General features: G+C 38.2%; 24 protein-coding genes, 2 long non-coding RNA genes and 2 other non-coding genes across 54 annotated transcripts; 12 read left to right on the top strand and 16 right to left on the bottom strand.

Moving 5' to 3' along the window:
- Positions 1-3592: 3592 nt before the first annotated feature.
- Positions 3593-22967, top strand: LOC102232298 (tropomyosin alpha-3 chain). The gene is made up of 10 exons (XM_023344928.1): positions 3593-3845; positions 4739-4864; positions 6496-6629; positions 9669-9786; positions 10184-10254; positions 11500-11575; positions 12262-12324; positions 12491-12560; positions 22363-22441; positions 22797-22967. Exons 1-10 carry the CDS (start codon positions 3732-3734, stop codon positions 22798-22800), a joined length of 855 nt encoding a protein of 284 aa, XP_023200696.1. The 5' UTR covers positions 3593-3731; the 3' UTR covers positions 22801-22967.
- Positions 22968-36977: 14010 nt separating this feature from the next.
- Positions 36978-41355, bottom strand: LOC111610583. The gene is made up of 3 exons (XM_023345267.1): positions 41180-41355; positions 39677-39722; positions 36978-39417 (listed from the first exon to the last, which is right to left on the bottom strand). Exons 1-3 carry the CDS (start codon positions 41244-41246, stop codon positions 37827-37829), a joined length of 1704 nt encoding a protein of 567 aa, XP_023201035.1. The 5' UTR covers positions 41247-41355; the 3' UTR covers positions 36978-37826.
- Positions 41356-47584: 6229 nt separating this feature from the next.
- On the top strand, positions 47585-64294 carry LOC102236619 (semaphorin-4A). Of its 4 annotated transcripts, none has more exons than XM_014474777.2 (15): positions 47585-47781; positions 48919-49132; positions 50553-50713; positions 52514-52573; positions 53247-53345; positions 53749-53842; positions 54461-54583; positions 55584-55711; positions 56883-57064; positions 57926-58070; positions 59027-59216; positions 59336-59451; positions 60611-60774; positions 61856-61950; positions 63025-64294. In XM_014474777.2, the coding sequence occupies exons 2-15, from the start codon at positions 49021-49023 to the stop codon at positions 63816-63818; spliced, it is 2463 nt and encodes an 820-aa protein (XP_014330263.2). In that variant the 5' UTR covers positions 47585-47781; positions 48919-49020; the 3' UTR covers positions 63819-64294. The 4 variants fall into 4 exon arrangements, with proteins under 4 accessions (XP_014330263.2, XP_023201192.1, XP_023201195.1 ...); XM_023345424.1 differs by having other exon boundaries at positions 54461-54619; XM_023345427.1 differs by having other exon boundaries at positions 47585-47809; positions 54461-54619.
- Positions 64295-69295: 5001 nt separating this feature from the next.
- On the top strand, positions 69296-72418 carry LOC102236879 (fibroblast growth factor 4-like). The gene is made up of 3 exons (XM_005814651.2): positions 69296-69584; positions 71143-71246; positions 72104-72418. Exons 1-3 carry the CDS (start codon positions 69296-69298, stop codon positions 72278-72280), a joined length of 570 nt encoding a protein of 189 aa, XP_005814708.1. The 3' UTR covers positions 72281-72418.
- A 4907-nt stretch (positions 72419-77325) lies between these two features.
- Positions 77326-81428, top strand: ssr2 (signal sequence receptor subunit 2). The gene is made up of 6 exons (XM_005814649.3): positions 77326-77432; positions 77779-77940; positions 80011-80109; positions 80646-80754; positions 80842-80919; positions 81037-81428. Exons 2-6 carry the CDS (start codon positions 77780-77782, stop codon positions 81145-81147), a joined length of 558 nt encoding a protein of 185 aa, XP_005814706.1. The 5' UTR covers positions 77326-77432; position 77779; the 3' UTR covers positions 81148-81428.
- A 4425-nt stretch (positions 81429-85853) lies between these two features.
- On the bottom strand, positions 85854-102861 carry LOC102232039 (death-associated protein kinase 2-like). Its single transcript, XM_023345171.1, has 12 exons — positions 102384-102861; positions 97849-97943; positions 94835-95056; positions 94606-94744; positions 94395-94524; positions 92913-92961; positions 92697-92723; positions 90222-90374; positions 89287-89332; positions 89095-89184; positions 87890-87976; positions 85854-86418 (listed from the first exon to the last, which is right to left on the bottom strand). Exons 2-12 carry the CDS (start codon positions 97908-97910, stop codon positions 86338-86340), a joined length of 1086 nt encoding a protein of 361 aa, XP_023200939.1. The 5' UTR covers positions 97911-97943; positions 102384-102861; the 3' UTR covers positions 85854-86337.
- A 1355-nt stretch (positions 102862-104216) lies between these two features.
- agr2 (anterior gradient 2, protein disulphide isomerase family member) lies at positions 104217-107704 on the bottom strand. Its single transcript, XM_005804476.2, has 8 exons — positions 107634-107704; positions 106521-106641; positions 106351-106414; positions 106223-106275; positions 106055-106131; positions 105702-105765; positions 104574-104657; positions 104217-104488 (listed from the first exon to the last, which is right to left on the bottom strand). Exons 2-8 carry the CDS (start codon positions 106627-106629, stop codon positions 104439-104441), a joined length of 501 nt encoding a protein of 166 aa, XP_005804533.1. The 5' UTR covers positions 106630-106641; positions 107634-107704; the 3' UTR covers positions 104217-104438.
- Positions 107705-111789: 4085 nt separating this feature from the next.
- ppp1r10 (protein phosphatase 1 regulatory subunit 10) lies at positions 111790-121527 on the bottom strand. 2 transcript variants are annotated; one of them, XM_023345029.1, is made up of 19 exons: positions 121493-121527; positions 119890-121333; positions 117516-117624; positions 117332-117418; positions 116969-117104; positions 116828-116879; positions 116664-116753; positions 116458-116586; positions 116258-116363; positions 116046-116149; positions 115820-115950; positions 115019-115178; positions 114639-114782; positions 114223-114469; positions 114055-114130; positions 113761-113967; positions 113424-113547; positions 112994-113353; positions 111790-112854 (listed from the first exon to the last, which is right to left on the bottom strand). In XM_023345029.1, exons 3-19 carry the CDS (start codon positions 117620-117622, stop codon positions 112697-112699), a joined length of 2418 nt encoding a protein of 805 aa, XP_023200797.1. In that variant the 5' UTR covers positions 117623-117624; positions 119890-121333; positions 121493-121527; the 3' UTR covers positions 111790-112696. The 2 variants fall into 2 exon arrangements, with proteins under 2 accessions (XP_023200797.1, XP_005804531.1); XM_005804474.3 differs by having other exon boundaries at positions 121048-121333.
- Positions 121528-126814: 5287 nt separating this feature from the next.
- Positions 126815-130532, top strand: mrps18b (mitochondrial ribosomal protein S18B). The gene is made up of 7 exons (XM_005804473.2): positions 126815-127053; positions 127146-127308; positions 127707-127804; positions 127885-127953; positions 128824-128890; positions 128966-129025; positions 130239-130532. Exons 1-7 carry the CDS (start codon positions 126973-126975, stop codon positions 130436-130438), a joined length of 738 nt encoding a protein of 245 aa, XP_005804530.1. The 5' UTR covers positions 126815-126972; the 3' UTR covers positions 130439-130532.
- abcf1 (ATP binding cassette subfamily F member 1) lies at positions 130533-146964 on the bottom strand. 2 transcript variants are annotated; one of them, XM_005804471.3, is made up of 24 exons: positions 146795-146964; positions 145301-145347; positions 145128-145205; positions 144684-144807; positions 144562-144593; positions 144064-144150; positions 143736-143828; positions 143561-143659; positions 142832-142954; positions 142537-142637; positions 141237-141322; positions 141022-141161; positions 139541-139689; positions 138990-139073; positions 137661-137785; positions 137241-137353; positions 136788-136962; positions 135276-135350; positions 135025-135095; positions 134910-134942; positions 133061-133229; positions 132916-132980; positions 131820-131892; positions 130533-130855 (listed from the first exon to the last, which is right to left on the bottom strand). In XM_005804471.3, the coding sequence occupies exons 1-24, from the start codon at positions 146853-146855 to the stop codon at positions 130689-130691; spliced, it is 2370 nt and encodes a 789-aa protein (XP_005804528.1). In that variant the 5' UTR covers positions 146856-146964; the 3' UTR covers positions 130533-130688. The 2 variants fall into 2 exon arrangements, with proteins under 2 accessions (XP_005804528.1, XP_023200684.1); XM_023344916.1 differs by having other exon boundaries at positions 143561-143656.
- Positions 146965-149615: 2651 nt separating this feature from the next.
- On the top strand, positions 149616-160608 carry c13h6orf136 (chromosome 13 C6orf136 homolog). The gene is made up of 7 exons (XM_014470793.2): positions 149616-149815; positions 151618-151802; positions 152637-153326; positions 155736-155824; positions 155909-156109; positions 157605-157674; positions 158901-160608. Exons 2-7 carry the CDS (start codon positions 151704-151706, stop codon positions 159042-159044), a joined length of 1293 nt encoding a protein of 430 aa, XP_014326279.2. The 5' UTR covers positions 149616-149815; positions 151618-151703; the 3' UTR covers positions 159045-160608.
- Positions 160609-162770: 2162 nt separating this feature from the next.
- On the top strand, positions 162771-173417 carry LOC102231517 (regulator of G-protein signaling 1-like). Its single transcript, XM_005804496.2, has 6 exons — positions 162771-163174; positions 165504-166045; positions 169187-169236; positions 169396-169529; positions 172390-172556; positions 172914-173417. Exons 2-6 carry the CDS (start codon positions 165548-165550, stop codon positions 173082-173084), a joined length of 1020 nt encoding a protein of 339 aa, XP_005804553.2. The 5' UTR covers positions 162771-163174; positions 165504-165547; the 3' UTR covers positions 173085-173417.
- Positions 173418-174746: 1329 nt separating this feature from the next.
- atat1 (alpha tubulin acetyltransferase 1) lies at positions 174747-187729 on the bottom strand. Of its 6 annotated transcripts, XM_023344358.1 has the most exons (13): positions 187384-187729; positions 186769-186829; positions 186428-186519; positions 185764-185821; positions 185570-185683; positions 184170-184271; positions 183661-183706; positions 182745-182813; positions 181990-181991; positions 181778-181914; positions 178660-178745; positions 177194-177248; positions 174747-176540 (listed from the first exon to the last, which is right to left on the bottom strand). In XM_023344358.1, exons 1-13 carry the CDS (start codon positions 187473-187475, stop codon positions 176228-176230), a joined length of 1227 nt encoding a protein of 408 aa, XP_023200126.1. In that variant the 5' UTR covers positions 187476-187729; the 3' UTR covers positions 174747-176227. The 6 variants fall into 6 exon arrangements, with proteins under 6 accessions (XP_023200126.1, XP_023200124.1, XP_014326281.1 ...); XM_023344356.1 differs by having other exon boundaries at positions 181778-181991; XM_014470795.2 differs by having other exon boundaries at positions 174747-176519; positions 181778-181991.
- A 19598-nt stretch (positions 187730-207327) lies between these two features.
- Positions 207328-210880, top strand: LOC102231253 (tumor necrosis factor-like). 2 transcript variants are annotated; one of them, XM_023345239.1, is made up of 5 exons: positions 207328-207396; positions 207509-207657; positions 207763-207790; positions 208014-208070; positions 210010-210880. In XM_023345239.1, exons 2-5 carry the CDS (start codon positions 207592-207594, stop codon positions 210477-210479), a joined length of 621 nt encoding a protein of 206 aa, XP_023201007.1. In that variant the 5' UTR covers positions 207328-207396; positions 207509-207591; the 3' UTR covers positions 210480-210880. The 2 variants fall into 2 exon arrangements, with proteins under 2 accessions (XP_023201007.1, XP_005804552.1); XM_005804495.2 differs by lacking the exon at positions 207328-207396 and having other exon boundaries at positions 207421-207657.
- An 11871-nt stretch (positions 210881-222751) lies between these two features.
- gtf2h4 (general transcription factor IIH subunit 4) lies at positions 222752-234022 on the bottom strand. The gene is made up of 14 exons (XM_005814350.2): positions 233674-234022; positions 233486-233604; positions 233298-233402; positions 232075-232206; positions 229964-230146; positions 228875-228983; positions 228433-228501; positions 228110-228193; positions 227645-227810; positions 226997-227127; positions 225471-225518; positions 225299-225377; positions 224313-224374; positions 222752-223203 (listed from the first exon to the last, which is right to left on the bottom strand). Exons 2-14 carry the CDS (start codon positions 233599-233601, stop codon positions 223093-223095), a joined length of 1395 nt encoding a protein of 464 aa, XP_005814407.1. The 5' UTR covers positions 233602-233604; positions 233674-234022; the 3' UTR covers positions 222752-223092.
- Positions 234023-236631: 2609 nt separating this feature from the next.
- On the bottom strand, positions 236632-238309 carry znrd1 (zinc ribbon domain containing 1). Of its 2 annotated transcripts, none has more exons than XM_014474662.2 (5): positions 238224-238309; positions 237360-237521; positions 237119-237222; positions 236927-237036; positions 236632-236852 (listed from the first exon to the last, which is right to left on the bottom strand). In XM_014474662.2, exons 2-5 carry the CDS (start codon positions 237475-237477, stop codon positions 236828-236830), a joined length of 357 nt encoding a protein of 118 aa, XP_014330148.1. In that variant the 5' UTR covers positions 237478-237521; positions 238224-238309; the 3' UTR covers positions 236632-236827. The 2 variants fall into 2 exon arrangements, with proteins under 2 accessions (XP_014330148.1, XP_023200349.1); XM_023344581.1 differs by having other exon boundaries at positions 237360-237540; positions 238224-238286.
- Positions 238310-242310: 4001 nt separating this feature from the next.
- On the bottom strand, positions 242311-249751 carry LOC102224107 (alpha-1,3-mannosyl-glycoprotein 2-beta-N-acetylglucosaminyltransferase-like). 4 transcript variants are annotated; one of them, XM_005814352.2, is made up of 4 exons: positions 249303-249751; positions 246238-246388; positions 245206-246086; positions 242311-244777 (listed from the first exon to the last, which is right to left on the bottom strand). In XM_005814352.2, exons 3-4 carry the CDS (start codon positions 246043-246045, stop codon positions 244076-244078), a joined length of 1542 nt encoding a protein of 513 aa, XP_005814409.1. In that variant the 5' UTR covers positions 246046-246086; positions 246238-246388; positions 249303-249751; the 3' UTR covers positions 242311-244075. The 4 variants fall into 4 exon arrangements, with proteins under 4 accessions (XP_005814409.1, XP_023201262.1, XP_023201263.1 ...); XM_023345494.1 differs by having other exon boundaries at positions 245206-246388; positions 249481-249751; XM_023345495.1 differs by lacking the exon at positions 249303-249751 and adding an exon at positions 249198-249286 and having other exon boundaries at positions 245206-246388.
- A 2038-nt stretch (positions 249752-251789) lies between these two features.
- On the bottom strand, positions 251790-285321 carry vars2 (valyl-tRNA synthetase 2, mitochondrial). Of its 5 annotated transcripts, none has more exons than XM_023345040.1 (31): positions 285254-285309; positions 285121-285175; positions 284781-284978; positions 282017-282098; positions 281832-281932; positions 279585-279706; positions 279427-279493; positions 278244-278341; positions 275511-275592; positions 274988-275107; positions 274320-274428; positions 272840-272928; positions 270123-270213; positions 269299-269426; positions 268975-269078; positions 267376-267457; positions 267151-267227; positions 266912-266999; positions 266627-266720; positions 265502-265572; positions 265291-265416; positions 265081-265185; positions 264526-264594; positions 264360-264438; positions 262749-262879; positions 261140-261292; positions 259845-260096; positions 257798-257909; positions 257442-257644; positions 253389-253538; positions 251790-252098 (listed from the first exon to the last, which is right to left on the bottom strand). In XM_023345040.1, the coding sequence occupies exons 3-31, from the start codon at positions 284958-284960 to the stop codon at positions 252021-252023; spliced, it is 3243 nt and encodes a 1080-aa protein (XP_023200808.1). In that variant the 5' UTR covers positions 284961-284978; positions 285121-285175; positions 285254-285309; the 3' UTR covers positions 251790-252020. The 5 variants fall into 5 exon arrangements, with proteins under 5 accessions (XP_023200808.1, XP_023200809.1, XP_023200806.1 ...); XM_023345041.1 differs by having other exon boundaries at positions 285121-285189; positions 285254-285272; XM_023345038.1 differs by lacking the exon at positions 285121-285175 and having other exon boundaries at positions 285254-285321.
- A 3190-nt stretch (positions 285322-288511) lies between these two features.
- ppp1r11 (protein phosphatase 1 regulatory inhibitor subunit 11) lies at positions 288512-295319 on the top strand. Its single transcript, XM_005814353.3, has 3 exons — positions 288512-288830; positions 289651-289759; positions 291977-295319. The coding sequence occupies exons 1-3, from the start codon at positions 288753-288755 to the stop codon at positions 292159-292161; spliced, it is 372 nt and encodes a 123-aa protein (XP_005814410.1). The 5' UTR covers positions 288512-288752; the 3' UTR covers positions 292162-295319.
- A 5182-nt stretch (positions 295320-300501) lies between these two features.
- Positions 300502-306903, bottom strand: LOC111610570. Its single transcript, XR_002753718.1, has 3 exons — positions 306686-306903; positions 305197-306458; positions 300502-301918 (listed from the first exon to the last, which is right to left on the bottom strand). It is a non-coding gene; the product is annotated as an uncharacterized LOC111610570 (long non-coding RNA).
- Positions 306904-307797: 894 nt separating this feature from the next.
- LOC111610658 lies at positions 307798-311817 on the bottom strand. The gene is made up of 5 exons (XR_002753753.1): positions 311499-311817; positions 311030-311083; positions 310196-310240; positions 309881-309911; positions 307798-308968 (listed from the first exon to the last, which is right to left on the bottom strand). It is a non-coding gene; the product is annotated as an uncharacterized LOC111610658 (long non-coding RNA).
- On the bottom strand, positions 310088-310154 carry LOC111610673. The gene has a single exon (XR_002753767.1). It is a non-coding gene; the product is annotated as a small nucleolar RNA SNORD52 (small nucleolar RNA).
- On the bottom strand, positions 310311-310378 carry LOC111610672. The gene has a single exon (XR_002753766.1). It is a non-coding gene; the product is annotated as a small nucleolar RNA SNORD52 (small nucleolar RNA).
- A 2105-nt stretch (positions 311818-313922) lies between the features above and the next one.
- On the top strand, positions 313923-332138 carry LOC102222482 (phosphatidylinositide phosphatase SAC1-B-like). The gene is made up of 20 exons (XM_005814263.3): positions 313923-314008; positions 319439-319536; positions 319767-319841; positions 319951-320078; positions 320925-321074; positions 324297-324356; positions 324435-324468; positions 324567-324668; positions 325245-325330; positions 325404-325490; positions 325586-325654; positions 325736-325815; positions 326061-326159; positions 326239-326377; positions 327000-327069; positions 327171-327243; positions 327317-327410; positions 327600-327692; positions 327773-327830; positions 330999-332138. The coding sequence occupies exons 1-20, from the start codon at positions 313980-313982 to the stop codon at positions 331133-331135; spliced, it is 1761 nt and encodes a 586-aa protein (XP_005814320.1). The 5' UTR covers positions 313923-313979; the 3' UTR covers positions 331136-332138.
- A 302-nt stretch (positions 332139-332440) lies between these two features.
- Positions 332441-339175, top strand: trnau1ap (tRNA selenocysteine 1 associated protein 1). Of its 3 annotated transcripts, none has more exons than XM_005814264.3 (9): positions 332441-332577; positions 333768-333865; positions 333943-334042; positions 334132-334181; positions 334274-334405; positions 335663-335779; positions 335886-336093; positions 336180-336216; positions 338454-339175. In XM_005814264.3, exons 1-9 carry the CDS (start codon positions 332554-332556, stop codon positions 338612-338614), a joined length of 927 nt encoding a protein of 308 aa, XP_005814321.1. In that variant the 5' UTR covers positions 332441-332553; the 3' UTR covers positions 338615-339175. The 3 variants fall into 3 exon arrangements, with proteins under 3 accessions (XP_005814321.1, XP_023200948.1, XP_023200949.1); XM_023345180.1 differs by having other exon boundaries at positions 333928-334042; XM_023345181.1 differs by lacking the exon at positions 332441-332577 and adding an exon at positions 333313-333405 and having other exon boundaries at positions 333928-334042.
- An 86-nt stretch (positions 339176-339261) lies between these two features.
- On the top strand, positions 339262-348836 carry LOC106700165 (transmembrane protein 200A-like). Its single transcript, XM_023345178.1, has 2 exons — positions 339262-341467; positions 345135-348836. Exon 2 carries the CDS (start codon positions 345171-345173, stop codon positions 346437-346439), a length of 1269 nt encoding a protein of 422 aa, XP_023200946.1. The 5' UTR covers positions 339262-341467; positions 345135-345170; the 3' UTR covers positions 346440-348836.
- Positions 348837-362652: 13816 nt separating this feature from the next.
- Positions 362653-433529, bottom strand: LOC102231998 (protein 4.1-like). Of its 6 annotated transcripts, none has more exons than XM_023344486.1 (21): positions 433334-433529; positions 414057-414376; positions 412410-412670; positions 411191-411295; positions 410998-411040; positions 410828-410903; positions 407082-407300; positions 406707-406794; positions 401399-401551; positions 397910-398007; positions 397635-397810; positions 396814-397058; positions 396300-396368; positions 394759-394803; positions 393692-393754; positions 387967-388137; positions 386326-386454; positions 374817-374918; positions 372979-373059; positions 367010-367112; positions 362653-364456 (listed from the first exon to the last, which is right to left on the bottom strand). In XM_023344486.1, exons 2-20 carry the CDS (start codon positions 414366-414368, stop codon positions 367014-367016), a joined length of 2535 nt encoding a protein of 844 aa, XP_023200254.1. In that variant the 5' UTR covers positions 414369-414376; positions 433334-433529; the 3' UTR covers positions 362653-364456; positions 367010-367013. The 6 variants fall into 6 exon arrangements, with proteins under 6 accessions (XP_023200254.1, XP_023200256.1, XP_023200257.1 ...); XM_023344488.1 differs by having other exon boundaries at positions 396814-396995; XM_023344489.1 differs by lacking the exon at positions 393692-393754.
- Positions 433530-452424: 18895 nt separating this feature from the next.
- On the bottom strand, positions 452425-473527 carry stx12 (syntaxin 12). Its single transcript, XM_023345192.1, has 10 exons — positions 473403-473527; positions 472743-472876; positions 463310-463379; positions 459748-459847; positions 456887-457024; positions 456100-456143; positions 455420-455525; positions 453884-453956; positions 453306-453388; positions 452425-453229 (listed from the first exon to the last, which is right to left on the bottom strand). The coding sequence occupies exons 2-10, from the start codon at positions 472837-472839 to the stop codon at positions 453137-453139; spliced, it is 804 nt and encodes a 267-aa protein (XP_023200960.1). The 5' UTR covers positions 472840-472876; positions 473403-473527; the 3' UTR covers positions 452425-453136.
- Between the last annotated feature and the right edge of the window lie 864 nt (positions 473528-474391).

The following is a 474391-nucleotide window of genomic DNA, read 5'->3' as shown; positions in this document are numbered from 1 at the left end:
GTTTGTCTAAACGAGACTTTATGAAATCATTCACTGTTGGAGAGTTTATAGTTTTAAGACATTTGACCCTGTCTGACCTGCTGTTAAATTATGGGATGTCCTGTGAATTTAAATAGTTTTTTTGTTGTTTTCATGACATGTGAACATAACTCATCACTATTCCCTTTTATGTTCTAAGCTATTTTAAGGATGTATGTTATGGATTCCGTCCTTTTTGCATGATTTTGATGTAATTTTATCATTTATTTTATATTTTTGAAATACTAAAACAGTGATTAACTGTCATTCTAATCTCCTTACATGCTGCTTTAAATGAAACAGATTTGCAGTTTAATGTCTTGTTCGATATTTGTTTAAAAACAGTTCTCTAAATTCTGCCAGGCGTCTTTATTAAACACAGTTTTGGGTAAATAATAGAGCAATTATTTAAGTCAAGCAAAAACAACTTTTCTTTTAAAAAACCTCTTAACCTGTTGGTTTTGACTAGACCAGATCTTGTTTGCACTTTATTTTTACATTTGGGTTTAAAGTATTTAATAAAATTATGAAACCTGCACACTTGCATTTATTGTTTCTTTGTTTCAGCAAAAAGCAAGGGGAGGATTATAATAATTCTAGTCAGAAATATTGGGGTTTTTGTGATTATATGATACATTTTTACATGGTTCAATGTTATGCTGATAAACAACAAACATTTTAGTTCTCAAAGCTTATGGTGGTACATAGTTTTTATTCTGCAGAAAAACTATTTTTCAGAATTCTCAAACAACTTATGAGATGATATGTAAGAGAAACTAATGACACTTCTGTTGTGCTAAAATTCTTTGACAACAACTGCAGTTTTCCTCCATGTGGGGCCACTTAGTGGAAAGTAACATAGGTTGTATGCTTTCCTTTAGAGGAGACAGATGGGAACACAGCAAAGCATTTCAAGCATTTTTCTGCTCATCTTTTTTAGCACTCAGTATTTACAGTGCTAAAACAGCTGGTATCTTTAAAAGTCTTATCACAGGACTACACTTAAATGAATTTCGCTGACTAGTTTGCAAACAAAAGACTGAAAAAGGATTTTTGTGTAAACTTTCTAAAGATTTCTATTAAATGATAATCAGCCCTAGTCCTGCTGCACATGCTGTATGTAAAGCAGGTTTATATGCGAGATAAAACATCTGCATGCTTCTCATAACTGCAGTCCAGAAGAGTTAATTGGACACATGATGTAGCACTGTTAGCAGGTAACATGCAGAAACAGATGTCCTTTAAGCTTTTAAACTTGACTGATGTTTAATTCAACTTGCATATGTCACAGTGAACTAAAGTTTGAACAAAGAAGTTAATTTGGATAACCAAGCATTATCTCATGCGACCCAGACCTCCTCCTTTCTTTGTGTCTTTCACGGCACAGTGGTGAAACTTTAAACGCCTGTTCTGCCTCAGTACGGATATAGTCCAGATCTATTATGGCTTAAAACTTCATACACAATTATGGTTGATGTGATGACTTAGATCTTGTTTCCCTACATTCAAATTTGTTTGACAGGTCATTGTAGCAGGCATACTGTATAATTTTAATCCCCCTGACAATGTCAGCCAAAAGTTGTTTATTAATAACCCAAGCTGGACCAACGGGGAGCGACTGACGAATCCACCCTGGTGGTCTTGTTACTAATCCATCCCTTAGAGAGATCCAGTAATAGTCATTACAGGTCAGGTGTTGGAGTACTGTTACTGGGCAGGCATAGCAACCAGAAGAGCTTCAGTTTCTATTGTGTTTGATGTAGCTCACAATCTGTCTCATTTAGTTTTAAATGACATCTGAAATAACTTTCTTTTTCAAATGATCCTCAGATTTAAGTTAAGATTCATGCATTTCTAATATGAATTATAGTTGCATCTTCATAAGTTGATAGGGAAGAAAATTGGGTAATTCCTGAAGGAGTTGTGTGCTTAATTAGAAGGGAAGTGATGGGAGTGAGGCGACAGATGTCATGTTTACTGCTGCTGTTCAGTTATCACCCCTCCACCTTCTGGTGTTCAGAAGGAAAACAAAGCAAACTACTGGAGACAAACTAATAACAGGTTTTTATTTCAAGATGGTTTTGTTTTTGCTAACTGAATTCATCTTGTAGAGACCGTGTTCCCTTCAGAAGGCACCCAAGTTGAATACCCAAACTCCTTTCCCAACTCCTATGAAAAATATAACCTTCACTCAGGATTTTGCTGAAGCACTTTTGGCAGCTGTCAGCCTGACATCTTCTTGGAAAATATCTCTAGAAACTTGGTGGAGCGGTTTGAGGGAAATTTCTACAGATCATCTCTGCATCCTCTCAGGGTCAATCAGGTGGCATGGGCAGCATCAGTGGGCAACCATTTTTTATGATCCACCCATCCACTGTCTGTCAGCTTATCAGTGCTGCCTCATGTGGCCCTGTGTGTATCCCAGAGGTCATCAGGTGAGAGGTGGGGTAAACCCTGGACACTAACCCAGTCCATCACAGACCATTTTTAAGTATTTTTCAAAAATTTGTCAGTGTCAAACAAACTCTTTTCACATTGATGTCACTATGTTTAGAGATTTGAGGTATAAAACTAACATGAAGACATGCAAAAATATTTAATAAGTAAAACAATGTGAATACTTTCCAGATACTTTATCTTTGCATAAATCCATAAGGATTTATCCTGAACACAGCAGACAGACCAGAGAGAAAGCATCAACAAAATACAGAGTTAGGTTCTAAAATATTATCCAAGCTTTGAATGCTGAGAGGGCTGAATATGGATGATGGACCTGCCAAGATATGGCCATCCAACTAAGTGAAAACTACTTCCTGCCATGCTTATTAGGTGTTTATTCAAAAGAAAAGAAAACTGCACCATTTTTCTTAGACCTCACAGTAATAGTCTACTTTGTGTTGTTCTATCATTATATAAAATTACAATAAAATTGAATTTTGGTTGTAATGTGGGAAAATGTTTCATTTGTGGGTTCTTTTCAGAGGTCATGGAAATGATAAATGAATTTGAACATAAATATCCTAATATTTATATATTATAATATTCTACCGGGGCTGCACAGTGGCGTAGCTGGTAGCACTGTTGCCTTGCAGCAAGAAGGTCCTGGGTTCGATTCCCGGCCGGGGTCTTTCTGCATGGAGTTTGCATGCGTGGGTTCTCTCCAGCTTCCTCCCACAGTCCATAAACATGACTGTCAGGTTAATTGGTCTCTCTAAATTTCCCTGTGTGCATGGTTGTTTGTCCTGTATGTCTCTGTGTTGCCCTGCAACAGACTGGCAACCTGTCCAGGGTGTACCCCGCCTCTTGCCTGGAACGTACCTGGAGATAGACACCAGCAACCCCCCGACCCCATTAGGGACAAAGGGTGAACAGAAGATGGATGGATGGAATATTCTAACCTATTTTTTTTGTGTTTTTTAGCCTAATTTTAGCCATGCATGGTTTACACCCAAACTTAATAAACTGCTCCTGACTGACCCCGTCACACAGAGAGACAACTGTAGACTCCCAACAGTTGTCACTCGTTATAGCCCAGTCAGTAAGTGGAGGGGCTTTGTAATGGGAGGGTCTCAGTGTCTGTCATATAAATGAACTGCTGTTGTCTTACTGTTTGGTTTGTCCTCTAGTTTGCCAGACCACCAGGTCCACACCCTGCAGAAATCTGTCTTTATCTTTAGTCTTTTTCAGTCTGCAAACATCCCCCAACAGCAAACATGGAAGCCATCAAAAAAAAGATGCTTATGCTGAAGCTGGACAAGGAGAATGCATTGGACCGGGCTGAGCAAGCTGAGGCAGACAAGAAAGGAGCCGAGGAGAGGAGCAAACAGGTCTGTCATGGAACACACACACACACACACACACACACACACACACACACACACACACACACACACACACACACCCACACACACACACACACACGCACACACACACACACACACACGCACACAGTCTTTCTATCTTCACAAGGACTTTGTATTGACTTCCATTCATTTTTCCTTAATTCCTGCAACCTAACCCTGACACCTACCCTAAACTTAACTAGTACCAGTTCACACCTTAGTCCTAAACCTAACTCCTAAACCAAAAACAGCACCGCTTCTTATGGGGCCCGAGCTATGGGCCCCATCAGGAGCAATCAGTAACCACAACATTTTTATATTATTATTTGGATCTATCTTTTTAAATTTTCTTAACAGACCTGAAAGTTTCACCTGGACTTGGTCTGCCTGCAGTTTCAGAAGATGACCAATCTGTCTTTAGAAATGTACTTATGATTTTGATCTACTGTCTGCTTTTATCTTTGTACTGGGAAAAAAAATCTTTCTTTTTTTTTTATAGTAGCAAACCTAAACACGACTCACCGACAACAAAATGGCTCCAACAGAGGCTAATATCTGTGGTTAAGTAGAAACAGTCGGGTTAGAATGGGTTTAGTGACAATTTCAGAATGTACTGCTAGAAAACAAGAACAAAAAATGCTTACTTTAAAAAAATCTAGTGCAGATTAATTGTAAATATATATTATACATATGTACTATATTTAGTACACTTCCTTAAGGTGGCCATTGTGTGGAATCAAGTTTGTTCCCTAACAAGGACCAGAGGAATTTTTAAACAGAAATCAATAAATGTTCTTTTAGTTTAAAAAGTTTAAGTCAGTATAATTTTATACATGGTTGCAGTGCTTCTGATCCTTTGTGGTCTTTTACACCATCAGCATGAAGACGAACTTCTGCAGATGCAAAAGAAGCTGAAGGGGACAGAAGATGAGCTGGATAAATATTCAGAAGCCCTGAAGGATGCCCAGGAGAAGCTGGAGGTTGCTGACAAAAAGGCTGCTGATGTGAGTGACACACCTCTGGAAGCGAAGCCATACTATACAGACTCAGACATGTTCAGAGGGCATTTTCTCTTCTTTGACCAAAAGGAATTGAATGTGGACCTGGTTTCAGTTAGGTCAAGAAAAATTATTTTTGCTTGTTCATTAAGTTTAATAAGTGTAATGGAGATCAAATATACCATTTACAATAGTGTAGACAAACCCATAACACATGACAGCACAAAGTACAACAAGGCACTATGTCACAAGATATCTTCATTAATTTCAGTCACTAATGACTCTGAAATTAATGATTTGGAGTCATAAAGTTTTAGTGACTTGAGTAGCATAATGCTTATTTACACTGTGTTCTTGTAGCAGCAGTTACATTTACCATGACCTCCAGTTTAGAATTCTACCTGGAGAAAGAACAGCTGTAAGCTGACAGACACACAGCATATACATTAACACATTACTGTACTTCATGTCATAAAACTGGCAGTAAAAATTGTTTTTGCTTTAGAAGGAATGAGTATTTTATAATTCCAATAAAGCAACTTTAACTGTGTTTAATGTTGGATGTGAGGTGTAGAGTGGAGAACTAAACTGGTTCTACTGGTTTCTGAGTCATGAAGAGGCAGATAGTCCCGGGGATTCAGAACTTCATCAGTTGTTTAATCTTATTTTCATTTAGTTTTGATGTCAGCATGAATTTGAGGACTTCACTGTATGCAACCTTGAATGTGTTCAGTGCAAACTGAGCTTATCTGATTTCTTTTCTCTGTGTCACATTCCATTCTCATGGTGCCCTGAATGGAACGCTCACAGCTGTTGGGAGGATTCAGGCTCCTATTTTGATTCTGATGTCACCTGCTTAGCCTTGACAATGGCTCATGTCCATTTTTGGGGCTCTACCCACGGCTCCCAGGTCACTGTTCAGCAACTACTACCCTCTTTTTTTAAGGCAAATATTATCATACTCATTTTGTGTTGCTCTGTTGGTTCAAAGAGAAAAAATGTTATTATCTCAGAGAATTTTTCTGCATTACTTTAAGTATACTTAGCAGTTGTCTGACACTGTGTGCTCTCAATGGAGTCCTATTCAGCCACAGACAGATCAATGGGTCATTCTTGTTTTTTCACTCTGTTATCTATGTTTAATCAAAACCAGAAAAGAAATACAAAAATGTTTTTTACTTCAGGACTCTGTTCTTCTGCGACTGAATGAACCCTGACTCACTACTGAACAATTTGTCAGTGTCTCTATATAGATGAAACAGCTGTCACCCAGGCAAATACCTGCAGAGCACGCACAGTTCAGACTGTTTAGCTAACAAGCTAACAGTTCTTCCACAGGAAATATAGAAGCAAGCAATTTTTATTTCAACAATTGTCTCAAATAATTTTTCCAAATATCTTGCCATTTACTTCGGATATTTTTTGGTTTAATTTTTAAAAAAAAATTTGTATGACTACAAAAAAGCTACAACAGAAGCTACATGTCCACTTGTCACAGAGGGATCCAGATTTTAAATCTAGGTTTTGAAACTAAAAACCTATCAGAAAGAAAAACTGTTGGTGCATCAGTCTTTTGCAGCTGATATTGGTCATGTTTCATGTTTGAATGAATCCACACCATGTTTGTCTGGATGCAGGCCGAGGCAGAGGTGGCTTCCCTGAACAGACGCATCCAGCTTGTGGAGGAGGAGTTGGACCGAGCGCAGGAGAGACTGGCAACAGCCCTGCAGAAACTGGAAGAAGCTGAAAAAGCCGCTGATGAGAGCGAGAGGTGACTTCTAACTGGGCTTGCAACAAACTTTTTTCCCCCCCTTTGGTTATGTATGAGCAATAAATACAAGAGTTGTATTTTAATTCCGGTGGCAGACATAGTTCCCATAGTTCAATTCACAACAAATATCATCTCAAGTCAATTACCAAAAAAAATCATTTCAAATCAGTCACACAAACTTTCCAGTTGATCCTAGTTTTCAGACAGTACAGTAAACTCAGTTAATTATACAGAGTAGTAAAACGTTTGTCAGGAATCTCAGCAGATTGCATCATTCACTCCTCCTGGACAAACACGTAGCAACAATCGCTGACTTGTGTTGTATTGTTGACTTTACAGCAACCGCTCATTCAAACTAATGCTGGGTAATGGAAAAATTGAATCAGTTGTGATCAAATGATACGTTTCATCCAGCAGGGATGGCATATCAAACATCAGTGTGCCTATAAATGAATTCAGTCAGAGGGGTCAAGCAAAAACAACAGAAAACCGAAGAATTTTCAATCCACTAGGCCAGTGGTTCTCAAATGGGGGTACGCGTACCCCTGGGGGTACGTGGAGGTACTGCAGGGGGTACGTGAAGCTTTTCAAAATATCTTTAAAAAATCAGTAGGCTCCTCATAATAAGTCTTGGGAAAAATTATTTTGTAAAAAGTTTGATAAAATATAAATGTGTGTTCATGCACTGAAATTTATATTCAGTATTTAGTTTCAATATCCTTTAAAATAAAACGGTTTGACTGGTTTTATACCTTCCTGGTGGTCACCGTCTTCTGTTTTTCTTTTTTGATTAACCATGCAATGTTTGTAATATGGATGTATTTGTCAGGTTCACTGATATAAGTTGTTTGGCTTTAATAAATCAGACAGTGATTTTACAGCACTGTACCTCTTTTTAATTCCAAAAATGTTTTGCCCGTGTCAGGGGGTACTTGACTAAAAATATATTCTTAAGGGGGTACATCACTGAAAAAAGTTTGAGAACCACTGCACTAGGCAACCAATTATTGACAGGGAGCTACAGAAGGTCGGCATTCAAAAGTGGAGAAAAACACATTAAAACTATAAATAGTAACAATATAAATAGTAATAGTAATTACATATTAATAGTAACATTTCAGTCTGTTTATTGTAACAGTTTTTTTTCCAGGTAAGTAGATCAACATTCAAACATTCGACTAAGTGGTTCTTTAAAACCTCTGTGCCATATTTTTATATATTTATCAACACTGAACCCTGATCAGCTACAGCAGCTTCTGCATTACATACAACTCCTCTGGTATGTACATATTCTAGTTTGTACTTGTGTGTGCAGAGATTGGACAAAAGCCATAACAAATTTGCAAATCGAATGAAACAAAAGTTGACAACAATAAAACTAAATATGACAACGAGCCAAAGTTGGTTAATGCTGTCAAAAACAATAATGTCATGAAATGGTGGTGGTGAGGCAAACGCAGCAGACCCAGGTAGGATGAATAAATGATTTTAATAATGAATGTCCCAAACAAAGTCCACACAACCAGGCAGCACGGCTGAGCAGAAGCCAGGGCTCAACGCCGGTAGCAACTGGTAAATTGAATGGACAAGACGAAGGACTAAACGCACATTCGACAAGGACCCGACAGAGACGCTGAGACACAGGTGACACTAAATACACACGGGGTAATTACAGAAACGAGACACACCTGGGAAACAATCAAGGGGAAGACAGGACAACACGAAGACTCGGGGACACAGAAAACTCTAAATAAATACACAGAAAACACAGAACATGACAAATAAAGGATAAGAAAAAAACTTAAATAACTGAAATAGCCAAATTCACTGTCCAACACTATTTGTTCCATAAAAAACAGACTGATGGGGAATACCTATAACTTTACTGACCAAGAGTGCCTAAAGTAGACATTAGCCCATGTCAACTGGATGGTAGAAAGTGGCTCATAAACCCATCCAGACGTTCGACGTCTTCATTCCAAACTCTTCAGATTCCAGTCCTATCATAAATAAATCTATAGGGTTTGCTAGAAAAAAAACAAGCAACATACAGTATATGGAGACCACATCTTTCAACTGCAAAAACGTAACAGAACTGCTGCTGATGCTCTGGTGGGTGGTCCAGTGAAGACCACGTCTCTCTAAATTCAAACTCCTGGCTGTAGAACTTGAATCTCTTTCATTTTAAGCTGGTGCTTGGTTCAGTCAGCCTGTGCGTTCACACTAAGGGGGGGACATAGGGAGTTGTGTTTTCATATTTTGTGGTAATTATTGCAATAACAGTAAAATACATTTATGAATTGACAATGGTGCTTACAGCCAGAGTCTCACAAACTCTCCTCTAGAGATAACACTCACTCTTTATAAAACAGTTTTCTTCTGTACATCATTTACAAGAAATAATGCAATTGTCCACCTAAGTTGTACACAGAAGTTGCAATAAATATGCAAATATTTTAATACTTATTGAAAACCAACAGCAAACAAAAATAATTCACAAAGCAAAACTGGACAGTGGTTATTTGAAGTTTGAAAACATTATCAATTAATTTCTTGTCACACTATTTTTTCCTCGCTAATGATAAAAATTGTAACTTTCCATCTCTAACTCAAAAACAAACACGCACCATTCAGAGAATCTTTAGGTGAAACCATAAGATTATTTAAAGCAGCATTTCCTAAGTGTTGGACTATGAAGTCAGCAACTCTGTGTCAATAGGATCAGAGTCCAGAGGTCATGTTATTTTGTTTCTCATTGAATTTCTAATTTCTGCCTTAAAAATTTTTCTTTGTCAGTTGCTTCCTTTTTTAGTTGAAATTCACTAAGTTTGAAGTGATATGTGCAGAAATCTTCAAACCACCACAAATCATACAGGAAAAATACGTGGAAAGGTGCAAAATAACTGAGTACCAGCCTGAACTCTGGCTCATTAGATAGTACTGGGAAGAACCAACAACTGTTCTTAAGGAAGATAAAAAAAACTAACTTCAACAATTGTTTGTAATGAAGAAGAAATGACTGATTGTTTCTCTGCACAGAGGCATGAAGGTGATTGAGAACAGGGCCCTAAAGGACGAGGAGAAGATGGAACTCCAGGAGATCCAGCTGAAGGAAGCCAAACACATTGCTGAAGAAGCTGATCGCAAATACGAGGAGGTGATTCTACGACTGCAGTGTGACTGAGGGATGTTTTTCTGAACTCCATGAATTTCCTTTCAATTAGTGCTTTATTATAATCAACAAGTGACAGTAAGACATGTTGGTGTTGTTTTAATGAGACCTGGAGTATGAATTAAGCATTACCTGTGTCTGGTGAACGTAGCTGACCATACTGACTAGCTGCTGGATGCTCTCATAATAGTGTGTAAACACTGTCTGTCATTCTGTTTGGCCTAAACAAAGGCCAAAGCTGCTTGGAAATTTAAGTCATTAAATTCTCATCTTATGGTTAGCCACTCCTTTTGTGCGTTTGACTTGGTGCTTAACTGAGTGAGTTTATTGTGTTTGAAAGTTTCCTGTAAAACAAGCTAACTCTGTACATGCATTTTTCTAGGTGGCTCGTAAGCTGGTGATTGTAGAAGGAGAGTTGGAACGGACTGAGGAGAGAGCAGAACTGGCTGAGGCGTGAGTGTCTCACTATCATACGTAACAAATATAACCATTAATGCAGCAGTTCATGCAGGCAGTGCCCAGTTGACACACACATTTGGTTAACAAGTAATTCATTTATTTAGAAACATTCAGGATACTTCAGACCAGAGATCAACCAGTGGTGACTGATATAGTCTTGACCTTTTGTTTATGCAGTGGAAATGTATCAGCTAATAGAGGGAGCAGCTAATGGTTTTGGTTGCATTGCTGCCTTGTGAAGATCAGTCACATAACCAAAACTCCAATTGTTTTTCTCCTAAGGTAAAGGAGGTGGAAGGTTTAGGAAACCCAGACATCCTCCTACCGGCAATGTTTCTCACCATATTCCAGGATATCTCAAAGCATTCCCAGGCCAGAGGAGACTTATTGACCCCCTCAGTTAGTTCAGACCCAGCCTTGGGGTCTCTTTCCAGTGGGATATGTCCTCCAAAGGGAGGTGTGCAGGAGGCATTAAGATAAGATACCTGATAACATCAGCTAACTTCTTTTAATACAGAAAAATGGCACAGTCTGCACCAAACCTCTACACCCGTCCTCACAGGTGGTGGACATTTGTGGAGGAGGTTTTTTATTGTTTCTTTGGTTTTAGCTATAGCAGGCTCCATAATGGTGCAACAGTTCATCTTTACTACATGGGATTTAAGATATTTTGTGGTCTCTTCACCTCCTCCAGTGAAGCCAGCTGCATCCCCACAACTGACTCTGTCTTTCTTATGAGTTTGTTGAGAATGTTTGAGTCATGTGATGTCAATTAAAATGATTTATATATCTTTATAACAGTAATATGTGTTTTTCATAGATCTTGTCTTCACCTCATGAATATTTATTTTCTTTGAACTGCAGTAAAGTTGTGCAAAGCTCTGACATTCTCAGAATAAGATCCTGTTCAGACTAAAGCATTGCCCTGAGAGACCATTTCCTGACTAACTTGAAAAATACATAACCTCTAGCTTCACTATCTGTCATTAAACAGATATCTGACACTGATTTGTTTAGGTAGTTTGTTCTCTTTTTTCCTTATGTCTGGAAGCCATTTTGTCAGCAAGGCTAAAGCTACATATAACAGCATTTATTGTTCAGAGTCCTTTCTAAGGTTGTTGCCATAGGGACTAAATGTTAACATCTTAAAGGACTTTTTACAATATTAGTCTGAATGTGACTGATCAAACTGTTCACTTTTGCCTCCACTAACATTATGTCCTTATTCATCAAAACCAGAAAATGTGCAGAGCTGGAGGAGGAACTGAAGAATGTCACCAACAACCTTAAGTCTCTGGAGGCACAAGCTGAGAAGGTGGGACAGCACCACCAGCGGCAGAACCATTAGATGTGAACTCAAAGTCCGATCATCAGTAGCACACATACAGTCCAAATGGCTAGAATGTTCTCAGGAGAATTCACAGTGAGCAAGTAGTTGGTTGATGTTTTTCTGATTCTTGCTCCCTAGTTCATATGTACTGACATAAACTAAATTTAGGATATTTGATATGCTTTGATCAACATAATGCATCTCTTCATCTGTCTTTTGAAAGTGATTATATGTTCTACCCATAAACCCAATGGGCAAATTATGCTCACACAGTCATTATAACATTATGTTGTACTGAACCTCCAAATTATTGCTTACACATGCAAATATTAACAAGAGGTAATTAAACAGAGGGAATAATAGCATCACAAACAGCATCAACATGAAATATAATTGTAATTGTTGAAATATTTCCAGCGTCAAGATGCTTTTTATTTTACCACACTTATTTGTGTGGTATAGTGTGATTTCTGAAGAGAGCCACAGCCTGACTCTGGGAACCACTGATGCAGTAGATTTCTCCCAGTATCCTATTAGGACAAGATCAGAGTTCATGTCTGAAAAATAATCTTTAGTGCCTCTCAGTTCCAGTCTAATACTGGTGGTGGATCTAGAGGGGTGGGGGATGGAACAGTAGAGCTCAAGATGACGCTGCTGCTCTCCCTTCACAGTATTCTCAAAAAGAGGACAAGTATGAGGAAGAAATCAAGATCCTAACTGACAAGCTGAAAGAGGTGAGCATGAAGACTGAGTTTTCATCATCAAATAATTTTGCTCTGTTTTTAATCCAAAACATGTTTCACAAGTTACCATTACATACATGTTCAGGTTTTTGTTTCTCTCACAAAGGATTTCCCTCAGATATTTTGTGATCAGACGTTTCTTTTATTCTGTTCTCAGGCTGAGACGAGAGCTGAGTTTGCTGAAAGATCTGTAGCCAAGCTGGAGAAGACTATTGATGATCTGGAAGGTAGAGAATTGTCTCTTAAATTTATCAGCATGTGTATTATTTAAGATGACTTGAACAAGTGCCAACCTGCCATGAAGTCTGCAGTGTTTCTCAACAATCAGCTTTCTGATACTGAATTTGCAAACAAAATGTTGAAGCAAGATTTCTGATTAAGCTTGTGCACAACTAAGAAGGACTGATTGGTGAATTGGATTATCTATTCTAGTTTCCACCTCCTTCCACTTCAGTTTCTGAGATACAATTGATAACAGCATCACAGATTACTGAGGGAGATTTCTTATGGTTTTCTGCATCCTGTTCAACAGAGATTAATAGCTGCCCATTGCATCTGTAGTTGCTCTACATGATACATGTATCACCTATTGTCTTCCAAGTTTCAAAAATGAGTAGTAGGGATAACTAGAAAATTTCGGAAGAAATTTAGCCGGGGCCTGCCAAGGCGCGCCCGTCGGGCATGGGCCCGGCGTCGTCGCGCCACAAATCGGCGTCGACGCCAAAGGACGCCGCGACGTGATCAGTGGCACGCGGAGAACCGCAAGAACGTTAAGCGAGGCGGACGTGCACCGTTCGGTACGATTTAAAATGTTGTCAAGGCTTTTATTTTGGAAGTTTTGTTAACCTTCATTTCAAAGGGCCAAACTAATCCCATGCGTAATAGTCCTTGGGTTAAAATAGTTATATAATGCTCAAAACACAAGTAGCTGATGTAAAAATATTCAAGGCTTTTATTTTGAAATTTTCAGTATGCTTCATTTCAAAGGGCCAAACTAATACCACGTGTAACAGTGCTTTGGATGAAAAAGTCAAATAAAGCCAAAAAGAGCAATTACGTCATGTAAAATTATTCAAGGCTTTTATTTTGAAATTTTCAGAATGCTTCATTTCAAAGGGCCAAACTAATACCACGTGTAACAGTGCTTTGGATGAAAAAGTCAAATAAAGCCAAAAAGAGCAATTACCTGATGTAAAAATATTCAAGGCTTTTATTTTGAAATTATTATTATGCTCCATTTTAAAGTTCCAAACTAATCCCATGTGTAACAGTGCTTTGGATGAAAAAGTCATATAAAGCCAAAAACAGCAATTACCTGATGTAAAAATATTCAAGGCTTTTATTTTGAAATTTTCAGTATGCTTCATTTCAAAGTTCCAAAGTAATCCCATGTGTAACAGTGCTTTGGATGAAAACGTCAAATAAAGCCAAAAACAGCAATTACCTGATGTAAAAATATTCAAGGCTTTTATTTTGAAATTATTATTATGCTCCATTTTAAAGTTCCGAACTAATCCCATGTGTAACATTGCTTTGGATGAAAAAGTCATATACGGCCAAAAAGAGCAATTACTTCATGTAAAATATTCAAGGCTTTTATTTTGAAATTTTCAGTATGCTTCATTTTAAAGTTCTGAACTAATACCACGTGTAAGAGTGCTTTGGATGAAAAAGTCAAATAAAGCCAAAAAGAGCAATTACGTCATGTAAAAATATTCAAGGCTTTTATTTTGAAACTTTTGTTAAGCTTCATTTCAAAGGGCCAAACTAATACCACGTGTAACAGTGCTTTGGATGAAAAAGTCAAATAAAGCCAAAAAGAGCAATTACATGATGTAAAAATATTCAAGGCTTTAATTTTGAAATTTTTGTTAATATTCATTTCAAAGGGCCAAACTAATACCATGTGTAACAGTGCTTTGGATGAAAAAGTCAAATAAAGCCAAAAAGAGCAATTACGTCATGTAAAAATATTCAAGGCTTTTATTTTGAAATTTGCAGGATGCTTCATTTCAAAGGGCCAAACTAATCCCATGCGTAATAGTCCTTCGGTTAAAATAGTTATATAATGCTCAAAACACAAGTAGCTGATGTAAAAATATTCAAGGCTTTTATTTTGAAATTTTTGTTAAGCTTCATTTTAAAGGGCCAAACTAATACCATGTGTAACAGTGCTTTGGATGAAAAAGTCAAATAAAGCCAAAAAAGAGCAATTACGTCATGTAAAAATATTCAGGGCTTTTATTGTGAAATTTTCAATATGCTTAATTTTAAAGTGTAAAACTAATCCCATGTGTAACAGTTACTGAGTTAAATCAGTTATATACAGCCCAAAGCAGCAAGTAGTTGTAAAGGCCAGTTCTCAGTCCTGATCTGTTTCAACTGAGGATAGATAGAACTACAACGATGCGTATTCGTAGTCCTAACCAGCAGCCAATAGCCTCTTGAGTTCCGTTGCTATGGCAAATAATGGTCTCAGCAGGTGTGAGCTCTGAGCTGTGAGCTCTCAAACACACAAGTGTGTTTGAGCAAACACACTTTACTGAAAAAAAGCATTGGAAACAAATCCTTCTTGTTCGGGAACCGTAATACATATTCGAAAAGCGTTTTAAGCGTATGACAGTTCAATGTGTCTTCTGCGATAGTCCCGAGATTCATATCTGTACCTCACTCAGAGCATTTACAGTGATGAGAGAAAGAAATGTTGTGCCCAGATATGAACCGAGGTCGGCTGTCACTCTAATATGAGCAAAAATGAGAAACTTTGGGTCGCTTAGAGGCAAATTGTGGACAAACCATAACTGGTATCGACGAGCCGTCTTCACTTTCGAAGAGATCACAGACGTATCTACAAAATGAAATTTGAATGGCATTTCTAGGTGAATTTGTGACGACACAGCAAATCCTCAACTAGAAAAACAAAATTTCTGAAGAAATTTAGCCGGGGCCTGCCAAGGCGCGCCCGTGGGGTTTGGGCCCGGCGTCGTCACGCCACAAATTGGCATCGACGCCAAAGAACGCCGCAACGTAACCAGTGGCACGCGGAGAACCGCAAGAACGTTAAGTGAGGTGGACGTGCACCATTCAGTACGATTTAAAATGTTGTCAAGGCTTTTATTTTGGAAGTTTTGTTAAACTTCATTTCAAAGGGCCAAACTAATACCACGTGTAAGAGTGCTTTGGATGAAAAAGTCAAATAAAGCCAAAAAGAGCAATTACGTCATGTAAAAATATTCAAGGCTTTTATTTTGAAATTTTCAGTATGCTTCATTTCAAAGGGACAAACTAATACCATGTGTAACAGTGTTTTGGATGAAAAAGTCAAATAAAGCCAAAAAGAGCAATTACATGATGTAAAAATATTCAAGGCTTTTATTTTGAAGTTTTCAGTATGCTTCATTTCAAAGGGCCAAACTAATACCATGTGAAACAGTGCTTTGGATGAAAAAGTCAAATAAAGCCAAAAAGAGCAATTACATGATGTAAAAATATTCAAGGCTTTTATTTTGAAATTTTCAGCATGCTTCATTTTAAAGTTCTGAACTAATACCACGTGTAAGAGTGCTATGGATGAAAAAGTCAAATAAAGCCAAAAAGAGCAATTACATGATGTAAAAATATTCAGGGCTTTTATTGTGAAATTTTCAATATGCTTAATTTTAAAGTTCAAAACTAATCCCATGTGTAACAGTTACTGAGTTAAATCAGTTATATACAGCCCATAGCAGCAATTAGTTGTAAAGGCCAGTTCAGTCAACCTCTGTTTCAACTGAGTATTCCACTATATATAGAACTACAGTGATGCGTATTTGTAGTCCTAACCACCAGCCAATAGCCTCTTGAGTTCCGTTGCTATGGTAAATAATGGTCTCAGCAGGTGTGAGCTGTGAGTCATACATGCTCAAACACACAATTGTGTGTTTGAGCCTACACGTTTTACTGAAAAAAAGCATTGGAAACAAATCCTTCCTGTTTGGGAACCGTAATACATATTCGAAAAGCGTTTGAAGCGTATCAGAGGTCAATGTGTCTTCTGCGATAGTCCCGAGATTCATATCTGTACCTCACTCAGAGCATTTACAGCGATGAGAGAAAGAAATGTTGTGCCCAGATCTGAAATTCTATTCAAATACATGGGAGAAAGCCTGAGACAGCCTCAGAAAATCCTGTCGCATGACTTTGCTCTGAAGCACCGTGACAGAAAACCGTACGGTCTAGATGAATTTCGAAAACATTTTACCGGAGCAGACAGGCGTATCAATGTCAGGACCGATTTTGATACTAATCGTGCGATATTTGTGGGCGTGATGGCGATTTCAAAAATGATTTAGGCTGAAAAAGTTGTCTTCATCTCTCACTCTAAGCAGCGAGAGACGCACTCTAACTTTAGGAAAAATGAGAAACTTTGGGTCGCTTAGAGGCAAATTGTGGACAAACCGTAACTGGTATTGACGAGCCGTCTTCACTTTCGAAGAGATCACAGAAGTATCTACAAAATGAAATTTGAATGGCATTTCTACGTGAATTCGTGACGACACAGAAAATCCTCAAAAATAGGGTATTTCTAGGATTTTTCCCATTGACTTATAATGGGGTTTTTTTCGTAGTTTTTTGCGAATTATGTCGCCACGTTAAGCCCAAATCCCACCAAAAGTAATAGCTCCAATGGCGTGAATTTTCTGCACGTTTTGATACCTCATTTGTAGGTGTGCACGCAGCGGTATGAGCCGCATTAACGGTTACGGATGAAAAATAAAGAATTATAATAATATTAAAGAAACCTTTCTTGGGAGAATAGCAATAGGTTCCTGCCATTGCTTTGCATGGCAGGCCCCAAAAATAGGGTATTTCTAGGATTTTTCCCATTGAGTTATAATGGGGTTTTTTTCGTAGTTTTTTGCGAATTATGTCGCCATGTTAATCCCGAATCCCACCAAAAGTAATAGCTGGAATGGCGTGAATTTTCTGCACGTTTTGATACCTCTTTTGTAGGTGTGCACGCAGCGGTATGAGCCGCATTAACGGTTACGGATGAAAAATAAAGAATAACTAGAAAATTTCGGAAGAAATTTAGACGGGGCCTGCCAAGGCGCGCCCGTGGGGTTCGGGCCCGGCGTCGTCGCGCCACAAATCGGCGTCGACGCCAAAGAACGCCGCGACGTCACCAGTGGCACGCGGAGAACCGCAAGAACGTTAAGCGAGGCGGACGTGCACCGTTCGGTACGATTTAAAATGTTGTCAAGGCTTTTATTTTGGAAGTTTCAGTATGCTTCATTTCAAAGGGCCAAACTAATCCCATGCGTAATAGTCCTTGGGTTAAAATAGTTATATAATGCTCAAAACACAAGTAGCTGATGTAAAAGTATTCAAGGCTTTTATTTTGAAATTTTCAGTATGCTTCATTTTAAAGTTCTGAACTAATACCACGTGTAAGAGTGCTTTGGATGAAAAAGTCAAATAAAGCCAAAAAGAGCAATTACGTCATGTAAAAATATTCAAGGCTTTTATTTTGAAATTTTCAGTATGCTTCATTTCAAAGGGCCAAACTAATACCATGTGTAACAGTGCTTTGGATGAAAAAGTCAAATAAAGCCAAAAAGAGCAATTACATGATGTCAAAATATTCAAGGCTTTTATTTTGAAATTTTTGTTAATCTTCATTTCAAAGGGCCAAACTAATACCATGTGTAACAGTGCTTTGGATGAAAAAGTCATACAAAGCCAAAAACAGCAATTGCATGATGTAAAAATATTCAAGGCTTTTATTTTGAAATTATTACTTTGCTCCATTTTAAAGTTCCAAACTAATCCCATGTGTAACAGTGCTGTGGATGAAAAAGTCATATACGGCCAAAAAAAGCAATTACATGATGTAAAAATATTCAAGGCTTTTATTTTGAAATTTTCAGTATGCTTCATTTCAGAGGGCCAAACTAATACCACGTGTAACAGTGCTTTGGATGAAAAAGTCACATAAAGCCAAAAACAGCAATTACCTGATGTAAAAATATTCAAGGCTTTTATTTTGAAATTATTATTATGCTCCATTTTAAAGTTCCGAACTAATCCCATGTGTAAGAGTGCTTTGGATGAAAAAGTCAAATAAAGCCAAAAAGAGCAATTACGTCATGTAAAAATATTCAAGGCTTTTATTTTGAAACTTTTGTTAAGCTTCATTTCAAAGGGCCAAACTAATACCACGTGTAACAGTGCTTTGGATGAAAAAGTCAAATAAAGCCAAAAAGAGCAATTACATGATGTAAAAATATTCAAGGCTTTTATTTTGAAATTTTTGTTAATATTCATTTCAAAGGGCCAAACTAATACCATGTGTAACAGTGCTTTGGATGAAAAAGTCACATAAAGCCAAAAACAGCAATTACCTGATGTAAAAATATTCAAGGCTTTTATTTTGAAATTATTATTATGCTCCATTTTAAAGTTCCGAACTAATCCCATGTGTAACATTGCTTCGGATGAAAAAGTCATATACGGCCAAAAAGAGCAATTACGTCATGTAAAATATTCAAGGCTTTTATTTTGAAATTATTATTCTCCATTTTAAAGTTCCAAACTAATCCCATGTGTAACATTGCTTTGGATGAAAAAGTCATATACGGCCAAAAAAAGCAATTACCTGATGTAAAAATATTCAAGGCTTTTATTTTGAAATTATTATTATTCTCCATTTTAAAGTTCCAAAGTAATCCCATGTGTAACAGTGCTTTGGATGAAAACGTCAAATAAAGCCAAAAACAGCAATTACCTGATGTAAAACTATTCAAGGCTTTTATTTTGAAATTATTATTATTCTCCATTTTAAAGTTCCAAAGTAATCCCATGTGTAACAGTGCTTTGGATGAAAACGTCAAATAAAGCCAAAAACAGCAATTACCTGATGTAAAAATATTCAAGGCTTTTATTTTGAAATTATTATTCTCCATTTTAAAGTTCCAAACTAATCCCATGTGTAACATTGCTTTGGATGAAAAAGTCATATACGGCCAAAAAAAGCAATTACCTGATGTAAAAATATTCAAGGCTTTTATTTTGAAATTATTATTATTCTCCATTTTAAAGTTCCAAAGTAATCCCATGTGTAACAGTGCTTTGGATGAAAACGTCAAATAAAGCCAAAAACAGCAATTACCTGATGTAAAACTATTCAAGGCTTTTATTTTGAAATTATTATTATGCTCCATTTTAAAGTTCCAAACTAATCCCATGTGTAACAGTTACTGAGTTAAATCAGTTATATACAGCCCATAGCAGCAGTAGTTCTAAAGGCCAGTTCTCAGTCCTGATCTGTTTCAACTGAGGATAGATAGAACTACAGCGATGCGTATTCGTAGTCCAAATCAGCAGCCAATAGCCTCTTGAGTTCCGTTGCTATGGCAAATAATGGTCTCAGCAGGTGTGAGCTCTGAGCTGTGAGCTCTCAAACACACAAGTGTGTTTGAGCAAACACACTTTACTGAAAAAAAGCATTGGAAACAAATCCTTCTTGTTCGGGAACCGTAATACATATTCGAAAAGCGTTTCGAGCGTATGACAGTTCAATGTGTCTTCTGCGATAGTCCCGAGATTCATATCTGTACCTCACTCAGAGCATTTACAGTGATGAGAGAAAGAAATGTTGTGCCCAGATCTGAACCGAGATCGGCTGTCACTGTAATTTCAGCAAAAATGAGAAAGTTTGGGTCGCTTAGAGGCAAATTGTGGACAAACCGTAACTGGTATCGACGAGCCGTCTTCACTTTCGAAGAGATCACAGACGTATCTACAAAATGAAATTTGAATGGCATTTCTAGGTGAATTTGTGACGACACAGCAAATCCTCAAAAATAGGGTATTTCTAGGATTTTTCCCATTGAGTTATAATGGGGTTTTTTTCGTAGTTTTTTGCGAATTATGTCGCCACGTTAAGCCCAAATCCCACCACAAGTAATAGCTCCAATGGCGTGAATTTTCTGCACGTTTTGATACCTCATTTGTAGGTGTGCACCCAGCGGTACGAGCCGCATTAACGGTTACGGAAGAAAAATAAAGAATTATAATAATATTAAAGAGACACTTTGTTGGGTGTAGAGTAATAGGTTCCTGCCATTGCTTTGCATGGCAGGCCCCAATAATAATAAAGAAACTTTTCTTGGGAGAATAGCAATAGGTTCCTGCCATTGCTTTGCATGGCAGGCCCCAATGAGTCCTGCAGGGAAACCAAACTTCCCTCTCCCCAGCGTCATTTTTGGGCAACTGTCATTTTTGGGCTTCCATCTAGGAGGTGTATTGATAACACCATGGTGACACCTTTTCATGCCGAGCTCTCGCTTCCTCTGAGACTGAGTCACCCAATCTGGAGTTGACTCATTTTAAACATCTGGATCCAGGGTCTAGTTCTTGAGGTCATGGTGATGCTGCGTCAAGCAGAAATACAAACTAGAGTGCTCTGTGTTTACATGGCAAATAACAGTAACTGCATTAACTGTAAACCCAGAAGTTCAACACAATGACATTATGAGAAACTGTCTCATGATTCGTTGCCCTAGCCCACTACTTTGGCTGCTACAATACATTAAAGCAGCAGAGCCTAACATACAGCTATCTTAATGTATGACAAATGTATGGCTGGCATAAAATCACATTTAACCCCAAATGCATCATTTCATGAAAGAATGTTGTAAATGACGGTGGCTCTCTGGTAAACTGGTGAATTACCAGTTCTATTCCTGGTCTGCCCTTGACTTTTGCACCCCACATCAGCAAACCATCATCAGAGTGTGAATGTGCCATTTGAGATTTGAATTTGATATATAGGGGCATTATAAATAAAATGATTATTTTTTAAATTATACTAATCCAAAATATCATACCAGCGTTCTATTCTCTGCAGTCTGGTTTAGATAAAATAAGATAAGATAAGATAAGATAAGATAAGATAAGATAAGATTTATTTGTCTTTGTCATCAACAGATTACAACAAGATTGAGATTTGCTCGACTCGAGTTAAAAGTTAGAGTTTAGGGTTTTACGTCGTAGATATAGACATCAACAAAATGTGTAATTGAATCTTCTCCTAACCCTGGAACTGAAGACTGACCCATGTCCCATAGACAGCGACTCATTGATGTGAATCCTTTAATTACTATATTTTTATTTTTACTTTAATTACATTTTTTATATGCAGACTGAAAAATAGGAGCATAGAACACTTGTGAACTAATTGCTAATTACACAATAATAAACATAAGTGTAGGTTTGCCTCAAATCAAACACAATGTTCTAAAACTTTACAATCATTTTAAAGCCTAATAGAAGAAACACCATCACACAATGAAGGTCTTCAAAAGTATATATTTATTTTTCATCAGATTTATCTAAATTTAAGATGTTTCATAATTTCCTCATCACAATCACTCTGTGATGCTTTTACAGTCATGGAATTACAATAACCAAAAAGACAGTACTGCTGCACGTTATAAAAATATGTAGATCTTATAAAACCATTCATTTTGCATTTCTGTAGAGAATGTGTAAAACGTGTTTATGATTTGTGATTGATGGAGCAGAGTTGTAAGGAAAGTCTTTTACATTTTAACCCTGAAGTAGCAAACATGAGATGAAATGGTAGAATTGCAAACTTTGGAAGGAGACAGACTAAACGTCACTGCAGCCGTGACAGCTTAAGACTTTTGCTTAACCTTTCATGTTAGCAACAAACTCATCTAGTGACAATAAAGACAAGAATGGTAAAGGAACTGGATCTATGCAGCACAAAGCACTTCACACTGCAGCTGCATTCACACTGCAACGCGGGATGACGGGCACAAGAAAACTAGAATTGAACCTTCAAACTTCTGATTGCATCACAACTTCTCTCCCACTGAGCCACAGGCACCCAGTGTTGAAACAAAACCCAAATCCTGTACTTGTTTCCTGAGGATTTTTATTTCTTCGTCTGTCTACATTGTTTCTGCGTCTCTGCTCAGCTTTCATCTTTCCACACATTGTTTGTTATGTGTGCACATACAGATGAGCTTTATGCTCAGAAGCTCAAGTACAAAGCCATCAGTGAGGAGCTGGACCACGCCCTCAATGACATGACCTCCATGTAAGTGCTGATGATGTGAGGTTATCAGGCCCAGCTTCCTTATGTTATCGCAACTTTTGATTTAAATAGAAGGCAGAATTGCAAACCGTCTTTCTTGCTTGCATGTACTTGAGGATGATAGCCTAAGTTCACAATAGTCTGTTTACTTTTAGAAAAATATTATTGAAACCATGTGTTTTAGATTTAAGTAGTTAGAACATCAACAAAAATATGATTTCTTCTTAATAAAGATAAAAGCAGAACTGCTGGACAGGACTACACCAAGAACACCACAAAATCTGGACTAAAGCTTTTCTTTATTCTGTTCTGATGAGCTACGTTAAGTTTTCATGGTTGAACACTTTTTGTATTTCAGCTAAGTGAATCTTAACCCTGGGCAAGCTCCGATCTTCTTCCTCCTCCCTCCTCATCCTCATCACCTGGTGGCTCCTGTGGTGCCGCTGCCATTGGTCTCTGTTTGAATAAAAATGATGTACTGTCTGTTTTTACCAGTATCTCTGGCATGAACAAAGAAAACAGGCTCTGAGTCAGTGTATTTGTGTTTTAACTACTCCAGCTGTACTTTGTATGTAGTTGGATTTAATTTAATTATTAACCATAGTTAACATTTTTATTTGCCTCAAAAATCTGTCTAATTGTACATAAGATAGGCATCTCTCAGAGGAGATGAAAACAATGTAAAAGCAGCATCAATTTTTATTATATGTCCGATAACATTTATACCACTCAAAAATTCATAGAACATTTTTTATTGGCATGACAGCAATCAAACCCTTCTTATATATGCTAATTAGTTGTTTGCATATTAACACTAATACTGTCAGAATTTATCTGAATACCATCACCCTAATCATTCGCTCCCTCTACAGATTGTGTATCAGATTCAAGACAGCTCTCCAGCTTGGGCATTCGAAAACACAATTGCTTTCAAACAATAGAAGCTTGAGGGTAAAATTAAGTTAATTTAACTACTTGAATTTGTTTAAACCTAAATCCTTTCGAGATATGAATAATTTTAAACTTAACTAGTTTTTTTTTCTCATTGTTCATGAGAATGTTAAGATGCTTATTAATTCATTCTCATGTTTTTACTGTGAAACAAGTGTACATTATTACTCAGTGTTTACTGAGTTGAAGCTACAGGCTAGTCCTGCCACCAGTGCAGAGCTTACTCAACTTCTCATGTGAGCACATCGGCCTCCACTGACTGGCAGAAATGTGTTGGCAGCAAAAAATCACATTGTCCAAGAAAATCCTTAACAGACTAAAATTCTGCAGAAAGAACAAGGATTTGCAGCTGATGATTTGCTGGTATTTCCATAAATCCAGATGATCGCTTTTAGATGATCTGTCCTGATAAGGCATCCAGATTAGGGGTGGGTAGAATTTTATCACAATATTTTGTATTACTACTATGATAATAAACTACTTATTACTTCTTCTTTAGGTAACTACACGGCACAGCATTCATAGCAACAAAAACATAAACGCTGCTCTAGAAAAACATTTCTATTTGAAATAGGAATGTTACATCTGTAAAGAAGGTTGAGTTATTTCATTAAATTGCACATACAAACTTTACTGCTTTTTATTAACAGTTCAAAAAATAGAGGAGAAAATAATAAAATTTAAAATTCCTATCACGACAGAAATAAATTTTTGACAATAAATGATAACAAAATAAATGTCCACCCCTAGTCCAGATATAATCCACATGTAGGATTGGTTCTCATCCAAAGAAGTGGGCTTATAAGTATACTAAGTATACTTACAAATCTGCCCAAACATGCTTCAATGCATAAGAGCGACACCAGAATTTCCAAAACCAACTTCTTCCAGAAATGCAGTCATCATTTTGTGAAGATCTGTTTGTTTTCCAGTTAGATGATGATGAAGTAGCATTTTGGGATCTATGAGTAAAAAAGCTTCTTAAATCTTAGCTTCTCAGAGAAATGCAGTCAGTTCAAAAAGCATCTGGATAAGTAAAACCCAGCAAGCAATGATCAAGTCCAAGCTCAACTAGAAGACCTGGTCAGCGCCAATCAGGACTGTACTTACAGGCTGAAATCCAGCCTGTAAAGTAAAGAACAGCAAGTTAAAATGAGGACGTATCAACAATGTAAAAATGACTTTTTGCAATTCCAATATTTGCCAATAAAAGCGTCTAAAACAAATAGTGCCTCTCATAAATACAAAAAGCAGAAGCCACAAAACAAAACATCTGTGTTTCCAATTGGCCTTAAAAATATATGGAAATGGGGTATAAAACGGACGCAACACACTGAGATGAATAAACAGTTAATACAATCTCAGCAAAATCAATGTGAGCACAGAGATCCAACAAAGCTTTAAATAAACACCAAAAGAGTGAAATGAAACAACACAGAATGATAACTGATCATAAATAGACTGATGCTGGTGCTGACAGAGATGACTGCAGAATCAACCTAGAACTAGTGGTGAGAGCGCCACCTGGAGGGCAAGGAATGTAACTGAGAGTATCTAATAATAGTGATGAAAAAAGTTCATTCATTACATTACACATAGAGTGAAGCACTTTCATATTTTATTGCAATTTTTATGCTTATGGCTTGCACTTAATGAAAACCCAAAATTCAATGTCTCAGAAAATGTGAATATTATATGAGATCAATACAAAAGGATATTTGAAACAGGAATATCAGGGTTCTGAAGTGGAGGTTCTGTGCACTCAGTATTTGGTTTGGGCTCCTTTTGCATGACTTACTGCATTAATGCACCGCGGCATGGAGGAGATCAGCTTGTGGCTCTGTGTAGGTGTGACGAACTGCCTCGTTGGGTCGGCTGCCTTTCATCTTCCTCATGACAACAACCTAGAGATGTTCTAGAATCTACGGGGTTAAAGGTCAGAGGATTTTAATGGCCAGTCAAGAGCAGGAACTCCATGGTGACTGAATCAGCTCTTGGTGCCTTTGGCAGTATCTGCCAACACCAACTCCTGCAGGAATATGAAATCAGCATCTCCATACAGTCTGTCAGCAGACAGACTCTAGACTTATGCAAGCCTATTGGACCAGAACCAGCTGATGACATGGCGACCCAAACCATCACTGACTGTGGAAACTTCAGACTGGACTCTAAGCAACACAGATTCTGTGCTTCCCCACTCTTCCTCCAGATTCTGAGACCTTGATCTTCAAAGAAAATTCAAACTTTACTTCAGATTGAAAAAGGCTGAACCACTGAGGTCTCATCCAGTCCAGGGCTTTTCATCCTCAGTCCAGGTAAAACATGGTTTGTTTGCTACGAACCACTATCTAGCTCCTTCTGTATTTGATCATCAGCCACCAAGCACAAAATGTCTGAAACTCCATGCTGAACTACGGTTTTGATTTCAGTCTGGACATTTTCTTGAAACTTGAAATATGTTTGGTCATTGTTAGTATTTATAAAAATGTGGGGTTGATTCCTGTAACAAGAGTTGCTCTGGTGACTGAACCAGTAACATAACCCTATAGCCAGTGAGTGACCAGCAGTCTTTTAACATGGCATTTTCAGCTTAACTCTGCTGGCTGAGTGGATAATAAAAAATTGTTGATACCAATTATAAGTACCTTATGGAAAACATTAAAAATCGAGTCAAACTGAGTTGTCTATGTATTAGTGGAAAAGGAGTTTAAGGGGCCCTCCCAATTTAATAGTTAGAGGTAACAGCCTCTAACTATAATCTTCCCTCTAACAAACTAGACTTGACACAATGCAATCAGGAGACTGTATCTACCAAACCCAGACACGTCCAGAGAATGATTTGTCCTTATGGAGAACACAAAACTTTGCATTGCACTTGATCATTGAAGCTGTCAATTCACTATCCTTGCCTTAATCTGAAGAGCACATAAAGTTTGGAGCTCTGTAGCTGCTGACCTCTGGGCACTGGGTACCGCAGCATCTTCTGCTCCCACTCCCTGGTTTTCTTACTCTATCACTGAATGGTTCAGTTGCTCTTTTTCCCAAATAATTCCATTTTGTTATAATCCCACTAACTTCTGACAGAAAATGTCATTACTGGACAGGTGACATCCCATCATGGTATCCCTGATGGGATTCACTGACATCCTGAGTCCCATTTATTCACAAATGTTGGTTTCATTCAACCACCATGTAGACACACAGTCAGGGCTGAATTTTTCTATTATGTTCAATGTACTTTATGCTAGAAAAGGAGATTTAAAGGCAATTCAATTAGTGCTTAAATGCCTCACAGCTCAATGAAGCTTAGCAGTAGCAATTTTTGACAAGTCGTACCTAAACATTGTGATTGGAATGTAGCAGAAGACGTTTGTGTAACTGAAATTCTCATTTGCTGTGTATAGAGTGTAGAATTTTTGGAACATGAATTAAAGTGAATTTAACTAGATTAGAGTTGCTCTGTTTTATATGTCAGTTCTTATTTTTGGTTTCTGAGTGAAAACCAGAAAAGAAAAAATTATCAGAATAACTGGTTTGAGTTTCACAAATTTAGTTGAGTAGGTACAACTAAACTCTTTGAGATTTGATTTAGGCTCCTTTTAGTTGTTAAACTTAATTCATAAATTTGCCCAGATTTATGGATTAATATCCATCCAGATTAAATAAATTCTGGATGGATGAATGGTTTTATTCTGGCCACTAAAACAGTCAGAATGTTTAATTGGTTACATTCTGTCTGTTTTATCTGTCTCCAGTCATGGTGGACTGTAATACACTGTAGAGATTCCCAAACAAAGTGAAACTATAGTCAACAGGTCATTGTGAAACATTGTCTGAATCAAATTTCCCACCTTTGCACTTACTTCTGAAACACACCCCGCCATAATGACACATTTTAACCCATCACAGGGCCAGGTTACAGTTTACAAGGCAAATACGAGACTTCAGCTCTGCAAACATCAATGGTCATTGCTGTCAGTATCCTGTTCTTTAAGACACTGAATACATAAAAGTCACTCTAGATGACAGTCAGACAGGATCTTAAAAACATACCTTTAATCTTTAATTTTGTCTCTCCAAAAAATAAGAAAATGCTGGAAGTCATTTGGGTAAAAAATCTGATGTAGTGTAATAATAAAGATTATTAGTCACATTTTTATGAACTCATAAATTTGGTCATGATGGTGATTTCTTAGTGTAAAACCCACATATTTCTTGGTATGAACTGTAATTGCAGATGAGGCAAGCAGGCCCTTACATCCTTGCTGCCAAAATACTTTTCAGTTTAACAACAAATACTTTGACTCCTCATTGAACTTGGGCTGTGATGGTCAAAGCCTCCAAAGTCAATAAAAGTCAGGTTTTCCACCTGTTTGTACAGAGACCGGAGTGAGCTGTGTGAACTAAGTCAGAAAAGCAGACAGAAAGAATGTGGTCTTGCCAGTTCCCTTCTCTCTGTTTTCTGTCTCGGCCTGTCTCCATCTCCCTTTTTATGAGAAAACCTACAAGCTCAACTTTTAGACATTAGGACAGCAGTTGGAATGAATTTGGCTCTGTAAAGTTGATCAAGATGTATGTCAAACAGTAAGAATGGAAGGGAAATACCAGCCCAAACTTGCAGGCATTTTTCATGTAAAAAATGCAAAGTCTTCACTAAAGACTTCCAGATGTCGACTGAGTCATGTATTGACAGAGAGCTGTGGCTGGGATAATTCCTGAAACAGATTTTCTAAATTAACCTTTAGCACATTGATGCATGAGATTATGATTGATAGAATGGAAGGTGCATCATCTGGTTGCATTGTTGTTTCAGAGGTGTAACCTGGCGGCGTTGCGACAGCTCCCAGCTCCTCCTACCTGCAGAGGGAGGATCCAGGAGAGCTGCCAACTGGTGACAGACGCGGTGCTCCACTGACACAGCAGACTCTACAAGAAAGACACTCCGTACAGCCGACATGCCTGGGGTAAGAAAGTCAAACTATTCGACCATTGCCTGCAAGTTAGCGCTGCATCAAGCTGCTGCTGTTTGTGTTCTGTATCAGGGACTTCGGTAAAGGGGGACGGTGTCCGCCGCTGGGCTGGTTAACTTCCACACATCTCGGTTCTTTGTCGGATCAACCCGATGAAAACAGAAGTCGAGTAGCTTTTAAGCTCTCCGGTTTATTGAACTCTTTCAAAGTTTTAAGAGTCAGTCCAACTTGACTAAGTTTCTTTCCGAACTTTTGTTCCGAGTAAAAACTTTCCAGATGTGCGTGTGTGTGAGTGTACGCGCGCGCGCCTGGAGCCAGCGGCCCCTCCCTAGGAAGAGGCGAGCAGCGTCAGCCGCTCCTGTGAGGCCAGGAGAGCGTAACAACGCGATCCATGCAAATCTTCCTCTGTAATGTGGCTGCTGTGCTGTCCAGGCATTTTGGAAGCCTCAGGAATGTTCAATACTCGGTCGATTTTGAATCAGGATGTGAATGTAAGGGAGCTCTGTAGTAACCTGGCGGTGCGTAGTGCAGGCCCTGAGCGAACATGACGCACAACGCAGCGCAGCTCCTTCCATCGCAGGGCGTTATGCGAGCCGTTTGAAATCATTAACGACAATTTCAGAACCGATCAAGGAGAAAATCCGAAGGTTTTCGGTTTCGAACAGTTTCCTTCTCCCTGCTGGAGCATCTTTTTTTTTTTTTTTTTTTTTTTTAAACTTAAGAATCGCTGTTGAACGGGCGGTTACGCCCTGAATCTTAAAATAAATCACAGAAAGCAAACCATGTAAGATTACAAACTTTATTAAATAAACCTTAAAATAAACTTTCTCAAAACTCTTCTAATATCTGAATCTTTAAATCACAGAAGTACAGCGGAGCGTTGTTTCAGACAACAGAAACCTGGATTTGGGTGTGGTAGACATTAACTAAATCTGGTTGACCAAACTGATTCAGAAGCTGTGACATTATAAGGAACATTTTCACTAAAAGGGGATTGGGTTAAGGCAATGGGTGTTTGTGGAAAGGCAGATATGTGAACTTGAACAGAATTCACTATTCACTATCCTTGACTTAATGTATCCAACAGAAGAAATGTTTCAACAAAAAGCATTAAAAAAAGCCAGACGTTTTGCTGTTAGAATTTAATGTAACGAGTGACTGGAATGTTGTTATTCATCTGGTTTTTCTTACCTTGAGCAAGAAAATCAGTTATAGAAATGTTAAAAAATGTTTAATTTAGTAAGACAGCTCATTTAGTTGGTATCTAATTTTTATGTTAGTTTAATTTCAATGTAAAGAGACCAAACAGAAAAAATGCAGTGAGACAAACACATTTTCATGTCAGTAAGTAACAAAAAAAAGATTGTTAAGAAAACTGGATTTATCACTTATTTGGGAAAATTATCAATAGGGATGCATTATATTATAAAATCTTGCAATAGTGATTATTTTTGATAAATATTCCAACAACATCAGTTGCAATATGTGTGATTTCTTCTTTCCTCTCCTTCTTACTTGTCTTTCTATCACTCTGAGACTGTTTTCATTTTGGGTAATGGTATTTGTGTCAGGTGTGAGCAACTGCTGACATGAGGCAAATATTACATCAGTGTGAAAAATGCAAGTTCATAACACCAATAATACCCAATGATTCCTTCAGCCGAACAGAACCTGTGCTTTAGAGAAACTAATTCCATTTTCTCTGCAGAGTTCATGTAGGATTCACGAGTGCAGTTGCTCCTTTGTAGCCTGGGTGGATAGTTCTGGGTCACTGTGGATGACCAAGGTCAAGAGGAGTGTATGTAATAGCATACAGTATGGATCTTTCTGCCCTATGACTGTATACGCAGCTGTGGGTCAGAGTTCAGAAGGGGGTAAAACATCTATTTTACTCAATGACAAGCTGCACAGTTCTGATATTTCATGTAATGTGTTTTATTTCTAAATTTTTAGTTGATAACACAACTATTCAAAATAAAATGAAACAACTGCTACTAATTTTTTCTTATGTGAGCAAACATACAAAATCAGCAAGGAATCAAACAATTACTGGTCCGCTGTGTGCTCTTTGAAGCTCATTTTATAATTGTACCACAGATGACAGTGTAAACATTTGCTTTCTTCTTTACTTCAGTTGAGACATTTTTTTCTTCTGTGTAATTTAAGCATGTGATATGTCAGTCAGGGTAAAATCCTCATCTAATTTTGGTCACTATGTGACACCAGTGACCCATCAGAGCCTTTAGGTGTTAAAAAGGTCAAATAAGCTTAGCAGTGTTCATGTTATAATAAAAGCTGGTAGTTCTTTTGTGTTGGCCAAGAAATTTGAATTCTGTTAAAATTATGTCTACTCTGACTGTTCAATTTCTATTCACTTGATTAAGTTAAATAGTGGTGTGCGTTCAAATAGATAATCAGTCAGTTGTTTTAATTTGTATCCATTTGACTTGTTTCTTCCCTAATAACCTTGGTCAGCAACCAAATAGAATAATATTGGTGTAATTTTCGTAAATAGGCAACAGTTAATTAACTTTAAAGCTAATCAAATAAATGGAACTCCAGCAAAGTTGGATTGGTTAAGCCAGTGGTGCATGTTTTAGTTCTCTCCCTGGTGGGAGAGAAGTGACCAACAACCTTCTCAGCATGTCAATGTTCTTCTTAGGCCTTTTAATGAGCCTTCATTTGATTCAGGTGCGTTAAAACAGGGAGAAAACTAAAACATGCAGGATGCCGGCCCTCCAGGACCGACTTTGGACACCACTGAGTTAAGCAATAGATAAAGTCAAAAATTAGACACTGGTTCCTATGTCCCAGTTGCTCCATAGGATAGGAAAGAGTTTAAGACTCCAGAGGACTCTAAGTTCCTTTAGCAAGTGTTCTAGGCACATCACCAATGCAGGCGTCAAAACTCAAACAATAATTACAAACTGAGGAATCATTCTAGGACACTCGTTCATCTGTAGCTCTCTTAAAGGAAAAAAGACCTCTTTGTATGTACTCTTAATGTATCTGAAGGTTAAATGATTATGCTTCATGGTTCTATGCAGCCACACCATTGATTTGTTCAATATCAGGTGTGTATGATATTGTACATGCATTTAAATGCATGATTAATTATTTAAGATCAGATCAATGAGATTATCAAGCTCTTGAAATTAATCATAGGTAGCATTAAAACTTGGGTTTTGCATTGAAGATTAGATTCAGCCTTAGTGGTTATTACATAGTTAATGAAAACAGTGCAGCTAATGTCTAATTGACAATAATTAGACATTAGCTAACCAACATGATCATGAATGCTAGCTAACATCAGATTAGCTGACTGTCATTTAGCAGGAATGTTTCTGACATTCCAAACAACTCCTGTGGTATTGTTTGTCCCTGTGTCTGGTCTAGTGGTTTCTGCTCTTTTTTCATGTATCCAACAGAAGTTTTAAATAATGACAGCAGCTGGTAAAGATCACAGGCATTATGGTACTTATTACTTGTGTCCTTGGAGACAGTTGTCATGGAAAACAGCCTTTTTTTCCCCGTCTCAGCTTGGGTTGTGTAAATGTTTTATTGGAGCCTTGCAGTGGCCTGTTTTGTAAACGTGATTGACAACTGGTTTTAGTCTGATTATTCTAATAATGAAAGCCAGAGAATATGTTGATTACTTGCAAATACGGTGATGAATCTTTAAAGAAAGTAAAATCAATCTATTTCAAAAACATTTTAAGGGTTTTTGAAATAACCCTTTTGTAACAATAGTTACTATTCACTTATAAGTTGTTGTTAAAGCTAAACATAATTAATCTTTTCATTTTGTCTCTTTTCCTGTTTAGTATTCTGAGTTGGAGAAAGCCATTAACACTCTGGTCAGCCAGTTCCACTCGGCTTCAGCAGACAACAGTCCAACACTGAAAACAGAAGAGTTCAAAGGTCTTTTGTCCTCCAACATGCCAAACATGGTGAAGGTAAAACTGCCATCAGAGTGCATGTGCCTCTCCATGCGCCAGATCTGCTGTTGACTGTAACACCTGGGTGTGGCCACCCGCCTCACCTTACTTAGCTCATACAAAGGCTTAGCAGAGTTAGACAGGCACCAGCTAACAGAAACAATGACGACACAGACACACTCTTCAATCTTCAGTTTTCTTATACAAGTAGGAACTTGGTTCATTCTAAACATATTCTTTCTTTGATTTGACCATTCAATACAGATAAAAGAAAACTCCAGAAATTATTCTCTTAATGAGAGAGAATAAATTCTCTTTCATTAGACTTGCATTATTGTAAAGTATAATAACTAGGTTAGCACAATATTAGGAAAATGTGTCAAACATGTCACAGTCTCTATGAGCTTTAATATTCTCAGCCACTAAAAGTGTATGTTGTTGTGGCCATTAAGGCCGATTAGTGCCCATCAGGCAACATACTGATAGCTATATCAGTATGTTGCTATACATGTAGCTATATGTAGCTATATGTAGCTATATGTAGCGCAGGAATATATGACAGTTGGTAGTATAGCACACCACCAAATACTGAGCCCAGGCAGCCCTTTGCGATTGGCTACTGATTGATACTGTAACTATAATTCAATGCATCCCCACTAAACTCTAATTAGCAGGGATGCACAATGAAAAATTACATTGTGCATTAATCCATCAAAATTACACTGGATATTGTGTAATATTGCTATTGGATATTGCTGGTATTAATATCCAGTATCAATCTGCAAAGGCCTATAACCAATATTATATACATTTTTGCACTATATATAATATAGTGCAAGAAAAGACAGACACACTTCTGATGTTTATCTGCTTCAGCTAAACTTCCCACAATCCTTCGCTGCACCACCAGCAGAGGGAGTACTATCTTAAGCTACTGGAACATTGTTCTCTTTCAAATAAAAATAAAAAATACAACTCCCAGTAGTCATTCCACCATCTCCTTTTCCATGTGTTATTTACCAGAGACGTTTCCTGTGTTGAAATTAAAGCTGATGGTGGTGTTTAGATGAACACTGAAATGTTTTGTACCTTTTGTTAAATTGTTTTATGTCCAGTGGTTTTCAAATTAAACCTTTTAGTGACGAGTACCACTACATGAATGTCTAAATGAAACTGTATAGAAACAAAAGGGTTTTTTTATTAAACAATTTTAACGGCCAAATTTAAGAATAGACAGCTTTGCTAATGTTTGCATCCATTGAAACCTAATATTTGTAGGAACGGGAACACTATGGTTAACTTGATTTATTTAGTCAGGTTTTGCCATTTTAACAGTATATTGGGACCACAAACCTGACATTAAGCAGGCCCCTTTTTGGGTCTTAAACAACATTGACTTATTAAACCATACTGAACCTCTGACTGTGTTCTGTGGAATCTGGTTCCAAGCGGTCAGTAGCAGATTCTGGACTCATCCTAAATCCTGGAAGCTGCAGCAGGGCCCTCAGCAGTCAGGCTTAGTAAGACTTTTAAGACAGGACCAAGACGGCTGAAGTCTGGAGAATCTAGAAACATAATTTGGAACTTTATGTGTTCCTCTTGAATCATTTTAATAGTATGCATTCATTTTGATGATGATAATGACAGAGAACCATCTACATGAAGGCCAGGCCTTTAAAACGATACACAACATCCTTTCTGTTTCTCTTGGATTGTACTGTTATCCTGCTGTCAAAGACACACACAGCAAGGATAATAAAAACATTAGTGATGTTTCTCACTAGATTCCAGTAACAACCCCAGTCATCTAAACATACAAGAAATCCACACAAATTAGTCTAGAAATTAAGTGATATGTAAGAAGGTGTAATGACAGAAGTTATAATTATTGGACACAGAAAGCTTGTGAAATAGGTGTAGAGAGCCGATACGCCGGCTATCCTGCTTAATATGGTTGATTTTGTCCTAATTAATGATCTGTAAAAATGTTTGTCACTACTAATGTAATGAGGAAGAAGAATGATGGAAAACCAAAGTGCTTTAAATTGAAAGAATATGCAGAAAATGTACCCAAAAGTCAAGGATCTCCTCTGAAGAGCTTTTGAAAGGCCCAGTATTAGCAGCTTCATTAGTGTGATTGAAAAAACAGCAAACTCAGCTGCCTGCTCTTCACACTCACTCCATAAGACTCCACTGCTGAAGAAAAAGCATACTGGAGTTTGCTTTTATGCTGCAAATCTGATTGATGGCTTAATAATGAAATCTTCAATTTGTTCTGTTCATACAGGGGGTCAACACAGAACAGGGACTGGGAGAGATTCTGCGGAAGATGGGTGTAGGAGATGGCGAGGGCATCTCTTTCAAACACTTCTGGAGCTTAATCGAGTCAGTCGCCTCCAGCCAGCATAATGTCCTCAGCCAGGCGGGTTCATCTTGCAACTGCATCCTCCTGTGAAGGGCAGGCTTTCAGCTCGTCAGCAAGCTTTCAGTCTGAAGTTCAAAAATGGATTTATCTCTCATACTTACATTTTAAGCAATATAACAAATGTCCAATATTATTTCCACCACAACAAATGGTTTCCAGCCCTGATCAAGGAAGGGGTTAGTTATAAAATCATGTAATCATGTTGTAATTATCATTCCCTGTCACTGTCATGAAATCACATTGTTTTAGATAAAATACAACTGGAAAGTATACTTAATTAAACAATATTTTATTAATCCCAGATTTTTATGCTGTTCATCTGCTGGAGGTGAACAATCTGAAGAAAAAACATGTGCATCTCCCAGCTGGCCCATCATGATCAAGATTAACATTGACAGATGACACAACGATGTCATTTTTTTAAGTTAACATAGCATAACAATAAAAAATCTGAAAATTATGTGTATTGTTACATTGTTTTATCATAAATGTTAACATATCTAACCACACAAATTGAAACCCTTCTTTGTTTAAAAATAAAAACATTTTAGTTCGACTTCTTATGAATTGACTTTTCATTCACCTGTATAAAATCTATTTTTTGGGAATTCTCTGCTGCCCGACCAGTAAATTCACACTCTATACTTCATTAGATTTAGAATGAACAGGCATTTCTAATAGTTATAAAACTTTTTGTACAAATACCAGGGTTCTGCAATCAATATATATGACATATGTTCAGTAAGTTGCAGAGTGAGTTAACCAGACTGATGTTAGAGTCTGAAATCTGGGTTTTGAAAAAACCAAGGTGGGGTTAAAATTCTTGTGGTAGAACAATGAAACTAGCAAATGCCCTCTCTGTGGCCACACCCCATCCTGCTGAATGGGTGCCAGGGGCATTCCACCATAGCAGTTTCAATTCCATATCATGAGCAATGTGTTACAAAATAAGAGCAAAAATTGTACCAGATATTTTTAATATTACTACTTCAATGTTTTCGTTTGCCTGTTACCAGCTGAAATTTTCTTCATGTGCTAGAATTTCACCAAATTTTAATAGAGAAACTTATCTGACAAGCAATGTGAACAAGCAGAATAATGTATCTAATACGTTAGTCAGAGGTTCCTCTTCGCATTCTGTACCTCACCAGTAGAGTTAGTTTCTCCTGCCTTCAGTCGGCTTTCTTCAGCCTCTGCTTGCTGTTCCACCCTGGACACTTTACTGGGCCACAGGGCTGACCTTAGACCCTGCACTACCATTCCCCACCAGAGTTTCTCTGTCTCATGAATATGTGACTTCAGTTCTGCTTCCTCCAGCAGAGTAGCTGGTAGTGGGCCCAGCTATCAAATTTCCATATTTGTGGTTCCTGAGAAATCAGCTCCTCATTCCACAGTCTCAAGAAATTTAAAGACAGCTGCAAGACAAAAAAACAAAGTAATTTCTATGTATCAATCTATAAGTCATTATGAAGCTATTTCTAAAGCTTTCTACTGAACTACAACGAGGAGTTTTATCCCCAGCAGAGAAAGTGAGTGTCTGGCCTACTACAGTTACTGGGTGCAACCAAAGTGCACCGAGTGTCAGGATCCTGGCTTGTTTTGGGTTTTCTGGGTTTTTAGTTCTGATTTTTTTTTTAGATCCGTTCTTATTGTGATTAGTAGTGATGGGTCCGGCAACGCCGATGTGTCGGCGCATGCGTCAAGCCCAGAGACAAACCCCGTGTCGGTGCTCGTATTGCTTTCAGCAAGTCACGTGACCGATACAGGAACTGTTTTGAAATGACACTGATGCGCCAAACTGTCTTTATAAGAAAGCGAATCTGTCAACGGGATGCATTTCCCAAAAGAATTCTTGATCTTGATCTGTCTTATTTAAATAAATCCGCATCCTCAAAGCTGAGGCATTATAGGGCCAGGCATCAGAATGACGTCCCAGATACACCTAGCATAAACTCAGGTATACAGCCATTCTACAAATTACTCAGTTGCTTTTTATAAATTATTTCATATAAATGTATTGTTTACTTAATTTTTTCTACAGCAGGAGAAGTTGTGTCAAAAAAGCGTAACAGACTAAATTTCAAAATGTTGGAAAACTTATTTTTTTAAATGAAAATTTGTGAGAAAAAAAACCCCAGTCCACAAGCATCCTCATTCCAAACATGTTCACTTAAATTTTCACTTTATGGTACATGTTCACATTATTTATTGACTGTATCTAAGAATGTCAAGTATATTTTGAGTTTAACTGAAGATATAACATAATACAATACATAACGTACAATAAAATAAAATACAATGACTTAAATACTATTGTGTAGACTAGGTCATCAAATTAGTCTCTCAACTATGTTGCCTGTAGGGATTTTTAATGTCCAGCAGGTGTCAGTATTCAGTGACACAGTATCTACACAGTATCAATACAGTTTTGCTATGGGTGGAAACACTTCATGACGCCTCATTTACCCATCACTAATGATTAGATCAGACTTTCTGTTTTACTTCTGTCCTTTTCTAGTTTATGTTATTCCTTCTGCTTAGTTGCTCATTATTACAGTTAGATTCATTTTTTAGTTCCCATTTGTGTGCTGTCCCTCACTCCTTTCTTTCTCTCTCTCTCTCTCCTCAGTTTGCCTTCTGCTCTCTCTCATCACACCTGCGACCAGTTAGGTAATCATCTCAGGTCTATTGTTCCATCTAGTATTTACACACCTCTCCTACTTTCACTCCTTGCTGGTTCCTCGTGAACATCCCGTCATGCTTTTCCTTTTATGTGGTTCCTGTTGGTTTTTATGTTTTTAATGCACTCATGTCTTTATGAAACCAGGAGAATTCATTTTAATAATACAAAAGTACCTACACCCAATAAATGATCAAAACAAAACTTAATTCCCAGTGTTTATTCTTTAAAGACCGCAGTAAAAGAATTCCAAAGCCTGTGACAAACATGTCATATTTATGCTAACAACTAATCACCTACAAATTAGGAAGATATAACAGAAGTTTAATGACAAAAGTGTTTGTTTAATGCAGAGCGTGGGAGACATCTTAGCACTAGGTGGGTTATCATTCACATTGAATCTAACATAATAAAACTGTGTATTTTAATTCTCATAGAACGAGGGAGTGCATCCTCTCTTGAGTTTCTTGCCTTCAGGTGTACCACGAAAGTATTCCAGATAAGATGAAAACACATACTTGTTCATGACTTTAATCTTGCCAAAGATCTCCAACTCAGTATGGTCATTGTGATTCATAGCATCCATCATTTGCTTTGATTTAATGTACAGTGAATTTTCCTTTGCAACAACTTGATCCAGCCAGATCCGTCTGTTCTGTGGTGCCATTTCATAGTTGTCAATAGTGCAACCGTAGAATCCTCGCTTCAGATGGTCAGGCCAGGGCTGATCAGTAATCATGGGGTGGTCATTGCCGACAAACGCTGTGCACAGGGCACTGTCAGTCCCTCGAGTGTGACCCACTTCACAGCCGATAACACTCATCAGAAAAAGTGAGAAGGTTCGGAAATTGCGTACTGATGCTGAGAAAACTGCTGCCATGAAGTAACGTCCCCACCTTTCACAGTTGTAGGTACACTGCTGGAACTGAAAAGTCTGGCGGCAGAAGTCAGTAAATTTGGATGCTTTAAGGCCTTGCTGCAGCTCCAGCAGGGAAGATTCCCCCTGCTGGTCACCAAAAGTCTGACGAAATAGTTCAATTTCAGCTTCATTGTCAGTCCTCATGAACTTTCCTACCAGACTTGAGCTCAAGTTTTTCCCATGTATTTTATAAATGCAGTCATTTAGAACATAATACTGTTCTGAAGCCATTTCCTCTCTAGCACTGTAGCGGATCTCCACAAGAAGGTCCTGTATGTTGGAGATATGTTTAAGGACAATGCTGTTCTCTTCTGTCACTTCAAGCCAAACAGCTTTCAGGTGGTCGTTGGGGATATAATCTGGAGCGCGTCTTTTTTCATTTTCCTCAAAGAACAAACTCCAAGTGAGCCCTTCCAAGCAGTTAATAAAAGGGTACTTTTTGCGCAGCTCCATTGGGACGAACATTTGAGGATATCTTGGCCACTCTAGACTTTTAAAATAGAACAGAATATTTCCTTTATAATTTGGAAATACTGAACCTGCACAGCCAAATGTTTGCCTTGTCAACAGGTCTCTTGTTGGGCTGAGTTCAGCAATGACTCTACTGCTGTAGTCATGGGACCTCCAGACACCCCCTCGTCCGCTCATTATCCTCCCATCAGAGGAGACTGATATGAGTGTCTTGTGTAGGTGTAGCTTTGCTGTCACATTCAGAGATCGGAGACCTTGGAGCAGCTTCAGGGTAAAGTTATGGTTATTTCCAAGGTTACAGCTGATTAGGCTGATGGTGTCAATGGGATCAATGAGGGTGTTTGTCTTCAGGCTGGATACCAATCTGGCAACTTCCTCTGCACCATAACCAGATAAGTAGAGTTCTCCTGTGGAAGCCTCTCTACCATGGCCAACAAGTACGATATCATAACTTCTGATTTTAATCAAATGACCACCTCTTAGCATATGCAGTGCCCCCTTGTGGTACTTCATCAAAGTGGAGGAATATGGATTCCTCTCAAACAGATAAGTAGCTGATTCAATCACAGCAGGGTCTTCCTCCATTATAATGATAGTCTGGTGGCTGGAAATATGGCCATCTTCCCTAAAGGTCACATGAGATTTGTTAGACAGCTACTGTGTGTCCATTCATAAAATCTGTAGTTATGTGTTGACTGGACTTTGATGCAAACATTTTAGTTCATAAAATCCATATATTCTGCAAAATGTTTTATATTTGAAATATATTCTTCTTTATTCTCATTTACATAGCAATTTGCTGTTACATTTTTAAACAGTGCCATTGTTTTACCAGATATTGCCAGATTTAAATTAAAAAAGACCAGCGCTGTATCATAGCTTACCTGTCTCGGGGGATGAAGCTTGGGTGTGTTCTCTCAGGTTTCCAATCTGAAATTATACATTTAGATGTGTAGTAGAGTATCTTATTTTTCAGTTCATGGTAAAAAGATGTCAGAAAAGGAAAATGAAACAAAACCCAGCTGAAGTTAAATGTGAAAGAACATGGTGATCACATCAAGGGTATTTGTAGGGAAGAAAAACCTTTATTTCTGCTCAAAATGATCTGTTACATCAAGTTAAAGAAAACCATAATCACATCTTCTGTTTTACTTTCAGATATTTAATATTTGCATATCAATCATGGTTAGAGCTAAAACACTTAATCACTCCACATTTTCAGACACCATTTTGAATGTGCAGTTCTGCTCAGGAGCTCCAGAGGTCCTCATTTTTTCAAACTTAAATAGCAGTTGCTGGTCACCCTAGATTGTTTGGACTATCCAAAGAGGAGACTGCTTAATCATCTGTGAGTGGAAATCATTTGGCTGTTTCCATGTTTGGGTAATTGGTGTAATGTTAAGTCAAAGAGATTTTTTTTATAGTCAACTTGTTTAAATTCCTTATAGTAGAAATTGTTTGTTAGGTAACATAAAGCTTCAGTGAAAGCACTTCAGACTGCTGTTCTGTTTTTTTATATTTTTAAAAGAGAATTAAAGCTGTTTTGAATCAGTTTGTGATAGATTCGGACCAACTTCTGCTGTGAGTCTGTGAGGCTTTTTAGAATATCATTTAAGGACTGAGATCATCTATTTCTTTTGTGAAGGACAAACTCTACAATGGAAATCTCATAGAGTGCAATGAGTAGCTGACCTCTTATTTAACTTTAACACACTGTTGTGGTTATAGTGCATGGAAAAAACATGCTTGTAATTCTGCCCAGAGGTTTTAGAACTTCCTGCATTGAAGAATAAGCTGTTCATATGCCTTCATAAATCATTCTTTTGAGCACATGTGTGTGATATGCGTTGGTGTGGCCTTGTATTTGATACACTGAAAGCCCCATTTTTCCAACAAATACTATTTTGGGAAGATGCAGCGTAGTATTTCAAGACCCAATGACTGGGCCCTGAAAGAAGAAGCACTGTTTCTGGATCAGGCGTTGGTTATGGTTTCAATCGAGTTCAGGGTCAGGGTTAAGCATGTACTGCTAACATAATAGAGCAAGTGTCTGGGTTAGACTGTAGAAATTAAGAAAAAATTAATTGAGTTCAGTGCTAAGTATACTATTTTCAGCATTCTTCTTAGTACATGTCCAGAGAGTTTGAACTAATCAACTAACACTGAAAGGTTAAAGTATGGCATGGTTCCAAAAATGACATCCATTTATATTTAAATGTGAATGGATCTAAAGTTTCCTCATGAAGTCATTTTGTTATTGATTACTCTTATGTTTGTAAAGTCTACATTTTCTAAAAGATTTTATCAAATGATCCAAACAAAAGCAGATATGAAAAGTCAAAACAAATCCACACTTTGTTTATTCAGAAAGTAAAAAAGAATCCTACCAGCACTCCACCCCTTAGCCAAAGACAGCAGAACAATAACAGCACAAAATCCATAGAGTTTCATCATGGTGCTAGCAAAATGTGCAGCAAAGCCGGTCAAACAGTCAAAATGAATTCATAAGACAGAGAAGCTACTGGTCACATCTCAGTGCAAATTTGGCTAGATAGGAATGTAAATGACCAGGTGGCTGTTCATCAGTTAATGTAAAAAAGCTGCCTATTTTGCTTCAGTATTACACCATGGCTCTATTTCACAGTTAATTTGCTACTTACTATTTGCTTTTGATCTTGCAATTATGAATATGAGGTTTGAGAACATTTGTAATCTACAATGATGAAATATAACTGGCTGATTGTCTGTTACTATGTCATTAAACTCTATCTGATGGTTTTAAGAAGTTATGAGTATAATAATTTATGTGCAGAGAAAGTGATGCATTGGATTCCACCATTTCATTAAATTATTTTTTTGTTGGACAATCTATGTGCTTAACAATTTATGAACACAGTTAGCTCAAAGAAATCTTCTCCACACATACTTTATGTCTCACTATCAACAACTGGACCCTCAAAGATCGAGCACTGTTTCCCTGACCTTGGGTCAGGGAAAGAAATGTCTAGTGACCCATGTTTTTAGTGAACATGGGTCACTAGAAATTTGCACATACAGAGCAGTATGTTGCACCAAAGATTTAAAAATAAATTTGGAATATTTAGGTGAATTGTTTGGTTCCACAGTGACTGATGCTACTGGTGTCTTACTGGCTTCAAATGCCAGCCTGAAGTCATTGTGCATGGACACATGCACAGGGGTGTTGTTATTGTCCTTTCACCCTGATGCAACCTATGGTTGTTGTTGGTGACTTTGAATTGCCCTAGGTTTGAATAGGGCTACAAACTGTCACAAACTGGCAACCTGTCCAGTGACTGATAGAGACATTGAGCCTCCCAGTTCCAGTCCAGTGTTCCCAGTACCAGCACCCTGCCATCTTGCAAGAATAAGCACATAAATGCCAAAGATGGATGAATTTTTAGTTATTATGACCCTTGATTCTTTGAACAATTTTTATGACACGGATTTGTTTTTCTAGTCAGTGGTCTTTCACGGACACCATGGAGGGACTCATATTTTTGCTCAATGTCAACCATGTGTCAGCATTTTCATGTTTGACACTAGAAGGGACACAGCCTGTAACCACAAGGCTGTTTCCAGGTCACTGCTAATCCTCTCCAAGCTTCTTTTCTCCTTATTAGCCATCTTACACACTCCATTCCTCACCGCACTCACTGTAAAACCCCTCAAAGCTTTATTCCCTGCAGCTGTTCTTTCCTCATACTGCTGTGTGAACCTACATTTGGACCCTATTCTGGAATTCCATGGTGTAACATGGCAGGTGAAAGTGATACCTTGACATTGGGATGAAGTTGAATGGAGAAGTGGAGTTACCTTTGAAAAGAACCAAGAAGGTACTGTCTTCCAACAAAGACCTTTTGTAAGTAGAACACCAACAGAGCTGTGCAGAATGGTTTCACCAGCTTCATTAGAACAGCTCATTTGTGTGTGGAGAAAATGGAAGAGGTGAAAATTTAAAGAAACTGCAGAGAGATTGTGTGGAGGAAGTCAGATTAATAATTTTTCAGACAACTGCATGAAACAAGCTACTCAACACAAGGTACACACACTTTCAGTTTGGGACCAATTTAAAAACATCGTAACATGTAATGGAACTAACAGTACCTAGTATTAGGTGCTCATTCTAGGTCTCTGGTTTGTTGTTGGGGTTTTTTTCAGTTTGTGATCTTCAGTTGTATGCCAGCATAAATTAGATGTTTATTGACATGCTGGTCTCAAAGACATACAGAAAAGAAAACTTTAGATTTTCTTAATAAAATGATCCTTATTTTCATTACAATACTTTTGCCAAGGTTTCTATTTCTAAGTAAAGCCCTCCTAACCCTCCTCGTGATAGGCTACTTTTGATGGAACTTTAACAAAAATGTAAATATTTAAATTAAAACAGAGTTAACTGGGTTTCCTCAGTGTCTTTCTTTTAGATGAGAATAAGATACTTACAGAGACTTACAATTCATGCAAACCACTGTCATTAGACATGACTTGATTTGCACTGGTGGTAAAGGGTTCCGACACATTGCTATCCTGGCAGGTAAAAGGTGAGAACATTCTTTGACTAGATGTGCTTCCTCAAATAACAAAAGAGCCTTATAGGAAGAGAAAGTGGCAGCTGTAGTCAAGAGCCATAAACAGTTGACTGAGTCATCTGTTGGACTGTAATTATTTTAAGAGTTTCTCACACTTTAATTTCATCCAAGTTCAACCACTTAATCCTGCCAGGGTTTTCAGTATGTTGGGGATTGGTTAGTACACACTTACACTTAGGGAGATTTAGAGTGCTAATTAACATGCACAGTTTTAGGCTATGGAAGGTTTCCAAATCAAACATGCACAGAGAGAACATGGAAGCAGAGAAAGGTCCTGAGCAGGTTTGAGACCCAGCAGCTTCTCACTCTGAGGTATCACTGCAAAAATCTGTCATGTCGAGTCCTGCTTTACTTTGTTCCTTCTCCATGTTGTCACCCCACAGCATTCTCCCACATTATTTTAATATCAACCTTACATTACTTAAATTAATATTAATAGTAAAAACAATATCTGTTGCTAACAATGGAAATGGGTCTCATAGAAATTTTATGTTTTTGTTTTTTGGGACTTTGTTTTCACTCCTTGGTTGATTCACACCGAGACATTCATTATCACCCATCACCATCTGTAACTAACTTCTATTTAGTAGCTGTGAAGAAACCGTCTCATATCCACACACCTACTGATTGATGCCAGTTTCCTCCTCTCACATGTTGATGTGCCCCTAGGGGCCCCAGGGATGGAAATAACCACTTACTTTCATCACTGTAATCAAGTACAATTTGCATGTACTTTTTATCTGATTACATGTGATTATAATTTGTATTGGCTGATGCTGAAAACAGAGGATCAGGTTCTTAGTTTAGAGTCAGTTATTTAAAACTGTTAGGTGGGATTTTAAAAGTCAGTTTTAATTAGGTACTTTTTACTGTTATTTGAGTGTCAATCTACACTGGTAATTTTACTTGTATTTAAGTAAAATCTTATCAATTTAACTGTACTTTAACTTGAGTGCATTATTTTTGTACTCTTTCCACCTCTGAGCATACCAAAAGTTGCCTACCAATATTGTGTCAGTTAATGAATGTGTGAGTGTGACGGGGTGAAAGTGACTCTACTGTAAAGTGCTTTCACTGCTTTCTATAACTATAAAAGTGATATATATGTAATCAGAGTATTTACCTTATAAATGCTTAAATCCCATATATAATTGGATAACTGCACAAAATACGAGATTGCAATCAGGGATTGCAATCTCGTAACAATGTCATGCCTCTAGATGTTACTTATGAGAGTCAGACAACCATTGAAGGTATTTATTTTAAAGTTCGTCAGATTGGCCTGCATGGTGACCCATGATGCCTTGCAGCAGGAAGGCCCTGGGTTTGTCACCTTAGCCTGGTTTGGTAAGAAAGGAAATGAACATCTTTCCAACTGAAATTATGTTAGTTTAGCAATTAGACTTTGACAGGTTGCTAAATCTTCAGTTTACATTAATTTGTGAACGTGTCACAGAAGTCCCTCACCATGGTCTTCATCTTCAGGGCCCACTGTCCCAAAGGTTTAAGGTGTTTTCCTGCTGCTGTACACCTGGTTTAAATGAATAGAGAATTAACAGCATACTGAGGAGGTGATACAACCATTTAAATCAGTCATGCTGAACGGGAAACATATGTAAAACGTGTCAAACAGTGTACCCTACGGACCAGGACTGGGTACCACTGTGGTAATGGATAACAAGATCTCAACTCTTTCCTCATCCTTCCTTAGAGAGTCCAAACAATGAGGTTCCCACCTGGAACTTTTGTGATTTTAAGGAACTGTGTAGAACCATCCTTCCAAATATGATGTGTTTAATGAGTCATCTGACCAGAACAAATTCTCCCATTATTTCACAGGCTTATCCAAATCTTACACAGAAAACTTGAAATAAGTTTGAACATTCTTTTTCATTCAGCAGTGGAGTTATGTGCACTAAGAGTGCATAGAAAAGTGTACAAAAATATACTTCTTGATTTCCATGTCTTTCTGAAGAGCTCTAACTCAGAATTTGTGGAATATTTTGATTGGTCTTTGATTACTGCTGATTTTTATTCTTCTAGATTGTGGCTGCAATGGAGTTCACTGAGTTCAGAGGTTAGAAATCAGTTGTAGCCATAGCCATTAGTGTGGTATTCGGCCCTGTGGTGATTAGGTAAAAGTAAAGGTAATTTTATTTGTAAAGAACATTTTCAGCAACAAGGCAGTACAAAGTGCTTTACATGAATTAAACGGAAATACAAACAAAATAACAAACCAAAAGAAAGAGCAAAAGAAGAAAAAGCTAATAATGTTGATCCAAAGTAAATAAACTAAATACTCCGATTCAGGGTTGCTAGATAAATATAAGTAAGTATTCTTTTCTGGTCCTTTTCTAAGTCTTTTTCTGGTTTGGAAGAATAGGAGTATAAAAAGTAGTTGCTAAGCTAGTTTTTCTGGGTTCCAAGTTCTAATCCCTGTTCTGGGTTGCTAAATCAATGTAAGTAAGTAAGTATCTTCTGCACTTCTGGGATGCTAGATAAGTATAAGTAATCTCTGGACTTTCTAAGTGTGCTCTAAATTTGTAAAAGTAACGAGTACTCCACAGTTTCTAAGAAATAACAAAAACTAAATGTTCCTGTTCTGGAAGAATTTTTTCTGGATTCTAAGTTTGTTCTAGAGTTTAATAATAAACAACAGAAGACTTACAGAACTCGCAAAAAGATAAGATAAAAATTGGGAAAAGCACATTAGGAAAAACCAGCAGTGAGCCAAAAACATCAGCTCTTTTTTCCAGTTTTTACTTGATTTGACCACTGTTGTGTATTTCATTTATCCTTGGTTGCATTTACTTTGTGAAGCCTTTGTGCAGTTCAAGCTGTTGGAAATGTGCATTATACATAAATAAATTTGATATTAAGTCTAAACCAAAATATTCAACAAACAGAACACAAGACGTTCAACACTAAGTCTATAATCAAGGACCATAAATAATTAATATTCAAACAATGAAAACCAAACACCACAAACATTTAGAGCTCATGACAATTTTTCCATCAGTAATAATTTTTTTATGAAGGTGTCTTTTCTTTTACCTCTGTGCAATGCTTTGGTAATGAAAAATCTCAGCTTACTGCACATAGTGGCAGAAATAAGTACTTCCTGGTTACCAACAGGTTTCAGCTGGTTTCTTTGCTTTCTCTTCCTTTTGGTACATGCCTTTAAGAAAAAAATGAATGTGATTTATATCATTCTTCAACACTAAACTCTCTCTGAAGAACCCCAGGAAGGCTCGTTTTGTACCTTACATGAAGAGAAATAGATAATAGCCAGCAAAATAACAAGCAAAAAACTGTCTATTATAAGTCTATAGCTATTTGTTACTGTTTGTGAGACAATAATTTATTACCTTGCTCAACCTCTTGGTTTAGTGGCCCATTCCGCACACAGCTGTGACTCTGGACTGCAGTGAGAATAGCATGATGTCAGACATCACACCGAGATGAAGGAGGAGACAGAGGTCTAGGGCAAGAGAAAAAAAAGTCTGTTTTGTGTCTGCAACAGTTTTTTCTAGTATTACTGCAGAGGTTTCTTAGAATGTCCCACCAAAGGGCAAAATATAAAGTTTTGCTTTAAATCAAACTGTACAAAATCAATAATAACTTTTTGAAGCATTAATTTTATCCGTGAAATTTTCTTGAAAGTAATTCCGTCCTGTCTGTCTCGTCTTTCAGGTATCGCCTGAGATAGATAGATAGATAGATAGATAGATAGATAGATAGATAGATAGATAGATAGATAGATAGATAGATAGATAGATAGATAGATAGATAGATAGATAGATAGATAGATAGATAGATAGATAGATAGATAGATAGATAGATAGATAGATAGATAGATAGATAGATAGATAGATAGATAGATAGATAGATATAGATAGATAGATAGATAGATAAACTCGATGTAGTATGACACTTAATCAACTTTTAATAATTTATTGTGCACACTGTACTGATTGATAAGTAGAATCAATTGGAATGAATTGAAATTATTTTTATGAAGTGCATTGAAATGACATTTGTTGTAAATTGGCGCTGTGTAAGTAAACTGAACTGAATTGAATAATTCGTTCTGTATCACAAATGAAATGTTTGGATTTGTAGAAAAAACGCAGCTGAACATCCAGCGGTCTTGATTCCGTCCTCCTTCTGCTGCACGTTCTCAACAACTTCCGGTTTCCTTGCTGCTGTCGTAGCTATCAGCAACTGCAGACGCTTTGTGCTCACCGTCGGCAGTTTCGGGCAGATTGATCAGTAGAACCGCTCTGCGGTTTGCTTATGGCTGCAGGTCTACCGCGGAGGATCAGCCAGACAACAGCGGTCACATGAGAAGGAAAGGAAGGCTGCGATGGAGAAGAGCCACAGTAAGACCAGGCTGAACTAACTGTGTCTGTGCGTCGGCTACTGAAATATACAGAATGTGAGAGCGTTGTTTTGCAATAATAATAATAATAATAATAAAGTTACAAAAACCACACGGAATAATATGAGCAGATAAGTGACTGTTGTTGGTGTGAAGTTTAAAGTCAGCACTTTGCGCTTTAGGCCTTCAGACTGTGAATCAACAGAGTGATCATCTGAACTCAGGTGTTTTAGCTTAACACACTTTATAGAAACACAACTATAGATCTCTGTGCTCACTGCTTCTAACGCTGGACAAGTTTACTGAAAACAGTTTGTGCCACACAAGTGTTATCTAAAACATCCGCTAGGGGGCACTCCGGCCAGCTCTGACCAGACACCCTAACCTGTATTCAAAATAGAATAGAAACATCCTTTATTGAAACTTGGGGAAATTTCTGTGCAACAGCAGCGTAGTGAGCCAGGCGATCAAAGTAAAGTCGTCACACGAAAAGAAAACAAGGGCAAAATTTTAACATAAATACTGTGTAGATTGTGAGAAACCTTCATTTTTATTATCACACAAGAAACAAAGAAAGAGTCATGTTGCACCACAGTTGCCCAGACGTTGCAAAGCAAGCTGGTGCTGCTGTTTGTTTTCCAACTACACGCATATTTATTCAGTTAGATTAACATGGCATTTCAGATGTTACCCTGGACTCTGTTTTAGGAGGAATCATCTTGAATGATCATGAAAACCGAGTTGGAATCATAATTTGTTAAAGCCAAATAAGTGATAACATGGTTTTGGAAAGACAGAGAAACAGCTTACCATTTCAGTGTTGGTTCATCATTATGCTTCCTTATGGGAAACACAGAAAATGACCCAGGACAGCAGCTTCTGGTTCCTTTTCTAGGCCTCTATCTATCCACCCTCCTCATTTACAAAATGAGGCAGAAATGCATAAGAAAAAGTAAAAGAAAAGGAGTCATGTTAAGAAGAAGAAATGATTGTATAAGGAAAAGGAAAAACAAAAAATATACATAATTTCTGTTCTTGATAAGAAAATTTTGAACATCACTTTAAACACTATAATAAACAGTGACTATTTAGTGAACATGGCAGCAAATTATGTGATGTGTCTCTGATTCTGTTCCAGATCTGAAGATGGTTTGAAATTCCAGTATAGCTTCGATTCCTCCCTGCTGAGACTCTGAGGGTGTGATGGTCATCTAACCCAGTGCTCGCCTTCTGACTGTCCATGTCATCAGAGCCAATGGACAGTCACCGCCTACTGCGTCTCACTGTAACCCTGCTGGCTTTGCTGAACCCATGCCTGACCAGGCTGTCTCCCAGAGTCTCCTTTCCAGTGGGTGAGTGAAGCCTCGTCTTTGTCTTCCACATGATTGATGGTCTGATACTGGAAGATAGTGAACGCTTTACCCTTCACCATCAGGAATGAAGCACTGTGCCTCTAAGTGAAGTGAAGTACCTAACAGAGGCTCTGAGATGAAGAGAAGCAATGTTAGCCACTAACAAGTTAGAGGGGCAGTATTATGTTAAAATGACTTTTTTAAGCTTTGCGTCATGTTATAAAGTTATTCCCTCTACAAAATGAAGTCTTGCCTTGATTCTTTCATGCATGTTTGAGAAATTGTTGAATCTCCCATGGCAACCAATCAGCTGTGCAAATGCCTGGGGCGACCAATTAGCAAAAACCTGGTTGAACTGCTCAGTATACAAGCTACTTCTCTGTGCAGTGCTGGTAAACATATTAAGGTGTTAATAGAGGAACAATGCTGTGACGACTTCCTGATGGCAGAGTTTCAGAAACAGTCTGCATTTTTAAAGAGACAAGAGCCCAATTTTAAGGTGTTAAATTACAAAGTCAATTTTATTTTAATTGATATTTTATATATACAGCATATGTATAACAATTGAAGTTAATATAATTACTTGATTGGACTATAAAATGCCACTATATGTCTGGAAAATACATAACACTGCCCCTTTTAAAAGATCATTTTAGTTATAAAATCTATTTGAGAAGAAGTATATAACTGAAGCCTATCAACGCTTTCAGAAAATGGAGATCATTGGAATTATGATAGAATGCAGTAAACTAGTTACAGTATTAGGGTTGAAATAATGTGACAGAATACAGAACTCAAAATGTGTGCAAAATATAAAAACATGTAGTTTTTTTCTGGAGGCGAGTCTGTATAACATCAGGAAGATATGTATTTCTGTTATTCTTCTGGAAACTATGGTGATGATGATTACAATATTCCTTTTTTTTCTTTCTTTCTTTATAATCACACATTGTATACCACTCTGAGCTTTTGTGTCACTGCCACCAGCAATGTCCATCAGGTCTGGACATTGAAGGCAGTTTGTCCATCTAACTGGCCAAGTATATCACTGAGATGCAGAGCATAAATGCATGAACATAAAATGTAGCAGTCTACCAAATATTCCAAAACAGTGCTTAGTGACACTTACATTGCGATGAGGATTCATTCAGTATACTGTGCAGAAAACCAGCTAAGGTTCCATTGTAAAAAGTTTCCCTGCATACCAAGCTGGTGATTTATTGCTCAGTAACTTTGCATCCATCATTTTTAGTCCTTTCTCATCCTGTTGATGCTTTTCTGACTTCTCTGACATGATAAACTTCAATATCATGTAAGGTTTTGTTTGGTCTCCTGTCCAGTAAGAGGCCCCATATGTTTACTCCTTTAGCTCTTTTATTCTGTTCTTAACTGAGATGTATTGCTGTGTGTTAAATAACAGGTAGCCCAGGTAGACGTCTCACCTGCTTCAGCAGCCATGACCTCAGTAACACCACAACCCTGCTTCTCAGTGCGGATGGAGAAAAGCTGTATGTAGGAGCTCGTGATGCTGTGTTAGCGCTGGATGTTGGTCATAAAGACACTGTCCTCCTGAGGAGCAAGGTGAGGGAATCAACTGAAAGTTCTTGAACCCGATGTAATGATGTACTTGTTTTTTATAGCCTAACATTTTCTGTGTGTTTTTTGTGTTGTATTTGTGGCTGCCTCTTGGCCAGGACTCTCTGGAAAAGAGATTTATAATCTCAATTATTTTTTATCCTGGCAAAATATAAATTAAATTAAATAAGATGATCCCTGTCTGTCTGCTGACCGTTGTAGGAACTTATTACTGCCACTAGTTTTGATGTAGAAAAGTGAAACTGAGGCTGGAAAGTTTCACTCTGTCCGTATGAAACTCTAACTGAAGTGAGAAGTAAAGAGCCCAGTTCTGCAGGAAATGAGAGAAATGTCAGTTTTGAAAGCTGAGATGGTTTTCATTTACATCCCCTGTGAAAAAACAAAAAACCCTGAACTGAGGTGTTTATAGTTATCCCAAACACCACTGACTGGGCCATGAAACATAAAAACAATTTTGCTTAGTTTTTTTGTTTGTTTTTTTTCTCCAGGATTTCAGTAAGTTGAGAGATAACTATATCTGAGCATTTAGATCAGGAGTGTCTAAAGTGCGGTCTAGGGGCCATTTGCGGCCTCTTCACTGATTATGTGTGGCCCTCCAAAACAGGTAGTTGATGCAGATGCAGACTTTTCTTTTCTTTAAATAATTAAAGAAATTTTATTTTCTTTAGTTAAGACTGACAAATTCCATTTTGACGAATTCATTAAGTACAACACAAAGTATTTGTTTTTAACAACCATGCTTTCTGTTTAATTTGATGGTAAATAGGACGACAATTATCAACTGACTTCTACTTAGACTTTAGAGAGCCCAAATCTGCTTTGAGTTAATTTGTTAAACCTGACTTAATAAAGAGAGTGACCCAGATCCTGGTCTTATTGCTGAAAACAGGGTGAATATTTTTTTCATCTGAGTCCAAAATAATTTACAAGCAGGATTTATTTCTTTTAATAATGTGAATAACTCAAAGTTCTACAATAATTTAAACTTCCCTTTCCGACAAACAAGCTAACTTCTTTAGAATTATTGTATGATTTGTTTATCGTTGAGCATCGAAATAAAAAATACAGTAAATCTTTAGTGGTTTTAAACATTTTCTTGTCCAGTGAGTACTTTTAACTTGACGATTTTGGTCCATGTGACAAAAAGTTTGGACGGCACTGATGTAGATAAATTTAATGGACCTTTTAGTGGTTTCATTAAATGAATTAATTACGTTCCATCCAGTAAAACATAGGATGAGCCCCACGTTATGTTTCCTTTGGAAGTCACAATTCCACTGTGCAAAGTCCCACGGCAGTACATGGCAACACAGTGAACCAAAGGCTGAGCTGTTTGCAATGTGACAGTGCCAAACACTGGACACTAACATCACTATGTCATGTAATGCCACAGCATATAAAGAACAACAGTTCAGTGGTGATTAGAGGCCATACATTCACCAGAAGCTGAAGCCTCTGGTAGTCTGACTCAGTCATCATCATCAGTTCAGTGCAGAAACTAAACACTGGGCTGTTTGGTACCAAAGGTTCTGGACAGTTTAGGATCGTCTGAGATGCTTCAGGTTCTGTTCTTTGGGTTTTCTATTTTCACTCTGATTTGCTTCTGAGAATTTATGAAAATTGATGTTTTCTTTAGTGAAATGTTTGTTACTCTTACATTATAGGATCATGGAAGCAGCCTTTTTCCTTTTTCCTAAACCAGTAGTGACATAATAAATGTTGCCTGTTGTACCCTCTGGTGGTCTATATGGATATTACACTCATATTGAATCTTGTTTTTTGTAGCTGGACTGGAGCCCTTCAGAAAAAGACCTAGAAGAGTGTTCCATGAAGGGCAAGAAAATGGCAAGTGTTGATTTGCAGTTATGCACCAAATTCCGGTGTGGATTAAATAACTTTAAATTTTCCAGCCAGATCATTTAACCCCAAGGTATCAATGATTAAAAACATTTAAATGATTACAGTGACAGTGGTGAGATAGTTCATATCATTCTCTCCATTCTGAAAAATTAGGGACATAAAATATCATCATAATTTTAGAAATCATAATAGTGAGATATTTAAAATAAAAATGCGTGAAGCATGTTAATAGATATAAATGTAACAGATTTGCTTGAGAAAATAAAATTCTCTTCATGTTTTCATTCTTCATGTTTTCACTTTCACTCTGAAAGTGTCATCCCATCATAGTCTACTGTAGTGACTTCAGTAGACTATTTTCACTGTCATTTAAAATCTACAGCTACAGAAAATCATCCAGGTTGATCAACCTGCATACAGGGTTTATATTTTCACTGCATATGCTCTTTACTTTTTTGATTTGTTCCACAAAGCATGTGTGCTCATGGCACCCCAATGACTAGCGCCATTTGACCATCGCTATAGTAACGGATATCTCTGTGTGGAGCTGTAGACTTTGTGGATTTCTCATCAGGTTCTGACTGGTGGGTTAGTTATCAGTGGGAAACTGGTTTTACGGAATCATCTCAACTCTAACTTTTCTGTTTGGGTTTTTAAGGCGGACTGTCCCAATTTCATCCGAGTTCTGCAGTTCTTAAACAGCACTCACATGTACGCGTGTGGAACATTCGCCTTTAGTCCACGCTGCGCATATATCGTAAGTTTTTTATGCTGGCATATCTCTGCTGTGACATCACTTCATTTTATTAAGTTAGGATAAACCTTTGCAGCTGTTTTCAGATGTTTGGCTAATCAGGGTGTAACACAGTGAGTCTAGAATGTTGACATTTTCATAATATTCAGTTTTCTGATACACTGAATTTTGTGTTTTCATATTCCAGGTCAGCCATAGTTATCAAAATTACATGAATATGTTTGAACTATTTCACTCTATATAGAATAAGTCCATTCTAATGCATGAGTTTTGCTTTTGGAGATCAGTGACTTTTTCACAATAGTTTTAATTAAGAAAAGATGTCCATGTGCAATATCATCACACCTTGATGTCTTTTAGATTTCTTAAAATCCTTTAGCCGATGACTTTTGACTTTTCTGACCAGAACTCAGAGACGCTCACAATGAGCCTCAACACTGATGAAGGGAGAGGTCGCTGCCCTTATGACCCCTACCAGCGCAACACTGCTATCATTGTGGGTAAGACAATGCTGCCTCTACTGCAACTGCTTCACTCTTAGACATTTAACATGAAATCTATCAGTCATTTTTATGTTCCCTACTAAAGAGAGCAGACTCTACTCACCTTCTAAAGATGTGTGTGTGTTGGATTTTTTATTGTTTAAGCTTAGTGTTCACTCGCTCCTTTTTCTTTATTCAGAGCTCAAGAAATAAACACATTTAACAAAGAAATCCAGCCTATCTACTGTTTTTATCTTACTTTACAGTCGTTGGAACACAACACACTAAGTTAAAGACATCAGTTAAATCATATCTTCTTTTTATTTTACTAGGAAATTAAGAACATACAGTATTTTGCTGAAAGACGCAGAGAAAATCAATTTCTCAGTTTTGTTGACATTGATACAGAAGCTGCCTCTGAAATGACAAGAAATCAGCAGCTTTTCTCTGACACACTTTGATATAGAAAAGTTGACTGCTTTCCAAAATTAGAGAAATTCTAAAGTCAATGGTACCATACTGCAGGAAAATGAGTCTTTTCTCAGTGACTGATGCAAAAATAGTCCATCCTATCAGAAAAGCATAACATAATAAAGAATCTTGTGCTGGCTGCTGTGTGTTGTCTGTGCTACTCAGACGGAGAGCTTTACACCGGCACTGTGGCAGACTACAGAGGGAACCGACCAGTCATCTCCCGACACCTCAGTGAGAGCAGCCGGGTGGACCTTAAATTGGATGACACATTAGGATGGCTGGAGGGTGTGTGCACTGACTCTCATCCTGACACATTTCAAAGTAATGCAGTTGTACTCAGGCTCACTGTTAAGTAAATACACTTTGGCTCCACCTTCCAGGACTCTGCTGAGTCTAAAGCCAACTTACACTAACAACATGTTTAGCGTTTTGCTACCTTTTGCCAATATGGATCCTCTCTGACTGTGTGTATGTGACGGCTATGGGGTAGACTTCTGATATGAGGATTTCTGTGGCCAGTGCTCATGCTGATATTTAGAAGTCATGGAAGAAGATGACTAAAATTCTTCACCGTTTCTTTGGGATCTTTTTTGGGGCAGAAATCTTTTTTCCATTTACTTGACCTGCTATCACTACGTAGCGTTTCTTTCCTTTGGTAGTGGAACTTCTGTGTGCTACAATGACCAGAGAAAGCAAGCTGCTGCATCCTGGTGTTCCTATTGAGTCATTAGAGAAACTCTGATTGATGGGCTCAAATAACACAATCTGATAACATGTTTATGTTTGGGATTATGACTTTTTCTGTCCAAACTGTTTTTCTCTGTCAGTTTCATGAGGGTCATAATAAACGCTCTATTAGGATTCAAAACATCAATGATTGAAATCATTATTATGTGCTATTGAGCATGAACGTTGTTCTATCTCATGTGATTTATGTAGGCAGTGAGAATATTTTATTAGTCTTAGATGCATTTATGAGGTTCTTTGCAGTGAGAGAATCTGAGCATGATATTAGTTGAATTTTGAATCGTCTGTTTTCCTCTTTGCAGTAAACATATTGAGTGTTGTCAGAATTAGACTTTCTGCTGGAATTATTCTCTAACTTTGTCCATCTCTTAAGCTGCTGCTGGTTTATTCATTGGAAAAGATGAAACAAAAGTATAACATTAATTTATTTTCCAGAAGTGTTTTAAAATTGTGCCTTATTGAGAACATTTAACTTTGAAGAAGAATATTTTCTCTGTACATTTTCATACATTGACCTTTTGTATCCTGTTTCCTGTAGATCCAACCTTCATCAGTTCCAAGTTCATTCCACATGAGGAGAAAATCTACTTTTTCTTCAGTGAAGTGGGCAGAGAGTATAACTTTGTAGACAAGTTCGTTGTTTCTCGTGTTTCTCAGATCTGCCTGGTAAGTTCAAAGGACCTAGATCATCATGTAAAAGAGCATAAAAGAAAAATGCAGGACAAAGGCAGCAAAAAACTCAGCCAAAAGTTGCAAAACAGTGAAGATGTTAAACACTGAACTCTGACCTTGAGCAGCAACACAGTTAATAACAGTGATCACCCAAGTTAGGAGCAAAGAGACTTGGAAACTTTTGAAACTACTTTGAATAGTTAACTGAGCATACTGTACTGTTTGATAACTAGATCAACTGGAATGGATGTGTGACTGAATTGTAATGATTTGTTGTTGTAAAGTGCATTGAGTGCATAACATTTGTTGTGAAGTGGTGCTATATAAATAAACTGAAGTGAATTGAGTTGTGATAGCTAAGTGTTCAGCTAGAATTTAAATCGATAAAGAGAAGGTTTCCGTGGTGATTAATCCAGCGGGCAGCAGGCGGTTTAACACCTGCCTATGGCTTTAAAAGCATTCTGCCACAGCATTTAGCTGTTTTTCATACATATGAAGCAATTCTAAACACACAGCCAAGTTTAGAAAAAAAGCACACAGTCTTTGGAGTTTATAGTTTTACATACCTGGATATAATGAAAATCATCAGAAATAAATCAAATCTAACCTGAAGTACAGAAAGTACTGCCATTGCTTACTGAGCTAAAATTAAAGACGAAGCTAAAATGATCATGAAACTAGATTCACTCTTGATGCTTTCATGACAGCAGTCAGCTGCAGCTGATCAAATCCACTTGATCAGGATCTGTAAAAGATGAAGTGAGAGCTGTTTGCTCCTCTGGAACACACAGGCATGTGTGTTAACATGAAATTATGGTGGAAAGACAGCAGGAAGAACTGCCCATCAATCTAGTGAATGGTAAAATGTTACCAAACCATCTGTAAACCATCACTGTACAGTATGGCTTACAGTATGGAAGGTAATTCCTAAGTGGAAAATATTCATTTCAGCTCCCAGTCTGATTCTTTCTCATCTGAATGAAACCCAAAAGTAAATGTATTTTTGTGATAATTCCATATGTCCATGTTAATTAAAGCCATAGCTTACTGTAGATATGAGCACAATCCAATCATGAAGTACGGTGGTGGGGTGTTAATGATTTGGCTATGAAATGCTCAGTAGTCTGAATCAACTTTTCCAAGTGTTTTTCCTCTGACCCGTCAGAGTGACGTCGGAGGTCAGCGCACTCTGCAGAGACGATGGACCACGTTTGCCAAAGCTCAGCTGTTGTGCCAAGATGGCAGCGAGCTCCCTTACAATGTGATCCAGGATATTGACGTGCTTCCACCAGCAGAGGGCGCTTCAGTGGATGACACACTGTTTTACGGCATCTTCACCTCTCAGTGGTCAGTGATGCAGGTTCTCTGTTTGCAGGGCTCTTTCCCTGGTTACTCCAGGACTGTGGACGGGGCTTCAGGTGGATTTCTGGTCAACATCCACAAATTAGAGCATCAATTCAATACCCATTTCTAAGAAGAGTAACAATGGCTCCACTTGTTTGTATGGGAGTAGCTATTGCCAACAATAGAAGATGATGGAAAAACATCATTCTACTCTTTTTAAATCAGTCACTCTGTTAGGCTTTCTGAGTGATGTCAGTTTCAGTAATACTGCAGAAAACTTAACTTTTAAAGTTTGACATTTGACCTTAGTTTGGAATAAACCAGCTTCTACTTCTTTTAAGAGGTTTTATTGGCTCTAGTGGCCTTTATTTGACAGTAAATTGGGTAATTAGAGAAGGGGGAAGACATGCAGCAAAGGTCGCCAGGCCAGGAATCGAACTTGCGACTACCATGTCGAGGGCTAAGGCCTCCATATGTGAGGTGTGCTTAACCCCTGCGCCACCTCAGCACCCCAGCTTCGACTTCTTAATTCCAAAAAATGTTTGTTTGTTTTTAACCAGTGACATCACATTATCTCATCAGCACTTCACTTTCCTTTCAAGCCTCTTCAAAATATTTCTGTAGTTCTTCCTGCCATTTTGGGATCAATTTTACACATTGTACTCTAAAATATATTTTAAATAATTCTCCCTGGAGATTCTTAAAAAGTAGTTGCCAATGTGGGAAAGTTTGACATCTTTATCGATCTCAGACTTTGCCTTTGTACAAATTTTCCCATGTCCTCATTTAGGAGGATCTCAAAGATGATTTCTACAGACATCATCATTCTTATTTATTTATTAATAGCTGTTTTCCATAATTCAGGACTGTGAACTCTGGACGGTCAGCGGTGTGTTCCTTCACTCTGACTGAGATCAAATCCGTTTTCTCCGGGAACTATAAAGTCCTGAACAGAGACACGTTACAGTGGAGCGCACGAGTCCAAGAGAAGGTGGCAAACCCAGGAGAGGTAAAACAAGTCACACTGAGAATCTGATCAACTAGTGTTGGCATTTCTTTATTCTTTGAAAATTGAAAACTCAAAGGGTAATTTGCATATAAAATAAAAAAATGTAAGTCTTGAAGCGCTGTCTTAATTCCAACCTACAGTACCTTCAGGTTCTTTCAGTGGAAATGCACCTTTTCAGGAACCCGGGTAGTTTTTCTCCCACCTGGGACACATCACATAAAAGTGGGTAGAAATCTTTCCTGAAAACGGCCCTTAACTACAGGTGGAGCTTCGTAATGGAGGGCTGTTAAACATTTCTCACTGGTTTCATCCTCTTAGTATTTTGTTTCTTCCATTTCCAAGTTTACAGTGTATTAGCTATACTTTCTGTTAACTTTAAATAACCCAGCATGAGTGCTGTGTTTTTATGCTATTACAATGTTTTGCAAACTCAGCATTTCATCTAAACTGTTTTACTCAGTGTTTGCAATCAAGTACATTGAGAACACCAGCCACTCTGTGTAGAAATAAAGGAAGTGTGGACTGCAGCATCTCCATGGAGACAGAGAGTTGTGCTCTCATTAAAACCTTTAAGAGTTTTACCTGGTCAAGTTAAATTAGTTTTCAGCATTGATGTTCTCAGATTAACGTGACCACAGTGTGCAGGGCTGAGTTTAGGCTGGACTGGAGTGGACACACTGCTACTGTGTGTGGACGATGTTCCTACGATATGTAACTCATAGACTTAATAAAGATTTGTGGATTATTCCAAACACATACAAAGTTAATACTAATATTGAATTCCATGTCAGAGCTCCACCACCCCCAAATTGCCACTTGTGCCACTGCCACTCAGTGTAAATTCAGATCCTTAGAAGCAGGAATGAAGTGGCAATGTTAATTCTCAGGTTGCAATTGAATACAATGATTATGATCCTTAGTAAAATCTGTGTCATTTGTTTTTGTGTGTCTGTTAGTGTGGCCTGCACAATGCCTCAGATAACGCTCTGCGCTTTGTCAAAGAAAACTTCCTGGCAGAGGACAGCGTGCGTCCGGCTGGAAGACGCCTGACCTTGGTGTCTCGTGAGCACACCTACAGCCACCTGACAGTTCAGAGAGTCCAGGCTGCCAATAAAAAGCTCTACACTGTCCTGTTTCTGCTGACAGGTGAGCCATGAGACACGGCATATTGTTTCCCACTGCTAGAAGAAAATGTTTAAAAGTTTACCGTCATTTCTCTAAGGGTTTGTTTCAGAACACGATTTGTTGTCCTTACTGTCTTCCAGAGTCTGGTCATTTACACAAAGCAGTGCTGCTCCAACAGGGGCCCTACATCATAGAGGAGGTTCAGGTTTTTAAGCCTCCTCAGCCAATCAGGAGCCTGAAGCTGTCTATCCCAAAGGTACAAACTGAGGCATATTCAGTTTATTTTCAGATTTTTTTCTCATCTATTTTTGGTCATAGATTTTAACTACATCTTGTTGAACATCTATAATGTTCACCTCGCAGGTCCTTGTTAAACAATATGACCTTTGTTTAACAAGACTCATTGTGTTAATACAGGGTATGCTATTAATGCACTTTTAAATGCATTACTAATAATTTTAAATTATTTTTAAGCACTAATTTAAAAGTGCTTAAAAAGTAGTCCTTATCGCATAATAAAATATATTTTTTTTAAAATCCATGTTTTTAATGAACAGTCTTCACAATGAGTAGGCAACCATAGGCAGGTTTGAGTCTGCATTTGGAAATGTAGCTGTGCCAGAGAAGTCCCAACCTAAGGGACCTGAATGACTGACAGCTGCAGTCTCCATGGTGATGAGACAGCCAGAAGGCAGTCAGTTAATATTGCATAAATCCAAATAGACAGACCAAGTGATTACAATGATGTGAAACTGAAATGACATTCTGCAGGCTGTTTATGGATATCATAATGGAAGAATGTGGCATTCTGATTTCTGACCCTCTAGAAAATGAAAATTTCAGTTAACATTGACATTACCTATGGCTGGGCAATAAATCCATTCTATTGATTAATCAAATTTTCTGTTTGTGACGATTAAATTTTAGTTCAGAGTGATGTCAGCCCACCCAGGTCCGCTATTTTGCTTTACAAGCGTGTTTTACAACTTATTTTTAAGCTAAGTTTACGAGGAACCAAACCCATCGGGTCTGTTAGGAAAGTCACATCTTGAGGTCCATGTAATGAGTCTGTTTTTGTTGCATTGACCATCAGACAACAACCACTTCTGAATGGAGCAGTTACAGATTCCTTGAATCACATGAGTGATGCATCAAATGACTTATTTTTTTAAGTTCACTGACAAATCCACATCCCACTGAAAACACTAGCAGCTGGTTGTTTCTCAGTGTCCTTCTCCAGCAGCTGTTTGCTCAGTGCTTGTTTCAAGGACCTGCGCTCATGTTACATGAAGGATCAGTGGCTCTATGCATGTTGAAACAGTGACTGTTCACAGTAGGTTTGCAGAAACATGACTGACGTTATTAATGTGTGGAATAAATGTTGCACTGATTGATTAGTCATTGTGTTAATACAGGGTATGCTATATGTTGGAACATCAGAGGGGGTGGTGAGGATTCCAACTGCTAACTGCTCCTACTACTGGACCTGTGCCCAGTGTGTTCTTTCCCGGGATCCTTTCTGTGGTTGGGATGCAGCCAGCAGGGCCTGTGTGGAGGTCTCTGTCACCCAGACCGCGCTGTGAGTCCCTCACTGCCATCATGAACATGGACTGTCAGTATTATGTATTGTTAGGTGATATAGGGAACAAAATATTTGGATATTTGTCTACAACAATTTTATATCAAATCCATAGCATGTTGTATGATGTAGGAACAGGCCAAAGACATGGTAACCATGGAGATTCTATTTCTAGGTAGATAAACTTGTTTTATATGAACGGCTTTACCTTTACCTAATTCTTCCACAACACCATTAGAATAAAGAAAAATTCAGCCCCAGACCTTGTAGGTCCTATCATGAAATTCTGTATCTTGACAGGACCTACAAAAACGTCTATTGGAGCCATGGTCTTCCCACAGGTAGTCGGCTATTTTGGATCAAAGCCGCCATTTTGTCTTTTACACATGTTGTATCTGAGTGAACTCCTCCTTCAGCTTTTGGGATGCAGGCTTCATAATCACTCAGCACAGTCTTGAGGCATTGAAGGTCAAAAGTTATCAAATTCTTTTGGCTACATCAAAGCATGTGGACGTGGCTAAGTCAAATCTGACCATTTACCATAAAACATTAAGGTAGAATAACTTCCACACGAGTCCCAGCTGCCTGAGACTTTATGTCTGTCATAACCAACCAGCACTGATCACATTCACATGGTCAATTGGTGACATCACCTTAGTCCCTCCCCCTTTGAACAACAGGTCACCTGTTTTCCTACTAGTTCTCTTCCTTTTACTCCATGATTCATAAAGATTTGAACCTACAGTATGTTTAATGACAACATGAAGCTCAACACTGGCTGCTGGCTGGAGGATGTGGGCACAACTGAATGACTCTAACTGTTACTGTTCTAGTAACTAATCTGCACCAGACTTTTGGTGCGTCATCAGGGAGAACTGTGCAACACATTGGTGTGCAGGACCTAGTGGACCGGTGCATGACCTGCGAGTGAGCATTGATGACAGCAAATGGGTGGTGTAGTTGGGGCTCCTGTGGTCGTGACAAGGCTGGAGCCTCGCTGAGCTGCAAAGGCCATACGAGGCTGTTTGGAGCTTTAATTCTATTTAACATTCACTTGCTGACTGTAGTGTCCTCTCTTTAGAAGCCAGGACACAGATGGAGGAAATGTTGAAGAAGCCTGTAACAGTGTTTCATTAACACACAGAACCAAATTTGGACCAAGTAAGATGCCCACAGGTATGTGTCACTCTATGAAACAACAATGTGGCATTTCTGTTCTGGAAATGTGTTCACTGAGATATTTTACAAAACACAAAACAGTTTTAAATACTTAATGAGAATCCTTTAATTAAGTATCTATTATTATTATTATTATTATTATTATTATTATTATTATTATTATTATTATTATTATTATTATTATTATTATTATTATTATTATTATTATTATTATGTGTAAGTAAATTTGATTAATGTAGCAACTTTCACAGATAAAAATCACAAAGTGCTTCACAGATAAAACTAAGATACTCAGATAAAATACAATGACACAAAATAAAATACCAAGTTAATCAGTTAAATGGTTTTTGTACCAAAACATCTTCAGCTAATTTTTAAAAAGTCAGTGAAATCGGTGCAACACAAAAACAGTCAAAGTAGTTCCACAGTCTTACAGTCCCAATCCCCATCAGCTTTAAATCAAGTGCAAGAGACTCTCAGTAAATTCTGACCAGTTGACTTCAACACAGCAGAAGAAGAATGGGTTTACAGGAGGTCAGCACTGTACGGGGAGCTTCACTATGCAGGACTCTAAAAGTAAGAACTAATGAAATTGGATTTTAAAACGTACTGGCAACCAGTGAAGCTAAGACTGCAGTAATGTGTAATCTTCTGCTGGTTCCCACTAAGTCTTGTTGCAGCATTTTGCACAATCTGAAAGTGATTCAAAGCTAATTTATTCAAACAAGTTAAAAGATTGTTTCAACAATATAGATATGTATAGATAAAAGCATGGGTAATCCTCTCAAGGTCAACTTTTAACATCAGCAGTTGTAGTTTTGAGATGTTCTCCATTGCATAAACACCTATACAGTTATTTTACATAAATCTGTTGTTGTTTATGAAATCTTTGTACAAAACAATAACGGCAAAGATTTTAAACCATTCTGCGTTTTAAATGAGAGAGTATTCTAGGCGTTAGCCTGCCAGCAGTAATAAATGACAGTAATGCATTCCACATATGGTCATCACCAGTCAGTCTGCAGGTTTTCTCTGCTCTGACCCCTGAGTAAGCTCCAGCCTGTTTGTCAGCCTCGTGTCCTGCAGGTGAGCTGGTCTTCGTGTCTCTGAACGACGTGGTGCGGCTGCACTGTCCTGCAGCGTCACAGCTGTCCCACCAGCTGTGGGAGCGTCCAAACAGCCGCCTGTCCTCAGACCTCTACCTCCACCTGCAGGATGGGAGCCTCAGCTTTGTGGCCACCCCAGCCACCCTGGGCCACTACCTCTGTCTGTCCACAGAGAACGGCTACCGACAGACCATGGCCATTTATCACGTCAAGCAGAAGAGCAGTCCCATGGCTCAGAGTCCAACCAGCTACACCAGGAGTCACACGCAAGCCCAGCCCACCAGGGAGGGGCCTAAAGCAACCGAATCCAGACCAGCAGAGACAAAACCCTCACTGTCCATCGGGAACACTCCAGTCACCACCAGGCAACTTGATAGAAATGTAACTTTGTGGATGAAAGAATATGAAAATCTGGAAACAAAATTTCGTGATGGGAACCCGCTGCTGTCAGCCCGCTGCCCCAGCTACCTGAAGGAACTGGTGGTGGTGTCCGTTCTGCTGGTGCTGTGCCTCAGTCTGCTCATCACAGTCACTCTGTATGTTCTCAGACAGCAGTGGCGGAGACGGACTGCACCTGGAATGGGAACTCCAAGCAGGAGCTGTGACCGGAGGACCAGTGAGGAGCAGGAGGCCCTGAGGGAGAATGAGTTTGGGAGCAAAGCCAATGGTCAGGCGCCCTCTGGTGGACATGCCAGTGGCTTGGTTTGTAATGGGAACCTAACAGACTCTACCCAGAATTTGCCAAACACTCCCTTCTGAGCAGCAGCCAAAGAGCTTTTTGAGCTGCTACAGAGCAGAGCACCATGGAGGGAGAACGTTCCAGTAGCAGCGTTCATTTGGTGAGCGCTGCACAGAACACCAAATGAACGCTCTGCAAAGTTAGACTTCCTGAGTTTTTTGCAGCCTGAGTGCTGCACAAGTGGCTGCCCCACTTGTGCTTTTTAAAGGGAACTTGACCTTTTACAATACAAATTAATGGTAGTTGGATCCTAACAAACAAAGCAGAGCTTAGTTTTTAAACCACATCTGAGATCTGACTGTTAGCTCAAGTCTAATGAACCGTGTAAAACCGTTTTATGAACTGTTAGCAGTTCAACTGTGGGTCAGTAGCCAAAACCCACCTCTCCAGTTAGAATGCTGCTGAGGTAACAGGGATGGGAGATCAGGGGTGGGCAATCCTGGTCCTCTAGGGCCGGTGTCCTGTAACTCTTAGATGTCTCCCTGGTCCAACACACTTGAATCCAACAGCTGAATCACCTCCTAAGTGCAGTCAAGTTCTCCAGAGTCCTGCTAATGACTTCATTATTTGACTCAGGTGTGTTGAAGTAGAGATGCATCTAAACGTTGCAGAAGACCGGCCCTCCAGGCCTGGAGTTGCCCACCCCTGTGGTAGATGGAGCTGTTGGGATCAGACGGTGTTCTGCACCTCACTGATGTGCCTTGGATGCATTTTTAAAGATGTTCTGGTGGAGTTCTTCTTATCACTTTATCTGATTTTCTTTTCATCACATCCTGGACTTTTTTATCTCATTGATATTCCTAAACTCCTGTTCTGATGACACTGTGCTGTCATTCCACATGTTTACCTGCTCATCAATAAACCAGCTGCTCTGTCAAAGGATTGTTTTTGATGCATCCGTCCCAGTGGATCCTGTACAGTTATATCTGTAGAAGAAGAAAGAATCATATAATAGAATATGTGTAGGAGAAACATTCTTCTAATCTGTCCTTTATCAATATTCCATTAACTTATTCTTTGTGCTTCATTTATATTGCAAAATGAACTAAGAAAAACTTAAACCAACACTGAGTCATATGTAGAAATATCCATTTAATGCCTACAGAGTTCAGTTGAGTTGTTGATCTCATGTGACACGTGGTGCGTCACCAAACTGTTCCTGCAGTTCATTGTAAGACTCAGGAAGAGAAGGCAACATGGAGGCACACAGCTGAGGATTAGTCACTCTCAGTATTATCAGAACAGTCTTGCTTTTACTAGTTGTACCACCTTGTACAATACTTAGCAACAGTTCTTACTAAACTAGCAATTTAAATGCACATAGCTACTAGAATGCTCATTGACTAGTAACAACTGTCAATTCATTTCAAAAATACTTTAATAATCTCAGAGGGAAAATAAATGCAGCATCTTGGTGCAGTCACTGGAGGAAGTAAAAGGCCCAGCATGGTCAGGCTGGAGTCAAACTGCTGGCTTGTGCTCACATGGTTTTGTAATGTTTGTTTTTGTACAGACCCTTCAAGGTCCACAGTGAACCCTCCGCCTGCAGAGGATGTCATGGTGATTTGGCATATGTGTAATTCACAAGCGTACAATAAACACAGGGAGTCTGGCAGGGAGAAACAACTACTGCGACTTTACAACTTCAGAAGAGAAGGAAAAATACTTGAGCAATAAGTCAATAATATATGACGCAATAGACACGTGATCAGTGTCAATATTCACATCTGATTCACAAACACATCTGATAAAATATTCATCATATAGAATATGCACTGAATTCTTATCCAGAACTGCACAGCATTCTGGGGGATGTAGGCATAGCCAGTGAATCAAGGTTGGTGGCATCAACTGACTTACTCACTCTTTGGCTACTTAGCAACAACTTGGTAAGAAAGTTGCACAGCAGCAGTTTCAGGTTTTGCACTCAGAACTGCTTAGAAATAAAAAAAAAACCATTGTGGAATGAAAACTGTGCATTAAAGAGTTAAAGTCACTATTTAAAGCACCAATTTGGCAGTATTTCAGATATTTAAACGAGAACTAATCAATAATTATATCAACAATTACCAATATAGACTGATATGAAACACTTACATTGTGAAGTTTTTCAGCTATCTACTGTAATATCTGGAAAATAGGCTGCTACTTTTTCACACTGTAATGTAGCTGACTTATACATTTTTACCATTGAGTTTCATGCTCTTGCTGCATGATGCAAGAGTGAATTTGTCTCAAGACAAAAGTGACACTGAGAGCAACAGAGACAGAGGAAGTGAATGTTAGACTGTTCAATTCCAACAGTTAGGAAAAAGGCAAAATGGTTTTGGTGTGCAGGATTAAGATGAAGATGGTGATCAATGATTTTCCTGGTAGGCTACAGAATTTTATTATGTTTTTTATTAAGTAGCCATATTCTGGGTATTGTTTGGAAGAGATATTTATGGTATGTATTTGTGTGTGTAACCAGTACATATTTATTTTAAAAGTTAAAAAAGAAATCTTTCTGTATAAATAACCATAACAATGTGGACACCTGCTAACTATATATGAAAACCTGTTTTCTTTTCAGTTATTGGGTGCAGCTGGCATTCAGCTGGGCTCAGTTGTCCAGAAATAACAGAACTTTCTCTCCTTCTATCTCCCTTAATGCTTCATGACTTGGGAGTTCACTCTGCAAAGACTATTGTTTTTTTTAAAGCAGTACATTTAACATATTTCATAAACTATTTTGTTACAATCTTGTTTTGGAAATTCATAAGATTTATCTTTTTTTTAATGATGCTTTTTCAAAAACTGAAAAGGAAATACACCCCTCACTATTTACTTTAATAGACCTTGGTTATTTTGTATTACAGGATTCATACAAATGCTTGAAATCCTTGAAAATGTTTGAATTTCAATTAGGTGTTTTCAGTGTTTGAACAGAGCTTGATTCTTTAAGTGGCTCAAAAGAATGATAAATGTAAACCATTTACTATTCTTTGCTTATTTCTTGAAATTTCCTCCATTACCTACATTAATTAGAGTTTTGTTGCTGCTGTTCACTCATGTTTAGTTCGCATTTTCACTTCAGTTCTGTCCTGCTACCTAGTACTAATCTAGCAAATACAGTTCATCTACCGACAGTTTCTAATTACACCTTGCTAAAAAATTTGGTTAAAGCTAATGTCCACTGTGATAGTGGAAATGCAGTACACAAATAGCTTATCCACTTTTGGATGTTCACATTAGTCCATTCTGATGTCGGGGCAATTACCTCATTTTTCTGAACAAGAACCACTGCCTGCAGTTCATTGGGGGTTTTGTGGCCCTGAAAGTCCACATTCTAAAATCACCTCCAATAAAAACATCTTTAAACAAATTAAGACACTCTTCAAACAACATTGAGTCATACCAAGAAATCTTCACCTGATATCCACATAATTCACAGTTCAGTTCACAGTGACAGCAGGTGTCACATGTTTACATCATGTGACACCTGGTGCGTCACCAAGCTGTTCATACAATTCACTGTAAGTCTCAGGAAGAGAACCAAACAAAGAGGTTATGACGAACAGTTGAGAATTAGTCACACTCTGGACATTATCAGCTGATATTTACTGAACATCCACAAAATGCTGTTGATCTTATGGGTTATTTGATTCCTTTGGTTGGGTTTTTCTCTTTCGTTTTTTCAAAGATTATAGGAAAAATAAAGCTTTTTAGACTTAATTGTAAATTTGTAAGTTCAATTTTGTGACTTCACTGTACAATTATTACAAGACAGGAATTCAACAAGCCATTTATACGCAGAGTTGGGTAGTAACTATTTACCTTTGCTCAATTACATTTATTTAAGTAACTCTTTGAAAAAAATTATATATATATGAGTATTTTAACTGTGCTGTACGTTTTCCTTTTACTTGAGTAATTTTATTATGAAGTACTTTAGTAAAATTTCTGGATTCTCCACCCACTGAATGAAAAAACAATAAATTCATCAAAGACAAACACCTGCAGTTTTTGTTAAAGTTTTATATCTTTTATTTTGAAAGAAACTGATTTGGAAAAATGTTCTTTTGTCTCATTTTGTTATTTTTGTTACTTCTGTGAATTATTTTCATTTTGGTCCCTAACATACTAAAATTTCCACTTAACTTTATATTTTGATCTGTCTGATAATCTATTAATAAATTAATAAAGCAATAAGGTAATGTTATTTGAACAACTAAGGGTTTTTTTTTGTTCTAGCTCAGACATAAATATCAAAAGAATAAAATGTTGGTTTTAATCCTGATGTTTAGTACTGCAAGTCACTAACTTTGCAATAGTGAACTTACATGGTAAGATTATAAGCATTTATCTATTTCAAATATGTTCTTTGATTAAGTGTGTTCTCTGAGCTTTGGGACAGAAGCTTAACAAAGCCATTACATCTGTTCTGATAAATGTCAACAGCATAATGAAATCAGTATAATCACAAAGTTTGTTCTACTTGCACATATAATACTAATTGTTAGTTTATTGATTTGATGATAATTATGTAATGTCGGAGCAATCTGTGCTGTTGATGTTGGTTAACCCTTTAGCCAGCAGCGGAAGGCCTGCATTCCATTTTTACTTCCACTACATTTTAAAGCATCCTGCACGGTTCCTATAGTAACATATTTAACATTGTGATCATTTTAATGATGCATAAAAAAAATCTAATTTATTATGAATCATTATTATGTTTAATTTGTTTCACATCAGTAGTCTGAGGTTTTTTCAGTTCCTCTTGATAGTTGTTCTGGCAAACATTTTAGAAATGCGGAAATTATAATTATCTTTCAGTGATTAAATTACATGTTTCATTTTATGCTTTAAGGCATGAAATTAAAAGTTTAGGATTCTGACTTGATTTGGGACTTGCCTGTTTCATCTTTGGACTCGACTTGGACCTTTAAAGTCTGATTGGGACTTGACTCGAGACTTGAGCCTAACTTGTGACTTGCAAAGCAATGACTTGGTCCCACCTGTGCTATTTATATTTACAAACAGGTGATGCAATTGGTTTCAAATGGAGCACCTGGGTTTATGCCACCAACAGTTGATGTGTTTTTCATTATTATCTTTCCTGCTTTAAATGCTTGCGTGTCTATGTTTGTTTTCTGTCACTACATGTTCTATGTATTTTCAGTCTGTGCTTCTACAGCACCTGTGACTCACAGATAAACAAGACAGCAGGCGGTATGTGATGTAATGCACCATGCATATAAATCCGGACGGTTACTCGGTATGTGACTGTCTGAGGATAAAGCAAAACCAGAAAACACCATACAAATGAAAAACCACATGCAATCAGAGTTGGATGTTTAGGGATGTTTCAGTATGCACTCTACAAGTGATTTTCACCATTTAGAAGTCCAGAATTGTAAGCATTTTTTAGAATATATGCTGGTTTTTATCTCTATTTTTGCCTATAGGTGAAAACTTAGGCTATACCTGAGTTGCTTTCACTACTGGTATATAGAGTATGTCATTTTTAAGGTCCAAGATCTCTTTTTTCCTGTATGGGATCTTCTTGTGCAGCTTATATGCCACTCTTACACTCAGCAGGACAAAACAGAGCATTCGCAATGCCAGATCATTGGTGCACAGCAGCAGCTTCACTTTGAACAAAAGAGAAGATGCAGAAAGAGATGGACAGTACCTGCTGGGAATAAAGAGACTTAGAAGACTTTACTGTAACGTGGGCATCGGCTTCCATATTCAGGTCCTACCAAATGGAAAAATAACAGGAGTACACAATGAAAACAAATACAGTAAGTATGTTTGACATTTCATGATGAAAATAATAACAAAGACCTTGATTAATGTAAGGAATTTGTCTAATAGTTTTTACATTGACTACATTTTTATTTTTAATCAGCACAGATTGGTATTATTGTAGTTATTCAATTTCAACATAGATGTTTACCATTGCATTATGCAAACTATAAATGTTACATTAACTGTGTTTTGTCTTCTAATACAACAAATAGAAACTTTGCTGGTTAAAAGTTATTTTTTGGAACATTATTTTTGCATAGGGGCTATCAGATGAATGAAACTCTGTGATTAGAGTTAAGGAGTTTGAATATTAGTAATATTAAAGACAAAGATTTTTGTTTAGTAACTCAGCAAAAAATGTTCCATTGTGCAGGATTGATTAGGTTATATTGGTTGTAGAAGTAAACTTGAACTACTTCTGAATGAAATGATATTTAACATTTTTGATTTTTACATTAATGGGATTTATTTAATTGCAAAACAATTAATTGATTACAGTTTGTGATTTTATTTTAAGGAAGCAAATTTGAGATATGTCTCCATATTTGGACCGCTTTGTGTCAACATGTGGGAACAATCTTGAATGTAAACAAAACAAAGGAGAAGATTTTAGATTTCAGGAGGAACAGGGTTACATCACATCTTGTTTCCATCATTGAAAAGGACGTGGAGGTGGTTGAAGAATAGAAATACCTCAGTGTTCATCTCAACAACAACCTGAACTGGAGACCCAACAGTGAAGTGTCTGTAAGAAGAGACAGAGCAGACTGGACTTCCTGAGGAAGCTGAGATCCTTCACAGTTTGTAGCGCGATGCTTCAGCTCTTCTATAAGTCTGTTGTTGAGAGTTTCATCTCTTCTGCTGTCACCTGGTGAGGCAGCAGCATCAGAACCAGCGACCTAAAAGGCGCAACAGAAAAGAAGGCTGGTTCTGTTCTGGTTCTGTTCTGGGAATGACTGTGGAGACTCTGGAGATGATGGTGCAGAAAAGAATTCTTCATAAAATCAAGAAAATTATAGACAACTCTGACCATCCTCCTTATGAGTCTGTCTTATAAAACAGAGTATCTTCAGTCAGAGACTTCTTCAAATTCAGTCCAATAAAGACCGCTACAGGAGATGTTTTCTGCAGACAGCCTTCACTATCTGCAATAACTCTTTAATTAAATGAGCTACAAAAATATTTAATTTCCTTTCTCTTCCCCTAATTTTTTAATTTTAATTTTAATTTCTAACATTTGGCAATCTATTATCTCCAAAAAATTGAAATGTATATAATGTAAATATTTCTTATTTCAGTTAATTGAATTTGAAATATAAAATCTAAGTTATAATGGATATGTTGGACTTCAGAGTTCTAGTCATTAACTCCCCTACCAACTGTCTGTTTTGTACATATTATAACTAACTAAATAGATAAATAGAGAGAGAGAGAGAGAGAGAGAGAGAGAGAGAGAGAGAGAGAGAGAGAGTTATTCTAACTTGGGAGTAAGAATAATTTCTGTTCACATTTGGTTTCTCTGTCATCTTTAACTGCTGTACTTCCCTCTAGGCCTTTTAGAAATTTCTCCAGTGGAAAGAGGAGTTGTGACTTTGTATGGAGTCAGTAGTGGTCTGTTCATCGCCATGAGTGACAAGGGGAAACTTTATGGTTCGGTAAGATATGACTTTTCTCTGCATAACTGTAGAGGCTTTGATTTAGAGTATTTGGTGTAAAACATCACTTTAATGTCTGATAGATCAGGAATTGGCAGACCATTAGCAGTATGGAATAACTACAGTATCATTACTATATTACTATAGCAAATGGTCTGTCCTCACTAATGTATGCATTCTGTGGTTTCTGATTGAAATGATTACTTATTAGTGCTTGGTTTCCAGATTGGGAGAGACAAGGAAGGATAAAATCAGAATTGAATACATCAGAGGAACAGCTCATGTCAGATGTGTAGGAGATAAAGTTAGAGAAGCCAGACTGAAATGGTTTGGACATGTAGAGAGGAGAGACAGTGAATACATCAGTAGAAGGGTGCTGAGGTTGGACCTGCCAGGAAAGAGACCTAGAGGAAGACCAAAGAGGAGATTTATGGATGGCGTGAAAGAGAACATGAAGGTAGTTGGTGTGAGAGAAGAAGATGTGAAAGATAGGGTTACATTTAGATGGATGAGTTTCTGTGGCCACACTTAAAAGGAAAAAGTCGAAAAGAAAAGAAGAAGTGCTTGGTTCCCAGTTAGCGCCCTGATAAGTGATTAACTTTGTTGACAATTTACTCATAAGTAAACTCATAACAAAAGCTGAAGACTTACTGTTATAACAGAAATATATGTCTGAACAGAACATCTGTCATCTGTGTATTGCTTCTTCCTCCGGTATATTTTATATCACAATCTATACTTCTAGATAAATGTACCACAAGTTTATTTGGGAAGAAGCATTTTAGAACTAGTAAAATAAAATATATAACAAGTTGGAAAGTTGATCGTTGTTTTCTGTCCCTCTCTCTTTTACTTAGGGAAGCTACAGAGATGACTGCAAGTTCAAGGAGAATCTCCTGGCCAATAACTATAATGTCTATGAATCAGCTTCCCATCCTGGAATGTACATTGCTCTCAGCAAGATTGGGAAAACCAAGAGAGGCAACCGTGTGACGCCCACAATGACCATGACACACTTTCTCCCCAGAACATAATGTTTCTAAGCTAACTTTAAGGCACAGATCTTCCAAGAGAACAGTTTGATCAGAGATGGGGATTCTCTATAATCTAAAATGTACCAGGACATAAACATATTGTTCACTGTGAATGATTAAAGTTATTTATTGACAAGGATTGGATTCACATCCCAGAAGCAATGAGATTTTTATTTGAAATACTCAAGGTTCAAAAAAAAAATCACATGTACCATTAGCAAAGTAGTTGAACTATGTCATCCATCTTGTTTTGATCTGTCTTTGGCTCACCAGACTGCGACTGAGTTCTCCAGAAAATACAAGACAAAAAGAAAGTGTCTGAGCTCAAACAAGGAAAGATTTGTTTTGTGTGAGTCCGGTCACAGCACTGGTTTCAGAACACACTTCTTCCTGATTCTATGCTGTTTTCACACCAGTAGCATGTGCTTCTGGGTCAGTAGCTGGAGAAAGCAGTGAAAGAAAGATGTCAAATCCCCAGTGCAGTGGGATTCAAAGACAGTGACCACTTGGAATGAAAGTGATTTCACAATAAAGTTCCACAATTTTTAACAAAAGTCCTGTTTACCGTCCACAATAACTTGTGAGCTATTGCTGCACAACATCAATCAGCGGATCACATTTGTGCTTCTGATGGGCAAAGTTTCCATCTGTTGTTTTTTTTGTTTTTCAGCCCAAATCAGTTTAAAACGTCTTTAGTAGTCTTAAAAGATTTCTAAGAAAACCCAGAAGATTCCATCGAGTTATTGACTTGCAGCATTGGGTGAGCACATAGCAACAATTGCTTGCATTCTGTCATTGATTTTGCAGCAATCCCTCATACTAAGCATGTATGAAGCGACAGTGGAAAGGAAAAACTCCCCCTTTAACAGAAAGAAACCTCCAGCAGAAGCAGAACCAGGCTCAGTACAAGAATCCATCTGCTATGACCAAGTGGGGTTTGAGAAGGCAGAGCAGAATGCACAAGAGACAGATGAAGTGATGTATGATTACTTTTGATGTTCATGAAAGTGAAAAGTTAACAGCAGGAGAGGGAGAATGATCAGGTGATGGCAGCATTATCTCAGCCGTTGTCATCCTCCATTTGAAAGATATCACAGCCAAATGGAGTGTCAGACCAAGTGTAGCTTCTCTGGAGAGGAAAATAACTGAGAGAAAACAAAAAGTTAACAGGTGAAATAGCAAATAATGCAAACTGGAGAAGAGTAGAAGAAGAGAGTGAGAAAAAGTTTGGTTTAATCTATTAGAGTTTGTCCTCTAATAGATTAAACCTATGGACGCATAACCACAGAAGTAGTTTAGGATTACCTGAGCCAGTCTAACTACAAGCTTTATCAAAGAGGAATGTTTTAAGTCTGGTTATTGAAAAAAAAATCTCCAATGGAATATTGAGTGATGGAGAAACTGTATAAAGCACAGTACTTTTACAAAGAACTGTAAAAGTACTAATAAGCAGACAAAAATGTGATCTAGTGAAAGTAAAAGTACCACATCAACATTTTTACTTGAGTAAAAGAAAGTAAGTACTTGCTTTTAAAAATACTGTTGAATGTATGCTATGGTCTAGAAATATGAATACGTGTGCCTGTATGTATATATTTTTAATAAATCAATAGTATGCCAATTTAATGAACAATGCTGCAAATAATTCATGTTTTCATTTTGTTTACCTTCTGTGACACGGTTCACATTACTTGTGATTCTGTGCATCAGAATTTCAGGGATGACCTGCAGAGTTAAGTGTCGCTATAAGCAATATAAGAAAGAGTAATGATTATAGCTCTGGAAGTTTTTATTTAACACAAAACAAAACCAATGTGTTACTTTAACTGCAGTAAGCACATCCAAGTAAATGTGGTCTGCCTGAGAAAGGGACTTTAAACACAACTAACCACAGAATAGGCACTGATCATTTCCACTGATATTTTAACTCCACTTTGTCATCAACTCCACAGATGGTCACGCCCAACTGCAGAATGAAAGAAATTGTGCAAAACATTTAAAGTTTCTGACACCATTTTCAAAACTTATGCCTGAGAGTTGCTTTTTGAAGCAGTTACCTCAAATAGTCATTGATTACTTTCCAACTATTGAACAAATAAAAGAAATCACAACTTGACGTGAATGTGACATGTAGCGCAACATAAATTGTTGACCTAGCAAAACTTATCAGAGTTGATTCACACCATACAGTAATGTTGAGTAATCTGTAAAAGTGTAAAACATAAACTAGAAAATTCCTGAAGAAATTTAACCGGAGCCTGCCAAAGTGTGCTGGTTGGTTTAGACACAGCGTTCTGATGATAAAAATTAGCATCAATGCTAAGCTAAGCTAAAAAATTACACAGTAGCATGTGGAGAATCACAAGAATCTTGACTAACATGGACTTGCACCATTGAGTATGTTAAAGTAAGTGTATCAGTTGAAATTAGCCAAAATGCTAATGTTAGCATGTTGCATGTATGTGAGTAGCATGTGAGGTATCACTAGCATGTTGTCTTACATTCACTTCCTCCATTGAGTATACTCAATAGCTAATGTATAAGAAATAGCTAAAATGCTTATGTTAGGGAAAAGGCTCATAGTGGAAGGAAGTGAAATGCTAATATTTGTGCTAATGCTAATGCATTGCCTTGCTGCGCAAGGCAGCGCACTAACCTGAGAGGTAAAGATAATACAGGCTAATATTATTGCACCGCGGCTGGCGGTGCACTAACCTGCTTTTATTTTGAAATTTTCAGCAAGCTTCATTTTAAATCAACGCATCAGGTATTTGAGATGGAAGCATCTCAATGTGGCAGCATAACAGCCACATGTGGCTATAGACCCTTTTCACAGTGACGTCAGACAATGGCCGCCATAACTCAAAACTGGGTATCTTTACTTCCGGTGTGATTTTGCCTTGGGAACCAAGCTGAAAACTTCCCGCATTCTCATAATCTTAAGGATATAATAAAAGGTAAGTTTAATAATAACAGCATTTAAGTGTTAGATAGCTGTTACTAATCATTGTAAATTCACCATTCTCTATCTGTGTATAAAATAAACAGCCTCCGATCGGAGAGTAAACCACCTAGCAGCAGCTTTAGCCACATTTAGGAAAAATATACTCTCTGTCAGCGCTGTAACGTTTAGAGGTTCACTTTCTGTGTTTTATAAAACGGTGTTTACGTGTTAGATAACCGTTATCAGTCATTGTCAATTTACCATTCTCCAACTGTATTCAAAGGAACCAGCTTCCGATCATGAGTAAACCAGCTAGCAGCAGCTTTAGCCACAGTTAGGAAACATATACACCGCCGCCTGTCAGTGATGTAACGTTTAGAGGTTCGTTTTCTGTATTAATGGAAAATAAAAACAAGACAAAAGCCACAAATAACAGTTGGGCTTGACGATATTTCTGTTTTTCCAGCAACAAAATGCGCATCTCCATGCACTGTTCATGTTTCTGTCACTGCTAACTGTCACAGAGTCTCTCCCAAAGACGCAAAGAAGGAATAAAAATAAATACACAAGAAAATATTAATGTGCAATGATTTGGATAAATAACTTTAATCTGATTACTGGATTTGAAATACGAACTCGTTAGATTATTCGTTACCGAAAAAGTGGTCCGATTAAAGGCATTACAAAGCAGCGGCGGCACCGGACATCTCTGCTTATAACAAACAAATCCCTATTTTATGGGATGAGTGGCAACTCCAGTCTATAATTTAATAATCTGATCAAGATTAGAGCCTAAAACGTTATAGTTCAAAAACAGTAAAAAGGTTTGGTTAAGGAACAGTTATGTCACGTAGTTAGCTAGCTAACAAAATTCACTAATGCTAAGCTAACGGTTACGCAAAACAAAAATACCTACCTTCATAGTCAAACAGGTATTGTTCGGTGAAGAATTTGTAGCCTTTGTCTAATTTAGATTTTTTTGTCAGAGAGAACTGGTTTGCAAATCGTGATATATCTTCAAATCTTATTTTAGGCAAATGTTTTAGAGACTGTGTAAACTCCATGCTCCGGTGATCTGTCTGATCAACATATGCTGTCAGATTTATACATCTCTCTCTCTCTCTCTCTCTCTCTATATATATATATATATATATATATATATGTATATATATATATATATATATATATATATATATATATATATATATATATATATATATATATATATATATATATATATATATATATATATATATGAAATAGACAACTTTATCATTACTTACTATGTACACCGGAACTAAGGATACACAGCTTCGAGCCAAAACGGAAGTTGTGTGACGTCATGTGAAAAGGGTCTATTGGCCACATAACAAGTGGCCAACAGCTTGGTGTGTGGGAGCCCAGAGCAGAAAGCAGGTTGAAAAACAGAAAGGTATGTCTTTATTTCTTACTCTCTTCAACATAGAGCCTTTAAAATCACAAAATAAAATCTGAATATTTTTCTATAAAACCCCCTGGCGCTTTGAGCATTAAGTCTAAGATATGATACTCCCTAGATATTCTACCTACCTGTTCTACCTATCTGTAGGTTCTCAGTCATAATTTAAACAAAGGTTTAAAAGTAAACCAACTTAAGTTTTAATTTAAATAATACATCATTTGTATTGAGAGCCACTACAATAAATGAATGTTTATATGGAATTTTATTAAGAGGAGCTATTTAGAGCCTTACATTTTTGTAAAAGTGTAGCAGAGATTAGGTCAGTGGCACTAAACCAAACTCATAGGTAACATTTTAATTTTGTTGAGTATATGGGTCTCAACAGTTTGCATTCCTGAGAAAAACACACGTTTGATGTGCATTGCAACTAGTGGTTTTTGGTCTTGCAGCTTGAACACATTAAAAACTTTTTAAACCACATTTTACGTTACATTTTACTGTGACTTTGCCGACCCCTCAAAACTGTTCTTAAGAAATTCCCCTGTTTATGGTCCCTCCCAGTAATGAGATGGAATTTACTCCCTTGGATTAGTTCAGGAAACATAAAAAGTCTCTTTCCAATTCGCTTGCGCATTTCCACCGCCTAAACAGCAGAGGCGCTGCAGCCTGACCTGGTAACTTCCTTCAGTAAGGAACACGTCATGTACTGAGCTCTCAGTCTGTGCCACGCTCGCTACTTCGCCTCTGCTGGAAGGAAAACACTCACGGTAACAGTCTGTCTTTAAGTTGTTTGGGTTGTTTTGTAGGTTAGGAACTAAAATGTTTACTAAACTAAATCTGTATTTAGCAATATAATTAGTTTATTTAAAGAACGGGGGTTTAATGCTTGTGGTTGTTACCACACTGGCTGGTCCACGTAAGCGTTTCACTTTGATGTTTAAGACGTCTAATATAAGATATAGAGTCTGCTGTTTTGTCTGGAAATATAGCAGCATCAAAAAAAAATTATCAAATATTCCAGCTGTTTTCCATTTTTTCCCCTGAGCAATCTGTTGTTTTTAAGCTACCCTGATGTTTCAATAGAAACTGTGTATTGACTGTAACTTGCTCCAGGATGATCATGATGCTGCGTGTGTGTGTGCTGCTGGTGGTTCTGGCGCTGACTGCCGGAGAGGAGGGCGCACGGCTTCTGGCCTCCAAGTCTCTGTTAAACCGCTACGCTGTGGAGGGCCGAGACCTCACCCTGCAGTACAACATCTACAATGTGGGCTCCAGGTCAGTGCACGGTTATTGCTAGACATAAAACCGCTCTGCGGTGAAGCCCCCAGCTTTGACTCTTCTCTCTTTACCTACATGAGTATTTTAATTAGACCTCCAAAACAATCAGCTAGTACTGGAACAAACCAGGGCTGAACAAAGATTGAAGAACCACTGCTTGAAGAAAGTGTCCTCTAAAAACTGGCTGTAGGTTTGGGAGTTGATTTTGAGTCCATGTTCAGCATGAAAAGGTCCAACTAGCTCATCTTTGATAATACCAGCCCATACCATTACCCTGCCTCCATCTTGCTGGTGTCTGATCTACTAGAGAAGCTTTAAATGGAAATTGTAAAGTTCCCTTTCATAGAACCATTTTTGCTCAAAGTGCTCTGTCACTGAGTTCTGCAGTTTGGAACTCACTTCCATTTTTTCCCCTGAGCAATCTGTTTAACAGTCATTCTAGTCTGTTGTTTTTATAAACAGTTATAGTATGTTTATAAAACAAACAAAACTCTGGTTATGTCAAAAACAGAACTGTATCCATACTTAATGTTTTATGTTTCACTGTTTTATATGCATGATTATGTATATGTTGTCAACACTATGTTGTACTATTTTAAATTATTATTACTTCATTTTTTACTAGTTTTAAGATACATTGTTTAAAAGCCCATTTAGGGACAAATGCTGCGAATGTAAATTAGCTGTTTTAAGGACTATGGAACTGCTGTTCTGTTCAGTTTGTCTATGTGTGTCTGTCCCTATGAAATAAACTTAAATTAATAAATATCTTAGCAATTTCAGTAGTGCTGCATCCCTCTGAAAGTTTTTTTTTTTACAGTTTTGGATGTTTCAGAGTCACTTAAATTTCTTTTTTCTCGTTTTGACTCAGGAAAAGAAGCTGCCCAATAATTATTCACGCATTGATATAGGTGTTGATCTCCTTAGGCCCCACCGTCACACATCAGCTGATATGTCTATATTCAATAACCATTCAAGTTTATGCAGCTTGAAGTTGGAAAATATGAATAAAAATGATAATATGGTCAAAACTGAAACTTTCCTAATAATTGTGCACACAGTCTATATGAAGAAACCTGAAATGTTCTGATGTAGACCTGTCAGCAGAAACTATTGGCGAGAAACTAAGCTTTTCTAATGTAAAGCTTTCAGTAAATGGCTTTTAGAAAAGTTTAATATTTTAATGTCAAATGTGCATCAATATTGATTCCTTAAGTTTGAGTCGACATAAAATCAACACAAATGTACATATAGATTACCGTTTAGATGATGATTCCTAACATTGATTCAATATAAAATAAACTAAATAAACTGCCTGCTTTACCACATTGAAACTTTGATTCACTCATATTTTGCTATCTGGGAAAAGACTTAGAGTAAATAATCGGACAGCTGAGACAAACATGATAAAGAAATGGTTTAGACAAATAAATTAACTGTAGGACTGTGGAACTCTGGAAACCCAGAAGTAGGAGACAAAGAAGCACGGGAAAGACATGCAGCCGAGGAACCGAGGACCGGAGACGAACTCGGGTCAGCCGTGTATTTTATTACGCAGTTACTCTTTAAAACTTGTTTTTATTTAGAGCCTTACATATTTTGCAAGGTGTTAAAGAAGAGATTACATCTGTGACACTGACCACAGGAATCTATGAATAAACCAAACATATATCTAAACATTTTAATTTTAGTTTGACTTCTACAGGGCTCAACAGTTTGTTTAATGAGGAAAATAACACGCATGTTTGTGTTTTATCACTTACTGGTCATTATTGGTCCTGCAGATTGAACACTTTAAAAACTTTTCATATAAGAGATATGGGACTAATAAGGGACGTTATTGTAATCATATTACTATTGTGACTACTAAATACATCGCAACCATGACATTTCAAGGTCCTTGTCAGCTCTGATAAGGTTCTAACTTCACATTTAACATGAAACATTAGATTTCACTGAGCCTTTACTGCCCCCAACCCTAAAGATGCTCTTAAGAAATCTCCTGGTTTATTGCCAATAATGAAATGGGATTTCCTCCATTGTGTGTCCCTCTTTCTGTCTCCTTAGTGCTGCCCTGGAGGTGGAACTTTCTGATGATTCCTTTCCTCCTGAAGACTTTGGAATTGTGTCGGGAATGTTGAATGTAAAATGGGACAGGATTGCACCGTATCCTTGAACTGAAATGCTGTTTGTTGCTGCAGTTTTCAAATTGTACAGATATTTATATTTAATCATAATCCTGTGAATTTATGTGTTTTAGAAACACGGGAACTTGTGGAATAGCAGTTTGATATTGTTTTTGGTGGTAATAAACGGATGTAAGCACTCACATAAAACTTTGATGTTTGAAAAAGCTGTTAAATTGCTTTGATTGGTTTTACGGCATATGGAACATACTTTTACACCAGTGACATTTTGATGTGAGTTTAATGATTATAATTATCACCAGGTGTAACAGATACATTCAAGAAAAGGAAACATGTCTGCCTTCAGAATACGTTCTAAGTCACTTTGGAACTGAGTGGTTTTCTGCCATTCATTCTTCACCATGAGTAAACTACAGACCCCAACCCGATTACCATGCAGAAAAAATGTTTGCTCATTTTTTTATCTATCCTTACAGGCGTCAGAGAGGTTTGTGGTGTGAATCACATGGATGTTCTCTTCATTATGTCAGTTATCAATTTAACTACAGAAATCAGAGCTAGCAACGTGTCTCATACGGTGGTGTTACGCCCCCTAAAGGCAGGGTACTTTAACTTCACCTCAGCTTCTGTCAGCTACGTAGCCCAGGAAGGAGGACAGGTTGTGGTAAGATCAGATGTCTTTGTGGTGTGCTATGGTTAAAAAAGCTAATTTGAATATGAGTTTTATTTATTTGGTTGTTTATTTTTGAAGGTGGGTTACACCAGTGCCCCTGGCCAGGGGGGCATCTTGGCCCAGAGGGAGTTTGACCGGCGTTTCTCTCCTCACTATGTAAGCTGAACTGGAATTCTTTCCTCGTTAGAAAATATACTGGTCATTTTACTTCTTTGCAATTTTATGCAACATATTTTGTTTGTGTTTAACTTGTTTGATTTGTGCTTCTGTTAGCTGGACTGGGCTGCCTTTGGTGTGATGACTCTGCCTTCTATTGGAATCCCTCTGCTCCTCTGGTACTCCAGTAAAAGGAAATATGACTCGCCAAAAGCCAAGAAGAACTGAGGACCAGTTTCTGGTTTTGAGGGATAGAGTGTGGGGACCCAGCCCATACCTAAACTAAAAGTGGAAATGGACAGTACCAAGGAAAATAACAGCAGAACGTCAGAATAAGAAGCCTAGGAAGTAAAGGGGGGAGTGGAAATGAACAAATTTCCAAAAAACAGCACATCTGTGGTTGCTACTTTTTCAGCTATGTAAAATCGTGTAATTGTCGATTTTTGTAATCTGAATTTAATGTAAAAATTCCAGAATGTTCAATTACAGATATTTGTTTTTTCTTCTAATGGTGCCTGCTTGTTTCTGTTCATCAGCCTAAAAGTGATGAACTTTTAGACTGAATCAAAATAAGATTCAGTTCCAAAGTAGTTTGGCCTTCATAATGTTCAGATGGCTTTGACTTTTTCCAGGCTTAAAGCAGTATAAAAAGCTCTTTATTGAGCAAAGGTGTTTTTTTTTTTTTTTGGAATTGCCATTTGTAAAAAATTTTTTTTTTCTCCCCTCCAGGGGGTCTTTTGTGGGCTCTAGTGTTCCTTATCTGAAAGTAGGGTGACAGGAAAGGGGGAAGGAAAACATGCAGCAAATATCGCCAAGTCCGGGAATCGAACTCAAGGCCTCCAAACGTGGGTCACGCTATCCCCTACGCCCCCACAGTACGCCCCATTTGTAATATTTTTAACCAGTATGGTGAGTTTGGTTTACTACATTGGGGCAGACTTAATGTACTATGGAGAGGATCTTCAAAACTTTCCCCAGGACAAGATGAGGTTTTCAGTTTTATCAGCATTCTGTTGTTATCTTCATTATGAACGATTCTAGGTAAATACAATCTAATGTGAAATTTCTTTTTCTAAAGTTTTTTTAAAAGAAGCAAAACTGAATTTACAACATATGTTCAAGATCTTCATGACGTCACCGCCATGCAAGGGAGGAAAAGCGTTAGGGGTCTCAAACTCCAGTCCTCGAGGGCCGCAGTCCTGCAACTTTTAGATGTGCCTCTGCTGCACCACCTGAATAGAATAATTAGGTCATTAAGGCTCGGAGAACTGATCTACACAAGGAGGAGGTAATTAAGCCATTTCATTCCAGTGTTTTGTACCTGTGGCACATCTAAAAACTGTAGGTCTGCGGCCCTCGAGGACTGGAGTTTGAGACCCCTGGTTAAACTATGGATACAGAAGTACATTGACATATTTAAAGCATTCACATTTATTTTTCACTCTTGCTGGTTATTCTCAGTTTCATGATTTGGATCAAAATTAAATAAAGGGTTGTAAATAAACAAGCATGTAAAACAGTATTTCTTGCAGTGCAGGAACATAAGACATGAACACTGAACCAAAACTACAACTGTAAGTGTACGTACAGTTTTTATGACACGAGTGAATTTGCCCTCCCTAAACGTGCACACACACACACACACCTTCAAATCTAACAATTCCTGTCAAACGTTTGCAGTCATCTTTTCAAATATATTAAAGTTTTCAGAGGTCATCAATATCTTCAGAGCAAAAGCAGCACAAGCAAAAATTTTGCTGCATAAACGTAGCTGAGTTGATTAACAACGAATTTGTGTGTGTGGCTGGTTGACCTTTCATGACCTCTGGAAACATTAATATCTTTAAACTGATAGAACAAACAAGTTTTCCTCCACAAATGTTTGACTCCAATTTTGTTAGATTAGAAGAAGGTGGAGAGACCAACTTCACTCAGGTGTTTGTGGCAGTGATTGGGATGGACAGCTGGTAAATCACTGTCTTCACAACAGAAGTTCAGACTCACCAAGCAGAAGCTGCAGGTCCAGACAAAGAGAGCCTAGAACAATGCACAGCAGGTAAGAGCTGGAACATTGCACTGGGCTGGAATGAATAAGCAGAAGATTGAATGTAGTTTTCTTTTTTAAGTTGCATTTATCTAGGAAAAAATATCGTTTTCCTAAAAAGCACTGAATTCAGCTGCAGTTGTAAGTTTTAACTCTTGGAGGAGCCATTTCTTAGTTTTATTTTGCTCTTTCAGAGGATCGTGCTTTACAAATAGGTTAGCACAATATTTGCATAAATACAGTTAAGACAAGTTTACTTTGTTTGTTGCTATTTTTATCCCCTTTCTATAAACTGCTTACTGCTCACATCTTGTGTCCAGAAACACTAGATGTGAAGCAGTGAGGTGCGGTGTGACCCCTAGTGGTTGGGCCGGGGTCTGCTGCTGCTTGCTTCATTAATCCTTGATCAGGAGGAGGGATTGCTGCAAAGTCAATATATTTGTTTATTAATATCCCCATTAGCATCAGCAGCATGCTGTAACAACTATTCTTCCCAGGGTCAGTTAAATTATAGATTACATTTTCCAAAAATCATAATACAAATGAAGCATTAAAATAACACATTCTATTTTCAATCAGTTTTAAAGACAGACAAACTTTAAGATGAGATGTTTTAGATTCCTTTTGCATAAAAATAATTCCTTAATTTAAAGTGTACTACATGTATGATACTTGTACATAAAGCACATGCATGTTCAGTAACATATCTACTTTCATATACAAACATGCATAAACATCTTTTATAATAAGTTATTTTAATAGCATAGTTTCTGCTTATCCAGAGTCGGGTCACAGCATAAGTAAGGAGGCTCAGACTTCCCTCTTCCCAGGTGCTGTACTGCTTCCCCCTCCTGAGACGCTGGATGGCAAACCACGCTGGAATTGAACCTACAACTTCTTGATTACAGTATGACTGCTCCCCCCAGCCATGCTGATGTGGGAGCATGACTGTCGAGGGATTTTATTGAAAAATGTAAACTGTCTAACATGTTGGGACCTGAGCGACACCTCCAGGCTCACCTGGTCCTCCTGCCTCTACAGGACACACACATTCATGTCGGCACATGCTGAATGCAAACAGGCACACACTTCTGTATACTGAAAATCTTGCAGTAGGAGAATATAATTTGAATGTCTTATTCTTGATGTTCTTGACAATCAGAGAGTTGTGTGTTTGATTTCAGCTTCCTCTGCTGCTGCATAATGTTGTGGTGTTAGGCAAGGCATTTAATCACAAGTTGCCTACTGATTGCTGTATGAACATGTGTGATTGGGTGAATGTAGCTTAAGGTGCTTCGAGTGGTCAGTAGGACTGGAAATGAGTGATTTAGCAGGATTTGAAGATGTTAGAACTATATTAGTTGCCCTCTTTTGTAAGTTGTTTACTTTAAGCATTTAAAAGTTGCAGCATAGCAGCTCTCCAGAACTGGACTGGATGCAGCGTTGGCCCTTTGCAGACCTCATATTTCATGACTGATTACATTAGATCTTCAAGTTACCTGCTTTACATGCAAATAACCACAAAACCACATACAAATCCAGTTCAGCATATTTGTTCATAAAATAAATCTATATAAATAAACAGAGAAACAAATCTGTATTTTCCCAAAATAAAGTCACTACGCTTACAACTTGTAAGTAAAGGGACTGAGACATGCATATGTTTTATTTCTTCTTGACATTGATGTCATTTTAGAATAATTATTTGTTAAAGCCGAGTCCCATTCCAAAGGCTCATAAAAATCTATCACTTATTGTTTATTCCCATAATGTCTCATTTATAGGTATAAATGAGATATTATTTTTAATGTCTCATTATAAAGCATTCAAGATGCTACCTTATCCTTTTTTCTGACAGTAACAGATATTTAATCTCAACAGCAGTTTCGAAATAAAGGACTCAGCATATTAATCTCTCGTCTTTCATAAACTCACATGTTGATTCTGCTGACATGTTTCAGCAGCTTTGGCATCATAAACCATAGACCTTCTTGTTATGGACAGTGTGCAGGGTTATGTCTTGTCCTACTGCTTTGACTAATAATTCATCAGTAGCTGGTGCTTCACTCTATAACTAGATTAACATTCTAGACAAATATGTTTAAAATAATGTCTGAAAAAGTTTAAGTTGTGCAGAGGGAGGTAAATAATCATGCAACTACAGCAGCAGAACGGAATTAGATGGAGTTCTTCATAATCCGTATTTTCTGTTTATTGGTCACCAAAACCATGCAGCAGTTCTCCGAGATGTTCTTGGAGATCATGAGATGCTCAGACATCCCATGAGGTGAGTCATCTTTGGGTCTGTGACAGTTCCAGTACCAGATGGCCTGTCTTGGCAGCTTGGTTGGCCATCATCAGTGCCTGTTGGATGCCTCCTCCTCCCATGTGTTTCTTTAGCACTTATCAGTCTATGCAAGTAACCACATACAAACTGAGTTCAGTATCAGTTAGACCTGTTTGTTTCTACTCATTAAAGTCAAAATTTACACAGTAATCAGATTCTCTATTAAACTCTTACAAGTTGTGGCCAGTGTTGTGGGTTAAGCTTTCTACTGTCTGTGTTATTGACAGGCTGCAGTATTTCTGTGAAAATATTTCTCTGTTGCATTCATCTGCTGCTCTGGCAGCTCAACCATTTCTTTCTCTTCTTGAATTTTTTCCATCTTCTGTCCTTTTTAAAGGGAGAAAATCACTACGTTTGGCTTTTGATGTTCCCTCTGCACCCATTTATCTTAAGGATCATTTCTGCCTTGATGATATGGCTTGTTGGCCTCAGTATTAGGAATATAATATAGTGCAAACACATCCATACAAGATGAAACCTTTCTTACGCAAGTAAAAAAAAAATTGTAATTCAATAATTTTAAGGAATTCCTTGACTCATGAGTAAACCATGAACTTAATTGTTTTTAATAAACAACACACAAAGGATATTGCAACACACAAGCAGATATTGGTGGTTCTGTACTGGCAGGTGGAAGTGGAGATCCAGATCACATTGTGTTAAAGGTTGGGTACAACATTAAACTTGCTCTGCTTGCCTCCCACTTATACAGACAAAGAAACACCAAACATTAAAAACATTAAATCTTTCACAAACAATAGTACAAAATGAGTTTGAGCTTCATTGAAGACATACTATAGTTAAAGATTTTTAAGGCACATTATATCGACACATATTTTACAAATCCACCGAAATGCATTAAAACAAATACAAAAAATACAGAAACAAAAAGACTCCGACTTGGACGCCATTAGAACCAGTGAGTCCAGTTCGTTTGGGAGGCCCAATTTACTTGATCAGAGCAACAAAGTGTTTGACCTCAGGGATCCTTTAGAGCAGCCTGGACTCGCAGCACGTCTGAACAGTTCTATGAACTGCTGCTGAGTCTGCGGCGCAGCAGAGAGGCAGGCTTGCTCTCTGTTTCCTCTGTGTCACTTTCACATTGTCTCTGCAGAAAAATAACCATTTTTTAATATTGTTAGGAACACTGACACAAGATACAGTTTACAAGCACACATGAAAAGTTTTAGTCCAAAATGATCTCCTTTGTTACATTTTTTTAGATCACTGCATTTTCTGGAATTTTTTGTTCAATGTTGGTTTCTGTCAACTGAAATTAACCCAAAGCCAGTGTAACAAGCTAATGGTACAGCTAAAAATCAATATGTATAGCACAGTGACCACAAGGTAATCTAGCCCCAAGCAATACATGACCTTGACCAATGACCTAGTAAGGCAGCAGAACTGAGATGGAGCTGATGTTAGTGTTTCCTGAGCTGACGAGGCTTTAATGTGTTTATTCCTAAACATTTCTTATCTGACTTGTGTCACTAAAAGCCTGGAAGACCCATTCAGAATTTCTCTCTAAAATAATCTTCATTAAGATGCCGAGGGAAGATGATTTTACACTACATGGGCCTGTCCACTGGCCACTCAAGTCACCCAGCCCAAGTCATCTTAGTTCCACCTCAGGGCTTGACTTTGAGTCACACTCAATATTTCTTGTCATCCAAACATGAGTCAAGAAAACGTCAGATCTTAAATCACAGCTGTCGGTGTGCTGCATGGGAAAATAATCACACTGTGAAAGTCCAAATTCTGGTTGAGTGAAGGGTGTAACTCTACTTTAACATAATGTCAATGTAGTTTTATATCATACATTTTCTGGATTTTTTATGTTGAAAGTCGGTTCAATTAAAATTAAACCAGTATAAATGAGAAAAATCAGCTGATTTTGCATTGTATTGTAGTTTCTAATAAAATAAACAGTTTTTTCCTTCTTATTCTGAATACATTTGCAATACAAAGAAGGGATTAAATAATCATTTCCTCTAACATTTTTTGACACACCTTGAAATATTATAAAATGTACAGTACAGACCAAATGTTTGGACACACCTTTTAATTCAATGAGTTTCCTTTATTTTCATGACTATTGACATTGTAGATTCACACTGAAGGCATCAAAACTATGAATAACACATGTGGAAATATGCACTAAACAAAAAAGTGTAAAACAACTGAAAATACCCGTTATATTCTAGTTTCTTCAAAGTAGCAACCTTTTGCTGTGATTACTGCTTTGCACACACTCTGCATTTTCTTGATGAGCTTCAAGAGGTAGTCACCTGAAATGGTTTTCACTTCATAGGTGTGTCCTGTCAGGTTAATAAGTGGGATTTCTTGCCTTATAAATAGTCATGAAAATAAAGAAAACCCATTGAATTAGAAGGTGTGTCCAAACATTTGGTCTGTACTGAATAACATAAATAAAAAGGGACAAGAAATGAAGTAACCTGTGACAACTTGCTAATGTCACATCACTGGAATTTGATCAGTTTGTAGTTTAGAAATAGTCAACAAAGCTGTTATCAGACTGATCAGTGGAATCAAACTTTAGAATAGGTTTTAATTCCCACCTGCAGTGGATCTGGATTGGAGCTGCTCGTACATGGTAGCCTCAGACTGACGAGACGGTTACACATCAACACCATGTTGTAGGACATCTGAAGAACGGATAGAACTTAGACTTAAAGCATGTTTGAAAATCATGTACAGCATATTGTATTAGTTGCTCTGTATTATATAAAGTATTCTAAAAAAAAAAAGAACTGTTTGGTTTACAAATCAGGAACTTATTCAGCATTAGGTAGGCGGTCCTAATGCTTGATAATCAGGGTCAACGTAATATTTTTCCATTATGCTATGCTTATTGCCCCAAATACGCCTGAACTACGTGAAAACAGCAACTCTCTGTAATTAGGTTGAACAGTTTTAACCAGGATTGTGTGGTTTGGTGTTACTGCAATAAGTGTGACAGTTAAACTTTTATTATTATGCATGTTTTCATTTTGTTAGTCTGTCATTGTGCCATACACCTCCTATAGTTTGAGTACTTAGAGTATGTCTGAAGGAGAGAAGAGTGTTATCAACTGATGCCGACTTCACTTCACTTTGCTTGTGTTCCTTCATAAGTGTAAAATCCTTCATTGCAGGACTTGGGTGCCATCCATTTTGGAGAACTGTAGATAGAATTAATACAAAAAATTGTCCACCAACCACTTAGCTCTTAGAGGGTAGCTGCAGAGGATCTGGCAAAGTTGCAGATCCAGAGATGAAATTAAGAAATGCAAAAGACAATGCTGCTCAGATATTTCCCACATGAAATTGTAAGCAACAACCAGTGCTAAGGCAACACCTTTCACTGTTCTCCTGCTTACTGCCTGAAACTTTGCTTAACTGAACGCTGTAAACCACATTGACCCCTAACCACACTGCAGAAATGTAGTAGCTCAGCCTCGGAAATAAACGGTCCCTTCCCATCGTTGTTGGCCACACCTTTAAATGAATACCCTGAAAACTCTTAGTTTTGCTTCCCTCGCATACTTTACAGTGTAGAAACTTTCAAAAAAATTCAGTGTTCAAACTTTCAGTTTTGGTTCTGTGATTATTTCAAAAGAGACTTGGTGATAGCAGGGACTGTTTATCTGTCATACTGACTATTAAAAAGGCTCAGGAGTTAGCACTAATCATGCTGTATTCTCTTTACTTTATTGTAGAAAACACTTGGGGGGTTGGGGGGATCTTTAAAGATTAACATTTCACCGTAGATCTTTATACACACCTTCCATTTCCTTTTCGCGTTAAATTTCTTAAAGCTCCTCATATTGATTGAGGATCGGTTCCTTTTGTCCACCTGTATGCGAGTGATGGGCTAAAACAGATTAACAACAGATATGTCAATTACTGGGAACTCCCAAAGTCATCATTTTAATACAATAAATGTGCTATATGAGAAAAAAAGAGTTGCTGCAACCTTTATCCATGGATGTATAAGACATTCTTCAGCTGTCATTCTTTCACTGCAACATACAATAACATAAAATCATGATTAGATAGATGGATGAAAGGTGTTTCAACAATTGCCCTGATCTCCACTGTATTAAAATCTGCTGCAGCTCTTAAGTGCTGAGATTAATGTAGCAAGTAAATATTGTATTTACTTGCTACATTTTCCAAAACTACTGTATCTGGGTGTTGATGTCATTTAATTTGTCTTTTAATGATTAATATGAGCCCTTCAGAGTGGACTGATAATATAACATTCAATTAATTGTAATGAGACACAATTTGGAGCTTCAGGAAAAACCGTTTTATTTGAACTCTCTTCTTGGTGAAGACATGGTGTTTAAAAAAGGGTTTAGGCTGGTGGCCATTTAAAGTTCTAAAGCAGTTTCTGTTTAATGCAGTTAACAACTCGATTGATATTTTTCTGCCATTATTTATCTCATGAGTAGAACAAAGAAGTTCAAACGGTACAATTTCTTTGTGCTTCTTTTTGACCTTGTGTAGCAATACTATTTATACTGCTTATTATCATCATCTTCATTATTATAGCTTATAAACTGGCTGGATGTGCAAGCCATCCATTGTTATCCTCAAATGCAGGTTTATGTATTACATTCATTGAAAAGTAAAGGTCTAAAACCAACTAAAAGCTGATGAGGAATAATAATGAATGACAAAATTTGAACAAACTGTATGGTTGTACAAGAGGTCTAATGTAAAATATCATTCAAAACATGGAATCCATCAAACTAATGGGAACATTTAAATGAACCTTTGAATTTGATTTGTGTTAAGGATTTAAAACTAGAGTTCCAGATTATTTACATTGTTACTGCTGTTAAAGTTTAGTTTCTATGACATTTTATGCATGCACAAGATAGATACTGTACCTATGTTACATACTTGGGGTTTTTTATCAAAAGTTTCACGATGAAATCTTTGGCCATGGAGCTGGTCATGCTGAAGTAATGCTTATTAAACTGATAATTGGTAGCAATGACGTTCTTCAGAGTCTCTTCATCAGTCTCACCTTGGAATGGAGACAAACCACTCAATCTAAGGAGAGAAAGCACAGGATTAGAGAGACTGTAGTCTCTCTGCACAATGTATTGTGTGCAGATCCCAGTTCATTCATTCAAAGTGTTTCTGCCTTTTCATTTAAGTGGATCTTCTTTGGTCATATGATGTGATATACAGGGCTTGAATCTCAGAGTAAAGACTGGACCAACTTTTTTCTGAAGGAAAACAAGTCAATAACTTAAGATCAGAGTCAGTAAGGTTCATCATTTTGTCTATTGTCCAGTAAAGGATACCTGAGCTGGTGTGCATACATATAGTTTTATAAACCTGAACATTTTTTTGGCCTAAGCCATTTTTGCCTTTTGGGTGCACATACACTTGTTGTATCCTACACAATCCTTGTTATTCTGAGTTATTCTTTACACTTTGGTTGCTTTTTTACTCTGTCATGATTCATATTTTGTTCATTACTTTGATTTTGGTGTTTGCATTTTACTAAGTAGTTTATTTTTGTGACTAATGGTGTTCTATACCCAGCTCATTGAGTTAGTTCTTGTGTTCCTTTCTTAGTATATTGCTCTCCATTTTTATTTTAAGGTTATTCTCTTTTGTGGTTTAGTATGGTTCTGTTCACAAAATATCTTGTGGATTCATCAGATCCATTTGATTTGTTAAAACCAGATGGTGTGTGTTTATGAGTCACTTATCCCTCAGGTCCAGAGTTTGGTCCTTCCCTAACAGTTAAAAGCCAGTCAGTTTAATTTCCTCATCAGATCCTTCCATTGTCCACTTCCTGACCTCACTTCCTGTTGCCTCAGTTGCATGTCATTATTGTTCTGTTTGCTTCATGTACCACTATTGTAAGTTCTTCAGAACTTTTTACTCTTGTTTAGTTCATTACTTGACCATTTTAAGGACTTGTTAACCTTAATTAACTCTGAGCTATAAATCATTGTGACAAACCCAGCCTGACACATCTAAACGTAAGAGATAAATCTGTCATAATCAATGACCCATTTTGATGTCTTTTCCCTTTTTTACATGTTCCTATCCAGCAGTTTAAAGGAGAAACCTGAAAGATTTACTTTCACAACTGTAGCATTAGTTTCATCAAAAGAAAGGAAGAGATGTGGGATATGGGGCAAAAAGTTAAAAGGGGAAGAGGAGAATAAAGATAGAGAAAAGGAAGAACTATAGAAAATATAGAGGAAATACAAGGATACACAGTAGAAGTCTGTTTCTACGCCTGCAGAAAAGATAAAAAGACAGAATCAAGAAACTGCAGTGTCAAACACCACATTCATTTATAACAGCCATGTCAGTGGACAACACACGGTGGTACTAATTAATGAAAGATATACAACAACCCAAGAAAGTGTATCTGTGAACACCTGAATCCATACACCTGCTACGCATTTGTGACCAATTTCTTTAAAAATACAAAAGATAACCATTCGACAAACAGAACATATTTCAGCCCTGATGTGCTACTGACTAAAACCCTAGCAAACAGATTATCAGCTAAATTTGATGAATCTGTCAGGTCTCACTATTCTGGAATTTTTTCCTATTTCAAATACTGGTGATCACCTGGAAATGTTGAAAAACAAAACTTTGAAACCCCTTCAAGAAGCTTACAGATCAAGGCAGATTTCAAATATTACAGAAATGTCTGACTAGTTATTAAGAATATTTGCAGAATATTGTGTAAATGTATTAATTTTTCCTTTTGACATGATTTGACAAACTAGTCATCTTTTTATTTATTTTTTATTTTTTTTATTTTAATTTGATACCATTCTACTCAAAAGCAGAACTGGATACAACCGTTTATTAAACTACACAAAGTTAGAGGCTCATAACATATATCTTATAACCTTCAATACAACTTAAATGATTTGCAGATTATTTCTATATAGAAATCCATTTATGTTTCATTAAGACGTTGTGCATTAAGTGTGTTTTTACAATGGAATACATTTTTAATTTTTCAAAACGAGAGATAAAGTTTTTGTAACCCACGACTTCTTTTAACTTCACACTTGTGGCCCTTGTTGAAAAAGGTTTGGACACCTCTGCTTTATGCATTTTCTCCTGTCCAGCTACAATTGAATAAACACCACTAGTGCCATTAAAACCTTAAAAAAATAAAGACCAGGCAACCCCTATATAAGCCAGGAATTAAAATTAAATCTAATGATGTGGAGACATCAACAGACAACAGAATAATCTCTGATCAGATTGAAGTAAGTTTTCACACTGCACCCTGTGCCATGAAAAGAAGACGGAATACAAGTAGCAATGCAATGTACAGTATTCATGTCTTACAAGTGAGCCAATAAAATGATATCAACTCACAGTATATAGGTAATTACTCCGATGCTCCTGAAGAGAAGAGAAACACAAGATGCAGTCAATGGTTTGGAGTTCAGTTACTTCACAATAATAGTAGTAATAGCAGTATGGCTAAACCTTTTCACAACTGTATTTCAAATGTAACAAAGATCCAGGTTTACACAAGCAGAAGGTCAGGTCTGATCATGTTTAAAAGGTCATTCAATTTTGAATTCTCACCACATGTCTGCTGCTGTGCTGAGAGGCTCGTCGCTGATCATCTCAGGTGCTAAAACATAAACAGAATTTCAGTTAAACTGGTGAACATTGAAGTCTGAAAACTAATTTTTATGCATCAAGAAGACTGAAAGACCTCATGTGTTCACGAAACCTTTTGTGGAGAGTTTTAATTATGATAGACTTATTTGATTCGTTTGTGCTTGTTTCTTCTTTTTTGTAATTTATTGTAGCCTGGTGGTAAAATGAATGTTCCACTTTGGTGGACAATAAAGATCCATCCTATTGCATCCTTTATTTTCTCAATCTATTAGTATGATAGTTATGTGGTTTTCCTGCTGCTCCAGTGCAGAGTGCTCTGTGCTCCCTTGCAAGTTGCTACTTGTACATATTATACAAGCATCTAAATGGGTGGTTTCTTCTTTTTTTCAGTGTGTATGTCTAGAAATTCGGCTGCATGCTGCTTTCTAAAGCAAAACCAAGAAAAAAAGGAATGAAAAACTTATGCTGTGAAGCTCAGTCAAAAGCTTGGGGCTGAAACAAACAGCAACTGGATACTGTTCTAAGTTGAGCTGAAGTAAAATGAGTTTATGTCATCAAACTAAGGGAATGAATGTGATTAAATGTAATTAATTGTTTCATGTGGCTGGATGTGGATTTTCTGTGCTTTTATTTAACTCGGTAACAATTTTTACAATTCTACATAATATCCCCGACTGATGTTATTAAACATAATGGAAGAAATTAAAGTCTAAAACAATTAGTAGGAAACAAAATTAATTTCAGAAGTCAAACACTGGACCAAATGCAATATTTCAAAAGTCTTCCATAAAAATGGCTAAACCTGGTGTTCTACTGGTGTTCTATTTGCAGTCTGGTAAATGACCTGTACTTGTATAGCACTTCATTTAGTCCAGAGATACTTCACAATACATTCAGCCATTCACACGCTCATGATAGCAAGCTACACTGTAGGCACAGCTGTTCTGGGGCCGAGTGCCACCACTGGGCCCTTTGACCAAACCCAGAGCAGAGTTCCCCCAGAGTACTATAAGCCTGGCGGGCAACCCAGACTGCATGCGTCTCTCCTGCGCTCAGCATTTGATCAGCAGAGCAGAACATTCCTGACAGAGGGTTTATAGTTGATGCATAGAACAGGGTATGAAGCTGAGAGTGCACCAATCACACTGCTGATTGGTCGCCTAGCTCGCTGTCATGGCTACAGCTCTGAAGTTTGCTTCTCACTCAAACTGGACGATTTAGAAGGTGTTCTGACAGAAAAGAGGGCAGTCTGAAAGAGGCGAGGTTGCCATGCACCGGCGCTACCTGTTGGGCCCTCTGGCCACCAGCAGCAGCCAAGGAGGATAATGCGTCTTGCCAAAGGACACAATGCCAGAGGTGGACAGAGTAGAAATTGAAAAGGGTCGAACTCCTCCCACCATCATGTGATCATCATTGCATAAAATCTTTTTTTATTGTCCTTACCAATGTACTGTGGAGTGCCACTTGTGCTTCTGTACTCCTCTCCTTGGCAAAAATGGTGAGCCAAGCCAAAGTCAATGAGCTTAATGTTGGGGTGCGAGGAACCTTTGTCCGACAGCATGATGTTTTCAGGCTAAATTTGGAGTAGAACAAATTTTTGTTATTTGACATTGTAGTGAAAAGTTGTTTTTTCAAAATGCCATGTTGATGTTACCTTTAAGTCGAAATGGGCAATGTTGTTTTTGTGCATGAACTTCAGTCCTTCCAGGATTTGCTTTAGAAACTCAATGGCCTCACATTCCAATAGGTTCTCCTTCTCAGCAATGAAGTCAAACAACTCTCCTCCACTAACACTAAAATGTTAAACAGAAGACTCTTACTATATATATATATATATACTGTTTTAAATTAAACTTTTAAACAATTGACAGAAAAACACTTACAGCTCCAGGATGAGCACCACCTCTGATCGACTCTCAAAGACGTCTTTGAGGGCCACAATATTTGGGTGGTGTAATATCTGTAGTATCTCCACCTCTCGCTCCACGCTGGTCCTGTCCAGACCCAGACGGCTGCAGGCCGTTTTTCGAATCTTTAGGAACTTGCCAGCCCAGTGAGTCCTTGATGTCCTCTCACAGACTTTTCGGACCTGACCAAAATGCCCACTAAATGGGCCAAGAATACATTTAACAATCCAATCATAAAGACCCTACCTACAGGTTCTGGATTCAATGCAGCTTTGACTGTTCTAATACTAATCTATTGTGCTGTGAAACAAAATCACTTAGCTCATATTATGTTGTATTGTATTTTAAATGTACCTGCTAATGTTATACCTGCGGTGATCAACTGAGTATGAATGTGGCTGAACTGCAGCAGGATGCTAAAGCTCTCCCATACTTCACCCAAAACCCAACAACACTTGGTCACCTGTTTGCAGGACTTTCATATAAGCACACACTTTTCAACCAGGCCAATCAGCAGACAAAAGGAAAAGTTGTGAACAATGAAGGTGGTTTTCTGTGTTGTTTTAGATTTGTAGTCTGTCAGTTTTAGCGATGCCAGTTTAGGAAGTGAACAAAGTCATTCAGTCCATGTTGGCCACGCTTCCAAATATTGGAAAGCAAGCGCCTTGTACCAATCAGCTCCTCTTTCTTTGCAGTAGAGGATGGTTGTTTACAGTGCTGGCAAATTCCAGTAAACTTCATTAAACTGCCACATTACATACATCACTGCCAAACATTGGTGATTGGGTAAACTTTCAAACTTCAACAGATTCCTTTCGTCCAGGAAGTAATCATTTCTCAATAGACAAGAGTCCAGACCTTTTATGTATAGTACAGTAGAATAAGGACTGGTTTATAGGCTGACACATAAATTATCTGTAATTGGACAATAATTTAAAGGACTGAGAATCAAAGAAAATTTCTGGTATTCTGAAATATATGATGATGAAAATGGTTTACCTGGGAGTTATAAATGAATTAAGAGATTGGTGGTCTACTTGATAAATGAGCATGATCCAGTAATTATGTAATAACAATTTTTCAGTATGACAAATTCATGTCTTTATAAATGCCACAAAACCAGCTACTTGTTCCTGTTACCACATTATTTATGAGTTTCAGGTTCATGGAACTATACCCAAACTTTCGGTACTTAACAAAAGGGGAAATGTAACTGCAGGGCAGGCTGATCAGAAATAGAGGTCAGATGATAGGAAAAACACAGCTAAATCTGAACTCCAAGGTGTAACTTTGTGATCACACCGCATGGTTTCAACTTAATACCATTCTGGGCTTTGTGGAAGAATATCAGTTTTGACTGAAAAACACAGAAAGACCAGACTTTAATAGACCAAAGATGAATGCTGACATGCTCCAGTTTCTAGGATAATGTCCTTTGAGATAAAATTGAAGCTTTTATGCAAATCATAATGATCCAATGTATACAGAAGGAAAAATGAGTCTAGCTCCAGGAAGCAATCATTTCCTGGAACAAAACAAAACAACTGTTTTAGATAATCAAAACGATCTCAAGTGAAACATACAGTCCAGTGTCAGAAAGCTCAGTTTTGTTCTCAGGTTAATGGGTCCTTCAATATGATAATAAACCCAAGCATACATCTAAAACAGGGATGTGAACTCCAATCCTGGCCCTCATGGACCAGGACTGCCCTGATCTAAAAACACTTAAGATCTTCTCAGATAGCCTGCCATGAGCCTTAACTGTCCTATTTGAAGGTTGATGAGAACATTTTTAACAAGTAGAGTGGAAATCTGCCCTTTTAAATTTGAAATAGGTCGAGCCATTTGCTTAAAAGGAGTGGACCAAACTACCTGAACACCAATGCAGAATCTCTTTGGGAAGTTCATAGATCAGCTGTTGGCAATATCAATGGCCAGTGGGTTCATCCCTTGGCAGCACTGAGAAACCTGTCAGTCTGCCTTGTGTGGCTCCATCCAGAATCAATATGAGTGTAAATATGACTAAGACCAGATTTGTTTGTCCTACAGTCTCTAAGAGTTTGATCTATTAGGCTTCTTCTCTGTTTACGCAGCTGCTGTTTTTTGTGAGTGAGTAACAAACCAGGCTAACAGAGCCTTTTTGATCAAGTGTTTAGATAGACTGGCTTAGGTTATCCTGAATTACCTCTATTGTATCGCTGCCTTGGCCTACAGAAGTACATACTGACTGATTTTCCTCTCTACTACTTTCTCCTACTACTCTGTTTATGTTTTATCTGGAAATACTGCTGCCTTTAACTCCGTGTTCTCTAGCAAGTTTTTTCAATCTATGGAAGTTATACATGGCAAGTTATTTCTAGTTGTCTGTGTCTTCTCCCTGGAACAGATTGAGGTAATAAGTTCATGTTCTCTCTTCATATGAAGTGAGAAAAGCTGAAACTTTGAAATCTGAGGCAAAGTGCCAAATCTTCATTAAAGGAGAATGATTCATTGACTCAGCCGCTGGCTTTACCATCGCTGAATGTCTGAATTAACTCCTGCAGTAAGTCACTAAGCTCTGCAGCAGCCTGTTAATGATTCATTTTTTGCCATTATTTGGAATGAAAAAAAGTAATAATAATAATAATGTGTCAATCACTTACAATAAAAAAGTTTTATCAAAACCATAGAAATACTAAGTTAGCATGAGCCAGCACTACTGAAGAACTACAGAAGTGAGATGTGTTTATTTTAGACTTTGTAACTGTAGTGCATTCAAAGTCAAATCAAACTCACATTTACTCCTTTTTTCTGCATATTTATAATGAATTTCTGCTCAAACACGTCACATTACAAGAAATGCAGTTTATCACTAAGTTGCACACGCTTGTTCATTTCACATTAATTAAGCCAATCTCTAAAGGCCCAGATTGTTTCTAATACTTGATGCACATTGATACATACTGACTGCTTGTCAGTAAATCTACCAAACACAGTGTGTGTAACATTACCTGCCCAAAACTTCCTCAATCTCATAGAAGTCTTCCACATTCTCAGGCTTGAACAGGGCCATGTTGATTTGCTTCACATGGATCTTCTTTGTTCACTGCAGAAAGTAAAGCAGTCCATTTTAGGTTTGGATCACTAACAACAATAATCATGCACTGTACAATGTCAACTCCACAATTTACGCCATGACCTATGAATCAGCTGGCCTCGGCCCCAATTTTATTCATTTTGGAAGATCGTTGATATTTGAAGCAGATCTTAAAAAAGGTGTAAAAATCCTCTTCTGCTCTGCTGTGAGAGAGGTTTGACTGACAGACTGGCCCACCAAGTCAAGTCAGGTTTATTTGTCCAGCACATTTCAGCAACAAAGCAGTTCAAAGTGCTTTACACCATAAAAATACAAAGTCATAGAACACAGTCAACAAAAGAAGGATTACAATTTGTCAAGTGCCATCGTTACACATCGGAATGTTTATTAATGTTTCATTTTTTTATGTTTCAAATGCAACTCTAAGCGGATGGGTTTTTAGTCGAGATTTAAAGGAACTCAGTGTTTCAGTTGTTTGGAGTTTTCTAGAAGTTTGCTCTAGATTTGTGGTGCATAGAAGCTGAATGCTGCTTCTCCATGTTTGGTTCTGGTTCTGATGCGGAGCAGACCAGTATGGGGGAAATTTTCTGCCATAATCCAAGAGCAATTATTATTGATTGTTTTGAAATGGGCACAGAAAGACCCTCAAATTTAAAAGCATGCACACAATCCTTCTCCTGATGCAAACACTATAAATTACCTTATTGGACATAACATCACATGGGTCTATTTCTTTTGTTTCTAAAGAATGGGTGGATGTGCATCAGATAAGAATATAACAGAAAACTGTGGCCTTCTCTCAAATGTATTACCTGGGGACATTGTATTATTCACAAAGTCTTTAATATTAAAGATAATGTGGGAATGATGTTTGCTGAGGTTAAAACGTCTCTCTAAAAGGGAGATATCAAATTTATGCTGAAGATGTTGAAGCACACAAACTATAGCACACCTTAAAATTCATGTGGAAAGAATGAGTGGTTGCATGAGAAACAAATATAAAATGCTACACAGAACTATACCAGTCAGGTTGCTGCTTACATATGTGTTAGGATCCAGAGTTATTTTGAGGTTTGTTTCTAATTTTGTGTTCCTTAGTCTCTGATTTGAGCAGTCTTGTTTTGGTTTTTAGATCTTCTTAGTAATTCTAACTTATTTCTTGTCTCTATTATGCTTTGTTATCCAAGTTTAATTATGTTTCTTAGATCTAGTTATTCTTTAGTATTAGATTTATTTTCCAGTCCTCTGTTTTCTCTCTCTCTCTGTCCCCTCCCCCTGCATACCTTTAGCTCATCAGCTCAGGTCTTTTGTTCCAGCATTCACCCTCACAGAATTTCTCCTGCTCATACCCAATTCTGGTTCCTCTTCTTCTTCTTCCATGCATGGAGTGACAAACTCAGAGGACAGAAACTTCAGTGGAGGACTCGTTACAAGCCTCCAATAAAAAAACCCGACTGGCAATCTTCAGTGGAGGATCCTTCACGGCGGCATCGCAACAAACTCATTTTTATCAGTCATCAGTTCTGGGGTTTTGCAGACAAATTGCAAAACTCCTTTTTGTGGTTTGAGAGTGTGCTTCATGTTTTTGCAGGTTGTGTACGGCTGACTGTTTTTAAAAAATTTTAAAGAGCATTTTTAGCCTTTTTGGGATACTTTTTACCAATTTTGCTTTTAGCAACGGTGTACATTACAGTCGAGCCACTAGTTTCAAATCTCAAATTTTAAATTTTTTAATTGCAGGAGCAAAAGTGGCTATTTATTTAATTCGAATGGACAAAATGCAGGCTGGACCTCAACTTGATGCCGTGGCTCTGTGGAAGTGTCACAACAAGGCCAGGCTCAGGTTGGAGTTCTGCATCCACAGAGCCACCAGAGATTTGGAGGATTTTTTACAAGTGTGGGGTTTTAAGAGTGTTTTGTGCACCATTTCAAATCAGGGAGACCTACAATATAACAAGCTGCTAATGTAAATATTTATTTATTAAGAATGTCCTGATTATGTATTTAACAGTGTCTTGTTAAATTATTGTACAAATAAATGTTGTTAAAAAAAGATCTTCTTCTTCTTCTTGAGATTTATTGATGGTTGGCAAAAAAATGTTACATGAGCAACACCACTGGTAAGGAGTGTGAAACACATAAAAAAAAATACACATTGTCCTATTACACAACTTGCATGGTTTCAATAAACCAAATATAGCCTGAAACCTTCTGCTTCCTGAATCTTTTTTAAATAAATCAACAATGTCAAATTTCATTTTCATATCACTGAGGTTCATTGCTGGTTCCTTCTGCTAGAACCTGTTAAATCCCATTACTTCCCTGGTTTCTGTAAATTTTTTGTTCTGCTTTTGCTCCCTGTGTTCTCTGTGTGCTCCTGGTGATTTTTGGAAGTTCTGTTCATCATTTTTATTAAACATTCATCATCAAGGCACCGCTTCTGCCACTCCTGCATTCGGGTCCTACTGTTAGACCACACATTATGACACTGTGAGTGTGAAGAGGTGACGCTTCTTGGCAACATTGTGTATGTGTGCTGCAGTTTAATGTGTTTGTAAACCTAATGCAAATGAAACCTGCACATGTTAATATGAAACTCCAATGTTGTACTGATGTTATATGTAAAATGCAGATTGGGGAAACAATATTGTCTGCACTTCTTGTGTTGAAATGTTTGTACAGTTGCTAGTACTGTAAATGTAGATGGTAATAAAAGAAAATTGTATTTGTTGCACTCATTTTGAATTGAAATATTTGTGCAGTTGAATAATAAGAAAGTGGCTAAGTTGAATAATAACATGGAAGTGGCTGTTTTCTCTCATTTAATAAATTCATGTAACATGCAAACATGTCTTGAAGTAGAGCCTATTTTTAAGTAAACCAAATGTGTTGTGTTTATTTGCATAAAAAAATACAAAAATATTTCAACCTGTCAAACAGGAAATGCACTTCTGGGATTTAGGGCAAGGTCATGTTTCATATGACCTAATAACAATATCAAATTATTTAATTTTTTTGTTTTAGTGGCAATGAAAGACTCTCTGATAAGAAGTCTGTAGACATCCCCAGTGAACATCCAGGGTTTGGACATTGTGGCGGAGCATCTGTACCTCAACAACAAACTGCACTGGTCCTCCAGCACAAAAACTTTGTACAGGAAGTACCTCCATCTACTGAGAAGACTCAGGTCTCAGTGTGTTCAAGAAACTGTTAAAAACATCTGACACTGTAGTGGTATCTCAAGTGTTTTATGTTGCGGTTTGCTGGGGATGTGGTAACACCAAGAGGGACACAAAGAGTGAGTGAGGAAAGCCAGCTCTCTCAGCTAACTTATATGCTCTGCACAAGAGCAGGGAAAAAGAGGCACCAGTGGTGCAAATTGTAATGAACTGTACAACCATGAGGCTGTGGAATGGCAGAATACCAACTAGGATTTAGTTTTGGTTTTTGTTGTTTAAATAACGGTCTTCTAATTGTTTCATGAACCAAGCGCCTGAAATTCCCTGCCCGTGTCCTCTATTGTGTTGTCTATAGCTTTCGAAAAATACAAAGAAAGTCATGCCAAAAAAGGAATTGCAGTAAGAAAGTACTTCCTCATTAGGTGAGTTAGGTCAGCAAACACTGAGCTGTATTTCCCTTTCTACATGTAATGATCTGAGTGAGGTAAGGGATGTTTCAGTCACACAGAATTTATGATAATTTATTATTGTCCTTTAAAGTTTGTACTTGAAAAGTTGTGCTTTTGATTTCAAGTCAGGGGCCTATAAATTATATTTGTTCTATAATTTGAAGTACAGGACAATATAACACCTTCATTATTTTTCAACTGTACAAACAACTGTACGGTAATGTGGAGTTTTTCATTTTTGTCAATTTTCTGTACTATAAAAAAGCCAGCTGCCCTTGGAAGTTTTTTAAGGCGACATTTTTCTTTGAACAAAAACACTTATTCAATAAGAAATGAGAACAAGTCATATTCAGTAACGATGACAAAACTTGCCATTGGCCCCTGGAACTTGGAATCCCCCCAATAAAGTCCAGCTGGTCACGAAAAAAGTTGCAGGCCCACTGGACCCACTGGACCCCGGTCCAAACAAATGGAAGTCAGAACCATTACTATTTTATAGAGTAAATAATCTTAATGGTCAAAAAACTGATTGCTCAATAAAACACATACAACCTGGATGGCAACCAATTTACCCTTAAATGTTTATTAAAAGAGTAGTCATAATGTTTTTTGTTGTTTTTAACTCAACATGTTATGCGCTTCCGTCCCCAGTTCAAACCCTCTGAGTGTTTTCCCACCCCGCCCGCCGTGGAATGTCAGAACAAAATTAATGTGAGAAATAGGAGCAGTTTTGTTCCTCCGTTGAAAACAGGCCGTGGGCAACATCGCGGGAACTAAATGTATGATAAATAAAGCAAATGAATATTGATAGTAGTACTCACAGTCTCAGCCCCCGTTGTTCCTGCTACAATGTTCCGCTGTAAGGACTACGATCCCATGTATGACGGGAAGCTCCCACCCAGCGGCGCGGCGGAGATCGGTGCTGGTCCCGAACCGGAGCGGAGCTGCGAGCTGACTGCAGGGTGCAGGAGGAATGCGGAAAACGCCACTCTTCTTTTCGGCTTTAGTGGCTCTTCATAAACGACGCACTGCTGCATTAGCTCCACCAGTTGGTAGTATAGGGCTGCGTATCCAGAAAATCCTGTTAGAGAAAACCGTCTACATCAGTTTCCCCTAGTGACATGTTTATGTTGCCTTGAAATATCAATTCCTCGTTTCTTTCAGAAGCCAACACAGAGAGTTAGAAAAAAAAATTCTACGTATCAATTCATTCAGTGGATAAAAATCACATATGAGTAAATAGTTGCGTTCAAGAAAATTCCCTATTGCTAAAAATGTGTCAATCCTCCCGGCGTCACAACGATCACCCCGCCTCTGCCGGAGGGACAACACTCAGTCTTTCTACGTTTCGCAACACTCCACTTTTCTATCTATCTATCTATCTATCTATCTATCTATCTATCTATCTATCTATCTATCTATCTATCTATCTATCTATCTATCTATCTATCTATCTATCTATCTATCTATCTATCTATCTATCTATCTATCTATCTATCTATCTATCTATCTATCTATCTATCTATCTATCTATCATATACAGTATATTCTAACAATAGAGAAAATGAAGTTAGTGGTTAGCATCAGTCCAACAGCTTCTGCCCCTATACAAAACAGCAAAATGCCTGCAAACACCAGTTCATTAAAATCCTACATATCAGTGAACCTCAGAATGATAAGTCCTTGTTTCATTGTGTGTGGGTGAGGCAGTCGAGTTGACTAGTCATGTTTTCAATATAACAGTGTTGTCTTGGTGTAGTTTTGGAGGGATGATAAAACAATACTTGTTTTGTTGACAAGTATGAGTTGTAATTGTGGGAGATCTATAGACTGGACAAGATTCACATTTATGATTTTACTGAAAGTTGATGACAGACCATGTCAAAAATAAAAAATAGCACTACAGAGCACAAGAAAAAACTTAAAATAGAAATGGGGACACGAGACAGTCCCCTGAACATTCAGTGCTGTAGGAATTACAGTGTCTATACTTTCCTTCTCCATGCTGAGAAAAATTCCTCAATAAGGTTGAAGAGTGAGGAGCAGAATGAGAGGAAGTCCATCAGAATCCTGTTATGGGTGGCAAACCAAATCTTGATGTTGGACTGATGTTTTCCTCCCAACTATTTCCTCCTCAGCCTCACTCCTCTTCCTCTTCCTCTTCCTTTTCCTCTCTGGCTGTTGGCCTCGTCTAAATCTTCGTCCTTCTATTGTAAGAAATGTAAAATTGTATTGTGCTCTGGCTATATTGACCATTTGCTTGCCAACTGATGGTTCATGAGATTCACTTTCAATCTATTTCAGAAAACTAATTGATCGATGGTTGATCTATCTATCTATAATAGATATTCTAACATTAGAGGATATACAGGATCTAATGCTCATGTATAGGAGAAAATCAGGATTCACATCAGAGCAATTTACCAATTCAGGTCAGATTTAAAAAAATTAAAAAAAGTCTAATGGAAACATTGCTTAAATGCTTGATACATTATGACAACTTGTTCAAATCTTGTGCATGTTAGGGCTGATATGACAAAATTATGTTTACATGTTGTAAAGGTTGAAACTATTTAAGGGAGACCCTTGTAATTCATGTAATCCCACCAGAGAGAGACCAAAGGGCATCAGGAACACTGCTGAAGCACAACAAATAAGACACATTTTTGTTTTAATGTGTTGTATTGACAAACAAAAGAATTAATTCATATTACAGTATATTTGATTTATGTCAACATAAATCAAATATATGTCCAGACGATTAGCTTCACAAATTGTAAGAATCAGTACATTTTATTTAGGATGAAAATCATAAAGATTAGTGGTAAACAGAGTTTATCTGATGAGTGGTGACAGACTGGGTGGAGTCCAGGTTCTCACAGTTCACTCTTCAGGAGCTTCTTAGCTGTCTGCATGTTGGTTATCACTGAGGGAGAAACAAGAAGCAATGATTTTGTGCATTTCAGATGAATACACACAGCCTGCAGGTCACACACATGTGCAGCACTTACAGAGGCTGATGTCACCCGTTTCATAGGCGTACATGCGGTTAGAGTAGCGTCCATTGATGTCAGCCCTCACGGTCATGGACGGGTCTGTGGAGAGACGAGTCCTGGATGAGCACAACTAGTCAACAACTGTGAGCATCTACTTTGAAGAGATGTCTAATAAACATCCTGGATTATGTGTAGGAATAAAAAAATGATTTGTCACTTATTCAAAAGGCAATTTGGTGACAAACTTTGTTTATTGCCTCTGCCTGTAAGTATATGGTTTGGGATTTGGAAAATGAAGATCTTTCTGTGTACTAACAAAAAACACAGAGTGGGGGGTGGGTGGGAACAATACTTTGCTGAATGTGAATTTTACAGTATAACTTTTATTTAGGTATGAAGTAAAGCAGAGTGTCTGCCTTTAAACCAGCTGGCTGCAGTTTTTATCCCCAGAATGTTAACAAACACTAAGAAGGTAAATGATGAGCTGTGCAGGAGTGTGAGTGCTTCCACTATGCATAAATAAGTAAATACATAAATGTTTCAAATATAGTATGCTTGTTTCTGATATTTGCAACTTAACTAGTTTGTATACATGAACAGATAATTTGATCATTAGTGAATGATGGTGGTGAGTTCACAGCAAAGCAGATATCTTCTGCTTCTCTCCCTTAAACTTAAGTCTGTCCTGACAGATCAGAATTAAACCCTTGTATATAACAGAAAGACTTTGGCCTCATAATTCTTCTAAGACGGTAGCTAATTAAAATGTTTTAAATTTCTAAACCACTGCAACGCAGAGGGAACAGGACCAGTGAAAGGTTTCCACAGAGATTCCCAGTTTGTTGATCGTGTGTAAACTGGTGAAATGGCTTTTTATTCTTCTTCAAAGTTAAACTACGGTTTAGTCAAGCAAAGGAAACACTGCTTATAATTATACTTAAACAGTTTCCACCTGGATTGGATTATTAAACCATATAAATCTTTAGAGAATCATATTGGCAACAAACAGCAGTGTTTGCTGAAAACACTGCTGTTTTCAGTGTGTGAAGGCTAATGTTTTAGACTTTAGTCTTCAGTCTACAGAATGAAATCTGTTAATTATGTAAAAGTATAAATAAAAAAATCTAGACGCAAAGCACTTACCAACAAAAAGGATCCGTGGAACATATTGTCCATCAGGGGACAAATGCTTGTCTGTGGTTTCATACTGGAAGGAAGAAAATCGACATGTTTGAGTTTTTCAGGACTAAAGCTGTTTGTCTGAACATCAGCATCTGTTCAGCTAAAACATTTCTGTCTATGTATGTATGTGATACCTCAAAAAACATAAATGAAAATTTGAGAAAGACAAACAAACTAAATCTGTCAGAAAACTGAATGATAACTGAATGGGTTGTAGTTGCACCTCAGTGTGAAGTATGAAGAATGAGCCATTATGCAAATTTAAAACACACTGGTTTCCAGGAAAACCTGACTTGGTAAATTGTGCAACCTACCATGAGATTGAGAACGACGAAATCCTCATCAAGAGTTTTCTGGATCTCATTGTTTTCAGAGAAGACCTTCTTCAGTGCTGCAGCAGGACATGGAACAGAAGCAGAGGCACAAGGTGAGGCACACATGACCAACATTGTTTCCCAACCACTAAAAACCCAGAGCCTTACCTTGGCTGTGTGGACAGTCCTCAAGGTGAAATATGACCATCAGAGGCTTGTTCCTGAAAAGCAGCACATTTCATTTACTGCTCTATTCAAGAACCTCTGTGGTCATCCGCATTTCAACTGTTTCTTACCTTGACCTTGACCAGTAGAGAGCCTCCTCATATGTCTGAGCCCAGATCAGCTGGTCACCCCATCCTGGAAATGTGTAACAATATTAAAAGTTATAAGAAACTAGCTGGTCCCAGCATCTGTCACCATCCATGTTCATTCAGTCATGCAGTCTCAGCTGGTTGTTACAGACCTCTCGACAGAGTCTGTGGGATCCTCTTGCCAGTTTTCGGGATGTATTTGGCAATGGTGGAGGAAATGACCGCCAACACCAAAACAGCAGAAAGCACAGCCTTCACCATCCTTGAGGACTACTTTAAAGATAAGAGTCCATACAAAGAATACATGAAAATAAACCACAAATTTTGAAAAATCCCAAAAAAAAACAACAAAAAAGGAAAAATGTTTGTAGATTTATATAACCACACTCCAACAACCTACCGCTGTTTCCATCCCCTGCTGGAACCGTTTTGTTCATTTTAAATAACATTTTTGCTATTTTTTACACACCTCTTATTTGCACAGTTTATAAATTATAAGAGGTTTATAAATCTTAATTTAATAAGATTAAATGTTATGCTCTTTAATCTTCTTTTTTGATGCACAAATGCACATGCACATTTTGCACCTATTTTAAGTTATCCTACTCAGTTGTGCATGAATCAGAATGTTATTTTATGTTGTACTTTTTTCCCTATTGCACACTATATCATTCCTAATTTTTTAAAATATATGTTTTGCAAATTTTTTGTGTGTGAATCTACATGCCTCAATCTCCCATCACTTTTTTGCTGTTCCACCTGGATGTCCCCATCGTCCCCACAGTCTCCACTCTGGGACAACATTCTAATCTGTTATTTCAGTTCTCAAACCTCCTTATACACATCAGCATTTAAAAATGTTTTTATCTCTGAATGGCAGACAATAAGTGAATGAAGTCTCAGGTTCTGTATGAAGACAGACAGTTATGAAAGACTCAGTGACCCAGTGAAGCTACAATTAATAAAGATCAATATATTCCCATAAAAACTAAATCTTTCTGTCCATTGCTTCTTATAATTTTCAAATCCAAGAAAAAAAAGGTGAAGCACGTACAGACACTTTACCTCCACACTAATCTTTGACAGTTTTTAGTTAATGTAGAAAATATTGTTTCTCTTATATAACAAGGACCTGTTGGAAAAAACAAATTTCTTTTGTTAAAGACTAACTTCCGTTAGCTATTAGTAAATTTGAGAAGAGTTTAGCTATTAAATCTGGAAGGGAAGAAATTTCTCCTTCAGGTGAATTCTCCATAAAGACTTACCTTTGTTTGTAACTGGTTGGACCAAAGCTTAGTGATCTCCTGCATGCTAAAGCTCACTTGTTCCCTTTTTAAGTACCTGTTCCCTGAGGATCCGCCCACTTCTTTCTCACTGCTCCCATTCTTTCCCTCCTCAGCTGGAATTCCCAGGAATGCCTCAAAAGTTTGCAAACTGAACTCTGTTGGAAAAGTTGTATCTGAATTTTCTGAGCATTTTCCTATAGAATCACTGATGTTAAAGTACGACTCTAAACATTGATTAGTTTTATAACTAGGTACTAAATATAAATGATTTAAGCCAGTGTTTTTTCGGAACACCACAGATAGTTTCTGGAAAGGATTTTTCACATATTGAACAGGCTTGATACTCTGTCAGTTCTGCCATTTAATCTTATTATCTTGCTCCCAAGTCATTGAGTGTATTGTTGGGTCACAGGAAGAGCTTGGCTCAAATCCAAGGACAGGTCAGTATCCTGAGCTGAACGATGATGGATTTACTGCACATCGTAACATAAAGTTAGAATGATCAGCCAGCTTGTTGTAACTCAATGTGTAGTCCATGTAGTAACCACGTTCATGAAAATATTTCCATCAGACATGAAAAATGCCACATTTCTTCAATGTTGGACCTGGAAGAAGCTTAGTTAATCTTCTTCCAGGTCCATGACTGTTTTTGGGAAAGAGGAGGAGTTCAACGCCATTCTAATGATGAGTCAGCTCAAGAAGACTCAGTCACAACTGGTTTTATGTGATTTGCCCGATACACAAAGGTGCAACTCAGTACATATTTGCTGCAATGCATAGACTGTTGATTTGTCCGGGAAGACGGATGCAGACACGTCAACCTAGACAAACAAGAATCTCAACGTTTTAGGTTGACGCTGTTCATTTTCTTGTCTACATGCAATATGTCTACGTCCACAATTTTATAAAAGTTTGAATTTTATTTTTTTTCCATTGTGCCAGTTTCCTTCTGCCATCACTATCAGGGGTGTCTTCACAAAGCCTGTAAAGAGGTAGCTCAATGCCTCCATTGTTCTGTCCCAGGCAGGAGTGAGTCTCTGGACATCCAATCCACCTTTTACTCACTCCATCAACTCTTTCCTTCTATTTCCAGTTTGCCAGTGACTGTTTCTATACTCAGTCTGAACCCCTGCTTCTCATTTTCTCTGAACCATACATCATACCATGCCATAAAAGGACGTCCTGCTCAATGTTTAGTTTTGCGATGAAGCTGTTCTGCTGTGCTGTTTCCAAACCAAGGTCAAATCCAATAAAATAAAAGTTAGGCTGAGTATTGTAGATAGAGCTTTCCAAAAATAAAGGCTCAGTTCTAGATGTGTTGACTGAATTCAAACATTTACTGATAGAAGGAAGTAAAGCTTTACGAATGCCTAGTAAATTTTCTATTATTTCAGTGAGTACTGCAAGAAATAGGGTCACCCATAAGTGATAAGTGTTCCGTGTATTCTTATCTAAATTGGTAGGAAAGAAAACAGATTGAAGCATTTGAAATCTTTTGTGGAACTTTAGCATAATGATTGTACCATGCCTCTTGCCCAGTTTGTCATCAAATGCATGAGCCTTGTATTTTCAAGGCCTTCTTTGTTCAAGAAAAATACATTTTTCAAAATGAGCAAGTGTTCTGATGGACCTCTTCACCAACCGAGGACTAAAACAAACAAATTCTGTCAACAGTCACTTGTAACAGGATGCGGAAGCTGATTAGTGCTGAGGTGTCCTAACTCTTGCTTTCTGTCCGTTTTATTGTATGTTTTAGGAGTACAATGGTCAATATTTGCTCTCATGGGCTTGGTTAAGATCTCTCCCATTAACGTTTCATGTTTATCAGTTACACTCAGCCCCGCCTTGTAAAGACGGATCTGATGCTGTGTGTGTATGTGTGTGTGTGCATAAAATGCACACAGAAACTTGTTCCGAAAAATCTCAGGAGTCTCCGGGGTTTAAGCAGAGTTCTTTAATTTCATGTCTGATAGATGTTCACACGTCTTTTTCTCACTATCTGAAGTTAAATCAGACTAAACTTTTCTTGATTTAGGTTGGTTACAATTACCAAAATTATCTCTGTAATAGCCAGAAAACTTAGTGAGAACATTTCTTAGAGCTATTTTGTAAAGTTCTTTGACAGTATTATTATAGTATTTATATTCTATTTTTTTATTCAGTCTAGAATATCAAGACTGAATAGAATTCATGTGTGTATAATCTATTATTGTGGCAGAATATGAAGGAGTTTGACTGGGTCTGGTGATTTTTGGATACGTGCCACTACTGTACTTCTTTTTTTTTTTACTTAGCAATCAATATTACAGTCTCCACAGAAACAATCGTGTGAAAACATTTGGAATATATAGTTTCCATGCACTGTTTCAATCTGTTCACAATAAATTCTGGAGTCTTATATACTATATTGCCAAAAGTATTTGCTTACCCATCCAAATTATCGGAATCAGGTGTTCCAATCACTTTCATGGCCACAAATGTATGAAATGAAGCACCTAGGTATGCAGACAGTTTTTACAAACATTTGTGAAAGAATGGGTCGCTCTGAGGAGCTTGGTGAATTCCAGTGTGGAACTGTGATAGGATGCCACCTGTGCAACAAATCCACTTGTGAAATTTCCTCACTCCTAAATATTCCACAGTCAACTGTCAGCAGTATTATAATAAAATGGAAGTGTTTGGGAAAGTCAGCAACTCAGCAATGAGCCATGTAAACAGACGGAGCGGGGTCAGTGGACACTGAAGCGCATAGTGCAAAGAGGTCACCAACTTTCTGCAGTCAATCACTACAGACCTCCAAACGTCATATGGCCTTCAGATTAGCTCAAGAACAGTGTGCAGAGCTCTTCATGGAATGGGTTTCCTTGGTGACCAGCTGCATCCAAGCCATACATCACCAAGTGCAATGCAAAGCATTGGATGCAGTGGTATAAAGTGGACTCTAGAACTGTGGAGGCGTGTTCTCTGTAATGACGAATCGCGCTTCTCCATCTGGCAACCTGATGGATGACTCTGGATTTGGCGGTTGCCAGGAGAACAGTACTTGTCTGACTGCATTATGCCAAGTGTAAAGTTTGGTGGAGGGGGGATCATGGTGTGGGGTTGTTTTTCAGGAGCTGGACTTGGCCCCTTAGTTCCAGTGAAAGGAACTCTGAATACTTCAACATACCAAGACATTTTAGATAATTCATTGCTCCCAAATTTGTGGGAACAGTTTGGAGCTGACCCCTTTCTCTTCCAACATGACTGAGCACCAGAGCACAAAGCAAGGTCCATAAAGACATGGATGGCAGAGTCTGGGGTCAATGAACTTGACTGGCCTGCACAGTCCTGGCCTCAACCTGATAGAACACCTTTGGGATGAATTAGAGCGGAGACTGAGAGCCAGGCCTTCTTGTCCAACATCACTATGTGACCTCACAAATCCACTTCTGGAAGAATGGTCAAATATCCCCATAAATACTCCTAAACCTTGTGGACAGACGTCCCTGAAGAGTTGAAGCTGTTCTAGCTGCGAAGGGTGGATCAACATGATATTGAACCCTCTGGATTAGTAATGGGATGTCAGTTAAACTCATATGTGAGGCAAGGCAGGTGAGCAAATACTTTTGGCAATATAAGGTATGTTAAAAGGTAATTAGACATTTCTTTTCAATGAAACCCTTTCAAATAACTGATTGATTGGAGCTATTGTGAACTTAAAAGTACAAGTTATATTTAGAGCCTCTAGTTCCATATCTTGAGCATTATATTCTGTGGAATAGTGACCACTGGTCACACTAACCAATTTAACCCGACGAGGCTTCTAAATTAATAAGTGTTTCAGCATTTCTAAATTAAATATGGTAAGTTTTACCTTTGTAAAAGTTAAAACCCATAAATACAGACAAAAAGATGGCAGACAACAACATGTTTCTAGTTTTAACAGTCTATAATCTGAGGTTAGATGTAAAAAAAAAATCATTGGTCAGAGTCGGATATTACTTAATTTCACATTTCAAGTCTGCAAAATAACTGAAAAAGAACACACACACACATATATATATATACTGTATATAGGTGTTTGTGTGTGTGTGTGTGTTCTGTATTCATACAGATCTTTTTGTTCTAACAATAGAAATGAAGACATTTCACACAGGTTCGAAGGCCAAGACTGTATCAAAAAATAAACAAAAAAGTTTGGAGGGAGCAACGTTTAACATTACATTCTCAAAGTCCCACAAGAGACAAAAAAAAAATCATTGTTTTCACAGAAAACACTTGTTATACGTGACCCACGAATGGATACATCATCTCTAACACTGACAACACAAACCCTTTCTGGGTTCACATGAGAGTACACAAGTTACAGGCAGTAGCTCAACAATAATGACCACAGTTATGCCAAGATTGTCACTTTAGACCCACAAATACAGGCGAGTCCATCATGCATGCAGAAAATGTCCATGTAGCACACTGCTCAGCTTTTTTAGCATCTGCTAGCATTTCGTATTAGTGACAAAAAAATAAAAATTGAAAAAAGTTGGACCTGCGTTGTTGGATTAGAAAAAAATGTATAGCTGCTCAGCTAAACCCAGTACAGTCTCACTGTGTTCTGTTTCACTAACCTTCAACAGTGCACATCCTTGGTCCAAACTACACTGGGGATGGTATTAACTGAAAGAATCTTACAGCAGCATAATATTTGGCACAAACTCCAAAGCCAAATTAAGAGGGATGTTTTGTTCTAAAAAAATTCTGAAAAAATATTTTGGTCAATGATATTCACGGCATGAAACACAGAGGAGAGCGATTCTATAAATAGCTGCAGCAACTCAAATATAGTGGTCAGGTCTTGTCTCAGTCTCACAGATCAAGAAAAACAATAAAACAAAATCACAACAAATACACTCGCGTCCCATCTCTGATCATGTTTCACAAATTCTGTTTGCTGTAGTCTCTCAAAGAGTCTGTCTGCAAAAGCAGATCTCATTGATTCATCAGCATAACTGCAGTCAGTCTGCCACTGTGGTTGTAGAAGACATGGGAAGCGACAGTGTCCCCTAGTGGCCATGCTGTGGGTGCTGGTTGTGTTGGTTAGGAGGGTAGTTGGGTGGTAGAGGTGGGCCGTTCACACCAGGGTGGTAGAAAGCACAGTTGCTTTCATATCTGCAACTTCCCTTCATCATGAAGTGACGACATACCGGCCTTTTGGACATATCTGTGACAAGGAAAGACAGTTACATAGTGACATAAGCTGGTTAAACAATTCTGGATGGTTTAAAACTCTTCAGTTCAATCTGTATGTTGAATAAGAAAATGTAATATCATCTCAGAATCTGTGATTTTAGCTCACGTACCATTCATGTTGTTGTGTCCTCCTCTGGGCCCTCCACGGCCCCTGCCTCTGAAACCCAGATCTCCACCACGACCCCGACCTCCTCGGTGGAAATGTCCTCCTCTGTGTGGGCCTCCTCTCATGGAGTCCTCTCCCCAATAGTTCCCGTTCTCTCCTCTGCCCTGTCCAGGCCGGGGCCCCATCATGCGAGGGCCTCCAGGGTTGTTGAAGGGCGGCCCATGGTTGTGAGGTGGAGGGGGATGGTTGAAACGAGGACCCCCAGGTGAGCTGTTGGGTGGGTAACCACCATTCATGGGCCCCTGCATGTGCATGTTGGTCATGTTGTTCATGCCTGGGCCGTGTCCCAGCAGCCCCAGGTTGACTGAGCAGAAAGAAGACATTAGTGTGTGTTCTGGAGGAAAGGTGCAGGATGGATCAGGACATGTGTTTACCTGGAGGTGGTCCTCCCTGTGTTTGAATCTGGCTCTGCTGCAGGGAACCCAGCAGCTGCTTGATCTTATCGGAGAAGTCTGGCTGCTTTATCAGCTCTTCAGTAGACTGACCACCAGAAGCTCCCTGATGACACAAAACAGGTATTAGCTTAGCTGAACAAGGTCTGTCTGCGTGTGTGTGTGTGTGTGTGTGTGTGTGTGTGTGTGTGTGTGTGTGTGTGTGTGTGTGTGTGTGTGTGTGTGTGTGTGTGTGTGTGTGTGTGTGTGTGTGTATTCTTTGAGGGCACTAGAAACCATGCTTAAAAAGGAGTATCTGTTGTTCAGATCCCATCAGTACCATGATGGATGAGAGCAGCTCCTGCACGTTGACCACCGGAGCTGTAGGGTTGCTAGTGGTGCTGGAGGCCTGGGGGCTGCGGGCGCTGCTGCTCAGGTTGACCATGAGGTTGGCCAGGACCGGCGGCAGCTTGGAGCTCTCACTCTGGGCCTGCTGGGAGGCGGCGTCTGCAGGCTCACCATAGTCCTCATCCATCATAGACGAATCCTGTAGGGAACAACACACACACACAGCTTAGTAGACAGCATAAGACATCACAGTAGTGACTGAGTGCTTGTGGGTCTGTGTACTAACTTCGTCCAAAGGAATGAGACAGGGGGGCATGGGTTCATACGGCTCTGGGTCTGGCTCATGAGGGCTGTCAGGTACACTGAGGAACACAACAGGTTAGGATGAAAACATTCAAAACTGCTTTCAGTGTTACAAGCATAGTACAGACTTCTGTTTAATATGCACACTTACCTCTCTTTACTGAGGAAGATTTCCTGTAGGATGCCCATCTCACGCTCTCTCTGGGTATGTTTCTCTGTGCTGTTGGCTCCAGGGGTCACCAAGCTGCCCGCCAGCGTCAGGGGCCTGGGTTGTGTCCAGGGGACCCTTTCTTCCATGGTGTCATGTGAAAGCCGACGAGCCATCTCAAACGTTTGCCTGTCCATCATTAGCTCCCGCTTGGCAGCCTCACCAAAATCTTTGATCTTGTTGACATTGACTGTAAATGAAATTTAAATAAACTATTTAAAGGTACTAGAAGGGACAACAAATTCCTTCTTTTGCACGATATTTTATACAAAGCATATGTTGTGGTTTTTGTTGCAGATTTACTTTGTGACTCTGATCAGTTTCCTCAGGAAAAAGCATGTCTATTAGTTCACACATACCTCTCTCTGTCTCATCCAAATCAAAATAGAAGTAGTGCTTGAGCTGCTCTTCCTCGGCCCAGTGGACGGTTTTTTTCTTTTTGCCCTTCTTGGTCAGGCTCTCCTCATCTGCACGCGGTTCTGCCAAGGCGTTGGGCTTCTCAGCTGAAGCACACAGGAACAGACATTGGTTTACTGTGCAAAGTCATACTTATCTGTCAGTAGCATTTAGCCGGTTAGCCAGATGGACCATCTAGTCCTCCAGATACAATGTGTTTCACTAACAGGTTAGGCTCAGACTGCAACACACTATTTAGGTTTGTGACAATAATTGTTTCAGATTAAAAAGTAGATTCTTGTACAATGTTGGTGAGATGTAGGACAGATTTTTTGGACCGTACTGTTGTCAGCTGTGTCTGGATCCTCAGCAGGAATTGGGGTCAAAGGCTGCTCTGGCTCCTGGTTTTCATCAGCAGCAATCGAGGAAGCAGATGTTTCTGGGGATGCAGGTCTAGCTGAAGATGGAGAATAGCCAGCTGGTTTGCTGTCAAATGGGTTTGTCTGAGGACAGAAAAGAAAAGAACAGCTGGTTAGAAGAAGAACTGCAGTTTTATAGTTTAAAACATTCAAGTTGAGTCCACATAATGAGCTGGGGGGACTAGCTCTTGCTGTGGGAGACACCCTGAGATACTGCTATGACTACATTACAAATCTGTGCAAATCTTTGTTGATATTCTGCTAATTTCACAATTCTGGTGCTTCCATTAAATAAACAACAACTACAATCACACTTGAATGAGCTTGTTCATGTGATAAGTCTTTCAAAAGCAAAATTGCCGTGAAAAAAGAAGTTAGATGAAACCAATCCACCAGACTGAAACCTTTTGTCATCTGTCTTTGATAGAAAGAGAAAGACAGGAGAAAAATAATTTATCATGCAAAGGGAAATTATTGAACTTGTTTCAACTTATCGTGCAATTTATTGGGTTATTGTTCATTGCGACAGGCATAGTAGCACCAGTAGTGTGGAATCCGTAGCATAGAGTAGCATCAGCAGTATAGCATAGCATCAGTAGTGCAGGATTAGATGTATAGTATCACTACACTAATGATGCTATAGTATATTGTGCTATGCTAATGATGCTACACTACTAATGCATCACTAAACAAATGATAGTGTACTGATGCTACACTATCAGTACCTTGGTTGATGTTGGTGAGACAGCTTTGGTGTTAGCAGGAGTAGAAGCACCAGGCGGTTTCTTCTTTTTGATCTTAATCTCAGGCACTGGGGCCGAGTTCAGGGCGTCCACAAAGTCTGTAGCTTCCATTGCTGCAATGAGGGGGAAAAACAACAGCTCATATCAACACTGTTATTCCATTAACTAGAAACACAAAGCTGCTTTGTTTTTCTGTGATTAAGCTTACGTAGAGCTGGAATTATCTTCATTTTGATCTCTTTGGTTGCGTTTGGAGGCTGATTGAGAGGTTTGTATTTTTTCTCAAGAGGTGGAGCGTCTGAAGGACCAGAACTATTGGTAAAAAACATTTAGTGTTCAATTTGGCAGACTGAACTAGATTCATTATCACATCACATTTTGGCACTGTTTTTAAAGATAAAGCTAAAAAACTGGCCTTACCTCGGCCTCTTGAGTAACGGGGCCTTTATGATGTATTTCTCGCCCAGCTGTGGTGCAGAGGACATCTTTTTAGGAGGAGTTGGGTTGGAAGCCTCCATCTCCAGACCTATCCAGTACAGACATATAATCATTACACATACACAAATACACAGTATATGCTGTATAACCCACAGGATCATTGTTGCTAAAGTCAAGCATACCTATGGAGCGAATCTTTGTATGGCTGGGTGCATGAGCTTTGGATTTCTCCTTCTTCCTCCCCTCATCTCCACTCTTTTCCTTCACATCCCTCACTGGCATCTTGCTCTCTTCCTTCTTCTTTTTTTTATCTTAAAGGAAAACAACAGTTTGTTAAAATGGTAGACTTTACAGTCTGTAAAAGAGTGAAAGATAAGTAAGTCTGTACCAGCAGGGGAACTGCCGCTGCTCGAGACACTCTGAGAACGAATTGTTGCCATCCAACCGTCCACCAAAACAGCTGCCAACTTTCTCAATTCTAAAAATAAAGAGTCCATGTTAGCACTGCAACACAAACCAGCTTTTATTTAACTTAAAGTGAAGTAAACTGACCTTCTGTTTCTGCACTTTTGCTCAGCTGTTTCACAAGTTTTGCTGTGTTGTTCTGGGAAAACAATGAAAGCCAACAGGATTACTAAAAGTAGCTGGACATGTGACTACATGTGTACTCCGTCGGAAAAATAAAGACATTACCTGTTTGAGATGGTCTACTTTAAGAGGAAGCTTCTGCAGTGTGAGCAGGATGAGTTGAAGCAGAGGGCTGTTGTTGGTGGTTTTTGAGTAGGTAAGCCAGGAATTGAGCAGCCTGTAGCCACCAACTCTGATGAACCTGTAAGAAGGAACTGTTGATTTAATGAAGACTACAACAGAGTCAATCTCAGCTGTGGTTTACATCAGGATCCATTTTTACTAGCACATTTATACACCAACAGCCAACTGAACACATTTAGATCATTTGAGTGTAAGGAAACCTAGCTGTAGCTCAGGGACTAGGAGTTAAATGGAACACTATACAACGGATTAATAATGGCAAGATATGGCATGTAGAAGTCCCACCTGTTAAGAATATCATGAGATTTCGTCTGCAGCAGCACGTTGAGGTACATACACCTACTGACCATCTTAGTAGAGGCTTTCATCAAGCTGCAAGGAAAAGAAAAGTAAGCAAAACTATGTTGGTACATTTATTAACAATGGAGGAGCAGGGGGCAAAGAGGTTCATCAGACTTGAACTTCTCACCTAAACACCTTCGGGACTCCCTCCAGACTGCGCAGCTCACCATCCTTTCCCAGCAGGGCTTCAACGCCTTTCAGAATCTCCCTGGGGTCAACTGGTCCCTTCGCCATGTCTGAAACACACACCACTCTATGAATACACACATTAACAAGTCAAAAGCAGTAAATATTACATTTTTCACACACACATGGTTCTGGGCTCCATTGTCTGCCTGCCAAACAAAATCAAAGCTAAAACACAGACTGTTGGCTAAGACCATGAATAGCAAAGTGCTTTGTGCTCTTCCACCACAAGGACTTCAAGACAACTTCAACTAAAGTGAATTTGGACCAACAAGGTTAGAATGACATCTCTGCATCAATTAGAATGCAGAGCCTCTACAGGAGTACAAGCAACTGGTACTCCTGTAAAACACTGTCTGACTACACTAACTTGTCTGCATTGGTTCAAAGGTCAGACAATAACAGCAACATTAGTGGAGAAGTGCCCTACATCTTTCAGAACACTGAACATCTTAACTCATCATTTCTCTGGTTTAACAGGTTCCACAAGTTGAGACATCCACATACACGGATCTTATATTCCAGAAACTTACACTACTGCTCTGACAAGCACTGGTAGTTTTGCCTCATACTCAAGGCATGTAGAGTTGTTCCCTGCACTCAATTGAAATCAGTCCAACAGGAATATGAGTTCCAAGTACTGCACAATCTCTCCTCCCACAAATTTGCTCACAAGAATAAATATAATCCCATACAGTGTATATTGTGTGTGTGTGAGACAACATATTTATTCCAGTTTAGGTTAAAAGTACAAAGTGAGAGACAGTGTTTATAAAATTGATCCATGAAGCACATCCAACAAAAATACATTTTATTGATTTTTTTTTATTATTTCGGTTGAAGAAACAAAACTCTATTTTCACTCTATGTTACACAAAAACAAAAATTTGGACACACCTTCCAACTTATTTTCATAAATAAGTTAATTTTTCTTAGCTTTACACTATCTGCCCTCTAATTAACATTTTCTAAGCCCGAGGCTGAAATAAAACATCTTTCTCTGTTGACTACTGGTCTGACAGATACTCAGACCTGCAGGGAGCAGGACAGGTCATCAGTCCAACAGGAAAAGATTCTGATCACAAGAGAAACGGCACTGAGTTACAATATTTTGATTTGCTAGTATAAATTCTAAAGTAGTCAGAAAATGTAGAAATCTTTAACTTACACCCTTCACTGTGTGATCAGGGGAATGTTTCATTAATACGACACAACAGTGCCTTAACAGTTAAATGTGTTAGAAATAGAGGAAAGGGTATTTGTCACTATCATCAGATAAGGCCCAAACTATTCTTACCCCAGGCAGATTTCATTTTGCAGTTTGTTTCTTCTAGTCTGAAATAATAGTAACTTTTTGGAGTGGCCCAGTCAGTCCTGGCTTGAATCCTACTGACAATCTGTGACAGGAGTTTAGTATTAGGGTGACGACCAGGAGGCTTACCAGCCTCAGAGACCTGGAACTCTTAAGGTGTAAGTCATAACAATAGTAGAAAAAATGCAAAAAGCAGGTTAGCAATTTGTAAGAGGGTGATTGCTATGACGTCAAAAAATGTTTTTCATTGACTGATGTTACAAATATTTCTTTTAAATTTACAAGAAATGCAAATTATTTTTATGGAAAATTTATACTCATTTTACATTTTTTCCTTCACCTTTTCAGCAATACACATCTCATTTCCTACAAGAAACAAACTTCTTGGGTGAATAAAAATAATTCAAAATCTAAATTTGCCAGGGATATGAGTAGTTTTGGACACAAATGTACATTGTTACTTTTAGATTTTCTTTACCATTATTATATGTCGCCTTTAAAAAAAGAAACACAGAAAGTAGCTATGTTTGACTTATACTGTCACATTACATGGCAAAGGCCTAAATGGCACAAGGGAACGGTTGTATAACAAGTTTATGAATACATGAATACATTTTCCATTATTTGACTTTGTTAAATCATTTTAAAGTCATTATGTAGGTGATGCTTTAAAACAGGGGTGCCTAAAGTCGGTCCTGGAGGGCCGGCATCCTGCATGTTTTAGTTCACTCTCTGGTTTAACGCACCTGGATCCAATGATGGCTTGGCCTAAGAAAAACATTGACATGCTGAGAAGGTTGTTACTACCACCAGGGAGAGAACTAAAACATACAGGATGCTGGCCCTCGAGGACTGACTTTGGGCACCCCTGCTTTAAAAGCATGCATTTATCTCTGATTATTAATAATCAAACTATTTTTGTGCCAGTGTCTATTCAAGTGCAGAAGCCGTAGTCCTGCAGGAAACAAGTTGAAATGATAATGTCAGATTCATCAGATCTTACCCGTGTAACAGTTGTAGTAGAAGTTTTATATTGTCTCACACCTCCACAACACTGCAAATACCTGACACCCTGTAAATGTCACAATAGTTATACAAATGCATAGTCATTAAAATAGAAAACATGACCCTAATTTAGGTGGGGGAAATGTTATGGGTCACATAATGGTGTTACTGCACATATTCAAATCATCTGAGTGGATTTAGTGAGCAAGACTGCCACAGAATGTTTGCTAAAAAATCAAGCTACCAAGGAAGAAAAGGATTTTTTTCTTGAGCACAATAACTACACTAAGCGAATCCTATTTCACAAGCACCCTATCCTTTGAAAGGCTGTGCTGATTTGTCCCAGCAGAGGCAGCCTACAAGCCTGCATCACCACTTCTCAACTAGAGGGAGGGAACTGCAGTCTGACTTCAGCTAAGTCCCACCCCCACTTAACCACTTCCTAGGTACACCAGTCCCTCATACAAACAATGGGTGTTGCAAACACCGTGATGGCCGATATCAGACATATACACCAGCGTGACCAACGAACTAGATCGCAGACAGTCTATGCTCGTTCCGAAAACATTAGAAAAAAACATCAAAAATCTTCATCCGGAAAGTTAGCGCCGAGTTGTCCGAGGACGGAAAGCAAATAAAGGCCAATCCACAATGTTTGTGCTTCGATGTACGGCTGGGCCACCATCCTGCAATCTTTATCCACAGATTGCCGTCTACACCACGCTCAGTGTCCATGTCCTATATTTATCGACAAAATGGGCTTCATATTGTGTCCCTACCGCAATCTTTATGTGCAGATTGCGGTAGATTTGCGATCCTTGAAAGAACCTCTATGAAACGCAATTTTCCACATAAAATTTCCGAAATATGTATTTCCTTTCTATCCTTAGGGCAATCTTTATAAACAGATTGCTTATGAAAATACTACCATTATCCTGTTTAAACTTTTTATTTTAACAATTTGTCCATCCTGTCTCACACACAAAGGAACGGGGCAATGCGCGCCCGTCCTCTTTAGCGTGTGAGCTCATACTAGAATATATTTGCCCAGAGCCAAACTATTATACGAGCTCTGTTAGCTCGCTACCGATAGCTAGCCGTAACCTACAACAATTTCATTGGAGTAATGTCGATTTAACTTCAAAAATGAACTTACTATTGATACTATAGATCCTCAGCGTCTCGGCTATATTATGATGTACTTTTTCAAGCACTTATAGCTCATAATGCATTTATATGTCGTCAACCTTCATGGTTTTAATTATCATCAGAAAGACTTCTTATGGACTGGGCTGTGCTAGCTAAACGCTAGCCTTTTCTTCTGGACCAACTGGAGGCAAAAATAGTAATCAAATGTCCATTACTTGAAGGGAAAAAAATGAAATTGAGAAGAGCTGTTTGAAGTCCTCGACGGCTCAGTCTTCGGCAAAGCAATTTCAAACCTGCAGAAATACACAAAAACCACAAATTCACATTCAACTGACTGTTAAACACCCCCGTCCTTGATAATATTAAGGGATTTTATTATCCTTAGTAGTATTTTTCGCATTTAAAAACCACTGGTGTCTTATCGCTCCCCAAATTTTACTGTCTTTACTTACCTCTGACCAAATCCGCGAATGAGCTCGGAAAGGAGGGACTTAGCTTTTATACTGCATGACGTTTTTGACGTCATGACCAATAGTTTTGTCCATATAAGCACTAACAAAATGGTGGAAAACCGACCTTGCTTCTTTGCTCAAGGACGTAATGGCGAATCTCAGATGGTAGGGGGAAAAAATCCTCTAAAAGGCTCAAAAGTTAATATTAAAGTTGGTTTATTTTGAATCACTCGGTACATAATTAAAATACTATGACATTCTGATGATTAAATAAAGGTTGTAGTCATTATTTTATACAGAAATTTTATTTCACATTCTATTTAAAATGGCGACTGTTTTGGTGGTCACATCCATGTGTATTAGAGGTATAAACGTCGTACGTCAATGAAAGCTGCCATATTGGGGAGGCATTCATCGTCCGGATTTCCCCTGAGGATTTCAACACAGCACCTAGGTCCTAGGAGATTCCTCCGCAAGATAGTTATGTACAATTGAGAAAATATCACTGATTTTAATGTAATTTATATACAATGTTGAGCATAGCGATTACTAGTCTATTTTTACCCAATATTTTTTCAGTTATCATCAAGTAATCATACTATATCGAAGCACTTTTTTAACAAGACCTAAACTATATATTTTCTTTAAACTCTACTGTGCTTGTAATATGATACTCTGTTGGTAAAATGAGATGTCATATGCAAATTAAAAGAAAAGCTAAGAAAAACTAAACAATTGGGGTCACCTCCTTTTTTTGATTCTACACTTTATTTCAATAGCACCAAGCCTTTTGGCAGACTTTTTATGACCCCAAAGAGCTTCACATTACGTTCAGACCTTTACCCATTTATGCACAGATTATTTCACTTATAACATGGAAAATAATGTCTTGTTATAAGTAAAATAATATGCCAGTGAAGCTAGCTAGTTAGCCTAGACTGCCTACTTGCTGGTTCCACTAGCAATTTATTTTTATTATAACTTGGGAAAAAGGTCTTGTGTTTAGTTAAATAATCTACCAGCGGAAATAGCTAGATGGCACGGTCTGCTAACTAGCTAGTTAGCATTAACTGTTTACTGTCTATTTCCACTGGTAACTTATTTTACTTATAACATTGGGGATAGGTCTTCCACTGGTAAATTATTTCACTTATAACATGGGGAAACATTCCATATTTTTTCTTCTGCTTTTGCCTTTGCAGAATAAACTTTGTGGTGACAACTGCAGCTTTAACTGGGAACGGTTTTCCGTCAGGAAAGGTCTTGGAGGCAGCTGGGGATTTTGCAGTAGCTCTAGACTTTCTGATTCAGATCCATGGGTCATAAAATAGATCATACAATGTCATTCTGTCATTTTAGAGGTTCCAGGTTTTAAAAATATGTTTCAAATTCCATCTAAATTAAAATGTTTAGCAGTACCCAGTGAAAATTTCTGAATATTTTGTCTGTTTCCAGGACCGATCCCTGCTCAACACATTACTGATAGATGAATATTTACTGACACCGGCTGTTTAAGCATTAAGCTCAAAAACCTTCCTCTAAACACCATTAACAAAATATTCAACATGACATGTTTTAAGGAACTTTATTTTATTTCACAACTGCTCTTTAAATCACTCCCCTGTCACAGTGTTAGAGGGCAGAAGCCCGTTTCCAATTCAGTTCCAGCTTAAATTCTCCCACACATAATCATCTTGACTTCTAATGGTTTACGTTGTAATTGGTATAGATATAGAAAACCAACCACAAAAAGCAATAAATAATAGTTGATAATAATAGTCAGATAAGGAATCTGAAGCTAATTCTGCACTAAATGGACAGACATCAAGAATACATATTCCAGATAGCAAAGTATGAGTGAATCAATGTTGAAATATAGTCAGACAGAAACATTGAATTCACGTTGAAGCCTGACTTACATGTTGAATCAACGTTAGGGTTTCAACCATAACTGATCAACTGATCAAACTAGTCAATGTTGATTCAACCATCATCTGAATTTGGATCTACATGCACGTTTGTGTTGATTTTGTTTTGAATAAAAGTTAAAGAATGAATATTGATCCATGTACATTTTTTGGTCTGATAGGTCTACATCATAACATACCATTAAAAGTTTCTTCACTGGTGTTAAACACACAATTGTGTTGGCAGATAATGGGTATTATCTTGTTCAAAATTATCTTACATTACCATATTTCCAAAAAGGTGTGTACACAAACTTAGATTTTACAACATGGCATTAATATTGCAATTTATTTAGAAAAACAGGTAAGAAATGTAAACATATTTGACTCCTTCTTGGCTGACAGAACAAAATTCTATTGTCCATGGAAGAACAGCATCCATGATGTTAAGCCTGGTACTCTATGAACCAGCGAAACAGTATGAGTTGTGGTAATCCAAGTTTGACTCTGGTTGGTGTCACTTTAGATCCTTGATGCCTTCCTCCTGTTCTGGAGCATAACGAAGCCAGTTTTACTGTTGTCCTCGGCAGTCAGCTTTGGGTCAAACTGCAGAGCAGCAGCTGAAAAACACAACAATAAGAGTGAGGAAGATGATGGTTTTGGCCAATTAGAAAGATGAAAAAACATTTGAAAACCTTTGAAATATTAATGTACTGGTTATGAGTCTAAGAACAAACATAGAAACTGTATATAATGGTTCCACTTGTACACTCAGTTAAATTAATAAGGATATGTCAATGAATATTCATGAATATTTATATTAATATCAGCTGACATATAAAATCACACATTTGTCTATTAAGCTGCAGCATAGGGGCAAAACAATGTAGTAATTTTTCAATGACTTTTCACAGACAGCTTCTCATATTTTTTCTATAGCTTTCTGCCTCTGTAATTCAGTTCAGTTAAATAAAAATACTTTATTGATCCTGAAGGGAAATTAAATAACTATCGATCTCACTTTCTCTCTCTCAGTCAGTCTCTCTTCAACTATTCTGTCAGATTGTATTCATGCAACATCAAGATTCTTACATCAAACATCCACATTAGCTGAGATTATTATTAGAAGAGGCTGTTTATCAATGTATTTCTGGCAGATCTGAAGATTTTTTAATTATTTTCTAACTTTTAATATTCTATGTTATTTAGTTGATTAAAAGACAGTATACAAATTTGCTAAAAACAATAAACCTAAATTTGAACTCAGAATTGATGAAAACAAATATGTTTGGTTCAATAAAAGCACAGCATTTGTGGCTGTATGGTATGTGTAGTGTTAAAGCAAACTTTGGGCCAATGAATTTAGTTCTCAGATGCATGATTACCCAGTGTTTGTTATACATATTACAGCCATTTCCATATCCATTTTCTTATCTGACAGTAAATATCAATATTCCACTCACTGTTCGGTAATTTATTTTCAGGTTGTTCCTATGAAACAACCTGAAACGAAGGTTGTTTCAGGTTGCACAACAAGCCAAGTCATGTTCCATGGTGGTATGTTTTGGGATACAACAATCATAGAGTTTGATGGTACAATTATAGTCTGGGGAAGAAAAAACAATTTCACAATTATTATTACTGTATGTGTCACTTATTTACCAAAATGGATGAATAACAGATTTGTAATCTGAGGCTTTATTGTATTTCCCTCTCAAACTTTCATAGTTAATGTTTTCAGACAGTTGTTACCTTGTTGTTGTCAACACATAAATGTAAAATATAAACTGAAAAATTAATTTCTTTGGGTTTAAGCCTTTTTAAAATATTTGTGTTGGTGAGGTTCTATAGTGACACCAATAATAATAATAGGTTCTATCTGTCAGTGCTTTTAATAAAACTCAAATACTTTACAATAACATAATTTATGAACGTAGAAACTGCAACACATTTATCATACACTTAAATAATAACAAAAATTAAGTAATATCACCACTAATAATAATAAGTAAAAGTTGTCTGAGATGTCAGCTGTTGGGGTCAGTTTGAAAAGATGGATTATAAATTTGTTTTTAAAAGAGAGGTATGAGTGAGTCTGGTTTTCTGAAGGGAAGGAGTCTCAGAGGGTCAGGCTGCAATATTCTCCTTTAACTTCCATTTTCACTCTTCAGTCCAGTTTTCTCTTTTTTATCCTTCCACCTGGCTGCGCCTAATTTCCACGCACACGTAACACAAATGTTATTGTAAGTGAAAGCTCTGATATTAAAATCTGTCTAGCTGACATGAACCAGACAGAACACCCAACACGTTAACATGTTACAGGCATTTGAACACGAGGTCCTGGCAAGGAGCTGATGTGGTGACAGCGGAGACAGCCAATTACACGTTAGCAAGAAATTTAAGACCCAATCGATGAGCTTGTGGACGGTCTCAAAATAAAAAAGATTCTGCTTCAGGAGCTGTTTTCCGCTCGGTCATGGTGCTTGACCTGCTTGACCCTTCCCGTCCCCAAAGTAAAATTCCAGCACAATGGCGGAGCATTGACGCATCGCGTGACAAGAGTTTGGATCCACTGGAGCTCTGCCACAAACAGCCAGCCGGCCAGGGGATTAGTCATGTGGTGGAGATAAGAAGTGACATGGGAGGAGTTTTCTTCCTAAATGAATTGTGTTTTCCAGGGTGAAGCGAATGATAACCTATCAGGACAATCTGAGATTAAGCTATTTACTGTCAACAATTCAGTTCAAAGGTACTTTATTAATCCCATTGGGAAATAAAATGTAACTCGCATTAATTCAAATTCTTCAAAGAGTCATTGCAGACAGTGATGGTCTACAATGAAAGATCTCCTGTATTTGAATCTGAATCTGAAGAAGCCTCTGACCAAAGACACTGTTTTCCCAAGACAGTATCATGAAGAGGATGGTCAGGGTTGGTCATAATTTTTTTGATTTTTGATGAAGAATCCTAATTTTTTCATTGTCTTCTCCAGAGGCTCCACAGTCATCCTCTTAACAGAACCAGTACAGAACCAGGTTTCTTTGTCACGTTGTTGAGCCTTTCCAGGTTCCTGGTTCTGATGCTGCTGCCCCAACAGATGACAGCAGAGGAGATGAAACTATCAACAACAGACTTATAGAAGATCTGCAGCATCTTGCTGCAAACCTTGAAGGATCTTACTTCCTCAAGACGTCCAGTCTGCTCTGTAGACGCTGAATAGAAACTTCCAGAGATCTCCTGTCAGCTAAATCACAGTGTGGTTTATATCAGTCACATCTTAGAAATGTTTTGCACTGCTTACTCTGGTGACTCTGAGTGTTGACGCTGCGTGCACAAACCACGCCCACCCTGCGCACCATCAGCCTCTCCGGCTAAAATATGGTGCGTACCCTCTGACTGAAGCCGGAGACAGTTACAGATACTCCACGATTAGAATCAGAACAAACAATGTGGTGAATTGGTTTAACAAGTAATATAGTTGATTAATGTACGTTCTTTAAAAAAAAAATAAAAATAAAAAATCCGTTTGAGACGACCTTTCACCTTTCACCTTACATCCCATGTGAAGACAAAATGGCCGCGTACGTGTTGAACATATCCAGGATATTTTCTCGTGAATTAATTTCAGCTTCATTCCAGTTTCATCGATATCGGGTATGATACGTTAGTGTCCCGTCAACATGGCCTCCATGGTTCCACGGCGGGTCAGATGGACGAGTTTCTGATGTGATTTCTATCTGCTTTAGTCCTGCCTGCAGAGGCTGCCTGCGGTGAAGCCGCCCCCCCTCTCTGCTCTCTTCACACACCAGTTCGGGAGTTCAGCAGCATGTTGGCAGGAGGCTGAGGTCCAGGCGGCACAGACTGCAGATCGGTATAAACAAAGACCCTGGGATTACCTGGACAGCGAAGGTACCGGTGTTACACCATTTTATGTGACCACCGTATATTGTGACCGTAGGAGGCACTGTTGCATTTCAAGCAAGGGATGAGGGAGTCAATAAACCTATTATAGTAAAATAAAACTCTGCTATTCAAGTATTTATTATGTTTTTCTATAAGTAGAACATTCTATAATAGTCATAATATTAGTGGTCAAATGTTTGTTGTTTTTTTTAAGGCTTTTTTCTATATTTTTGCTTTTGCAGAGGGAGGGATTTCCTCCTTTAAAAGCTTACGTTTTGGCGTAGCAGTGTTAAAATGCAACAGCGCCTCCTACGGTCACAGAATGTGGTGCAACCAGCAGGGAACTTTAGATTCTTGGCCTTTGCTGCAGCTGTTGGTTGTACTATGCTCCATGTGTTTGGCAGAGTATGTTGAGCGGTACGCCAGCAGTGCGGTGTGGGCAGGCTACAGGAGGAACCATAAGGGAGGCATCCCGCCCCAGAAGACACGCAAGACTTGCATTGTACCATTCCTTCTCTGCAGAACTGACTTCTTTATGCTCTGCTATTTAAATAACCAGAACTCTGTTTTTTGTTTTTGCAGAGAGGAGACAAGATATGTGGGAACCCCTGTCCAATTTGTAGAGACCCTAACATTATCGTCCACCATCAGGTAGGTGAAGGTTTGACTGCACACTTGATCAAAATGTCATGTTTTCCGTCCGTCCGTCCATCCCTCTCACCCTCCATCCCTCACCTTTGTCAAAAGTGGGTCAGGAGGGGTTTTCCAGAGTTGCACCAACTGGTAAATACGGAGCATCTGTGTGAAAGCAAATCTACATGATTAAGTTTGAAATAAAAAATATATTTTATATATTTATTTCTATTTCAAAATCCATTTTGTTGTTTCATTTTTAGATTGTAATATGAAAATCCATTTTCATGTCCCAGTGTCAGCTTCCAGCTGTTTTTAGACTGAACCAGGTGTGGATGCTGAACCGTCACTTTAGGCCAAGTTTTGTGAAATATTTCAGTTCAACATTCAGAGGCTGTTACCTTTAAAGATCAGTCAATGATTGTTATTCTGTCATTGCTTGTATTCTGTTTTTTCTTTGCTGGATCACTTATGAAGGAGGTGTTCAGGTTTTCAGATGTATTCATCTCAACTAATTCAAATGACATTCTCTGCATTCTTATGGTTAAATATCTTTTTCTTTTTTACAATGGAAATTTTAGTCTAGTATTGTGTTTTTGTTTTTTTTTACCCCTCCGGGGGACTCTTTTTTTGTGGGCTCTAGTGTCCCTTATGTGACAGTAGACTGACAGGAAACGGGGAAGGAGAGGGGGGAAGACATCCGGCAAATGTCGTCGGGTCCGGGAGTCGAACCCGCGACGGCCTCGTCGAGGACTCAAGGCCTCCAAATACGGGTCGCGCTAACCGCTACGCCACCACGGCACACCCTTAGTCTAGTATTGTTGAGGAAAAGAACTTCTTTTGGAGCACAAACAGAACCAGAATAACTCCTATTATCTTCACTTGTAGAATGTGAAATTACTCCAGCAGTTTATCAGCCCACACACTGGAATGGTGTATGATCCCACTCTGACTGGTAAGGCATCGTCTGACCTTTTAATGTAGAAAGTGTAGCAGCCACTGATTGTTCTGGTGGATCTCCTTTCCTCAGGTGTGTGTATGAAACAACAGAAAAAGCTGAATGAAGCCATCAACAAAGCAAGAGATGACGGTACGAAATTCTTAGCTTTTCTGGAACTCTGCATTAAGTCGACCAGAACTCCTGGCTTCATTTGGGCTCGCTTTTCCAAATGCATTGAATCGCCGGGAATTTAACATGTCATCTTATGTGTTATGCAGTGGAGATCAGGAGGGCACCAATAATATCAGGAATGTTGCATTTTTTCAAGTTCTGTTTCTTTTTTCAGCAGTGAATAATTGATTCAACAAATTCAGAAAACAGGAACTTAAAGTTTCAGGTTATTTTTCAACCCTTCTCAGTGCTTAAAATGTTTTGATCTGTTGAGCTTTACCAGAAATATGAGCTTTATCCAAAGCTTCATCTTCATAGATCCCCATCAATCCCTACCAACCTATTTAGAGTTTTCCCCTTTATCACTGCCGTCATTTTAGATAGAACTATTTTATCCTTTGTAAGCAGATATGTAATCAAATCTTTAACATGCTCTCCATAAAGATGCCACAATAAATTAGACCCTTATCTAATCTATTGTCGAATATGCCTGAAAAAATAGTTGCTAATCAAGTATGTAATCATCTACATACTTGATGATTACGTCAAGTAATCATCAATCATCATACTTGATGATTACATCAAGTAATCATTAAAAATGACATGTGATTACTTGATGAGCTCTCTGAGCTCTGAAAGGATTCAGAGCAACTGAAACTGCTCTGGTGAAGTCACTGGTTTTCTTACAGGCTCACATGATGGGATAGTGCTGCTAGACCCCAGCTCCAAACAGAACGCTTAAAAATGACAGTATTTTGATATTTGGATCGACTTGGCAATATTTTTCTGTTTATAAATTGGATCAATTTTATGTTTGCATAGTGCCCTTCAGACACCTTTTCTTATGAAACAGCTTTATAAACAGACTTGAATGAATGTTTTTCTTGGTTACAGAAGGCAAAACTTCATATATATCAAGTTCAGCAATTTGCAGATTACATGAAGTCGTAGCCTCAATCACAGAATAAAAGTCAAGTAGAAACAGTTTTCTATGCATTTATAGAAAATAGCGTTTGAATAAGCAACATTAGCTAACCTACTGTAATTAAGTTGCTTTTTTTTCTTAGAGTACACAGAGCTTCAAGCTACTTTCCTACTGCAGTATCATTAGAAAGTGAAAGTTACCAAAAATTCACTTAAACCTGGTGTGTGAAAACAACAGAAAAACTTAACCAAATATTTCTCCTTCCAGGTTTACTTCCTTTTCAGATTCCACATGTGGATTTTTCAGGAGAGGATTACTCCAACACTCATGATGCTGTTGGGCTCACATCACCTCCACCATTACTCAGCCCTAGTGAACCCTGGTATAAATGGTACGGAGAAATATCGCCTGATGATAAGAAAGTGGATCAAGTCAAGAAGATATACAAGGCTTATTTAAAACACTAGAGTCGTGAAAAATGCTTAAAATCTCCCATAGACTTCAACATGCCTGAACATTCTACTGACTTTCACAACTTTTAAATAAATAAAATGACAAAAATGCAAGTGGAAGATTCTTTTATTAAGTTTTGACAGATCATAGTTAAAGATATTTAATCTTCCTGCTTATGTGAAGCAGAAAGAATGACTGATATTCCAAATGTTCTGATGTATATGATTGTAAATAATCCATAGTCGGGGTCTCCCCTGGAAGTGATCATGGATTGACCTTATTGACCATGGTTTCTCCAAGGGCCTCCAACACTTCCCTCTTGTAGTCATCAAAGTCTCCCTCGATCTGGTTGACGGTGCAGTCCTCCACCACCCACAGCTGGCACTGAGTCTCCGTGATGAGTCGCGCGTCATGACTCACGATGATCACAGCTGCTCACAGGATCAGAGTATAATTCAGATAATCTGAAAAAAAAACCTCAAGCTTCTCTGCCTTCCCCCTATGGTCCTGCTGTCATCTGAACAAATACTCTGCACCATCAGAAACAACCAAACAGAGCCAGTTGGAGGGTGTTGGTGCTGTCAAACAGACTCATGTATGCGCTGCTCCCACCCTCCCTGTTGCTCTCTGCTACACGACAGCTGGTTCACCACAGCAGAGACTGCCATGAATGCTCAGGCTTGTTAGCATAACCAATATAGCAGGTAAACGGTTTTCTTGGAACAGTAAATTGTTTTATGCCACCCGCACATTTAGTACAATAGGTTGATCGACAGTGCTAAAACCCTCTTGTGGCTCTGATTGGTTCTTTTTAACCAATCAGAGCCACAAGGGGGTCTTAGCACTGTCGATTGCAATAGTGGATCAGGAGGGAGGAGCTTGTTTTTTATTTCACAGATTATCTGTCTCATTCTGTTATGACATGGTGACAGACTTAATATGTAAAACACATTTTTGTAAAAGTTGCACACTGCAGCTTTTTACCATGGCTGTTTTTGTCTTCCCTGTACTACAGGATATTAGAATGGTAAATTAAATGGACACAAAGCAATAAAAACATCAACAGGTACATCACAGAACTTTGTCACTCATTTCAGAAAGTGAAACTCAAACTCATCACTCGGAGTGAAATGTTTGAAGCTATTATTTCTTGTCATTTTGATTATTATGGCTTACACAGCATGTCAGAAAATTAATTACATAGCCAATTTAAAAAAGGCTTAACAGATGTCAGACGACTAAAAAATATGTTGACTTATATGCACTCGGCATGGTTGGGGTTCCTGCTGTATGAATTCTGCATCAATGCAGCACAGCTTAAGCTAACGCTGCTCTCATGCAGACTCCTTACTTTCCCAGGTTCTCACAGCTTTTAAAATAAATAATTTTACTCACCTCCTTTGTATTCATTGATGGCCTCTGATAAGGCGTCTATTGACTCAATGTCCAAATTATTAGTAGGTTCATCCTAAAAAAAATACAAATAATATTTGACTTCACTCAGAAGTACAAAAAAAAAATCCTAAAGATGAATAAATTCAGGTGTGGACACCATCAGTTCAGGTGGCGAGGCTCAGGATATCTTTGGGACATCAAGTAAAAATGCAAAATGTCCCAAAATAAAGGCAAGTTCGTCCCACTGACTACAGCCCCTTCCACATCATCCTAAGTGATCTGCTGAGGTTGGGGGTCACATGTAGTGTTTCCCCCAGAAAACCTGCTGACTCTGGTAGGGTGCTCCACCAGCAACCAGAATGGCTCCACCGGGGTTTTGTGTTAAAAGGTGGCAATAAATTGAAAATATGACAATTATTTGTTTATTAGATGACATTTACAATACGTTAACTACAAAGTCTTAAAAATTCAAAGAAATCATGCAATTAAAATTAATGTTTTTTGTACATCAGTTAATTAATTCTTAATTACATTCTTAGTATTTGTTAAATTAAGTTTCCAGTGTTTTCCTAAATGCTGCCATTTTGTTTAGTAATGTGCAGTGTTTTGATTTTCTGGTTGTGATTGGCTTTTAGTTATCCAAGTAAATGCAATATTTGCAAGCAATACTCTGATTGGATGAAAAGGACCTGTCTGAGATTGGTTGGAGGAGTGATTCAAATGATCATACACTTTACAAAGTTACATAACAGACACAGTAAATACACTAGTGGGGGTGGGGTGGTTATCTATTATCATAATTTTTTGTTACTCTGCTGATTATCAAACTGTAATCAAGTTTTACAGGTTCAAATCTCCCCCAGCTGCATCTTATGCACCCTCACTGTATAAATATCCTTATTAAGTGTTTTGGAAGCAAAGTGAATTTGGCCCATAATATCGTCTGAGTGGAATTTCATCTAATAACTCAGAGTAGATTCTCATTAGTCTCACTTTAAGTTCTCCTCTAAGCACTGCTTGAACTAGGTCACATGTTAATGGTAGATTTCAAAAGGGCCATTGATACTTTGATGACTAGACAGGAAGCAGCTCTTACCAAGATAAGCACATCTGGCTGACGACAAGCCAACTCTGAAAACACAACTCTGGCTTTCTGGCCGCCTGTTGGAAGAAAATGCAGAGGGGATTAAAAATGGCTCCTCTGAAACAAACAGCCATGCGGCAGCTGCTTAGGTCCATACCAGAGAGTTTGGAGATCTGAATGGTGTGTGCATGACTTTCAAGGCCAAAGCGTCCCAGGCACTTTCTGCTATCCTGGTAGGGCAGGTTGAAGTTTCTCATAAGATACTCTGTTGCCGTCTCCTCCATGTTCAGTTGATCAGCATATTGCTGATTAAAGAAGCCCACTTTCTGTTGGAGACAAAAACATGAAGGCATCAGCAGGTGGGACACAAGTAAGGAACACAAGGACATTAACACCAACAAAAACATTTATACTTCAGGACATTTAAAATAAGATCAGAACAATACATCAAAGGATATTCTTCTATCTGCCTCACTACACCAAGCTTTAACTGACTGTCACAGCTCCAGGGTTACTGGTTAAAATTCCAGTTTAGGGATTTATTTTTCTTGCAGCTTGCATATTGTTCACTAGAAATGTTCCCTTTTCTCAGACTTAACTTGGTTCTTTCCACAGAGCAAAACATGCAAGTTAACTCATAGTGGCCGGGTGTCTGGTGACAAGTGGCCTTTGACCTGTGAACAAGGTCCCTTCCTCAAGCCTACCAGCTTAAATCTGCATATTGGCACGGTCCCAATACTTACACTGCACCCTACAGCGATCTATGAAGTATGTACTCAATCAAAATGAAGATAAGAGTTTGAGTGTGCAGATTACAAACATGCAAACATTTCAGAATTGAAATGTTTGCAACTGTGTTGCAACTTTGACATCCAGAATGGCAGGCTGGTCACAGTTTAGGCATTTGTGCACAAAAGATTTAATTAATTTCATAATTATGTATGAAGTTTTCCCTGCAATGACTTTCTGCAAAATATAAAATAAAATTCAATATAAATATCAGTTCCTGTGCGTTTTGTGACGAAGATTTTGAGACATCTTTTTTCAAATGCAACTAATTAATGTTTTTAGAAAGACTTTTCAAAACTGGATCTTGTACAAGAGATTTATTCTGCTTTCAAGTTTTAATATAATAAAATTTGGTCTTCTCACTGGGGATGAAGAGTTAAATTATGATATTAAAGATTTAATCCTAAGTTTTTATTCACAAATACAGCTTTCTAAAATTCACCACAATTTTTAATATTTTCAAAATGAAATAAATTTATTTTTGAAGGTGCTTAAGCTCTGCACCAAAACAAAAGCCCAATCTTTATTCCAATATATATATATATATATTTAATCACCCCGCAAGGGGTCTTTTTGTGGGCTCTAGTGTCCCTTTTTCAAAGTAGGCTGACAGGAAAGGGGGAAGAAAAGGGGGGGAAGACATGCGGTAAACGTCGTCGGGTCCGGGAGTCGAACCCGCGACAGCCGCGTCGAGGCCACGTTGCCTCTGAATGTGGGTCGCGCTAACCCCTCCGCCACCATGGCACGCCCCTCTTCCAATCTTTTAATAGCTTCATTGAAGATTTGAAATTCGTCTACCATTTGAAACATTTTCTGTTTACTTTCCTCACAGTTAGTTTGTGACTCTTCTTTTTTATTCCTTCTTTTTGCTGCTCAGTTTATCATATCAAACTTTTTTGTTACTAATGGGTGCCTTGTATTTTTAAAAAATTTTTAATAATGACAAAATTGCCATGTAATTGCAAACGTCACCTGCAGAAATTAATTGTGGGCAACCCACTTTGCCGAAGTCCGCCTACGTAGATGGGGGCTTAGCAGACGTGTGGAAATAGGACCCAAAATGGGCGGGGCGAAGGCTGGATGGAGAGAATGTGGGACCCACTGTGGACTCAAACCCTTCAACATGAAGACGCATTTGAAGGACACAAGGGCAGAACAAGGGTGGAAGTGCGAGTATCGGGATCGAGCCTTTATGTGTTTGCATTTATGTTACTCACCAAGCGGTGATTCTTCCTCATTTCACCCTTAATCTGTAAAAGAAAAAGTCTTCTGTTAAGCTAGCTGTACATAGGACTATACTTTAAAGGAGGAATTTCATGTATGTGGTCTTACAGGATTCAATTTTCCTGTGAGTAGCAGCAGCAGAGTACTCTTCCCAACACCATTGGGTCCCACGATGCAAACTAATGGAGAAATGTCGGGAAAAGTAAATAACAGAAGAAAAACTGCCATAATGTCAACATTATAAATAAAGTAGTAATTCATATAAAGTTCCCAGCCTTTATAATGCTCAATGTAGACATAATTAGCACCAATATCTAAATATGAGTATGAATCATCTACTGTAGGATTTAGACACTCACTCCTGGAGTCCATGTCAATGCCAAAGTCCACGTTTTTGAAGAGAGGCTTCTGACCCTCGTAGCCAAAGTCAACACCTGTATACAGTAAAAACTAGTCACACAAATATCAACAGACATGACATGTAAGCACACATAAATAAATTTATTTTGTTTGTATGTTTAAATTCCTGACAAAAGGTTTGTAGATTTATGATTTTTTTGTTACTCTGCTGATTAAACCTTAATCCAGAATAAGGTTTCAAAAATATTTAGCATAAGATAATATTCTTAAGATGTAAAAAAAAAAAAAAAAAAAAGAAAAAAGCCAATATAAACCCCTGCTAGACCTAGTTAAGGCTGATTGTTTTTGAAAGGCCATGTTTTTATGCTTTTAAAAAAATACAATGGTTTCAAAACTCTTACAATTTTGGGTCTTGCCACTATGCCCACCAGGGGGCGTTCTGCTTTAATCTAACTCTAATAGAAGGTCCGGTTGGGTTGGGGAGGTCCAATGCAGACTAAAAAAGCAAACGCTGGTCCGCCTGGGTTCGGTTGAAGTGAACTCTGCCACGGTTCAAATGCATATGAGAATGCAAGCAAACCGGGAGATGATCACAGTGCAGCATAGACATAATAAAAGAATAGACCCCTCATTTTGTATGTTTATATAAACATGTATTGATATTACTAAATAATATATTTAAAAAAATATGAACAGCTGTGTGCTTTGTAAAATGCTCATCATACATCAATATCAGAATATTCTATTCTGTTTTCCCCACTAAGAATATTTAAATATGCTTATATATCAATATAATTCAAAAATATTTAAAAAAAAAAGTTTTTTGTATATATAACATGGATAGCTGCTTGAATAAGGTTTCCAGTAAAAAAAATAAAAAGAAGAAGTGTGTTAGGATCGATTAAAAGCACTAATACTTCATTGCGCCTGCCAAACATACAATGACTGGAGCAGTCGACTGCTTCAACATGAGGCGTTTATGTAGTGCAGGGCTTTCTGCATTCTGCACTGCGAGTCTAGAGCCAGAGGGAGAAATGGCTTGAGATATTTAACCAAAGACAAAAAACACTCAAATCTGATGATACTCCATTTTTGTTTACATTTTGTGAAAAAGGAAGTTGCGCTCATGTCTTCCTCTGAGGTCTTTGTGTTGTTCTGTAGTAGTTCTTGGGGTGACGATGCCATGTTCAGCTGTGTTCTTATTAATAACAATAAATAAATGTCAGATGTTATTATATTGGTTTTAATCAATATTATTTTAGCAGCATAAATGTAATAGTGTCTACTTTTAATTAAAAGCAACTGGATCTGGTTATCATTTTGATTAAAATTTGTATGTTGATATCTTGAAATCATTGTATTTTTTGTTAAGGTTATAGCCCTTTGACATTCTCCTAGCAGCTGATGATTAGTCCAATAATTTCATGTTTGCTGGCTATATAACTGTATTTTATCCAAACTGAAGACTCCAGCTGGATGTGGAGAAGTGTGCGGGTCACAGCAGATCTTACTGTGCAGGCCCAGGATGGGTGGAGAGAGTGGAGGAGGGTTGGGGAAGGTGAACTTCACAGTGTACTCCTTTGGCCTCTTGAGCAGCTCTGGAGCCTCCAGGCTCTCCTCCTCCTGAGGTCCTTTCTTTTTGCCCTTTTGCTGCTTCCTGGTCAGGGCCTCCTTAGTCTGTTTCTCCTGAAACATTGAAATCAGTCTGAATGAGTGTGGTTAGCAATAATCACCCAACTGTTGCCAATTTAGCTACTTTGTCACTATAGCTGGCAACACTTCAGACAGATTTAAAATGTATCAGCCAAAATCGTAATCAGCAAATCAAGCTTTTAAAGATGATACTATTACAGGTAGTGAAATGAGAAAAACCTTTAGTGTTCCTCCATGGTGTTATAAATTTGTTGTAATTTGCACCGCAAATGTGATTTTGTGTCGCAGTGTGGGAAGACAGCCATACTCACAGCCTGCTTGGTGGACTTGCCTCCAGCCTTCAGCTCTTTGAGTTTCTTCTCCTGTTTGTCATATTGCTTCTGCAACTCCTTCTGCTTCTGCACGTACATTTTCTTGAAGGTCACTTAACACAGAGGGAATCAAATATTTGAGGGATGTATTCTTTGCCAGGTGTTCATTTAATGAAAGTTACTTAACACCCCTGCCAAAAACCTTCTCCGGTTTTCCAAACATTTTCTTCATTTCTGCAGAGTACTGCAGTCCTACAGCAGCTCTGTGTCTTCCAGAACATCAGTTTATCACAACATTCAATGATAATGAAGGAGCAGCACTAAAATGTTCCAGCACTGTACAAACTACTCACTACACATTCAGGAGCTTTCAGATAAAAACAACAAACTAATATAGCAGAAAGCATGTGTGATACTTACAATAGTTTCCTCTATAATAGTAGAGTTTTTGGTTGTCTAGGTGGATAATATCAGTACACACATCATCGAGAAAACTCTGGTCATGGGACACTATGAGGAGAGTCTTCTTCCAGCTTTGAAGGTAGCTGTAAGTTGATTTGCAGGGAAAAAAATCTAAAGTTTTCATACCATTCAGAGAACAAAAAGTCAGAGAAAAAAACATTATCACAGTGGGACGCTAATCAGAACTAAATATGCAAAACATTTTTACAGTTGATCAGTTAAACAGAAAAAATGTTGCCCTATTTCCTCAGGAAATTTGGATTTATTGTGTTGTTGGGATTTAAACCTAAATTAATAATCCCCAAACAGCAAGCACCATGCAAAAATATACACACCCTCTGAGCTTCTCACATTTAGTGATTTTACAACCATAATGTATTTTAATGGGATTTTATCTGACAGATCAACAGAAAGTGGAACATTATGTCGAAATGGAAGCAAAATACTAAACTTCAAAAAATATTCACAAACAAAAATGGTCCTTGTATTCAGACTATTTTAAAGCCCAGAGGAACCTGAGATGCACTGATCTGATACCAATATCTGCATCACTCCTGATATTTAAAAAACAAATTCTAGATTGGGTATCAATGACTATTAACAATCCATAAGGGCAGATCTATTCAGTCTAATTCTATGTGTTAAGTGACATCGTGCTGTACTTTTTATCTTATATTATATTTAGAACTCCTAATAACACTTTCTGAACCATTTGACAGAGGGTTTGTTGGCGTTTAGTTTTACATGTTTGACCAAAGCAGTCAACCTGTTGTTTTGGCAAGTTTCAGTCTGTTATTTATTTTACATCGGCTGTTTTACTTCTAGCTTCATTGACTGGACAATTTAAAGTTGTTGTTTGACCCACCAAAAATGTACAGCCAGAGGTGCAATGGAATGGTCCAAATCAATAAAATGACATAGTCAAAGTACAAAAATACGCTGATTTGAGAACCTGTGACAGGACTCGAACACAGATGTTCAGTCACTTATTCAAGTATTCACACCAGGGGGGCTCATTTAAAGGCACATCACACTCCAGATGTTTTGGGGGACAAAAACAAGAAAAGATAGAGAGCTTTCCACTTTTTCCCCAAAAGTATAGAGAATGTGTTGAATCCCAGTAGGCAGTCGGCCTTGCATTTGAGTATATATTCCCTATTCTTCCACTTCACTGCTATGACACAGAAAAAACTCTAAAAATGAGTGCTTGTTCAAGGGATATGACGACTTTGGCTTCCTGTCGATAGTCTGAGTGTTATTATCTGGAATGAATGAAAGCTTCAGTACTTGTTCAGCCAGATGACAGCATTCAGGTCCAGGTGGTTGGTGGGCTCATCCAGCATCAGCAGGGTGGGCTCCATGAACAGGGCTCTGCACACACACACACACACATTAACAGGAGTTAAAAACAGAGCAGCATGATGTGTAGGATCAGAATGCGGGTGGACGATAGAGAGCTAAAAGTTTTATTGCAATATTTTGTGGTACTATTGTGATAACGGTAAACGTGACAATAGTAATTATTTCTTTTTTAAGTAACAGCATGACTGTGAATACATAACACGACACCAGTCACCTCGAGAAGTGTGATTTCTATCACTAGACTGGACACACTAGCTGGATTTAATCATATTTTCAAATTTATTGATATTTGTTGACATTCTCTATGAACTAACAGTGAAGAAGACCGTAAAGATAACAATCCCGATGGTACAATTGTTTTTGGGGGTTATTTAAACATTAATTTTAACTCATAAATCAAAATTGTTATTATGACTAGAAGTTTATCATGATGAATGATAAACACAATAAATGCCCACCCCTAGATTAGAGGATACCTAGCAAGGGAAACTCTCATCCTCCATCCTCCTGAGAAACGCTTGGTGGCTCTGTTCTGCATCTCAGGGGTAAAAGACAGACCGGCCAGGATCCGCCTGGCCTTGGCCTCTGCTGCTGCAGCTCCAATCACCCTCAGCTCTTCATACACCTGGAAAGGAGGAGAAGCAAGGAACATTTGTCACTTTTTAACCACCATGCTCTAAAATGCTCATAAATAATCCCCATAAAAACCTGAAGTACAGCCAAAGAAAAGAAATGATTTTAATCATCAGAGCCGTCCGGTTGGATCTGTGTTATTTCTCTACACAGAGAGATAACAGCTTTCATTAAAGCTCTTTATGTTAGAAACCTGCGTGTTGACAGCTGGTGGACACTTAGCACTTCTCTTACAAGATGGAAAGTGTCATCAGTAGCAGAATGTTATCTTGTGAGCATTTCAATGCAGCTTTCTGTGTCAGTAGAGTAAAATGACTGGTTTAGTCCCACTTGAACTGTCTGATAGAGAGTTGCTGATGACACTTGCTTAGGATTTCCAGTAGTTCTCTAAGAAAAGCCCGTTTCCATGGTAAAAGTGTGCCCCGGCTCTGTGATGATAATAATAATAATACTTTATTGATCCCCTAAAGGGGGAAAATTTAGTTTGTCCCAGCATTGCACACAATAACAACAATAATAAATAACAATGAGCATATAATGATAGTCCTAAGGACACACATATTGCTCAGTACATTAAATATATAAATATCTAATCAACATTTAAAACGCACAGCTCTAGAGACTATGTATGAATTATACAGTCTGATAGCCTCAGGCAGAAAGGACTTGCTGCAGCGTTCTTTAGCACATCTGGGCTGCAATGAAGTACTGTACAGTTTGGAACAGTACTTAAGGTCTGCAGTGCAGGTGGTGAATAGAAAGGGAGACAGCACAGTTCCCTGGGGCGCTCCGATGTTACATATTAGACGGTCTGATTTGCAGCTCTGTAATCTCACATACTGAGGTCTGGCTGTCAGATAGTCGATGATCCAGGTAATAAGTGATGCATCTACGTCCATTTTAGCCAGTTTCTCCTGTAGCAATCCTGGCTGGACAGTGTTGAAGGCTGATGAAAAGTCAAGGAAAAGGATGCGGATAATGGTGTCAGGTCTGTCAAGGGAGGAATACTACCTCTGCAGCAAGTATATAATTGCATCATCCACTCCAGGTGGGGTTGGTATGCAAACTGGAGAGTCTTGGTCTGCATCCACCAACCTCTCTAGCATTGTTATTTTTGAATTTTTCTTCCAGCTTTCTCTTATACACAGTTCTGTATTCACACTCCACACTGCACATTGATGCAGTGCGGTGTGAACTCAGCTGCAGCCAGAGCCACAGCAGAAGGTCAGGGAAGCACTGTGGTGTGTGTGTGTGAGTGCTGAGGCAGCAGCAGTGTTACTGTGAGGCTCAGCAGTGAGAAAAGCAGCCCAGACGTCAGGCTCACCTTCTCCAGCCTCTGGGCCACGCTGTCCTCTCCCTTCTCCAGACGAGCCTGGAGCATCTTCTCCTCCTCGAGGAGCTTCAGGCGGCGGGTATCAGCTTTCAGCACAGCTTGCACTGCCGGGGTGTCATCAGCTATCACCTCTATCCATGACACACACACAGTCAGCGGGCGCCACACGGCTTCAGGAAGGAGAAAAACATCAAGAGTTCACTTACCCTGTTCACACAGCAACACGTCGATGTTGGGGGGGATACTGAGAGCTCTGTTTGCTATGTGTTTTAGTAAGGTGGTCTTTCCTTTGCTGTAAGACAAAATGAAAGCAAGATGGTCCTGAATGAGAGAACTGACTGAATCTTAACACACAGAACCCTAATGACAGGTTAACACATGAAAACCTGCAGCTGGACATAATCAGTGTAGAAATCCTACAAAACATAACAATAAAAACCCTTAGTGATCAACCATTAGTTTCACTGTCTTCAGCTTTAAACACATAAGCTCCATAATTATTTTTAGATATTCAGCAATAAACTAAACATGCAGCATTTAAGGAAACAAATTAGAAGAGAACTCATTATAGTAGAGCCAAAAAGGGTCTTAGAAGTTTCCTTAATAAGAGAATGTTCAACATTTTTCTAACTTTTTGGGTCAAATGTTGCTGCAAGTGGACAGAAAGTGAACTGCAGTGCAGGGCATTCTGGGTAAATACAACTAAAAAAACATCTGAACCTAGAGCTAGAGCAAGAAATGGGTCCTAGTCTTTCACCAAAGACAAAAGAAAAAGTTACAATTACTAAAGTCTGAAGCTACTCCATTTTTATTTGAATTTTGTAAAGAAAGAACTTGAGGTCATATCTTCTTCTGAGGATTATATTGATTCCTTCAGTAGTTCCTGGTGCAGCGTTTAGTTTGGATTGTTTGACTCAGTGCAGTGTGAAAACAAACCACATCAGCTAAGAATATAGCAGATGTGGCAATTTTGGGCCCCAATCAAACTGAGGTTACTGGACTATGAGGTGTGAATAATCAATATCAATGTAATATTTTATTTTATTAATCAAATAAAAGTATCGGTGAATTTAAACTTTTTAAATTTGAAAATACTCTAAGATATTAAAATGAATGAAAAAACGAGGCTAATAGAATAAAATACTTTGTGTTGTAGCTAAATTATCCCATTTACAGGGACAAAAATCTGAAAATCTCCTAATAAAATGACGCTAAATGTCCCTTTGCATCAGCTCCAGCTTCTGGGGGTCCTGATGGGGCCCCACCAGGCCTGGCCCATGCTCCAACAGAACTAATCGAAAGAATAATCGATAGATTACTCAATTACTAAAATATTTGTTTGCAACAGCCCTAATCAACTATATTAGATATACTACACAACTCAATAACAGTACAATTCTTTAACATGTTTGGTCACTGATTGACAATAAAATAACATTTTCTATTCTATTGATCAGAATTTCTATCTATTTTTTCATATCAAATAGCAGCAAATAAAGTATTTACCCATTTGGTCCAACTAAACCATATCTTCTTCCTGCCACAATCAGAAGGTCAGCATTGACAAAAAGCTCCTTGCCATGAGCAGATATGCTGAACTTCTCCAGCTGAAAGACACACAACAATCTTCAACAACTGCTTCTGCTGTACACACAAGCTTAGTGTGCAAAAAAAGCTGGTAGGAATTTTAGAATAGACTACAATTACTCTTCGGAAGTTTCTTTGGTCTTTGTTTTCTTGTGTTTTTTTGGAAAGTACAAGAGAAAACTAAGTCAACAAGTTACTAAGGTGAACATGTTACCTTAATATCTGAGGCATTCTCCAGCATCGCCTGCCTGGAGGACAGCTCAGCCTGAGATACCGAGAAATCTCCTTCCAATGCGTTTTGAGCTCGGACACTTGCCACCTGACGCTCATATTCCATCTGGACAAGCACATCAACACAAATATGGAAATTGCAAGTTTCTAATTGCAGCAATGTTTCACTAGAGTTAAGAGATTGAAATTTAGCAAAGCAATAGAAGCTTGATATAAAAATAAAACCACATGAAAATGGTCAATGTTGTCATTAAGGGGTATTTGAATGAAATTGTTGAAATTTGACTGTAAATAATGTAGAAATCTCTTTGGAGTTGTTTTGAAACAGTGATATGAAAAAGTATCCCCACCCCGTCTCCTGATTTGTTTTTGGTCTTTTTTGCATGTTTGTCACAGTTTAGTGTTTCAGAACATCAAGTCAATTTAAATATTAGTCAAAGATAATAGAAGCAAAAACAAAATGCAGAAATATCCATATGCATTTAACTTGATTTAATAATGTTGGTGAAATTTAAAAAATTAGATCAAACACACATCTGTTAGGGTTGCAAACAGTTTTGCTAAGTGCTAAGTGTTACTGCACCTCCTTTTTTTTAATAAACAACTCTTCTGAGGAGTACCAGTGTGTAGATTGAGCATCTGCACCTTAAATAACCCTTAGCTACAATAGATATATATTTGGAGTAAAAGAAAGGTGATACATAGTTATTACCTGTTTTTTTTTCTTCTTTTTCTCCTTTTTACTCAGGTTAGCAAATGGGTCATCTGTTGCCTCCTTGGCCTGTTGTGCAATGACATCCTCAGCGCTCTGCTGGCAATAGCAGAGAAACACACAATCACATAGAGAACAAAGCAGGTGGCAGAGGAGCTGTGGAGGCGCAGCATACCATCATACTGTCACTTCCTTCATCATCTTCCTCATCGTCATCCTTATTATCAGCTATGTTCCGTTGTTGCTCAGCTGCTTTTCCTTTTCCTTTCTGTAGAGTTCAATTGCAACACAAAGGTACGTAAAGAAAGGCTTTTTTTCTTTTAGTTTACACTACACTCCAGTCTGCAGTCCAAGTCCTTCATGTGACACCTAAGAGGCATGTTAACCATGACATCCTTACAGCAACCACAGCCTTCTCAGGCCGAATGTCGCCTGCCCCTGGAAAGCCCTAACTCTCTACGAGAACTTCAACACACACTTATGTTTGAGCTCTAGTAATGTACCTTCACTACAGGTTTATCGTCATCTTCATCCAGATCTGGTTCATCATCACTCTGTCCTTGGCTCAGAGCAGCAAAGATGTTTCCAGTCTAGAAAACACCAGAGAGACATATCACGACCATGCCACACACTGCAAAGGAAGCCACAAACACACACATATATTTGCGTGGCTATCTTTGTGGGGGCTTTCCATTGACTTCCATTCATTTCCACAGCCTAAACCTTACTCTTATAATAGCCCTAACCATTACATACCTAACCCTAACCAAAACTCAATTCACACCTTAGTACTAAATCTGGCCCCTGACCCAAAAACAGTGTTTCCCCTTGTGGGGACCAGGCTTCGGTCCCCACAAGAAGCAGTGGGTCCCTACAATGTAGTGTCAGGAAAATGGTCACACACTACAGAGGGAACCACACACACACACTCACTGCATAGAAAACCAAACACACACACTCACTCCATAGGAAACAACACACACTGTTCCTAAGAGACAAACCGTTTTCTTGTTTCCTTTGCTGGGTGTGATGCCTGTGGAAACAAAGGCAAGTAAAGCAAATAAATGTTTAGTTCGGAGAACGTAGCTACGCTGATGGGAATCATCAGAGGAAAACATCATACCTGGTTCATCTTCCTCATCACTTCCTTGCACTGAGAGATTTTTCAAGGTCAGCATGACATCCTCATCATCCTTCTCACCCACATCCACTCCTTTTCCTTTCCGTCGTTCTTTTTTTTTCTGGGGCTAAAAAGAGTAGTTCCAAAAATGATAGACTGTGAATTTTCAGACAGTAAACGCCAGGGGGTGCTGTTTGCCTCAGTAATGGTGACAGAGAAACCACTGTTCCTCAGCACTGTTAGCTTGGCCAGCCTGGTTCTTTGGTAACTGGTGGTCAGACAGCACTGAGGCTAACTATGACAGATGGAATTGAGAATGGCTCATCTAGATTAAAAAACAAAACATTTTCTTCATCACAAAAAAATAAAACACATTTCCAGTTGTCATGGAAACCATACCTCCCTCTGCCACACATAATTACATTGTTTTGTGTTCCAGTTAATTACCTGTTTTGTTTGATTGTCTTTCCCAGCAGCCTCATCAACCTTCTCAGGTTTGCTTTCAGTTGAGAGCTCTTCAAAAAACTGGAAAAACATTCACAACACAGTAAATGAGACACAGTTCATTTTCAAAGCACAAGATCTACTATGAGATTTTTGAGGAATAAAGATCTACTTACACTCTTTTTCCCCTTTTTGTCTTTCTTTCCTTTTTTAACTGTTTTTTCTGTGGGACAATTTGAGATAAAATTACACTCTTCGAAATTCAAGTTGCCAAACTTTCACAGTGACCATCAGTCTGCTCCATAAGGTTGACAAATGTAGTTGTATTGTCTTTATTTCTTCGTCACACATACTAAAATGCGTGAAAGTCATCTGAAGTTACATGAAATTCAATATAATCAAGGGTTCAAGGAAAAATACTGTCATAAATTCCGTTTGGCATCTTATTAAAAAAGCAGCAAACAGAAAAGAACTATGAACCTTTTTGACTTTTTAACATGTTTACAACTCGAATACACATGAACCGACTGGTACTGGAACTGGAAGACATTTAAAATACTCAAAATAAATCAACAAGCCTTCAGGCTGGGTATTCAAAGAAAGTTCTTTGTAGTCCCAGAAATAATAATAATAAATATACAAGTGGTAATAAAAAAAATAATGATTTAGGTGAATAAAACGACCAGAGAAAGGTTTTCTGAAGTATAAAAATGTGATATTTTGTGTGTGTGTGTGGGGGGGGGGGGGGGGGGGGGTGCGCGCGTGTGTGTGTGTGAGGTGTTTTGGGGGAGGTATAGGCAAAGTATTGAAGATTTACCTATAAGACGCATGCATAGTGTAATGTAGTTTTAGGTAGTTAGTCATTTAAATAATATTCGTTTTGTAAGAATGTATCCCCCCATTTAAATTAAATTCTGTTCAATCTTCGTAATTTGTAAAAAGCATTTATCTCCAACTCTGACACAGGGCAACACAGAAGTACTCATGACAGCCAACAATACACACATTGTGAGGGTCATTTAAAGTGGCCATGTAACCGGACATTTCTGTTTGGGACTGAGGGAAGAAGCTGGAGTACCCAGAAAGAACCCATGGATACAGGGGTAGAAGATACAAACTGATGACAGAATTTCAGTCTTATAGAATGTATTATGTATAAGGTATTATATTCCTAATACATCTTTACCCTCACCACTACAGCTTTGGGCTTTCTTAAAACTGGTTGTAGAGAATATTATCTGAACCTGCTACATGATAAACTCATCAACACATAAAGCCAACCCAGTGTCATAATCGCAATGTAATTTCTATTTTTAAAAAAGTAAAACGGATCCATTGGAATGAATGATAGTCGAGTGTACTATCTCAAGGTTTTGTCTGTTGGATAAAGAGTTATTATGCAATATTTTTATAGTAGTAGTAGAGTTTTTAGACAGAATAAATTATCCGCATTGAAATCATCTTAACTGGACTTGGGCCAAAAGTTACAAGAAAACATATCCGGTATAGGAGTTAGAACGGTCGTTTTAAAACTGCTTGTCTGCTGACATGAATGACAGTCTGCTACTACCAGCGATTACAATAAATCAACTGAGTTTTCTTTGACTCACATCTTGCTAGCTGGAATGCTATATATCCTTTACCCAACTTCACACAGTCAGTTTTCTCACCTGCCCCTGGAGCGACATCAGTGTCCACCCATTCTGTTTCTTCTTTTGCTTTTTTAGGCATTTTATTAATTTGACTGCAAATTTTCCTGAGTATGACGTTGCTTTAATTTCTATCAAATAAACTCAGCTAGTCTCACATGTACTGCGGCCTGATAACCCAATGATGCAATATCGGGTCGCCAAACGCAGTCGGCGGAAACACGTGACCTTAGAATTTGCAGCGACGCGTCAACATGGGCGCCATGTTGGAAAGGGAAGGAACCCAATGACCACAGCGGCTGTAATCTGATTAAAAGTAATTAACACATCCAGTGGCGGATACCTCTGGACACCTTCTATTGAGCCCTTCCCAGTCTCCTCCGCCCCAGCAACTCTCCATTTGTAAGTGCATTTGTAAGTACATTTACATTAAAAATGAATATTATCTGTCATTGTGACCTTGGGAAAGACCCTTGCCCCTACCTTATTATGTTTTTGTCTGCTGGTGGGGGTCAGAGGTCCCGGTAGCACTGGGTTATGGTGCTGTCTGGGCAGCTGTGGCTACTATCTCATAGCTTGCCACCATCAGTGAATGTGTTTAAATGGGTGAATGGCTAAAAATGCAGTGTGAATCACTCTGGGTCCTCTGGACTTGATAAAGCACTACACAATACATGTCATTTACCATTTTACCATACATTTATTTTCTGCCTTATGAAGTCCACATGAATTTAGTTCATGTGCGTTTAAGAAAGAGCTTAGAATGAAGTGTTCTGGGGGGTTTTATTTTTGGAAAAAAATGGTAGGTTGAAAAGCTTAATTTCTAACTCAAAACGGATGAAGTTACTTTCTCAAGAGGTCCCACCAAACAGGCCCCTTTCTCTCTCCATCCATGTGGAATCTCCACCTCTCCTATGGAAGCAATAGTTTTTGACATTACTACATCCCTTATTGATCAATTGATCAATTGGTGTCCAATTAGCTGTTGCCTTTTCAATAGTCAAGTCGTCTGGGAAGACTGCATCTCTGTATTCCTAGCAACAAAATGCTCCTTTCCTGTCCATCTGTTTGTTTTATCAGGTATAGAGGAAAGATCCTTCCAGCTTTAAACAGATTGGTTACACAACATCACAAATCTAACCTTATAAATTCACAACACATGTTCAGTATATCACTAAGCACACAACAAACAAATGTGACCTTACCTTGAATAACTGCTTCATGTTACTTTTACATCAGTGCCTTCCCTGGTGTAGAACTGTTTTCAGTTGCACCTGAAGCTGCAGTAAACATACAATTTACAACTAGCAAAAGGTTTGTGCACCCAAACAAACAGACCCCTGAAGAGCCTGGGACAGCAGGCTAATAGTATCTTACATGACTGAGGCCATTTAAATGATAATTATACTTTTTATTTATAAGCACGTTTCAGCTTATAAAAGCTGAAAGGTTTTGCAAGCTTTCCAAGAGCTGGACAGCCTATAAATAAAGCACCTTACTTATAAGGTGCTTTACAAATAAGCACCATATAAGTAAAGTGCTTATTTATAAGCACCTTTATGTTGTTGACAATATAAACAACACATTGTGAGCAAAGGTTAAAAACTGCTACAACATGAACAACATGAAATACAAATGAGTGTTAGTGGTGTGATGTGTGGGAAGGTAATGTAGGGTTTGATAGTCCCAGTGAGATTTGAGGAGGAAATTGAAAGTGGGCAAAGATGATGTTTTTCGGAGATTCAGTTTATTCCAGAGTTGGGGAGCAGAGTATAGCTGAAAGACCTGAGTTATATGGTGGACAGACGGCTTAGAAAGAAGAGAGTCAAAAGAGAAGCAAAGGGTGCAAGGTGAAAGAGATTAGTAAGATAAGGAAGGGTTAGGTTATGTAGAACTTTGTATGTTAACAAGAGAATTTTTAACTCAGTGGTTCTGAATCAGTTAAAGTCTATGAAGGAATTTGTGGTAAACCAAAGAGCAGTGCATTGCCAAAATCAAGTCTGGATATGATCAAGACCTATGGCATAAATGGTGGTGGGGGTAAGTGAGGACCAGAGACAGTTGATGTTATAGAGATGGAATTTTGAGACTTGGAACAATAGAACAGCTGTTTTGATAATCAGGTCATACAGTGGAGACAGTGGTTTGTATAGATAAATCATTAAATATGATCAGATTCGCAATAGTAGAAGAAAATCATGATCCCAAGGAGGGACATGACAGAAAATAATTGAGAAACACTGCCCTTGAGGAGTTTGATCACATGTGGAGGCTGTAAACTGCCAAAATGTGGTAAGAATCTGAACGTCAATGCAAGATGGCCAACTTCCTGTCTGGTGTAGACTGGTATTTCTCCAACTTTTTCAGGCTGACGACTTAACCCATATCACAAACATTCATGGACCACCTAACTTGAAATTGCCCCACAATAACACAAGACGTTATTGCTACCTTAAATGAAAATATTAGTCTCTTAATACAGTTATTGTTGGTTTCTTTATTCATCCGAGGTAAATACTATTGTTGAGGGACACAAGCAGGCCTCCTGACACACAGATTAAAGAAAATTTGAAAAAAAGAAAAAAAAAACAAAAGGCACTAGGGGCATCAAGGATAAAAGGGGCAGGGGCTCAAGCTGCTTCCGCCTCCTACACCCACCTAATCTGCATGTGCAATGAAAAGTGAGATCACTCATCTAATAAAAAACAGCAGAGGAAGTTCTAATGTTGTTATCGGTGCTTTGAGGCTTGGATATTTGCAGTAAGTTCAGTCTCCTGTTGGTGGCAGCACCGAACGTCACTCCAAAGAGGTTAAAGAGAAAGAAGAAAAAATTGCAAATTTCCTGCATCAGCGAAAGCACCGTCGTTACGTTACGTAGTGCAAGGACATACTCAGGGGGAGTGACATTTGTTAAAGTTACCTGGATTACGTAGCCTCTTGCTGTCTCATCCGTCCTGCTGCTGCTGTAATTCTGTGGTTAAAAACAAAACCCTCGAGGCGAATGTGAGCAGCTTTCCGTTCGTGGAAGGAACAGAGCAGGAGGTCAGTATGCCGGACTTGGAGGAGACTCAGCTGCTTCCTTAGCTTAGCACGAAGCTAGCTGCCGCTGTTCGTCATTGACTGTCACTGTTGACTACTCTGCATAGCAGCATGGTTATTAGTTTTTGTTTCTCCAAATATTCAACCAGATATACACAACTAAGGAAAATACGTAGTTATTACTTATTTAACCTGAATCCATGTTGGGTTTTTATACACCAACAGCTGCCATGTGTAGGTGTGTTAAACGCTTCATATGTGACCAATATGCTGTTTTCCTTCATCACACTGCATTTAGGAGTTAGTAGGTTTAACAGATAATGTGCATTCATTTTTATAAATAATATTAAGCTCTTGTAAAACATCTGAAATTTAAATTAAGGCTGTTAAGGTTCTAAATTTCAAAACAAAAGATAGGGAGGCGGGGGGAGAAAAGGTTTTAGAATTAGGACGCTGGAATCTAGAATGAATCAATATTTAGCAATATACAGTTAAACCCAAAAATGGTCATAGGTTTGGCAGGATTAGGCTTAGGCCACTCTAGATTTTGCCATTATGTTCTTCCTACTTTAGAGTTGTGGCTTTGTTGCTGTAGCTCTGATTTGTTCATTGTGTAGATTTCAGTTTTTTTGCTTGAGGTCTTGCTCTTTGAGCAATTCTATTTTGTTTTATAATTGCAAGAACTCTTGCTCTTTCGTTTTTTACTTTCATATAGTTGCTATGATGTGTAGCCATGGCAACATTGTTTATTTTTTTTATAACATGAGTTTTTTTATGTTATGACCGTCATGAAACTGTCATACAGCAACAGTCTTCAGTTGGAGGCTTTTTCACATATCACCAGTCCTGGCTTCCCTACATTGGCTTCTGGTACCCTCTCAAATTCATTTCAAAATTTTACTGCAGGTTTTTAAAACTTTAAATTGCTTAGGTCCTCCTTATTTACAAACTCTGACACCTGCATACTCCCAATAAGATTTTTAAGGGCAAGTAATAAAAATTTCCTAGATGTCTCTTGGTCCAGACTCTAGAGCACAGGTGTCAAAGTCCAGCCCTCAAGGGCCGGTCTCCTGCAGTTTTTAGATGTGCCATAGGTACAAAACACTGGAATGAAATGGCTTAATTACCTCCTCCTGTGTAGATCAGTTCTCCAGAGCCTTGCTAATGACCTAATTATTCTATTCAGCTGTGGTGCAGCAGAGGCACATCTAAAAGTTGCAGGACAGCGGCCCTTGAGGACTGGAGTTTGACACCCCTGCTAGAGTAAAGAGGATTGTATTTTTTCTTTTATGGATCCCAATCTATGGAATAATCTGCCTTCTTATATTAGGTATGCTCAAGGCTAAAATGGTTTAAGGTGCATCTTTACACAAATTTTTATTCAATACCACTTGTGATGTATTGTAATTATTGTAAGTTATTTTATTAGAAACAGTATATTTGTTGACTTCTGTACAGCACATTGGTGCCGCTTCAGCTATTTTAAAAGTGCTTTATAAATAAATTTGACATTGACATACAGGTTGACTGAGATCTCAATCTTGAACTAAAGCTAAAGGAACTTTACGTTAGAGGAACTGTTTGTCTTTTCACTGAACATTTTTTTCTGACCATAAGTTAGAAACTGAGGAAGACTTGATAAAGAGCAATTCCTTATCCTTTTTCTAATGTTAGGGTTTTTTTAAATAATCATGAGGATAACATTGCCATCATATAATTGTGTACTCTTGCTGTGGTTTGGCAGTAGACACAACCCTGAAAAGTGCAGACAGTGGTGTAGAAATCTGACTCTTCTCTGCCCTTAGATTCAGCTTCAGGACAGCTGGCAGCTCTTTGGGCCCCCTGCTTTGCAGTGGGCTCTGGTGATGTTCAGCTGGTGACCCCTGACTCGATGGCTGTGAGCAGAGGAGGGGTGGCCCTCTGGATGGGTTGTCTTTGCAGCCAGAGCAGAAGGAGGCCGGTTCAAAGATGGAGCCGAAGTCTCAGCCAGGTAATCTGTTGGATTCTAAGATCACTATACATTTGGCATCTGCAGTCCTGCTCACCATCACTGGCACCCCTTCATGTTTTGCATAACTGAGTGAATATATTCAGAAATAAGTGGAAATGTTCAAAATGTATATCAGTACTAGGCTGAGGCAGTAGAGTAGTGGAAGAAACACTGCCACCTCCAGGTGTTAGTTATCAGTCACTTAAACTCAATGTTTTTGGCAATAAACTCACAATTTTGCAATATTTCAAAAAGAAAAAAATGAAGTGAACTGTTGATTATGGTTTTTTGGGATAAACTGGAGGGACAGTTTAAACACAGTTTTTACTGTCTCTCTTTTGATTGGAAAGTATCCTTCCCAATGTGAGCTCACATCCATTATTTGCAAACATTCAACTGGTGAGCACCCCTAGTGAGGTCATGATGTAATGAGGACGGATGGATAGACGGGCGGCGGGACCGTCCATCCGTCTGTGGCTTTAAGAGAAGTTTTTTAAAGCAAACCTTAAAGAAGTTTGCTTTAAAGAACTTCTTTAAAGTGAACCTGGTGCAGGTTGGTGAAACCTAGATGAGTGGGAAAGGACACCGAGGTTGTCAAATTAACCGCTAGTGATGTGTGAGCTGTAACTTCAGGTCAGAGGAGAGAAGACGAGGACAGTTGGTGGTGGAATGATAAAGAGCAGAAAGCATAAGCCCACAGAGTGTGTGTCTGTAGAAAATATTTGTTATCTTTAGTTAGCCCAGCAAAATGTCAGGTGTTTGTCAGCACATGAAAGTTTGTGTAAAGGAAACCTTGCATAAATGGTGTGTTAAGTGTTCAATGCTCCATCGTAGGTCTTCCACTGGCAGTGGATGTGTCAGCCGTGTCCACTAAGCAGTGCAGCTTGGGCTCTGCCCCCCCCCAACAGCCTGAGGTATCAGAAGCCAAGGCAACCGCTGCTGCACCACCCGCTTCACCACCCGCTGCACCACGCCAGCCAGCAGAGAGACCGGTGCTACGAGGAGGACTGGGAGGAGTCTCACAGCGTGTGTGTGCTTGTGCCACAGGAGAGACTGAACAGTCTGCACACACTGCTGAAACTACCTGCCTTCAGTCACATTCAGCCTGAAGATGTGGTTACTTTGGAGAATCCCGGCAGAGATGCAGCGTTTTCCTTTCAATTGACCACTGTGGACGGCAGCAGGGAGGACGACATCAGCATTGACAATGTCCAGATGGCAGGAACAGACGTTATTCAGAGAGACTTTAGCTGCTTCACAAACCTGCTGGAAAGAGAGGATTGTCTGGTGCCATTTATGTATGGCTCCCAGTTTTATTGTTTTTGTTGTCCAAGCACACACCTGGGTGTTGGTGGATTGATGAAATCCTGCCAGAACCATGGACTGAACATGACGGAGCTGCTCCTGCTGCCACTGTCCTCTGTGTGTCTGTGCAACCCGCTGGGCCCTGGAGAGGTGCTGGGGGACAGAGACAGTGAGGAAGAGGAGAAACTGGGCCTGATGTATGAAAGGCTCAGGCTAGAGGTGAGTTATTAAACATCTGTCCCAACTTTCCATCTTTCGCATCTTATAAACACACAACTACACACACAACCATAGGCGCAGATTCCATGTTTACTTCGGGAACAGAGCACAAATAGAGATTACCAAGCACCCATGTGTTACAGCTAACCTACACTTTTCATTGATTTGTTAATAACCACAACAAGTCCTGCAAGTATGGTGAGCACCATCAACGTGCTCCAGATTACTGGGTTGGACAGCGGCTAAAAGCTAGTGACATTACTATCCATTAATTTATTTCCACCAACCATACAGAATGAGCATGAATTTATCACAAAGTGGTTGTAACGTCCTTTCTATCAATTATGGCTTAGTAAATTAAAGCTGCAAAAATTGCAGATTAAAAAGTAAAATGTGTGTTGGTGGATATAAGTTTGGTTTCTTGATGCAAGTGAAGACTAACCAACCTTTTTTAATATTGGACAATTAATTTAATTTTACATACCAGTAATTGCTGCTGTGAGCGACATAGTTTGCTAAATATTTTGATATATTTTATCATATTCTGACATTCTACAAAGTGAACTAGGTAGTTAGTCCAGTTTTTGTTTATTGAACTCTCCTAAATTACAGCTGCTGCAATGCACCACAAAAATGCAAAAACAGCTGAAGAACAACTCAGAGCTACTCTTCTTTTTTTATTGCTCAGTGTTTCGACTTTACTCCTCACAAACCCGTTGCCATGTAAACTGAGACTCTTTTATTTAAATTAAGACTTTTTACTAAACTGTGAAATGAGATTCTCTTGGACCTTGTGATCTAGTTGTCATAATGTTTACAATTAACAGTAAAACATTGCATCCCTTTTGCTGATTCTTTGCGTGATTGTGTTGTTTCCTGACTCAATGCAAACAATGTGACACATGAAGGTCTTGTAATATCCAATCCAGTAATTCGCAGTATTCACATCAACAGTAGGCGCCCACCAGTAGAAACATACTCCTGCACCATCTACACACCAACATGCTCCTCAGCTGGGAGTCTGGGGTTAAGTGCCTTGCCCGGCGGAACATCAGCATGTGACTGGGGGAAACTGGAGTCAGTCCTGTAACTTTCAGGTTTCAAGCAGCTATTGTACTCTATCAACTTCAGGTTTTTCAGTTGAAGTTAAAAAGATTTCTAGAAGGTTGGGCTGTTATGTTTTGTAAAACTATATTTTAGGGATGCAATTGATGCATAATCTGTGAGATTTCATACATCAATAGGAATAATCTTTCAATTGAATTCCAAACTACTAGATCTGGGAGCCACATCTGTTTGGACCTTCCTCAACAACTTTCAATAACTTGATTTAAAATGAAAAAGAACCAGCAATTTTTTTTTTAAATTTACGTACAATTAAAAATGCATGTTTTTGATAGTTTTTCAGTTTATTTCTGTAATACTTGTATTGAATTTCCACAAAGAATGACACTAAAAGTACTGGGGATATCATATTTTGTTTTTAGATCCGATTTTCTTGTCACTGGGTTGGTATTTGTGCTTTTTTGCATTTTTACATCATTTTCCGTCCCACAGAATCCTTTCTATTTTTGCTAAATTTTATCTATTTTTTTAATCCTAAATATATGAAAAAAGTCAACAAATAATGACAAATTTCCCTTAGTAGATATTTTTATCTAAAATTACAAGTTTTGTTTTTTTTAAAGTCATGTGAAATTTGTGCCTCTAGATGAGTTTTAATTGACTGTCATGAAAGTAAAAAAAAGACTCTTTGGGCTGTAAAGTTGCAGATCACTGTACCACACAGCACATCGGCTCCCCCCTTCCAGTGTTGTTGACATTGACTTGATGAAAATCAAATGTCAAGAATCTTCTTTCTCTCTCTCTCTCTCTCTCCTTCCCTCCCTCTGACAAGGTAGTAGGTAATGGTTCTGAAGTTTTGTGAATCACAGGTCATCTTGAACTTTATACTCATATGTATCACTTTCAGAATTGCCTTTTTTTTTTTTTTTTTTTTTTTAACCCCTCCAGGGGGTCTTTTGTGGGCTCTAGTGTCCCTTATATGATAGTTGGCTGACAGGAAACGGGGAAGGAGAGGGGGGAAGACATGATGCAGCAGATGTCGTCGGGTCCGGGAGTCGAACCCGCGACAGCCGCATCGAGGACTCAAGGCCTCCAAATACGGGTCGCGCTAACCACTACGCCACCGCGGCACGCCCCAGAATTGCCATTTTAACCTGCTACAATGTAATGAACAGATGGTCTACTAGAGTGAAGATTTGGTATCTCTTGGGTTAGAAGTTTGTCATTTTCAACATTTTAATTGTCCTATAGTTTCAGTCCCATGGGGAAAGCTGCGGGTACACTGTGTCAGATTGCTATGAATTGTGTTCTAATTGTGTTTTTTTTTTTTTTTTTTTTTTGCAGCTTCCAAATTTCTTTATGACAAACCACGACTACACCATGTACTCAAATGATGTGGAATTTATCAATGGCTTGCTAAACATGAAGACCAGGTGACTGCATGTTCAGGCGGGATACTCTCAATGAAATATGCTCTCAACAGCAGCAGTAGATTTTTGCTCATTCTGTGATTGTAGAGGTCTTATGGGGTACCGACTCACACTGACCCTGTGGCGCTTCCTGTCCCTGTGCTACTACACTGAGGCTCGGCTGGATGTGCTGAAGCTCACCAAGCACATGGAGGATGGGACCATCAAGGCTCGCTGGAGGATCAAGGGCCTTCCCTTTCATTCTGGTCTGCTGCGCTTCTACCGGAAAGACAAATCCCACCTCTACAGGTAACACAGTTCATTCACACTAGATACTATTTCACTACTTTTACTTCGCAAAGCCTTCAATTGTTGGATTGTTGTTGTCACAAGAGCGCACACTAGGTGACTCATGGTTATTACTGCAGTATCAGCCAGTACAATTTCATAACTGGTTTTTAAATGTTTCACATTAAGATTGTAGGCAACTATCATTTGCAATGATAAACTGCCTACAGAATCAATTTCCTTTGGCAAATTCCTAATGCCTTGACGGCAGATTCAGTAATGTACCTGAACAAGCATTTCTGATACCCTAACCAGGTGTTACAGGGTTTCCCCCAGAAAACTTGCTAAGCCTGGTGGTCCACTGTATTTTTGTATTAAAAGATGTTAAAGTGACAGGAAAACATTACTGGGTTACTCAAAGACATTGCTGACAATACTTAAACCCACAGCTATAGAGTCTTAAAAACAACAAATAAAACAATACAATTAAAATAAATATAAATTATTGGCACTTTTGTTAAATCCAAATTGAGTCAGCAGCTGCTTAAGGCCCCCCAGGCCTTCAGGGGCCCCATAAATGCTAATGTTTTAACACAGACCACAGATTTTGAATTTTTAACATTTGTTTATTCAGAATGACAAAGCTGTTAAATTTGAGTGAATTGGATAAATTAAAAGATTTCAAATTGTTTAAGATTTTAATTTAAGATTTTAAGGAGTTGACAAATGTACTTTGTAAAAGTTCAAAGAACTATCTTCATTGTTTATGTTACCATAGCTACAATCTGATGCTGTGAGTTTAATCTGGGAGTTTGAGCTCTGTTTGTTCACAAATACAGCTTAATAAATTACAATTATAACTCATTGTTTTTAAGCTTGGCTAATTAAGCTACCCTTTTCTCAGAGAATTTAATAAATCTATGTTGAAATGCCGTTAGTGGTGCTGATGTTCTTAGCAGAAAGTGTCAAATTCTGCTCAAGGCCTCATACAACCTTAGACCGGCCCTGTATGATGAGCTAAATCCACTGAACTGGATACAGAGGAACTAACGGGGAGATTTCATTTAGTTTTATGATCTCCGCGCTCTGTCTTTGTCTGACTGTAAGTAGACAAAGCACTTGATATGGATATACAGTTTGAAGCATTGTGTCACTGCAATAGTAAAAATAATAATAATAATACAAATATATTTAAAAAAAGTTCCTCCACAACCTTAACCACTGGTCCACTAACACACCATCTAAAAACACATCCATAAACTGTATCAGTGCAGATGGCCTGCCAGGCTTGTATTACACTGTTGAAAACCCTGAGAAACCAAACTAGTTCCTTTAGCCATGGTAGTCTTTTACTCTGAAGGGGCATCAAACTTCACATAGCAGTTCTTCTCAGAACATAACATGCTTAGGAGCGTTCTGATATCATACTGAATTCAATACCTCATCTGGTCAGATTTAATGTTTGAAGAATTGTTGGCTTTCTAATCCCACTCATTCTTAATATCATCTCTTCTAGGTCATATGATGCATTTTCAACTTTTTACATTGGACACGATGGACTCATTCATTGTCACAAAGTTGAAAAGGTGAGTTATTGGTTTCTTTTAAAAGGCCTTTAAATATTCAGATTCAAATCAGGTCCCAAAGTAAAGTACCACAAAATATTAGGAATACTTGACTTTCTGAAAATATTTCATAATGCACCATAACCTTTACAGGTGAACTAATTAGACCTAGTTCAATTTTTTTAAAGGCATCTGTCCAGATGTAAAATAATTCAGTACTTTAGGTGAAACTACAATAATCCCAAGTGTCTGATCCAAGAATCAATCACTGAATGTTCTGGATCAATGACAGTTTATATGTAAACATGCCCTTTCATTATGCTGATCATTCTGTAGCGCCCTGAGACCAGTCTGTGGTGTCTGAGAGTTTCAAGGCAGTCTGTTCTCGGAAAGGACATGTTCACCCACAGCGGAGGACACAGCTCTCCTTTCACTACCTCATATCCTGTTTCTGAGCTGGTGGCCCCAGCCACTGGCAGGGGAAGCGATCTTTTGGTCAGATCTTCCCAGAGCCCAACCAGAGTCTTTCTGCGAAACATCTCTGAATTCCACTAATATCCTCTGCTGGGTGTTATGGCAAAAAGGGAACTACCAGCAAATCTTTTAATCTAGATTTTTTTTCTTTTTAGTTTAAGATGTAGATTTAATATATTCTCATAAAAAATATTTAAATAAAGCCAAGTTATTTGAGTAATTATTCTTATCATTTTACTTAACTTACTTTAACAAAAAAAGTACAAGATTAAATATTGGTTCCCCATGTTTAATAAGAATAAGTGGCCCATAATTTATGAACTCATAGGGATTTCTCTGGACCTTAATTTTGTTCTGGATTAGAGAGATACAGTATAAAGCTCCATGTTTGATTATTGTTCTGGGTTGTTAAGTAAACCATCAGGAGTTTCTTTAGGTCTTGCTCTGACATTAAATGTCTAAATGTCTAACTAAACATAACTAAATGTTGGTTGGTTCTCCATGTTTGATTATAAAACTAAATGTTGGTTCGAGTTGTTCTGGCTCCAAAAACGCCTCTGTTTTTTGGAGAGGCTTTTTCACCACGTGAAGGCCGCCTTCACTGCCTTCACTGCCTTCACTGCCTTCACTGCCTTCACCGCCTTCACCGCCTTCACCGAGAGCTAAACGAAAAAAAAAATACTGGTGTTTAGTTAGTGAAAGGAAGGAAATGAAATGACTCCTGGAGCAGATCCTGTAATTGTTTTGTGGCCTCCTCTCCTCTCCTGTTCCAGGTGATGCCGGCGCAGCCCCCCGTCCTTCCCAGAGTAACGTCCCTCCTAGCGGGGGCTCTAGTGGCACTGGGAGTGCAAGAACATAGACCTGCTCTCAACCTTCTCCCCCCCATCCTTTCCTCATTGCGACAGAGCAAAAATTGACTAGAAAAATAAGTCAGTGAAATGAATGTTTGATCCTGAACATGTCCATTCACCCTCACCTCTATATTGCAGCTTAAAATGAAACTACAAACAGATGTTTGATTCTTGCTGCCTCTGTGTTAGATAAACAGTCATAGCTTCTCTCTGCGTCATCTGTTTCAGTCCAGCTGTCCACTTAAACCCTTCCTTAGTTTTTGGGTTCAGACATCACAGGGTTGTCAGTTACTACTCTGCTGCCAAATATTGTTCTACCAGAAAAGCTGCCGTTCTTTCACAACTATTAAAAGCATCAGATTTTAAAGATTTCTGTATTTGAAGCTTAGGAATAAATGTTTACATGTTAAAGATTAGCTAAGCAGCTTCAGAACAAATTTTCTACTTGCCATGAGTGTAGAGTAATAAAAGAATGTTGAATATTCTCCACTAACTGACGTCCAAAAGAATATTATTCAGTAAACCCTCCCCATTTTAGATGAGTTCTCTTTTGTTTGCAAATATCTTCAAAGTGATTATTTTGTCCCTTTTTAAAAGTTGCTCTTTATCATTTAAGTAATCAAAACATCAAGTTAGCATTATCGGTAAGAAAAAGTAATCAAATATAAATGGATACATTTTGAACTTTGTGGTTGAAATTGCTGCCACCAGCTTTGTGTTCCTATCACTGCTTGGAAAGAATTTTTTTTCTTATGACAACAAAAATCGTCACTGCTAGAGTCTTTGTTTACCTTTCTGACTTTCAATTGGCTCTCTAGAAGTTATGGAAATTTAGAATAGCAGATTTCTGAACATCAAGCTCTGGCCTTAGAAGAAGTCACATGTTTGGAGAGCACTGTTTTATTTACTAAATAATCTCATATTTCCTAATCTGTCTGCAGTCCATGGGGATGGACCTGTCCTCACATTCTGTCTGGATTGTTTCAGTGAGCACAGCAACTTGGTGGCAAATTTCTAATAGCTATCAGAAAACACATATTTTGTGTGAAGTATTTTTAGCTAATTATTTAACAAATGGCATCTTCACCGCATTCAGCCTATGAGCTGGTACAACAGCAGTCCAAATATGAGTTGAAGTTATGTGGAAATAAAATTTTGATATGGATTAGTGCTGTGGCAAAGACAGCCCCAGTTTCCAAGCCTTCACTGCTGTCGATAAAAGTGATATCTTAATAAATACATTTAACAATGCACATATCTTTACAATATAAATTATTTTGTGCTTCAACTGTAAAAGCAGTTTGTGGGTTAAAAGATGTATTCCTTCGCTTCATTTTACCTACATTAAAAGTACACAAATAAATAAAATGCACTCATAAATGTTCAATTCTTTGAAGCTTCCTGTTGACTGGTTGGTTCTTAACATTACTTAAAAAGAACTTATTTGACAGTCTTTAGACAAACATAGGAGTTGGTCTATTTATTATTGTTTTTTGCGACAGCTGTGGGTCATCAGTAACCTGCTGTATTAAACAAATTTTCAGGTCCAAATGTGTTCAGCTCTGCATGTTCTAGAGTAAACTCTAGTGTGATTCCTGACTGGAAGAATAAACTTGCTTGATTAACACGATTCCTGTCTTGGATGTACTTGGGAGGATATAAACAGAGCATATCAAAGAAAAATCAAAGGTGATGTTGAATTGCTGTCAATACTTTGATAGCAAAATTCTTGCAGTGGGGAAATATTAAATTCCTTGCCAAATGAGTAAGTTTTCTCACAAAGAAATTAAAATGCTGTTTAAAAAAAAATTAGGGTTACTTTGTTTGAAGATGAGCATAATATTTACCAAAACAGCCAAATAATATATTACATAAATGTTTAGTAAACTTGTGGAATCATACCTTATATGGACTGGGAAACTTCGGAGTATTCTCTCACCCTACAATGACTAAGATGGAGTAAAAGGTAAATAGGATGGAGTAAAATAGGTAAATTGGCCATTAGGAAGACCAATATTGTACTATTCCACACCATATTTACAATGAAAAGGTTCTTTGATCTTTGCCATGTTATTGGACTAACAATATTTGAGACGGGCCATAATATCATCTGGGACATCTTATTTGTGACAGTGGTTATTGTAACATTTAAAACATTTTATCTGAGAAAGTACTGGCATTTTGCAAACACAGCTCCTGTTTAGCCTCTGAGAAGCCCACCTTTTCCAGGGCTCTAAACACTCCCACTACTCCTCCAAAGCATCTGGTTCACCAGTAGAAACTTGGGGTTTGGAGCTAAGGAGGGGATGGAAGAGATGAAATGGGATTCTCACTTAAGTGTTTCATGTGGTTGATCAGGTGAATTTTGGCCTGGTCCTCCTTTCAGAAACTCTTGACTGGTTTCCTGACTGTAACTTTATCACCTTCTGAAAATTTTGTGCAGGACTTGAGGACTGAAGGCTGCCTTTGCTGCTCGGTGAATCTAATGTGCTTCTTGGTGTGTGTTGGCAATGGCTTAGTACCTTGGTGGCTTGTTTTGTTTTGTCTTACTGGAAAACTAACAACTCATCTTCAGTGTTCTGTATAAAACTCCTAAGGATGGAGTATGATCACTACACTGTACTGTACGTTTTACATGGGTAAAAATAAAAATATTGTAAAAATAAAAACGTGCTAATGTTTACAATGTTGAGGACAATTGAGAGAGCCCACAGACTTGGACATGTGAATTGTGTCCCAAAATACTACATAAATCTAACAAGGTAAATCTGCAAGAGCTGTTTTGTCTATGGGCAATAACTCAATGTTACTTTAAATCCTGATTCTGTAAAAAAAAAAAAAGTTCCCCTTTCAAAGTGTGTGTAGACAAGAATGTAAAGCAACTGTTAACTTACTCTACCACATATCTGAACAAAATCAATGGTTTATGAAGACAAGAAGCCAGGTGAGTTTTTAGTTTTTAAGGCTACATCTAAGCTCTACATATAAAATTTAAGATCTCAGATGATGACTATCACTGTTTACCGCAAAGTCAAATAACATTGAGATGAGAAAGCCAAACATTCAGTCTGTATTGCTGTGATTATTTATGATGCAAGTATCGATCCTCACCAGTAGACGTTACAAGCTGTAACGTCTACTGGTGAGCCAAATCCTTCAGTCCACAGAGGGATGCAAGTGGACTAGCGCCCCCCAGAGTCAGGTTGTGTCAAAGGAACTTACTGTGAAACATAACAGCGGTGGGTGGGACCATGTGACTTCAGAAGTGGGAAGTGGAACTGGAAAACTGGCTCTGTTGGCCTTCACCTTCGAGAATATTTTTTCTTATAAACTTTATTCAAAACTATTTGAGATAACAGTAACATATGCCAAGCGAAGCAGAACAACACAGTAAACATGCTGCATAAAAACAAAATAAAATGCACTTCAGATTTGACAAGTTCACACAAAAACATTTTACAAAGACCAGAATAATCTCTTACATGGATTTCAAGGAGTCGTATCGCTTATGCAGTCAGCAAGTAACAGATCAATTATTTGAACACGAATTACTAAACCTCCGTTAGTTTAATCAATATTCAGTTATGGGGCTTATTAGGACCCACAGAGTCTTTACGTAAAAACAAACCACAGTTATTTAGATTTGTTCATCGTAGGTATTCATTATCTCCAAATGAAATCTGAGGATCCTCTGAATCTAAAGGTGTTTTAGCACTTCACTGGTGTAACAGCGCCCCCACGTGTTGAAGACAGTGTGAGCTACTTAGCGCCGCTGTGTCGTCTCAGACATTTTAAACCACTTTCCTCTCTACCCAGATGACATCAGCAGAAGTCTAAATTGTGCCTGAGTGTGTTTCTGTCAGCATGGCTAGTTACTAATACTTGTATACACTTTATCTAACAGTACATTTTTAGTCGTGTGTGAATGGGAGAGAGAGAGAGCGGACAAGTTGAGACAGAGGTGAAGGTGTGGTGGCAGCAGGCTTGACGACTGAAGGAGGAGCATTTAGTGTCACAAGGAACATTTGGAGAACCTGCTGTCCTGCCGTCAGTGAGGAGAGGAAACGGTTTCTGAAGGAAGAGGAGGCAGCAGCAGGACTTCATTCCTTGGAGATTTTCAAACCGCGTCCCTGTTCGCAGCCTTACGTCAAAACTACTCGCAGTAAAGAAAGTTTACTAATCTGCTACACAAGAAGGTAAATCAATTCTGAGGTTCGTGAGTGATTGTGATGCGTTGACCCAAAAGAGAAAGATACGGTTCAAGTCCAAATGCTGGTTTTTCCAGAGCTGTGTTGACTGCTAACTAAATTTAAGCTTTGTTTCAGAAAGTGGCTTTTTTTTTTTTTTACCACGTTCAGGTGTTCCAGGAAAAGGTCAAAGACTGCGGAGCTGACTAGAGCTCTCACTGCACCTTTAATCAGGAGCCTTACAGAAGTTCTGTCAACGGCAGCAAACTTTGGTTAAAGTGAACGAGATTCTAAATATCAGCTGCGACCTAACATGTTGAGGGTTAAAAGGTGTTTTCCTTCATCATAAATACGTTGGTCGAAGGTTCACACATGTTTTTGTAAAGTAAAAATAATAATAACCCTATGAGCTAATGATGATAAACACTATTCAAGCCTCCTCATAATTTGTTTGCTGCTGCCGTGTTCTGATTCCCTGACTCCGCATCATTTTCCATCCGGCAAAGCAAGAGACTGCGTTTGTACGAGATTTCATGCGGCACGGCAGTAATTTTTCATTATTTCAAAAAATATATATCCAGTATTCCTCTCTTGATTAATTAGGAGACAAAATAGGCTAGCAAATAAGAATAATTTAGGAAAAGAAATGCTCACATGTGAATTAACTATGCAGATGAGCGCCTGCATCAGGCACCTGTATAAATTAACTGAAGAAAGAAGTTTAATTGGTTACAACTCCAGTGAAGATGACTGAAAAAGCCTTTGACACTAAGACTGGGTTTGAGGTTTAAGTCAGGAGAGATGACAGACAGACTCCTGGGTTAAGTGATGAAGTTTATTTTCAGTGTTAAACTGTATCGTGGAAGACTTTCCAAATTTCAAGTCTCATCTATAAAGTAAACAGTGTTTGCCTCCCAGACCAGGAACTGCAGCTAACTTAGTTACCTTCTTAAAAAAGGAGTATAGTATAATATGATAATTTCTTTCAGCAGTATTTCAAGAAGTGCCACAGAGAAACAGTGTGGTTTTAGGAGTGCTAACAGTACTCTGTGAGCCTCTGGACCAGAACCTCTGAGCTTCTATGGTAGCTGGCATGTTGACCCAGAGGCCAGCTGTATGCTGCTGCTGCTGCTGCTGCTGCTGCTGCGCTCACTCACTGGAAACACATGAGAGGAAATGATAAAAATTGATCTTTTTCTCACAGTTCAGGCCATATGCATTAAGTTCTAAGATGTTCAGCTGTTTAACTTTTCCATGGTTTCACTTGATGTTTTACCAGCTAAATAACAAGAAATTCATCCCAACTTTGCTACTTTGAAGTTAAATGGTGGTTGGTTCTACAGATACATTTAAATTACATTATGTAAAACAATTCAATATTTTTTGTCATGATGTCAGAAAGTGAAACTTGCATGTTAAATTTCTATATAACATATGAGAAGCTTGAAATATTTCATTGTGTGTGATGATTCCAAACCGCACAGAGTGAAATATTTCAAGCTTCTGTTTCTCGTAATTTAGCTTATTGATAAAGAAAACCCAAAAGTCTTTTATAAAAATTTTTATATTACATAAGATCAATAAAAAAGAATATTCTAAAAAGAAATATCAGGCTTCTGAAAACATTATTTAGATTTAGACTGGTTGCTTAGTTGGGGCTCCTTTTGCATGACTTACCGCTTCAACGTGGCGGTCCATGTTTAGAACTTGTCTGTGTGTTGTGGCTCTATGCTCTGAATACAGCCTCAGTATTTTTGCTGGACAATCCTCTGAAGGTTGTGGTAAGCCCCATTGCTGTTGAGCATCTTCCTACCGTATATTTTCCTTCCACTCAACTTTCTATAAATGTGCTGTATGTTTTTCACAATATTGTATTTGTCTAAGATACAGAATTTTGGAGCTTTATTATCTGTAAGGAATAATCAGAATTTGTCTAAATTAAAAGCATGAAACATTTTATTGTCTGTGAAGCGAATCTGTGTGATTATGAATTTCACTTTTTTAAATGTGGTGCTAAAAATATTGATTTCTTTCACAATATTTTATTTTTTATGTACTTGTAGTTCTAAAGGATTTATGAAAATGATCTTTGCTCTTTAGCTTTTTCACCCTTTTAAGATCAGTAATTTGTTTTTACTATGACTCTATGTTATGATATAATGAACATATATTATGCTGTATGTTCATGACCATGAGAAAAGGGGAGCACTTAAGAACAAATTTAAATGAACTATATATATGTTTTGACAAGTTTCAATGATCATTTCTTCCAGCAATATCAGAAGGTGTCTCACCTTATGTTTCATGGTTTTCATTAATGTCTTTTGCCTTTTTGCAGCACTCCTGTCTGATGGTTTTAGGTTTCCTGTCATAAAGAGAAACATGCGTAGATACAGCTCTGAAGGATCCCTTCTGGATCCTGATGCCTTACAATGGAATAAACTGTCGCAGAAAAAGTCAGAAAATGGAAGCAAGAGAATGTCGGTCACATGCACACCTCATTTGAAAAATGATGAACTGGACGCAGGGTCAGCTGGCTTGATTCCAAGCATTCAGGAGCCGACACAGACACCCAGCGAGTTTAGGAGGAAGGAGCTGACCAGAGAGCAGAGCGTCAGCGTCAAGAACCTGAGTGAGTTGGGGAAGCAAGAGATGGACCACCTCAACGTGTGTGCGATCAACGAAAGCTGCAGGGCTTACAGTGACAGTCAGCTGGCTGTGGTGGTAGAGGACGTCATGGCTGGTGGGGAAAGAGAAGGCCAACATGAAACGTCTCTGTCAGTTTCCTCCAACCAATTCTCTTCAAAGTCCCAGGAAAAACGCCATCACAGGGCCAGACTCTCAGCTGCTAAGCTACACCTCAAGAGTCTCTTTGATAAGGTAGGATGTTTACTACATTTCCACTCAGTAACATCTCCTATCACTGTGTAAGAGCCAGGCCTGTCGTGATAACACATTTTGATGGACAATAAACTATCCCAGAAGTCATTGTGATAAAGGATAATATTGTTGAAGTAATGTAATGGTAATGCCATTGTAATGCAAGAACACATTCTCAAAAATCAATAATTAAAATTCTAATGAACATTTAACACTGGACCTGGAAGACATTTAAATATTAAAAATAAATAAACAAAACAACAAATAAAATGAATTATGAAGTCTCTATAAACAAAGTTGTTCTTCAAGAAAAAGAGCCTAATTCAGACCAAAGCACCAGAATGAAGACTTTTATCATCTGGTTAAGAGAGAGAGAGGAAAGAGTAACAATAAATCATGAAAGTAGAAATGATTGATTATTTTAATTTATTATGCGATTAATTGATTGATTATTTATTATGCCAGGCCTAGTAACAGCTACCATTTCATTCTGATACAAACTAGTGGCACTGCCTTGTAGTTTTATGTTTATGTTTTACTGGAACTCAGTTTTAAAAACTAGCCTCTAACTATGGCCATAAAAGGGCTTTATGCTGATATGAATAATGATGTATCAGTGTGTGACTGATGAATGTGCTGTGACTTCACAGGGGCCACTGTAGCTCAGTGGGTACCGTGGTCATCTTCTAATCAGACGGTTATATGTTCCTCCTGTCACATGTCGAGGCAAGTAACTCCAAATTGCTTAGCGATCATATTGGTGTGTAAATGTGTGTGTGTTTGTGAATATGAATGGGTAGCTCGAGTGTAAAGCGCCTTGAGTGGTCAGACTAACTGGAAAAGCACTATCTAAGTTCAGTCCATTAACCATTCGGACTAGTTAAAGTGCTATACATGTACAGGCTATTTACCACATGGGTAGTAATCAAAATTGTAGTTTTGGGGGGGTTTTTCTCGCCTCCAGGGGGTCTTTTTGTGGCCTCTAGTGTCCCTTATATGAAAGTAGGCTGACAGGAGAGGGGGGGAAGACATGCGGCAAATATCGCAGGGTCCGGGAATCGAACGCGCAACGGCCGCGCCGAGGATTCAAGGCCCCAAACGTGGGTCGCGCTATCCCCTACGCCACCACAGCACGCCCCAAAATTGTAGTTTTAATCAAGCACACAGAACAGTGGAGAGGAAAAACTAATCACAGATGTTCCCTCTAAAAGAAACAGAAAGTTTCACCAAAGAAAACCACAAACTTCATGAGAGATGGATAAATAAGTGACTTTCAGGATTAAGATGTAAATGCAGAAAGGAACGTGAAAAATTCAGATTAAATTTTCTTACTAAAACTACAAAATTAATAATTTTTCTATAAGCCTTTTAACTGGAAACATATGAAAACTGTTGGACAACACTGCAACAGCAAAGCCGTACAGGTTAGGTCAGTGTGTTGGACTCACTGAAATAAAAACATGGCTTCCGTTTTATGAGCTTTCTGTTCAGCAGAGCAAAAACTATAATTACTCTATGAGAACTAAGCAGACTCTGTTGTTCATTAGTTATGAATTATTTTTAGAGGTTTCCTATCTGATCTATTAATCTCATTATGTTGTGAAGGAATTTTGGCTCACTCTTCAACATGTGTTAACCAGATTGAAATACTGTAATATTTCAATCTGGTTAAGGTCTGGACTTTAACTGGGATGTAGTAACACTTTGATTATTTTCTTTTGTAGACATTAAATTCTAGATTTGCTGACCAATTAATTGGCCAGTTAATTGGTCATTAACTGGCCAATTAACATTGGCCAGTTAATGACCCGACTGTGGCCTAGCTGTGCTCTCTGTGGGCTGGTTGGCTGCAGAGACTGGGGGTCTCATGATGGAAACTCATCAAGTGGCTTATTGCTTTTGAAAAGTTAATTTATTTATTGTGAAGGGCCATTGTACAGGCCCATCACAATAAATAAATCAATGAATCACATGATAAATTAAAATGAGCTTAATTATTTCCATTTGCTCGATTTATTATTTTTCTCCTTTTTTTTCTTTCTACCAAAAACTGGATGACAAAAGTCTTTAGTCTGGTATTTTGGTCTCAGCTTTGGTCTTGAGTTCATAATTCATTTATTATTTCTATTGTTTGGTTTATTTGGATATTTAAATGTCTTCCAGTTCCAGTGTTAGATGTTCATTAGAATTTAAAGTTTATTAATCTTTGAGAAAGTCTTTTTGCATTATTATGCCATTACCATAATGGCATTAAAATATAAAATATAAAAGCAATAGCATTATATTGCTTGAAAATGGTCTCAACAATATTATTGTTTACGGCAATAACGTCTGGGACAATTTATCATCTAGCAAAATTTGTTATCGTGACGGGCCATCTTTGGGCAAAGATTTATGTTATCAGTGACCATTTAGACTTTCACGTTCCCTTAAAAGTATTACATTAAAATGATACATTGAGTGTTCAAATACCCATATTTGCTACACAATTTAAAAATATTCACTTTTGGATCAATCAGTATGTCAGCTGTCCAACAAGCGCAGATGGACAAATCTGCGCTTGTTGACTGCCTGAATCATGAACTGAATTAATCTTGATCAGTGGACCAGTTTAAAGCGCTGAAGTGAGGAAATGTGTGAAATGTGTCTGCATACATGCTGCCATTTACACAATCATCTACCCTGTTCTTACTCTGCTGTTATTGCACATCTGTTTTTGTGAAAAACTGTGTTGTAAATAGTTTGTCTTTGTCAATGTTCAACACACTTTAGGTACATTATTGGAAAAGTGATCTGACTCAGTTGCGAGTCCGATGTTTTTATTTCTAATAACTGCATTGTTGTTTTGTTTTCGTTGTCTTGTACAGTGTATTATTATTATTATTGCTATTATTGATGTTTTTGTTAATCATGTTTTTTTTATATTTTAGATACTTTAAGAACATTTTTGTGTGAACATTTCTATCAGTTGTTGCTGTTCCAGTTGCATTTCCCCTTTGTAGAACAGCAAAGGCTATTTCTATATTCTATATTATATTCTACATGTAAAATCTACACAAACAAATTCACTGTGAAACTTTGTAAAAGTTTCTTTTGGAAGTGACAAAATATTTTTAAATAATTGTATGGGTTTTGTTTCAGAGTCCACATTCATCAAACTCAAACTTGTATAATGCAGAAGAGAAAAACAGGTGAGAATCTTGCTTCACTTTTCTTCTGGCCTGCTGATAATGAACATTATCTGTAAACTGAATGACACTTTTATTGTGAAGCAATTTCTTGTATTGCTACTTGTCTTTTGCTTGATCTATGCTTGTCTGTCTGAATCCCTTGCTTACCCCGGATCACAGTGCGACAGAGAGGAGGTCTCGTATGCATTTCATGCGCCAGTGGAGTCAAGTGGGCCATCAGAGCAAGGGGGGGATCAGTCACGATATGCTGAAAAGTTGGACCGAGTCTTTGGACACCCTGCTGTCCAGTCAAAGTAAGTTCCAAACACATTACTGGCTCTAGCAGGCGACGAGGATCTAAGCAGACTTGCAAAAGTAGTTTAATTCTGAAAACCTGTGAAATCTTTTGAATGATAACAAAGGTGTTGCTGTTATCTGCTCAAGCTTTCCTTAAGTTAAGACCTGCATGACAAACAAGAACACACGCTGCAGGAAAAAGCCAAACCAGACAAAGGTGGTCACAGCCGGCTGTTTTACACAGGAGTCAGAGGAGCTGTGTGGTTCTAGTCTAGGACTCAGATGCTCTGTTTAGCACAAGAGTTTAGATTTCAGACGAACCGACCATAGAAATTGATGTGCAGCCTGAAGCTTCAAGGGTGAATACGCATGCTTCTAGGATCACTAAAACTGATGTTTTAGTGATCCTAGGATTTCCAAATTGGTACAGAATAATCTAGAAAACTCAATAGCTGATACCATTGAATTCTTTCTAATAAATATCAGAAAAATACAAGCCATTACAGTATTTTCATTGTCTTAATTAGGGCTAATCAGCAGCAGGTGATCCAGCACTCAGATAAATTAATGCATCCCTTTCCAAAGTTGCTCCTAGCTCTGACCTGTCAACTTCAATCTGTGTCCACCTCTTTGCTAACATTCTCTGGTTTTAAGCTGCTACGTCCTTTTCTGCTGGTGCAGAGGATGCACAGCAGACCACTGATCATCTGGCTGCTTTGCTCTTGATAGATAAAGCTGCCATTGGATGTTTACCTGGGTCAGTTTGTACCAGAGTAAGATGGCAGCACTGCAGAGTTGCTCGAAGGCATGGGTCAGAACTGTGAGAAAAATTTACAATTGTATGTGTTCTATGAACTACACAGATGGTGGACACACCAATATGTCACACATTGATGGCACACAGTGGTGAGGATACCTGCCAGTCAAAAGAGAAGCAGTTCAAACTGCCACAGACAGGGGTCTCAAACTCCAGTCCTCGAGGGCCGCTGTCCTGCAGCTTTTAGATGTGCCACAGGTACAAAACACTGGAATGAAATGGCTTAATTACCTTCTCCTTGTGTAGATAAGTTCTCCAGAGCCTTGCTAATGACCTAATTATTCTATTCAGGTGTGGTGCAGCAGAGGCACATCTAAAAGTTGCAGGACTGAGGGCCTTGAGGACTGGAGTTTGAGACCCCTGGTTTAGAACAACCAACCCAGACTGTCCTGTAGAAAACAAAGAGCCTGTATCACACAACCACTTTCCTTATGTAGAATGAGCTTAGTGAGGGAAGAGATAAAGGAAAACTTCTGATTACTGCGCTGACCACTTTGTGTTCATCACCATAAGAGGCAGGGGTCAGGAACAAGTGACTGAAAACTTGCTTTGTAGCTTGGCTAGGGTCAACTTCAGAGACGAGTCAACAGCCCAGCCATGGTCTCTCATACGCTTAGCATATGACTGAAAGTGTGATTGCTTAATGTTCTCTAATATTGTATTTTAAAAAAAATCTCTGACAATTTTTGCTAAAAGGTGTCTAACTAGTTGGGGATTAATTAGGCATATACTGAACTCTGATCATTTTTTTCAGAGTTCAGTAAAAGTCTTTCTGTTGTTATGGTAAACAACACAAACAGGTTGTTTACCATAACAAAAATAATGCACAGGCGAGTTTAAAGGTGATTTTTGCACTTTAGGGAACGCCTCATTGGACATGGATGATTTCTTTTTCCTTTTGCCTTACCTTAGTCATCTGACAGTTTTGATTGTGTCTTTTTTGTGTTGGTAGTCTGAATGGTTTAAATGGTTGTTTTCATGTGCAGTTCCATCTCAACCTTACAAAAACAGACAAACATGCAGTGAATAAATTCGATTTTCAATCAGTTTTTTGCACCAAAGGGTTAAGAATAAACACGTTCTCAATGAGGCTTTTTAAATGTGTATATCTTTGAAATTTTAAATTGACATTTGCGACAAAATAGACCAGCAATAACACAAAAGGTTTGCTAGGTAACTCGAAAGAAAAACTTTCCCTCTTGTCCCCCAGGAGGCTCTGTAAAACTGTCACCACGTCTGTCACATCTTCATTTTCATCAAATGTGTTAATTTATTTACCCATATCACATCTTCATTTTGATTGCAAACATTTACCAACCTGGGCTTGTTTTGTATTTTTTTAAACATTAACATCTTCATTTAAATCTAAACACAGGTTTGGTTAAATTTATTGCTTAAAACAGAATTTTTAGCATTTTATTGACCTGGAAATTCTGTCTCACCTCTGTGGAAAACCTTCTGATCATTGTGATTAAAGAGGAAAACATCCTGATTTTACTTTGCTGTTATCTATGCTTTTCTTTTGTATGTAAAGGAATATTCTATAACTTGATTGTTCATGTTTTAGTATTACCCATATGTGTGAAATAAATCCATTAAAGCAATATCTGTTGTGCTTGGAGGAAAGCAGGTCAGCGAATCAGAGATTTGACTGAGTTAATGCTTTGAGTTGCAGTTAAACTTTAGGTTGAATCAACCTTGATTTATAAAAACAAATCATTTTGTTCCATCACAAGTATGTAAATAAGTTATTACACTAAAACCTTCAGCTACTTTGGCCAGTATACGCCCTATTCCCTTTGATCTTTTTCACATTTTGTTGCATTACAATCACAAACATTTCTGTCTTTTTTGGTTGTCTTTTTACATTTTATAAGACTAACACTAAGTCAGTATAGTTGTAGTCTGCCCATCATCTTCTTGCATTATTCCGCTCAATTAAAATCTCTCTTCACAGACAGTCTGGGTTTTATCCAGTTGACTTCGATTGTCTCTAGTACATTTTTCTACTGGAGGTTACATGAGCTGAGGCCCACTTATGTTTCTTCTCCCGCTGCTAGCTGGTGTTTCAGTGTTTGGAGCATTCCTGCGTTCTGAATTCAGCGAGGAGAATCTTCAGTTCTACCTGGCCTGTGAACAGTACAAACACTCATCCAACAACTTCACTCTGCAGAGAAGAGCTAAAAACATCTGTGCCTCCTACATTCAAAATGGCTCCCCCCGAGAGGTACTACACTGCCTCCACACTGCTTTCACACCGCCTTCACACTGCTTTCAGACTGCATCCACACTGCTTTCACAATGCCTCCACACTGCCTTCACACTGCTTTCAGATTACATCCACACTGCTTTCACACTGCCCTCACACTGCCTTCACACTGCCTTCACACTGCCTCCACACTGCTTTCACAGGAAGCTACAGCTGTAAAGCTTCTTTATGATCAAAGAGTGGAATTTAATAACATGCTTTCTTTTTATTCTTATGGACTCAGTTGTTCTTCTAAACCCATGAAGGAATTTGTTAGCAGGTGAAGCTGCCATTTAAACCAAGGATCATGAATTTACTGTGTTTGTTCTCTTGCAGGTAAACCTGGATAGTAAAACTCGAGATTTGACTCTCCAGCTGCTGCAGGCTCCTTCTCGCAACTCTCTACTCCCAGCACAGAAACGCATCTACTCTTTGCTGGACACAGATTGTTATCCACGTTTTCTGGAGTCAAACATCTACCAATCTCTGCTAAAGGATGCTGAATAGAAGCCTCATAAACCTGACGTTCTGAGAGGCTCGGTGATCTCCACTACTCCTGAGTATAGGACACTTAAAAAAATCCCTTTTTTGTCTGAGCATGAGATGGATCAATAAGAAATATGAGCAAAACCTGGTTTGCCCAACTCTAAGAAAATAGTAGCAAGTAGCTGGGATCCATTCAACAACACAGCTAAAGCGGAGCCTCACCTTTATCCAGTCCTCAGATAACTGTAATATACTGTAACTGTAACTGTCCATGTTGACTAATCACTGTTGTCACCATCAGAGATGGATGTCTATTAAAACTGAATGCTCATACAATAAAACTAAATGTTTTTAGGTGGGGGTGAGAGGTTTGGTTTATGACTGAGACCTTTGTGATCTAAGCCACGAAGCAACATGCAGAGATTATGCAGTTGCTTTATGAATTACCTTCCAATTAATGCATTAGCAAAGAAAACAAAACTAAAAGTTAACATTTTTAGTCTTTTAGCTTTTCATTTTTAATTTTATACCATTTAGGTCTCATAAATAACATGCACATATTGGTATCCTAGAAAAAGATAGGCACAGGTCAAAAAGACATACCACAGCTGTCACTGGCTGTCGGTATAAATTTGTAGGTCGTATTTAGAGTTGAATCAAAGCTGTGTGAGTGTTATGGGGCTGGAAGTGCTGAAACAAAATGAACAAGCAGTGTTACTGTTATCGGTGCAAAAGTGGTTAGATTGTAAAAACAGACATTGTAGTCAAAATGTATAAATAAGTTACTATAAAGTATGTATGAGTATATGTATATACACTTAATCTTACTGCAGTTTCTTGACTGAAGAACTAAATTGCTCATTTTTCAGGGAGGAAATATCCACCAAGCAATTTTCCTGCCATCAGTTGAACATGAACTGAATGTTCTGCAGTTGTTTCTAAACATTAAGTCTTCTCTGAGAAGCTGTATGGATCATTGAGCACTTCCTGGGTTTTGTTCTCTGCTTACTGGAAAGAAAAAAAACAAGCCAAGCAGGAATGAGCTGTTGAAAAGGTTAAAGTTCCGTCAGCGCTGCTGAAATAGGAAACTTGAGAAACCTGAATGTTTCCACTCAGACTTCAAATTAGTTCAGTCTTAAAGAAAAACACGTAACTCCACAAGGTGGACAAGTAAAATGAGGACCACAGATAAGAAAGAGGAAATATTAAGCAAGAAATTGCTGAAGAAGCTCATTAATTTCTGAAAACAAAGTAATTCAGTCCTGTTGGTGTGGCACACACTTTTAATTCTCATATCAGTCTCTGATCTCAGTTAACATTTAGTTTTACGTTTACATTGTTTTCATGTAGTTTCTGTTTCCTCTGTATCACAGAGTAATGCTTATAAAGGTATAACCTTTAAACCTTTAAACCCTGGAGGAAAACAGTGTCAGGCTGCTCAGTGTTATATTGACTTTTATGTTCATATCAGGCAGATAATACAGTTGAACGACGTATGGTAATGTGCATGGTAGTGTTTTTTTTTTACCCCTCCAGCAGGTCTTTTGTGGGCTCTAGTGTCCCTTATATGATAGTTTGCTGACAGGAAACGGGGAAGGAGAGGGGGGAAGACATGCGGCAAATGTCGTCGGGTCCGGGAGTCGAACCCGCGACGGCCGCGTCGAGGACTCAAGGCCTCCAAATATGGGTCGCGCTAACCCCTACGCCACCACAGCACGCCCAGTGGCTTTTATTAAAAAAAAAAAAGAATTTGTTTGGACAGGTCAGAAGTTGAACAACCCCTGCAGAATGAGTCAACATAAAGAAACGCATCAGCAAAGGGCTGCAATTATAAACAGCCAGATGTCGACAGGAGATAAGTAGCAGTTCTTCATACTTAGAAAGTCAAGTTACAGGGTGAGTTCACCCAGAACAAAGGATGGTTGTCATGATGACGCGTTGCCGATAGATACAGGTTTGGCTTGTTTCATTATCATCATCAGACTCTTCCTCACTCTTTACTTGAACAGTGCAGTTAAAGGGTTTGTTTTTATCATTCAGCAGATTTTGTTAAGATAGTAAGAGGGTCCATGTTACCACTTGTATCAACATGACAACTTTTTGTCAGTTATTTACAAATAATCCACCAACTGAATAAATAAACCTAACAATACAAATATTGTGGTTTTGTATTAATAACGTAAAGAATTGGGAATCAAATCCACACTAATACGCCTAATAAAGATTTACCAAATATATCTGACTCACTGACTCCAAAGCATTGGAGAAAGCTGTTTACTTTAACACTAGCCGATGAGGTATCATCCAGAGGTCAGGGGTTACTGGGCATGAGGCGAGGTAAATGGTAAAGTCTGATAATTCCAAAGGACTTCACACTGGAGTCAGTCATTCACTAATTATTACACACATTCACACACTGATGCTGGTTAGCTACATAGTAGCCACAGCTGCCCTGGGCAGTCTGACAGACTGGTGCTACTCTGAGCACATCACAGGCATATAATCATACACATAAATTCACAGTTATGGAGAATTTAGAAGCAGCAGTTAGTGTAATTCATAAATTAATAGTAATAAAAAAAATCATAAAAAATAGAAGTGTGAATTGGCACACTTCTATTTACCTTTAGCTTGCTGCTGGTACACATGAATTCAATAAAGAGTTTTTTATTCCAGCATATTGGTTCTGTTTGTGAACTGTGGGAGGAAGCTGGGGTACCCAGAGAGAACCCACACACGTAAGAGGAGAACATGCAAACTCCAAGCAGAAAGAAGAGCAGGGATTTGAACTCAGGACCTTCTTGCTGCTAAGCAACAGGGCTACTAAGTGTGCTACCATGGAGCCCTAACGTGGCACCAGTGGATTTAGTGGATTTTCCCCCTCAATGTCACAGGCTATTGGGAACTGTGGAGTTCCAATAACAACAAACATCTGACTCAAGTATTTTGGCTTCACTGAAACTGGATTTAAAGTAAAACTGTTACAGTACAGTATCATGGAAGTGTGACTGTTCAGTTGTCACAGATTCAAAACTGCACTCCACACTCAACAACCGACTCAGAAACATTGGTTTGGAACATTCTGCTTAATTTAATACAGCAGTCCGGCTTATCCATGTGTGGCTACTGTGTTTATCTTGGTCATCCATGTTAGATGTTCCTGATCACCAAGGGCGGGTGCTTCTGTAAACCTGATTCTGCTTGACCCACTGTGCAGTGGAGTAGTTTCCTCCCACTGCCCATGACCAGTCTGGCTGTTTTCTGATATGATCTTTCTCTAGAGGTTTGTGGTTGCCTTCAGATGAGCTCTGTTTATTGTCCAACACTTTAGTCTTGTCTGACGTTGCATGGGACTCAGCGGCTGAATCCAGGTGCTTCTTTGTGCCATCTGTGGTAGTCAGGCTGTAAACATCATCACTCTGGGGTCCAGGCGGCGCTGCCAGGCCAGGCTGGGCTCTCCTCAACAGAGAGACAATACTGGAGTCATGAGGGCAGAGGGAAAACAAGCAAGGTGTTTGAATATTTGCATCTGACAATTTCAATTAGATAACTGCCTCAGCCTAAATGTCAGTAAAATCACTTTTACAAATTCTGTATTTAATAACCTTATTGAAATGATAGGAGATGTGAGGAATGCTCCTTTAAGCTCTCAGCCAGCTGAAGGGTGTGTCAGTGTCTGGCCTGGAAGGCAGGCAGAGACATGCCAAGAGCAAGACACAAACATTCCTTCAGGAGCTTGAGCTGTAGCCTTAGCTTGTTTACGTTTTGCTATGACTGGAGCGCCACAGATGCAGATCTGTTTGCTGCAGCCAAAGTCACCAGCAAGGTGATAGCAGCCCAAGCTTAGCCGCCAGCACAAGACCTGAATTTATCATTGACTGCAAATAATAGGGAGGGTCTAAACCACAGTTTAACACTGTCCGTCCTTATACCTGACTTTAGCTATAAGTGTCCAAACTTATTCCACACAAAAACGGCAGTCTTTTTCTGTTGACATATTTTTTGCCAGATACATTTTCTTTGCACACAGTTTTAGTCACTCAGTCTAATTTACTGTCTTTATCTAGCCAACAGTCAGAGCTGTAAAGTACTGTAAATGTCCACTCAGTGGTGTGTGAATACTTGCCAACCTGTGTTCGTTTTTCCAGCCCAGTGCACATGTCTGATCTCCCATTGGTGTCCAACCTGGAGGCAGTGGGTATTTACACATCAGGAGGCTGAAAACTCTGGAGGACCAATTCTGACAACTTATATAAGTTTATACAAGCGTTTGTTGTTTTTACATTGCCTCATCTCTTTTTTTTAACTTTTCCTTATGCATTTCTGCCTCATTATGCAAATGAGCAGGGCGGTGCCTGTTGGTTGGTCAGCATTAAACTATGCTTGGCATCAAGAGGTGGCCAGCAGTTTATCAGCTGAAGCTTAGCAACTTTATTAGAAAATAATGCTATAACTCCTGACTTAATTATTTTTTGTGTGGACGCTCAGATAGAACGTGTGTTTTAGTTTCATGGACTCAAAGATTCACCGTTACATTTTTCATAGTTTGGATGAAGCGGCCACAGAAGTTGAAGCTTTAAGACCCCGCCCTCCTCATTTGCATAATGAGCCAGAAATACATAAGAAAAGTAAAATAAGACGAGGCAATGTAAAACGAACAAACGTTTTTGCATTGTATAAGGACAACACAAAAGAAGACATATATTTCTTGACAAAAACATGTGTGTGATAAAAAGGAAAAACAACATATATATGTATTTACTGTATGCTTCTATTTTTAATTATGTCAGAATTGGTTCTCCATAGGAAACCACCAGTAGGTCCATTACACATTGTACATGTAGTTTTCTTTTTCCACACAGGGAGTCACTAAGAGTGACTCTGATGTGCAAAGTTGCTTGGACGAAAATAAATTAACTTTAACAAAAACACTTCACACCTTCCAGCCTCAAAATCTAAAGGCCACAAAAAATGTTACAAGTATTTACATTCCATGCTATTGAATTGTTGGAAGTATAGCTTTTGCTTTACATTTTTAGACACATGATCAGTTACTGAAACATTTAAACTCAATCAGGGTTCAAGTATTCAAAAGGTTAGCCCAAAATTCCCAAAACAAAAAGTAGGAAAAGAGATTCAGTTCTTTTTGTTCACCTCACAAATTTGCTGAGGAGCACTTGAGGCAAGGGTTTCCAGAAGATCGGTTTTTCAAAACTTATCAAGTCCTAAAACATTCCCAATGAAATTTAGGTGAGGGAAATTTGCCAGATGGTGCAGCAAAGGGATGCTATTCTACTAAATCTCTTTCTCAAACATAAAAATTCTGATGTGAGTTTCTGAGGACACACAGGTCTTTACAGGCTGTGTGGTTTTTGGTCTCATCCAGAAAAGATTATCACTGATTCTGGACCAAAGACAATGACGTCTGTCTTTTCTGAATGAAGCGGAAAGAAATCCTAATCTATTCACTCATGAATAGTTTGGATACAATAACTCAATGACTATAGAAACCTGAAAACCTGGATTTAATGACTAAAAATCTCCTGTAAGTAAAACTGTTTGCACTCAACATTTCAAATGGCTAATCAAATCTTACCTGAGTTTCTGTCCAGGAGTCCAGCATGTCTGATGTCCATGTGTCGACTGTACAGGTTGGATCTGGCAACTAAACCCTTTTCGCTACTGGAGAAAAGTGCACAGAAACCAATGATACAAACAGAACAGAAATGGTGACAAAAAGCCAGGAAAAGCAAGTGAACTAAGGGACGGGGGGAAGCCAAGCAAAAATAAATGAATGATAAGAATAAAAAAATAACTCAAATGTATAAAACTGAAAAAAACAAAGGTTCAAACATAAGCTCAGGCAATTATATATATATATATATATATATATATATATATATATATATATATATATATGCTGTATATATATATATATATATATATATATATATATATATATATATATATATATATATATATATATATATATATATATATGCAGATGAGTCTGATTACTTTTATGATCTTATGAGAATGTACCCTGAGAACTTTGGACAGTCGCTGATGACACACTCCTTCAAAGTTGCATGGCAGTGACAGGGATAGTGGTCCTTTAAAAAGATCATTAAAAGTGGGTTCCAACTATGATCACACTTTTCAGTAGTCCTGCAAATGATTTCTATGGGGTGGTAAACAGAAGTCTCTCCAGACTTCAGACAAGATATGTGTCTTGTATACAACTATGCAACATTGAATCAGATCTTTGTCATTTCAGAGTTCCTGAGGTAGTTACTGAAGTTTGGTTGTGATGTACATAATTAAACCTGGAGAGGGTTTATACCGTGTCTCATACAAAATTATTAATTTTGTATGTCTTGCTGCAGAAAGGAAGGTCCTAACCAACAACTATGTCTGTATGATTGGCACCATGTCCAGCTTGCTCCATATGTGGATTGTACTAAGCCATCGGTGCCCTTACTGTTTGTGGTGTAAAGGTGTAATAGTGGAGGGAAAGAGGAGCCTAGATTTAAAACCTCAGGGTTTAGTTTTGTGTTGCTGCAGAAAGAACAGATTTCTTTGGGACAACAAATAAGGGATGAATCAGGCTTTCCTTCCTAAACTTGTTACCTCAGAGAATTAATCCTCAACAAGTAGACACCAACTTTTAAGGACAAAAAGAAGAAGCAATCTGAAAAAAAAGATTTTATTTCATTGATACAAGTTCATGTGCATTTGAGTTAAAACCAAAATCCTATCTTAGAATTTAATGGGTTAAAAAAGACAAGCAGAGTTGGTTCACTGTGCTAAACTTAGAACTGAAATCAATTTGGGAATTTGTCATTCTATTCAGGTGAAAGTCATATCCTTATTCTAAAACCAGCAGCTTTTCTATTCCTAATCAGGAAAAAAACAGCATCAATATCAAGCTAAGACAGTGGAGCGGTTGTTTGAAACAAACATCAGTTCCAGGGTTAATTAAAACCCAGCTGAGATCTACTGAGGGAACTGTCGACGAATTACCAGACAGACATGGAAATGGTGTTAAAAAGAACAAAGTATGTAAAATGGGTGAACAAAAAAAACAATAGAAGACAAAAGAGAGAAAGAGATACACTATTACTAATCAGTTATCAATTATGACAAACAAAGTGATCAGTGACCAGTCTCTATGCAGATCTACATAGTGGACTAGTGGAAAACCAGATTAATGGGATGAATTGTTTCCATCTTCAAATCCAAACCGAGAAGCTTTTTAGTCAAGATTAATCCAGGTGCCCATAATGTCACATTATAAATCCTAAACATCAAAAACACAAAACTGGCAAATCCAGTTCTGTTTATCTATGTATTTAAAATATAAAGCCTTGTTTATTATGAAACAGGTATCTGTTTGGATCAGTTCGATTGGTGCATGTTTTCCAGCAATGACTCTTCGCTGTATGTGCGACGGAGCATGAGTCTTTGTTAGAGCATTGAGTCAGTGGCCTCCTATCCATAATATGTGACCCAAAAACAAATGCACTAGTAATGTTCCCAACCTTATAAAGCCTCTGCATACTCAACTAGAATTCAATCTCTTTTCTAGAGCAGCAAAAAAACCCGTTTGTCATTATGTTACAGTCAAGCCTACCCTAGGGATAATAAATGTTTTCATGCCACACTCACCCAAATTTAAATACTACTGAGAATCTGACAATATTTCATAATTTAAATGTACTGTTCACTGGCTCCACCATTCTATGACCCAATTATCCAAACAGCTGAAAGGAGTTAATTTTATTGTTTTAAGTTGCAAAACAATTTTCAAGTTTAGTTTATTAACTAAATCAGTAACATTTAATCAAGACTGCTCAGTCTGTGAGATTCTCAACACACAAAAAGTGCAAATGATTCACTGGCAACTGACAACAACGGCACAACAACTAAAAAAAATCAAAACATTTTCACACAAAGAACAGAACATTCAGTCCGTTGCAGTATTACGTTTTAAGACTTGATGTTCCAGGTGCATTATAAACAGCTGGTAGATTAGCTACCACTACGATTAGCTAATCTAACACCACGGTGGGTGATTAGTTCATTTCAACACCTGCTCTACAGGTGATCTGTCAGAGTTGGTGTGGTTTTTTTTTCTTATTTTGCAACAGTAGATAACTGAACTACTTGCCTCTCCCTCGCTATTTTTTTCAAAATTAAAAAAAAAATCGTACAACTGGAGGATCTGAATGTCAGTAGTGCCCCTGGTCAACAATTTTGTGTAATGAGGAGAAGGTAAGGGGAGGGACACCAAACAGGCTAGGACTGCCTCTGTCTATAGTTTGCCTATTGATTTTAAACTGAATGGAAAGATTATCAATATTTCTCCTTACAAAAAGAATAAATTATTGCTGCATTTGCTGCTTCTTACTCCTAACTTTTTTCTGGTTCAAATGTGACTGCAACATCCATCCAGATGTTGTCTTTACAGTGTGTATGCAGAGATTATGAAAGCTATGCCCACATAAAAACATAATTTTATTGCAATCATCAACCTTTAATGAAAACACGTTTATGATCACTGTCTTATTGATCTATTCATTTGCTTTCTGAAACTATGTGTGAAGGTGTGAAAGCAACTTCATCGTATTTTGAGCCATAGTAATATATCAATAAAGTAATGGCACATAAACAGATAATGTAGAACAGAGTAATTGTGTGCATGCAGCTCTTACTTGCTACGTCTTGTCCTGCAGCAGTCCATCAGAGGTGAATGTGGGCTCTGCTCCCTGCTGTCTCCAGCAAACGTTGGATGTGTGACACATGGAAGCACCCTCCTGGGAGAGGAGCCCGCACTGGGAGACTGGGAGCACTGGGAAGATACTGAGCGGTGAGGAGACTGAGGAGCAGCAAATGGCCAAGGAAGTGTCCTCTGCTCTTGGCGTACCGCTAGAAAAAAACAAAACAAAATTTATATTTTAAGCAAAAATATATATATATATCTGATTATGGAGAACTTGGAAAAACAGTGAAATAATACCTATTCAAGTTTCATGGCAAAAAAATAATCTAAACTCAAGTTAAAAGAAAAAGAAGGATTTCCGCAGTTGTTGTCTATGAAAATAATAAATAGAAAAAGCTGTGTGTAAAAAACAAACATTGTTGCTGCTTTCACAGGGTTTCACAGGGCAAATGCAGCAACACATCGAATATCAGCATGAGCAATAAGAGGGGAGTTTACTGCAGTTTACTGGATCATCACCAAGTTTTAAAAAAACCTAACCTGCTGTTTCCAATGTAGCAGTTATCAATTTGATTTTATAACTTGCTCTGTCAGGTGGTATAAGGTCACAATACACCATCAATGTTCCAATCTTATTAAAAAGCACTGAACAATGCAAACTTGTTTTAACTGCACAAAGTAGTGCTCTCATATATAAATGACATTTTTTCTTATAGAGGGACCCCTTCAGTGAAAAAAAGTATTAAGCAACATAAATATTTTATGTTATATATATATATATATATATATATATATATATATATATATATATATATATATATATATATATAGCTTTACACATGCATGATTCAATAGCAATGAGGAAATGGAATGGAGTGGGCCTGCAGTATTCAAGAGATCTTCAATGATAAACTGAGCTTTTCAGCCAAAGCTCATAGATAACTAAAATGATGGTTTACCTTCTCTTTCCATTAAAGAATAAGGCTTAATCTCTCCATCAGGCTTTTTTACTCTTCTCAACTGGGACACTGTAAAAAACATAAAGTACACTCAGCTCTGGATGGAAGGTAACATCTTCTTTTGTTCATAAATTAAGTTTCACTCTTACCAATAAGGCAAAAAGATTAAAATGCATAAACTGGCCAGTTAAAAACTAGACTGTTATTTTATAGCACTTTGACATTAACATGAAGTGCATTGTAAGTAACATGTTTATTATTATTATTACTATTACTATTGCAAACGTTGTTCCATCTACCCAATTTCATTAAGTGCCATTGGCATCTTCATACTTAAGTCAAACACCAGCAGTAGAAGAAGCTTCTGAGATGTACAACGCAGATGTTGCATGAAAAAAGAAATTCTGGGCAACTGTGTATTATACTTATTCTACTCAAGTTATTCTTTTGTTCTTGGTACAAAGTGCAAATAAAAAAATTGTAGCTAATTATAAGGAAAGAAAGGGAACAACATGATGAGGCTGAGGAACATGAGAAAATTAATAAGCTCCTCCTAGAAAGCTGCATGTTCTCTAATCTGTAAGGAAAAAAAATTGTACCTAGAAATTAGGTTAAAATTTATTTTATTTTTTTGGAACTGAAATTAAAGCGAAAATACATTTTGAGTTGTCACCAACTAAAGACCGTCTTACAGCAGAATGGAAAAAGGGAAAAAAAGTTCATTTTAATCATGGTGAACAAAGGTACATTTAAATAATAATAATAATAATAATAATTATAATAGAGTACATTGAAACAAAGATATTCAGACAGAGGAGAAATTGAAAGCAAATGGGTTTGTCATATTTTGAAGATGGCTCTGCTCATGAGCAAAATGTAACAACTGCCATAAAAAAATAAAACGGTTAAAAATTACCTGCTCTTTTGTAGAAGAAGTCCTCAAAGGCAACAAAGTTATTGACCTGCACACAGTGATAAAAAAGTTACATCAAACAATAACAATGTTCATTCTGAGAACAGCACATTTATATCACAGGACACATTTAATGGGGCTTCCAGCAGCTGCCGCACAGCAAAACACCTCAGCATGTTCACCTCCTGAACTAAATCAGATTAACAAATTAGTTGAACTTAACTGTAAGTTTCAGAAATAGATTTATTTACTTGATCAGCTTTCTAGTTTATGGGGTTCTGCCAGATTATATCTGTGCTGTTATGTATATAATAGGCCTTCCCAACGCTTTTGCTGCTCGGCCTAATAAAACAGAAGCTTTAAAAACGGAAGAGGAGAGAGTGAAGGACTTAACGTGGAATAAAGATTTAAAAAAATCTTGTGAAAGTAACCTATGTTTTATCTTCTGTGGTTGTCAGAGAAAAGTAAAACCATAAAAGAGATATTCACAGGACAGACATGACATGTCTCACCTGAGGAACGCTCTGCCTCAGATTGTAATGCTTAGCCAGAAATGCCAGCAATTTGGTGGAAGGTCTGTCATATGCCAACAACACTGGCTCCACGTTCTGATGCTACAGCAAAGAAAAAATGGACAATAAGTTAATCTGTAGCAGAAAACTGTTCTACAATAATAATCAGAGGGATATCATTTTTCTTCAGAAGTTTACATACATTTACTTAGTTCTTGGTAGAACTGCGTTAAAAATGCATGATTTAGGTCAAACATAGACATACTTCCACAAGCTTCTCCGCACAGTTTTATGGAGTTCTGTCAGTTCTTCCTGACAGAACTGGTGGAACTGAGTCAGGTTTGTAGGCCTGCTTGTTAGCTCACGTCTTTTCAATTTCCTACTGCACAGAGATCAAGGCTTTGTGATGACCACCACAAGACATTTTACCTTGTTATCCTTACGCCTCTTTCCATACCACTTAGCTTGGTTGTATCCTTGGTCTAACCATTGATCAAGCTTTAGTTTTCTAGCCTTTTTATTGAGATGCTCCTTTAATATTTTCCGCATTTATTTTGTAAAGAGCCCAGTCCCTCATGCAGCAAAATACCACACATTATGGTTCTGCCCCCCGTGCTTGACAGTACAAATGATGCTCTCCGGTAATCTACATTATTTTTCTTATGACTTCTACAGGTAACCTTCCAGGTGCAGACGGATGAGTTCCACGGACTTCAGCTGTATTACCATAAGATCCGTAAAGTTTAGAAAGTCTGCAAAATATGTGCAAAACAAAATGTACTACCTTTACGGTGGTAAATGGTGCACAGTTGAAAAACATTCAATCAGTGATCCAAACTGCGGTCCGTTTGGTGACCACCACTATAGTGTGAACTTAAGTCTTCCACATAAATTATAAATAGCAAACAGTAAACAGTCCAAGTCCAACTCACGAGAATACATGCAATTCAACACAGTGTGAGTCAGTTGCAGCACACAAAAATATTTAAGTATTTAGTTACAGTATAAATGCATCAGACAGCCATAGTTAGTGTGTATGTTCTTCTTCAGCTGGAAAAAGAACATACACACTATCCAACCAACAAAATGATTTTACTAAACAAGATGATAAACTTTTCTTCCACTTCATAAAGTGGAACTGTTTGCATTTCTGTCAGTGTCCCCTTCTGTGTAACCCTCTCTTTGAGACTGTTTTTTTCTCATTCCTGTTGAAAGTGATTTTGTTTGACCAATATTTGATCACCTAACCATGTCTATTTTAAATAAGTCTGGAACAACTAGTTGCTAATTAGGATAGAGAATAAGACCTGTTGATCCCCCTGCTGGCTCACATGCATCATTACAACTCTTATTCATATTTTATTACCCGATTTTTATGGTGAAATATCTAAAAGCTTTACCTGTAACATAAAATTGAATAGTTCTAGCCCATAGCCATGTCGCTGTAAGTTTTCTGCAATGTAGAAATCCAAAACACACAGTGGCTCTACTTCGATGTGCACACCATTTCGATCCTAAAACAAATAAGAGTTAAAGAACTGTGATTTGGAATAAGAAAATGAATAACTGTATCAAAATAAAGTTACAGACTCACAAGCAGAAATAACTTCTTGTAGCCAACCTTCAGAAATCCCACAACCACACCCCGTCCTCTGTGTGTAGAATACATGAGAGAGCTCTTTTAATGTAATTAACATCATTTTACAACATATTACACACATATACCATAAGTAGCCAACTGTTCTAGCTGACCAAATATGTCATCAATATGCAGAGCATGAAGTCATGACACCTGATCGCATCCTGCCAAAAATCATTTCCAAGGAGTGCTTTTTCCTTTGCAATATTATAAACACTGATCCTGATAATTGTTCTTCAGAATATCTAAACTGTAAATAGTATTTATGAAATGTATATTTTTCCAGCTAGGAAAGCCAAGATATTATAATGAATCTTCTGAGGAATGTTCTGCTTTATCCCGTTGGGATGGACAAAGCAGGAAAATATTAAGCTCTTGGAAAAGCTTCACCTGAATCCTGTTGAGATTATTCCCAGGGAGTCAGTGTAACTACTTTAAATAAATTCTACCAGTTCTAATAAGTAAAAATAGAAATATGTTCTAAGACTTTGTTCAGACTGCAAGATTTGGAAGAAAGAAAATGAGTGAGGAAAAAAACACATTAAATTTAAATGTTATGAACATGTTAGTCCATGAAACAATAGTGGAAAGGGAGTGAAAGCAAGGAAGTGAGGTTTACCGGCTGCTCTCTCCGTCCTTCATCAGGTACAACTGATGCTTCTGGAACTGCAGCTTGGAAGCACTTGTTATAGGAGCTGGGAGGTCTTGTGCCTGTAGTAGCACCAAAGAATAAACATGATTGCATTCAAAAATGTTCAGAAACTTTGCTTTCCTTGGTCCATGTTAAGCATGGTGCATGCAGTGATACCAAACTACCTAGCAGCATATTTGCAGTGAATCTGTTGTCAATATGTGATGTGGAAAATCATTTTGTAAAAAATTAGAAATATTTGTTCATCAGAAGATCCTTTTACCCGATCAACCCCCAAACAACCCTCACACAAAAAAACAAGAACTCACCTTTGCTGAGGCTTCCCCAAGTTCATCAAGAACTGTTGCAATTTTGACCCGAAGATCTGGCCTGTGAAGTTCCACACAGCAAAACAAACATGGAGAAGCAGGATTCAGCTTCTATGCACCACAAATCTAGAATAAACTTCCAAAAACTGCAAAACAGCTGAAACACTGAGTTTCTTTAAATCAACACAAAATCCGACCTTTTTAGAGTTGCTTTTGAACCATAATAAAATAAAAAAAACAACATTGACCAACATATTTGATGTGTATGATTTTGGTGATGGCACTCATTAAAAATTTAATGTTTCTTCTACTGTTGCCTGTATGGTGGTTTCTTTATAACTTTGCAATTTTGTAGTTTTATTATGTAAAGCAGTTTGAACTGCCTTGCTACTGAGATGTGCTATATTAAATAAACCTGGAGGGATGGGTAGATGGATGGATAAATAAATAGACAGATAGATTTTAATGGTCAAGTTTCTGAGACCTTCAAGAACTGCTGACTACAGTCCAGACTTTAAAAGAAGGTGATTCAACAGTGATTTTCTGAAGCCAAGTGAGCAGCACAGATAAACGGAGCAGTTATTTGCGTAAACACATCGTCATGTTTTAACCTACTTTTCTTTAGATTGGCGACTTGCAACAAGATTCTGGTCCAGAATGGAGATCCTCTCAGAGAACAACTGATTAATGTCAAAAGGAAACTCCATGGCGCAGACTTGCTGATAGCTGTGATATACTACAGTGCAAGGCTGAAGGAGGTTAGCTAGATGAGAGGTTTCAGTCTCACTAAGCAACCACTAAATAATTTAGCGAGTTACTTCAAAGATATTCACCGCTTAACCGTCGAAACCGAAACACCACAACCATGTAAGACTCCAATTTCTAATTCTACAAAAAACTAAATAATGCTGTTTCATATACAGGGGTTATTTACACCGCTACTTCATTGTGTCGCTAAGGTACAGCGTCACTCCCAGTGTTACCGTAATAAGCCGTAAGTTATTGAGAGCACGGTCCTTGTTCTATTTTTTGCAGACTTGCAATCAACATCTCCAAAGGGGCGTCAGAGCAAAACACAGTGTAGTTATTACCATGCATACAAAGTAATGCACAATTTCATAAAATTAACTTCTTTCTTAGTAATTCTACTAAAAATTGTAAAGGAGCAGAAAGTTCTGGTTTTACGGTAAATGGATAACAGGAAAAGGATAGCAACCCAGGCGGTGATTGATTCTTAGTTCATTTAGAATGTTTTAAAATCTGCGCACAAGACCCAAATGATGCATCCATTTCATGCCAACACAATGGGCTTTTGTCTCTTTCTACTTACAGGCGCAATGTAAGCGAAATATTTCACAATAGCCCTTTTCTTAATATATTTTGTTCGCATTTAAAAACAACAACAAAAAACATGTCTACTTTATTTTTTTATTCCTGTTAATAAATTTTGGTTATAAATCTTGAAATGCTCAAGTAGGATATGCTTTATTCGAATATAAAACGTGAAAGCTGTAATTTGCTCTACTTTTATTTGGGCTCCTGTTCCAGTCAAATCTCACTCTAAGCATGAAAGACAAAGGAACCTTGTTTTGAAAAGGGCTGTCACACAAAGGACACACACACGCTCTCTCTCCCTCTCTCCTTCTCACACACATTATGGTTTAATGTTCTTGATCCTACATTGTAGGCCTCAAAGTTGCCACAAGGTGGAAGCAAATTAAACTAAAAGAGTAGGTTACAATGTCAGTTTTAGGGTTTTAGTGTATAAATGAGTTGGTCTTTTCAGGTTTTAAAATACAAAAAAAGTCTCCATTGCAAAATGCTATTATAAAAAAGAGTAAACCTAACTGGCAACGTTGTTAATTATATTCTCCCAAAAAATCCCAGATAGGTGCATAGTTTTTCAAAACTTTTTTCTTTAGTTTGCATTATTGTTTGTATTCTGATTATTCCTGGGTTGTGTATTTTGTGTTAAATAAACCAGGGACACTGCACAGCTTTTGCATTCGTCAAGGATTTGGATTGTTTACACCAAGACTAAATTGTTTTGATTACCTACAATATATATATCTAGAATACAGGCATCAAATTAACATCTAATTGTGTGTTAAACTGAAATCTAACAAAGGTCTATTTTAAACTGCAGATCATTCAATGTCTGTTATTACCCGTCCTACTGCCTCCTACTGGCTTGTTTGTTCCAGAGAGTTCCCATGAGAGATTGATGAGCTTATTTATCTGAAAAATCCTGTACGCCTTAAAACCCTGCTGATGGAGAGGAGGAGCTTTGGATGGTCAGTGTATTGTGAGCTGCAGAACTCTGAGTGGCTCAACTTGGTATCAGTCCAACCTTTATTACGGGCAAAACAGGAATCCTCCCTGAAGCCACAACCCATTTTAATACTTAAAGATAAGGAATTTAATTTAGATTCTGAAAGTACACAGAATTGGATTGGTAGCTATAACAACAACATTTAGATAAACACAGGTGGATCAAAGATTTGGATGACATAATGGGAGTTGTGTTTATGTTAGGTTTAAATTACCTAAACACAGACACAAAGAAGAGACAAGAGTCAGAACTTAAGTTTTACCTGCAGGGAGAACACAGTTGAAACCCAGTTACAGATTTCGGCCTATGCTCTGAAGTTTCAACTGAGTCTTTCCCTGCTTTTATTAGAATTAGAAACTCCCTAGTTACATGTCAGTGTGCAGCCCAGAAGGGAGGGACAACAAAAAACAGCTGCACACTCACATGAACACAAGTCATTCATCCAACCTTCAAAAGCATATTTCATAAGATAAGAGTGCCAGTTTGTAGTTTCTCTAGGCCATCACCACTGGAACGTCTCGTTCATGGTACCCTCCTCTTCACTCCTCGGCAGGCTCGGTCCCACAGTTTCCTGCAGACGTCTCTCACAAAACAGACATAAATTCCAACAGTCCTCAAATATAATGATTAGTATTTATATAGGTTATTTGAATTCTATCAGTTTATTTTTCCAAAATTTTCTCAAAGTAATGTACATGAGAAATGTTGGCAATACTATTAATACAATGTCAAAAGGACGTTAGATCACGCATTCATTTATCCAGATTTAAGTTCATCATTGGAAAGTAACATTCACTCAGAGGGGAGATATTCTACAATAGAACACTGTACAGAATACAAATGGGCATTGAAGTAATATTTTTGTCTATACCAGTACATATTGGTATAAATGAAAACTGCAAAACATTGAAATATTGGCATGGAAATTAATTTCAGTATATAAGAAGTTAAAAGGATCATCAAACAGAAGGTGAAGGAAAAGTGGCAGAAGTAACAGGAAGAACAAAAAGGAAGACACAATGGAAAGTAGATAAGATGAGAGGTGGTGGTGGGGGGGAGGGGGGCAGGAGAGAAGATACGGTAGACTCACATTTGGTCACCCTGAACAGCACATTTAGAATGGGGGAAATAACACAAGAAATTGTGGACTTTAGCATGAAAAGACAGTTGAACTGCACATTATGTTATACTGTAAGAAATACAATGTTGCCAGTCCTGCAATGGAGTGGTGACTGGAGACCTGCCTTTCACCCGTTGACCACTGGAGACAGGCATCCTGCAAGGATCAGCATGTTAGATAATGGATGTAACAAATATGACAAGGAAAGATACTGTATATTTCTATTCAAAACCTTAAAAATATTTAAGCAATGAAACCATTCTGAACTATTTGCAGCATTAGAATACCAAATAGGAATTTCAGGCAAAGACTAATTTTAATGGTTCCAAGTTGACAGTAAAAGTGGAAACCATTATTCATTATTATCTAACAGTTATTGTTAGTATTATTGATACAACGGTTGATGAACATTTATCTGACTTCCTGAACAGGTATGGGGAAATTATAAAACCCTGAAAATAGATGACCAACAAAAATGCCATTGTAGAGTAAGAGAATGGATCTGCTTTGACAGCACTTGAACCTTTACTTCCTTACACACCCAAACCAAGTCTCTTATCAGATCAGAGCCCTGTCAAGCGAGTTTGTATCTGATGTCATAGACTGATCCACCCACTGATTTTTCTGTGAACTGCAAGAAATTGCCTAATTAGGTGAGAAATCTTATAAAGCTGTCCTCCATGAGCATCTGTCCAACTGCTCTAAATCAGTCATAGGCAACCCTGAGACACAAAGTGACCTAATGAGCCCAGTAGCCAGACCAACACAAGAAAATTACCAACTTTTTCAGTGAAAATTTAGAACAGTCTTAAACTACTCTAAGCAACTCTGACTCTGACTCAGTCAACCAACCTCAACCTAATCTGTCCTCCAACCTGCCACAGGGATGTGTGATGCAAAAAGTGATCATAGAGGATACAGTCCGCAATAAAGCTCTTGTTTCACAGATAAGTGCCTCTTTTTGTTTGAGGCAGTTTTCAGGCAAACTGCATTGTCCTAGTCATGAGGCTGATTTCAATACTTTGCGCAACAGCTTTCAGCAGACTCCTCTCTAAAGCTTAGAACAGAAGTGGTGCTATCCCTAGTGAAGCAGACCTGACACCTTATGCATCTGCTTCACTGGGGAAGTGAGTGTTGGGATAATGCTTCAGCTCAAAAACAAAAAGATAAACCACCTTCATTCACTGAGCTACTGCTATAGATATGAGTTGCAGAGGACAATCATATCGCAAAAGAGAGCAGAATGAAAAAACACTTTGCTGCTGTCAGACCAAGAGTAGCCCCTTGCACTATTGCTGCAACCTCTGACCTCTCTGAGCCCACAATGCAAGGCAATCTCACTGATGTGACCCCAAATAAAGTCAGCTGACAAAACAGAAACCCCAAAAAATAGTTCAACCTGTTGTTTCCCAAAATGGTCTGGTCACAGAATTAAAAGCACACATTGCTGAGCTTCACATCTATCTGGTTAAACTAAAATCAACAAACCTCACAAAGAAAAGTGCTAGTGCACCTAAAACTAAAACATAAACTAAAACTAAAGTTTCTGAACAAACTGTGACAGTCCAAACTGTAAAGAGAACTTGAAGCCTTGGTGTTGTCAATGTGGCACGGATGGTCATATAATTTCAGCATGCTCCAATGAGATAAATACATCAATTGTTGCAAAAAACGTTTCTAGAAAACGTATACAAATTTCTGAGTTTGAAAAGTCAAAGGGTTTTATCTTTTCACACTCAGAAATTTCTGTTTTTTCTATAACTTTTCTGAGCATAATCTCACAATTTCTGAGTTTTTTGGCAGAAATGTATCATTTCTTTTTTTTCTATCTGCAGTGGCTCTAATGTGTCGTGGTACGATGGTCGTAGGCCACAAGCCTTTAATTTTACTCTTGTTGCAGTTTGATCCATTCCATGAATTGCTGGCCTGTTCAGAAAGTTGTTTTTTGTGCAGGTTTGTGTACAAATGATAAATAAATCTCCTTCTGATTGTCACATTATGATGTAATTATATTTTATGTTTTTGAAGGTAAACCATACAAGGATTTGATTTTTATATGGAACTAAAGTCAGGTCCATTTGGTAAACCAAGAGATAGTTAATATATAAATGGACCCCGGGTCACTTTGGACTGGAAATATTGGGCCCCAAGGTAAAAAAAGTTAGAACCACTGTATGATATTACTTGTGCCAAACCTGTGTGGTGCAAGTTTCCCCTATTTGCTGTCGAGTACCGAGACTTTATGTTGTAGTTCACCCTTTTCCGTTCTGTGCTACAGCCAGGTCTGTTTTTTTTTGTTTGTTTTTTTTACCCCTCTAGGGTTTTTTTTGTGGGCTCTAGTGTCCCTTATATGACAGTTGGCTGACAGGAAACAGGGAAGGAGAGTGGGGAAGACATGCGGCAAATGTCGTCGGGTCCGGGAGTCGAACCCGCGATTGCCGCGTCGAGGACTCAAGGCCTCCAAATACGGGTCGCGCTAACCCCTACGCCACCACGGCACGCCCTACAACCAGGTCTGTTTGACCTGGTTAATCAGTTTTTGTCATGTATAAGATAGACGACTGTCACCAGTCTTAAATATTGTGGTTATGTAACCGTGCATCAGTGTGCATGTGAGAAGATAAAATGGATGGAAGAAAGACACAGAATCATTTTATCCTTAATAATTATCTACTTTCTGCTACAAAAAACAAAAACAAAAAATCAGAAAATTGCTTGCATTTTAATTGGTTGGAGTGCAGCAGGCGGGGTTTGCACAATTGGTTGTATATTTATATTTAAATCTTTAGAAGTTAGTCATCGGGATTACTTGTGATTAATGTCAAAGGGGTGAGGGGAGTACACAAATAGGGGAAATAGGAAAATGAATTTAACACTAACAAATAACCACATGACTAGAGTAATTCAGAAAGGACTAAAGTAAAACACAAACAAAGCTAATAATCAAAGACTCAGATAAGCGTCAAGTGTTTTATAATTTCATGGGTCTCACACTTGAAAAGGAGGACTTGAAGAGACTTCAGGATTTCATTCAATCTTTTTTATTTTCATCAGTGAGTGTGAATCAAAGAGGTGAAAAACCTACAAAACATAAATTTTTAAACATACATTTTAGACATTTGGTCTAAAGTTAATCATTTATCTTAATGATCAATTCCATTTTTAACCTTAGACATACATTTCTTTCACAATTTTAACCATGAATTCAAGTATTAAATTATTGAATTCTGTTTGGTTGATCAAACAAATCCAAACATTTTAGAATTAATTTTTTTTTCTTTTCCTCAAGACATAAGTTTTTACATTAAATATCTTAAATATGCATTTAATAGAGACAAACTGTAAAAAAATACAAACAAAAAAAAACTAGCAGTGCAAACTATTCCTTCAATAAATTCTGCATTTCTTTTTATCAAATGCAAAACCAAAGTCAAATTACATTTCAACTGAGTCCAGTGAACATCTTACCAGTAGTCCTTGTTTAATTCAAGTCCTTTTCCAATGAAATGCTGCTTTGGAGACGGTGTTTGCCTTCCTCAGCTCTGTTGCAAAACCAGCCAAATGCTTGATGGATTCCTTATATTACCTGAGTTGAGGGTGGTGCTGATTGGACCAGATTTCATTTACCTGCTGAGAAGTTGCTGCAGAGTGGCACGCTAACGTGTGTGTTCATGCACCCACATCTGAACCCATGAGCAGACTGCGCAACAATAAGGCAAGCAGTAATCAAAGCTGGAATCAAACCCAAAACAATTCAGGATCTGACAATTAACTGCTTTAGTATTTCAAAATATACAGGTAATATATAGGTAATGGCAGAGGAGGAGAAGATATGACTGAAAAAGGACATTAAAATTTAAATTATGGCTAATACTGACAGCAATTAAAATGTGTTTCATACTTTGGTACAGGACAGCAACAGGTCCTTGTACATTTGAACTAATACATCATTGCTAGACATATCTGCAGCAGAGGGAAGCCTGATCAGAGGACAGCTTGAACCAAAGATCTGGGGAGAGTATGATTCCATACATAGTTTTGAATTTTTGCTGTCACAAAAGAAATACTAAATGATGTTAGAAGTTACATGTGAAACAAAGAGATCATTTCTCCGGCCCTTTAAACTGTCAGTCTTTGCTAGATGTTAAAGTCCATCACTTTGGAAGGGGAGCAATGTCCTAAACAGGATTCCTTTTTTCTCTTTTAAAGCCGACTGTGCAACAATCTGCATCTGTTCTAATGTAGAAACATTCTAACATAATTAATATGCTGTTTTCTGTAATCATAAACCCATGTGTAGAAAATAACTAACAAAGTTCTGGGTCAAACACTCAACTAATGTGGAAAATGAAAATGTAAAAGCTCCATGGTTTACTTCAGAATGAAACAGGAAACCACTGATTTCAGAGTTTCCTGTTGTCTTGTTTCATGCAGATCATAGAAACAACAGAATCACCCCACCTCTCACTTTCCTACTCACTGAAGAATCTAAGGTCTTACCAAACAGGTAAAGGATTGGAACTTTAACAGAAATCCTGTGTCACCTTGTTATACAATTAGCTGCACAATGCTGGTACTTTCTTTTATTCCCAAAAGCATCACATTGTGCTTTTTCAAATGCATATGGGTTAAGGGGGATTACTGAAATATGTATAAATATAATTAGTTGTTTTTAGCCCTGCGACAACCTGTCCAGGGTGACCCCGCCTCTCGCCCGGAACATTAGCTGGAGATAGGCACCAGCAGCCCTCCAGACCCCACTAGGGACAAAGGTGTTAGAAAATGGATGGATGGATGGATAGTTGTTTTTAATACATAGTTTTAAAGAGATCAGATTAAGAGATTCTTGCTCTTTTTTACTGTAAATTAAATTATTTCTGTTTCACACAAAATTCTAGAACTGAGAAAGGACAATTCAGTGTTTGCTGTCAAGAGATAACAGAGACATCTATGCAGTTTTAGTAGTTTTTTTGGGGGGGTGGGGGGGTGTAAATATAACCATTAAGATCTCATTAAATCATTATTTTATTATTTTTCAGCTTTTGTTATATATTAGAAAATATGACACATTTCTTGACAGCAGTCAGCTTCTGTCTGACTGCTGCCACAGAACTGAAGAAGTCTTGTGACTTTTGCAGAGGAATCTTCAAAAAGTCTCCCCTAACCGTTTGTGCTGGTTTACACAAACATTCATGTGTAGTTTGAACAAACCCTGAAAGTTTCTCAAGCAATCTCTTATGAAGTCCTACTACACATGAAAAGAGTTTGTGGAAATAAACATACACATTGTCAATTTTGTCTTTTTCTTATGACTTACACATTGATGAAATATATGTTAGATCAAACTGACTTCTGTTTCATTACTAATCATATTAAGATTTAAATATATTGGACTGGATGTCATTGGAGTTGACATAACTGAGTTCTATGTCATTTGAATTCCTTGAAGCCAGTTTACTTCCTGTGTAAGGAAGTCAACAAATGATTCACTGTCATCTGGGCCGTTATTAGCCCTGATATCTCATCTGGTATCTTGTGGGTGAAAAAGGTTGATACTATGGAGAAAAGCTTGACTGCCAAATTTATAATTCTGTGAGAAGCCTGAGGTCAGATGTATAATTATTATTATGTCATCACTCTAATGATTATCTGCCTTATAAAGCTGCTGTCACCTTATGGTTCTGATCAGAATCATATTTTTTTGCTCTTTATTATTTCAAAGAGAATAAAATCTTGCAGGAAACACTTGGGGTTTTCCTTATCTGCACAAAAGTCTACACTGACCTGAAACCTTTCTTTGTCTGCTTTTATGTGGTTGGCATTGTTTCATGGTAAATGATTCATGACTGATTCCCCTGAATTGTCATTGGCAATGAGTACAAGGAATAAAATGTAAAATCCCTTAACCTGAATTAAAAAGGGCAACGTCACTCTGACCAATGAGGGTGTAGGATCAAAGAACCATTCTTACCTAGAATACCTCAGAGTTTCATTCAAACACGTTCTACATTTGAATTCCTGTTTCTCAAGATCCAGAGTTGCTTAAGCAAAGCAAAACAAACGAAATGTATCATCTTGGAAGTTTTGGAGATTTTTGTTTTTTTTCTGTGCTTGAATATTTGTCTGTGCTTAATTTTTTTGTTCGGTTTCTGCTTAGTTTATTTTCTTATTAGATTAGTTTACAGAATAGAATAGAATAGAATAGAATAGAATAGAATAGAATAGACTTTTCCCTCCAATGGGAAATTGTAGCACTGTTGCCTTGCAGCAAGAAGGTCTGGGGTCTTTCTGCATGAAGTTTGCATGTTCTCCCTGTGCATGCTGGGTTCTCTCTGGGTTCTCCGGCTTCCTCCCACAGTCAAAAAACATAATTGCTAGGTTAATTTCTCTCTCTAAATTTCCTAGGTGTGCGTGTGGGTGTGCGTGGGTGTGTGTGTGTGTGTGTGTACATGGTTGTTTGTTCTGTCTGTCTCTGTGTTGCCCTGCGATGGACTGGCGACCTGTCCAGAGTGACCCAGCCTCTCGCCCGTCGACAGCTGGAGATAGGCACCAGCACCCCTCCTAACCCCACTAGGGACAAAGGTATAAGAAAATGGATGGATGGGCAAATTAAATTGTTGATTTTCCGAGTTAATGTTTAAAGCTCCAGTTTATTCTCCAGCTTCTTCCTGTAGCTACACCTCAATAACTCCCTCGTTCCCTAAAGGCTCTTTTTTTTGCTTAACAGTTCCTTTGGTGATTCAGGGTTTGTTAATTGGGAAGCATCTCACTGTTCTGGTGGTTCTGTCCACAGAGAAGTTTATGTAGTCAGTCACACACTCAGTCATGGCATTGATGTCATCTCCATGTGGCTGGCAGAGAGTAGCCCAATCAGTTGCTTTAAAATAAGCCTCGAGTTGCTCTTCTGCTTCCTGTGACCAGTTCCTAACAACCATCTTTCTAACAAGTAGATGCTTCACCAGAGGTTTGTATTCAGAGCAGGGGAAAATAAGATTATGATCAATCCAATCCAATTATTGGATGTGGTGTATAAGTGCATATGGAAGTGTTGAAGTGCAAAAAGACAGACAAACTCAAATGTGCAAAAGGAGGGGAGCTGAGACCTGGCAACAAAACACCACAAGCATCAAGCAGCAGAGTGGACGCTGAAGGCGACCCAGAAGGTGGAGACGGCCAAGTTTGAATGTTCTGTGCTCCAAATTAACAAATCAGCAGCACCTGTAAAGGGGAGGAGAACAAAGACAGACAACAAGACACCTGCAACCCAACCCATAAGGCCCAGGGCCGTAACACCCCCACCCTTAAGAAAAGGGCCCCAAAGGGGAACCTTTAAAAAACTCAAAACAAATATAAATTAAAAATGTTTGGGCTGGTAATATATTACCAAAATTTAGTGTTCAGGATAACCGCCGTCACATTGTCAGCCTCCATGTCCCACAGCCATAAGTTGCTGTGTCCGTCATGTCTGTCACTGGTTAGGAAGACTGGCAGAGAATGGTACAGCAGCTGAAACAGGACTGCTTCAACACCCTCAAGGTACCTTAAGAGGAGAAAACCCACTTACGAACACAGACCTGACACCCAAGTGACCTACCACAGGTTCACAGCCAAATCAAAATGGATTCACCCAATTACCACTCGCCAAAGCAATAACCAGCAATCCAACCAGATTTGAACAGTGTTGTATAAAGTACTGAAATCTCAGAGTCAAGTAAAAGTACAAGTACCTCTCCAAAATATGACTTTGGTAAAAGTCGAAGTCACTGACTGAAATGTTACTTGAGTTAAAGTCTTAAAGTATCTGAAATTTCTTGTACTTAAGTATGGAAATTACTGTAAAAATGGATGTACTCAAGTAATGTAATGAAAAGTACAAGTAAAAAGTAAAACAAAGCAAATGCAGTTTGAATGACTTTTTTATATTTTGGTAAACTTGTCAAATACACTTAAAATAATGTACACAACCAAGTGCAGGCAAAATTAAACCTGCTAATAGATATACCTGCAGGCATCATTTAGTTAAGAAAATTAGGTGCTTTACCTATAGCACAAGGTTAACTTAACCTGCTTTACAACTGAACCAGCTTCTTAGTATACCCTCCAGGACAGAAAATACAAAGTTTTTGTAAGCCTTAAGTTTTCCCTTCAAGTAAGGTCAGTGCTGAAAATGAGAAAAATAAATAGTACAGAAAATGCGGCCAACATGAAGAAAAAGAGCTGTTACGATTACTCTACTTCACAAATCAGTGAATCAGTCAATGCTACAGTCAGTAGGTGGTGCACACAACTGGTCATTATGCAAAAGAAAAAAGAATTGGGAGGGAAATGCAGCTTATTGGCATCTGAAGAGGGAGACCTTTTTTGAAAACCTGGTTTTGAACTTGCATGCCTTTCCTATATTCGTTAAATTTAGTCTAAATTGCTATCGCTATGGCTTCTGTCCCCCCTTGAACAGAGGAGTCTAGGTAGCCTGATACAGTCAACATTAAGCCTAAGCTAAATACACCACATGTGGAACTGAAACAATACCAAACAAAGTTCATTTATGGTCAACGTTTCACAATACAGTAGTGTCTAGTGACCAAGCTATAGTTACTGAAACAGGAGGATTATAACCATTTCATAAGAAGTTACCTCGATGTGTTTCTTCAAGTTGGACGGGGAGTTTTTGTAAGATAGAATTTCCACATCTTCGGGCAGGAATAACATAAACTGCATGCGGTACGACGAATCTTTAACACCCACGAAAGAGTATATTGTGTTTAAATAAGGCCATGGGCTCTCATCACCAGCTGGTGGTTACCCTGGAGCCGTGTCCGACGTAGTTGCAGTCGTTGTGGTCTCCGTCTCCTGCTCCATGTGGCTGCTGCTGATTGCGAGACTTGCTTTGTGTTTAATGGGAGAAGCGAAACAGGTATATCCTATTGGTGGTGATGAACAAGCCCAGGCAAGTAGGCTACGGACTTTGTTCGGTAGCCTACTTGCTACTTGCTAATCAGTAGGTGGGGTCAAAACACTTTGCGTTTCTCTCTCTCGCTTTTTTGTAACGAGTAACTAAACCACACATTGAAAATGTATCGGAGTAAAAGTACGCAATTAAGTTCGGAAATATAGTGAAGTAAAAGTGAAAGTCATCAAAAATTTTCATACTTGAGGAAAGTATGAAGTACTCCAAAATATACTTAAGTAAAGTAGTGAAGTATTTTTACTTCGTTACTATACAACACTGGATTTGAACTGGTGTTACCCGACACAAAAGGTCACAGCAACAAGTGGTCCACTACCACAAAACGTTGCTACACAAGTCAGGTAACCAAGCAAGTGACCAACACAATATGGAGATCGATACCCACAACACAATCACCCTTAGCATGGTCCAGCACCATACTCTCATGGGATTCCAACCAAAACGTGGGCCAACTTCTCCACCAGAATGGTCATTTCACAACCAGGAACAAAGCACACTTTTTCCTTCAACTGAACTTGAAGCTCGAACAAGTCCGTTTACTGCCCACCGGACAATACAGTAACACTCGCCATTAAAGGGGGAGACGAATTTAGACAAAGCTTCAACACACCAACCTCAAACAAATTTAAAATTTCTAAAAGTGCCGATCACATTTCCATGTGACACTCAAGGCAAGATCTTAACTGCTCCTAGCACACATATCCAAGATGTTTTAACCATTAAAACCTCAACCTGATCCATGGTTTATAACGGCAAACAAGTGACAATTCAATGCACAATGAAAACTTCAAAAGCGACCATCCACAGTGTGTCCCCTCTAACTGCCTAGCGAAGAAGCTTACAAACTCATCCCTAGTCTTCGGGAGGCGTAGCTCTGGGTTGCTATGCTTTTAAAAACCAGTGGCACAATAAAGGTGACCAGCAGGCCGTCACCCCCTCGAAACCATGGAATGCTCCTGAGCCGATGAAGAGAAAGGGAATAGGGAAGCTCTACCCACCGTACCTCCACACTAGGAAATAACCAAATTAACAAATCAGCAGCATCTGTAAAGGGGAGGAGAACAAAGACAGACAACAAGACACCTGTAAACCAGCCCATAAGGCCCAGGGCCGTAACAAACATAGATATAGTTGTACGCCAAAAGTAAAAAAAAAACAAAACAAAAACAAACAAATTCAGCCAGTCCACCAACTTACCATCCAGTAACTAAAAATGCTTTAGCATCTATTATATGTTTTATGGGAGCTTCAATCCTTCAGTGTTTATAATAAGATGCTGCAAATTGTCTTTAATTTGTGGTGGAAAGAGGAATATCTTATGCCATTATCTGTTGGGTCATTAGAGCCAGTAACTTCAAAAATCTCAACAAACTGAAAAAGAGGGTAGGTTCTGTTCTATGCACTTTTTTTATCCTCTGGAGATGATTGCGCAAACAAGGATTTTTAAATGTTTTTCATTGCCAAAATGCAAAATTGTGGCAATCTGTGGTTAAAAATGCACAATAATTAGTTTTTGTTTGTTGCCAAAAATGCCACCAGAGACTTCAGGATCAGTTAGGATACTAACTAACTAGCTAGGACTCTAACTGATTAGGATACTAAACAGTGAAACAGAAACAGTAGCATGTTTCAACAGACAAACTCTTCAGAGAAATGCGCATGAATATTCTAATCCAGGACCTCCTTCCTGCAAGGCAACAAGGCTAATGAAAACCCCACTGTGCAGGTGGAGTATACAACAAATACTAAAAGACATGTTTACCTAATGGACTGTATGGTTGTCCATTTGATAGAACTGTTGCCTTGCAGCAAGAAAGTCCTCAGTTGGAATCTGGCTTGTGGTCTTCCTGGATAGCATTTGCATGTGCATGTGTGCTCAACAACATAACTGTTAAAATGGATCATTACTCTAAATAGTCATTAGTTGCAAAAATAAGCGGGGATGGACAATGGATCAATGGAAGTTTGCGTGAATTTAGATTTTAATTTTGATCCTCTCCCCAGAGCCACACAAGACGTAACAGGACTTTCTCACTTCTTTTTATCATCTTCTTAAAAAGATTCCCTTTTTGGTCAATGTAAGGTGTCCTGAGATGATTTGCAGATAAGCTGTGAATTGTTTTTGTGAAGAGGATGATGAGAAGAAGAGAAAATCTGCTGCAATTTCCTGTGTGACTCTGGGGAGAGTATCAGGTCTTTTTTTTAAGATGGTGGGACTTTACTTGTACCATTTTTAGAAACAGGAAAAAGCAACATGATGTGGCACAACAGAAAGGGATTTTTTATCAAGTCAACTTAAATCCTAATTTAAAATAAGGAAGAAGCTGTGTTTGAAAGTGAACTGAGACCACAAGATGGGCAGATTCTGGAAATAACACATCTCTTTCACATCCTTCCTGTGTTGCTCTCAGGTATCCCCCCTCCTACCTACATCAGTAGGAGGGGGGCACATCACTGGAAAAGTATGTTTACTCAATTATACACTGACATTTGAATTCATACAATAAAGGAATACCAGTGTTTTATGATTCATTTTGATGGACTTCCTACACATCTTCTCAAAAAGCTCCATCTTAGTGTAACTTTCATGCATGGATCACAGCAATATATACTGTATATTTTAAAGCTTAAAATCAGTTAGGATTATGTGGACAGTGTGTGTGATTCCAGTTTACAGCATTTTAATAAACCCATTGATGTTCTTTGAAGAATTTTTTTTTTCATCAAAAGGAAAGAATTAGTGCATTATCTTGACATTTTTGACAATGCTGATGGTGCATCATAAGATTTTACAGTGGGACATTTATGACTAAAATCACCAAACTAAAATGAATTAGCATTTATAACAGTGAGGTACAGTATGTATGGAAAGTATTCAGATCTTTTTAAATTTTTCACTCTTTCACTCTGTAAAATCCAGCTTCATTAAAAGCAGAACTCACATTATACTCAAAGGGGATCTGTCACAGGAATTAGGTAAATATGTTACACCACTTAATTTGATAAGAAAATAAATATCCAACCACTCAATATGAAATTTGTTAATTTTTAGCAACAATGATTTATAAAACAAATCACAACACTAAGAAATAATAATAGTTATTCTGATAAATACATCAGTAACCAAAAATCCCTCAAAAAATAATTATAGGTTAGATTTAAATCACTCAGTATATATCAGCAAAAACACCTAAATAATAAAATGTCCAAAATTTCCCGTTCTTTTTAAAGAGAATAATGTCCGCAAAGGAGTTTCATATCCTCAAATAAACAAAACAAAGTCCTGGAGTATTTCTCAGTTTTAATCCAAAGTCTCAATCCGAAATGAAAAATCCAAAATGTCAACACGCCCCCCCAAAAAATTAATAAATAAAAAAATTTAAAAAAAGAGTGGTACCACCAAAAATCCCCAAATGGAAAAGTAAAGTCCTGATCTCACCAGGAGCGTCTTTCTTTCCCCTCGGTTGCGTCCTCTTGCACCGGGCGGCGTTTCCTGGGTGCGAATCTAGGACGAACTTTGATTGCTGTTTTATCTCTTTTCTTTAATTTTTTTTTACTTGTTTTAAACATCTAATCAAGTTAAATCTCCCACTGCACAGATCTGACAGTGTGCGTCTTCCTCTCCGGCCGACGCCACGCCCCTTTTTATTCACTCATTTCAACCACGTCTAAAACCAGCATGAAGCTGCACAAAATCAGTTTTAAACAGTAGAGATTTGGAATAATTTTAACAATGAAATAACAGCAACTGTTCTACAAAACAGTTCGATACAGTTTCTCTTTTATGTATTTATTCAGAAAAAAATAAACAAACATAATGGTTATCTTTTTTTCATTGCAGACATTTATTAAAATCAAAATATTCATATTATTTTCCATGAATATAGACTCAACATCCCATCTTGACAGAAAAAACAAGAAACGTAGAAATTTGCAAGGATCAATACTTTGCAAATTTGAGCAAAGGGTCAGTACTGACCTTCAGTCAATACTGACCCTGAGTATTGAGGGCCAGTGTTGAGTAGAAGCTCCCTTTGAGCTGGTACAGTCATGAGTTTTCTTGGGAATGATGCAACAAGATTTTCCACACCTGGATTTTGAGATCCTCTCCAGTTCTGTCAGGTTGGATGGTGAACGTTGGTGGAGCCATTTTCAGGTCTCTCCAGAGATGCTTAATTGGATTTAGGTCAGGGATCTGGCTGGGCCAGTCAAGAATGGTCACAGAGTTGTTCCAAAGCCATTCCTTTGCTATTTTAGCTGTGTGCTTCTGGTCATTGTCTTGTTGGAAGGTGACCCTTTGGCCCAATCTGAGGTCCTGAGCACTTTGGAAGAGGTTTTCTTCCAGGATCTCTCTGTACTTTGCCGCATTCATCTTTCCTTCAACTGCAACCAGTCGTCCTGTCTCTGCAGTTGAAAAACATTCCGAAAGCATAATGCTGCCACAACCATGTTTCACTGCTGAGTTTGTATTGGACAGGTCCTGAGCCTGGTATGTGTGATTTCCTCCACATATAAAAACCACATGCGTGGAGAAAACCACACATACCACTTAGAGTTAGCACCAAAAAATTCAATCTTCGTCTCATCAGACCAGAGAATTTTATTTCTCATAGTCTGGGAAACTTTTATGTATTTTTTGGCAAACTATGCAGGATTTCATATGTCTTACACTGAGGAGAGGTTCTGTCGGGCCACTCTGCCATAAAGCCCCACTGGTGGAGGGTTGCAGTGATAGTTGACTTTGTGAAACTTTCTCCCATCTCCATCTCTGGAGCTCAGCTGCAGTGACCTTTGGGCTTTTCTCCCATGATTGCTGGGCGGCCGGGTCTAGGATGAGTTCTGGTTGCCCCAAACTTCCTTCCATTTAAGGACTATGGAGGCCACTGTGATCTTATGAACCTTGACTGCTGCAGAAATTATTCTGTAACCTTGGCCTGATCTGTGCCTTGCCACAATTCTGTCTCTGAGCTCCTTGGCCTTCCACCTCATGATTCTTACTTGCTCTGACATGACCTGTGAGCTGAGTTTATATATAGACAGGTGTGTGCCTTTCCTAATCAAGTCCAATCAGTTAAATTAAACACAGCTTCTTCATTGGACTCCAGCTATGGTAGAACCATCTCAAGGAGGGTCAGAAGAAATGGACAGCATGCGAGTTAAATTTAAGTGTCACAGCAAAGGGTCTGAAAATTCATGACCATGTGATATTTCAGTTTTTCTTTTTAAATACATTTTCAAAACTTTTTACATTTCTGCTTTTTCTGTCAAGATGGGATGCTGAGTGTACATTCATGAGAAATAATATGAACTTATTTGATTTTAGCAAATGGCTGCAGTGAAACAAAAAGTGAAAACTTAAAGGGATCTGAATACTTTAGATACCCACTGTATGTTACAACATGAACATAATATGTGTGTGTTACTTATGAACTGAGAACAGTCTACCATGTATGTGCCTGGTCACGTTTTGTAAACCATGTTTCTTGGACTCACTTTTGACTTTTTAGTGTTACAGCTACTGGTGCATATCAGAAATCTGTCCGTCCTGACCAATTTCTTCCCGATATATTTTTTTATGACCTTTCTGTGTATCACTGTTCCTGCTGTGAGCCCTGCATTATAAAATGACAGATGTAAATCTCTGGATTGTGCAATCATATTTGCACAGCTCATTGTGCCTAAACTTTTAAAGTTGTGCAAGCAGTCATCAGCTGTTTTATTGCGGTTCTGAGTTATTTGGTAAAATTTCTGTTCTCTGATGGGGACTTTTGAAAGGTCATTTGATTCTTGGTTTCTTTTATCACATGAACGAATAGAAAGCTTAATAATATGGTCACCTGAATCTTTGTTGCATGTAAAATGTTATTTTTCCTTTAACAGCAATGCTTTTGTAGCTTTTCTGGTAACAATCACCATTTTATTAACATATCCACTAAGAGTAAATTGTCTAAAATACTGACTGAAGTATGGCTGTAGAATAACAGTTCACCCTGTAGTCAGTAAGATTTGCAATCGTTCTGCAGACAGTTGTCATGGATGTAATGTGTTTTACTAGAACTATTTCCAATGTCTGTTACTTTTATCCATGTATTTATTTTATTCTAACTCTGTTTTGAGAGCCATGCAGTCCCTGTCAGTTAACAGTTTGGTATTCCATGTTTTACTGAAGGTGACTTTGACGTGTAGACATGAAGCTGACCAGAGAACCTGTGAGTGACAACTGTCTCTTCTTTAGATCTTGACATATTAAGTTAAATATGTCAGGACAGAGGCAGGCCTCGTGATTGATCAAATTGATCAATTATCAATTATGAAATGATCAATTATCAATTATCAAATTGATTAAAGTCTTGACAATTGCCAGTGATAATAAAAAGATCAGCAAAATACAAATTCTTATTCTTCAAATTCTTATTCTTCATGCAGACAGCATTAAAATGCTGTCTGCATCGTTTTAAACTGTGTGATTGTGAGCGTGAGTGGGAATAAAAATAGCAATAGGTATTTTGTTCCATATAACACAGTAGGAGTGTAACAGGTAAACCTTCTATGGATGCAAACTCAACTAAAAACCCACCTGTATAGGATTGTATTTGAAATGCAGTCAATTACAAATTTATTGCTGGAATCTGACTTAATGTCGTGTTTTGATTGTTGATTCTATGTTACATTGTGCTTCTGTGTTTGATATGATGTAAAGCACTTTGAAATGCCTTGCTGCTGAAATGTCTATATAAATAAAATTTTATTGATTGATTGATTTAAACATTTTATCTTATAATGTCTCCATAAATGGATTTATATATTTAAAAAAAGCACAGACATTGGACCATAAATGCAGAAAATGATTGGTCCTACCTTCCAAAACACTCACTCCTGTGAATATGAAAGATTCATACTCACCTGATTATGATAGACTCATGACGTTTTCTGTCAAATATTTAAACTCCACAGCTGACCAGAACAATGATAAGAACTAAGTTTTGCTCATAATTGAGAAACTTTAGCCTGTACCCTTAAGTTAACCTTTCACAATGTAGTAATTTTATTCAGTGTTTGCCTGTTACACATTAAAATCAAATTGCTCACCTCACAAAATATTTGTACTTTATGGTAAATAAAGAAAAATAAATAATCATAAAATGAAGCACAACTTTACACTTTTGTTGAAAGTCACAGGTGGACAGATGAACTGTTACTTCAAATGTAATATCCCTTTTCTTAAAGCTGCTCTGATCCCTCAATATGCTGAGGAGAATCATGATACATTTGAGAACTTTTTTGGTCAATTATGAAAAATATTTTGATTGATAATATTATAGTTATTTCATGCCATTTCAATGTGATTCAGATGGAATATAAGCGACAACATTAAGCACAAATTAAACTTAAATTGTTCTGTGATCACAAGTACCTGAGACTTCATGTAGCACTGGCCTCACTGAGTTTCTATACAACCGTTCTCAGGGTGTTTCCCCCTTCACACACGGGGAACAAGTGCTTCCTACAATAGATAAAAGTATTTCCTACAATAGATAAAAGTATTTCCTACTATAGAAAGTACTTGTTCACTGTGGGTGTGTGAAGGGGGAAACCCCCTTCACACATACACACACACAACTTATATACTGTATACAGTACATATTATACAAATTGAAATGCTGAGGTTTTTTTTTCTCAATATCCATATGATAAATAGTGGTAACTAAAATGTTGTTGTATTATCTGGAGGAGTGTTTCAGGTCTCTGAATTAAAGGAAGGCTCTAGATGAGTCACAGTTTTACATTGAGGTCTGTCTATTTTAAACTTTGGGGAAGTGACATATTTCTCTCTCTGAGTAGAACATCAGAAAGAGTTCATTTTTACTACTGTGATAGAATTTATGCAGACACGAAGTTTTTGTGATGTTTTTAAACACCTGTTGATGACGGTGTGTGTGTGCGTGTGTATGTGTGCTCGAGAAAGAGTAAGTGTTAGATTCTGCTAATTGTGTGTGTCTGTTTTGTGGTGTAAAATGGTTGCGACACAGGTCTGTGTGTGTGGTTTAGGTATAACTCAGTCAGAGGTTTGTGTAGGCGTGTTCTGGTCCACATGAGCCTCCCAGGTTCTGGGTCTCTTCCTTATCAGCTCTCCACTTATTCACGATGAGTGACATCACTGGAGTTTCCACCAACAACAGCTTTTAAAAGAGAGTCTCACAATATCAGGTAAGTAGAAGAAGAGGAGTCCTGTTAGCATACATTTACAGTTTGACTTGGACTGAAAGCAATAACTTACTCAGAACAATGGAGAGTGAATTCAAGGTGTTACTGGATGCAGATGCCAGCACAGGGACAAGTGATCAGACTCAGACATCCACGAGAGTCAAAACATTTCAAGTGTCCAGACTTACCTTGGCCCTGATGGCTTTCACTCTCTGCCTTGCTACTGGTGGTGCTGTTTTCCTCTTCTCTAATGCTCGTGTCAAGGTGAGTGTTGTCTTCAAAAAGGGTCAGAGGCCTGCAACAAATAGTTACTACATCATCTGATCCCACCAAAGCTAACAGTGTCTCTTTCTCTGTCTTCTGACACAGAGTGAAGGATCAGACGAGGGAAGCTCTGGTGGGTAGTTCTCCTTAATTCTTTAACACATTGAACTTTTATGAAGTTGTAGTTAACAACAGCATCTATTGTCTAATCTATGTTTTACAAGTAAATATTATATACCTGAACTTTTATGTATTATTTTGTTACGTAGAGATTTGTTCCTTAAAGGGATAATGTCCCAGAAAAATGCTATTTTGCATCCAGAAGAGGGCTGACATTTTTTCCTTTGATTTTACAGCTTTTCATCACGCCTTAAGACAAATTTCAAACAGGAGGGCAGCCATTCATCTAGAAGGTAAGGACCAGGCACCTGCAGGTGTGTGTGTGGGGGGGTGGGGGTGGGGGGTGATGGGGGGCTGGAGGAGGCTTGATCCCATGCTGCTTTTACCCTTGATGCCCTAAGTGCTATTTTGGGGGTTTTTAGTTTTGTTTTATTTTTTGTTTTCTTTTCAATAATGTATTTATTTTTTATTACATTTTTAATCTGGACAATAGTATTTAGCTAAACAGAGCAATTTAGCTAAACAAATTACTCTGGCTGCCGTTGGTCTAATAATGACTGAATGGATTCTCAGTTCCTCTGCCTCCATGTTGTTATGACACCAGGTCAGGATGAGGGAGGGGAACTGTGCCCTCTGTCAGATTATGGGCAAGAATATATTTTTCAACATACACTTGTTTGTAAATTAAAATGTAGGTCTGATGTTGAAGTTTTCCTTTATTTTCATAATTGTCCTCACAATAGCAGGACAAAATCCTCCTCACCCCTAAACATAGAGATGGCTCAGCTGCAGAGAAAACTTCTGACTTTAATGTTATCATTCTGCTCCAGTGCTGGACCAAATGCCCGGTTCGCTCCAGGCAGCCTGAGTCAGTCTCACTGCTGTGGGTCAGAATCAGATATCCTGATATAAAGAAACAGTAACATGACCGTCACCGCGAATCCGACGCACCTTTTAGTTCTCTGCTTCACTTTAATCTAACGTTACTATCAGGCAGGTTCGCAGTTTGCACTGCTGCTGAGAGATCATAAAAAATATATCCATGAAGCTCGGGCAACCAAAACAGTCTCTGTGGTGCTTATTACAAACTGAACAGTCAGTAAACAGAAAAGCTTCGTCTGACGATCTGTCCCAGTTACTGCCTTATAAATGAAATCTCCATAGGTCCCTTGCATCCAGTAGAGAGATGCACAGCGCAGCGGAGCAGTTCTAGCTCCACCTTATTTACTGTGATGTATTTGTGAACAAACTGAGCTCAAACATAAAGATTAAAGATAGCATCAGATTGTAGCCATGGTAACACATCAATCAATCTATCAATACGATTTTTTTGTACATAGGTTAGGGTTAGACAAAGTAAACTTCCTAATTAATTCCTAAATGTATGTTTTTTTCTCTGCCAAAACCATTAAATAAAAATTAATAGCATTGTCATTCTCAATAAACAAATGCTAAAGTTTTAGACCTATGATCTGTGTTACAATTCAAGCATTTATAGGGGCCCTAGACTGTGTGTAGACCTTTGACAAAAATTTTTTAGGTCGACCAATGAAGACACTGTAACAGAAATTTCTCTCAACCTTACAATTCTAGATCTCTTAGAGATGCCTACATAGAAAATTATGTAGAGTTAACCCCTCTGAGCTTTTTTTGATCTTTAAAGCAGCCTGTAGCAAAGTTGCAATGAAGATTAAACAGTCAGGTATTAAGGTCTATTAAATAAAATAGCAGTAAAATTACTTGTTTCATAACATGCTTCATAACCAGCAATCTTCTCTCCTATGGTCTGTCTCAGATCAACACAATCCTCCGGCACAGTCAGCAACATTATACCAGTCAGGGAAAACATAGACTAAATTTGCTTTGATTATCCCCACATGACATTGACATAATATGATCCAAATAAATATTAGATTCTTGATTAATATGGGTTGTTGTTATTTTGTTGTACGGTGTTTTGCTCAGTGTGCTCCTGCCCCTCCAGGTCAAGGGCAGGGGCACAGCCTGGTAAGAACAAACTGCAAAGTGCAGTCTATAGCTACATTAAAACCAGAGGCAAACAATATGTATAATTCTGTTTGTTTATTTATATAAATGATACAAAGGGATTTTTTTATGGTTTTATCTCCATAATTAAATTTATCTTTGGTAGTTTTTCACTGTCTACAGGAGGGTATTATAAGTGCAATTACCTGATATTCATGTTCATTTTCATGCCTGTGTTTTAAACAGGAGAACACGACCCCGCCATAAATACGTCAGTGAAGTGGATGAGCAAAGTGAACCAGGCACACTCTCAAGGAGGTCTAGAACTAAAAGACAATGAGATTTTGATTCCTCATAATGGCCTCTACTTTGTTTACAGCCAGGCGTCGTTCAGAGTAAGCTGCAGCAGCAATGCTGATGACCTTATTTCCAATCACATGATCCACCTGAGTCACACAGTGAAACGCTGGTCCAGATCATTTGGCTCTAATGATGAGAGTTCCTATCGGACCCTCTTGCATTCAGTTCGTACCGTGTGCCAGGGTACAGCCAGTAAGGATCCAGACTCAGCTGGAAGCCGGTTCACGGCAGTATATATGGGAGCAGTATTCGACTTAAAGAGTGGGGACAGACTGAAGACGGTTATGGAAGAGAAGATGCTTGAGAAACTTGAGGAAGATGCAGGGAAGACTTATTTTGGTGTCTTTGCCTTGTAAAGAGAGCTTAAAGAGGGCAGTAAATTATGACATGAACATACATGTGGTGGTAGAGTATGACCCTGTTGCATAGAACCAAAAGAAACTTTTGTTTTGTAAGTTTTACATTTACAGATCAACCAGTGAGTGACAAAAAGGCCTATTAGAAAAATAATGTCTGATATGTTCAGACATCCAGGCTACAGAACTATTTATTAAGATATGCCATTTTTGTATCACTTATGTTGTGTGTTTTTGCTGCTAACTAATTGTTTCACTACAGCGTGGCAATGATGTGTAGACATATTTATTTATTATTATAATTATTTTATTTATTTAAGTATTTATTCTTTTTTCTCTTATTTTTGTAAGTTGGTGTGTTTTTCTGTTGACTAAATCTTGATATATATTATGGTGTTTGTGGTGCAAAGCACTTGAATAAATTTTTTTTAAAGATTACAAACTCTGATGATTAGACTTTGCAGTAGTAGTCTTGTTCTCACCTGTTTATCGCTTGATCAACCAGTCAGGATGAGGTTTTTGTGCTTTTTTAAAACAGAAGGATTTCTGGGAAGGCTGCAGAGGCTGCTCTTTTCCCAATGAAACCACTGAGCTGCCAGAAGAAAAATGCAGTTAACTAAACACCAGCTAAAAATACATAGACACATAACAATACACATTTAACTTTGAAAGCACTGTGATCAGTTGTCTTATGCAAACAACACTGCACTCGATTGGTCAAAACATGTAATACAACAAACAATGTCATGATTCTTGTGGTTGGCTCTGTATATTTCTGAGTTTTTTTCCCTTCAAAACGTGTTTGATAACATTTGACAACAATAATTAAAACTTCTGACCTGCCTATATATATATATATATATATATATATATATATATATATATATATATATATATATATATATATATATATATATATATATATGTATATATATAAAATATATCAAAAAAATGGCGCCGGCTCAGCTGGCTGCCTGCAGACACAGCTCCTGTCATGTGCTGTAACTGCAAAATAATTTCCCTGCTGGGATGAATAAAGTAAAAATTATTAATTATTATATATATATATATATAATATATCAAAAAAATGGCGCCGGCTCAGCTGGCTGCCTGCAGACACAGCTCCTGTTGTGTGCTGTAACTGCGAAATAATTTCCCTGCTGGGATGAATAAAGTAAAAATTATCAATTATGATATATATATTATTATATATTATTATATCAGCAAAAACATTTTTATTATATATATTATATATATATATATATATATATATATATATAAATTGGCAGGTCAGAAGTTTTAATTATTGTTGTCAACAGTAATAAACACAGTTAAAGACTTGTTGGTGAATTAATTTGTTCCCATGTTATGGAGGGGGAATGGTTTATTTCAGGCAGCTGAAATATCCATTTTCTCTCCTCCTCCCCCCATAACTCTGGCATATACAGTGCAAATGTTTTCGAACTTACTTGATTTATTGTTGATGATGAAAGGAATAAACACAGTTAAAGACTTGTTGCTGAATTAATTTGTTCCCATGTTATGGAGGGGGAACAGATTATTTCAGGCAGCTGAAATATCCATTCTCTACTCTCCTCCCCCCATAACGTTTGGGAATAAAGAGCAACTGTTGCCAAATTCTCAAATATTGTTATGTGTGATAGCCTGTAGTATACTAGAAATTTCCTTACTACAGTAATCTGTCATATTTTACATTATAATGGGATTTACCAGAAAGTCCACGCTCTCGTCTTTTCAGGAAGTCTTAATTTTTGTGCCTTGCTTTCAGCCATCCTCTTATATCAGCAATGAAAAATTATAAATACACACTACGTGTTGAAAAACTGTGTTTTGGTGACTGACTTTTATTTCTGTCAGGCGTAAGTGACAAAAGTTGGAAAAAGACCGATTCACTTTGCGTTTAAAATAACACAAAACAGCGTAAAAAGACCTCGCTTATTTAATTATTTTTCAATTTTGTAAACAAGAGCTGGAGATGATCCTCCTCTCTGGCTCCAGTGCGCGCTCCCGACACACGGGAACAGAATTTCGCAGGAATGTCGCTAGGTTAGCTCACGTTCAGCTTCCGTAGCTCCGTTTAACCACCTGTTCGATTCGCTCTAATGGGCAGTCCGCTCCAACTCACGATATTGATGACGTTGCTAATGTCAGCTCAAAATAGGCTGTGACGTGGCTAGATACGTGAGCGGCTTTACATTGTGACGTCAACTCTAATTTGTTATTGCAGTTGGCATCATTTGCATCAACTTCTTCACCAAGTGAGCAACTTGGGTACATTTACTTTGGAATATTTAAGATAATTTTCTCTGCCCCAGAAAGAATTCCTGAGGTGAATTTAAGCCAAAGATCTGACAAAATGAGTTACATATCTGGAGCTATAAACCTCATTGGAGCTGGACTGGGATTTTACAATGCCACTGAGTCCAATCTAAGACTCAACACTGACTTCAGTGCCTTAAGGAATTATGGGGTTCAGCAGAAAATTGGAAGCTTGACTTCTTTCTGTCCTAACACGCAGCAGGATAACTGCTCCACAATAACCAGGATGGGCTTAGTGGAGAAAACCAGAAGATTTGCCCCAGGAGGGCCAATGACTGACATAGAGAATCAGAATAGAGGACATATAGGATCTGAAACTAGATCACCTTTGACACAAACTGAACTTAATGCTTTTGAGATCAATTTGCCTCCAGTCTCCTTGGCAGATTTCATGAATCCAAGCTGGAACCGGTTTCGATTCAGACAGAAGCAGGCATGTCCACTGTTATTGGTTGTGAACTCTGCAGAGTTCCTTTCTCAACAAGGAACCAGGACATGTCCAAACCAGGCTGCTAGATGCCCTATCACTTCTCAAACTTACAAAGAAATAGCTAGTAGGAATAAAAAAATAATGGGTACTAGTGTCAAACCAAGGGATGGAAGAAGTTCATCAACAGATGATGTTGTGGTGATTAATTCCTCTTCTTGTGAAGTAAATAAAAAATCAGGAAAACAGAAGGACCAACAAACTACAGCAAAGACCACAAACCACAGGGATGAGCAAACTGACAGACTCACAGTTATACAAAAGGAAAATGTGAAACAAGAGAATCTGGTGTCCAACCTTTCTTCTAACTTTATGTGTGCTGCTGTTTGTCTAGATGAGTCTCAAAATGATGATGATGACCAGCAAATGTCCAGGGATCAAACTGAACCAGAACCTCCTGCTCAGAACTTGAAATGGCCATGGAAGATTTTCAAATACATTGAAAGTATTTTTGGCAAAACTTGCAAAGAAATGTCACAATTTTTAAACCGAGCAAGAAACATTATTGTGGCCACATTTCAAACAACAAGGATCAGATTTGCAAGTTTTTTAAACACAGCTCAAATGAGAATCAGAAATGAGTTGCTTGAATGGACCGTCTCTGCTGCAATAAAAGAATATTTTTCTTTTGTAGTAGAGAGAATCTGTCACCTTGGTTCTGAGATCGCTACATCATTCATTTCTTATTTAAGGATTGTTTTCAATGACATAGAAGAAAGATATTCAAGCATTCAAAACAGAGTGGTACAGTTCTTAAGCAGAGTCAGAGATAGAATAGATGCTGTCAGAACAGGACTCATTGCTTATGCTAACATTGCCCTAACAAACATCATGGAAATTTCCCAAGCAGTCAGAGACAGAACTGAATTGATGTTCTTTAGGCTACAAGATGAACGAGTTCGTTTACTTGACAGAGTCCTTGAGCTAAGTTTTGACTTCAGTCTGGCAATAGTTCAAGGTTGCCAGGATGGTTTCGATGTCTCCTTCACATTTGTTGCTGAAGTATTTCAGTCAATTGGGAGATATCTTGCATATTTTTTAAATCAGACCTCAACAAGAACCAGGATTGCCTTTGACACAACCAAAACAAATATTTCCACCTGTGTCAGTTCATTTCGAGCAAAAGTATATACTGCTCTGTGCACACTTAGTGTTTTGAGCAGCTGGGTCAAATTAGTTTTCAGTAGGCTCTACAGATCCGTTTTAAATACATATCTTCAAGTTAAGGCGGCCTTTGACACAGCTAGAGGGAAACCTCCAAACACAGATGAAACGCTAAATGATGACTCTCCTGAATCCTGAATTTCTTTTTCCAACAGTTCTTTAAAAGAACACTATATCTGTGGGGGGGAGGCTATATATATATATATATATATATATATATATATATATATATATATATATATATATATATATATATATACAAACATGCATACATACATACACATAGATATATACAGTACATACATATATAGACATATATATGTCTATATATGTATGTATGTTTGTATATATATATATACAAACATGCATACATACATAGATATAGATATATACAGTACATACATATATAGACATATATATGTCTATATATAGACATATATATGTCTATATATAGACATATATATATGTCTATATATAGACATATATATGTCTATATATGTATGTATGTATGCATATATATATATATATATATATATATATATATATATATATATATATATATATATATATATATATACATATATGTATGTATGTGTATATACTGTATATGCACGTACGTGCATATACAGTATATATATATATATATAAAAATTCCCTTCTCACCCACCTCAGAGGTTCTTATCCTCTGAGCTCGGGTCCTCTACCAGAGGCCTGGGAGCTTGAGGGTTCTGCGCAGTATCTTAGCTGTGCCAAGGACTGCACATTTTTGGACTGAGATGTCTGATGTCGTTCCTGGGATCTGTTGTAGCCATTGGTCCAGTTTGGGGGTGACTGCCCCGAGGGCCCCAATGACCACAGGCACCACTGTGGTCTTCACCTTCCAGGCCCTCTCCAGTTCCTCCCTGAGGCCCTGGTATTTCTCTAGTTTCTCGTGCTCCTTTTTCCTGATGTTGCAGTCACTTGGTATTGCTACATCTACCACAACGGCTTTCCTCTGTTGTTTATCCACTACGACAATGTCTGGTTGGTTCGCCATTACCATTTTGTCTGTCTGGATCTGGAAGTCCCACAGGATCTTAGCTCTGGCGTTGTCTGCCACCTTTGGGGGTGTTTCCCACTTTGATCTCGGGGTTTCCAGTCCATATTCTGCACAGATGTTTCTGTACACTATGCCTGCAACTTGGTTATGTCGTTCCATGTACGCTTTCCCTGCCAGTATCTTGCACCCTGCTGTTATGTGCTGGACTGTCTCAGGGGCCTCCTTGCACAACCTACACCTTGGATCTTGTCTGGTGTGGTATATCTGGGCCTCTATTGCTCTGGTGTTTAGGGCCTGTTCCTGGGCGGCCAGGATGAGGGCCTCTGTGCTGTCCTTGAGTCCAGCTTTTTCCAGCCATTGGTAGGATTTACTGATATCAGCCACTTGGGTTATTTGCTGGTGGTACATCCCATGTAGGGGCTTGTCCTCCCATGATGGTATCTCTGGCACCTCAACCTCCGTTCCCTGTTGTCTGAGACATTCACTGAGCACATTGTCTGTTGAGGCTTTGTCCCTGATGTATTTATGGATCTTAGTTGTTTCGTCCTGGACTGTGGTTCTCACACTCACTAGTCCTCTGCCTCCTTCCTCGCAGCTCGTGTACAGTCTCAGGGTGCTGGATTTGGGATGGAACCCTCCATGCATTGTTAGTATTTTTCTAGTCTTAATATCCATGGCTTTTATCTCCTCCTTTGGCCAGCTAATTATTTCAGCAGGGTACCTGATTACTGGCAGGGCATAGCTGTTTATCGCACGGATTTTGTTCTTGCCATTGAGCTGGCTTCTCAGGACTTGCCTTATTCGTTGGAGGTATTTAGCTGTGGCTCCTTTCCTTGTGACCTCATCGGGGTTGCCATTTGCTTGTGGTATACCTAGGTACTTGTAACTGTCCTCTATGTCTGCTATTGTTCCTTCTGGGAGTGAGACCCCTTCTGTGCGGATGACCTTCCCCCTCTTTGTGATCAGCTGACCACACTTCTCTAGTCCAAATGACATCCCAATGTCCGTGCTGTAGATCCTGATGGTGTGGATCAGTGAGTGGATGTCTCGCTCACTCTTCGCATACAGCTTGATGTCATCCATGTAGAGGAGGTGACTGATGTTGGCCCCATTTTTGAGTCGGTATCCGTAGCCAGTCTTGTTGATAATTTGGCTGAGGGGGTTCAGGCCTATGCAGGACAGTAGCGGGGACAGAGCATCTCCTTGGTATATGCCACATTTGATGGACACTTGTGCAAGTGGTTTGCAGTTGGCTTCAAGGGTGGTTTTCCACAGCCTCATCGAGTTTGCAATGAAGGCTCTCAGAGTCCTGTTGATGTTATACATCTCTAAGCATTCAATGATCCAAGTATGCGGCATTGAGTCATAGGCTTTCTTGTAATCAATCCAAGCCATGCACAGGTTGGTGTGTCGGATTTTGCAGTCTCGGGCAACTGTGCGGTCTATGAGGAGTTGGTGTTTGGCTCCTCTGCTATTTACACCGATACCTTTCTGTGCCGTGCTCATTTGTTTATCCATTTGTTTGCTTATCTTGGCCGCTATGATGCCTGACATGAGCTTCCATGTTGTGGAGAGGCAGGTTATTGGTCGGTAGTTGGGTGGGACTGGACCCTTTGATGGATCCTTCTGGATTAGGATTGTCCGCCCTTCAGTTAACCATTCAGGGTGAGTCCCACTTTGTAGCAGCTGGTTCATTTGGCCTGCCAGTCGCTCATGGAGGGCAGTGAGTTTCTTTAGCCAGTAGGCATGGATCATGTCAGGCCCTGGTGCTGTCCAGTTTTTCATACCTGTTTTTTTAGCTGACTGGATAGCTCAATAGATAAGGCATCAATATATAACCCGAGAGGGCGGGGTTCGAATCCAGTCAGGGTCCTTAGGCAAGACCCTTCAAGCTACTGCCTACCTTATACCATGAGAGATACTAAAATGCATAACATGCCAGCTCAGACGCCCGGCCAAACAAGGTCTGCGTCAGGTGTTGGGGAACCAGAGCACCTTGATGACAAATGGGCTACTGGAACAAGACGGAAATGGGCGAGAGATGAAAATGTGGATCTGTTGGAATGCTACTACTCAAGTAACCCTAATCAGAGAGTTTACATGCAAAGACTGGTGAAGGAATGGTTACTTCGACATCCCCAGTCAAGCACTAAGCACTAAACAACTAGTAGCTCAGTGTTCCAACATCCGCAAACGGCAACTGCTATCACAACTTGAGATTGACGAGATACAACACAAATGCTACGGCAAAAAGGAGGAACCTGGATGTCAGAACTGTGGGGACTTAACTACAAGTCCCCACCCAGTCAGGGGATACACGGCCCCATTGAGCGAATCAGAGCTGAACTCCCATCTCCGGCAAAACTTCGAACACATCCCGGGGGAGGTGGGGGACATGGAGTCTGAGTGGACCATGTTCCGTGCCTCCATTGTCGAGGCGGCCGATCGGAGCTGTGGCTGCAAGGTTGTCGGTGCCTGTCGCGGCGGCAACCCTCGAACCCGTTGGTGGACACCTTCGGTGAGGGATGCCGTCAGGCTGAAGAAGGAGTCCTATCGGGCCTTTTTGGCCTGTGGGACTCCGGAAGCAGCCGATGGGTACTGGCGGGCGAAGTGGCATGCGGCTCGGGTGGTTGCTGAGGCAAAAACTCGGACGTGGGAGGAGTCTGGAGAGGCCATGGAGAAAGACTTCCGTACGGCTTTGAGGCGATTCTGGTCCACCATCCGGCGTCTCAGGGGGGGGAAGCGGTGCAGCACCAACACTGTTTATAGTGGGGATGGTGTGCTGCTGACCTCTACTCGGGACGTTGTGGGCCGGTGGGCAGAGTACTTCGAAGACCTCCTCAATCCCACCAACATGCCTTCCATTGAGGAAGCGGAGCCTGGGGACTCTGGGTTGGGCTCTCCAATCTCTGGGGACGAGGTTGCCGAGGTGGTTAAAAAGCTCCTCGGTGGCAAGGCCCCGGGGGAGGATGAGATTCGCCCGGAGTTCCTTAAGGCTCTGGATGTTGTAGGGTTGTGTTGGTTGACGCGACTCTGCAATATCGCATGGACATAGGGGGCAGTTCCCCTGGATTGGCAGACTGGGGTGGTGGTCCCCCTGTTCAAAAATGGGGACCGGAGGGTGTGCTCCAATTATAGAGGGGTCACACTCTTAAGCCTCCCTGGCAAGGTCTATTCGGGGGTCCTGGAGAGGAGGGTCCATCGGATAGTCGAACCTCGGATTCAGGAAGAGCAGTGTGGTTTTCGTCCTGGTCGTGGAACACTAGACCAGCTCTACACCCTCGGCAGGGTCCTGGAGGGTGCATGGGAGTTCACCCAACCAGTCTACATGTGTTTTGTGGACTTGGAGAAGGCGTTTGACCGTGTCCCTCGGGGAGCCCTGCGGGGGGTTCTCCGGGAGTATGGGGTACCGGGCCCTTTGATACGGGCTCTCAGGTCCCTGTATGACCGGTGTCAGAGTCTGCCGGCAGTAAGTCGGGCTCGTTTCAGGTGAGAGTTGGACTCCACCAGGGCTGCCCTTTGTCACCAATTCTGTTCATCACTTTCATGGACAGAATTTCTAGGCGCAGCCAAGGTGTTGAGGGGATCCGATTTGGTGGCCTTAGGATCTCATCTCTGCTTTTTGCAGACGATGTGGTCCTTTTGGCTTCATCAGATCGTGATCTGCAGCTCTCGCTGGAGCGGTTCGCAGCCGAGTGTGAAGCGGCCGGGATGGGGATCAGTGCCTCCAAATCCGAGGCCATGGTCTTGAGCCGGAAAAGGGTAGAGTGCCTTCTCCGGGTCAGGGGGGGTGTCCTGCCCCAAGTGGAGGAGTTTAAGTATCTCGGGATCTTGTTCACGAATGGGGGAAGAAGGGAGCGGGAGGTCGACAGGCGGATTGGTGCAGCATCTGCCGTTAAGCGGGCGTTGTACCTGTCCGTCGTGGTGAAGAAAGAGCTGAGCCAAAAAGCGAAGCTCTCGATTTACCGGTCGATCTACGTTCCCACCCTCATCTATGGTCATGAGCTTTCGGTCATGACCGAAAGAACGAGATCGCGGATACAAGCAGCCGAAATGGGTTTTCTCCGTAGGGTTGCTGGGCTCTCCCTTAGAGATAGGGTGAGAAGCTCAGTCATCCGGGAGGGACTCAGAGTAGAGCCGCTGCTCCTTCACATCGAGAGGAGCCAGTTGAGGTGGCTCGGGCATCCGGTCAGGATGCCTCCTGGACGCCTCCCTGGTGAGGTGTTCCGGGCACGTCCCACCGGGAGGAGGCCCCGGGGAAGACCCAGGACACGCTGGAGGGACTATGTCTCTCGGCTGGCCTGGGAACGCCTCGGGATTCCCCCGGAAGAGCTGGAAGAAGTGGCCGGGGAGAGGGAAGTCTGGGCCTCCCTTCTGAAGCTGCTACCCCCGCGACCCGACCTCGGATAAGCGGAAGATGGATGGATGGATGGATGGATGGATGGATGGATGGATGGATGGATGGATGGATGGATGGATGGATGGATGGATGGATGGATGGATGGATGGATGGATGGATGGATGGATGGATGGATGGATGGATGGATGGATGGATGGATGGATGGATGGATGGATGGATGGATGGATGGATGGATGGATGGATGGATGGATGGATGGATGGATGGATGGATGGATGGATGGATGGATGGATGGATGGATGGATGGATGGATGGATGGATCTGAACGAGACAGCTGCTGACCTGAGAGAGAAAATCATGACCCGAATGACAACCAGACCTCCTCGGCGCCAATTACAACGGCTGAGTGAAGTACCATCAGAAAGCCTCATTGAGAATGTGAATGCAGCATTGAGAACGATCCCTACCAACACCATAACAGAAACCAATGAGCTGATCTACAACTCAGCATCAGTGATCCTTGAGATACTTGGCTATAAGAGCAGCCATGAGACCCAATACCCACTATGGAAAAGACGGTTAGAGGCTAAAATCAAGGTAACAAGGAGGGAGGTGAGCCAACTGTCAGAGCTCCACAAGGGTACAATGAAAAGACCAGTACCCAGAAAGTACTTCCAGTTTGCAGTTGGCTTCAACCACCCTTGAAGCCAACTGCAAACCACTTGCACAAGTGTCCAGTTTCTCATATATATATATATATATATATATATATATATATATATATATATATATATATATATATATATATATATATATATATATGCATACATACATATATGTCTATATATGTATGTATGCGTATATATATATATGTACGTACGTACATACATACATACATACATACATACATTTATTTATTTATAGAGTCCATCCCCCAGCAGTGAGGAATGTGTACAAAAACCATAAATAGAATTTACACCTGTAAGATAAGAAACTCCTGACTGAAAATTAATGCTATATTGTCAGCCTAACGGCATAATTGCCTAAGTCTTTAGGCAATTATGCCGTTAGGCTGATGATAGTCATATCATCATGTTCCGTAGATTTGGTTGTGGTGCTTTTTTCATTTGTCTTTGTTAATTAACATTTTGATTTAAAAAGTAAGAATGTGTGCTTATGTAACAAAACAAATACATATAATTAAGAATTCTCATATAGGGAACAATGAATGCAAAAGGATTTACCATGCAAAACATTGATATTTGCCAAATTATAGTAAAATATGAGGCTGCAGATGATAAATTAAAAGCCCAAAGACTTCTTCGGCTCCTAAAGAAGCTGAGTCAGCTCTCTGAGAAGAACCAAAATTCTCATCAACACAATAGAATTGCTCCATTAGCTCTATGTTGAGGGCATCCCTACAGTGGTTCTGAAGTTCAAACCACATCATCAAATCACTAAACACAACTACAAATTGAAAAAGTCCAAGTAGAAATGAACTGGAATGTTACTCAGTGGTCCAAAAGTCTCCACAGTTCCTGATGACTGGGTGACATTTTATTTAGTGGTCCTGGTCCACTGGGATTTCTGAAGTCAATGCAGCTGTCCTAAGACATTTCAGAGCACTTCATGCTTCCCTCTGCTGACAAGCTGGATGGAAATGCTAATTTGATTTTTTCATACTGGCCCACACAGTGACCATGGTGTTCCTGTGTTTGGTTGGCCAGCAAACCCCAAAGAGAATCTGAGGTATTGTCCAGTTGATGTGTCCGTGCCACTCCAGCCACGTTATTGTGTGTAATAAATGTGAACTTCATTTTTTAAATAAAACTGTGAATATTTCACATTCTTAGTTTGGTTAGATTAAGTATGTGAAATCTTAATCTAATCAGACTAAGATTAGATTAATCTAAATCTTAGTAAGGTCAATTGTAAAACTGTTTAATGACAATAATTTGCTTTGCATCACAAGTGCCAGATTTTGTTTAACATGATTGCAATATAGTTTTGAAATGGCCAGAGAGTTTCTTTATCAAATAGAGGCATGATTTAATAATAGTGCAAAATTATTTGCTCTATTAAAAGCAAATAAATTGTCATTAAACAGTTTAACAATTGTAAAATTGTACAACTTTACAATTACCGTATTTCCCGCACTATAAGGCACACCTTCAATGAATGGCCTATTTTAAAACTTTTTTCATATACAAGGTACACCGCCTTATAAGGCGCATAGAATAGACGCTACAGTAGAAGCTGGGGTTATGTTATGCATCCATTAGATGGAACTGCGCTAAAAGGAATGTCAACAAAACAGTCAGATAGGTCAGTCAAACTTTATTAATAGATTACAAACCAGCGTTCTGAAAACTCCGTTCATTCCCAAAATGAATAAACAGATGTTTTTATTATTTTCCCCAAGGTAAAGTCAGTGACATGGTATTTTCGTGACACAGTTTATCCTTTAACAACAGCAAGGTATAACATATAGTGGAGGCGAACTTTTCCTCGATTCAATAAACACGTAAAAAACAGTCTGATACTGTTACGGTAAATCAAACGTTAGTGCAATCACAATATATATCCACTTCCGAACCATTGATTCGTTCATGTTAAATTCTCTCGCTGCTGCTCTATTCCCATGTTCTACTGCGTGACTGATCGCCTTGAGCTTAAACTCTGCGTCGTAAGCGTGTCTCTTAATAGGAGCCATTTTAGGGTCTTTACACAAAATCCAGCATGCACTGCGCGCTTCTTCTTCTACGGGGGAAAATGAAGTCGGCGGCTGCTTACTGTAGTTGCGAGACCTGTTGTGGCTCAATATTGGTAAATATATAAGGCGCACCATATTAAAAGGTGCACTCTCGGCTTTTGAGAAAATTGAAGGTTTTTAGATGCGCCTTATAGTGCGGAAAATACTGTATATAGTTTTACAATTTTACAATTGTAAAACTGTTTAATGACAATAATTTGCTTTGCATCACAAGTGCCAGGTTTTGTTTAACATGCTTGTAATATAGTTTTGAAATGGCCAGAGAGTTCCTTTATCAAATAGAGGCACGATTTAATAATAGAGCAAAATTCCTACAACAGAAATCCACAAAAATAAATCAACAAATATGATTAATTTATTTAATAAAAAAAAACGTGAGAGAATGTACAAGATTCCAAACTGACAGTAGTAAACATATGCGGGGTCACTGCTCCATGAGCAGCTTCCTCTGGCTATATGTGAGACCTCTGTCGTTTCCAGAACCTCTTGACCTCGCTGTGTCCTTGGGATGTCACCACCATCACCCTGTGAGCCACATCCTGCCACACCAGACAGCCCAAACCCTGCACAATGACAGCTTGATTAAACAGCATCAGAACAGCAGAAAACCAGGATGTTACAAATCAATCACATTCAATCAAATTGATTATGAAATGGTTTTATGAAAAATTTACAAAAAACCCTTAATGTCAAAATGAAAACTAATTTCATTTAGTTTTCAATATAATGAAACTGACAGCCATTTTTTCTATTGCATTCAGGTCTGGGCTTTGACTGGGACATTACAGAATATATACCTTGCTGTCTCAAATCATTTCTGTGTAGTTTCAGCTACGTTTTGAGATTGGAATAACTCATTACAAACAGTATGTTGGTCTGTGACTATGGGGGAATTTTTCTGCCATTATCTGAGAGCACACATTTTCAGTCTGAAAGCAGGATTACATGTCTTTTGTTCTCAAAACTTTTAATACTATTGCTTACATTTTCATTTTGAAAGCAGGATTTCATGTCTTTTTTCTCAAAATTTGTAATGTACTCAAAACTTCTCATACTCTTGCAAAACTCTCTGCTTGCTTGCGAAACATTTTCTGCTTGCTTTTGGAACAAAAATGCACCGTCAACTGGGAACCTATCAACCAATAGAATGAAAGTGTTGCACTGGGTGAGTTTGTTTAATTCTAGCAGGTGTGCGTGTGTCGCTACTAATAATTGTAGCAACCTGCGCCACCCACTGGAGAAGAGAGAAACAACAATCTCAGCTTTCTGCTCCGTAGGACACTAAACATCTGCCTGCAGTGTGCTACTGTTAGCTACTGATCGCTAACAGCCTTCTGATCAACCAGGTTACAACATCTATCTAAATATATATATTTATATTTATCTAAATATAAATATCTAGATAAATATCATTTAAAATTTATCTGGATAAATATAATTTAAGCTTACATTTTCATTTCCTGAAATGAAAATGTAAGCAAAGTATTAAAAGTTTTGAAAAGAAAGACATGTAATCCTGCTTTCAGACTGAAAATGTGTGCTCTCGAATTATGGCAGAAAGATTCCCCCATATGTGACAGTTGACTAAATACCCAGAGGAATACTTGTCAGCTGCTGAATATTTTTCAAGCTGAAAAAGGGTGGCATTATTTGTCAGAAAGTACGTTCCAACCTGAGCTCTGTCTCGCAGCACCTCAAAGTCTGCTTGGGACAGGAACTGATTGTAGAGCACTCCTGAAAGAGAAAAAAAAACATTCTGAGCTAGTTGTGTCCAGGTTATGAGCTCAATACCATCCCTTGTTCTCTTACAAGAACTTAGAAGAGGAGTCAGCATACAGTTGGATAAATAGTTACTCTGATGCTGAGTTTGCAAGTTTCCCCATTAAAAACATAATGTCAAGGGTAGATTTATTTTACCTGCCTTGAAAGTATTCTTAAAAGCTTGTCTTTTATTCTGCAGCTCATGTGACCATACCAAGTGGGGAGTTGAAAAGTTAGAAAACGCTCAACAATTGTCTTGTACACAACCTCTAGTTGGCATACTCCAAGGTCCCAGGAGAGGAACAAAATTTCACACAAGACCAGAGTGCAACGGTCCCATTTCCAAATATGGTATTGGTCAGCCATGTGCTCCCTTACTGTTTGCTGCAGCGAGGTGTACTTGGAACTCCGTGCAACCAGGTAACGGCGGTATGGGAGCTGCAGCTGCCATTACACTACTACGTCTACTATATTACTATGATAACTAGCTAATTCTAGAATTAGATAAAATTAGCTAATTCTATCTGCAATAGAATTGGTTCAGTTCAGTCCAGACTGTAATCCAATTTCTTCTTTGTTTTTATGGCGGTATAGCCCTATTTGCCTTCATCTTTACAACTACATCTTTACTAGCAGGTTTTTGATACCAGTATCATTGTGAATGACATGATGTGGCCCAGCTCTAGAGCCCAACAGGGCAGAATCACGATTACAATTTTGTCCTGGCTATACAGTATGTTAACTTAAAAAAAATCTTTTTATCTTTGTGTGACTCTACATGCTTTGATTATCTGTCACTTTGCTGCTGTTCCACTGAATTTTCCAAACTGTGGAACAGTAAAGAATAGTTCCATTTTATCTAACAGTTCCCTGGGCTCAGACAGGTCTCACACTCACCCTCCGTGAATTGCAGCCGATCTCTCTCAAGCTCCCACAGTCTGATCTGGTCTGTTATAGTTGGAGGCAGCACTGGGGTCTGAAACACATGCATGCAAAATAAAGGGCCTGTGTGGTGCCTTAAAATGTCAGCAGGACATAATTTCTTTCTTGAAAAGTGAGCCAACAATACCTGTGTGAGCAGGACAGGGTGAGCTCTGGTCCTTAGAAAGTGGATGATCTAATAAAACACAAAGTACAACACATGGTACAAAAGATGTCATGTGCAGCTGCATGTTTTTTTCTGGTATATAAATTATACATATATTTTTTATTAAAACTAAAAATATTTAATCACATATTTCATAATATGCACAAATGCAATTTTGAAAAATAGAAAAATGCCCCTCTAATGTGGAAAAATATTCAGATATTTTGCAAATTTATTAAAAATAGAAATGAAAGAAATCACAATTTTCTAAGCAGGGTTTCCCTGCAAGAAAACTTGTTAAGCCCGGTGGTCGGGGTCCGAGGCAGTCCACTGGCAGCCCAATGTGTTTTTGTATTAAAAGATGTTAAGTAAACAAGTAAAATATTACCAGATAACATCACCAGTGAAATACTATTTAAAACCACAACTATAGTCTTAAAAACAGCAAATCAAAAAAGTACTATTAAAAAAATATAAATTATTTGCACTTCTGTTAAATCCAACTTGAGTCAGCAGGTGCTTAAGGCCCCCAGGCCTTCAGGGGCCCCATAAATGGTAACATTTTAACACAGGTATAGAAATTTAACATTTGTTTATTAAAGATACCAATGCTGCTAAATTTGATTTAGATTTAATTTATGTGGCTTTAGTAGCTTTCCATTTTGTGTCCATTGAATTTTTAATAAACGCCAAAGAGACTGTTTTGGTTGGCTGAGCTCTATGGGACGAGTTTTTCTGATCTCTGCACAGCAGGCATTTGATATATCACAGTTTGATGCATCGTGTCACCGCAATAATAATAATAATAATAGTAATAATAATAATAATAAGAAGAAGAATAAATTAAAAAAAACATGTTGCTGCGTGACTACAAGCGCAAAAGCTCCTCCACAGGCTGAACCATCGGTCGACTAACGTACTGCCTAACTGAGAAACACATACATAAACTTTATCAGTGCAGACACAGAGCCACACATTGGGCAGGATGGTTAAGAAACCTATACATTATAGGTACTTTTTGTTTAGTACAGCCTCTATTTCTTTTGGATTATGATCATCTTAAATTATCTACTAATTAAAAGTCATCAGTGTTTTGTGACTATTTTCTTATAGAAACATAAGTGATAACCTGATAATATGTAGGAAATTTCTAAATGCATCATTTTTAAAAAAAAAATTTAAAACCATTATTAAGTGCATAATTCATATGCAACAATAAATTTTATTTCCTGTTTATTTAGTTTATTAGTACATTAAAAATGGAATAGAATTCAATCTATTAGTGGGTGCATTACCAAATTATGCCAATAGAAAAAGGATTATGAATTGCCTTGTTTCTGAAAATGTGCTATATAAATAAAATTACCTGGAGAACAACTGGCAAGTAATAAGTAAAAAAGGGGAGAATATGGAGAACTGAAGGGCTTTTGGTTTGGTTCTGCATCTCTTCTGTTTAAATTCCCTTCCCTGAGTCATTACTGTGCAGGTCTGCCTGACAGTCCACACACCTGCTGAGCGGTAATTCCGTTAGCGATGGCCTGCTGAACGGATTCTCTTGTAAGCTGAGCGACCACCACGTTGGGAAAGCGATACAACATTTCACTGAAAAGAGCCACCAGAGCAATTTGAAGTTCTGAATCTGAAAAACAAAAGCAAGCGAGAATATATTCTGTAGGGATGAATGAAGTTTTATCACTTGAAAAAAAGCAGCTGTGTTACTAAAGGTCTGGACCTATTGCTTCCATATTAGTGGTGTCAATATGTTCAGTTGAGAAGTAAAAAAACATTTTCTTTGATAAAAATGTATTCGGCTAAAAAGAACAGCTGTGGCAAAAGTGTTGGGTGAATGAATTGGATTTCTATGACATGAGTCTTGACATGGAACATGGTGTTATGAACTCAACAGAAAGTCCATAACTTTATTCACTTCAGATTGTGTGACTGCTTATAATCAGTTTGAATATATGTAATGTTGAATTTAAAGGATTGTTTGTAAAGTGGCATGAGATGACGTTATGAATTGGTGCTTTATAAATAAACTGAATTGATTGCTACATATGCCAGTACACTATAAAACAAAAGAAGAAACAAACGCATTCTGGAATGAGGTGGCCTTTTTTAACCAACCATCCTATACAAATTTTGTTCAGTCATACCTGTGTAGGCGTAGAGACGATAATTGGTTTCCACAACAATGAAGCCACCATCTTTAGTTCCAGGAATGGAAGCAATGTTGGTGGAGGAGGTAGAGGCAGAGCTGGTAGTTACTCCAGCAGCCAAAGTAATTGCCAGTCTGGTGGGATAGTACCGCCGGGACTTCCTCTGAATATACATGGTGGAGGAATTATATTCTAAAAATATTTTTTACACTACTACAGACAGATTACACTTATTTCTTTTCTTTCACGTCACCTGAAAACTATTTAAGCAAACACTACCAACTCCTCCTTGTGAATGTAGAAAATGATCATTACATTCATGACAATAAATGACTTGTAAATATGATAATTATGCAGTTAATTAAAACGATGACACCTCATCTGATATTTTCATTCTCCTTTTTGCATCAATGGATTAAACTGGGAAAAAAAATAAAGAGCTGGTGAATTAAGAGGTCTCACCTTCCTCTGAAACACCAGTCCAAACTCCCGAAGGTGCTGCAGGAAAGTTAGCAATGACTCACTCATCCCCTCCACTGAGTAATCCTGAAGCACCGGCAGTACATGGTGAATAACAAGAAAGACAAAAATCAGTCTGGAAATACCAGGCCACAGGGAGGCAGATCAGAATGTGTCAGTTCCAGCAGGACGGTGAGTTTGACTGATGCCTCTAAAGCCGCAACTACTAGGGCTTAAGGAGAACCTGTGGTACTGCGGGCCAACAAACAGTGGCTTTGATAAAAAGACACTAAATATGAGAATCCAAGCAAAAAGTTTTCACTCACTCTCCCCAAAGTAGAAAAACTGAGCTGGAACAAGAAGGATAAGATCTCCACAAGGTCCATCCCTCTAGACTGCAAGACAAAAACAAGAAAACAGCAAAAATGTATGTACATATACAAGAGAAAAAGAGAATTATCCAAATTGTTTGTCGCAGTAAAACTAAAAAGGTTGAAGGACTGGGCCAACTCTACCATTTTTTTTTATTTATTTCTTCAGATTTTCATTACAGGACAGAGCATGTTGCGTTTTCCATCTTATGGATTTGAACTTGGATGAGAGTAAACAAGGCAGTAATGGAATACAATAAAAATACATTTGGAACTTTACTTTGCAATGTTTATGGTTAGAAATCCCTCAGAATAGAGTACAACAACATGACTATAACTATAACCTGAATACTAAACATTCAACACTTCTACTATCCAGCTCCAAGTTTAGTGTTACCTGAGCAGTTTTGAGGTACTGCAAAGTGAAGTACCAAAGCTGAGAGGCTGTGTCCAGAAGGAGGAACTGAAAACCAGCGGAAGTGATGTACGGTGCTTCCCCTGCCTCACTTATATTGAAAGAAAATGAGAGAGCAAGATGAGAAACAGTTCTTCGTCTTGACCTTTAACATGACCATTCTGCATGAAAGGTCTTTCCAGTTGACAATCTTGTGTTAGCGTCCGCTCAGACAGTAATTTATTGAACAGAGTATCTATTTGAGTCACTAAACTAAATGTTGAGAGCTTATTCTAGAACAAGTGAGCATATGGATGGCCAACTACAACTTCATATTAACCTTTCCCACTGTAGCAATGAACCTTTTAGCTAATGAAATAATTTGAACTTGAAGTCTACAACTAAAACAACCACACACTTACATTCTTCATGGGATTCATTCAGCCAATGACTGTTAAAATACACCAAATTCATTAATATTACAGAGATGTTTTTTGAAGATTTGACTGATGGCTGTTGATATTTTCTGTTATGAAGATTACACCAGAAGAGCTGTTTTAAACACTACCGTTTCAATTATTGATGGTTTGTATTATGAGTAAGTAATTTTTGTTTCTGACTTATGCATAGATTTTCAATCCAGTTAAATGTCCATTAGCGCAGTGGAGATAAAATATGTAAAACTTAACGGCCACTGATCTTCAGCATTTGCTGGAAATCCTGGCAGTGATTTTTACAATGAACTCAAATCTCTTCTACTAGTTTCTTTATATGTTGAAGTGACATCCAGGCTTTCAATACTTTCAGTATTCTGGCCTGTTTGTGGTAACAGACGGCCCCTTCTGCTACTTTTGGCTGTTTTCTTATCACTTTCTTATCACTGCAAAGCAAATATAGTAAATGCAATTTTATCATATTGACATCATCGTCCTGTTCAGTGAAACCTGAACAGGCAATATGGCAATTACAAAAATTCTACATAAATTTCACAGTAATTGGGAAATTAAATTGGTTACCATCTGATTTACAATTAACTCAGGTATTTTTCTTTATATGGTGGTAAAGCATTAAGTGAGCTGGATTTGTCTGTACCTTCTCATGAGGCCGGCTTGAATCAAGAGCTGAGCCAGGTCTTGACTAACAGCACTAGGTGAACCCACCATGAACTGCAGGATCACTTCCCAGCGTTCCATAGCATAGCGGTCCAGGCTCTCAATGTCGCGTGCATGGCGGTCAGGCCCCAGGCTGCTCCCCTCGTCCGCCCACTGTGCACCTCTGAAGAGCAGAACAGCATCCCGTCATTTAACAGAGCAGAGAAATTCTAATATTTTGAAGCCCATAGCATTAGCCAGTCAAGTTCTGGCAGAATAAGAGAGAATTTTTTATTTTATTTTTTTTACATAATATGACATTGGTTGGATTACAAAAGAAATTCAAGCTGATAGATGAAGCCGTTTCTCTCACACAAAGACCCTGCAGACATGGTGCTGTCAGAGCTAGCTAGACATTAATGTAGCCCAGATAAAGAACTAAACATGTTAAAGGCATCCACCCTTATGATTTTAAAGTGGAGCCAGTTTCACCATCTGAAACTGTGGCAAATTTAAAATATCAAAGCTTGTTTCTGGACTGTCATCTTATCTTTGCTGAAAATACTGATTCAATTTTTAAGAAATCTCAGAGACTCCATCTTAAGAAAACTGAATGGCCTTGGGGTGAGAATTTATTGTCATTCAATTGCACACTTAAAATGTACATATTGAGCAAAATTTCATAAGAAGACCTCAATTATATCAGATTAGGGACGCGATGGTGGCGCAGTGGGTAGACCCCTGTATGGAGGCCTCAGTCCTTGTCACGGGTTCGAGTCCTGGCCCATTGACCTTTGCTGCATGTCTTCTCTCTCTCTCATTACCCACTTTCCTGTCAATCTACTGTAAAGTAAAGGTCACTTAATTGTCATTGCACAGTAAGCAGTACAACGAAATCAATGGTACAACTCTGCTTAGGGCATTTATAAACAGTCAAAACGAATAAGAACAGACAGAATTATGATCTGTGGAAGTAAATGTGTTTTTCGGTCTTTGTCTGGCTCTATACTCCGGTGCCGTCACCACGATGTAAATAGAGCCGGTCAGCCTGCAGACAGTTGACTTCTCTTGTTTGCCAGTTTGAACTTCTGAGCTCAGTGAGGTGCTGTAGGGTTCCTTATGGCAGCTAAACCATCTATAAGAAGCCATTCACTCCTGTGCAATAACTTTTTTTTTCTGTGAGTACAAACTGTTGACATTGTGATTGTACAAATGCATTTTATTTAATGTTTGGAGAGTCAAAGTAAAACTCTCACCTCAGTGGAGAAAGTTTTATCTCTTTTTACATATTTTTACACCAAGAGCAGAAAAGAAATCAAAAACATAATGTCAACTGACAGCTTAATAAATCTGAGATTCACTTTAAAGGGTTTTGTGATGAAATAGCATATGTAATTTGTCATATGCAACTTGTAACGCAAGTCTTCTATGTTGAAATAAAAAGGTCATAACTTATAAAAGAACTTATTAAAAAGCCATTAAAATGTTTAGAAACTATCTTGTTGCAGCTACTTTGGAGAGGACATAAAGGTGGTAACTTTATGATAATCTAAGAGTTTTTCTCCACAGTCAAATACGGCATGTATTTAAAGATTGACTTGTAAGTCAGTTATTTTAAATAAACTGCATCCCGATTTTAATTCTGTTAAAATTCTGCTACATATTTATGTAGCAAAATGTAGGCAAATATTTCTATGCCTAAAGTTAAATCAATTTTTTACAAGTGAGGTCCATCGTGCCATACGGCAACATGTTGTAAAAAACATTCCAAACACGCCAGGCAACTGCACAGAATGACAGTAGCTTCCTCTTTTATAAGTTAAAACATGTTACCAGAGAATACGACCTGCAGTGGAGATTAAACTAAGATGACTGAAACATAATAATTCAAAAATTTTACTAATCCAAAATGTTTAAGACTATCTCCACTGTGCAGCTCAAGGTAAATCACGGTCATTTTTAGTGTAAATTTCTAACATAACAAATCTGTTTTTAGCCTGGTAGATGCAGTGACAATGTCGCTACGTTAGCCTCTGCCACGTCACCCAGTCTGGAGTACAAAGAATGAGTGAGGCCATAAAAATAATGATGCTTTTTCAAATGCAGACATACCCTCCAAGCAATGCTGTGCCCAGGTTGTCTTTGAACACTGGATTTAAAATGTATCCTTGAAGCCCACCTTGAAGGTGCTGACTGTGCCAAAGGCGAAGACCGGTCAGCACTGTGACACAGTCATCATGATCCCTGCAGGAACACATAAAATAACAAATAAATACAATCAGTTAAACTAAAACCAGTGAGAAACACAATCAGACAATCTTTGTTCTGTTGAGAGGGTGATAGAAAGGCTTCGGGTTCCCAGAGTCATCTTATTATTTCCACAATCACAATGTTTCATAAAACTTGTCCATTTGTCTACATATGAATAAAAATAAACAATGTTAATACATTTCAACGGCTTTGGACTAATTGTTAATTGATAAGCTAATTTGAAAAATGTTCTCTTGGAAGAAGAGAAAAAGCAGAAAAAAATTATCTCCAACAGGTGCAGTGTTGTGAAAAAGCTTTTACCTCTTCACAGATTTCTGTTTGTGATTTTTACACTTGAATGTTTCTGATCAACAACAAGGACAAAAAATACCTAAGGAAATAAAAAAGGTTTTCACATGATGGTTTCATTCATTAAGGGAAAAGAGAAATACAAACAAATAGGAAAGCTGAATTTAATTCTTAACCACAACGAGGGTTAATTAGTCCTTTAGTACTCTCTGTCTGAATGGTTTGATTTGCAGAGCATGTTTATCTCCAGGACACAGAACCAATCTCCATGATGATAACTGGATGTTCCCATATTATACTTGTTTGAACAGATGAAGATTGCATCTCCAAGAATTTGTACCCAAGGTGGGATGAAGCAGACTTGTGGAGATCCACAATTCTCTTCCTGATCTCTTGGTTGATTATTAAGATTTTTTTTATTATTATGTCACACAAGCAAGCAGTGTTGGATCAAATATTTTAAGTACAGTTACCAGTTGCAAAGCCATCATACCATCATCCTCTGAGCATTCTGAAAATGTTTAAAGGTGGTGTACGCTTAGTTCTGTATTCTCAAAACAAATTCCCTTACTTTTCTGACACTGAGCATATAAAATATACTGGGTCCTATTCAACCCAAAACAAATATAGTCTACTTTAACCCCAAACAGTAAAAAAAAAAAAGCCAGTATATCTTTTTATAAATTATAAATATGGAGTCAGCTTAGTTTGTAAGGAGTAGAGATGCTCTTTGTGTGGTAACACTTTTACTAATGTAAGATAAGGGACTCGCTCACCTCTGACTATTTTTTTGTACCCAAAGTGCCACAGCTGCCTGGGGGAGAGGCTGATCCAGGAACAGCATCCGCATCACATAGTTCTTAGCTAGTGAGGGAAGCTCCCTGGAAACAGAACATCTTGGATTTAATATTACAGGCAGAGGCTGGGTATACAGAATACAAGTCCAACACAGGGTGGTACATACCTGTAGACAGCCAGACATGTTGCTGGGTGGTTATACAGTCTGTCCAGTATCTCAGGATTCAGTTCTCTTAAGTATTCATGGAGATTCTTACACTGCAACTGGACCCGCAGCTTCATGATCTGCCACAGAACCGAAATATTTCAACAATCATAACTACATGCTGCTGGTCGTCTCTACATACTACTCACCTCTAAAATCTGTTAACAGCTGCTCTATCTTCCTTGCATTAGTATAATCAGAACATATATATTCTGTAAAAAAAAAATTAAGGCAGGATGACCCTGTCGACCTGTCTTAAATTGTGTTTAAATTGGTTGTGTTTCTCGTCTGGATCGGACGAGAAACACAACCTTGTCAAAAAAAAAAACCTTCACGGTTATTTGGCAACGAACCGTGAAGGAGAGTAAGACAGGACGACAAACTCTTCGTTGTAGAAATTTACTTTGAACAAAATAACATGGTCACAGTCCTCTTTTTCCTTTTACTTCTTCTGCTCTTTGGCGGTTTGTAACCCTCCTTAAAGGAGCATTACCGCCACCTACAGCATTGATGCTTTCTAGCTTGTCTGTTGATTTCCCGCTTACAGTTAACGAAACGACATTTAAGATATAAATATTCTTCTTCTTTTGTATTTTATTGGCGGATGGCAAACTAAGGCAAGAATTTTACATGTAAGCAATAAATATGTGTCTATTTAAACACTATAGAAAAAATTATTTTCATTAAGCCCGCAGTTCAGTACAAAATGTCTCCCCCAATATAGTTGTCATGTTGCGTGTGTTTTTTTAAAGTGGACCCAAATGCAGAGAGGTAAAGGCAGCAGGTGATTTTGAAGATTTAATAAAGAATGCTGAGAAAACAAACATACAAAAACACAGGACACCAGAGTCAAATAAAAATAAGACACAAGTAGAATGCGGCGAAACCAGGGAAAAAACAGAAGGCGTGAGGAGAGTATGAAAAGGGTGAGATCAAATACTGGGAGAGTGAATGCTGGGACAATAGACCTGGGCTGATTAGCTAACAGGTTGCAGATGTGAGGGGAAAGAGCAGAAGGCAAACTGAGAAAGAAAGAAAGAAAGAAAGAAAGAGAGACTGAGAGAGAGATATGAAGGTTTAAGCTTCAAAATATAGTGTTATTGATATATTAGTTCCATTTAGTAGAGAAGAAATCAAATCTATTATTAAACAAAAGGTTAAGGAAAGATGGCAGAGACAGTGGGAGGAAGATAGAACTGGTAGATGGCTGTACAGTATTCAAAGAAAAGTTGGTGCAATGAGGAGAACGGGACGGAATAGAAAAGAGGAAACAGTTATATCTAGGTTGCGTTTTGGACATACAAGGTTAAACAGTAATTTATTTAAAATAGGAAAACATCAAACTGGAAGTTGTGATTTTTGCGGTCAAGAAGAGACAGTAAAACATGTTTTGTTGTTCTGTACCAAATATTCTGTTGAGAGAAGGAAATTAGTTAGCTGGTTACAAGAAAATAAATTACAGTTAAATTTACAAGATATTTTGGGAAAAATTTCTAATTCTAAAGATATAAGTTATTTAATTAATTATCTGAAGAAAACAAAATTGATAGAAAAGATTTAAGTGTTGTTATTTTATTATTATTATTTTTTTATTTATTTATTTATTTTTTATTATTGTTTTGTTTGTTTTGTTTTTAGGGGGGTGTATATAGTTAGCGTCCCGATCCACACTCCATTCCAGTAGATGGCGGTAATGCACATCTAAAAGTTGTTTGCCAACCGCCATAAAAAAGGAAAAGAAGAAGAAGAAGAAGATATGAAGGTTTGGGCACATGGGGCCAGAGACAGTCACAGAGGACTAGGAAATGAATCTCGCAGTCCTGCAAACTAAACATAATTAAACTAGAGTAGCTAAAAATAATTACACATTCTTGGTTCAATTGTATTTTTCATTTAGACCACATCAACTGGACAGGTTGGCCATCCTTGTCCAGTGTTTGTCCCGTATCAGTGACTGGCTCTCCAGTAACTTTCTGGTTCTAAACACCAGTAAGAAAGAAACTATGATTATTGCTCCCAGTCACTTTCATCAAGATATCAGCCAAACAATTGCATCCTTCTGCCTGCTAGTGAAATCAAAGGTAAAAAAATCTAGGTGTCACATTTGATTCATCATTAGGCTTCGACTCACATATTAAGGCACATTCTTTCGTTTAAGAAACATTTCTAAAATTAGACAAATAATCTCCAGAGTTGACCTAGAGAAAATCATTCATGCTTTCGTGTCATCTGGTCTGGACTGTAATGCCCTTTTTAACTGCCTGGATAAATCCTCAATTTCACGTTTGCAGTCAATACAAAATGCAGCACCCAGACTTCTCACCAAATCCACTAAGTTATGTCATCACTCCTGTTCTAACTGGCTCAGTTGATTTTAGAATTTTGTTTTAAAGTTCTTGTGCCGACCTACAGAGCATTACATGGCCAGTCTCCTGATTATCTTTGTCATCTTTTAACTAAACATTCTGCTGCTTGTGGTCTTTGTTCTCAGACTCTGAATCTCTTGGTTGTTCTACGAACACGGTTAAAACCTAAAGTGGACCGGGCCTTTCAGTCGGAGGCCCCAAGGATGTGGAATAGCTGGCCCTTGCAGCTCCGTTTTGCTGACTCTGTGGAAGTTTTAAAAAAGCAAACTAAAAACATTTTCATTTTCCCAGGCTTTTATCTCTAGATTTTATTGTGCTTTATGTTTTGTATGGTTTTAAGGTTGATTTCTATTGTACAACTCTTTGTGATTTTATGTCTGTGAAAAGCGCTTTATAAATAAACTTACTTAGGAACAGAATATGCTTTGGATCATTGTAGATCCAAAGCCCCTTTAAAGGGGTTTTGCATATTTTCCTTATTTAAAGAAAGGCAACTACTTTACAAATTTATTTTGGGCTTGACTGAAGAAAAAAGAAAAAAAAATATAGTCTTAGATTCTGTATAGTCGGGAAAACTATGTAATACTGGCAAATACTGGTTACCAGCCATAACAGCAATATTATTATAAGATGTTGATATTGCCACACATTTTTATAATTGTACATCTCTACATTTTTGTTTATATTAATTGACCATCTTTACTAAATGTTCATATTTAAAACAATTTAGGAAACATCATGTGAATTTTAACTAACTGTAAACTTTATTTCCACCACAAACAAGTCATACAAGAAAAGTAGAGTTTGTTGAGTCTAGTTCACAACAATCCTGACAGACTTCCTCTGAAGTGAGATTCCAGGTACAGAACCCAACTTGGATCTGACAGCAGTGTTTTGTAGTAAATAGATTTGCCTGTAGACACTTGGAATATTTTTGTCAGGAGTCTTCCTTCTCTTGATACCTAAAACATAAAGATAGAAACTGAGGAAAGTCATCACATAGCTGTAAAGAAATGTAAAGGTCTCTTGAAGTCACCTGCAGTTTATGCAGGTGAAGAACACAGTCTGTCCTTCATCTGCAGATCTCATCTGTCTAGTGTGGTAAATCATCCCTTCTTTATTGCAGCGAGCACATCGTCTGTCAATCTGGAGGATAGCAGAATGCCTCATTATTAAACATTTCCAACCGTTAGCACCACATGGAGCTCTATGAACAGGCTGGTCTTACCACAGGTCCCTTCAGCTCCGAGCCATCATCATCCTTTAGAGCCACTAATGACTGCTGCTCAGGGTTAAACACCACAGCTGAACACACTTCCAGGCCAGAGAAGTCTGGGTAATAAACACAAGGAAGCAAAATCAAGTCTATTTTTCTCTCTTTATATATATATACACATGTATACACATGTAGAGAGAAACGGAGGTATAGATAGATAGAATGTAGTTGGTCAGAATCAGGAGGACAGTACCTGTTACAGGGATGCTGAAGGAGCAGCGAGGGCATCGGACTGTGTTGGATATTCCGGGGAGCGGGAGAACATTCCCGCATTCTTGACAGAAGTTTGGGTCACCAGCAGAACAAGACATGTCTTTCTTTGGAAAAATAATGCGAAGTAGCTGTTTCCAGGAATCTACGGAACAGAACCAGAGCTCCAGGTTTACAGGGCAGGAGCGCGTTTGTTCAGTCACAAGGCCAAAGTTTCCAGAAAACACAACTGTTTCTGTTTTAACAGCTGAGAATCAAGTTGAGTCCTGCTGCTGAACCACTGAAAGTCTTCTTCTTCTACTATACTACAACTACTACTGTATTTTATGGGCGGATGGCAAACCAACTTAAGGTGCATTTACCGCCACCTACCGGACTGCAGTGTAGGTGTAAATGATAGTCCGAGGGAATTTATCAAAGCACACATCAAAGGTGTGTGTGAGCGTGTGCATAAATATGTTTAATGTTTAATACGATTAAACAACCTGGGTTTTTTTAATCTAACTGATTTCGAATAGATTTCGACACATCTACTAGATTGATTATAGAAAATACTTTTCTTCTCTGTTTAACTGACTTTAAATGCTGACGTTCCTATAAATATTTGTTACATTCTAAGACATGTTCCACTGTTTAACTGATCGACAATAATTACAGAACCCCGTTTCGTTTCCCAATCCGAAAAAAAAAACACCGGAAGATGTCTGCTAATCTAACGTTATGCTACCATTCGTGGTACATTTTCTTTCAGACTGAAGTTTGCATCATTATCTCTTTAGAAGGTGTATAACATGAGAAGGTGACAGGTGTTCTCTCTGTGATTTTGCTATAAACTTGTAAAACTTACCTTTTACGCTCAGCAGCCGCGCACAATCACAAGTTTCTGCTTTCACATGCCGGACGTCTTCTTCTTCGGCGTTTAATACCGGCTAGCTTCCCTTGTCCCGCCTTACTGCCTTCTTCTGGTTTGCAATACTATTGCAGTTACTCTAAAGTTTTTCCCATCTTTAACTGGCCTAAAACGTCACATAAATAAAAAAAAAATACTTGAAATTTACAAATGAAAAAAGTATTACATATAGTTAGAGTTTTACAGCTTCTTTTGAAGAACTAATATACAAAATGATAAAGTTATATGTGAAGTATAGTTTTAGATTCATGGAATTGAAATGTATTCATGGAAAAAAAGAAAATAATTACATTAGGAAATATATATATATATATATTTAATCAATCAAAGAGCACCAATCATAATATCTTTTTAGAAAATCCTGAGACATGAGGAAACCTGACATTAAGGAAATTAGATAATCTTAGAAAGCTTACTGTACATTCAAATTCAAAAATACTTTATTAATCCCAAAGGGATTCACTGTATTACAGTGAATCTGAAGAAGCCTCTGACTGAAGATACTCTGTTTTCTCAAGACAGTCTCATAAAGAGGATGATCTTCATGAGACTGTCTGATCTTTCTTGATTTTATGAAAAATCCTTCATTGCATAATCATCTTCAGAGGCTCCACAGTCATCCCCAGAACAGAACCAGCCTTCTTTATCAGGCTGTTGAGCCTTTTTCGGTCTCTGGTTCTGATGCTGCTGCCCCATCAGATGACGGCAGAAAAGATTAAACTCAACAACAGACTTATGACTCAGACTCTTGTCCATCAGTACATCAGTACAGTTCCCTGTGGTGCTCTTGTGTTGCTGACCACCTGGTTAGACACTCAGTCCTTCAGTTTCACAAACTGTTGTCTGTTTGTTAGGTAGTCATATATAGATCAAGGCGATGTTGAGGCCTCCTCTTGTGTCTTCTAGAGTTTCTCCCAGAGAAGATCAGGCTGCATTGTGTTAGATACACTGGATAAATCAAAGATCATGATCCTCATGGTGCTGCCTGCTTTGTCCAGATGACAGTGGGGTTTGCTGAAGAAGGTGTATGATGGCATCATCAACTCCAACTCCAATTTGATAAGCAAACTGCAGCGGGTCCTTGTATGTGCTTGTCTGCTTATTCCGATGGAACAGAATTTGTTTGACTGATTCAATGACGTGTCACAGGAAAAAATATCAGTAATAAAACAGCAGTACAGAGAGCATCCTAAAATAAAATACCTTAGCTTTTGGGAAAAGGTGGGATAGAGACGGATTATCAGTGCTGACTTATCCTACATCCAGGACTTGTACAGGTCAAAGTTCAGGAAAAGGGGCAACTGAAATCACTGCAGACCCCATACATCCTGGACACAAACAGTTCAGGTTTCTGCCTTCATTTTAGAGCTGGAGATTACTATTTATGGAAACCAGCTTTGACCAACAGAGTTTCTTCTCCCCAGCTGTTTCTCTGAGCACACACACAGAACGGGATGGTCTCCTGCAAGCTTTAGATGTCTCTCTGCTTCAGCAGCTCATTAGCAAAGCTCTGCAGAGTATTACTAGTATACCAGTATTACTAGTATGCTAGTAATACTAGTGAAGCAGTTTCATCACTTAATATAAAACAAGGGACTTATCAAAATGTTGCAGGACTCTGGATCTCAAGGAATGCAGCTCGAGACCACTGCTCTAATGTAAACATTAGAACAGTGACAGTGTATCTTTGGTTTTCTTTACCTAAATACCATAATCATTAAAACTGCAAAGAACAGTTTAAAATGTGAAATTAATCTCTATAGTGACCTCTTCCCTTTCTGAAACAATTGGCAATAAATATTGCATTTAAACATAATATATATAGATAAATTTGCCTGTATGCTTGCAAAGGAAGAAATACTCTGCTGCATTTGTTTTTTGCTGTGTTGACATTGTATTGTTTGCACAAGGAACTGATCCTCCCAGTTTAAATTATTTGCCAAGTCACTGGTTAGGACCGTGTGACCTGAAACAGGCAAATTTAGCACTTTTGTGAGCCTTCCTGAACATGTTTGTGAAACAGGATGTAGAAAAGGAAGCAACTAATCAACGAGGAAGCAGAGGTATCTGCTTACTTTGCATAACAGAGATAATCTTTTCCACTTTAAGAAACTAATGTGTATATTCCAATCTTTCTGGGAACACATCTTAAAAAAATAAATAAATAAAAAATAAAAAACCTTAGATTTTACTGAACTGCCCTTTGTTGTGTATGGCTGCTTGCTATACAAACCCAAGACAGAAGCCAGTCTAACATGTCCAGTAAAGTCACACTGCTCTGAATTAAAGCCTTATTCATACATTGAATAACTTCACTTGTAGCTGCTATAACAAAAACAATTTCCCCACATGGGATTAATAGAGCATTTATCTGTCTGCCTGCTGTCTCCCTTTATTCTCCACACCCATTAGGAGGTAATTAGGTGCCAGGTGTCCTCAATCCTGGGGCAGGCTTCATCCTGCTACACTTGTAATGTGTTTGTATAAAAGATCAGTGATTTTCTTGGCTACTACATCTTTCATTCAATGCTGATGTTTCTGAGTCATGGGGTAACAAAAGGGAAAATGCAACTGAACTGTATAAAACAGGAAAGGGATATAAAAAGACATCCAAGGAACTGAGAATACCAACCAGCAGTGTTCAAACTCTATTCTCCTCTGCCTTCTCAAATCTCCAGCCCATAGTGGCAGATGGCTGATTATACTAAGCCAGATTCTGGTTCTGGTTCTGCTGGAGGTTTCTTCATAGGCATAACTTTCTGAAGTGTGGACATGCCCTTACCTGTTTCGGCCTGACAGAGACAGTCCCTACCAATATTTAATACACCTTTCTACCTTAATATGCCTGCATCTATTTGTGGACACTGTGTTCAAACATTAACAGCCAGTGAACGACCACTTTTTAAAATTCCTTTGTAAAATGTAAATGGCAAGTTCACTGAGTGATCTATATTAGTGACTTATTGTGTGCAGCAGTGCGCCAGCGCCACATGCACTATTGCTTTGGGAATATCGGCAACCTGGAAAATGGCACAAGCAAAGAATCTGAAAAAGGGACACAATGTTTTACTATTAACTGTCAACGCTATGACAGCAAGGTAAGGTCCAAGAGATCCACATTTCACAGGTCAGGAAAAAGTTTTAACTTAAAAAAATGTATAAAGAAAGTGGGGAGTAGGCTAACTACTCCTCAGTGGCTTAACTACTTTGACAACCTTAATACCTGTGTCACAGTTTGGTGTGTTTCGGTTCAGTTAACACAAAATATAAGGCGACCCACACATTTACTTTCTGACATTTTATCATTAGAGCAGGTGTTTATTAGATAACCAACCACCACTAGTGTTCAGGCTATCACTTTACAAAATAAACATTAAGTCTGAAAATTCAAAAAACATAAAATTGTAAAGGAGTGAATTCTTTGAGTGTATGTTTATGTACTTTAGGTGTGGGAAATGTTTTTGTGTTTTTTAATATTAATTTCTGATACACTTGAACGTAATCTCTGCTCTGTAGGCACCTGGATCTGTTGTTTGTCGGTTGCCATGGCAACAGGTCTGCGTGTGACATTAAGCTGACATGCACTAAGAGAAAAAAAGAGAAAACAACTGGTTTTGTAAACTTTTGACAAGGGTCACTTGGGTAGTTTCTGTTATTAATATGATTAAAAACAGTAAATACAGCAAACACAGTTGGATAATAAATGGCTCCATCCAACCAACCACTAGCCACAAGTTACCAAACAACTGATAAAAAAAGAGAAATCTGGACAAATCACTACTCAATCTAAAACCTCCCATTCATCAGCAAAATTATTGAAAAATCTGTTTTAAAAGTTAAGTAACTCCCTGCTAGTTTTGCTCTGACTGCATGAAAGTAAGCTTCTGCTCATCTGCATTTATGTGGAATAAATCAGTCTGATCTTTTGTTTTTTTCACCGTGACAACATATGAATATGACAAAAACAGAACATTAAGTTCAGTAATATTAATTAGATGAGACTTCTTCAGTAAGCACACAAATATCAAAATATTTGATTTAATTTATTCTGTAATAAAGTTATAAACAGTTCCGGCAGTGGTTTTTCACATCACCGTACAGAAATGGTATTCTAATAACCCAAAGTTTATTACAGTACAGTGATAATAATATCCAGTTTGCTGTAGGACAAACATAACATTTGTTGGATTTACATGGAACCTAAAACAGCAAAAACCAGAGTTTAGATGTCATTGTTAAAATTCATCCCATTCCGGGGCCTCAGGATGTACATCATCAGGATGATCTGATCCAGCTTGGTTCAGTCTCATGTGCAGTTTTAAAAAATGTATCAGGACATTAACTTAAAAACTTATTTCCAGCACCTCATTTCATTTATTCATCCAGTGACACACTCCTGATCTAATATGGTATTTCATTTCAACAAATAATTCCTAATGATCCATCTCAGTGGTTTGAAATAGATTATCACTGCACCAAGAACATCCTTTCACTTGCTGCTGGTCGAGTGAAATACATTTGAAAAAAAAAATCCTTGTAATTTTTATGGCATAAGTATCTATTCCAGTAGTTCTCAACACTACTGCTTAGGTTACCGCATTAGTGTCCTTTGTGTTTTTTAAGTTTGCCAGCTCCAACGCAAATGTATCAAAACAAGCTTGTCATCAGATCTTAAAGAAGTCTCCATCACCAACTAAAGTCATGCTTGTTGAAGCAGGAAAACATTTGATAAATATTTGGGAGTTTGTGCTAAGAATCAGGGCTGATTCTCAGGGGCTGGCAGAACCCCTGGTCCTGGATCTTCCTGCTTCAACCTACCTGATTTGAATGAAGGTGTTATCTGTCTCCTGTAGAAACTGGTAACAGGCTGAGACAATGTCCATTTGAAAAATAGGTCTTCATTTGGAACTACTCACTAGCTCAATATATGAATGTGTAGGCCTGAAATAGGATCAGATACTTTATATTACAGTGTTGTTTTCATACTGGAATCTGAGCAAATTAACACAATTTTGGTGAGACATATTCATCAAAGGCTATGCCTTTGTGTTTTCAATAGTTGCATTTTAAAGTACTACTTGCCTCGTGTGTAGAATTCCAGAAGAGTGCAATATAGGCCTGTTGAGTATTTTTAGTCCCAATTTACTGCTGCTAGATGTGATTAGTGTTACTGCTTCTTTAACACATTCCTTTATGTCTGGATATAAGTAGTGTAAACTAGTGGACTTCAAAAGGAAAAATAGCTTTGCTCAACACTGAATTTTTTTATAACCTAAAACCTTGCTGAGTTACTCCATTTGATTTTAAATAAAAAAAATTTACAATTATAGTTAGTATCAAGGACTCCTGAAGTAACAGAGTCTTAATTGGATCATTCTGTCAAGAAGAAAAATGAGAAAAATAGAAGTCATTTCAGATATTTTCCTTTTCCAAATGCTGACCTTTAAGTTTACCTCTCGTGTCTCTTTCCACATCAAGAATTATTTGCGCTGACTTCTTCCTTCTACCTGCAACTACTGCAAATAATATTGGTAAGTCTTGCTGAAGTTCCCATTTAGAACGGAACACAAAAACAAACAGGGTCCAAAAAGCAAGGCACATTGCCAGTAAGTGTTTTTAAACCAGTTTAGTTTTTTTCCCCTAAAGGTTTTCCCTTATTGAAAAGGATCACCACTACCTTATTTCATTGATGAGCAGTCCCATTTGTGTTGCCCTCAATGTGTCAAATATTCTTTGGTCTCAGAGAGCATTAGTCTTTAATAAAATTTACTGTACACTTTGGGCGACTCTCAGCTCCAGCTGACGTCATACTGCGTCCAGCCCTCTGGTGGGGCCAAGAAGACCCTTCGGCCACGGTGTAAGAAGCTGACTACTCCTCTGTAACCTGTGCGAGGAACTCCAGATTTTAAGTCATCCATCACCCCCAAATTTCGAGCAAAGACTTTAAAACTATCTCTGCTGGAGTACTGCACCCTGTACGGTCCAGGTCCTTTTAAATTACCCCCGTGCTGAAGATCTTCAATCTTCACCAAGGTGGCACTATAAACCTCTTGAACAAAGATTTCATCGTACTTCTCCTTTAGCAAAAAAGACAAATCCTGTTTGGTGAAAGGCACAAACTCAGTGTTTAGCCTAATATAGCGCAGGTATTGGTCAAAGAATTGACCTAAACTGACCCCTTTCCTGCCAAAGGTAATAGTCCGGGAGATTTCCGGTCTTATACAGGAGCGGTTTTTGCGCTGTTCAGGTTGACGCATCCAGTCATCCCAGAAGGCTGAAGGCCATTTTGGTTCTAGTTCATCCCACAACTCCTTCAGCAGCATCCAGCCCAGACCAGGAAAGAAGTCTGTTCTGTAAAGGAGCTCAGCTTTGGAAGGATCAACCAAAGCGTCTCTGCCATTATCATTCCAAGCAGAAACACACCATAGTGTGGGGTCAGAGCGTAAAATGGGATACAGGGCTTGGAAATATTCAAAAAAGTCTGGTGCCACCTGAATAGGAGAAGAGATACACATTAGCTTTCTCAGTTTAGGAATGCAGTACAAACAGATAAATACAACCAGCAAAGGATTCTGTTTAACCTCAATAATTATAAAGCAACACCAGTTCTACTTTTACAATCACTTAAATTCTGAGACTTTCTTCAATGATCATAATTACTATGGCATTAACTTTATATTTGTATTAGTTAGGTACACTTCAACTATGTGGGTTATTTTCAGTAACTCCCAAATAATCAATACAGGCATTGCTTGGGCTTCAATTCGGTCAGTAACATTAAAGTTGTACAGAAGTAGTTTGGAGTATTTTTTCCAACAGGGCTTGTGCAGAATGTGCAAGTTGCAGAGTTGAATCATTCAAACATAACGTCTACTGTACCACACCTGTAGGTTATGAGAAAATATGTCAAAATGCTCACCTCTAAGTCATCCTCCACTATGACCACTGTAGACTGGGAAAAGGTGTTGAACACTTGGTTGAGTGCCCATCGATAATGTCTGGCGATTTTGTAGTAGCCCTGGAACTTCCTGTGTTCTGGCCTGACCTTGATGTCAGCAAGGTCTGGCTGTTTTATATGCGTCACTTGATCTCCATATGAACCAATCACACGAGCTGTGTCTGCATGGCCGCAGTCTTGACTAACAATGATTGGATATAATTCTGTGGAAGGACGGTACGATATGAGTCGGTCAAGGCTCCGCTTCACTGTGACTCTGTCACAAGCAATAACCAGGATGGGAATAATGAATTTTGGGCTGGGAATGGGAGTTGTCACTTTAATGTTTCTGATTTTCTCACTAGGCTCTTCCAAAGGTAAGCTTGGTGCTACCTCATGAACAGGCCTCTGTGTATTAGTTTGGTCCACAGCATCCACACTGTTTCTGAGAGGTCTTAGAGTTTTCTGAGGTTGCTGTTGGTCTCCTGCTTCTTTGATATTAGAACCAGTTTCCCTTTTCCCAAGATCCTTCTGCCGAGCCCACACTTCTCTGTGAATTTCAATCTGCTTCAGTAGCTTTTTCTGGGTATCAAGATGAACTTCAACTTCTTCTGCCAGCCGAATCATCTCTTCTGCAAGGTTGATTTGGCCCATTTTACCCCTTCCAGCACCCCACTCCTCCTTTCCCCCCGGTTCGACTCCTCCACCATCTCCAAGACGGCCAATGGGAGGTCGACCCCAAAGATAAAGCAGAAGCAACGCATTCCAGGCAACAAACAGGAAAGCACCACATAATATGAAAGAACTTTTCTTGCGAACCATGGCCTACAAACCAGACAAAACGGATGATGTTGGTAGGGAATCTGATAACAGAATAGAAGTTCAACAACCCAAGGTTACAATACTACACAAACAGGGATAATATTTCTGCTCACATGGTTTTCATTTCATTCTTTTTTATTATTTGTCAGGAGTGTATCAGGAGGACAGAAGGCCAAATTAAAACAAACTTGCATGATGTTTCTCTGGAGTTTCTGCAATCCATGAAATCCTGACGAGCTCATTGAATGAGAGGAAAAATGACTTGGCTTTCAAAAAAAGGGAAAGTGGGTTCACTTAGGTTGAAGAAATGTCAAAAAGTAGAGGTTATCTGCTCCCCATCATCCTGAAAAACAGAACAGGAAGAGGACAGTTCATATCACATTTTAATATTTGACAACAACAGATCACAAAAAACAATAACCGGTTCTAAATAGTGTCCTTTTGTTTTTATGATCCGATTAGTAACTATGATGTTTTTGAATGTAAAAACTTAACATTTTGTCATCAATTAATGCATGCCTCAGGGGAAGGTTACACCCTGCAGGAAGTGGGAGTTCTCAGAGAATCCACACATGCATAGGAAGAACATGCAAACTCGAAGCACAAAGAGTCCTGGCCAGTTGAAACGCTGGACCAAATGTTCTAATGATTGAACATCTAATGATTTGTTCTCCAGATTCCCACACAGTGGGAGCCAAACTCGTGTCTTGCAAATAATATCAGCTAGTCATTCAACTGTACAAATCAGAATACTTAATATGGATATCTTTCTTTTAATGATTAGGCATTAGTGGCATTCATTCACCAGTAATTTCAAAAGATAAAGGACAAGGATAGAGTAAATGAAGCAATTTGCCTCATTTACTCTATGAGTAAATGAGGCAAATTGAATATTCAATTCAATTTGAATATTCAATTCTCAACCACAGGTGCATGAGGATGCACAGGAGGAACTGGTGCATCCTCATGCACCAGTTCCTGCATGAGCATCCTCATGCACCAGTTCCTCCTGCAGCAAAAATGTTCCAGAACATGATGCTGCCACTGCCTCCACTCAAAAAAAGACATTCTCACATTTAAATAATAAAATAAGAAAGAAAATACAAGAGATTGCTTTTATTCCCCATCAGACACTACAATAAAAAAAATACCAGAACTGATCATCTGTTGTACCTCTTCAAGATTTTATTGTCCAAATTAATGATGATTAATTGTCTGCCTTGACCAATGCAGATGAGTCAGTTCCTCCTGATTAATACAGATTCATCACAGAATCCCTATTTCATTTACTCAGCAACAGCTAATGTCTGCTTTCTCGTTAGCCCACTGGAGCCATCCTTTCTTTTTTCAAGGTGGTTTTCCTTCTTTAGTTAATCAAACATTGTTGCTCCTGTTTCCACTCTTCTAGCTTTTGTTTCTTGTTGCACATTTTTGACATGACATGATAGCACACTTGATTTACTTGGAAATCACCTTTAACATTCTTCCCATTTTGTTTGTACTTACCCAAGTTTTACAACCAGCTGATGGGGAAAAATACTAACTAATACCACAAAGAATTTTCCTTTTTGAAAGTAGTTTTACAATTATATTATTTCAACAAAGAGCTCTCTGTTATAGGCTATTAACAGCTGTGAAATTTGAGGGTTTTTTCCCCAAAACTAGAAAGTTGAGCTGTTAAATAAGTTTATAAGAACAGATTCTATGCAACGTGGAACACTGACCAGTAGATCAATAAATCAAGCCCCAGTAAATTATCACTGAAAATATTTGGCTAAAATAACAACTTTAGGACATGGCACATTAGGCTTTCCAACTTTACATAACATCCAAGACATACAAACCAAAGGGTATTTATGTGATAATGCTGACAAGCAATGGCACAAATCTTTTTTTAAATAATTTTTTCCTTTTGTAGCACAATTCCAGCAAGAAGACTCAAAACAAAGCATGTAGAACAGTCCTGACTCAAATCTGCTTTTACCTAAAATGATTTAAGTGAGTGGAGGAACAGGTTAGACTGACTACCACAGAAAGCCTCTCAGCATTAGAAACACCTAAACCTATTACTGTTGACAAATATAGGACAGCAATAATCTTGTACAGAAGGACGTTCGACAAGAATAATCACTGCAATCAGAATATGACAACTGAAGTGTCTTGCTTCTGTGATAGGACCAATACAATTATCTGTGAACCATCAGCCAACAATATCATTGTCACTTCTTCACAACCACAACTTATTTTCTGTAGATAAATTTAACAATTCAGAGTTTGGTCTGTTAAACATGACGATTTCCCCAAAATTCACATCAATTACATGATTAACCAGTCCTTTTTTTTTAGATTTTCGTTGTAACAGAAATTATCCGGACATCCAAAGAGAAGCTTATGCTTAAACACTCTGGTAGGAGTTGCTCTTTTCTACTTTCTCGCGGAGAAACAATCGAGTAAATAATTTCTATCTAATGTAACAAAAGCGTCTATAAAAACTGACGGACCAGAAAGTAATTTTTCCTACATCTTTCCATACATTACAGTTGACTTCATGTTGCTTATACCCATCTACATCTAATTTATTAACACGAATTGCCAAATTGAATCGTTGGGTGAAAATCAGTCTAAAACCACATGTAACAAAGAACAACTTTGTTTAGCAACAGAGCATCTGAGCAATTTGAAGGCAAAAACACGTCAAAACCTCTTAAGGTTAGGGGAAGTTTACGGCTACGAAATAATAGCTAGCATACCTGAAGTCTGTAGGACAGCTCTCTCCTGATGCTAATAAAGCTTCGCACAAAACAGAAGACAACCGTGAACGGGGTAGGATCATTACTCCTCACTCAAACTGTACCAGCTGACACTGTTGTCTCCAGTCCGCTCCTCCCTCCTTCAGACAACAACGTGGACCTGACCGGTTGGATCCCACAGCTGAGTTCCAGCTAGTCGCTCACCAACAGTCCTGGGTGATTAGTACTGACGGCCGACGTTGCTCACTTTGTTTGCTCCACTTATGTACCTTTACTCTGAGCAGCCCATCCGCTTGCTATGTTAGCCTCAAATATAGAACTGGGACTATCACATGGTTCAGTCAAACACACATTGACTGCAGCGCTCTTTTCAGCAGGTATGTCAGGATCGTCAAACCTCACCTGCTGTTAGCTTGATAAGTAGCAGTGAACAGAGAGGCAGAATTTTCTTCAATTCCAAACCTGTTCAAGCGGAAGACATGAATGCAGCAAACTCATCCCACTTACATCTGGCTTGTTGTTAGAGAGGATTCTGGAGCACGACCTAAGGCTCATTCAGCTGAAGGACCAAGAGGCTAGCTGTTTAGCTAGCTATCAATGAGTCGAGCCGCCCCTTCCCAATGTCTGCCTTCAAATCACAGCACATATCTGTACGTTGTCACGGAAGCTTTCAGGTCACTCGCACCTTCACAGCCCAACACCATTATTGCCCGAGGTTCCTGGTTCCTCGTCCCAGAACTGTTGCTACTACAGTGTCTGCCCAGGGACTGACGCTCCACTGCTATTGTGTTTTAAATCCAAAAGGACGCAATGCAACAATTTAGATATATTAAAAAATGTTTCCCGTTCTCTCTTGCACCGGTTCCTTTGCTTTTCTATCCTAATGCTCTTTCACAGGCGCCTGTCGCTGATGTATGGTGACAGCATCTTTCAGTTCTTCCTAGCCGAAACTACACTTCCGGATTGATGACTGGTTAGTACCGAATTCACCCGAGTAGTCCCGAATGGATGAATCCTTAAAAAAAAAGAAGGAAAAAAAAGGCCAAAACAAACAAAAACTCACCAAATTAAACACCAACATAACACATCCTAGAACTCGAACATTCTCGAGTTGAAAAACTTTATCAACAGTGGAATTGATTGTGAACAAAAATGATCAAAAATCCTAAATTATTACACCATGGAAATCTGGATTCATACTCAATATGAAAGTGGAAAATAACATGACTCAATGTTACTGAATAGTCCTCAAGACAAGTCTAAATGAGGCTCAGTAGTGTTTGTAACCTCTATGTGTCTGTATAACCTCCCGACAATGCCTGGGCATGCTCCTGATGAGACGGCAGATGTTCTGACTGATTTCTTCCCAGGAGACCTGGAGGCCCCTCTGGACACAGAGGGTCCTCTGTCCAGGATCCTCCACAGAGGTCCTGGACAGTCTGTGGTGTAACGTGGCGTTGGTGGATGGACTGAAACATGATGTCCCAGATGTGCTCAATTGGATTCAGGTCTGGGGAACGGGAAGGTCAGTCCATAACATCAATGCCCTCATCTTACAGGAACTGCTGACACACTTCAGCTACATGAGACCTAGCACTGTCATGCATAAGAAGGAACCCAGGGCCCATTGCATCAGCATATGGTCTCACAATGGGTCTGAGGATGTCACCTGGTACCTTTTGGCAGTCAGGGCACCTCTGGCTAGCACACAGAGAGCTGTGCAGCTATCCAAAGAAATGCCTCCCCATACCATGACTGACCCACCACTAAACCGGTCATGCTGGAGGATGCTGCAGGTAACATAATGTTCTCCACGGTGTCTGCACTGTCACATGTGCTCAGTGTGAACCTGCTTTCATCTGTGAAGAGCAGGGTGCCAATGGCGAATCTGCCAATTTTGTTGCTCCCTAACAAATGCCATTTGTCTTGCATGGTGTTGGGCTGTAAACACAGGCCCTATATGTGGACGTCAGGGCCCCATACCACCCTCACGGAGTCTGTTTCTGACAGTTTGAGTACAAACATGCACATCATTTTGTAGGGCCCTGGCAGTGGACCTCCTGTTCCTCGTTGCACAAAGGACAAGGTAGCGGTCCTGCTGCTGGAAGCCCTCCTATGGAATCTCTCCACGTCTCTTGGTGTATTGGCCTGTCTCCTGGCACCTAATCCATCCTCTGGACACTGTGTTGAGAGATGCAGCAAATCTTCTCACCACCGCTCGCATAGCGGTCCATCTTGGATTAGTTGTACTACTTGAGCAACTTCAGTGGGCTGTAAAAAACACCTCATGATGCCTTGATGCCAAAATGAAAATGTGACTAAAAGTTCAACAAGAAAGGATGAGAACAGAGAAATGATCTTTGGTCACCACTTGCAAAATCACTCTTTTATAAAAGTTGTCTTGCTAACTGACTCTCATTTCCACTTGTGTGTTCCATTTGCACAGAAGCGAGTTAAATTGATTCAAAAAAGTGTTACTACCTATCTGGTGACATCGATTCCACAAAGGTGTGACTGATTTGGAGTTGCATTGTTTTGTTTAGGTGTTCCCTCATAAAATTGTTTGTTTTTAAATCAAAATCCAACTGTGTTTATGATTCTCTGCAGCTGATCATCTCATTAGCATGCTTCTTTAACATCTTTGACTTAAGCACTTAGTAAGTTGATGCCTCATCATGAAATCTAACTAACCTAGCAGAAGGATCAGTGCTGTTTTTCTGGAGTTTTATTTTATATGTACACATTAACATATGATTTCAATGTAACTGACTAAAATATTTTATACAAAAACTAGTAAAAGCATAAGTTGAGGTTTTGTAAACTTCAAAAAGTGCAAAGCACAGACAAATTTGACTTCTCCACAGTGAAGTGAGAAAAAGTAATTAGTTACTTTCCATCTCTGCATAAAGGCCATGTTCAGGCTCATCCACTAGCTGCAATAGACAGTGAAGAATCTAATTACAATGAAGAATGACAAACTTTTACTATACCATCTAGAATGGATTGGATATTTATATTTATTTACAACTTATAGTAAGTTCCTTAGCATGAGAGCTGTTTTTTTTACACAGTATCACATTATAATTGTACAAACCCATAATTTTCTTGCTGTATTTTGCAGTGCTGAAATGCAAGATGCTTTAGACATCTTTGACTCAAGTAGCAGTATCAATAAATAGACAAGCTCTGATGTCTCCAAGGTTCCAGTATGGCCTTCAGTTGTAGTTATCCCATCGACTGTTTCTCCTGTAGAACTTTTATCTGATCTTCAATGGTCTTTAATTCCTGCTTCAAAACTGAAACCTGAACAGACAAGGTGATAGAATATACATAAAATGAACTATTATCACAATCACAACTCAAGTACAGACATGTCCACATGATAGAAAACAAATTATTTTAATGTCTAGGGTTTTAGATGTTAAGAAATTGACAAAAAAATTAGGTGTGAAAAATGTACGCACTTTTGTGCGTACATTTTTTGCGTTTGCAAAAAAATGTGTGGTGCAAAGTTTTACCCACAACTTGGGATGTATAAAAATGAACATGACGTGACAGTAAATGTTCAGAAGCTAATTACCTTCTTCTTGAAAATGTGTGGTGGCCATGCAAAAGTTTTCTGTGGGCAATAAACTACAAAGCACTGGAACTCACCTAAGTACACTGAACGCTGACTCCATTCACTGTTACTTAACATCAGTATCATCAAAACCAATGTTTTTTAAAATAATTTTAATCTTCTACTATTGAAACTTAGAAGATTAAACAGCCATATTTATCCTAATACAAGTAACACACACATACACACAAATATATAAATAAATAATACAATGTTTGAAAAATCTCACTCAAATGTAAATGGTAATTTCTTTATCACAAAAATGACCATTTAAAAAAAAACAACAACAAAAACTGTTTTTTTATTTTACATGTAAACATAATAAGTTCAGTTTTGTTTTTGTCCAGGTGGAGAAAGTCATGGCACATCTACACATTTATCTGTTCTTAGCATCTCTTTGGAGCATGGATGTGTTCAGAGTCACCTAGTGATATTGTAATAAAGAGCTGTGTATCATCTGCATAGTTATGGTAGCTAATCTTATCTCCTGTTGAACCTGAGCTAACGGGAGCATATAGATTTTGAACAAGCGAGGTCCTAAAATTGAACCTTGGGAGACCTCACATGTGACTTCTGTCCGCTTTGATGAGAAGTTTCCTATTGAAACAAAGGAATCCCTCTTCTTTATGTAAGACTCAAACCAACTGAGTACTGGACAGGAGAGTCCTACCCAACTCTCCAGGAGTTTCAGTAATATATCATGGTCAACAGTGTCAAAAGCTGCACTGACGTCCAACCGACCAACCGAACCAGAACTGTGGTTCTTCCACAGACCACATTCAATAAATATCTTATTGGTTAAGATATTTATTGGTTAATATCTTAACCAATAAATGCACAACAGTTTAATTCTAACATCTTACATTTTATTTATCAAATTTTCCTGTTCTGTAGAATTAGGCAAATCTTAAGATAGGAAGTAAGGAAAATAACCCAATTTAGATGAAGTGGATTTTTTTTTGTCCAGTTCTCACCTTACTTTCCATCCTTTGCCTGATATGTGCCGGAGTCTTGGTTTGATTGTTGGAAGACTGAAGTTTGCAAAGACTTTCTTCCATCTTCGGAAGAAGCTTATCTTTTCGCTGAGAGAGATGCAGGATCTGTTGCTCAATGTGAACTCCACTCTAAAAAAAAAAACAAAAGGAAAAAAAAAAACAATCAATCAGACTATCTCTGTTAGACATATGGTAATAGAGAGGGGTGAACATATATCATATTGTCATTTATTGTGATCAATTTTTTATCATGATACAAATTTTGATTTATCAATGTCACAACAAATTCTAGGCTACACAGTAGCGCAGTTGTTAGCCCTGTTGCCATGCAGCAAGAAGATCCTGCTTTCTGTGCAGGTGTGGGTTCTTTCCAGGTACTCCAGCTTCCTTCCACAGTCCATAAACATGATTGTCAGGTTCATTGATCTCTCTAAATTCTCTTTACGTGTGGGTGTGTAATTAGAATAGAATTCAACCTTATTGTCATTGCACTGTCACAAGTACAAGCAACGAGATGTAGTTTGCATCCATCCAGAAGTGCTCTACGAGATATAAATATTTATATACAGATGTACAAGACTATGTATGTATGGACTATAAGGGGTTATAGCAAAGAGATATAGATATTGTGTATAAATATAAATATGGGAGCTATATGCACAGATTATACAGAATATACAGAATATACAAGAATGTTAGGGAATGGATTATATACAGTATGTATATAATATAATACAAGATAAATAATGGCAGATAAAATTTACAGGTCGTATGTGTGTGTGTGAAGAAAACAGTCCGTGATGTGTGTGTGTGTGAGGATAATCCATGTGTTATTGTTGTATGAGAGGATAGGGGAGTACAGTCCTTATAGTTTATGTTTTATGTCAGGAGGCGTTCAAAAGCGTGACAGCTGTGGGGAAGAAGCTGTTCCGGTGCCTGGTGGTTCTGGTCCGTAGGCTTCTGTAACGCCTCCCAGAGGGCAGGAGGGAAAAGAGTGTGTGTGCTGGGTGAGTGAAGTCCTTTGTGATTTTCCCGGCCCTTTTCAAACACCGCTTCCTGTAGATGTCCTTGATGGCAGGGAGCGGTGCCCTGGCGATATACTGTGCAGTTTTCACCACCGTCTGCAGCCCCTGCCGGTCGGAGACAGAGCAGTTCCCGTATCAAGCTGTAATACAGTTGGTGAGGATGCTCTCAATGGTGCAGCAGTAGAAGTTCGTGAGGATCTCTGAGGACAGGTGGTTCTTCCTCAGGGTTTTCATGAAGAAGAGGCACTGATGCGCCTCTTCTTCAGGACAACCAATGCATGATTGGTTGTCCTGTTGACCTGTTCAGGGTCAGTCCGATTTCAGGCTTGATTGCTGGTTGTTAGTTGTAATAACTGAAGTTGTGCATTGATTCTAGATTGTTCCTCTGTAGGTCCAAGGATAATAACTTCAGTTTTGCTTTTGTTCAGCTGGAGAAAGTTATGGCACATCCACACATGTATCTGTTCTAAGCATGTATTCAGTGACTGATTGGGTTTGGAGTCACCTGCTGACATCGTAATGTAGATCTAATGTAATGTATGCATCATTTGCATAGTTATGGTAGCTAATCCTATCTCCTGTTTAACCTTAGCAAGTGGGAGCATATATTAAATATTTATTTAATATTTTTAATATTAAATAAGAGAGGTCCTAAGATAGAACCTTTGGCACCCTACATTTGACTTCTGTCTGCTTTGATGAGAAGTTTCCTATTGAAACAAAAAAATCTCTGTTCTTTATGTAAGATTCAAACTCTAATATGTCATGGTCAACAGTGTCAAAATCTGCACTGAGGTCCAACAGAACCAGCACTGTGGTCCTACAACAGTCTGTGTTTATATGGATGTCATTGAACACTTTGACAAGGGCAGCCTCAGTACTGTGGTGAATGTGAAAGTCAGACTGAAAGACATCAAAGTGGTTGGTTACTGTTAGGGAGGTAATTAACTTTTAAAACAGAATTTTCAATAATTTTGCTGGTGAATGGGAGGTTAGAGATTGACCTGTAACTTTGAAGTAGTGATTTGTCCAGTTGGTTCTTTTTTATCAGTGGTTTCTAAAGCCTGGGGGAGAGCACCTGGTGAGAGGGAGTAGTTTACTAATTTAATCCAATCATTTGCAATGACAGTGAGGACTTTCATAAGAAAAGGAACTTGAGCTTAATTGATTTATAATTTCTTCTAGGCTTTTATGGTCAAGTAGTTGAAATCGAGCCATTTTTTCTGCCTTTTTTTTTTTTTAAATGTTCTCTGCAAAGAAGTTGGCAAATTTATTGCAAGCCTTGCTTGATTGCAGGTCAGGTAGTTTAGTCAGGAAAATTTGTGAGCCTGTAAACTGTTGCAAACCTTAATGAAGCTCAAGCATCATTAATGTTTTCGTTTATGATTTCTGCAAACGTTATCCTTGCATGTTTTAGTGTTGAGTGATAGCTACGCAGTCTTTCTCTATAGATTCCATAAGGTATAATTCCATAGATTATTATAGATTTTTTGCCCTATAGCGAAGTTGTCTCGCAAATCTGTTTGCACATTTCTCCACGCAGACTTTTTTCTACCAGACACAAACCTTCCCTTTAATGGGAGCACTGGAATCAATGATATCTGAAATTAGAATCTATCTATCTATCTATCTATCTATCTATCTATCTATCTATCTATCTATCTATCTATCTATCTATCTATCTATCTATCTATCTATAAACTCCTCTTCTCCCTCTATGTAGGAGGTAGAGTAGATTTGATTAAATGCTTCTGCTGTGTTGTCTATGAAAGAACGTTTTGTTATAGTCGCTGTTTTGCCAAATGAGTCAACGGACATTGTAGTTTCCAAGATAAAAGCAAAATGATCCGACAGGGCGACATCAGTTCCAGAGACATTGGAAATATTTACACCCTTACTGATAATGAGGTCCAGTGTGTGTCCTAGAGTGTGTGTTGCTTGTTTCACATACAGAACAAAATTATCAAGACTATCACACAGCTTTTTTGCCCCTCTGTCTTCAGGCTTGTTAACCTGGATGTTAAAATACAGACAATTATTAAACAATTCTAATCAATGCAGCTGAGCGATAGAAATTAAAGTCAGTAAAGAAGTTTTACACATATATTGGAGTTTTGTACAGAGTTAATGTCAGAGTTTGTTTATGGCCTTTTACTTTAACTCCCAGATATTCAAAAGAGTTAAAATGACCTAAAAGGATTTGGAGGCCACCCCTCCTCTTTTATGTTTTCTAATCTCACTTAAAACATTGTAATTAGGAGGCACTGATTCGATTAGTACAGGTGATTCAGTATTGTCATTTAACCATATTTCTGTCAGAAACATAACATCAATATTATGCTGAGTGATGAAGTCATTAACTAATATGGCTTTTATCAGATAGCAATCAGATATTTAAAAAGAGCCAGTTTAAGTGACATGGTGCAGATGGTTCATGAGTCTGAGGTTGCTTTAGACAAAGGAGATGAGTCTGAGGTTTGGATTAAGACTGCTGTATTTTGGATTTCTGTTTTTTATTAATTTTCTTTTGGTCATGTCATGTGCAAAAGGTCAATATCACACAACTGCACTGGTCACCATCTTGGTCTCTAACCTTTAGCTCTATCCTCCTCACTGTTCTATTGCTAAGGTAATTAATCCTCTCTACCAATTGGGTATTTTGTCTTTTTACCAAAGCCGCATATGAATAGTCCTGAAATTGTTCATACTAATGCAAAAGTTAAGATTGAAGTAGCTTTGAATTTTACCAACATGTTTCTTCTGCCTGGAGTTAATATTAATGTCCTTAATTAATTAATTTATGTCAGATAGCTGGAGATAAAAATTAAGGTAATTGCAAGAAGGTTTTCCAAACTCTTAAGACTTGGATTTCAGCATCCAAGATAAATAATCAAAATACCAGCTCAAACATGCAAAAAGCTGTTCGGCCATTATAAAGGGCTTGATTGCTGTAGCTTTAATAAAGTTTATATAATATAAGATATATCAGAATGAGTATGATACACACTTGGATGTGGAGGTGTAGCTGACATGTGTGATCCACCACAGCAACGAGGCATCCCGTAGGAGGAGGAGTGGAGTGGACGGAGGGAAGGTGACCATCTTGATCTGGACTGTAGATCTGGAGGCTTAAGATTCGACTTAAAGTCCAAACAGCTGAGCCAAAGCGAAGAAGTGTCTGGGCCTGGCTTGGTGAACACACTGCCCACACTGAAACCATGTATAAACAACATGTAGATATATTAGCTACTGTTTTTTACCCTTTTTCAGGAAGGGCTTGAATTGAAACATACGAAGGTTTACATGTAGAAGTATGCAAGTAAACAACCACATTGTTACATGATTATTAATCTGTTGACTTACTGACAGGTTTTTCTTTAGTTAGGCCACACTGGGCTCGCAGAGAACGTGCTACTCGGATAACATTCTGAACCAGCAGGAAATCTTTTTCCTCCTCCGGAAAATACCAGTGAGCCTGGCAACATGGAGAAGTTAAACAAATAAGAAAACAGTTGAACTACATATTTACATATACTGTAAAAAAAGACATTTCGTCTTTTTTAGACATTTTAACTTCCTAAAAAGTTCTATGTTTAAATACAATACATTTTCACAGTATCTGAAGAAATGTATTTAAATTTTATGACTGGATCATGTCTACATAGTTTTTAGAGTAATAAATTTTTTTTAGAGTGGCCTGAAATAGCGATACATCCCAATGGTGTTTATACTTGAGTATCAGATGTCTATCATTTTCAAAGCAGTGTTTAAGGTGTGCAAGTGTGGAGAAGTTGTGGCTCATGGGGTGTATAGTCATCTTGCAATGAGAAAGTTGTGGCTTTGATTCCCGCTTCCTTCTTTGTCAGGTGTTGATTTACCCCTGAGCAAGGCACCAAAGGCCAAGATGCATTTTGCGTGCGAGTTTGTGAAAGCGGTGCTAGTGTAAAAGCTTTGAGTAGTCGGTATGACTAGAAAAGTGCTACACAAGTTCAATCCACCAATTATCTTAAAATACATTGACAGGTCTGGGAATTAGCCTTTCAGCAGCAAACAACGCTATGGTATCATCATCCGGCCTGTTTGAAGTTGGGGTGCACCGATTGCAGTTTTCTGGCTGATCGCCGATTACTAATCTTTTAAAATGTCTAACTTACCGATTCTGATTTGGGCCGATACCATTTTTTTGTCTGAAATGTTGCTCAATATATCAAGAAAGTTGCTGAATTGGCAACAATGGGGTGACTGTTGTTAACTGTAAATGTGCAGACATGACCTGGTCAGTCAGTTTGTCAAGTCAAACCTCTCTAACAGGAGAAAAGAAAGCACAGTGGTTGATTTTTAGACTTTTGCAGAGGTTGATAACATCAGTGGATAAGATCACATGTGAAAATCGTCCAATCACCAATCTCCCAAAATTAAGGAAACTGGCACCGATAAATCAGCTGGCCGATAAATCGGTGCACTCCTAGATTGAAGGTGTAGTAATCATAGTTAATGTAAACATCTACATTTGAAGAATGTAACAAAAAAATCCTGCTTTCTCATTACTCAGGCTTTTAGAAAATATAAATGATTTTATTAATCCTAAACAGAAAAGGTTTAATCTGATTTAATATGAGACTTTTATGCAGTTTAAGTAAATATCAAATTTCAGCTGCACAGTTAAGTCCAAAAGTATTCACACCAATGGCAAATTTAAATTTGTAATTATTTTATTACAACCAAAAAGTTTCTTTTTCATAGGAAATGATACATTTCTCAAAAGTAATGTTTTTATTTTTTGTGCTTTATTAAAGAATGTCATGTTGGAAATGACACATTAATCAAATTACTCACTGGCATTACAGCAGTCAAAGCTTACTGAGCAGCGTTTTGCATGCTTTAATGAGTATTTGGATGTTTTATCTTTGATGATGAGCTCCAAGTCTTCAAGGCTGGAAGGCATCCTTGCTATCACCCTAATATTTAGCTCTGTCCACAGATTCTCTATCAGATGAATGTTGGTACTTTGGTTGAAACACTCCAAAACTTTGCAATATTACTTCTAGCCAAGAAGAAACATGTTGGTAAAATGAAGGCATTATTTAAACTTAAATCTGCCAGTGATATGAATAATTTTGGGCTTTACCTCATGTACCGTATTTACACATCAAAGCAAGTTGTCCTTCTTTATTAAACCAGGTGTTACCAGATGTCTGAAAATACAGTCGGTAAGATCTCCAGCCACTAGCATTTACATTACATTTAAAAGATAATGTTCTTTTCTTGCAAGCACTGACTTAAACTGTTACATATAACTGCATCCTCCCAGGCTGCAGAAATAAACTCTATTGCAACCATAAATATATTATGTGAACCATGTAAAATGTAAGTATTGATTTTGAGGCAAGAATAATAATTAAAGTTTTACCAGCTGAGTGGATCGGGGGTAGGGTTGCAAACACAAGCTGGTTTGGGCCATAGCTCCTGGTCTGAATGGTTGCAGTCTCTGCCACAACTCTTCGGTGATGAAGGGCATGAAGGGAGAGAGCAGAGCAAGAGACAAAGACACACAGTGATAGAGAACAGTGCTGGCCACCTGCGTCGTGTTGCTGCTGTGGTCTTTGTCTGTCAGGACCTCAACTCCCTCATTCTGCTTCAGCAGCACTGGCTTTACATATTCCTTCAGGACAGAAACACAGAAATGACAAAGATTACATTGTCATTCTGAAACAATGTGTAGACATGTTTGCTATACCATTTTTAGGGAAAGCAACATGTCTCAGCATTGATTACCAACAACCATAACAATATTAGTTATCAATCTGGCTTTTACAAGCTAAGCACACACATCTGTAATTGGTCGATGTTACCCTGTTTGGAAACAGAAGCAGAGTGGTTACACTCTTCAGCCTACTTGGCAAGGTCTATTCAGGGGTCCTGAAGAGGAGGTTCCAGCAGATAGTCGAACCTCGGATTCAGGAAGAGCAGTGTGGTTTTTGTCCTGGTCATGGAACACTGGACCAGCTCTACACCCTCAGCAGGGTCCTGGAGGGTGCGTGGGAGTTCGTCTAACCTTAGTCTGCATGTGCTTTGTGGACTTGGAGAAGGTATTTGACCGTGTCCCTCAGGGAGTACTGGGGAGGGTGCTCCGGGAGTATAGGGTACCAGGCCCTTTGATATGGGCTGTTAGGTTTCTGTAGGACTGGTGTCCTACAGAAACCTATTGTCCGCATTGCCAGCAATAAGTTGGGCTCGTGTCTGGTGAGACTTCGACTGCCACCGATTCTGTTCGTTACTTTTATGGACAGAATTTTTAGGTGCAGCCAACATGTTGAGGGGATCCGTTTTGGTCGTGATCTACAGCTTTCATTGGAGCAGTTCGCTGTCGAGCGTGAAGCAGCTGGGATGAGGATCTGTGCCTCCAAGTCTGAGTGCCTTCTCCGGGTCAGGGAGGATGCCCTTCCCCATAGTGGAGGGAGGGAAGAAGGAATGAATGAATGAATGGGTGGGTGGGTGGATGGAAACAGAAGTTGAAATCTTCTACCAGGATTGAATATCAAAAATATAAATATGCCTTCATTAACCATACCCTGTATTTAGCTCTGCAATGCTCAAATAACAGGGTAGATTGTGCCTCACATAGTAAAAGTCATTTCCATTCACCTGTTTCTGATAAACATAATAAGACAGACCTGTTCTCTCATATGAAAATCGGCTCCTTACCATGTAAACATCACACAGGTTGTGCACCCAGAAGGAGTAGAGAGCAGATGTGACAATATGCAGCTCATAAGCTTCAAACGCCTGCTCACATTGTACAATTGTGCTGTAGAGTCTGGAACAGATCCACCGCTCCATGCTGTTCAGAGGAGTTGTCTAAAAGAAGGAAAAAGAGAAACATTCTGAAGGCAATGTTAGCACAAGGGTTATTATCAGCTCCATCTCACTCCCAGTTGACCTTTATCCATTCAGTGTCCATGAATGGAATGGAACACCAATGGAAAACCTTTTCCATTAATAGACACTGAAAAGATGGAGGAATGAGAATTCCTCAATCCTTGCTAGAAGGTAGCAAGGAATTACAGAAGTATCAATGAGTGACCTGCAAAATCCAGCACACACACACATCACACACAAGAAAGAGCAAATATGTACATGAGAACTTATCATCTAGTTTAAATTCAGCAGTACATAATTGGTTGAACATTTTAGAAGCCATTTTCAGAAAATTCTCCATTTTTCTGAAGCTCTTCCTAATTTCTATTACCTAGCACAGGAGGTTTTATGTAAAATAGAACAACACCACACTAAATATGAGCTGAGAGATGTTCTCAAAATATATGATGAAAATGCTTAATAACTGTTGTAGTAACAATTAAGAATAACTATTTCTGGAAGCCAGTCAAAAATGTGTCATACAAATTTAAAGTATGTTCATCTGGTATTTGTGTTAAACAGATACTTCAATAACTAATGTTATTAGCTGGAAACCAGAATCAGACTAACAAACATTTAAGACTAAATTAAATTTCAAATTGTTAGGTTCTCTCTACAACTGCTGCACAGTTGAAAGCATTATCTTAAAATGTCTCCATATATTCAGTATCTTGAAGAACAAGTCTCAAATCCATTTTGAAATGTACATTTTTCAATATGTAAAAAAGAAGAAGAATTACTTTATCCATCCCAGCAGGGAAATTATTTCGCAGTTACAGCAAGAATTTTTTTTTTTATACACAGATTAACACACACACGATGGGAGCTGCGTCTGCAGGCAGCCAGCTGAGCCAGCGCCATTTTGAAGGAGGACATGCGGCAAAGGTCGTCGGGACCGGGAGTCGAACCCGCGAGGTCCGCCTCCAAATGTGAGGCATGCTAACCCCCTGCGCCACCACAGCACGCCCCCTAAATAATGCAATATTTACATATTGGAAACCAAAAAATATTCCGAAACCTGAATACACACAGCAGTCTCTTTCTTAGTCTTTTGCCAATGAAAAACCTTTTGCTTGGTAAACAAAGTATTGATCAACAGATTGCCACACCGGGAACTGTGCTTTTTGTGGTGCAAAATGATAGACACTTCCATATGATTGTTGGGATAAATTAAATGTTTTTCTAATAGCATTTTATTCATCTCTGAATATGGGTTTACCCATAGAGTTTGACATAGCCAGGGTTTTTTAGACACACCACAACAGGGACTGAATTGCTGTTGCTCCGGTCAATATCATTTTTAAAAAAATTTCAGCAACCAAGCACAAGGGAGAGGAAAACAGGAACTATGATTGACATTAGGTGACATAAACACAAAATTTAGAAATCACCATACCCCTTCAAGTGTTCCCACAGGTGTTATGTTATCACCAACAACTTCCAATGTGAATCTCAGAGTCTGCCACATTTTATTACAGAAGTGTCTGAAGCCAAGAACTTCAGATATGGACAAACTAATATCTTCACCTAGTAAAGAAACAGACAAATATATTTATTAGTCATTAAGAAAGCACAAACTTTATATTCTGTATGTCTTCCCTCCTCGTGTTATTAGAGTAGTTTCATGCAAATGGACATTTGTGCACCAAGTTATCCTTACACCAAGATGAATACAGTTTAATCTACTTTGAAACTGAAACAGTTCTGAAAAACAAAAGAAACAATATTTTGTAGAAAAAGAAACTACAACTATTCTTAATGCAGGTTTGCATAAATGTAAGCAATATAGTATATATTAAATCATAGTTTCAAAATGTAAAGACATCCACAATTCAAAAGAATGAAAATGAACAATGGAAAAAATATTTCAGAAAACTGTTCCAAAATTTCCAAATTAGAGACACACAGGTGGCTAATCTTTTTAAAACAACATGGAATCATGTTGTGTCTTTGAACCAATCAGCTAATTAAGAAAACTGCATTAGCACAAGTAAAATCCAGATGTATGACATTGTGTGCCAATGCCAATCAGTGTGGAATTATGAGCAAATGTAGGATTAACAGATTTTTCATTCACACATGAGGTTTTTCTGTCTGCACAGTCAGAGTTATATATTTTATCTGGGGATAAGAATTTCCCACATGTCCTGTTGTGCACTCTTCAGCCATTTCTTACAGAGAAGATGGTTGACAACAAGTGACAGGGAGGCTTTGAAAAGAAAATCTGCAGAATATTTCCTAATTTAAGATGACTGTTTGTATGACCCTTAACCAATTGGATTAGTTGTTTTGATGTGTGGGTGTAGCCCTGTGTGTGCGGGGGTGTGTCTGTGTATGTTTGTGCTTGCTTGTCACTTGGAATTGAAAAATGTTGCAATGGTGACAAGAGAAGAAACACCATAGAAGCCAGGAGCAGAGACCCTCAGCTCATTTGTTCTGGACAATGACAAAACATATTAAAACACTAAATCTTAGTAAAAGTCAATCTCTTGTGAAACATTTGAAGTTTGAAAGGTGTGTACTTAAGAAACATTCTTTTTACAAAATGCTAAATCTCTAAATGAACAAATGAATAAATAATAGGATTGATAGCCACTATTTCGTGAATGCCTTCACGAGGTGTAAAAGTTGAATGACAAAGTTTACTGAAGTAGTTTTACTTCAAATACATGGAGTATCCTTTTAGAGATAAGGATTGGGAATTGAAAGCGTGTGTTCTACCTACAATGTGTGTACTGACATGCACATAGTGCATAGTGTGTCTCTGAGCTTTCAAGGACATGACTTCTTAGGACTGAGGTTATGGATAAAGAGTCCAACAACAGTCAAAATACATTGCTTCACCTGAAGAGATTCATAACCTGCCTGTCAGCCAGTGAAAGTATTGTCCAAGGTTTTCACTATTTCCTTAAAATGTGACTTTATCTCTCAAGTCAAAACAGTTTTTTCTTTCTGTAACACTACCTTAATTGTGATGACGACTCTTGAGAAGAGATGAGCAACTTACCCTGCATCTTGTGGGAGCAAAGGGCAAATCTCAGAGCATCTGTCCCACACTGGGGTATTCCATTAGGATAGTCTTTACTCTGTAGGGAAGCAGATAGATCAGACAAGTAAGAAAAAGCAATGACTGTACCCAGCCAGCCAGCCAAACAGACTGAAGAGTATAGGACCTGTGCTTTCATAGCAACTAGTTGCTCCCTTGGATCTAGGTTTCCTTCCTTCACTTTCTCCTGAAGTCTCTATAACAAAAACAAAATGCAAGGTGAGTTTTACATTCTAGCACCTTAAGAGAAATGGTAAAGACCTGTTTTCTGTGATAACCTCAATATAACATCATTGTTATCATGTTGATAACAATGAGAAATACACACTGCATTTTCCTCAGTGTGTATTTCTCATTACAGAGTCATTTATATTTAAATAGAACTCCAAAATTAGCACTCAAGGGGAAAAGAAAATACAGTCCCAGAAGTGCATAAAATTGCTGTTTGTGGCTCATTTTTATAGAAAATATTTTATTTTACTGGATCAGACCAGGAAAAGGATAAAAGGATGGATGATGACCAATTGAAAGACTGGCAATGTGACAATATGTGTGGAGCAAGTTTAACAATTCTAGTTTACCACTTAAATAAGTTCCTTCAGCACGTTCACACATTTCTGAAACTATATAAGAAAAAAAACAGTAGAGTTATATTAACAGCAAAATCTGGAATGTGTCTCACCTTGAGAGTGACTCCATGTATTACATCTAATGGGTCAATGACATTTCCAAGAGATTTACTCATCTTCCTGCCATATTTATCTCGTACTAAGGAGTGAAACAGAACCTGAAAGGCATGACAGAAAAAAAAAGTGAATCAGTCAATTCACCTCATCCGTCACAGTTAATACTAGGTTTGCTTTGAGTAACTCAGTATTCTTGTAAAACCAGCCTGTTTAAATGGTAGTTGTCCAGTCAGTTCAGATCCCAACATCACCATCCTAGCAACCCAAAAGAAGATGAGGTCACTGCCAGTCTCCAGAACAGAGTTGGGGTAGAAGCGCTGGAGGTCAGGGGTCTGTTAACAAATGGGATTTCCATAAGAGATTTAAACTTTTCAGGAGTGTATGTTTAATTCTGTTGAGTGGTGGGACAGGAAGTACCTTTTCTGGCCAGCCAAGCATGGTGAAAGGAAACAGGGCTGAGGAGAACCACGTATCTAGAACATCTGGGTCTGATTCAGAGATTAATTCCATTGTGAAAACATTAAGGATTAAGGAAACAGCTGTATGCTTTTAATTAATTTGTTAAACTTCACTTAATATAGCAAGCTTTTATAAAGCAAGAGTGGCCCAAATCGTGTTCTTGTTGCTGAAAACGGAGTGAAACTGGGCCCAAAAGAAGTATCTTTTAAGAACGTGAACAACTCAAAGTTATGGATCTACAGTGATTTACACTTCCCTTTATAACAAAAAAGTTGACTTCTTTATTTGTTTAATTATAATTATTGTATGCTTAGCTCATTGTTGAGCAGTGAAAAACAATTCCTTTTTTTGTGGTTTTAAAAATTTTTTTTGGTCAGTGAGTACTTATGACTTGATGATTTTGGCCCATGTGACAAAAAGTTTAGACTTAATTTTCAGCATTTATACAAAAAAAATCTAACAAATGGTTGTTGGTGCAAGACAGGCTAGTCTGTGTACTTCAGAAACTTTTGATCTATTGTGATTTAAAAAAACATCTTAGATTTGAGGGGACATGATGTAATGAAAAAGAAAGAAAACGGTCAGAAAATGTGAGATTATTCATTTTCAACAATAGCATCTTGATTACATACTGATCTGATATTGTGATATCCTACAACAAAGGTACACAGAACAAAATCCCTGAACGACAAGCAGAATCTTAAAGCAAAACATCACAACAAACCTGATGCGTCAGTATGTGTCATGCTTGTTTACAAGCAGTGACGTTTTTCCATCCCCCCAATAGATTATGTTGTGTGATACAAGAAGTGTTGGCCTAACCGTGCTGACTGTCCTATGGGCCTACATGTGAAGGGGGCCCAGGTATACGCCTATTCCAGAGTGAAACCATTCCATTGTCTGCTGCTTTTACAATGGAAACAGACAAAATGGGGTGGTGTGCCAAATTCAGTAGAAACAGGGCATAAGAAGTAGATGAAAAGAAAAAGTCTTCAATAATCATGGGATAAACTGAAACTTTGGGAATGAATGTAATGCTTCATTCAAAGCTGCTAAAAAAGCAGGAAAGTAAAAGGGTGTTACCCTGTCGCAAAGTGATGTGTTCTGGGTTCACTCCATATTTTACGGCAGCTCTTTGTCGGGCCTCCTCTTCACTCTTCCCCCAAACCCAAAGCTCCTACCACAAAGTAACAGTTACTCCAGCAGGAGACAGACTGACACTGGCAAGAAATATGGCAAATGATTATACTATTAACACAGAAAAACATTACTACGGCTTTTACAAAGCTGTTGTTTTCTGTGTGTATGTGGGCCAAATCATACTTTCAATATATTAGTGCCATTTTTACAAATAAATCACAGACCAACCTCTTCTTTAGTTGTTGAATTGGGAAGCTGTACTTGGTAAGCAGGGATCTGATGACCCCACCAAAGTTGCCTGGATATGCACCAGTCACTGTAGTGTAAATAGCAAACAAACAGTTACAAGGTGTTCAATTGTTCAGTTACCATCAGAGTGGAACCATTTCATGTACATCAGCACGTAGACCTAATGTTTTCCAAATGTGTACTGAAGTTCATCAAACTTAAAAATCAGGACATCTGACCTGATGCTGGACAGCCAGTTCTTCCACGTCTTGGTGTAGGAGTGAGGAATGATTTCTAATTGGCCATCCTCTACAGCCTGCCATTAAAATACAAATCGTTCTTTTTAATATTTGAATATTAAATGTTTATAAATACTTTCACATTATGATGACACGACCTCATTATCATAAACATAATCATCAGAGGCTTAGTAAATTATCAGCATTTCACATTCACAAACCTACCTCTATAGCTTTCATAGCCATTGTATCACAACGGACAAACCACTGCTTTTTTAGAAGTGGTTCAATGATGTCTCCTGAGCGACTAAGGATCAGAGGAGAGGAAATAATAGGTACAAAAAGTTAGGGACATTATCACATTAGTGAGGTTGATATGATCTGATAAAGCTTCACTTGTTTTTGGTCAGCTGCAATTGCAATATTTACTAAATCTCACCATAAGAAGAAAAACAATATGTCAGAGATTTATCTAATAAAGTCTTCAAAATCAGATGTTTACTGGCAGGGGGATTACTATCTCTTTAAATAATGAGAGAAAGTACAGATGATGATGTCATGGCTTTGGAAACTTCTGATAGGTTTGAGTCAACTGGAAGAGAACAGACTGTAACACACTGCTTTGTTTTGCCCTATGGGAAAGACAGAAGAAATTAGCACATATATCAGGAAGAGAATCATGGAGCTCCAACAGTCTGGTTCAACCTCAGAACCAGATGCCTGAAGGTACCACATGTATGTCTTTAAGCAATTATAAGTAAGTTTAATTGTGATGGGAATGTCCAGCCATCATGTCACTTAGGAAGGAGATTGGTTCTCCATCCCAAAGATGAGCAAGTTTGGAAAATGTTAAATTTGTCTCCAGAACAAAAGCCAAAGACTTTGTATAGATGCTAGCTGAAGCTGGAAAGACAGTCATCATCCACAGTGAAACACATAGGCTGAAAGGTCACTCTGCCAGGAAGAAGACATTACTTCAAAAAATAAAAAACATAAAAAAGGTAGATTCACATTGGAGACATGTCCTGTGGTCTGATGAACCAAAAGTGGAAGTGTTTCCATAATGACCATTGTTACATCTGGTAGAATAAGGGTGATGCTTGTAGGCCAGAGAAATATTGAAGCAGTATCTAAAGACATTAGCCAGGAATTAACGCTTACAAATTCAAACTCAGCATTCAGCCAAACTGATTACAAAGTGACATTGACAACAAAATCTATGTTTTAGCATGGCCATCACAAAGCCTTGATCTCTATGACTTGTGTACAGATCTGAGAAGGTGTGTGTGAGTGAGGCATCCTACAAACCTGACTCAGTTCCATCACTTCTGTCAGGAGGAGTGAGTAAGAATTCCAGCAGACTATTAGAAAAAGCTTGTAGAAGGAAACCCAAAACATCTGACCCAAGTTAACTTGATCAAAAGCAGTGATACTAAATTTGTAGGGAAATGTGTGTTATCTTCTAATTTTGAAGACACTAATAAATAATTCTCTTGTTGTTGTGCCCCCTCAGTGTTTAGTTCAGGGAGGGACATCCTGCAGCTCTGTGTCCCTGATTTAAGACAACTGAAAAAATTGGCTATACTGCCTCCCTTAGCGTGTAGTAAAGTTTTTCAAATACCTTCTATTAACATTAATATTTTTTTCAGAAAAGAGACATCTAAAATTTCTACCACACCAGCCCTCATGGACTGGAGCTTGGCACCAATGCTTTTGATGATCTACTGAGATAAGACAGCATTGTCTCAGGACCAACTTTCATGTCAGGAGTAATAAATCCAGACAAATGTTCAGACTTGTTGAGCATCCTGTCTTTTCTACTACCTGCAGATGGGTAAAGTCATGGCGTGATTCTTCTTTCCTCTGAAAAGGTTTTTTTCAACAAGACCATTCACAACCAGCTGCCTGGCATCAAACCGCTTCACACCCTTTAAAGAAACAAAAAGGAACAATGTGTGATATGTGACAGAATAAAAATAAAAGTGAGATGTTCACCACTTCTTTGGAAGCATGAACCTAAGGTGACTCAACATTTTCTAAGTCTTAGTACTTCATTATGTTTAAGCTGAGATAGCTAAGAAATTAACAATAATCATACATGCTCAACACTGGTATTGATACATATCTAGCACACTGATTTTCCTGCACCTCCAACCACTGTCCACACAATGGCTCCATAGTTCCATCTCCTCTAATAACCGAAGGGCGGGGCAGAGAATGCTTCTGTGACAGATGGAAGTCCATAAAGTCATGAGCAGGAGTCACCTTCACAGCACCTACAAAGTTAATACAAACAACAGATATTATTCCACAAAAGCATACATATGATTTAATGCTCTTAGTTTGATGAAACTGTTAGGGTGTTTTCACACCTGGTAGACTCAGTTTGATTGGGGACCAAAATTGCAACATCTGCTACATTCTTAGCTGGTGCGGTTTGTTTTCACACTGCACTGAGTCAAACAATCCAAATTAATTGGAAAACTTGTTCACCCCCTGACATGTGGTGGCACTGCACCAAAACTACTGAAAGAAATGACATAAAAACCTACCAGGTAAACTACTGTAAATTTCCTCTTCACAAAATGTAAACTAAAATGGAGTGGCATCAGATCTAACAGTGTAGGATTTCTCTTTTGTCTCTGGTAAGAAACCATGATTTCTCTCTGTAGCGCTAGATTTGTGCATTTATTTTGGCTCTAGTGACCCAGAATGCCCTGTGCTATGGTTTACTTCCTGCTTTTGGAGTGTTCTTTGGTTCACTTGCATCCACATACCATATATACATTTGAACCGTGCCAGATTTCACTTCAACCGAACTGAGAGCAAGGTTTTGAAGTTCGCTTTTCTGGTCCATATCAGAGTTCAATTACGCATTCACACCTCCCCCCAAAAAACTGGACTTTAGAGACAATCGAACAAGAGTTATATTGAAACGGACTAACAGGGCTGGAGTGAATGCACACTGGTACCTGTTCCCATATCCATGTCCACCATTGTATCTGTGATGATGGGGATGAGTCTGTTGGTGAAAGGATGTTTACACCTTAGTCCATGGAAAGTCTAAAACAGAGAGAAAGATGTCCATTGTATCAATTTGTCAATAATGATTAGAAACTCCTAGCTTGGATTCAATACACATATAAGGCAGGCAAAATGGTAAAAAGACTAAAACAGGGGCAGAGTTCAGAATTGGTCCAGCCTGGAGAGTCCAGGCATGGCCCAATGAAGAGGGAATTCAGAAAGGTTTCAAGCAGTTCATCAGGCAAAACAGTTATTGCCTAACAACAATGTCTGTCAGAGTATAGGTGAACATGGACCACATCAGCATGCTATAGATGCAAGTCATCTGAATTTTATTTTATCTATTACAGTGGGAGCATAGTGAAAATGTGGCTTTCAATTAATGCCAGTTTTATCAAATTCCTGTTAGACAAATCAAATTTGGAGAATAAGAAATAACTGAGTCCAAGTTAGTTTTAACTGCTGTGCAATTTAGAACCCATTAGACATATCATTTAAAAAAACTGACTGTGTTGCTTACTTTCAGGAATAGAATAGAATAGAATAGAATAGAATAGAATAGAATAGAATAGAATAGAATAGAATATACTTTATTGCATATCCCAAGGGGAAATTGCGTATTCGTTGACAAGCTACTCCACTCAAGGTGTTAAATATTAATATTAAGTGATGTAAGTATTTCAATATGACTGAAAATAAATAAATAAATAAATAAATAAATAAATAAGCATGCACATGCAGATATGTTCATCTATAAAACTATAAATAAGTGCAGATAAAATGCGATTTTAGTTACTCAAGTTTGGGCATTGGGCAAGTCTAATGTCTACAGGCAGAAATAATTTCCCCCGTTGCTCTGTGGCGCACTTTGGTTTAATAAGCTTCTGGTTGAAGGTGCTCCTGCAGCCAGCCAGCACATTATGAAGTGAATGAGACTCGTTGTCCAAGACGACCTGCATCTTGGACAGGATCCTTGTCTCTGACACCTCCACTGCACTCCAACAACGTCACTGGCCTTGTGGATCAGTCTATTCAGTCTGTTGGTGTCCTCCACCTTCAGCCTGCTGCCCCAGCACACCACAGCATACAGGATGGCACTGGCAACCACAGATTCATAAAACATCCTAAGCAAGGTCTGGCAGATGTTGAAGCACTTCAGCTGCCTCAGAATGTAGAGACCAGTTTATTGTTAATGTGGAGACCCAGATATTTATAATTCTCCACAAAGTCCACACTGACCCCCATGATAGTAACAGGAGTCATTGGCGTCTTGGTCCTCCTCCTCACATCCACCACCCGTTCGTTTGACTTTGTCACATTGAGCTGCAGGTGGTTCAGCCCACAGGTCTCAGTGCAATAAAAGTCAGATGGATAGAGCATTAAAGTGCATGAACTGTGGTCTGCCAAGGGGGAATCCACCTGCATCACTGTCAGTAGAGCCGGACAAATAGTGTTGAATGCACTGGAGAAGTCAAAAACATAATTTTCACAGTGCTCACCGGCTGGTCCAGGTGAATGTATACACGGGTGAGCAGGAAGATGATGGCGTCCTCAGCTCCAAGTTTGGGCTGGTAGGCAAACTGCAAGGGGTGGTTGGACCAGAGGCCAGAGCTGCTCCAGGACAAGTCTCTCCAGGGACTTCATGATGTGGGAGGTCAGCACCACAGGGCTGTAGTTCTTGGAATCACAGGGTCTTTGGCACCGGAACAAGGCAGGATGTTTTCCACATCATAGGGACCTTCTGTAGGTGCGAGCTCATGTTGAAAATATGCTGGAGGACTCCACAGGGCTGGATAGCACAGGCTTTGAGCACCCTCAGGCTCACACCAACAGGACATCCTTGACAGGGTGGAGTCACACTTGCTGTCTTCTAACACCATCAGTGGTGATGTTTACCACAGAGGTGGCCGGCTGAGGGATGGGGGCATGGTCACTGAGTAGAAGAGGAGGTGTGAAGGTGAAACTCACATGGGGATGAGGAGCGAGAGGGAGACTGAGGCGCGCAAACTGTGGGTGGAGAGCAGCAATAGTATTGATAGGATATGGGAGGCAGGTGAAGGGGCCACAATGTCAAATCTGTTAAAAACAGGTTGAGTTCATTGGCTCTATCAATGTTGCCCTAAACCACACTACTGTCTGCTGACCTAAACTCAGTGATATTCCTCATCCCTCTCCAGGCCTCTCTGGTGTTTTCCTTCTGGAGTTTCCTCTCTAGCTTCCTCTTATAATGCTCCCCAGATAGCAAACGATGGTAATTCAACATTGAATTATGGTCAAAAAGGTTGATTATTCATTGAGGTCGACAATTGATGGTGGATCAACCATGAAAAAATGATATTGTCCATATAGGACAATATCATTTTTTGTCATTGGTCATTCTTGTTTGAATGACCAATGTAGTTCTTTTATGGTTTTGTTTTCTTGAATAACTAAGTTCATATCTGTTGCTAAAGTTTAGCTGAGTCTTGGAGTGAACTATTGAATGTCGGAGTTTTTCAATGTGATTATGTGTGAATTCCAGACTTAACCAAAGGTCTTTTATTTCGTTGCATAATGTAACAAGAATATTCATTTTTTAGAGAGAGAACATGCAAAGTCCACACAGCAGTGACACCAATGATACTGTATTCAGCAACATAACTTCATATATCTTGTAAGTACTCACCTGATATCGAGGATCATCAGGGTGAACAGCTACAGCCACATCTCCAAGCATCGTCTCAGGACGAGTCGTGGACACTGCCACTTCACCATCTGATACACACACACACATATATGTATAAATACTGTATATGTATATATGTGTATGTAATATTAATGTAACAATATTATAAATGTGAAGTTTGTCAAAATTTATTTGTTCTTTGAATTTATTTTATATGTTTCTTCAGACATCTATTTGTGTTTTAAGTTCTGTTATGTTGCTCTTGACAGTGGGTGGTTACCATAGTAACCAGTAACTGACCGCTCGTCCCCTTTTTCTGTTGCTGCCTGTAACTGTGGGAGCAGAAGCTGCTGGACTGACAATAACCACCAACTTGATTTTCTCTATTCTTAGAACAAATACAATGAACCTGAATGTGTCTGTCATGAAGTCAGCCTATTGGATCTGAGACGAGCAAAGAAGGGTTACATCTGGTGCCATGACCTCGTGACTCCTGAAGATCAGCCTTGAGCTAATTAACATCCTATCGGTTGAAGTCAGTCTTCACATGAACATTCAGGTTTTACTGCGTACAGCAATTAGTGGATCAGATGATTAGAACAGCATTTGAGCATCATTCTGCTGACATTTATTGATTGCTGTATTAGTTTATATATATATATACACAAATAAATAAGAAGATAGATAGACATATAGACAGAGTCTATTTTCTGAAAAGGTTGTTATTACCACCAGGGAGAGAACTACAACATACAGGATGCCGTCAAGAACTGACTTTGGGCACTCCTGCTATAAATGTACTGAAAATCTGCCTCTTCAAACAACTTCTCAGTTTGTCTGGCCCAAACATACCTATTTGTGAAATTTCAAAGGAAAATGTGTTTTGTTAATCTATTATCTGGCATATTAATAAAACTTATTCCACAATCTGACCATAACTACGATATATTTAACTTCACATGGTTCCCAACCCATATCTCCATATAACATCATTTTAGGAGTATTTCTGTTCACACCTTTATTTATTGCTGAACCTCATGCTCTTCCAGTCTGACTGAACTTTAATACCTTCTTCAAATGTAACATATTCATCCACAGTAAATCAAAAATATTTATATGTTTTTGTAATAGACAAAGTAGTAGACCCAAAACTAAAAGTAAATATTGTCAATACATGACACTGTTTTCTGAAATGAATAACTTGAGTTTTATCACAATTTATTCTTAACCTTATATCCCTATGTATATGTATGTATAGAGATATACAGTATATGAGGTTAAGGATAAATTGTGATAAAACTATATGGATTTCATGTATGTATGCATACATATACATACACATATATCCATACACATATATATATCGATAAATCGATCGATCGGTAGATCAGTAGATATATTGATATTTACAGATATCAATATAACACAAAGCAGATGAAATTAAAGACCACTGTTAATGTTTCCACCCACCAATACTCACCAATGCCTTCGACAGGATATGCAAAGGTGAACATTGTTCCAAATTCCACCTTATTCTCATATCCAGGGACAGACATTAAGGTTGGCCCAGACACATCCTTGGTCTCCACCTAAGACAAATGAACAACTTCAAGTTACTCTTTGGATAGAAAATTACAAAAGTGTTCAATCTTAACTGAAAATGTGCACCAGATGAGCAAAATAAAATATGTTAACTTATGAATGTAAATTATAAGTTTGGGTGTTTTCCCTGCTGCTACCTAAAAAAAATTACATTTTATAATGACAGCACAGTTTCCACAGTTCAGCATAACTTGCCATAAACGTAATAATTCTGCATTCTGAATTTGTCAACCTGAAAGAAATAGTTTTCTTTTTAGTAATTTTAAATATATATATAATTTTCTATATATATATATATATATATATATATATATATATATATATATATATATATATATATATAATTTTTAATATATATATATAATAATTTTCTTTCAACTCATTTGTTATTGACTAAGACCGTGAAACGGTCATTTAGGCATTTCAAAAATCTTTTAAACTTTCAAAATTGGGTTTGAAGTTAATATTATGAAACATCCAGTTGAAACCATAAAACTTAGGCAAAATAAAGACAGAGCAAAACGTCTGATATAGGGAGTTTCTTACCTCTATGTCAGAGATTGCAGACTGAAGAGCACAGCTCCAGTTGACCAAACCCTCTGAGCGGTAAATAAGACCAGAATCACACAGTCTGACAAAAGCCTCAGTTACAGCTCTGCTAAAACCCTGAAATCATACAAAAATAAGACAGTGAAATATGTTGTATTTGATAGATATTGAAACAACGTACAAATAGAAATTTCTATAGTAAATGGGTTTGCTGCTTCCTATACAAGGAAGAACAAACACCTCTCAGTAAGCTGACTGAAAAAAAACCCAGAGAGCTGATCAACCCTGTTCATGACACAGCAATTGAATCAACTGAATTGAAGTCAGCAGAGCCGCAGAAAATATTTGCATTTACAGTAAAAATCAGTATTTTCTATTAGTAGGAAGGAAAAAAACTGTCTACAGGCTCTTACTATTTTTGTTTCTCCAGGTTGCCAGACAGATGCAAATTTTACACACAAACATTTTAAACACTGGGTGATCTCACAGGGTAGGAATAAAATATCATTAAAAGCCTCACTGGATCCATAGTGAAACAGGCTCTGCTCCAGTCCAGAGAAGCACCAAGCCTCCTCAGCTGGTGATAAATCTCTTCTCCTTTCCTGGGACACAGGAGAAGAGGTCAGGGAGACTGAAGCAAACGCTGAGCACATCATTCAACCAAACTGGGTAACACTTTATTTGAAGGGGTGGCAATAAAGGTGGCATGACACTGTCATAAACAATGCACAACACCTGTCATGAACATGAAAGAGTGTTCATAAATGTTTATGACTGTTGTAATTTACTGTCATTCAGTAAATAATGACACCTTTAATGCAAAGTTGACATTGTTTAAAATGTGTTTGCTATCACAACTTGACACTAACCAAGAAATCATATGTCCTATCAGAGCTCGTGTTAACGGAATATTTTCCGTATTTGACCGGTTATTTTCTTAAACGACCGAAAAATTTAAAGCCCGTCCATCATTTGACAGATTATAATTAACATCCGACTGGTGCACATGGGAAGACATTACAGACTTTATGCAAAGATTTCATCCCAGAGGCAACTAAAATCAATTAATAAAAAAATCCTTTCTGAATATCATCTCAAGGACTCTGAACTAAATGCGTCTTTCTGACTGGGAGTTGACAGCGCGTTTAAGAGCTATGGACCGGACGCTTTGGAGCGTCCGGTTCAAACGCACATTCAAAACCTTTGGTAGAAATGGCACGTTTAATTCCAGTCTTCAGTACATACAGATCAGAGAAAACAAAAGAGAATGCAATGTTGAGCTAATCCATTTATAGTCTAAACAGAGGAGCCGGCAGTTTAACTTGAGGAAATAAATAACGATGCAGAAGTTACAACATGGGCAGTGTGCTGCACAATCAATGCGGACGCGACTCCGCCGCTGCGAAGAATTAAACTTAACTCATCCTGTGGTTTTAACAAATGGAGCCTTCTCAGTGCACGTTACCCTCCCGCACCCAGGAGAGCGGCGTTCTGCAGGAGCTCGGCAGACGCAACATCTGTCTGTTTCAGAGAAGCGAAACGGCGCAAAAAATAATTCAGAAAAGGGCTCACAGGTTAAAAAACTTGCAGAGTTCAATTGATCGGTTTGGATCAGACAGATCCAACTGACTGATTTCTCTGCGGATGCGACCAGGAGGAATTTGTGAGGCACTGTGCGTTCAGACCCCAGTGGGTGAAGTGCTTGTAATTTGTGGAGTCGTTTAATTTCATTTATTATAAGTTATTGGGGCCACAGTCAGTGGTTTTTGTCACTACAGAGAAAAAGTTAGATGCGTTCATCTGCTTTAAGTGTGATGGGATCTGGTTGTGATGTTCAACTAGGTTAATATTAACCAAAGCGCATAAATATGCGGCTAAATAGCCGATGTTAATATGATTATAATTTGACGGGTAAAAATAGGACATGACCGATTTTTAAAAATGTTGTCGGTCAAGATGACGGATAACAAAAAAGTCTAGCGCGACCTCTATGTCCTACATATATTGTGATGATCAAACTTTACAAATTTATGTAACTTTATGTGTTTATATTAAATTACTGTGTCATTTGTTGTTAGTCTTAACTTTCTTCATCTAATTAATCCTGCAGTATTCCAGCAAGATGTCTACAGTTATGAACTTTGCATTTGAAACATGACATTATTTAAGGCTGTCTCGCCATGTCCACCAGACAGAGGCAACAGTGCACCAACTTACATGCAGTCTGCCAAAAATATAAAGAAGTCTTTATCTTTCCCCCTACCTATAACAAGTTACAACGGCCATCCCTCCTTTGTAAAAGGAAGCAGAGGTATTAAGAGATATGAGTATGCTTTGTATTAAATTTAGATTTTCTTTTAGAAGAAAACATTGACTATATTTCTATTTCTACGTAAAATTAGCTTTAAACAATTTAAGCTATTGCTAGCTGATCTACTCCGTCGGATTTGGACCTCCTGGCTACTGACCCTCCGTCTGACCCTGAGATCTGGACCTGCCTGACCTGGATTTGGACTCCCTGCCTCTGATCCCCCATCTGTCTGACTCTGAGATGTGACAGGGTCAAACAGACAGGTCAGGAACTGCCTGACCTGGATTTGGATTCGCTGGCTCTGACCCTGGCCTGTCTGACTGTGAAAAAGCCGATCCCTCAATAAACACCAGTTCTGAATTCACTGCTCAGTCCCTGCATCCATCAATGCCTGAAACATGCCAGACATAGAAGTTAGATCATCATACACTTTGTTATCAACAGCTAGTTGTATGACATCCCGACTTAGCGGTTAACCAGTCAGACCATCATAAAGGAACAGGAAGGCAAATTTTAAACGGGGCTTGTTTTGCAGCTTATGTTTGGGCCAGCAATGCAAACAAAGTGAAATATCTGGGTTTATCTGAGTTCATCTGAAAAAGAATCTCAAGGTTCTCCTTTGTGTCACTGCAAACATCAGCAAAGAATTGACCACAGTTGCTGCACGGTCACGTTACGCCCGCATTAGCAAGGAACATGTGGACTATATGATGGAAAAGCTCACTATCTGGGATAAAACCGAACCGGATATTAACCAGTTATAACGCGACTTGCCATTGGAAAAGTGCCTTTAATTATAACAGTCATAAACATTGAAGACTCCACGTTCGAGACAGCTATTATGTCATGTTTATGACAGAATCATGTCAGACTTATGCACACCCCTTCAAAGTAAGCGTTACCCCAAATTGGTTTGAAGAAATATAAAAAAATAAAACTTACTCATTTTTCCATTTCCAGACTTCCTGTAAAAATTCTTCTCTAGAAAAATCTTGTCTGCGCTTCCCTTTTTCCCTCAGAAGTCTTCTCTCCACCACTGTCTAATGCACAAAAAACACTTACTGGAGTGAGAAAAACACTGCAGCATATAGTACATGTTTCAAATGTTTCAACAAACAAAGATATAGCAAGCATGGTCAAGGTTTAGAATATGATGAGTTATGTCAAGCCAAATTTCAAATGTAGTTTGATTTCAATTGCCTCTTGTTATTGTTTCCCTAGTAATTGTGTCTCACATGATAAATTTTTCTGCCTCCTAGATAGCACAAGGAGAGATATAGAGCTAACAATTTATTTCTAAGAATATTGTCCATTCCCTCTCAACAGAAATCTGGGGAAAATCATACAACCTATGACCTATTGGACAAGCTGAAGTACGCCAAGAGATCTCATAACAGAGACACCATGTTCCAATTTAAAAAATAATAGCACATAAACAAAATCAATAACATCTATAAGTTTGTCTTAGGTTGCCAAGACATTTCTAAGGCTTTATGATTCAATCAAATCACAATGGAATGCTTTATCCAAAATTGGAGAAAACATGGAACATTGGTAACCTTTCCTTGGTGTGGCCAGGATACCAAACAAAAGTATTGGTTTTGTAAATATCATCATATTTATGTTTATATTTATTATATGGATATATTTATTTATATGTATATATTTGTTGTTGGATTTTATCTCAATGTACATTTTCAGTGACAAATTCTAATTCTATTCTTAAAATCACCTGACAAACGCCATGCGACAACTGCTAAGACACAAAAAGTCTCCAGGCTGCAGACATACAGTCTTGCTTCTACTAGCACTACTGCCACTTCAATATTTGAAATTTCCTCCATTTTCTCAGCCTCAGAGTCTACTTCTGTAACAATCTGTAACTTTTACAGATTGGATGGGGTGGAGACAACAGACTGTACAAGTAGTGCAGTGTCTTAAGGAACATGAGCAAATCCTACATTTACAATCAAAAAAGACAAAAACAACTCTTAATTTTTTTAAAACACCAAAATTATCTATAAAATGATGTCAGTCTTTGTCATAAATATCGGTGTAGGATAATTTTCGCCTAGGCTTATGCCATAGGACAAAAAAAAAGACAAAGAAGACAAAGTTGTCATACCTGAGTTGCGATTCCTGCATGGTCACATCCAGGCACCCACAGAACTCTGTGACCCTGCATCCTTCTCCTAGCAAATGACAAAATGAAAGCTTTTCAAAAATATTTTTGACTAAATGTTAAGCATCAGATTGTTAATGAAGCCTGTTTTTGACTGTTACCATCGAACCAGAGCGTCTTGTACAGCTACAGTTAGAGCATGGCCCAGATGAAGAGTACCGGTCACATTTGGCGGAGGAATACATAAAGAAAACGTCTGATCCACACGATGAGACAATCTCTCCTGACCAATTTACATACATCATAGATAGAAATCAATAACAAAGATTAATGAATGTATTAACAGGCAGAAATTCAAAACTCCAATATCATTAAAATACAAAGTTAGTCCAGACTAAGTTGTATTTGGATCATTTGTTGTTGTGAGATAAGACTGAACAGCCTAAATTTATGACTGGAATGCGCTTCTTAGCAGTGTCTCTGTGGATACAATAAAGTCTTACTGAACTGATTTGAATTACACACGTGCACAAAATTGTTGGTACTCCCTGGTTAATGAAAGAAAAACCCAATGGTCTGACAAAGGTAATAATGAATAACAATTTTATGAAAATGAACAAATGAAAGTCAGACATTGCTTTTCAAACATGCTGCAACAAAATTACGTTAAAAAATAAACTCATGAAACAGGGTTGGACAAAAATGATGACACCCCTGAAAATAATGTGACCAAAAGGACATTTTAAATCAATTTAACATGAATTAGCGGGTTTTTCTTTCATTAACCAAGGGGTACCAACAATTTTGTCCTTGTGTATATTAAAAAAAAAACCATAAGGTTGCACCTAAACTTTCACAATATAATTTTGACAGACTGTAGTGTAAGGAAACTATAAGAATCTCAAGTTTAATCATGCTTGCCTGTAACCATTGGGCTTGCAAAGTGTTGGATAAAATTGTTTTTGTCATAAGCAAGGAGTGAGTGTGAAAATTTGTTCAGTAACATGCCAAATATAAAACAGGCATCCTTGTGAGTGTTATGATGTAGGACTTATTTTTTCCTAACAGAAGAATATTGTGTTGCATTCCAAATAGACTCAATATTTGGAAGGAAAATCAAATTTGCTGAAAAGAAAAAAAGGTAACTTATCAGAATGTTTTTATGTTTATGAGGTATCTGGATTGTTCTTGGTAGGATTGAGCTTTTATTTTTCAAAGTAACCTCAGCAAATATATGACATGGACTTATGTTTCTACTTACTCTTCCCTAAATCTCTTCTTTTTTTGTTCAAGTCTGTATGATCATGGTCACATAACATCAATGTGTACTGGTGGGACTATTAAGGAAATTATGTTTTCTGATGTTACTTCACAATATGAAAAATGAAATTACATATCCATTTTCTAAATACCCTGTCACAGTTAATAATATTTCTGATAATTACTTTGTTGTACAATGGAATTTTAACTTCTAACTGAAAATTGTTTGAAGATACTATGAGCATAGATCAAAAATTGGGGAAATCTTGAACTCTACTTGGGTTTGCTTTGTTATATAACTATTTTATATCCTATTAGCCATTTGTTGGGCATGTTAATAGCAAATTTGAACATTTACAAAGATACAGTTGAAACTAGAAGTTACACTATAAAAAGACATACATTTTTTTCAAAATGAATAAACGTATCTGTTTAAGTCAATTAAGATTACCATTTTTTATCTGTTTGTTAAATGCCAGAATAATGTGATGTGAGATAATTTTTTTAAGGCAATTTTTATTACTTTCTTTAAAGTCAAACGTTTATATGCACTTCATTAGTATTTGGATATCCTTCCACAAGCTTCTCATAATACTTGGCAGGAATTTTGGTCCATTCCAACTGTAGCTCACCTTGCTGGCACATGTCTTTTCAGATAAAAAAATATCTCTCTTATTATCTGCCATTGTGCAAGTAGAAAAAAAATTTTGGTAATCCAACTTAACTTAAAACAAAAAAGGTTTATGTTAATTTCACATCACAGTGTGAAAAAATGCAGACTTGTCTTTCTATATTGTGTATGTAAACATCTGGTTTCAATTTTGGAGGGTACAATAAAACAACGTACAAGTTAAATATTAGATTGTGCCACCTGGGAATTATAAGTAAACTTAGAATTTTGGGCTGTTTATCTTTTGTTTCATCTCGACAGGGCCACAAATAATCAAAAAATATATACAACTGCAAACCAACTGATTGCATACAAGTAGTTTACGCAACAGGTTGCCTCACCACACATTTGTCCAACAATTTTTCCTTTACTTGTGCACATGAAAAATTGTACAGAAATTATGTTTCTCATCCAAAAGTGACCACTTTACTTAACTGAATCAATATTTTTTTCAAAAAAATATTTTAAGATTTCTCACATGTTGGTCAGGATTGAAAAATCCCTCTTTCTCCCACCACTGATACCAGCAGGACTCCACATAATCTGGACTGTATGAAGATGGGAAAGGCAAGCTGGTATCTGAAAACAAGTGCATAAATTGCCAAATAATTACATACAGAACAAATTACTACATAAACTAATACAATGTGTGCATAAAGTCACCTTTCTTTGTCCCAGGAGGTGTTTGAGCCGTGTAAGCTATTTTCTGTTTTTCACTCCAGTTTAATGTTTGATCTCCAACTTTCTGAAAGTAAAAACATGTATTCAGTAGCCACTATTCCTTCTGAAATAGTGATCATATTTAGGTAGCAATCATGTATCCATCAATTCATGCATGAGAAGTTTAAACAGGGGCCAAAGAGGGGCTAGTTCCCTTGTTGAACTGTCCCTTGCCTCTACACGGAAGACAATATAAAGTCAGTTTGTTACATTAGATAGATAAATAAGATAGATAGATTCAGACAGACAGATAAAGTGAAAGCACCCAGTGAGAGAAAGCACTGATATCTTGCTCTAAATTATCTAATTACTGTCAACTGAAAATACTTTTATAAAGTAGTTTATTTTTTCTGGTCTGTATGTATGTCAGTTTTTTGAGTATGTCAGTTTTGCAATAACACAATGCTACAAAGGAATGAAACCACCAATGACATTCGAGAAGCAACTGTAGTTTGAAAAGGGGTATTAGGCAATTTCTTGACAATTTGAAGTCCATTGTTTTACACCTAGAAAGAAAATAATTAAGACTGTGGCCATCCTTCACACGAGTGGGCCAGTCTGATACTGCTAGGTAGTGGCACTTTTCTCCTAATCTATGTTTTTTAATTTATGTGTGGCACACACCTGGTTCTCATTGCCATTCATTACACCTGCCTTAAGTGAATAATTTAACCTTCAGTGAAGTTTTTCAGTTGCAGCATTGTTTTAAGCTTGCCAAGTTAAAATAAAGTTGGGTCATCTTGACTCCTGCATCCTCTCTACCTGGTACCTTCTGCATTTTGGATCCTGCTCTCAATACCCATTACATGACTAAGATTTTAGATTCAGAATACTTTAATAACCCCAATGGACAAATCATCTGTGAACTAAAGGTCCATACATACACCTCTAACAGGCATCTCTTAACTAGAGAGTAGCTGTCTCTGTCTGTACAGCTACCTCATATTAGTGCCACTAAGGGTGCTTCCATAAACTGTTAAATCCAGTGGTGGAGAAAGTACTCATACAATGTACTTAAGTAAAAGTACAAATACACAGACAAAAATTTACTCAAGTAAAAGTCAAAGTACCACATTATTATTTTACTTAAGTAAAAGTAAGAAAGTACAAGCTTTTAAAACTACTTAAGTATTAAAAGTAAAAGTACTTGCAGACCATAATACCTAACGGCTTATATAATGTCATTAAGTGTACCTATCGTATTTAGTTTTAATAAATCAGTAATGTACCATTTTAATGAGCAATGCTGCAGATAAAGCATGTTTTTATTGTGTTTACCCCCTGTGACAGTTTAGATTTAGATATTTTATTCTATGCATCAGAATTCCAGGGATGACCTGCAGGGTTACATGTAATTAGGCAAAATGAGAGAAATTATTATACCTTTGAAATGTTTTATTTAATTCAAAATAAACACGTTCAAAAGAAAATTGTTTCCCTGAAAAAAGGGACTTTAAACTGACCTAACAAACATCAAGCGATTTGGAAACATCTAGTCTTTCGTCCTAACAAAACATGAACTTAACTTTTTTGCCAGCTATTTTGAGAGAACTCTTAACAGAAAGGGGCTGACAATAAACACCTTCCAGGCAGGGGGGGTACGGCTGACTCTGTGGGCGGGCATGTCCGCCAATGTCGCCGGACTTGCGACAATTGCGTCTCATTGGAACCCATATTCTAATTTATTGAATATAACTGTTACATGGAGATTATTTTAATGGCGCTAACATTTATTCAATAACCAGGACGTGAAGGAGTTTAGCGTCAACTTATATGTAACATTCATGGCGGGAGACACGACCGCAGTAATCACTGTTACTTGCAAGTTCATGCTAGCTTATAACAATATACAGTAATCGTATTTATTTACTGCAGTCGAGTTCAACAAAAAGCTTGCTAAGATTACATAAAACTTCACTAACACAAATTAATTTAACATCGATAGCGTTTAGCAACTTAACTTACCTCAATATGTTTTTTCAAATTTGATGGTGAATTTTTGAAAGATAGAATTTCATGCTTTCGGGGAAGGCAAAGGCGGCATTGGAATCTCCAGGAAGCGTTTTTTGACCCAGTTATTTCAAAGAAATCTTTTAAATAAGGCCATGGGTGGGGCAGGTCTTCTGGAGGATGACTATCCTTGGACTCCATTCTGGGAGTTAATGATTCTGCAGGTCCTGCGTACTGTGCTGCTCTTCTTGAGGGAGGGCCTAATGGTTATTTCCCGCTTTGGATTGGTTCAGCGGACTGATTCTGCTCTCGCTATTGGATACTTTCAAACTAACGAACAAATCAAAAAACTGAAATGCGTCTTGGATGTAACGAGTAACGAAACGCTATATAGAAATGTAGTGAAGTAGAAAGTACAGATACTTACTGTTAAATGTAGTGGAGTAAAAGTAGAAAGTATCCATTATTAAATCTACTTAAGTAAAGTACAGATACACGAAAATTGTACTTAAGTACAGTAACGAAGTACTTGTACTTCGTTACTTCCCACCACTGGTTAAATCACTGGGATGCAACTTGTCTATTAGCATAGACTAAATTTAATCTGTTGTGCATTTTATGCACTTAAAGTTAGTTTTCTGACTATTTAAAAATTTGATAGACTAGATAATATTAGTATTTCATCCCATGAAATGACACTTTATAAAGTCTTTGCTTTTTAGTAGTTCAATCTGTGTGCTTAGTCTGCTCGGCTTACATTATGTTGAGCTGACAGAATAGTCTTTTCCCGTTCTTGCCTGCGTCTGCGTTTTTGGACTTGTGGCCGCGGCTGAGCAGAAGGGACAGGGCGAGAAGGTTCTGGAGGCTTGCTGGACCACAGTTTGGTGGCTGTCTTCGCTACCAGCCTCGCCTTTGGACAATGACCTTTAGTCCACATCCTCAGCTACGAAACACCCTAGAGATGAAAAATATAAAGGCATACCTGATCAATTCTAACGTAAGTTTCATTGTTTAGAGGTTCGAATTTTAGTTAATATACACGGAATTAAGGTCACAAATTTAACTTCGTGAATACATGTATTTTCAAAGTACACTACCTTTAACTTAGCTGACTTAGTATTGTAATACCCCTTCAACGTCCTTAAAAAAGGTCTGAAATAGTAGAGCTAAACATAAATCAATATCGTAAGGCTTCTTCTTCAAACTTTTAATTGCAAATGTAATAAATACCCTCAAACTGTCAGTTCACACCATTGGATTCAGATTGACGGGCTGCTTTAACCTGACGGACTGAAAGGAAGTCCGTCAGTTAATATCTTCCGCAACATCCGCCGCAAACCGGAACCATACACAGGAAATGGAATTTTTATTATTATTATTATTATTATTATTATTATTATTATTATTATTATTATTATTATTATTATTTGTTTCACAAAATTTGGCAGGGGGAGCATAAATTAAAACATAGGAAGAAGAAAATGACAGTCACATTATTCTTGCACAAAGAAAATAATAGTACAAACTGTGACATATGTGCCAGAGAGTCTCATGTCATAGTAAATTAAAACAATAAATCGTCCAAAATTCCAAGTTGGGTGCAAGCCCATATTATTGTTTTTGCTTTTTGATTAGTTGAAGGTCGAATTGTAATTATATTAAGTTCAATAATAATAAAAAAATAAATAAAATGTTCTTTTCTCTTGAAAAATTTGCATTTCTGCAAGTGAAATTTGGCTGTAGTGATTAATAATTTTATAAAGAAACCCTGCAGATTTATTTTTCAATTTTGTTGAAACCCAAACAGGATATTTTCCCAATGTAACTGGAAGCCTGTTGATATTTTTGAGTCAACATAGCTACAAAAATGTTGCCAAAATACTTGAGGACACTACCAGAACAAATGAGTGATATACTCTGGGCAAAGGTCACAAAAGTACAGCAATGCTAGAGTTGAACTTTTTAAGTAGACCTTAACTGGGTAGATTCCTAGTTTAAAAGACATTTTACCTTGTGGGTGAGAAGAAAGCGATTTGGGAGCAACCAGGTACATTTCCGTGACATATTAATATAAGAGTGATTCCATTGTGGTACAACAGCAGAAATAGAGGTCACCTCCTTTTGAAAAATGGATCTAATTGATTTATTATTATTACAAGGAAGAGAGTTAAAACATATTTTACCAACAGGAGAATGTATGGTAATAAGAATATGGGAATAAAATTAACTCTTGAAAATAAAATGAAGGAATATCAGTTATTCCAAAAAATAACTCATGGCTCCAAATAGACCTTTCTAATTTAGGACCAATTTACCCATCAAAAATGGAAAATTTGTCTAGAATATTAAATTCAACTTGTAGCATTGCTGTCTCAAATAGATTAAATAAAACTATCAATCAAATGAACATGAACTTTATTTGGAGAAACAGAGCACACTACCTAGGAAAAAGTCACATGATCAAAGAAAGTAGAGATGGTGGTCTGAAAGTAATTGACTTTGAGTGCCTTATCAGAACTCTTAAGATTCAAAAATTCTCCCGAACCCAATGGGATAAGGGCATAAGGAAATGGATGGATTCAAAAATTCTCAATTATTTTGGTATTGTGTTCCCAATTATATATTTAACAAATAAATATATAGTTTTGTTAAATGACTTCATAAACTGCTACTTCTAGCCGATTTCAGCATATATAAATTGCCCATTCAGCTATCATGAATGATAGTTGTTATAAACAAGTGACACTTGTTTATGTGTCACTTGTTTATAGTGACACATAAACAAGTGTCACTATACTAGAAAATGAAAATGTATATAAATACTCGCCAAACTCCACTGTCATATGGAATAACAGATTCATACTACTTCACAATAAGTCATTATTTTACAAAGAATGGATGGAAAAGAGCATTTGGTCTTTTCCATCCATAAGCATACACTTAATGAATGATAATGGCTGCATGTTAAAGTATGAACAATTCTGTGCAAAATATAAATTATTTTCCCCAAAAAGCTGAATTTACCAGATTGTTTAACAATTTATTATTCAGATTAAAAATATAATATCCTATAACCCCACAATTACCAAATCCTTCTATTAATGGAATATCATTCACTGATCAAAAATTCAATAACTACACAATTAGAAGCTGTCTAAACAAAATTTTATTCCCTGGGAAAACAAAATAAAAATAACATTCTTATTATAATAACTGCGATGGAATGGCGACCTGTCCAGGGCGAATCCGCCTCTCACCCTGTGACAGCTGGAGATAGGCACCAGCACCCTTCTTAGAATAGAATAGAATAGAATAGAATAGAATAGAATAGAATAGAATAGAATAGAATAGAAGTACTTTATTCATCCCAGCAGGGAAATTACTTCGCAGTTACAGCATAGAGACAAGACACAATAACAACTACCACTGAGTAGTAGTTGTAGATAAAACAAAAAATAAAATATAAAATATAAAATGCTATAAATTATAAAAATATAAAATGCTGTTAATATAAAAAGCAACTTAAGAGCAGTCCTTGCAAAATTCAAAAAATGCAGATATGTATATGTAAGTATATGTACAGTAATTGTGCCACATTGCAGTTGTGCAAAATTGGACTGATTAGTGCAGAACAATGATTTAGCTTTTATTGTACAGTGAGATGGCATGTGGCAGGAAGGATTTCCTGTATCTGTCCCTACCCTTCTTCTTGACCCAATAAATGGGATAAAGGTGTAACAAAAGGTGTTGATGGATGGATGGATGGATGGATGGATGAAACATTTATTGCAAATTTGAAACAAAAAATCAATTGAAAGGTTAAGAACTCTATATTTGAAACTCCCTATACAACTAAAGGCTAAAGAAACACACTTTAAATTTTTTAATGCAATTTCCCCCTCTAAAGAGCTACTAAGAAGTTGCTTTAATATTAATGAAAATAAATGCTTATTATGTGAAAGTGACATTGAAACAATAGACCATGTCTTCTATGAATGCAATCAAACCAAAATGTTTTTGGAATTGCTTAGAAAGGTGGATCAAACCAAAAATTGTACTTCCTGCATCTATTTCTAGAGATGTGGTAACTTTTGGAGTGTTATTAAAAAATAAAACAATACAACTCTGTTGTAATCTGATATTTAGTCTGGCAAAATTCTTTATTCATAAATAGTGCTAAGATCCCCCCAGTTTAAACATTTTTTAAATCTGAATTCCAATTATATTTGAAATCTCTGAAATGAGTTGAAACATATGAATGCCTGACTGAAATATTAATGGAATTGCCCACCAATGCATGTTAATCCATCCATCAATGTTCTTACACCCTTATTCCATTGACATCGGGAGGGGGCTGGTGCCTATCTCCAACTGTCGACTGGCGAGAGGTTGGGAGATGTGGTCCACACTCCTTACCGGTTGGTGGCGGTAATGCTCACCTAATGTTTTTTTGCCAACCGCCAATAAATTTCAAGAAGAAGAAGAATCTACATCCGGTTCAAGTCAGGTTCTTCTTTTTTTGCAACTTGTGTAGTCTCAAGCGTATATCTGTAGAAATCCACAGTCTTCTGGTTCATATTAATCGTTTAATTGGCATTTTGTGAGTTTACCAAGTAGGGTCATTCCCAACTTGCCCCTTACCTACAACTTCCACCTCAGAGAGGCCGGATTCCAGTTGGTTTGGATCTTAAAATAAGCTAACGGTAGCGTTAGCAGAGCAGCTAAAAGGATGGCGGAGGTTCCCGGAACATCCAGTGAGACGATAACCGAGACAGTTCAGACAAATACACCGCCGCCTCCACAGCAGGTAAATGCTTAAAAACGCATTGGGTTGTTGGGTAATTGATTTGTAATGTACCTAACCACCCATTACTGCTAACAAGGCCCGTGTTCATGTTAGAAGGTGACAAAAGAAGCCAATAACTCGCCGCTCTTTAGTAATTTACGAAGCCTGATGCTGCCGTTATTATTTAGTCCTAATTACTAAACGCTAGATACGTGTTAAAACCAGTGACCATGAATTAAGGTCGGTATGCAACATAGTGGGCATGAGCAGCTTTACAGGTTGCTCATGCGGTTCTGTGGGTGTGTTCGGACGGATTTCATGACTACCCTGGTCATGATATAAAATTCTGGTACTGATACAATATTGTCTAATGGTATCGGTACCCAGCTAGCGATACCTCAGTCCACACGCCTTTCAGCCGAACCGCCAGTAAGAGAAGGCCTATAAGCACTGTTGTTGCTAACGAAAGATGACTTTTTACTATTGGTCAGCTAATAAAAATATGGTCTTTCTCATTGTTACTCTTTATTAATATATTTTCAATGTCACTGTGTGATAGTCTGTTCACAACATATTAAGATCACAGATAAATTGCAGCACAGATTGATCTAGTTAGAAAGAAGTGTTATATTACCAAGTGATTAACGTTTTAAAGTATCTTTTACTAATCTATTTTAAATTGCATTGACACTTATGTAATTTAAAAAAAACTAGCAACTATTCCTTACCAAAGTAATATTATGATTAAAATATTGTTTCTAGTTTGAATTTGTTGCCTGATTTTAAAAATTAGTACTGGAGTAACTGGACATTAATATGGAAGTTTATTTCTTTTTTACAGGAAGGACGAAGCTTGACAATCAAGCTGAGGAAGAGGAAGACTGAGAAGAAGGTGGAGTGGTCCAGTGACACAGTTGACAATGAGCACCTGGGAAGACGATCTTCTAAGTGTGAGTTTAAATAGCTTATGGGAAACAGCAAAGTGTTATTTGGCAGAAATGACGGATTTGATGGTCTAGTATAGTCTAATGGTCTAATATAGATTAACATATTTCCATGTACAGACTTAATATTTTATTTGATTTATTTTTGTCACATCTAGGAAATATTTAAATTACATATATCAAACTAATGTATATATATATATACATTTTACATCACTTATGGTTAAATTTGTGTTTGCTTATAGATAACACTTTGGATGGAGTAGATAGACAACAAATAAGCAATTTCCCACTGGGGATCAATAAAGTATATTCTGATTCTCATATAGAAGAATGAAATGAAGGAGAGCAGTGTTAATTTTGACAGCAAATGTTTTAGTTTTAGTCTTTTGACTAAAACGTAAGTTAAAAATATAAAAAATATGGTACTCAGTTTTTTCCCAAGGGCTTTGGCTCACCTGAACTATTTTAACCTCATTTTTTGGACTTCTTGGTTGCAGAGGATTATGAAATTCTTGCTTTGTAATTAACAAATGCACCGACTGTTTTTTTGTGCCATTTCTGGACAGAAAATTTCTAATTTTAGCAATATTCTGGGTGGATTTGTTGATGCATTTGAAAAGTGTGTTACAGTTATCTAGGTAAAATAAAGTCACAAATAACCATCTAGAGTTTCTGTTTTGAAGCCAGCTTTTCCATCCATCCATTTTCTAACACCCTTGTCCCTAGTGAGGTCAGGAGGTGCTGCTGCTGTTTTGGAATAAATATTTAAACGTTTTGTGAATGGCTCCAATATAAATGTACTCAACATGTAAATAGATGTGATGAGAGACACCAGAAACATGTGGTTCAAATGTGATGGTTATGAACAGTGGAGCTACATTCCAAGTGACATCATTAATGTGGACGATAAAATCACCTACAATTAAACTGTTTTTTTATTTAGTAAATTATAATTAAACCATTTACAAACTAAGAAAGAAAAGGCCTAGCTGGACCAGGGCATCAACAACTTAGACTGCATTATGATACATTTTGCAAATCTATTTTTGTGACATTCAAAAGTAAATTAGTCATAGTCCACCAGGACGCAGATGTATTTATGCTTAAAGGCCAGAACAGGATCTCCACCACAACCTGGCAGGAATAATATGGCAAAAACAGGAATTTGAAGAACACATTCCATTAAAATGACAATAATTTCCATCTTTTTACCATTTCTCAGCAAGAAATAAAAAATCCCAAATCCCCATGATTTAAAAAGTGTATTTATAGTTAAGGACTTAAAATGAGAACTGGAACATTTACTGGCTGCACTAGTATGTCATTTCAGTGATTAGTCAGAGGAAGATGTTGGCATTTGATTCTCTGAACACATACAGATTGTGGGCGATGCCAGCATGAAGGTTGTAGAAGCTGCTGGCCTTCTGACTGATGTGTTTAATGTGTGATGAGAGAGGTGTGGAGAACCAAGATATCATCTGAACATGTGTAGCCATAGAAAAACCACTAATCAGTGAGACTAACTGGAGAAAAAGGCTTCAATTGGCAAGGAAGCATAAAGATTGAAAGAAAGTCATGTGGTCTGAGTTCAGATTGACCTTCTTCTAGAATCTTTGGTACATCAGGGTAAGAAGAGAGGCAGATGAAGTGATGACCCATCATCCCTAGTGTCTACTGTAGCAGCCTGTGAAGGCAGCACGCTCTGGGGTCACTGCACTTGGTCAGGTTCAGCTTCAGCAACATTATGAGGTCGTCTGACTACCTGGAGATCAGGAATGCCCTGGTTGTTCCGTCAGTGGCTTTTCTTTTGCCTGATGTCATGACCATGTTCCAGGAAGGTAGTGGTTCAGGGAGCAGGAACATCAGACTTCACACCTTAACCCAGTGAGAAACTCTGGGATGTGCTGAAGAAGGATTTGTATTGTGGTCAGACTCTTCCATCACCAATATAAGACCATGGTGAAAGATGAATGCAACACTAGATGGAAATAAATCTTGTGATGTTGCAAAAGCTTATCAGAACAATACCACAGTGAATGTTGTCCCAAGAAATTAATGATCAACCTTGGGGGGGCTTTTTGGAGAAGGTGAGGGGTATTTATGTTGTAGTGATGCTAAATTTGTCACTTATTGAATGTTTATATGAGCACATCTTGGCTGTAAAACGTGGAATGGTTGTTTTTTATATCCATCCTGATCCAGCTGCATGTTGTGTTCCAGGTTGCTGTATTTATGAAAAGCCCAGACAGTTTGGAGAATCATCCTCTGAAAGTGAGGGAGATGATGACGACGAAGGGTGTGGAAGTGCCAACTGCATCCTGGGCCACGGCAGGAAAGGACACGGACAGAGGCCTGATGAAGGAACCAGAGCACCTCCAAGTGCTGGAGGGACACACAACCATTAACGTGCAACACAAAGTGTGTTTGGGAGGGTTCCATATTACAAACTGCTCTGTAGTTTTAGTTTAGTTTCCTCAGAGAGTTACAGACAAACTTGAAGTCAGAAAGTTCCAGCTGCTGGAGCACAGCTTCAACTTCTTACTGCTGTTCTGCTCAAAAGCAGAAAGCATCCCGAGTGGGGCGTTACTATTAAATCATCTTTCCCTCAGCAGCTCAGGGGTTTGAAATGAGCTACTCATAAAATGAGCAGCTCATTTTATGAGTAGCTCAGAGTAATTAAATGTTCCATAATGGATTGTTTGTGTTTCTGTATGATTTCACTCTCGAAGACAAGATTCCTGAGACTTGCTCAGTTTAAACCAATGTCGGCAGGAACAAAAGGCACATCAAAAACTGCGGCTGCTGCATTTTCATTGCATGAATATACTGGTAGAATGTTTTTTCTCTTTTCATTCCTTTTCTTGTTAGATTCTCAATCCACTGCTTTTAAACATACATTAGCCTCAAATGTTGTCGTGTGGGTGGATATAAATTGAGATAATGAGAAGAAAACTTGTTATTCTGGCAAACTTTTATGTAAAGCAGTTGTTCTGACTGTAATATGTTAGAAAACAGAGAACGTTCAATTGCTGTTCAGCACATTAGTGCATTCAGTAATTTACTTTTTACTGATTAAACTGTTATAAAACTGCAGTTGAGTGCAAAAATGTTGTTTTTTCAGAGATTTAGAAACAACTTTTAACACTAATGGAAAGTTATTATAATAAGATCCATGCAGATCTAAAAAGTCACTTTGTCATTTCAGCAAAATATTGAGCTAAGCTGCATATCTCCAGCAGCGCATCGGACTTTCTGACTGTAAGGTGTCTGAAACAAACCATGAAGAGATAGATGGGCTGCAGGTTGCATTGTACACTACTGATGGCATTATAATTCTATTTATTTGCTGGTCTCAGTTTATGCTGTTTTTTTCTTGGGTTAATACACGCAATCCATTATATTTTGATGTGGATTTGCTTTACTATCTTTCCGCAAGTACGGGAAATTTAACAGACTGGACATACACAAATCTATAGTATTGTGAGCAGTATTTACCGTTTCTCTGATTGAAACCAATGATAGCTTCTGTTGTCTCCACCTATCATAAAAGCATATTAAACATAATTAAAAGTCAGTTTTTAATCATTTATTTTTGGTTTTGTTTTAGAAATCACTTTATATTTACCTACACATACAATTATTTCATATCTTCAGTTCATTTAAGTTCATAAGATGACAATGAGCAAAGTTGGTTTGTTTTTCTTCCCCTGGTCAAACCTGTCTGTAGAGCTCTCACAACATGTAAATCTTAAGTATTCACTGTTCCACAAGGCATGATGTAGTTTGACAATATTTACTTGATTCATTTCTTATTAAAATCAGATTTTCTTGGACATTTGTCATAGCAGCAAGACCTGAGGGGAAAATGCCTTCTGACTCAAATAAAGGTCGCTTTTTATTCCCATTCAACCACTGCACTGAAAAAACACACACTTTCCATTGGCATCAAGCAACTCACTGCAAGCTTAAATTTTGAACTGCAACTGAAGAACTTTCAGAAAATCAAAATTATGTTGGTAAGTTGGACTTAATCAGACCGGAACACTGGCCTTCCCATAACTGATGACAATCTATTTTTTAGTTTTGCAATAATAAATAAAATTGTTTTTGGGAGAGAAAAATGATTGAAAATATCTTTTTTCTTTTTGATTGTAAGCATATATTCCTGTGATTATAAACTGATAAAAGCTACTGTTAATTCCGTTTTACCTACTGCCATATAACCTCTGCTTACAGAGCTACCAAATGCACACATCAGTTTTTATGTTTGTGTTTTATTTTTTATGTAAATCAGTTTTTATTGAACATGGCATAAGCTTTGTATTTATGAAATTCTGAATTGTGATATGCATTGATCCAGAAATATCCAGGGAGTTTCTGAGCAGTTTTAATTTTTTCCAGCCCTTGTGCTTAATGTATGTCTTGATTTCAATTCTCAACTAGTGGTCGTTATATTTCTAATAAAGTTCAAAAAGAATTTAATTTGAGCTCCAGTGCTCATGTTAGTTTCAGTTGGGTGCAGGACGATTAGTTGAATACTTCTGTTTTTTTAGTCCAACTGTTTCTTAGGGACATGCAGTTTGGGCTTTGAGTTGTCATTTTGGCTCAATTTCATCAGATGCAGATGAACGGATCACTGAGACGAGCAGCTGATTGCTTTTGCTTACATTCTAATAACCATTATTTCTATGTTTTAGTTTGTTGATAATAGTTCACTAAACATAGTGTATATGGCTCATCTCTTTCGAATATGAAAAATGTTTTAAACTAGCATGAAGAAGGGAGGTCTGACCTAATACATTTAAACAATGAAAAATTCTAACTGTAAGGTCTGTCAGTAGGTAATCATCAATAAATTCATGTTGAATTTGGATTAAATCTGAGGAGAACTCATTGTGTCCACCAGTTTTACAGGATTTTAATGGAGCAGCGATTGTGAGAGGGAGTTTGGATGTTTACAAATAATATAAAGAATGGGTGACCAGGAAGTATCTGTCGTCTTTGTTTCTAAAATGACAAACTTGTAGGCTGCCATCAGAGTATTTCTCTACCACCAGCAAGCAGTAGAGAAATACTCTGCACTTGTGTTTTTAGTGCTGGGCTTTACAGGTTGTCTGAGTTTTATTACTGTGACTTGAACAATCAAAGATCCTTCACTGAACTAGTGGAACTCTTTCACAGATGTCTGCATTTAGAACAGAAGGAAAGGTCTGACTGCTTCTTTCTTTCTCTGCTGTGACTACTGTCATGACTCACCATTTTCGTCTTTGCACAGTTTGATATGTGAGGCTATGTCAGCTCATTTATATCACTTTGTGTACCATCTCTACAAACTGACTTCAGTGCATACATCGTTCTTGTACTGGTAACTCACCTTCCTGTATATATTGTTAGTATAAAGGAGGAGATATAATGTGAAATCAAGTTTTGAACTGTGATTAAAGTTACAACCTATGTATCAACGTGTTCCCTCTGGTATCATGACATAAGTAAAAAATTTTAAACTTATCCTAAAATGGTGTGAAACATGATGAACCATAATAAAATTGTTTCAGTCCTCTGACTTTTAGTATCAATGTTACAAAGCTTCTGCATAAGATAAAAATACAGCAGATAAAACTCTTTATAGAGGTACTTACTTATTAAAACTAAAATAATCTCACAATCAACAAGGCTTAAGTGTTTACATTTTTTGGTTCCAAAAGAACTTGTCTAGTTTATTCCTGGTTTAATACAAGTTCATTCCTGAGCTGAAATAGTTCCACAGCATATACAGAAGTATTCACTTTTTCACTTACATTCAGCATAATTTCTGTTGTCCGGTTTACCTAAATACAACATCATCGTACCATGAAAAGGAATGGTGAAGATCTTCTCACCTACACCTACATTCTATAAACCACCAGTTTTATGGAGGGACGCTCCAGTAGGCTTGCATTCTATCAACACGTTCATGCTATAAATTAAGTCAACTACCTACTGTGTACCATTTTGAGGTGTTCCTGTTGTCAGCATTACAACATACAGTGAATACAAAAAGTCAACACACCTCTGTTCAAATGCCAGGTTTTCATGATGTAAAAAAATTTCCGCAAGACAAATAATTTCACAACATTTTTCCACCTTTAATGTGGAAAAGGTACAAAGAAATAGAGAAACAAGCTGAAATCTTTCAAGGGGAAAAACATAAAATAAAAAAATTTAAATAATCTGGTTGCATAAATATGGGTGCTGGTCATAAAATTAGAATATCAGAAAAAAGGTTGATTTATGTCAGTAATTCCATTCAAAAAGTGAAACTTGTATATAATATGTATTTATTACACATTGACTGATATATTTCAAACGTTTATTTATTTTATTGTTGATGATTACAACTGACAACTAATGAAAACTCCTTATTCAGCATTTCAGAAAATTAGAATATTTTGAAAAGGGGCAGTATTGAAGAGACTTGGTGCCACACACCTAATTAGTCCAAAACACACATAAATGCCTTTAAATGGTCTCAGTCTAGTTTTTTAGGTTATCGTGGGGATGACTGCTGATTTGACAGGTGTCCAATGGACGGCCATTGACACCCGGCACAAGAGGGCAAGTCACAAAAGCTCATGGCTGGCTGTTCACAGAGCTCTGTGTCCAAACTCATTCATAGAGGGAGAGGTGAAGTGAAGGAAAAGGCGTGGTTGAAAAAAATTTCTACCAGCATTAGGAGACTGCATTCTGAGAACTTTGAAACAAAAACATTTAAAAATGTGGAGAAGATTCACAAGGAGTGAACTGCAGCTGGAGTCGGTCCTTCAAGAACCACAGGTATATGCAAGACATGGGTTTCAGTTGTCACATTCCTTTTGTCAAGCCACTCTTGAACAAGAGACTGGACTACTGCTGAATGATTCAAAGTTATGTTCTCTGATTAAAGTACATTTTGCATTTCTTTTGAAATGCAAAAGGTTCTAGAGTCTGGAGGAAGAGAGGAAAGGCATGGAATTCAAGTTGTTTGAGGTCCAGTTCAAGTTTCCACAGTCAGTGATGGTTTAGGGTGCCATGTCATCTGTTGGTGTTGGTCCACTGTGTTTTCTGAGGTCCAAGGTCAATGCAGCCATCTACCAGCAAGTTTTAGAACACTTCATGCTTCCTGCTGCTGACCAACTTTATGGAAATGCAGATTTAATTTTCCAATAGGATTTTTTACCTGCACACAGTGCCAAAGTTACCAGTACCTTGTTTAAGGACCATGGCATCCCTGTTCTTAATTGGCCAGCAAACTCACCTGACCTAACCCCATGCAAAATCTCTGAGGTATTGTGAAGAGGAAGGGTTTTTTTCTGCATTATGTAACTTTAAAAGCTATGAATTTGTTTTAAAAAAAATGGTCTGAAATATAATTTTTTCCACTTTGTGCATAATTTCAATAACAGAAAATCAGAAACCAGAAAATAAGTAAATCTAAAGCAAGATTGACTTTAATTACAAAGTATTCACATCTTTCATATGCAGATATTACAGAACAACATAAAGCACATATTGTACTTCTCTAAGGTCCATCAGTTAACTTCACAGTGCAGCCAATAGTGAGGCTCTCCCTATAGTGATCTACACTTGCAAGGTGCAATGGTGCTCATTTAAAAATATCTTGGGTCTTAGTTTTACTGTAAAAAAAAAAAAGTTTCACAACCACAAGCAAACATAAAAAAAGGTTAGCATAGACAGACCCTTGGATGTTGTCTGTCCTAAATGTACTGAAACAGTTGGGAGAAATTTAGGTGGAGAAAAGGCTACAATAGGCTTATCTGTGAGACAAATTTAAAGGTTTACTTTAAATTTTCCTTCCAGTTTTACTCAGGAACACTTACATTCACCTTTGGAATATTTATAGAACATGAAAAATACACTTTCTATAAGCAGGCCTTTTGTGATTTATAAAAAAAAGTCCAACAAAAATTCAAGGTACAGTGTATAGCCAATAGTTTGCTACCACACATTACAATAATTTAATCCAATTACTTTTGTGCTCAGGAAAATACTGAACACTAGTTTTTATTACCAACTTTATTGTGTATTATTGGCCCTGAAAACAATGACGTATAACTTTCACTGGACAGGCTTCAATGTCTTGCAAGCATCAACACAGTTCTAAATAATTCCATATCCTCGTGCTAAACAAAGGAAAAGTGCTAAGAGTGGAATCCATCCATCCATCCATCCATCTTCTTCCGCTTATCCGAGGTCGGGTCGCGGGGGTAGCAGCTTCAGAAGGGAGGCCCAGACTTCCCTCTCCCCAGCCACTTCTTCTAGCTCCTCCGGGGGAATCCCGAGGCGTTCCCAGGCCAGCCGAGAGACATAGTCCCTCCAGCGTGTCCTGGGTCTTCCCCGGGGCCTCCTCCCGGTGGGACGTGCCCGGAACACCTCACCAGGGAGGCGTCCAGGAGGCATCCTGACCAGATGCCCGAGCCACCTCAACTGGCTCCTCTCGATGTGAAGGAGCAGCGGCTCTACTCTGAGTCCCTCCCGGATGACTGAGGTTCTCACCCTATCTCTAAGGGAGAGCCCAGCCACCCTACGGAGAAAACCCATTTCGGCCGCTTGTATCCGCGATCTCGTTCTTTCGGTCATGACCCAAAGCTCATGACCATAGATGAGGGTGGGAACGTAGATCGACCGGTAAATCGAGAGCTTCGCTTTTTGGCTCAGCTCTCTCTTCACCACGACGGACCGGTACAGCGCCCGCTTGACAGCAGACGCTGCGCCAATCCGCCTGTCGATCTCCCGCTCCCTTCTTCCCCCATTCGTGAACAAGATCCCGAGATACTTAAACTCCTCCACTTGGGGCAGGACACCCCCCCTGACCCGGAGAAGGCACTCTACCCTTTTCCGGCTCAAGACCATGGCCTCGGATTTGGAGGCACTGATCCCCATCCCGGCCGCTTCACACTCGGCTGCGAACCGCTCCAGCGAGAGCTGCAGATCACGATCTGATGAAGCCAAAAGGACCACATCGTCTGCGAAAAGCAGAGATGAGATCCTAAGGCCACCAAATCGGACCCCCTCAACACCTTGGCTGCGCCTAGAAATTCTGTCCATGAAAGTGATGAACAGAATCGGTGACAAAGGGCAGCCCTGGCGGAGTCCAACTCTCACCGGAAACGAGCCCGACTTACTGCCGGCAATGCGGACCAGACTCTGACACCGGTCATACAGGGACCTGACAGCCCGTATCAAAGGGCCCGGTACCCCATACTCCCGGAGAACCCCCCACAGGGCTCCCCGAGGGACACGGTCGAACGCCTTCTCCAAGTCCACAAAACACATGTAGACTGGTTGGGCGAACTCCCATGCACCCTCCAGGACCCTGCCGAGGGTGTAGAGCTGGTCCAGTGTTCCACGACCAGGACGAAAACCACACTGCTCTTCCTGGATCCGAGGTTCGACTATCCGACGGACCCTCCTCTCCAGGACCCCTGAATAGACCTTGCCAGGGAGGCTTAAGAGTGTGACCCCTCTATAATTGGAGCACACCCTCCGGTCCCCCTTTTTGAACAGGGGGACCACCACCCCAGTCTGCCAATCCAGGGGAACTGCCCCCGATGTCCATGCGACATTGCAGAGTCGCGTCAACCAACACAACCCCACAACATCCAGAGCCTTAAGGAACTCCGGGCGGATCTCATCCACCCCCGGGGCCCTGCCACCGAGGAGCTTTTTAACCACCTCGGTGACCTCGTCCCCAGAGATTGGAGAGCCCAACCCAGAGTCCCCAGGCTCCGCTTCCTCAGTGGAAGGCATGTTGGTGGGATTGAGGAGGTCTTCGAAGTACTCCGCCCACCGGCCCACAACGTCCCGAGTAGAGGTCAGCAGCACACCATCCCCACTATAAACAGTGTTGGTGCTGCACCGCTTCCCCCCCCTGAGACGCCGGATGGTGGACCAGAATCGCCTCGAAGCCGTATGGAAGTCTTTCTCCATGGCCTCTCCAAACTCCTCCCACGCCCGAGTTTTTGCCTCAGCAACCGCCCGAGCCGCGGCGGAGTGGAATCATGCAATAAAACCAGATTATATTATTAATTTCCATTTTGGTGCCTTTGAGTCAACATGAAGAATCAACAATACTTTACTGTGCTGTTTGTTAGTTTAATAATTCTGAAAAAGACAATTGCTTTAACATTCAACAGTAAAAACCTGTTTTGAAAAAACATGTGAAAATGAAACATTTAAGAACCAATACTTTAATATATTCAAAAATTAAGTTCAAGGCACCCTTTAAAATGTTGAGAAAGCAGAATTTATTTCAGGTAAAGCTAGTTTCTCTGTAGCTTGGAAAACAATGAACCAATCATGTATTTCCACATAATCTATATTGTTATTATAATCCAAATATGTAATCAATAGAAAATAAAAGACATATTTAGATTATATGAACAGTATGTTTTGGAATGTATGTACTAGATGCTCCAAATGCCTCATAGGTTTTCAATTCCTGAACTAAAGTCTGAAATTCACAACAGCAAAGGTACCGTTACATGAAACCGCAGTCCAACAAAATACATCACAAGAAAAAAAATCTAGTTTGAAGTGTGTAGTGTTAAAGTTCTAATACCAGAGTGTAGTAACAGGAAAAAATAAGATGTTCAAGACTAAGGCTCTACTGGATTGCCGCCTTTTGTTAAACAGACTTTTAAAGCAGAAATATGTAACTTTCATTTTTTTTCTAAAAAAAACCAAAAAGTTTTGTTTGTTGAAATAAAATAAAAAAAAAGTTGCACATGTCATGACAGTAAGACAGATAATCTGTGAAAGAACTGATCTCCTCCACCTCCTTCCTGTACTGCTATTGGCATCTAAAGAAATGCACTGCTTTCATTCAAAACCAGAAAGAGGAGTGTCTTAGCACTGTCAACCATGCTTGTGTATGCGCAACTCAATGTGCAAATGGTGGAGAAACAACTTAACATTAAAGGAAAACTGTTTATCTGCTGCCATGAATGCTAACAAGCCTTGGCATTCATGGCAGGCTGTGCTCTTGAGAAGAAGATATAGCAGAGAGAATTGCATGCACATGTGTGATTGACAGCACAGAGACCCTCCTCCAGGCTGATTGCTTGTTTCTGCCAGAGTGGTGTTGGAAACATTAGGAGAAGGCAGAGGAGCTCGATATTTTCAGATTATTTTAAGATTGTAGTTGTACAAGTTGTGGTGCTTGTACTACAATTTGTACAAAATACTCAACTTGTAGTGAGTATTTAGTCTCACTACAAGTTGTAGTGAGTCTAAATATGCAGTTAGTGCTTTGCAAATTCACCTTCAGTAAATCCTTTGCTTAGCAATCCTAAAATGTCTTAATTGCATGTCACCTTGTGGAAAGTAAGATTAATAAGAGGCAAGGTGATGATTTACATTTGGAGTGTATGTTGGCGTCTTATGAATTTTTCCTGTTAATTTGTTTCAATTTCAAATCTTACAGCTGATTCATCACAGTGGCTCTTAAAAGTCTACAAACCTGTTACATCAGCAGGGTTTTGTGATGTAAAGTGAGACAATGATAAATCATTTCAAACATTCTCCACCTTTAGCTAAAGCCATAATTTGCAGAGGGGACAAAGGATTTAACTGTGCAAAGAAAAGGGTGAAACAAACACACTTCTGCAACTGGGTTATTGCACCTTTTATACTTTTCCTTTTAACACATTTGTTTATTATCCACTTGAACTGTGCAGCACATATGTCATTATGTGGAAAATATTTAAATAATTTACCATGATCATATTTTTCACATCACAATAATGGGTATTTTAATAAGTGGGAGTAGACTTTTGAGAGCCAATGAGAATAGTAAACGGAAACAAATTAAATGTAAATATCAGTACAGGCACCAAGTCCTGGCTATTTTCTAGACTGTTATTTGACATACAGTAGCATCTCCTCAACACTCATATACCCAGCATTCTCAGCATTTACAGTTGGATTATAAACATTCACGGTGATGAGTAGATGTTTGCAGAATACAGACACTATTTCAGGCAAAACAAAGAGAAACAACTTCTCCAAACTAAATCAAAGTGAACTATGATTATAACTAATGAATTTAGTGGTATACACAATCTGTCAGTGTCTGTGGAGTCAAACATTTAGAGAAAGGCTGAAGCAGCTGGATTCCTGCATCACCTGTGGAAAAGACAAATTTCATGGATGAAAACACAATTAGTCTGCAGCAAAGAGTCCAGAAGAGTTCAAGACAGGTATAAAAGTGAACATCCTTTTCAGCATTTAAATCAGGAAACCTAAACTGATCACAACCGCTGACAGACTTCAGTTCTCTACATATTCATTTGTTGCTTTTGGTACATTAAATAAATCAACAAATGGTTTGCAGAGTCTGGGTTTAAAATAGCTTCCGTAACTAGAACCATACCACATGGTTACAGCTAAAAGACAATAAACTGAAGGACTGTATATGTTAAACAAATTTATAAGGATTTTAGAAGCTGAAGTTTAGAAAAATGTTTTAATAAAGGTTTACTTAGCTGTTCCTTTGTTTTTTAGACCAACTGTTACTAAAATGACCACTTTTCTGTAAACCTTATAGAGAATTTCCAATTCTTTAAATTCTTGATAGACTGTCAATTGCTCTTTACAGTGGGAAAACATGAGATAAATATAAATTATGTATAACATTTCCACAGATGTTTGTAAAGTGGTACCTGAATGCACTATGATAAGCAACTTGATTTTTACTCTGTTCAACGTTTTTGCTCAATTTAGTTTAATAATGCCATCTGTTACGGTTCAACAGTAATAAAGTGATGATCATTTTAAGGTGTTTGGCCACACTATTTACTAATTTCTGTTGTAACTTAAATACTTTAAAAATATCAAATGATCTGGGCTACAACATGAGAGAGACTCTGCCCACAGTGATTATGCAAATATGATGTATTTCAAATACATAGGGGTGGGATAAACCTCAAAAGCATCTGTATAAGCCAATCAAGTGAAAGAAATCATGTACCTGGAAAAATAGTTGGACATAATTCTGTCTGTTTTCTTATCCGTCACTGAGCACAACTGATGCAACAAGAACTACAGTTGATATGTTTCTATCAGTTTATCAACTCCACAGGTGCTGGTCATAAAATTAGAATATCATGAAAAAGTTGATTTAAATCAATAATTGGATTCAAAAAGTTAAATTTGCTTATTCATTCATTACATACAGACTGATATATTTCAAATTTTTATTTCTTTTAGTGTTGATGATTATTACAGACAACTAATGAAAACTTCAAATTCAGTATCTAAGAAAATCAGAATATTGTGAAAAGGTTCGATATTGAAGACCACTGGTGCCACAACCTAATCAGATAACACCTGCAAGCGCTTTTAAATGGTCTCTGAGTAAAGTTCTGTAGGTTACACAATCATGGGGACGACTACTGACCTGACAGTTGTCCAAAAGATGACCTTTGACACCTGGCACAAGAGGGCAAGATTCAAAGGTCACTGCTAAAGAAGAAAAGTGTGTACAGAGCTCTGTGTCCAAGCACATTCATAGAGAGGTGAAGGGAAGGAAAAGATGTAGTCGGGGGGAAAAAAAATGGACAGGCAATCTGGATATGACCGCATCCTGGAGAGCATTGTGAAAAAAAAAACATTTAAAAATGTGGGGAAGATTCACAAGGAGTGAACTGCAGCTGGAGTCGGTCCTTCAAGAACCACAGGTATATGCAAGACATGGGTTTCAGTTGTCACATTCCTTTTGTCAAGCCACTCTTGAACAAGAGACTGGACTACTGCTGAATGATTCAAAGTTATGTTCTCTGATTAAAGTACATTTTGCATTTCCTTTGAAATGCAAAAGGTTCCAGAGTCTGGAGGAAGAGAGGAGAGGCACGGAATTCAAGTTGTTTGAGGTCCAGTTCAAGTTTCCACAGTCAGTGATGGTTCAGGGTGCCATGTCATCTGCTGGTGTTGGTCCACTGTGTTTTCTGAGGTCCAAGGTCAATGCAGCCATCTACCAGCAAGTTTTAGAACACTTCATGCTTCCTGCTGCTGACCAACTTTATGGAAATGCAGATTTAATTTTCCAATAGGATTTTTCACCTGCACACAGTGCCAAAGTTACCAGTATCCAACAATTCAGAAGAACTGAAGGTCACAATCAAAGCAACCTGGACTCTCATAACACCTTAGCAGTGTCACAGACTGATCAGCTCCATGTCACACAGCATTCCCACAGATCCTGGCACAGAAGCTCTCTTCTCTCCAACTGAGTTCCACTCTGGGGAACTGGATTCTGGACTTCCTGACCAACAGTCCGTCAGAATCCACAACACCGTCTCCTCCTGGGGAGAAGCCCAAATTCTCCTCCTCCAGGAAGAGACGGTGCTGTGGATTCTGATTCAGCTGCACTGGAGCACTGGGAGCACAGTGTTCCAGTGCAGCTGAGTAGGGCTCAGCACGCAGCCCTACTCAGCACGTAGGGCTGCGTGCTGAGTCCCCTCCTTTTCACTCTGCTGACTGGCGGTTAAGGCTGCACAGAGGACTGTGGGGAGCACCTTCCCTCCACCTCGGACCTCTACACAGCATGATGCTGGAGGAGGGCCCTCATGAAGGACTCCATCCATCCTGCACACAGACCGTTCCAGCTGCTCCCCTCAGGCAGGAGGCTGAGGTGCAGACCGAGCAAGACCACCAGGCTGAGGAACAGGTTCTACCAATCAGCCATCAGACTGCTGAACTCAAGCTGCACCTAATTGAGCATCATCTTATAAATTATTTACCACACACACTTTCTTTTAATAGACATATCCATATATCACATAAATTACTTTATTCTTTATTTGTGTAGTATGAATTTCGTACCACAAACAAGCAAAGGTAATAAAAACTACTTGAATTGCTGCAGTAATCTGGGGACAAGGAACCCCAACTAAGTACTGAGTGCTGTACATGCTCCTACTTTTCAGTTGGCCAATATTTCTAAAATTCCTTTTAGTCTTAATATTCACATTTTCTGAGATATTGAATTTGGGCTTTTCATTAGTTGTGAGTTATAAATGTCAACATTAAAAGAAATAAACAATTGAAATAAATCAGTCTGTGTGTAACAAACATCCAAGTTTCACTTTTTGACCAGAATTGCTGACATAAATCAACTTTTTCATGATATTTTAATTTTATGGCCTTCACCTGTAATGTCTTCATGTCTGATGATATGAAGGCAGACATTAGCTGCTACACACGTTGCTTGTCACATGAGTCATGTGTCACATGAAAGTTGACTGGTAAGTCTCACTGAAAACAGTAGGGTGTGATATATATTTCTTCATGTGAGAAAGAAATTATAGTGTTGTACTGCTTCAGTTTTACTCTGTGTATTAAAAATAGACCGATAGGTAACATTTATTATTAGGCAGGATTTGAAGATTTCAGAAGAGGCTCACCTTAGGCTAAGCTTGTCTTCAGCAGTTCCTTAGAAAAAAGCTTATCTCCATTGTCTGCAGTGTCTTGCTTTTCACCAGTCTCTTTCACCTCCTGGATATTTTCTTTGTCTTCTTCCACTCCAAGGATTACACTTTGTCGTACACTGACAGAGATCACCAATGCTTGTATGATGCCATAAATCAAAGCAAACTGAGGGAGATACTCCTGAATCAACCACAGCAATCCTGCCATTCCAGCTGTTGAGACAAAAAACATGGCCATGCCATGAAACCACAGCCTCAGAGCTCCCTGGACACCAAACACCTCCAGGATCAGTTTGGCAGGAGGGGACACAGTCCACAGGAAGGCAACTACAAATAGGTCAAACAAATGCCGAAGGAAGTTGAAGCAAATCTCATAGTGCTCTGGTATAATCTCCAAATTCCAGCTATCTGTGAAAAATCTGAATGGAGAGGTCAGCTGAGAAGGAGTGGGAGACGGGGGAGGGGTTCCGTAATCAGAAAAGTCCCCATCAACATCACCTTTCCTTTGTCTCAGGCTGCTTTGAGGAGGTTTTCTTGACCACAGATATGACGTGGGGAGATATTTGCTCCACCAACTGGACACCTGTAGCTCTGTCTCTGGTTTTCCTGAGCCAAGATCTTCTTTTTCCATAGGTTGCAATTTCTCCTGTGCTTCCCAGTACTCCTCTCCTAGAGCACTCTGGTCACTTCCTTTTCTCCACCCTCCCCACATCCAAGATCCCCAGTTACCTTTAGCAAGCTGCTTTTGGCACAACGTTGGGGTATTTTGTGAGGAACAACTACCCCAGAAGCGCACCCACCCCCACGCTCTTCCCACTATAGAAGACATTACTTATTAAAAGTTTAACCAAAACGAATTGGAGAGATAATCGCCCCCTGCAGTTTCTCTAATGCCAATATACCTCGAAGATTCAAGCCAGGACAAAAATAACGTTCCCGGCTAGACACACCCGTAAGGCGTGTTGAACCCGTTCAGCAATTCAAGAGGCGACTTGGCCTCTGTACATTGCTAAATATGCCCTTGACAAGCAGTATCTCTCCTATACAAAGCCATCAGTCATCAGTTATAAACATAGCGTTTTGCTATGTTTATAGCACTGTGGGCTCTCCAGGTTGTTTTCAGTAAATCAGTATCACACCTAGCTAAGCTTATTTCCAGCTACTGTTCAATTTTGGGGTCTCGAGACGAACTTCCTGGACTCCTGGTATTCCGAAAGGCATTACTCCGAATCTCACACCTGGGAAAAAAACAGGAAATATTTGTAGTTTTAATAGTTTTGTTGTCTAGTACCACGTCAACATCAGAGCTACCAAGCTAGCGGCGTAAAAGACTTAATACAAACTAGCAAGAAAGTTTTAGCCAGAAATGTCGAAGTTATGTCAAATTTCCTCTTAAACTTTTTTCTCTCAGGTTTTTGTGTTCTTTAAGTGTAGGTAATATGTTTATAAAGCGCCAAATCCTTACCTTTTCAGCCAGGTTAGCTTATCACATCTGCTGCTGCCCTTGTACGCTTTCCCTCAGATACCTCAGTTACATTCTTAACATATGGGGCGTGTAGTTTTAAAGTGCCTGAAGTCGAAGAGAAACTAAACAGACAACCTGAAGAAGACCAATGCCACGCATTTCCAACTAGAGAGGTCTACTGCCTTACAGCAGGAAGGCGACACAACAGATTAACCTTCAAAATAAAAGTCACCGGAAGACTGTGTGGCATGAAATCCAGAAGACATAAACCCTTAACCCCAAATACAAAGATTACAATTTGGCCAAAGGTTGCGTTGAAGTCGCTATTAACACGACGTCCTACAGTTTTACCAAGACAGCCTCTCATGAAGAGGAGGGTCAGAGTTGTCTATAATCGCCTTGATTTCATGAAGGATCCTTCTTTTTAGCATCATCTTCAGAGGCTCCAGTCATCCCCAGAACAGAACCAGCCTTCTTTATCAGGCTGTTGAGTCTTTTTAGGTCCCTGATTCTGATGCTGCTGCCCCAGGTAGTTAACTGCATTTGTAGTTTACTATATTGCCTTTGTTCAACTTTATAAGTTTGTGAACATTTAGGTAAATGCATCAACTACATTCCAAATCACACACAGAGAAGAAAAATATAGACTTTAAATAATGTCAGGCTTTATTTCAGACATACTTTACCTTGAGCAAAGTATGCACTGTGTGGTAGGGACATTTAAATAGTGTTTATTTGACATACAATCAACATACACTGAAAAACAATTATGTTGCTTCAGGGACAACAAACCATTAACAACTCTGATATAGCTAAGTCAACCCGATTTTAAAAATTTCCTTTTCATTTTTGTTGCTTGCTGCCTGAAGGTTGTTTCACAAAGGTAGGATTCAGAAATCCAGGAGAAGAGAGATAGCTAAAGCCTGACATAGCACTATCAGTTCATTCTGGCTCTATCCGTTTCAAAGACCAAACCAGGCTCAAGAGGTGCAGCTGTTAAGCCAGGCTTAAATAATTCAGGTGAATGTGCGGCAACAGATTTCTTCAAGAGACCAATGAAATCCATCACAGATCCACTAATGCTACGCTAAATAAACTGCGTACACCAGACATCACACCAAACAAACAGCATCTTTTTATTGAGGTTTATGAGGAATTGAAGTACATCATACAAAAGAAAAATTGCCGTTACAAGAGCAAACGATAGCAGATCAATTGAATACGTAACTATCCTAAAATATATATTTCCCAATTATTCTCATAATCATACATGAGATTTTCACAAATGAAAAACTATAAACCTAATAAATTAACAGTGAAAGTCAATATTATAACATGTTCAACTAACAGCAAATTCCTTTGTGTTACTCTGTTCTGTTCCCCATTCTAGATATTTATACAGACCAAAATGAAATATAACAATGTGCAATATCTGGGAAGTATCGTCTTTAATTTGACCTGTAGTTAACTGCTCCTTTAAGTTGTGATCCTTTTGTTCTGCATTGTCACATATGGCCTACATGTGATGAGGTCGATTAGCAGTTGTGCCAGTCTGTTAGAAACAAACGGCCTATAGTTCGATAATGGATATTGAGCCGTGTAGCTACTGCTCTGGTGGACGTTCCTACATCCAACATGCCAAAGGCATGCCCCGCATAACTTGAGACATCTGAGGCATTATGACTTGTGACAAAACTTTCCATTTTCGGTTGGCGTTTTATTGTCCCCAGTCCAAGGATTGTCCAGCTGTTGCTCATTTTGTCTGATCACCCACTGGACATGTCTCACCCATGCACTGGGTAATGCTCACTGACAGCAAGTTGGATTAAAAATTATACACAAATCAGGAGAAATATTACTTTTGTACAATAAAATGTCAGCAAATGCTCATTTACAGTTGTTAACTCCACATGTCAACAATATTTGACGTTTATATTTTTGTTTCATACAGAACAGCAGTCTTTAGAAACTCTTTCTTCAGAAACACAGTTTGACCCATGCAGAGTCCGTATGGGTCATTTTAAAATTGATAATTGTGTTTTCTAATGGTATACTGTAAAAAATAATAGTACCTGACTGAATACCAAAATGAATTAGAGGTGTTTTAATGCAGGGTGATTAAAAAAAATCAATACATGCAGATGAATTGAGGTTTAATTAAGACAGGATATCCAGAAAATCCCAGCTTAATCCGCTATCCTGGATTTGTGAAACAGCCCTCTAGTTTGTATATAACCAGAATGACGATCAGTGAAGCTTTAGCTTTCATTCAGAGTTCACTTCCTGTGAGAAGACAAGAAACATTAAGGTTAATGTATTACTTGGAGATGTTTGGAAACTGAAGTTACAACTTTGCAAAACAATATTCTTATACCCCCACCTTAAAATAAGAAATCTTGTTTGGTTGCGTACATCCTTCTGTACAACAAGAACTGAAACTGATCAATGTGTGCTAATGTCTATTCCCATTCTGCAGTCGATCAGGAGACTAAAAACATGTTTAACTAGCAGTTTCCTCTAAGCTCCAGCGGTTTTGATTGTCTCAGTGCGCTGCGAGTAAACTTCAGTTAACATCAGTCGAACCGAATAAGTGCATCATCATTGACCAATCAGACCCATGGAGCAGTCGCTGTTTCATAGATGCTTTGCATACCATCCAAAGCATCCAACACAAAGCTGATTTACTTCAACCCTTTTTTAAAGCACTGTATAATTTTGTAGTGTAAAACAAAAACTCAAATATTGAAATTTTTAATTCAATTTATTACTCAGAATTGATGCAGTGTTGTCAAAGGCCACTGTCCTGTATATTTTAGCCACATCCCTGTTCCAGAACACCTGAATCAATGATCTGCATGACCTCATCTGTATGCCATCGAGTGCATACAATTTGATGATCACAATATTTTTCAAAACGAGTGAGCTTCACTACCATCACCATATAACCATGTTTGTCAGAGGTTTGCTCTACTTCCACATGGGGGGAGCAATCTGGCCTTGGTGTCAAGTCTATTGCAGTCAATACTGATTAAATGTTGATTGCCGTAAATATAGCAATGCATTAAATTCTGATTTAAAAGTTAATCAGAATTTAAAGCTAAAAGTGACCATGACTGCACAGGATAACACAAGTTCTCCACACAAGTTGTAATTTTATTCTACTATTACAACAGATTTTAATGTTAACATACTTACCCAAACATCCCCACAGACAACAGCAGATGATCTATAAGGAGAAACTAAAATAGGTAAATAATATTCTAATTAAAAAGGACTATAGTGATTTAATATGTATTTTAGCCCATTTACTGCAAGCTGTTTGTAAACACATGCTGAAAGATTGCCAGCAGTGATCTACACAAGCAGTTAATGGATAAAGCATGCAATTAAGCTGTGGTTATGTGGTCAGTGTACTGTGAAAACAACTTCATGTTTTTTTCAGAGACTCTAGTCTAAAATCATCATTCCACTTAACCCAATAGAATAAAGGCTTGTAGATTCCAGAGTTACCTGAAGCAAGACATTCTGTCTATGGCTACATCACCGAACGGGTGCCTGAAAAAATAATAATAAATTAGTATAAATTTTTACTAAATCAGTTTGGATTGCAAGTTTGCAGGATGCATGTTCAGTGCAATCTCAAATAGCATCACCATATTATCAGAGACTCTAGTCTAATGAATCATCACTACAGCATTTTAATACAGTACATAACTCAGTGGTAGGGCTGGGCAATATATTCAAATCCAAATGTACAGTTACATTTGTACAGGACCTTTCTCCAGTAACCATGGAAGCAGTCTTGGAAACTGTGGGCTAACAAACAAGAGCAATTTGCATGACATGGCATCAGTAGATGTGATTCTCATTCAACACTGCAGCTGAAATGCATGACAAAGAGGGGAGAATAAGGCTTTAGGCTCCAAGGTTCAAGATATAAAAGTTCAGAGTAGCATTATGATAATCCACCTCAATTTTGTTAGTGCTAGGGCAAGCACTGAAAAATAGTATAAATTTGTCTTAATTTATAAAACAAATTATCTGTTTTATACCATACTATTGTCACAAAGTGACAGTTGTAACAAACATATAAAAGCCATATTTTTCCTGTAGCTATAAGTAGATTTCACTAGAAAAACAAAACCAAAAATTTGAGTGTACATGGATTTTCTCCAGACACAAAAATGAAATAGGAAGGATAAAAACCAACAAAATGCCTGCAAACTACGGGCAATAAAAACCCCCAACAAAGAAAACGTATTCTATCTATATAATGCAGGGTATAAGTATGAACAGCATGACTATTGCCCAGCCCTACTGAAGTTGAATTTCATTGTAACTCACCATCACCTAATAACTACTGACTTAACCAGCAGCCACTCGGCATCCATCTTGATGCTGTAAAAGAAAATATGGGACAGATTAGATATATTAGTTAGCAGCTACAAAATTCTCATCAAATCCCACATTTTATTTACAAAGTCAGATTTATAACTGAAAGCAGTTATATAAAACACAGAAAACTTTCTGAAAACAAAATAGCAAAAATGTAGCTTTACAATCTGAAGTAAAGCCATTTTTAACAATTGGATCATCTGTTGCAACACAAAGGGGAGGTTGTTGTTTCAATTAAAATCCATGTTGCCGTTTAGTGAAGTAGGCTTGCTCTAAGTATGAAGGCTTTGTGAACGATCCAGTTTAAGCACTAATTAACTAATGTCATAGACGTGAAGTGACGTGAGCAAGGCTTTCCGTACAAACAAGTGGGAAAATAAGTTTTCTAAAGGATAAAGTTCTCTACTATTAGGAATACCTCATGATCGTTGCTTTGTTCTTCAAAATCAGCCGGGTTGTATGAACCGATTATCAACTAACCCCCATTTGGTCAGCCTCCATTTCTTGTGTCCTTGCCAGCCCACGTGCTCGGACCGCGAAGCCGGTGCACATGGTGCAATTTTCTTTCAGCTAGCAGTGAAAATAAAGAAAAACCCGAACGAGGGTCCTTGTGTTTTACACAAGCAATGCATCACACAGACTCACACAGGATTGGAACTCTGCTTTGGCTTTAATCTTGAACAACCTCTCCGTACGTATCCTTATCTCACACCAAAGGACAGAGACTAAAACATGGCTGTCAGCAGTTTATATACGGGGGTCCTCTCAGAGCAAAAGTCATAGGTGTCCTAAGGAATGCCAGGGTCTTTTTTTTTTTTTACAAGGCTCTTTTTTTCTTTTGTGTAACTGGGGTCTTCAAAACTATAAAACGTCACATAAATGCCATAACCTAATCTAGTTTCTTACTTACTATTTTACTTTTTCTGAAAAGTCGACTTGCAGAATTAAAACACGTAACCTTGTGACGCCCATAGACATGAAAACGGGGACGCCCGACTCCACTCAAGTACACCAGCAGGACCTTTTTAAAAAAAAAAAACAAAAAAAAAACAAGCTTTATTTTAAAAACAGCCAAATCTTACAAGTACACAGTACAGTATATTGAGTGACTAGCAGTCAACGAATATATTAAAAGAAAGAAGGGGTTACAGAATGACATGAAAGCCTGACACAACAGGTGATTATTATTAGAAAACAATAAAGCATAATAAACAGAACATCTGGAATTATTGTACAGGGTCTCAATCATTTTCACAGAGTTGAACAGAAGTGAAATTTCTTTTAGATACCAGCAGGACCTACCTCAAATAACGTACCACTACAATGTTGTATATATATATATATATATATATATATATATATATATATATATATATATATATATATATATATATATATATATATATATATATATATATATATATATATATATATACAAGAATAAAAGAATATATATATATATAATTTATAAATATATATAAATAATATATGTATTCTTGTATTTTAAAATACAAGAATAAAAGCGAATGAAGGTGTGTTGCTGTAACTGTCGCGGTAACGTAACTTTATATCAGGAGATATCTGATTCTGACCTACAGCAATAGGACCAATTCAGGCTGCCTATAGGCAGCTATATATAGCGAATCGAGCATTTAGTCCAGCACTGGAGCAACCTGATAAAATTAATTTTATAGTCAGAAATTTTCTCTGCAGCTGAACCATTTCTGTCTTTAGGGTTTTTTCCACTAATGTGAGGACAATTCCGAAAATAAATAGAAACGGTTTTTCTAACTTCAACATCAGAACCTACGTTTTTATTCACAAACCAGTGTATGTTGGAAAAAAAAGTTTGCCCATAATTTGGCACAGTTTTGCACCCCTCATCCTTACCATAGGCCCGATGTCTTAAAAACATGGAGGCAGAGGCACTGAGTATCCATTCAGAGTCCTTATTAGACCGAGGGCAGCCAGATCAATTTATTTTGCTAAATTTTTATTTTTAGCTAAACACTTCTGTTGAGAGGCACAAACATATGGAGAGCCGTGAGGCACAAAAATAAATAAATGGGGGAAAAAAATCATGAAAGGGCACTTGGTTGTTAATCAAGGATAAAAGGGGCAGGGGCTCAAGCCCCCTCCTACCATCTCTCTGCAGGTACGTGAAGGGTCAGTCCTGACAGGTGACACTGGGAGTGCCACCATATCATTTAAAAAACAAACAAATAAACAAAAAACATTGAAATATACCTCAATCTTCAAGCAATCAAAACATATTGTAAAAAATGCAGACTACATCAGTATACCTTGTGCCTTTTAAAAATCATTATTAACTATTGTAAAAACATTGACATAATACAAACAAACAAACAAAAAGAAACAAACTTGCCATGGGGACTTTTTATACATGCAGTGACAACTTGAAAACCAACAAAAAGAGGTTACAACATAATCAATTTCTTACAAAATTTACAGTTTCTCTAGCTTTTGAATTATTGAATGAAACAACAAGAATGTAGTACCAATTCAAGTCTTTCATGAAGATATATGACTGAACTTGCATTTTTGTATATAGTATTTAACAAGAAGAGGTTGATGATAATGAAGGAGTCACTGTTCTTTTTTGTCAAAAGTAGCAATGCCAAACATTTCAGTCTCATATACGTGTAACCCTTGTGTCCCCATGTGTTAAACATGCGGTTCCTGCAACTCACTAGAATCCATGATGAGTTGTAGTGTTCTAGTCGCATTGAACTACAAATACCAAAAATCCTCACACCTTGTGTGGATGCCAGGTTGTACTGGGCTGGACGGGAAAGCTGCTTTCAGACACTTAACTGGCAACACAAAGGAAAGCAACTATATATGCTGTCGTCACTGAGGTCAACCATTCTGAAGGAAAATGGCGACCGCCTATGAGAGATACAATTTGTAAGTAATTTTCGTTTAACTTTGGTAACTATCCTGGTAGCAGTTATTGTTCTAGTCTGACTTTAATAAAAAACGAAGATTCCAACGATAAGAGCTTCCAACGAAGCTAATACTGAAGCAGAAGTTCAGCAGAGCAGTCTGAAGTTTGCTGATAGGATCGAAATTCAGAGCAGGAGTCATCCGAGCTTCGCATTTCACTTATTTATAATGAAAAGTACACACAAGGCTGAGATCAATGAAAGCATTTGGTGTGTGCGGTGAACATGGTTGCTATCAATCATGTCCATAATCTTCATCACACCGAAAAGAAATGAGTGTCATCTTGCTTAATGTTCGTGTTAAGCTGACTTTCGTGATTTGCCTATACCCACTCATCGCTCATAAAACAAAAGGCTTTATGAGCAACTGTCAGTTGACAGTTAGCCTTGTCTTTTTTTTTGATCAAACAACAGTGTTATTCTTAAGACACACCTTTGGTATACACCTTCATTCAGTGTGAGTCATCCAGCCCTACCTGTTATCCCTCATTTTCTGCCGTCTGCAGTAGGTTAGACTTAGGCAACCTAAAGAAGTTGAATGTTCGGACCTCATGTCACAGATGGTATGGACTGGAGGATGGAGCCACCAGTTTAAAGCTAAATGTTACCCCCTTTTAAATAAATAATCGATTATTAGTTGGTTGGAAATGAGCGATTCTGGGGAAATACTCGGTTTAGGAGAGTGTTGTGACGATTTTAGTGCATGCTTGTGGAGACTGGTATAGATTATGCAAGACCAACAAAGAGTTGTGCCACTGCAACAGCTAACTGTCTAAAAATGGCTGCTTTAGGAATTTCCACTGTTGGTTGCCTTGCTTGTTTTCTTTATCATTAACTCAAAATGGTTTTTATTTCAATTAGCTTTTTCCAATTGAAAAAGCAAATATTTATTTTTAAATTAAAATATTAAGTATTAATTTTTGAAGTCTTAAAAAATTAATACTTATATTGTTAGAAACATAAAGCTAGAAGTAAACCTTTTCAGCCATGTTTTCTGGTTCTCCTGATTTGTACAGTGATGAGAAACAGATTTCTGTGATTGTCTACTACACAGTCAAAAGAAAAGATAGGTGCACCCCACAGTTTACCAGATAGTGCAACTAAAGGTATCCTTTAGTTGCACTTCAGCAACAGTCTTCAGTCTGACCTTACCAGACTCTCTCATAATTAGAAAAAATAATTTAGACTCACCTTTCCTCCTAACATTGCTAATGTGGCAGACATTTCTTTCATTCAAATCTTAAGAGTCAATATAGCACTGCTATATTCAATGAATGCTAAACAATTCAAAATAGAGACAAAATCTTGTCTCTTTATGGCAAACAAATTACTTTCACAATAATTCTCTTCTTTTTCTTTGTTCTTCAACTTCAGTAGTCCTTGCTGTTCAGCCTTCGGCTGCCACCACTCCCTGAAGGCCTGAACCCAGTTCAGGCATGCTTAGCTCATGTTTTTGCCAAAATGATAGAAGTTGAGGTCTCTGTGAAAGGATCATACTGTTGTTCTGTGTGAAGAAGAAGTTCTTTAAGGTTGCTATAAATTGAGCAGATAACTGTTAGGACCTTTGCCCTTTACTCGTAATAAAGACTCATGAGAGATTGTTTAGCTCATGAGCAGAATGGACAGACTATTATTACAGGTTATTACATGAGCTCATAATCTGCTTTGGTATTTCAGCTTTAGTGGCATATCTACTTTAACAACTAAAAAAACAGATTTTTAATTTGGTCAGGAAATTAAAACAGAACTTGTTAGATATTTTCTGGCATTTTTGTCAGTCTTGTTAAATCTCAAATCATCAGTCACCAAACTTGAACATAAAATGAAAGACAGAAATATTCTAGTTAATAACATATGTTATAAGCTACTTTCTGTTCAAATTTTCTATTTAATCTAACCAGGGCCTTTTGATTGTACTACACAAGAATTTTGGCATCTGTCATAAATGTCTTTAAGGTTGTAATTTTGTGCTGCTCATAACATCAATTCAAGTTCACAGAATAAAGGACAAACTAATCATGTTATCCAGTTGGCTGTTATAGTTATACAATAAAATCTCATTTAGATAAAAATCCATATGTCAAGAGAGTTCATGTTTATTTAGAATGAATTGAGCTGGTTTGTGAAAGAGAATTTCCCATTTGGGACAATAAAATCTATGAATCACAGCCTTTAAATTAATTAATATGACTTAAAAACTTTAATTACATCTATTTGGCCATATATGCAGCTTGTTTTAGTCAAGTTGAGCTTCTTCCAGTCAGTTAGAAATACATTACTAATACTGCTAACCTGCTTTGGTACAGCATACAAGTTCAGCCTGTTTCCCCAGTGAGCTCACTGGACTCAAAGAGGCCCACGTTCTTTTGACACAAAATTTGCCTCCAATTTCACTTGCTGGTACATCTCTCTGGTGGTGAACCACCAAAACGTTTGAGACCACAAACTTACTGCAATAAACAAGCATTACCTAACTCCTCATTTGTGTAAACAAGATCTCCTCTGGGAAAATCAAATCACAACCTTATTTTACTCTACTCAGAATATAAACCCCTTATTCACAGACAACTTGTAATGAAAAGCTCTGAGAGAAAGTGGTCACAAAAAGTTGAAGATGTCCTGCAGGGTTGTTTTGAGGCTACAGACTGGGTTGCTCTTTGCCAGCCACATGGAGACTAACATCAATGACTAACTGGGCGTTTGACCTTCTGTGTAAATTTCTGTGTGGATAACACCATCCAAACCAGAACAGTGAGATGCTTCCCTAATTACGAACCTAGGATCACCAATGTTCTGACTGAGTAGTTAAACAAAAAAGCCTGTGCGCAGGAAGATAGGGAGTTATTGAAGAGTATCCACAAGCAGCTTAAAGTGAAGATTACCACAATCATGAGGTATTTAGGGAGAAGCTGGAGAATAACCTCCAGCTGGAGAATAGCTGGAGAAGAATAATATTATATAAGAGATGTGTGGGGCAGGGACGAAGATCACATCATAGGCTTCAACCAAAGGGAGAATCACATAGGTAGATGTCTGGACAGAGCAAATGAGTTGAACACATTTTTCAACAGATTTAGTTAGGGAACAAGCTCATCATCATCCTCTCCTGACCCCACACAGACAGACATCCCACCTTCCTCTGACCCACAGCTTTCCTGTCAAACCTCAGCTGTTCCATCTTCCACCTCAGTCATGAACTCTTCTGCTTCCACAAGTTTGTCTTCAACCAAATCAGGAGATGTTGCTGTTCCCTTTGCCTCCCCATCCCACATTTCTGTATCTAGATTATATTAGATTAGATTTATTGTCATTTATTAGCGATAAGTCAGGTGAAGAGGCAGCTGGAGAGACTCAACCAGAACAAGGCTGCAGGTCCAGTTGGTGTCAACCCCAGAGTTCTGAAGGCCTGAAGCTCCAGACTAGCTCTGTGGGACTCTGCAAGATCTCTTCAACCTTAGCCTGACCCCACAGTAGATTCTGTTGTTGTGGAAGACATCCAGCTCAGTTCCAGTATAGAAGAAAACTCATTTTTGAGTTATTGACTGTAGACCAGTTGCCCTGACATCCCACATCATGAAGGTCCTGGAGAGACTCCTGTTGAGCCACCTGAGTATACAAGCAAGCACATATCAAGACCCCCTGCAGTTTGATTATTGCTATGGAGTTGGAGTTGAAGATGTCATCATATACCTTCTTCAACAAACCCACTGTCATCTGGACAAAGCAGACAGTACTGTCAAGATCATGTTCTTTGATTTCTCCCAGTGTATCTAACACAATTCAGCCTGATCTGCTCTGTGAGAAACTCCAGAAGACACAAGAGGAGGCCTCAACAATCACTTGGATCAGTGACTATCTGACGGACCACAGTTTGAGACTCTAGGGTGATGTCTTGTCATGAGAGGCCATGGAGCACAACTGGCGAAATGCCAGCTAATATTAGCTATAGTGCTTTGTGTATACCAGGGTTCAGCTCCAGCAATGAAGCCTAGTAGAGATTTTGTAAATCTTAAAAAGTTTTAATTATTCTCTAACAGTGATTTAGTTTATCTGACAAAAGATATTACCTTTGAAATAAAACAATATCATATATATTATTGTAAATATATTATTATAATATTGTATAACATTCACCAGTTTACACAGGTGGAAAAGACTATTTTTATATTTAATTCTTTTACACTATCAAAAGTAAGATACCTCTCAGATCTCCCATTTTTGTTTTGATATACATTTGTATTATTTTGTGCTATATAAAAAAATGAGTGGCAGTGTGCTTTGTAAAATGCTCATCATACATTGATATCAGAATATTCTGTTCCTATTCTATTCTGTTTTCCCCATTAAGAATATTTAAATATGTTCAACCATGTGTCATTTGAAAAATACTTAAATTATGTCCTTGTACATGTAGTTGTGATGGCTGTTTGAATAAGATTTCCAGCAAAAAAAAAGCATGAAAATCTATTTAGTGAGATATGATTAAAATCACTGCGCCTGCCAAACATATAATGCTGAGTAGAGCTCCAAGATGGCGGCCCTACGTGACGTCAGCAACAATAGGCAAGAGCGGTCCGTGAGGCGTCTATTCTATATAAATGTCTACTGTGGAAACTATTATCTTGAAAGTAAACAAAAAAAAGGAGAGGATTGTTTTAAATCCTTTTTCCTTCATGGAAGTGGAGGTGGTTGAGGAATATAAATTCCTCCGTGTTCATCTCAACAACAATCTGAACTGGAGACTCAACAGTGAAGCCATCCTTAAAGAACAGAGCAGACAGGAAGCTAAGGTCCATCAAGGTTTTCCACATGTCTTCTACAAGTCTGTTGTTGAGTGTAATCTCTCTGCTGTCATCTCTTGGGGCAGCAGCAGAGCCAGTGATTTAAAAATAAGTTCAACCTCTACCAGACTCATAAGTACTACATCACATAACTTATGAGGAAATGCAACTGTATCAACAAGATGGACTCTTGTATTTATACTTTGTGTAAATCTATGTTGTATCTGTTTTAAGGTTTTGTGATGTAGCGGCTATCACTGGAGAGAAACATCTAGATAAAACAGGTCTGCTCTGTTACCACGGTAACAGAGCTGATTCCCTTTTTCTTCACATAAAATTGAAGACAAGCTTGGAGAAGGGAATGTGAAAGTTCTTTCTGACTATATTTCTTCCTGTTAAATGTCAGTTTATTGATTTCTGTTTGTACTTCTGACCATCTAATTATTGTGTTTTCTTGATCAGATTACATTTATATAGGTTTATGTAATGTAAATTATGGGCAGGTGAATAGCTACCAACCTGTAAAAACTGTATAGTTGGTTATTGGAGAATCTTATACATTTCATTTGATGAATTTGAAGTCTTCAAATATTCTCAACTTGTTTTCGTAGGCACACGACCCCTGAAAAGTTCTTCATTGAGGCCTGTGATGAAGGAACTGATGCTGTCCTGGTCATTGACCGGGTTTCAAATGAGATGACCCTCACAGGTAGAACATCTGAATAGCAAGCACTGTACTCACACTGATTTCATAGTATTGCTTCAGGATGTTTTATGGTGGGAACGTAGTTAATGATTAGCTGCTGTTGGCCATCTCTTCTTTGCTAGACCTCTGTGATTCTGTGAACGATTTTTTAACAGCAAGGAATAGAAGGACATAATATACAGGAAGATGTATTTCTCTTCAACTTCTTCCCTGTTGTGTTCATGGTTTCATAGGTAGAAATGATATTCCTCCCTCTGCTGTCACCAGACCTATTTGTGGGATCATGGGAACTCTTCGTCTGGTTGCAGGTATGTGACTAATGATAACTACAGTATGCATGTTGTAAAATGTCCTGTTTAGCATGTCTTTAAAGTTTTCAAAAAGATTGCGATTTGACTTACAACGTTCACTGCACAGGGATGTACCTGATTGTCATCACCAGGAAGAGGAATGTAGGCAACCTCCTAGGCCATGCTGTGTGGAAGGCTGTGGACTTTGATGTCATATCCTATAAGAAGACGGTGCTACATCTCTCAGAGATCCAGGTTAGCAAGATTGTTCCTTTTGTAGTCTACCAAAAGAACCTCTTGTTTTTAGACTCAAAGTTTTGACAGCAATATACATTTATGCAGTTGGAAAAACTGCAAGTGCAGAAAATTGTTCCCGTTTTATAAACATGCATGTATTGTACAGCATGATATACATGCTGTTTGTATATCAGCATGTATATCATGCTGATATGATGCATGATCATATGCATCATATCATGCATATGATCATGCCTGATGCCTATATGCACATCATGATCATGCATGATATGTATCATATATGCATACGGTACAGACCAAATGTTTGGACACACCTTTTAATTCAATGAGTTTCCTTTATTTTCATGACTATTGACATTGTAGATTCACATTGAAGGCATCAAAACTATGAATAAAACATGTGGAAATATGCACTAAACAAAAAAGGGTAAAACAACTGAAAATACCCGTTATATTCTAGTTTCTTCAAAGTAGCAACCTTTTGCTGTGATTACTGCTTTGCACACACTCTGCATTTTCTTGATGAGCTTCAAGAGGTCGTCACCTGAAATGGTTTTCACTTCATAGATGTGCCCTGTCAGGTTAATAAGTGGGATTTCTTGCCTTATAAATAGTCATGAAAATAAAGAAAACCCATTGAATTAGAAAGGTGTGTCCAAACTTTTGGTCTGTACTGTATATATATATGTGTGTGTGTACTGCTGCTACTCCTGTGACCCAAAGAAAATGGATATGGATGGAAATTATTTACAGATTTTCTTTTTTTTTTCTTATTTATTTTTTTATTACTTATTCCAGAGTACAGAAGTGTATCCTGAAAACATGTTCGTTTTTCTGCTTTAGTCTCAGGAGAATAAGACCTTCCTGGCTATGATTAACAATGTGCTGAATACAGATGGCTTCTACTTTTGCACTGACTTTGACCTAACACACACGCTGCAGCGACTGGCCAACACCAGTCCTGACTTCCAGGAGATGAGTCTGCTGGAGAGGGTAAATGGTTATTACAAATCTTAGCCCTAAATGCTTGTACATTTTTGTTAAAAGTAAGTCAAGCATTTGAATTAATTTAAAAATGCTTCTATAGGTTGAATTGAAATGCATGACTTTTTTGTCTTTGTGTGTTGTGTATAAACAGGACAGACCATCATACTATATTCTCAGGGAGGTGAAAGGTCACTTTAAGGATGCTTATTGTTCTCCCAAAAAACGACAAATCCGGACATTAATGTCATTCAATAAAATCCCTCGGAACCAACTTTAAAATTAGATATTATGCTGCTAGCACTCAGCCCTTAGTGCTGCAGCATAGCAGCAGCTCAGAGGCGGAAGTGAGAGCGTTGCGCAACATAATCAATCAACCGGCTGTAACATGGTGCGGTAAATAATGAGACATAATTTAACGAAGCTTCGAGGCAGATAATTTGTCCTGAAGAATTTTAATAATTGAGAAACTTGAATCACTCAAGGAATCAGTACAGCCCTACCTTTTAGTAATTTAATCAATTTATGACATATGCGACTATAATATCAAATCTACCTAGTATGAATACTGAGGTATTTGGTGTTTTGGCAGCTCCAAAAACATCTGAGAAAATGAACACACTATGATGACTATTAAAAATGGAACTTTAATGGTAATAAACATAAAATATTTCTGCTTGTTTTATGCTTAAAAGCTTTTCAGATGAACTCTCATCTGCTGAGCATGCTAATAAACGTTAGTTCAATAATCTGCATGTTGTTGAATAAAACATTTTTTATTGTGAAATGAAGTAATAATGATTTCTCATGCAGGGTTTCCCCCAGAAAACTTGCTAAGGCCAGTGGGGGAGTTCACCAGTCACCCAGTGTTTTTATTTGTGAAAAATTTAAGGGTTGACAAGAGATTTTTTAAATAAAACATTAACAACAAAGAAAATACTGAATACTGGACTGAATAAATCTAGTCTTTCTGTAGGTTGTGTGTGTATAAACAAATCCTATTGTCTTTTTAAATAGGTAATTATTCACTAAAGATTATTGATGTTTTATTACCCAAACATAATAGGTACAGTGAGCTGAATGTTAAACCACATTTTCTTAAACTGAGACAGGAGCAGAATAGAAGCTTTGTGTGTTTTTGCTGATTTTCAAAAGATCGATGATCTTTTGGTTATGTCTGCTCTTCAAGACGATGATTAAATATGCATAAAACCCCACTCCATGTTAGTTACACCAGCACGTTTTTTTTATGCAATTGTAAGTTACTGTATATACTCCACTGTGTGTTCAGGTTCATTTGCACCAAAACAAAATGGAGCATTTACAGTTTAGAACAGGGCATTAATATACGTTTCATTATTGATACCATCAGCTTGTCAGGTTTTGATATTTGATACATAAGTTGGTACAGTATTCTCCATAATGAGCTTCCATATAATAATGTAAATGCCATTACAGGCAAAACTGCTCCTCCAAACGGGTAATTTTGAATGAATGGTGGAATGTGTGTTGAGATCAGTGTGTCAACTATACACCTAACTTAATCAGTCTTTGCTATTATTGTTACAGGTGTATTAAAAAAACTATTTAAAATAAATATACAGTACAACTCTTAGCCTGGTGGGAAAGCAAGTAATTCCTGGTGGCCCATCAGGCTTATAATACCCTAGGAGATAACCCATGATAGAACACTTTCCTTGTCTAAAACCACAAAAATGCTATTTCACCCTAACATTTTGTAGATCCATCCATTTTCTTATCCCTCTTACCCTTATCCCATTGGGGTCGTGAGGAGTGCTGGTGCCTATCTCCAGCTGTCAACGGGCGAGAGGCGGGGTCACCCTTCACCCCGCCTCTCGGGGTAAAGGTTGACAGTCCGTTGCAGGGCAACATAGAGACAGACAGGACAAACAACCATGCACACACGTAAGGAGATTTTAGAAAGACCAATTAATTTAACAGTCATGTTTTTGGACTGTGGGAGGAAGCCAGAGTACCCAGAGAGAACCCACCATGCACAGGGAGAACATGCAAACTCCGTGCAGAAAGACCCCGGGCTAGGAATCGAACCCAGGACCTTCTTGCTGCAAGGCAACAGTTCTACCAACTGCGTCACTGTGCATCCCCTAACATTTTGTATTCTGCTTAAAAATGACCCACATACTTTAGCTAGCAAAGGCAAAATCAGGTGTCAGAGTAGAAGCCTATTTAATTTGATTCATTTACTTGCAGCAGTCAGATGGAACTACCAACTGTTTTTTTTGTTGTTTTTTTGTCATATAACATCTTGCAACATCTGACATGTTTTGTAGGATAAAGGTAAAAATGCAATTAGAAATTATTCAACACTGTGAAATATCATTGTAATATTTTAAATATATTGTTCCAAACCCCAGAGATGTACATATGTTTTCCAATTAACTTCAAAAATACATTTTTGAAAGCTTTGTTTGTCGGGAATGGTACTTTTAGAAGTACGCACAGATTTACCAAAATTAACTTTTCTAGGAAATATTTCGTTTTAATCAGAGATGCTCCTAGCCTGTTTGGCAACCTGGGTGAACCACCTTTCCAACTTCCCAGTGAAACCTCCCTGCAAGTTCAAGGGGTTGGAGGGCTGCCCATGTTGCAAATATCAGAAACTGCTACTGGTCTTAATGTCACTCCCAGGGTTTACAATCATACAATGCTCACCGCAACTATTAATTTACCTCCAGGCGGCATGTGTTTGAGTAAGATGATTTTATACCTGAACACAGGGGTGAGTGACAAATTGCTGTACTGTTTTAAACAATAAGAGAATTCAGTGCTTTCAGTTTGAACAAAAGAGCCAGCACTGAGACTGTTTTAGGCAAAATAATATGGAACAAAACACATTTACACCAAAATGTCAAAAAATTTGCACAGAAACATAAAGGTTAAACCCTAAATAAGGTATTTAGAGAGTTTGCCAGCAAAAAAGTTGATTCTTGTGGAAGCTGGCAAAGATAATGAAATTAAGATCAAACAGGGTGCACCAGAAATGATGCTGCTGCCTCTAATGTCCAGGCCAAACTGACAAATGTATCCTTTGCAGTTGTTTAAAGTTCAAATTTGTTGTCATATTTTCTTTAAATGTGCATGTGGACAAAGGTTTGAAATGGAGGTTGATATTAAAATATATTTTTTGCATGTCATAAAAGAAGTGTTAAATGGTGAATGGTATAACAATTAATTTCTTGTGGCTTACAGGCAGACCAGAGATTTGTCTGGAATGGTAACCTTTTAAGAGAACTTGCTGGACAGCCTGAGGTAACTGCTGTCACATGACTTCACTCATCTTAACTACTTTTATACTCACATTTTCTAACTACCACTGTTTCTCTGTAGCTTCACAGATTTGCACTACCTGTTATTCATGGATGTATCCTTTGCACCAAAAATCCTGAATGTTTTTGTTGAAAGATGACCTGACCAACAGAAGCTCAGAGATAAAGCTTTTCTTTAACCGTCTTCTTCCAGTCATTGTTATGAAGCCATGCCGTATAAATGGGAAGATCTTTGAGTGGATCCTCATTTCCAGGAGAAGCTGCTTCCGGGCTGGTGTGAGATACTATGTTAGAGGTGAACATGCAAAAGCATTGCTTGGCTGGATTAAACTGTGAAACATTTGGACTAATAAAGGGAAGGCAATATGTTCCTGTCAGAAATGCCTGAGTTTAAATGTAGGTGTCATAGTGACATGTCAATCAATCCAGTGGGTTTGTCAGCAACTGATCAATAATAACAAAAATAGCAATAGTTGTTATGCCTTAGTTTACCTGTGGATATGTATTAGATGGTCTTTGCTGGCTCTATTTCTGCAGTTATGCCTTCATATCGATGGCTGAAGTTCAAAGCTTCCTATCTATGGGATATTATTACTATAATTATTATTCGCTGCACACTGGCCAGACATTGTGCTCCACTACGAGAACAACAAAATGTGCTACTTGTTTGATGTGTCTAATCTGGATGACGATAACATTTTAAAGAAAAAAGCAGAAACTATCTCCAGAAACAGATCTGGAGATAGAAGTTCAGTGCAGAAACTAGCTAGCACTGAATCTTCGCTACCACTGCTGTGGTGAGCAGCAATGGGAAGGAGAGACTCCATTTTCTATCCTCTCCTCTATCCTTTGACAAATGTTTCTGTCTCAGGTATTGACTCTGAAGGCCACGCTGCTAACTTTGTGGAGACTGAGCAGATAGTTCTGTATGAGGGAGCAAAGGCTTCCTTTGTACAGGTAGGCTTGTTCTCTGACTGTTGTAATGCCTCATAAATACTTTAGAGTAATCGCAAGGTACTTTCATCCACAGACACGAGGCTCTATGCCGTTTTACTGGAGCCAGAGGCCCAATCTGAAGTACAAGCCTAAACCTGTAATCAGCAAAACCATGAATCATGTAAGAGCTGCCATTCTCTCATATGCCTGATTTCTTAGGCTCTAACTAGAATAGAAGTCAGAATCTGATGTTAACCATTTGATAACTGTACACAGATGGATGGTTTCCAGAGGCACTTTGACTCACAACTACTCATCTATGGAAAACAAACTGTTCTGAACCTGGTGAGGACCTTTTATCAAACACTGAGCTAAGAATGATCCAACTGTACATATTTGAAGGCAATTTGGACTCTTCTTGTCCAGGTGAATCAAAAAGGATCAGAGAAGCCACTGGAAGAGGAGTTTGCCAAGATGTCGTCTGGTCTCAACAATGGTATGCTCAAGTAAGTGTCGACCATTTTCAGTTTTTACATTCACTTTCAATTCAATTCAAATTCATTTCATCAAGGACAGCACATTAAACATTACATGTTGAAAACACAGCAACTGTTGTTTGTACATAGGTTTTATAGTCAGTCAGTGTCAACAGAATGTCTAATGAAGCAATTAAAGTTACCCTATTTTTTTCTAAATATGAGATTACCTGCGTTTGTAAATGAACGTTTAACTTTTAACATTACATCCTTAGCTACTTGGCCTTCGATTTTCACAAAGAGTGCAGTCACATGAGATGGGACCGTCTTCAGATCCTAGTGGATGCTGTTGCAGAGACACAAGATGAATACAGGTAGCTGAACTAGCACCTGTTGGTAGCTTACCTCAAGGTGCCTACTGGAAGGAGTACTGAGCATTTTTTGTCTGTCTAGCTATTTTATGGTGAACTCAGATGGAAAGACACTGACCCAGCAGAAAGGAGTTTTCAGGAGTAATTGCATGGACTGCCTAGACAGGACCAATGTCATTCAGAGCCTGCTGGCCAGACGTTCACTTCAGTCACAGCTTCAGGTATGTTAACCTTTTTTTTTTTTAAAAGAGGAAAACAAACTTGGTGATAGGGCACTTGTTTTCAGCAAATCAATTAATCACATGATAAATTAAGGTCAATAATTGCCATTTGCACAATTTGTTGTTTTTTCTCGCTGTCTTTCTACCAAACACTGGATGACAAAAGTCTGGTGCATTACTCTCAACTGGGCCACTTTGTGAAGGACAATTTTGTTGACAGAGACTTTATAATTCATTTTATTTTTTGTTTCTGTTGTTTGGTTGATTTTTTGGGGGTATTGAAAATGTATTCCAGTTCCATCCAGTGTTTAAATGTTCTTTAGTATTTAGAATTTATTGGTCTTTGAGAATGTGTTCTTACTTTACTATGCCATTATTATTATTATATTACTTTAAAATGGTCTCAGAACAGCAATGCCACTGTTTATTGCAATCATTTCTGGGGGAATTTATCACCTAGCAAAATTTATTATCATGACAGGTCTGCATCTAAGTTTAATGGGGAAAAATTAAGCTGAAGCCCTGTGGATGATTTTGGTCCTTAAATGTGTGAAAAACCGATTCTGTATAGATCAGTAGTGATGGTAAATGATTGAGTCCATACTTTTTCTCTCTTTAACAGAGAATGGGAGTTCTAAATGTGGGTCAGCGCATTGAAGAGCAGGCCGAGTTTGAAAAAGTCTACAAAAATGGTAGGACAAAGCAGGCTCTACTATCAGCATGCTTTGTGGGATTAGTAGATCCTGTACAGTTTTAGTGTGTCCTCATGTATTTTATTTTTGCTTTCTAACAGCTTGGGCTGACAATGCCAATGCATGTGCTGTGCAGTATGCTGGGACTGGAGCTTTAAAAACAGACTTTACGAGGTAACACAAACATCTGTCAACAGAAACATCTTCTGTCTGATTGAATATGACAGCAATGTTATTTGTTGAGCAGGACAGGGAAGAGGACCAGGTGGGGACTGCTGATGGATGGCTGGAACTCCATGATTCGCTACTACAAAAACAACTTTTCAGATGGATTCAGACAGGTACCTCTGTGACACAATTTCTGATGGATCAAAGTAAAGACGCCTTTTATAACACTTTTCTTCCAAAAAGATTTAAAAAATTAATCGTCATCTAAGACAAATGCTATGTGTTTTTGAGTCAAGACTTAAGTATTGATTTATACATAAAGAAAGACTAGGATATCTCCAGCAGCTGTTTTTTCCCATTAGGATGCTATTGACCTTTTCCTGGGTAACTTTGCTGTTGATGAGTCAGAGGGACCCACTCCTCTTCGTATGAAGAAGGACTGGAAGTTCCTAACGGTGAGTTCATCAGAGTTTTCACCGAGTAATAAAAAATCTGAGTGATCTAACACACTGAATGTTTTATTTTGTCTTTGAAGCTTCCCATCGTCATGCTGGTTGCATTCTCCATGTGCATTGTTTCTCTTCTTCTGGCTGGTAAGTAATAGCTCAAAGTGAACATTGCTGTCATTATAAGTAAGTGGTTATAAGTCTAAGAACAAACATAGAAACTGTATATAATGGTTCCACTTGTATGGTCACAGTTAAAACATGCCAGTGAATATTCATTAATATCTATCTTAATATTAGCTGACATACATAATCACACATTTGCCGATCAAGCTGCGGCATCCTTTATTTATTTAATCAGGTAAACCCCGTTGAGATCTAGATCTCATTTTCAAGAGGGACCTGAAACAAACTTCACTCCTTATTAATGTCCGGAATCGAACCCCGGTCTCCCGCGTGACAGGCGGGCATAGGCACAAACAGTCAGTAAAAATATTTGCTGACAGGTAAGAAAATGTACTTAAAGGAATCTCCAACCACTGTCCTCAACATATAGAGCTTAATTTAAAACGTGATTAAAAAACCCCAATAATAAAATGCTCTCATCCAGAGCTCAAAGAGGAGGAGGGCATACATTGATTCAACATCACCAGTTTTCCCAACCCTGGTCCTCAAAGCACACTGACCTGCATGTTTTAGATGTTCCTCTGCTTCAACACACCCCATTCAGATTACTGCAAAACTCTGTTAATCAGCCATCAACTGAAATATGTGTGCTGAAGTAGGGGAATGTCTAATATTTGCTGGGCAGTGTACCTTGAGGACGTGTGTTGAAAAACACTGGATGAGACGTTGGCATTTCAATTATTAGAATTTGACCATCAGACAACATTGATTCATTGACATCTTTTCAACGTGAGTTAACTGACTACAATTGGATGTTTGTTTGATTTTTGATCCACCGTCAATCATCAACCTAAATCAAAAATCAACCTTTTTGACCACAATTCAAAATTACCATCGCTTGCTGTCTGGGTTTTGCCTTATCAGCCAACATTAAGACAAAGAAGACAAGCAAAAACATTTTGAACAAGTCATACATCAGGTCAGTGAAGTGACTTCTGAGAAACCATGGAGAAATTGATTTTAAAAGATTCCAAATAAAGAATGCTAAAAGTTACTGCGTTACAAAGAAATGAATGAAAACAGATATGTAGCCTGAGCTCACATTTATTGATTTGGACCCAACTTTATGCATTAATCTTTGATTTAACCTTTTGCATACACTGTAACAGTAATTAGAATAGGAGATTTGCTTGCAGTTACCTTTATGTAGATGAACATGTTCTAGTTATGCTGTCAATCACTGTTGTATTATGCTGTTTATAAGGTCAGTCACAGGCATTTATCTTTTACATTTTCTAAACTCCATTTGAGTAAACACTATTCTACCCTCTTAATGCTCTAATTGTGACTTAAATGTTCTCCACTCAATGTTTAACCTTTTTTTCCAATTACTTTTCACCAAATCTCCATGCAGATTTGTGTTGATAAACTCTATTAACTTTGTAGGACGTTCAGTTCCTCCAGGTAAGTGGACAAATGAGACCACTGGCTGGTCAGTTGCTGACAAACTACTGCTTTGATTGACAGGTGACTCGAGGACAGAAAAGTAATTTCTCTTCAAACGCAAATTGAACCCTCTTATTGAAAGATTTATTCCTAAGCAAAACCTTTTGTTAAGTTTTTTAAGTATTTTTCTCAGATTTGCCCCTTTTACCTGGACTGGAGTCTGTGCTAATTTAAACATGCTGTGGTGAAGCCCCAGATTAAAAGAAAAACTGATCTTAATCCCATAGAGTTGGGGAATTTTAGGCCCATCTTCAAACTTTCCTATTGTCAAAAATTTTGGAAAAAATTGTTTATTCACTGTTAAAAACTTTCCTTGATGATCATAACATCATGGATATGTTCCAGTCTCAACAAAGTCAGCTTTGTTGAGAGTTTTCAATGACATTCTCCTGGCATGTGATTATGTGATCCTTGTTTTACTTGACTTAACTGTGGCTTTTGACACAGTGAACAACAGCATTTTATTGTCACGCCTACAGTAGGCATTAGTTACACTGCTCTGGAGTGGTCAAAGCCCTATCTGGAAGACACAACATTTTCTGTAATAATTGCACGGTTTGAGGCCTCTGTCACGTGAGGTTCCCCAGGACTCTTAGGACCTGTTTTTTTTTTTTGTCTCCTTCCTCTAGGTTCAATTTTTAGAAAACATTACATCACCTTTCACTGCTATGCTGATAATTGCCAGATCCAAGTGCCTTTAAAGTGAATTGATGCCTGGTCCATTAAACCTCTTTTATCGTGTCCTGAGGATCTTAAATTCCTAAACTTCCTGGATTTTAATAATAATAAAAAAGACTTAGGTACTTGATTTTGGACCTACTGGAGCATGTCAGATCCCTACAATTAAATCCCCTGGCAACATACCTTAAGTCCACAGCTACAAACCTTGGTTTTAAGATAGAGAGTGATTTTAAACTTTATGGTCAAATATGGGCCACAGTTGAGTCTAGTTTTTATAATTTATGGAAATTAGCAAAGATAAAATCTGTTCTTACAAGGGAACAGTTTGAAATGGTAATCCATGCCTTCATTTCATCACTGTTGGATTACCATAATTCCCTCCATCTCAGAGTAAACCAGTCCTCACTTCCACATCTCCAGCTGGTACAAAATGCTGCTGCACATCTTTTAACAAGAACTGTTCTGGCTTCTCTCCACTGGCTGCCCGTGTATTTTTGAGTTAATTTTATAATCCTTTTGTTTGTTTTTAATGTTTTAAACAGCCTTTTCCCACCTTATTTTACAGACTTTCTCCACCAATACACTCCCTCTCGGTCACTCAGGTCTGCTGACCAGCTGACCTGAGTGTCCTGTAAATGGAAGCTTAGAGGGGACAAAAAGTATTCTCTGTTTGTGTTCCTAAAAATGGAACCCTCTACCTTTGCACAGTGGACAGACCCTTTAACTGTCCACTTTTAAAACCTGTTTAAAAAGTTATTTTTACCCATTGGTCTTCAACCCAACTGAGATTTGATTTTGCTCAAGCTTTATTGGTATTTTTAACTGTGTCAACTTGTGTTTTGAATTGAGACTTTGGGTAATTATTTTAAATTTTGTGTTTTCAAAAAAGTATGCATTTCCTCTGCACTACTTCAGCAAACAAAAATAATATTAACAAATAATGTTATTGACAGAATCTCCTCCATCAGAGAATGGCTGATGTAAATGCTGTTTGTCTTCCAGGTGACACATGGACAGAGACTCTTGCTTATGTAATGTTCTGGGGGAGCGCCAGTGCAATCACAGCCACTGTCATCCTGTTTAACGGACAAGACTTTGTTGATGCCCCAAAGTTAGTTCACAAGGAAAAGATGGACTAAGTGTATATGTGTGTGTGAGGGGGTGAGACATAGTCAAATAGGAGCTCCACTACTTCATCTTCACTGATCTGATGTAAACTCATCTGGTGTTTGTGTGGTTCTCCAGACTTTAGCTTTTCTAATGTTTGTTGATGACAAAGTCAACTTTCTTCAAATATGTGTTCATAACCGTGAATCATTCTGTACATTTATGTACCTATATTAATCATTATTAATCATTCCATATTCTTGTTTCACTAGATTGTTATATTTGTCTTGGTTTGTCCTTTGATAAAACAAATAATTCTTGTAATTCATTACTGTTTCATTCCTTTTGGGTAGGATTTTCTGTTGAAATGCTACCAACTTTTTACTGGGATATCATGTTGTCAACCCTGAATTGTCAAGGTGTGGGACTCAAACATGAAGATATTTAAATGTATTTGCTGTATTTCATTTAGAACAACACTATATAAAGTATGCACACAGAGTTTTGAATGTTACAAAATTGTGTGTGAAATATAAATACGTGGTCCTACTATATACGAGTAAAAGTCTTCCCATGACGTTTCATTTAGAGGAAATCTGATCTTGTCAAAGGCCTCACTACCATCTTAATTTGCATAGCCATAAATTGTGCTGCCTGCATAAAACTGAGGTTATTCATTTATATTTTAAATGTTGCTTTCTTGTGATATTAAAGTATTCTTGTCTTCCTATATTTTTTATGAATACATATATGAAACATGAAGTAAACTGAGCATTAATAGTGTAAAAAGAGGCCCAATAGATTTCTAAACAACATTTCTCTATATGCTTACTAAAAATTAATTTTGAATCTTTACAGATTAAAGAAAAAACAAAAATGTCTGCTGCTTTGTCTTTAGCATGAGATTGCTGGTTAAGCATCATTTTAGAAATGAACAGCATAGGATGAATGTCTTAAATATTGTTTCAGTTTTTGTTCTTTCACAAGAAACAAAAATAAAATATGCCAGAACATGCCGGACAACGTTTAAACCAATATGATTAATGTGTTTTCTTTCACATTTAAACAAATATATTTTGTTTAAAAAATATTTTTTACAATGCATTATTATTAATGTCCCTATTTTTTGCTTAGATAAAGGGGACATATATATATATATATATATATATATATATATATATATATATATATATAAATTATAATCAGGTTTTTAGGACAACAAAATATGAATCGATAATACATGTATAAAGTAAGACGTTTTCATCGACATTTCATACCAGTAGGTGGCGGTAAGGCATACCAAATGGTTGGGTTTTTTTTAATCAATAAAGGCCGAGAAGAAGAAGTCTTGTATGAGTGGAGCTGTGTGTTAGCAGTGCCCACTTTTCAGCGTCAGTGAGCATTCCAGTTGAGAATTTTTGTTCTGAGAAAAATTCTTGCGGATTGCATCATGAGCACGTTATGGATGGGGAACGTGAGTTTACAGTTGCTCTATTTTGTTTCCGTGTAAACAACAGTAGCATCTAGCAGTTATCACAGCTTGAGTTCCATGCGGACAATAGAAACTTAGCATAATTTTACTAGCGGTACCTTGAACTACTTCGCTATTGAATATCTCCCACACTTGGTTCACTTGTGGTTAGAGACGAAACGGTCTGTGTTTATTTCCATATAAAGCACTGTTTAAAGTTTGTTCTTTATAGATAGTTCACATCCGGTGTTATGGATTAACTGGTGGCGAGATTCACTGGCTGAAACCTATGCGCACCGCAGATGTTTCTAAATTGTAGGTGGCTACGTCAATGCCTTTTGGGGAAAAAAAACCGTGTGTATCGAAACCCTTTCCAAAACTCTGCTTTAAATTCTTGAGGCATATATTTGTAATATCACGCGTAAAAATTGTTTAAAAGTTATTCTTTCTACATAACAGCATTCAGGGCACTTCGAAAACAACGCATTTGACCATAACCAAATCAATGAGCAACATAATCCCATTCGCTTTCAGGTTCACCAGAATAAATGTATTTATGCTCATGAATTGCAATGTACGCCTAAGTGGATAGTTTCTGCTTTTTGTAACCAGCCGTGATCAGAAAATATTACAACTGGATAATGTGCTCTAACTTCCTGGTTTTAGTGAGAACGCAACCAGCAGTGTTCTGGATCCGCTGCAGCTGTTTGATTTGTTGGACAGACCAGTGAAGACACTGTTGCAGTAATCACTGCGACTAAAGATAAACGCCTGGATGAGTTTCTCTAGATCTCTCTGAGACATAACCATAATCCTGGAGATGTTCTTCAGGTGACAGAAGGCTGACTTTGTAACCATCTTAGTGTGGCTCTGAAGGTTCACTACTACTGTAGTTCAGTGATTATTTTTTATATCTAATAGAAAGACATAATTATGATATGATTAGACATAATATATATGTCTAATATAGAATATTCTACCAGATCACGTGATCAATAATTAGTGATATTGACTGCATGCCTATCACGATAAATATATATTATTAATGTATGTTCCAGCTCTTCTTTTAACTGACCAAATGGAAAGTTGTGGTGAAAGAAACACCACAACTTTGAACATTGTGCTCAGCAGACTAAATCATTAATTCCTGGAATGCATTTCTGTTTTATTTGTTGTTGTTTTTTTCACTTCAGCTTGAGACCTACATGGATGAGAAGTTCATCACCAGAGCCTTTTCCACAATGGGGGAACAGGTGGTGAATGTCCGAATCATTCGGAACAAGATGACAGGGTAAGTGTTGAGCCCACAGCCAGCTACAGCATTTGCAGTGCTTTCATTTTGACGTTTAACAGTTCTCCATCTCCCAGGGGGGCTTTGGGTTACTGTTTCGTAGAGATGTCGGATGAGGCCACAGCTGAAAGATGTCTGCGCAAAGTAAATGGGAAATCCATGCCAGGAGCCAGTCCGGTATTTGAAATTTTTCCTGAACACATTTTCCTTTGTGTGTTGTTTGATGGAAATCCTTTTGAAAATGTAACTATATGTCTTTGATGTAGCCTACAAGATTTAAGTTGAACAGAGCCACATTTGGGAAACAGGAGGCTGGGTGAGTCCATTTAAAGTATCAAAAAACTTAAGAGATTGAATTGGTCTCAAATAATGCTTTCTGATGTCTTGCTGCCTTTTTCTCTCCTTCAGTCAGATGTTTTCTCTGTTTGTGGGAGACCTGACTCCAGAGGTGGATGATGGGATGCTTTATGAGTTCTTTTATAACCGTTACCCGTCCTGCCGTGGTGGGAAAGTGGTCCTTGACAGCATGGGGAACTCTAAGTATGACTGAGGCACAGAACTGATTTATGTGCAAAAAAATCAGCCTGTCATGCCTGCCAATCCATCTTAGTGCTCATTTTTACAAAGCTGCACTTATTTTTTGTTTCAAATACTGTGAGAAAATACTGTATTCTGTGTCTCAAGACATAAATAGATAAATCAGAAATGGTTTAAGTCCATAGAATTATTCTTTAAGTAATATCCTCAGGTTTGGTTTTTGTCACTGTTTTTCATGAATGCTATGTACATGCAGTGCAGAACAGTGTTGCAGCTGTTGTCCAGATTCTAAAAAAGACAACATTTAGATACAATTTGAAGAAAACCCTCTAATTAATCTTTGTTTTTTACTTTGTTTTTCACAATGAGAACCCAATCAGCCTTTGTAGCAGCTCCACCTAGAGGAAGTTAATCTCTGTAGAACAAATAATGATTTATCTTCATTTGCTGAAAGACTTAAAGCTTCCTCTTTTCTGTGCTGCAAGTTAGATGATGATATATTCTAACTACACAAAGCTACTGAAGAAGCTGCCACTAGATGAATGTATACTTTATTTATCCATAGATGGCATCTTTTTCTCAAAGGTTAATTCAATTCAAAACAAACATCACCTCCAGGGACCTTGCAATTTAGTTACTACTGTCTCCACATGTTTGCAATCTAGTTAATAATGAGATGTAGCCTCCTGCATGGATAGCTCTTTAAAAAATATATTATTGTTTTTTTTGTGTTTGGTTGTATTTGTCTAGCTCATTACTGTGAAATATTTGTTGTGAAATGGTGCTGTATGAATAGGAAAGAAAGAAATCAGTGAAGCTGAGACTAGTTGATAATTGAGAGGCAGAGCAATGTGTCGCAGTTTGCTCTAAAACAATTGTCTAAAACTCCAATTGTCTAAAACTGGCATTCAAGGGCCAGTGTCCAACAACCTTTAGATGTCTCTCTGCTTCAGCACACCTGGCTCCAACATTAGCTCATTAGTAAAGCTCCGTAGAACTTGACTGCATGCTAGTGAGGCAGTTTAGCCATTTAATTCAAGTGTAGGCCAAGGAACACATCTAAAAGTTGCAGGGCTCTGGCCCTTGAGGAGTGCAGTCTGAGGTTACTGCTCTAAAATCTTCAGTATACTCATGCTCAGCATATTGTATAGGATCAATTGGTTCTTGTCAGGACTCATGCTGATGTTTGCTGTTAATGAACATGTAAACTCTGCGCCTTCCTCATAACATTCTGAACTCTGCCCTTATATTTCACTTCAGGGGCTGTGGCTTTGTTCAGTTCCCAGATGAGCGGCTTCAGAAGCGGGCATTGGATGAGTGTCAGGGTGCTGTGGGACTCGGGGGCAAACCTCTGAGGCTGAGCCTGGCTGCTAATAAGTGAGTCATTTCCAAATGAGCCACATCAGCGTGCAGATGGATATGTGAGTAGAATCAATGCCCATCAGAGAAATTCAGCAGTGTGCCTTTTTTTCCCCTCTCCCAGCTTAAGAAACAAGCTGCAGCAACAGCAGTCAGAAAGCAAACAGTCATGGCAGTCCAGCTCAGGATACAGATACGGCTACGACCAGTATGACCAGTACCAACAGCAAGCGTATCCAGGGTATTACTCCTCATGGGGGTATGATCAGACTGCAGGAATGTATGGTTACACTTATCCTCAGTATGATTATTCACAGTATGCCCAAGTACAGGTGAGCTCTCTGTGCTAAGCAACTTCTACAGCAACTGTTTGTAGACAGCAGTCATTCTGATGTTTTGTGCTCCTTTTTTGCTTCAGGAAAGTGAAGCAGTTCCAGAGGAAGAAGCAGTTGAAGGTAAGTTTTTGTATTGTAGAGTATTTTGACTGAGTTGAGAGTGAGCACAAAAACCCATCATCAGTGGAAGGCAGACAACACAATTCACCATGGCTAAAAGTGTATACTTCTCTCATCCATCTTCTTTCACTTATCCGGAGTCAGGTTGCAGGCATAGCACCCCGAGTAGGGAGGCCCAGACTTCCCTTTCCCCACCCACTTGTTCCAGCTCCTCTGGGGAATCCCAAGGCATTCCCAGACACAGCCGAGAATCATAGTCCTTTCAGCATGAGGGCCTTCTCCTAGTTAGGATGACTCGGACATCCTAACTAGCCCGAGCCACCTCAACTAGCTCCTCTCGATGTGAAGGAGCAGCGGCTCTACTCAGTCCCTCCTGAATGACTGAGGTTCTCACCCTATCTCTAAGGGAGATCCCAGACACCTCACGGAGAAAACTCATTTTGGCCGCTTGTATCCATGGCCTCTTTCTTTTGGTCATGACCCAAAGATCATGACCATAGATGAGGGTAGGAATGTCGATCAACCAGTAAATCAAGAGCTTTGCTTTTTGACTCGGCTCTTTCTTCACTATGACAGATCAGTGCAGCGCCCGCTTCACTGCTGATGCTGCAACAATTTGCCTGTCAATTTCCAGCTCCATTCTTCCCTCATTTGCGAACAAGATCCCGAGATACTTAAACTCCTCCACTTGGGGCAGGATATCATCCTTGACCCGGAGATGATCGGGTTCTTTTCCAGCTCAAGACCATAACCTTGGACTTGGAGGCACTGATCCTCATCCCGGCCACTTCACATTCGGCTGTGAACAATTCCAGCGACCCGATGAAGCCAACAGGACCACATCATCTGCAAATAGCAGAGATACGATCCTAAGGCCACCAAAATGGATCCCCTTAGCACGTTGGCTGCACTTAGAAATTCTGTTCGCAAAAGCAATGAACAGAATCAGTGACAAAGAGCAGCCTTGGCGGAGTCCAACTGTCACCGAAAACGAGCCCGATGCTGGCAATGCCGACCAGACTCTGACACCGGTCATGTAGGGACCTAACAGCCCATATCAAAGTACCCCACACAGGATTCCCCAAGGGACATGGTTGAACACCTTCTCCAAGTCCACAAAGGACATCTAAACTGGTTTGGTGAACTCCAACACCCAGCTGAAGGTATAGAGCTGGTCCAGTGTTCCACAACCAGGACAAAAACCACACTGCTCTTCCTGAATCCAAGATCCAACTATCCAACGGATCCTCCTGTCCAGGACCCCTGAATATCTCCCATCACTCTGGGAGATGGGAGTTAAAGGTCCGTCTCACAGGAGACTCTGCCAGACGTTCCCCACAGACCATCACAAAACATTTAGGCCTGCCAGGTCTGACTGGCATCCTCCCTCACTGTATACTTCTCGCCAATGGATTAAGAAATCTTAATGATGGCACAAGAAGAATATCAAAACAATATTGTTGATGCTGCAAAATAGCGAGAGATAACTTCTGTCTGGCTCCTGTATTGTTCTACGTTTAAAAAAAGAGAAGACAATATGGTTAATATTGAGGAAAAAATAGAAATGGCTGCTTCTCATAACTTTGAGTGCTTTGTATAAAAACTGGTGCTGTCAATCGATTAAAAAATGTAATCAAATTACTTACACACCAGTCCTGTGATTGATCATAATGTTTAAACGTAATGTAGAAATGTTTAATAAGATGGTTGTGATTTGATGGAAGGATAATAGTTAGGCTACATACTGCCTTAGTTTTAACCAATCATCCATCACTTTTTTTTTTGTGCTTTTTTTTAAGAACTGTTTTAGCATAAGTGGACCTTATTTGACAGGAAGAGGGAATAGATATGCTGCAAAGAAAGAATTCTTTGCTGGGATGGTTTCATGGAGGTGTCCTCTGTATATGGGGATGCTCGCTCTAACCACTGTTTATTTTTTTTGTGAAATTTGCCACTAAGCACACCAGTCTGACTCCTCACTCATCTTTTTCATTCACCTTTGTGTCTTTGCATTGTTGTGCCGAATACAAGACTATGTAAAAATGCACTTCTTTAATCTGGGTAACCCTCCAAAGGAGAAAGAATAATATGATTAATCTGCGCTATACAATATTTCGTTAAACTTTTTAGATTAGTCACATGCGTTAACATGTTAATATTGGTAGCCCTAATAAAAACTGTGAAGTGGGAGGTGGCTGTTCAATTTGTAACACAGGTCTTTGTTGCTTGTGTTGTAGATCCCAGCCTGGTGGTGGACGTAGTGGAGACTAACAGAAGCTTTATTGACCTCAGTGAAGAACTGTATGATGCGATCATAGACTGCCACTGGCAGCCTCCAGAGTTCTCTGCAGAACAAGACTATATTGTTTCCAACCTGCCTGACCCCATTTCCATCTAAAATACATTGTTTTCAATTCCTTTTTGTTTTATTTTCTAAAAACTGAGGAAATAAATAGATTTTTATTCATAAAAGGTCAGAGTTGAGCGAAATCTCAAAAGTTCAGTAGGTTAGCTTTATCTCTCCAGTCACCATCTCTGCATTTTATTGAACACATTCAGGAGGCTTAACAATGGAAGATGAGAAGCTTTAGTGTGTAGGTATAAAGTCTGAGCAAAAGGATGATTACATATTTTGAACTGAGGTTGTGAATTGTGAACATACATTTGTCATAGTATGTTACCAATATTAATGCAATAAATTACAGAACTGAAAAGTTTGCTGAAAAGTTAAAACCTCCAAGTTATTTTTAGAGCAACAAAAGGAACAAGGAATATTATTGGTACATTTTTTATGTTAAAACACTTTCTGCTAGAACACTGGACAAACACACACACTTTCTCTGCCAGTTTTCATTTTCCCATGTAAGCAATACAAATTTACCTACCAGGTTCTGGTCCTTTGAACAGATGAGACAAAAGACGAGTATGAGCTCGACAAAATAAAGTTTTTTTTAACGGCTTGCCTTGGTCCAGAATGTATAAAACAAAACCCTTGAAGTTTATTGACCAAATTAACTTTTTTTAGTCCTTGAATGCAGTTTTTTATTTTTTTTATTTTGTACTTTGAGAGTCTAGAAATGCAAAAAAAATTACATTTATTATCTCCTGGTGCCGTATATATCTTTATATTCTTTTTGGGGTGTATTTTTTTCAGCCTGTTCATCTTTCTCTATTGCCTATAACATTTTCTTTGATTGCTAAACAAGGTTATGACTTCCAGCTAATCAGTTTTGTGAACCCGTCATATTTTTCCCCTTGGAGTGATGTAGTCCAAGTTCAAACTACAAAAATAGCCAAACGAGCTGAAGAATGACACTCTGCGATCTGGGGGGAGCGTGGCATGACATGTCTCATTCACATTAACAAAAAACAAACAAAAAAAAACCCCAGTCAAAACAAGTTGCTCCAAAACCTCAAGTCAGAACAGACGTAAATGCACTGTGGTTGTGGAGCTACTATAACCAGGAATTCAGACCAGATCAGTTCTACTTTATATAGACCATAAGTGAATCAGCTACATGTGAAAAGAAAGAATTTAAAAGCATATGTAAACTTTAAATTTATAACCCTTCAGACTTGATTATGCAACACTGGTTCTCTACCACTAGGTGGAACCAAATAGCAGTGTTCATGACTTTCTATTGTACAAAATCAATCCCATTTAGCCCAGGGTTCCCTAGCAGTAAGTATACAGAATGATGCAATAGGTTTATGTTGAAACTTATTGTTCATTATGTTCCTAGGACAAAATTTCTTTCAAGGCCACAACAGAATTTTCAGATGGCACCCCTTTTATAATGCCTTTTTGGGGACTGACATGTCCCCATCCTTGCTCGACACCTTGTTCACATGGTACCTAATGTTGACTTATCTTCCTGAAGTCCTGAGCCAATGTGTAGGGAATTTGTGGATGCCACTTGTTTCTAAGAAAGGCTTCTTGTGACTGAGGAGCATAGCATGTGGTCAATTCTACTTTAGTAAAGAAACCCATCAGCAGCGGACTGTAGCCAAAAGGAACAAGTAACGACAAGCTTACAGGAAATGTAGAGAAGTCGAAAGTATAATATTTGTCTTTGAAATGTATTAGAGTGAAAGTTGTAAATCCTCCAAAACGGATAAAAAATACTGAAATAAAGATACTCAGAAAATATACTTCAGTACTCAGGTAGATGTACTTTGTTACTGGCCACATTATTATAAAAGTAAGCAACACTGCTGGGTTTTGGAATTTTATAAGTTAATGAGATCAGTACACTATAAAATAAAGATTTTGATTCCACCTGAAGAAACTTAAAAGTACTGTCTTTGCCAGACATTTTCTTCTGTTAATGATGTGGTAATGGCTAAGTAATCAACTACAGAAGATGAGATGCCGTTGCATAAATAAAAATGCTAAATTCATGCTGAGTTATACCATTTAATTTTCGTTTGATATCAAAGTATTTTTTAATTTGAATAGGATTAACCCATTCATCTGTCCTGAACAATTGATACCTAACCATTAACTAATTAATTTAATACTTAATGTATTCACCCAAAATATTTTCTCATTGGCTAGACTATGTATTCCCATTTTTTCACAAGTTCATAAATGATGATGTCTCTGATTTGTTTCTTATAATTCTCAACACATAGGTTCTGCTTTAAGAACGCTTGCTGCATTTTGAATGAGCGTTGTGCTGCAAACCCTATTTCGAAAATGTTGTGCACAGAATCAGGAATGTTGTTCAGTTGACTGCTGGATCATGCAGGCAACGGCCGCAGGCACTCAGTAGAGCGGGAGGGGCAGCTCTCTGTGGGGTACAAGGAGTTGGCAGACACGGTGCTTTGTCCTTCTTCACTCTCACACTGATGAGGATGTATTGGAATACGGGCAACAGTTGGAATGACTTTAGCCTGGGCTTTATGTATCGTCATTGATTTAGATGGATTCCACAAGCTATTAGTCAGTTTAGATCGGAGAGGGGCACCCAAGTTTTCTCAAGTGACCGGCTGCTGATTGAATCGATCATAATTTCTGGAAGAGAGATTCCTCTTTTATCAGCAAGTAGAGTGAGAACTGCAGTCAGGCCAACTCGCTTGCCGAGGATTATGCAGAATTGTCGGTGTGTTCATTGAGCTGCTGGAGGCAGAAGTATGGGAATGGTGCAACCCGGACAGCCTGTCAAATTCTGCTCGGTCTCTAACAGGAGGAGAAATCCTATAGCACTGCACGTCGCGGTACGACAGTGTAAGATTGGTCATCGCTAAGGTAAACACAAAACGATTTTGTCCTTTCAATAAGAAACTGTAGACTAGTTTTTATTATGGACTTTATACAGTAAGCTAGTTCCTACGGCGTCGCCGTCTTTCTGGTGTTCAGGCAAGCTTGTGAGGCTTTTGCATTGCACACAACTAAATATATAAGTATTATTACGTTTTATTGACGTATCCCACCCAAGAAGGTCATCAGACAATGGGCTCTCCATGAACATTTATTGCCATCATGTAACACAACTTGTGGCTTCTTTGGAGCGAGCTGGCTTTTAATTAACTGCCTCACATAGTAGGAAGACAATAAATATTAAAGATGAACATAGCCACACTCAATTCTGCCTCCCGCAGAACAATGGGGGTCAAAGTGTCTGGACACTGCTTTCAAGTGTACTTGACGTGTTATTGTCAAGTGCGCTCAGCACCCATGACAATTCTTTATAGCATTAAGTTGTCTGCTCAGATAAACAGTGTGATGTGAAATATATCATCTTATTAACCCTGCTGCAACAGACATGTTTATGTTACAGTCAGAATGTAAGGGCATCTAAATGTCATGGAACTATTAAAGAAATATGCAATATATAACCATGGTTATGTACACTTATGAAAAAATATTGCACCTCAGATTGCATTCTTGATCATTTTAAGTGAAAATTGGCGTACAGTGTCAAAATCAGATTTTGATCATCAATATAGATGAGAACCAATTAGTGCAATTAAAACATATCTTTAGTCTCATAGTGTGATGATGTAAAAAATCACTTAAACCTAAGATTAGATTAACTTCTCAAACAACACAATCAAAGGCATTATATACACACCACAAAAGTATGTGTTCAATCCATTTCTGTTTTTAAGAAGCCTCAGAGGCAGGGCTTGAAATAGAGCCACTGCTTCTCCGCCTCGAAAGGAGTAAGTTGAAGTAGTCTGGACTGATCAGGATGCTCTGAGGTTTTCCAGAACAGACGGATGGATGGAATGGACCAGCAAGAGTCTCTACTTGATTTGAGAGACAAAACATTTGTGGTATTTAAAACTTGAGGCTGAGGGCTTGACCTTTTTTATTATTTTTGGTTTTCTGATCTGATTCTAATTGATAAGTTATAATAAATCAATCAATACATTCCACTAAATGTCTACATTAGTCTGTGATATATGTTGCTTTTCCTAGCATAAAAAATTTAATAAATCACCAAAGAAATCATATGCAGTAAGATAAATCTGTAAAAAAAGTGATGTTTCTGAAAATAACATTTTGAGCTGTTATGAATGCATGATTTAATCTGACATCTGTTTTTGTCATATCATGTGCAAAAATTTTATGAGCTCCATAATTATTCAAAAAGGTACATAATTGTTGCAACAAATAAAAAAATATTACAAAAATTTTATGATATCTAAAATTTGAGGTTGTCAGAAAAAAAATATTGCATGACAAATATGTGGATCACCATAGATAAAATACTGGGATGGGATAAGTTAAAAGCCTGGAAGTATGCCTAACTCAGATGCTGTAAGAGCAAATGCAATCATGTTGGTTCTTTTAGTTTCATAGATATACACCGTGTTCCAAATTATGATGCAAATTGGATTTAAGTGTCATAAAGATACATTTTTTTGTTGTGCTATTAAATTGATAGATGGTATTGTGTGTCAGGGCTCTTTGAATCACTGTAATTCATTAAAGAGAGCTGGTTGATTAGTTTGTCTTGTGAGCTCAATTAAAGGAAATCTACTTAAGAAGGATGTTCCACATTATTAAGCAGGCCACAGGTTTCAAGCAATATGGGAAAGAGAAAGAATCTCTCTGCTGATGAAAATCATCAGATAGTGTAGTGCTGTATGACAAGGTATGAAAACATGAGATATTTAACAAAACTGAAGCGTTATCGTACTGTGAATAGATTTGTAGCTGATTCAGAACAAAGATGGGTTTGTACAGATAAAGGCATAATGAGGAAGGTTTCTGTTAGACAAATTCATGGGATTAAGAGAGCAGCTGTTAAAATGCCCTTACAAAGCAGCAAACAGTTATTTGAAGCTGCTGGTGCCTCTGGAACCTCAAGGTGGAGGATCCTCCAGAGGCTTGTGGTGCTTGAACCTACTATTGGGCCCCTAACCAGAGCTCACAAGCAGAAACGGTGGTAGTGGGCCCAGCCGTACATGAAGATTAATTTTCAAACAGACTTGTTCACTAATGACTGCTGTGCAACCCTGGATGGTCCAGATGGACGCAGTAGTACATTGATGGTGGATGGCCACCATGTCCCAACACGGCTGTGACGTCAGCAAGGAGGTGGTGGAGTCATTTTATGAGCTGAAATCATGAGAAGAGAATCTTTGGTCGGCCCCTTCAGAGTCCATGAAGGTGTGAAAATGACCTCAGCAAAGTATATGGACTTTCTGACTTATCACTTTCTTTCATTTTCTTGTATTTTCAAAAGAAGAGCCGTACCTTCTATAGAGAAATCATCTTTATGCATGACAATGCACCATCTCATGTTGCAAGGAATACCAGTGTGTCATTGGCTGCTATGGGCATAAAAGGGGGAGAAACTCATGGTGTGGTCATCATCCTCTGACCTCTGACCTCAACCCTATTGAGAACCTTTGGAGTTTCCTCAAGCAGAAGATCTGAGGGTGGAATGCAGTTCATATCAAAACATCAGCTCTGGGAAGGTATTCTGACATCCTGCAAAGAAATTCAAGCAGAAACTTTCCACACACTCGCAAGAATTGTGCAGGTGATATCAAAAAAGGGCTCCTATGTTAACATGGAACTCGGTCTGTTAAGATGTTTTTGATTGAAATAACTTTTGATTTTAGTACATGTGACTAAAATGTGACCATTTTAGTACATGACTGTTTGCAGTTCTTTATAATCCACAAAATGTTTAGAACATCTGCTGTGCATAATAATTTGGAGTTGGGCTGCACAGTGGCACAGTTGGTAGAACTGTTGCCTTGCAACAAGAAGGTCCTGGGTTTGATTCCAGGCCTGGGGTCTTTCTGCATGGAGTTTTCATGTTCTCCCTGTGCATGATGGGTTTTCTCCAGGTACTCCGGCTTCCTCCCACAGTCCAAAAACATGACAGTTTGGTTAACTGGTTTCTCTAAATTCTCCCTAGGTGTGTGTGCATGGTTGTGTGTCCTATCTGTTTCTTTGTTGCCCTGCAACAGACTGGCGACCTGTACAGGGTGTACCCCGCCTCTCACCCAGAACATTAGCTGGAGATAGTCACCGTCACCCCTCCCGACAAGGGTGTTAGAAAATGGATGGATGGATGGCATTTTGAGTTTTTTATTTTTGAAAAAAATACTGTTCTTATGAGGAGCTTTGTTCAGTAAAATTTGATTTATACTGTAATAGTTCATGACTTGAAAATTATACTGACCATCATTTGCATTAACCATTTAAGAAAATCTGAGAAAATATCACTTGCATAATAATTTGGAACACGTTGTATGCCTAATCATTATGATCAAATGTTTCTATACTGTGTGTATTTTCATCCAATTTTGCATCCTTATCACCAGAGTTGTGTTTCCAATTTGTACTTGGAAAAGACACTCTGATAAATTCTATTATAATTAATCTTTATGTTCTGCCTGGTGGATTAGGAGTTAGCTGTATTAATTTTTCAAATGTACTTTTCTCACAGGCTTCTGGCAGAGTTTAAGCAGGACATAACTGTGCCATGAAGACTGAGATGTGCAGAGGTATTAGACCACCATCTCCTCCCTGCAGACGGAAGCCGCGTTTCTGTCTACGAGGCAGAATGAAGAAGGACAGGATGATTCAAGGCAAGCTTCGCATCCGTTCTATGCCCGGAGCATTCCTGGTTCTGGGGGTTATTGTGGTAGCTGTTGGCACTGCTCTGGCTGTAGCTGGTTACTGGCCCTATCGGTTGTCAAGGTCATCCATAATAGAAGATACAGAACCGGAAAGCATTTCGGATCCACAGCCATCCAGTTGGAGCCTGAGTACCAAGGGGCTCTTTTCTTCAGCCAGCCTCCTCCATGGTGACCGCATGAAGCTCCTGGGGCCAGTAATCATGGGAGTCGGACTATTCATCCTGATATGTGCAAACACTGTCCTATATGAAAATAGAGATAGAGAGACTCAGATGCTGCTAGCTCAGATGCGCAATGTTATCTGTTCTGTATCAGCAGCTGTGCCCTCTGCAGGTCTCAGAGACTTGGCAGTAGCCAACTCTATGACCAAACACTATCAGTGGGTAAGCAGTCTGCCTGCTGCTCATCTCAATATAATGTGTCTGCAGCAGCTGGCATGTTCTGAGCCCCTACTGCAGACCACCTACATCAGGGATTCGCATCCGGAGGAGGGAAATGTGGAAGGCATCTACCAGCAAACAGACCTGAAGACAGAAGCTCTGACTCATCACAAAGAGTCAGAGCCTGTACCCTCACCCCCTTCAACCTTGTGTAAGTCATGTGATCACTGCCAGGTAGACGGTAATTCGCAGACAGGGGAAGAACTGTGGAGCAAACACTGTTTCAATTTACAGACTGCCCCACTCCTCAAGCTTAATTTTTGCCTTGTATCTGCTAGCTCCATGTCCAACCTTAAGCTGGAAGAAGTGGATGTTCCAGCTGCCCAACACAGACGTTGTCAGAGTATGAGCTACAGGACTAAGCCTTACAAAGCCCAAATTGGGCTGCACTTCGAGAAGGAACTCTTCCCATGCAAAAAGAACATTCAGACAAATCAGCTCCAAATCAATAAAAAAGAAATAAGTTCCCAGGGTTGTGTGAGGATCCCTGTAGAGACGACAGATGCAGAAGAGGACCAAACCGGTGGAAGCTGGCCTCGACTAGAACTGGGAAGTGGGAGACGATACCTGAAACTGGAGAACAAAGAGGACTCTGTGGACAAATTCCTGAACCAGTTGGAGCATCAGTGTTCCTACTGGGATAAGAGTTTTGGCTCTGGGCCATTCCAGTGACAGATGTTGGATTAAAAAAAAACTTGAAAAATAATAAAATGAAATATTTTTCTATTTTTAGTCTTAAATTATTTGGGATTAGATAAATGATGTCATACAATATAGACTAAATTATTTACCAGCAGAATTATCAAAAATTACTTTGTTGTGGGTGAAGTGTTGAAGAGCAACTATGACTTTCTAATTTGGATAGAAGTAATTGAAGCTTTACATCTTTAAAGAAGAGGAGCATCACAAACTGCCTGCTGAAGAAAAGTGGAGATATTGCTTGCCTTTTCAATTTGGTTTGGCAGTAAAACAAGAAGCTACAATTTCTTGCCAAATGAATGGGCTTGTTTCCCATACAAAAATTGTGCACTGGTAGTAATGACACGCAGCAGTGTTACTTCTCTATAAACATTTCTGAACCAGTTTATCAGGGCTTATGAGGCCATAAAGTGCTGACAGCTCTCAAAAAATGGAACTACTATATAAAATGGGACATCTTTTCTTATGTTTCTAATGACAAATGCAATGCATGTTACAATAGGCCACATATGCAAACTAAATGTCAATGAAATGTTCTGCTATTTGTCCAAAATAATTGTAACTTTTCTACAACTTGGATCTTATTTTCTTGTTTGGCAAATATTTATATCAGTTCTGATTACATTATTTTGTCTTTTTGTCCTCCCTTATTGCCAGTTCACATGGCATGCTGTACTAATAACTTGTGACATCAATGTTTTGACTTAACTTTGAGCTACTCCTCCAAGTATGCACTCATAATGTAGTTTTCTCGTAACTTGCACTTTGTGAAACTTATAATTTTCAACACATCCAGTAAACGGTGGGATCTAAGTTCTATAAAGCATCTTCTTGATGTTTATGGGTATGATAAGCTGAAATGTCTATACCACAAAGAAGACTTGGCTTCTTCAGGCATGTTGGTGCTTCAGTATTTTACACTTAATTTAAGACTAAGTTTTGAGCAAGCGTTTTTATTATTTTTCATAACTGAAACTAACCATCAATGACATCCTGGACCTCCAGAGCCACCCAAGCCAAACTTTCACCACGTCGCCAGTCGGGGTAGGCTGGTGAACTTCCTGCATCACCCGGGTTGGTTTCCCTATTGCACATCATGGGCACACCACCAGGATCACCACTGGCCTTGACCTACAACTTCTCTCAGTCAGATTGCGACACAACGTGCATCATTAGGGTACGCGTCCAATATTCAGGTGACCTGGACATCCAATACATTTGCCACAACTGAATTGATGGAATGAGTCTTTCATGCCTCAGCACGCCCAATCTGCCATTGCGGGTATGTGAATACAGCAGTCCATGTATTGGGATCATGTGGATAGGAGTTCCACCAATCTCCCAGGCATCACAGCCATTTTACACACTCTTATCTATGTAGAACCTGTGGCACTTCCTGGACTGAACCCACAGCAAGACTGTGTTTATTTTTTCTGACCCATGACATCCACTATAATAATGAATAATAAAGAAAAGTTAGTGTCTTCCACAAACTTGAAGTGAATGCGATAAAATCGCACTTCACTTCAATTTTATCGCATTGAAGTAAATGCGATTTTACTGAAGTGAATTTTATCGCATTCACTTCAATGCGATCACGCCATACATGACGGAATGGTTGCTAACTGGTTGAAGGCAGCAATGCAACCTGTGCTGCTAATCAACACAAAATCAATCAATTCCATGTCAAACATACCTCACCAATTTGTGGTGTCTTCTTAAGCTGTCAACTTCTTGCATCAATCAATAAGTCGTACTGCCTGTTTATTTGCTGCTTTTCAGCCCCGGAGTCTTCCCAGCATCACCCCATTGCTTCCAAGGTCATGTATATAACAATATGACTCTCATTTAAGGGAATGATAACTGGCTATCATTCCCTTTAAGTGCTGACTTGTTGAACAACAGTCATGTTGTAGTGTAGTGATGAGGTTGGAATGTAGATGGTAAGCCCAACTTTTTTCAATATTTTATAATAAAGGTGGACATATTTAAACATGTCCACGTGAGTTGGCTGAACTATGGATTTGAAAATTGTACAGTTAGCTGAAACAGTGGCTCTTAAAGTGATCCACGATTAGTTGTAACGATAGACTTTTATTGACAAATATTTATTTTACATGTAAAAACAATACACGAATAATACTGCAGGTTGAATAGTTTTTATAAATTTTAATCAAATATTGTCACACGTACATCACCATGTTGTTCACGCTGCTATACATTCTGGGTAAATGAAGTCTACTTGGTGTACTACTTGGTGTAGCTCTGTCCAACCAAAACAGTGATGAGTAATGTCATTAACCCTCTATGGCATGACTTTTTATTTTTGTGGGGAAGAAATATTTTCCTGCATTCTTTGGGAGCTTGGTGGTCCCTAATTACATGTCAATCATAAAATCGGACTCTGACACCTCCTGGAACCAGATTTGGGTTTGTTGCCTCAGGGTAACATTGGTCTAGAACACCAAGATTGTCTACACTGATTATGAGAAATGAAATACAAATCAAACAAAAACTATATTCATAAAAGAACTATTTTTTGGACAAAAATATGTCAAAAATCATGCCCCCCAAAAAATAAAATAAAGGAGCAATGTGAGGTACAGCTATGTGGTTTGTTGCCTGAGGGCAACGCCATGCCATAGAGGGTTAAGTCTTTTCACATTGAACTGAAGTGGATTGAAATCAGTGGGACTTTAGAGATGAAGGTGAGGAGGAGGAAGAGGAAAGAGTTGGTGTTTTGCTGCTGCTGCCACCTTCAGCTTTATAATTGAAACACTGAACAACACTTACCTCTGGTTGTAACTATGTGATCCAGTAAGTAATTTTATAATTCTGTATCCGATCTTTGGTCTAGTGTCAGAATGTGGTTTCACATTCAGTACTGGCAGCAGTAGCAATAGCTCCATTATCATCTAAAGGAGCTCCCTAAAAGAGACCTCTTGTCTCTGATGTTTCTCCCAGTGTCTGTAGTTCTATGTCCGGACTCTAAACAGCTGTTTAGGATCCGGTCTTAAGTCCGGTGTCAGTCCATGGTTTCACATTCAGTACCCGCAGCAGTATCCGTAGCATTTCAAATAGGTTCCAGAGCTGCACGTCTGATGTTTCTCCCATCGTCTTTAGCTCACTAGCTTGTGGCAGCAGGGTTTAGGCGCTTTTTTAATAAAAAATGTCGGCATGGCATTTGTTTTTAGCTTGCGAAGGTAACGACCACCTGTTAGAGCCTGTACCAGTTTTGCTCGTACAATTGACTCAGTCTTCTGGAGAGAAATGCACTTAGGTCCTTTGGAAATTGTGTCTGATATCACAAACAGCAATTTTGTATTTAATAAGAAAATTACAATATATCTAGACGAATATGTTTGACTAATCATGGATCCCTTTAAGAATGTTTTTCTCATGTTATTTATCTTAAGCCATTCAATTAAAAAACAAACAAATCTGTTTGGAGGGAAAGCTGAAATAATGAAAAAGTGCAATAGCCTAGTTGCTTAGGGATCCACAGGCTTAAAATAACACACTGTTGAAGCAGAAACTATTTAAACACATTTTAACATGTGTAGACTTTGAGTGCCACTTTACGAAACATGCGTCTCTTTTGTTTCATTTTTACTTCAGTGAAGCTACACAACTCTCCTGACCAAACATACTTCACTGAAGGTGTTTTCAGTGAATGAATGGTATATTTTTACCTCTGTTAATGCTCACGTTTTTACGTTCTGTATAAACGTGAAAAAGTTCTGTTTTGATTTTTTTAAAAAGTAACTTGACATAATTTACTTTTACTATTCGGTCACTGGAAGGGACAATTGTTTTCTATATGTCTTTCAAAGACAGTTGTTCTAAAGGTTTGATCTAGAGCAGGGGTGGGCAACTCCAGGCCTCGAGGGCCGGTCTCCTGCAAATTTTAGATGTGTCTCTACTTCAACACACCTGAGTCAAATAATGAGGTCATTAGCAGGACTCTGGAGAACTTGACTGCACTTAGGAGGTGATTCAGCTATTGGATTCAAGTGTGTTGGATCAGGGAGACATCTAAGAGTTGCAGGACACCGGCCCTCGAGGACCAGGAATGCCCACCCCTGATCTAGAGCATATGTGTCAAACTCAAGGCCCAGGGGACAATTCCTGTTCGCCGTAGCTTTTCATGTGGCCCTTTAGATTCCAAATTACATCAATAAGTCCTTCCAGATTTTAACAAATCTCTCAAAATTTTCACAAAATCAACAGATTCTCCACATTTTGTTCAGATTTTACAGTAAATTTCCTCAAAATTGGCGTTCAAGTGACAGCTGCCTCAGCCTTACTTGATGTTACGTTATAGTGTGTAACTGATGCAGCGAGTAACAAAAAGTCACTTTTAATACATTAGAGCAAATATCATAAAAATTCCTTACAAATGTTTCTAAATTGGCACCACAACATCTGTAATGTGATTGCAAAAAAAAAAAGAAAACCCACTAAGACAATAAACAACAATCACAAAATCTTGGAGGAACATCTATTTATTGACAATTTAACAGTTTATTTAGTTTTATCAATACATTCTGGCACAACCGGCCCTTTAAGAACATTCAGATTTATGATGTGGCCCAAAATGAAAATGAGTTTGACAGCCCTGATCTAGAGGTTTTGTGAATGCTATCTGACCTTCAGCTTTAACGTTTACTGTTAAAGTTGGAAAATGGATGGAAATGAGTAACAGTGTTAAGCATTTATACATCCTGTGATTAAATAACATGGTGCCTCATACTGTGATTAACGTTGTTGTTAAGGTCCAAAGTTTTTAAAAAAGACCCAAGTCGTAAAAAGACGACCATTTTTGTGCCATCATTATTTTCTTATTATTAATATTAATGGTTTTTAATTGATTCTGAGTGTGTCTGTGTTTATGTGATCACCACATTCACAAACATCCTTTACTTTCTCAGCCCCTGATCTCATCCTCTGATTTCAAAGGAAGATTGGTTCACAAGTCCACCTGGATCTTGTGTAATTCTTAGTGTCTGGGTGAGTTCCAGCATTCTGCCTTTCATGTTTTAGTGTTTGTGCTGTCTGTTGTGTTATATCAAACTCTTAAATGTATACCAAGCAATATGATCAATCTGACAGAACAGTAAATAGTAGTGTCTTGTCCTGTGTATGTAGTAGGTTTAAATGTAATGGTTATGCCTGTGTTGCTAATATTAAACATTCAGTTAGTAGGAGATAAAAAAAAATATTATAGCACTCTCCCTGTCAAGACAGATATCAGCTTAAATTAGAGCTGTGCTGTTGATGTCTCAATTAAAACTGTCCAAAAACTGTCCCTGGTGTACATTTTTCATGCATATACTCATCTCTCTGTATAAATGAATCAGTGATGATACTTTTTCCCTCCTGTTCCACAGTAAGAGCTTCTTCAGTTGTAAGATCAGGTAGTGGTTGGAGGTTCTAGTTGTAGTGTAAATGCTTTTGTGGTCATTATCCTGAGCTGGCCAGTATAATGATTTGTTTTTCTAGTATAAGACAGTATAAGACATATAACTGATGATATTCTTAAGAATTTATCAAAATTTATGTATCAGAATAACAAATATCATTTACTTGTTTATTCATTGTAATATTACAAATATTGTCCAGTAGAGCAAACGAAGGACCACGGCGCATCAGCTCATGAGACGAACAATTGGATGGAATGCCTCAGTGCTTCATGAAGTTTCATCTCGCCATCACTCGCTTGGTTTATGTCATCTTGATTGAGAGAAGGTTTCTTAAGGTTTAACTACAGAGACTTTAAAATCTTGTGGTATGTGCCCATTTGCTAAAAGTAGATATCTAAAATAGGGATAAAAAAGAAGGGGAACACTTCTTTAAATAATTTGATTAGGTGGTTTGGTCCAACATGCAAGTTGAAGGTATGGAAGCAGCTAATATTTGTGATAACTCAGAAAGCTCAACTGACTGAGCAAACCTCCTTTGAATATTTACCTTGTTTTTTATAGGCTAAATCAGGGGTAGGAAATCCCAGTCCTCAAGGGTCGTGTCCTTTAACTCTTAGACGTATCCCTGGTCCAACACACTTCAATAAAATAGCCAGATCACCTCCTAAGTGCAGTTAAGTTCTCCAGAGTCCTGTCAATGACCTCATTATTTGACTGTGTTTAAGTAAAGATACATTTAAAGGCTGCCCACTCCTGGACTACTCCTGTAGCTATTCCCTGGGCTAGATTATTTAAATGCTATTACATCATTCTTTGCCCTTAGCAATAAGTTCATTTTTATGTATGAACTTATACATAAAAATATATGTATTTTTATGGTTATACCCTAACCCTAACCCTAACCCCCTTACCCCCTACCCATAGTATAGAAAGTATACTAATTAAATACTTTTACCTAATTTGGGGCATTTTTAAGTTTATAAAAAATACTTAAGTGTACATTTATAAGGACATTTTAAATGGACCAAATTATACATTCAAGTATGTCTTGATGACATTAAAGTCTGGATAAACTTTCTTCTTTTACATTCAAAATGGAAGTTGCTGTTTTTTGACCAGAGCCCCTGAAAAGGAACTTGCTTAATGTCATCACTTGATCTGGATGACACAGCAGCTGACAGATGTGAGGCGAAGTGAGCTGCAAACAGGTGAAATGGCACAGCAAATGGCAAGACAAATTAAACATGTAAAAAACAAAACACAAATGCAGCAGAAAACTGAAAAAATGCTGAATAATAGAAAATAGAAGCAAAAGCCATCAATCAACAAAACAAATGCAAGCAAAAAAGGCTGCAATCACAAACAAAGCACTGCAATCACAGGAAAAAGAAGCAAAGGGGAGAAACACTGCAAATAGCAAAAACATTTGCAAACTCACTGCACAAAATGGAAGAGCGCCGGAGGAGAATCAAACAAAGAACAAATCATATCGGACCAGATCCTCAGTAAAAATAAGAAATGTAAGTGGTGAGTACAGGTGAGTACATTATTAATTTATCACAAAAAGTTGTTTTAAGATGATTTTAGGTGAGAAAGTAATCCTCATAGTGGAATGTATCACTCAGTTCATCCAAAATGAGGCTTCTTTGAAATGTACACCTGAATATTTAGAGTAGCATAACTCCACTAACAGGGCTGGCGGCTGCAGGCTCTTCAGGTAGCCCAGCGTGTAAGTGTTTATTGTATTTGCATATGTGTCGTTTAATACTTGTATCAAAATATAAAATTACTTTCTGGAGATTTTGATACTGCTCAGTATCTTTTAAACTTTGCCACAATTAACTTATATTCCCTTCCTTGGAATTTTTTAGTATGTAAAGTCATAGCAAGATAAATATTTTAAGACAGTACCCCTTAATAATCAAAGAGAACATGTTTCACTTCTGTTTGTATATTTGTGTGGTTTTATTACATACCGTGTGAACCTTTTTATTTATTTTTCATTGTTTTATGAAAAACAATGAAAACAGATCTTCAGGAGTTCCACAGTTCCAGGTTTGGATGCAGCTTCCCAGAAGTTCCCAGTGATCCGCTTCCTCCTCCTAACCTGCCATCGACTTCTTCACTGTCTCCTCATCATTTATATACTTAAATTATTGGAATATCTTTTCATGATTCCCTGAACACATCAGCTGATTAACTGAGTGTTTGTTATTCTAATAAATACATTTTTATGAAATCATTTTTGTCCCATTTATTTTGTAAGATATGAGTTTATAATGCTGATGATGATAATAAAAGAAAAAAAAAAGCTTGGTTAGCATATAGTAAGTATTGTAAATAAATCATCCAGCTATAAAGCAACAATTCTGGCTAGAAGCAGGTTGGTAAAAAATTAAATACAAAACAATTCTTTTAAGTTTTTTTGCTTATGAATCCCAGACCAAATGAATAATGGAAAGAATTCAAAAGCTGTTCATTATGATTAGGCAATTGAGACCAATAATAAATAATAGTCTCACGAAGGGAGCAAAGGTTTTCATTTCTTAATGGACAGTTATGCTTCACTGGTAAAAGGCGTGTGAAAAGTATTATGAGGTGGTAAACCATTATGTATTTAGTTAATCTTTTTATAATCTATAATAATTATTTCAAACATTACCTACTAGATAGATTTGGGAAATAGCTAAAATTTTTATTTTATTGTATTTTGGATAATCATGGATAAATACTTTTCTTTATAACTGTATCCTGTCTAATACATGACAGAATGGTAGACTAATGCTATTCAGAAAGAAAACTTACAATAAAAAGAAAGAAAAAAGATCTACAGGGTTTGAATTCAGACTATTCTAGTTGTGGTTAATGTCTCTTAGAATTTGTAGTTTTTAAGCTGGAGCACTCAAGGTGAAAAATTGGGTGGACTGGCCCTTTAGCCATTTCCCGAATCAGAATCTACAATCAGAAGCCAACTTTAGCTTCGTATACAAAACAAAGTCAGTCATTTTTGAGTGAAGGTCTCATAATCAAATTAAATGTATGCTGCATTGCTCTTTGTTTACTCAAGTAAAAATGTTAATGTGGTTCTTTTACTTTTACTAGAGTACATTTTTGTCTGTTTATTTGTACTTTTATTTAAGTACATTGTTTGAGTACTTTTTCCACCACTATCTATAAGAAATATACATATATACTGCCCAGTATCACAGTCTACATACAGTGGCTACACCTATGTAGTCACAGTAGGCATTTGATATAATGAGCATTATTATTAAATTAAAATCTTATATGATCCGATAAACCCATTCAGGATTGATTTATTTATTTTTTATGATTTTATGATATTTTTTCATTTTTACAACAGTAAGTAGAGAGAAATTGAAAGGGGGGAGACATGCAGCAAAAGTAATGAGGACTGGATTCGAACCCTGGACAACTTTTAAAAAGGGCTATAGCCTCCGCATACAGGGGGCGCTCTCTACACACAACTACACCAAGCAAGCCTCATGCAAGGTCTATTTACACTGAATGAAAAAGAAATATATATAAGGTGAATACCAAACAAAATATCAAAAACAACAATTCAGTCACTTTTTTGTGGTTTCAAATAAAAGCTAATATTGTTACTTTTGTTCCCTTTTTGATCCCTAACCTAAATTCTCTGTACACTCTGTGAATCTTAACTTACCACATCTAATGAGTGGATGTGCACACCTCTGCAGTCTTACCCCTTTCCAAAAAAAAATTAAAATCTCTTTTCAGAATTACTGACTTGTTTACCAATCACCTTAAGGTAGCAGTCCGGAATCTAGTCCAGAGCTACTGCTGCAGAATGGAGGACCAAGCAGAGATGAGGCAACCCTCTATGCAATTCAATCTCTCCCTCAGCCAACTTACATAAGGCCATACATTTTTAATTAAAAATGAAAAGATTGCACGAGAGCCTGTATTTTACCTGAAACAGAATAATTTCTAAAAGATTATTTTTCTCTGCAGATTTTTACATTTCTCTTCATACTTAGGTCTCTGCAGTCTGTAGGGTAAGAAGAGAAGTTACCAGCCCTTACAGTCCATATGTTTAATCACAAATCTAATATTATGTTTTACAAATTCCACAGTCTGAAATTCACTTATGTTCAAATCAAATCTAATTTTATTTGCATAGTACTTTTCAGCAAGAAGGCAGTTCAAAGTGCTTTACACCATAAAAACACAAAAATACGAAATCATAGAGCACAGTCAACAACAGAAGGTTCACAATTTGTCAAGTGCCATCGTTACACATCAGAATGTTAATGTTTCATTTATAATGTTTCAGATGCAACTTTAGATGGATTTTTGGTCTATATATAAAGACACTCAGTGTTTCAGCTATTTTGCAGTTTCTGGAAGTTTATTCCAGATTTGTGGTGACGAAATCTGGAATAATTCGCCTTAAAGTAGAAGTCTGGAATCTAGTCCAGAGCAAACATGGAGAAGCAGTGGAATGCTGCTTCTCCATGTTCTGGGGATGCAAAGCAAAGCATCCCCAGAACCAGAGGTCTGGAAGGTTGATACAACAGCAGGTCTTTAATGTATTGTGGTCCTGAGCTGCTCAGTGATTTATAAACTACCAGCAATATTTTAAAGTCTACTCTCTTAGCTACAGGGAGCTGTGTAAGGACTTTAGAACTAGGTGATGTACTCTAATTTTCTGGTTTTAGTAAGAATGTGAGCCACAGCGTTCTGGATCAGATGCAGCTAAGACTGATTTTTTTTAAGCAGACCTGTAACGACACTGTTGCAATACAACTAAAGATAGACACATGGATGAGTTTCTCTAGATCTTGCTGACATTAGTTCTCTAATGTCTAAGGAAACAAAGAAACCTGAGTTCTTTATGTAAGACTCAAACCAGTTGAGTACTGGGCTAGAGAGTCCTACCCAACTCTCCAATCGTTTCACTAATATGTCATGGTCAACAGTGTCAAAATCTGCACTGAGAACCAGCACTGTGGTCCTACAACAGTCTGTGTTTATATGGATGTCATTGAACACTTTGACAAGGGCAGCCTCAGTACTGTGGTGAGTGTGAAAGTCAGACTGAAAGACATCAAAGTGGTTGGTTAATGTTAGGGAGGTAATTAACTTTTAAAACAGATTTTTCAATAATTTTGCTGATGAATGGGAGGTTGGAGATTGACCTGTAATTTTGAAGTAGTGGTTTGTCCAGTTGGTTCTTTTTTTATCAGTGGTTTGATAACTGCTGTTTCTAAAGCCTGGGGGAGAGCACCTGGTGAGAGGGAGTAGTTTACTAATTTAATCCAATCATTTGCAATGACAGCGAGGACTTTCATAAGAAATGTGTAGGTAGGATGTTAAGACAGCAGGAACTTGAGCTTAATTGATCTATAATTTCTTCTAGGGTTTTATAATTAAGTAGTTGAAATTGGGTATAACATTGGCACTGGATTTAGTGTGGATGTGCAGATTAAATGTCTGATTTTTTAAATTTTCTCTTCAAAGAAGTTAGCAAATTCTTTCCAGGCCTTGTTTGATTACAGCTCAGTCACTGAAGGGTTTGTGAGCTTTTCAACTGTTACAAACATTAATGACGCTCAAGCATTGTTAATATTTATGATTTCTGTAAAGAACGTTTCCCTTGCATGTTTTAGTGTTGAGTGATAGCTTCACAGTCTTTCTTTATAGATTCCATAATAATTGTGAAGCTGAATTTTACGCCATTTACGTTTGGCTCTATGGCGAAGTTATCTCGCAGATCTGTTTGCGCATTTCTCCATGCAGACTTTTTTCTACCAGACACAGCCTTCACTTTAATGGGAGCACTGGAATCAATCACTTTATGTATGCTGATGACCTGGCTGTACTCTCACCCAGCAGTGCTGGTTTTCAGCAGTTACTGAATATCTGCTCTGATTATGGGTTGAGATTTGATGTGCAGTATAATGCTAAGAAAACGGTTGTACTAGTATGTAGGACTAAAGCAGAGAAACAACTTTGCTTCCCTGATTTTTTTCTGACAGGTCAAAAGTTAAATGTTTGTTCCAAAACTAAATACCTGGGTCACTATATCACAGAGCAGCTCTGTGATGATGATGATATTTATCGGCAGTGTCGCGTGTTGTACATTCAGGCAAACATTCTGGGGAGGAAATTTCATATGTGCACTAATGAGGTAAAAATAAGCCTGTTTAAAGCTTACTGTGCACCCTTGTATACAGCTCCTTTGTGGTGTAAATTTAAAAAAAGCTAGCATGCAGAAGCTTAAGGTTGCGTATAACGACTCTTTGAGAATTCTGCTTAAGAAATCCAGGCTTAGCAGTGCAAGTGAGATTTTTTGTAACGCACATGTCACAACATTCCAGGCTCTGTTGAGAAATCTGATATACAAGTTCATGTGTCGTTTAGGCAGCTCATTGAACAGTCTTATTGTAATGTTTTCACATCCCTCTTTCAGTGCGCTAAGATACCAATCGGCTCTGTGGAAACATTGGTATGCAAGTCTTTTATAAGATTTTTATTTTATTTTATTTTGTCTTTTATTCTTTATATGTTGTGTTGTCTGTGTATCATCTTTGTGGACCATGAGTCTGTTGAATAAAGTAAATCAATAGTATTTGAAAGTGGAAGCCATCTACCAACTCATCTACATTGTTACAGCTTTAAGGCAAGGAAGAATAGATTTGTTTAAATGCTTCTGCTGTGTTGTCTATGAAAGAACGTTTTGTTATAGTTGCTGTTTTGCCAAATGAGTCAACAGACATTGTAGTTTCCAAGATAATAACAAAATGATCCGACAAGGCGACATCAGTTCCAGAGACATTGGAAATATTTACACCATTACTGATAATCAGGTCCAGTGTGTGTCCTCGAGTGTGTGTTGCTTGTTTCACATACAGAACAAAATTATCAAGACTATCACACAGCTTATTTGCCCCTCTGTCTTTAGGCTTGTTAACCTGGATGTTGAAATCTCCCATAATTATTAAACAGTCATATTAAACGCATATTAGAGATAAAAGTTCATTAAAGGCAATAAAGAAGTTTTCCACAAATGTTGGAGTTTTGTACAGGGTTACTGTCAGAGTTTGTTTGGGCTTTTAGGCTTAACATGAAGTCTTTGTTCATGCTAAGATGAATCAGCGGTATTTTAATGCAGGCTGATAAAAATGACCAATAAGTAATTAGTGTGCATGTGTGTGTGTGTGTGTTTTGTTTATAATACCTTGTGGGGACCATTTCCCTGACACATACTACATTGTGGGGACCAAAGCCTGGTCCAGACAAGGGGAAACGCTGTTTTTAGGTCAGGGGTCAGATTTAGGACTAAGGTGTGAATTGGTTCTTGGTTAGGGTTAGGTATGTAATGGGTATGGTTAGGGGTAGAGGTAAGGTTTAGGCTGTAGAAATGAATGGAAGTCAATGGAAAGTCTCCACAAAGATAGCCAGGCAAACATATGTGTGTGTTGGGGTGTGCATGCGTGTGTGTATGTAAATTTAGACATATATAAGTAAGTGTATTTATAACGTGTTTTTTTTTTTTGCATGGTGATGTCCAACTAGAAAATATAGCTCAGCACATTTTCTGCAGACTCCTGGCAGCTACACTTGATGAAACATATGTCACTGTATCCAGTTATGACTCACATTTGCTATTTTCAGTACTGTCCCACAGTGCACAGCTAACACCCTGTTCTTTCTATTCCACTGAATTAAGTAAGAGAGGGAGGGGATTATTTAAAACAAATCTCTTTTTTGTTTCAGGGTGGGAGTTGGTGTCTCAGCTCAGTTTCACCTTCATTTTGCACTGTGTCATGAGCTTGCCTGTGAGAGTTAAAGTGCATGTTTCACTTTAAACACAAGTTGAAGCCTTTATATCATAACCAGTCTGAAATTCACATTTTCAATGAAAAAATGTCCTATATTTCAAAACAAAAGATACTAGTACCTCCTCTACCTAGCCTGCTTGCTGTTCCACCTAAAAATGGCGCCCCTAGCGATGACCGTTTATGATGTAGATTGAGGAGAATGTTCCTGTGCAGCTAAAAACATCGAATAAGACCTGGAGGAGGTGACCAATCCTCAGCATTAAATCGGTCACAAGTTTAAGATTGAAGGCTAACAGTGAGCCAGAAGCTACAACGGTTGACTACATAGTAAGACATCATTTAAATGATAAAGAACAGATATTGGAATGAAAAGCAACATGCACACAGACCTGGAAATGCTAACTGCAGTGTTAACTGCTAAGAGAATTTTAGAAATGTATCTTTACATTTACAGATCTTTAGATATTTCTATGGGAATATATTTACCAACATAAGATAGATAAATAATAAGCATGAATAGGCTCAAAAATATTCATATCTCTGGAAGACTTAATAACTCTTACTTTCTCCATTGACTCTCTTCCAAAGTTTTGTTGTTTTCTCTGCTTTCCATCAGCATCGTTCTTCAGCCCACTGCCTTTGCTGTGTTGTGGTGTTACTGCAGTGGATTTCAGTCTGATTTGGTCATTATTTTTCTGTTGTTTTGTCCCCTCACCATGTCCAGATCAATTGCAGCCTGAACAGCCACACAAACAAGTTTTAACCAACCTGAACAAACAAAACCTCCTTGAGCTCAGGAGTCAGACCACAGCTGGTGGGCTCCGTTCACCTCAAGTAACGTTAGGTAAACCCTGCGTTTTTCCTAGAAGAAGAGCTTTTTGGTTGATTTAACACTTTAAAACATTCACTAGATAATTAGAGAAAATGTGGAGGAAGACATTCATGTTGCAGATGTGGTCATTGTACATTCCAGATGGCAAGGACGTTATTCTGTCTCTTCTGTGTCCAGTCTTGATTCATACTGGGAAGTTTTTGAGTAGTTCAGGGGGTAGCATGAAGTAAGCTGATTTTTTATCATTATATATGGACATGCTCAAAATTTTCAGTGGAAAGTCTTTTATATTTGTTGTGACTATTTTTATGCTCCTCTCCAAGTTAAACTCCAAGATTCCTTTTTGATCGATTTTTGCGTTATTTCTAGGATGTCCACTTTTAACCTATAGACAGAACATCAAATAGAATGAGGGCTGTTTGGATCATGGCCATAGTAGCAGCGAAATATTCCAAGTTTCAACTTACGGTGGTCTCGTGTCGCCCCTGATGAGATGTTGCCCTGGGTGTCCATATCAGAACCCTCTACTGTTTGTTAATATGAAATGAGTGAAATGAATTAATAATATAAACCTTTTAAGCAGTATCTGATTTAAGCTTTAGATTGTGGGTAAAATGTAAGTCTTGTCAAGAAATCAGGTTGAAATCCAATTCAAATCCCAACTTATGACTTGGGATATGTAAATGTCAAGTCACATGTCAAGTCTAAAGTTTTGAGTCTGAGAGACTTTCTGAATGACAAACTTCCACAATTTTTTTTCTTTTGTTATTTTATAAATGTTCATAGGAACAGAGGAGGTAATTTCTTCCTTCTCATCTGTCTGTGTTATTTTCCACATAGTAAAATGCCATCTGTGCTTAGTGCTGTTGCAAACTGCAGATACCTCTGGGACGCACAAAATAACAAACAATTTTGGTTTTGTTTATGCCTTTGTCAATATCTATACAGCGAGAGTGTGAGAGAAAGGAGTGAAGGAGAGAGAGATATTAGTCACATTGGTTGAAACCCAGCAGGGTTGTAAAATGATGCCGTACTTCTTGATCTTAGTAATATCTTACACTATAGATATGCTGTAGCATATCTATAGTGTAAGATATTACACTATATGTAGATTGAGCTAAAATGTATTTATTTGTTAGCATGACTCAAACGGGACCAAACTGGCAATAAAAGGGATTTCTTGGTCAGTTTTCCAGAGTCAGATTTCTTTGAGGCTATCTGACCCCCGCCCCCATTTATTTTGGAAGGGTGGGTTTTTTCTGATTGCACAAACCCCAGAGGATCTTAGATCTTAGACGTCTGGATCCCCTAAGAACTATACGTTTAGAAGGTGTGGCTTTGTATACATGATAAATGAGAGAAAGGGAGTGTGGGTGGAAGGAGACCTATGGGCCCAACTACAAGTAATCTCATTTGGTTTGATTAGCAAATAGGTTTAGTTGACCAATTCTAAGATAGCTGAACTAATGTGGACAAGCAAGTTTAAATTGGATCTTCCTTATTTATTTGAACCCAAAATGAAATATCTAATTAAAAACTGACTTTTAATTAGAATAAAATCTAACAATGAAGCTTTATTGATGCAGGAGTTTTAGACCATGGGATTCCACGACTGTGCTAAAAGTCAGAGCCACATATTGGGAAATGTTATAATAGCGACTGTATTCAAAGTTCTTTGGAGATTCTGTCTGTGTGCAACTCAGAGATCAGTATACTGATCTGTAACTTGGATATTAATCTGGTTGAAATAAAATTTTCCTTTAATTATGTGTCAACAGTCTGGATGGATGGATGGATGGGTGGGTGGGTGGGTGGATGGACCTTATAAAGAGATCAGATTTTTGGAGCAAATCAAGCAAAAGTGTTGAGATGACATTGTACAATTCTGGTGTTGTGGATGTAATCACCTTTAAAATGCCATTGGGGGAATACCTCATCCGTCTTTCGCTTATTCTATTCTATTCTAGTAATCATCAGGTTCTTTAGACAATTCTCAATCAATACTACTGTGACATTCCATCAACTAAAAAAAAATCTTCTTTGTGTATTTGTGACAGAAGCAGAGAGGAATTTCATGATAATTGAAAACCAAAACAACTGTATATACCTACAAAGTTCTTTATTTTATGCATGGTGCTCTTTACAAGTCTTCATCTGGTGTTGAAGTGTGGATTCACATTAAAGAAAATATTAAAAATGCCCATAAGACAAAGAAGTGTAGTGATGAATTAGACAGCTAAGTGAAGTAACTTTAACATGCAATACTAAATGGAGTAAGGAAATAAAGCATCATGTACGAATATGGACAAAATCACAAGTCATACCGATAACAACATATGTCTAATCTGACTGGGCAGTGCAAAATTAAGAGGCTCATTCTGGTACCCCTGAATTAAACTAACAGTTTTATATGTTGCTGAACAATTAATGTAACACTGAGAAAAATGCAGTTATGCTTCTAGTCTTAGTTCCTGTAAAAATGGTTGTTCTTAAAAGGAGAACATGAGTGATAAAAACTGACCTGGATTTCAAAGTTTTGCTGGTTTGTTACTTTTCAAACTACTTGTTTGGGTTTTGTTCTAACTCATTTTACTGTAATCACCCATTTTTTTTCTGTGGACATTATACACTGTTGGGCAAACTGTTTTCCCCTTTCTCTTGCTTTACTTGATCTTTACACACCTCTGCCAACAAAACTCTGTGGAAACATTTGGAGAAAACTATGTGCTCATATAGAAGTGACAAAGATAGTAAACAAACTGTTGAAAAAAACTGTTGAAAAGGTCAAAGACATTGAAGGCAGGTCGATCAGCATTTCGGTTTTGAGCACTAATAATAGTTATGTGTGTCAGTTTCTGAACTTTTCACGTCTTTATTTTGATAGCGTCATTACTACAAAAGAGTATACACTGTCCATTTAGAAGAGTAAATGTGAATGAAATTCAGAAATACTGAAATTATACACTGCTCAATAAAAAGGGAAATAGGTGTATTTGACAGCTAGGAATGATCTATAGTCAAACATTGTTCTGAATCTAAATTTGAACTATAAAACACACTAAAAATACAATGATGGTATTAAATAAATGAAGGTAGTTTCAATACACTGTGATCTTAATGACCCCCACATCTTTTGTGTGACACAAGCACTACAACAACTGAAACAGTCAAAGGATGTCAAAGCCAAATTTCAAATGGGGGAAACAAGTAATTCCACCAGCAAATTCAATGCCCTGCTTTGATAAATCAATCTTTTTGTACATAAAATGAAAAATATCTTTTCACATTGAGAGGGAAAATAAAGTATTTACTGTACAGAAAGTATCAACTAATTCGAAAACTTTGAGAGGAATGATCCAGTCCCAACTTGTAGAATCTCACAATCTTTGTTCAGTGCAGTTTCAGAACTTTGTTAAAAAACTTTTAACTTTTAAGATTTTGGTAACCAATTTTGATGGTAAGAAAAGCTGTAGAAAAATAAAGTAGGATTCTCAAGATTAAAAGACCAAATGTCCTTAAATGTTTTTTTTCTTAAAATCTCCACAAAATGGGAGAGAAACAAATTCACAAATATTATACCCCTATAACTATGAAAAAGTTTATTTTTTGAATTTCATTTTTATTCAAAACTTTAGGATATGCGCTGAAGGCAGAAAATGGAATAGAAAGGGTGTTGTTGGGAATTCTGGAAACTTGGGAACTTTTTAGTGACTGTCTCCTTCAACCAATACACAAACTTTTGGAGGAAAACATATTTTCCCGCTGAGGCCTCTTCCCTCGGACAAGGTCTGGTTTATCATGCCGAAAGCAGGGCAGCTGGATGTGATGACTGTGGTTGCTGAGGTAAAATGTTGTGATGGAGACATAAGGAAAAGAGGGAGGGCATCCGAGTCAGCCGTGGTGCAGCTAGAAGCATTGTGGGTGTGAAAAAAAGAGAGAGATAAATATTAGTGGAGCTGAACAGATTTTACATTCAAAACTGAAGCACCAAATAAATGTAAGCTGAATTAGATAATATATTTTTGCAGAAGGATAAAACATAAATATTCCATACACATGTGTTGAAAATGTTATTTCAACACCTGTGAGCTTCCATCAGTTTGAATATTTTCCTAGCAGAAGTGCTATGTTAGTATACCAGCAGCTTAAAAACTACATTGAGCACCAAAGTACAACAAAATAACACATGAAAGCAAAAGCTCTTCATTTATCTTCATTTCCATTAAAAATATATTATTCAACTCAAAGGGAAATGAAACATTGTTGTAACGCATGTCATGTAAGATAGTTATTTAAAAAGTTGTTGTAAATGAAGGAGCTCTTGTTGTGGTCAGTATTACAGTGGTTCTGAAGAAGCCTCTAACTGAATACACTCTGATGTTGTATGATCATCTCATGAAGAGTATGCTCAGGTTTGTCTGTAATGTTCTTTATTTTATGGCATGGTCTTTCCCTTTAGATCTTTTGCATAATAGGAAAAAGGGTTTTCCTGTTATGTTTTCCGATTTTCTCTTTAAAAAAGTCTTTATTTAAGCTTTTATTGAGCTGTAAATAGAAAGAAAGACATAAAGCAATGAGAGCCCAAGACAACTTGGGTTTATTTACATGGTTTTATTACTCCTGGTAATAAAGCTATGTCATTTTATTACATGATTTTTATAATGACAATAAAGATTCTGAATATGATTATTATTATTATTTATAACTTCGTTGAGGACTACAGCCTCTGCACATGGTGCATGTGCTCTACCAAGTCAACCAAGCAGTGGTTTTATCTGCAGTCGATGTCTTTAATACTTCAATAAGTCTACATGAGTTTCTGTTTGAAAGTTAATGTATCTACCTAAATCAAATTTCCTTTCCCAGAAGTGCATGACATGACTTCAGGGAAATGGCATGACTAAATTATCCATTAGTGAAATGCCTGAAATACCCCTTTTATTTACACCTTAGATATTTTACAGCTATAATATGCATTTCATTAGTGTTCAAGGACCTTTTAGGGAGACATTCAGGGCTTGAGGTATCTAGGACCTCTCAAATAAAGTGAATGCAAAGGTAAACACATTATGTTAACTCCAATGCAATATACACTATATTGCCAAAAGCATTTGCTCACCCATCCAAATCACCTGAATCAGATGTTCTTGACTGGAGCACCTGACTCTGATAATTTGGATGGGTGAGCAAATACTGGGTGCTTAATTTTACAGGTGTATAAAATTAAGCACAGAGGTATGCAGACAGTTTTTACAAACATTTGTGAAAGAATGGGTCGCTCTGAGGAGCTTGGTAAATTCCAGTGTGGAAGTGTGATAGGATGCCACCTGTGCAACAAATCCACTTGTGAAATTTCCTTACTTCTAAATGTTCCACAGTCAACTGTCAGCAGTATTATAATAAAATGGAAGTGTTTGGGAAAGTCAGCAACTCAGCCATGAAGTGTTAGGCCATGTAAACAGACGGAGCGGGGTCAGTGGACGCTGAAGCGCATAGTGCAAAGAGGTCACCAACTTTCTGCAGTCAATCACTACAGACCTCCAAACGTCATGTGGCCTTCAGATTAGCTCAAGAACAGTGCGTAGAGATCTTCATGGAATGGGTTTCTATGGTGACCAGCTGCATCCTAACCCATGCATCACCAAGTGCAATGCAAAATGTCAGATGCAGTGGTGTAAAGCACACCGCCACTGGACTCTAGAGCAGTGGAAGCGCATTCAATGGAGTGATGAATCGCGCTTCTGATGGATGAGTCTGGATTTGGCGGTTGCCAGGAGAACAGTACTTGTCTGACTGCATTGTGCCAAGTGTAAAGTTTGGTGGAGGGGGGATCATGGTGTGGGGTTGTTTTTCAGGAGCTGGAAAAACAACCCTTAGTTCCAGTGAAAGGAACTCTGAATACTAAAGACATGGATGGCAGGGTCTGGTGTGGATGAACTTGACTCGGAGACTGAGAGCCAGGCCTTCTTGTCCAACATCACTATGTGACCTCACAAATCCACTTCTGGAAGAATGGTCAAAAATCCCCATAAACACTCCTAAACCTTGTGGACAGACGTCCCTGAAGAGTTGAAGCTGTTCTAGCTGCGAAGGGTGGATCAACATGATATTGAACCCTCTGGACTAGTAATGGGATGTCAGTTAAACTCATATGTGAGGCAAGGCAGGTGAGCAAATACTTTTGGCAATATAGGGCATGTAGGCATTTGAAACACAGGGCAAAAATTGCGTGATCACAGTAAATTATATAGAGGAATTGAAGTTTTTGTCCAAGTCTTAAGTCATAAGTTAAAAATCTGGCTCTACTGTAAACAGTGCAATGGGCATGTGTCTTAAAGATGACAAAACTAAAGGACTGGACTTTAACTTGGATGCTTAAGGGCTGAGTCCACTCTGGGACTCCACTCTAACTCTTTCAGAATGTCAGTGCCCAACATTATGTATTTATACTTTACATACCTTCTTAATCTGGAGTTATCTCTGTTTCCTGGTGTACAACAACTTTGGTAACAGACATATCTGGGTGCTGCTCCTTTGCCTCTTTAATAGCCTGAGCCAAAGCCTGAAGAGTTACATGAGACAGAAAAAGCTGGATTAGTAAAACACAACATATAAAATTCATGTTAAAATTACAATTCTGGTGTCCAAGTTAAAATTAAACAGTGCTGTAAATACGATATATTTGGACTATCACATCACAACATTCATAGTTTATTTTTAAAAAGACATTTTAGTTCCATTAGTCTTTTTAATTTTCAATGCCTGAAAAAATTTCAGGCACTTTTAAAAATATTTTTTATATATGCCGTTTATCCTCAACTTGACTTTGTTAGCACATTAGCTCCACTTTATACCAAACAAACTTTTAGCTGCATAAAAAAGATCGTTATATGAGTTTAAAAAAACTCATGTCTATAATTAGTCAAATTAGGCAGACTGTTAAATTGAATATTAGTACATTTTAATGTGCATTTTTTTCCATCTTGGAAATATGGCAAAGTTAATTGAGCAAGCTCTGTCAACAAAAATAGAATTAAATCAGTTTTCAAAAGTAAAGTATTGAAATAGATTTTGTTTCACTGAACATGTGTGATTACATAGAATTTTCTGTATTCAACAAGACATAACAAAACACATATCTCCAACAATGACTTAGGAAAGCAAACTGTACATTTAAAATAATCTGTTTTGTTGTAGTTGTACTTTTTAGCAGCACAAGTGCCTAAACAATGACCAGTGCCGCCATTTTGGATGTCGAAGTTATAACACAGGGTTGTACTGTCCCAATTCTCACAGTTTTACATGCTTGTAAACCTGAAAACTAGAACCCTTATGTGCACTTGACTGATTCCACACTTCACAGAGGGGAGTACACACTGAGCATTGGGACCGGGCGTAACTTATTAAAATTTTTATACAGCTTCAGGACCCACACCGCTACTCAGATACACACATAGGCATAACTTTCTGAAGGACTGGTGTGGACATGCCCTCACCTGTTTCGGCCTGACAGAGACAGTCCCCACCAATATTTAATACACCTTTCTACCTTAATATGCCTGCATCTATTTGTGGACACTGTGTTCAAACATTAACAGCCAGTGAACGACCACTTTTTAAAATTCCTTTGTAAAATGTAAATGGCAAGTTCACTGAGTGATCTATATTAGTGACTTAACGTGCGCAGCAGTGCGCCAGCGCCACATGCACTATTGCTTTGGGAATATCGGCAACCTGGAAAATGGCACAAGCAAAAAATCTGAAAAAGGGACACAATGTTTTACTATTAACTGTCAACGCTATGACAGCAAGGTAAGGTCCAAGAGATCCACATTTCACAGGTCAGGAAAAAGTTTTAACTTAAAAAAATGTATAAAGAAAGTGGGGAGTAGGCTAACTACTCCTCAGTGGCTTAACTACTTTGACAACCTTAATACCTGTGTCACAGTTTGGTGTGTTTCGGTTCAGTTAACACAAAAATAAGGCGACCCACACATTTACTTTCTGACATTTTATCATTAGAGCAGGTGTTTATTAGATAATCAACCACCGCTAGTGTTCAGGCTATCACTTATTAGTGATTACAAAATAAACATTAAGTCTGAAAATTCAAGAAACATAAAATTGTAAAGGAGTGAATATTTTTTTGTGTGTATGTTTATGTACTTTCGGTGTGGAAAATGTTTTTGTGTTTTTTAATGTTAATTTCTGATACACTTGAACGTAATCTCTGCTCTGTGGGCACCTGGATCTGTTTTTGTCGGTTGCCATGGCAAAGGGTCTGCGTGTGACATTAAGCTGACATGAACTAAGAGAAGAAAAAGAGAAAACAACTAGTTTTAAGTTGTTTTCCATCTATTTTTCTACGGGTTTTTTCCCTGGTCAAATTGTATCATTTATTCATATTCAAAGCAATCATCAAATAGAATGAAACATTTCATGAAGCATAGGAGCCAAAGTTTGTTAAATTTTAAACCATGGCTCCTACAGTGGCAATAAAGTTAGATTAAATTATTGGCCATTATAAAAGAGAAATTTGCTTTGTTCTCCATTGCTTCTTGACAGAATTGAAACTGTTAGTAGTTTTATATCTGGAGAGAATACATATTTTACATATCCAAACATCAGCACTTTTATCAGATTTAATTTAACCACATTTTATAGAAACTGGATAAGAAATATGGGGGCTACAACCATTTGACAGATTCCTGCTCATCCTGCATTAGAACAGTATGGGTTTTGTGGACATGACTCAATGCATAGCAATGGCATCTGCAGGTACACGTCACTAGCTGTAGTGGCTAATAGGTGATGTGCAATTCAGTAATAATGATGGTCACTCTACTCCCCAACCAGCCCCAAAAAAGTCCCAGTGAAAATATAGACAAGAGCAAAGACATAGTTGTGACTTGGAAAGTGGTTCCACTAGCATCACTGACATTTGTACGTTATGTGCTTTTCAGCAGCGTACAGAACCAGGGACAGCTGCAGAATCGCAGGTGAGACAGGAAAGAATATGAAAAATTAATTAAAACCTGTCTTATTGTATAATTTGACAGTAAATAAATATGTTTGCAATATTAAAGACACTTCAAATCTCATCTGCTATGTGTAATTCAGCAGGGCACAGCTTCATGCCAGCCAATTCAGGGTCAGCTGTGGAATCAGAATCACGTGATTGAAAACAACGAAGTTTGTACTGACAAGGATTCATTTAGCTTACACAGAAGTTATTTATTCCGTTTTTTGAATTCTTTAGTAACATTTTGACTGTTACGGACAATTGTTGATGTTTTTGAGCACGTCATAAAATCAGGCAATAAATGGCAGCTATATTATTGTGATAATTTTTCACAGAAAATATTTCTGAATTTTGTAACTGTTTTCAACTGTAAGAAAGCATTGAGCAAATATACAGACCCATTCCATAAAATAGAATTTGATTGAAAAGTTCAATATTTAGTAATTCCATCATCAAGTGAAACACCTTATATAGATTATAATGACTAATGTTTTAACTTTTTTTTTTTTTTTATTATCAGTAATGTTTTTTTTAAGGTTTTGTTGGCTCTAGTGGCCTTTATTTGAAAGTAGTTTGACAGGAAACATGGTAATGAGAGAGGGGGAAGACATGCGGCAAATGTCACCAGGCCGGGAATCGAACCTGTGACCACCGCCACGAGGACTAAGGCCTCAATACGTGGGTCATGCTTTGCCCCTGCGCCACCCCAGCTCGCCCTATGTTTTAGCATCTTTATAACTGTTAGTATGTTTAACACCTGCTAAAAGGTTATTATCAAAAAGTACCATTAATAAGACAAGCTTATTGAATAAGGCTGCATGGCATTCACATTTAAGTTTTGACCTTCTTAGCACTAAAAAAGGCTTTCCAGTCGCATAAACTGTGGCCAATAAAGAATGTGAAAATTTGTTCAGCCTATCACCTCCCACCCCCACAGTCCTCTTCTTCACAATGCATCCCCACCAACTTTCAACACAAAGCTACATCCTTGGATACACATATTCAGGCATGCGCATCTGTAGGTGGTGCTACGGTAGGAAAAAAAATGTGTTTCACCTTATAACTCCAAAACTGCAAGACCCATTGTTAAAATTTATGTGGGCAATGTTTCCTAGAAAGATTCTCCAACAGATGAGTCACTGTGCAAAAGTTTTTGTTCTGGACTATTTCTCAACAGAGAGCCATGAACATTGCATTATCCAAAACCAATCTCACCCTCAAGGATTAACTCTGAGCCAAATAAAACCTATTACAATATATGTGAAAGAAGAAACAAAAAAGTTATCACAGCAAATGTTTAATTTTTTGCCCAATTAGAACTAATTAATTAAATATCGCTATGAACATCACTGTGAAATTCAATTGTCCATAATTTTGAAACCGTAAATTATTCTGCAATTTCCTTTGCACCGACAACTACAAACATGCCAACACGTGACGTCTAAGGAGACATGAGTATTGTTTATGTAGCTGTTAATTTTCCACGTTACCTAAGCTACTAAGTTGTCTATTATTTAGTTTGCAACTTATTATTTGATTGAGCTGATCATAAGTTGATGAAAGAAGATTAATGAGTATGTGGTACTCTCTGCTCTCGGTGAAGGCGGACACTTTTTTCTCTGTTTCCTTCTCCCTTCCTTTCTTCCCCAACTTCTCTTGCTCTGTTTTCATGCTGCTTTTTTGGGGCTTTTCTTTTAACATCCTCCGAATCTACAAATTAAGGATCTGATTAACTGCAATTAATCAAACTTTCAGGAACAGGAAGACTGGGCACAGGAGAGCCCCTCTTGTCCTGCTGGGACATACCCAGCGGGATTCATCCTGGATTTATTTGGAGTTATGATAACTGGATTTCTGCTGTTTGGAGCTTGTGGATACCTGGCAATATGCACAAATTTGTGATGGACTGAGCCAAACTAGCGAACACTCAGACTGACGTGCAGTGAGACAAAGGTGCAAGTTGGATGCAATTCTTTCGTAGGCAAACTTTGGACGCTAAAACTCACTCGCTAAAAATTGATAGAATCGATTTTGGAGAAGTTGCTAGTTTTCGGGCCGATGGGAACGACCAAACTAATTTGGATGATTGGAAATAAAAGATGTACCGGTCGAGACCTTGGGGTGGACAGAAATGTTAAGTTTGCCCATTCTACAGATAATTTGTTTATTCTGAATCTGGCTCCCTGTGTCTGCCACCCTTGGCTCGCTGACTACCTTAAATCTCCTGGAGTTTATCTTCCCACCATAGCGTAGTTATGCTATCTGGCCACAGATAGAATAACTAAAGTGGAGCCAAATCCACACTTATTTTGGCTAGTAACATGTCTGAACTTTATCTACAGGGAAATCCAAGTTTAAATGAACTATATAAACCGTTGTATCCAGTAATGTTTTTTCCACCACAGTAAGTTTTGTGTACTAAGTATTTTTCTGTGTTTTGTCTTGTTTCAGTTTCACACTTTGTTGCACTAAATCCTCTTTAAATAAAACACCAGCCTATTCCTTGAAGGAAGGGATGCAACACACAGTTTAGCTGACACTGAACATCAATAAAGGACACTGGCTCACATTGGGTGGAACACTACATTTATTTTCAGGACTCATGCATTTGAAACCTTTCGGGACAAAAAAAACCCTCCTGAAAAATTGCCAATTCAGTAGACGCGCACAGAGAACCAAGGTTGGCGAGGGAAGTTCATTGGGAGATGTGTGCAGAGTTGTTCGTGCGGAAGGGCGATGTAAAGGGAATGGACCTGCTGGGTTGGGTGAGGAACCCATTGTAACGGTTTGCAATTCTAGTTGAATTTATTTTCTCTAGGATTATTGTCAGGTCTTTGTTGTTTTCTAGAGTCTGAGTGGCTTTTGTGTTAATTAGTCTCCCATCTTTGGTTTTTCCTGCTTTCTCCCTGTCACAGCTTTTTGTTTTTCTTGTTCTGTTTTAAGGCATTTGGCAGACCAACTGTGATGGTGTATTATCGCCACCATCAATGAGCTGGAGTGTGGACAAGACACACAGCTGTAACAAATTTCTTCTTATTAGTTCATTTGGTTCTTTGACATTTTTTACCCCTGCCTCTGTATTTAAGCTCCTGATTTCCACTCAATTACTGGTCTTACTGATCTTACTCCATATCCTGCTTTACATATATCAAGACCTGTAGATTTCACTTATTTAAAATTCAGTCTTTGAAATATGTATTTTAGTGGGCTTTCTTTATCTTGGCTTTGCCAAACAAAACAAGCATTCATCTTTAAGGATGAGCATAATTAGCTTAGATTTCATATTAGAACCTAAAGCAGAAATCTGTTGTGATTTGTGATCTAACATTCTTTGCACTTTCTGAAAATATCAAGTAAACTCTGTTCTACATTTTCAAACTACAATCTGTTCTTTCATGATTTTTACCTTGTCATGATCAATTGCTGTGTCTCCAGTGATGACAATTCTCTTCTCAATTCGAGTCTCAGAAATTCCTCCTTTCACCGTCTACAACAACAGATAATTTACACAGACTGAAACACATATACTTTTACAGACATTCATCTTTATTGTGTCTCTAAATTGTCTCTTTGAAGATATAAAAATTCAGTCGCTGGTCATAATGTAGATATGTAATTTTTCCAGCAGGAGCATAATACTTTTATGAGGTATTTTAAAGAATTTGTAGATTTGCATGAAAACAGCTAACAGTAAAAAATGCTTAATCACGCTTTGTGTACCTATTACTGATGTAAATTTAAGAAAAGGTTGGTAATAGAGTTATGCTGACTAAGATTTAAAAATTAACAGACTTGTATCAGTCTATTACATCAGACTGCAACCTGTGTATATGGGTTCCATAATTCATTGGCCTTTTTTATGTTTAATAAAACCATTTTACCCACTTTTAAATGTTATGAAAAATTATGGTTTTGCTTTTCCATTTTTTGACTAAAACAAATCTGATCACTCATGAAGAAAGTCAGATTGATAAAGTTTCTGTTGATGTGTATTATCCATTTATATTTACATAATAAAAATGGGTATAAAGATATTGGTATATAAGAAAACCCATACTTTATTTGGAAATAAAAGACACTTCATCTCAAAGTCAGGCAGACATGTGGAGGAAATGTAAATGTTTTAATTGTGCTTATAAATAGAATAAATCATACAGTATATGTGCTTTTCCCACAGATTCTTTATGCACTGGTGAATTTAAATTAAGTCCACTGTGCAACCCATAATAAAGAGTAAGATTTTTTAGATATACTGTATATTTTAAAGCAAGTTTGTGTAAAGATTTCATTTGCAGAATAAACTAAATGTGTTAATGCTCTGAATTTTTGAGTGCAACAAGGTAACATCTTTCTTTGCAAGAACAGCACAGATACAACCACTAAATGAATTGTCTGTAGAAACACTGTAGCTGATTATTTTTCTCATCTTATATACAGTATATGTGTCAGAATTCAACATTTGTTGTGTCCCATAAAGGGCTATGTTTGGTTGTCTTCCAGTACAAGCAGAATATTTGCACTGCAAAAGGAATGCAAATGGAATATTCTTCCAAAACAAAGTGGACATTTTCCAGATTAATGGTATGACAAACCTTATTTGGTTCATCCTCATCTTGGTGCCAAATACGCTTGGAGGGTGATGTAGGGCTATCAAAACACCTGTGGTTATTATATTGTTTTTATTGTTCAAATGAAAACAAACTCAGAGTAGTGTAATTATAAATTTGGTTAAATTACTTTAGGAGATCATACAGTGGGCTCAAAAAGTAAAGTCGGTTTGGTGAGCTTAATGATTTTAAACATTAAATGTGACTAAGGCAAAAAGCTGAAGAAATATGTAACTGTATTTTAGAATTTCCCATCAGATCTTTCAAATAAACAACCACAATCAAATGTAAGTTTGACACAACAGATAAATACTTTCAGGATCTAAGTTGTAATAGAAATCCAATTTTATAACCGCTCTCAATTCAATTTTTTGTGTTGTATGTAAGAAACATTTTCTAGTCAAGAATGCAGGCTGCATTGTTATTTATGAACCTAATTTTTTTATGAATGACTTATTTGAATCTCTAAAGCATTTTTTTGTGAAATCTATTTATACTTTGAGCTAAACTAGAAAAATAAATAAATAAATAAATAAATAAATAAATAAATAAAAGTTGTCATTGAGTCACCCAGAACATGTTTTAGTGAATTCTGTTGATGTTATTGCCTGTTTGCCTGTTAGTGACATGCACAGACCTTAGTGATCTGGGTTGTGGTGGTGGTGCTGATAGTCTCAGAGGTGATAGTCTGGGCACTCAGCAGCACTCCTGAATCCTTCTCTGCTAGGGTTTCCACAGGCTGTCGGAGAAATGCATTGATTATTTACTGTTCAAGACCATCATACTGATCTCATTTGTGTCTACAATTTGACTGCTGGTCTCAGACAGTACTTCTTATTCTTACACTGTATTCTTGTGTTGTTTTGAAAAGTTAGTTTTGTTTAAAGGCATCACTTACTGTGTATTAACTAAGATTTCAATGAAAACAGTATTTTATTAGTAACAATAATATGTTAGTTTGCCCTGCGACAGACTGGCAACCTGTCCAGGGTGACCCCGTCTCTCGCCCGGAATGTTAGCTGGAGATAGACACCAGCACCTCCTGACCCCACTAGGGACAAGGGTGTTAGAAAATGGATGGATGGATGGAATATGTTAGTTTAATTTAGTTTAGTGATTTTCTTTGGACTGTAGCTCAACTGATTTATTAATGAAACTTGTGTCTACTGTTAACATGCAGCTATTTATACAAAATTTTCAAGAATCATCCTGTGCAAAACAAGTAAAATAAATTTCATCAGCTACCTTAAGACAAATTGTGACCATTTCTGCAGAGAAGCTTTGCACACAAAATATAACTATTTGTTTTTACACACCTATGGTTTATTTAGGACAGTGTTTCCTAACCCTGGCCCTGAAGCCAAACTGCCCTGCATGTTTAATATTTTTCCCTGCTTTAATGCACTTGTTTCAGCTGATTGCAGTTCAGCAAACACCCATTAATCTACCACCAGATTAACGGGTGTTAATCTAGTGGTTAATCAGACAAACTAATTTCACTAATGAAATTAGTTTGGCTGACGAAAGGACACACCTGAAACATCAAGGACCATTGTTGGGGGAAACAGAGAAAGGAACAACTTTTAATTCATTTTCAGTGTAGTCCTTTCTCCAACTTGTTGACGTGACCTTTGATTATGCAGAGTTAAGAATCAGGGGACGTAGGGATAAGTCAGGGTCCTTCTAAAGATTCTGCTTGAGGCCTTTGCTCCCTTAAGCAAGTTGCTTTTTACTTAGTATCAACCAGATCCTTCTATTTCACCTTAATTTGGCAACATTTTTTATTCACACTTTTCAAAGTCTTATTTTTATACATTTTTTCAAAAAAAAAAAAAGAGTACACAATGCATTTCCATATTTTAATAAAACCTTCAATCATTTTTTCAGTTTTTCTTAATGAGCCTGGTTGAATGTCTCTTCCTTGCTCCAAATTCCTGTTAGGAGGCTGGGGTCTGTTTCCACCAGAGGGAGCCAGGAAGCTGCTGTGGAGGTTGGACCTGCTGAGTAAACTCACACGCCTGCTAATCAACTAGGCTCATCAGGCCAAGGACAATAGGAGCTAGTTGCCAGTGCTTCAGAACTTGAGTGGTTAGCCTACATGATACTCTGAGCCCTCTGATGTCCCAAAGATACTGTGTTCCATGTGCTACTTTTGATATCTCCTCGACTTACCTATTTGTGTTCTTCTGTAAAAATTCCACTGGTGATTTCTTGGATTCTGGTCTTTCTGGTTGCTCCTCGTGATCTCAAGACTCCAGAGAAAAACTTGTGGTTCATGTGTCACGACTGGCAATGTTCCACTCCTCTTCCTTGATTCAAGCACTGCATAACCTGTCCATACTCCAAGGTCTCCACCATTCTGCATCTGCCCTCTGGTCCTACACAAGATCTCCCTTGCTCCAGCAGGTCTAAGATCCCCCACATAGGTTCAATTCAAGTCTCTTTCTGTCTCCCCCTCATGGACTTATCATTATGAGTAAGATATTCATTTCTCATCTACATTCTACCCCGTTGTTCGAAGTACTCACTGCTTTCCCACTCTGTTCCAGTGTTCCCATTCCTGTTTATTGTTAATTTATAAGTTTATTGTTATTCAATACACTTTATTAATCTTTTTATCTGCCCCCTGAGAGTGTTATGCATATGGGCCAAAAGTTTGCCTAAAACCATGAGATAACAATGGGGCCAGGTTGACCCAGCAGACCCTCAGGATTGTGCTTGCAGAACAGAATTCTCTCATTCAATCCCACGATGCCATCCTAAGATCCCTTTGCGAACAATAAGATACCCCTAATCAACATCAGTTCAACTCTAACAGAATCTCCAACCACCGCAACCTTCTCCACAGCCAGCAGAAACCTCCAACTTTGTGCCAGTTTCTCAGATGGTTCTGGTTCTCCAGCTGTCCCCCTTGTCCTTCCGTGACATCAGTTAACCCTAGCCCTACACCAGACAAATATGAAGGTGATATAGATTGTTTCGGTGGGTTTCCATTACAATGCTCACTAGTTTTCAATTGATCACCTTAAAGTTTCCCTCATGATGATGCCAATATTACATAAAAATGATCACTTCTCACCATTCAAAGCTCTAGAATGGTCAGAGCCCCGTTTTCAGGACCAGAAGAAATTTGGGCTGTTCATTTAAGGATTTTTTGCTGGAATTCAAACAACTATTTAGTCAAGAGTCTGACCACACAACCCTATATAGAAAATTGTGGACAGTAAGACAAAAACAACAAACCGTAACTGACTTTGCTATCGAGTTGAGAATTAAAGCTTCAGCCTCAGGTTGGGATTTGGCTGCATTGAAGAGTGGATTTTTCACGCTCTTCTCAATGACTCCCTAAAAGACGATTGAGCTCGCTTGGATGAACCCAGCACCTTGGATTGAGCTCACTGCCAATCCATTTAGATAATCGGATATGTGACCAAAACTGAGAGAAATCCAAACGACATGTCTCCAGATTTGTTTCCTTACCTGTTACATCTAGTCATTCCAAGATTTCTCCCCACATTTCTCAGAACAATCCAGAAACTATGCAGATAGACAGAACCAGATTATCCCCATAAGGACAGATATGAGCTGGGTTTTTCTTTGTGGGTAAAAAGAATGGTTCTCTTTGTCCTTTCCTACATTACAGTGGTTTAAATCAGATAACTATAAAAAAATATATCCATTAGTCTCTGGTCTCTGTTTTTCTCTCGCTTTAATCTCTCCATTTCCTATTGCCCAGGTTGTAAGAACACCAAAGCGGATGCCCTGTCTCTTCTGATAATTACAAGACTCAGGTTCCATCCTTCTGCCCGATTGCACCATTGGTGCAGTTTCATGGGACATTGAAGATGCCATTAAACAAGCCCACCTCACTGAAACTGATCCTGCAGCCAGAAATCAGAAATCCTAACTAGAAATCCCAACAGAACATTCATCCCCACTTCAGTCTGAGCTCGCCTCATTCATTGGATTCACTCAGCCAAGTTCTCTGCACACCCTGGAATAAGCTCTGATTTACCATTGCTTCTGGTGGCTGTCTAGAGTATGTTCTAGCCTCTCCTGTCTGTGCACGTAAAAAACCCTCCCATACACGTCCAGCCGGACTCCTCTAGCCACTAACCAGACCCAAAAGTCTTGGTCGATTTCATCACTGTACCTCCACATTCTAAAGGTATGACTACCATCTTTACAATTCACACACCTGCTAATCAACTAGGCTCATCAGCCCATAATAAGAGGAGCTAGTTGCCAGTCCTTCAGAACTTGAGTGGTTAACCTACATGATACTCTGAACCCTCTGATGTCCCAGTGATACTGTGTATTTTGTGCTACTTTTGATATCTCCTCGACATACAGTACCTCTTTGTGTTCTCCTTAAAAAAATTCCACTGGTGATTTCTTGGATTCTGCTCCTCAAATCTTTCTGGTTGCTCCTCATGATCTCACGACTCTAGGAAAAAACCTGTGGTTCATGTGCCACGACTGGCAATGTTCCACTCCTCTTCCTTGATTCAAGCTCTGCATAACCTGCCATACTCCAAGGTCTCCACCATTCTGCATCTTCCCTCTGGTCCTACACAAGATTTCCCTTGCTCCGGCAGTTCTAAGATCCCCCACACAGGCTCAGAACACAGGTTAGCTCAGGAAGCCGCTGGATCGTGAGCGGGGTCCAGATCAGAAAGAAGGTTCTGTACCTGAACTCAGGGAAGAAAGTTTCTCTTTGTCCCATCATAATGATGAACCGGGTCCAGTTCCATCACAGGATGGATGGTGTATTCATAAGGAAAACTACGTTTTTTTACATCCCTTTCCCACTCTGTTCCCACATTAGTATTTTCCCGTAAATATCCCCTCCTCCCCCCACAGCTCTTACGTTAGTTTTACCCCCCTTTACAGTAGTATTGGACACAGACATTTCCCATATTCTCAAATCCAAAATTTGATAGATATAAGTGTATTTGAACACATCTATGTTGGGAAATTATATTGACAATAAATAGATCATTTACTGCAGTCAGTGCATTAAGTCTACTGTTTTTTCAGTTATAACTCTTCAAATGGCAGCGTGATGGCCGTTGCACAAAACCCATTTCCAAGTTGTATAATTTTGCTAGAAAAACAAATCAAAATCCAGTAATTTTGCTATCCTTCAGAAATTGCTGTAAAAGTAAAAAATTGTACAATTGTAAGGATCCTGAACATAACGCTGTGGGGTAGTTCTGAGTGTTTCTGGATGATAGTGTAGCACATTATTTTGTGTCTTGGTTAGTGATTCTGGCAAGTTTGATTCAGGCAACATGTTTTTATCAATACTGAGATGTGAAATCGGTTGTAGATTTAACCCCACTTGGACTGACAGATATTTATTTTACCATCACATCCAAATTCAAAACCACTGTGCTTTATTTGCAATGAGTGCATTGCGTGTTTGATTTTAAAAAGAACACATGGTGTATTATTTACATTTAGCATAATTGGAACATTGTTAAAAAAAAAACAGCTCAAAAGAACTTGAAATTCCAAGCTCCCGACTTGAGACTTGACACGACTTTTGCCTGTCTTGACTTGAGACTTGACTTGACCGTCTATACTTGAGACTTGACTCGGACTTGAGGACAAAGACTTGAGACTAATTTGAGACTTGCAAAAGAGTGACTTGGTCCCACCTCTGGTTCAGTGTAAATATGGATGTGTGCTTTTTGGTCTGGGAGGGGTAACATTTAATTTTTACTGCTAAAAGAGGCAGAACCTTACCTGTCATCATGAAAAAATAATATATAATAATAAAATAATTTATATTGTTATTTTCACCCTGTGGTTTGTACTATAAAGCAGTGGTCCCCAACCACCGGGCCGCGGACCAATTGGTACCGGGCCACGCAAGAAATAATGAACTACTTCCGGATGTTTTATTTTGAAAATCCTAAACCAAATTTTACCGGTTACGTCTTGCGCGTCAAAATTGAGCCAACTTGCAGCAGAATGAGTAACACAACAACATTGGAGTACTGCAGTGCACCACCCCCCAACAGCATCGCACTCGATACTTACCACGCGCGCACCCCCCCGTCCTCAACAAAATTGCGAAGGGCTGACCGGTCCGTGCAACTAAAAAGATTGGGGACCGCTGCTATAAAGTACCTATATATACAGGGCCGTGCAGAGACCTATGGAAGGGCAGGGGCTCAAATTTAACACAGCAACAACCCATATTGTTGCTGTGTTAATTAACCCATATTGATTAACCCATATTAATCAAGAATATAATTGTTTCCTACTATATCATTTCCATCATGTGGGGACAATGCAAAGCAAATATAGTCTATATTTTCCCCAACAGGTATAAAGTTTCTGTTTCTGCTGTTGACAGTCCTGGGGGGGCTGAGTTGATCTGAGACTGTAGCTGTTAAACAGATCAGAGGAGAAAAGGTCTCTGGTTATAAAGTTATGAAATAAGCAAAATTGCTGCCATTTTACTAATTAAGCCCTAAGAATATCTATTTAACCTCTAGAACAACCTGGCTGCAGATTGATTTATAGATCAAAATTCTCAAAGGGGTTAACTCTATATAATAGTCTGATGTTAGCATCTCTGAGATCTAGAATTATAAGACTGAGATATCAAGGCAAAGAAAACTCAGTAGCTGCTGGTAGAGGCCATTCAGGGGCCTCCAGACATTCCGGGGTCCCTAGAAATTGTTTAATTGTAACACAGACCATAGATCTAAACCTGTAGCACCATTTATAGAGAATGACAATGTTATTACATTTTATTTAATGCATTCAGCTGAGAAAAATAAATAGTACATTTAGGATTTAATTAGGAAGTTTACTTTGCAAAACTTTAGACAATCATCTTGATAGTTTGATTGTTGTGTTACCATGGCTACAATATGGTGTACAGTAATCTTTGTGTTTGAATTGGGTTTGTTCACAAATACATCACAGCAAATAACCAATAATCAGTGATTGAGTTTAAACTCTGCCAATAAACCTGGCCTCCCTCTCACAGACTTCACCTTATCGATATTTAAACATGTTAGTGATGCTGAGGTTCTTAGTAGGACGGGTTCCGGGGGCAGAGGGGTTCTGTCTAAGGCCCCATATTACCTTGGGCCGGCCCTGCATGAAGAGCTGCTAAGATGCACATCTCTGGAATCTACCTGGAATTATTAACTGATAGTGTTTTATGTTGCATCAAGACCTGCACTGACAATATTACTGTGAAAAAACATATCTGTGTCTTCCCCAACTATATGGTATGGATGACCCAGGAAATCCAGCAACTGCTTAAAGAAAAGAACATCATGTGAGAACAAGCGCCTCTACAGCTTGGAAATCTAGAGAGGAGTCACTAAGGCTAAAAGGGACTTTGAGAGGAGGATCGGGGAGAACCTGGACAACAACAGCAGGCAGGTTTGGGTGGGAATCCAGCACATCACCAACTACAGGACCACTCAGTTGAAGATGACATCTCACTGAAGTGGTTCAGGAGAAGATGGACCATTTCTTTGCTCTTTTCGAGGCTGAGCCTTCAGTAGCACCTGTTCCGAATTAAGTAGTGGTCAAGGTAGAGGAATGTGAGGTGAGACGCTTGCTACAGTCTGCCAGCCCCAGAAAGGCAACAGGACCTGAGGGTGTTCCTGAACCTGTGCTCTGCTCAGCTGCAGAGTAGCTGGCTGGGGTCTTAACTAAGATCTTTAATCTATCCCTATCTCAAGCAAAAGTCCCATCCTGCCTGAAATCCTCCACCAAAGTTCCCACTACTAAAAAAATCACCTATCACCTGCCTGAACGACTACCAACTAGTGGCTCTCTCCGCATTGGTGATGAAATGTTTTGAAAGACTGGTTCAGAGTCATATCTTGTTGGGGCCTGCCATGCAAATGGCAGGAACCTATTACTATTGTCGGAGAGAAGTGTCTCTTTATTTATTTTTCTTCCGTAACCGTTAATGCGGCTCATACCGCTGGGTGCACACCTACAAATGAGGTATCAAAACGTGCAGAAAATTCACGCCATGATTGCTATTACTTTTGGTGGGATTTGGGCTTAACGTGGCGACATAATTCGCAAAAAACTACGAAAAAAATCCCATTATAAGTCAATGGGAAAAATCCTAGAAATACCCTATTTTACCCTATTTTTGAGGATTTTCTGTGTCGTCACAAATTCACCTAGAAATGCCATTCAAATTTCATTTTGTAGATACGTCTGTGATCTCTTCGAAAGTGAAGACGGCTCGTCGATACGAGTTACGGTTTGTCCACAATTTGCCTCTAAGCGACCCAAAGTTTCTCATTTTTGCTCAGAGTGACAGCCGATCTCGGTTCATATCTGGGCACAACATTTCTTTCTCTCATCACTGTAAATGCTCTGAGTGAGGTACAGATATGAATCTCGGGACTATCGCAGAAGACACATTGAACTGTCATACGCTCGAAACGCTATTCGAATATGTATTACGGTTCCCGAACAAGAAGGATTTGTTTCCAATGCTTTTTTTCAGTAAAGTGTGTTTGCTCAAACACACAATTGTGTGTTTGACAGCTCAGAGCTCACAGCTCACACCTGCTGAGACCATTATTTGCCATAGCAACGGAACTCAAGAGGCTATTGGCTGCTGATTTGGACTACAGATACGCATCATTGTAGTTCTATCTATCCTCAGTTGAAACAGATCAGGACTGAGAACTGGCCTTTACAACTACTTGCTGCTTTGGGCTGTATATAACTGATTTAACTCAGTAACTGTTACACATGGGATTAGTTTGGAACTTTAAAATTAAGCATACTGAAAATTTCAAAATAAAAGCCTTGAATATTTTTACATCATGTAATTGCTGTTTTTGGCCTTATGTGACTTTTTTATCCAAAGCAATGTTACACATGGGATTAGTTCGGAACTTTAAAATGGAGCATAATAATAATTTCAAAATAAAAGCCTTGAATATTTTTACATCAGGTAATTGCTGTTTTTGGCCGTATATGACTTTTTCATCCAAAGCACTGTTACACATGGGATTAGTTTGTAACTTTAAAATGGAGCATAATAATAATTTCAAAATAAAAGCCCTGAATATTTTTACATCATGTAATTGCTCTTTTTGGCTTTATCTGACTTTTCCATCCAAAGCACTGTTACACATGGGATTAGTTCGGAACTTTAAAATGGAGCATAATAATAATTTCAAAATAAAAGCCTTGAATATTTTTACATCAGGTAATTGCTGTTTTTGGCCGTATATGACTTTTTCATCCAAAGCAATGTTACACATGGGATTAGTTTGGAACTTTAAAATGGAGCATAATAATAATTTCAAAATAAAAGCCCTGAATATTTTTACATCATGTAATTGCTGTTTTTGGCTTTATCTGACTTTTCCATCCAAAGCACTGTTACACATGGGATTACTTTGGAACTTTAAAATGGAGAATATAAATAATTTCAAAATAAAAGCCTTGAATATTTTTACATCAGGTAATTGCTTTTTTTGGCCGTATATGACTTTTTCATCCAAAGCAATGTTACACATGGGATTAGTTTGGAACTTTAAAATGGAGCATAATAATAATTTCAAAATAAAAGCCTTGAATAGTTTTACATCAGGTAATTGCTGTTTTTGGCTTTATTTGACGTTTTCATCCAAAGCACTGTTACACATGGGATTACTTTGGAACTTTAAAATGGAGAATAATAATAATTTCAAAATAAAAGCCTTGAATATTTTTACATCAGGTAATTGCTTTTTTTGGCCGTATATGACTTTTTCATCCAAAGCAATGTTACACATGGGATTAGTTTGGAACTTTAAAATGGAGAATAATAATTTCAAAATAAAAGCCTTGAATATTTTTACATCAGGTAATTGCTGTTTTTGGCTTTATTTGACGTTTTCATCCAAAGCACTGTTACACATGGGATTAGTTTGGAACTTTAAAATGGAGCATAATAATAATTTCAAAATAAAAGCCTTGAATATTTTTACATCAGGTAATTGCTCTTTTTGGCTTTATTTGACTTTTTCATCCAAAGCACTGTTACACATGGGATTAGTTTGGAACTTTAAAATGGAGCATAATAATAATTTCAAAATAAAAGCCTTGAATATTTTTACATCAGGTAATTGCTCTTTTTGGCTTTATTTGACTTTTTCATCCAAAGCACTGTTACACGTGGTATTAGTTTGGCCCTTTGAAATGAAGCATTCTGAAAATTTCAAAATAAAAGCCTTGAATAATTTTACATGACGTAATTGCTCTTTTTGGCTTTATTTGACTTTTTCATCCAAAGCACTGTTACACGTGGTATTAGTTTGGCCCTTTGAAATGAAGCATACTGAAAATTTCAAAATAAAAGCCTTGAATATTTTTACATCAGCTACTTGTGTTTTGAGCATTATATAACTATTTTAACCCAAGGACTATTACGCATGGGATTAGTTTGGCCCTTTGAAATGAAGTTTAACAAAACTTCCAAAATAAAAGCCTTGACAACATTTTAAATCGTACCGAACGGTGCACGTCCGCCTCGCTTAACGTTCTTGCGGTTCTCCGCGTGCCACTGCTTACGTCGCGGCGTTCTTTGGCGTCGACGCCGATTTGTGGCGCGACGACGCCGGGCCCGAACCCCACGGCCGCGCCTTGGCAGGCCCCGGCTAAATTTCTTCCGAAATTTTCTAGTTCATATTCCTCTCACCTTGATGCACACTTGTTTGTATGCCTACTCATTGCTGTCTATTTACAGAAACAAGTTTGCTTACAGAGCTAACAGGTCAACTGAAAATGCTGTTGCCACTGTCCTCCATATTGTCTTGTCCCACAGCACCAGGAGAGATATGCAGGCTTAGTCTTCATTGATTTTAGCTCTGTATTCAAAATCATCCCCCCAGACAGACTGGTGTGCAAACTGGGAGACCTGGAAATACCCCTTTCCACCTGTTGCTGAATTAAAGGCTTCCTGACAGACATAGAGAGGGACCCCATAACTCCTCAGTTATCAGCATCAACACTGGCTCTCCCCAGGGCTGTGTTTTAAGCCTTCTGCTCTTCATGATGCGCACATATAATTATGTTTCAGTCAATCAAAGTAGCACTCTTGATAAATTTGCAGGGGACACAACTGTAGTTTCATCTCATGGGGAGATGAGTCTGCATACAATAATGAGGTGGAGCGACTAACAGCGTGGTGCACAGATAACAACTTGACCTTAAACACAGCCAAGACCAAGGTGCTGATACCTGGCCTGGATGGAATAAACAGCAGAACTGATGAATAAAGCATTATAGATTATTTCTTCAGGAAAAACAACATTTTTCAAAAACTACTGGTTTCATTCTATTGGTGCTCTATTTATTGAAAGCATCATCTGCTATTGTGTCTGTGTGTGGTTCTCCAGGTGCACAGCAGCACGAAGGAAGACACCTAGAAGATCATCAGCTGTGCTCTGTTTTCTCTCAAAAAACTCCACAGGTTTGCCTCAGCAAAGTCAGGAACATTTTAAAAGACTCCTCCCACCCTGGGCACAATTAGTTCCAATTGCTGCCAAATGGCTACAGATACCGGAGCATTAAAACAAGGACAAAACAGGCTGAGGAACAGTTTATACCCAGTAGCCATCAGGGCATTAAATGCCACCTTGTATTACATCTAATCCCATGGTTATGTTCATGTAATTTTATGACCTGTTTTTATAATGACACCAAAGAAAACATGCACTTTTACTTTCTTAGACATTCGTCTTTGAGGTCTAAAAAGATTTTAGAATCAACCAACAGCGTAGTGGGATAGTCTGGGTTTAAGACTTGGCTAATAATTGTGCAAACAGTGTCTGTTTTAATTATCAAAATGACAAAAAATAAAATAAAAGCTGGGGATGTTTCATTCTTGGTGAAATTAATCTATGAGTTGGAGTCACATCCAACAGTCACAATTTCCTTTAAACAGTGAGTGCGGTGTGTCCTGAAACATTTTCAGAACAAAATCTTAAAATTTGCTCATCTGTAAGTACCAACATTATACCCCATTATTGTTCAGTATTTTGGTATAATTTTTAGAAACAACTTTACACTACATATAACAATCGATTCAAGATAAATACTTTCTTAAATATCTGCTGAATCTGTGGAGATTCCTTAATTTCTCTTACCTGTGCTGACTCATATGTGATGGTCTTTGTCTCAGTGTGAACTAAAGGAATGTCCTTGTAAGTCACAGTTCCTCTTAGAGAGTTGGTAACATCTGAGATGGTGACCGTTTGGGCCCTTAGAACTGGAGACTGCAGGAATGAGAAAAACACCAGAAAAAACCCCCACTGGGGCTTAAACTAGGCTTAAAGAATGGAAAATTATTTAACATATGTATACATTAGTGTGTATTATAAATAAATAACAAGAATTCTGTCCTTTTGGTACACTCATCAATTAATGTAAATAAGATGGAGTAATTGTGTATCAGCTCCTTTTAAAATAAGGAACAGGGAAGCATTCTTCCTCTTGTTTTTAATGTATAAATGGAGGATTTATCGAAGTGGCTATAAAACTGAGAGATAGGGTGTGTTGCTGGTGGGACCATGCATGCAGATGATCAGGTTATTTTTTGTCCTTGTAGTGCTGGTCTTCAACAATTACTGAGGATCTGCTCACAATATGGTCAGGTGTACGACATTATGCACAATTTAATGAAAAGTAACATGATTATAAAAACCAGGGAAGATCAGAAATGGGAACTTCGCGATTTTTTCTTATCTCAGGAGTGGGCGATCCTGGTCCTTGAGGGCCGGTGTCCTGCAACTCTTAGATGTCTCCCTGGTCCAACACACTTGAATCCAATAACTGAATCACCTCCTAAGTGCAGTCAAGTTCTCCAGAGTCCTGCTAATGACGTCATTATTTGACTCAGGTGTGTTGAAGTAGAGACATATCTAAAGGTTGCAGGAGACTGGCCCTCGAGGCCCGGAATTGCCCACCTCTGTCTTATCTGGTGTTCTTAAAGTGTGTGCTGCTGTGAAATACCTAGGACATTATTTAACTGATGATCTGGCTAATGACATGGAAATTTACAGACAATATTGTTTAATGTACAGTACGCACAAGCCAACATTCTTGTACGCAAGAACAGTAAGTGTTCTGTCTCAGAACACTTACTGTGACTCTTTTTATAAATCATATTGCACTTCTTTGAATACTAGCTTTGAGTGTAAAACAAGATAATAAAACCCAATTTTCATTTTCAATGTCCGTAGTAGATTTGCTATGTGATTTTTAAAAGAGAGTTCATTATCTAGAATAAAACCAAGATATTTATAATTACTGACAAACTCGATTTGTGCTCCTACAGCAGTGGTAAGCAATAGGGAAGTTTCTGGTATTTTTCTAGCATGTGAGAAAATCATTGCTTTTGTCTTGTCCACATTCAAAACCAACTTCAGAGTTTGTAAACGTGTTTGAACTACATTAAAAGCAGACTGCAAAACTCAAAATAAATACACAGAAAACACAGAACATGACAAAATTTTGTTATTTAATTTTACCCTCCATAAAATTGCGCAATTACTATATGTTTGATGTCCTTTTGGAGGAGGGGTTCTCATTGGTGGGGCAACTCTATGAGTAAAGGTAGGGGAAATACTGAATTCCATACTCTTCTATGCTTGCTTCAGATTTTTTTTGTCTTTTTTACAAAAATGATTTTTATATTTTTATAAAATAAAACAACTGAATGAACAACAACTGTAAATGGTGATTTTAGGTGATTTTACAAATATGCAGATAATTTCCTCAGAACTCACCACTGGTTGCAGCTGGCCATTGAGGCTCACTGAGCGGAGTGGCGAGTTGGTAGATAGGCGTTTGTCCCACTCACTGGGTCGAGGTTCTGGTACTGACTCCATAAAACTTCTCTTGAGCTCACTGATACTAGTGTGGTGACGCATGATCTCAGTTTGGGTCTTATCAAGGTCCTTCAAAAATGAAAAAGTTACATTAATATAATGATAGAGCAATAGGTCAAAAAAGATGATCACAGACAGGAATAGAATGAGTTGAATGTTGACCAAAACGAGTCAGAAAAAAATACTGAAAAGAAAGGAGCATAGTGAACTTACACTGCACAGTATGAGTGAAAGGACAGGTAAAATGGATAAGTGCGTAATGATTTTTCTGTAATCATAAAGGTGCGTTAAAACAATGTCAATGCCACATTATCACTAGAGTAAAAATAGTTTTTTAACAAGCTGAATTACTATGTGCTTTTTCTAAGATATGTCCATAAACATATCATACTTATTTCTAAAAAAAAAAACAGAAACCTTCACAGTACCAGGTACATGAACATATTAAGATAAAACAATTTGTAAAAGAATCTGCCAACTACTGTATTCTGAGAAAATCGTCAGACAAGAAAAAACAACAGACAGTCCTATTTCAAATTTTCTGGTGTCATTCTTTTTTTAAATTGGACTTACAAAATATGGTGTTCTTACAGGATTCTATTTGACTACTGACAATCCCTTTTTTTTTTTATCTATCTCTGGATGTTGTAGGGTTGTGTTGGTTGATGCGACTCTGCAATCTTGCATGGATATTGGGGGCAGTTCCCCTGGTTTGGCAGACTAGGGTGGTGGACCCCTTCTACAAAAGAAGGGGAAGGGTTATCCACAGAGTGTGCTCCAGCTATAGATAGTCGAACCTTGGATTCAGGAAGAGCAGTGTGGTTCTGGTTCTAGTTGTGGAACACTGGACCAGCTCTACACCCTCAGCAAGGTCCTGGAGGGTGTGTGGGAGTTCACCCAGCAGGTTTACATGTGCTTTGTGGACTTGGGACCTAACCCTAACCCTACCCTAACCCTACCCTTTTTTTACATTGATGTACATTTAGATTGTAAGGTGGAGGGGAAAGGGCAAATCAAATCCATGTAAATTAAATGTCAATCTCTTCATTGTAAAGGGTTTGAAAATCTGAAATAACAATAAAAACAGTTACCAGGACAGCAGAAATGGCACAGAGACATCAGCTTGAAAAAGTACAGATCAAATGAAAGAGAAGAAAGCTGTCTGAAAAAAGTGACAAGGAACTAAAGTATAGTACTGTAGATCATAGAACTGATCTTACATACATGACTGGGAAATGGTCACCAATGTAACGTATACCATTACCATCCAATGTAACGTATGCCATTACCATCCAATGTAACGTATGCCATTACCATCCAATGTAACGTATACCATTACTATTTTAACTGTTAAAAAGAGTAGATAAAATAATAGAGGAGCTTTTAGTAGATGGTCAATCACCACCATTTTTATTATGTTAACACACACCTCCCTTTTTCTCCCTATCCATTTCCTCACTATCAAATATGAAATTAAGGTCACTAGTGGCACATGAATAAATAAAATAAAGCAAAATCAAATTGTGTAAAATCTTCAAGATTGTAGCTTGAAAACTGTGTCTACGGTGGACAGATGCTGTTAAAATTAGCTATAAGTATGGAATAAAGAAATGAATATGCCAGGATTAGTTACACAGACAGACAGTTTGTCTATCCTTGTCAACAGCATTAATGGAACATTATCATTATTATTTAATCTTCCGTCTAATTTCCAAGCTTACTGTTTTATTAGTTTCCTTTTTTATTAGTTGATTTATTTTTTTCTCATTTTATATTCTGTTACTCAATAACTTTTCAGTAATTTCACCTTTTTAATATGATGATTTATTTTATCCACTATTATTGTCTTATTACATATTCACTCCTCCTGTTTTAACTTTGTTTATTTACAGATTTCTTTTTTGTTTCTCCCTCTGACTCTTTGTAAGTGGTAAAGTACAAAAGTGAGTTAAACAGACAGAAGCAAAGACTCGGTGTGGGTGGTTTGGAGGGGAAGATATTACAAGAAATATTACAAGAATATTACAAGAAAAATAAATTATTGTCGGATTAAAAAAAGTGACAATAAAAAATTTCTTATATAAATACAGATTTTGATTTGCTTCAAAACTTGTGTTAGTTGGTCTTGGTAAAGTCTGATTACAGAAAGCTATTTTGTAAACAAACTTTTGGAGATTAATGAGAAAAAGTGGTTCATCCTTAGACTTACTTCATTGTCATCTCACAAGGTCACGATAGTGAATTTGACAATAAGATGTCGTTGTTTGGCTATCGGAGTACAAGGAAAATTATAAGTGTGACTATATAAGACGCACACACAGATATATATACCTGCACCAGTGTTACAGGTAACACCAGTGTTACTGGTGCAGGTAAAAAAAAATCCTAATGTAATTGCTAATAATATTACTAATATTAATTTTGTACCCATTCTAAAAAAATTAGTTGATCTTTCCATCTAAAAATAGAGATACAGTTTTATGTTATCTTCTTCAGACATGCTCTCACAGCTCATTAAAAGTCATCGTCTGACAGGCAGCATAAAATGAGTTCATCATATACAAACCCTTTTCAAAAACAGATTATTTTTGAACCTGTTAAAACAAGATAGATAGAAAGTTTCATGTTACGGTTAAGCAAACAACTGTGCCCTTGTGGCATTGATGAATAAAATGATATGATGGTTTCTTATGCGTTGTTTTATGATGGTTTGAATGTCTAACAATACTGCCCAACATCTGCACACAAAAATATAGTTTTCATAATCTTCAACATTGTCCTTCAGTTTCAAAGAAGCTTTTGTATGTGAACCGTGGAGGATATACTAAGAGATGTTTAAGTCTATGGATGATCTACTACCATCGGTGATACCCACATGTATTTCATGCCTCATATGATTTTGTAAGGCAGGTTTCTTTCAGCATTAGAGACTAGCTAATCCCATGTGAAAGCCGAATCCCACAACCTGACAAATTTTGAAAAGTTCCAGTTAAGTAGGCGATTAGGTGGAGCCAAGTGTGGGGATGAGTGGTGATATTAACCAGACCTGTGGTTAGGATAAAAAAAAGGGATTTCACTAACTTAATACATTTTGTAGCTTTACTTAGTGATGTTCCAGACTTCTCTAGTGACTTTTTAAAACAAAATAACAATGGGTGGACAATCTAGAAACTTTTTTTCTATGTTGCCGGAGACCTTTTATAGCGACGATACTCTGCAGCTTTGCAGCAGCTCCACTCTGTCCTGAGTGAGCAACGAGTGCTGCTGTGAGCCCCCACCCCACTTTCAAAGCCCTGCAGTCAATCTGACACAGTCATCCATCCATCCTGCATCCGTGTGTGGCCAGAGAAGGGGGCAACGATAATAGCATCCTACTCCATATCAACAGTGCAAGTAAATCACACATTTCTAAAGCTGAGGAAATGTGTGATTTACACATGATGCAGCAAGCATTGATCAATGCTTGCTGCAGCCACACTCACTATTCTAAGTCCGGAGTCACTATCGGGTGGGTCTGTATGTCTGAATGGATTGTTATACAACTCTGAGTGACCTAAAGTCATACCATTTTAAACAATAAGAAGAATTCAACTGCTTAGGCAATGCTCAACCTAAGGACACCAGGACTGAGACTGTTTTAAGCAAAATAATGCAGAACTATACAGATTTTCAAGAAAATGTCAAAATTTACATAGAAAGATACACCTTTCCAAAAAGATTTGAATATCATGGGAACGTTGTTGAATTCCTATAATTCCATTCAAAAGGTTAAACTGTCACAGGTTATAGATTTAGGGCCCAGAGGTTAAACAATGTCAAGTATTTGTTTGTTTATTGTTACATAATTTGGGTTTCCAGCTCATAAAACCCACACACACAGGAATTCAAAAAATTTGAATACGCTGAAGAAATCAGCCCAAATTTTGCAGGGCATGAATGTTGTAATATGAGTGTGACACACTAATCATCTACTAAACTCAAAGCACCACCAGGCATCATTAAATTGCTTCAGTTCGGTTCAATGTGTGGAAGACTTGATACTCTCTATAGAAGGGGTAAGCCAGAAAAGTTTATAGCTAAGGAGGCTATCTGTCGGCAGAATGCTGTGTTCAGGCCAATCAATTGAATGTCTAGTGGCAGGGCAAAATGTGGCAGGAGAAGATGCATCAGCCAAAAAGATGACCGTGGACTCCAACGGGTTATCAAACCAAGAAGATTCAAGAATCTTGCAGAGATCCAGAAAGAGCGGAAGGAGACGGGAGTCACAGCTTCAAAAACCAACACAATCAGATGCATCCAGAAGATGAACTGTCAGGTTCCTCGGGTCAAGGCACTTCTGAACCTGAGACAACATAAGAAGCGACTCAACTTCCTAAAAGAGGTCCAAGGTCCTCTTTTCCAATGAAAGTAAAGTGTGCCTTTCATTTGGTAATCAAAGTCCAAGGGGGAGGGGGACGAGTGAGGAACTGAACCCAAACTGCTTGAGGTCCAGTGTAAAATATCCACATTCAGTCATGATTTGGTGCATTGTCTGCTGCACGTGTTGGTAAACGCTGCTTTCTTAAATCCAAGGTCACTGCAACAGACTACAGAATGTTTTAGAGGACTTCATGATTCCTTCTGGATCTCTATGGAGATGCAGATTTCATCTTCCAGCAGGACCTGGCCCCTGCCCATGCCAAAACCTGGTTTGGTCACAGCTTGACTCCCCAGTCAACTCGATGGACCTAAGCCTCATTAAGAATCTATGGCGAATTCTCAAGAGGAAAATGAGGGGCACCAGATCCAAAAACAACAAAGAGCTGACAGCAAGCATCAAGGAAATCTGGGCTTCCATAACTCCCAGGCAATGCCACAGGCTGATTGCCTCAATGCCACATCGCATCAAGGAATTGATTAAGGCAAAGGGATTCCCAACCAAGTATTGAAGACTGACATAGTTTTTAAACAATATGTTTAAAAACAATATTTTTATTTTTATTTCTTTCGTTTTTCTGCAAAAACTGAGAAGTTGTTTAAGCTGACTTCCTCAGAGTATTAACATTTTTTGAATTCCTGTTTTTGAGGGTTTTATTAGCTGGAAGCAAAATTATGTAACAATAAACAAACAAATATTTGACATCACTTAAACTGTTGTCCCTGAATCTATAACTTATGAAAGTTTAACATTTTGAATAGAATTATGGTAATTAAACAACTTTTCCATTATATTAAAATTTTTTGGAAATGGTTTGTAAAGATAGAATCTTAAGTAACCTAAGATTCTAAGATGACAGTTTATCTGCAAAAAGAGTTATTTTGGGAATTAGTTACACACTTTAAGGACAAACTGGGCTGCAGAGTTTGTTGTTTAACAAAAAGAAAATGTTTCCCAGCCATATATTTCAGAAAGTGAAAGCTTAAATGACAAACAGAAACAACTGATGAGAAGCTACTTGCATGACAATCAGAGAGGAAAATGGTGCATGCAAACCATTTCGGGTTGAGCTACAGAGAGAGAGAGAAAGAAAGAAAGAAACAAACAAACAAACAAACAGATCAAGCAAATGGAAATCAACATTACGTTTATGCACACATAACTGTTACAGAAACTACCAAAACTGGTAACACTGAAAATACAAACCTCCAACATTAAATTGCTATGTCTGATATAAATAGTTTCTCCCTCAAGTCTCTTGGGTCTCTTCTGTGAAAAATGAGGGAAAGGAATAAAACTGGTTGTAAGCAAGTTAGAATTAATATCTATGTTTCAATCTTCAAATAACAGCAATGGCTATGGTAGCAAGATAAAGCATTGGTGCGCAGAAACATAGAATGCAGCATGCAATTCCCAGTTTGTCAGCTCAGCTAATAAAAGATGACGAACCTATACAAACTGGGTGGGTATGTGTTACAGCCACGCAGATACATGAAAATACCAGAATTTTAAGTCACATGCTATGCATGCATAAGATGCTACTGCATAGGATGTTGCATGTGTCTATTTTCTGGATTTGTCAAATTTCAACAAGCTCATGTTATATTGTGCCAAGTCCTGAAAACAGATATTTTCTCTGTTTTCAGGAAGACAGTTAAGGGGTTAATTTATAAATGATATTGTTTGTGGATGATAAAAAAAAAAAAATACAGAATTATACAAGAAATTTAAAAAATCTCATCATTAATGAATTCTAGTTTTTCATTCACAGTACTGTACAAATTAAATGGCTGTTTTTTTCTTGGGGTTGGAAAAAAAACTTTATTACTGAAATTACAAAAATAGGGAAAATTGTAAGACTTAATTTTAATAATAAATGTTTTAAAACCTCAATTCACCATTTAATATCTAAATTACACTCTTGCCTGACACTTATGTTAACATTGCAGGGTGTTGCAAAGAATAGTGGTTACTTGTAGAATGTTATGCTCGACTGTTGTAATGTAATGGCAAAATATACTGCTATTACTAATATCATCATCATTATTATCAATGGTAGTAGTAGCATTAGGTTGCTCTATTTCTAATTAAAGTAACCAGAAAAATGTATTTATGTCTTCTTAATGAAATGCACAAGCTTTCACAAAATAGGCATCCACAAATCACAATACAGTAGTCAAGAAAATATAGCATCATTTGACTCTGCAATGGAAATGAAAAAGTGTCATTAAATTACTGATGATAATGCAAGTCGGCAAAAAATTTTTGCTAACCTTCCTTACTCGAACCATTTCCATCTTTTTATCCTGAACGGAGAGCTGTTTCCCCATCAGAAAAAGAAAATTCTTTTGTAACTCTCTGTAAGCTTCTTTTGTAAATCAAACATAAAACAGCAAAAAATGACATGCATTTACGGAGATCCAGATTCTTGTGACAATGCTACTTTACATAGCTTGCTAGGTTCAAAAATTAAGAAAAATTATTCTGGGTGCACCGACTGCAGTTTTCTGGTCTATTTCCGATCAGCAGTTTTAAAAAAACACTGACCTTCCGATTGCAATTGGGTCTGAAATGTCGCTAAATACATCAAGAAAGTCGCTGAGCTGGCAACAGTGGGGTGACTATTGTCAACTGTCAACATGCAGACATGACCTGGTGGGCAGGTCTGTCAGTCCAGTCAAATCTCTCTCATGGCAGAGCAAAAGAGGACGCTCGTTGATTTTTAGACCCTTCCCAAGGTAAATAAAATTGGTTGATAAGAATATTGATCATCAATCTCCCCAAATTAAAGAAATCAGGGTTGCTTTATTGGCTGGCTGATTTTTCAGTGCACCCCTAAATTATACTTAATTATTTCCTCTTGAGTGATGTTAGGTAAAATCCGCAGTATGCAACTTTAAGAAAAATGTGTCTTGCATATTTCTTAAAACTTTCATTGTTGTACGGATGTCCATGTCACTGTTTACATCCTTATTTTTTCACAGATAATCTGGTAGTAGGACAACACGGAGAAAGATCCTATTCTTTCTCCGTGTTGTCCTACTATCATCACCTCAGGTCCTCGTTCTGATTGACAGCGTTAAGACCCTCCTCCTGCCTCTGATTGGTTGCTTCTGACCAAACAGGGATTTTCTGCAGGTAGCAGTAGGACCACAGGGAGAAGGCAGAGAAGCTTGATTTTTCTCACAGATTATCTGTCTCATATTGCACTGTCAGGACATAGTAAAAGACCTTAGTGGCCAATCAGTCAATGTTATTCAATTTCTAATTTATCGATATGAGTCCCATAAGAAAAATTGGGCGCGTATTACCAAGTGATGTTTTTTCAGCTTTTTCCCATTTGTGCAAGTGTTTCAGGAGGGGAGGGGATTGACTATCTTGTATATGTTTGAGCATGTGACAATGGTATGGTGTTTAACTGAAGTAGAGAAGCAATTTCAGATGTGGTGGTTATTGTCCAGAAATTAACAGCAATATCAATTTCCAATATTCTCACATTTTCATGTCAGTTAATCATTATATTTGTCAATATTCGTTTGGTGTACAAATATTGACAATATTGCCAGTGTTTTAAAATATTTTAAAATATTACTATGTAATAAAATAAATAATTTGTAGTGTGTAATATTTTATTGGAATATGCAAAAAAATACTGCCTTTCATTCTTTAAAACTAAATACTCTCTCTTAACCATAAGAGAGACTATTTATTAATTCTTGCTTTGTCATTTAAAAACTTTAAGGAAGTGATGTAGGTCTAAAAGAGTCTGCATTGATATTCTCATGCTGAGTGATCATGCATCAGGCAAACAAACCTGGCTCTTTTTTTCTTTCTCCCTATTGGTCATGGATGAGGAGTTCCTTCGCTCTCTCTTGGCAACAGTCTAGCAGCATAAAGCTCATAATATTAGTTAGTTTCAGGGAAACCTCAGGCTACAATCTATACATAGGTACACTAGCCATGTCTTTTTTATGATATATGTATAAGTTTTGGTACTTTCTGCACATTATTTTTAATGAAGGATATTTTATTTCATTATCTATATTCATACTTTCAAAACCGAGACATGATAATATAGAGCACACTTGCAGTTTATCATACAAAGTTACTGTAAATATGAAATATTACTATGCAATAAAAATAAATAATTTGTAGCATTTCATTTCCAAATATTTTATTGGAACATGCAAAAAAATATCCAATTTGTATGACCTTTCATGATTGTCTTTGATAATTATTTTTGCACAGTAAGCTTATGCAGTCCTAGATTCAGTAAAACCATATTGGCATTGAACTGAATCGCACAAAGTCCATGAAATGAGCCTTACCTTTATCTCTGAAGCAGACTGTGGCTTTGGGCTATGACTCTTGGTGTGCTCTGGCTTACATTCTGTCTTTAGCTCTCTCTTCCAATCTGTATGGCGTTGGCTTTTGGGTGTAGAGCCATCAAGATGGCTATGGCGAGGCAGTGTGGGTAGCAGTGGTGATGGCTTTGCCTCACCTGGAGATACTGGTGACATAACAGGGGCACTGACTGGACGATTAGATTTGTTGTCTGGTGTAGTGGCCATTGCTGAGATGGGCAAAAAGGAGATGCAGTGATCTCACTCTCAACTTCCAATGAAATAATAAACACATTATTCTTTGTAATATCATAAACAAAAAATTTTGTACATTTCAATATAGTTTATTTTATTTAGTGCCAAATTAAAACAAATGAGACCTCCAGGTAAACAGTTTATATCCACTTAAATAGAATCCTATTTATTACAATACAATCATATGGTCTCATTCTGATTCATTAAAATACTGTCCAATTTTCCTCAAAACATAATGTAATATAACCAAAGTCTGCTATATTGTTTGTATAATTATCATAAAATTAAAGTTGGTTAGAAGGCTGAGCTGACCATAAACATTTGTCTGCTTCGACTATGGGCTGGGTGGATAGAAAGCAGAGAGCCAGAAGTTTTTTTTATGGAAAGGAAAAACTAAGAGAAACACTGGCAGTAATAAAGTGTATGTGGGACAATATATGCTGTTTCTATTCTATTCTGTCAAAGCATGTACTAGCATGTGAAGTTGTAAAAGGACCCCTGGTAACACACTAACTAGACTGCCAGTGTTTTAAACATGTACAGCACTTTACCTCCATCCAGACTGCGCGAGTTCCTCTTGCTGGAAGAGCGCTGGAACATGGGAGCTGGTCTGTCAATCAGAGAGCTGGCCTGCCTGGTCTGAGCCTGAGTCCGTCCACTGTAACGAAATTTGGAGCCTAGTGCCAGGAACTTTCTTGGGGTGGTGGCCATCTCAGTGGAAGTTAACCTGTCCACAAAGAAAGGATATTATTTAACAGTTTATTTAACACAGAAGACCGTTAAAGCAAAGCTTTGGAAAAGAGTAAAAAAAAAAAACATACTCTACCTAAAAAAGGTATGATGTTCAACACATACTTTCCACAGCTTCTTGGCGGCCTTGTAATTGGGAAGTTTGAAACCAATTGCACTCTCATACTGTTCTGTCTGTTGAATACAAAACAGAATTTTAATAGTTAATTGCTAATTTTTTTTTTGATTTGTAGGGATGGGAATAAAGAACTGGTTCTTGTAGAGAACAGGTAGTTAATTTTGTCTTGACAAGTGTCATTGACAGTGGAATTGCTATCTACTTAAAAAAATTAAGGCAACTATTTGCATAATCTATTTATATTGATCAAACAAGACCGTTCTTTGTTTAAAGTACTTTCTTATTTTGTTACATGAAAACGATAACTCCAAGTAAAGTGAACTTAATTGTGTCAAGTAGATTAAGCAAAACTAAACTTTGTATAAATTACTGAACTTTTTATTGTAGTAAATGAAGTTTGCAAGTACACTCTAAAATCTAAATAGTTCACTTCACTTAATAAATTATGCAAACTTGTTGCCTCAAAAAAAATCACGTTTTTAAAACATAATACTTAATTGAAACAGTTCCGGGCTCCTGCCTGCTTTCTATTTGTCCCTCTGCTCAAACTTTGACAGAAAACATAGAAAGCAGTAATAGTTTGTTCTCTTTTTTTCCTAGACGACACCATGAAAATAAGCATACAACTCATTTAATGTATGCAAATGTAAATGCATGAAACTACCCAATAAGCACTTTACTATGAGGGGCCGTTTAGGACAAAATTTACGTTTTGTCTCTCACACACTACCAAAAAGTCTCGCATACTCCAAAAAAGTAGCCACGCACACTCCAAAAAATTACGTTTTGTCTCTCACACACTACCAAAAACTCACGCATACTCAAAAAAATAGCCACGCACACTCAAAAATTACTCACGCACATTCAAAAAATACTCAAATTGCGTATACACACACTACTAAAATGTCACACACACACACACAAACGTTAACTTTCTCGCTCACATACACTGTACTAACAGCTCGCACATTCACAAACGTTAACTTTCTCGCTCACATACACTACTACCAGCTCGCTCACATACACTACTACCAGCTCGCGCACATACACACAAACGTTAACTTTCTCGCTCACATACAGACGTTTATCTCTCACATACACAAGACTAAAGTTGAACACACACACAGTACTAAGACTCGTTTTATGTATGTGTGAGAGCGACACTTTTTATGAATGTGTGAGAGTTGTCACGGAAGAGGCGGGGCATAATTTTTGGATCAAACTGCGCATGCGTAGATCCTAAACTATAAGTTTCGATTGTTGACTCACTGTATGTTCTATTACTTAGTATATTTGTGCTTTTAAATATATATAGAACGTTTAACTTTCTTGTAGATTAAATGTGCTATAGAATGGCAGCTGCCTGACCAATTCTCTCTCGTTTCGAATTAGAGTTAGCCATGTTCGGTATAGCAAACTCTTTCTTCTTCGGCACTAGTTGGCGCCGGTTAATAATTCCTGTAATACTGGCACCCAGTGGACAGATTGTACTACAGCAATTTTGCTATTTTTAATCAATCAATCAGATTCATTTATTTCTATAGCACATTTAATCTACAAGAAAGTTAAACGTTCTATATATATTTAAAAGCACAAATATACTAAGTAATAGAACATACAGTGAGTCAACAATCGAAACTTATAGTTTAGGATCTACGCATGCGCAGTTTGATCCAAAAATTATGCCCCGCCTCTTCCGTGACAACTCTCACACATTCAAAAAAAGTCTCGCTCTCACACATTCAAAAAGAGTCTGGCTCTCACACATTCAAAAAGAGTCTGGCTCTCACACATTCATAAAAAGTGTCGCTCTCACACATTCATAAAAAGTGTCGCTCTCACACATACATAAAACGAGTCTTAGTACTGTGTGTGTGTTCAACTTTAGTCTTGTGTGTGTGAGAGATAAACGTCTGTATGTGAGCGAGAAAGTTAACGTTTGTGTGTATGTGCGCGAGCTGGTAGTAGTGTATGTGAGCGAGCTGGTAGTAGTGTATGTGAGCGAGAAAGTTAACGTTTGTGTGTATGTGAGCGAGCTGGTAGTAGTGTATGTGAGCGAGCTGATAGTAGTGTATGTGAGCGAGAAAGTTAACGTTTGTGTGTGTGTGTGTGACATTTTAGTAGTGTGTGTATACGCAATTTGAGTATTTTTTGAATGTGCGTGAGTAATTTTTGAGTGTGCGTGGCTATTTTTTTGAGTATGCGTGAGTTTTTGGTAGTGTGTGAGAGACAAAACGTAATTTTTTGGAGTGTGCGTGGCTACTTTTTTGGAGTATGCGAGACTTTTTGGTAGTGTGTGAGAGACAAAACGTAATTTTTTGGAGTGTGCGTGGCTATTTTTTTGGAGTATGCGAGACTTTTTGGTAGTGTGTGAGAGACAAAACGTAATTTTTTGGAGTGTGCGTGGCTACTTTTTTGGAGTATGCGAGACTTTTTGGTAGTGTGTGAGAGACAAAACGTAAATTTTGTCCTAAACGGCCCCTCATACTTTACTGCTCTGAAAGTAAACTCCATTACTGAAGCTTTGGAGTCTACATTTTCACCTTAAACATCTTAAAACTAAATTTTGTGACAAATTAAAAAGTGGCTAATCAGTTGCTGCTGCTGGTGGCACAATGCATTGTGGGATACCTTGCTGGCCAATCTCTACTGTCACATACTGTATATCCTACGTGCTAAAAAAAAACAAACAATTATTGCAACATATAAAAACACATGAAGTTATGTTGTGCCATTTAAGTATTGCAAACTTGATCAATTTTATGTAGCAGTACATAAACGAAATAACAAAGACATCTTGACATAAGTTACATACAAATAAGGAATTTGATCTAGACTTTTCCATGGTAAACAACATTTTTAAGCTCAAGTGTTATTCTCATCGAAATGATTTTTTCTGCCTACATCACCAACAACAGCATTACTTTGTTAACCTACATATAGTATATTAAAAAAACATTGTCATCAGTGCATATTTTATTTCTCAACACAGAAATCAGTTGTACAAATGTCCTGAAAGTTAAGCACCAACTTACTTGAACTTAATTTAATTTTAATTTTTTAAGTAGATAGAGCAGAATATTTTAATCGGTGTACTTCAAATCACTGCTGGTCCATTGGTGCTTGGGATTTCTGATAGCTTAAGGGGAGTATTTGGTGTTTTGAAACACTGAATAAAACACAGTAGATATAAAAATATTGTTTTTTGTTGTGTGGGTGAACTTAACAAGACAGACGTAGTACTTGAGCAATTTTCTGAAAAAAGTTACAATGTCTTGTATCTTGAACACATATTTTTGACTTCAATACTGCATATACTTATGTAAAGATGCTAACTTGATTTTTTTAATGTTGATTTCACAGATTCATCAAAATTTACTTCACCACAGATTCATTTTCTCAGTGTAGTTAGAATAAGTCTGGTTATGAATAACAAAGGTTATCTACCTCCGATGGTCGTATTTTGATAAAGAAGCTGCTGTGCTTGTAGGACACCTTAAGGACTTTGGGCCATGGGAAACGGTTGATTCTCAGTTTGTCTTTGTAAACCATCAGGCCACTTGAGCAAACTCCCAGCATGATGTCAACACCATCCAGGTCCTGGCAGAGATAGTAAAATGAGTCTTGCATTCTAAAACTCCTTCCAGAAATTCAACATTAAACAAGTAGACAGTCAAAACTGCGTAGTAACTATACTGTAAATGCAATCATGGTATTTAATTAAAAGTAGTAAGTTGACTTAAATTAGTTGTCATCAAATTGCTATCAACACTCACTGTTAGTAAGCTACTTAGAATATGCGGTTGAAAAGTCTCTCCAGCCCACTCTAATTGAGCTTGGTCATAAACTAGGTTGTTAGCGCTATGCTAACTCTAGTTGCCAACAATAAAAAATGTTTTTGTCAAAGACCGGTCCACTACTGTGTGTACACCTATGATAGAGAATATCACCAAAGTCAACTAACTTAATGAGTTTTTGTTTTTTAACATCATTAGTTGCATCATTAATTGCATTTTTTTACACGTTAATTGCATTCTTTGTATTGTGTTCCTGTATTCCTTCAAATCTGATGTACAAGTGACACCTGCAAACGACAGTGATGATCAAGAGTGAGAGTGAATTTATCTTTACTGTATATTTTATCAGTAGAATATTTTTTATATATGTTATGTATTTCAAATATTTGATGTAATTAGTCATTCTGTCAAGTGGGAGAGAGGGTTGCTGTTGTGGCGCAGGAGTAGCGCACAACCCATGTATGGAGTTCTTCGTCCTTGAATAGAGTCCTGGCCTGACGACTTTTGCTACATATCTTCCCCCTTTCCCAGTACTGACTTTCCTGTCTGACTCTCAAAGGCCACTAGAGCCAATAAAACCTTAATAAAAAAAGAAGTGAGAGAGGAGGGACAAGAATATGTCCAAGAATATTGGTTTGTTTAATTTAAGTGGGAAGCAGTATGTTGTAGGTTTTTAGTAATTCTAAGCGGGGTTAAATTTGTATCAAGCAGTTCACACAAATTAAAGAAATTAAGTTAAGTTAATGCATGATAAGTTACATAAACTTAGTTTTTTTTCGTTGGTTGTGCTACTTGATTTAGTACTGCTTATTTAAACTAAATGACGTTTTTCTTACTCACTGATCTTCAGCTTACTGTGCTTAATTTTGAGGCAATGAGTTATGCATAATTTTTTAAAGTAAAGTGAAATAATAAGATTTTACAGTGTAATTACATTCACTCAGTTACATTTATTTGACTAATGTTTTTTAAAAACTTTACTTTTAGGAGTATTTTTTACCACAATGTACTTTTTACTTTTGCTTGAGTATTTTTATTTATGAAGTATTGCTAGTCTTACTTGAGTACTATTTCTGGATTCTCTACCCACCTAATGAAAAACAAGCCTGTTTTAATCAAACATTCACCAGACAAAGGCACATACCTAGAGTTTTTGTAAAAATTTCCTAAGTTTTATATTGAAAGAAATTGATTTGTAAAAATTTTCTTTTGTCTGATTTTTGTCATTTGTTACTTACATGAATTACTGTTATTCTGCTACTTAAAATACAAAAATTTCCAGTTTTATATTTTGGTCTATGAGACTATGTAATTTTTAAATATTAAATGATAGATAATTTGATCAGCTACTCAATAATTGAGTAGCCCTTTTTTTTTTAAAGAATACTTGGCTTCATTTTACTTTTACTTGAGTAAAAATATGTTGAAGTAGTGCTGCTTTCACTTGCGTACACATTTTGGATACTCTACCCACCTCTGTAGACAATGAAACAAAAATGTCAAAACATAAGTTCTTAGAACTTACTATCATTAGAATTATAATTTTCTTCAACTGTTAAAGTTTATATGTTCTTATTCGTTATGTAATTTCTAAGAAATCTTGCTGCAAATTATTTGTCCATCTTGTAGATTTGTGCTTTGCATTAGAATATTGTAATAACTTAAGTTATCCATAAGGAGGCAGTACAGTAAAAATAATACAATCTTCTGAACAACCCTGTTAGATTGATCTGATTGTTGATTAAAAAAACATGTCAAGTCAAATCTATTCCCATTGTTAGAGAGAAAAAATATGTTCCACCACCTTGCATGTCTTGGAGATTTATGCTAATGCAGTAAATCACAGTCAGAGCCTACATTAATCTTTAGCCTGGAGAGATTGATGTAGATCTGACTGACCTGTGATCACCAATGACATACAGTTATTGATTAAATATGTCAATGCAGCAGTTTTTGTAATGACATTAAGCAGTCGAAATGGATTTAGTTATTTCTACCTAATAACTACATAAAACAGTCAATTTTTCTTTTGTCCACAGCCTTTTCCTTTAAACTAAAAATATGTTAGCACAAATTTAATATCAATAAAACCCAAAGCGGTGAGCCTGTAAATAAATAATGAGGAATATTATAATAATCTTTCATAGCCCAAGGTAAGCCTACTGAAGTACAACATTTTGATGCCCTCTGCGTGACTTAATGCAACATTTTTGGTTCCCAGAATTCTGATTCACAACACAAAAAAGAAAAGATCAATATATGTCATGGAAAATATTTAAATGCGTCTTATTTCTTGGTATTAATCATTAAAAGTGTTTTAGCAAATAGTCAATTTCACTTGTTAAAACAGAATTTGTCTAGAGTCCTTATATAATTGTGTGGACTAGTGTGGAACCTCAGAAAAATGATGATGAAAAGAATGAATTTACATGAAGTTAAGAAAATGATGTACTACCCTGACCATCCTCCTTATGAGACTGTCTCAGAAAAGCAGAGTGTCCTTAGTCAGAAACTCCTTCAAATTTGATGCAATACAGACAGGAGATCTTTCATGCCCAAAGCCATCACCAACAATAACGCTTTGAAGAGTTTTGAATTAATATCACATACTGTCATGAAGTGCGGGGTGTGGTGGTGAGGCAGACGCTGTAGACCCAGGTACGGAGTAAAAACGGTGGTTTTAATGCACAGAGTTACAAACAAAAATCCAACACAGTCCAAAAACCGAGGCAGCACTGCTGAGCAGAATCCAGTGCTCAATGCAGGTAGCAACAAGGCATATGAATGGACTAGATGCCAACACACGACTGAACAGATGCCAAAAATGAGACGAGGACCCGACAAAGACAAAGACACACAAGTGACACTAAATACACAGGAGGTAATTAGGGAACGAGAAACACCTGGGAGTAATCGAGGGGAGAACAGGACAACACGGAGACACAGAGACACAGAAAACTCGAAATAAACACACAGGAAAACACGGAACATGACACATACAACAATATTTCATTTCCTTTTAGGATTAATAAAGTATTTTTCAATTTGAATTGAATTTGAATTAGGGTAGTTTTGATACTTCTACCATCTAGTGACAACTCAACCATTTTGTTGAGCAGGTTTTTAAATGTTGTTCATTTATTAGAGTTGATTAATATAGCACTGATATCAAATGACATAATTATGTTCAGTAAGTACTTTGACACCATTATATGGCAAAAATTATAATGCAAATACCTTTAAAAATACTAGCCAAAACAGCCTGTAGGTGCAAAGTATTTTTTTTTATTTTGATTGCCTGATTGAATAGTGCCTAAAGAGCCATGTAGATTTGAAAAAGAGTGACATCTTGAGTCCTGAAGTGCCTGCCAAATGGTCAAGCAGGCATTTAAAGTGGTATTTGGCTTTGGTGTGAAGCAGCCAGGATAAGGATCAGGGTCTCCAAATCCAAGGTCATGGTCTTGAGCCATTGTTATGTCAATTCGTGTTTCCGGTATCTGATGGGTGAATTATGGCCATCAGATATTGTTATAGCATATCTGGGTTCTCCCTTAGAGAGAGAAGCTCAGTCATACGGGTAGGGACTAAAGAGTAGAGCCACTGCTCCTCCATGGAGGAGCCAGTTGAGGTGGGTTGGGAATCTAGTTAGGATGGCTCCCTGGTGAGGTGTTCTGGCCACATCCCGTGAAACATTCCATGAAAGAGGTGTACGGAGCCTCGTGCCGGAAGCACGTTGAAAGGCTGTTTACATCGTTTTAAACTGTGTGATTGTGAGCATGAGTGGGAATAAAAATACCAGTAGGTATTTTTTTCCATATAACAAAATACCTATTATAGCAGTAGGAGTGTAACCGGTAAACCTTTTATGGATGCAAAAGCAAGAACCCCCCCACTTGATGACTTTGTGTTTCTGTGTTTGATATGATGTAAAGCACTTTGAAATGCCTTGCTGCTGAAATGTGCTATACAAATAACATTTGATTTGATTTTGATTTGATCCCATCAGGAGGAGACCCAGAGGAAGACCCAGGACACACTGGAGAGACTATCACCTGGCATAGGAACGCCTTGGGATACTCCAGGAGGAACTGGCCAAAGTGGCTAGGGGGAGGGAAGCCTGCATGTCCCTACTTTGGTTGCTACCTCCGCAACTCGGATGGATGGATGGATGGATGGATGGATGGATGGATGGATGGATGGATGGATGGATGGATGGATGGAGAGACATCGGGTGTTGAATAAAGATGCTCTGATAGACTTTTTTGGTGTCCTCAAGGTGGAAAACGGCACAAGGAAGGCATTATATTGAGTCATGTGAGAGAGGAAGTATACAAATGTTGTGCAGTTGTTGCACGAAGGAGCGGGAGCGATGGTGAGATCAAATTGTTGGAATACCATTTTAGGGAGAAAAATTTGCAACAGGAACCTCTGTGGGTGCAAAGGTGACATCCTAGAAGTCCATGCTGTTTTAAAGTTGTGGTGAGGTCTGCTGGTAAAATTGTGTGATGACTGAGAAGAAGGAGATTCAAAGAGGTGTACCAGAGAGTCGTGGCCTTGGTGTTGGATGGAAAACACTACAGCAAGGCTAAGAGGCAAACCGAAGACAGGAACTGCATCATCGGTTATAGGTTGGGCAAGTGTTCCAAGGTAGTCTCGATGGAGTGAGACAGCAGGGAGAGCAGAACATGCCAGGTAAGCTAGCTATGCACAGCCGTGGTAGAAAAACCACACCTTAATAGCAAATAACCAGACTGAGGTAAAATCCAGAGGTAATGTAGCTTCAGAGAACACCAAAAACAGTTAGGAAAGCAAGGCCAGTAATGTTAAACAAACTTTTGACAATCTTAATTACATGGGGAAGCGGCAGCCAAGTGGGCCAACGTCCTCTTGCATCCTTTATTGTATGACTTGTACATGAATGTTGGGGAAATTAAACTGAAAAGCCCACTTAAGCTTACCTTAGCCTGGTGAAGGTCCACCCCATACATAGAGAGTTTTTTGGCATTCTCCAAAAACATCAGGTCTGCCTGAGCTGGACACATTATCCTGCCAAAAGAAGGAAACAGAAATGTAACAATTTATGCACTGAAAAATAGTAAAATAGTAAAACCAAAATATATCTTTATTAATGAATGGCTCATTCATTAATAATGTGCTGCTTTGTGTTAGATACACTGGAGAAATCAAAGAACAATGTTGAACAATACAATTAAAGTGCCTCAGATAATAAAATACAGTCCAAAAACATAGAACTCTATTAATAAAGACATAGATAATAATTTGGGAATGTAAAAACCATTTCCATCACTGGTTGACTTAGACTGTAATCTCACCTATATGTACGATGCAGCTCCATCATTTTGTCCTCCAGCTCCTTTGTCTGACCTGAGGCCATTTTCATCTCCTTAGCATAATCATTGCCATGCACCTCAGGGTCGTACTCACCCAGCTCTGACTGCAAGGCATAAGAACCTAGCAGAGCCAGGGTAACAAATGAGCAAGGAAGGCGGCCCTGTAGGATATCCTTCCGCAGCTGCAGACACAGGTAGTACCTTTAATGTACAAAACAGAAATAATTTAACAGTTACAATTTTTCAAGTAAAATTGAAATGGGCTTTTAATGGAAGTCTGAACTTAAGCAAAAGAGCTGAACATGTTCTACAACAAGCTCAGTTCGGGGACAAGCTCATTATCATCCTCTCCTGCACCCACACAAACAGACATCCCACCTTCCTCTGACCCACAGCTTTCCCGTCCATCTTCCACCTCAGTCATGGACTCTTCTTCCAAAGGTTTGTCTTGTGGAAGCAAAATTAGGACCAAATCAGGAGATGTTGCTGCTCCCTTTGGTTCCAATACCAAAGAAAACTCACCCTTCTGTCATTACTGACTGATCAATGACCTGACATCCCACATCATGAAGGTCTTGGAGAAACTCCTGTTGGCCCACTTGAGAACGCAAACAAGCAAATATCAAAACCCCCTGCAGTTTGCTTATTGTCATGGAGTTGGAGACACTATCATACACTGCTTCAGCAAACCCCACTGTCATCTGGACAAAGCAGGCAGCACCATGAGAATCATGCTCTATGATTTCTCCAGTGTATCTAACACAATGCAGCCTGATCTTCTCTGGGAGAAACTCCAGAAGACACAAGAGGAGGCCTCAACATCGCCTTGATCTATATATGACTACCTAACAAACAGACAACAGTTTGTGAAACTGAAGAACTGAGTGTCTAACCAGGTGGTCAACAACACAGGAGCCCCACAGGGAACTGTACTCTCACTTCTCCTTTCACTCTATACACTTCACACTTCCAGCACAAGTCCGACTTCATCTACAGAAATACTCTGATGACTCTGCAGTTGTTGGGTGTATCAGAGATGGACAAGAGGCTGGGTATGTGATCTTGAATGTGAACAAAACAAAGGAGATGATTGTAGATATCAGGAGAAACAGGGTTAGATCAAATCCTGTTTCCATCATGGGAGAAGAAGTGGAGGTGGTTGATGAATATAAATACCTCTGTGTTTGCCTGGACAGACTGGACTAGAGACACAACAGTGAAGCAGGCTGTAAGAAAGGACAGAGCAGACTGGACTTCTTGAGGAAGCTAAGATCCTTTAAGCTCTGCAGCAAGATGCTGCAGAGCTTCTATAAGTCTGTTGTTGAGAGTTTCATCTCTTCTGCCGTCATCTGTTGGAGCAGCAGCATCAGAACCAGAGACCTAAAAAGGCTCAACAGCCTGATAAAGAAGGCTGGTTCTGTTCTGGGTCTACTGTGGAGCCTCTGGAGAAGACAATGCAAAAAGGGATTCGATGTAAAATCAAGAAAATTGTGAACAACCATGACCATCCTTTTCATGAGACTGTGTTGGAAAAACAGTGTCTTCAGTCAGAGGCTTCTTCAAATTCACTGTAATACAGTCCGCAGTTCTTGGCAGATTTTTCCTGCCAACAGTCATCACTATCTACTATAATTCTTTGAAGAATTCAAATTCATATGAGTTACAACAACATTTAACTTCCCTTTGGGATCAGCAAAGTATTTTTGAATTTAAAATGTCTGAAAGGGATTGTTGAAACTGATTCCAAATTGAATTAAATTAATCTCTTTCCTCAATTCTACACACAAATACTCCATGATATCAACATGAAAAAATGTTTTTTTTTAAATTTATGTAAATTTGTTAAAAACAGAAAACCAACAAATCAAATTTACATAAGTATTCACAGGTTTAATGCTTTTTTGATCGACCTTTGGCAGCAATTCATGCCTCAAGTCTTTTTGAATCCAATGCCACAAGTTTAGCTCAGCTATCTTTAGGCAGTTTCACCCATTCTTTTTTGCAGTTCTTCTCCAGCTCCATCAGGTTGGATGGGAGATGTCTGTGAAGACATGTTCAGATCTCTCCAGAGACTTACAATCGGATTCAAGTCTGGACTCTAGCTTGGCCACTCCATGACTTTCAGACTGGGGTTGGAGCCACTCCTTTCAGATCTTGTCCATATGCTTTGGATCTTTGTCTTGCTGACAAATAAATCATCATCCCAGTCCAGAACAATGAGGTTGTTATACAGTATGTCTCTTTACATTGCTGCTTTCATTCTTTCTTCTATCAATAAGAACAGCCATAAAATATGTAGAGACGGCAGTCCCTATAAGTATTTCTGCAATTGGTTCCAAGAAGATGAAGCAGAAAACCGAACAAATTTATTTCCAAGTTCAGTTCGGAGTATAGGCAAATAGATTGAAGAAAGTCATCTGTTCCTCCAAATTTGAAATTAAGAGCCCAAAAGCAATGACTCTCAATCACACTTGGACATAATTAGAAGTTTTCGCAAAACATGTACTTCTAGAAGTACTTTTTACTTCTACTTGAGCAATACTATTTTAAAGAGTATATATCATGATTTTAAATCCTAGCTTTTTGCATGTGAATTATGCAAAAAGCATGATTTACATGATTTGCAGTTCCATAAAAGGTGGAACTGTAATGCTTTGATCTGAATCCCTTGTGATTGTAGCACCACACACTCTTTGTTTACCCCTGTTCTGAGGTGCGTTTTACAGCAACTTGTTTTGCTGTGTTTTTTTTTAAGTGAATGAGATATTTCATATCCTGCCCCCTAACACAATTACAAATTTTGCTGGGCGATTAATTGTCCCAGAAATTATTGTGATAAATGATAATATTGTCATTTTGAGACCATAGCATAAAAATTGTCTAACAATGCAAATACACCTTTCTCAGGGATTTTTATTTTTTTAATTTTCTTATATCTGATTGTCCTTACAGGGGCACTATTATGCATCTTCCAGCCACATATACTGTAAAATCTAAGTAGTTCACCTTACTCACAGCCTTATAGGAGGATCAGTGAGTAGTAATGCTTTCATTAGCAGAATTTTCACAGAAAGTATTTAACATTACTTGAATATTTGTGTAAGACTAAAGAAACGGAAAATAAATACAAACTCATAATCAAAGGGTCAAATCTAACAGTTCTACTGTAAAAAAAATAACTGATATTCCCACAGCATGGACCTATCTTGTCATAACTGTCTTCATAACACACTACTTGCTGTGCTATTTTTCAGACATTAATGTTAACTCAAAACTTTCATTATTTTAAGTGTAGGTGTTAAAAAATACAGCAGTGAAATTGAACAGGGTTCGAATTTACACGAAACTCATTAAATGATGGAGTGGAAGAAATTAATAAAAACACCACTAATGAGACAGGAGTTTTTTTTTCTATGTATAGCTGGAGCCAGTGCTGCACATTTTAAGATTATGTCATCAACACCTGAAACTTATCAACCAGTCCTTTTTATGTTCAAATTTATTTCACTTGTTAGCATAATTCAAATTTGACTTGCAGCTCCATTTCAAACTCTAAAGAGACTTTTTGTATCAAACTCTTACCTTTTAATTTGTTGCCGTTTGAAGTCGTGTTGTAAATTAAATGACAGAACTCATAAAATCACTAACATTTACCTCCCTTAGGGCAAAACTGGGAAGTTTAAATACAATAAAATTCCAATTACTAAACAGCAGGATGCATGATGTACCTTGTTATGTCCTCTGACAACTGGGCTGGATCCGGTGGGTAAAATTTCACATTAAAAGTGAAATTATAATTGGCCCCTGAAAAACAAAATCCAGAGTGATTTGGAATAAGTATATAATAATGCAAAGAAGTCAAAACAGAATCTGCAATTTATTTGTATATTTCGCTCACCTTGCACCTGCCTACGAATCTCTTTGGTCAAATCCATCCAAGTCTGTCAGAGCAAAAGAAGAATGTATGATGTCTATTAAATCTCCATGAATACAATAATCTCAGGTTCATTTATTCAATACATTTTTATAAGATACTCTTTTGTATGAATGGAGTAGAAAGAAAATGTTAGATTTATGATAAGTGCTCTCACCTTCATAGTGGGGGTCTCCCAGATGGCCAGGCCATAATAGTCTTTTTCCAGAAGGTTAAGGTGATCACATACTTTCATGAACAGCTCCTGGCCTTTGGCATGTTTCTAACATATTTGCAGACATGGAAAGACAATGAAGTTCACACTCACATACATCTAATCTCATTAACAAATTAGATTGTGTGTACTGCAAAGAATTAAGAAGACTTCATCAAGAGAAAGAAATATTTTAAATTTAATCAGAAGAGTTTAAATTTAAACAAAAATTTTGCTCCAATTTTTGCTAGATATGCTTTACTTACCTGGGTGTATATCTGCACTTCGCACTACTTGTTATGAATCACACTGGGACATAAAAGGTCATCCAATTTGTGATGGAAAGGAGAGGATGTGATCTCATTGAGGAGTTTTCAGGTATTTTTGTGCAAATATACTGTATGCTGTCATAGTGTCCCAAGTCAAAAGTAACCAATCAGAGCCAGGAAGAGGGTCTTAATGCAGTCAAACAATGCTGCTCAATGTACTATTGGTGGAGAAAACAACTCTGGAAAACCATTTATCCACCATCATCGGTGGCAATGCTAACAAGCCTTAGTTCTTGAACCATAGCAGAGAACAAGTGGATGGTGGAGCAATGACTGACAGCACTAAGACACTCCTCCTTGCTCTGGTGACTGAGGGGTGTATTTCTGCAAAACATTTTTTTTCACAGATTATTTTCTTATATTAGTCATGACATAATGGTCAGCTTAAGAAATCTGTAATATATATATATATATATATATATATATATATATATATATATATATATATATTTTTTTTTTTTAAATAAATAAAAGTTACTGCAGTTTTAAATCTTGGTGTTCTTTAGTAGTAATTATCTAAGTCTACTCTCAAAATAACTTTTTTTTATTTTTAAAAACATTTTTTGCATTAAAAACATTTTATTTTTGCTTTTATGTTTTTACGGTTTAGGCACATGACATCATTGGAATTCAGTGCTGCTCACATTCCTAATGCTGTTTGGTGTTCCCTATAATTGAAAAGTCACTGTAGTGAAGGGATGTTAGCTGTTGTACTTTTTACATTTACTTGTTTATATAAGGTTTAGACAACATGTGTTTAGAAATGTCAGAGAACAGCATGACAGCCTTTCTGAAGTATAACCCAACTAACAGAGATAAAGCATTTTTTACATAGAAAAGTTAAAAATCCTTACATCCAACTCGCACTCAAACAGAGCGTCATCCAGCAGTGTGACTTTGATCTGCAGTGTCTTTGGTCGACGTGGAGCTCTGGGTGTCTTGGCCTCCTCCTCTGTTGTCTTCTCTTTATCTTCCTTACCCCTTCTTTCAGAACCAAATTCCTTCTCTTTGTCCTCCTCCTTGTCAAGAACCACTGCCTCTCCCTTTTGGTCATTCTTCTCCTCCACCTTTCCAATCATGTCGTCAGTTGCATCTTTCTTTTCAGCCTGAAGAGCCTGACAATTTAATTTTAATGATGGTACCACACTCTGTTCTAAATTCTTTAAGAATTTGTTTGGACAGTAGGCAGCTTTACATTTGTCTTTAGGGGCTGAGTTAAACTAAACTAATAAAGTGTAATAGGTGAACATATAGATACAATTAAGCTTATGGCTAATAAGATGCATACTTCCTCCAAGGAGTATGTTTCTTTTTCTTATTTTGGCAGAAACGTATATTGTCACATTTTCTAAAGGAGCCAGATAACAATTAATTTAGCTAATAAATCAGAAAAACAGAAATTAATTTAAACTTAAAGTGCTTTATAAGTTTTGTTTTATGAAAGTTAAATGTTTCAGATGAAACTAATTTTATGTTTAGACAAAAAAAAACTATGTAAAAACAAGAAACAAATTTTATCACAGGGAAAAAAGATATCCAAACAAGCTGGTCCTACATAAAAAAGGAAATGACTCCAAAAGCTAATAAGTGGTTGTGCCACCTTGGCAGACACGACTACCATCAACAGTTCACTGTTGTGTAACAGACTCATTGCCAGAATTAATGCAGTGGTGTGTTAATTCTGGCAATACAGTGGTGTATAAATTCTGCCACTGCATGGTTTTAGTATAAGTGAGCAGTTGCCACTCCATGTCAAGGGGAGTCCAGACTTTGACTAGGCTAGGCCAATCCAAAACTCTCTTTTGTTTTTCAGAGATGGATGTTTGCCACACTAAATAAGCTACATAAGTCAGAATTGAATGCCAAATCTTTTCCTTCAGAGTTTTCTGCTAGAGAGCAGAATTCATGGATCTGTCACAAGATCCTGACGCAGCTAAGCAGAATCACACCATCACTCTATCATCACCATGTTTGATTAGTGGTCTGATGTTCTTTTTCTGAAATTCTTCACGTGTTTTACTCCACCTACAAAACGCAAACAAATTCTCCAAAAATTCTAGATTAGTCCTATCAGCCTACAGAATATTCTCTAAAACACCTGTACTGTTTTATGGAACTGTGAAACCATTAGATCAATTAGTTCTGGCCTTTCAATTTCCCCGTAGATCACATTTTTGTCCAATCTGGTTATTTTTATTATTGAGTCATGTAACAGTGTTCAACAGAGGTAGGGGAGACATGTCCTGCTTTAAATGTTGTTCTGGGTTCTTTGTGTGACATCCTGAATGAGTTATCAGTATAGGTTCTACCCTGTTCGATATTGTCTGCAAAGTGACAATGAAACCCTCAAATTGTGTTCATAATTTTACAAGGGTAGGGCTGGTTGGAGTAGAACCATTTGATCGAGAAACTAAATCATTATAAAAAATTGTTTTGTTCCTTATATTAAAAATTAAGATCTAAAACATCTGTAAGACAGCAAATGCATTTTTACAGCTTACCTGAACCTCTGCACTGCTGACTGAATGTTGGTCCAAGGCAACCTCTCCCTCTATTTTCAATTCAGGTTCAGGATCAGCAATAGGAGCTTTAGCTTCATCTTCCTCATCCTCTCTCTGTCCTCCTTCACTGTCATACTGTGAACGCCGTTTAAGGAGGGAAGAGAAGAGGCGAGAGAGACCACGGCTGGTAGAATTTTGATTTTGAGGCTGGAGGTTGTCATCCTCATGACAATGCAGCTGAGAATCTTGGCCAGCTTCTTCCTGCTGCTGCTTTGGCTTTTTCTGGTGACTTTCCACTTCATCTGTGGTCATGGCAACAGCTGTTAAATTACATAAAAGTATGAAATTAAAACCAACAATATTTATAAGATAAAACATAAACATACTAAAATTAGTTTACATCACTTTTACAGACATCTTCTAAACTCATGCAGGAGTGCTCTAATCTTTCTTTTAAGTCTTAATAATTGACCAAATTAATTAATAATATAAACTTAATAATAAGTTTCGTTTCATAGGTTTTATTTAATCGAAGATTACGGTAATCTTTATTTAATCTATTTTATACCTGACTTTCATTATGATCCTATTACTGAATGTTTGTAGTTTACCTGACAGGCAACTTGTAAACATATTTATAACCTTTAGTTTGCTGTTTGCAATGTCGCTACTACTGTAATTTGTTTGGCGGTTAATTAGGACAAAATACGTTGTTTTGTGGGCTATTTTGTCCCTATACTTTAAAATATCTCAGTTTAATTACACTTTTTTTATTTATTAAACCTTGCTAAATAGATTGGTAACGATACTATGAGGGATTGAAGCTGTGTAATAGTAATGTTAGTGTACTGTATAGAATATCCTATCATATCAGGAGCACAGTAACCTGCGCAGTTCGGTGGACACATTATGGCTGCGCTGCATTTGATAAAGTCTGTCATACAATGTATTAATACGCAAAAAAGAGTTGCGGTGATTTGTTTGTAGATGTCTGTGTTTAATTTCAATAAAAATCTGTTTTCCCTGTCTGATACCGTTTTATTCTTACAAACACCTCTGTATTTAAAATACTTTTAAAAACGTAGGATATTCGAATAAAAGGATTAGTGCATGCATCTATAGCTTTTCATTTTAAATGGGTAGGATATTCAGATAAAGGAAGTGATCTTCTTGTGGTTTCGTCATGTATATAAATTGTTCCAATGCTTTGCTAAGCATAACTCTTAAGCTTCCACTTCAGTCCCGTCACTCAAATAATGTTATCCAATATATTTAACATTAACACAACTATAACTATAGTTTTCGGTTTGTAAACATGACGGTAGCAGTTTTTTACGGTGGCCCTGAGGTGCAAACCACTACAACATTAACGAAAACACTACAACATTAACAAAAGCACTACAACATTAACGAAAACGGAAAGAGTATGTCCCAGTCGGAGACCTGAGAAATCGCTGACAGTGCTTTTGAACAGGAAGTTATCGCTTGAACGGGTCGGCCCGTTGTTGCGATACGTTATAGCGTCCTCCATATTGAAAGTGGCTTATCTACCAGCAAGCTAATACAAGTAAATGGACCGAACTTCGTAAAGTGCCATTCTGAAAAATATTTCAAGTTAATGAATGCCACTGACACAATCCTATACATTATTATATAGGAATGGGGAAAAAAAGCAAAGGACTACGTTTCAAACTTTTTGATGTGATTATTTCATTGTTTTGGGGCACAATAATTACAGCTGATTCTGATAAATCGTTTTTATTGATGGACACACATACATACATTTACAGTGATGTATTCATGAACATATTAACACAATTCCATAATTCAATGTGCATTTGCTATTTCAAGATATGAATTAAAAAACATAACGTAAAGGCAGTGGGTCCACTTTGTACAGTAAAACCGTTGAAACTAGTCCACACAGCAGGTTTTCTCCACTGCCACTTTCAAGATGGCAGTGACGTAGGTAGGACTCAGCGAATACGTATTCATGCCTATTGTCCAATCAGCGATTTCTCAGGTCTCCAAATGGGACATACCCTTTCCGTTTTCATTAATGTTGTAGTGCTTTTATTGATGTTGTAGTGTTTTCGTTATACGTTAATGTTGTAGTGGTTTGCACCTCAGGGCCACCCACCGTAAGTTTTAGTGTAGCACCGACAGATAGACTTAGCTATCTATCCGTGATACGGTAGGAAAATCTGACGCGGTAGCACTGATAGTCAGAACACCTGTTTACAAAGACTCGAGGTGGCGGTGCACGAGGTGCTGCGACACGCTGCATGAGCTGGGGGTTTCGGCGCGTGTCGCTATGTGTCCGCTTTAACGTGCACTGCTGCATACCTGGTTCAACACATCAACAATAAACCTAGCTTCAGCAGTTGCTAGCTGCTCCAGGCTCTGAGCTGAAATATAGTGTCAAAATTATCCAGATATTATCCAGATATTATCCAGATAGTGTCAAAATGATCCGATCGCTATCCGTGGTGCTGAACTGCTTTGAGTTTGTGTTGTTTCATCATTAGTGACCACGGAACCTGATGTTTCTGTTGTTCTCTTGGTTTGCTATACTTTATGTCTGTTTTATGGACTTCAGAGTCGCTGTCTGTGGTGGTGAAGCTTGTAAGCCCTGCTGCTGCAGGCATGTCTATGTTGTAAAGTTATATTATGAGCTTTATTATTTATAAAGGGCCCGGTCATTAGCCCCGGCCCAACGGTGACTTGTTCCGCTAGTGCCGAGAGCGCTGTAATTGTTAAACAATAAAATTAATCCTCAGAACTACAACTTGCGTAATTATTGTGTACACAGTGTACACTGTAAAAAAAAGTCCGTACATTTTACGGTGAAAAATGGTAATATACCAGCAGTTTCTGACCGTAATATCCAAAACATCTTATTAGCGTGGAAAATACATGGAATTACTGTAAGTCAACACTGTAAATAAAGTCCATAAATTTCACAGTTAAAATATTGGAAAATATCAAAAGTTTCTGACCGTAATATAAAGAAGAACAACATTACCGAAGAAAATACATGGAATTACAATAACTCAATAAAAAATTATTTCAAGTGATTTTGACGGTCATGAAATGAAGAAAACACAGAAATCTATTGTAAATATCTAAGTAATGGTAAAATTCATATAAAAAATATTGTAATGTTGCTAGCAGCTAATTACCCTAAAATTAACGGTATTAATCAGCCAAAATTACAAATTTTGCTGATGTTAATATTAATGATGTAAAACCTTAAACCAGACTGCAAAAATAATTTACAAAGAATAGAATGCTGGTGTGTTATTTTGGTTTCTTTTCTTTTTTAATTATTAAATGTATAATGCCTTTCATATATCAAACTGAAATCTCAAAGGGACACCAGGGATGGAGCTGGCGATCCACCGATTGTAGGGCAAACTCCTACAGCCGATGCCACCATCATTTATGAGAGGATTTGATTAAATGATGTATTTGAGATTGTTTAATTTTATGTCGCCCATTGATTTGTCATACATTAAGAGAACTGTATGTTAGGCCCTGCTGCTTGGACCAAGCTTAGTTGGTTTCCAAATGCAGCTTCCAATTCAGGAAATGGCTAAAGGGCATTTCCACCTAATTTTTCACTATGGTCAGCATCTTTAATTTACTCTAGCTAAAAAACAATAACACCTAGACTCTTCAAACCTGGACTGGGTTATTCTCAACTAATAGCAGAATATTTTAAAACCAAGTGTCGGATTTGAGAAACCTTTATCTGATTTGTGAAACTTCAATAAAGAGCTATTCTAGTGTTATTTAAAAGCATAAAAATGGTGAAATCAACTTTTATTAGTTGAGAATAATCTGGAGAGTTTTTCATTTTGTTATTGTGTTAAACAGCATGGTTTACAGTTAATGGAGTTACTGTTATTTGTCATGTAAACAAAGAATTATCTAGTTTGTATTTCTGCTTGATCCAGCAGCATCTGCAGCAAGATTCTTTTAACTCTGATCCTACAGTTGAGCAATGCCTCAGGATACTGTGGTGTCCTGAACTCACCACAGTATAGTCCCAGTGCACTAGCTAAGGCTGCTAACTAGCAAGTGCTAGATCATGGTGCTGAGAGCCCTGTAGGCCTGGTCCTTATCAGGATGCGGCTAGTCTTTGAAATCAAATTTCTGCTATTTTTGCGCGTTCAGAAGGAGAAGAAGAAGGACAACACATTTCTGAATCACAGGTGAGCTCCTTTCACAGTTTAACTGAAGTTACCAACTTTAACCAACTGATAAAGAAATGTTTCCCTGTAATTTCTGAGCCACACTGCATTAATTAATTAATGCATTGCAGCTAGACATTTTTGCTGTATGGAGCATTTAATGCTAACTTTCCCAGAAGCAACACTTCCATTAATGTTTCTGTAGGAACAACTGTATGGATATATTTAGATGCTTCAAATATTATTTCAGGTCTACTTTAGATTGCGTATGCTATATATATATATATATATATATATATATATATATATATATATATATATATATATATATATACATATATATATACAATATAAAGTTATTGTTAAGAGCTGTGAAGAGCTCTGGGTAGCAAGCTCAGAAAATACATAGTTGAACATCTATGAAATCCTGACTTGGCACAAAAGAGGAGTATCAACCTGAAATAATAATATTAATTTGAAAAAAAGTGTCCAGTGAAAACGTGTAAGATAACAGTCAAGAGAAAAATAACAACAATAATGGCTAATAGCAATGCTAACAAAAAAGCTGAAAAGGTTCTGCTAACACACATCTACATCTACTGACAGCCACAAAATATGGACACCAATACCAAAGGGCCTAAAAATGCCTTAACATCATGGTGCACACCCCCAGTACCACACAAGAAGACATTGGGAGACGAGGTGGTTAGTTCAAATCCATCTAATGCCAAGATTTTAGAAGCAGTTGAAAATCTACAGAAAATGATGCTGAACTTTGGTGAAGAAATTAAACGGAACATGCTCTCCACTGCAAATATAGCTAAAGCGGTGGAGTTTAGCAGCCCCAAAATCCAAGATTGTAAAGCTAGAAACGAAAAGATGGAAAAAGAGATAACACAACTTAAAACCACAAATGCGAACTGACAAAGAAAGCCCAAGCTTTAGAAAGAAAAGCTGAATAATCAGACCACTATAAAAGACGAAGGAAATTTGTATATTAATGGCTTAAAAGTGAAAAAAGATGAAGACACAAGACAGAGAGAGCTCAAAATCTGATTCGCTGAGGATCTCACCAAAGAAGATTGGGAAGCACGACTGGCTGTGTGGCCCAAAGCAAGCACGGAAAGCTGGGATAAAGGCGGCGTTTAAAGATTCATACGCATTTATCAATGGAAAACGAATTACTTTTCCGGGTTCAGGTAATTTTGTTATTTTAAGAGTTTTGTTACCTACACTTCAATTTCTTCTCAGGTACTTGTGCATATGTATTAATTAGTTTTATTTTGTAACCAGGTTGCTGTGTATCGCAAACTTCTGCCCAGGTCCCTCTTGAAAATGAGATCTAGATCTCAACAGAGTTTAACTGCTTAAATAAAGGAAATTAAAAAAAAAAAAGAAATAAAAAAAGCCCATCCAAGTACTGTTCAGATGTTCTTCTTTTTTTATTATTATTCATTTTCTATGTTTAACTTGATAAGTGAACTTTCACTGTTAATAATAAGTGAACTTTGTGAATTCATTTTCTATGTTGAACTTGATAAGTGAACTTTTCACTGTTAATGCAAGAGGCTTGAGAGACTTAACTAAAAGGAAAAGTTTACATTTGTTCTGTAACATAATATTACAGGAAGCTCATTCAAAGCATGAAGACAGCAACTTTTAGTCTAAACCACAGGTGTCAAACTCCAGTCCTGGAGGGCCACTGCCCTACAACTTTTAGATATGCCTCTGCTGCACCACACCTGAACAGAATAATTAGGTCATTAAGGCTCTGGAGAACTGATCTACACAAGAAGGAGGAAATGAAACCATTTCAATCCAGTGTTTTGTACCTGTGGCACATCTAAAAACTGCAGGATACCAGCGTTGAGGACTGGAGTTTGACACACCTGGTCTAAACAATGGGGAGATTAAGCTTATTTTTGTCATGACTCCTTAAGATCAGCAGGGGTCGCTATTCTTCTAAATAGCAAAATTAACTTCCAGGGTCAGATAATTTAAAGTAAAATGGATGAAAATGGTCACTGGTTATTCCTCAATGTCTGTTCGGATAGCATCCTACTTATTTTGTTTATATATTTATATATGGTTACAATAATCTAAACCAGAACAAATTATTGCTAGAGAAACAAATTATTTTGTTCTTGTTTATGTATGCACGTTTTCTCTGTCCTACTGATTTGCTTGTTTTCTTATTTTTGAAAATCTGTTTGAAATAAATAAATAAAATCAAAGTTATGGATCAGATGTTGATCTAAGTATGGATCTAGATTATAAAACTAGAAATGAATTATTGCTTTGTGATTTAATTACAAATTTGGTCAGAATTGTTCAACACAGAAGAAAAATAGTGATATTTTCAAGCTCTACTTTGCACATCTGTATTTCTAGCTGCATGTTGGTTTGCATTAAGAGTTCTGACACTGAGTTTAAGCTCTAAAAGCGGCTTTAAAATTAATCTGGCAGTGTGTGGGATTAAAGGCTGTTGTGTGCAGATGTGGAGGCTAGATGAAGCCGGCTGTCTCATAGTTTGTACTTTGTGATTCACCAGGTTTGTACCTCTCCTTCCCTTCAACCTTTCTAGGCACTACGTACTGAAGTACTAAGTTCTAAAACGTTCTAAACCAAGTACTTGTGTTTAGAAAGGCCAGTGAAGGTCACCGTTTACTACACCTCAAGACACAAGTTGTTCACAACAGGCAATTTGCATTCAGTGTATTGACTAACTTAATTTTTAACCTTTAAGGTCTGATTAGGTTCAATTTTTTATTTTTTTTATTTTGTGTTTCTTTAGCTAATCTTTGTCCTAACAATCATCATTAAGCAAAGCAGTGCTGTTGTTGTGTTGGATACTACTTCGCTAGATTACTCAAGGTTTTCTTACCAGGATTCAGGCTTCAGGATTCAGTTTACTGTGTATTTCTTACACAAAGAAAAACTGTGATTCTACCAGATGTGCATATACATGTTGTAAAAAATCTGAAATAAACAGTTTCTGCAATGAAAGTAAAATAAGGTAAACTGCATGAAATGAATATGCTTGCCAAATAACTACTATGTTATTAGTAGTTAATACAGTTATTTGTAACCATTAAGAAAATGGTTGGCTTCCATTTTCTTAAAAGTTCTGCATTCCATGCATGGATAAACTTATTTTTAAAGGAATATATATTATTAAAATATATTATTTTTATTAAATATATTTAAAAACCATTTAGTGTCAATATGATTGATAAATAGCCGAATGACAATATCCTCTACAATAAATTCACATTTCTTAGCCTTCTATTTCTCATTTGTGTTTTCAGTAGTCGGTGACTCTTGAACACTATTAGGTGTGGGTATTTACTGCAGGGAGATTTCATCCAACAGACTGCAGGACTTACTGGCATACAAATTCCAATTTGCAATAAAATAGCCAACAATTGTGCTCTAATAATAATAATAATAATAATCATCATTATTGTCATTATAGAAACCATGCAATAAAATTACATGGTTTATAACGAAATTGGACAGACTGTAGACAGTCCTTCGAAAAAACAGATACCGTGATGATTATTTAGTCACAGAGTCCTGCTGTCAAATCATTTTTGTTTCCAAAGCTTCATCTTCATTCATCTTCTTTTTCTCAACATAGCAAACCTGCCGCTACCCAGCCACACCCCCAAGATCATAATGTTGCATAGCGCTTTGGAATATGATGTCACTGTTGTGGATATAGTCTTTGGCGCAGTGGGTGGTGGGATAAGACTGCCATCTTGAAGGCCATAAACATAACAGACGAAAACCAAACTTTCCCGGAGATTTTTAAAAAATCTAAGTAAGCTAAAATAATTTAGCAATGGTACGAAGTTGTTGTGTTGTTGGATGTAATGTGGTGGTGATGGCAATAGCGCTAGGATCGGTGGATCGCTGGTTCAATTCCCGATCTGCCCGCCCTTGTTGTTTGATCCCTGGGGAAGACACTTCACCCACCTTACTTGTCTGCTGACAATCTGACCGACAAAAAATTGCAGCTTCGCTTCTGTCAGCCTACCCAAGGGCAGCTGTAGCTACAATCCATCAGATAGATAGACTGATATCATGTCATGACTATGTTGTAACATGGTTGATCAGAAGGCTATTAGAGATCAGTAGCACACTGCTGGCGGATGTTCAGTGTAACACAGAGCAGAAAGCTGAGGTTGACGTTTCTCCCTTCTCCAGTGGGTGGCACAGGTTGCTACAGTCGATAGTGGCCACACTGGCACACCTGCTAGAAGGAAACAAACGCACCCAGTACAATATTTCATTCTACTGGCTGAGAGGTTGCCAGGTCACGGTGCATTTTTGTTCCAAAAGCAAGCAGAAAATGTTTTGTAAGCAAGCAGAGTTCTGCAAGTGGAGATTTACGCCGAGCAGAGACAAGCTCTGAGTGCAATAAGTTTTGAGTACAAGCATTAAAAGTTTTGAGAAGAAAGACATGAAGTCCTGCTTTCAGACTGAAAATGTGTGCTCTCGAATCATGGCTGAAAAATTCCCACATCATAGTTCCTGCTAAGTTCATAGAAGTGGGTCAACCTAGTTTAGGTTGGGTTTATATTTTAGCATAGTCCGAGTTTTCACAGAGGGGACATCAGGGTTATTCCATTATTGTGAAATAAACTGATTAAATGTTCTAGTGTTTTACAATAGCAATACTGATCTGTGTTCTGATCAGGGGTTGCATTTATTTTGAAAATCCTTTAACTGTATTGTCTCGGTTACATCTTGCGCACCAACATTGAGCCCACAAGAAGCAAAATGAGTAAGAAACATTTTGGAAAGTTTCTTTGCGAAGGGGAAAACCCCAGAGAAGAGACATGAGAGTGGCTTTATCCCAGTAGGTTATTCCCACATTCAAAGCCAGCTCTGCATAATCTGCGGCGACCGGCTCGGTAATGAAGCCTTCAAACTGCTTCGCCACTTCAAGAGACCAAGCACCCTCTGCATAAGCATTTGGGTGTCATTGTGTGAGGATTTGTGTTTTCTGTGTGTTTATTTATGTTACTGTGTTCAGTTGAGTCTCTGTGTTGTCCCGTCTACACCTTGATTGCTCCCAGCTGTGTCTTTTGTTCCCTGATTACCCCCTGTGTATATAAATCCACCCGAGTCTCTTGTTTCTTGTCGGGTCCTTGTCTATTCTGTCGTGTCGTGTCATTGTCTTTGTCTACTACCAGACAAAAAATGACAAAAGGTGCGCAAAGGCTAGGTGCTCAACCAGAGATTGAGATTGCTCACCTGTGGTGCATGGATTTTGTAATCTTTGTCATATTAAACCATCATCAACAGCTCAGCAACCTGGGTCTACAGTGTCTACCTCACCACCTCTCATCCGCACTTTAACACATTGTCTCTCATCACTTCCAGATGGAACAGTCTTGTTGCAGAAAAACAAGCTCAGGGCCCCATTGATTTGTCATTATTGTGAGTTAAAATTTTGATGAAAATAAAATGTTAGTTTTTGTGGCGCATCTGTATCTTATTTTGAAAAGATGTGTAAACGTTGCCATAACGACCAGAGTCAGAGAGCGTTAGGGCAGTGGACGAGATGAGAGGAGCTTCTGAGTCTTAAGTCTGGTTCACACAGCATGATTTGAGAATTGTAGGCAGATTTTCTTAACCTCTGTCACCACACGAGCCAATAAAAGTACAACAGGTTCGATCGGTTCGTGCGTCCGACAGGAGCAGCTTTTGTACACATGAACCGATTTCACTCACGAACATCCCGGTTCCTGAAAATAATCTCGTAAAACATCCTCCATACCAAACGTGAATTTAGAGTAAACAACCACGGATGATGATGTAGAAGCAGTAGAGATAGTTTGTGGACTCGTTTTAAAAGACCCAACAAAAAGAAAAGGCATTGGATAAAAGACGGTGGGAGCAGCCGCTCTATTTGCTGCACTATGGTATGGAGGTGAGATGATTTTTTGTAGTTAACATTTTTCTTACACTGTGTTTAGACTGTTTTCTGTTCTGTCGTTTCATTTAGTGTCACCAATTAATTATATGATTATATATTTACTGTTTTGAAGTTTACATTGAAAACAATGACTACAAAATAATAGATAAGTACACTAATTTTAAAATCTTGCCTTGTAAACCAGGCTTTTGTACAAAATAATGTTTTTTCGAGTCACAGCTGTATCGTGACTAGTGTCAGGGCTAATCCCTGGTTGAATGAATAAACTTATTGTTATAACTGTCAGCTTAATGATAGCTGAAAAGTTACAGGGTTTATCAACTCCGTTAGCAATTTTGCTCCAGTTCCTCTCCTTATCATTTTTGTTGATATTCCTTGTATGAAATGTTGAATAAACATTCATGTTGTTTCGACATATCATCTCTGATGTCCACCGGACTCTCAATTGTGTCATATCAGCTGTTGGGATTCCTCTCCGTGCTTATGTCACTGCGCTTTCTGATTGGCTACCTGTCACATTCAACAGCGTTCGCACCCAGTCAGGGAAAACCACACGCGCTATAAAAGAGCCAAAAAAATCCAACATGATGAATATGTCTGATTTTAGATCGGAGCAGTCCTGATGTTCTACTGACTGGGCCTGATCAGTCGTAACTCATCACGCAGGCAGGATGATCTGTTCCGATTATCGTAAGTGATAATCTTAGAACTCAGAACGTTCTAAAATTGTTGTAAGGGGAAAATTGGGGCCAAAAATTTTAAATTGTGCCACATGAACTAGGCATTAGAGGCCACACCAACATTCAGAAGCCTTGTCTAACGTACCCTCAGAACGTTATAGCATCGTTTAAGATTTGCAATCATGCAGTACTGCATGATTGCGCAGTGTGAAGGAAAGAGGAGATAAGCTACGCACACAGGCTGTGAAGTGAGATGCAGGTCTGTTGTGGCTACTCTTGCATCATAATAAGAGTAGCCAGAGTAGTTGCCAAACTACCAGCCAGAGTAGTTTGGCAACTACTCTGGCAAAAATGCCAGAGTACTGTTTCAGGAGGAGGTTTTCGACTCACTCAAAATAAAAAGCACTCGCGGAGAGTTTTCTGGTTTCAAAAAGAGTATTTTCTTTACTTACAAAAATAACAGAAATATTCTCCGAGTTTACTTCATACAAACAATTTTAATATAAACGTTAATTTTATAGTAGAAAAACTGTTTCACTCCTCACTCCTTCACCAAACAATCAGATCAATCACAGCAGCTGCTTCTGCTTGTTAATTAATTTTAATTGCAAAATATACTTCAAGCTTAAAAACATACTGTAGTACTGTAATGTACTGAATGTTTTGTTCTTTGTGTGGGAAATGTCTGAGCGTCTTTTGGTGTTGAATCCTAAAACATACAGCGGCGTTGTTGGCTGTTTTTGTCCTGCTTTTTTGGCGCTTCTCTTTGCACAACCTCTGAATCTACAAATTATGGATCTGGTGAACTGGTCTCTCAATGCAATTGATACAATTTTCTCAACAAGACTGGGCAAAGGACAGCCTGGCAGGATACATCCTGGATTTATTTGGATTCATGATAACAGGATCTCTGGACTGGGCATGTCAACAAATTTGTGATGAATTGGGCCGACTAGCGAACAGACTGACGTGCTGTGGGCGCAAGTTAGATGCGATTCTTGCCGAGATTCACAGATCAGCTGTGGACCCTAAAACTCAATAATGGGATGGAACCAATCTTGGAGAAATTGCTAGTTTTGGTCCAGCGGGAACAGCCACACTAAATTTGATGATTGGAATCAAAAGAGATGTACCGGTGAGACTGTAGGGAAGACTGAAATTTAAAATCTACCCAACCTAAAGCATATTGTGTGTATCTGAACTGGCTCCCCTGTGTCAGCTTTGGCTGGCTGGCTAGCTCAAATCTCCTGGAAGATATCTAAACAAAGACGCTCCTTCCCATCTCCTCTCCCTTTCTGAAGACATAAGTGCAATTGTCAAGCACTTGCTCTTAGATAATACCACAGTATCAGAGACTGTGCCTCAATTGACTTACTGCAAACACATCTCGTGACCACAGTTACACACTCCCTAACCTCACTGCCTTTTGCTGGCTCATGTTTGAATGTTGCTGTCTAAATGCCGCTACATGTGCCTATTTTTTCTGATATGTAATTTATTTGCCCTGTCTGTCTGTTTAGTTTATTGCTTTTAGAAATTGTGGAGTACTCATTATCTTAGACCAAAATTTAACTACTTTTATAAACTATGAAGTACTTATTACTTTAGACCAACATTTAGCTTTATACTTCTAATATTGGAGCAAGACCTAAAGAACTCCTATTAGTTTACAAATCTAGAACAAACTAAGAAAGTACCATATACTTAACAACCCAGAACAAGAATCAAACATGGAAAACCAACATTTAGCTTTATATTGTACAAATCTAGAACTCAACCCAGAACAACTGGAACAAACATTTAGTTTCATACTAAAAAACTAATCTTACCAAACATGGAGAGCCATCATCTAGTTTTATCAGAACAAGAATCCAGATCAACTAGTTTAGAAATTATCCATCCATCCATCCATCTTCTTCCGCTTATCCGAGGTCGGGTCGCGGGGGTAGCAGCTTCAGAAGGGAGGCCCAGACTTCCCTCTCCCCAGCCACTTCTTCTAGCTCCTCCGGGGGAATCCCGAGGCGTTCCCAGGCCAGCCGAGAGACATAGTCCCTCCAGCGTGTCCTGGGTCTTCCCCGGGGCCTCCTCCCGGTGGGACGTGCCCGGAACACCTCACCAGGGAGGCGTCCAGGAGGCATCCTGACCAGATGCCCGAGCCACCTCAACTGGCTCCTCTCGATGTGAAGGAGCAGCGGCTCTACTCTGAGTCCCTCCCGGATGACTGAGCTTCTCACCCTATCTCTAAGGGAGAGCCCAGCCACCCTACGGAGAAAACCCATTTCGGCCGCTTGTATCCGCGATCTCGTTCTTTCGGTCATGACCCAAAGCTCATGACCATAGATGAGGGTGGGAACGTAGATCGACCGGTAAATCGAGAGCTTCGCTTTTTGGCTCAGCTCTCTCTTCACCACGACGGACCGGTACAGCGCCCGCTTGACAGCAGACGCTGCGCCAATCCGCCTGTCGATCTCCCGCTCCCTTCTTCCCCCATTCGTGAACAAGATCCCGAGATACTTAAACTCCTCCACTTGGGGCAGGACACCCCCCCTGACCCGGAGAAGGCACTCTACCCTTTTCCGGCTCAAGACCATGGCCTCGGATTTGGAGGCACTGATCCCCATCCCGGCCGCTTCACACTCGGCTGCGAACCGCTCCAGCGAGAGCTGCAGATCACGATCTGATGAAGCCAAAAGGACCACATCGTCTGCGAAAAGCAGAGATGAGATCCTAAGGCCACCAAATCGGACCCCCTCAACACCTTGGCTGCGCCTAGAAATTCTGTCCATGAAAGTGATGAACAGAATCGGTGACAAAGGGCAGCCCTGGCGGAGTCCAACTCTCACCGGAAACGAGCCCGACTTACTGCCGGCAATGCGGACCAGACTCTGACACCGGTCATACAGGGACCTGACAGCCCGTATCAAAGGGCCCGGTACCCCATACTCCCGGAGAACCCCCCACAGGGCTCCCCGAGGGACACGGTCGAACGCCTTCTCCAAGTCCACAAAACACATGTAGACTGGTTGGGCGAACTCCCATGCACCCTCCAGGACCCTGCCGAGGGTGTAGAGCTGGTCCAGTGTTCCACGACCAGGACGAAAACCACACTGCTCTTCCTGGATCCGAGGTTCGACTATCCGACGGACCCTCCTCTCCAGGACCCCTGAATAGACCTTGCCAGGGAGGCTTAAGAGTGTGACCCCTCTATAATTGGAGCACACCCTCCGGTCCCCCTTTTTGAACAGGGGGACCACCACCCCAGTCTGCCAATCCAGGGGAACTGCCCCCGATGTCCATGCGACATTGCAGAGTCGCGTCAACCAACACAACCCCACAACATCCAGAGCCTTAAGGAACTCCGGGCGGATCTCATCCACCCCCGGGGCCTTGCCACTGAGGAGCTTTTTAACCACCTCGGTGACCTCGTCCCCAGAGATTGGAGAGCCCAACCCAGAGTCCCCAGGCTCCGCTTCCTCAGTGGAAGGCATGTTGGTGGGATTGAGGAGGTCTTCGAAGTACTCCGCCCACCGGCCCACAACGTCCCGAGTAGAGGTCAGCAGCACACCATCCCCACTATAAACAGTGTTGGTGCTGCACCGCTTCCCCCCCCTGAGACGCCGGATGGTGGACCAGAATCGCCTCGAAGCCGTATGGAAGTCTTTCTCCATGGCCTCTCCAAACTCCTCCCACGCCCGAGTTTTTGCCTCAGCAACCGCCCGAGCCGCATGCCGCTTCGCCCGCCGGTACCCATCAGCTGCTTCCGGAGTCCCACAGGCCAAAAAGGCCCGATAGGACTCCTTCTTCAGCCTGACGGCATCCCTCACCGAAGGTGTCCACCAGCGGGTTCGAGGGTTGCCGCCGCGACAGGCACCGACAACCTTGCGGCCACAGCTCCGATCGGCCGCCTCGACGATGGAGGCACGGAACACGGTCCACTCGGACTCCATGTCCCCCACCTCCCCCGGGACGTGTTCGAAGTTTTGCCGGAGATGGGAGTTAAAGCTCCGTCTCACAGGGGATTCCGCCAGACGTTCCCAGCAGACCCTCACAACACGTTTGGGCCTGCCAGGTCTGACCGGCTTTCGCCCCCACCACCGGAGCCAACTCACCACCAGGTAGTGGTCAGTGGACAGCTCCGCACCTCTCTTCACCCGAGTGTCCAAGACATACGGCCGCAGATCCGATGAAACGATGACAAAGTCGATCATCGAACTGCGGCCTAGGGTGTCCTGGTGCCAAGTGCACATATGGACACCCTTATGCTTGAACATGGTGTTCGTTATGGACAATCCATGGCGAGCACAGAAGTCCAGCAACAGAACACCGCTCGAGTTCAGGTCGGGCGGGCCGTTCCTCCCAACCACGCCCCTCCAGGTCTCACTGTCATTGCCCACGTGAGCGTTGAAGTCCCCCAGCAGAACAAGGGAGTCCCCAGGAGGAGCACCCTCCAGTACCCCCTCTAAGGACTCCAAAAAGGGTGGGTAATCTGAACTGTCGTTCGGCCCGTAAGCACAAACGACAGTCAGAACCCGTCCCCCCACCCGTAGGCGGAGGGATGCTACCCTCTCGTTCACCGGGGTAAACCCCAACGTACAGGCGCCGAGATGGGGAGCAACAAGTATGCCCACTCCTGCCCGACGCCTCTCACCTTGGGCAACTCCAGAGTGGAAGTATGTCCAGCCCCTCTCAAGGAGACTGGTTCCAGAACCAGAGCCGTGCGTCGAGGTGAGACCGACTATTTCTAGCCGGAACCTCTCGACCTCACGCACTAGCTCCGGCTCCTTCCCCACCAGAGAGGTGACATTCCACGTCCCAAGAGCCAGTTTCTGCAACCGAGGATCGGACCGCCAGGGTCCCCTCCCTCTGCTGCCACCCATCCCACACTGCACCCGACCCCTTTGGCCCCTCCCACGGGTGGTGGGCCCATGGGAGGGGGGGCCCATGTTTCCTCTTCGGGCTGAGCCCGGCCGGGCTCCATGGGTAAAAGCCCGGCCACCAGACGCTCGCCATCGTGCCCCCCCTCCAGGCCTGGCTCCAGAGTGGGGCCCCGGTGACCCGCGTCCGGGCGAGGGAACACCAAGTCCAAAGTTCTTGTCCATCATAAGGGGTCTTCGGGCTGCTCTTTGTCTGGTCCCTCACCTAGGACCTGTCTGCCTTGGGTGACCCTACCAGGGGCATGAAGCCCCAGACAGCATAGCTCCTAGGATCATTGGGACACTCAAACCCCTCCACCACGACAAGGTGGCAGCCCATGGAGGAGGGCTGCTTAGAAATTATGGACTACTTATTGTTATTAAATATGGGGAACCAATATGTAGTTTAATACTTTTACCTTTTTGTTTTTCTTTTGGTTTGCTTTGTTTGTATTTCATTCTAATTCATGTAAAGCAGTTTGAACTGCCTTGTTGCTGAAAATGTGCTGAATAAAATGACTTTACCTTGCTATGGTAACAAGTCTGCGTGTAACATCCTACACAGAGAGCGATAAAAAAGTGGTTTCGAGTTGTTCTTGAATGTTTTTCTGTGCTGTTTCTCCCTTTGTTTTGGCACACTGCACTAAATTATTCACACCTAAATCTCCAGGCTTCATTTAGTTAACAGAATTGTTCTACTGTGGCAGCGCAGGTATGGATGGCATGTAAAAGAATAGTCTTTTTGCCCTCTAGTGTTGTGCACATGCTTGAAACTTCCACATATAATCAATAACATCAAGGGGTGCATAGCAAAATAATTTGCCACTCTTTACTGCCATGGCCACTTTGCCCGAATACCCATCCAGTTTGGACCCACAATGAATCATGGAATAGTGTAGGCCATGAAGGATACACCTGACCCATCCTTTAAATCTGGGGAAAAGAAGGATGTATTAGTCGGCTGCATTTGGAGGACTCTTCGAATTTGGACAGGCCTTGTTGCCACACTATGATATAACCCGCCTACAAATCCGGCCTCCGAAGGATGCAACCCCTGAGTTCGGACAAGGCTGTAAACACCGGAATATAGTTTGTTTTGATCTGCGGCCTTCAAAGACTTCTTCTGAAGCGTCGCTAGCCCATGTGTGCATGTCTGCTTGTACAAGCTAGAAATTTCACATGAAAGAATTACACTGTTCTCTTGTTGGGATGAGTACAAGCGACTGTCTCCTCACCGCGCAAACTCCATAGAAATGAATGGAATGCAGTGCTGTCTCCCGTCACTATGTGACATCTTCAGTTACCTGCTGGGCTCCTGGTCTCCAAACACATAAAGCCCTCTTGCAATTTCTTTCAAAAGAAGGCATTCTTTTGAAAGAAGGCCTGCTTCTGAAACATCACGTTAGTAAAAGAAGAAAACACAATGGCATTACCAATTAGTAATGGTAGGACTTTGGTAAGAGGGTATCTTAGTGTGTACAAACAACAAGTATATTGGTTTATCGTACTAGTCTTTAAATGTGAACCACATTAAGGAGACCTCGATATTTCAGCTCGTTTCAGCTCGATTATTAGATGTTCTACTCTTAGAAAAAAAGGTGCATAATGGATAGTGGAAAAACAATTTGGGGAAGTTCTGCTCAATCTATATCAAAATACCAAACTATGTATTAAAATTCTGACTTATGAGAGTTAGCAAACACTAGCAAACTTAAAAGGACTGAAACGATAAGGTTATCGCTCCACTTTACTAGGCTTATAGAAAGCTATTCAACTTTACAAAAAAGTGGACCAGAAATGAATTTTTTTTTACCTTCTTTCTGTTAATATAACATGTTATATATTGGCTCCCATTGGCTCCTGGTAATTTGCAATTTTGGTGAAGATTTCTTCACCAAAATTAGACAGTGGGATTTTGTTTCCGTTACACAATTGTCTGTACAGTATTAAATAAAGGTACAACAGACTGCATCTGCTTTAGACAATGTGTAAAGATCATAGTTTTAAAGCAGGGGTGTCCAAAGTGTGGCCCGGGTGTCATTTGTCACCATAGTAACAATTTTGGGCGGCTCTTCATCACAACTTAAGACCAGCTTAAACTTGGTTTTCCAGGCAGTTGATGCAGATTCACATTTAAAAACAAAATTAAGGTGCAATTCTCACAGGTCAAAGGCCTTTCAAAAAAGTTAAAGGAGGTTTAACATCCATACCTTGTGGATCCATACCATACTTTGTGTTCCAACAATGGAACACAAAGTATTCATCCAGGTTTTTGCTTTAAATTTAATTTAATATAATAGTAAAAGGGACAACATATATCCTGTGATTTTTACTAAAATACAGACCTGGACAAAATCAAACAAGAGTGAGCAATAACACATAAGTAGATAAAACATAATCAACCTGAAATATTTATCAAATGGCTTGTTATTGATTTTAAATCTGACCAGACCTTTTTAATGTTGTAAATCTACAGGTAAAGACAAAAAAGTAAGTTTTGCAATTATATTTAAAAAACACAAAAAATTATGTGGCCAGTGCCATACTTTCAACCTGACATTTTTAGCCCCAATGCCAGGAAGTTTAGACACCTTTGTTCTAACGACACAAGGATGATAAAGGTGAAATAAAGGCTATAGGATTTGGGGAAAACATTAACAACAATCACAATAACAGGCAAATAAAATAACATTAAAATCAATTTAAATTAAAATGGTATTAGTATTTAAACAACTTTTCTTAATGACTTTACCTTGTAAAACGTACTGTATTAGACAACAAGATATAGACACACAGAGCCTGAATGCATTTGAATATAATTTAAACGTAAAACTTACCACAACACATAGTGTAACTATAATATGCAGATTTGGTGATCAGGCAATTGTGTGGGTCTGGGTCTAAAATCTCATCCATGAAGATGTCTACATTATTGTTTAAATCCCAAACTTAACAAATCAATGACAAAAGAAATGGATGACAGGATAAACTACTCTATACTATATATATATATATATATATATATATATATATATATATATATATATATATATATATATATATATATATATATATGTCACAACACTACCATTCGAAGAGACTAGAATGAACTTTCAGCAGAGACACTGCTGCTGGATTCACCTAATCACGTCTCCATGATTAATCTGTGCTGGAAAAAGACATCATATTGCGCCGATGTATAACGGCTTCACTACAATATCTACTGTAACAGCCATGTAAATGTGCAGACTGCTGTTGCACAGTGCGGCCTGGGCAAAACATCTTTGCAATGATGGCTAAGAAATAAAAATGGCAACAATTCAACACGTCATACGTTTTTATGACACTTCTGTTTCACTAATTTAAGGCAACATTCATATAACTGCGATAAGCCATATAGCTGTAAATCACCGCTTTGTTAGACGTTCAGTCTAGCCAATAAAAAGAGATTTTTCTGGATAAGTCCAGCGTTTATGCTGGGACAGTTGGGATAGCTACCTGTCTGCAAATGGCGCTGAATGTAATAATGTCAACAACTCACCGTCTTTGTTAGGATCATCCAGTAGAATGCAAAAAAATAAAAAATAATAAAAATCGGATCTTCACCCCTTAAAGTCCCTTTCAGCACCAGACAGTAGAGATGAAGAGTTAATACTGCAATGGCAGAAAACGAGCGGCTTTAACAAAGCGTTTGGGTATCAGGCGCGTCCCGTGTATGTATGTATGTATGTATTCAATTTTCCCTCAGTGCTGTCTGACAGGAAAGGATGTCAAGTTTACTGTGATGATGGTGCGTAGGCAACCTTCTGATGGCACGTAGGAAGCAGTGTAGTATGTGTTCGTCACTGGAGCCGGGGAGAAGGAAGCACCAGACACCTACATTGTAACTCAAAATACAGACTACAATGTAAGCAGAGAATGATATTATGAACCAGCCTGTAAGACATTACGCAGGGCAACCTCGACATTTGTCCCCCATTTTTATTGAAAGGACTTTAATAACAGAAATGCATATGTGAAAGCATCCAATGTGAGCTGTGCAGGAAGTACCCCGCTCCAATCATAACTGTAAGAGCTCATATCCAGCGAAGATCTATCATCTGTATCCAACGGCCCCAGTGCTAAATATGAAATTATTTTTCATTCAATTTCACTTAAGGAGGAAAGAATGTGCTGTAAAATAACAAGTGTATCTAAATGCACCAGGAAAGAATGTATAAATCAAGAAATCAGTGTTTTTTGAATGTTGTGTAATCAGTTGTGGCGGTTTCTTTCTGATGTAATAGGATGTTTTGTTCTCATGGATGTCCCTGGGACTGCCACATGAGTTATATCACAGAGTGGATAAGGCTAACTTTCAAAGAACATCCCGTTTTATGAAGAGATCATTGGGGATAAAAAGGGTTGCGAGATTATTTTTAAAGAAATTTTTGTATTCCCAAAAAATAAATTAAATAAATAGCATGGCTAACAGGCCGTTAAAAGTCATGAACCTCATGTCTACTTTCTGGTGCTTCTGGACAAATTCCCTGCTGCAAAGTAACATGAATGAAATGTGCAGCGATCAGTAGTTACATTCAATCAGGATATTTACTTGAGTAACCTTGTTGTGACGTGAGTGATGTCAAAAACTTAAATTGTGAAACACTATGACCAGTAATGCCACCTGGGGGCTATAGCCGCAGGACAATTCAGCTTCTCAATATTTAAAAAAGGGCTGCGCGAAGTCAGGACAATACAGAGGTGGATTTTTTTTATTATTATTTTCACAAATTTAAAAATAACCGTACAACAATAGAATATATGCATAAAAGACAAATTACAGACTGCACCAACACAGTGTGTATATATATATATATATATACGCAGTACAGACCAAAAGTTTGGACACACCTTCTCATTGAATTCAATAAGAAAGTGTGTCCAAACTTTTGGTCTGTACTGTATATATATACAGTGTATCACAAAAGTGAGTACACCCCTCACATTTCTGCAGATATTTAAGTTTACCTTTTCATGGGACAACACTGACAAAATGACACTTTGATACAATGAAAAGTAGTCTGTGTGCAGCTTATATAACAGTGTAAATTTATTCTTCCCGCAAAATAACTCTATATACAGCCATTAATGTCTAAACTACCAACAACAAAAGTGAGTACACTCCTTAGTGAAAGTTCCTGAAGTGTCAATATTTTGTGTGGCCAGCATTATTTACCAAAACTGCCTTAACTCTCTTGGGCATGAAGTTCACCAGAGCTTCACAGGTTGCCATTGGAATGCTTTTCCACTCCTCCATGATTACGTCACAGAGCTGCTGGATATATGTATTTGTACTGTATATCGATATGTATCGATGGAAGAATGTTCCTCCTGTCTGTACGATGCCAGTAAAATGATTAAAAAACATTTAATATATAAGTTGATTTTACATAATTTAGCTTATTTATATAATGTACAGTGTTTTTTGCCACCAACTGTGTGTGTGTAACGTGATTCGTGTGCAGAGGAGCGATCACAATCGCCAGAGAACTGATTCAAGGTGAGGCAGGCGCTCATGATTCCAGACATTGGTCTTGTGACTCCACATCTGCAGAGTGAGAGACAGTGAGCAAGCAATACAGTAAATAAGTCAAGTGCAGCGATATATTTATTGTTTTATCCTCTCTTCCGTTGTCAACATGGAGTACTACATTATTTCAGCTAAACAGTTTTCTAAAGTGGATTTTCAATTGAATCAGGAAATGATACTAAAGGAAGACCAACACCAATACAGAAGGGTACCACTCTTCTCAAAAAGAGTCATATACAAGAAAAGACTGGCTTTATGGATGTCCTGCTAGAAACGGCCTTTTCTGCTTTCCTTGCATTCGTTTCTCAATGTATGGCTCTGTATGGAGTGCCACATGTCGATCTGTCATTACATCAAAAACACAATTTCATTATGAAGTGATTTGTTTTTACAATAACATATATTTGATGATGCATGTAGAAATCTTTATTTTATGTACAAAAAGAAAACAAATGCCCTTCGGGGCCCCCTGGTGGCCGCCGTAGGTCATGCACGCTTCGCTGGTGCGTATCCAAACGTCCAAAGCTCCGGTAGAAGATAAGTAAGAAAAACAATGTCTCAAAAAATGACTTATCCTTCAGGGAGAAAGAAAAGAGGAAGAATAGAAAAAAAACAAGATAAAGGTATGTTTTATTATGTCTTGGTAATGTAATGTTTTGTGGCGTATACAATGTATATATTTCACACCAGAATGTATACTTTTATTGTGAAGGAGAGAAGGTGAGGTGAGAAGACAGCAACAGTTGTACTTCATTCTATTTTTGATTTGGATTGGAAGACATTGAGAATAAAAAAAGACTCAAATTATATTTTTGTCTTTTTCTTTTCACAGGGTGAGAAAAAGGTGGTTTTGAGTTGTACTTTAACTGTTTTTCCCTTTGCTGTGGAGCACAGCACGAAATTAATAATATCTATATGTCCAAGTTTGATTGAGTTAACTGAATTATTCTACGGCGGCCACGCGGCTATGCATGACATGTAAAAGAATAGTCTTTTTGCCCTCCAGCGTTGTCCGCACGCGCAAAATTTCCTTATGTATACAATATCATGCAGGGGGTCTATATTTGTAAATATGATTATGATTAAGTCAGTGCCTCACCAACTACTAACCTCACCGCACGTCACTGATACATACATGTATACAGATACACACATACACAGACAGACAGATATCACATTACCTCTTCAACAGTAAATTGTATCCCAATTAACAAAAAAAAAGAAAAAGCACTGCAAACCAAACAATAATAAACAAAGACAAACATGCAATGCAAACGAATAATGAACAAAATAGCAAAACAAAACATGCAAGCAACTGTCAAATTAAACCTGGAGAGCGGGCAGGCTGGTGACAAGGTCACACAACCTCACAAGGTAAACCATCCCTTGGTGGATGCAACCAACTAGTTTTGGCTGCATCTAGCCAAAACTGGATGTAGCAGACTGGATACAACTGTATACAAACCAGATGTAATGTGGAGGGAACTAACCATTCGGAGAGGAGATTGTTTAGAGACAGCTACCAATTCACTCCTATTATAAAAGAACAGGTTCCTCCTTCATTCATGGAGTGTTCCCTATTGAGATTCATTATGGAGCACACCCCATGTACAACACACAATCAGAAGTTATCCAGAAGCTCGTTGGGTTTCTCCAGAGAAATATATCAGTCCATGTTTTGAGAAACCATATTCTGCATGCCATCATGTCTACAGAGGACCTACTCCCACAGTTCCAAACTTAGTCCATCCTAATCCCAGAGAAATTGTTAGACTGCAAATTGCTCTAGAAAATTTACTGCCATGGGATGCCACAGAGCATTTGACTGGCTACAATGAGCTAGCATAAAAGACAAAAAAAAATAAAGTGGGATCAGTGCAAAGACTTTCTATGCAGAGATAATGGGAATATCCAAGCTACTTAAAGACATTTGTGTAAAGGGCTGTTTATTCAGCACATAGGATGTTCTCGACCATTCATACAGTCTTTCCTTCCCCCATCACAATACAAAAGGACAGCCTTTTGGTCCCTTCCCCCTTCAATAACACAACATACCATCCACCCCCTAGTCCTATTTTTTGCAGATGAGGTGCCAAGCCAGACTGTCTGCTCTGATTAAGCAGAAGCATGACGCACACTATCTCTCACATAAAAATTGATCAAAAGGTGTGGCACATAAACACTTGACTATTAATATATCAAAGTATGCAATAGGAAATATTTTTATATACTTTAAGTACAATCTAAACTATAAAAACAATGGAATTATTTTTTAATAGTTTTTTTCTCATTTTCATTGGGCCTTGAAAACAGCAGTAATGACAATAAGGTTTTTAAAGATTATAGCTAACAGTTGGAGGTTATTTCCTGTTTCAATTTATGACATGAGAAAAAATATGGTGAAAAAGTCACTAAGTTGGCAATCATGGGGTGACTGTAGTAACCATGCAAATCAATGGAGAGTTGACCTGGTGGACGGACCTGTCTCTCAAGGCAGAGAAAAAAGGGGACAGTGGCTGATTTTTAGAATTTTGTAGGTAGATAAGGTTGGTAATATATATACACTGCTCAAAAAAATAAAGGGAACACTCAAATAACACATCCTAGATCTGAATGAAAGAAATATTCTCATTGAATACTTTGTTCTGTACAAAGTTGAATGTGCTGACAACAAAATTACACAAAAATCATCAATGGAAATCAAATTTATTAACCAATGGAGGCCTGGATTTGGAGCCACACACAAAATTAAAGTGAAATAACACTACACGCTGATCCAACTTTAATGTAATGTTCTTAAAACAAGTCAAAATGAGGCTCAGTATTGTGTGTGGCCTCCATGTGCCTGTATGACCTCCCTACAACGCCTGGGCATGCTCCTGATGAGGTGGCGGATGGTCTCCTGAGGGATCTCCTCCCAGACCTGGACTACAGCATACGCCAACTCCTGGACAGTCTGTGGTGCAATGTGACGGTGGATGGAGCGAGACATGATGTCCCAAATGTGCTCAGTCGGATTCAGGTCTGGGGAACGGGCTGGCCAGTCCATAGCTTCAATGCCTTCATCTTGCAGGAACTGCTGACACACTCCAGCCACATGAGGTCTAGCATTGTCCTGCATTAGGAGGAACCCAGGGCCAACCGCACCAGCATATGGTCTCACAAGGGGTCTGAGGATCTCATCTCGGTACCTAATGGCAGTCAGGCTACCTCTGGTGAGCACATGGAGGGCTGTGCGGCCCTCCAAAGAAATGCCACCCCACACCATTACTGACCCACTGCCAAACCGGTCATGCTGAAGGATGTTGCAGGCAGCAGACCGCTCTCCACGGCGTCTCCAGACTCTGTCACGTCTGTCACATGTGCTCAGTGTGAACCTGCTTTCATCTGTGAAGAGCACAAGGTGCCATTGGCGAATTTGCCAATCCTGGTGTTCTCTGGCAAATGCCAAGCGTCCTGCACGGTGTTGGGCTGTGAGCACAACCCCCATCTGTGGACGTCGGGCCCTCATACCGTTTGTGCAGACACATGCACATTTGTGGCCTGCTGGAGGTCATTTTGCAGGGCTCTGGCAGTGCTCCTCCTGTTCCTTCTTGCACAAAGGCGGAGGTAGCGGTCCTGCTGCTGGGTTGTTGCCCTCCTACGGCCTCCTCCACGTCTCCTGGTGTACTGGCCTGTCTCCTGGTAGCGCCTCCAGCCTCTGGACACTACGCTGACAGACACAGCAAACCTTCTTGCCACAGCTTGCATTGATGTGCCATCCTGGATGAGCTGCACTACCTGAGCCACTTGTGTGGGTTGTGGAGTCCGTCTCATGCTACCACGAGTGTGAAAGCACCACCAACATTCAAAACTGACCAAAACATCAGCCAGACAGCATAGGTACTGAGAAGTGGTCTGTGGTCTGTGGTCTGTGGTCCCAACTGCAGAACCACTCCTTTATTAAAGATCCTCCTTCCCGTCCCGGGAAGGAGGATCACGGACAGCCTGGTACTGATCCGAGACTCCATCTGTTTTGCGAGAGACAGAAACATTCGACTGACAGTCCTAAATCTAGATTTCGAGAAAGCTTTTGATCGGGTCTCGCACCAGTACCTCTTCCAGGTACTGCAAAAAAAGGGTTTTCCTGGGAGGTTCGTAGCGTGGGTGGGACTGCTGTCCCGAGACATCTCCAGCAGATTCATGGTTAACGGGTTTCTGACAAAAGCAGTGAAAGTAAACTGCGGTGTCCGTCAGGGTTGTCCGTTATCCACCCTTCTCTATGTGGCCTGCGTCGAGCCGCTGGTGCAGATCTTGAGAAGGGACCCACAGATTTTAGGTGTAACGATACCGGGGAGTGGAGGGCAGGTAGCGAAATGTCTTATACATGGATGATTTTAACATTTTATGTACAGATCTTTTATCAATAGATAGGATTCTTCAATTAACCGATTGGTTCGGGAAAGCATCAGGGTCAAAATTAAACAAAGAAAAAACAAAAGCACAATTTTATGGACCATGGAAAGAGAATGAAAAATTAGGATGTCAGTTTCAAGTAACGGAAGAAGAACAAAAAATACTGGGAGTAAAATTTGACAAACATGGAGAAGGAAAGACAAACTGGATTGAAATAACAAGAAGAGTAAAACAGCGACTGGGATTCTGGGGGATGAGGAACCTTACAATAGAAGGAAAGATTTTAATAGTTAAAGCTGTGATTTTACCAGTGTTTTTACTCACCAGTGCTGTTTTTATTCCTCCTAGGAGAGTGCTTTTAGAACTACAACGAGCCATTTTTTATTTCATATGGAACTCCAAATGGGAAAGGATAAAAAGAGAAATAATGTACAAACCCAAAGAAAAAGGAGGAAAATGAGTCCCAGACCTCTACTTGTTTTTAGGCAGCCATTATACGAGCACCCACCTGAAACAAGCCATGAACCTTTCTAGCAATAACAAAACAAACACGATGACCAGATTCTGGTGTGGGTCCTATCTTAGAAAATTAAAAATGATAAAAAGCGATTTTAGAACTCCAGTAGCTTTTAACCTTCCTCCTGCATATGCTTTTATACGGAAATTTTTAGAACGTTTTAAACTAGAAGGAGAGGAGAGCAAGATTTTAACTAATCATCGTTTTATTATTTCTTTTTTTTTTTTTTTCTTAAACTTTATTTATTGTAATAAACAACAATACAAATGTACTGTGAACAAATCTCAGGAAGATAATAACAATAATTTACCAGGGGGAGCATAAAATAAAGCAAGAAGATAAGAAAACGACAATAAATATAAATATGTATAAAGGAAATAGCACAAATTGTGATATGTGTGCCAGATGTCACAGTGCATTAACTTAAAAGATAATCCAAAATTCCAAGTTGATTACAAGCCCGTATTGTTGATTCTGCTTTTTGATTAGTGGAGGAATGAATTGTTGATAAATAATGTTTAAGTTCGATCAAAAAAACTAAAAAATTTGGTTTTTTCTTCAAAAATTTGCATTTATGTAGGTGAAATTTAGCCTTAATAATTAGTAAATTGATAAGGAGACTCTTTACATTCATTCCTCCATTTTGTTGAAATCCAAATAAGACATTTTCCCAATATAAGTGAAAGCCTGCTGAAATTTTGGAATCAACAAAGTTACAAAAATGTTGCCAAAATATTTTAGAATGAGGGCACAACCAGAACAAATGAGTGACCGATTCTGGGGAAACAACACAGAAGGAACAGTTCACATCAATGTTAGAATTGAATTTCTTTAAATAGACTTTAACGGGGTAGATTCGGTGAATGAGTTTAAAAGAAACTTCCTTTATCTTGTTAGAGAGAAGAAAGTGATTAGGGAGCAGCCAGATAAATTTCCAAGACACAGTAATATGAAAGCGATTCCAATAATGAACGACCACAGGAGTAGAGGTCACGTCCTTCAGAAACAGGGATCTGATTGACTTATTATTGTTACAAGGAAAAGGATTCAAACAAATTTTGCCAACAGGAGAATGTATGGGAGATAAAATGGGAGAGTGATAAACGATTCTCGGCTTCTGCCGAAATAACATACAGATCTTTGTAGAAACGGCACCAAAGACTTTGGCATATTCTCCAGGAGAGACAGGAAAACTGAACTTACAGAGAAATTCTTCATAAGTCAACAACAGACCATCACTGTTGAACAATTGGTCAACCAAAACAATGTTATTATTAAACCAAGAATCAAAAAATATAGTTTTCCTCTTATATAGAATGTCCTTATTATTCCAAATAAAGTATCGGTGAGGAGAGAAGTTATGCTTGTAGATGAGTAACCATGATAAAAAGGCCTGCCGATGAAAATTAGAGAGTTTAATTGGTAGTTTCGTTATATCAAAATTACAAATTAGAAAGAACTTTAGACCACCGAATTTAGAAAAAATATGAAAGGGTATAGTATTCCAGAAAGACGCTGGAGAATTAAAAAAATTACGGATCCAATTTATTTTAAAAGTATTATTTAAGATAGAGAAAGATAAGCAGTTAAGTCCTCCGTTTTCATATGAATTCATTAGAGTAGATTTTTTAATCGTTTTATTATTTCTGTTGTGCAGGACCGGGAACCAGTGACTCCAGTGCGCGGCCTCCTGTACGGAGACGCCTCCACCGTTTGGCGCAACGTGAGCCATCCCGTCCTTCCAAACAGACTCCAGGACCTGTCATGGATGGTGGCTCATGGGATCCTGCTGGTCAGAGCCGTTATGCACTCCCGCGGCATATCTGCAACGGCCATCTGCCCCCGACCCGGTTGTGGCGCGCCGGAGTCGGTGAGGCACCTGCTGTGGGAGTGCAGCGCTGCTGTGGACCTGTGGGCGAAAGCCGGCTCCTTGCAATTCCCACACTTGCCAGCAAGGGAGGTCCTCGAACCACAGCTAGTGCTGTACGGGGTGAGCCAGCAGAAAATGACGAGAAAGGACTTCGCTGAGATGTGGCTCACCCTCGCCACCATCAAAGACGCCATTTGGACCTCCAGAAACTTGCTGGTGAGCAGGCGCAGGCAGATGCCCCCGGTGGCTGTGATCCGGATGGCGGCAGCAAAAAGAACAACATCAAGGGCTGCAGGTGGCGCGCCAAGGACACAGCCACCAAGAAGAATCGCCTGCGCCTCAGTGGACGAAGGAGCCGGCGCTCCACGAGTAGAGGTCCAAGCAGCGGCGGCCTGGCCCTCCGGGTGAGGCAGGAGGGAAGGAGCTTCAGGGCAGGTTTCCTCTCTGAGCACCAAGCGCTGTTTGGAAGGACGGGACGGCTCCGGACTTGGGAGGGAGTCACCCCGGTCCTGCTCAACTTTTAACACACAGAGATTTTGTATTTTATATTCTTGTTCTTAGCTTCTTTTAGTCTGAACTGATGATTTTGTAAGTTCTTGAAAATTTCTGTATAACTGAAATAATGTAATTTTTTTAATGCTTACAGTAACAATAAATATTTTTCGAAAGAAAAAAAAACCCACTCCTTTATTGAGTGTGTCTTGCTAATTGCCAATAATTTCCACCTGTTGTCTATTCCATTTGCACAACAGCAGGTGAAATTGATTGTCAATCAGTGTTGCTTCCTAAGTGGACAGTTTGATTTCACAGAAGTTTGATTTACTTGGAGTTATATTGTGTTGTTTAAGTGTTCCCTTTATTTTTTTGAGCAGTGTATATATAGTCTAGAATTGTCCCACCACCCCACAAAGAAATCATGAAGAAAACCATTGTGTTTAAACAATATCAATATGAAAAGGCAAAATAAACAAAGAACAAAATAAATGTGCCATCAATCTAAAAATAAAATAAGAATAACTTTTTATGTCCCCCTCCACCATTGTTAGAACAACTGTTTAGTGCAATGTGTAGGAGAGCCGTTGAAGTGAGGAGCTAGCTGTTAGCAGTGGCTCTGCAGCACAAATAAAAAAGCCCTCCAGCAAGTAAATACTTGAAGCAAAAGACATGTAAACATTTTATTTACTTTCACTGCTCAATAGGAAGAAACACATTAACATTAAAAATCAGACTGCAGTTCATTATTTCAATATTTTGGCTGAATCATGATAAACTGCACGGTTATGCCTTGGAAATCAAAAGTAGCATTACGTTTAAATTATGATACTTATGAGATCTTCATTATTTCTAACAATATTGATTTATGAGGATAAAATTAATAACCTCATATTGATTAACTTATAAGTAACTTTGAATGAATTACTCATTAAAACATTATATACATACATACATACATACATACATACATACATACATACATACATACATACATACATACATGTATTTACTAGAGTAAATATGTATTTGCTCTAGTGTACTAATGAAACAATATGCTTTTAAAGATATTTTGTGTATATTTTAAAATATATGCTCAAAATAGATTTTTTTAAAGTTCACTTAAGGCTTACTTTAAAAGTAAATTATTAAATATACTGAAATTTCAGTATGTTTTAAATTATATCTGTAGTGATTTGAGTTTTCTGTGTTTATTTTGGTTTCTGTGTTCTGTGGAGTCTCTGTGTTGTCCAGTCTACCCCTTGATTCAATCAATCAAATTTTATTTGTGTAGCACATTTCAGCAGCAAGGCATTTCAAAGTGCTTTACATCATTACAAACACAGAAACACAATGCAACATAGAATCAACAATCAAAACACAGCATTAAGTCAAGTTCCATCAATAAATTTGTAATTGATTACATTTCAAATACAATTCTAAACAGGTGGGTTTTTAGTTGAGATTTAAAAGAAGTCAGTGTTTTACAGTCTTCTGGAAGTTTGTTCCAAATTTGTGGTGCATAGATGCTGAAAGCTGCTTCTCCTCGTTTGGTTCTGGTTCTGGAGATGCAGAGCAGACCAGAACCGGAAGACCTGAGAGGTCTGGAGGGTTGATACAATAACAGCAGATCTTTAATGTATTGTGGTGCTAAGCCGTTCAGTGATTTGTAAACTAACAACAGTATTTTGAAGTCTATTCTTTGAGCTACAGGAAGCCAGTGTAGGGACTTTAAAACTGGTGTTATGTGCTCTATCTTCCTGGTTTTAGTGAGAACTCGAGCAGCAGCATTCTGGATCAGCTGCACCTGTTTGATTGATTTGTTCGACAGACCTGTGAAGACGCTGTTGCAATAATCAATGCGACTGAAGATAAAAGCATGAATTAGTTTCTCTAGATCTGGTTGAGACATTAGTCCTTTAATCCTGGAAATGTTCTTCAGGTGATAGAAGGCCGACTTTGTAACTGTCTTTATGTGGCTCTGGAGGCTCCGGTCAGAGTCCATCACTACTCCCAGGTTTCGGGCCTGATCGCTGGTTTTTAGTTGTAATAACTGAAGCTGTGCATTGACTCTAGATCGTTCCTCTTTAGGTCCAAAAATAATAACTTCAGTTTTGTTTCTGTTCAGCTGGAGAAAGTTTTGGCACATCCACACATTTATCTGTTCTAAGCATCTGTTCAGTGATTGGATGGACGCTGAGTCACCTGGTGACATCGTAATGTAGAGCTGTGTGTCATCTACATAGTTATGGTAGCTAATATTATTTCCTGTTATGACCTGAGCTAGTGGGAGCATATAAATATTGAATAAAAGGGGTCCTAGGATTGAACCTTGGGGTACCCCGCATGTGACCTTTGACCTCTTTGATGAGAAGTTTCCAATTGAAACAAAGAAATCCCTGTTCTTTATGTAGGATTCAAACCAGTTAAGCACTGGACCGGAGAGTCCGACCCAACTCTCCAATCGATTCAGTAATATGTCATGGTCAACAGTGTCAAAAGCTGCACTGAGGTCCAACAGAACCAGCACTGTGGTTCTGCCACAGTCCGTATTTATATGGATGTCATTGAACACTTTTACGAGGGCGGTCTCTGTGCTGTGGTAAGCACGAAAACCAGACTGGAAGGAGTCAAAGCTGTTGGTTATTGTTAGGAAGCTAGTTAATTGTTCACACACAGCTTTTTCAATAACTTTGCTGATGAATGGGAGGTTGGAGATCGGCCTGTAATTCTGCATTGGTGATTTGTCCAGATTGTTCTTTTTTATAAGTGGTTTGATTACTGCTGTTTTCAAAGCCTGGGGGAAAACGCCTGATGAGAGCGATGAGTTTACTATTTGGATCAGATCAGAAGCAATAAAAGACAGGACTTTCTTAAAGAAATGTGTGGGTAAAACATCCAGACAGCAGGAACTTGAGCTTAGTTGACTTAGAATTTCCTGTAGGGTTTTATAATTAAGTAGTTGAAATTGGGTCATTTTTCCTGTATTTGTTTTATTTGGGCACAGCATGCTTTATAGTGGATGTACAGATTAATCCTCTGATTTTTTGAATTTTCTCTGAAAAGAAGCTGGAAAACTGGTTGCAGGCGGCAATACATTGGAATTCAGGCGGTAACGTCACAGGAGGGTTTGTGATTCTGTCAACTGTTGCAAATAAAGCTCGAGCATTGTTAATGTTTTTGTTTATGACATCTGCAAAGAAAGCCTCTCTTGCATGTTTTAGTGTTAAATGATAGTTACGTAGTCTTTCTTTATAGATGTCACAATGAACGTGAAGTTGAGTTTTACGCCATTTTCGTTCTGCCCTACGGCAGAGTTGTCTTGCAGATCTAACTGTTTGTGCATTCCTCCATGGAGATTTCTTCCTGCCAGACACAACCTTCATTTTAATTGGGGCAATGGAATCAATAATATCTGAAACTTTAGATGGAAAATCAATTACCAACTTATCTACGTCATTACAGCTTAATGGTGAGGAAAAAGAGTAGATTTGATTAAAAGTTTCTGCTGTGTTTTCAGTGAGAGAACGTTTTGTGATGGTTGCTGTTTGTCCAAGTGGGTTAAAAGATAAAGAACTTTCAAAGGTAACAGGAAGTGATTCAGCAGGGCGACATCAGTTACAGAGACATTGGAAATATTCACACCCTTACTGATAACCAGGTCCAGTGTGTGTCCTTGAGTGCGTGTTGCTTGTTTGACATGTTGTGTTAGACCAAAAGTCTCTAAAATATTAGCGAGCTTTTTTGCCCCTCTGTCTTGGGGGTTGTCAACATGAATGTTGAAATCACCGACAATTATTAAACAATCATAATCAATACATATAAGAGATAGAAGCTCATTCAAGTCAGTAAAGAAATTTTCCACCAAAGTTGGAGTTTTGTATAGAGTTACTGTCAAAGTACGTTTGTGGCCTTTAACCTCAATTCCAAGATACTCAAAAGAGGTGAAATGACCCAAAGAGATTTTACTATAATTTATGGTATTCTTAAATATTGAAGCCACGCCTCCTCCTTTTTTATGTTTTCTATTCTCACTGAAGAAATTGCAGTTAGGAAGCGCAGATTCAATTAGTACAATCAGTTCATTATTGTCATTCAACCATGTTTCTGTCAGAAACATAACATCGACATTATGCTCAGTGATGAAATCATCAATTAATAGAGCTTTAGCACAGAGAGATCTTGTATTTAAAAGAGCTAGTTTAAGTGACTTGGAGGCCAAGAGTTCTTCAGTCTGAGGTTCCTTTAGGCAGGGGAACAGTCTGATGTTTGAATTAAAACAGCTGTATTTTATGTTTCTTGTAAATTTTCTAGTAGTGATCCGTTCAGGTAATGTCTGGGGTTGATCTTTCCTCTTTTCTCCTGATTGTCTCCCTGTGTATTTAAATCCACCTGTGTTTCTCGTTCTTGGTTGAGTCCTTGTCTAGTTGTCAAGTCTGCTGTCAATTGCTTACCAGTTGTTACCAGAGGTTAGTTTCTAGCTCCGCTCATTCTGTGCTGCCTGGACTTGGTATTTCTGACATTATCATTAAAATCATCACTTCATTCTCAACAACCTGGGTCCACAGCGCCTCCCTCACCACCTCTCACCGCATATCATGACAATATCTCAGTGCATACTTTAGGCTAATAAAATATGCCTTTTTAGGAGCCTTAATAATATTGTACTATTTTTGTTAAAATGGCAAAGAATAATAAAAAAAAATCCTTATAGTATATCTTGATGTAACGTTATTTAACAAAGTAAATAATGTGTTCATGCCTCAAAATATCAAAAACTGACTAGTGACAGAGGTTCTACAACAAAAACGATACTTGTCCTTAACACTAAATGTAGCAGGAATCTTCAGTTTTACTTCTCTTCGCCTTTTTTAAAGTAAAGAGGGCCTTGATAATAGTAGTTTTGGTAAATTCAAGCTGGTGACGTCCTAGTCCGACTTAGACGACAACACAACAGGACAAGAACCGATGGAAATGAGATGTGGGTCACGAAAGGAGTCAGAAGAAACAAGGTGCTAACGTGTTGCTAGTTGATGGTAAGTTTGCTTCAAAATGCTAATTATCTTTGTTTAATTATAAATAGTGGAGTACATATAAAAATAAACTTATGTTGGTTTCAGAAATAGTTATTTTATCAATTTTATTGTGACTTTTATGATTATTATTATTATAACAATCATTCAACTTCGTGCTAAAACTGCATGAAGACTCTGTTTGTTGCGACTTGATATAGTTTTCTTCATAAACTTAACCTGGTTTTAATTAAGTTTAGTATGCCAAAGAGACTTTGATATTGTTTGGCTGTTGTTGTAACTCGTTCATCATTGTTTTTATCTTCAACATATTTTTGCAGTCTAAGCAAATTAAGATGAAAGAGGAAGCCAGGGATCAGGAATTATAAAACCTAAAGACTTAGAAGATGCTCTGGCTCCACCAGATCACCAACCAGTTCTGAGGATGAACCTCCACATCGTCTTCATGATGGAAGGTTTTTTGTTTTTACTGAGCAGTAGGCCACAGTTTTAACAGCAGAAACTGATGTGTTTCCAACACTAACTGCTTAATAAACATGATTTGATATAAAAATAATTGGACAGAATTTATTCCCCTTGTTAATCTACCATTTCCCTTTCATACATTTTATTCATTGTTATCTTTCAGGGCCCTGTGACAGACTGGTGACCTATCCAGGGTGAACCCCGCCTCTCATCCTAAAATTGTAAGTTGCACTTTTTTCTTTGCTGTTTTCCTGTACTCTTTAAAACACAAGTGCTTTCTCTGTTTAACTTAGACTGACTTTATTGTCATTTTGCATGCACAGGGTGTATACAGAACAACATTTCGTTGCATACGGCTCAGGACAATGTTTTGAGGTTCCAATGTTGTGAGGTTACTCCAGAATAAAATAAAATACAGTATAAAATATGAATATAAAATATAAAGTGCAGGACTGACAGTAAAATGGAAGTTACTTAGCTATGTATATGTGCAAGGTATGAAGTGGAGACCAGTTTTTGAGTGCAGTCCAATTAAGAGTTCAGCAGTCTGATGGGAAGTGGGAAAAAGCTGTTTCGAAACCTGGTGGACCTGCACCGGATGCTGCGGAACCTCTTTCCAGAGGGCAGCAGGGAGAACAGTCCATGGTGGGGGTGTGAGGGGTCACTGACGATGTTTCGGCCTCGGGACACGCAGCGCTGGGATGAAATGTCCTGAATGGAGGGAAGGGGGGCCCCGATGATCCTCTCTGCTGTCCGCACCACTCTCCTCACGTTCTTCCAGTCGGAGGCACTGCAGCCTCCACCACACAGAGAAGCAGCTGGTCAGAATGCTCTCTATGGTGCTTCTGTAGAACGTCTTGAGGATGGGCGGGGGCAGGTGTGCTCTTCTCATCCTCCGCAGGAAATACAAGAGTTTCTGTGCCCTCTTGACCAGAGACGTGGTGTTCCCAGTCCAGGTGAGGTCGTTTGTGATGTGAACCCCAGGAATTTGGTGCTGCTGACCACCTCCACATCCGAGCTGTTGATGAGCAGTGGAGCGTGGCTGGGCCGGTTCTTCCTGAAGTCGACGATCATCTCCTTTGTCTTGTCAACGTTCAGGATCAGGCTGTTGTCTCTGCACCAGTCCACCAGCTGCTCCACCTCCTCTCTTTAGTCCAGGTCGTTGTCGTCTCTGATGAGGACCACCACCGTTGTGTCGTCCGCAAACTTCCCGATGTGGTTGGTGGCGAACCTGGGGACACAGTCGTGTGTCATCAGAGTGAACAGCAGAGGGCTCAGGACGCAGCCCTGAGGGGAGCCTGTGCTGAGGGTGATGACATCGGAGGTGTGTTGTTCGATCTGGACTGACTGAGGTCTGTCGGTGAGGAAGTCTAGCAGCCAGTTGCGCAGGGGGGTGCTGAAGCCCAGGTGTCCCAGTTTTTCTGCCAGATGCTGTGGGATGATTGTGTTGAACGCTGAGCTGAAGTCCAGGAACAACATCCGCACATGAGTGTTCTTCTCCTCCAGGTGAGCCAGGCTCAGGTGTAGGGCGGAGGAGATGGCGTCCTCAGTGGAGCGCTTTCGGCGGGAGGCAAACTGGAACGGGTCGAATGTGGGGGGGAGTCTGGAGACGATGTGTTCTTTCACCAGCCTTTCAAAGCACTTCATCATGATGGGAGTCAGTGCCACAGGCCGGTAATTGTTGAAAGAGGTGACTTGGGGTTTCTTTGGCACCGGAATGATTGAGGCAGTTTTGAGACAGGCTGGCACTGTGGCTTGGTCCAGTGAGGTGTTAAAAATGTCTGTTAGGACACCAGCCAGCTGACCTGCGCATTCCCTGAACACCCGCCCAGGTATGTTGTCGGGGCCTGGGGCCTTCCGTGGGTTGACTCTTTTCAGACTCTTCAACACATCGGCTGTGTCCAGGCAGAGTGCCTGGTGGGGAACAGTTTTCTTTGCCGGAGTACTGTTCAGTGCCTCGAACCTCCCAAAGAAATTATTGAGTCCATTTAGAAAGTTTGCTCTCTTGTTCTTTTTTGTAGGTTTCCATAAAGTGCAGTGGTCCAGTGAATAGGAATGTTCTGTCGTTGATTCTCACTGTTCTTAGGAAGGAGAAATGTCTGTTTGTCATGAGTAAAACTGGAATACTGTGACATTGTATTAAAACAATATTCTGTCCTTGGTGAAATATTTTTCACATTTCCTCTAAGTGTAACCTATTGTTTCATTGTGCTAATTTTCATAAGCATGTTGTCTGTAAACAAGCTGCACCAAAGGCAGCTTCACTTCATAGATTATTTATACACAGACACAAAATTACACATATCTCTTAAATTTCTTTATTGTGCATCTGTATTTATTTATTTTATTTTATTATTTATCTACTTATTTTTTTTTTGTGTAGTGGATTTTTTGATCCGGGACCCGAGTACAAATTTCGTACCACAAACTATCAAGGTGGCATGACAATAAAAAAATCCTTGAAGCTACGTGCAGACTCATTGCCATAGCAACTGACAACAACGCCACTCTGTTTCAGGATTCCACATCAATAAAAACTCAAATATTTTGCACAAAGAACAGAACATTCAGTCTCTTGCAGTGGTAGATTAGCTATGGCTGCTATTAGCTAATCTAACAGCAGTTTGCAGGCTATGTTTCTTTTCTGAATTCTTTACACACAAAACTGTAGCCCACAATACGCACATTTCATTAAAAAACTAAACAAAAATTTTTTATTCCCGTCTTACCTTTACTTATAAATGAAGTCCATGCACCGCACAAAAATATCCGTTCATCCAAAACCAAATCTATGCTCGACATCCCAAGCGTTTTTTGTGCGACCTGGTTTTAAATATGAGTGGTATGACTGCTAAATATGACTGCTCATGATTGGTGAGGCTTCTTTTGGAAATTCTTTAAGTCACACAATCCCAACAGACTCCATACAGAGCCACACATTGAGAAACGAATGCAAGGAAAGCAGAAAAGCCGTTTCTAGCAGGACATCCACAAAGCCAGTCTTTTCTTGTATATCACTCTGTTTGAGAAGAGTGGTACCCTTCTGTCTCGAAGCAAACCTTTCAGCTGCGGTGTCTAGAACCTGTTAGGCAGAACAGATACTGTAAGAACCACAACGTAGAGTTAATTTTCATGGTTTGAAGATACTCTCTTAAACTGTGCTGAAATGTGACACTAAAAATACAAGGATTTAGCTACCAACAGCTAAAATAGCACAGCTCACATGGACATTATCTCCCGCTCGCAGAAAAATATAAGGACAGAGTATCAAATTACCAAACATATAAAATGCAATATGGAATTATTTAAAATTGCTAGATGTTATAATCGGAGGGAAAAGGGAGCAGGTTTAACTTCTACTTACTTCTAAGGGAAGAGCACCAGGACTTTCCTCTTGGTTTGACGGTCTGTTTCTTCCACCCAATGAACCAGTCCACCAAATAGTGGTCATTTTTTAAAACCATGTAATCACATCTTCATGACTCAAAAATGAACAATATGCCTAAAAACTATTTTCGAGAATTGAAAAGGAGTGCTGAGGTATTCCATTTTTCACCGAAATAACATCTTTGCCACTTCGGCAAAAGTACAGTGACAAACGTTCAGAGGATAAAACAAATACATTCCGAACAAAATTCAGATGACCCAGCTTTCCACCAGCATTTAAATGCACCACTTTCACATGAATGTGAGGCTCCATGGAAGCGTGAAAGGAGTGTCAAAAACCCTTGTGCACTGGTAACCTGATGTGTGTGTGAGTGAATGCAGTTTTGTCTATGTGTATCTCCTACACCTACAGTTTGTAGGTGTAGGAGAAGGTTTGAATTTGTAATTATTAGACTTGTGAGACTGAAGTTAAAAAATCTGTGTTGAAATTTAATGTATGTGGGAATTGTAATTGTGTTTGTGTACTTTCATTTTGTATTCATAATTTCTTAATATTTGTGTGTGCATTTGACCACATATTTACAAGTACCTGGAGTTATGCACAACATGTTTTGTTATGGTTTACAAATCATGTTTCACAGACACAACTATCCAAAGTTACACACAAAAAGACTTACATAGATTACAAATCCAGTATATTACACCCACAGGTATTGGGTATATGTAAGTGTTGCCTGTAGTTAAAATAATTAAATAAAATATGTAACACATACTTAGACAACTGTCAGATTTAATCTTATTTTAACTTGCCTTACAAGTTAAAATAATATTCTTAATATCTGAGAATTATCAATGAAGGATAAAATTAACATTTATTTATTGAAGAGTCAACCATCATTCATACCCATGCTTAACATATTTATTATGCATTATGTCAGGAGTATAGAAATCAACTTAAAATATGTCATATAAAGAGTAGTCTTCCATTTAAGAGTTTACATCAACCTTCATATTCTGAACGGAATATTTATGCTAAAATTGTGTTTAGCATTTTCAACATATATCACCACCTCACAACCGTACTACTGTGTCCCTATGAGGCTAATGAGTCCAAGCAGGATGGGACCGGCTGTTCACATCTATATCAGCAGATGCCACAACATCAACTTACAAAAAGGAACAACAAATAAACAGAACAAAACACATAAAACTTAAAAGAAAAATTCTTGACAATTCAGTTATTCCTTACAATGTTTGTACATCTGAAATACACAGCAGCTAGTGTTAGAGCAATAAAGTAAGATAAGTAAGGGAAATGAAGGAATTTCATATAGCAGACTGCTCTCAAACATTACCTAAGTCCCCCACCGCCTCCCCAACAACGTTAAAGTAGGTTCATCCTCTACTTTACAAATCAACAGACTTAATGATTCAAGATGACTACATTTTTAAATTGTTGAGCCCTCCATATTGATAAGCTTTGAAGATATTTTTACAGTGAACATATTTTCTTGCTCTGATAATGCCAAGTGAATGGTTGTCAGTGAGGTCAGGATTGAAGGGGTTTTGCAGTGCCAAATAGAGTACTGAAACACTGCTTGAATGAAATCAGCTTACTTGGAAGCAAAATAAATAACAATGATAAGAAGGGTAAGTATTATGGAACACACTATGGCAAGAATACACATCTTCTTCCTGGATTTTTGCTATGACAGAGAGAACAGAGAGTTGATTATTGTTTAGGATTTTACAGAAGAGTGGCAAAAAAAGACAAAGACTCACCTGGTAGTACGAGGCTCTCTGGAGCTGTTCTGCTCCTCGTTCTACATGAACTTCAGCATTTTCCACATTAGCCTCAATACTGTCTGCAAAAGGCATAGGAAGGATATCACATCAGAAATAAGTTTAATTTCTCAAACATGCTCATTTTCTGAACTCTCCACTTTAACAAAACAATAACAATATTGAAACTGATAATGTACACTGACAATTAAAAAATTACTTTAGGACAATACACATATTAACATTTGTTTAAAACAATTTTTAGTTCTCTATATTCATGTTAATGTTCTGGATTATTTTTATAATTATTATTATAAACCGCCTGCTATACAAAACTTACTAAAGTGTTCCTCTAAAAATCGCAACAATTTAGCAAGCAAGTAAAATCAACTGTTTTCTGTCACTAATTTAGCATAATTACTTTAAAGGATTATGTGTAATTTTAGAAGTGGACATCTCAGTGGGCAACCACCACAATTCAAAGTCAAAAAGGTTATTGAAAACTGTAAAACTGAACACAAGATCAAGAAATTAGAGGAGAGAGGAATATTAACAGAATGACTGCCGGTGTTACTCACCAATCATCTCTCCCTGGTCATGAATCATAACTGCCAAGTCTTTAAAGATCTGATTTACGTCCATGATATCAGACTGAAAAACAGTAAAGCAAAGACTCAAATATGGAAGCTGTACACACACTCCTCTCTGCTCCTGGTTCACCATTAACATAGCCTGCCACGAATAATAAGGCTAGTTAGCATGGCCACTGATAGTGGCGGATAAATGGATTTCCTGGAATGGTGAGTTGTTTCTTCACCATTAGCACTTTGTACAATGTGGATGATTGACAGTTGTAACACCCTCCTCCTTGCTCTGACTAGTTGTTTCTGACACGAAGCAGTGCATTTCTGCAGAGGGAAATAGTTCAGAGAGGAGGTGGGGAAACTTGATGTTTTCACAGACAATCTCTCTCATACTTAAATGTCATGACACAGTGACAGTTTTAACAAATATGGAAAATACTTATTTTTGTAAAATACATGTAGGGCAGTGGCTTAAATATGTCAGCGGAGGCCACCAAGGTGTTAGATTTGTTCTTTGGGTTGTGGAACTTCTTTCCGACAACAACCCTTACAGAAATCACAACACAGAGTCTTTGAAAGCAGCGAGGTGTCATCTCACATGGACAGGGTTACATTTTTGGTGCTGTAACCCAGAGCGTGGTGCTTCGGGATCACCTAGGCAACACGCCAGCAGCCCCGTTATGCAACGGTTTCGATCTGATAGTTTGCTATGTGTATGACAATCTGAGTCAGAGTGAAGCTGAAGCTGCAACATATTCTTTTAGTGTCACTTTTATTGCTCTGTGTTTAAGGTATTCAAAAAAAAAAATCATCATCAGTATCAGCTGGTGTTTGGAAAAACCCCTCCAAAAAACCAGTCTTTGACTTTGAGCAACTTTTCAGACTTTTCTACGCTGCTAACAAAGAATGATCTGTTTCTTGTTCTTTTAATTCTGCATAACAGACTTAGTAAAAGTGGAATTACTTAATCAATATTTGCAGTGAATATAGCTGATAAAGCCTCTAAGTTGTTGTAAAGCGTTTTGCGCTTACGTCACTATGACGTCACTGCGACTACTCGTCGACTCGACTTTTATAACTCATATTATTTCAAATTCTTCAAAGAGTTATTGTAGACAGTGATGGCTGTTGGCAGAAAAGATCTCTCTTAGTGGGCTGTATTACAGATCTGTATTATTGCTATATTCTATTTTTAAACATCATGTTTTCATTGGCTGTAAGCATAAAATTATCAATTAGAAATTTCAAACATCCACTTTTGTGTAATTAATCTATATAATTTGTTTCTCTTAGTGATAAAGTACCTGAAATAAATTGACTTTCTATAATATTCAAATTTATTAAATCAATCAACTTTATTTCTATAGCACATTTCAAAAAACACTAGGGTAGCCAAAATACATTACATTCTAACAGAAATACTTCAAAAACATACAAACATACGAAACATACACAAATAAACATTTACGTAAATGGGCCCATACGTTGATATAGAAATTGTATATCAAACAACAGTAAGCAAGTGCTCACCTCAAGCTGTCTGATATTGGTTTCTCTCTCCTTGATGAGCTCCAGATCTTCCTCTGTAATGGCCATTTCTTCTGTCTGGGTGGTAATTGGACCAAGGTCCTCTTGGCTTCTCAAACACACATGTTTAGAGGTGAAATAATAACTAAAATCTAATTTCCTAATGATAAATATTTTATTGCTCTTTGTGAGCAATAAAATGAAAATATACTTTTATGAAAACTTATTTGGATGTTTAATCTACAGTCAATCCTAAAATATGCTAGCAGAAACTTTATTTATTACAGGAAATAAAACCGTCTTCTTCTGAAAGATAATAAAAATGTGAAATATGTATCAATTCTGAAAAAAATCTTATCTACGTTTTCAACAGAAATTAATGATGTATACCTTCAATTATTAAATTGTCAAAGGAAAAAAAAACATTTTGAAATCTTTGTTTTAAATACTCTCCCTTTTAATTCATTGTGTATATTTTACCATTTTTATGCTTGGTATTTAATTAATACAATCTTTTTTTTAAATTTAATTACATTTCACAGGAATCTCTTCAATTATACGTACTTACTTTACTATAATCTAGATTCATTTTCTATTTAAATTGACACTAAATTTCAATAAATCCTGCAAAATGTTATATTATTTGTACTTCCAGAGTAAACCTATAAGAATGAATTACTTACTTATCAAAGGAGACAAGCTTTTCATCCCGAAAACTGTCTTCATTCTGAAAGAAAATTGTTAAAACAGCTTTATCTAAATAGTAACATAGCCAAAGTCAAATGCCACTTAAGCAACAGTAGCAATATTTTGGCAATGAGATACAGCAAAAAATAAAAAGAATAATTAGCTAGATAAATGACTCCATAGTTATATAGATTCTTTAAATGAACCGATGATTAGGACTTAATCTAATGTGTAGGTACATTATTAAACACATTCTCAATGCAAAATTAATTAAAACCAGAGATGCACAACATATTGAATCATAATTGTCATTGCAATATCATTGTGATGACAATATTATTGTGACAATGACATTGTGACAATGTTTGGCATCATTGTCACAATGACAGGAGACTGTATTTCAATATTGTGCATTCACGCTGTGCATATCAATAACATTTGACCAACTGGTTGAACTCCAACTGCCCTTAATGCTCACCACAGATGTAATAGGCAAAACACTACAACCCACAGAGAATGGTGGGGACAATGTTTAATGAATAAAAGGGAAAAAGGACAAAAAACTATTTGAAGTAAAATCAAGCTCGGCAGGAGGGGACAAGTAATACCTGGCACCCCGCTAGGGGAAACCCTGGCAACTACAAAATATATAAAGTATACTGGCATTTTATTATTATAGGTTACAGTGCTCATTTAAAATTACTTGTTATAATTGTATGTTGTAGAGTTTAACTCCTATTTAACAATCTGAAATTTGTGAAGTCACCTCTATAGCTTACTTACTGATAGATAGGAACCAGCCCTTGCTCTTGCTATTGATTCCCTCTCTTTTTCTGCTGCACGTCGCTGGACAGCTTGGAAGTTATTGAGCGCTGCGGAAAAGTCATTCATAAGCCGGTCCCTTTGGATCCTCTGTTGTCTCTGGGTGGCATACGACAGACAGTAAATGTAGTTAGAAACAATGGGTTAAAAAAATCACAGTGTACAAGAGGTTTTATATGAATCCCACATAAATCAACAGGATAAACATTTTCAGTTTAGGCTTCAACTATCAAACAACCTTTTTTCACATTATGATTTTCAGTTCAGCTTCTTTAATGCTTCGTAATGTTTTCAGATTTTTTTTCACAATTAAACCTATCCAAACCCCAAAATTAGGGCAATCCCACATTTAGAGAACCAACATTTATTTCTCTTTTTATTTCTTTTAAGTACACACAAAGCTTACTGAGCCAAAGTCAAACTGCATGTATGTACCAATAAACCATTTAACTGGCCAAAAATCATAATAAGCCAGTATTTTTCGATTATCACATTGAAATATGTGGACAAGTATGTCAACATATTTTTTCTATATTTAGTAGGAATGCTTCATTAAGGTTTCCGATACTGATCATTCATGATGCCGATCTCTGTCGATCACCGATCTTTGCTGATCGGCTGGAATGGCTGTTAATTTTTCGGTTTAGGTATAAATGATATTATGTTATCTGGCAAAATGGAAAAATTATCTGGCAATAAATTCACCTAATTTAGACAGACATATTTTAATACATATCTAAAATCTTTTTTTTTTTTTACGTTACATGCTGCAGCTTTGAGCAGATGTTCGGTGTGAGAAGTCACGTCTGGTGGAGGTAGAGCAGCGCTAAGTCTGTGAAATATTACTACCAGTAGCGGCGGTCCAAGAGCGAGAGCAGATCCCAGTGTCTCACACTGCCAGCTCGAAGACTTGAATTATTTTTCGGATTATTTGTTTAGCTTTCTAACCGTGCTGCTAATCCGGGTGAGTGTTGGTAGTGATGCGCTGCTTAACCTGTTATCTGTTCGCTCCGGAAGTCATTGTTTTACTGCATTGAGCCTCGATATAGCCAAACTCCGACAAGTCCTTGATTTTTAAATGCCATATTATATTCGTTGTGTTGATGCATTTTGATGTGCTGATGAATGATTTATATTTGTGGACAAAGAATTTTGGGCGGCTTTTCCATCTCAACACGCTACCCAGCGCCCGGCTCTGTCTGTACTGATAAAGTTTATGTATGTGGTCCCGGGTTGGTCGGTTGCTCTCGGGGACCCCTGGTGGCCGCGGTAGGTACCACACACTTTGCAGGTAACATGAGCTGCTGAGCAACGTGCAGAGTGCATCCAAACGTCCAAACCTCCAGTCAGAAAAAAGGGACTTATCCTTCAGGGAGGGAGAAAAGAAAAAGGAAGAATAGAAAATAGCCGAGATAAAGGTTTTAATGTGCCTTGGTAATCTAATGTAAAAGATTTATAAAGCTATAGCTTGATAGCAACCTGGAACGGTCCAGTTCAACAGCCAAACATTTATGCTCGGGTCTTTGTGTTTATGTGAAGCTCAGTTTTAACTTGAAATGAATTGATTCTTCTGCTTGGCTCTGTATATTTCTGAGGTAATTTTGGCTTCAAAACGGCATGTTTGATAAGGTTTGATAACAATAATTAAAATTTCTCAATGTTTGACATTGTCTAGCAAAATGTTTTTACATCAGGCTACATAGCTGTTACATTGATGAGCTACTCTATACTGTAGTTGGGGATATGTTGTTTGCTGCTGAGCATAATCATTTTGTGGCTAAACCAAACATTATTTTTACATCAACTTCTAAGTTATGTGAAAATCATTTGAAGGCTCAGGATCAGTCCAGTACCAATCCACAGTCTCAGGGGAGAAATTCTCACCTGGTATAAATTAAATTTTTAGCTACTGCAGTAATGCTTAAGAGAAATGTATTTAATCAAAGAATGTTATGAATATGTGTGTAGAGCTGCACCAATTTCAGTTTTCTGGCCGATCCCTAGTTACCGATCTTTAAAAAGCCTGACCTGCCCATTTTGATTTTGGCTGATATGAATTTTTTTTTTGTCTGAAATTTCACTAAATATAGCAAGAAAGTCACTGAGTTGGCAACAGTGGGGTGAATACTGTTAACTGTAAACGTTCAGACCTGACCTGGTGGGACGGTCTGACAGTCAAACCTTTCGCTGTAGAGCAGAAGAGGAGAGAGGCTGATTTTTAAACCTTTGTTGACCAAGATATGATTAGGGGATAAGATCAGCTTCATATGTAAGTATCAGCAGATCACGATCTCCCAAAATGAAGGAAATCGGCGCCCAGAAATCAACTGGTTGATAAATCAGTTGGCCAATAAATGTATCCTATTATACATGTATATAATGTAAACAGCACTGCCAGAGATGCAATAAGTTTATAGCAGGTGTGTGAATGATCTAATGATGAGACTGCTGATTTCAGCCAGTCCACACTGTTAGCAGAACTAGAGAGCCCCAAAACCAAATTTTACTTGGGGTAGCATGGAGGCTTAGGCCGGTCCTGATTATTACCACAACCACAGTATCAGCCCAGAAGTCTCGGTACTGGAGACTCTGAGACTTATTCCAACTTGTCTTCTGGCACTGGGCATTGTTTCATGTTGATTAGGTTAAGGAGGTAAACAAAACAATTTGAAAAATATAAGAGTCAGATATTCAACTTCTTGTTCTCAGAGGGTAGGTCTTAGGTGATATCAGCATTTTCCAACTGAGTTTTGTTGGGGGGAAAAATGTAATCAGCTTTAAAGACGAGTTTGATGCATTAATAAATACACATTGACACTCACTTGTTCTGAGGGTGATGATGCCAAAGGGACTGAGCCCAACTCTTTAAGATGCCTGTTGGTTTCTTTAGCAAGCTGGTTGGTATAGTGCTGTATTTGCTGCCTGTAAAAAGAGGAACAGTTTCAGTAAACTGAGCTTTAGACTTCACTTCTTAATACACAGTTAAGATTAGCTTTTCAATGCACATGGAAAGGTATGAAGACTGAGTATTGCTCAGTGCTGGTCAAAGAGCACTAGGTGCTGCATCAAACGGAAGGGGTCAGGGGCAGACCACACAACAGACACAACAGACCGATTAGAACTATTGCTCTCCGGAAATGAAGGAGGGGCTATTTCCTATATAATCCATAGTCTCCTGTGTATATTTTCTTTTGAAATCTCTCGATATCTTCTCCTTTATGAAGGAGGTCCACTCTCAGAATGTATTTGAACTTCTCTCCTTTATTTCAGAACAATTCACAGTTCTTAAATTCTGTAGTTTTCTGTGTACTTCTAAATCTGCTCCTTATTTGCATCTTTTGTGATCTGTTACTGCCTAGGCCTGTCGCGATAAACAATAAATCAATTAATTGCAAAATAAATTAAAACTATTGACCTCATTTTAATTATCGACTTTATCGTTTCTTCCGGCCTCATTCTCTTTCTGTTCTTCTATTGATGTATGCTCATCTATAAATATCTCATTGATGTTAGATAACTTTTTTATATAAATTAACACTCCCCCTCCTCGGCCTACAACTCCAGGTACATCAATCATATTAGTTGAAATATTATCAGTTAGCCAAATTTCACTTAAACATAAAAAATCCAAGATAGATCCAATTAACAATGTTCTTATTTCCTCACATTTGGGTATGAGACTTCTCATATTTAAATGTCCTCCAAAGATACTTTTAGGTTTAAGTGCAGGGTCCCAAACCACTCTAGCACTGTTAACAGTTTGAAAAACTGGATACTGTTTTTGTTTGTTAATTGCCTCTGTATGTAACGTCTTTACCTTACGTCGGCCGGAAATTTCAACAATTTCTTGTTGAAATTGGACATCAAGTTCTCACTTTCAGTTCTTCAGAACAGTTCGTTGTTGATAATCCTAAAACTAATATCCAATGTGACAGGGGGTGCGATCCCAGGATCTCCATGATGAAAATGGTCAGTACAAACAGTGTACTGGCGCCATTGGTCTTCTGAGTTGACACATCAGACACCATAGGAAGGTAGCAAGCTGGAGCTCTCCCACTAGTCACGCCGCGCTCGCCACACAAAACAGTCTGATCAAACCGTTGCCCAACATGTTCTTGGATGTAAAGCATGGGCTCCGACACATCACCGCCAACACAACCAGAGCCCTGATCTCCAGCAACTAGCCCAGGCTCGTTGGTGAGTAGCCCTTTGATACCGGCATCAGCGGATTTGTTTGGTTCTGGATTATGCTGTTCAGTGAACCCTCGTTTTTCACGGGGGTTACGTTCCAAAAAGAACCCATGATAGGCGAAATCCGTGAAGCAGTAACCTTTTTTATTTTTACAATTATTATACAATGAAATACTCCATAATACATTGAAACCAAAGAACAAAACCTTTTTACAGACCCAAGCATTTGTTTAACAAATAAAAGTACTGTATAAACATTTGTTTTATTTTTTTACAAATAACTACTGTACTGTAAAATAATAATTTTAATCAGCAATAGGAACTGAAGGCTTCAGATTGCGGAGATCAGCACCACCCCACCGCGACCTGAGTCATTGGATTAGAACGGGAAAAAATGAAAAATTATGACAAAAGATACAAAGTACAGTAGGACAAATAGTGACTCGTGTATTTCACTGCTGTTCTGACTGAGCCTCTGCATCCTGACTCCGCTCTGTAGTGTTTTTTTCTTCTAAAGCCCACGGTGCAGGTGTGTTTTTTTGAGAGAAGAACATAGTTATCGGTAGTTGTTGTCGCTCTTTTTTCTTCTGAGCAAAAAGATTCTTGAAATTGCAAGAGAATTTGCAAACTTAAATTTGGCAAGCTGTTTTACGTACGTGTACATATTAAACCGCAACATTATTGACACAGTTAGAGAAGAAGCGAAGAGACTGTTTAGCCAATCAGAATGCAGAACACAATGCACGATGCAAATCCGTGAAGCAGCGAGACCGTGAAAGGTGAACCGTGAAAGGTGATATAGCGAGGGTTCACTGTACATCACCCGCTGACAAGAGCAGGAGGGCAATACGATTTTCAGAAAGTGAGGCCGCTTTCCTTGTCTGTTTGAGGCAAGCCTACCACGTGCGGTGGTAGGCTTGCCTGGTAGAGATTACAGGAATTCCATTGTTGGCTTGTATCTTTGAATTGTTGCTCCATCAATCCATCAGATAAGTTGTCTTTGAATTGTTGCTGCGTCGATCCGTCAAATGAATCCTAAGTTACGATTATACTGGGTGAAAAGGCTTTAAAGTTAAAATCGTGGGAGGCAAACACGGAGCCCAACCAACCGTGTATCACCATCTTGAGCATTCTTCACCAGCTTCAGATTCTTGTTATATGAAGAATCTGAAGCTGCTAAAAACAATTTTAGAAAACACAATATAATTAATTTTGTAATTGACAGGGCCCCATTTTTTTATTTTATTTCTATGAACAAAAAAGGGCCCCTGTTGGCCAACAGGGGCCCAACAGGGGCAAACAGGGGCCCAAAAAAGGGCCCCTGTTGGCCAGGGGCCCTTTTTTGTCATAACTTTTCCCCCCTATACGGCGCCCCTGCCAATAGAGGATAATCTCTCAAGGAGGATGTTATGTGAAATTGTAACAAAGGCCACAGTTAGATCAAGCAGAAGGAATATGGGTAATAAACCAGAGTAAACAGAAAGAAGTAGATCATTAGTAATTTTAAGAAGTGCTGTTTCAGTACTGTGAAGTGGACGGAAACCAGATTGGAATTGTTCATATAAATTATTGCTGGATAGATGAGAATGAAATTGAACAGCAACTGTTTTTTCAAGAATTTTAGAAATGAATGGAAGATTTGATAGGACAAAAATTATTGAGGTTATTGGGATCTAAACCAGATTTTTTTAAGCAGCTGTTTTGAGGGCCAGGGGAACAACACCATTAGTAAGTGAAGAATGCATATTTTGGTGATGATAGGGGACAGAGAGGGAAGGGTAACTTTAACAAGAGCAGTTGGAAGATGATCTAAATGACAGGTTGAAGATTTTGGTTTTTGAATTAATTTGGTGATGTCATTGACTGAGGGGAGGCTGAAGACTGAAAATGAATTAGTAGGGACAACTGAAACTGGAACACAATATTAAGGCAACAGTGGATAAAAGTTGTTGGTGGATATGCATTATCTTAGAAGAAAGAATTATACCAGAGTGTTGCAAAAATCAGAGGAAAACAGGTGGGAGGGAAGGAAGAGAATGTAGCGGTTTGGTAATATTTGCAGGCATATATATATATATATATATATATATATATATATATATATATATATATATATATATATATATATATATATATATATATATATATACACACACACACACAAACTTATATGTATACATAGGTTGTACATACAGACGATCTTGAAGTTCACTGGTGTCCTGTTTGGTCCCCAATTGGTTCACCATGGTCTTGATCTGAGCAGCTATGGTGAAAAAATAGAAACAAAGATTAGCATATTTAAATAAAAGCAGTACTCTTCAGTGTCTATGGATGACAAAGGGCAGTAGAGTAAAAGAAAAGAATCAAACCTTTAAATATGTATATAAAATAAAATGACACAAATTTGGAAGGAAAAGCCAAGTGCCATTCTAACTATGGCATTCTAACTATTGCTATGTTTGGGACTGTTCTGATTATCCTCAGACGTGGCTTCACCCAGGAATACCCGATGCCAGCGTGAAACTGGCAGGTCGATTTCTGCTTTATTGGGACAGAACTCCAGATTCCGGTAAAAGCAGAGGGGGTGGACTCTGTATCTCACATGTCCCTAGGTAATGGCACATGTGCCAAGATAAATATACATGTTTATATAGGTGAGAGGAGGAATCTAGGAATAAGGACAGGAATATCCAGTCCTTATTCCTGGATAAAGGACTTCCTCACAAACCAACCCCAGACTGTGAGACTTGGCCCTCATCTCTCCTCCACCTGCACACTGAGCCCTATGAGCCTGAAACACCTGGAGAATAAGAATATTCATGTGCAAATGTCATTTCTGGACTTTAGCTCAGCATTCAACACAATCATCCCCCAGCACCTGGTGAGCAAACCAGCTCCCCTTGGGCTCAACACTGTCCTTTGTAACTGGCTGCTGGGTTTCCTCACAGCAGACCCCAGTTTGTGAGGGTCAAACTGGGGTCTTCTATTTATCATAGAATAGTGGATTCTATGATAAATAGAATCCACCTGTGTGTAATCTAGTCCCTGTATAAATGCACATGCTCTGTGATAGTCTCAGGGTTGTGTTTACAGTGCATAGAGCATTATAAAGACCAAGGAACACACCAGGCAGGTCTGAGATACTGTTGTGGAGAAGTTTAAAGCCGGATTTGGATACAAAAAGATTTCCCATGCTTTAAACATCTCAAGGAGCACTGTGCAAGCGATCATTTTGAATTGGAAGGAGTATCATACTACCGTCTGATACTCCTTCCATTTCAATATCCAAATCAACCAAGACCTGGCCATCCCTCTAAACTTTCATCTAACAAGGAGACTGATCAGACATGCAGCCAGGAGGCCCATGATCACTCTGGATGAACTGCAGAGCTCTACAGCTGAGGGGGGAGAGTCTGTCCATAGGACAACAATCAATCGTACACTGTAGAAATCTGGCCTTAATGGAATAGCGGCAAGAAGAAAGACATTTCTCAAAGATATCCATAAAAAGTCTCGTATAAAGTTTGCAACAAGCCACCTGGGAAACACACCAAACATGTGGAAGAAGGTGTGCTGGTCAGATGAAACCAAAATCAAACTTTTTGGCCACAATGCAAAATTATATGTTTGGTGTAAAAGCAACACAGCTCATCACCCTGTACACACCATCCCACTGTCAAACATGGTAGTGGCAGCATCATGGTTTGGGCCTGCTTTTCTTCAGCAGGGAAAGGGAAGATGAAAAGTTCAAGGGTCCCAAATACTTTTGCACTGCATTTACAAAATGGGGGTGCTGCGATTCATTTGTGGAGCACTTGCTTGAAGGTAAACTTTACACCTTAGATGCACATCAATGCCAATTTAGACTTTTAGCTACTGTGGAGTGTAACATTAAAACATGCATTGCTTCAACTGTATCTATAGTAGCTCTTTTCTTAATTTTTTTTGTAAACTTCTTGGCACAGCTCTGTGCTCCTTACACTGGTAGCATGACTGCATCACTTCAATGTTACACTGGCTCATGGCCTTGCTGTAATTCACTTGTCAGTTCACAGGTGGTTTTCAAATGCTTTGGCAGTGCTGTAGTCGTGTCAAAGCAGCAACTTAAATTGAAAAGTGTTTTAATGTCAGTCTGGATGCTGATCGCAGGGAAGGCCAACAACGGAATATCGCTCTTGTAAATATGTAATTCCTAAAATTACAGTACCTTCACTGTGTATCCCTCAGAAGGATTAACCCATTTAAATAAAGAAATCCTTTCATGCATAGAGAGCGCTCATTTTACAGAGTTAACACCAGCAGCGGTTTGTTATGCAACGATATTATCAACACTTATAAATTTTACTTTTCAGCATACCGGGACTGTTTTCGTTGTGGAAACAGGTTTTACATCAGTCTTCCTTTTCTTATCTATACGGTCCCTGACAGCTCCGCAGGGAGTAAAAAAAGAGAGAAAAAACGGACGTGTACGTTACGCAAAACTCAGAAACAGGAAAACCGGGATATAAAGTTGAGCAAAGAAGGAGATGTGACGACACGCAAAAAATCTGGTGCAGATCAGCTGCTGCATCTGATGGAATAACCTTGGAGGTGAAATGGAGTCAAATTACAATTTAATGCTATTGGGCTCTTTAGAGGTTCACAAAAGTCAATCATAAAACGTTTGGTGCAAATTAGATGATGCATGTATGATTTAGAGACGACCATATGCAAGTGGCGAGGGATTGAAATTTGCCATTTGGCCATTCCACATGGTTAAGCCAGTGTCATTTTATGTCATTTGGCACAGGTTTAAGCCTATATGAATGAAAGAGTAAAAGTAAGACATGCAGCAGAAAATATAGGTGACTTCCTGTTGGAAGTGGGTGGGGCTAAGGTGATGTCATCATGCAATTGTATTGAGGGCCGGTCTGTAATGAGAAATAGAAAGTCTGATGCAGGTCTGATCTTGTGTGTGGAAGTTATTGCACTTTGATGTTTCTTAGCAAATTGTCTAAGAATAACAACAACCACAATGGACTGTAATGAGGATTATGCCGTTAATATGCTGGCTCCGGCTGGACAACAACTTCAAATATGTAAGCTATATTCCACTGTTAGCAACTATGTTTACTTCTGCAAACATTGAGCACTACTTCTTTTTATGGCGGTTGGCAGAACACATAGAACGCTGACACTATTACGCTCTCTACTGCGCATGCGGGACACTTTCAGGTAGTTTGCCCGTTCAGACTGCAGAACACATACAGGTCGCATATGTGTGGCAGTGTGAACGGCACCGGCAACAAAAATCCGATCTGGCAAAAAAAAATCGGAAATGGGTCACTTCAGGCTATAGTGTGAACGCAGCCTTTGCCACACCCATATGCTTTGACGTACAAAAACTCATTTAATAACTTTTGACCTTCAATGCCTCAAGACTCTACTGAGTGATTCTGAAGTCTGCATCTCAAAAACAGTAGGACGAGTTTGATCAGATACGACGTCTATAAAAAAAAAGAAAATGGACTTTAAAGCCAAACGTATGGCAACGGCGTCACCTGTGACTTCCCCACGCCCACCCCCTTCACCGAAATTTCTTTGTGCTTTAAAGCAAGTGAGACCAACTAGTTATCTGTGTTCTGACACAAGATCATGTTAATTTGATCAACGGGGTCAGAGATGGAGCTTTCCAAGTAAAAACAAGTCACTTCCTGTTCTGAGGGTGCGGGTCTTAAATGAAGTCAGACTATGATGCCATAGGGTCGTCAGGCATCACTCATGCCCAGTTTGGTGCTAATTGACCTTTTTATGCAGAAGTTATAGGGTTTCATTTTCTTTGGCGAGTACGCCAACTTCGGCGCCCAGACTTTTTTTCTTGATTTGGGGGGGATCTACCTACGTACCAAGTTTCAGATCTCTACGATCTACAGTTTCTTCTATCTCACTTTAGAGGGCGTTATAGAGCAGTTGGGCCACAGCCACTTGTGATTCCACTGGAATCCGAATATTTTACTTGGGGGACAATTTTGAGTCAAGCATAGAGTTTTTGAATATGATAAAGCCCCCAATTCATTTGACGGAAGCCTAAGAATAATCGGCATAATAATAAACACTATGATTACAATAGACCTTTGCAGCGCTTAACTGCTCAGGCATAATAATAAATAATAATCAGTGCAAGTAGCCTACATCTTCTGTGATGGGGTAAGGGATCTGGATAATGGATAGGGGCACGTTGGCCCAAAAAAGGTTGAGAACCACTGCTCCAGAAGATCATAACGGCAGCTAAGAAGATCATTGGCTGCCCTCGCCCCTCTCTGATGGACATTTACACCTCCCGCTGCCTCCATAGAGTCAAAGCCCCAAGAACAGCTCCCACCCTGACTTCAACCTGTTTGACCTGCTACCCTCAGAGAGTTGCTATCAACACAAAGACAAACAGACTCAAAAACAGCTTCTTCCTAAAGGCAATTAACATTGCGAACTCTCACATGCACTACTTATATGGTGGTTATATGTGTATATATAAATGTAACTGATTTAAGAAACATAAATTTCATCATATATATGGTGATATTTACAATGTGCAGTGCAAACAGTACATTGTTTGCATAGTTTTGGAGCTAGCTTTAATCTCATTGTAGATGTGTACAGTGACAGACAATAAGTTCTAATTTCAACTGGTGAGGTGGCACAGGCCAGGAGGAAGGATTTTCTATTAGAGCCCATCTGAGTATCCGAGTCTCCCAGTCAGGGCAGTACAGTCTCAAGACTACTGGATAATTATATATTACTGAAAGACCTTGTTGACAATACTTTAACACAGAATTATAAAGTCTTAAAAACAGGAAACAAAAAATACAATTAAAATAAATAAACTTTTTGTACTTCCATTATATCCTAACTAAGTAATCAGGAACTTAAAACACTGTGTAATGCTAGTCACATTTATAGCTACTCAAGGCACAAATAAACTAAATGCCAACATTTAGTTTATTTGTGCCTAGATCTTCCTCATTACCAGGATGAGGAAGGTCTAGAATTTTAACATTTATTTATTGCATTTATTGAGAATGACAATACTGTTAAATTTGATTTAATGGTTTCAGCATAGATAAATTAAAAGATTTCAAATTGTTTTATAGGAGCTGGCAAGTTCACTTCGTAAAAGAACATTCTTCATAGTTACATTGTTATGTTACCATAGCTAGAATCTGATGCTATGAGTTTAATCTTTGTGTTTGAGCTCGGTTTGTTCACAAATACATAATCTCAGCAAATTGCAATGATCAGTGATGGCTTTTAAGCTCAGACAATTAAACTTAGGCCCCTCTCCCAAATTCCACTAAATCTATATGAAAATACTGTTAGTGGTGTTCTTGCCAGGAAGAGGGGCACCTAACTCAAATTCTACTCAAGATCCCAAACATCCCTGGGCCAGCCCTGCATGACGAGAGCAGCAGCTCTCTGCTAAATTCAAGGGACAAACAATGAAAATGGTAGGAACCTACCTCTGCTGAGTTTTCTAATACATCCAAACTATTTGGACTATTTTGAGTTATTTCCATAGGGAAATATGGCCACCTATCAGTTTTGGTTATGTATTTTTTGTGTTAGTTGTCTGAATGGTTAACAAAGGGCTGTTTTTATGTGCAGTCCCATCTCCACATTATACAAACAAACATGAACATGCATAACGGATATACACTGCTCAAAAAAATAAAGGGAACACTTAAACAACACAATATAACTCCAAGTAAATCAAACTTCTGTGAAATCAAACTGTCCACTTAGGAAGCAACACTGATTGACAATCAATTTCACCTGCTGTTGTGCAAATGGAATAGACAACAGGTGGAAGTTATTGGCACTTAGCAAGACACACTCAATAAAGGAGTGATTCTGCAGTTGGGACCACAGACCACTTCTCAGTACCTATGCTGTCTGGCTGATGTTTTGGTCAGTTTTGAATGTTGGTGGTGCTTTCACACTCGTGGTAGCATGAGACGGACTCCACAACCCACACAAGTGGCTCAGGTAGTGCAGCTCATCCAGGATGGCACATCAATGCAAGCTGTGGCAAGAAGGTTTGCTGTGTCTGTCAGCGTAGTGTCCAGAGGCTGGAGGCGCTACCAGGAGACAGGCCAGTACACCAGGAGACGTGGAGGAGGCCGTAGGAGGGCAACAACCCAGCAGCAGGACCGCTACCTCCGCCTTTGTGCAAGAAGGAACAGGAGGAGCACTGCCAGAGCCCTGCAAAATGACCTCCAGCAGGCCACAAATGTGCATGTGTCTGCACAAACGGTTAGAAACCGACTCCATGAGGATGGTATGAGGGCCCGACGTCCACAGATGGGGGTTGTGCTCACAGCCCAACACCGTGCAGGACGCTTGGCATTTGCCAGAGAACACCAGGATTGGCAAATTTGCCACTGGTGCCTTGTGCTCTTCACAGATGAAAGCAGGTTCACACTGAGCACATGTGACAGACGTGACAGAGTCTGGAGACGCCGTGGAGAGCGATCTGCTGCCTGCAACATCCTTCAGCATGACCGGTTTGGCAGTGGGTCAGTAATGGTGTGGGGTGGCATTTCTTTGGAGGGCCGCACAGCCCTCCATGTGCTCACCAGAGGTAGCCTGACTGCCATTAGGTACCGAGATGAGATCCTCAGACCCCTTGTGAGACCATATGTTGGTGTGGTTGGCCCTGGGTTCCTCCTAATGCAGGACAATGCTAGACCTCATGTGGCTGGAGTGTGTCAGCAGTTCCTGCAAGATGAAGGCATTGAAGCTATGGACTGGCCAGCCCGTTCCCCAGACCTGAATCCGATTGAGCACATTTGGGACATCATGTCTCGCTCCATCCACCGTCACGTTGCACCACAGACTGTCCAGGAGTTGGCGGATGCTTTAGTCCAGGTCTGGGAGGAGATCCCTCAGGAGACCATCCGCCACCTCATCAGGAGCATGCCCAGGCGTTGTAGGGAGGTCATACAGGCACGTGGAGGCCACACACAATACTGAGCCTCATTTTGACTTGTTTTAAGGACATTACATTAAAGTTGGATCAGCGTGTAGTGTTATTTCACTTTAATTTTGTGTGTGGCTCCAAATCCAGGCCTCCATTGGTTAATAAATTTGATTTCCATTGATGATTTTTGTGTGATTTTGTTGTCAGCACATTCAACTTTGTACAGAACAAAGTATTCAATGAGAATATTTCTTTCATTCAGATCTAGGATGTGTTATTTGAGTGTTCCCTTTATTTTTTTGAGCAGTGTATTTTCAAACAGTTTTTCGGTACCAAAGTTAAGAATAAACACATTTCTGGACATCTGTAGTCATCCGTAGGACTACAGATACCAGAGGACGACAGATGTCCTTAGTCCTCTGGTATCTGCAGCTTTTCTTTTGAGTGACTTGGTTTTAAGCAAGTTTTCCATCATTATTTTTAACACCATCCTTTGGTAAGCTAGCTGTAGTGTTGCACTTTGAGCTCACATCACAGCAAATGTTCATTTACATGCAGTACCTCACAGATGACTGAGGACCACCAGTGACCATCAGTGATCCAGGGACCACAGTTTGAGAAAGAGTGCCCTAGAGCAGGGGTGGGCACTCCTGGTCCTCGAGGGCCGGTGTCCTGCAACTCTTAGATGTCTCCCTGGTCCAACACACCTGAATCCAACAGCTGAATCTCCTCCTAAGTGCAGTCAAGTTCTCCAGAGTCCTGTTAACGACCTCATTATTTGACTCAGGTGTGTTGAAGTAGAGATGCATCTAAAAGTTGCAGGACACCGGCCCTCGAGGACCAGGAGTGCCCACCCCTGCCCTAGAGGGATCCCTAAGATCTCAACATGTTCTAAAAAAAAAATCATATCCAAGCAGTTTACCCACTAAAGTTTATTATTTTATTTTTTTAATTAACTTTTTTATTTTATATTTAATATTCATTAACATAACAGGTCAAATTCCCACCCATACCTTACCCACACAAAATTGGCACATCATAAAACAATTACAGTACACAGTCAAAACAACATGAGATAAATACACCAAATTGATCCAAATCTTTTCACAAATATACATGAAAAAAAACAGTTACACAAACAACTAAGCAGTGGCAGGTCTGTTATTTGCAGTCTTTCATTGAAGAAATTTTAGTCCAGTGTTCCATATTTTCTCAAACACATTGACTCTATCTTCATTGTAATATCTTAGTATTTGCTGATAGAGTATTTGCACAGATCAAATGTGGACACAGAGTCCTTCTTCCAAAACCTCAAAATCAACTTTTTAGCAATCACCATGCCAAACAAAACAGGAATTTTCTCACTTTTAGTGGCTGATCGCAAAGCACTGGAGGCTCCAATAATGGCAATAAGTGGTTCTGGGTCCCATTGTTTTCCAAAAAACAAATGTTGAAAAAAAGTGAAAGATTTTCTTCCAAAATGAGTGAAGCTGAACACACGACCAGAAGGAGTGTGTCAAATTACCAATAGCAGCCTGACACGATTACAAATTGGAGACACACTTGTAAAGAAAGTTCTCAGCTTCTCCCTCGAGTATGGAGTCTATGTATTGTTTTGAACTGGATAAGATTGCGTCTGGCATTGACTGAACAGTCTTGTATACTTTTCAAACCCTCCTCCCACACTTCATCAGGTAGCTGCTGCCCTAACTCTTCGTCCCATGCCATCTTCATTCTGGTTGTGTCTACAGGCATACTATTAAAGATCTTATAAAAGTACGACACTGCCCCTTGATTAATGGGATCAAATTTATTTATTGCATCCAGGGTTTTGTGCTTGGTTAAAGCTCCAAAATTTGATACATTTTTCCTAACATAGCCCCAGACCTGCAGATAACAGAAATAACTTGACAGGGAAAGATTATATTCAGAACATAAGTGTGCAAACGTTCCATTAATATATATATATATATATATATATATATATATATATATATATATATATATATACAGTACAGACCAAAAGTTTGGACACACCTTTCTAATTCAATGGGTTTTCTTTATTTTCATTACTATTTATAAGGCAAGAAATCCCACTTATTAACCTGACAGGGCACACCTATGAAGTGAAAACCATTTCAGGTGACTACCTCTTGAAGCTCATCAAGAAAATGCAGAGTGTGTGCAAAGCAGTAATCACAGCAAAAGGTTGCTACTTTGAAGAAACTAGAATATAAGGGGTATTTTCAGTTGTTTTACACTTTATTGTTTAGTGCATATTTCCACATGTGTTATTCATAGTTTTGATGCCTTCAGTGTGAATTTACAATGTCAATAGTCATGAAAATAAAGGAAACTCATTGAATTAAAAGGTGTGTCCAAACCTTTGGTCTGTACTGTGTATATATATATATATATATATATATATATATATATATATATATATATATATATACACAGTATATATATATATACACAGTATATATATATATACACAGTATATATATATATACACAGTATATATATATATACACAGTATATATATATATATATATATATATATATATATATATATATATATATATATATATATATATATATATATACAGTATATACGGGCCTCGAGTTTGACATGTGCATTTACAGCAAGACCAAGGAAAGAAAAACGCTTACTGTTTTGTGTGATCTTCTGGATGTTTGAGCTGCATGTCTGAATGAGAGTGCTGAAGTCTCTTGCAACAGGGCGAAATTCTGCTTTTCCGTAAGACATGTTTGAGACAGACTGTTTCCTCAAACTTAATATATGACTGCAAAAAAGAGTGGAAGAACGAAAACTGTCACAAGCCAAGTAATATGACTTTTCCAGGATTAACACAATGCTACTCAAAGTGTTGGGCATGTGAGAGTTACACTGCTAACATGTTGCTATCATTTTGGGAAACAGGGCAGAGGCTTCCACACAGGTCTGTGTGAGTTTAGAGCTTCAAGTTTTAGAACCTGAAGCTCTAAAGCTTCAAGGTCTGTTGATTCAAGGTCCTCTTACTATCTATAAAGATAAAAATAATAATAATAACCGCCAATGCAATAGGTTCACCGTTGTTTTAATCAGTTCTACTAATGAAATTAGTAAATGTAGCACCTTATACATGAATATAGTTTCTAATGACATAGTTAGCTGAGTTGACGTCCTGTTAACGGAATGTTAAAACGAGATATAAAGCTGTTAGCTGCTTAGCTAACCGCTTCATGACCGTCATGTACGGTTGTTTACAGTCGTTGGTCGAATAGGAATAAAAAGCTCTGCTCATAAATAGGTAAAAAAAAACAACATACCTAATGCTTCTTTTGCTTATTAGATTGTTGAAAATTAGCACATATGAGGAGAGATTAAAAATATGTTCTGCTGCCAGGTTTCGTACAGAACCTTATAAACTGTCACCAAACAGAACTACCCAATTTAAGCTAACAACCAATAACATAAGGCAAAATAAACACACCAGCCAACGAAAATCAAGTGTCCCACCCACTTTACTATAGCTTCCAATCCAATCGGCAAAACTGGTAATGCTTCCTGGTCTATAACATTTTACGTAACACGATAAAAAGAAAATAGACACATATACATAGATGTCGCTTTGGAGCAATGTGTCAATGCATTCGCCATATTGGTACGGGAGGCTTTCTTGTTAAAGCGTGGCAACCAGTTTTTAAGTAGCTAGGCTGTGTTTTGTTTGAGTTTCGCTTACAAAGTCGCGATACTTTTAGTGTATATATATATATTAGCAGCTGATTGCTTACCGAATGCTGTATCTAGGTATTTTAATAGATGTTTACCTTTGAATTAACAAACTTAATTATTGAGAAAATCTGTGTAATGCATGCTTTATTTCTGGTCTGATTGTGGATTTTACCATATAAAAAACATCTCTTTCAAACACCTTTGCATCAAGAATATTTTATGAGAAAAGTGTGAATTGTTCCCAATTAGAGCATTTGCACATTTTAAGCTTTTTTAGAAAAGACACAAGAAAATTAAATAGACATAAGTTACAGAAAATGTCATAGTCTATTACCTTTAATGTGAGAATTATTCACTCATATTTTAACTCAGAAAATTCATAAAATAAAAATAAAAAACAATAAATAATACATAATTATGTTTTTTAATTCTATTTTATTTCCAATTTCTTTAGCATAAGTTTGGCACCTGGAGCACCAGATGTGGCAGGAAAACCTTTTCACCTCTGTAATTTGTTCAGAGATTGTTCACCTTCTTACAACACCTGAAAGAAGCACCAGTTTCTGGTATCTTTACTCTGTGG

The sequence above is a fragment of the Xiphophorus maculatus genome, chromosome 13, assembly GCF_002775205.1.
Source record: "Xiphophorus maculatus strain JP 163 A chromosome 13, X_maculatus-5.0-male, whole genome shotgun sequence".
Lineage (NCBI taxonomy): Eukaryota > Metazoa > Chordata > Actinopteri > Cyprinodontiformes > Poeciliidae > Xiphophorus > Xiphophorus maculatus.
Note: the sequence above shows the minus strand (reverse complement) of the source record. Positions and strands in the feature narration are given on the sequence as shown.

Coding starts and splice junctions, on each gene's coding strand:
- gtf2h4 (XM_005814350.2), bottom strand. CDS start 233,601: ATGAAGCTGCGGGTCCAGTTGCAGTGTAAGAATCTCCATGAATACTTA. Junction 230,147..232,074: donor GGCACAGCATTGCTTGGAGG/GTATGTCTGCAT, acceptor TCTGCTCTTCAG/AGGTGCACAGTGGGCGGACG. Junction 228,502..228,874: donor AGTACCTCAAAACTGCTCAG/GTAACACTAAAC, acceptor TTTGTCTTGCAG/TCTAGAGGGATGGACCTTGT.
- ppp1r11 (XM_005814353.3), top strand. CDS start 288,753: ATGGCGGAGGTTCCCGGAACATCCAGTGAGACGATAACCGAGACAGTT. Junction 288,831..289,650: donor CACCGCCGCCTCCACAGCAG/GTAAATGCTTAA, acceptor TCTTTTTTACAG/GAAGGACGAAGCTTGACAAT. Junction 289,760..291,976: donor GGGAAGACGATCTTCTAAGT/GTGAGTTTAAAT, acceptor GTTGTGTTCCAG/GTTGCTGTATTTATGAAAAG.
- LOC102231998 (XM_023344486.1), bottom strand. CDS start 414,368: ATGACCACAGATGAAGTGGAAAGTCACCAGAAAAAGCCAAAGCAGCAG. Junction 410,904..410,997: donor GATTCGTAGGCAGGTGCAAG/GTGAGCGAAATA, acceptor TTTGTTTTTCAG/GGGCCAATTATAATTTCACT. Junction 397,811..397,909: donor GAACATCATACCTTTTTTAG/GTAGAGTATGTT, acceptor CTTTGTGGACAG/GTTAACTTCCACTGAGATGG.
- stx12 (XM_023345192.1), bottom strand. CDS start 472,839: ATGTCTTACGGAAAAGCAGAATTTCGCCCTGTTGCAAGAGACTTCAGC. Junction 463,380..472,742: donor CCAGAAGATCACACAAAACA/GTAAGCGTTTTT, acceptor TTTTCACCATAG/CTGCTCAGATCAAGACCATG. Junction 455,526..456,099: donor AAGCTTGTCTCCTTTGATAA/GTAAGTAATTCA, acceptor GTGTTTGAGAAG/CCAAGAGGACCTTGGTCCAA.
- trnau1ap (XM_023345180.1), top strand. CDS start 332,554: ATGAGCACGTTATGGATGGGGAAC. Junction 332,578..333,767: donor GCACGTTATGGATGGGGAAC/GTGAGTTTACAG, acceptor TTTTCACTTCAG/CTTGAGACCTACATGGATGA. Junction 334,406..335,662: donor GACAGCATGGGGAACTCTAA/GTATGACTGAGG, acceptor ATTTCACTTCAG/GGGCTGTGGCTTTGTTCAGT.
- vars2 (XM_023345038.1), bottom strand. CDS start 284,960: ATGTGGACTAAAGGTCATTGTCCAAAGGCGAGGCTGGTAGCGAAGACA. Junction 267,000..267,150: donor AACTGGCTGTCCAGCATCAG/GTCAGATGTCCT, acceptor TTTACACTACAG/TGACTGGTGCATATCCAGGC. Junction 252,099..253,388: donor GGCAAAGGATGGAAAGTAAG/GTGAGAACTGGA, acceptor TTGTCTGTTCAG/GTTTCAGTTTTGAAGCAGGA.
- LOC111610583 (XM_023345267.1), bottom strand. CDS start 41,246: ATGATGAAACTCTATGGATTTTGTGCTGTTATTGTTCTGCTGTCTTTG. Junction 39,723..41,179: donor GGCTAAGGGGTGGAGTGCTG/GTAGGATTCTTT, acceptor GTATAATTTCAG/ATTGGAAACCTGAGAGAACA. Junction 39,418..39,676: donor AGCTTCATCCCCCGAGACAG/GTAAGCTATGAT, acceptor TGTGACCTTTAG/GGAAGATGGCCATATTTCCA.
- LOC102231517 (XM_005804496.2), top strand. CDS start 165,548: ATGCGTAGATACAGCTCTGAAGGATCCCTTCTGGATCCTGATGCCTTA. Junction 166,046..169,186: donor TCAAGAGTCTCTTTGATAAG/GTAGGATGTTTA, acceptor GTTTTGTTTCAG/AGTCCACATTCATCAAACTC. Junction 172,557..172,913: donor AAAATGGCTCCCCCCGAGAG/GTACTACACTGC, acceptor GTTCTCTTGCAG/GTAAACCTGGATAGTAAAAC.
- mrps18b (XM_005804473.2), top strand. CDS start 126,973: ATGGCCGCGTACGTGTTGAACATATCCAGGATATTTTCTCGTGAATTA. Junction 127,054..127,145: donor TCCAGTTTCATCGATATCGG/GTATGATACGTT, acceptor TATCTGCTTTAG/TCCTGCCTGCAGAGGCTGCC. Junction 127,954..128,823: donor ACATTATCGTCCACCATCAG/GTAGGTGAAGGT, acceptor CTTCACTTGTAG/AATGTGAAATTACTCCAGCA.
- znrd1 (XM_014474662.2), bottom strand. CDS start 237,477: ATGTCTTGTTCTGCTGGTGACCCAAACTTCTGTCAAGAATGCGGGAAT. Junction 237,223..237,359: donor CTTCAGCATCCCTGTAACAG/GTACTGTCCTCC, acceptor TTTATTACCCAG/ACTTCTCTGGCCTGGAAGTG. Junction 236,853..236,926: donor TTCACCTGCATAAACTGCAG/GTGACTTCAAGA, acceptor TTTATGTTTTAG/GTATCAAGAGAAGGAAGACT.
- LOC102236619 (XM_023345424.1), top strand. CDS start 49,021: ATGTCATCAGAGCCAATGGACAGTCACCGCCTACTGCGTCTCACTGTA. Junction 53,346..53,748: donor GTCCACGCTGCGCATATATC/GTAAGTTTTTTA, acceptor TTTTCTGACCAG/AACTCAGAGACGCTCACAAT. Junction 53,843..54,460: donor CAACACTGCTATCATTGTGG/GTAAGACAATGC, acceptor TGTGCTACTCAG/ACGGAGAGCTTTACACCGGC.
- LOC102231253 (XM_005804495.2), top strand. CDS start 207,475: ATGGAGAGTGAATTCAAGGTGTTACTGGATGCAGATGCCAGCACAGGG. Junction 207,791..208,013: donor ATCAGACGAGGGAAGCTCTG/GTGGGTAGTTCT, acceptor TTGATTTTACAG/CTTTTCATCACGCCTTAAGA. Junction 208,071..210,009: donor GGCAGCCATTCATCTAGAAG/GTAAGGACCAGG, acceptor TGTTTTAAACAG/GAGAACACGACCCCGCCATA.
- ssr2 (XM_005814649.3), top strand. CDS start 77,780: ATGATCATGATGCTGCGTGTGTGTGTGCTGCTGGTGGTTCTGGCGCTG. Junction 77,941..80,010: donor ATCTACAATGTGGGCTCCAG/GTCAGTGCACGG, acceptor CTGTCTCCTTAG/TGCTGCCCTGGAGGTGGAAC. Junction 80,920..81,036: donor GGCGTTTCTCTCCTCACTAT/GTAAGCTGAACT, acceptor TGCTTCTGTTAG/CTGGACTGGGCTGCCTTTGG.
- LOC102232039 (XM_023345171.1), bottom strand. CDS start 97,910: ATGGCCCTGTTCAAGCCTGAGAATGTGGAAGACTTCTATGAGATTGAG. Junction 94,745..94,834: donor GTGGTGCTCATCCTGGAGCT/GTAAGTGTTTTT, acceptor TTAACATTTTAG/TGTTAGTGGAGGAGAGTTGT. Junction 92,962..94,394: donor TGGCACTCCACAGTACATTG/GTAAGGACAATA, acceptor TTTATGTTTTAG/CACCTGAGATGATCAGCGAC.
- LOC102224107 (XM_005814352.2), bottom strand. CDS start 246,045: ATGGTTCGCAAGAAAAGTTCTTTCATATTATGTGGTGCTTTCCTGTTT. Junction 244,778..245,205: donor TAGTGGAGGATGACTTAGAG/GTGAGCATTTTG, acceptor TCTCCTATTCAG/GTGGCACCAGACTTTTTTGA.
- abcf1 (XM_005804471.3), bottom strand. CDS start 146,855: ATGCCTAAAAAAGCAAAAGAAGAAACAGAATGGGTGGACACTGATGTC. Junction 139,074..139,540: donor ATGAGAGTTTCCCTTGCTAG/GTATCCTCTAAT, acceptor GTGTGTGTGCAG/AGCCCTGTTCATGGAGCCCA. Junction 132,981..133,060: donor TCAGATCTCCAAACTCTCTG/GTATGGACCTAA, acceptor TTCTTCCAACAG/GCGGCCAGAAAGCCAGAGTT.
- atat1 (XM_023344356.1), bottom strand. CDS start 187,475: ATGGAGTTTCCTTTTGACATTAATCAGTTGTTCTCTGAGAGGATCTCC. Junction 183,707..184,169: donor TGAGGCAGAGCGTTCCTCAG/GTGAGACATGTC, acceptor CACTGTGTGCAG/GTCAATAACTTTGTTGCCTT. Junction 178,746..181,777: donor TGCAGGACAAGACGTAGCAA/GTAAGAGCTGCA, acceptor ACTTTTCTCCAG/TAGCGAAAAGGGTTTAGTTG.
- LOC106700165 (XM_023345178.1), top strand. CDS start 345,171: ATGAAGACTGAGATGTGCAGAGGTATTAGACCACCATCTCCTCCCTGC.
- LOC102232298 (XM_023344928.1), top strand. CDS start 3,732: ATGGAAGCCATCAAAAAAAAGATGCTTATGCTGAAGCTGGACAAGGAG. Junction 10,255..11,499: donor AGAGCAGAACTGGCTGAGGC/GTGAGTGTCTCA, acceptor CATCAAAACCAG/AAAATGTGCAGAGCTGGAGG. Junction 12,325..12,490: donor TAACTGACAAGCTGAAAGAG/GTGAGCATGAAG, acceptor TTCTGTTCTCAG/GCTGAGACGAGAGCTGAGTT.
- ppp1r10 (XM_023345029.1), bottom strand. CDS start 117,622: ATGGCGAAGGGACCAGTTGACCCCAGGGAGATTCTGAAAGGCGTTGAA. Junction 116,150..116,257: donor CCGTTACTCAAGAGGCCGAG/GTAAGGCCAGTT, acceptor TTTTACCAATAG/TTCTGGTCCTTCAGACGCTC. Junction 113,548..113,760: donor AGCTGCTCTCATCCATCATG/GTACTGATGGGA, acceptor TTGTGTCATCAG/GGAGCTTCTGGTGGTCAGTC.
- c13h6orf136 (XM_014470793.2), top strand. CDS start 151,704: ATGGCTGTGAGCAGAGGAGGGGTGGCCCTCTGGATGGGTTGTCTTTGC. Junction 151,803..152,636: donor GGAGCCGAAGTCTCAGCCAG/GTAATCTGTTGG, acceptor GCTCCATCGTAG/GTCTTCCACTGGCAGTGGAT. Junction 153,327..155,735: donor ATGAAAGGCTCAGGCTAGAG/GTGAGTTATTAA, acceptor TTTTTTTTGCAG/CTTCCAAATTTCTTTATGAC.
- agr2 (XM_005804476.2), bottom strand. CDS start 106,629: ATGGTGAAGGCTGTGCTTTCTGCTGTTTTGGTGTTGGCGGTCATTTCC. Junction 106,276..106,350: donor CTCTACTGGTCAAGGTCAAG/GTAAGAAACAGT, acceptor GCTGCTTTTCAG/GAACAAGCCTCTGATGGTCA. Junction 106,132..106,222: donor GGACTGTCCACACAGCCAAG/GTAAGGCTCTGG, acceptor GTCCTGCTGCAG/CACTGAAGAAGGTCTTCTCT.
- LOC102222482 (XM_005814263.3), top strand. CDS start 313,980: ATGGCGACCGCCTATGAGAGATACAATTT. Junction 325,655..325,735: donor AACAAACTGTTCTGAACCTG/GTGAGGACCTTT, acceptor CTTCTTGTCCAG/GTGAATCAAAAAGGATCAGA. Junction 327,693..327,772: donor AGGACTGGAAGTTCCTAACG/GTGAGTTCATCA, acceptor TTGTCTTTGAAG/CTTCCCATCGTCATGCTGGT.
- LOC102236879 (XM_005814651.2), top strand. CDS start 69,296: ATGTCATTTTTAAGGTCCAAGATCTCTTTTTTCCTGTATGGGATCTTC. Junction 69,585..71,142: donor ACACAATGAAAACAAATACA/GTAAGTATGTTT, acceptor ACTTCCCTCTAG/GCCTTTTAGAAATTTCTCCA. Junction 71,247..72,103: donor AGGGGAAACTTTATGGTTCG/GTAAGATATGAC, acceptor TCTTTTACTTAG/GGAAGCTACAGAGATGACTG.